This window comes from Mastigoproctus giganteus, chromosome 7 (genome assembly GCF_048544385.1).
Source record: "Mastigoproctus giganteus isolate SK-2022 chromosome 7, ASM4854438v1, whole genome shotgun sequence".
NCBI classification, from domain to species: Eukaryota; Metazoa; Arthropoda; class Arachnida; order Uropygi; family Thelyphonidae; genus Mastigoproctus; species Mastigoproctus giganteus.
The window spans coordinates 151,033,226-151,609,941 of record NC_143581.1 but is presented as its reverse complement, the minus strand read 5'-3'; the positions used below and the strand labels follow the sequence as shown (position 1 = coordinate 151,609,941).

The following is a 576,716-nucleotide window of genomic DNA, read 5'->3' as shown; positions in this document are numbered from 1 at the left end:
TATTTAAGTTGCAATCTAAGTTTTTTTAAAATTTGTGAGTGGGAGCCCTGGTTAGGCGCATTATGGTCTTTGCTGCTCTTGCACCATAAAGCCTACAAACAAACAAAACAAACAGCCTCCTATTCCCTTCAGACAGAAGGATGTTAGAATTCCGAACAATCTTGATGCCAAGGAAGCTGGCTGCAGGTCCTGATGGCATATCTCTATATATGTGTTTCCCTGATGCATATGTATGAACACTGTTTTCCGAAAAGAAAATTCAATGTTTTGTTTAAAACAACTCAACTTTACTCTTATTTTTACATAAATATATAATAATAACTTTATCATCAATTTGCTCTACATAGAACGAATAATTTGACAAGTTCTAGTCAAACGCTGATCTAGATTCAATTCAAGAAAGGGCAGTCAGTTTAATACTTTTTTGTTTTCGCCCGAGAGCCAAGGTCTCTTCACTCTGTCTTACAGACCTTCATTTTCTGTTTCATGCCTTTTCTATAGATCCTTCCATGGGCACTGTTCTTCGGAATTGGCAACTGGAATTCTCCCATTCTCTTCCAAATTAGTTCGAACAGGTGCCGAAATAGGTGTCAGCACCCATTCACTGTCTTATTTAACTTCATTATTCATCACCATTATTCTACTCTTCCGTTGGCACGGGCTGAGTCTCTGTTTAGATATCGACCGGTCGCGGGTTCGAATCCCGCCTCGGGCTTGGATCAGACTAGAAAATGCAAAAACCTTGGGAAGTGCAATATGGCCACAGAAACCGATGCGCCAACTACAAAAAAAAAAAAAAAAAAAAAAAAAGATAATCGACCTCCATTGTTGTCAGTCTCTTGAATCTTTCATCATTTGTTGAAAAACTCTTAAAGCTTGTGTTTTCTTTTAGGCATTGGAGCCATTCTCTTTTGGGTCTTCCTGGTGGTCTCTTATCTCCAATTCTTCCTGTCAGTACTACATTAAGCAGCATGTGTTGTTTCATCCGGTTCACATGTCCAAACCACTGAAGTTGTTTTTTGTAGATCTACTTAACTTACAGAACCAAGTTTTTCTCTTCCTCCTTTATCCATTTTACTTCTGTTCTCTGGAACAGTTTTCCTTTATATTATAACCCACATCAATTCCTGCCTAATGTTGACAGTTATCTTCTGTTTTCTGAGATTTGATCTCATGCACGGTATTATACTGCTCGACAATATTAACAGAACTAAAAGTTTTTCATGAATATTTTATTGTGAACATTATTATCACCGATGGCGAATATTTCATATAATAGACATCCTGGCAGCAAATTCCTAGTCTCCAATAGAAATCGATCTACCATCTTACAGAGCCACATATTATGCAAATTATTCATGCCTATAAAAACACGAGCTGCAACCACATCACTCAATTCCCGTTTTTTGGCTTGCTCAGTGGGACAGCCACATCTCCGGTACTCTGGATGGGAAGTCATCGTCGTTTAGATGATTTTTTTTGAGATGATTGTCCGCTGGACGACTTGAAGCCGGACAGTCGCAGGCTGAGGTGGCACGTTCGCTTAATGTATCATGCAGTGTCGTCTTGGCACTATGGAAGCAGTTTCAGGAGAGAGGAACCATTACAAGAAGAGCTGGTCAAAGTAACTCAAGGGCTTCGTCAACCAGAACAGTCCGCTATCTAGCTCTAATAGCAAGAGAGAACCCTGATATGTCCTATCTTCAACTGTTTCTTGAAGTTGCTGCAGCCACAGGTAAAAAAAATTCCAACCGGACTGTGTTACGAGGGCTGAATTCAAGTAAATTCTACGCAAGAAAGTCAGTGGTTTGTGTACCATCAATCCCAAACTCTGACTGTAGAGCTCGTCGAAACTGATGCCGTTAACATGTGATTTGGTGCTCTGACAGATGAGGTGCAGTTCTGTTCTCTGAGTCCTGTTTTAGCCTACAAATAACTTCTAGACGGTACTTCATCTGGGGACAACGAGCAATGCGGTACCATCCCTCTAACATCAGTGAAAGGGACACTTACATTGGAGGCGGCGTTCTCGTGTGGTGCGGAATAATGATCAACGGCTGCACCCCTCCATGTTTTTGATAGGGGTACTGTAACTTCACGGAGGTACCGAGAACACTGATCCTGGAACCCTATGTGCGACTTTTTAGGATGCAGTTGGCCCAGATTTTCTTTTTATGCACGACAACGCCACTGCACATAGAGCTCAAGTGGTGGAGGAACATCTTGAAACTGAAGATATCCAACGATTGCCATTGCCAGCACGATCACAAGACTTAAATGCACTCGAACATGTGTGAGATGCCGCGTTGCATTGCACGCAGATAGCCAACTCCTGGGTCACTTGGTGAGCTAAGGCCTGCAGTGGTGGAGGAATGGAATTTTTTGTCCTGGAATCTTAGAGATACCCTTATATCGAGCATTGTTTAGCCGTTTTAGGGGATCATACGTCTTACCGATGTCATGTGACCATATTTTTGAGTGCCTTGTATCGACTTCTGTAATGTGACCTTTTTGGTAAGTCTTATACATCCGACATAAATGCCCCTTATACCTACCCGAAGTTTCTGGCTGTCTCCTCATTTCATCGTTATTCTGTGGCACACCGCCATACCAAATTTTGTGTAAGTTGAAATTAGTCGAGTGGTGACTGCAATCTCTTGAATTATTTTATTCCTATTTTATACAATTATTAATACATTAAATTATAATTTCATTTTTGTTTTCGTTGCGCTAGATTTAATGGGTGATGTTACCCTACTTTCTGAAGTAATCTGGGTTGTTCAACCAGATGAATGTGGCCTTCATGAAATGGCTTACTGGAAAAGAATTATATACCTTATTGGAAAGAACAGTCCAAGAAGTCAAGGCGTTATACGGAATTTTTAATTGTTCTCCATTATATTTTTCTCTGTGGCAGCTTAGTCGGCACAGTACACTGAGTGGACAGAAAAATCATGGGATACCTACCTAGTAACAGGTAGGCCCACCTTTCGCCCGAATAAGGGCAGTTACACGGCGAGGCATTGGGTCCACTAGTTCACGAAAGCATTCCATAGGTATTTCCATTCATGCTTGCTGCACCACTGTCCACAGTTCCGTCGCATTTCTGGGTGACGAATCCAAAGCCCGAACGGACCTTTCCACAGCATCCCAAAGATGCTCCACACGGTTCATGTCCGGTGAACGGGGAGGTCATTCCATGGTTGTAAAATCTGCGAAATACTCCTCGAACCATGTTCTAGTCACCAAAGATGGGCTGTGTGGTGCATTGCCCTGCTGGAATAGTCCATTGCACTGTGGATGCATGATGATCATGAAGGGATGCAGATGGTCTGCAAGGGTCGACACGTAACTTGGATCGTTCAGAGATGTCTGAACGTACTAAACGTGCCAGAGGTCCCAACATGTGCCAGTTGAACACGCCCCAGATCATTACCAGATCCGCACCCTCCCGTCCGCTCGTAATAACTGCAAACGGGAGTCATCGGACCACTATACCTGTCTCCAATCATCCAAGTCCAGTGCCGATGTTTCTTTGCCCAGTTCAGGCGTAGAGTCCTGTGTCGTGGTGTTAGCAATGGGACTTTGGTGGGTCCGGTGGCTCCCACAACCTTTTGCGGCTAAAGATCGCCTGATGGTCTTGGTGGAGACGTTTCTGACATACCCCCTTGTTGAAATCAGCGGTGATTTGTGCCACTGTCTCTCTCCGGTTGGCTGAAACAATACGAGACAGACATCCACATTCATCCACCATATTTCTCCACACACAGCGTTGTCCACGATGCAATATTATTCCGGAAATTGCATGTTTCCGATACACTCTTGATACTGTCGAACGGGGATAGTGCAGTTTCTGTACCGCCTCCGCGATAGAGTTACCCATGCGTCGGGCTCCCACTATCAGCCCTCTTTCAAAATCGGTTAACTCACGATGTTTATCTATACTGACATCGAATTACCGTCTACTTGAATGCAGTGTTACAGTGTACCTATATACCTGCCAAGTGGTGAGTTCGTCTACTAGCGAGAGCGGTGACAGCGTCCCGTTGCCCAGGAACCAGGTGTCCCATGAATTCTGTCCTTTCAGGTTACATCAACATCTGTCACTCGTTTGGAGATATCTTGGTTCGATTCTCGTTGACGAAATTCGAAAGCCCTCTTTAGTTGTTGTTATTGGGTTATAGGAGCATCGGCGACTAAAGCCATGTTGCTCCGTGTATATTGTCTCTAAATTGCGTGTGTTCTGAGGTCGATTTTCTGTTTACTGGAGAAAAACCCGAGCTTCCGGGAAAAAAAAAAAAAAAAACATGCTAACATCGCCTGAGACTGACTAACTGAGCCACGTTGTGAAAAAGACCCATAAAAATTCCTCCTCTCATCGAAAGGATTCGAACTCAGGTCTTTTCAACCCGGTGTGGGGAGGACGGCGATCCTACGAACCGTGCTACCACGAGGGTAGTTCTTTTTAGAATTTTCTTTAATCGTCATTGGGAATCGAACGATTTAGTGGAGGGAATTCTAAAGTCCTCTTTAGAAAGTTAGCTTATCTCGGGTAGAAAGGGTAGTGCTTTTTTCAGGTCAATTATTCCGAGTTTTTTGGCCCACGAACACACTTCCACAAGTGTGTTCGTGGGCCAAACCTCTTCTCCAAAATTTCTGATCTAAAATCCGTTTTGTTTGTTCTGACAAGCTCCTTTGACAAATCAAAAAATTAAAATTGTGTACTTCCCATAAATACATCTCATGGCTAGCACAGAGGTTGTGACTGCTGTTTTTTTACGTTATTTTCCTGAAAACACCTGGGTTTAATTAACATTCGGATGACAAGAACTTGTATAGACATTTTTTAAACTGTGCCTGACTTATTGGTCCCAGGAAGTTACATGGCTTTTCCCTTCCGAAAACTCAGGATTTTGATCTCGCAAACTAGCTAACCGACTACAGAATAGACAATGGTGTTCGAAATTTGAGGTACAACCACAAAAACGCAATATATATTTATACAAATAAAATTAAAACCGAATATTCATCATTTCTGAAACAAAACAATCTTTGGCTGGCATGCAAATAAAACGGTAATCAGATAAAAATAGCCTGTTTTCGGAATATCTGCATTTCGCCTTTTTCGCTCGCAGTCTCAATATCAAGAACTCCATCATTATGATAATGTTACAGAAACACTGACTTGATGATTCTTTGAGCTGGAGAGGCATAATGAGAATCAAGAGAAACACAGGAAAAATTCAAGCTGAAGTGGGCATGTGGCTGTATGCATCTTGCAGCATCTTTAATTATAAGGTAATTAATTATACATGGTGTCCCAAAAATATTGGTACAAACATTTAGGGGAGGTAGGTAACATCTAAAGGAATGTGAATCGCATAGGAACCAATAACCGGAAACATCACGGAAAAGTAGTAGCAGAAGCACAAGAAGCAGAAAAGACACAAGACAATAATTAGTGGCAAACATTTATTTGACATAATATTAACAATGGAGTACGAGATGGATGCATTTCATGATGTTACAACAGATGCTCGAAGGTTCCACCATGAGACGCGATACATGCGTGACACCGACGCAGCATGGATTGGCGGACACGGTCGAACACACCTGGAGTTTCTTTGACAGTAGCAGCAGCGCAGACGAGTCTCGCCACGAGATCCATTTCCGTCTTCACAGGCAATTCATACACGATAGATTTGAGGGACTCCCACAGAAAGAAATCAAGGCTCGATAAATCAAGTTGGCGTGGGGCCCAGGCAATGGGTCCACGACGGCCAATCCATTGACGCCCAAAACGCCTGTTCAAATGGTCACGGACACACATTCCATATTGGGCAGGCGCCCCGTCATGCTGAAACCAAATGTTGCGTCTCACATTTGCTCGAACATCGTCAGGTAACCCTGGTAGAACTTGTTCAAGAAAGATCCGATATTTAGCGGAGTTCATGCGGGATGATAACAGGTATGGGCCGACTAAGCAGTCACCGACCATACCTGCCCACACATTTATTGCGAACCGATGTTGTGCCGCATGGGGGCGCACACCGTTTGGGTTGTTGTGAGCCCACACATGAGCATTGTGCTGATTGAATAAGCCTTCCCGAGTGAAATAAGCCTTATCCGTGACCAAAACATAGGCTGGAAAATTCAAGTCTTGAACACTTTTTTGGAGAAACCACTGGGCAAAAGCCACACATGCAGGATGATCTTGGGGGAGCAGTAACTGAACCCTTTGGAGATGAAAGGGGGTGTAAGGAATCGTCGTGCCAGACACGCTGTACACTGCAACAAGACACTCCTAAGGCAGAGGCAATGGCACGTGAGAAGCAGTGAGTAGCACACGCTTCTTGATTAGACCGGGGTTCGAGCCCATCACCACCAAATACGGAGGATGCGGAAAGGTCCGGAATGACCATCGCATATTCCCGGAGCAATATGGCCTTAGTTGCTAATGCTTCTAAAAACCAAACAACAAACAGCAACGGGACGTGTGCTGGTAGTAGGATTATTCTGGACGGCATTCAACACACTTTCTTCCATGGCGGGAGTTCGCGTCGAACGTGGTCTGCCCGCACTTCTCCTGTTACCTCTAAATGACCCATAATCGCACAAATTTTGATGCACACGTGGAAACAAACGGCGGTCCGGTACATGTCTGTCTGCGAAGCGTTCTCCATGAAATCGTTGAGCGGCTCATCCATTGCCCTCTGCTAATCCATACACTAGGTGCATGTCTGCCAGCTCACAGTTCGTATATCGATGCATGCTCTTCGTGCGGCGACTACTGCTTGATGAGTGAACCAGAAATTTTCCCTCTCGGGAACTGATGAACAGCGCCATGTACCGACTTACGGTGACGTTTTCGGTTATGGGTTCCTATGCGATTCACATTCCTTTAGATGTTACCTACCTTCCCTAAACGTTTCTACCAATATTTTTGAGACACCCTGTATGATAATTATAAATAAAATAAATAAATTTTCCGTTTATACTCCGGGACGACCAAACGGTCAGAGGAGTTCACAAGATAGACAGAATACAAGAAACAGCATCGTATTCAGCAGTCATGGGTTTGAACCCCCGTCCCTCAAGGCACGTGTACTTATGCACCCGCGCGCCTGACCACTAGGCTACGGCGACTGTGAAACCATTTCCAAACCGTGCACTCTCTGTCTCTGTGTCCAAGACCTGCTTGAGCTTTTTTTCAAATTCTGTTAGCAGAAGATAACGTTGTCGGGCGAACAGAGACGTTATAGAGACTTAACAGCACGGCAACTTACTTCATTGCTTTCTGAATTTGTAGGAGGCCCGGTATGCAGGCACCCATTCTAATTTTTCATCAGAGGAGTCTGTGGATCTGTTTGCTGCTTGATTATTCTCTTTACATAAAAGATCCTTAATACTTATGTACGTCCTTTTGCAGGACCAGTTGGTCCAGACTTATTTTAGTGGAAGACAATGCATGCCTTCGCCGAAGTATCCTGGTGAATTTTCAGAGTATGTAACAGCAAATCAGGTCCCTAGACCTCAGTCAAAAAAAGTAATGGTTTTCAGCCAATTGGTCGCGGCTTGTTCCATTATGAAATGGTATAAACTATTTAAAAATCAAATATACCTTCATCCAAATATAAAAAAAAAAAAAAAAATAAATAAATAAATAAAACCCATCTGGTATTTTCAACACTCGAAAGAGCAATTATATAATTTACAATATACAGGGTAATCGAAAAAGGTGTCAGTGATTTCACTTTTAATTATCTTCGGAAATATTTTATCGATTGCTGTGATCATAGCAGCAAACAGTGTGATAATTCACTAAGTTTTATTTGACACCTCAATAATGACCTTGGCTGCGCCGTGAGTGTGCGCAGAATGTCTCTTACGCGCACTGCCTCAGTCAGGGTCTGTAAGATGGCCGTGCAACAGAAAGTGCAATGTGTGTTGTGGTACATTGAATTTAAATGTCATAACAGTTCAACGTCAGTACCGACATACATCGGTATTGAAATTCAGTGTACCACAACACATGCTGCGCTTTCTGTTGCACCGCCATCTTACTGACACTGACTGAGGCGGTGCGCGTAGGAGTCATTCTGTGCACACTCACAGCGCAGCCAAGGTCATTGTTGGGGTGTCAAATAAAACTTACTGAGTTACCACCCTGTTTACTGCTAAAATCACAGCAATCGATCAAATATTTCCGAAGATAATTAAAAGGGAAATCACGGACATCTTTTTCGATGACCCTGTATTTAGTATTAGCAGTGGGTCGTGAAAGATGCATCACTTCATATGATGGGCCACAGCTACAAAAGTATTGAAAATTGTTGCTAGCAAGCTTGCGTTTCTCTAGTCAAGGAGTATTGCCATTCGTAGGCGTCCTTACCCAGAAGCCCCATTGTTCTTGCGTTTCTGTTTTGACTGAGGGGTTATGATTGTAAGAATACACATGCTAAGAGAGCTCCGTATTTCCTTGATGTGTCCAGAAACTATTAACGTGATAATATGCGCGTGTATTTGCGGTGGTAGTGCTTCCGACGTAATGAACATTGCAGTCAGACTGGCATTTGATTAAATAAACTATATTATTAATGTCTTTCGTGTCATATACGTGGATTTCTTTGTATTTGTTAAAGGGGGTTCTTAATTTGTTATAAGTGGAGAAAATTAAGGAAATATCTGTGTGTTATCGAAAACTTGACGTAGACGTCTAGCGATCTGACAATGGTAAGGAAGAATAACGCAAGTATTTGAAACATTTAGGCTTTTTTATAACGGGATTGTTAGTTATGAAATTTGTCCTTGACTGCTAAAATCGTTTTTTAAATTAATTTGATGGGGTATTTTCTGGTTGTAAATTTTTCTGTGAGATATTTTAGCTCAAACGCCAGATCATCTTGTGAATAGCAATATTTTAAGGCATTAAAGACCTAATTATAAAGAACGGATTTTTTTATACTAAGGGATGATGCGAATGAAAGTGTAGGTGTTTGCCTATGTTTTTTTTTTTTTTTTTTTTTAAAGCCTACATATTTGGATCGTCCACCACCGCAAATACACGCGCATACTATCACGTTAATGTTGTTGTTGTTGTTATTTTGGTTTTTAGGAGCATTAGCAACTAAGGCCATATTGCTCCGGGATATTCGGTGGTCATTCCCTGACCTTTCCGCATCCTCCGTATTCGGTGGTGACGGGATCACGTTAATAGTTTCCAGACACATCAAGGAAATACGGAGCTCTCTCAGCATTGTATACTTTACAATCATAACCCCTCAGTCGACGCTGCAATTACCATTATTAAATTAAATTCAAGCTATAAGCTCCTTCAATACGAAACCCTCATAATAGAATAGTGACGTCTTAATACTAACCTCGACGTCCTAAACACTAAACTTCCGGTTTCCTTTTCCCCTATTTGGAATCTCGCGCGCGTTAAAATACCACGTGTTCAGCAAATCATTTCGGGTACTGTACTTAAATTTTACGCCGATTCCCTGTTCAACCTTCTCTAGTGCCAACTGAAGATGGTCTTAACGAAAGCCCGTCGTTCAGGACTATTGGCCTTATTCCCATTTTAATTTATCATAACTTTCACAGTTTATAATTGACAACTAAGGGATGACGTGATGCATCTCTTCCTCCTCTAAGCTTAATTTTTTAATTTCTAGTTTTATTCTACGATTCTTAACTTTTGGTTTTAGTTTTCAATCAGAAACTTTCCTATATCCCTTTCCCAAATCATGTACCTATAACGAATCATTGAGATGGGTGCCGTTTTTATTAAGCCTTGACTAAGTGCGTACTTTCTGTCATAATTCTCGGCATTTTAAGCTCTTGCTAATTTAAACTACTGAAAGCTTGATTAATGGTGTTCCCACTTTCACAGTGCTAGCGGAGATGGGGGAACCCCTGGGGCCGTTAGACAATGAACACTTAAACAGTGCTCATGAATTCATATGCTCTATTGTGTGTACATCCTAATTGGCACAAAGGAGCTAACTGCTTTAGGTCGTTTCAGGGCAGGATATTGTTTTGAGAAGTAAAATTATTTTTATTTAGACAGCAACAGTATCTATTGGTCAAATATGAAAAACACTCTTTATTCTTTTAAAATATAGGTTTCGCCAATAAATTTGAAATTAATATGTACATACATCATTACAAAATCATTTTAACCCGGAGTTCAGCCGAATAAAATGATTAATGATAGTTTTTTGGTTTGGTTGCGTTGTATTTGTTCATTAACTATCGAGCACTATTGCGCAATTTAAAGATACAATTATTGGAACATTATGGCCTCACAGAGGAAACCATAAAAATGGGTATAAATGCAAAAAGCCTAAAACAAAATATTATAATCAAACTTTCAAATCGATAGAAGTATATACGCTGATCAGGATATCGAATTTGTTTTTGCTATAGTAGTTACGACCGTTGCTCAGTGGTTTTTGGCCAAGTACTGTTCAGAGGCACGAATACTACATGTTTGAATCGACGTAATGTACACAACAATATACGATAAATATATTTTTGCTTATTTGATGTAAACTCTTCTGACTGACATGCTATTGTTTTGTCCAGAACATACAGATAAAAAAAAAAAAGTGGATTACAAACAGAATATTTCCCTTCAAGTTAACATTAAGTCATGCTGTATTTCTTAATTAGTAATTCTGATTCTTCACTTTATCAAATAAGGCGAACAACGTTCGTTTGATGCAATAACCCTAAAGAACGAATATAGCCTAGTAACAACGCAAAAGGCAAAGCTTTCATATACTCGTTAATCTGCGCGGTAGCACAGTGGTATCGTCGCCGCCCTCCCCACACAGAGTAGAAAAGGCCCGGGTTCGAATCCCGTCGATGAAGCGAGGAACTTTAATGGGCTTTTTTCACTCCATGGCTGAGTTATTCGGCCTCAGGCGTAATAGCAAGGTCCCCCCCAGAAACTAGGGGTTTTCGTCCAGCAAAATAGGCAAATCGACCAGAGAACACATGCAATTTACAATACACATGGGTAGTTGAATTAACATTCTGGGGTGACCCTAATAAATAGGTTTTTTCACATACTTGCATATACTGTCCTGCACCACGCCCACGATTCCTGGAGGAAAAAACTTTGCTATGCTTTCCTGAGATCGTTTAATATAGCCACAGTTTGAAAAGGCCCATCAAAGTTTCTCGCGTCATTGACGGGATTCAAACCCTGACCTTTTCTACACGGTGTGTGTGGGGAACAGTGATTATAACCACCCGTAAGGAGCTCATTGACAGGTTGGTGGAACAGAACGGAATGCGACAAGGACCTAGATCATTTCACAAGATGTGTGATAATAGGTTACATAGCGAATACTGTATGTCAATTTGCCAAACTGTAGAAAGAGGAGTGGGATGCCCAAAATGAACTGTTATAAATATTGTATACAAGTAAAATGTGCGACCATTAATTCCAGGTCAAGCAGGTAATGAATCCCCAGAGCTTGTTGATAGTTCAAATAGATAGTGAGAGGAAATCGCGAAGGCACCTTTAAAACCGACTCAAGATACAGTTGACAGAACTGCGACAAGTGTAGAACCAACAATCATAAGAAAAATATTTCGTGAAACATTACCATGGTCGCACAGCTTGTGGTAAGTTAAAGTTGTCCCCCCCCGCCAGAAAATATGCATTTCTACCAGAAAAATACGTGTTCACCATAGTAATTGGCTAGTTCGACCTGTATGATGTATGAGAAAAGCGTTTGTGTAACAGGAATATATGGCATTGTTCAGTTATGGGCTCGAAAACAAATGTTAGACAGGTGTTTGATATTTGGTGTGCGCTTTTCTCTCAATTGGCGTGTAATGGCGTCATATATGTATGTAACGAGTTGTCAATAGTTAACGTCCCGATTAGAAACGGCTTGCATAATTGTATTCGTAAAACGCTATTCGATAATTTGATAGAACCCAGCCCAGGAACTAGCGGTGTGCCCCATTTATCAATAGCAAATGATAACATCACTTAAGAATCAGAAACGAGAACACTGGCTATTGACCTTACAACTTCCGCAAGGCGTCAGAATATTTACTCCGTCAGAGAATGCTACTAGAAACAATTTAATACATGGCTACTATGAAAATCGGTTTCATCCGTTCAGCTTCTCTGAAGAAGCGTCACAGAGAGGGAGAGAGAGAGATGCTTTTAGTACTAATGTAAACTAGTAGGTTGGATAGCAGAGGACAACGATCCTCTTCCATTTATCTAAACAGGAACCTGGGTACACATTTAGATACACAAATAATTATGCAGTATAATTTAGTCTCAGGTAATGTAACACAACCTAACTTGGGGTTTCTGTTTTGTTTGTCCTCGTTGAACGAGAAAAAACAAAAGTTGCTTGCGATTGCATAATGATGGAGATCAAAATACATTTTATTATTATTATTATTATTATCTGTTTATTTCCATAAGGAAACCACCCCGGGACGGCAAAGTGCCAGGAGGGTGCTTTGCCGTCCCGGGGTGGTTTCCTTCCATTTGTTTTATGCAAGTAGTTTGTCCATATTTTAAAGTGATAAATGCAATAGAAACCTTTAACAGTTCTCGAGATTTAACGTTATGCTGCCTAAACTTGAAAGTATGAGGTTCTTTATTTCTTTGTTTTTTGATTATTGACTCGATAACTTTGGAAATATGCAATGTAAATATTAAGAAAGAAAACAAAATAATAAATTAGAAATGAAATAAAATAAAAATGAACAAAATAATAATATAATTTAAACAAATATAGGGCAAATAAACAAAAACTAATAAGAACTCATATATATATATATATATCTCTTATTTTCATCTTAGCACTTGAAACCATTAGAAAACGTAGTTGGTAACGGAATTTTTCATGTAAACTGAACAACCTCCAATAAATTCTAGTTTACAAAGATACCAGGGCACTGTTCAATAGTATAAACGAAAAGGTTTTCTAGTCAGAGGATAATCGTAAGCGCCATCCGAACAATGCAAGGTGCAACATTGGGTTTTATAAGATTATAGGGCTTTAGTTTTCAAGCACGTTAATAACAATTTTGAAATAACTTAACAGTGAACACCAAATTTTGAGTCATATCTTGTTACGTGCATGAAGTAAGTTTACTTCATAGATTTTGAGGTGCTAAACACGGAAATAGTACTGAATATAGGCTCTTGTTTTTGAAAATAGTTCTTTTTTTATATTTATGCAAGGTATTTTTTATTTATTATGGCAGTAAAATGTAGTTACGAACATACCTGTATCAAATATTGGACCTTTTCGCCTTTCGCTTGTATTCGGCTTCGGGAGCATCCCTTTTCACCACTCAACAATAATCGGCTAAGAAAAGACAGATGTAGAATAGATGTGCGGAAATTTGCCTTTAGCCAGCGGGTGGTTAATTGCTGGAACAAACTTCCATCTGTCGTTGTGGAAGTTGACAGGTTAAATAAATTTTAGGAGGAACTGGACAGGCATTTGGAGGGAATGGTGTGTTTTTTTTTTTTTTTGGCTGATGCTGCATAAGCTCATACACTTGCTTTCTTGCATCACATGCTACTACTACATGGCGGCATTCTATTTGCTTTTGTATCTTTGTTCCATCGCTGAGATGTCTTGTTGGAAGCGCTCACCATGTTCGTCGCTGACGGCACCACAGTTTGGCGGGAAGAATTGCAGGTGCGAGTGCAAGAAATGCATCTTGTATGACATGTTGCACCCCAGTTTTTCATGAGAAGTAATGAGATCTTTCACAAGCTGCCTGTTGCCTGTAGTTGCCAGCTTTAATATTTCCTAGAAAACCAGTCGAAACATCTCTAAAGGCTTCCCACGCTGATTTCTCGCTATCACTAAGGGCACATTCTAACTGTTCGTCTTTGAAAAGTTGCCTTATTTGTGGACCAATGAAAACGCCAGCCTTAACCTTCTCTGTACTAAGTCTTGAGAATTTCTCTTGCAAATATGTGAATGCAGGACCGTTCACTTTCAAAGCCTTCACAAAATTTTTCATGAGCCCCAGTTTGATGTGAGTGGTGGAAGCAAAACTTTATTTGGATTTTGTTGTATTGTTGTTTGGTTTTTAGGAGCATTAGCAACTAAGGCCATATTGCTCTGGGATATGTGGTGGTCATTCCCTGACCTTTCCGCATCCTCCGTATTTGGTGGTGACGGGTTCGAACCCCGGTCTAATCAAGAAGCGTGTGCTCCGGGATATGTGGTGGATGACGAAACTAGGACATGGGATGAGTCCATAAGCAGGATCTTGGATGGCCTCCTTCCAGTGGATTTGGACATGCTTAATGATGAACAAGAAAGAATGAAGAATAGTGTTGAAGAATATGGTAATGAAGAACTTGAAGAAGTTTTTACTTCTGATGAGGTAGCCGAGGCGATAGGCCGAGCGAGGAGTGGAAAATCACCGGGCCTTGATAAATTAGAAGTAGATGTGATTAAAAAAGTATATGTGATGAACTCAGATATTATAGTTAAAATGTATAACAAGTGCTGCTTGGAAGAAGGTGTATTCCCCGATAGCTGGAAGATTGCTCGGGTTAAATTGTTAGTAAAGAGTGTGGATAGAATGTTGAATGAAACTGGGCCATATCGTCCTATTGCCCTTCTTCCTGTACTGGGAAAAATATATGAACGGTTAATTGTTAACCGATTGATGATTATTTATGAAAGAAAAGGCTTGCAGTCAATAAATCAATATGGATTTAAGAAGGATAATTCGACAGAAGATGCAGCCTGTAGACTGGTGCAGAGAGTGGAGGGTAGTGGGAAGAGGTATGTCCTAGGTATTTTTATTGATTTTAAGGGAGCATTCGACCGGCTATGGTGGAGTGGTATATTATATAGAATTAGTGTTACAGATTGTTCAGAAAAGTTATATAATGTGTTTAAACAGTATTTTGTGAATAGAAAGATGTTAATACAAACTAAATTTGTTCAAATTGAAAAGATATATATCGTGGGTGTCCTCAAGGCTCGGTGATTGGAACCCTCGTTTGGAATATTGTCCTCGATGAATTTTTAAGTATTGAAACTTGTGGAGTTACCAAGATTGCATACGCCGACGATCTGGCTATATTAGTGGAAGGAGATACAAGGTCTCAAATTGAAGAAAAGTCAGCAATGGTTCTGAGTGAATTGGCTGAATGGACAATGAGATATAAATTGGAAATCTCCAAAGATAAGACTGTACAGATGTTATTGAAGGGGAGATTGAGTCAGAACCGAGCCCCGGTTGTGAGGCTTCTGGGCGATTCAGTTCGATATGTGAGAGAAGTCAAATATTTGGGTCTAAATCTAGAGGAACGACTGTTTTTTACAAAACATGTGATATATTTGCGAGAGAAAATAAGAACCCTTTATGCTAAGCTCCGGAGGGTTATAAGGGTAGATTGGGGGATTAAGGGTAGATCCCTTAATTTATTATATGATTGTTTGTTTATCCCCATTGTGACATATGCCTCCGGCCCATGGGTTCAACGAGTTCCTCTAGTTAAAATACAGAAGTATCTCTTGCAAGCTCAAATGTTTGCTTTATTAGGAATAACTCGAGCATGTCGAACTGTCTCGACAGAGGCCTTGCAGGTGATCTCTGGCAAGATCCCTGCCCAGTATAGTGTCTTGCTGTCTGGCCTGACCTATTATACCAAGAGAAACATTAGAAAAGAAATTATGGGTATATTGTCATGTCCGGAGGAAGGACGAATTTATAATCGAAATGACATGAAAGAAGAGAAGGTTAGAATGTTACAAGAAATAATGATAAAATGGCAGAGTGATTGGGAAAGTTCAGACAAGGGCAGGCAAACATATGCATTTCTACCTAGAGTAGATATTGTAAATAAGAAAAAGACTTGGTTGCAATTTAATTTGCATGCTACATTTTTGTTGACTGGACACGGACTTGCTATGAGGTTATACCAACTGGGGCTGCGGGAAAGTGATTCTTGTTATTGTGGTTCCCCAGAAACATCAGAGCATATTATGATGGATTGTACGGTGTATGAAGATTATAGGAATCAGTTGAGATTGTCCATTGGCAGCTTGGAGAGGGATGCCCTCCAGGTCCTGTTTGTGGAAAGATGGAAGTTTCATTGTTTTAATGAATATGTAAGAAAAGTTTTTAATAGAAGACTGTCTCTAGATAGTAGAGGCCCGCCTCCTCGCGGCAGGGACGGGAACTCTTTTAATTAAGATCTGCAAAGAATATTCTTGAAGCAGATTTTTCTAAAAAGAGGCTAAGTGGCCAAGAGAATATGTTTTTTGTGTTGTGAGTTAATTTTAATTTTTTCTTAATATTATTGAGTTCTAGACTCTGACATATCCCTTCTAGACTTTATCCATGGATGGGCGTCTGCCCAGGGAATGGAAGCCTCGAAGGAGTTTCAAAATGGAATGTACTAAGTCTTGAGAATTTCTCTTGCAAATATGTGAATGCAGGACCGTTCACTTTCAAAGCCTTCACAAAATTTTTCATGAGCCCCAGTTTGATGTGAGTGGTGGAAGCAAAACTTTATTTGGATTTTGTTGTATTGTTGTTTGGTTTTTAGGAGCATTAGCAACTAAGGCCATATTGCTCCGGGATATGTGGTGGTCATTCCCTGACCTTTCCGCATCCTCCGTATTTGGTGGTGACGGGTTCGAACCCCGGTCTAATCAAGAAGCGTGTGCTATGCACTGCTGCTCCTTCCCACCTGGCTACGGAGTCGCCCTACTTTATTTGGATCTACCAGAGGTTCACACTGTTTGGAAATAAACACATGCACTGTTATTTGGTTTTTAGGAGCATGAGAAACTAAGGCCATATTGCTCCGGGATATGCGGTGGTCATTCCCTGACCTTTCCCCATTCTCCGTATTTGGTGGTGACGGGCTCGAACCTGTCTAATCAAGAAGCGTGTGCTACGCACTGCTGCTCCTTCCCACCTGGCTACGGAGGCACCTACCAGAGGTTCAAATGCTGCGTTCTGCATTCCAGGTGTTAATGATTTTCGTTGAGGCCAACTCCTTTTAGTGCATATTCTTGGCACGACTATCTCACTTTCAGAGAAAGCAACCATACTTTGTGTAACCCTTTTGTAGTCCTAAAAAAAAAAAAAAAAACACCTAAGACAGTTTTCTCCGTGTTTCCATATGTTTATCTTTTGTGGATGGCATACGCAAGAGGTATTGAAGATGGTATATGCAATTGTGTAACTACACTGCCTTAAGACCTTAGAAGCTTCTATATAGAGTCTCCAATTTTCGGGAACGTGTCTGATGTTCATTGTTACCGTTAGATATCAACATTGAGTTCACCTTCTGTTTGATAGAATTTATCATAGTTTTTATTTCGAATACAAAATTTTGCCGCTTTCACAGAATGATCTAGAAGATTCTACTGTTGTAGCCTCGAGGTCAAAAGTTCTGCCTTATTCTTCGGCAGTTTGAGATCCCTGATGAGGTCATTAAGCTCACTTTCTGTGATCATATATGGTTCAGAAGGATAAAGGTTTGGACAAAATGGAGAATTCCTTGATGTAGATGCTCATCAATGTCTTCAACTTCATCAGAGTGTAGAGAAAAACGGTCGGGTGACTTAGGAATAGGTAATACTTCACCGTTAGGCATGGGACGAATTGCAGATGGTATATTTGGGTACGTCACTTTCCACTTTTTCTTCATTGTCATCCCTTTTCTAATAGGAGACGCCATACAGAAGTAACAGTCTGTGATGTGTTTTTTGGCTCTCTCCATATCATGGGCACTGCGAAAGGCATAAAACGTCCCTTTCGGAACACCCACGCATGGAGTTTTGATGCATATGTAGTGCAACATATGTGTGGAGTCCAGTTCTTGTCCTGGTTGCCTGCTTTACACCCAAGGTACAAGAAGTAAGTTTTTTATGGCTCGAGTTAAGGGACGCTTTCTTGAAGCTAATGTGACTTCACATATGTAACAGAAGTCATCCAGACTATTCACACAGTTATGGGACATATTAATCTTACACAACACGAATATTGCGCAAAAAAATAGGAATCTCACAGAGAACGATCGTTAACTGAGAAAAAATCACTCGGTACCTAGCCATATTCGAAGATTAGTGCAACAGAGTTGAAGACTCATTTGAGGCGGCAACTTGGCACGTGATGCAGAGCGAGCCAGTGTGGCAGATTATTCCTCAGCATGAATTGTTGAGGAGGCTTCCATCCTGCAGTGGATTGATAATTGCTGCTAAGGACTATCTTCTCCTTTTCATCCAGTGTTAATGAAATTTTTCACGTGTAAAGAATGCAATATTTCACCTGCAATAGGCCTATGAAATACTCTCTAAGCAAGCAATACAGAGTGAAGACTCTCCCTGAAGCCACTCAATGAGGTCAGCTTACTTCAACTATAGATCGGGAGAACCCATGATGAAAATATTCGGATAAAGAAAATGGAACGAGTGTAATACTATAATGAAGAAGTAATATCCTGTAACAAGTAAAAATGCAACTTAAAATCACTGTGGAACATTTACTTTTGTAAGATTCTGTAAATAATTGCCTCTTGTAATATTGTCAATAATTTCATTTTGTAAATTGCTATTCTTGCCTTTTTGTACACCCTTGCAGCCGATTGGCTTTGTAAAAGGGGTGAAAGCAAACATTTGCTATAATAATAAACGGATTTAATAATAATGGTAACTGTACCTCTTCCCCATCCCTATGCTTAAGCTAGTAGTAATAGTAATAAAAAAGACTTCGTTCATATTTGATTATTGTCGTATTTTAATGTTAATTAATTTATTAAAATTAAAAAACGCTCCATTATGTTTTATATAAGTTGTTTTTATATAGTATAAGTAGTAATAGATGTTGAACTCAGATGCAAGTTTGTTTTTCTGGAGCGAGTGAAAACGAGTATTTTTATACAAAAATTGATCTCCCAAACCCTTATTTTCGTGTTATAGCGCAAAAAGCGGTAATCCACAAATTTATTTAGCAGAGAGTTATTTAAATGTCTTCGGCTATTTAATTCAAAGTGCAGCATTTACATATACGGAAATATTTAAAGATATAGAAATAACTTCAGGAATTTTAACTTGGAACTTATTTTTAGATACTGGAAAAGAAGTGTCTTTTTAAACTGGATAGTAACTGTCTTCTGAACCCATACACTATTTAGATCTCAGTCCTTTCGTGATACCATTAAAAAGAAAAGTTTTCTTTCGCCTTGGACAGTAAGAAGTTAATTATTATAAAATCAAATTTTCCAATTTTATGGAAGTTTTGAGTGTTGCAAAATATTTGATCCCTCTCTCTTTGTCACCATGCCCCTCCCCCCACGGGAGGATGTATTTGTTTCATAACACCTAGTCCAAAGTGGGATGAACAGAACAGATCCACCAATTAAAATATTTAACAGAGAAGTGCTACATTGCCTGTGCTTATACCGGCGAAACGGATATTGAGGTCAGCAAACAGATTCCTCCACTTATTCTTCTTCAGTAATGCTTTTCATGGTCAAGGGAGGGGCGCTACACAAGAGAAATTTTCCCACCATCCTGGCGTTCATTGTTCACTCACGTGACGAACCCAGTCCAATTCGTTTAATTTTATGCCGGTCACGCTGCATTACATCACGAAGTGCGCGTGCTCCACAGGCAAGTAATCCCTTCTGACACCACAGAGACTGGACTGCACACGCCAACAAAAGTGGGTCCCGCTCTTTGAGGACCCGAGACGCCGTAAGAGGAATGCAAGCGGCCGACACACCTGTCTGCGACCCCTGACCGCTGGTGGAGGGAAAGGCAAAAGGGGATTTAGACCTTGACGGACTAGTGGCTCACTCTGGCGTCGTATGTCAGCAACCGGTTTAGTTGTTCCCTACCCATCAAGGAAAGTGATTTTGAGAACGGTAAAGCAACGAACTAGAAAAAAAGGGGTGGGTAGAGAGGGACAACTTCTTGATAAAGAATCTATTTGCTGCAAAAAAATGCGCGCTTCTATAAATCGAAACGTTCAGCGAGGTCAGTGGAGGAGAGAGATAGCCGTTAATAGAATCATTGTTGCGAATGAAACTTGCATTCAGGGATGAGGGGGAAAATCACTTAGCTATAAAGTTCTTTTTTTATTACTGATAAAAAGATGTATGAATCCTGGAAACTTCAGTTTATTATTTTATTGTAATTTTTAACGATTTTATTTGCATTGTTTTCATTAGTTTTTAAAATGCTGAATGTATGTACTGTACAGTGATTTTAACTTTAAGTATAAACTTTTGTTTTTATTTTATTTTCATAATCGCGTGAATTCTGTTTGTTGGCTGAAATCTGGAATTTTTATAGATTTTTAACCAGATTTCCAAAATTTATTTTCACGGAGTGATATTTATATTACCGCCAGATAACCGATTGCCTAGAACATCCTGTAGTTATAAATAGAAAAATATGTAAAAAAAAAAAATAATAAATAAATTGTACTTTTTTTTAAACCGAACACTATATTCGGGTTCAGTAAGATCTGGCTTATTTTTATGTTTAGGAGATTTTCCATTTAGATCTATCTTTTTGCTATATTTATTCTGGAATATTTTGTGTTAAAAATGAATTAATATTACCATTAAGATTTACAATTTCCGACTTAATTTTGCCCAGTCAATTAATATTTGTTAGTTGTAAAGTTGTTTTGCTTCATCGGTTGGGTTTAAAAACGTCGTTGGTGTGCTGCTTGTAAAATGAAAAAGAATCGATTTTATCCCCCCCCCAAAAAAAAAAGAAAAAAAGAACGTTTTTTCTTGTTACTTCGGTCTGTACTTTGAGCTGCGTAGAGAAAACAGGCTGTTGTATACAGAACGGTTGTGTTTTTGCAACTAAAATTGGTTCGTGTTGATTTTACAGTTAGAAATCGTAAATTGTAATCAGCAATATTTATCCTAAATTTAATCATCACATTCAAAAATTTGTACGAATTTGACAAATCAGAACCTAAAAGTATGCAAGACAGTCCCCTCCCCTACATTTTAAATTTTAATACCCTGTCGCAATCATATGTTGATGGTGAAAAGCCTGCAATGAAAGTTCTGGAAATATGACAAACGAACGCCATGCTCGGCAACTGAGAACCCTTGTGAATTTGGAGATGTGAAATGTGTCAACTCATAGATTGTGTTACTGAGAGGAAGGCTCTTTAATGTGAATTACCATTGCAAATTATTGATGGAAAAGGCAAAGCTGGTAGTACAGTATTATCAAAATGTGAAGGAGGCTGGCGATGCAGGAAGACACGTATTCGAAGGGAAGTCTGCCAGACATAAGTTGCAGGCAGAAGCTTCGAGAGGCGGGGGGCGGTGTTAAGCAGGTCAGTTTCTCCGTGCACGGACACTGAAATCTGGACCTCCTTTCCTCATAAGCAAAGACGGGTTGGTGCAGTGAGGATGTTTGTCGGGGGGGGGGGGCGTGTTAGCTCTTGACGGCCCTGTCTGCAAGCAGGTCTTACCTCTTGTGTTAGTGGTCATTCGGCGACTACTAATAGAATTCACACCTACCTGCCGATTTGGCTTCGGAAAGTCCGTTCTTATAGCTCGAACAATATCTGGGAGCTACTGAAGTAGACGCACGCACAACTCAAGTTTGAAGTGTGTGTGGGCATTTTTTGTAATAAAGTTTTCGTAGCAGAAGTTTGGCTTAGTGCAGAGATTCCCAAACTTTTATACCTTGAGCCGCCTTAAAATTTTTCATAAATTTTCACGCGCGGTCCTCAAAATTTAGAACAATTGCAAATTAACATATTTGGCATAAAATTTAGTTTTGAATACATGATGTTATAAATTAATACATACTTCAATACATTTAATCTCAAAAAAAAAAAAAAAAAAAAAAAAACCTGCTTCGTAATTAAATCAAAGGGATAGTTTGGTCATATTTCGTTAAAAAGTGCTTCATGAAAAAAAACTGTGTTCCACGGGGGGGGGGGGATTTTTGAATCTCTGGCTTATTCTTTGGAGTGTCTGAATGTCCTTGACCAACCGATAAGGTCGCCTGCATCCTTAAACTTTTGTCAACTGGCACGTCTGTTTTAATTATAAAAATGACTTGGCTATCTTTCTTCAGTGTAGCATCAGTTCAAGGCATCTGTTTCCGCCAGTTAATGACAACGAATAACCTGACTGATTGGAAATGGGACTTCAACAGCAGCCGCTTTTGAAGTCCCATTTTGAATACACTGGTATTCAAAGAAAGTGCATCACCTAGGAAATTCACATTTCTAACCATTTTTCGCGATGGTATGTTACATTAATGACAAGCATCACAAATAGAAATAAAAACAAAAGATATTTATTAATAGTTAAGAGAAAGCTAAGTAATATTTGACAGATGCTCTCAAAATATTCCAAAATGAGCATTTGCAACCTTTATACAACAATTTTGGTAAACACAGTTATGGCTAAAATGTTATCAGAAGCCCTCAATTTGCTTCAGTTTATCATTTTAAATGGAAAACAAAATGAAAAGTTCACCAGGTGCAAACTAATATTTCGTTGAACCGCCTCTGGCCCTGATGATAGCAGCACACTGTCGAGGCATTGACAAGATCAATTTCCGAAGATAATCAACTGATAGATCGTGATTCCAAACACAAATTATGGCTTCCTGAAGTTCATGAAGGGTCTTTTGTTTCTTTCTGGCAATTGCAGATTCCACACGATGTCAACAGTTCTCTGTAGGATTCAGGTCCAGTCGGGTTGTTTCCTGGCCAGCTAAGAGTTGTAATGGACCGTTCTTCCAACCATTTTTTCACCTGTAACAAATGTAAACACATTACTGTCGAACCTCTAATGCAGAAATGAAGCTAAAGTAATTACAGTAGTGCCTCCTTACACTTTTTGCCCGATGGCAAGGAGCAGAGTCGTCCTGAAAGATGCAGTTACTTGGCAGGTTGAAATGGTGTCTAATGGTTGGCAGCAATTTGCCTTCCAATATAGCCAGGCATCCATTGGCATTTACGGAACCTTTTATAAACTGCAGGTGACCTACTCCGCGATACGAAATGAACCCCAATATCATTTTGGCTGGTAGGGAATTTCAATACCATACCGTTTGGATGGTATTGTTCACCACTTCTACGGCGAATCGTTTGTTTCTCATCAGAGCCATGCAGGTTGAATTTCTTCTCATCGGAGAAAATAACTGACTTCCACTGCTCGGGGGTCCAATTCACGTGCTCCTTACACAATTTAATCGGACATTTTTTGTGTGAGGAGGGACGTCTTCCGACTTTTACTGCACTTGCTACCACTCCTGTGTGTTCTTTCCCATTCTCTTTTCAGCTCAGACGAAGAAGCTTTACGGTTTTTAAGGCATAAGCTCTTCAAAACGCGGTCCTGTTTTGGCGTAGAGACTCGTTTGCGTCCGGTTCCTTTTTTTCCTAGGCTGATAGGCAGAATTCTTGAGTTTAGAAAGAAATCTATTCACTGTTGACTGATTACAAGACACTCTATAAGGTATATGACGGGAAGAATATCCTTCCTCACGTAAAGCAACAATAGCACTCTTTCTTCGTTGGGTCAACTGCACGTAACTCGCCATCCTGACACAAGCAAGGAATGACTTCTACTCTTTCAGAGCGTGCTTATATCGCTGAAAAAGTAACAGCTGATGCAATACTGCGTCATCACCTACGCGTGTAAATCTTATCTGTAAGAAATATTGCCATATACTGTACGGTATTCGGACGACAATTGCAATTTTAAGGGGTGATGTACTTTCTTTGAACACCAGTGTATATATGTACAAGTTACAACTGAGTTCGTTGGCCGATTTGTATGTTATGCTTGTTGAAAAGTCAGGAGCAACTCAAGGAAACTCTACTCTGTCTTCTTGAGGCACAGGTACGATTTCGTTCTCACTATAGCAGAAATTCCGAATATTTCAGTGCGGAGTTATCCAGTTAATTATAGCCAGGGTGTAAAAGCCTTGTAGCTGCTGTAGACACCATTTCTCGGCTTGACAGAATAGTGGTTCTGTTAGTTTTCACAAGTTTGGAGGGGTCCCAAGTTCGAATCCCTTCGGTTGCTGGAATTCTAAATTCATCCACAGTTGGAGGTGTAATTATCCTATACCGAGCGAGGGAATAGGATAGTCCTCTCATCATTCTATTTTTTTATACCCCACAACATCAACTTCGAAATCGGTCGTGAACACGCTTATATAGACACAGTATGAAGTAGAATACCATAAGTACTGACGCAGTATGGCTTCAATAGCTGAGGCATGTAACATTCTGAAAGATAAAAGCAAGCAGAATATAAACATTTAGTAGAATTTCTGCCTAAAAACAATTGAGGATTACTCGGAGAAATTGCCTAATGTAGGTCTAGAAAATATGCAAATAAATCCTGTTTTATTTGAACCTCCCTTATACTGTGGCTTGTTTCGTGTCTCCAGTAAAAGATAATACAATTTTTTAAGGTCTCATTGTTACGTCTCAGCCCTTTCATTGTTCATATAATTTCATTTATTGGATTTTAGGTTTAATTTCCAAGTAGATTAGATTTCATTGAAATTTAAAAAAAAAAACGATTTGATACAGCTGTGTAGTAAAATTAAACCCTGTGAGTCAAAATAAGCGAAGTTTATCCATTTTTTTTTTTTTTTAAATTTATGTTTATCTAAACATATCAGTCAGTGGTCAAACGCGAGGATACAGGCCGCGTTTAAGCTGACATTGGTTCCAGCCCGAGTACCTGTAAAATACAGAAACGTTCCTGTATTCTCTCTTGTGAACTCCTCTGACTTTATATTATCGTCCCGGAGTATAAACAGACATTTTATTTATTAAACACGAATTTATAAGCGACCAGCTTACAAATTCAAGTTTAACGTTGGATTTCTATATGTGCTTTAACCTAGTGTTAACATATAATTGTAAATATGTTTTGTGAAAGGGAGAGAGTTACGATACGGAAGATTAACAGTGTTGACAAGCAAGTTGCGGCTTCTTAACAGAGAATTGCAAACTGTCACGAAAGAACAGTCATTAGAAAGCTGATGTTCCTTTCTTCCTTCCTTTTGTCATTACTTTGGAAATGTCCCTGACCTTATCACGAACCCTGACGCAGGAAATTGAACAGTGGACAGTCAGCCCAATCGAAGATTGTTTCATTCTTCAGTTCTCTGCGTTATTGTTTCTATTGAATTCTCTACAGTATAATTTTAACATAATATTACATCGCTTTGAAGAATCGAACTCCATCCTTAGGCCAGCTATACTATTCACTTATTCTACCGTATATCACTCTGTAACTATCTTTCCTCATGCTTAATATTACAGGATATGGATGACGCTCACATGTCTATCTTGACATTTCGTTTGTAAATTACTGTTGATTGATTCCCTTTGACTTGTACCTTTTGTTTTCTCTTATTCCTGTAATCCATTAATGTTCTAATGCTCCTATTGACTTTCCCATGATATTATAGTGGACTCGCCTATTTAATAACTATTAAATTTCAGAAGCGGGGGCTTTGACAGTTTAAGGCTCTGTATGCCATCTATTAATTAGGCGGATTGCAGACTGAGGGCAGATACACTTGAATTATGGTATACCTTAAAAACAAAAATCACAGAAACCATGAACAGAGACATAGCATTAGGAAATTATTGCAAGAGGAGGATGCCGAAATGGATGAATGAGGAGCTGGCTGGTCAAATAGAGCAGAAAAAGATAGCATGGGACAGTTATCTAATTCAAATTGAAAAAGAAAAGTGCTGCACTTGGACATGTAACCGCAAGCATAATGCACAGATTAGTGCTTACACTAACTGTGCTGTTGCAATTTCTTTCTGTGTACTGTCACAAACTTTTTCTCGTGATGATGCCTTTGTCGGCGCCTCCGTAGCCAGGTGGGAAGGAGCAGCAGTGCGTAACACACGCTTCTTGATTAGACCGGGGTTCGAGCCTGTCACCACCAAATACGAAGATTGCGGGAAGGTCAGGGAATGGCTACCGCATATTCCCGGAGCAATATGGCCTTAGTTGCTAATGCTCCTAAAAACTAAAACAATCAAACGATGCCTTTGTCATCTAATGTTATGAGAAACCTCTGGCTTCTCGCAGCCTCCAAGCTGTGCATGGTATCACAACCTGCAGTATATCTGACGAGTGATAACTGATACGTGTGGGCCTCTCGCACTTCAACCTTCGATCACTGGATTGTACTTTTAACTGTTCGTCAGACCACAAACGACGTTCTAGACAAGTCGATAACAAACGGTAATGTCTGATCCGATTTGTTCTCATCCCCTTTTCCCCCAAAGTCGTTAGAACTGCTAGCTGGTTTCGAAGTTCCAGGAAGTCATTAGGGAAACGAATATCCCTTGCAATTACAAAGGAAACGTAATAGGTTATCCAGAAATAATCCACATTACGTGAAGCAAACAGGTATTTGCACTTCCTTACAAATTACTTGAGGCGTCTTTCCCGCTACTACTACTACTACAGGAACTTCTGTGAATCCACCACTCGGTGTGAGAGAGCATTGTGATAGTTTCAGGAGTTATCTCGGTATCTCACGAATTACTCTTTGTGACAACTTCCGAATTACGTAATCTGAAAACTTGATGATCCTAGGCAAATGATATTAAGTTCTTCGTGATCGCAAAAGTTCACCACAGTAATTATCAAATAAAATGTCTTGAAAAAGGACTGTAATCCTCTCCTGAAAATGAATTATTTAAAATTTGTTCAGCTACCAGTAACAAAGAAACAAAGTTTAAATGTTACTGATGTATATAGAGTATACATTGCCATACCGAAGAAAAACCTCTCAGACACAACTATAAAGATACTCATAGGCCTTCCAGGAGATAGTAATACAACTGTGAATGGAAAATGTCGTTATCGTCGGAGTTCATGGTCTTCTAGCGTCGAATGATAATAGGATTGAACATAAACAGTCGGTCTGTACGTGATTTTTCAATAGAACTGAAGAACCCAGATGGACGACTGGTTCACCTGGGGACCAGTCCACTCAAAGAGCGCGTGCTACTGCACTCACACACCTAACCACTCGGCTACGTCAGACAAAGGCCATTTGGGCTTTTGCCCCCTAATAAACTTCATTAAGATCCTTAGCAAAAACATTTGGTCTCTATCTGGATAATAAGTAATTTTCATTCGCTTCTTACTGCTGAGGAATTGGATATGATCTACCGCTTCGAAACAGCCTTCTTATGCAAACTGATTAATTCGCAGAATGGCAGCTCCACTGTACAACTGAATTGCCAAAGGATGGCAGGCGTGTGTTTGTCAAAGAATACGGTCTTCGCCTGTACACTGGTTATAATCACCGCCATCCCCACACTTTGTGGAAAAGGTCTGGAACCGAATCCATTTAAAGACGTGAGAAACTTTTATGGGCCTTTCTCACACTGTGGCTGAGTTAGTCGATGATAGCAAGGTTTTTTCCTCTCCGAATCTGAGGTTTTTTTAGTCCATCAGAACAGGCAAACCGACCAGAGAGTTCATGCAATTTACGGACATTATCTACTGTACATGATTGGATGAATTCGTTCTCTCGGGTAGTCCTAATGTGAAATATTTATTTTATTTTTTGTCTAAGAATATTCTGACAGTTAAAAGTTTTGACACGTCTTGTAGGTTCAAAGTGGTCATCGACGATTTGAAGATTGAGCAACGTTGTTGTTATTCGCTCTATGACGCCGTATGAGTGCTCCGGACTTGTGAGAAATTACAGAGATTTATGGAGACAAGTGTTTGAAGAAAATTGCGATTTTCGTGACACAGGCGCATTAAAAAAGGTGGAGATTCTGTGCGCACAAAAATCATTTATCAGCAAAAGATATATGATAGCTTTCTTGGCTGGATATTTTTTGGTGATTCGACTACTTGATTATATTCCCCATATCACATGATTTATTGTGTATTATGTGTGTGCAAGTGTGTGTTCAAGGGCAAATTTGCATGTTGCGCAGATTAAAACTTCGGAATAACTTAACGGTGGCAAAGCGTATTACTTCGGATATTGGTCAACTCTAACCTCGGTTGAAGAGGCCTTTGAGAGTTCCTCTAGGTTCTGATGGGATCCGAATGAAGACCTCTCTAAACGAGTGAAAAGTTGTGGTGTAAACTTGCTGTCATGGCGAACGCATGATAAATAAAAATTACTTGGGATGTGTATTCCTCGTAGGTTAGAGACTTGAGTTTTTCAGTGGATAAAATACACTGAGTGATCACTGAATTACGACCATCGTTATTAAAACTGAATGCGACCCGTTGACCACTTGAAGTACGAGAGTGCGGAGTTAGTCGACCTACGTAGCATAGATAAGGTGTCAGTGGTTCAGTAGGTAGTAAAATTCCGAACGTGATTGGTAAAAGGAAGGATTTATCGGACTTTGATAAAGGATAGAGTGTGGGTGCTCGACGAGCTGGTGCCTCGATTTCCCAAACGGCTGAACTGGTGGGGTGTTCGAGAGCCACCGTAGTTAAAGTGTACCAGGACTGGCTTCAAAATGGTCAAACAACGACCCGACGGAAAAACTGCAAAGGTCAGCGAAAGGTTGATGTTAGAGGCGAGCGCTGGGCCCGACGACTCGTACAGGCGCAGCACTGTTGAAGAGGTGACTGCCCAATACGACATGCGCCAACCCGGAACAATATCTGGTATGACCATGCGTCGCACGTATGGGCTATACCAGCAAACGACCCCTACGTCATTCTCTTCTAACCAAGGTTCATCGGCGTAAAAGACACGCCTGGTGCAAAGAGCATGCAAGTTGGACGTTAGAAGACTGGAAGAAGATGTGCTGGTCGGATGAGTCACGTTATTTACTCCACACCGTGGATGGTCGTGTACGGATTTAGGGTCAACAACATGAGGCTCTTCATCCATAATGCGTGGTATCAAAAGTGTAGGCCGGTGGAGGCGGTTGTATTGTGTCAGGCATGTTTCACTGGCAGGAACTTGGACCCCTGGTACATGTGGAAGAACGTATCAGTGGTCTCCGCTATCGTCAACTGCTTGCTGACTGTGTACACCCCGCTATGTTACACTTTTTCCTGAATGGCGTTGGTGTGTTACAAGAAGACAATGCGCCGAGCAATCGGGCACTTTTTGTGCTGGAATGGTTTGAGGAACACACTTCTGACTTCCAGCATATCGATTGGCCTCCGTACTCCCTCGATATCAGTCCCATAAAGCACTTGTGGGACACAATGGAAAGGCATATCAGGCGTCTGGATACACCAATCACTCTCTTTCCTGCATTTCTGACCACATTACACACAGCTTGGTTGGCCCTACCTCCCGAACGCTTCCGACATCTTGTTGAATGAATGTCACGTCGGATAGCTGCTGTACTGAGGGCAAAAGGACCTACGAAGTATTAGGTAGGTGGTCATAATTCAGTGATCACTCAGTGTATATCATAAAATAATGTATCATATGTAATACTCTGACAGTATGCTGATTTCACCATTTATCGTTCGTTTGGAGAAAGCTAGGTTCGGAGGCTGGAAGAATTCTTAAAGGCCTCTTCAGTCTGTGCTGTAGTTGGCTAGTATCAGTCTGGAGGGACGTTAATCCCCGTGAGTTATTTTGGTTATTCATCCCAGAAGCATGAAGATCGGCTTCTGAACACACACTTTTATAAACATAATATACAATAAAATCATACGACCGCCGCAGCCGAGTGTTCAGGCCTACGGGATACATATGTGCAGACGCTTGAGTGACTGTAGTTCAAATTCGCGTCATTATTAAAATATGGTGATATTTCTGTATCCATTCTGTCATTTAAATTCCGATAACCTTATGTAATCGTTCCGGAGTATAGACAGCAATTTTATTTATTTGTATGAACTAGAGTATCACAAGAACTGGCGGATCATGGCCTAATTATCCGATGTTCAGAAAATTTCCAAGGCCATGAAAGTGGATAATATAAATACTCTGATGGTATGACGTTTTAAGAAGGAATGCTTTACATTTACTGCCTTGATATTATTATTAGGCGTATGGTGCAAGGAAGTCCTGCGTTAGGGCACCATGGTGTCCTAACGATGGTTTATCGAACCTCTCCTTGCGGCGTGTCCGCACGCTCGGAGAACTTCATGGCCGACCTTATCGTAACACCCAAATCTCGTTTTATTGATTTTGGTTCAACTCCTCCAAGTGTGTAAGATATTTTGGGATTGCTGTTTTTCAAGTGAGAACTTGACAAAGAGCAATCCCAAATAAGAACTTGAATTTTGCTGCATTAAAAGCGCAACTTTTCTGACCATCTGTGAAGTCTGCGTAAGTCGTTATGAAGAAACTGTTAATGAATTATTATTAATAAAATAATTCCAGAAGTTGGTTTGCTGTATTTAAGTCAAATAAGGCGCTTGCTGTGTAACTTCCTGACAGCTATTTTTATTTTTCCGACTTATTTGTGGATTTAGATTAAATGAAAGAACACGTTTTTGACCACACAGTATATGGTCTAGCTCCTTTAATTTAGTAATTTCTATCCCCTCCACCGTTTTTCCTAACGGTTATGTGTATTATTGGGGTCAAAATGTGGTATATAGGAGTAACTCTGGAAAGCACATCTCTCTCTCTCTCTCTCTCTCTCTCTCTCTCTCTCTCTCTAAGTGTAATATAACTGGGAATATTTAAATTAAATTAACAAATTGCCTCTGCACCCAAATATGGTTTCTCCTGTTACCACGTCAACAGAAAACCCCCTCCCCCAATGAAATTAACCCTACACATGTGATTATACCTTCCTTCACATTTATATCAATAGATATAACATTTTTATTTAACAGTTGTCAAACAGTCACCTACCTTATATGTTCTACTAGATTCTGCTTCTGCCCTGATCGTTTCCTGCGGCAAGGACACCGCCAACCTGTAACACGGCTTCCCACGAAGATCAAAGAAGCCCAAGCCGCCATGCAATTAACACCCCAGAGTACTAGGTTCATTACCAGGGACAGATGCTACCACACACACTCAGACTCTCTCCCTCTCCCTCTCTCTCCCCAGTACAAGGGTGAGGCGATTTCAGGAAGGGGAGAGGGGGATCGAGCATCTGCGCCTTTCCGTTAGTACCTTTAGTAAATTCACGGAAGCGAACCTGGAAGGTGGTATGTCCGATGGACAGCAAAAGTTAGTAGCGCTAGGGGAAATTGAACATTCCTCCAGAAGATGAGGAAAACTCGATAGTTGCAGCTCAAGCGCCTGCAAGTACCTTTTGTTGCGCGTGCTGGTATGTAAGGAAGCTGGTGGCAGTACGAATGAATCGTCTTTTGTGAAGCACCGCTTTACTCCTACGAGTTAGGCACGGGTGATTCGACAGGAAAGACATCACCTTTCTGATACAATGGCTGTAATGGGAGGTGTTTGGATGGGCGGAGATTTGTCACCTCACTTCGTGGGAGGGATTCTAAGGTGCGGTTTCTATGGGGCTTCTAAAGGGTCACCTATAAATGGGAGGAAGAGGGTACAGCTTATGACACTGGCGGTAGTGTTCAAAAGTTAGGAGAATGCCAACTGATGCCGTTCTCCGGGTTAGACCGTGTGCGCTGCTCTGGCCCTCGAAACTAGCTTAAGATACAAACACCTCTGCGACCTCGAAACGTGAGGAACTACCCTATGGGGCATTTCAACGTTTCTGTTCGTTTTTAACACTGGAAAATGTTGGAGTGTAACAACTATTAAGACATTTCTATAACCTGTAGATATTCTGAGAAATGTAGGGCCATATGTGAAGTATTGTGTGAATTACAAGTACTGTACAGTACTTCAAGTGATTCTAATAATCGAGTCTTCATTTCTTTGAGAGGTCAAATCAATGTCACATTAACTTTCCATCAATCAACGGCCCACAATTAATTTAAAAAATTGCCAAATCCATTGTCAGTTTCTCTTATGATGCTTTTCTTTCTTAATTTTCTCCTTCGATTCCTTTTAACCTCATACTCTGTTTACTAGAAAGGAATCCTTTTTAAAATTTAATATTGGAAAAGAGATGGTGTAACTTTCGCCAATTACATATTGTAATGTGATAAATATTTTCATTAAAACCCAATATGACTTAGTTAAAAAAAAAAAGTGTTTAATAATCAAAGTTAGGTAATAAATGAAAATTTAAAGATATTTAATTAATCACAATGGGTCTGGATAAATACAATCCATACTTTTCCCAGAATTTTTTCAAGAATCCCAAATAGATATCACATAAGTACGGAATCCAATAGAGGGCCCAGTGTTTTCCAAAATCAGCATAATGAAAGATAAATTAATTAAAGTAAGCTTAAGTTTAAATGTGAAAAATCCTCTTAATAATCACAAATTCTGTACTCCGATACAGCATATTCATTTCACCACCACTTGTTACTTTATTATTATTATTTTTTAAATTTATTGTACTAGGCGGTCCCAGCCAGCTTTCCTGGCATCCCCGCCACTAATCACAATACTTTACAGATATTTACTGACTTACGTCACTATTCCCGTTGCGCCTCCGTAGCCAGGTGGGAAGGAGGAGCAGTGCGTAGCACACGCTTCTTGATTAGACCGGGGTTCGAGCCTGTCACCACTAAATATGGAGAATGCGGAAAGGTCAGGGAATGACCACCGCATATCCCGGAGCAATATGGCCTTAGTTGCTAATGCTCCTAAAAACCAAATAATAACAACAACAACAACAACTATTCCCGTTCCATTACAAGATATTGAAGTTCTGCACTTCATGTTCCCGCACAATTATAAGACATCGAAGAGCTGCAGTTCATATAAAATGAATTTGTAGTCCGTGATAGTGAGAAATTGCCGTCATTGCATACAATTTCAATGTAATATCCAGTCTGAGAAAGAAGTCTTTTTAATAAATGAAATATTACCCGGAAAGCTGAATTCCACACCATGGAACTATTTTCATCAGTAAATTGAAATGAAATATACAACCTGAATCACCTATCCTAGTCGAGTACTCAGATTTGAAATACTACTCAGGGAAGCACCTGTCCTCAAATATCCGCCTTGAAAGAGCACTCGCTGATGAAATGTGGGCAAACTAGGGATGCTTGTCTGGCCTATTGTACTAGTCCTCTTGAATCATTAGTGATTATCTAGCAGCTGCCAAAGCTCGTGCCTGCAGTTTCAGGAACTGTATCACATAACTGTCGTCCACGGCACAAGGAACCGCCTTGCTGTAATACAATGATCGACAAATGAAACAGCTCACCTTAGGACATCATGTTGTTGGAACTGGTGACACCTTGGAATTACAATTTCAGTATGATTTAGTCGAAGGATCAACTCATGAAGCAAGGACCATTCAAGAAAATGTTATAGGAGCTTTCACGGCATGGTTGAAATTGTTTTCAATATGATGTTGCATGGTTCACCTTTTTAAGGAAGAAATAATCACCTACTACTGAAGACGATATTGGTTTTCACCTCCATAAAGGATATAATAGAAGGTGTGAGTTTTACACGAGTATCACCTGTGGTTAAATCACCTCTTCCGGTTTGATTGGCGCAGCCGACAGAAACATTCTACATGTATCAGTTTGAGTCACGAAAAAACTTTAATGTGCTACATCCGTTTCACTGAAGAAAATTTGATGTGCCATGGAGGTACTCGGCTAATTTTATCAGCATTGTTCTAAACTAGTCGTCTCTTGAAAACTTGTACAGCAAAAATTTGGAAAGCACCAAAGTCTGCCCTTGTCTTCAGTAGAAGGGTGTCACATCCAGAAGTCAGTGTTTGCACGCTGGGTGCTCCGTCAATCAATTCCTCTCGTAGATCCTGGTATTCGGGGCACCTAAACAGAAGATAATACCCAGTCTTCTCTTTCTCCACAAGTACACGATGAACGTGCTGAAATACCTAAATCATTAAATTTTCCAAAGAAGGACCTATGTCCCGTAAGCAGGAACGTTGAATATAGATTTGGTTGAAACCAGCTTGGCATACCCTTCCCAAACTTTTTGTTGTTTGGAAGAAACGTTTTGGTTATTAAACCCTTGGTGCAGTTGTTCCATCAGTTTTGCCATCGATCAATAAGAAGAGTCCACAATCGTTTCCTCTCCTCATTATAACCCTCGTCACAACGAACAATTGATATTCGCTCGTATGGCTGTCTACGCCGCAGATAGAAGCACATTGATTTGAATACTAAGATCAGATCCAGCGGCAGCCGTCCTGTTATCACCCGCAAGACCTCATTTGACACAGTCCTACAAGCCATACTAAGTTGTAACAACATTGTCCGTTGAATTGAAAATATTCTCCTTTTGCAACGCACAAGTTACACTAACTCCCCGAGTTACACTAACTTTCGACTTAAATGGGTTCGAGTGCATGCTATTTACCAGAACAATGTACACGATGATTTTAATTAATAGAACCATTTTAGTACTAACATAGTTCTAATTCATTCACTGCAGTCTCAGCAAAGAAACTTAAAAGACTAGGTATTTAGTCAATAGGCTCTCTCAAATATTCTACATATTTGAAATTTACGTTGGTATATTTGGAATTGCGCCATTGTTATTTCAAACGTTGTGTAGGCCTGCAGTGTGCACTAGAAAGTTTTCATTTGAGAAAAGGTACTACAAAAATGGACAGTGTTTACAAGTACAGAAAAAATTCTGCAGAGAGTTTGGTTAACGTAAATAACATAATGCTCAACGAAAAAAGGAAAAACCACCCCAGTTTAGAGAGCAAAAGGTCTCTGAAAAGCCTCTCTTCCCCCCCCCCCCCCTTTTTTTTTTTCGTTAGTAAAAACGAGTTACCCTCTGGATTAATGGAAAGGACGACACCTAAGCTACTCGCCCGTGACTTAGTACGGAATCCAGACAAACCCTGTCTTCCATGATAATGTCGTTTCGCCATTTGCTAATCGTTTGGATAGGTGTCTGAGTTTTAATAATTATAATGACAGTTTAAGTTACAGGTGGTCACAATTTTAATGCTTTATCAACTATCTGCGTTCACTGTAAGATTGTTGCAAAACTGTAGTGATCAATTCATAATCCGACATACTCAGTTTTAAAAAAGTGCCTTCACTGTTTCTCCCGAGCCTGACCCTTTGTGGCGCATATCAGGCGACATTCATCATCTGATGTACTTGTAATATAACATCAACTTTGTTTTGAGTTCATCAGTCGTTGTGATTACATCTCGCTGTTCTCAGAAAGTAAAAAGGATGAAGGAATTGATATTAAGAGGTAATTAGTCGATTTGTGTCTCTCTTGAAATGTATCGCAGCCATAAAGTCCGAGCTCTTCCACGCGACTGCTAATAACAGATAAAACCTCATTTCAGGCTCTGTGCAATGCTTCCCACTTCCCGATTACACCCCTCGAACGCGCACGTGCTACTCAGTTAAATTAAGGTTGGTGGCCGCCAAACATTCTCTCGCTCTCTGTTTGAAAGGCCTTTCCCTCTCTTTTTTGTTCTTCTCCCCCTATTCGTTTTCCTTATGCAGCTGTAGAGTCGAGCCTAGGACAGTCATCAATAACACCATTTATCTTTATTGCAGGTGGTGTGTTGGGCGAGAAAGGTCACAACCTTTGCTGAGATGGGATTGCACTTGGTCGCTCTCTTTCTCTATAATTCTGAACCTAAACGCTATACACGTACAGCCATACAATGTTACTAAGGCTGACAGAAATACAAGCATGATTACGGACGGAGACGTTAGCAAGGATGGAAATATATTATTGTCGAAAAGATATGCTAGTTAGAGAAGATTCAGGCTTTCAATTTACTAACTTGTGGTTAGTTAAAAAAACGGAAGCAAAATTTAAGAGCTTTCTGACTTGGCTATATTTAAATAAAGATAAATTTACATATAAATATAGTAAGTTTTTACTGGGGAACGGCCGTTTAGGGTAAGTAGAGTTTGAGATGGAGAACATACAAGGACATCACCGTATTTAGTAGTCACTTTGGTTAGAACATTGGTAACTCAAACATTTGAACTACTCGGATACGGTGATTCTTAAACTTGTAACTTAAGTGTGCAAGTTAAATAAAATTATGTTCTTACATTACTATGTAAAGTTTATGCATAATTTAATGATAATTTTCTAGATACTTATATGCAGCTAAGTACGTAATATTAAGTAGGTAAGTCGCTGTGATATATGACAGATGGTATGCCAAAGATTTCCAATCATTAAAAAGTCGTTTAAAGCCTTTAAAACCTAGGTTATATTTAATGTATTAATGTTAACAAGTAATATACGCAGTGCATTAAATTTCATGCGCGTATTTTTATTTCATTTTTTTTTTCATAAATTTACTGCATTTTTTCTTTCTCTATCATTAATAGAAGCAAAGAATAAATAATTATGTTGTTACTAATTGATGAACTAATATGTGAAAGCAATCGTTTTCGCTTCACTGCACATCGAAACTAATAATATGTATTTACCCAACGTTCCCTAATAATCTACTTATTTCCTCTTGATTTTTTTTTAACAAAAATTGAAATAAATCATGCATTTCATGTTTCATCTGTGATTAATATAAGTTAGGTCACGTATGCAGTGCGTTACATTTCATGCTTATTCGATTTGTATTAAATTAATTAATGTTTTTTTGTGATTAACGGAAGTGAAAAGTAAATAACTAATTGGCTTGCTACCAATTATTAATTAACTAATAATCTATAAAAATAATTGTTTTTCACTTCACTGTATATACCTCACAATGTAATATCGTGCAATACACAATTTTGTAATATTTCGTAACACGTCACGTAAATGGAACTTGTTTCGCGTTCTGTGAATAAATTAAATAGCAACACGTACACCTCAGTTTGTAGAGTACTATCAGCATTTTCATAATGCACTTTATATCTTCGTGGATTTTAATATCAACTGAAATATAATACGTATGTCTTGTTTCTGCTATTGTTAATGTAATAAGCAAATACAGTTGTAATAATTTATCATTAAACAATTTATCAGATTATGATAGGACTAGTGGGTGCATGAGAATGCATGTGGGGGATTGATGATTTAAAAGTTAAACGAACTGGTGAAATATCATTTCAATTCTTATGAAATATAAGGTCATGTTGAAAGCTTAACGAGATAGACAAAAAATGTTCTTATGTTTGTAATTTGGTTCAGACGTGGCAGAAGGGATTTTATGATGAAAGTCTTCTGGTTTAACTTTAGGCTTGAGGGATTTGGCAGGGCTTATGGGGGAAATTTTTTTTTAACAGCATGGTCAGCGTTATTTGATAGACGGAATTTATTTTCTTAAGATTGTATTCGCCTAAACAGAGGACGTGAAAAAGTCTTTGCTAATGCCATTGAGGACGCATTAAGGGTTCAGAAAAACTGTTAGTTCGAGGGTTAAGGGAAGGGAATGTCGATACAAGATCGGCTGTGGTCATGGGACAAAGTTACATTTGAGAGAGAGAGAGAGAGAGAGAGAGAGAGAGAGAGAGAGAGAGAGAGAGAGAGAGAGAGAGAGAGAGATAATCTTTAATGCCCTTCACGGCCAAAAAGCCAGGGGTTTACATTTTTACAACCTCCCGAAACTTCCGGGAAAATAGAACAATTAATTTACAAAAACAGGTAATTTTACAAAAGAAAACATATTTTGATACAAAGGAGAGAACTCCTTACGAGAGTTAGGTCTGATTGAGCTGACTTAACATCGAGATAAGAGCACCAGCTCAATCAGACAGGAACAGATGCAAGGTACACATGTCAATACAGATTAGTCCTACTAGACATAATTTTTTTCCTGTAAGTCCGGTCAATAGTGAATTTGTTCAGGTCGGCGTCAAGTGCCTGGGTTTGCTTGAACATCTGCTGAGGGAGGAACCTGTCCGAGAGATGGAGTCGCGCTGAATGCGAGTAGAGCTCGGGATTGGCCCTAAAGGCAGCAGGGGGGATCCTCCAGCCACAGGTATCCCAGAATGAAGGTGTTGCGATTATGCCTGTTATCATCTTGACTGTTGCTAGGAGGCGTTGGTCTTCGACTAAGGTGGGAAGCCGTGGAATCCCGAGAGAGTTGGCAAGCTGCGTGGTGTGAATCAGAGCTGGAAGGTTGTGCTTCCTGTTGGCCCACTTTAGGAGCCAGAATTCTGTGGCAAAGAGTGGTTTCTTTATTGATGGTGCCGCTGACGCCCAAATTTCAGCAGCATAGAGTAAAGGTGGAAAGATGATTGCTCTTATGTACCTCACGGTTGTCTTTTTATCTCTGATATGAAGGAGATGCTGTTTTGCTATCCACCGGAGTCTTGAAGCACGTGTGAGGAGCATGTCTATGTGGGCGTTGAATCGAAGTTTGGAGTCGAATACAACGCCCAGATCACGATGGCTGGATGCAGTTGGGATGAGGGTGTTGCCGACCGAAGGCTGGAGAGAAGAAGGAGTTTGCTTCAATGAATACAGCATGAATTCGGACTTAGCAGGATTGATCTTGAGCCCGAACTGGCAGAGGTAAGATGTGACTGCAGTGAGAGTGTTGTTAATTTCGGTTTTTACCAGATCAAGGTCTTGACCAGGGATGATGGGAGTCAGTATCTTGATATCATCTGCATAGCTCAGTAGACATCGAGAATGTGCAACCAGTGGGAAGATAATAGATGAGAACAGAAGGCCGGAAAGGACCCCTCCTTGTGGGACTCCTGCGGTGACGGATCTAGTAAGGGTGCGATCTCCTGTATGAAGCTTTATAACTCTGTTATTCAGAAGAGAGGAGAGAAAGCATAATATGTTCCCTGTGATCTGGAAGTGGCATTCCAGGAGAGTGAGTAGTTGGTTTACTTGGACGGCATCAAATGCAGCCTCAATGTCTAAGTAAGTCACAGCTAGTTCGTGCCTTTTCTCGAATGCTGACAAGATAGTATTCGTTGTGGCTAGCAGATTTGTGATCGTTGATCTGTTTGGAAGGGAGTAGTGAATTTGGGCTGGATTACTGGGCATGATCTGCTTGGTGAGGATCGGGAGTAAGGTCTTCTCCAGGAGCTTCAGCAGGCTGGAGGAGTTGGAGATGGGTCGGAAATGTTTAGGTTTCGATGGCGACTGAACTTTGGCTAAAGGTTTGATAAGATAGTTTTCCCATTGCTGTGGGAAAATCTGGTTCGAGAGTAACTGGTTGAAGATAATTAAAAGTGGCTGAATAATGTACGGACTTAGGCATTTGAGCATGAATTGGGGAACTCCATCATCACCAGCGGTTGACGAGGCAGGTAGAGAATTGATGGCGACGATCAGCTGTTGTTTTGTGATCTGAATGGTGCTCAACACTTCTTGCTGGGTGGGCTCTGTTAGTAGAGCCAGATCTGAGTTTGGCATAGGATTACGATTAAATCTTGTGACGAAATCGAGCCACAATTCAGGATCAAATTGCAGAGGAAAATGAAGGTTCACTTTCTTGTATGGAATTTTTCCTTTAGCCAGATCTTGGTTAACGTATAATTTGATTGCCTCAGATTTCATGCGATTAAATTGAGCCCGTGCCCTAGAATAAACGATGCGATCATTGACATTTTGCGACTGTTTCCATGTGCGATGGAGCTGTTGCTTCAGCTGGAAACTCATTTTGAGTTCTGAATTCCACCAAAGTCTTGTATATGGACTGATTGTGATTTTTTTAGAGGCGGCATATTTGGCAACCGTGTTGATCCAGTTTGTGAGAATGTTCACAGCTATTTCTGGGTCACAAGTCTCTAAGGCCACCCAGGGAATGAGAGAGGCTGCTCTGATGCACTTATCTACGTCAAGTAAGTTGGGGCTGGTGATGTCAACCTTTTTTGTTGTCCTTCTGGTTTCTAATTTGGGGGCTGGCAGATATGCAGTCACATGTATTGGGACATGATCAGAGTCGAATGACGTTTCTGCAATGTAATCAAGGGTGCAAGGGATAGAGGCTAGAACTAGATCTAAGAGGTTATTCCCCCTGGTTGGAGCTTCATTAATAAGTTGTAGATCAGCACATCTCAAGTGTGCCAGAAGATCCTTTTTCATATTAGATAGCTGAGGAGGTAAATTGAAATCACCACAAACTACGTGAGAAGCTGTGGGATGCATTTGCACCCTCTGTGAGAGTGCTTGCATGCAACCATTAATAACCTTAAACTGAAAAAAAAAAAAAAAAAAAAACTAAGTATAATACAAGTGTAATTCTCAAATAAGCAAAATCATTCAGCAATAGAAGACAAAAAAAAAAAAAAAACACTTTAATTTTTAGCAGTAATTTAACGGTAATTATAAGGGATATATCAGAATTGTCAAAAGCAATAAAATAAAAAACTTAATTTGTCTATACAGTAATTCCAGGAGTACATAAAAAAATTAAATGAATTTCAGCTGTTGATCAGGTCAAAATCACAGTATTTAAACGGGAACAGTGTAGCCCTTAAAAAAAAAAAAAATTCATGGCACTTAATAAAATTGATCATAGGAGCAGAAGAAAAAGTGTTAAAAGTGGGATACCGCTTTAAGCGGGAGTGTTATAAAGGGAGTTTACTTTATATATATACGAGCCAGCGTAACTAGAACAACCACTTCATATGCGCGCGAACCGAGAACCTTTCCTTTTTTGCGAATTCGCCACATTGCCCATTTGTTACTCCAATTAACGTACTGCAGAAACTTAATTTCTAGTGCTTCAACTAGAATATCGGTGTATGGATAACCTGTGTGGTATTTATGAAAAAAATATACTAAAAAATGTCGTAACTGTCGGATTTCTATCTATCAAACTTTAATGAAATTCAGGTGGTTGGACAAATCTTTTTAAAAGAGCCAGATGTAAAATTTAATGAAAATCCATCCACTGGAAGTCGAGTTATTACATGCGGACAGACCATGCAAATCTTTGCCTCAGGCGAACGGCCTAAAAGTTGATGTCACACCAGTGTATAGTGCACAACTGAAATTTACTCCTAACAGTTTTCTCACTCTTTCCATAACCATTAAATGCTGACAAATAACTATTTACTGCGTGAATCTACAGAATTATACTTTCAAGTTCAACGTCTGTTGAGAAACTGCTTCGTCCAAGAGGCTTCGCGTGATATACAGTAGATCTGTCAGCAGTAATCATAAAACATCTGTGAGGCAAAGTTGTTGCTTGGATTCCCCTGGAAAAGTTGGGGATCTCTATTGGCTTCGATCGGCTTCCCAGTGTTAACAAATGTATCGAATACCTCCATGAATTTGAATGGAAACATTGTATTAAGACACGTGATGTTTCCCAATTTGATGTGGGAAACAAGTTGGCCATTCTATTGAATGGAGATTTGCAAAGAATTTTCGAGTTACTTGGCAATTTGATGCTGCCTGATAGTAGCAGTTCAAGGATGACAAGGTTTCTTAGAGGTGATACGACGGTGCCATGGTAGCATATTTAAATTAGAAAGGAGATTGATTTTGAGATGGCATTTGGAACACCAGTTTAACTTATTGAGCCATTTTGTTTATCTAGTATTCAGTGGATAAGAATCTGGAGTATTAAGTTGGAAGCGCAGAGTGATTGGGATTTTTAGGGGAATTGGGATGATGCAACGGAGCATGTACTTAACTGATACTAATGGAAAGTTGGCGCGTCCTGTTTATTTATCCATATAGCTGCATATGCTTTTAATGTCTGTAAAGCGCGTGAAGAACGTCACATTTTTGCCCCAGGTGATGACGTGTTCAGTGTTGGGTTGGAAAATTCCCATTATAATAGTTCCGTCACCACCGATATTTCTCTTCTCGGTAAAATAAATCTGAATGGTTTTCTCTTTGTTTATCTACAGTCCAATAATATAAAGTAATCTTCGGGACCTTGTAGCTGTTGGCTCTACACCTATAGCGCTAACGGAAGATGCGGGTCTTTCGTGGCCGAATTGGGTTTCAAGTTGCCAGCGTATATTGTAAAATTATAAAAGCAGACAGAAAAGAGGACAGCTGAGAGAATACGTAACGCCTGTTGAGAAAACAATTCGATGATCCTGATTTATTATCAGAGTCCCTACGGTAAAAGCATTTTCGAAGACAAAATAAGTCTATGGCGATTCTGAAGTAATCCTGTAGGATGGAGCAGAAATGAACGGATTTCAAAAGCCACCTTTATATCAAGAATCATGACATTGAGTTCCCCTCGTTACCCATGGGATTCTCAGGAATCCTTTCCTTTTTTTTCGAGCAACTTGGTCCACTCAAGGCGGATTGAGATTGTAGACAGTGTATCGTCCTGGAAGTAGCAGATTAGTTATCGATGCAAATCGATGTACATATGAAGAGGGACTATACGGTGTAGAATTCCGGGAATAACAGAAGATTTGATCTCCTGAAATTCGCCCATAGTCAGCGGATATCGAATACTGGAATGCGTTGCCTCCCAAAGCAGCAGAGGTAGTGAGATTGATGTGCTCTTTTTTAACTCCAAAGTTACAGTTCTCGACAGAAGTGGAAATTATTATTATTATTTTTTTTTTTTTTTTGTTTCTATCTCCCCACTGTAGCAGCTATTTCAGCATTGATTGAGCGATATGATACAAGCAATGCTGTAATCGTAAAATTAGCAGAAGGTATACTCTATAAATGTTACGAAAAGCAGAGTATATACTGTGCATTAATCGAATTCCAGAGGGTATACAGCGTATGCCCACATACGCCTTACTTCAGTCTTTCAAAAACCAGAAGGTACACGCTATTCACCTTAAAAAAATTCAGATGGTATACGGCGTATACTAGCGTATATCCTCCACTACAGCCCTGGATACAAGTATATCGATCAACCAATGGTTGAAGCACTGATACAAAAAATTTGTATAACTCGACAGCTTAGACGGTGCCTGTGTATATCCTATGCATGGTCGGATTGGGTCTATAGTTTATTTGTGCGGGGATGTTGCGTTCAGGTCAGCTGATGATAAGTATATTGCATGAAGATAATGTGCCGTCTGGTTGCGTTTAATGCCAAGATCCCTTAAAAATAAAATTATCCACTAATCCATACACGATTTGATATCTGTGAAGGACACCTTAAAAGGTTGTACAGCTATAGCAGAGGACAGACAGAGTTTAGCCTCCTACCTACGTTTGTCTTTCATCTTTGGAACTATACATGCCGAGTACAAAGTTCTTCAATGTTATATATATATATATATATATATATATATATTTGCTGTAATTGATCTGTATTTTTAAGGAAGTGTTGACCCTATGGTATTTATTTATTTGGAATAATGCATAATGTATGTTTGAACATGTTGTAAAAGTGATCCGTTCCTCAGTTGCACTTCAGCGAGATGGTGCACCAGCACATTTTATGCTTTTACCGTTATAGAATATCCTGCCGGCACATTTAGTGGACGATGGAGTGACAAATGTGATTTGGCATAAGAACCTTGAAGCCCAGAATCTTGACAATGTGTATATTCCACTTTGGATATTAGGAAGTAGAACATTTTCCCAGCAATGGATAATGAAGACCTCGTTTTTTATTATATTCAACCTTCAATCCAAAAGGAAAATCTCTAAAAGAACGTGGATATGGATCATATAATGTGCAGAGAACTGAGGCAAACATACAGTTGTGCCTTGCTTTAATGCCTATTTACTTTGTGCATGCCCCGTATGTCAAGCAAACAACTCTGCCCCGTGAAATTTTTCCCATCGAAAAGAGTTTTACCAAGGAAATGATGCGTGATGTGGATTTGAATGAAAGTGGAATCCCCATGACCCCATCGCGGTCTAGAGTATGAACATATTTATTATAAATGTTATTAATTGTTATTATCTGTTAATTATTCTACAGAGGAATTCTTTCACCCCTTTCCAATCAGATGAAGATGATTAGCTTCATTACTACTAAATTGGTTCAAAATTTTAAAACTTTAGCTTTATAAAATTCCATTAAGAGTAACAAAATTGCTTAGATGTTAAATACACGCAATAATTACATGGCTGGTTGTTATCGTTTTCCTGCTTCCCGTAACATTCATCTCATTTGAGATAATACAAGTCATGCGCTCAGCATGCTGGTCACAGATTCAGAGAACGATCTTGGTGCTATCTTTTGCTGGAGTTTTCGCATGACGCCCACTGTTTTTTTTCTGGAACTTCCCTTGGCAACAGTTATCTCCCTGAATTCTTCATTATTTCCATTTATGACTTTGTTAGCTGTAACAAAAGGTGATCCATTAGTGTACAGAAATGGGCGTATGTCTTAGAAACTGATGTTTGCAACCAGTTTCAGATTCGAGTTTGAAGATTAGTTCCCGGAAAGACGAGTTTATATCACTTCGACCTTGGAAGGGTTTCGGGGTGTTTTGTTTAACATAATGTTTTTCATTAAGAGCGATTCTTATCATGCAGTTCTTTAAAATTCTATTTTGTAATCTGCATTTTGTAGCCTGTTTCTAAGAAGTCTTACAACACAAAAACTTTATGGACACTGAATTGCTTTCGGAGGACACCGATGAAATCATTTCTTAGATTGTTTCTTAATAGTTTTTTACACTGAGCTTACCTTAACACTGCATAACTATTCCTCAAAAGTTTATTTTTTAGAATAACTTCTTGTTCGTTTCCGAGAAGAAAAGATCGATTGCATAAAATAAGAACATTACGTTAAATACTAGTTAGAATTTGCCAGGGCCCACTTTACCAGTTGTTTTAAGAGATGATACCAACACAATTATTTATTGAGTTTTGTACATTTAAACTTGGGTTACAAATTAAACCATGCTACGAAATTTCTACTCTGCTGAGTGAGCAAAAGTGCACATCTTTCCTTAATAAAATGGGCTTTAAGACCTGTTATTTATTATTTGCATCATTCTTGTTTAATTGATGTTTAATAATGATATTGATAAAATCGTTCAGGAACTGACGTGAACAATTTTATTAACCTTAATTACATAATCCACTCGTGATAATGAATCAGTCGATGGAAGTGGTTGAGGCGAAAAGATGTAACGTTCATTTACCTGTTGGTGACGATGCAGAAATCTGCTCTAACGAATAACCTTATCACCTTCTACTGTATACATTTAATAAAATGGCTTTAAAAATGAAAAATATACCACGTAGTTATAGATTGTGTAGTACAAACTTTTATCTGTGTACCAGGTTTTGTACGCTGAACTAGTTCTAGTGCTGGGCGTAATAATTGGACGTATTTGGAAGTATAAAAACATCAAGTTATAGATAACGAAAGCTGCTGAAATGTTCGGTTTTTTCCGTCACGATTACACATAAAATAGCAAATGTCATTGTCCCAACTTCATTTACCAGTTTTTATTATAACTATTTACACTGATATTGCTAATGGCTTACTTTCATTAGTGGCAAGTGGCCAAGCAAACTGTTAAAACTAATAATTAAAAGTAAAAGAAAATAGTTGTTGGGAAAATCAATGTTCAAAATTTAATGTATTGATAAAAAAAGAAAGGGTAACAACTGCCTCTCAAAACAAAGATTGTTTATATGATACAGCTTATCACAAAGGAAAATGATTTATAAAATTAAGAAAAAATTCTCCCAGCAACTTTCCGTATTCCTATGTGTATAGTCGTTTATAGCATACCTAATTACAGTTTCAATTTAGCACCATGTATTAGCTAGCATATTCCTTCCAGGATATTATAGAATGGCAATTTTAAAGAAATTGTCTGCAGCAATAACTTCATTAAGAAAGTTTAGCTGGAGATCAATTTATTTCACGTTTCCAACCACGGGTATTACGATTCAATTGGAATGTATTCATTGATTACAAAGAAATTGTGCATTTTCCGCTTAAGTTTTGAAAGGGTTTACAAGGTTAGGAGGAACCAGAACCTAAGAGTTATACCCAGCAAAGCGCATGTACTATCGTAGCTGTATTTTGGGAAGTTCCGTGGAAGGTGGAAACATATGGAAATGTTTCATTCAAGTTAGTTAATAATTGTTAATACGTACTCTCAGTACATAAGAAACCGTAGAACGTCTTTGTTAGAAGTTTTCGTCGCTTAACAGAAGAAACGTGTTTAATAATGCATATGAGATGGCCTTTTGCGCCTGGATTTTAGTTAAAAAGGAACGGAAATAACACCTTGGAGTTGTGCTAGTTTTGGTTGGGATTATCTTTGCCTTTTTGCGAGTACACCGCTTGATAGCAACGTGTCCAAGTCGTCTCTGGGAAGGGAAGAGGTTTACTTCCCCTTCACACACACCACCTGTATGCGCAGGTGCACGGTACATGCCGTATGGGGATGCTGAGAGATTAGTTAATAGGAGACTAGTTCAAAGCACATGCCAGCTTCTTTTATTCCAGCTGGGTGTCAAACCGAGCCGAACAAATCAGGGGGTAGGGGAAGTGTTCGGTTCCGGTGAGGGGGGGGGAGTTCTTACATTTCTTCCTTTTGAAACCATGATATTGCATGGAAAGAGTGAGCGCACATTTACAGGTGGCTCAGTTATTTAGCCTTGGCGGAGTGTCAAGGATCAAGTGAAGGTCATATTAACACTAGCATCCTTTGCCTAAAACTTTAGACAAATAAGGCGGGGGTGAGATGCATGACTGGGGCCTAGAAAGTCTCGTGGGAAAGGTGTCCTACACGCAGGAAAGCTGTACCCAAACAGGTCAGTCGCTGATCTGTGAAGCAAAATATGGTAGCAAAATATCTCTGACACACGCGGTTTTCCACATTTTCAGTCTTTGATGTAATTTCTTGCCAGGGCTAGGTGAACTCTGCGTAATTTAACAATATTATTCTAGTTGACTTTTATGCTGATTTCATTTGTTTTATTTTATGATTTTTTTATATATATATATACAGGATTAAGCAAAATTAATTTTTAACATTTTACGATTTTCAAAAATTAAATTGTACATATTTGATGCTATATTTGTATAAGATATTTATAGAAATGAAAGTTTGCATTTGTATAAACTTCCATTATAAAGTGCTCTAGGAAGTACGAAAACGGTAGAAGTATAGCCTTCATGAGAACACAAGTATGTTGGCTCTTATATCCCGTGGTGACGTCACAGAGCACTAAAAACTCGCAGAGATACCTATGAATAGTTACTTGAAAAGTCAACATGGCAACAATCAATAATATTCTTAGAACTTTAAAGGACACAAAGTGGAATTCCTGTGACAGCAAATTTGTCGGCTGTCACATGCAAACCAGGACGGTAACGATGATCGTAATATGCAGTTCTATGTGACGTACTGTATTTGATTATAAAGAGACGGCGAAGGCGATTTTGAGAATTTAATTGTATTAGACAGAGCCATATAGCGAACCGAACAGAAATGATTGATACAGAACACCGTCCACACGTGAGCATTCTTTGTACATTTTATATAAACGTTAGTAGAATTTAAGTGTGAACGCGCCTTAATGCTGCGTTACTATATAAGGGCAATGACTGGAACTATTATAAATATAATAATTGTGAAGAGTATCCTTAAGAAAGATAACATCCACAGCAAACACGAGGCCAAAAATCAGAGAATAGAGAATACTTAGATGCACTGAAGCAGAACCTCCTCGCACTCAGCAAGAGACTGCGCCGATACAAAGAGAGCTCCCAGAAGAAAACAAACTGAATCTTTGATAAAAACAAGTCTTCTACAAGAGGAAAAACAATGTAACGGACCATCCGAGATGAAGACGATCGAGAAGTTCTGTGGCAACATATGGAGCAGTGAAGTAAGACATAACAGCCGAGTCCAGATAAAACTAGCCTACAAGAACCACCGGAACCTGTACACGGCTTGCATCGAATATCGCAGGGCCTTCGACTCCGTGCGTCATAGCTGGATAACAGAGACGTAGAAGATATACAGAGTCAATCCGACAGTGGCAAACTTCCTAGAAGCAGCTATAGCGATATGGATTATCACCATCAAGAGCATCACATCCAGCCTTATCAGGAGAGGAATCTTTCTGGAGATGCTCTGAGCCCACTGTGGTTTTGTCTAGCACTGAACCTGCTGTCCACCATGCCGAATAACAAGTATTGATATATTCTCAAAGAAGAAACGAACAACCTGTACACCCTCTCCCACCCGATGTGTATGGATTACATCGAGCTCTAATGGGCAACCGAGAAGCAACTCCAACAGCTACCCCGGATTACCGAAGAATTCAGCAGTGGCATCAGGATGGAATTTGGACTAGACAAATGCAAGACCTACGGATTGTATCATGGAAATTTAGTCGACCGACACTGCCAGCTGCTGACTGGTAAAGAGATCGAAGCCATGAGATGGGGAGAGACCTACAAATACCTGGAGATGATGCAGGCTCAGCAGTTAGAACACAAGATGATCAAGGCCTGCCTGACCAAAAATTGTAATCAGAGACTAAGAAGCCTACTCAAAGCAAAGCTGAATGGAGAGAACACAGTTTAAGCCATAAACACCTATGTAGTCCTAATGCTAACATACTCCTTCGGCACCATACAATGGACTCGGGATCACTAATACTGAGCTGCAGGAGATCATCAGAAAGACAATGATGACCAAGAGCCGCCAACACTACCCGAAGACTGCTGTGGAGAGACTAACAATGGCTCGGAAAGGAGAAGGAAGGGTCTTAACAGACCTCATCGATTAACAAAAGAAAGTGATTAAGAACCTGAAAAATTACTTCCGGAAAAACACAGCGCCACCCTACCAGGCCATCAGGAAGATAGACAAGTGGCATATCCCACTCAACCTAAGCGAGGAAAAGACTAGAGTTCAGCTTTTACTGATGTTTATATATACTCGGTGATCACTGAATTATGACCACCCCATTCGTTATGGACTATGCTGCATAGCACGCAGTATAAAAAGTCGAACAGCTTCCTACGCTAGCACAGTGGTAATTTGCATCTGGTTATAGAAGTCAAAGTGATAAAGTAACAGTTATGGGACTTAAAGTTATCACTGACTTTCAAAGGGCATGATTGTGGGAACTCGTGCATCGGATGCTTCCATATCGGAAACGGCACGTCTTCTACATTGCTCACGGCCCACTGTTTTTAATGTGTACAAAGAATGGTATCGAACAGGTCAAACCACCTCCCACCGACAGAACTATAAAGGATTACGCAAGGTGTATGTACCCATCGTTCATAGTGAACGAAGGATGCAACGCGTTTTACGGGTTCAACGGCAGGTCACTGCAACCGCTGACATCGCAGTACAGTATGTGGAATGCCACAACAATATTCCAAATGACGATGGCTCCTCACACTCAGCCGTATGGGGGTTCCACAGCAGAAGACCCAAGGGACACCTCCTCACCACCACCACCATCGTCGTCGGCGAATGCTGTGGTGTCAACAACACGCTGGTTGGACACTGGAGGACTGGGAACGCGAGTACTGGTCGGATGAGTCCAAATGCCTGGTGCAACACCCCGACGGATGCTGCTATGAGTGGCGTAACCAACACGAGTCCATGGATCCATCATGCATGATAACCACTATTCAGCCAAGTTGCGGTGGTTGCTTAATATGGGACATGTTTTGCTGGCAAGAACTAGGACCTCTGATGCTTATGGACCAACGTTTCAATGCTGAAGTCTACTGGCTGCTCTTAGAAGACTTTATGTACTCTGCCATGCTGCATTTTTCCCCGGACAGAAACGGGATCTTCCAAGACGATAATGCGCCGTGCCATCGGGTCCGCACTGTGCATGAGTTTCTCGAGGAATACAGTGAAGAAGAAGAAGAAGATATCACCCATCTTGATTGACCTCCAAATTCGCCTGAACTCAATCCAACTGAACACCTGCGGGATGTTTTGAAACGAGAAGTGAGGCCTATGGACACTCAACCGTCATATATTCCGGCATTGTTGAAAACCTTCAGGCAGCATGGCTGCGGGTCCTTATGGATGGCTTCAGACATCTAGTGGTGTTTGGTTTTGGTTTTTATGGCGCATGAGTGACTAAGGCCATGATGCGGCAAGTCCAACATCTAGTGGAGTCATGCCTAGGCGAACAGTGGCTGTTATCCTTGCGAATGATGGCCCAATACTGTGTTAGGTAGTTGGTCATAATTCAGTGATCACCGAGTGTAGTTTTATAAATATACCGCCTTACAAAAAAGCAGAAACTGCCATTCAGTGAATTATTTCTAATTCACGCAGAATAATGTTCGTCCTTCCATATTTAGTGTATGAGATTATTCACAACACTAAACAAAATGAGACCAGGTTGAATAATTTAAACATTTGAAGTAAAGGAATAATAAAATTATATATATAAATTAGTCATAAATAATTCATTAGTTTGAAAAATTGGGAACTAAGCATTGGGACTACTTCCAGACCAGGCCTACATCATCCAGGTTTTTGTCATTGTTGTAGTAGTATTTTAGAAGCATCGGCGACTAAAGCCATATTGCTACTTGTATATAGTCTGTAAATTGCGTGTGTTGTGTGGTCGATTTTCTGTTTGCTGGACGAAAAACCGGGGTTCCGGGCGGGAAACCATGCTACCCTCGTCTGAGACCAACTAACTCAGCCATGTTGTGATAAAGGTCCATAAAAATTCCTCCCGAAATCAGGTCTTTTCCACGGTGTGGAGAGGATGGCGATCCTACCAATTGTGTTACACACGAGGGCCCAGGTTTTTGTCTTTCATTACCAGGTTTTTGTCTTTCCAATACATATATGTATTAAACAGCATATCATAGTAGGCTGTTACATACAGAAGGTTAGTGTTAATGTTCGTGAATATATCGCATGCTTGCTCAGTGCGGCGGCGCCATACATGTGAAGAAAAACATGAAGGTACAACTATCAGGATCAGGTACGTCAGAGATCTCTGAATATGTACCGCGTACTGCGATCTTCTTGAGGCCATCAAATCGTCACCACTAGGCTGTCTGTGCTGTGCTGTTGGAAACCTTTTCGTACTATCACAGAAAGGTCGTCTTCACTTGTCATCGTTAGCCGTATTCAATGGCCATCATGCATTTCGGAGAAAGTGACCTTTCCGTGGGACGTGGCAGTATGAAAAGGTTTCCAGCAACAAAGCGCACGCATCGTGAATGGCGATTTGGTGGTGTGAAAGAGCTGGAAATACGTGATCCCTATTGCGGGCTTTTTGATGTATCTGAGCTGACAGCTTTACCTTCTTGTCTCTCTTCATATGGTTAGGTATTGATGCGGCCATGCTATGCAAACATACGATATATTCACAGGGATATTTTTAGATATTTGTACACAAAACACATGGAACTATTGGAGCAGCAGCATTTGTGCCTAAGAAAACGTTTGTGCCTAAAAATCTGAACGCGTTTGGACATTTAAAAAAAAAAGAGAAAAAAAGCTGACACTTTGAGAAAATGACATTAAAAAATGTTATGCCTTCTGGAGTAGGGAACATAGCCCATATATCCTTCTATAAAAAATCTGAAAAAGTGAAGGAACGGTTAATGTGGACATTTTTGTTTGGAAATATCATTAATTTTCTCTTTCAGATTGTTTCCCAACAGCCTTTGGGGGGGGGGGGGGGGGGGGGGTAAGCATGGAATGTATTATTTATATACCTTTTTTTTTAAAAACTGGAAAAGTTGAACCTGTGCTCAATACTTCTCCACAAAATTTTGCACCCAAACGTGTTGTCTATCAAGGCATCCATTGGATCAAAGCCTTTTATAATCAAAATCTAGTAAGTATATTGCTCAAATGTGCCCAAACAACATAGAGAATAGAGAGAGAAAAAAAAAAAAAAATCCAACTAAACTATTCCATATAAATATTATTTTCGTAACATAATTAACAGAATTTGTTTTCTAAATTAGATAAAGATGGAGATAATCACGTTTTTGGATTAGCAAGAAACAATGGAACAACACAAAGAAATTTATGAAGTGATATAAGAAAATTATAGGTTAGAGAAACTATGATTTCTGTGTATTTTTTTTTTTTTTTTTATAGATCGTTGATTTTTGTTATTGTTTATATATTCTTTTCAATTGACAAATACCAGTGATCCATGAGGGCAGCATGAAAAAAAAAAAAAAAAAATGTTTTTAAGTTCAGAAATGTAAATTTACTACCAAAAAAAGGACTTGGTGGTCGAAAACCTTCACATTTAGTTAAGTATCGAAAAATGTAAATTTTACTCTTGTTTATGGAAAAAGGATTACTGGTTAAACTAGCCACGTTTACGACCAGTGGTGATTCAATTATATAAATAACGTCGGGGCAGAGTCTCAGACAGAGGATCCTTTCTCGGGAGTGGCGGTAACTACGGCTGTAGACACTCAGCTGTTCTAGTGGTACCTCACTTCTCTGGCATCTTGCCAACTGGAGGCGTTGGGAGGTGTAGCTTCTCTCCCTTGCCCTTTCTTCGTCGGCGTCTTGAAAGGACGCAGGTGTATTGACAAGTTGACAGCAGTGACAGAAGCGGCAGCTGTATGGATCGGCGACGCTCTGAATTTGCCCTCCTAAGGTTCCGATTTCCCTGCGAACAATGAAGGCTAGTTATCTGTGCCAGTGAGGGGTGATGACGGAGAGTGCTAGCAAATGGCGAGAAAGAGACCAATAATAATGGGAAATTTTGGGTACAGACAGACTGGTTGTGTGGAATAGCCTTCTATTAGACCTGTAGCATTTTGTTCTGAAATTGCATATTGGGCGCAAAGTCGTTGTTAACCCGTCAGAAATAATCAAGTTGCTTAGGAAATTACATCCTAAATAAAAATAAATATGGTGCTTGCGCACGCATTTTTATTCCCAATTAAAATAAATAAATCTCCTGTTTATATGCCGGAACGACCACATATGGTCACAGGAGGTTACGAGAGAGAGAGAGAGAGAGAGAGAGAGAGAGAGAGAGAGCGCGCGCGCACACACACACACACACACCGTATTCAGGAATGACATGGACTTGAACCACGGTCAGCTGAAACGCTTGTATTACTGTACACGTTTGACACTGCGGTAAGATATGTAATAAAAATATATTTTCTGTTTATACTCTGGGACGACCAAACGGTCAGAGGAGTTCACAAGATAGACAGAATATGAGAAACAGCACCGTATTCAGCAGTCACGGGCTTGAACCTTTACACGGCAGTCCATTTCAGGATATTTTGAGGCTCACAGAACAAACAATTTTACAATATTTGATATCTGAAAGTAAGGATGATAAATTGAATTTTAAAGAATTTCATTGAAGAATTGATTTCTAAATTTGGAAATTGTTCTGGAGAAATAGTAGCAATAGAGGCACGTGATGCAAGAGAGTAAGCGTATGAGCTTATGTAGCATCAGTCAAAAAAAAAAAAAAAAACCCAATTTCACACATCCATTCCCTCTAAAAGTTTGTTAGTGCTTTTCGTAATATTTCATTCTTATACTCCTTTATTTTATTATTATTATTGTTGCTCTTATATTATTTCTCCCTGATTGGGGTTTCCACCTCGTGACGGGTATTGCTACCAAGTATTGAGGGTGGTTGTTATGTCTGGTGTTACTGTTGGTCAAGGAACTCTGACTGTCCTAGAGGTGCCGTGTCGGATTAAAACACGGGCTAACAGGGCCCTTACCCGGAGCGCCATTCTTTATAGGGCGCCAAAAACAGGAGAACAATGAGGCAAAAAAATATATATATAATCTTAGTAAAGGGCGCCGAAAAATCAATCTGCCCAGGGCGCCGAAATACCTTGTTCCGGCACCGTACATGTGTTCAGGATTGCGACCTTCTGAAGTTCCTTGTATATGTTCTCTGGGAAACCTGTTGCTGCTAGTCTGTTATGCAGGGTCTTTGGCACCATACCGGTGGTTGACAGGATGATCGGGATGGTCATTACTTGTTGCATATGCCACATCTCTTTGATCTCCTGTCTTAGGTTAGAGTACTTCCTGAATTTTTCTTCATAGGTTTTCTGTAGGTTGCCAGTGTTGGGTATTGCTATGTCAATTAGATCGGTAGCCTTTTCCTTCTTGTCCACAAGGGTTTTGTCCGGTCTGTTGTGCGGAATTGTCTTATTCGTTATTATGGCGCGCTCCCAGTACAGCCTGTGAGTTGGGGTCTCTAGCCGGCGTCCATCGCCTCATCATCTCCTCGCCGGAGATGATGAGGTGATGGACGGAGGTCCAGTTCTGCAATTTAGTCAGTGCGTTGTTGGCTTTCTCTTCTAATAAAGCTGTGGTGTTGGACTGGACGATGAGCACCAGATAATCTGCAAAAGCGAGGGGGGGGGTGTACCCCACCGAGTTCTATTTCCAGGACCCTTGTCCAGAACGATGGACCAGAGAAATGGTCCCAAAACCGAGCCCTGTGGACAGCTCCGGATAACCCTTCTGGTGACTCTCTGGAATTTGGCGGTTATCAGGACTTTTCTGTCGGAGAGGTAGGCTTCCATACAGTTATATATGTTGGCTGAGATACTGGCCTGGCGGAGTCTGCGTAGTATGCTCGGCCACCATACACGGTCAAACGCTCCTGTGAAGTCGATTAGGATCAAAAGTGATCGAGGAACTCTGACTGTCTGTACTGTGCTGGCTTGGTTGATTAGACTATGGATCGCATCTTCTGTAATGAAGCCTGGTTTAAATCCATATTGTAGCGGTGAGGAAAGATTTTCTTCAATGTAACGGTTTGCAAGCTGGTTAAGGAGGAGCTTTTCCAAGAGCTTGGCAAGGACTGACAGTAATGCTATTGGCCTGTATGAGGATGGATGCTGCGGAAGTTTTCCAGAGCTTTGGAGTATCAGCCTGAGGGAGGCCTTCCTCCAGGCTACAGGGAAGGTAACCTCTTAAAGGCATGTGCTGACAAGCATGGTAGGGTATAGTTCCGCAAACATTTTGATAATATCAACTTCTAAAATATCACTTCCGGGTGTTTTTCCTTCTTTAGTTTTAGCTATGGCCATAAATAGTTCTTGTGAGGTGAATGTTTCCTCCCTAGCTGCCATTGTGTAGGTGCAGTTCTCATCTATGAATTTAAATATTATATCTAAGATATTATTGAAGGATTCAACCCAAGAGTATGTGTAGGTCCCATCTGGCTTTTCTGTAGTGATTAGAACTCCCCTGGAGAGTTTGTTCGTAACTGTCCTGAACACAACACCCAGGGATTGTTGTTTCCGGAGGAGGCAACCGCCGCCTGCCAGGAGGCTTTCTTACACTGTCAGATTTCTTGTGTGTAGCTATTTCTAAGTACACAGTACATCTTCCTGGCAGCCTCGATTTCTGCAGTAAGTAGGTAGGAGTGTAGAGTGTGTTTAGTGTCAAACGGCACCAGGGTTTTTCCCCATATCTGCATGCTATACATTGTGGGTGTGAAACAGAACACTGTAAATGCCAGAGGTTTAAAGTGTATGGATTTTGTATATGTGTAGTGTCGTGTACCGTTGTTCATCTGGTCATTTAGCCACTGGGCCCCTAATAGGACCCAACGTCGCCCCACTCCGCCCCGTGGAGGCAGACCGGGTACACCAGTATCATAGTTATTTATTCTGGCAGGTTCTGCCACCTAATTTCCTGAAATTTCAGTGGCAAGGACCTGGAAAAAAAAAAAAAAAAAAAAACCGCTACAGATATAGGGGTCAGCCAAAACAAAAGGAGTACTAGTTGGTTTGTTGTTATTTGGTTTTTTTTTTTTAGGAGCATTAGCAACTAAGGCCATATTGCTCTGGTGATATGCGATGGTCATTCCCTGAACTTTCCGTATCCTCCGTATTTGGTGATCACGGGCTCGAACCCCGGTCTAATCAAGAAGCGGGGGCTACGCACTGCTGCTCCTGCCCACCTGGCTACGGAGGCGCCGGTACTAGTTGGGCGATTTGATGTTAAGTTTTTGGGTGTAGGGCTCAAGTAATTTCGAGTTGATACGGACGCTAGTCGTAAGTTAGAAAAGGGGAGAGAGACCATAGAGAAGATGACCTCAAGTCAGTGGAGCAGGCCCATGCCCCACCAGAGTGAAAAAGAGGGGCGGCGAGGGGAGAGTAGACCAGGGGTAACCTCTCCCTGCCGACCGGGGAGTGGAGGCAAAGGACCACGCAAGGGAGCATGGCTAGGGAAGCCTACTGGCAGCAGCTGAGCTCTGCTGGTGGGTTCTGTCACTCTTGGGATGAAGGAAGTTTTTTTTTTTTTTTTTTTTCTCCTGAGAGGACTGTGATATCCAGGAAGTTTCTTAATTTGATCTTCAATGTGGTGTTTGGGTGCCTAACCCGTCTAGCAGTGAAGACAGACTGCGCAAACTCGGTAAAGGCGGCGTAGCGCTGCTCATCCATTATAATCAGGTGCTTACAATGCCGGGGATTTTCTTGGATTTTAGTGGCAAACCTTATCCTGAACTCGCCATATTCATGGCAATGAAACATTACGTGATCCCACGTTTCTTCAGCCCCGCAGTGACACAGTGGATCATCTTCAATGCCTAGGGATGTTAGCTTCGCTTAAAAGGGTCCGTGGCCTGTCAATAGAAATGTAGTATGGAGGCCTGGTGAGTGCTAGGGAGGAGGCTTTAGACTGATGAGGGAATGAACTTTTTGGTTATTAATCCTTTGTTGGTGGTGTCCCATGTCTCTTCCTTTCCTGTTTGGCGTTGTTATCAAGGTTAAGAGTGATGCCTGTTGTTTCGGTGGGAATATTCTTCTTCAACCGTTGATACAATCCTCTTCTTATTACCTCTAGGTGTAGGGGTATACATCCAGCTAGCACCTGTAGAGCTGGGTTGCTTACTGTACGGCAAGGAGCATAGAACGCTGTATGGAGTCTAGTTTACGGCGATTTCGGTCGAGGGAGGCCCTAATACACCATAGTGAGGCTCCATAGCAAGCTATTGGGACAAATATAGCATTATAGATGAGGGCCAGAGCACGGCGCTTAAGGCCCCAGTCTGCACGGCTTATACGGATGATCATGGCCGAGTATTTTTTTTTTTTATTTTATTTTCTGTGACATATATTTCAAGTGAGGATGGTAACTTAGCTTCATATCTAAGACCATTCCTAAATACTTGATTTCTGGGTATAATCTTATGGAGGTGTTGTCAATTTTGATAACCGGTGGTCTTCGTAGTTGGAGCGTTCCCTTGAGCAATATAGATTTTGTTTTCTCTTCCGAAATCTTTAGTCGGTGAATGGCCGCCCAGTCCTGGAGCTTAGATAGTGCGCAATTTGCGCGCTCCTCTAGATCAGCTCTTGTGTCGCCCTGCACTACCAAAACCAAATCGTCAGCAAACGGAAGGGGTTGAGTCATCTCCAAGTCTATCCCAAGGAACTCGTCCAGGACGATGGACCAAAAGAAAGGCCCCAGGACTGAGCCCTGGGGACAGCTTCGGAAGACCTGGCTAGTGACAGATTTGTACCTGGTACTAACATGGACAGTGCGGTGTCTCAGGTACTCCTTGACACAGCTATAAAGGTTGAGTGGTGCTTTGGCTTGGCGGAGTTTTCTGAAAATACTTGGCCATCACTGCCGATCAAATGCTCCAGCTAAGTCAACTGTAATGGCAAGCGCATACTTGGCTTGAGTGCTTGAAGCAGTAGATACTAATTTAAGAAGAGCATCTTCAGTGCTGCAGCCAGCTTTGAAACCGTACTGAAGTGAAGAAATGGAGTTTTCTTTAGAGTAGCATTTTGACAACCTGCTGAGTAGAAGCCTTTCCAGAAGTTTGCCGAGGGCTGGCAAGAGAGCAATTGGCCTGTAAGATTTTGGCTCTTCAGGTGGTTTGTCTGGGTTCTTCAAGATGAGTTTAAGGCATGCCTCCTTCCAGATAGCAGGAAAATGGCCTTCCATTAGGCATCTATTGAAAGTGGCGAGCATGGTGTTAGGGAAGTAGGTTTAAAATTTCTTGATAACGTCCACCTCGAGGAAGTAAGTATGTGAGAGAAACGACTCATTATTAAGAGCATACGTCTTTGGATAGAGGAGTTTCTCTTGAACAGCAACCTTCTTAGTATAACAAAACCAGGCGCCAGTGCTATAGGTACAAAAGACGAAGGGTACGGTGGTTAATACCGCAGTATTGATGTGACAGAAATAGTAAGTTTTTTACTAACCAACCAAGAGCACAGAACATTCTGGATGTTACTGAGAGTACTTTCTAAAGAACAACGAGAATTACCGAGGACAACCGTTAGCTCATTCATCATTTGCGATTTTAGAAGCTTTGAGATTTCAACGGAGAAGCCACTCATTTAGAACCAAATCGCAGACGAGTGACCGAGCACTGAACCTTATGAGCATCCTCGAGAGACAGAGCGACTAATTTGCTGAATACCAGAAATGACTTGGACAGAACAGTGGAGGAAGTAGTTGCAGGTTAAGCTGTAGAGTTGTAAGGAGCATTGAGCCACCCTGAGGCGAGCAAAAAAGCTTTTCCCCCAAAGGGAGTCAAAGGCTCCTGAGTAGTCTACGAAAATAGCCATACCATATTTAAACGTGGTCCTTGAGGTTGTCACAGACATTCTCTCAGATATGCCAGACAAGCTGTACTTGTTACCTGGGAGTCTAAAACGCTGATGGAACTGATATTCGGGTGACACTCAAGTCAAAGTGGACCCAATTTCGGCAAAGTCCGGACGGTCTGTGACAGCGAAATCCCCCTCTTGCACCTTCACGATGGTCGGACTGTTACTAATCCTGGGTATAACCTCCATGCACAAGCACAATGTGGGAGATCACCCAGGTGTGAACCAGCGTAAGCAGGGGTCGAGGTGTGGCGCCCACACCACATGGAGGAATGACGCCCCTCTGTGTTTCCAGGCAATACTAGGTGGTGGTAGATGACACTCATCAACCAGTGCAATACCACCACTTTGCTTATTGGAGGCCTGAAGTGGTGGAACCCATGTTTAGTCTCCAGAGCTAAGTTCTGGTCAACTCCTCCGCATCTCTTCCATCATGCAGTATGACTGACTTTTGAGGTTGTTATGATGAACATCATGGCGAGATCCAATCTCCTTACATTTCGAGGGTATAGCTCTAAAACGGTGTTCGAAGATCGACCGCTAGTTAGTACACCGGACTAAACCTATTGGTAACTCTTTAGGGGGGTTTCCGGATCAGCTAGTGTATAATCTTGCTACCTCTACTCTGCCAGATAGTGGCTGGAGGGAGTCCGAGTAGTGTGTATGCGGGGGGCATTGTCGAGGCCACGTTATGTCAAGGATCTGGGTATATTTTTATCACGTGTACGCCATATCTAAAATTTTTCGTTACTTCATACAGCATGTCCCACCCACTTTTTCTTACTATTGAATACACCATGAATTGTCAAATTAATAGAGTAAACTTATCTGCCAAAAGATCTAAACCTCCCAAACACTTCCTAATTCATTTCACAGATATATGTTGTCTCAGTTCTAATCTCAACGATGTTCATTTCCACTTGCAGTAAGGTGTGTGTGGGGTATAACGGCTCCTGTGGTTTCCCCCATCTCCGCGTATTTTCTATGTTTTGGGCAAGCCTGAGATTTTTTTAAAAATATATATATGGTTAATGAGCTATGTGGCGTGTTGTGCCCTTTGTTCATCCGGCCTATTAGCCACCAGGTGCCTAGTGGGACCTGACTTTTCCACAACCTGCCACGGGGAGCCTGGCCGGGTGTATCCAATGATGCTATTTTACTCTGGCGGGTCCTGCCACTTACTTTCCTGAGATTTCAGTGGCTATGACCTAAAAAAAAATATATATATATATAAAATAAAATTCATTGGAGAAGTCGTGAGCGTAGTTTAGTTAGTTAAGGTTCTTTTAAACATTGTTTGGAGTTTACACTGAAAGTCAGTAAAGCCTAAAAGGTCGAGCATAAATTTTACATAGCTGATCGCTATGTAAGATGACAGTTTTGGGTGGGGAGCCAGAAGACTGGGGGTGGAAATAGAAAGCAAAGGGGTCGATAGAGAAGTGACCCCCCCCCGTTTTTCAGTGGAGCATGTCCATGCCTCACCAGAGGGAAAGAATTTCCCCTTGCAGTCTGCCAAACCCCGTGTACTTTTTCTGAGAGAATCTCAGTTATCGGTTGATTCAACTACTGCTTATCTCAGTTGCCCAAATTATTCGCTGTATGATTCCTTTCGCCTCAAAGGTGGTACTTGTGCATATATCCGTTCCGATATTCCCTGTCAGCGACTTAGTAATTTGCAATCTCCTCTTTTCGATCTTCTCTGGCTTAAAATCTCTCTACCTCATTGTGTCAAATTCATCTGTTGTCTCTACCGTTATCCTAACTCCAGTAATCACTTGGAGCTCTTTGACTTCCTCTCTTTGCAACTTTACTTTCTCCAGTCCAACTTTCCTAACAGTGAGGTAATTTTCCTTGGTGATTTTAATGTTCACAACTCCAGCTGGCTTCCATTTTCTAGTCACACCGACCCAGCAGGTCGAGATGCTGAGGCTTTTGCAACTACTAATGACGTAGCACAGATTGTTCATTTACCTACAAGAATACCGGACAATCCTAACCATACAGCCAACTCGCTTGATCTTTTTTCTCACAAACAACCCTTCTAAGTACACGTTCGAAGTGAGAGGTCCTTTAGGCACCTCAGATCACAACTTGGTGATTGTCTCTTATCCAATGGAGCCTTTATCTCGTGGCTATTCCCAACCTCGTATTGTTTGGCATTACAAGAATGCAAAATGGGATGACCTGCGAGATTTCTTTTCTTCTTTTCCTTGGTCGGATTACTGTTTCAAAACTTCTGGTGTCAACGTTTGCTCAGATCGTGTCAGTGAAATTATTCTTGCAGGAATGGAATCCTTTATCTCGTACTCTACTTTAAAATCTATGCCTTTATCTAAACCTTGGTTTTCCAATAAATGTGCTAAGGCTGTTGAAGAGAAGAATGTTGCATATCGTAATTGGCTTGTTTCTAATTCTTCAGTTTCATTTTCTGCCTACACCAAAGCTCGCAACAATTGTAAAGCTCGGATTAATCAGTCCAAACCCAGAGTTTGAACAGGCTAAGAGTAGAAAACTTGCTTCTTGCCCTAATTGTAGCCGAGCATTCTGGTCTCTTGCCAAAGCTATTTGCCGCAACTTTTGCCCATCTCTGCTCCCACTGCTACCCAAACTAAATGGTTCTGTTGTCACTTCAGCCAAGGATAAAGCTGACCTGCTAGCATCCCATTTTTCTTCCAACTCATGTATTAATGATCTTGGAAAAACACCTCCCACCTTTCCCAACACGCTCCATTCAATGCCTCCTGTGGTCTTCCGTCAAAAGGATGTCAGAAGAATTTTGAAGAATCTTGATGCGAAGAAAACTCCAGGTCCCGATGGTATTTCTCCACTTGTTCTCAAAACCTGTTCGCATAGGATACTGTCATGTGACACTCTCCTTTTTGCTGAGGGCTGATGACCCTCTTATGTGCGAGCAATGCGACACTATTTTATCCATTCAACATATTTTATATGATTGTACGAGTTTTAGAAATGCTCTATTTGCTGCTTTTACCCATCTAGCTGAGCCATATACACTCAGTCAGATTTTAAATGACAATGACAATGTGTCAGCAGTTTTTTAATATATATACACTCATATGAAATATACAATTTGCTGTTATCATTCTACTGATTTTATTTATTGTTATTTCTGTGTATATATATGCACTTTTCGACGAAGTAGCCTTTTTAAAAGTTACTAGTCTTTATCTTTCTTGAATTTTAACCTTTTCATTGCGCAAAAACCTTGCTGTTTTTGCGCCACAAAAATCAAAATCAAATCCTAAAATCTGTGCTCCTGAACGAAATTACTCTTGTTCTTTGCTGCCTTTTTTTCACTTTCTTATTCCAAAGCTGTTTTTCTTCTGCTTGGAAATTTGCTCATATCCAGCCAGTTCCTAAAATGGGTAACAAATCCCTCCCATCCAATTATCGTCCGATTGCAATTACTGCTACTCTTTTTAAAGTAATGGAGAAATCAATTAACCGCCAACTCTTAAACTACATAGAAACCTTTCTTCTGATCAACGATCGCCAGTATGGATTCCGTCAGTGTCGATCCACTGGTGATATTCTGGCTTATGTTACCCATTTATGGACTAATTCAATGGAAAAGTTCGATGAAACACAAGCAGTTGCTCTTGACATCTCAAAGGCTTTCGATCATGTTTGGCATAAAGGTCTTCTAAACAAGCTTCCATCTTATGGTTTTCCAACTGATTTTTGTAATCGGTTATCCAGTTTTCTCTCTGTTCGCTCACTGAGGGTGATGGTAGGTGGCTCTCTGTTTTCTAAATTCTCCACTAATGCCGGTGTCTCCCAAGGTTCAGTTCTTTCCCCCACTCTTCTTGTATATTAATGACCTTCTTCCATTGGCTGGAAATCCTATCGATATTTTTGCCGATGATAGCACATTGCATTCCACTTTCCATTTTGAGAAACCTTGTCCTGCTCAATCAGCTTCAACTTCTCGAAAATCTGCTACCAATTCCCTAAATACCGATCTCCAGGTAATTCTCCAATGGGGCAAAGAGAACTTAGTTGATTTCAGTCTTCTAAAACTCAGTCTTGTCGTATATCTCGCAAAAAGTATTCTTCTGCTCCTATGCTATTCTTTGGTGACACTCCGATTTCTAGGCAAAGTGATATCTCTCTTTTGGGGATTACCCTGACTTCTAATCTCTCTTGGCACACGCACATTACAAATATTGCTTCGTCTGCATCTAAAAAACTTGGTTTTTTCTTTCGCGCTCGGCGTTACTTTTCTTTCAAACAGCTGTTCACTCTTTACAAATCGCAAATCCGCCCTACCATGGAATATTGTTCCCGCGTTTGGGGTGGTGCCACCAAAACCTCTCTCAGGCTTCTTGATTCCGTTCAGAAGAGGGCAGTTAGGTTAATTAATGATTTATCTATAACAGTCTCTCCACTCGCTGTCTCATAGACGTACTGTTTCTGCCGCATACCTCTTCTACAGATATTTCCATGGGCACTGTTCTTCTGAATTGGCTTCTATAATTCGCGCGCTCTCTTTCAAAACAGTCCGAACATGTGCTGCCACCAGCCAACATCCATTTACTGTCCAACTTCAAACTCACAGGACCAACTTCTCATCTTCCTCGTTTATTCATTCAACTGCCGTTTTCTGAACAACCATCATACGTATTTCCTGAAAATCACAGTCTACAGAAGTTAAAGTTCAATGTCAACAAATATCTTGTTTCTTCTTGTCAACCTGCAACCCAAGCACGGTACTAAATACTATAGGTTCTAATACCTCTCGTGTTTGCCACCTCCGTAGCCAGGTGGGCAGGAGCAGCAGTGCCTAGCACACGTTTCTTGATTAGACTGGGGTTCGAGCCTGTGACCACTAAATACGGAGAATGCGGAAAGGTCAGGGAATGACCACCGCATATCCTCGGAGCAATATGGCCTTAGTTGCTAATGCTCCTTAAAAACCAAATAACAACCTCTCGTGTTTGGGGTTTACATAAAAAAAAAAAAAAAAAACAAACAAACGTGCAATTGTTTATTCTGGAAGGAAGTTCAACCAAGGCTTCCTCATTTCCATGCCCTGGACGAAAACTAAACTGGTCAGAGGACTTTAGAGAGCGTTCAGTAAAAAAGCAATCTAGATAGGCAGCAATAAGTCGCTGAAGGGTTTTACCCAAGTTGGACAGTAACGCAGTAGGACGGGTAGGAGTGCCAGGTTTGGAAATTAATTTTAACAATGCAAAGTTGTTTGATAAAAATCCCCGCAAGATTATCAAGTCCAGCACAACTATTATTATTGATTTTAGAGATTGCTGAATCAACCTCCGCCTGGGGGAAGCAAGAAGTGTTGACAGATCTGATTTGTTGAATAGGAAGGTCACTGCTGGGGTCATCTGAGGAAGAAGTGCGTCAAGTATGGCATTGATAGTGCTAGTCCAAGTCAGAGTTTTGGCACTGTGAGAATCAACAGACTTGTAAATTTCTGGATGATGGGCTTTGTTTCTAGAGAGACGATGAATCAGGCCCCAAGGGTCGGTTAGAATTACCTGTAGTTAAAACAAATATTCTCCATGTAGATCTTTTACTGTCTTTTGTCGCCTTGGCGTATTTCCTTTTGAGGTTGCGACATTCATTTTTAAACTGCTCAACTATAATATACAATGGAATGGAATAATGGCAAAGTTTCTGTGTATAACTGACATCATACCATGAGCGTTCTGGTAGCCTGTTTACACTACTCACAGAAAGCTACATCTGGAATACTTCACATGGGTCTGGAAACCTCATTTTATGAAGGACATAAATCTGTTGGAATTGGTACAAAGAAAAGCAAGAAGTAATTAATGTACACAGTGCGTTGCATTTCATGCTTTAGCAAATAGAAATAATTCATGATTTATAACAAAAAAAAAAAAAAAAAACTAAAAGCAGCGACTTTTATGTACAGTACTTACTGAGAACATTGTTTCTGCGCATTGCCATTTTATACTTGTTACTCACGGCCGCACAGCAATAAAAATAATATCGAGTGCTTCAGCTGCAGTATATTGATGGCCTATGTGATATGTATGGGGGGGAAAAAAATAATTGCCGAATTTTTATCAATCTTATTTCAGTGAACTTTTGAAAGGCTCGATAAATCGTTCTAAAAGAGCCAAATTAAAAATTTTATTAAAATCCATTTACTGACATTCGAGTTTTTACATGTAAACAGAAATAATTGATTTATATTGGTTTGACGAATCTTTCTAAAATAGCAAAATATAAAATTTTATGGAAATCCTTGTACAAACTAGGAGTCGAGTTATTACATGTGGACGGACATGTTGAAGACATGGTGCTTTATGCGTATATAAAAAAAATAAATTTTCTGTTTATACTCCGGGACGACCAAACGGTCAGAGGAGTTCACAAGATAGATTGAATACAAGAAACAACACCATATTCAGCAGTCACGGGCTTGAACCCCGGTCACTCAAGACACGTGTACTTATGCACCCGCGCGCCTGACCACTAGGCTACGGCGGCCTTGCTGACGCGCATAATATGATCAGCTTGGGAACAAAAAGATACAGGAAAGACTGAAGTTCTGTAAAAGATCATTAAAGAATAGACGTATGGAAATTTGCATTCAGCCAAAGAGTAATCGATTGCGGGAAATTAACTACCACATTCGTTGTGGAAGTGGGTAGTTTGAATAAATTTAAAGGAAGTTTGGACAAGTTATTGGCAGGGATGGACAAATGGAGTGGGGATTTTTTTTCTTTCTAGTTTTGAGCTGTAAGCTTCGTTTCCTTGCATCATGTTTTCAATACCAATATAAATATGAAAGGGTGAATTGGAAGCATCCTTAGTGCAGGATTCCCTCTCCGATCCGATGGATTTCTCTCCGTATCCTTGAGGATACTGAGAGAAATCATGGATCGGAGGGAGGGTTAAAAGGGCTCAGCATTTTCTGGGAAGCCGATGTCATCACACGTACAAATCCAAACAGAAATGTGATCCAGATCCATTGCTCAGCATTAAAGGATACAGTTGTCATGGTTATCAACAGTACCTTAAAAGCCGAGGGAGGTACAATGTTCAAAAATAATTGCTACTTAAAAATATATATGGCATTCGTAACTTAATTTTATACATTATGTAACATTTATTCAAAAAATTATGCCTATGCCGTTAATGAAGATAAACCAACTTTTTTTTGCCATACATGTGTATAATAGAAAGAAAAGTATAGTTTAACATTTGAATAATAAAAATAAAAAATTGTGTGCCCTTATAAGTGAAATAAAATAGTCATTTTTAGGGATTAAACTGCACAGCACTTATCCGAAGTGGTCAGCTGCCGCGCGGAAACATCTATGATGGGATTGATTTGTCCTTTGCGCATGCATTACAGTCCGTTACTTTAATTATTCAAATGATGTCGCTGTTAAGTGCTCCCAGTTGTTCTACACCAAAGAACGAAATAATCAGTCCCTAAGTGATTTAGAGTTCAATAAAAAGGACGAACTTCTACTGTTAAGGAAATTAAAATACATCAACTTCGCGCTACTGGCTCTGTTCGTGTTCAAGGAACTCTAGTGATTCTTCTTAGTGTTCAGATTATTCCTTTAATTCGTTGAAGTTGTGTGTGCATTATCTGTTATAATGGTTATTGAGCACATACGGACATTTCTGCGCTTCGATGGATGTCTTCCTTCTCTTCATCCATAAAGTTGGTTTCTATAGTTACGTACATCCATATACGGTATCCATCAACGCCTAATGGATGAAGCTCCTATTTAATGGAAGCTTCATCTTTTATATCTCCTTTTCCTATCTTCTGTGAGTCGTGCTAATGGTGTAAAGTAATGGTGAGAGAGATTGGTTGCCAATAGTGACCGCCTTTTTGCTAATATCCGCGGGACTGAATGATTCGGTGGGAACGTAGACCATTTCGTTAATATAAATGCAGAAAATAATCTGAATGAAATTAACTTATTGCGCTGCCCTGGTAGTTGGTAGTGAAAATATAAATTTCTGTCTATACTTGGTACGGTCACTTAGTGTGAGCGGAAACGTAAAACTAAATTGTCGCGGCCATTAATATTTACAACTTCACTGTAATTTTTTTTTTATTGCTGCCAAACCAGAGCAGCATTTGACAATGGACTATGCATTTTTTTTTTTTTTTTTGGGCAGTGTATACAAATTCGAACTCTCAATGTACATCGCCGTATCTAATTAACCCCTCTCCCAGGACAATAATCAGCCACATGATATTATCATGAGTGATTTTTTTCGAATGGACAAGATAAAGTTTGGGGTTTAGTAGAGTGGTAAATACAGATATTATTTCGTTGTAATAAAAACACCTGCAGTTTCTTCCCATTTTTTTCTGCACTTGTTTGAATGAACTGAAAATTCGAATAAATGCATTGTAATTTTAAATCAGAATGACACTTCATATTAAAACTTCACAGAACTACTTTTCACATTAAAAGCGAAGCGTTCATTAGCAAATAATTCGTTTATCATGATTTTCAAAGCTGGATATAAGAAGTTGAACACTTAACATCTTTTATGTTTTAAACATCGCACTAGCTGGCTTTATTTTGTAGTATCATTTGACTTGACCTTGGGATACAGGCAGCATAAACTGTGTGTGTAGATACAACCCTGTTTCGTTAGCGTGACGTTTGGATGTATTTAGAAGAAGCATTGAAGGGGCAATGAAGTGTGCAAGTGTTTTTATTCCGTAAGAAGGTGCTTGAAATACCTTAACGTCGTAGCAAAAATGCACCAACGAGCGTACTGATGTCTCGTATTCTAAGAGAGACGCACACTTGGCTATTATGTTGTTTTTTCCTCAGTTTTACCTAAGAATTTATTCAAAAATAGGTCAGCATAATGTTTCCCTGGAGTAATGTCCTCACCGGCTGTAGTCTGACGTCAAATTGTTGCTGAGGCGTGGGCTGGTCACCGGCCGTTTCCAGGGCCACCCGTCATTAGGCCAATATGTTGTCATTAACTGCTTCGCCACTAGACTGCGTGGGGACATGTTTTTGGCCCATTGCCTAAGGCAGTATGAAGTCTTTTCCTCCAACGTTTTTCATTTCAAAACTTGGCAAGCTGGCATCGGTTGATAGCTGTCTTGCTTTTTCTTCCCATCACATCATCGTCTGAATAGATTTTTTTTTTTTCAATGTGTACTTTCTTATTCATTTATTTTCTCGTATTCACAAGATGCGTCTTACAGTTAACAGTCCTTTTTACGCAGTTTGAATTTCTCGCTAAATGAAACGTCCATATTAAGATTCTGTTTTTAGACTATGACGTTATAATATTAGGTTTTCATGTTCTTGCATTTGCGATAGCCAATTGTGACGCCATAGGAGCACTGCTATTCTGATCATTAACTGCGGGGAGTTCGTGACGTCAGTGTTGCAGCGACGTGGACAAAATCGACACTAAAACGACTGCTTCATCGTTGTTTTTAATCACTTAATTCCACTTTCTTCAATATTTTTCTAAGTTGCAATGGATATTCTAAATAAAGTTACTTGATAAGTGCACGTTGGTTAGTGTTTGCAAATAAAAATAAACCCCACAAAATATAATTCTTTTCTCTAACAGCTGATTAGATTTTATTAAACAGAACTACACTTATTTATTTTTATTTTTTTCTGTTTATACTCCGACACGACAACCAAGTCAGTAGAGTTTACAATAAATCATCAGTACAAATATTTATCGTATTTAGTAGTCACGGGCTTGAACCCCGTTCCACTCAAGGAACGCGTGCTATGCACTATCGCTCCTGACCACTCGGCGACGTCAGGACTTACAGTATATAATGAATCTCGATTTACAAGACATACTCTAAAGCGTAAAATAACACACCAGATTTGTGTACAAATTATGCTTAATCTTCAATTTAATGAAATTGTAGAGACATATCTAAACAACTTCCTCAAACTAAATTATATAAGCACAAATATTGTCGACTTTTCTGGATTCCTTTGAGCTGCCCTATCAAGGACTGGGAATCTCTCATCCCCTCCTGGTTGTATGAACTGTTAATCAATTAACTGTAGGTTAGTTCACTTAACTAAAGGGGTTGAGTTTAAAGGGTTGGACTTGATACTTCGCATTCGATGTATCCCCTTTGCGCAGCCTTGCCTGCAGCAGTTCTTCTACGTAATCCTTATCTACTTCTTCAAACTTGGGTGTTCATAGGTATCATAACGCTTTAACAGTTACCTTCTAAAATATTTTTTCCAATTTTGTTGCATGGTTTTTTCTCTCGAAAACTTGGATTTTTCGTCCAGCAAACAGAAAATCGACCTCGGAACACACGCAATTTACAGACAATATACACGATGCAACATGGCTTTAGTCGCCGATGCTCCTAAAACCCAATAACAACAACAGCAAAACAGGTTGAATATGTAAGCATGAACAGGTCTGTCTGCCAACAGCTATTTTATTTTTTCTATTTTTATTAGTTTATGAATCGAGAGTTTATGTTTCGAATGTATGGGATGGATAATTAAAGCATAAGATTAATACTCTCAGTTTATTACTCCAGTAGGATTCACCACTGAAGAGCAACAGGCTAGGAGGGTCGTCTTTTGGAAGAATCTACACAGGGTAGCTCAAGCCAGTCACGAATTAATTTTGACTGAATTGAAGCTGGTATCGAACTGTTTTAGACGATATAGGTGGTGAGACTTATTGAGAAGTCGATCCCCATTCTGTTTAGCAGTTCAGGTGGTTTTATTTATGACGTTATTGTGGTGATGGCTAGATTTGTTCTTTTGTTATAGGTCTGTAGTAGCAGTAGGAGCACTGGATTTCCCAGGGATAGCTTTGCAAAGTAATTTTATGTCAAAAATGGTTCGACACGTTTCTGGAGACTTAAGTCAGAAATGTTGGCAGAGGTGAGAGTAGTATTCTCTTTAAGTGTCGAAACGGAAAATTTATGCGAAACGAAACTTTTATTAATAAAATATCTTATTTTTAATAATAAAATATGTATACAGTATAACATTACCGATGCATGTGAATAACCGTAATATGTTCTGGTGCGCTCCCGTCCATTTCCAAACCCAGATTCCCTGTGTATCAGGTCATGATAGGTGTCTATTGGAACGATTTTACAATCTGGTTGATAAGCCAGACTGTGTGGGTTCCGGATCTGTGAAGGAAAATTTAAATCTTGAACTTGCTAAGCAGAAAGGTAGACTATCTACAATTGGCGAATTTAAATGAATTTCTTTTAGTAAAGCTGACTGACTTTCTAAATTGACAGTGTTAGTTAGGTTTATTAAATCTGTAGCTGCTAATAGAGATTACACCTGAATCTTCAATATAATGGTAAGAATCTGGGTGTTAAATGTAATAGTATAATTAGTAGAGGATTATACTGAAGTTTTGTCTCAGGGTGTACAACTGCTTTCAACTATTATATATTTCAAACTTAAGCCCCTAGAAATGAGACGAACCATCCTTGACGTAGTTATTTTTCTAAGTCATCTTTGGGAAAACCAGTATGCTGCTGCTGCTTGAAAGAAAAAAAAAATAATAAATAAAATGAGAATAATACTTTCTTTATCAGGTACGCCTGAAAACAAGTAATCTTAAATAAAGCAAACTGATATCTCGGTAGAATCAGAACTAATTGAAGGCACATGAAAATAGAGGCTTGTAATTAACTCTTGGTGGTGCACAAGAAGGTAAATGAATCCGTTTATTAAAAACTGAAATATCCAAGTGGTGAGAGAGTTTTTAGCTGTGCAGAAATGGGATAAACTGGTTGAAGAGCTTTAGTGTATAGCGGAAATAGATATTTTGATGGAAACTCTCGTTATTTCATTTGTGTTATTCATTGTTCACGTGCTACTCTCCCACTCTCTATGGCAGATTAATGGTGTGGTAGCAAATACGACATTTCATCTTGTTTCCACATGTCTCCCCCCCCCCACTGTACTGGATCCATTGTAGGCTGTTCTGTCAAGCGTATACTGTATACTAGGCCGTGCGTGATCGTGACATTGCTTCTCTTTTCGTTCGGGTTCCCCTTTCCACCCTCCCGACTGTTCTCAGCATGATGTTGTGTTGCACACTCCCTCAGCCCTCGTAATCGGGCCGTCAGTGGAGAACATGGCACGATCGCGGGAATGGTCCATCTGCTAGGAAATCTTGTAACAGGAGAAAATTAGAGAATGAACAGGAAATATCGGATAAGGATAATAGTGCGCATGTGTGGGATTATCCCTCCATGATAAAAAAATCTTCCTACAGTTATACTTTCGTCAATAGAAGTTTGTTTGTTTGTTATTTGGTTTTTAGGAGCATTAGCAACTAAGGCCATATTGCTCCGGAAATATGCGGTGGTCATTCCCTTGACCTTTCCGCATCCTCCTTATTTGGTGGTGACGGGTTCGAACCCCGGTCTAATCAAGAAGCGTGTGCTCCTTCCCACCACGGAGGCGCCGTAAATAGAAGTGCTGACTGCAGTAGCGTGCATTTTGATGCATCTCAGTGATATTGTAGATCAATTTTGCACAACAGAACTCATTTTTAAAACAGGGATGATGTAGTTCACTGGTTCCAAACCTGTAGTGCCCTCACCAGTGGCAATTTTTGAACTGTTGCTAAGTGGTATGGTATGAAAAAATTAGTGGTATTTACCCTCTTACTAAAAAAAAAAAAAAAAAAAAAAAAAAAAAGCATTTAGAGAGTGGGATATAGAAGAAGAGAGAGGATTGACAGGAGAGAATTAATCCACCCTATTAGGCGAAGCAAGGGAAAGGGTGACGATTCAAAAGTCACAGGGCACAGGCGCTCCTGTGTGATCACCATTGGCGTAGTACATGTACATCCCGCACTTTGGTGAGCGTCAGCAATCCCACACCTAGATTTGTGCCAGCAATATATCCTACCCTATTCGGGTTAGCATGGTCCTATCTGTGTTGTTCTGGTGGGGGGGAGTATCCCACACCAGTCTGGGGTAGTTCTTGCGCTCTGAGTTCTGCAATCTTGCTCGCCTAAGTGCAAATGTTTCCTGCGCGTAGGTGGTTAATGCCTTATAGATATCTTCCTCGACTAGCAGAGTGAATTCTTGATGTTGTAGGGAATTTAAGCCTCATGTTGTAGCTGGGGCACTCGTGCATGAGGTGCCCCCAGGACATCTCTTCTCCGCAGTGGCAATGTGAATCATTCTCGATTCCCATGGCCGTCAGTTTTTGTTGGAAGGATCCTTTCCCGGTGATGATAAAGGTCACATGGAGAATAGGCGAAAACCAGGGTTGAGGTTTGGCGGGATTTGTACTTATAGATGGAAGGAATCGTGTTGTGGTGTCCCAGTCACGTTGCCATATCTCTTGTAGATGTTGGGTATTGTGAACATATATATCTGTGCTAACATTTTTGTTCTATTCCATTTTTACATTTTTTTTAAAAACATATCTTGAGTGATGCGATTTATCAGCAACGTCAACCTCGGTATTGACCCAAAACCGCAGCGCATTCTGTGATCGGGATGCTTATTTTGCTGAACAAAATAAGCGGTCGTAGCGGTCGGACTTGAATTTACTGCTTTTCTCCATGCATCTTCGTATCCCACCAAACGGAAAAGAACTTTTATGAGTTTTTTTTTTTTTTTTGAACGCCGTTGCAGAGTTAGTCGGTCTCGCTTTCTTTCCTCAGATGTTTGCTTGGCAACAGAACCAGCTTGAGTCGTTTGTCATCGATGCGATAACACGTTTGCGCTAAAATTTCAAAAATTTTAAATGACATTTGTATTTAAAAAAATATTTTTGTATGACTGGAAGTAAAGTTAAAAAAAAAAAAAAAGCATGCTTGTATCTTGTATTTTACAAGCACGTTTTTTTTTTTTTTTTAAAGATTAATTTAAGAAATAAATCTTTAAGAACACACCGCACACACACACAATAAAAATATAAGTAAGGGGGAAAGAGACGGACAGAGTGAGAGTAATTCATAGACTAGGGCTACCGATAAACAGAGAAAGCCCAACGATTATGATGATTATGATTATACGATTATGAGTATTAGTTTTGAAATTAGCTTAAAGGAGAAGAAAAAAAATTAGTGATTGAAGGGATATGTAAAAGTCATAAAGAAAACTTAAAATTAGTTTAACGACAAAACTAATAAAAATAGGAGAGAGAGAGAGAGAAGGAAAAAATCGTAAAATACATAATGATAAAATAATAATGTACTAAGGAAAGAGATATTGTCACATAACGCACAATCATGGTGTTATTGATCACAGCTCAATCACTAAAATTGCAAAGAAAAAATGACAATATCGAGTCTGTTTCGAACATAAAATACTTGCCAAAAGAGAATAAATTAAGGTATAAAGGAAGTAAGTTGAGGCATTAAGTGAATTAAAGCCGAATGTAAAGAGGGGACACGCAAGAAACAGAAGTAATACAAACTTCTTAAATATAGACACTGAGTGATCACTGAATTATGATCACTTACCTAATACTTCGTAGGTTCTTCTTTTGCCGTCAATACAGCAGCTATCCGACGTGACATTGATTCAACAAGTTGTCGGAAGCGTTCGGGAGGTATGGCCAACCAAGCTGTATGTAATGCGGCTAGCAATGCAGGTGTGAAGGTGATTGGTGTATCCAGACGCCCGATATGCCTTTCCATAGTGTCCCTCAAGTGCTCTATGGGATTGATATCGGGGGAAGTTCGGAGGCCATCCACTCGATATGCTGGAAGTCAGAACTGTGTTCCTCAAACCATTCCTGAACATTAAGTGCCCAATGGCTCGGTGCATTGTCAACTTGGAAGACACCATCGCCATTCGGGAAAAAGTATAACATAGCGGGGTGTACACAGTCAGCAAGCAGTTGACGATAACAGAGACCACTGATACATTGTTCCACATGTACCAGGGGTCCAAGTTTCTGCCAGTGAATCATACCCCACACCATACAACCACCTCCACCTCCACCGGCCTGCACTTTTGATACCATGCATGATGGATGAAAGCCTCATGTTGTTGACGCCAAATCCGTACACGACCATCCACGGTGTGGAGTAAATAACGTGACTCATTCGATCAGCACACCTTCTTCCATTCTTCTCACGTCCAACTTGCATGCTCTTTGCACCAGGCGAGTCTTTAACGTCAATGAACCGTGGTTAGGAGAGGATGCCGTAGGTGTCGTCTGCTGGTATAGCCCATACGTGCGAGCGTGCGACGCATGGTCATACCAGATATTGTCCGGGTTGGCCCATGTTGTATTGGGTAGTCAACTCTTTAACAGTGCTGCGCATTTTCGCCTGTACGAGTCGTCGAACCCGGCGCTCACCTCTAACATCAACCTTTCGCTGACCCTTGGAGTTTTGCCGTCAGGTCGTTGTTTGACCATTTTGACGCCAGTCGTGGTACACTTTAACAACGGCGGCTCTCGAACACCCCCCACCAATTGAGCCGTTTGGGAAATCGAGGCACTAGCTCGTCGAGCTCCCATAATCTGTCCTTTATCAAAATCCGATAAATCCTTCCTTTTACCCATCACGTTCGGAAGTTTACTACCTACTGAACCACTGATACCTTATCTATGCTACGTAGGTCGACTAACTCCGCACTCTCGTACCTCACGTGGTCAACGGGTTTCATTCAGTTTTCATAGGAGTAGTCATAATTCAGTGGTCACTCAGTGTATATATATATATAAAAAGTATTCTTTAACAATTTAAGTTCTGTGTACACACGGGCTACCCCATATTTACATTCAAAATACTTGTATATATATAAAGTGCCGTAGCTTAGTGGTCAGGTACGAGGGTGCATAAGTTCACATGCAGTGAGTGGCCGGGCAAAAGGGGGTGCACTGGATGCGACGCATTCGGGCTCCGACAGAGAAGGGGGACCCCTCAAAGTGTTTCTTAAATTGTATAACGTAGCTATATCAAAAGGGGACACAGAACCAACGATGCACCCGAACCCCCGGATGCCATTACACGATCGATAATGATTAGTCTGTTTACAAAGTAGTTGAATGCAGTGTGTGACTTGCGTTCGGCATTGAGTTTTATTTGTCATCAGATATTGAAACTGAGCGTACGTAAGTCAAAAGTATTCTTTTCTTTGCCTACATTTTTAACTGAAAATATTTTACAATGGGTAATTAAGGTACTGCACATGGGTAGCAGTAACCCCAGAGTAATTTATGGATTGTGTGGTACTACACTCAGGGTAGTGGAGGATGAAAAAAAACTGGGGATAATTGTGCAGTCACACATGAAATTCTCTGAGCAATGCAGACAAGCTGCCAGGACAGCTCATGGAGTTTTGTCAATGCTATACAGAAACTTTGCTAGCAGGGATAAGGAGTGATTATCCCTTTGTATAATGCCATGGTTAGGCCGCATCTCGAGTACCGTATACATGTTTGGAGGCCTCACTTTAGGAAGGGTGTAGATCTGCTGGAACGAGTGCAGAGAAGGCAACCAGATTGGTGTAGGGAACAAAAGGGTTCTCTTACCTATAAAGGCTTCAGTTCTGTAAATTGTAGCATCTCGAGACCAGGTACCTGCGTTGAGATCTGACTGAGGTGTTTAAAGCCTTGAATGGATTGAGTAAGCTGAATGTTAATGGTATTCCTCCACTTGCTGAGACTACACACGCATGAGGGGCCATAAATTCGAGTTGAGGAAGGATGGTTGTAGGGGATGGATGTGCGAAAATTTGCCTTCAGCCAGTTGGAACAGGTTTCTATCTGTTGTGGAAGTGGATGGTTTGAATAAATTCAGGGGAGTAGACAGATTCTTGGAGTGTATGGATGGGTGAATTGTGTGTGTGTTTTTGGCTGATGCTATATAAGCTTGCTTTCTTGCATGCATCATTTGCTATTACTATTAATTAACATTTGTAACATTCAGTATAATTAGAAAATAGTATCTCTTAATTTATGCATGAGAAAGAGAAATGTTTAAAAATAAAATTTAAAAAAATAATAATAGTGTGCTGAAATCGTCATATTTATTTAATAAAGTTTAACGGATATCTTTATGTACTGTTAATGTGATACTGATATTTTTAATGAATAAAAAAAAATAATAAAAACGCAAATATTTCTTTTCCCTAATGTAATAAAGTACAGTATAAATAAAGATAAAGGTGCAGTTTAATTTTTGATTTTCACTTGACTTAGACAAATTTAAAAATAATGAGCGAATAAGATGTTTTAAAGATGTTTTTAGCACTGCTCTTCGTAGACGGATGTTATTAGCGGAGCCCTGCAGGATTTAATGCTGGGCCCATTTTTATTTTCTATATTTATTTATTAATGATATTGGTGAATGTATATCAGGCATAATATCTAAGTTTTCAGATGATACGAAGGTTAGTAGGGTGGTTAATCCCAGTAATCAGAGTATGCTACTGCAACAAGATTTAAACAAATTAGTTAGATGTCCTGAGAAGTGGTAATTGAGGTTTGATATCAGGCATATGGGAAGTAGTAATCCCAGATTAACGTATCAACTGTGTGGCGTTACACTCAGGGTAGTAGAGAATGAAAAATACTTGGGGGGGGGGGAAGTAATCAATGATATACAAGAATTTGGCAGCAGGGATAAGGAGGTAATCAACTCATTGTATAAGGCAATGGTTAGGCCACGTCTTTTGTTCTGCATATATGTCTGGAGAGCTCATTTTACGAAGGTCTTGGAACGAGATTAGTGAGAGGAACAGAAGGGTACTCTCGCCAGGAAAGGCTTCAGTTCAGTAAAGTGCACCGCCTGGAGACCAGGCACCTGCGAGGACGATCTGATTGAAGTGTTCAAGGCTTTGTATGGATTGACACTGAGCTCAATGCTGATGGAATATTTTCTCTTGCTCAGACTACATACATGAGGGGAACATAAATGCAAACTGAGGAAGGATGGGTGCAGGATAGATATGCGGAAATTCCAGTGGGTGGTCGATTATTGGAATAAATGGCTATCGGGTGCTGCAGTGGTGGGTGGTGTGAATAAATTAAAGGAAAAACTAGATTAACTATTAGGGGTAGGACAGGAAGGTGACATGAGAAGTGTTGGTTTTTTTTTTTTTTTTTTTTTTTTCTCTTGCTGATGCTGTATCAGCTTGCTTTCTTGCATAATTTGACACTGAATTACAAAATATTTGCATTTAACTTTAAACATTGGTCTTAATGGAATAGATTTATTTCAAAGACTTAGCAATATTACTCTGTTTAGTTTTTCAAACTTAGAAATCTGAAGTTTATTTGCGATAATAATCATGAGAATTACTCCTCTCAATGAGAGGATTATCCTCTCAAAAGTTATGATGCACCCATCGGTTTGCAGGAAATTGTACGTGTGTGAGTATGAAGTATGCAAATTTTTTGGCCACTAAATGTGATTAGCGGTTAGCCCGTTTATGTCCAACAAATACGTTCTTCGAATACAGAAAGCGCTACCAGAATTCGCGAGGTTAATGACGATTGTATACAGAAAATGTTTCTTGCGTGTTATTGCTCAGGAACTAAATATTTACAAATCGGCCATTGGCAATATGCTGAATTTAGTTAGAGCTGCCTGTCATGAATTTTCGTAGACGAGCTGCAGCCCGCAAGCTTTTGATAACCAGTGCACACCGTCGATTAGCATGGTGCAGAGTGCACTAACTTGGACTGTGGATCGATGGAAATCGGCCCTGTGGGGGCGACAAGTCACGCTCCTCTCTCGACCAGTCTGATGGACGGGTTTGTGCATGATGGACTCGTGTAGACCCCTCGCGGTTAGCACACTGAATATAATTACCTTTTTTTTTTCTCCTTTATTACTATTATTTTTTTTTTTATTTTATTATTATTTTTTTTATTTTATTATTATTATTTATTTATTTTTTTTTCTCCTCTCTCGCTCCTTTCTTTTTCCTCTGGAATGGGCCCCCGGAGGAATCTGGCCCACCTTTTGGCAATATCAGGTGGGTCAGAGTCTCTTTTGAGGCGTTACGTGCTCTACTGGAACTGGCCCACCTTCCCGTGGTGTGGACGACTACCCAGAATCATCTGTCCAGGTGACTGATGCTTCTGGGTAGCCAAGTGGCCAGAACATAACAACAGAACACACACATAAAACACACAAACGTACGTCACACACATATCTGGCCCATTTGTAGTGATACTGTTCTTCACAGAGACACGAGGCGGAGTTGAACAGACGTTCTAGGTGCCGCCCATTACATATACACATGTCCACACACATGAATATAATTACCATACTGCCCACACCGGATGGAAAAGTGCTGGTTCGGGAGGCCTTCAAAACAACATCTGGAATAATGTATACATTATTCTAGATGTACGTTGCCTCACAGCCTTAGTTGCTTTTACGTCCACACACACACACATGCATACAGGCACAGCACACGACTCCTGGAGAATGCTTACTACCTCAGTGTGTTGCCTCAAATGTGAGGTAAAGTTGTGAGACGGGGGTTCATTGCTGAGAATGGGATAGGTCAGGAAGAGATATGTTTATCTGATTGGAGTGTATTTCAATTATTCCAGGACTTTGCAAAGGGAGCCTTTGAATTGAGGAAACGCTTGTTAAACAATTGAACCAGAATAGTGTCTGAATGTTCAAGACTAATGGCAGTGATGAGGAGGAGGCTTTTTTTTTTTCCCGTCCCATAACCTTAGTCATTCCATCTACTGGAACTGGCCCACCTTCCCGTGATGTGGACGAGTATCTAGAAACAGCCTTCCTGGTGATAGCTGCTTCTGGGTAGCCAAGAGGCCAGCACATCAAAACAACACAACATACATTAACTACACGAACATTACTACTACACGCTTGGCCTGTTTTGCAGAGTCTGTGAAACTTACAAAGAAACGAGGCGGATTTGAGCGGGCGTTCTAGGAGCTGCCCTACCTATACACACACATGTCTACATGTGAGGGGGCTAACGTCATCTGTGGGTGGTTGTCATGGTATGGATCAGGTTTATTAGTTGCAGTGTATGCAACGTTAATTGCTACGTACCACAATGATGTTCTGAAATATTCTGTATTCTCTACACAGGAAAATTTTATGGAAGCGTCTCTTATACCTTCCAGCGCGACTGCGGTCCATGTCACAAAGCAAGGATTGGAAACTTGTGGCTTGAACAATTAAATTTTCTATTCAATTATTAAAAAGTTACAATACACAAGGATCATGGAATTTACTTTGATTCTAAACATTCATTTAAAACCTATTTTTCAAAATTCCAAGACAAATGTGCATGAAATTTAACGCAAAATTTAATTCACATATTTGATTCTTTTACAGTAGTAAAATGTATTAGAACTCATTTGCTTCATGTTTGCAGATGCAGACCGAATTCTGTAATTTGGTCTGCCATTGCTAAATCCAGTCTTGGTCTTCTTTCTATTGAATTCTGAGTTTTCAAATGGGCTAATATTAAAACTGAATTCCCTTTCTCTTGGTCGAAGTTTGAGATGAACAAAAACTTAGAATACACTATCTCCAGTCTATTAGTAATTCAGTTCCTTAAACTTTTTCTGAATTGTACATTTTACTTATTCCTTTTCCATCCATACTGGATAAATTTAGCTTCAAAATCCTTCCTAAAAACACCAGAGCTAAATGTGCCACTCCTACTCTTGCTGAATAAAGTCCCTAGATAGATTTTCCCCATATCTAACTATAAATTTATTAAATAATTATGACACAGGTCTTATCCTCTTCATACAGAGAACAAGAATACTGCTATAAAATTATTTCTGATATTTTCTCTGGTGTAGTATTCTGTGCTTAATGGGTGTATGTATAGTCTGCTGCTTGTTTACTTTTATGTTGTTAGTTAAGCCCTATTGAGTGTATGTGTTATTTATACTTATTTTAGATGCGTTTTATATAAATTAATTGTATGTATGTTTATTTCATTGTACATATTTCCATTTATTTGAGTACTTTAAATATTTTATATCGATGTAAACTCACCATGGCCATGTTCCCTGCAGAGGGAGTATCTTTTGCTCCTCAAATACATATACAGTACATATATATCAATGTTGAAGTGGTTGACCAGTAAACTGATATTTATTTATTATTTATTTGAAGAGAATAACACAGGAACCCTATTTGGCCAGCACAGAATTTCGACTTTAATCCAACTGAAGATCTTTAAGATTAACTAGAACGAGTAATTAGGGTTAAACCAAGACAACCTCTTCGTTAGTGGAACTCACGAATAGGTTGAAGGAATGGAGCGCAATGCTATCAACTTTCTACCATCCATAAATTATTCAGTAGATGGTTTCCACAACGTATTGAAGCAGTCATTACAGCTGAAGGTGAGGAAATATGTTATTAACTTATTTGAATAAATGCATGTTTTTTTTTTTTTTTTTTTTTTATTTCTTTTCAAACTATAAGTGTCGTTCCTACTGGTAGGATAGTACATCCAAATATAATTATAGCTTTAAGAATTTTGTCAACTAGACCACTTAACGTTGTTTCAGCGGGAAGGTCTTTCTTGAAGTTAAAATTTTAGATTATTTAAGATCAATAAAATGTTGATCTTAAGTATTAAAATTGTCAAAACGATGCAAAGAAACATACTTGTAATACATCTACATAAAAAAAAAAAACTAATAAATATAGTAAAAATAAAATAAAAATAGGGTAAATTAAAGAGTTTCCCAAGATTTGTATTTTATACTACATCGAATTATTTATATAATTCCTCTTTAAGTCTATAAGTCCATCGCCTCTAAAGGGCGACGTGGTAACTTGTCCAGTAGTTGATTACCTTTTGATTAAAAGCACTTTTCCTTATTCTTTTGCAGCCACCTTTCTTTAATTTGAACGCATGTCCCTTTGTTTTCTTCATACTACAAAGAGAAAATATGCCTCTTTCAAGTCCTCTCAATTGCTTATTGGCCTTAATTACCTTAGTCAATTCCTCTACTCAGATGCTCAGTTTCCAAACTTTTTAGCAACTAACAGAAGAAGAATATCTTCCTCTTTGTGTGTGTGCGCGCACGCGCTCATCCACAACTAGTCTTTTTGCCGTCCTTTGGACCCTTCAAGCAAGTTGATATCTTTCCTGTAATTAGGCCCCCATATCTGTATACATTATTTGGTAACCGGTAAAAATGGATTAATTGCACAGTCGAATTTTGTGATTCGGTGAAGGCGAGAGAGTTTTCTTTCTGATTGATTTATGTCGTCGACGGGTCTTAGCTGAGGTAGGGTGTTTTCCCCCTATCCAGCTGTTTTAAAATCGGTAAACGAGTTCGTGATTTAAAAACATCGTCAAGTGGGGAGAAAAACCCTAGGGATATTTTTACCGAAGATATTTTTTCCGGGATTCACATTTCAGATGGGGTTTGACTATCGATTTGTAGAGTGGAATAATTACATCTTTATATCTACAGACAGATTTTTTTATATACTGTATTTCATTCCTATATGTCACTGACATTAGCCCATACTCTGTAACCTTATTTCTCGTTGTAACCTTATTTATTTAAGCTAAAACTTTACAGAGAATATCCGAAATTTGGAAGAGCCAAATACAATAATATAGAAATTATATAAATGTAAAGAATAAAACTTCTATAACAAGCCTTTGAAAACAAATAGTATAACCCACTCTTTAGGAACAATTAAAACTTATGAACACTGTAAATTTTCATTATTATGTATTTGACAATGCCAATCAATATGATGAAAATTATGAAATCGAATTTTAAAAATTCTTTTCAGGTGTTTGTCAAAATTATTTCAGTTATCAAAGAATTTCGAATTTAATAATTTTAATCTATTAAAAATGTATCTGATTTGTTCTACATTTATACAATCTCAATAATAATGGGATTTTTCCATTTGCTCTTTGAGGACAATTAAAATTGTCCACTATAACAACAACATTCTGTTATCATATCTGGTATTTTGAAATGTATACGAAGGTCTATTAGTTTCCTACGATCATATATGACCACTAATCTAGATCCTAAAGTAAATTCCTTGTCTGTCTTAATAATTTATTAATGGGAAGCGTAAGTTAAATTTATAACAGAGATATCTAGTAAAATATCAAAATGTATGAGGAAATTACTACCATTTTCGTATGTATCACAAATCGGTGAATTACTGTATATTCAGTAATAGGTAGTACTGTTATTTTATGAATTTTAATAGTAAATCAGGATTATTCAATTCTGTCAGATTCCAGTTGTTAACCAAAGAGCCCAAGCAGCCTACGAGTCTGCCTAGTATTGATATCATTTTTTTTTAAACTTCAAAGAGAAGGAATATCTCTTCTAATTCAGGTATTATTTTTATTTTTACGTAGTTCTTAATTTGAAATCAAGTGTAAAAAAATTCTATGTTGTGAATAATATAACAATAGATTTGTGTACATTCAGATGGATTAAGAGTGAAATCTTATTTTAATTTTTATTTTTTATCCATATTCTCAGTTGCTGTAGTTGTTGGGTTTTAGGTGCATCGGAAACTTAAGCCATATTGTGCCGTATTTAATGTCTGTAAGTTGCGTGTGTTCTGTGGTCGATTTGCTGTTTCCTGGACAAAAACCCGAGTTTCCGGGGGGGGGGGGGAACCATGCTACTTAAATAAATAAATAAAATAAATTTTCTGTTTATACTCCGGGACAACCAAACGGTCAGAGGAGTTTACAAGATACACAGAATACAAGAAACAGAACCGTATTCAGCAGTCACGGGCTTGAACCCCGGTCACTCAAGGCACGTGTACGTATGCACCCGCGCGCCTGACCACTAGGCTACGGCGGCCTGATTACTCCTGATACCAACCGACTCAGCCACATTGTGAAAAAGACCCATAAAAATACCTGGCATTATTGATGAGGTTCGAACTCCTTTGTTTTCCGCCCGGTGTGGGGAGGACAGTGATTATACCAACGCTGTGTGCTACCCATTTCTGTAAAATGGGTAGCACACAGGCCCCAATTTCTGTAAATATTCATTAATTAATACAATCACCAACCGAATATATAACTATGCATGTTTATACATCTAGTCATTTAAAAAGATAGAAAATAATAAGTCCCCAAAGAAGGGGAACCCTCGTTCACATTTAATAGGAGTTGAATATCGATTAGCTAGTTTAATAATGAAAAGATTTGATAAACATCAACATCTTTGTAATTAATTCCAATGCTGAATTTGAATACCACCATTACTCAATTTGCTAATAAGAGATCCTTAGTATACCAGAGAGAGAGAGAGAGAGGCACGCTTCATGTCGGACTGTATTAAAACTGCAGGGAACTTTTATAAATCTTTTAATAATGTTGCGTGTGTAACTATCCTTCACCTAGTTGATAATTTAAATTAGTATTACTATTCTGAGAACTTCGCATTTTCTATCATTAAACCCCAATTTCCATTTCTAGATGAGTTGAATAATTTTCCTTTATTGTTGCAACAACATTCCCTGGTTCTTGTTGTTAACGACACTGCTTAATTCATTATCTTTTATTATTATCTCTGAAAATATTTGTTTTGGTAAAAATAAAAAAAATCCTTAAAAATTGCCCTGGAAGCAGCAGCCATGCTAATATCATTTCACCTCTATTCACTGCAGTTTCGCTTGTGCTGTGCAGCCAGCTAACAATAAACATGCTTCGTGTGAAAAAAAATTATTGTTCGTAGACAGTAAATTTTATCATAAACATAACTAAAAAACTTATTTTTACTCAATTAAATTTTTTTTCTATTTCGGGCAGAAGGGCAGTGAGCCCCATGTAGGTCGTGAACCTCAATACTCCGCGTTGGCATATCCATGAGAAATATGGCCTTAGTTGCTAATGCTCCTAAAAACCAAATAACAAACAACAACAAACCTTCAATGTCAGCGAGTGATTTGATATGTCATTAAGGTTAGTTGTTTTCTGTATCTTTTTTTCAATATTTAAAAAAAAAACTCAAGATCTTTGTCTTTCTTGTTGAAGTGCATCCTTCTGTATATGGTCTTTCATCTTCGAAGGCTTCATTGCATCATTTTCTAAAGTCTTTTCACGTAACAATCACATAAGCATTGTTTCATTGGTAATTGAAGGCATAAATCCTAATTTGAAATATTCCTGGGAGTATAGCCGGCATTTTTTTTAGCGTTGATGTTTGACAATCTGCCAATTTAATACAGTCTAAAATAAATTCACTGCTTTCAATATACTTAAAGTATTTTAATCACTAAACATTATTAAAATAATACTAAAAAAGTTTTTACCAGATTAAAAAAAAAAAGACAATAAATCCTCAATTTAAGCCGTCCCGATTTGTTGATTGAAGAGTGATAAATGATATTCGTATTTGAGCGATCAGTAAAAAAAAAAAAAAAAAAATTACTTTTGATTTGCCCGCCAAATTTATAAAAAAATCTTTATAAACAAGTTTGGAATAGCGGTAAGATCATTAAAAAAGCAATGAATGACAAAATAAAAAGGGGTTACGGATTTTTTTTCGTTTTACAATTTTCGTGTAGCATAATGTAAAAGCAGAATAAATAAGATAAAGGAAGACTTTATGCTTATTGGCTATTTATGCCTATTTTAATCTCAACCGTTTCTGTAAGCGTTATTTATTGTTATTAGCTGTTTAATGTTTTGAATTTCCATGAACCCAATGTGATCACATTAAGTGGAGCGTACTGTATCATTTTCATAATGAAATACAGTAGAACGTCGATTATCCGAACCGTCAATTATCTGAACCACCGCGGCACCCCCAAAAAATTACAGTATCTACTTTTAGTGCACTGGTTATTATGCTGAAATATTACTCCTGCCTCTTAATGCATTTGAAGGCCCACTCACGCGGAGACCTTCACTGCCCCAGGAACTGTAATGGCATGGTGTGAGTAACAGTCTGAATGCATCTCTACTGAGATACTGCTATTAACCGTATGAGAAACATTGCCACGAAAAAAAGACAATTTCGCATAGTTCAAAAAAAAATTCAAGATTACATATTTTAAAAAATAAGCCTTAAGATTCATTATGCTCCTATTTCTGTGCAGTTACTCGTGTTTGTTTATTTCTGTTTATGTAAAAAAAAAGTGTGGTTTATAGTTGAAATCATGTAAAACCCTTAGATAAGTTCAAAATAAATATAATATATATTGTTTCTTCAGAACGTTTTGGTTATTATATACAAACCATTTCCCAAATCAATTATTTTTTATAATACTTCATATTTCAAAAGACAATATCATATTTCAAAATGCTTGCGTACAATAATTTAATTGTAGGCCTAATTACATTTTGTTTCGTATAAACTGGGTATTCTCATGTATGTTTGATTATTCGAACTATTTCATTAACAGCATTTAACAGCATGAAATTAATATCACCGAAAAGAGTCTGCAAAGTGTTTACTTTATATTTTGACATAGAATACCTCTAAGAACATATTGCCTTGGATATGAATTGACGTAGTCACACAAATACAGTCTTGATTTACATCGCACTCTCCTGCAACATACCTTCGACGTAAATCAAGAACAATATCAGGAAGTAAATTAATAAAATCAATACAAAAATATATATGTACTTATTTTCTGATTAAAAGAGACTTGGGAACCCTCAGGCTGAAGAATGCGCTTTGATCACTTCGAGAAGGTAGATATTTATACTAAATATTGATACTGTATCCTGAGTTAAGACGAGTATCAATCAGTTACGCCCAGGGAAAGCCAATCTATTATAACACGAAGCGTTCTTCAAGCACTGTAAGACAGATCACTAATGTGATGTTTTCACTACGATGAAAGTAATTAAAACTGACATGAACAGCTTACACTTGTTCTTTCATAGATGCAAAATGCGAGACAGTTTACAAGTTATGTCCAAGTTCTCAAGGTGATCTTCGGCTTGTCAATTGCTAAGCTATAGCAATTGACCACTGCACCTTAAGTTGCGAATCATTGTCCATTGCCCCTCACTTTCGACCCCTAGATCTTTATCGTCCCTCTGCACAATTTTATTAACTCCCGGGAGTCATATAGTCAACTTTTAGAACCCCTGCTTTAGCGACTTCGGAGGATCTCTACAACAAATGATCTGTTTTAAATAGCAGTATAAAAAACGCATGTGCTGTGCAAAATAAATCTTTCCCTAAATCATTATTTTGGTGTTGGGATAAGTGCGGAAGATTGAATTTTCGAAAAATCATTTTCGGATTTAAAAAGGAAATGTAAATTTAATTTTTAATATTAAAGCTGGATTAAATTTTCTCTCTATCTCTTTGAACAGCTGTCCTACAACTATATTCTTGTCGGATGAATCTTCGAAATATCAAACTTGCAAATAAATCTATCTGTGAATTTCTGTATTTTATATAGTGTAAGTAGTTATGTTTACCGCTACTCAATCAGTAGACACGCTTTAAGAATCAGTATGGTTAGCAAACAATGCAAAAATCGCCTGCTGTAGATGACATTATTATTAAATTGAAAATAAGCCGATTATTTGGTAATTTTTTTATATCAAAGAAGGATTTTTTTTTTAAAACTAAAATCGCAGAAATATTCGTGAATTTATCTTCAGCCAAAGAGTAATTCATTGTTGTGGAAGTCGGAAGTTTGCACAAATTTAAAGGTATCTGGACATTTTCAGTTCAAAACTGAATGTCAATCTGTCTTCAGCTACATATAAGAATGTCACTTGCAGTTTGCGGTAGTAATTTATATAATTATTATTGTTGAGCTACATAAAATCTGTAGCATGGTTATGTGATTCGATAATCCCCTACCAATAAAATACCCTCATGAAGTGTTTGCGTGATTATTTTTCAACGCATTTCACAAACGGGTAGAATACATATAGAACTCTTAAAAAGTACGCTGTCTAGACAGGTTTTCTGGAATTTTAATGACTTTGGGTTGGGTTGGGAGGCTAGTAAAATGCAAATAGTGCATCCGTACCAAAATAAACATTGTCTATAAAAAAGAAAAGAAATGTCTTCTTTATTTCACATAACTGAGCACTATTCTTTAAGAAAATTAACACACGTTTCTAATGCAGAACGCGCCCTTTCCGCTTATGAATCTCTCTATAGATACATTGTATAGAAGACAGAACAGGACATAGTTAGCAGACTTCCATTTCCACATGAAAAACACTCTCTCTCTCTCTCTCTCTCTCTCTCTCTCTCTCTCTCTCTCTCTCTCTCTCTCTCTCTCTCTCTCTCTCTCTCTAAAGAAGTTCACCTTTTAATGTCAGTCTGTAGGTGCCGCCATACTCCCAACACGTGGCGCAATGAAACGACCCTCGACGTCGTGCCATGTCAGCTCTACCATGTTGGGAGGGATAAGGGTGAAGGAAGGAGCATAATGCTCGTGAAAGGGTATCCATTTGTTTCCCGTGCTGAAACGTCAAGTCCAATCTAAGATCCACCTTCTTCTGTCGGTGCTCAGCGTGATCTTAAGAGTGTTCTCCTGCTGTATAGATCAAAGGTCGGACAGTTGTACACGGATGAAACAGGTTCGACAGTAATTCACGCCTAACCGAGAAAGGACCAGCCTTAATTTTTATGTTTCCTGTTTCGTAGTCGGGGGTTAAAGGTTTACCTCATAGAAAAGGGAACAAGTACAAGGAGATTTTTTCATCCACAGGGTTTACCATTTTGTGCGCGTGTATGTCATAGTCAGACGGATGCCATCTAGAACATTGTAGCAGTGCTTTATTGGTACTTAAGGTGATTTATCAATAAGAAAAAGCTTAATTCACTCTGGTTACCAACTTTTTGTTTTATTTTGAGTTCAGTTATCAAATCTGCAGCTGCTTCACAAAATTTAAATAATCTTCATCTGGATATTTTAAGAGATCAATCATTCAGCCATGGATAATCACAATATCCATGGCTGAATGATTTATGATAGCTTTTCCGACTAGGAGCTTGTTGAGATTCCGTGAGATTTTTAATGAGAGAGTTTTTTTCTTTCCACAGTGTTAGAAAAAAGATTGGAAAACCCTGAATTATATACTATTATAAAGTAGAATTTGTGCATGCACGCGCGTGTGTTCGCTTATCACTAACGAACGAGATATCCGATTGCCACTAAAGGACAAGGAAATTTGAAGGTATTGCATTCCCGTACACAGGAATTCCCGTAAATTGGGTGCACGAATGGTTTTGGCACACAATTTTTTGTTATAATTATGTCATAACAATTTAAGAAACGTTTAGAAGATCCTTTCTGTGTCGGAGAGGTTGTTTTGATGTGCCCCCACATCAAAAAATGGTGGCCGTTAAGTAATGCATTCCTGTCCAGTGGAGGCCATGAAATATAATGCTAGTAATACAAATATACCATTATTATAAATAAACAAGTAAATTTTCTGTTTATACCCTGGGACGACAAAGTTACGAGTTTACAAGAGAGAGAGAGAGAGAGAGAGAGAGAGAGAATACGAAAACATCACCCTATCCAGCAGTCACGCGACTTGAACCACTGTCAAGCCCAACGCGTTTACAAATGTACCTTCACGTTTGACTATTTGGTAACGGCAGCCGTTTGTTGTATAAGGTAACATGCTATTATTATATTCGTTAAAATATACTGTATATTGCTTACGTATACACCAGATCGGGGTGTCATCTGGGACAAAGACCTCACTTGAATGCCACTCGAACGAAAACATATTCGGCTTTATGGGCAGTAAAACAAGAGATCTCCAACTTCCATAACCCGGAAGTTGGAGGGTTGCCGGGCCTACAATCTCAAAATCTGTTCTGGTCGCCAATCTTAATACGCTTCCTTGGAGGTATGTCATCATCTCTAGGAACCTTACCCTCTCTCAGCTTCTATCCAGAAAACTGAGCTCACCCGATATATGGGATATCATCGCCAGACCTTCCGACAGGAGAAGATGCCAGTCCAACACCTCCCCATACAGATCGAAGCTGCGTAGCATGTCCTCCCTGGACAACATGTTTCCATATAACTCCTTCCAAATATTTAATAGATTAGCCATAGACGTTGAGAAACTTTGCAAGGACAGAACCTACAGAGCTTCCATTCTTGCAGACATATATGCCTTAATCATGCTCTAGGATGGCGCCTCCGTAGCCAGGTGGGCAGGAGCAGCAGTGCGTAGCACACGCTTCTTGATTAGACCGGGGTTCGAGCCGGTCACCACCAAATACGGAGGATACGGAAAGGTCAGGAAATGACCACCGCATATCCCAGAGCAATATGGCCTTAGTTGCTAATGCTCCTAAAAACCAAATAACAAACAAACAAACATGCTTTAGGTGGACTCTCTGTGATGCCGCACTATCCACGCTCCGATGTATCCGTATGCACTTTTATTTGTTGTAACTTTGTTTTTGTATCTTCATCAGTTGCTGTTTAAGGCCGTATATTGTATCTGGCTCTGTATACAATGCACATGTCTGTATTTTATGTTTTATCTCTGTATGTAACTCATGTCCTCTAGCTGCGTAGCTGTAAAGGGACATTTCTTCGGAAATAAATTGATATTAATAATAATAACAATATTATTAGGTAAGCAGTGGACCAACCAACGCCCAGTCATATAAACGATAGATACGAACCTAACAGACGTTGCCGGAATTGCTAACCAAGAAAAGTCTGTTTCCCCGCGTCTTCCATGACCATATAGTGGATTCGCCTCTTGTCACTATTTTGGAGAAGTCTGAATTCCGTTGAAGACCGCAGGAGTTCCTTAAAACCTTTTTTGTCGTTTTCAGACAGAGGGAGTAGTTTTTGTCTTCGAATTATTCCGGGTTTTGAGTCTGCGCAGCAAGCAGGTTGGTCCCTGAACATACACTTGTATAGACACGAAACACGACAAAACTCTATGATTAGAGCAGCATAAGAATTGGTGCATTATGGGCTAAGTAGTCAATGCCAAAAAAATTCATATGAACCGGCGTACTGTGACCGAAGTAGTCAATCCGTCGAGGAACTCCGCACAAACAGTGAAATTTTGTAGAGTAATTTTCTGCAGGTACGTTTACATCTATAGACAAGGCATATCGCGATGGCATCTTGTCCTATCTTGCTGTTTGTAAAGGACATTTATGTAAGTGCCGATCTTAGTTAGTTAACCGATGTCATTTCATGTTCTCTCTGGTGTCTCCGTAGCCAGGTGGGAAGGAGCAGCAGTGCGTAGCACACGCTTCTTGATTAGACCGGGGTTCGAGCCCGTCACCACCAAATAGGGAGGATGCGGAAAGGTCAAGGGAATGACCACCGCATATTCCGGGAGCAATATGGCCTTAGTTGCTAATGCTCCTAAAAACCAAATAACAAACACCATTTCATGTTCTGCTCAACTTGTAGTCCTTTTTCGCTGTAATTTGTAGTCCTTTTTACATTTTGATTATCATCTTTGCTTTGATCTATTAATTATTACTTAGTTATTATTATTATTATTTATTATTATTATTTTTTTTGTATAAAACAAAATCACTTGTATAAACAACAAATTGTAAGATTCCTCTGGCTTTTTGTGTAAGGAATCACTATTGTACATATGTTAATAAAGAATATTATTATTATTATTATCTAGAAGTGTCCAGAACATTGTTTCCAACAAAAATTAAGGACTATGTTCATGGATATTTTGTTCTGTATACGGCGTGTTTACATATAAACGGGACCAATTCTGGGTTTAGAGTTAGACGATGAGGTAAGGCACCTGCCTTCTTGTGTAGCGATTTTTGACGAGGAAATAAAGACAAACAGTCAAATGATGAGTGAGAAAATTTAAAATTTTTATCTAACAGAAACAGCCCATGGAACTGTCATTCACTTTTGAGTGATCTGCAGCTCAGATACACTTTATTAGTATCTTTTGGTACTTCCAAAAACACGTTTTGGAAGTACCACGATAGGTATGATCTTCTGCATCGTAGAGTAAATGAATCTCTTTATTATTTCTGGCTGTTTTGCTGTCTGCTTACTGATTTCAGATAGACATTGTTATCAACTAGCATACCATCGACTCCTTATAAAGGTAAAACGGCTAGTAAAAGGTTCTATGTATTAGAACTATTGGGAAAACATAAGCCGAATTTTAATATTCACGACAAGCAGAACATACTAGACCACCAAATGCACACTTCCAAAGCAGGTGCTCTGCGCGCATATATACCGTTGGGGACAGAGATAATCAGTCTGACATATGACCATCCACTGAAAACTAGGTTGTTGCATATATTCTTTGTTTTCGCTTTTTGAGCACTAACTTTGTTTTGATTGCAACATTTTTCAAAGTATTTTATGTTGTGAATTTTTGCTGGATACATGTATGCAATAAATGCTACAGAAATTTAAGCTGCGTTTTACCCATTTATTCGCAAGTTCAACTAGACTAGAATTGATTTAAAATAATATAATGAAATTAAAACTTATTCATGTTGGTTAATTCTAATGACCAACATGAATAAAGATTACACAGGAGATTACATTTCAGATTAGATTTAGGACAACTCCACGCTAAAAACATAAGAAAAATATGTACGCCACGATAAGTAATAAAAGTGACGGAATAATAGCCCCTCTCTTCAGAGGTGAAGTAGATGATAGCACTTGTACTAGGCCTGGAGTGGCATAGAGTCGAGAACTGCAACCTTAAGGTTAATGATCCGGCATAAGCCTTTTTAATTGATTGAAAAAGTTGGAAAATCCAATGAAAGGTTACAAAGTACACTGAAAGGACAGAATTCATGGGAGTTCCTAGGCAACGCGACGCTGTCACCCCACCCCTCTTGCTAGTGGACGAACCCACCGCTTGGTAGGTATGTAGGTACACTGCATTCACATAGACGGTAAATCAATGTCAGTATGGATAAACGTCGTGAGTTAACCGACTTTGAAAGAGGGATGATAGTGGGTGCCCGACACATGGGTTACCTATCGCGGAGGTGCTACAGAAATTGCATATCCTCGTTCGACTGTATCAAGAGTGTATCGGGAATATGCCATTTCCGGAATAACATGTCATCGTGGACAGCGCTGTGGGCTGAGAAAGGTAGTGGATGAACCTGCCTGTCGACCTCTGTCTCGCATTGTTTCAGCCAACCAGAGAGCGACAGTGGCACAAATCGCCGCCGACTTCAACGAGGGAAGTGCCAGAAACGTCTCCACCGAGACCATCAGGCGATAATTAGCCGCAATGGGTTATGGGAGCCGCCGACCCACCAGAGTCCCATTGCTAACAGCACGACACAGGACTCTACGCCTCAACTGGGCGAAAGAACATCGGCACTGAACCTTGGATGATTGGAGACGGGTCTCCTGGTCTGATGAGTCACGTTTCAGCTTATTCCAGCGAACGGGAGTGTGCGTATTGGTGGAAACCGCACGAAGCTATGCATCCGTCATGTCAACAAGGAACTGCTCTGGTTGGTAAATGGTCGGTAATGGTCTGGGGCGTGTTCAATTGCCATACGTTGGGATGTATAGTGTGTTTAAGGTCTAACGACACCAGGGGTTTCCCTCATCTCCGTGTAGTATACATTATGGTGTGATACAGAACACTGTAGATGTTTGTTTGTTATTTGGTTTTTAGGAGCATTAGCAACTAAGGCCATATTGCTCCGGGATATGCGGTGGTCATTCCCTGACCTTTCCGCATCCTTCGTATTTGGTGGTCACGGGCTTGAACCCCGGTCTAATCAAGAAGCGTGTGCCACGCACTGCTGCTCCTGCCCGCCTGGCTACGGAGGCGCCAGAACACAGTAGAGGCCAGAGGTTTAAAAGTGTATGGATATTGTGGTGTGTAATGTTTTGTGCCGGTGTACGTTGGGATCAAGTGTAAGTGTGTTTAGGGACAAGCGGCACCAGGGGTTCCCCAATCTCCGCGTAGTTTACATTGTGGTGTGTTACAGTACGCTGTAAATGCCAAATATTTAAAAGTGTGTGGGTCTTGGATCGTTTAGTGTCATGTACCGTTGTTCTTCTGGTCATTTAGCCGCTAAACCCCAATTGGGGCCCAACGTTGCCCCACTTACGCCCCGTGGAGGCAGACCAGGAACCCAGTAGCTTATATGCACTCTGGCAGGTCCTGCCACCTAATTTCCTGAGATTTCGGTGGCTAGGACCTTCAAAAAAAAAAAAAAAAAAAAAACGGGGGCACTTAAATTTAGAAAAGCCAGGAGAGGTTAATATGGTTCAGTTTAGAAATCGTTAATTTTGATTAGTTACGTTGGGATCTAGTAAGTGTAAGTGTAAGTGTGTGTTGTTGTCTTACGGCACCAGGGGTTTCCCCCATCTCCGCGTTGCTTTCATTGTGGTGAACCAGTTCACTGGGAAATGCCAGAGATTTAAAAGTGTGTGGGAATTGTTCATGTGTAGTGTTCTGTACCGTTGTTCATCTGGTCATTTAGCCGTTGGACCCCTATTGAGGCCCAACGTTGTCCCACTTACGCCCCGTGGAGGCAGACCAGGAACACAGTAGCTGTAAATTCACTCTGGCAGGTCCTGCCGCTTAATTTCCTGGGATTTCGGCGGCTAGGACCTTAAAAAAAAAATAAATAAAAAAAATAAAAAATAATGATAATAAATAAAATAAAAGAAAAAGAAAAAAAATAAATAAATAAATAAATAAATAAATAAAATAAAAAAGTAAATAAATAAATAATATAATAAAAATAATAATAAAAATAAAAATAAAATAAATAAATAAAGAAAAAATCTGCGCTGTTGTAGGGGTAATGTCGCTTTGGTTTGCTAGGCCGAGTTTTGGGCGTAAGGTAATTTTATCATATTAAGTTTTTGATGTGTGGGGCTTTCGCTATGATGAAGGTAGAGAGGGGAGGGAGACCGAAGATTGGGGGGGAAAAGACAGAAATATGGGGCCAATAGAGTAGATAGCCCCAGTTTTCAGTGGGGCATGCCCATGCCCCACCAGAGTAGAAGTTTGGGGGTGGAGGAGAAGGAACAAAAATGTCCCCTCCCCCCAAGGAAGTGGGAATAATAGGTGAAGAGGGCTAGGGTGTCCTCTTCAGATCGCCATCAAGCTGTTTCCAACTGTGCTGCGTTTTGTCTGTTCTCTACTGTCTGTGCTGCATTCCCCCGTCCTTGCTTTTCTCTTCCGTGTGATCAGCACTCTTCTTGTCCAAGTACTGGTCCTCTGCGGGGTTTCAGTTTTTTGTCATATTTGGCGCCAATTTTTGTCAATCTCTGTGTACGTTGCTGTAGATAGCTATTAGTGTTTTTCTCCTGGTGAATAGGTCTTGCGCATACTGGGAGAGTGCCCTATATTCATTCTCAGTGTCCAGGAAGTGGTGCTCCAGTCCTTTTGGGAAGTATCTTAACCTTGTTATTAGTAGCCCTCTGAGGTCTTCATAGTGTTGACAATCATAGACTATGTGGCTCCAGCTTTCACTTTCCCCACATATGCAGTTGGGGTCCTCAACGAGCCGGAAGCCAAACAGCTTCTCCTTGTAGGGTCCGTGTCCGGTTAATAGTGTTGTCATATGGTACCCTGGGAAGTACCACGGTGGCTGCTTTGGGTATATTTTTCGGAGGTCTGGTAGAAATCTTTTTGTTACTTCGCCTTTTGTAGTCTCTGTCCATCTTCTCTGCCAAAGATCTAGGAGGTGGGTCTGTAGCCTATTTTTTTCGTGTTTTAGGTTGCCCGCCGGGTCAGTCGTGTATCCTTGGTGGGTAGCGGCCACTCCCCTGGCCAGCAAAAACAGTAGCCCCGCCTGAACTGCCTCCAGGTCCAGAGGGAGCGCTCCAGCAAGTACCTGCAATGCTGGGGTACTTACCGTGCTGCAGGCGCGCGTTGTTGATAGCAGTATGGTCCTTTGGGTCATTTCTAGTGTTCTTTTGTTGACTACCAGTGTCGTTTTTGGATACCACACCGCTGCTGCATAGGTGATTGCAGGCAGGAAGGTTGTTTTATAGTAAATCTCTGAACGGTCCCGATTACGTGTCCATCCTTGCAGACCATCTGCATCCTTTCATGGTGGTGCATTATAGCCCTAGTTGCTGATGCGCCATTAAAATCCAAACAATCAACCAACCAATCCTTCATGGTCATCGTGCACCCACAGGGCAAAGGACTCTTCCAGCAGGACAATGCACCTCCCTACAGAGCCACGGTGACTAGAACATGGTTCGAAAAGCATTCCGCAGATTTTACCATCATGGAATGAGTTTCCCGTTTACCGGACATGAACCGTGTGGAGCATCTTTGGGATGCTGTGAAAAGGTCCGTTCGAGCTTTGAATCTTCCACCCAGTAATGCGGCGGAATTATGGACAGCGATGCAGCAAGCATGGATGGAAATACCCGTGGAACGCTTTCGGTAATTAGTGCACTCAATGCCCTGTGACTGCCCTTATCCGGCGGGCCCAGGTGCCAAATGATTTGTTGCTTAGTTGGTCAAAACTTTATCATTGCGACTTGTTTGGTCTTGTGATAGTGCGGCTGGTTGTTTAGATCCCTGAACAACAAATTGTTTGAAGAGGCTTTTCCTCCTAGTGGTCTGGGCTGGGCAGCTGGGGTGATTGTTCCCTCAGCTGGCAGATAGAGCTTGTTTTGGATTGGTTCTTTTTGTAATTTCGTGTAATCAAAATTTTGATTTTGTGAGTGTTCTAGAAAGTCCTAGAGCATCATGCCAAGAACTAGGAAAAAGATTCTGGCTCCTCCAGTGGAAGAATCAGAAGAATCTTCGGAGGAAAGTTCGGAGTCGTCAATTGAAGTTACAGGAGAGGTCTCGAGTAGACCACCTGCAAGGAAAAGAATTCCAGATGGGAAGAGTTCAAGACAGAAGACACCTTTAGATTCACAGGAGAGTTCCTCGGAATTTGCACGGTGTATGTTAGAACCTACCACCTTGGAGAATTTAGATCATTATAGAAGTAAATTAAGGTCTTTTGTATCAACTTTAAAAAAGCCAAGTATACACGATCTAGATATTGTAATGGGATACTGGGACAAGATGGCTGAGCTGGTGCAGTCCTTAACTGTTCGAAACGTGTTCCTTGAGACTAAGTTGAACACCTTGACGGAGCAGAAAGAACAAGATGCGGCTGTTCAAAGATCATATGCAGAGGCTGTCAGTTCTAGTGAGGTAAAGTCCAAGAATAAAATGATTATAGTGAAGGCAAAGGCGGACAACTATAGTACTAGTGACCAAGTTAAGAGTGAGTTGATGGGACGAGTTGCCCCTGTCTTAACTGACGTCAAGATAGTATCAGTTCGACCTATAAGAAATAAAAGGGTAATGATCGAAACTGCTTCTGAAGTCGATGCTAAGAAAATTGAAGAGTGTACGGAGGTACAAAAGCTTGGGATGGAGGTTGAAAGGCCCCTTCGTCGATTACCAAGATTAGTAATTTTCGATGTTGATTCAGACGTAGATCGAGAGTCCCTAATAAAGGAATTGTGGGAAAGAAATTTGGTTGACGGATTTGTCAATAAAGACCAAGTTCTCTCCGAAATAAAAATACTTGCTAAAAATAAGGCAAGGAATTCTCCTGGGTATAATGTAGTGGTGGAGGTTTCCCCACGTGTAAGGAGATACCTTTTAAAATATTCAAGAGTGTTTTTGAATTGGAGCTCACACCGTGTTCGGGAGTTGTGGACACCGACACAATGTTACAAATGTATGGCGTATGGCCATGTGGCCCGGTACTGTGATGCGGGCGAGTTCTGCAGTCACTGTGCCGGGAGTGGTCATACCTTTAAGTCTTGTACGCAAAGAGCGGATGCTCCAAAATGTGTAAATTGCTGGAGGAGGAAGGTGCCTTCTGCACATGGTGCTAATGATCGAACTTGTCCAGAATATTTAAAGGCGGTAGATACTTTAAAGAGAAGAACTGAACAAGATTAGTTGGTATCATGTCGGGGTACCCCTTTTCCAGTAATTGTAGGAAGACTTCTCCCGGTTGGTGGCTGGGGGTCGTCGGTCACAGTAATGTCAGTGTTGGTGTTCATGGGGACTGGACCGGTGTGAGTAATATATGATCAATTGTTAAAATGAAATTGAAAGATCAATTGTTATAATGAAATTGTAAGATCAATTGTTATTATTATTTAGTCTGACAGATACCAGACTGTGTTTCACTAGATAGGGCAACCTACCTCCTCGTGGTGGGGACGGAAACTCGTGGTGGGGGCGGAGATGCCGACTCCACCACGAGGCTAAAGGTTGTGCTATCTTTGATTTTTGTCATTAGTCAAGTTAGACTTTTGTAATTGTTTGTTGTTTTTGTTAATTTGATTGACCAAGGTTGTTAACAAATAAAACAGTTATGATTGTAAGTGGCAGATGAGCTACGGCTCAGGTGGTCAATTGATTTAGCTTGATTAATGTAAATGCCCTTATCCGGCGATCGGTGGGCCTACCCTTTACTAGGCAGATAATCATGATTTCTGTCTACTCAGTGTTTATTAGTTGATTAAGTCCAGAAGGTAATTCACTGGAGATGACCTATTATGATCAGTTCTGAATTTAAGGCTATAGGTTCGAGTGTAACGCGGATACTTTAAGATTCAGATATGGTATCAGTGAATGGTTTAAACATTTACTGTTAATTATTTTAAATACAAATTTTAAGCCTTGTAGGTTTCTTCAGTGAGTTAATGGCTTAAGGTGATGCTTGTTTATATAAGTATAGTAGCGACTGTTATTGTAAATATAAATTCTGGCTTATTTTAAGGTGCTTAAGATATTAACTTAGTTTAACGATTTGTGGATCAATGATATGGGTGCAAATGGGTCATTCTGTTTTTTTTTTCCTTGTTAGTTGTTGGCGCATCAGCTTCTATGGCCATAATGCACCTCCCAAAGTTTTTGTATTTTACTGTGATCCAAGCCCAAGACGGGAATCGAACCCGCGACCTTTGGGTTGCCAGGCATGCACTTTACCTACCTGGCTAGCCCGGTCGGCCATTCTGTTGTAATTTATACCTTAATAGTGTATTTGGAAAATTAAATGCACTAGGCATAATCCTTATGGGTTTTGATAATTAAGTATATAATATCGGTGTAAATACACCATAGTTAACCCATAGATTTGAGCTACGATTGTAGCGTAGAAGGCTATGCTACAATCGTAGATGGGTTAACTATGGTGTATTTACACCGATATTATATACTTAATAGTGTGTATGGTCTATAGAGGGATAATGTTTCTTCCAAAAGGTTAAAGGGGTTTTGTCAGGTCCTCTGGAATAGTCGTTTTTTTTTTTAAGTTTGATATTATTCAATATGTCACGTTCGTTGTTAATGAAAGTAAATAGTTGCTCTGACGAATATGTATAATAATAAGAGATATGTTACCTATAGGATATGAATTAAGATTTTCATAATATTCAGCGAACGACTCGGAAATCTGTTGGGGAGATTGAACAGTTCGGCTGTTATGAATCAATTTACGAATGGTGGATGATTGCATGCGTTTAAGCATTCTTACAAAATTCAGAAATAATCTTGGATCTAAATATAGTTGGAGAAGAATATTACGTGGTTGTTTTTCATGAAATCTAGATTTCTATAATGACCACTCTTATACCACGTGAATATTAAGATAGTTTATTTAGCTTATAACTAAATCCCTATACATTAAGGTAACGTTTCGGGAATCTTTTCTTGTTTGTTATTTGGTTTTTAGGAGCATTAGCAACTAAGGCCATATTGCTCCGGGAATATGCGGTGGTCATTCCCTTGACCTTTCCGCATCCTCTGTATTTGGTGGTGACGGGCTCGAACCCCGGTCTAATCAAGAAGCGTGTGCTACGCACTGCTGCTCCTTCCCACCTGGCTACGGAGACGCCCTATCTTTTCTTGTCTGAGGATGGGTTCTGGCAAAGTTCCCGAAACGTTACGCTAAACAAACTATCTTAATATTCACGTGGTATAAGAGTGGTCATTATAGAAAGCTTGAATCATTGTTCTTAGTTAAATGTTTTAATAAATTACTGTTGAATTGAGCACTAGATTGGAATGCCAATTTGTTTGCTGATTTCCTTAATTGCGTATATTCGTCGTATGCCGTTTTAGTTTTCAAACTTTTGATATTTTTATGAGCTTTTCTTGCAACCGAAGCTTGCGTTTTAAATCATAGTTGAACCAAATAGGATATTTTTATTCCATTTTTTTTTTTTTAAGATACACTTTCATCTAATATATTTTGAATAGCGATTATGAACTGAGTCTTAATTTCCTCTAAGGAAGTGATTTGATAAGACAAGTTCCAGTCCATATGCATATGGACTGGAACTTGTCTTATCATCGAGGAAAGTCCAGTTTACTCTTTGATAATTTTTTTATAGTAGTCTGTTGTGTATCAGTATTATTGCTGGTCATTATATTAAAAGTTAAGGCTTTGTGGTGCGAAGTGAAGATGCTATGAATAATTTGCAGATAAATATCAAAAAAATATCAGAGCTAGGCGGGTCCTCTTGTTGGGGAGCTGAACTGTTAAATGAGGGCGTGATTATTTCTAATTTCAAGCACAAATTTCGTGTTTATATCTTGGTTTTAAACCAAAGACATTAATTTGTTTTAGGGAGATTAAAGTCTCCTAGCACTATGACGATGATGAAGTAAGATGTTCTAGATTTTTATCTCGCTCCTTCAATAAACTGATGGTAACTGGAGGAGGGAGATAAGTTAATATTTTTATTTTTACAATATAAGAAAAATAATAAGGGAAATCGGCTAGTACATATAAATATTTTCGTTATAGTGAACTTTTCGTTAAAACGGTATTTGCTGTGAATGGATTTTACTGTAATCTAATCAGAGTATTATTACAACAAATTGGCCTAAAGGTGGCCCTAAGGCAATGAAACATTAAAATTAAATAGCAGCCTCGAGCACTCAAAAAGCAATGCCAAACTGCTAACAGAAAGCAAATTAACTGAGAACACCAGAGTGAATATAAGAAAGAAACCATGATATAGATGGTAGCATGAACAGTGAATTTGCATCTCTGCTTACTACTACATAACATACATTGAAAATAAAATGAAATAAATAATATGACAAAGAAAAAAAAATAAAAGAAGAAAATATAAAAGCATAGTAAGACAAACATCCGTGGCTGCCAAGCATTGGTACTAGTTAATATTGTATTATTAGGTTTATATTTCAGAATGCACTCCTTAATTATTAAAAAATATTTATTAACTAGGTATTATTAATATACATGATTAGTTTTCACAGATGGGTGCGAAGGAAAAAAAAACCCACTACAATGGAAGTAGATATTCAGTTATTAAAAAGTTGAGTGATAATAAAAAAAAAAAAAAAAAAGAAAAGAAAAAAAGATTTCCTTTATTTTTGTAAACACTCGAAGAATTCAGTACAACGAGTTAATTTCAAAGTCCACATAAGATGTACTGGTTTATAAGGAAAGAAAAATTTACTGGAAAGTTTTATGAGGCACTGTCTAGTCACTGTTATAGGCTATGGAAGCATTGGTTTGAATCAAAAAACCGGTTTTAAAAGGTGCTGCAAAAGAATTTATTATCGCACCTTTAACTGCGTTTTATACCTTACTCCTTTTTTTTTTTTTTTTTTAATCCATGCAGTACCCATAATTTCTATTGTACTAAAATTAAATTTTCCTATTAATACGGGAGGGGGGGGGGAGTTAAACATGAAAAACAAAATTGAATTATAAATTTGTAAAAAGTAACAGTGGGCATGTGCTGTACTTATGAACGTGTGCTATTTCTTGTAACGAAATATGCTTCGAAATCACAACTATGAACAAAATATTTTTAGTCTTGTAAATAAACGTACAGTATTTCATCATTTTATTTATTATTGATTTTAAAGTCGATATTTAAGTAAAATAAAGCGAAAAGTGCTACTTCTGTTTATTAGAAAAAGCGAATCAGAAATTATTTTTATAAAAAATTATTCTTTAGAAATAATTTTTACTTGATATTCATTAAAACGAAATTTCGTATAACGAAATGTCTCGTGCAAGCCCGAGAATTTCATCGTAACGGGATTTTACTGAATATATACAGTTGCTCTGTCAGTTTTTTTCATACATATCGCATAGTGCAGTGGTCTCAAACTGGCGGGCCGCATCCGGCCCCCGAAGCAATTTTACACGGCCCGCGAATACATTTCAATTATGTATTTGTTGTAAATACGGTGCTTATATTCACTCTCATTTTGTTAAAAAAAAAAAAAAATTCCGGCCCGTCAGCTGCTTTCAGATCGTGCATTCGGCCCGCAGGCAATTTGAGTTTGAGACCACTGGCATAGTGTATCCATGTACCATGTTATCAATCAAGAATTATAAATTATTAACTCGCCTAAAATGTAATACGCTGCGTACATTAACTTGCCCTGTTTTCTTTTTATACGCTTGTTACTTCTTTGCCTTCCTGCTAACTTTGACATTTTGATAAGATTAAACCTAAAGTTTTAACTTTAGGTTTAATATGTCTAAGAAAATTTTGGCAAACCCATTTTCTTTACGCCATTCTAAATTATATATAGCCTTATAACAACAAGCAACAGTCTACTCATTATTTATCTATTTCTTATTTCTCTTCTTGTTACGTTGATAATTCAAACTTGCTGATGTAAAAAGACTAGGGACTTTGCTAAGGTTGGGTGTGGGAAGTGGCGCAGTATGACCAAAGTAATCGATGCGTAAATTCCTCCCAAAAAAAAAAAAAAGGCGATCCGAGGCTTTTCAGTTCTTCTTACGAGCGCTGTTAAAATGGTGCAGAATGAGTGAATTGTGCTGAAAGAATTGTGCCAAATCTAAGATTTTGCAAAAATCATTCTTTGTTGACATATTTATCTAGGAATTTGTCTTTTACTTTACCACTAAGAAAAAATAATCAGGAATTGCTATAATAGTTTCTTGGAAAACAGAAATCGAATTCTCAGAATAACATAGTTAAGTATAGGGAAAAAGCCTCAGCAGTGCCTTTTATTTAGAGCAGTGCAATATCAAACAATTCGTGGTGAAGGGCCTCCACAATATGAGATCGATACACCAAGTTGAAAACCTTTTTGCTCATAGTTATGTACAAAGAAGCTATGCTCAATATCTGCACCTCTCAGAATAATTAATTCAACTAGGACATTGAATAAACTTAAACTAGCAAGTTTCTTATATTTAAAAATCATACATTTAATCAGTATTCCAAAATATACATCAGAGGTGCCCTTTCGTATCTTTGTTTGCCTTAATTGCGGAGTTGTAATATGGCCTCCGTAGCCGAGTGGTCAGGAGCGAGAGTGCAGTAGCACACGCTCCTTGAGTAGACCGGGGTTCAAGCCCCTGACTGCTGAATACGGTCGATCTGCCAACCCGCACTGGACCAGCGTGGCAGATTATGGTCCATTTCCCTCAGCATGAATCGTTGAGGAGGCTTCCATCCTGCAGTGGGTTGATAATGGCTGCACTTTACTTTTTTAATGCAATGGACTGCAAAACTTAAAATCTTATTACACGTTTAAACATGATTCTTTAAATTGGTAGTTTAATGAATTGGCCTTTTAATACTCTGTTTAATCGATGCCGAAGCACTCACTTTTTATGCTGAATATTTATTTAATAAAGCAGCAAATCTTATATCAAAATGTACATTTTAATCCGTGTTTTTTGGATGTAGGATAGAAGAGTGAAATTTAAAAAAATGGATCTCCTTTGTGAAAAATATTCATCTTTCGTATTGGTTAGTTAATGAAATTAACACAATTTATTTTTAATGAACTGAATGGAAATATGGGCACTTTTCACAGATATTGATTTTCACTTAATTTTTAGTTTCTTCATCTTTCAATTTCACACTTCTTACATACATCAAGCCACACGGATTAAGAAGTGAGTTTAGATATTTATAGGTTTTTGCTCTTTTATTAAATTAAAGTAAATGTTAATATGCACCTATAGAGACATCTGAAACATCAAAACCAAGCGAAATTTTCATTTCAAAATTGTTGAATTGCGAATGGTTGTAGAGCATTATAATTTTCTGTACCAATCGCTAGATGGAGTCAAGTTTGTGCCGGACATTTTGCGGTGCTTTTTCTATTGCATAGATAGACTGATGTAGAAAAAGGATAAAAGAAACGTAAGTAAAACTCTCTACCTAGACATTAGCTAGTTAAGATGCAATAAAAGCTAAGGAGACAGCAGGAAGGAAGGGTTTAATGGAAAACCACAACCACCACTTAAGGGCTAGATGGTTGTTTTGGATGGGTCACGATTTATGAACGCAAGGCAAGCCCTTCTAATGTCCTCGTGTAGAGCATGCTGTCTACGAAGTGGTCGTATTCCTGTCTTACCAGTGAAACTGAACAGGGAGAATACTTAGTATTTATCTTGGCTTGACAGAATTCCACCAGGTGTTGCTAATTGTCTAACTTGTAGCTTAGTGCTCGACCCGAGTCTGAACTGGCCTTCCCGTATCTTTCGCTATCTGCAATGCTTGACTAATTGCAACCACAGGTGATGCTAGTGAAAGTAAATTTGACTTTCTATATTGCTTGGAAAAATAAAAAAAAAATTTCTTATTGTATAGTAAGAAAATTGTTTTGTTTTAGTCTTCTGTAATATAAGGATAATTGAATCCAAATTGATATTTAACTAAGTCATAATTTTCTTACCATCTTTCAAACCATTGTATTTATTATTATTTTTTGGGGTACCTTAATGACAGGTTTATCGACTGTCGAGAGAGATAAAATTGTACCTGTCTAAAATAGAGTACTAAGAAAAAATAAATAATAAATAGATATCTACAATAAAAAAGTATATTTAAAGAATATATATACAGCGCGCGTGAATTCATTTTATATACGAGTAGTCTCATTTTGATTTTTGAAAGGATTGGAACCATTCTTTTTAATGGATATAAATAACCAAACAAAATGATAAATAAGCACTGAGGTGCATAATATTTGGGTCAGGCACCGCCTGTGGTTTCCCACATCTGCGCCATATGTACACTGCGAAGAAATACAGAACTACTGTAAATGCCAGAAGAGTACTCTATGTTGAATATGTGGTATCATGTTAGTGTCCTGGCATTTGGCCTCAGGGTCCCTGGTGGGACCCCACGTTGCCCGCACACACCTCTAGGAGGTAGCCAGACTGCTCATTATTCTTTTGCCGGTCTCTGCCTGGGTCGCCTCAGCTTCCTGACAGAGACCAACATAAAAAAAAGAAAAAGAAGTTAGTGTGTGTGGGCTTGAGTCAAAAAATTTGGTAAACAGGTAGAGGTATGGGGGATGAAGAAGAAGGCATCATCCAGGTACAATGGAATGCATTCATCAGGCGAAAATAGGGGATGGGAATGAATGGGAATGGGAGAAAAGTTGCCCTGCAAGGGAGCATAAGAGCGATCACCATTTGGCGCAATCTTGTTATTATTCTCATTCGGGTCCGGTCTTGATGTCAGTTTCAGTGGTGATGTCTAGTTCGATAGTTAAAGTCCTATCCGGTGATCTGTGTGTAAGTCAGTAGGGATATAAATAGGAATGCAGCTGTGACTGGCGTATACTGGATCTTCTCAGATTTGGTAATGTAGTCTCATTTGCTGGTAGGCCTCTGCATTGATTCCCAAAATATAGGTGGTTGTCTTCTCTTGGTTTAGATGATCCAGATAGTGACTATATCCATGGTAGGCTGTTATGCGAATAAATCCTGTGCGTAGCGCGTAAAGGTGACATAGTCTTCTCTTTCGAGCATGTGCTGTTCTTGGTTTATAGGAAAGTAATGTATCGTAGTCAGGAGGAGGCATCTCAAGTCTTCATATATTTCGCACTCGTACATCAGCTAGTCCCAATTTTCGAGGGAACCACGTTATCTGTCTGATTATTGGTGAGCGAGCAATGTACTGTTTCAGCTGGAACGTGATGGTCGGATGTTGTCCATGAGTCATGTACTGTCCAGTTCGAAAGATATCGTGCTAGTGATCTGGTTGCAAGGGTCATATCGATTGTGACTTCCCAAAGAGTACTGGAAGATGTTGCTGGGTTGTTTGGTTGATTTATGACGGTGAGAGTGGAATGTTCATGGAAATCCTCCATTCGCTCGCGTTGGGAAGTTGTGTAAGGACTGTCTGCATATATCTGGTGCAGACAGAATGTCTTCCCCTGGCTTGCACTGATGTATAGTGTGTTTGTGTCTAACGGCGCCAGAGGTTCCCCCATCTCCGCGTTGCTTTCATTGTAGGTGTAACAGTTCACTGTAAAGGCCAGAGATTTAAATGCGTATGGATTTTGTAAGTGTAGTGTTATGTATCGTTGTTCCTCTGGCCATTTAGCCGCTAAGTTCCTGCTGGAGCCCAATGTTACCCACACTATGCCTCGTGGAGGCAGATCAGGTACCAAGTAATTTTAAGTTTTCACTCTGGCAGGTCCTGCCACATAATTTCCTGAGATTTCAGTGGCAAGGACCTAATTTTTTTTAAAAAAATAATAATTTAATAGTATTGGGAAGTAGTCGCTGAAAGATTACGCCGAGAGGGGTTTTCCTATGCAGTTGGAATTTTGAATTTTTTTTTAAATTTTGACATTGCATTTTAAAACATGCACACTCTCTAACGTTATTGTTCACATTGCACATGACAGATTTTTATCCACGAAGTGGTATAAGCAAAGACTACGCCAGCCCTGCTTTGAGAGGAGATCCCTTAATTAGATTTGTATCTACTCCCATATTTCATAAATGTCATCATATTTGCTATGATAAGTTTTTTTGCATTGGGGGCGGAAGGTTCCGACTTTTCGCTACGCAGTTGTGTCCCTCACTATTTTTTTCACTACTTCTGGGTTTCCTGCATTTGTCACACATCTACTATTTTATGTGATTCACACAGCTTTCGCACTACTGTCAGTTATGCCTACGACGAAGTATCAACGCAGCTTTACTAAAGTGTCTGCTAATGAATTTAACTCGTAAACTTTCCCAAGGCCCAAAAAACTCAAGAAGCATAAACAGTTGCGTAGCTACCCTTTTTCGGGACCGGAGGCAAAGAACATGTTCGGGCCCCTACTTAATTAATGAAAATTGCAAAAAGAGGAGACAGCCAAAGACGCTGGCCCCCTAAAGGGCCCGGAGGCAATTTCCTTGATTGCCTACACGATAGCTACGCCACCGAGCACAAACTAAACTTCTCCAAAAAGATAGCGAACAATACAGCCTTTCGATTGATTTTTGTAGTGAACTATTTTACCACGTAGATAATACAAAGTTAGTTTATTAATTGCTTTAACCTAATTACGCTGAACTTGTTACAAAGGTGATGTTTCAGGATCCTTGCTTGATCTCATAATCGGACAGTACATGCCTGTTAATAGTTCCTCACATCATGGTTTGTCTAATTCAAACGTCGCCTTTATAATCCGCGTAGTAAAATAAGTGGTCTTTACAATCCGCCTATATTATCCGCGTAGTAAAATAAGTGGTTCGTTACAAAAATTAAATTCTTTAATTGGATAATATTTTTCCAATTTTTATTAAATCTTCAAAGTCATTTCGAAATTTAATTAAAATCTTTCACAATGTACGAACTTCTTAGATTTCTGTTCCTTTCCGGAAAAAGTGCAATTCAAATAGAATATCCACAAGATGATAAAACAACTACTTCAGCTAAACAATAGAATTCATACGGGATGATAGATGGCTAGATCCAATCCATCATAGGATTGACATCTTCAAAACAGTCTTTATGCGGAGTCACTTGAACGTCTTCTTTCAATAAGGTGACAAATCATACTTGATCACCAGACAAGTATAGAGGGTCCGAAATAGTGAATTTTAATGCAAGTATAGTTGTTACTTGATAATGTATATGGAACGGGATATGAACTGTTCGTTTGTTCATACTTAATACAGTTCAAAGTTTGATGGAAAGTCAAGAAACATACAGCCTTATTTTCTGATAAAATGCGAATAGTTACTTTTTCCCTTTATTAAATATTTTAATAAATCAAGGAGAAACTGAAATAATGGTAAGAACTGTAGAATAGAACCCCAAAAGTGAAAGGAATATCATCGCCAAATTTTGATTTTGAACCACAATTTGGGAGACACTAATTTAGACTTTAGGTTTTAGTTGTAGAGATCTTGATTGATAACCAAGATAATTGTTGCAGGTTACTTTTAATAATCTGTTCTACACGTCTATAACCCCCGTCCTCTCCCCTAGAGTTTGTCCTTTTTCAGAATATTTTAACGTACGGTTATTAACTCATCATCAGGAAAAGAATTATTTAGACATGTTTAATTAATTGTTTTTCAATTGAAAAATTGATGTTTCTCAGACTAGTTAATATAACCATTAACTAGTCTGAACTGTTAACTTTATACAGACATTGGACAACACTTTGACAGTCCGTGGATAAGAATGTTTAGGGGCGATTGACAGACGTATTAGAGTTGATTATTTGGAATGCACTGATCGTATATTGCTGTTGATGGCTTTCTGTATATATATTTTACTTATGTGTTTCAGAAAAATGCCAGAAGAGCAAGCAGGTTTCAGAAGGGGCAGAGGAACCAGAGATCAGATCTAAGTCTACGACTGATTATTGAAAAATGCAAAGAATTCAATGTTCTAGTCGTTTTGTGTTTTATAGATTATGCCAAAGCATTTGATTGTGTTCAACATGAGAAGCTATGAGAAACGATGACTAATATGGGTTTCCCAATCCACATAATTCAGCTGATTAAGCTACTATACCAAGAACAGGAAGGAATTGTGAGAACCAACATGGGAAACACGGATTTTTTCACAATAGGTAACGGTGTCAGGCAGGGCTGTATTTTGTCACCTCGCCTTTTTTTAATCTTTATGCCGAAGATGTCATGCGTGAAGCTTTGGAAGATTTAGCGACTGGCATCAATATTGGAGGACTGAAGATAAACAACCTTCGTTATGCAGATGATACTGTGCTAATTTGCAATTCTAAGGATCATCTTAAAGAAACTCTGAGGAGAGTACGTGAAGCAAGTAAGAAAAAAAAAAAAAAAAAAGATTGTTTCTGAACGTGTGTAAAACTAAAATTATGGTGATTATCTCGGTTCCAGTAAAGTGAAGGTTAATGGGCAAGATATCGAAGAAGTTGATCAATTTGATTACTTAGGGTCAAGGATAAATAAAAATAGTGACTGATCAAACGATGTAAAGAGACGACAGGCAATTGCTGAAACGTTGGTCACTGATCTGACAAAATTATGGAGAGATCAAGATCTGCCCCTAAAGACGAAACTGAGAATCATTGATTCGTTAATTTTCCCAGTTGCCACTTATGGGTGCGAAGGATGGAATCTGAAAAGAGTTGAAAGGAAGAAAATTGAGGCATTTGAAATGTGGTGTTACAGGAGAATACTGCGTAATTCTTACTTGAATCGAAGAACAAATGAGTGGGTATTGAATAAAATTGGCAGGCCTAAAATTCTTCTTCATAGCATCAACAAAAAAGAAAACTCAAGTTTTTTGGTCATATAGTAAGAAGGGAAAACTTTCTTTGAAGAATATAATGAAAGAAAAATCGAGGGAAGAGGTGCAGAGGAAGACCTGCAACTAGGGGGAAGGATGGGATCAGTGAACTTCTGGGCATGACACTTTGCGATGCCGCTCGTACAGCAGATGATCGATGCAGTTGGAGGAATTTGTTGGTTGCCACAACAGCTCCTCAGGGAGCTATGTGACTGGAAGAAGAAGAAGAAGATGTGTTTCAACGTGAACATTTAAGTGCCCTGAGGCCATTGTTGATAATTAGTTTTTTTACTTCCGATTCCGAACACATCAGCCAAAATATGGAATAAGTAGAAAAATTTTGTAATGTTAGAAGTCTCATGACAGTAGTTAATTATATTGTCTACTGTCATATCAGCGCTTACTTTAAAGTATTTATCTTAGAATAGATGCTAATTTATATTTATTTTGTAACTTGACTAAAGAGGAGCGACTTGTGGAGTTTTTTAATATCTCTTATCTGGTGAGACAAAGTTTTCAGCCAGCTGTTTTTTTTTTTTTTTTTTTTTTTTTTGAGGCATTATTGTTAATGAACTAGACTTGGATGAATCAGCAGTCAGATAATAGTTATTGCCAACTTATCTGTTATTCTGTTAAATGGTTTCTATAATAGGGGTTACAGCTGCATATTTTCATTGCTCAGTGTGTCTGTTCTTGGGTTGCAAAATTGGTAGTCTACTGTCCACTTGCTTAAAGTAAGTATATGTGAATCTTGCATTGCCAGTGTATTAGCATTTGGGTCAGGATTCACATCTAATTTTATAAGAATATCACGGAACATTACATTCACAGACCCTTCTAGAAAGGTCCACAGTGGGGACCAAGTTGAGCATGGCAGATGAGGTGGAAGGACATTTACTATGTAGCAGCACATAAAACTAAGGACCCATGCATAAATCTGTGTAGCGATGATTAAGCGTGACATTGATTGAATAGTTGTGACTGGTTTACGTCATGGTAGGTGAGTCTCCATGCAGAGCGCTTTGATTTCTCTGTCATTGTACACTAATGGAACAGAAAGGGATGGAACAGCTCCACGCTTACCATAATGATGATAAACGTTTCACCATGGCATCTTGTGTGGAACCGACAACCTTTCATTGGCTATTTTGACCTCAGGTCAAACACCTGGAATTATGAACCAAGTTTTAGTTTATCCGCCTACTACGAAATGCACAGAGTTATGGTAGTGGTATCGTCCGCTGCTTGTTTATTTTTACTTCTTAAAGACAGAATGGAACAACGTTTCTAATATATATATATATATATATATATATATATATATATTACACCAGAATATTTTTTAGGTGTTTTAAGTATTTTTTCATTCGCTATTGCTATTTCTTGTGAAGTCAAGATTTTAATCTTAGTTTTTTGATTCCGTTCATTCTCTTATGAACTTTTCAAGTGAAGATTCAAAGCATTATGCTATTGTGTGTAATAGCACCTTTCATAGGTCTTCGTTTTCTTTGCTGCTACTTTTTAAGTTAGTAATGATTACTTATTATATTCCTTTTTCGAAACTTAAATATTAACAGCACCATAAAGAAAAATTCTTTGAAAAAGTGCAATGTTTTTGTATTGTAGCCCTTAACCGTTGCGTATTCTGTTAGAAATTGGGCTCTTAATTTGATTTGCATATTTCAACATAATAATAAGTGTCCCTAATGATCAAAGCGGTTCTTTTTTTTTAGTGATAGTGAATAAATGACGCTGTGATAATTTGCATGGTGAAAAGGTCTAGATTAATTAAAATGAAAGTGATGGAGGAGTTTACGATAGTAATTTTAACATATTCTGAACTGCTTTTGTTTATTCTAAGTATTGACTGATGTCCTCTAAGTTACCCAACTCGACGAATTAATGATAACCGAGATATTAATAAAGGCAAAGTGTTAGTTAGGTGACAAATCGTGGTCAGCACACAACTAGCTCTATTAGGCAATCATCTTCGTGATAAATGGAAAGTCATTACCACATAATAGATCATTTTATTAATAAACGCTCTTCTTTACTGGTTGCTCCCGTTATGAAAAAAAGGGGAAGGGGTACCACGCGTTTCGATTGGAGTTTTCTGCTATTCACATAGCGATTCGTAGTTCTGTTCCTGTTAAGGAGTTCGGCGCACACATAAGTGAGTTTTTAGAACGAGCTTTTCCTGACAGCATATGATTTATGAGATCTTGAAGATGTCTTGGTAGGAGCTGAATGGCTTAGCCAATTGCTGAGTCGTGCCAAAGTTTTAGCCATAATTAATCCCTTACGTTCTCTGGCCATACTACAACTTTTAGATATTGACAAAACACTTAACTCAAGCCTCTGCTCGTTATATTTTGATGCCTTTCTTTTTGTGAATATTAATTCAAACTGTAATCTATTACGTTCCTGTATCTCCTTATAGCCTCATCTCTCACTGTGCCTCTTGTATTGTATCTATCTATTTTTATTCAGTCTTTTTTGGCCTCTCATATTGTGTAACCGAAATTTGACGGAGATGAATTTTTTTTTACTATTTCCGTGTAAGAATGACAATTTTTTTTTTTTTTTTTTTTTTTGTCGTAAATCATATGCATGCAATTGGAAAGAAAAACTCGGAAAAAAGCATTGTTATTGTTGAAGGCCGAAGATGAAATAGATGCCAACTGAAAAAATGAAGATAGTTAAAGAAAATTACGAATGATTGAAAATTATCAAGAGACACTAAACAAAACAGGAATAAAATTAGGTCTGTAAGAAACTTATTCGGGAAGAAAAGCATGCTAATGCAGACTGTGGAAAGGCTTCATCAAAGAGGACCGATAGCAGTAGTCAAGAGTTTCCTCCATATGTGAATACCTGGGGATAATTGTGCAGTCAGATATGAAGTTTTTTGAGCAGTGCAGACAGGCTGCCAGAGCAGGTCATGGGGTCTTGTCATACAGGAATTTTGCTAGTAGGAAAAAGGACGTGATTATTCCTTTGTATAAGGCAATGGTCAGGCCACGCCACGCCTTGAGTATTGCATACAGGTCTGGAGGCCTCATTTTAGGAAGGATGTAGAGTTGGTAGAACGAGTACAGAGAAGGGGATCGAAGGGGTCCTCTTACCAAGAAAGCTTAAGTTCTGCAAATTGCAGTGTCTGGAGACTAGGCGCCTGCGAGGTTTGGGTTTACTGGCCCAACGGCAACCTAGGCTATAATGCACTTGCGAGGTGATCTGATTGAGATGTACAAGGCCTTGAATGGTTTTAGCAGGCTCAATGCTGATGGGATTCGTCTATGCGTGTAGCACAGTGGTATCGTCACCGTCTTCCTCACACTGGGTGGAAAGGCCCGAGTTCGAATCTCGTCGATGACGCGAGGAACTTTAGTGGGCTTTTTTCACTCGTGGCTGAGTTAGTCGGTCTCAGACGTAGACATCAAGGTTTTTTCTCCAGAAACTGGGGATTTTTCGTCCAGAAAAACAGGCAAATCGACCAGAGCACACACGCAATTTACAATCATAATACATATATGGGTGTATGTAAGAGATTACGGGTGGCCCTAATATAATAATTTGAATTTGCTGATGGGATTCTTCCTCTTGCTCAGATTACGAACCTGAGGGGGCATAAATTCAAATTGAGGAAAAACAGTTGTAGAATAGATGTTCGGAAATTTGCCTTTGGCCAGCGGGTAGTTGATTGCTGGAATAAACTTCCATCTGTCGTTTTGGAAGTTGATACCTTAAATAAATTCAAGGAAGAACTAGACAAAGTTTTGGAGCGAATGGATGGATGAAATGAGAAGGGGTTTTTTTGATTATATAGCTGATGAGCTAAATAATATACAGTATATTTTTTTTATTTTTCATCTATATTCACTGGATTATTTCATACTTGACAGTGCTATGGGTTTAAATATGACACGATTGTATGATTACTGAAAATGAATTGGAGGAGAAATTGTCATGCTTATACGTTGAAAATGCACGAGGCAGTGATGAGATTTATCCAGTAATGTTGAAGGAAGCGGCAGAACAGATTATCAAACCAATCCCTATTGTAATAGATGCATCCTGAACTCAACCCAGGTGGTGTCTCAATAGATATGAGATGTGTAGTTGCCTCACCAGTTTACTATGGTGGCGTTCCAAGGATGAAACGAATAATTACGGGGTTCATGGTTAAGGATGTATTGCAGGTGCATCTTGGCAGGAATAAAATTATACGATAAAAAAAAGCATGGGTTTCTTAAAGAAAAATCATAACTAACTGTTCAGATAAGCTATTATGAGGTTGCCATTAAGAGAACTGAATTGTAAAGAATAATTTTGACACATGTTTATACGGCTTTAGTAAAGCTTTTGATACATTCCCACACGAAGGCCTTTTATATAAATTTAACTGTGTACCATTGGTAAGAAGATACTGGACGCAATGTCTGATGTAATATTTAATCGTTTATTCGATGACAATCAGTTCGTTAAATTTACTTCAAATATTATCATTCTTTACTTATATGCCCTTACTTTATATCTTCATCTGTTGGTTCAATATATTTTTTCAATTATATATATATATATATACGCACATATAAGGGTGCATTGTCTTTACCATGTCTATCCGTCCGCATGACTAACACGACTCCCAGTGGAAGATTTTCATGAAATATGTATTCATAATATATGTAAATCCGCCAATTATTTCTTTCTTCCCTACAGTGTGTGTGGGGGAGAAAGAAATATACAGATTAAATGTGGTTTTAATGCATTGTTACCATTTTATATAATCAGTGCATCCTTCGCTTGTATAAGTTTTATGAACTTGGTGTCGCTTATAATGAGATACTTTATATAGAGAGAAGAAAAGGAAACTTAAACAGTATACAAAGTATAAGTAAAAACTATTATATACTAGTAATAGTGTTTACAATATAGTGCAAGGAAGCCATAGGCTTTTGCTATATTGGTCAAAAAAAAATAATAATAATAAATAAATAAAATAAACGGAACAGCTGTTTAGAAACTATAAAACTGTAGAATTGTATTAAATGCTTTATAAAGTTATAATCGTATTAATTAATTGATAAGAAGATAACTATACAGGGTATTTCAAAAGTGATGGTCAATAATTTATAGGTGAACTGTACAGACTACAACATGCAAAAAAAGCCTAGTAAACGATTCCTTAAGTGAATCGTTTTAGAGATATTGCACATTTCTAGTTGGGATCCACCACTGACTTGTTTGTTTAGGTTAGGTTAAGCTCATTTTCTCCCTTTCCCCTCTCTCAATGCTCTGAGACGTAGCAGGCATACTAGTACTCGTCAAAGGATATTCAACATGGAAAGAGGTTACAGCAACGAAGAGTATGCGGACATGCACTTCATGTATGGTAAAGCCAACGGCAATGCACCCGAGGCTACACGTTTGTACCAAGAAGCATTTCCCCGCCGAAGGCAGCCCAACAGGCGCACATTCATCAGGGTACATCAACGCCTTGGAGAACATGGGTGCTTCATACATGGAGTACGAGCAGGTAGGCCCAGAAGCGTAACACCTGATGTTGAGGAAAGGGTGTTAGAAAGAACATCCTGTAACATCTGTAAAATCCTGTGGTGCTGAAACCAAAAATTAAAAATGTATTATCTTATGTTTAATAAAACCACCCTTAGCAAAGGATTCACAGCTTTTTGCTAAACTAGTGCTCCCATAGTCAGTGGCGGATCTTAACAGAAAATGTGCATTACCTCGAAAACGGTTCATTTGCCGCCCGATGTTCACTGGGACTTTTTTCTTATTTTATTTTGTACTTTTCACCTTTAAATTATTGACCATCATTTTTGAAACACCCTGTATTTACTTTTCACTTCCATTAATCATAAAAAGAGAAAACAATTCCCTTAATTTAAGAAAAGAATGGAACGCGCTTAAAATGTAACGCCCCACGTATATTAACTAGTTTTTTTTTTTTTTTTTTTTGCATTGCTTATAACCATATAGTAAATTATTATTAGTGTTATGTTATAATTTTTGGGTGTTTCTATTTAATTATTAAATGTAAAAAATACATAAATATAAACGTTGATAACTAAATTGCATTTTATCTGTTTTAGCCATTAAAGGCTGGACGCCCTTGGCTTAGCTTTTAGAGGTACCAGCTCAGAAAGTTTTGTGGCATCACTTCCTGTTTGTCGGAGACCATATATTTGTTAATATATTTGTCTATAAATTCAACACGAAGATGATTATGTAAATGAATTAAGATTTTTTTATAAATTTTTATTCATTTGCATAATTTATACTTGCTTTATCCATTGTTGGGATGGTGTACATTTAGCCATGCTCTAAGATCCCTGCTATAATGAGCACGTACTTTGTTGTAGATCCATACCTGCCGTACACATCTAAGAAAAGGGACAACGTTTTCCTGAGAAAGGTTGCATACAAAATGTTTATGTAAAACGATTTAGTAAGAGTGTGTGGATCCGGAATTCTTTTCCAATCATTGACGCTAAACTTATACTGGAAAGATGCCAGTGTGAGGGTTTTCCACTGCCCTCATATGATGATTATTCAATGTATTAATGACTGCTCTAGTGAAATGGGCTTTATCCATTAATAGCATAATCTGTGAAATCGAGACCATCCAATTTTTCTCTGACACAATTTCATTATGGAACTGATGAGCAACTCATTTCTCATCACGTAGCAAATAGAGGTGCTTAGTAAGTTCGCTGTTACAAATTATTTACCCTCACTTGTAATATCAGGGTATCACGATTTCACAGTGTTGTGGGGAAAGCTGAGACGTTTCTAGTTACTTGTGTACACTAAGTTCTATTACATCGGTGACAGGACTACAGAGGAGTGACACTGATTGGGGGGATTCTGCTGTAATTTTTGTTTTCTGCAAATTGCAGAATGTCAGCGTCCACTTACTGCACTGCTGAAAGTGTTTAAATGATAGAACCCTGTCAGCTTGATTGTGACTTTAATTCTGATCTCGTGAGCTTTTTCGTGCAACTTCTTCGCTCCAAGAATAACAGTAAGTGCTCTGGTGTTTCTGACTACCCCCCCCCCTTTTTTTTTTTTTTTTTTTTTTGAAAGCAGCCCAGCAGAGCATCCAGCGGTTTTAAAGTATTTGGAGTTGCTGATGCCCATATTTCTGCATCATGCAGAACGTTGGAGCGGAACAGCAAGTTAATGTATTTCCTTGTGATTGTCTGGTCTCGCACATGTAGGTGTTTTTCTGGATATTTTCAGCATTTCTTCAGTGTGGTGGCAGAACCCGAGTTTGCTATGATAGATTATTCCTAAGTCCATGTGCTAATCAATTACTGAGTTGGTTTTCATCGAATTGGATCAATCTGTGATGGTGTTTACTCCAAGGAAAAGAATAACTGTGCTATTTTGTTTGGGTTTATCTTGATATAAAACTGACCTAGATATTTAGTATGAGGTAAAGTATATCATTAAGGTGAGCAATAATGGTTTGCTTACAATCTGTAAACATAAATTTTCTGTTTATGTTCGGGAAACCACATAGGGCCAGAGGAGTTGGCAAGATAGAAATAATAGAAAAACATCGCATTCAGCCGTAACGTGAGTATGAATAACGGCCAACTCAAACGCGTATAAAGTAAAGTAAAGTGCAGCCATTATCAACCCACTGCAGGATGGAAGCCTCCTCAACAATTCATGCTGAGGGAAATGGACCATAATCTGCCATGCTGGTCCAGTGCGGGTTGGCAGATCGACCATATTCAGCAGTCAGGGGCTTGAACCCAGGTCTACTCAAAGAGCGTGTGGTACTGCACTCCCGCTCCTACCCACTCGGATACCAGTGACCAACTCATCTACGACTTTATTTTCGTTATACGATTTATGTGGCTCGTTATTTTTAAATCTTTAACATAGCATGTCAGCTGATAGCTGCTTTGTACAGAGGGATGCAAAAGTCATGGGAACAGCATACCCGAGGTGATTTCACCCTGTAGACGCATATGTCAACGGATCGAGGAAACGATTGACCTTGGATGTCAAGTTAAACTCTAATGTCGAGCGCCTTGAGAAAATGTAGCCCTTGGCACAGTTCTTCACCGAATTTAAGCAGTGCATCGCACACTAATACCATCAAATGCAGTTTGGATGTCTGAATATGCTATAGCCATTTCTCTGTTGTTCTCAAAGGCCCCAAGGATCGTGTTCATTGTAGTTAGTAAGTTAATGGTGCACGATATTATATATATATATTTTTTATGGAGTAATGTATTTGTGAAGGATGATTCGAGAAATAAAACTGAAAAGTGAAGGCCGGTGACAAGCCTTTTCTAATAGTTTCAGAAGACAGAATGCCCTTGATGTAAGTTTGAAATGAGTCGCAAGGGTTGGTGTAGAAATATTGGGATGAGATTTGTCTCTAAATATTCCACTCTGATGGCATAGTGAAGGCAGTCCACCATGGATTTAGGAGGGGTAGGGAAGGGGATTAAAAGTCTCAAGAGCAAGTGCCCACTGATGGGATATTCAGGTATATATATATATATATATATACATGTATATATGATTCTAGAATTTCTAGTGTGTGTGTGTGTGTGTGTGTGCGCGCGCGCCAGTGGATCCGGATATATGGACTCAGACATTTCTGTAAACTCGGGCATTATCTGAACCTGCAGTCTCTAACAACGAGAATGAATTCATGGCTTCGAGTACAAATGGACGCAGTGTTCAATGTTTTCAGGCAGTTGAAGAGCAGGAGTTGAGTTTATGTAGAACCTTGAAATGTGTTGAAACGAACCTACGGGATTTAGTGAGTCAAAAAAAATTGCTGCTTTTCTCTGTGAAAGGAGGATTATCTTTGTCAGCGGTAGCATGGGGGGGGGGATAACTTTTGGTTGGTTGAGATATTTTTCTGTTAAAGATTAGAATCATATTTTGGATATGGTTGTCTGATATTTCCATTTTTGGTACAGTGTTTGCTTAAAATTGAACTAAATTATAAGTTCGAATGACCAAAACGCCCGTGATTTTGATCTCGCAGGGAGTAATAGACTTTATAGCTGCTGACTTTAGTTATGTTGTAAAGAAGGTAGACTACAAACATCCGGAAAAAATCCACTGGTTTCCGGGCGAGGGGGGGGGGGGGGAATGTATCACTATTTCAATTGGTAATGAGTGAAAATATTGATTCCCAGAACTGCTTCGCGCATATAAAAATACCTTATGTAGACATGTATAGTATCTTATGTAAGGCAGCTCCCAAACGCTAGTTCAACTCCGCCGTAGGACACTGTGATGTTACGAAAACTCTGCAGAAAGGCCAGAAATGTGTGTAATGCTATGTTTGTGCCTGTATGTGTTTTATATTGTTTAGTTGTTTCTGGTCGCTTTGCTATCAGGAAGCAACAAGCGCCAGGATAGTGCGTCCTTGATACCCGTCTACGCCACGAGGAGGCGGGCGACAACTGAGCGCGAACCGCAGCAAACCTCGAGTGTCACGTACTGATGTCAAAATCATTCAAAATATGAGCAAATAAAATTAAATTTAACAATAAATTAATAAAAATCAGAAAAATTGAAGATAAAAATAAGTAAATAAAATAAAATAAAAATAAAATTCAGTGAAAATAAAGATAAAAATAAGTTAATAAATTGGAGAAAAATAATTAAAAAAAAGAAAATAAATAAAAATAAAAATAAAAACAATGAATAAATCATCCCACACCAGTGTAAGGTGGTGCCAGAAGATGACTGACCCCGCCTGAGGTTAGCAGGAAATACAAGTCAAGAAGACACAGTGATGTCACTTGGCGTCGTACAAGTTTGTTAACCAACTGTCCAAGTCGAAGATGGTGGTGAAGATGGTACTGGAGCTAAAAAAAAAAAAAATGGTGGTGGTATCACGAGATGGCGATGATAGAGATGCTCATTTGGACTGGAGGTAGAACTGGAATAGGAGTAGTTCCTGAAATTGGGGCAATACTGATGATTTGTCCACGTCTGGCAAAGGCTTTATGTGCAAAGTCTTGCAGAAGATGAAAAATTTTTTTGGAGTCCAAGAGAGAAGACTCATTGCCTGGGGAGAATGGTTTACACAGAGCAGACAGAGGCTGACGAAGATGCAAGTAATGTGGACAGGTGAAAAGAACATGCTGCCAGTCTTCTGGGCTGCCACAGTTACAGAGGGGAGAATCAGACAGGTTAAACATAGCAAGTTTAGCACAAAGGGAACCATGACCAGTTAGAAGAAAAAGAGTGCGGAGACTCGGACTGAACCATTTTAGAATAGACTTTTGTAAGGCAAAGGACACAGATGGAATAAACTTTCTTGTGACCATACCGTTTGAAGAAGAAGATCACCGATCTTGCCAGAGTTGAACCAGGTGGTTCCAGCAACGAGTTTTTTTCGATTTTAGGATCGCAGTGGATATTATCAATACCTTTTGAACTCATCTCATAAAAGCTGAGTTGCATAATGACATTCTGTCACTTTATTGCAAGTGCTTTAAGACAAGAAGGATATTTAATTCGCCTTTAATTGAATACTGGGAAATTTCCTTTCTATTTGTAAGTAATCCTTTCATTTTGCAAGACTTTGTCAGCCATTATGCCATTCTAAAGATATCGTTTCTGAAAAGACCTTATTTGTTGTTTTATAAGGGGATTACATACATTGGGGACAATATCCCTTCCTCGTTTCTTGGGAGGAGGAGTTGTATTTGAAATTGAAAGTAACTCTTTGAAAATTAATATTTTTATTTTAAAAACTTATCAGCTTTTGACGTTGAAGTAGCTGTAGCGTAGTTCCCCGAAGCGTTCTTCAGCAGTTAAAGGTTTGCTTTTTTTAATAAAATCAATACAGTAAAAATTCGAAACTAGCCCAATGCAAATATAAAACATGCTATTTAACATAAGCAGTGCGTTGCATTTGAAGCGCGTTAGCAAATAGTAATAATTCACCATTTATAAAAAAAAAAAAAAAAAATCGAAAAACAAAAAAAAAAAACCGACTTTTATGCACGAACCTGGAGTATTTCGTTTCTGCGTATTTGCTATATTGCCCATTAATTGCTCCAATCAGCGCACGACAACAAGCATAATACCCAGTGCTTTGGCTACAGCATACGGTATCGAATAGCCTGTGTGATATTTATGAAAAAAAAAAAAAAGAAATAATTGCTGGGTTTCTGTTGGTTCGATATTAATGAAATTTGAGAAGACATTTAGAAATCATTTAAAAAGAGCCAAATATAAAAGTTCATGAAAATCCATCCATTGAGAGTAGAGTTATTACACGTGGATGGACGGACATAGAAATAATGATTACGGGATTCCTGTTGGTCCGATTTTAATAAAATTTGAGATGGCTAGACAGTTTTTTTCCGGAGTGAAATATAAAATTTTATGAAAATCTATCCATTAGGAGTCGATATAACCCCGTATATAGTTCAATACACTTGTTCCGTCTCTCCACACATTTTCTAAATACTTTAAAGAAGCCTTTGCTTGAGGGACGATTTGAAATACTGTACTCTGAAGTGAAGTTTATTAGCTTAGTGTCCTGGAAAATGGCAGCCAGAAAGTTCACCTTTGAATATTGGGGGGGGGGGGGGAAGGCCCAAGAGGGAAGATCTGTGTGTGTGTGTGTGTATAGGGAGGGTGGAGAACTGTTTTAATGCTTAAATTATGTGTTCCCAAAAAATAAGGCTATGAGTACTTTTGCGTTGTGATGCAGTAGCCATTTGGCTGTTTTCAATTCAGGTCTTTTCTGGCCTATTTTCTCATTCAGTTTCGTTAGAGCCTCACTGTAATATTGTCCAGACACAGTATCAGTGCAAATAATCGCTTTCATATCAATAAAAGTATTCGGTTCTTTTCATATCAAGAACATATGCTTGCTAGCAGACGTCATGGACTGTGCCGCCTTTAAAGGTTGAGATTCTTTGATTCCACTGTGAACATTGTTGTTTGATTTAAGATTATAGTGGTAGAGCCAGGATTCATCTTCAGTGATTATTCTGCTTAAAAATCGTTCTTCTGACGTTTGTAGGTGTTTTTGAGGCGAACACAATTTCAACTTTAACCTGCCTGTGTTCGGGATTAAGGAGTCGAGGAATACGACGTGAACAAACATGTGTAATTCCTAAATATTCTTTCAAAATGCTTTGTGCACTCCCATAATAATTATTCAAGGCCTCTGCAAAAATTTCTTATTATAGTTAGTCTGTTTTCAAGAACAATAGTAGATGGTGTACCAGTAGTCATGCGCCTCCGTAGCCAGGTGGGAAGGAGGAGCAGTGCGTAGCACACGCTTCTTGATTAGACCGGGGTTCGAGCCCGTCACCACCAAATACGGAGGATGCGGAAAGGTCATTCAGGGAATGACCACCGCATATCCCGGAGCAATATGGCCTTAGTTGCTAATGCTCCTAAAAACCAAATAACAACAACAACAACAACAACCAGTAGTCACATCAGTTATTGATGGACATCAGTAACTTGCGGATATTCTGGGATAGGCGATATTCTGTGTTAATTCTTCCATTTTAAACACTTACGCCAATTAAATAGAGTGGATCTCGGGCAGCAAATTTGTAATTTGTAACATTAAAATTTGTAATTTTAATGTTATTACTCTAATGAACATTTTTATTCTAGTATATTCTAATTATTATTCTAATAAGCACTAGGGGGATTCGCCCACCCCCGCGCACACTTTTCTACGTAAAATGTAGAGGAATACGGAATAAGTAAAATCTTTTCTACACACCTCTCGATACGCACTGATCGATATCTAATCAGGAAATTACCTATGTAATTATTTACCTGTGTTTACATATCACGTAGGAAAAGGTCTTTTGCTTCGGGTTCCATAATGCATGAGGTATATTGTTGCATCCCAAAGGGCACGACTAAAATAGTTAACTGAAATATTTACGTAGTATACAAATATTTAAAATATTTACCAGTACTAAATTATTGTATTTACAAATATTCAATATTCATTAATATACAAAAAATGTTACAATGGAACATCAAATGTTAGACAGGGAAGCACGTTCACTAGATTGGTGAACGTTATGGAGGCAGTTGTCAGTATTTAATTGCATTTGTAGTGACGTAATTGCCTCTCCCTCTTCTCCCATTGGCTCGAATAAATATCACTAGGAAGAAAACTTTTTAATGTATAGAGAGATAAACATTATTCTAATATTTCTGTTGGTGTTTTTCTCAGTAAGTAACTGAATTTCACATTGACTTGCTTTAAGTTTTCATTATTTTGCTGCTTGTGGCTATGTTATCTTGTTCTAGTTTGATGCTGCTTTACAGAAATTATTCACTTGTTATACCTTCGTGATTTGTAATTAATTAAAAATGACTATATGCTATGTAGGAAAACAGGATTTTTTTTTACCGTCTATTAAAAACACGGAACACTCAAATATACGAACGCCTTATGATTCATGTAATATCTACTTATTATAGTTTATAATACGAAATGCTGGTTGTGTGTATAATATTACACAACATTTTACCACTAGGTGACTGAACACTTGAAATGAAGCTTCCGACGATCATCGAGGTGTCCATATTCTGCTGTACGCGTTAGCACAGCAGAGCACATATCTAGCATTAAATACTACCTAGTTCTCGGAGGACCTGAGTATTTAGTTTACGAGTGGTTATTCCGAGCAATTCCTTATTGATTTTATTATGTTAAAATCAATAAGGAACATAATAACATAACGTAAGATTGTGATTTTCCAATACCATTTTCAGCATGCCTTCTGGCTCGGATCTGTGGTAAGGCTAATTCGTTTCTTCTCCAGTGTTGCACATGGTACTTTCCCATCCGCATCAACGATACAAGACACGCCCAGAGCAAACAGACACGTGCCCAAGTACGGCACTGTACACGTTCCATTAAGTTCACGTCGCGCGCCAGTGAATCATGCCATTTACTCCATTACAAAAGGCAGAGCGCACGTGCTCTCTTGCGAATCACCCTCTTGGGACCATAGTGTAGGTGCACCATCTGTTTGGCCCTCTATAAATCATTCCCGTGTTTGTCCGTTTTGATGGATAAGATATTTTTCAACCCCGACGTTTGATGACAGATCTCATGTCAAATATCACTAATTAGCCGAGGTTTGTTTGGAGGTTACTAAAGGTTGGTCTCACCAAATGTACCCTAATACAGGGTCTCGGTAAAGGGTCAGGTATCCCATCCGTTAAAATAATCAGAAGAACGCTGAACTTTTGTGTAGTCAGTATATATTTTATACAACACCAAAGAGTTCTTTTTATCGTGATAATATTCGGGGCGTACTTATTTTTATGATCCCTCCGAGTTTCCTTATATAATATTCCAGTATTCGGTTCCTTTCAAAAAGTAGGAAAATATGATGCTAATATTCAGCTGCTCATAACTCCATTTAAAGACGTTTGCGAACTTGAGAAAGCGCCAAGTGGCAACATGTTATATCAGATATCAGACGCACATGTTAGCCAAGTTGTGTTTATCGTTTATATACACATTGCCACAAGTAACTGGACACCTCCATGGAACTCCTTTTGGTCAGATTACACACTGTCTTCGTCGGTAGGACTCCCCAACAACTTTTGATAACAGAAATTTTGGTCCATTCTGCCTTCAACATTACGGACCTGTTGGTCTGGCTCGACGTGTTAGTTCATCCCAAAGGTGTTCAGAGGGGTTAAACTCGGAATTCTGGGTAGGCCCAATGAAGCTTTTGCAAGCTCTGAATTCCAACCAAGTCACTCAGGCTATGATATGGTGCCTATTTAAGCCGAAACACTAAAGGGTCTTGTCCTTACTTCAGTGACAGTATAATAAGAGCGAAACTGTTCAGAATGCCGATATACCTAATGACATTCATTGGGATAGGATAGGAACAATTACTAGTGGTCAAAGCACGAGAAACGACACCATATAGTGACAGCGCCTCCTCCAGATTTCACAGTTGGGACGACTCACTTTGGAATAACGCGCTGTGAGCATCCATCAGTACCAAACTTGGCCATCAGATCGGTAAAATCTGAGGCCGTGCAGTTTCGTGCTTATTGTCCTTGTATTAGTTCCTGTCACAACCCCAAAGTTCTGGTTGACAGTATTAGATGAGGATTAACGAAATCTACTTACCACTACTTTTCTGATGGCCTCACGGTAAGCTAGTACATACATGGACGGTTCACCGTACACTAGGTGGAAAACGCTCTGGTTTGTGGAAAAGCCCATAAAAATTCCTATTATTAACTCCGAATTCCTAAAATTCATAGGAATTTTTATGGGCTTTTTCATAATGTGACTGAGTTCGCCAGTCTCAGACAAGGGTTGCATGGTTTTTTTCTCTCCCGGAAACTGGGGTTTTTCGTCCAGTAAACAGGCAAATCGACCACAAAATACATTCGATTTTTTAGACATAATATATACGGAGCAATATGGCATAAGTCGCTGACATGCTAAAACCATACAAAAACAACTGAGCGCCCACCTGTCTTCTTTCTTCAGTTTTGCCGAACACCACTCCCTCCTTCCCTGGATGTAGTAACACTATGACATTTCATTTGGTGATTACGTCACTAGAGTTTATCTATGGTAGAGATTCTTAATTAATTAACCAGGGAGGTTCGCCTCTTTAGGAGAGGTAAGATGGCCTCCAAATGAATTTTCTGACCATGTATTTAATGATGCCAATTTATAACTACTTATGTAGTTGGCTATGTACAGAAATGATGCAAATGCACTAACTTGTACATTAGTTAAACTATTTACGTAACCTGAGGCTTTAGCCCTATAATCTAAATTGTTATCTGTTTATTATTCCAAAAAAAGGGAACCACCTAGGGATGACCTTGAGCTTCTTGAAAGGGTCCAAAGACGGGTAACTCGCCTGGTGGGATCGGCAAAAGCGCGTCCATATGAGGAAAAGTTTCGAATATGTGGGTTGCAAAGTTTGGAAACTAGGCGCCTTAGAGAAGAATTGATTGAGGTGTTTAAGGCTCTGAGAGGCATAAGCAAAATGAATGAGGACGAAATTTTCACGGTTATAAATGATTCTAGAACCAGCGGGCCATGAATTGAAGTTTCGGGGAAAAATGTTTAGACTGGATTGCAGGAAGTTTTTTTAGCCAGCGTGTCATAAATTACTGGAATAAGTTACCTACATGGGTGGTAGAGGCTGACAGTTTGAGAAAATTCAAAGATCAGGTGGATAGTTACCTATTGGAGGAGGGAAACGCATATATTGTCTATTTTCTTTTCTTTTATTAATTATTTTTAAAATTTTTTTATTCTTTTTTTTTTTTTTTTTTTTTTGGCTGGTGCAGCATAAGCCATAAGCTTCCTTGCACCATGTGTCCATTACTAATACTAATGACTATGTGCCAGAAGGTTGCTATTTATAGTGTAGGGTGCGAGATATGATGTTCAGAACAGGTTACATATAGTCACTGGCCAAAAAATTAGAAAGCCTTTGCAGCTGGAGTCAACAGAATTATTCCTGGGGCTTCGCTCTCGTGTGTAGCACAGTTGGTAGAATCGCCGTCCTTCTTACACCGGATGGAAAAGACCTGAGTTCGAATTCTGTTAATGACGTGAGGAATTTTTATGGGCATTTTTTGTAACATGGCTGAGTTCGTCTCAGGCCAGAGTAGTGTTCTCCCCCCCCCCGAAACTCTGATTTTTCGTCCAGCAAAACAGGCAAATCGACCACAGTATACACGCAATTTACGGACAATTTTTTTCGGCGCAATATGGTCTAAGTCGCTGATGCACCTAAAAAAAATCCCATGACAAGAACCTGGGACTTAGTTGTTTTGGTCATGGAGAAGGCAGGTTCCGATTTTCAGAAAAGTGTTATTTGGAGTGCGTTTGGCAAGAGCCACAATTGGAAAAAATAAAGAAAATCACTGGTGTGTCGAAGTGGAAGACGAAAAGAGAATGCAGCTCCAAACAGAAGAAAGTCGGTACTTCAATAATGAAGCAGCGGGAATTTAAACGAATTGTACGTTAGAATAGAAGGTTGAGTGTGCGGTGAGTGACTGAAAAACTCAATTTAGTCAAAAAAAAAAGACCCATTTCCAACCGAACTATTTGGCGGGTGTTGTTGAAGAATCGGAGCAGTCTGGGATTTGGTAATTGTGTGCCTATTATACGAAAGCCACTTCTCTCTATAAAAAAAAAAAAAAAAAAAAAATCCCACGATAGGGGTGGTCCCGCCAACAAGACCGGACTGTGAAACAGTGAGGAAAGATCAAGTGGTCTGACGAGTCTTGATTTACGCTTTTTTTTGAACAGTGGTAAAGTAAATGTGTGTTGTGAGCAGAAATTTCGTGTTCACGATTCGAGCGGCTGGAGTGGTATCGTGGTATGGCGTACATTCTGTTGGTACGAACTGGGTCCTGTCATACTGTTAGACGATCGTATTACTTCAAATGAATATCTTTTTGTTATATCAGACCAACATCACCTACCCTGTCTCTGTACTACAAAGCTCTCTTCATCCCTGCCATCACATATGGCTCACCTGTCTGGTACGCGAGGGCGGGACTAAAAGTGAATAAACGGATCCTCAAAACCATTCAGAGGACCATCCTTCTTACCATGACGAGAGCAACTAGAACGACTAGCACGGCTGCCCTCCAAGTCCTGGTAGGAGTTCTGCCCCTGGATCGTGAAGCTACCCGCTGTGGTCTGCTCTACCATCTTGCCAGAAACACATCGGCTACAATGTATGACCTCACCACTGACATCACAAATGACCGCAACTATGAGAAGAGAAGAATCACCGACCACCTCGTCCAGATTTGGCAGAGGAGATGGAGCAACACAGAAAAAGGTGCAGTGACCAGAATATTCCTCCCCACTGTCACCAAGCTGTACCCTAAGGTGCCAGCGTGGTTTCACCCTGGTCGAAATACCTCCTTACAGGACACGGCAAGTTTAAAGATAAACTTCACCAACTTGGCATCATAAATAACGCGGACTGTCCCTGTGGCAACCCAGAGTCCTGGAGACACTTAATGTTTGAGTGCGATTTGTATGACGACCTACGACTACGCCTAATAACGGCAATCCAATATATCACAGACAACCAAGAACCCAGACTGTTAGGCACTCAGTCAATATGCCCAGGATCTATTTTCTAGAAGGAAAACAATGATAGAAATACACCAAAGGCAACCCGACTAGAAAGAATGCAGGAGGTCAAACAAGTAAAAAAACTCACCATACCACAGAAAGACAAGACTTTAGGGTGGTTTGGATGGCCTACTGGCGACCCAAAACTGCACTACCTTGTGCGGCTTTTTTTCGGGGAGGGGGGGTATTTGCTCTTCTCCTCTCCTCTCCTCCCCATATTTTCACTGTCGTGGGCATGGGTATGCCCCACTGAAAATGGGGGGGGGTCACCTTCCTATCCGACCCCTCTTCTTCTTATTTCATTCCCCCGTCTTCACCCTTCCTCCCATCATTTTCTCTTGTACAGCGACTGCCCCACATGTCCAAATTTAAATCACATCAAATTTTATCAGACCTTTTAGACTCTCTAGAAATAGTTCTTTCAGTGTAAAACCCCACGCAGCGCTTTCTAAATGCAATTTTACTTAAATCAACAGCGATAGCTCCAACCTTTATTTTAGGTCCTAGTCACCGAAATCCCAGGAAAGTAAGTGGCAGGACCTGCCAGAGTATAATTAAAATAAAAATAAATAAATTTTCTGTTTATACTCCGGGACGACCAAACGGTCAGAGGAGTTCACAAGATAGACAGATTACAAGAAACAGCACCGTATTCAGTAGTCACGGGCTTGAACCCCGGTCACTCAAGGCACGTGTACTTATGCACCCGCGCGCCTGACCACTAGGCTACGGCGGCTCCTAGTCTCTTGGTACACCCGGCCGGCGTCCCCGTCGCTTGGTATGGTAACGTTGGGGGCCCGGCGGCCAACAGGCCGGATGAACAATGGGCACAACAAACTACATACCACATGACCCATACATTATTTTTAAACCTCTGGCATAGACAGGGTACTGTCACTCGATACATAGAACATATGCGGAGATGGGAGAAATCCCCGGAGCCGTCAGACCCTCAACATATCTATACCTACCAACATCACCCTTTAGGGCCCCGAGTACCAAGCGTTTTCCAAGTGATATAAAGTGATTCTATAGTGCGCTTCTCAATTATATTTAGTTTATTACATTTAAAGCGATCTTGATTTTCAGTACTTAATAAGTAGGGTTAGCTAAAAGGATTTAGCAAACTATCAGAAAGGAAAGTCACCTTTCTTTTTTTTCTTCTTCTCAAACTAACCACCAACCCTACTAATTTATAACCGCTGCTTGGTCACTTGGTGGCACCCCTCTTGCCTCCTTGTGGCGGAGCCGGAAACCTGGGAGTTGGAAGCTACACTCCCAGAGCTAAAAAGAGCAGAGTGGGCATCTTCCTGGATACCCAGATCTGCAATTTACTGTTAAAGGCTCTAGTTATCTGAAGGTTTGGATTCAGCCATGAAATGGTTGTCTTATTCATGATGCTTCCATTTGGAAAAAATTCTGGTAATTTCGTATTTTGGGCTGGCTGTCCACATGTCCTGCCACCTGGCGACAAGAACCTCCCAGATACGTCGTTCGTTCTCGCGATGATTTTAACGGCAGTAGACAACGCTGAGGTCATGGGGGGGGGCGAGTTTCCCCATAAGCACTTAAAGTGCGACGGTGAAAGTTTTCTGACACTCTATGGCAAGTTGAAGGATGATTCCCTGCAAGTAAAGAAGTTGTTTAGCTATAGGAGTTTTATTTGTGTGGTGAAACCAAACTGCCGCTTTGTAAGTGACAATAGGGATGAAAACTGCGTCGTACATCAAGTGAAGAGCTCTGCTTTTGAAACCCTATCTCTTCTTGGCAGCTCAGTCTTGTCCCTGTAATCATTGCATGGTAGGCCAGATAGATCTTGACGCTGACCGATTTTTCCTTGCAAAGACTCGAAAACTTATCGCTACGTGTGCGAACAACAATCTTATGTCAGCCGTTCCTGACTTTGAGCCTTCACCAGCGTCACAGACTCGTTCCATTCCCACATAAGGGTGGGTTACTAATGCAAAGCCAACTTAGCGTACTTGCTAAAAATGAATTGACAAAAACTAACTGCCATTAGTTTGCCTGTGTTTTAATAGTTTCATTTTCATTTATTAACATTACTTTTCTTTAAAAGGATCATAATTTCAGATCATAAAGATACGAGTATATAAATTTTAAAAAATAAATAATTTTTTTGTTTATACTTCGGGACGGCTACATGGGGTCAGAGTAGTGTACAGTATATAGCAAATACAGAGCAGCACCGTATTAAGCAGTCAGTGGACTAGAACCACGATCAGCTGAAACGCGCGTACTATATCCTATGACCACTCGCTGCGGTCATAAAGGAGGAGTTTTCGTTGCTAGATGGGGAAAGACTTCTTCTTCCCTTGTTGGTATGTAGATTACCCGTTTTCAATCCGTGTCCCGAGTGCATATACCCCTAACCCTCAAGGTACGCCCCTGCCTTTCTCTCCCCACAGATTTGTATCAACTCAGTAAAGCTATGCGGTCTTTTTAGGGTCCGTAGTCTAGCGAAGAACCCTTATAATGTCACTCGATTGTCTGTCTGTCCGTCCGTCACAGTACATCTCTGGAACCAATCAACCTATTGACTTGAAATTTTACATGGGTTTGTACAGCATGTGGGCCAACATAACGCCATATTGATCGTTGTTGACAAAAATTTGTCTGAGAAATGGGGGGGGGATAAAATGTGTGTGTGTGTGGAGGGGCAAAAATGTTGTCGATAACCAATAGCTTATTATACACCATTGGAAAGAACTCAACGAGTAGGTTTAAAATATTTTTAAAATTAAAAATGGCGGCGCCAGACAGGAAAATGTGAGTCATTTTCATGCCCCCGCTCTATTTCCGCCGCTAATAGAGATAAAAATTTAAATATTCGATGCTTATAAAGGAAAACTATTCCGATTGAAATCTATCATTTACTTTTTGTGTTAAAATTAAAAAGCCAATTTTTTATTGCACTTGGTTAGCACGCTTCTTTGTACTAAGTAATTCCCCTTTTGGTGACAGAAAGAGTGCTAAATAGTTAGTTAATAATTCTGTAAAGATCATTTATAAATTTTGCGACGAGAAATATTTTTTAACAATTTTCAAGCTGGAGTTGTCCCGGCAGAGAGGTACTCAGAGAGCCAGTGTTGAGGCGGCGGTTGTGGGAAGGCGCCTGCACGGAGTCTTGCACGGCCCTCACCTGCCAGTCGCTTTTCCCCCAAAATTTTAATTGCTTCTCCAGAAAGAAGTCTGATTCGCTTCTTCCACCCTTGTCATTCACAACAACTGGAAAGATTCAAATAGACAACGTTTTCGTTAGTTTCTCAGTTTTAGGACAAGCCGGGGTACTAAACTTTTTTTCAGTTACCAAAGAGCTCTCTATTTGAGACACTGCACTAACGACCATTCGTGACTACGGATCCTTCATCCTGATTGTCCGGCACTCAGTAGTTGGCCGATTTTTTTTTTTTTTTTTATCAACTCTCTAGCAGTTGTTATATATTTATTCTTCTTGTATACTGTATTTATATAGGAGTGATTAGAACCGTACTCATTAGAATGCTAATGCTATTGAAGGCATAAATTTTACTTAGATACGTATCAATGTGCTTGTATCGTTATTTTTAATAAAAATGATAGCACCACATTGATATGTCAGCCAGTGGCTGTCCCAGATAAGGACTGTAGTCTTCCCCCATTATGATAAAAATGTGTTTTTTTTTTTTTTTTTTTTTTTTTTTTAAGTATTACATGATGACTAATGCCCCAATGTTTCCCTGGAAGCCTTAGCTGCTGTTAGAACAGAGAATGACTGAGAAATGCTTGCTTAAAAAATGTTCTTGTTTATACTTTATACTCCGGCACGACTACCAGTTCAGTGGAATTTACAATAAATGAATCAATACAAATGTTATTCGTATTTAGTAGTCACGGGCTTGAACCCCGGTCCACTCAAAGAGCGTGTGCTACTGACTCTCGCCCCTGACCACTCGGCTACGTCAAGTAAGTTTAAATCTAACGCTGTTCGTGGAATACATATGTCATTTTACTCGAACTTTGCATAGAACATGTCGATGGTGTTTCTTGATCAGCGTTGGACAACGTGGGTCAAGACAACAGTCGAATATCGCAAGTAATGCAGGTATTTGAGCCTCGTTACCCTCCCCGAAGTTTAATGACTTTCCACTTAGGAAACCTTGATGTTGAGATCAGGCTTCCATTCCTTTTCTTTCTTTCTGCCGTCTCGCTTCGGCATTCTGGTTTGACCACGTGATGAGACTGATCCAATCACTTTATTTTTGGTGTGTGTGTTTTTTTTTTTTTTTTTTAAACACCTGAAAACTGCAACACTTGTAAATTACGGCACTGATAACATCAACAGCTATCCCCCATACGTTCTCACGGCTGACCCGCAGGTGTCAGCTTTGCCACCCCACGCCCTGTAACAACGAACAGTTTCGTAAACTAACGACACGGGACGTTGTTTGTTACCACGGCGGATACAAGAAAGATAAGACAGAAGAAACATTTGAAACACCGTGGTTACTAAGGTTAGGGTTCATTATAGCCGCCCGAAGAAAGCTGTGCAGGGCGTCATGTTTAATATTTAATTCATTCTAATAGCATCTCGCTTTATAGTGCAATTGTTGAAAGTCAGCTTAATGTGTTAATAGTGGCATAGTATTTAGGTTCAGGCGCCACCGGTGGTTTCCCACATCTGCACCATATGTACTCTGTGATGCAATGCAGAACTACTGCACAGCCAGAAAAGTGTAGTGTCTGGTTAATGTAGTATTGTGCTTTGTTCTGTTAATGTGTTAATTAATGTGTTAATAGTATACATAGGTAAGTTACTTTTTTAAGTCAACTACGTAAAATTAGTTGGCTGATAAAAGTAATTCAGTTTAGTTAAAAGTTGCGCCGGGACAAAAGTTTTTTTGTTGTTGTTGTTGTTGTTGTGTTTAACCTTACGCCCCGAGCAGCAAAAGCCTCATGCTAGCAGCTAAGAGAACTATATATAGAACATAAGAGAGCTATAGAACATATACATTGTATATAATTTATTTAAAATGAGGAATGCCATGTGTATTTTAAATAAATAGCAATAACTGTGAGAAAAAATTCATCGTATGCGGCCACTCAAAAAAATAAAGGAGAATAATCGATAGAAAATAAAGAATTCAATGATTTGAAATAGAAGACATGCCTAACTACACCGTGTTAACTCTACTGCAGAACTGAAAACTCAGAATCAACTGGGTCTGTTTCGAAAACACTTTTATCTCTGATTACTGTTGCTTGGCTGTTCTGGAGATTAACCTTGCGACTCTTTTCCATACTGAAAATATTTACAATCCCGGAAGCTCGATATTGACTTCTCAGATAAATATCTCGTTTAGATTTCTTTTTTAAAGGGTATTAACACACACACACACACACACACACACACACACACACGTTAATTCTGGACTAACTTAACTTGAATCTGTTACTTTTACAAGATTTTCCACCTTGCTACGTTACTTGGTGGTGGGGGAACCGGTTAAAAAAAAAAATGTTCTTGTTTATGCTCCGGCACGACCACCAGGTCAGTGGAGTTTACAGTAAATCATGAATACAAACTTTAATCAAATAATAACTTCTAACTTAACTGTTAACTTTGCAGCTCGTTACTTCACATGTGTAATTAAAATGCAGTAGATTATATAGGTAGTAGTACCTTACTTTGCCCAAAATGTGATAAAAGAAATATGCAATCGATATTTTTTAAATGCTAAAAATAATATATTCGTTAAGCACACTTTGAATACCAAAATACAAATACGTTACGTTTTTATATTCAAGTCAAAGTGACGTCACACAATTTTGTTATTAGTAGCTGTAATAGGCTGTACCCATTGCTAATAGGAAGCCTGGCTCTATAAGGAATCAAGAGTAAGAAGAAGAAAATTTTAAAATAAACTTCCTTGCGGTATGATTAAAAGTCACGTAATAGAACGACTAAATAAATTAGTATTTATTTATTTATTTATTATATTTTTAATGAAATGAATTGAGGTCACCAATAAATGTTAAAATTTAACTACTTTTATATATTCTATTTTTATTGTTTGTACTCCGGCATGACCAGATGACTTTACAATTATTTATAAGGCCGCCGTAGTCTAGTGGTCAGGCGCGCGGGTGCATATGTACACGTGCCTTGAGTGACCGGGGTTCAAGCCCGTGACTGCTGAATACGGTACCGTTTCTTGTATTCTGTATCTTATAAACTCCTCTGACCGTTTGGTCGTCCCGGAGTATAAACAGAAAATTTATTTTACTTCAATAATGAATATCGTCGTTAACCGTATTTAGCAGTCACGCTGGCTTTAACCACAGCCCACAAACTCGAATGTGCTAATGCACATTCTCGTGCTTGACTATTCTGATACGTTGGGCATTTTTGTTACATTTAGGATATCCACCTCTCGAGGTGACCCTGTAAGGCACCTTTGACCACAGACTCCATGACTTTCCCCACCAAGATCAAAGTGGCCAGTTTATAGTTACCCGCCTTAGCTCTCCCATTTCAGTTTACAGAGACATTTGCACTTCTCTGGTCCAAATGGACTACCAGACTTCAGCGATGAGCTCCTGATAAACCATAATGGTTCGATGTATTCCTCCTCCTTGGCCTGCAGTATGACCATGTACAATATTCGGTTGCATTTGGGACAACCAGTACCTTAACCAGTTTCAAATTCAGTAGTTTCTTTTAGTCTCTCCTTTACAATGTCAGTTTTAGTTGGGCTATTGCCCAACTAAAACGATTGCCCTCAAGTACAGTTGGGCAATAGTCCAACTGTACTTGAGGATGATCAAAAAGTTCGGGAACTTACATTTTGTCTTGAAATTGCTGTGTCAGAACGAATTGTGACCTCTCGCAATATGCTCAGTGATACAGATCTAGACAGTGATATATCACTCGCCCATCTATTTCTAGTCAGTGTGAATTAGTGCGCGTTGACCAGCAGGCTTTTTATATGTTTCCTCTCGTTTTAAAATAAGTGATTTTACTGAGCAGGGAATTTGCACGAAATTTTGTTTCAAATTAGGGAAAGTGCAACAGAAATCCACGAAATGTTAAAAAAAAAAAAACGGCCTTTAGAAGATACTGTGTGTATTTCCAAAGTGTAAAGAAGGCCACTTATCTATCGAAGATGGCCTTCTCTCTGGCGGCACTTCAACTTCAACAACCATGATTCAATCACTTGTGTTCTTAATCTGATCAGTAGTGATCGGCTTTCAACTATTCACAGAGTTGCTAGGGAAATTTCTTATGGGACATGTAAATCCACTTAAACACAAGATTTGGACACATTTCAGCCAAGTTTGTGCCTCGCATCGTCACTGATGATTGCAGAGAAGACGTTCTCGGATGTTGGCATTTCGTTAGATAGGTGTATTCCGAACACTCAATGTCCCGAAGCGTCTGTATAAATCGGAATCTATAAGTAACCCAAACCAAAGGAATAAAAAGTTGAGATCTATAGGCCACAGGGGGTGGATGTAAACTATAGACTCCCTTTGGCGGGGGATTGGGGGTAAAGAGTTGGCGGTATCTAATTATTCATATTAATTCTTTGAGAATAAAACTGTTTGACAGTGGTGATTTTAAAAACCTTGTTTTGTATTATATTTAACATTTTTTTTAAACTCATGGAGGGTGAAATAAAATTATTAATTAGTGAATTATCTAATTTGCATTGTTTGTCAGTGGTGCGTTTTTAAAAGATCTTATTTAATATCATATTTCACATCTTGTAATTTCTTTTAAAATAACAGAGCAGTGGTCAATTTTTAAATATTTTGTATTTAATAATCAAATTACTTATTTCTTTGAAAATAACTGTGTTATATAATTTCCGACTTTTATCAGGGGTGTTTTTTTTTAATCATATTCAAATTAGTAGTGAAAAATGATGAAGGAAGTAAACTTGTACAGTATTATAAAAAAAAAAAAAACCCTACCATCTCATCTGTACATCGTTCTCTAACAATTTATGTAATCCTTCCTTAAATTAATTGAAACTACCCACTTCCACAACACCAGATGAAGTTTGTTTCAATAATCACTCTCTGGCTGAAAGGAAATTTTCACACATCTGTCCTGTAGCCATCCTTTTTTCAATTTAAATTTGTCCTTATGTGTGTTAGCCAAGAAAGAGTATTCTTTTTCCTTCGTGGCTGAAATGTATCCATCTGCTTATGGGATATTCTGACAGGATAATGTGCTGCGTTTCAGAATTGTACAGAACTGGTTCCAGCAACACGATAGTGAATTCCGCCTCCTGCAGTTGCCTCCCCATTCATCAGATCTCAGTTGAATTTAAATACACCTTAAGGGTGAAATGGAACCAGCAATTCGGAGTGTAAATCATGTGATTTTCAATAACTGTAGTAAGCAGCCGAGTTAACATGGACCAGAACCTGTAGCACGCTTTCGACACCTCTTTGAGTCAATGCCACACCAAATCCAGGCTGTCTTCTGACGGCTAATGTGGGGGGGGGACCTACTCGTTATTATGTAGATGTACCTAATTAAGTGGCCACTCAGTGTATAATGAATTACAGTATATATTTTTCCAGCTGTACTCACACTGGGCATTTTTGTCTCTTCGCTTCAGCTGTTCGAAGTGACGTCAGACTGGTCACTGACTGATTTATGCGCTGTATGACCCACATAGCATAGCTGTAATTTGCAAGGGCGATTCGCGCAAAGTTAAAGTTTGCTAAGTGATAGGACTTAAAAGGAGATATGTCATTTATATATATATGGATTTTTAAAGACAAATGTGTTGATACGAGCGCCGGTTTCCTTTCTTAATATTCATTATTTCTAAATGACATTTTGTTTTCTTTTGCAAAATGTGCTGGACTGCAACATAATTTCTCGATTGTAAAATGATTAATGTATTTATTTATTTTTGTGAAATGTTCCCCATTTTAAAGGACTGCGGATTGTAAAGTGTCAGGTTTCACATACTTTATTTTATTTTATTTTTGGGCGTTTAATTTGTGGATCAGTTAGCTCGTAGTGGTCCGCCATCTGCGGGACACAGGTTATCGGCATTGTAGCTGTAATGGTAGTATAGTTGCTTACTTTACGAATTTGACTTTGTTTTACACACTTCGCCTTCGACTGATTCGCCCACGTTGTGAATAAATCGATAAAGGTTCCTCCCGCAGAGACATGATTCGTACCCAGTCTTTTTCTGCCCGGTGTAGAAGAGCGGTGATTGTAACCATTGTGCTAAAATCTTGGGCGCTCGTCTCTACACTAAATGTTGGTTCTGTGAACGGTGAAAAAGAAACTTTTTCACTGCGAACATTTTTAGTGTTTTAGGATTTTTATTACACCAAAAGCTTCATAAACATTACTGGGATGATTCGTGTTGATGGCGCTGTCAACATTCATAATCAAGTCATTTGAGGAAAATTTATTGCTACTCGAAGCCTATTCGTAGAAAGATGAGAAACTTCCAGGATACTTTAGTAATAAATTGAATTATGTTTGGGCATATGCATCATGTCATCCAACTTCATATCACCTAGCTTAATTTTGTGAAATCTGTTCTCATGCAATGGTTGTTGGGTTGCGTGGCAGTTCCTAACTGTTGAACATTGGAACCTTGTCTGTAGCACTACATATAAATTTCCTATTTTGGAGTTGAGAGTGGCTGGGTCTTGCATTTGTACGGCTAAGTGTGACCTTCACGACCGATTCCATGACGAGACAGTCTAGTCACCTCTTTAAAGGGCACCTAACCAACTTTAACAAGGATTAAGGCCTTTAAATTTGTAGGTGATCCCACCATGAAGGGGCTATAATAGTAAATAATAATACTCAAATAACGGGATGTCCTGATTGAGGAAATGGATTTAACAGAAGCTTCGAGGCTGGAGCTTTATTACCCACTCATACAGTAACAGTCAGTGTTAAGTGGTTTAGATAAGCTCGAGAAACCTATCATTGGCTGCCTTGAAACCAAGTGGCAGAGTCTGAAACAGGAAGCGGGAGTTGTAAATGGCGGAAATCGCACTAGCAGCGTGTCAAGGGACATATTATATATAATGGGAGCGAAACGTCCTATTTAAAATAATAACGCAGTGACACCAATTAGAGCAATACAGATTTATCCCCATATACAACTTTTTTCCAGAAAATATTTTTCATTGGAAATGGTGGCTTTTTTTCCTTGATTTCTTTCTTGTATTGCTATTAATTAATTATAGAACACTGCAGTATAGCACAGTGGTAAAAATCATCGTTCTCCAAAACCGGGTGTCACTTGTCGCATGTTTGGAAAGGTCTAGGTTCGCTTCCGCCGATGACTCAAGGAATTTCTAGTCCTCTTCAGTGGAGGATGTGGTTAGCCGATCTTAGGCAGAGAAAAGTAGGGCCCTCCTAAGGATTTATTCCCGGGCTTTTCCGCCCGCACTATGCGCAAATCGACTGAATACATACGATACTAATGGCGTTATATGAGTGAATTCGGTAATGCGCCTAAAACCTCACACCGGGTGTTTAATCCCGGCAATGACGCGAGGAATACTTATGGGCTTTTTTCATCAGCTGGATAAGTTAGCTGTTCTAAGACAAGAGTAGCAAGCGCCCCCCCCCCACCCGAAAGCTAGGTTTTTATACCCTGCAACCCGACCAAAGAATACTCGCAATTACAAACATAATTAGTGGTGTCTCATAGCCTTAGTTGCTTTGGCCCTTCACACACACACCCTAACTGGTTTGAAATTCAACTTTTGTTGTTCGTCTCTAAACAGTCATTACAATTTCCTCTTAGATTTGGAATGGGAATTTTGCATATTGTGCTAGGTCATCAGCAAAATGTTTTGCTGATTCCCCAGTCCTTTGTACTGTGCAAACTGTGAGGTTTCGAAACGTTCACAAAAGCATTCTGCACCATAATAAACTTCGGCCCTCTTTTTGTTTTGACATAAAAACATTTTCAGGAGTTATTAGTGTTTAATTAAAAATGCGATTTCGCTATTTGAACGTTTTTGATAAGTTTGGTAGGTGAGTTTCTTTCCTCAAAGTTAGGCAAGCTTTCTAAGATTGTAAAGATTGTATATTGTTTACTTCATTTGTGGTTGTTTTGGATTAATTTCTGTCTCTCTCTGTGCGTTCTGGTTTCCTAGCCAAACTGTTAATTTGTGAATGTGTATGATAAGATCGTCATGCAGAACTGACCTGAATGTTTCAGTACTTTTGAAACAGTATGTAACCAGTTTGTCTTTAAGTGAATCTGCCTAAAACCACTAATTATGTTAAACGTTAAAGGGAAAGCGTAACAGAAGTAAAATCTATCGAAGACCACATGGTAAAACACCTTTTAAGGAACTTTAAGGGGTGCATCAGGGTTGTCAAAAGCAATAAAGAAGAAAACTTAATTTGTCTATACTGAAATGTCAGGAGTATTGTAAACGAATTAAATGACTGAGCTATTGATCCAGTCAACTAATGCTGATGTAGTTGCGCTTACAGAGACTACGGATTAGCAAGTACTTAATATGTTTTCACGCTGCCACTTCGAGATAAAGAATTTCATTTCAATGAATATTGTGTGTTAAGTAGAGATAGGGAGGGACAGAGAAGTGTTGGGGGTGAGTTAAAATTGCATGAAGGTGGCAAGACTCTTCCCTAAGTCAGATCAAGGCAACACGGTTGTTGTCAGTGCGATGTGAAATGATTCGCAATAATTGGAATATGATTAATAGGGATACTGATCCAGAAGTGCGTGTTAGTGCAATTGCATGATTTTTAGTGCTGTTCGTTTTTAGGTATTTCTATTAAGATTTTCTGTACAGTTTTACTTATCCGGTATGGCTGATTAGTAAGGGTATTCGCCATATAGTGCAAGGAATCCACAGGCTTTTGCTGCACTGGCAAAAAAAAAAAAAAAAAAAAAAAAAAAACACCAAGTAGATAAGAAAATACAAATTGTTTCCCTCCTCACACAGGTAACTATCCAGTTATCGCTGGTTAAAATAAAATTTCGTACAGTCTAATCTAAACCTCAACCCTTGTAATTTTAATTCGTGCCCCCTAGTTCTGGAATATTTTATAACAGTGAGAATTCCACCTTCATTTATTTTATTAATCCCTCTCAGAGCCTTATAAACCTCAATCAGGTCACCTCTGATGTGCCTGGTTGTTAAGCTCTGTAGCCCACATACTCGGAGCCTTTCCTCTTACGGTCATACTTTTGCCGATCTCACCATTCGAGTTGCCCATCTTTGGATCCTTTCAAAAAGCTGTCTTTTTTCAGATGAGGTCTCCATACTTGAACACAGTATTCCAAATGTGGTCTTACAATAGGATTACGACATACCTATCCCTACAGAATAACTTTCGATAAATCATTGATAGGACACTGTTCAGAAAACTTCATATCTTTCCGTATCGTAACTCCCAGATCCCTTTCCTCCTCAACTGTTTTTAATTCAACTCCACCAAGTTGTATAATTTATTTGGGTGATGCTATTCCTCAAGTGTAATACCTTGCATTTAGCAGCGTTAAAACATAGCTGCCACTTCTCTGACCATCTTTGAAGTCTGTTCAAGTCATTCTGAAAGAGTGCTGCTTGGCACTGATCATTAACGACTCTGCCAATCTTTACATCATCTGCAGATTTTTATATCATGCCTTTATCCCATCGTCGATGTCATTTATGAAAATGGGAATCAACCGTTGTCAAAGAACCGATCCTTGAGGGCCCCCACTTCTGACGTTACACCAATCTGAAGAATATCCATTAATCACAACCCTTTGCCTTGCAGCCACCCAGCATTCTACCTTAGAATCTTACCAGTAATCTCACCCCCCCCCCCTTTTTTAGCTGATGCTATATATTAAATAGCATCTGCCAAATATAAATATAGACTGTATATACTGAAGCTCACGAGCTCTTTCTATATGCACCTCTGCAGAAAAACACTATTACTTAAGTATGAAGCCAAAATACAAAACTGATGTTTGCGTCCTATTCAGCCATTAACTCTTCAGTCCATCACTACAAAATCTCTACAGAAATAAACTTATTAAAATAAGAAGTTCCAGCAAGTCTGTGCCTCCTGTAACTAATTACAGAGTTAGAATGTTCCTATTCTCAATTACTCTCACCCACCTTGGACTCCCCCTCCTCAACTTATCTGTATACTTATTTTCGACAATGGGAAAATAATCTTCTGCCGACACTCAACGTAACAACGCCATGCAAGCCATATTCAGAACCATTTTGATTTTTTCTAATACAGTGTATATATTTGTACTGTATACTGATGGCTCCAAATCACATTCAACTGTTGAAGCGGCTGCGGCATTGTTTCCGTCTGCTATCATTTCGGCTTCCCTTCAACATGAGAATAGCAGCTTTTCAGCGGGACTATATGCAATAAGATTAGCTTTAGAAAATCTGAATCTTTATCTATCTTTAAAATACATAGTTTACAGTAACTCTCCCTCAGCTCAATTGCAATACAAAATCCCTCCTATAAGGTTCACCCTGTTTTAAACCAAATCAGGAACCTGCTAGTGCAAATTGAAGAACGTCACCAGTTAGTGACTTTTTTGGAGCCCAACGCATTCAAGGATGAAGGGGAATGAACCGGCGATAAAGCTGCTAAAATAAAGTATAAATATAAATTTGTCAATTTATATTTAACCTCAGTCCCCTTTCCAACTTCTGACTATAATCTCATCAAAACAGCATGCCCTGCACAGTGGAAAGAGCTGTGGCACACCCAAACAAATAACAAACTTTATCAGTTGCAACAGGACACCAAACTTTGGCACTCTAGCATTCAGAGAGTGCGACGAGAAGTGATACTTGCACGGGCATGAATTGGACATACTCATCTGACTCGCCTCCATTTACTCCCAGGCGACGATTCACACTGTTCAGCATATCTAGTAGTTAAACATAGTCATATTGACAGCTCCCACTATGAGCACAACAGCTTTAGTTCTTTTTCTGACTGATCTCCGAGAACCGATGACATTATAGCATATTATTGGTGACGAGGCAAACATTAATGAATTTTTTTTTGAAACAAATTAGAGTATATCATCAATTCGGAACAGGTTTCTGAAAGAAAGTGGTTACACTTAGTTATTTTCTAGCACATGCCTATGAATAGACGCACTATAGCCATTACCAAGAATGTAATGAATCTCTCTCTCTCTCACACACACACACACACACACGACTGCTGGCAGGCATTTAGGTGTATCTGGGTAACAACAAAACCAGAAACAAAAAAGTTTCTTTTTTGGGGGGGGGAGGGAAATAAAACACCGAAAACTGATGCAGAATATTCCTGAAGTTAATCTTTTTTGCACTTGAACCTTTTTTTTTTTTTTTTTTTTTTGTTTCTTCGTAATAGCAATTATTACAAAATAAAAAGACATTCAAATATTAATTTTTGATTAAGTGTCCCAGTTCGTCTTCCTAGCGACAACTTTACTGTACTGAAATGATTATTATTATTATTTTTTTATTGATTACCGATATTTTAATGTAATTTATAGTATTGAACCTCTAGTATACTGTGTATGGGGGGGTTGGGACGACAAGAAAATTCTTCGCTGACTTTACTGGAATTCTGTAGATTTTTATTTCCAGGAATGATATGCGAAAGAAGGTTATTCCAAAGAACCGAAGTAGCGTTAGATCAAGAATAAAAATAGTTACTCATGATTTTCCGTTCAAACTAGTAAAATCCGCAATTAATTTCAGATGTGCTAGTGTTTTAAAATAAAACTTATACATGGGCAAATGCCTCAATGTACGACATCCACTTTCCAAGGAACATCAATAATTATCCATGTTATTAAACCATGCTAAAATTATTCTTCATGATTTGTCTTCACAGTGTAACATTTATATGTAATAAGTTTCTGTAGACATTATTTCATAACACAAACTCGCAGTCAAGTTCCCGCACATTTGTAATGTCATATTTGGGCTTTATCCCCTCTCCCTCGCGTCTAGCGCAAACGACATAAATTGTATTTTAGCCATTGAATGGGATGACTCAAATTATCATCGAGAACTATATTTTATAAACTGCTCTGCTTCTAGCGAGCACAAATCATATGTTGAGCTCCAGACTCCCCCTCACTAGTTATGCCATTATCACAGTTTCTAGCATGTCTGACGTTTTGCTCGTTATGTTTTTTTATTAGTATTCTCAGTTAATCTCAATTAATTTCTCTGAATGATACTGAAACTGAAGAATAGAGATGGTGTACTTATAAATAGCAGAAGACTACTATAGAGAATTATACAAGGAGCGACGGAATTATGCCAGCAGTGGGGAAGATGGATCACAAATTAGTAACACATACGACATACCCAATATCCTTCCTGATGAGGTAGAACATGCGTTGAAGAAAATGAAGAATCAGAAAGTCCCGGGGAAGATGAAGTTACTGTAGAGTTGTTAAAATCGGGAGGAAGAGATTTGACACAGAAACTGGCAAGATTCTTCACAAAATGCATTAGAAAATACGTGACGCCCAAGGAGTGAAATAATGCAATCATAGTTTTGCTGCTTAAGAATGGATATAATTCAGAAATTGGAAATTATAGACCAATTAGCTTGTTATCCCACATCTACTTTGTACAAGTTGTTCACAAGGGTCATTACTAACAGATTAGAGAGAACACTTGATGAGAATCAACCGAAAAAGCAAGCTGGCTTTAGGACAGGATTCTCAACTGTGGATCACCTTCACATAATATCACAGCTAATAGAGAAAGCAAATAAATAGAAAACACCATTATGCCTGGCATTTGTGGATTATGAAAAGGCATTTGACTCCATACAGCATAAGGCAATGTTTCGGGCAATGGAAAGACAAGGCATAGATACCCCATTTATTATGATTTTGAAGAAAATATATGAGAACGCTCCTTTATTAGACGAGACAAAGACAGTAACAAATTTAAAATTGAGAAGAGTTTGACAAGGAGACAATATCTCCAAAGTCGTTTACTGCTGCTCTTGAGGAAGCTTTCCGAAGATTAGACTGGTCGCAGAAAGGAGTCAATATGAATAGAGAGTACCTAAACCATTTACGATTGGCAGATGACATTGTGATCATAATCCACGATCCCAAAGAATTTGAGGAAAACCTTAATCAGTTATGCAGAGTTAGTAAGGATTTCGGACTAAAGATGAATATGGCTAAAACAAAGGTAATGACGAACAAGCATGCCACAGAAAGGGATGTAATCACTGAAGGAGCAGGAATTGAAAAGACGGATTCATAATACTTACCTGGGACACGTCATTAGCTGTAATAATTATAAATGGCTGGAAGTCAAGAGAAGAATAAATTTTGGATGGATAGCATTCAGGAAATATAGTCACATACTGAGGAACAATATCCCAATTTGTCTGAAACGTAAAATGATGAACCAATGTATACTCCCCACCATGACTTTTGGGCACTCACCAAAAGAATGGAAGAGAAGCTGAAAACTACACAGCGAAGAATGAAACGAATTATATTAGGAATCAGACTGTTAGATAAGAAGAGAAACACATGGATTAGGCAGCAAACTCAAGTAAAGGACATTCTTGTCAAAACTAAAGAACTAAAATGGTCTTGGGCAGGACACATAGATCGAAGACATGATAACAGATGGACTAAGAAAATAACAGAATGATACCCAAGAGGAGCTAGTAGAAAACCGGGAAGACAACGAAGGAGATGGACAGATGAAATTCACGAGTTCGTGGGCAGTAGATGGATGTCCATTGCACAAAACAGAAGGAACTGGAAAGTTGCTGGAGAGGCCTTCATCCTGCAGTGGATCGAAAATGGCCGATGATGATGAATAAACTAACGTGTGTACGTGTGCATTATTGCAATAGCTCGAAAATTCTGAAACCTGAAAACCTACGATATAGCTCTTTCTCTTTTCTAATTGGCGGCATTATAGATTCTAATATTAATTAGTTATCATACTATAACTGAAAGCTTGAGGGGTCATAAATGAAAATTTGCGGACTATTAGTTGATGTCATTCCTATAAAATGAATAAATTGAATTACGTTAAATACAGCAAACGTTTTCCCAGAATAAATGATACATTATTTCATGTCTGTATGTGAGGTGAAAGCTTAAATTGAAAACGTGGAAAATAAAATATAAGATTTTGAATATGAGAGAGTAGCGACTATTGTTCACCGTGCTGTTCGAGGACACTGAGGATAAAGCAAGGGGATGGGCTCAGGAGATGTGATGAACAACAGAAAGTGAATACGCTCGGCAATAAAAAGGTGAATCGCTTAATGCCTTCCAGTACTAATGATGATACCTCCGAATATTACTCTATAAAGTGTAGCCCCCAATGTGACGTTCACTCCGCCAGTTATGATATTCTTTAGTCTACCTTTCTCCTCTCCACTTAAATGAATGTTACTGATAAATGTGACTTATGTGGTACTAGCAATATCGGAGTTGGACAGTCAACGACTGAGAAAAGGTGTGCTAGTCTGGCGAATTGCCTTTCTTTTCCCACCATTCCGACGAAAGCAGCTTGGGGAAATGAATTGAATGTGCGTGGCTTTAGGTAGCGGAGGCATTATCGTCTGAAGAATGTTTTTTCCTTTGGAGTCTTTAGATAGTCCGACATAAGAGGAACGACATTTCACAGTTCTGCACTATCTGAACAGCTTTACGAATTGAATAGCCTCGTCCGTGCTCCTGTTTTTCTCTAACGACAATGGCGTCTTTCGGCTAGCCTGTGCGCCATCCTGCTAGGCCAGGTGTTTTCAGCTGTGATTTGCCGAACGTACGGAAGACTTCATCCTTCCTTGGCTGTCAAGTCACACTTTTGTATGGGTCGTACTCCCATAGTGTTTTTGTGAACGAGGTCGATCCGTCGTATGTGTGGATTTGTAGGTGCACCCACAGGGGAATGCTCAGGGGATAAAGCCTCCCTAATGAACATTTTGTTTTATATTACATAATTTTACACAATAATAATAGTAATAAATTTTCTGTTTATACTCCGGGACGACCACATGGTCAGAAGAGTTCATAGAGAATACGAGAAACAGCACCGTATTTAGCAGTCACGGCTTGAACCTCGATTACTAAAAGCACGTGTACTTAGGCACCTCTTGCCTGACCACTCGGGTACGGCGACCTTTTAGTATCACATTTTGACACTTTTAAAAGCTACCAGTGTAGAACGCTCGAATCTCCTCCAAACAAAATTTCTGGGTGTGCCACTAATCACTGTGAAGTAATTATGGAAAGCTCTGCAGACATCATGGCAGCTTGCATCCCTAGATTTGTTTCGTAATCTCGTGTATGCCCCAGCTTATTCAAACTGTTATCCGCTCCTGGGGAGACCAACACGATTAAGTGGACAGTCTTATTTAAATAGCAGCTAGGTGTATACGAAAATCATTGACGGAAAATGCACGGCACATATGAGTTTCTTCTGCCGAACGTTGGATAACTGTTATCTGAATACGTTGAAGGACGGACAGTATAAATTTCCTGAAAGTTCCCTCATTATATTTGTAGTTGTTTTAAGTTGATGCTACATTTCAAGTTTTCCCATTGTATTTGCCATGATTCCCAGCCACAGTAGTCTTTCTGCGGGATATCTGATAGCAGTATAAGCTGAATATATATTTCGCGCCTCGAGAAGCAGAGGTAATTTTCCAAATATAGTATCTGCACGTTATCTGTACAGTACAGCCATCTGCTGATGCACATAAAGTTATACTGCATGTTAATTGTGTGAAAAGCTGATGATACGTGGTCAGTCACGTCTATAGATTAAATGACAACTAAGTACACTTTTATACTACGTGAATGTATTTTAAAATGTATTTATTGAAGTGTTACTAGATCAAATTTCACTTCAAATATTGGCAACGTACGTTTCAAAGTTTTACGGAAACTATTATAGAAGTACAAATGTTCCCTTATTTCATCTCACAGGTCCGAAGACGGGGTTCCGTAGAACCTTGAAACGTTGCCAATATTTCAAGTGCACATAGGAGTAGTAACACTTCAATAAATACATTTTAAAAAAAACATTCACGTGGTATAAATTAGGTGTACTAAAATGTCACTTAATCGGTACTCTTATGTTACAATGTGGATTTAGTGTTTTGTTTGTTAAGTTGAGAATACTGTTATGTGCTTTTTTTCCTTTTGGCTCAACTGGACTAACTTTTGTATTTCTATAATAAGTGCTTTCCATACTCTGTTTTTCAGGACCTTTAAAACAGTAAAGATTTCGATGATGAATATATAAATTATTCTTTATTATCTCAAGCAATTAATCTTTATTCTTCATGAAAGGATTTGGGCATGGAGAATCACAATACATATTGTCTCCCGATAATCTGTTGCTGATATTAATAGAACATAAGAGGCAGAGAGCGAGAAATACAGGATGTATGAAAAGCTTAAAATAGGGGGGGGGGGAACTATCGTAGCTTTCCGTATTACTGCCAAAATACTAAACATCAATGCAGATGAGTGTGACGCTACTTCAAGACAAGGTCACCCGAGATATTCACATTAGCCCTGCTCGTGGTGTAACAATGGTGGTCTTTCAGTGTTAATAACCTCTCACCCAACGCCTTTTGTAGCAGCTTCTATGAAACACGAGCAGGTTAAACCTCATTTTCATGCTACAGAACTGGTCTGAAACCGGAACTAGACTTACCCCGATAAATACTCTTTTAAGATAGTGAGATAGCATTTGATGAAGCGAAGCTTCCCTCCCTCCATCCACCCGCTATCGATACCGTCTGTGTTTGCTTAGAGCCACCTGCATCACACCGTTCGCAATTAGTCCCGCTGCCCAGGCTGTGTGAGACAGCGGGAGATCTGGGGCCGATAGAGTGCACGTGATTTGATGCATCAAAACGGAACTGCACGGAAATCTGTGCGTGCTATTCTGGCTCGTGAAATCAGTCCTCTCTCATCTTTAGTTATCCTCTCGTATAAATTCGTCTGCATTGCCTATGCAAGAGATTTGGATAAAGAATTAACGTGCACATTTAATTTTTCTTTCTTAAAATTTCTGTATATTTAGGAATCTTGGTTATACCACAGGATTTCGCGCAGTAGGAATCGCTTGTCACAGGCTGCAAGTAGCAACTATGAAAATTAACAAACATACAGTGAGTTTCCAACACAGTGTTATATGTGCATTCGGTGACCCAGAGCCCGGACAGTGTTAGATTGTGTACTGGGGCTTACGGAGAAATTTTATTCGCAGGGGGAAGGATTGATAGATACACAGGGTGTCCCCTTTGAATGTCCCTGATTTTAAATGTCTCAAAAAAGAAAATCCACGTGCACTTAAAATGTTAGTAACTTTTACTGGGAAAGAAAACTCAAACAGTTTATAATAATAAAAAAAAAAAGTCAGCCGACTTCTACGTCAGTTCCTTTGGTGCAACGAAAAATGTTCAAATGATACTCGATTTCAGACCAGCTCGCTCCAACATATCTGCACTGATTGATAGTGGCAGCTGTTTGCACGATGTGTGGCGATATTAGACACCTTGGTGGGATAAACCATGTCTTTCGCAAAGCTCGAGAAGAAGAAATCTAAGGAAGTTATATCAGGTGAACGAGGGGGCCACCTAATCCAACGTTCTGGTAACGTGTCGTTCAGAGCAGTGCGCACCTGCAAGCTCCAATGAGGCGGTGCTCCATCTTGCTGAAAGATGTTGGGCAGTAGGTGTGCAATCTGAGGAAATGCGTATTATTCCCGTAACGGTATCCTCCAGGAAGAACGCTGCGATAACCATGTCCTTCATCAGAGCATACCACACATTCACTTTTGAGTTATCTCGAATGTGCTCGTGGATAAAAGGCGGGTATTTCAGAACCCCATATTCGAACATCGTGTCCGTTAACTTTTCCCGAAACGTAAAACGTTACCGCTTCGGAAAACATAACACGACACAAGAAACGTGGTTTTGGTCGATGCGATCAAGAATATCAATACCGAAGTTTTGTCGCTGTGTTTTGTGACTCGTCTTGATTTCTTGGACCATTTGCAAATTTATAGGCAATCAAAGGCAGCCGCTTGTGTGCGACCCATGTGCAGAGTTGCACGGGGTATGTTCAATTCTCTTGATGCACGCCTGATTGATTTTCGCGGGCTACGAACAAAGGCAGCACGTAACTCTTCAACTCGCTCTTTTGAGACGCTGTGACGGCCTCTTCCATGTTGTTTCTGCACGCTACCGGTGTTCAAAAATGCTCTGTTGTCATCTTCGTATAGACTTTGAGTCACGTATAAATTTCTTTTGAACCGTGACAATAGATTTGTCTGCAAATCTTATCACTGCCTGCGCTTTCTCTGACATTTGCACTGACGCCATTTTTACACAAACGACAGCAGCGCCGCAACTTGTTCCCAATGCGTTTCAAAACATTAACAATGAAACTTGACCATACCCCCCCCCCCCTTCTACCGTCTTCCACTACGTGCTATATGTACAACACACGAATTTTAACCAGCATTTAAAATCAGGGACGTTCAAAAGGGACGGCCTGTACAGTAACTTGGGATGATTATTTTAGAAAAAAGAGTATATGAATACTTGCACATGATTTATCAAATTTTAACACCGCAAGAGTAAATATTTTCTTTAAAATTGTGCTCACTTTTTTTTAGGATCAAAGTATATAAGTACGGTATAAAAAACACACTTTTAATTTTAGGGAAGTACTATATCCTGATCTCCCACTCCCCTTGCACATGTCCCTGCCCTTTACAAATACAATACATAAAATATTTAATATAATGTAGTATACAGTTATGTACTTGTGTATATAATGTACAAGGTTTAAGAATTAATTTCTGGTAATGTTGGACATACCCAGAGTGTAGTGGCACAGTTTCTCTAGGGCCCCAAGATGCTGGAGAGCCCGGACCAACAGTGATTTTATTGATCCGGCGTCCCCCGTGACCTTATTTTAGGGCCTCTAAAAATAAGCCTACTAGGGCTCCATACTACTGAAATCGGCTTTGAGTGTGAAGCCTGGGTCAGTTTAAACCAAACCAGATGTTAAAATGTAAAAGCTTTTATTAATATTTTCAAAGTAATCACCTCGAGCAGCTAAGTACTTATGAGATTGCTCATAGAGCTGTTGTAAACATCTTTTAAAACGCATTTGAAATTTTTTTTTTTTTTTAATTTCCTGTTCATCGTCGGATCATCGCCTTTTCAGCAAGGATTTCATTTTGGGAAACAAACAGTAGTCCGAAGGTGATAAATGAGGACAGTAGGGGAAGGGGAGTAGTTTAGATTGACAGTCCCGCGCTTTGCAAAAAAAAAAAAAAAAAAAAAAAGATAATTATCAAGACGTTTTTGGTTTGTAATATGTATTTTGTATGGCTGAACCCAACGGATCATTGGTTTTCACTAGTGTCAATATTTTGGCGGTAGTTGAAAGGTTCATTTTTTTGTGAATTTATATGTATTACGCAAATGCGTGTAATATATAAGAGCCTGTAGTATTTGTATAATTTTTTTTTTTTTTTTTTTTGCTGTTTTCCGTGGCTACTAAACGAAGATGTAAGTTATCTTTAGACTTATTCTGCAATGCTTGTAGATATGTAGGTCCGAAGCAGGTGGGTGAAGTGCAACATCGTTGGTGGCATCAACTATTACAGTGCATATGAAGCCTATGGGTGATAACAAGTTGTGGGCGCCTCGTTTCTGTTGTCGTAGAGGGATGGTTTCGTGGAAGCCGTAAGTGTATGCCTATTGCTATATCTGGAATGTGGAGAGCTTCAAATGATTATGACGACTGCTACTTTTGTATCGGATATAGCAAAGTTGAAAAATCCTGTGAATGGAAAAGCTGAAGCGTATTCCAACATACCACATCCATTGTCCCGGTGCCACACACAATAAATAAATTTTCTGTTTATACTCCGACACGACAACCAAGTCAGTAGAGTTTACAATAAATCGTCAATACAAATATTTATCGTATTTAGTAGTCACGGGCTTGAACTCCGGTCCACTCAAGGAACACGTACTATGCACTCTCGCTCCTGACCACGGCTACTTGACCAAATACGGAGGATGCAGAAAGGTCAGGGAATGACCACCACATATCCCCGGAGCAATATGGCCTTAGTTGCTAATGCTTCTAAAAACCAAATAACAAACAAACAAACGGCTACTTGCCAACTGCCAAACCACATTTTTTCAGAATTAGGTGACGAATCTAATGAATAGGATAATCGGGTTAACACCTCAGAAGCTAGTTTAAGTAAAGCACTGCATTTCCCATCAGCAAGAAACCAAATCCAGTGCAAAACTGCTCTGATATCTCATTTAAAAGAGTGGAATCTACTGAATTCCAGCTGCAACATAAAGAAAAAGACATTGCTCGTGCATATTTTTACATTGTTGCGGAATCCCTGTTATATTGTTTTCATTTCATTGGTTTTATGAAGAACTTGGTGTGTCACAATTCAAAATAATTAACTTTTCATCATAGACGGTTCAAGTAAAAAATTTGAAAGCTGCGTTGCTTCGCAGTGGGAGATATACAATCATCGATTCCTGTTGCTTATTTTATTCTGTTCTGTATTTTACAGTGTTCTGATTTTGAAGTTTATACTTGGTTCACTACAATATGCCTTCTTTAGTAGTGACAGCTCCATGTCTCTTTGTGTTACTGATATTTATTCTAGCCTTTTGGACGAATAGCAGCATAATGCTCTGGGAAAACCCACTTCTGGAAGACGGCTAGAATGGATAAGTAACAAAAAACGGGGTTCAGCTGCGTTTAGACCACCCCGCACCACTTCCGTCAGTGTGTTGTTTATTCAGGTGGAGTGTTGTTCCTTCGCTCTTTCCCTTCAAAAGATGTCACTCCTTGCATCTCCGTCCTCCGTGATGAGATATAGGGGCTGTCAGCAGAACAGACAGAGTATACGATACGGAAGAAAAATTATTCTTAAGAAATTGAAACCAAAGTTTCAGTTTCTTAAGAATAATTTTTCCTGCATCCTCGTTATTTTTCCTTTATTCTTATCATTCTCAACTGCTGATAAGTGAGACAGCCACATACGCCTTCAGTTTTGTCTGGATTCCCTCTTTTAGAATAGCTAAGTTGACGATATATGAAATAGAATAATGTTTTGTTTTGATTGCTCAGTACATTACTCAGAGGCATTGTCTTCAAGAACAGAAAGAACAAAATTATTGACTTTATAATTAAGACTGCAATTAATAGAATCTATTTTAAATTAAATGACATAATGATCTTCAGATAAATTTGAGTCATTTAAACCGAAGTCCAACTCATCGATATGTCTCTCAACAAACTTCATTAGGGGAAAAAAAAAAAAAAAAAAGTACGAATTTATTTTATTTTTATACCGACAGGCTTAAAAAAAAAAAAAAAAAAAAAAAAAAAAAAACGATAGTAAAACAAGATAATTTTCTGGGTTAGAATAGTTTATCTCATATATTCTTTTGTGCAGGGATATCGACTTCCTACCTAAATTATCAATGTGTTTGCACAGGATACTCGTAAATTATGGTAGTATTTGTTTTTGAATATTTTCAGAATAAATCGTAAAAGCTATTCTATTGCATCCGTAGAATTTACATAGAGATAATCCAGTTCAGAATGAACACAAACCCATACAGCTGCAATATTTGGTTTGTGACAATATCCTGAAAGGTACAACTCGTGCTACAGCTTGCAAGAAGCTAATTATTGTATTAGTTTTGTACTTCGAATATAAGATCCCAACAACGTTATTTTTTTTTTCTGCTTTAAGACCTAAGAAAAGTTGATGGTGCCTAATATAAAAACAAACTGCGAAACAAAAGATACAAGTCAAGAGGAAGGCATCTATTAATGACCTTGAGGGTAGGAGTTGACATAATTCTATAGTCCCTGCAAAAAAAAAAAAAGTTTAGGGAACGACAGTCCTCAAGATTTCCGAGAGATACGTAAAAGTTTGAGGTATATTTTTTAGCTTTTTAACTGTCTAGTAGATGTACCAGATATTCAGAAAAAATAAGCAGTGGTTAAACCAAGGAATTTGAGAAGACACCATAGTTACTGATTTATTTTGAAGTTTGGCGGATAAGAGATATCTAAACAGCCTTTCAATAATATCCTTTTAATCCTACTAATAGGAGAAACAGATAATTTATTAAACAAGGCCAATGAATGAGATCTGTCATAGAAAGATAAGCAGTAGTTTCTGAGGAAGCAGAATAGTCGTGGTAGGATCGCCGTCCTCCCCACACCGGGAGGAATTTTGATGGGTCGTTTTTACAATGGTTGAGTTAGTCGATCTCAGGCGAGGGTAGCATGTTTCCTTTCCCCAGGAAACTCTGGTTTTTCGTCCAACAAAACAGAAAATCGGCCTCAGAACACACGCAGTTTACAGACAATATGTACGGAGCAACATGGCCTTAGTCGACGATGCTCCTAAACTTTTTAAGAAGTCACTCATGATTTTGCATGAGAAAAGGTTAAATATAATGAATTTCATATTTGAGAAAAACATACTACTGCGCTTCGGATCACAGAACAAATTTTACTTAAAAATTATAGAAAATGGCAAACTATTGCTTCAAAGTATTATTCTGTCATTGCCAAAAACCTATAAAAGAATTTATTTTTAGAATTATTTGAACGTTTTCTTCGCTGCATATTCAAAATAAATAATATGTACCGCGTGCAGTGTAATTAATCATCTTCATTCTTCTTCAGGATGTTGCGGACTTGATTTCGAACAACAGAAAGTTAATGCTCGCAGTTGCATTTCAAGTAACCAAGGTCAAAAGAGGTTAATTAATCGTACATCCAATGGACAGACGGGTAGTCGAAAGTTTTCCGCCCTGAACCCAAGTTTCCGTAGCATACAAAACACCATCGTGCATTGGATGGCCATAGTTTTAACGTAGTTTTTACAGAAACTTAATTAGTAGCTGGGGAGGGATGGTAAGATTCATGGAACCAGATATTCGAGAGCAGTGGTAATTGCACAAACATACACAAAGAAATAGCAATAACTTCTGAAATGGAGAAATTGTGGAAAATCAAAAATATTTATTTGGCTAAGTGCATATTACGTTTTTTTTTTTTTTTTTTTTTTTGCGGTTTCCAGGGTTCCCCCCCCATTAGCTATGGTTCCGTATTTTATTTATTTATTATTATTTTATAATATCTTATGTAGGACGGCACCTGAACGTCAGTTCAACTCCCCCTTGGTACCTGTGATGGATACAGAACTTTGTAAAAGGTCAGATGTGTGTGTGTGTGCATTACACAAATTGCATTCAGTCAATTTTTCATGGATATACTGTGCTTCATTTTCATTAACATTGTAGTTGTTAAAACGATTATTTTACGCCACTCGAATTTTTCATATATACTGGTGTCTAAAACAAGTTAAAATCATAAAATCTGTGTCAAGGTATATATTTGGTTGTCGTCTGACAGTTCCTTGGTGCTTCGATTACAGTAGGGGTTTCGAAGTATGCAGGGTTAGATTCCCCCACGTAAGTTGGCTTCTCCTATAGAAAAATACTGTACATAAATTTTAAATAAAGGGTAGTCAGGATGTCCATCCTGATAAAGGGTGCGCCCGTATTTAGGCTAAAGATAGAAAATTTCATCCTTATTAAATCCGTAGGTACGTAATTCATACTGCCGAACGAAAAGCTGATACAACGCATCCGCTGTGACGTCGACCTGCCCCTTTCCACCCCCTCACATCGGCGATTGCAGTCGGACAAACTATAACTGCGAGTCACGAATATAAATATGAATCGGGGGTAGCATACTTTGAAACCCTACTTGTGTAAATTAAATGTACATAAATGGTGAATTTGTAAAATAATAAGAGAGTTTACTTCAATATAGTACGTAGAACACTTCCGTATACCCTCCAGAAATTAAAACGGAAAAATCGACAACTTACCGATACATTAGAGTAAAATATAAATAATTAAAAAAACCAATTTAACACAATTCAAATCAATTTAAAACAATTAAAAATCAAATTAACGCAATTAAAAGAATTTAACGAAAATATTCAAAACGATTTTCCTTCCTGAAGCTGACAACGCTTTTCGACCGTATGTCGTGATCACAGGAATGAATGATTACAGGAATAATCACGACATACGGTCGAAAAGCGTTGCCAGCTTCAGGAAGGAAAATCGTTTTGAATATTTTCGTTAAATTCTTTTAACTGCGTTAATTTGATTTTTAATTGTTTTAAATTGATTTGAATTGTGTTAAATTGGTTTTTTTAATTATTTATATTTTACTCTAATGTACCGGTAAGTTGTCGATTTTTTCGTTTTAATTTCTGGAGAGTATCATACGGAAGTGTTCTACGTACTATATTGAGGTAAACTCCTCTTATTATTTTACAAACATTATTATCAACGTAGAACGTATTGAGTATTACAGCACAATGAACAGACTGTATAACGCACTAGGTTTCAATTATTTATTTTTATTTTTTTGTGAATTTTATTAATTTGCAAACAAAAAAAATTTTATTAAAAATTTGCGAATTTTATTAAACCAGCCAGGGCCATCCTGATCTAATTTAGCACCCAGAGAAAATAGTTCATACTGTGCCCCTTATTACAACTTTTTATTTAATTTTAAGTAACTGTAGTGGTGAACTCCCATTTCCGTCTAGGACCAAGCACTACTCCTGTTTCAGAACTCTCTCTCTCACGGCAAACCACCAAAGTTATAATTCAGGAACAAACGAACAGAGAAAATCTAGGCCTGACGTAGCTGAGTGGCCAGGAGCACGAGTGTGCAACACACGCTCTTTGAGTGGACCGACCGGGGTTCGAGCCGTGACTGCTAAATACGATTAACAATTTGTATTGATTAATTGATTTATTTGTAAACACTACTGACCTGGTGGTCGTGCCAGAGTATAAACAAGAACAATGAGGAGTCATTCTGGAAACCTTCGTGTAGGAGGATATTGATACAAGTCATCATTCCTGAAGAATGATAAATCCAATAAATCCAAAGGAGATAAAACAAAATGCTATTGAAAGTTGACATACAGATCTACCAAACAAATAATGACAATGCTTATACAATGGAATTGTCTTTGACTATTAATGACGTCAAAATTCTCCTGCTCTAGTAGGAAATAATTTTTGTTTGCTTATAAACAAAGATGAGCCTCCTATAGGAGGCTCATCTTTGTTTGATTTGATATGCTCATCTCAAATGAGAACTTTATAATACAGAACTGTATCATAATACACAGAGATCCATGGAGGAGTTGCTATTTTTGTGAAGGATACCCCCCCTTCCAGCACATCTCTCTCTCGTAACTTGAAAGGTCTTGCAGTTGGGATGCTCCTTACAGTCTGTTCCATATATCTTCTGTATAGGATCAACATCTAGGTAGATTTGGCTGACTTTGACTTGCTCTTCCTGTTTGAACATTAAATCTTAATGGACATAACACCATGTGGGGTATTACTGATGATAACATGGCTGGATTATTGAACATATGCTGATCTTAAGGATTTCTCTTTGCTAAAACATGGTGTGACCATAAAGTTTTGAGGCTAAAGTAACATTTGGGAAATGATGAAGCCCATTGGCTATTTGGAGGGATTTCCTTCAATTCAGTCTCCTTAATACTCTACGCATGGATTCCAATGCTTTTACAATTTCTGATAGGATTCTTTTGGAATTGATAATAGTTTCTCTGTTTCATTCTGAACAATTTCCTGTTGTTGCAAATCTGAGACCTTTCAAGAGGGCTTTAAGCTTGGGAACATAATAGGAGCTAAACCCTCTGAGTATAGCAGATGGGGAACCACACTGATGGAGTGCTTTGCAAGAAATTCTTGAATGGAAAGCCCAAGTGTGTGAGATGCTGTCATGATGCAAGTTCCAGTTCCCTGAAGCCCACTTTTCTAGCCGATTTCTCCAAATGGCATTATGCAACCACCATAGAGCTGTTTTGTAGCATTCTTGGTTCACTATTTGACCACATGTCACAAATTCATAATAACGTCCTGATAAAAAATAGAATAAGCACGACCTTCACTTTTGATTGACATTTTCTTGCTTTTTTGAATATTGAAGAAGACCAAGTCTTCCATCGAGAGTACTGGGCTTTTGTTTTTAGATCATAGCAGCAGCATACCGAAGATCCTGACATTCGAGGACTTGCTGCTCTCTTGGATCATCAGCAAGGATGCAGGATGTGGAACACTGACATGTTCCACAAGAAATACCAATTTTATTTTACTGGAAACTTTGTGGATAGTTAAATATGAGTAATTGACTCAGTGGTTTGGTTTTTGAAATTGAGGGGCAGCCAGAACAAAGATCACCTTCGATGGACAAGTAGCTCTCTTTAAACTGTGCAAACTATTGAAAAGTGATTGAAGGTCAATACATCTTCTCTGAAATCTGTTTTTAACATTGTGGAGCTCTGCTGTATTTTCTTTAATGTCAAAGAAAATTTGCCTCTGTAAAATCATTAATTTTAAAAAGTGATAAAACACAAAATGCCATTCTATTCAGCATGTACTAATTCATACTTCAGATAAGTGTGTGATTCGTATAGTAATATATATCTAGATGGATCACTAAATATGTTGCAACTTGCTGTACACTGCAATTTCAAGATAAAAAGCTGGTCCCTGAACCATTTGATCACACCTCATACATACTCTCATGCACCAATATGTACAGTTGCTACGATTATTTTATTCACTGCTCTCCTTTTCTCAGAATACTGCATACAGGAATACAGTTAATGGCAGCACAGTTTTTTTTCGAAATATATTCTGCAGAATTCTTGAATTCTGCAAATCATGGTTCTTTGAAAGATCAGCAAAATGATTCTGTAGCCAAAAAAAGTTTTGAAAAACCCCAAACTAGGTCCTCGCATTATTTTTCCTGCTTCTTTTCTTCCAAAGCAGTTAGAATGTAAGCTGAATATATTGCAGCAAATACATCCACACTCAGCAATATGTTGTTGTGATGTGGTAAGTGTTATTTGTCCAGTTGGGTGAGTTATAGACATAACAAATGAATTTAACAGAATGGACTAAAGAGATTTTGAGTGAAAGGAAATTGCAATTAGGAAGTCTCTGACAAGAAAAATCAGAGTGAACATATGCATATGTACTACCATTAAAGTGGGATTCATAGAGCAAATCAATTAGAATAAATAAGATTAATGGTGTTTGAAAGCAAGAGTAGATCCATCAGAACTTAAAATTTGGAAATTAGTAGATTGTAAACTGAAATGGGCATTGTTGAGGCTAGAACTGAACACCGCATATCTGTGAAATGAATTAAGTCATTATTTGGGGGGGGGGGGTATTTCTTTTCGCAGATAAGTTTCTTCCATTAGTGTGACTATTTGTGAAGCAGTGATATAGATGAAGTAAAAGTTGGGAGTGGGAGGGTGATGTGTTTATGAAGTGATGAAATTTTTAGATAGGACCATTGTCATAGCCAGATATAACCAGCTCCTTAATATAACATGGCCTCAGCAGTGCCATATATATATATACTGCATGATCAGTCATGAGTGATGAATCCCAATGAATTCTTAATTCCCAAACAAGCATTTTCAGCTAGAACTTTCGAAATAAGAAGAAAAGATAAGGCTTTAAGTCCCAGATGAGTTAAGATCTTTATGGCTCTTATTTAATTTTTTTTAGAGTGAAATGTCACTGATTTTCTTTGAAATGCCAATTTGTGTTGACTTATTGTTGTTTGCAGCAAGAGAAGCATAAAGGGATGGTAGAGGCAGAAGGCAGAGAGTGGTTATTAATGGGCACCACTCTCTATGGTCTAATGCTTTTAGTGGAGTCTCTCAGGGTTCATTGCTGGGCCCTTTGTTATTTTCAGTATTTATTAATGATTTTGATGAAGACATCAGACAATTCAAAGTTTGGCAGAATTTTAATGACAGAAATCGGGGTATAATGTTGCAGCAAGGGCTAAAAAAATTAGCCAGATGGGCTGAGAAATGGCAGTCAAGGTTTAGCATTGAAAAATACAAAAAAACATGGTTCTGCAAATGGGGGAAGTGGTAGTCCTAGAACAATATACCATTCTGGTGGTATGGTAGTAGAGAAAGAAAGACCTGAGCATAATTGCAGTCTGACATGGCATTATCTGAGCAGTGCAGGCAGGTTGCTAGGACAGCTCATGGGGTTCTGTCAGTAATACATAGGAACTTTGCCAGTAGGGACAAGGAGGTGATTTTTCCCATTGTATAAGGCAGTAGTTAGGCTGCATCTTGATGTCTGTGTACAGGTCTGGAAGTCTTATTTTAGGAAGGATATGGACCTGTTGGAAGATGTGCAGAGAATAGCAAAAAGGTTTGTGAAGGGCACAAAAGGTACACTTACCATAAAAGAATTCAGTTCTGAAAATTGTGCCGCTTGGAAACTAGGCATCTGCAGAAAGACCTGATTTGAAGTGTTTAAGGCTTTAAATGGATTGAGTAAATTAAATTCAGATAACATCTTAACTCTTGCTTAGTTGATCAGATGTTTGGAACAGACTTCTATTTTTGGTGTTGTGGAGGTGTAGTTTGAATAAATTTAAGGAAAAATTAGACAAATTATAGTGGCCAGTTAAAAAAAAAAAAAAAAAAAAAAAACCCTCTGGAGCAAAAGTTGCAGATTCTAAAGGAAATTAATCTACTGATTCCAAAAATACCAAATTTATCTCTGCCACAGAAGGATATACTGATTGACTAATTTTAAATATTATACAATAGTTCACAGGCTATCTTAAAAAATGAGTCTTATTCATTTTAAAATACTTTTTTTAATTAGCCATATAATGTATTACATAAATTCTATTTCCTTAGAAATGATTGGCACTCAGAGTTTTTTTCTTATAGTCCATTTTGTTTTTGCTCTTAAGAAATCAGCAAGTAATTACCCATCATGGCAGTATCCTAGTGAACTTGATACTGCTTTTTCACTGGCGCCTCTGTAGCCAGGTGGGAAGGAGCAGCAGTGTGTAGCACACGCTTCTTGATTAGACCGGGGTTTGAGCCTATGACCACCAAATACGGAGGAGGAGGATGCGGAAAGGTCAGGGAATGACCACCGCATATCCCCAGAGCAATATGGCCTTAGTTGCTAATGCTCCTAAAAACCAAATAACAAACAATCCTTTTCACTGTGGATACATCCTGATGAAAGCATTCTGCTTGCTCATCACTTAAATGAGCAAGAAAAATGAAGAAAATGATTTTAAGATTTTTGGCAGCCCATATCTTTATAACATTGCAGTTAAGTTGACACCAGAGATTAATAATTATCTTCTTTCTTTCCAAAAAATCTATGAATAACTGCTTTAAATGATTGCTAAGTTGCTAGTCAGTATCCTGTAGCTTTGTTTCAAATACATCTGGTTTGAGGAGTTTCTTTATTTGAAGCCCATGAAAATTTCTTCTTTTGGTTCTGCATCTGACAGATTGGAAAACACTTCCCTAAGGAAGTAGAATCCACTTCCTTCTTTATGCAGGATCTTAAAATTCTTCTTTGATCCACGCATTATATGCAAAGCAGTAAGAATTTCCATTTTTGGTTCAATTATTAAAATATATTTTATATTACTTCTTCCTGGTAAAATTCCTTCCACTTTTCCCACAACTGCACAATATAGTGTTTTTCTGTTTCATGACTATCCCACATAGAAAATAACAATATTTGCACCCCCCCCCAGTAAACCAGTGAGTAATCGAGTTACCTTAAGATCAGACATTCCAAAGTTATAGTACATACTGCACTTTGGCTCTTGGACATGCTTTAATATGTTTATTTTAAGGCAACAGCATGAGTAGAGGAATCGATGAGAATTCATTTCCATTGTGCAGCAAAACTGCTTTTAAACATAATTTTGAGGCATCAATAAATATATGCCATTAATCAGTATTGTATTCAGTGCCCAGTTTATTCAGAAGACCACTAATACCTTTACAGAAACTGTCTTCTGTAACAAAATATTTTGAGAGCACCATGTGGTGTTTTTGATATACTGTAATTTCAGTTCTTGCTTAAAGTAATTTCCATTGCTGTAACCTAGAACCAAGGAGTTATGCATTATAATTTTCTCATTGGCAGTCTAAATATCACATCAACATATGTGGTATCACTTATATTGATGTGGACAGACCAGCAAAGTGAAAACACAAGAATCATCACTATATTAATCACTGTTTCCCTTATTCCACAATTTTGGGGATATAGTATTGGCAAGTTTTTATTATGTGGAACAGGCCATACTGCAGATGATATGCTGGGTTACTTGCTTTCTCTCAATATCCTGATATTTTTGCCATGCAGCAATACCAATTGTCAGTGTGATTGCATGGTTTTCACCACACCATAAGGCAAAAGGTATAGTTCTAATTTTCCCAGTTAGCCACATTCTCAGATTTGTGGTTGCAGATAATAGAGAACATATGTCAAGCCAAAGTTTTGTCCTGATCACAATCCTTCAACCAAAGTACAAAGAATATGCACATTTAGTAATACTGTAGATTTTCTTCCACTGAGTTTTTGCTGTAAACTGTCCACACACTAAGTAGAAATTGTCGGCAGGGTGATTCAGACACTTCTGTTTCAACACTTTAAGAATACAATGCTAAATAAAACACAGAAGAAACAAACAATTCACACTATGACTGTCTTTCTTTTCTCGAAAAGAGATGTAGGAGACAAACAACAATGACCACGTTAATAACTCTCCCCAACATTTCTGCCATCTCTGAGCAATTGCAAACATTATTAAACAGCAGAATAGCATTATATCTACTTCTCTAAATTGCAGTGAGATATACATATTATGAGTAAACACAAAAACCTGTATATGTAGAAATTGTGAAATGATGTGAAACTTTAAGGATTGTCTTTGAAATCTACAGCTAAAAATTAGAGGGGATTGACAGATGAGGTTGCTAGTGTTATTTTTAGGCATATTCATATATATCTGGTATATATCTGTCTACCCATGTCTGTCATCTACTGGTGTTTGCTTGACAACAGTAGATGACAGATTTTCATGCCTTTTAAAAATATTTGTTGAGACATTCTAAATTTCATTAAAAATCAGACAAATAGAAATCCTGCAGTTATTATTTCTTTTTTCCATACAATTTGTATGGGGAAAAAAATTCATAGATTAAAATGTAGTTTTAATGCAGTATTGTTAGACAGTCCGTTGTGTATACCTTGCATGTACTGTAAGTCTTGTAAATGTGGTATCACTTATGGACACAGAGAGAGAGAGAGAGAGAGAGAATACAGGAGGAAAGTAACAAATATTATACAGTTATAATTAAACTGAATGGTTAAGTTTAGAGAATGGAAAACTATTAAGTGTTCTATAAATTTATGATCTTAGTAATTAATTGAGAAGGAGATAACTATATTTACTTTTCACTTCTATTAATCACAAAAAAAGAAAAAAAACATGCACTGCATACATTCATTTGTATTTTTAATTCATATTCTTTTGATATTTCCATAGGAAGAAAGAATATTGCACCATAACTTAGGACTAGAGCAGTGGTTTGCAACCTTTTTTTAATAACGGCACCCCTCAAGTAATTTATTTTATTTTGCGGCACCCCTACTCAATTTTCTGCCTGTTAGATCCGATTCTCTCCCTGTGTGTGTGTGTGTGTGTGTGTGTGTGTGTGTGTGTGTGTGTATATATATGATAGTGATTACAATAATATAGTTAGAAATATTACATTTCATAATACAAATATAATAATTTTATTCTTTATATAGAAGTACTAAGTAAACATATAAATAAAAAAAAATAAATAAAAATAAGTTTAAGTAACTTAAACCCAAATTACGTGGCACTCCTGGAATGTTGTTGCCGCACCCCGGTTGAAAACCACTGGGCTAGAGCCTCAGGTTACGAAAGAAGTTAACTTGTATGTAAGTTAGTGCAATAGCATCATTTCTGTATGTAGCCATGAATTGGCATCATTTAAGTATATATCATATTGTGAATACCTTTACGAGTTATCATGATATTGCACTACCTCAAATAAGTAATGCTTCATCACAGGAGAAGACTATTGAGTTGGCTACATCCAGAAATGATGCTATTGCACTAGCTTGTATGGAAGAAAGAATATTAACTTGTATTTTTTAGTTGTTAAGCTATGATGGTAGCTTTGTTTACCGAATGACTGAATTAAGTAAAACTAGCCATATGAATTTAAACAGTCAGATGTGAAATAAGTTTTAGTTAAGATATGTTAGAGTAGTAACATTATGCACAAAAATTAAAATTTTAAACCTTTAATTTGTAATTGATATATACACAGAACTAACCCTATCATCAGTTACAAAAACATATTGCAGCAGCTAGTACTAGTATGAACAAATTTACAATTTGTTTACCTTACCTTTTATTCTTATTACAGAATAAGAAGGTATGTTTATCAAATATGTAAGTCATTCTGCTTATATACAATGGAAAACTAATTAGTAACAAGGCTTCAACTGTTAAATTATTTCATTTACATGACCCAATTACTAAATATCCACAGCTAGTTTTTCTGAAGAACAAGGTATATTTAACTAGTTGAGAAGAACTGTTTTGCAGCTGTCCATCGATCCTTAGGAAATCTTGTAGTAAGAATCCAGCGAGCATCTTGGTTATCTTTAACTCCTGGTTTTGGAAAAGAAATATTTATAAAAATAATTAACTAAATGAGAAATAGAATTAGTACTGTCCACAAACCATTTTTCACATCCAATAGCAATACTCTAAATAATGAATGGCTTTCCACAGTTGAATGTTATGAGTTTCTGTTTGCAGTGAAAACAAATAAATTATTATTCTATGCTCTAGATAGTTTCTATATTCCTTAGGGAATATAGAAACATACATGTTATATTAGGGAAGAAAATCTGGTTGGTTATTCATAGTCTGATTTATGAATATTCTGTAGGTGCCTGTTTTTACCAGATGAAAAGCCAACTAATTTAGTAAAGGTGTTTCATAAACTTTTAGCTCCTCATAATTATTTTGTATTCCACAATACAAAACCACCACTTTTCAGCTGTGTGTAAATGTCTGGATTTGATCCTTATTGTCAACTGCAGTAACTTTTTAGAGTGTTTAAATGTCCTACGTTTAAAAGGTAATGCTTTAATCTGGAATTAAGTCTTTGGTCGTCACTCATACTATTGTTGAATTTGCAAATTAGTTCACCTATGTGCCGCTGTAGCTTAGTGGTCATGAGCATGCATTCTTTGAGTAGACCAGTTCAAGCCCCTACTGCTAAATATGGGCAATCTGCCAACCTGCACTGGACAAGCGTGGCAGATTACGGTCCATTTCCCTCAACATGAATTGTTGGAGGCTTCCATTCGGCAGTGGATTGATAATGGCTGCAGTTTACTTTTTTTTTTTTTTTTTGGTGCAATTTTGGCTCCTTGCAGGCAATGTGTTTCAGTATGGGATGAAGTTGATGAAAAAGTGATCAGCAACTGCTTCAAACATGCTGCAATGTGTAAAGTTTTGCATTCTTCACATCCTCTATTAATTGTGAAGAACAGTCTGGTGATGGGGAAGAAATATTTGAACACGTGCATCCTCACCTAAACTTACAGGAAAACTTAAGCTTCAAAGATTACACAGAAATGGATGTGGACATTGAATGTTTCAGGATATGCACGAATGAAGAGGAACTACTGTGGTTGAATAAGAAGTTCCAGTGAAAGGTGCTCATCAAGGATTAGAACTTGTATGTTGATTCCCCCCCCCCCCAAGCGCAGCCTAAACTGCAAAAGTGAAATAACTAATATCGAGCACCTTCATAATTCTCTTTTAAAACATACTCTACCATTAAAACAGCATGTTTTGACAGATTATTTTAAAGTATGAAACAATTTTCTTGTTAGGTATGTAGTGAAATTTGCAATTTAATTGTAACCTAGCTGCACTCTATAGACAGTCAATGCAAAATCTAGAATCATAATTTTCTTGTTTAATATTGTAGTATATATTATACTATATTGTATTAGTAGCATTACATTAAATTTTCAAGCTTTTTACTTGTTTTGTTGTTGATTTTATGAACGATTGATATAAAGTTATAATGATATAATGACCGCTTTTCTTATTCCCCTCATTATATAGAGCTTTGCTTGTATATAATATTACTGCAGTAAATAATACTTCCTACAAGTGTTCAAAATTGTAATACATCAAGTCTCTTGCCATCTGCAACCCACTCAACCTTGACAAAATTAAAGTTGGTGCATGGTTCTGTCTTTCTTTGTGGCATCTTTTAAACTTTAATTTAGTTCTAAGTTTATAATTCCCCCTTGTAATGGCAGGACATCTCACTTCTACTCATATGAACAGGAAGAGCATCAGCAACTGCTTGCACCAGGCTATGAGCTGTTCTTCTATGTCAAACTTTATTCATATGTATTGCATTCTGTATCCCTAAAAAATTGTGCTTTATTACAGCCTATTTTATTTTTAGGTTGGTATACAGAGACAACTATGGTTGACAATTTGACAACTGAGTACTGAAACAATTCTGAACTGAGAATAGAATTTGTCTGGACAAAGTGGTGTGAAGTGTTCAACACCCTTAAGCAGGCTATCCATCTACAGACTTCAAGAGAAATTCAACCAGACAGAGTCTACTGTTAATGCATCAACGAGTAGCCAGTCAATCACATGTCATCACCCTTGAAAATAAAACGTTAATTGCACAAGCATTAATTCAAAAGAAATCAACCAGGAGGGCTTCTAAAGAGCTGGAAATTTCAGAGCATTTATACTGTCCAGTCAAAACATTGACTACTTACCAAATAGTGGATATATCCTCACCACTGTCCCATGGTGAGGCATGGACTCTGTAAGGCCTGTAGATCTGCAGTAGTCTGTGGTGCAAGATCCACAAGTCCACAGATATATTCTATGGAATTCATATCCTGCTGGAACACACCTGTGCAGTCTAGGGATATGAGGGCTTGAAATTCTCTCTCTCTGCAGTTTTTTGCCATACCCTTCATCTAACATCCATATGCCATAGCAGGAAATGTGATTCATTGGAAAAGTCAACTTTTTTACAGTTGTCAATGGTTCAGTCACACTGTTCAGATGCAAATTTTAGGCATCACTGGCGATGGGTGGTTGTAATCATTGGTTTCTTAACTGGGTGCCAACCCAGCAAGCCCATGCGGAAGGAGGGTTTGTTGGATTGTGATCTTGGTTGTCCCTGGTTAAATCCATGGTCAGCCATTTCAACCTACATTCACCATTGACCTGGCAACTGCAGTTCTGTCCACTCTTTATCCCCTCTTGCAATATCTTAACAACAGCACTCCGTGAACAGCCGACACGTGATTCACAGTCCCCGCAACACTGCCACCCTTCATCCAGTACCCAACAACCATCACTTTTTTAAAAGTTTGTCACATTATGTCCCTTGCTCACGTTGATCAAGTACTCAGTATAGATTGCATTCCATGAATTGCAGCAATCACATTTACTGGTTCTCACCATGAGACATGTGCCACCAAGTGGGGAGGAACAGCCAGTTGCTAAAACATGGGGGTGATCATGTTAGAAGATGACCATAATCAATGTCCTGCAATTATATTGAATGAGTTAAGTGTATGTACTCCTTGAGAGGATTACCTAGCCTCACAAAGCTTGCTTCAGATTTTCAGGTCATGTCAATAGGTATGATCACAGGTACACTACTAGTCATCTTACCCACCCACCACAATAGAAGAACAGATGTTACAAGGTTGGGATGGCATGTCATGTTTTGGAATATCACTGGACCTGAATTTTTTTCCAGCAGAATGGTGCTTTGTGTCTCATTATGCTGAGAGGTATGTGCATTACTAGACAAAGAGTTTCCTTAAAGGAGGGTAGGTCAGCAGAATGACTACCAGGCCCAGATACTTTTTGGGGGGGGAGTCATTAAACACAAGGTGTGTGGCCCGAGAAATCTTCATACCATAGAATACACATATTTGTAAACCCCTGGCACCATCATGCTGCGATAGGATTAACTGCGTAGTTATATAGCTTATACTCCATCAACAATCTCAATAAATATATTGCATCTACATTTACACATGAAAATACCAGAAGTATTGCCATTTTGGAAAGTAAGCTGGAAGAGAAGTTACTGAAGCTAAAAGTAAATAAGGCACATGGGTTGGGGAATCTATTCAGTTATATTACAAGCAGTAGCAAAAGAGGTAAGCAAATAATTAGCCATAATTATGTTAGCATCATAGGATTCAGTGGTGATCTCTACAAACTAGAAATGTGCAAATATCTCTTATATGCACAAAGGAGAATCTGAGGGTGAAATAAGTAATTATGGATCGATAAGCTTGACTTCTGTGCCAGAGGTCACAGAAGTAATGCAAGATTATCTTCTTGAGGGGAATTCAGTTATATGGCAATCACAGCATGGATCTGTTAAAGAGCAAATTTGTCTTACTAATCTGATTAATTACTGAAGTAGTCACAAAGGAGCTGGATACAAAAAATAATTTTGACATCATATATTTAGATTTTAGTGAGGGTTTTGTTACTGTGCCACATGAATGACTACTGTACAAATTGGAGCACAGGGAGCAAGCTGCTACCATGGATAAAGAGATGAATTTATCCTATTTTTCTCCAAAATAGGGAAGATAGTGTTTAATAATGACCACTGCTCATGGATTTAGGGCCAAGGAAATGGGATATTCACTGGGTGAAATGCATCCAGGTCCCGGCTACCATTACATTGTCATCATGCATGGTGGTCACACAGGCTTCTGTGTTGTGCCCCTTACTGTTTTCAATGATACCGATTTATGCATAAAGTGGCACGATGGATAACAATCATGGTATGCTAATCTAACTGCAGATGGGCTGAAAAATGGTTGTTTATGTTTACATGTGTAACTGTCCATTAGGTACAGAGGGTTTGAGTCAACCCCCAAGGGTATCTAAATACCCTTGAGGATCACCCTTTCAGAGAAACTCACTACCTTCAAGTAATACTATAATAAATTTTTGGAAATAATACCATCTATCTGCTGTTACTATGCAGGAAAACACGGTCAAAAATAATCACTATTTTGGTTGGTTGTAGTAGTACCTTGGAAAGAAGCCAGTGGGAACACAATTGTGGCGTGGTCTGGCTGTTCAGCTAGCTTCAGTTTGCTGGAGGCAACCATATACCGTGGATTCCGGTTATTTAGGCCACCGGTTAATCGGGGCAAATCTTAAAAAACAGAAACCAATCGAGAAAATATTCAGGGTTTACTCGCTTAATTTGGACAGCATGCCGCAGCACTGGAGATTACCCTACGATTGTCTCTGATGGTACCACGTGGTTCGGTTGAAATTCTGGAGGTCACACCCATAAAACAATAAAAACAATTAGCAGTCACCTGTTTATTGGTCTTTTCTGTTAGTGAAGTCTATCATAAACGGAGAGCAAACTCGATCTTACTGAATTTGCGATAATACCGACAGTTGGAATTCTGTGGGTTATTATAGTGAAATGTGTTTACACTTCCATGAAATCTTCAATTATATAAAAAAATTAATTTTCAGATCTTCTCTTCATTCCTACGTTCTCACTTGCACATATTGTGTTACTTGCAATTTGTGTGTGCCGTGTTCTTTGTTATTGATTGCTTATCTTTTTACTGTTTTAAAGTTTAACCCCCACCCACAAATGTCAACTAGTTCATATGTACATATTACATTTGGAAAATTAAATGCACTAGGCATAATCCTTATGGGTTTTGATAATTAACTATATAATATCGGTGTAAATACACCATAGTTAACCCATAGATTTGAGCTACGATTGTAGTGTAGACGGCATCGTTTTAATTGTATCTCATAATGTGGTTGCCTTCACAACAAGATAGCTACTATTGAATTACTTCAAATAAATAACGCTTCTCTAGTAGAGAAGACTACTGTTATTTATTTTCAGTGGTACCACCACCCAAACGATCGTTTCGAAGCTGTTTGGCTTCGTCATCAGTGGGCGGGCAGGTACCCAGGTGATACAACAAGCCATCTCAGTTGCGAAGTTATATCCACATTATGAGAGATAACAGTAGTCTTCTCTACTAGAGAAGCGTTATTTATTTGAAGTAATTCAATAGTAGCTATCTTGTTGTGAAGGCAACCACATTATGAGATACAATTAAAACGATGCCTTCTACGCTACAATCGTAGCTCAAATCTATGGGTTAACTATGGTGTATTTACACCGATATTATATAGTACATATTACAGTACGTATTAATTATTCCAATTTTCACATATCATTTAATTTTTTAATTGGTAAGGTAATAAAGGGTAAATTTGTGCTTAATATATGTTTGCTTTTATAGCCTGTGGATAATATTCCTCCTATTTTCTCTAATTAGAATTGCTGCTTAATAGAATTAAAATTCAATTCACAAACGTGATCACAATGACCAGCGCTTACTGCACATCATTTAGTGAACGGTACTTTACTATGTTGAGTTCGTCGTAATGTGATTTGATTGTACAGTGAACCAATTGTAAAGGGGAGGGTACACTGTATTTTTAACTATTTACGTGAAACTTCAGATAACTGGGGCAGCCGCTTAATCGGGCCAAAATGCACTAGTCCCAGTTAACCAGAATAGACTGTATATGTTTTATTGTTTACTTCTTCTCATGACAGTTGTTGCTGTTATTTGGTTTTTAGGAGCATTAGCAACTAAGGCCATATTGCTCTGGGGATATGCAGTGGTCATTCCTTGACCTTATCGCATCCACCGTATTTGGTGGTCATGGGCTCGAACCCCGGTCTAATCAAGAAGCATGTGCTACACACTGCTGCTCCTGCCCACCTGGCTACGGAAGAGCCCTCATGACAGTGCCTAACCATTATTTATTTTGCTTGAAACTTCTCATTTCATGCTCCCATGGTGAGCAAGGGAGCTTATGAAGACAGCTTAGAATAGCTAGTCCTTTACAAGGCACTCCACTGAAAGAGAGCCAGATTAATTTTTTTAAAAAAATAACTATTAGAGCTATGAACTTGAATTTTACATTATTTTCAGTGAGAACAGTATTCTTGTCATTTCTGTAAAATTAAATAATCAAACTTCATATGCTAACTGTTTTGGTGTGAATATAGTTGTAACTAGTATTGCAGCGAATTAGTAGGGTTCAATTTTGATAAATAAGTAGCTCGATAGTTCTAATTACCTATTAGGCATATATTTTTGTTTTTAGCCAAGAAAGTTTACTTTTTAGTAAGGATATAACTAATTTAAAACTGCTATTATAATGGTGTGGCATAAAACTCTATAGTGCAAGATGTATCACTGCATTTAGGAACCGATTAGCTTAGTGTAGCATTGTTAATTAAATTGTAAACGGAAATCATGTCCCAGACTAGAGCAGCAAAGCAATGGGCATGAAGTACTGGGAGTACTGTGGAAATACAGTACTCCCACAATTTCGTGCAGAATCAGTGTTGTGATGGGCATTTATGAGTTTAAAGAGGTAGATGCCATCAAAGCAATTAAAATAGGGGATGCATCAAGCTCTCAGCTGCCCAACTTAATGACAGAGCACAAATCTCTGTATCAACACAACATAAACAGCAATCGGTTAATGTTGGTGGCTCTGTTGTCAGAAAAATGGGAAATATATTGTTCAAGAAGGATAGGTGGAATAGAACCAGGATACATCTGCCAGGGGCAAAAAAAGATGACCCATACTGTAGAGCAGATAAATTTCTTAGGTGGGATAACATCATAACCTTTTCAAGAGTACATATGTAGATATACATTTTTCATGTTCATTTCAAATAACATGTCCGTATATACATCAGCTGTCCTGAAATTTGCCCATTAAATGCTACTATCTCTGTTTCTTACTGATAGCAGACACAATTTTTAATAGATGGCAGCAGAAAAATAGTTTTGAAAATTGGAGGAAGGTATGTCTGTTGGCCATTTGTTTAATTTTGGCAACATAAAAGTTGAAACTTAAGAAATCAAATTAAGTGATACATAAATATATATATAGACAATATCATTTCAAAAAAAAAATAAGAGGGAGTTTATTTTTTTTAAGAACTTTCCTTTCTTTATTCTGATTTGGTTTTTAAAATAATTTGACTCTGATACTGGGAAATCAAACCAAAATAAGAAATTAATATTTAAAAGTACCATATTTATGTATAAAATTTTCATGAAGAAATCACTCCACCACAGAGTCCTCCCCTTTCGAAAACCCACATGCATTTAGACAACTCATTAATGAAAGGTAAATAAAACACACTATTTGTAAATCCATGGCTGCAGCAAGAGAGAGATTTTTGACAAATATGAAATTATTGCACTGTTCTTAATAAACAATGAAATGAGTCCCTCTCATTTCTATAAAATTCAATAACAGTAACAAAAATAAATTTAATCAAAGTAACCTGAAATTTGCAAGGCATATGAACAACAATTGACATATTTACCTTTCTTAACACGACTTGATATAAGACTTGCTTGGTGAAGATCTAATAGATGAGCCTGTCAAAAATATAAAAATAATATTCCTAAGCATTTATTTTTTTCAGTCATATAAAAATTTGTCAATTAAAAGCTGATGCTAGTGATCAGAATAAAGCAAAAACTATTTTTTTGGAAGTTGTTGTTATTTGGTTTTTAGGAGCATTAGCAACTAAAACTAAGGCCATATTGCTTAGTGTGCCGGGGATATGCGATGGTCATTCCCCGACCTTTCCGCATCCTCCATATTTGATGGCTCACGGGCTCGAACCCAGATCTAATCAAGAAGCGTGTGCTACGCGCTGCTGCTCCTGCCTATCGAGGTGCCTTTTCTTGGAAGATAGGAAGTTTGAACCTGTTGATATAAAATATAAAAGGATGTTAGTACAATTTTCAGTGCTTCTTATATGCAGACGGAGTTCTAAAATACTTTTCACACTTGAACTTGGATACGTGTCAGCTACAATTCAGCTGATGCCATTCGCTATGAAATTAATGACACAGAGCTAGTGTGAGGAAGTGAAGTATTATTTAAGAAATTGTAATCAATCAAGTCATAACAGAAATGCTAAAGCTGGACTAATCGCAGCTTTGTTCTCATTATGCATTAACATTCATGCATATTGGGTAAAAATATCAGAACCTCTTTCTTAGTACAAAAAATGGGCACTAATGACAGCTGAGCATATTGAGACACAGTTCCACTAGCATCTGGAAGGTTTTAAAACAGATGGTATGCTAGTTTTGATGTGGTTGGAAGACATGGGATTCTGTAACTAGGTGCTAGTTGAGACTTTCCATACATTTTTTTAAGGAATGTCCATTGACTTTGGAGGCCATGTAATATGCAGCAGCAGCCTGTGTCCCTCAATGCTTGGGAAAAGAGTGATGTCTGATGGTATGCACATGATCTTTTGCAGTACTGAGGGAGTCACTGTCATTTTGTAATGCAAATTCAACAGTACTTCAGCTATTCATGGTCTCAGCATCACTGTAGTCTCTCTCTCCTCCACTCATCTGTTATTGCTGTGATAAGAGGTTTTGTAGGTTGGTATTAATTATTAAAGTAGTTTCCTTTGCATAGTTTGTTGTCTCCGTTATGCCAACGAATGACAATTAGTTTCAGTTCTGCATCTGTTTTTTTGTGTAAAATCCTAGATGTAATGCTCTGCAAGTCTGTTGCTTCAGCAGTAGACTCACAGAGCTCTATCTGGATAAACTTTATTAGGCTGGTTTTCTAGATATCCTAAACTGCTGAGATGATTTTGGATGCTCTGGTAACTGCCATGGTCTGCAAAATTGAAGACAGCTCACAGTTGAGCTGGACTTTTTTTATATTTATTTATTACAATAACATTGCCATACTGTCACTCCTTTGTTTGACTGAAATAACTGAGCATGTGATGAAGGGGAAGATGCCCAAAGGGACATTCAGAAAAACTATGATAGATTCTGAGGATAGGGAGAAATGGTTGTTGAATTTGTCTGGACCTGCCCTTGACAGAGCACTGATGATATTAGAATAACAAACCCTGAATACTGTCATTGACCACCTTTCCAACATTTGTATCATCAGCAAACTTAAAACATTGAACTTGATATGCCTTCCTCAATATCATTAATACATACTGAATACAGCAAGGGCCTAGCACCGAACCCCGAGGGACTCCAATAATAATATTATTCCATTAAGAACTGCTTTGTCTCTGCCACTCAACTATCTCTTTTCTATGGCAGTGACTTGCCACTAATGCCACACAGCTCCAATTTATGCATACGTCATTCACGTGGAACAGAATCAAAAGCTTTACAGAAATCTAAGTATATAATGTCAAAATCATATTTTGCATCCAGTTCCTTCCTTACTGTGTCATAATAGCTAACCAGATTGGTCAGACACCTCCCCTTAATGAATCCATGCTGCAATTGCCACAGAAGTTAAGCTTACAGGTTTGTAATTATTCATTTTTCCCATTTGAACCTCCTTTGTGAATAGGAAGATATTTGTAGTCTGTATAGACCTCTCCTGAATCCAAGGATGCACTCATAATTATAGCTAAAAGTTTATTTACTTATAACTCCAACAATTCTCTTCTAATTTGTTCTCAGTTATCATGAAATAATTCAGCTCCTAGTTAGAATTAGGTACTCCGTTCCTATAAATTACTTCATATGTGAATATATATGCAAAATATTTATTCAGTTTATCAGTAACCTGAACAGGTTCATCAATTCATATCTAGTGGACCAGTGTGACTCAAAAAATCTGTGTCCTTAGTTGAAGACCATAATTGGCCTTAGCCTGCCTAACTCCCTTAGTGACTTGACTGCTGACCATCAGGTCTAGAATATTCTTACCCCTTCCCTAACATGCTGATACAAATAACAGTCATATAATTGATTTAAAAATTTTGTTCCCTATGGTGAGTTTCACTCTTGCTTGCTCTAATCAATTAGGGGAACAAATTGAAATCATCTGCTCTTGCTACCCTATTTCATTTGCATGTAAAGGCTTTCATCATAATCCTAAGAGTATTTTAGTCTGTAGATTACTCCCGCTATCATTATATCTTTGCCTCCAGCTATCTCAGAAAAATGGACACTTAGGCAATTCGGATAACAATAATTCTTTATCCCCCTTAAAATCTGACACTCTGTTGGTGACATCATTCATTCTTGCACTTGTATTACAAAGAGTGTTACCCATTTCCCAAGAGAACTATCCCTTTGAATCAGAGCAGTTTGTATTTGATTATTCTGTTCTGGGGTGAATCATTGGCAGGTTACTAGAATCTTGAGTCCCTAACAAGCTCCCAGTTTATATTTGTCTGTTGGGGAAACATTCATTTCTTCAGTGCCTTAAATTCTTCTAATAATGTACCAATTTTTAACTTGAGATGGGTACCCTCTTTATACTACTAACAAAGAAAAGAAATTATCAGTTTAGCTACAATTAGAACTAGACAAACCTTTGAATATATGCCATAGGCTATACGAGCAATTAAGTCATTACTCACGTGGGAATCGCCAAGGCTATTTGTGTCTGAGCCGCAATATCTTCAGAGGAAGTATTCAGTGTAGATCACGTAACAACCATTGTTATATTTACAAAAAAATATCACAGAAAGTACCTTTTATCAAAATTAATTTACAAAATAGTAAAGAAATTAAACAAAAGCAAGAATTAGTCTATTGAATCCAAAACACTAATTCTTTAGCCTCTAATCCACATGTCCACGAAGCAAAGAGAGAAATGTCGAGAAAATAACAACAGGAATACTGATTCACTTAAAGGTTACTTCAGGACAACTGATGAACAGAACACGGGCTGCTCACTTTGAGAACAGTTGTCTCTCCCAGGAGTAGATCAATTCATTCCAGAATCCGCATGGATGTACAGTGGTGTCAAGAAATGCACATGATTCAAATTTAGCTGTCATCTTATGTATTACTGTAATGTCAAAGAGAAGCATTTTGGACTTACTCATGTGTGAACTTTTTAAATCCCTATTCTAAGTAGAATATGCCCCCCAGCATTTGACAAGAGCTTTTAAAAACACCTTGTATATGCTTTACCTCTATATAGTTAGCTAGAAGCTCTGGACTCATTTCTTGTTCCAGTATGGCCTTATTATGTGGATCATTATGACAACAAGCAATCAGAGTAGGAAATAAAATGTTGGTCAGGTGTGGGTCACTGAAGTACTGGAATGGTAAGGAACATAACTGCTGCAATACAGTTGGCCGCTGTCCTGCTTGAATGAATGCCTGTAATAATAAAATAGTAAAACCATTTAAAAGGATAATTTATGATAAAAAACTAAATATGAAGTTTTAATCTAAATCACACAATTTTTAGTACTATTAGTACCTAATAATGGAGTGTAGATTTTTGGCAACTAACTTTCCTAAAGAAAGTCATTCTGTTAAAATGTACAAATAAGAATGTGGAACTTAAAGTCACAGTCACTGGAATTAACACTGCCTAAAACGCAAATAACAAATATTTATATTCATTCAATTAAATTACTGAAAAGAAAATTCTATTTTTTAAGTCTACGGATATTAAATATTCCTGAGCTGTTTTTAGATGGTCCATATATTCTCTAACTTTTTATTTTTAATGGTACAGTATATTAAACCTTTCCTCTTCACTTATTTTATTAATTAAATAAGTAGCATAAATGAATATACTTTTCAAGAATTATTTGTAACATGAGGTTTCACAGTGCTCCCAAGTATCTTTAAGTGATAGTGCACTTTGCCGAGCCTTCTCCCAGTTTCTCCGACATAGCAAGAAGTGGACTAGTCTACTGCATTTCTTGCCGTGACTGCCCTGGTTGCTATGTTGGAGAAACTGGGCGAAGGCTCGGCAAATGTATCTCAGAACATGAAAGAGCCACGCCGCGATGTCATGGTTATCGATCAGTCCTGCCATTACCAATGCCGTGGCTGGTTGGAGTCGTTGCACATCACGTGCTCTAATACTTCGGTCAACAGAAGCAGTGGATGTCGTGTCCACCCTATTATTGAGACAACCATTCTCATGACTGACAAACGTTGGCAACATTTGCATACATCACAACCACAGGCTTCAACATCAAACAGTTAGTCGTTACATCATGCAGTTTACTGTACATGACTGGCACTACATGCTCTTATGTTCTACATTCCTAAACTTTCAGTTCAGCTGATGAAGATTACCTTAATAACCGAAAGCATTTTTGTACTGTATGAATTTAACAGTAAACCTGTAATTTATTTTATTTTACTTTCTGTTTCGCTCTGTGCAACGTAATAACATATACAGAATGAATCCAGAGTGCACAGACTTCTTTACCTAGTTACTCTTGCTTCACAAAAATAATTAGAAATAACCTTTACCTGATTATCAGGACTTAAAATGGTAAAATAACCCACAAGAAGGATCACTTCATGCAACAGATCATCGCTGGTCCAATGATTACAATACCACAAAAGATAGCTGGCAATGTGCCGCAGCTGAAGAGATAAACCTTCATCTCCCAAGACATTCTGAAAGAAAAATATTCTTTGAATATAGGCATAATATAGGATAGCTTAAATATATACTTTTTTGAATTTTTATATCTGTGCACACATACACAAATCAGACGGTTATTAGACTTTTCCTTCTGTGCAACTTAATACCTCAAAAATTATAAGTTGCATATGCAGAATTTTTTTAAATAATAAAAAAATTACTCTACAATTTGACCATGAGGTAGGGGGGGCTAAGAAGTTTTTCACTTCAATAAACAAATTAGCTTCTGCATTCATTATAAAAAGGAATGATGCGGCAATCACAGAATATACAATAGTTTTTATTGTTTTTGCATAGTAAAGATGTGGAAAGACAAAATAATTATTTAAGACAAACTCTACTTTATGTGAAACAGTTAAGTAGGAATCATGTCATGCTCTGAAGTGTTTTATCACACTTCAGAGAGGAGAAACTGTGTAAGTGAAGTTGAGCCATATGTAATTAGCAATACTGAAGTGCACCATATCTGAAATAAAATACAAAAATTGAAGTATAGAATTGTATATAATAGGTAAATACATTTTTTTCACCTAAATTTAAATACTTCTAAAAGTATTTATACATATAATAAGCATAAATATATATGCACACATGCACATTTACCATTTCACGTGCTTTACTATTGTAAAGCATATGAAATGTTAAAAGGGTCTTTTTTTTACAGGAAAATGGATCAGAATAATAGATTTCAGTCGTCTGTATTTTTTGACTTTCATAAGAATTTTATATTTTTTTATTTTTTAAAAATAAGTGATGAGAAACACTAGTTTTCAAAAATTTATTTTTTATTAAAAAATATCCATATAATAAATATTGCATTCTTTTAAGGAAAGCTAATCCATGTAAACTTTAAAAACACACCAAATTTTGTTCTATAAATGGGGGGGGGGGAAGGCACCTGTCAGGTGTGTACCACCACTTCTTTTAAAAGTAAGAAAGGACTTATAACTCTGTGTACATGCACACACTAAGGAGGTTAATTCCTGAGGTCATGAATGAAAAGTTAATATCAACATGAGTCTTGCTTCTCAGCAGTGGGTATTTTAAACATAGTTTAACTTGAAGGAATTTGGTACTGGAAAGACTTTTCACAGAGGGGAGAAACTGCATAAGTGAAGTTGAGCCATATGTAATTAGTGATGCTGAAATTATAGAAGACTGTAAAACCTTGTGAACCTAAAGGAGTATGGCTTCTTGGATTGATCTCATATACAGTACTTAGTAATTTTGAGGAGGGCAATGAAAATGTGCATTGAACCATTCAGGTTAATCCACAGTAATCCCCCATAGTGGGGGATTACTATGGATTGAAGAAAACGGCTAATATTTCACCTGTGCATAAAGGCAGTTCTAAGAGTGAAGCTGTTAATGACAGAGAAGTTGGTCTGATTTTGGTGGTAGGGAAAATCATGGAGGTGATGATTAAGAATGCAATATAGGGACCATCAAGGTAGAAAACACATGGTTTTTTAAAGAAGAAATCACATTTAACTAATTTGGTTGACTGTTTTGACAGGGTCACACAAGTTGGATGTAGGAAATCATTTTGATATTTTATTTGGATTTTAGCAAAGATTTTCACTCTATCCTGCACAAGACATTACTGTATAAACTGAAATATGTTGGTATCGGTGGATCTTTGAGTGGATTGTAGGATGGCTGTAGAAGAGGAATCAGAGAATTATGATTAATGGTCATTCTTCAGGTAGTGGTGGGGTCCCCTAAAAAATTGGTTCTGGAACTGCTGTTATTTATGATTTTACTTAAGTAACATTGATGAGGAGACATAAAGAGTTCTGATATAAGAAAGCAAAATTTGCAGATCATATCAAAAGTAGGAAAGTGATTAATGAACACTGCCAAGCAGCACACCTTCAGAATGACCTGTAAAGGCTCTAGAAATGGGCAGAAAAGTGGCAATCTGTTTTAATGGTTTTTTTTTTCTTTTGAAACCCCCAAGCACAAGAGGTATTTGAACCTATAGTATTCAGTACAATACATGGGTTGAGAAGATGAGAGAAAATATTTGTTGATATTAGGCATGAATTTCTGTAGATTCTAATTTTCGGAAATACGTATGAAGGGAGAGTGTCCCAGAAAATGGAAGCTAAAGGAATAAATGAGGAAGAAGAGAAGTTGGTTTTGTGAGTTTGAAATAGGACAGTAAAAGGATGCTGACTGGTTGCGGCATGTGTTCGGACTGCTTTAGAAGAAAGAGCATGAATTATAGATGCCAATTCAGAAGAACAGTGCTGATAGAGTATCTATAGAAAAGGCATGTAGCAGAAACAGAAGATCTGTGAGAAAGAGACTCTGTTAGAGATGAGTCATTAATTAACCTAACTGCCCTCTTTTGAATGGAATCTAGAAGCCTGAGAGAGGTTTTGGAGGAGCCGCTCCAGATGTGGGAACAATATTCCATGGTAGGCCAGATTTGTGATTTGTGCACAGTGAACAGCTGTTTGGAAAAAAAGTAATGCTGAGAGAAAACCCAATCAATTTTTTAGATGCAGAGGAAGCAATATTTGTAATGTGCTTATGCCAAGAGAGATCAGAAGTTAGGGTAATCCCCATTGGAGAATTACTTAGAGATCAGCATTTAGGGAATTGGTAGTGGAATGCAATATGCTGTCATCAGCAAAACTAGATAAGATTTCTAGTCAATGGAAGAAGGTCAAGAGGAAAAGAGTGGGAGAAAGAACTGAACCTTCGGGAACACTAGCATTAGTGGAGAAGTTTGACGACAGCGAGCAGTCAGAGGAAAAACTGGATACCCAATTATAAAAAACAATTTGGCAAACCATAAGATGGAAGCTTATTTTGAAGACCTTTATGCCAAAAATGATCAAAAGCATTTCAAATGTCAAGAGTCAACTGCTTGAGTTTCACCAAACTTTTCCATAAGTGGAAAAGGTAACATAAGGTAACATAAGCCAGTATATCACCAGTGGATTCACTGATGGAATCCATACCGGCAATCATTGATCAGATGGAAAGTTTCAAGGTAGTTTAGGAGATAACAGTTAATTATTAAATTGTTTAGCAATAGCCTATGGCAAGAGTACTCATTCAAAACCTGTATTAAAAAAGTGAACTCATAAGAGGTGAAAAGACTTTTCACTTATGAGTTAATTTTTTTAATAGATTTTGAGGTAAGCACTGCAAGCTCTAGCTGATTAACATAATTGATAACAGTTAATAGTTTTCTCCATTACTTTAGAAAGATTATAAGTACAGTACAGCCCCAATTAACTGAGGTTCCTGTTGAGCTGTGCTGATCTTTTATGCTTCTTGGTTTCATTACTTTTTATTCTCTAATTTTAAAGATTAAATAAAAAAGATTTTAAAATGTTATTCTCTAATTTTCTAATTTCTCATGTTTCATCTATGCTATTAGGGTTAGTGTAAGCACTATGAGTGGAAAATGGGAGCATATTGTTGTGTCTTTAGATATGAAGTTGAATGCAATCAAATGCTTTGATCAAGGAGGAAAAAAAAAAGTGGCTAGTGACAGGTGTTGGTGAAGTGTGACTGTATGAGACTGGAGGAGAAAGAGAGTAGAAATTGAAAAATGGTGTTTGCAAAGAGCATCTGTATATGAACAAACTTCTGAAGCTCTTTTTTTTGTGATACTTCAGATGACAAAGGAAGCTAGATTTCTGGACCAAATTTACCACAAGTATTGGTTGGTTGGATCATTGGGAAAAAAGATTTGGAGTTAGAAATCTGAACTTCACTGGGGAAGAATTATCAGCTAGTACAGAGGAAATAGCAACATTAGCAAAAATTATTCAAGAAGAAAATTTAAATTTATAATTATGACAAAATGGGCCTGAATTATAAAATAAAAATGCTCCCATCCAATACACTTGCAGCTAAAAAAAGAAAAATCAGTTCCTGGTTATAAACGATCATGGAGAGAATGATGGTACTGGCATATTCATAAACTTAAACTAACTCTCATTGGAAAGTCAAAGAACCCCTGAGTTTTATAAAATGTAAAATGTTTGCCCATTAGCTACACAAATCAAAAAAATGCATGGATGGATTCAAGTTTGTTTAAAACATAGTTTCATAAAGAATTTGTTCCTAGCACAAAAAATATTTGAACAAAAAGAAACTTCCCCATAAAGCACTTTTAATTTTAGACAATGCTCCATCCCATCCAGATGAAAGTGAACTAGTTTTTGGTGACTTTGAAACACAACTATAGGCAACATCTCTTAAAACAGAGACCAGTGTTGTTGACAATTTAAAAAAAATAAACATCAAGGATGTTTTTTTACAGGTTGGCAGAAGCATGGAATGATGTTAAAACAACTACCCTTATAAAAATAAAGAAAAATATTTTATGCTCCCAAAATGATGCCAACGAGAACAAGATGGAAAATGTGAGAAAACCATTTTAGAACTAGCCAATAACCTTCCTGTTTCAGACATTCTTACTACAGAGGATATTAAAGTGAATAAACCTGATGAACAGCTGGAAATGACTGAAGAAACTACAAAAAAAAAAAAAGACACACACGGAAGGTAAATGCTATTGAGTCAGCTTTACGTTATATTGTACAGCAGGAGGATAACATGCCTGCTGTTGTTTTGTTACTTAAGCACCTACAAAATATAACAGCTTCTTTCAAACAGAAACCCATTAAGGAATTTTTATATGATATTAAGGTGTAGTGCTAACGACTGTAAGTGTACATTTTTCTTGTCTATGACTTGTAATTTTTATACATGTATTATTTTTTTTTTAAATTTTGTAATAAAACAGTTGTAAATAAAAAAAATTAAGTGTTTTATTTTATAATTTAAAAGTCATTATGTTCAATAAGTAGGTCTAACCTGAAAATAGAGTATACATCATCATGTTAATGTATTAAAATCGAGTTTATTTAATAATAATTTATAAAATTTTCCGTGTTATCCGAGTTTTTGATTATCTGAGGTTCCCTCAGTCCACATTAGCTTGGATAATCAGGACTCTACTGTAATTTTAGAATAAAAATATTAGTGGAGGATAAATAACAAAACATCAATAAAAATAAAACAAAACATGACACACTCTCTATCAGAGCTAGATTCTCATGAAGGAAAGTGTCTAATAACAAATTAAACATCTTGGCCAAAGGCTTCGCTCGAGCTTTCAGTAACCTAATCTTTTTTAAAATTAAGGGCACTATCAGGTTCATAAGCAGCCACTATAACACAGCTATCATAAAAAGGAATAATTATTTGGTTACTGCTACATGCACTGATGCATATCTCAAATAGTATCTAACACCAAAGTTTTTGGGATAGTTACTATACCTCCTTTTAGCAAAAGAATAACTTTGCAAGGTTGTATCTCGAGAACCGATTAGTCCAGTATGAAACAAAGGAGAAAGTACTGATTGTACATAATGTTCAGTCGTGACGTCCAACCTGTGGTCCATTCGGCCATGGAAATGGCTACTTTGTTCGGATCAATGCATGTTTGTGAGCAAATTTTTTCATGCAAGAAATGAAATAAATATTTAAAAAGAAACAGAATAATAGATGATCATCTTCATTACGTATTGAGAATTGCAAATTTTCAACCAAAATTTGAACAATTATCTAAAAATATCCAGCCTCAATCATTTCATTAAATGTCATTGTGTACTGTACTTAAAAAATTTTCAATTTTAGGTGTATCATTATATTTATTTATTCCACCTTAATACTGAAAAGCTGCAATCCTTTTCAGGTTGCAAATTTTCTAAAGTGGGCATTTAAAAGCAAAAGGTATTTTTTTTTTAAAAACAAGTCAGTCATATTTTTATAATTTTCATAAAATCTAAAAAATAAATCACTGACATAGATTTGTTGCACATAAAAGTGTTGGGAATTTTCATTTTTTTTTTTATATATAGTCTGAAAATAAAAAAAAGGTAACATGAAAATAGAAATTTTCCTTTTACGTGTAACAAGATATAGAAAATGTAATTTTTCTCGAATCACTCAGTGTGGCCCGCGAAACAAATCTAACTTTGAATATGGCCCCTGTACAGAAAGCAAGCTTTATGTAGCATCAGAGGCGCCTCCGTAGCCAGGTGGGAAGGAGCAGCAGTGCGTAGCATACGCTTCTTGATTAGACCGGGGTTCGAGCCCGTCACCACCAAATACGGAGGATGCAGAAAGGTCATGGAATGACCACCGCATATTCCCGGAGCAATATGGTCTTAGTTGCTAATGCTCCTAAAAAAACCAAATAACAATAACAATGTAGCATCAGCCAAAAAATAAAATAAAAACATTTCACACATCCATTCCTTCCTTGAATTTATTTAAGCTATCAATTTCCACAACAACAGATGGAAGTTTGTTCCAGCAATCAACTACCTGCTGGCTAAAGGCAAATTTCCAAGCATCCATTCTATAACTCTTACCTCAATTTGAATTTATGACCCCTCAGGTTTGCAATCTGAGCAAGAGGAATAATCTCATCAGAATTGAGCCTGTTAACCCATTCAAGGCCTTATTCACCTCACAGGTGCCTAGTCTCCAGATGCTGCAATTTGCAGAACTTAAGCCTTTCTTGGTAAGAGAGGACCCCTTCACTCCCCTCACCAATCATGTTGTCCTTCTCTGTACTCGCTCAAGCAACTCTACATCCTTCCTGAAATGAGGCCTCCAGACCTGTACACAGTACTCAAGGTATGGTGGCCTGACCATTACCTTACACAAAGGGATACTTAGCTCTTTTTCTCTACTAGCAAAATTCCTGTATATCATTGACAATAATACCCCATGACCTGCTCTGGCAGCCTGTCTGTACAACTACTCCCAGGTCTTTTTCTTTTTCTCAAAAGGGTGGACACAACTGACTTAGAGCTTACTGCAGTTGGATGAAGCAGTCTTCACTGTTCCAGATGGGACTAGTTGATGGCTACAATATGTCCTTGAAAGGTTAATCTTTTACTGAAGGAGGTATAGTGGTTGTCATCACTTTTCAATTATGCAATTTTACAGAAACAAATTGTAATAAAAAACATGTTTTGCTGTTAAGCTCAATCTCTACTATAAACTGACAATTTTTTAAGTGAACTCTGTATTTTTAATAAAAGGATAATTTTTTTATCCTTTTTTTAAAAATTATTTTACAAATAATTAAAAAAAAAATGTTCTAAAGAGTGTGTGTGATTTCACTACCTGAATCACATGCAAATCCATAATTGCCAAATGATTTAACATACGGAGAGCTGCCAGTGTGACTGAAAGAGTTTGGTCAGGCAATTGAGGCGGCTGAATATCTCCTCTGGAGGGAGCACCACTGTGTAGCAGCATACCATAGAGCAAAGATACAGTACTCACAAGTTCTGTCACCTTGAAAGTGGCTACTAATTGTGTTGTATCATCTATTTTCTTACGTTCAAACACAGAATCATAGCTATAAGAAGAATTCATAGCAATTAGATTTAAGAAACTTATTTATTTTGAATACTAATAATAATAGAAATGCAATATTAAAAGAAAATAATAATAAATTTTCTGTTTATACTCCAGAGTAACTGCACAGGTCAGAGGAATTTAACCTTACCTATTGGAAAACAGTTTTGCCAATGCAGTCAGGAAAGCCATAGAATTCAACAGGAAATCTGCCACCTCGGGTACTGGATCTATGGGACCTCGAACGTTATTCAGATACTGAGATAATCTATCAACTATCCCAATGCTTACTGTATAGCTAGAGATAAAAAAAAAAAAAAAAAAAAAATCATTGAAAAGCAGAAAACTCTGGACAGCCTTGCAAGGCCATAAAATGCAAAGATTTAAATGAAAACTGCAAAGCCAACACAAAAATCACATTACAAGGATACTAATGATAATCTTGTGTAAGATTATTGAGCAAAGGTCTGTTTAAAACACTGAGTATCCTCAGGCACCATCTGCTGGCATTTTTTTAAAATAGATAATTTTCAAGAAGGTAGAATCTTGAAAACTGTCTGTAACCTGTAGTACAATTTCTGAAGAAATGAAACCTGCTGAAATTTATCACAGAATGTTGCCAGAGGCAAAGCATGCCAAAGTTAATGGCAAATCTGCAAGTACGTGAATAAGTTTAAGAATAGGATTGTCCATGCGATGTGCTTACCAGGGTACACACCTCACATGGCACCAGGAATCACAGTGGAAGTGAAAGAATTTATATGAGGAAACTGCCACATTACTATAGAAGAACTTGCCACAGAAAAAAAGTGCAGGATTAATGTTGGGTCAATGAATACTATCATTAGTGAGGAGTTGCACTTTTGTAAATTGTATGTGCTCAATAGATTTTTCCCATTTCAGAATTGAAGATACAACAAATCAATGCATGTTCTGTGCATCTTGTATAATACGATGCAAAGGAAACACTTTAGAATACACACAGTGACTGTAGATGAATTCTGGGTGTACTATTATACATGAGAAAGGGAACATGCAAGTTCCCAATGGCATCTTATAGGCCAACTGAAGGAAGTCCATAATCAAACAGCATCTGGGAAAGTATTGCTGTATAAAATAGAGATAAAATAATATTACTGTATAGGAGAGGAGAAACAGTAATGAGTGACAAATACTGTGATGTGCTTCTGAACAAATTAAAGCCAGCACTTGGAAAGAAACACTGTAGTTTGCTGTCCTCAGGTCTGTGTGGCTGCAGATGATGGAAACCATCTTAACACTGTCTGTTCTACAGTGAATCAGATACAGGAGATAAAGTTTGGGGTATTACCCTATTCTCCAATATGATTATCACCTATTTTTTTTTTTTTTTTCCCCTCTCTGGTGACTAAAACCTATGGGGATGTCACTTCTTGTTAGATGAAGAGGTCTGGATGACTGTGCATGAATAGTTTCAACACCAACCACAAAATTTATCTCAAGGAATCCAGGCATCAGTGCAGCATTGAAGGAAGTGTATTCAATGTAACAGGGGGAGGACTAAATTGGAGACTGACAACCATTGTTTCCTTGTGAAATGCAACTTTTATTTAACTTTTGCAGTTTTCATCTGAATGACCTTTTGTACCTAATGAGAACTTAAATTATAAAAATGATATTTAATACTTAAATGAAGCATTGTGCATTAATTATCATTATTATTCATCACCAACAAGCATTAAAGAGGTTAGAACTCCATTTTACAATGTTTAATTATAACAAACTTCAATCAGCAATAGTCATGCACTATTAGCAGGAGGTACATTACCTCCTACCAAATAATTTCAAATTATTGATAGTGCACGAGATTTGAAGATCTGTTCCTGGTTGGAATCTACCCACATACACAGCACTAGACAAATTCTGAAAAGAAATGATGGTATGCAAATACATCCCATATTTCCATATCCACTCCACTTTAGGGTAATTTCTGAGTGACGTGAGGTTAAGTTAACTTTGAGACAGTTGAAAATTACTTCTTTCCTTTTCCTTCCTCTCTTCACATTTATCTGATGTTATCCATGTACTTTTATTTTTTTCATGCATGGGGGCACTAAATATATAAACTGTTTCCTTGCAGTTTCTATGCAAATGTTATGCCCCCATGCAAATGTTAGTTGATAAAGACAACATACAGATGCCAAAAGCTCCTGCATTTTCAGATTTTATGATTTTACTTCTTGTTCTTTTAACTCGGTATATTTTAAACATTTTAAAGTAATATTTCAATCAAAGTTATTAAATTTTGTTTGTATAATTTTAAAAATAAATATAATCTGAAATTTGGTTCGAGTAATAAAGAATTATTCATGTATCCAGCTCCTAACCTCCAAGGGTTAGGAGTCTTGAAAAAAAGAGAGGAAAAAAAAAAAATTTCCAGAAGTTTATGTTGAACAGTGGCTAACTTTTAATTCTATTGATGTTTTTCTAATTATAAGATGGAGATTACACCTCAGACAAGCTTATGTTCTCAGCTAAACAAAAAAAAAAAAGTTGCAAATGATTGTTTTAAAGCTTTAGATTTATGCTTGTATACAAGTACTTTAGAAATGGGGATATATTAACCATAATAAGGTTTCCAATAAGGTACCAAATGCACTTTTACTCCTTTCCATTTCTTTTTATTATGTGACATAACAAATCACTTTGAATAATTTCTAAATTATTCTGAGTTAAGAAATATCACAGTAAAATGTTTTTATTCTTTTGAAATGTTTTCAATGGAAGCTTGATTACTATCTACCTATTGAGATCTGAAGATATAAAGAAACAGATAGATAGAAAAAAATCTATTTGTTATGCATAAAAATGCATACATACATTCATATGCATAATTTTAATAAATATTTTGTGTTTTTCAGTGTTTTTATTGTTTCAAATTTAACCCACTTTATACTAATTCTCCATCAGATTTGGTTAAGAGGAATTCTACTGTGTGTTGTGTATGCTTCTTTAAATTTAGTTATCCATGCACTAATTTTTTTTACCTAATAACATCATGTATCCTCTGATGAAATTCCTCTCTTTGGCCAGTAGAGCCTGTTTGCTCAATTACCATATGTTTAATTCCTGTGAACCCTGGCTCTCTTGTTAACAAGCATGATAAGATAGTTCCCAAAAGTTGCATCAAACTTCCTGCTACATCATCCACTGGCAAAGCAATGGAAGTATTACCAGGGGCACTTGTTATCAGTTGAGTATAGTTATCAGGGATGAACATCTAAAAAAAGAAATATAAACAAATACCTATGAAATGATAAATGTAAATTGAAATGTGTTTAATTTTTTGACATTGTCATTCTGAATGATGTGATATATACCAAGTACAAAGAATATGAAAATTCTTGATTTCACTGAAATTTTAATTAAGTTTATTTAGATAGTTTTTTCATGTGGCTAAGCTTAAATTATACACATAATAGGAACTCATATAATGAAAATTTTATTGATAAGGATGGAATCATTACATTATCAAGTCAGAGTATTCGAGAAGGACAGGTGCTTCAGGATGTACATTTCATCACTGATTGGTCTTTCAAGTCGGTGTACTCAACAAGGCCACTGGAAATGTCAATGTCTAACTAAGCATATTTCAATGATTATGAAGATGATGCACTTGCAACAGGTTTGTGTTCATCTTCTGAATGCAATTTACTTATGGGAATACTTCCACAGTGTGTAATTCAGCTTTCTGGATTATATTTCATTTATTAAAAAGACTTTTTCACAGATTTCTCACTAGCTACTTTTTGTAGCAGGGACTTCAAATTCACACAACACTAACTGTAGGGCTTCGATGCCTTATAATGGAGAGGGTATTAGTGCCATAAGTCTGTAATTATCTGTACAGTATTGTAATAGTGGAAGGGATGCCAGGAAAGCTGGCTGGGACTCAGTGGCGGATTAAAGATAGTTGGAGCCCCTAGGCAAATTATATTTGGGAGGCCCCCAAAAATTAATAATAAAAAAAAATAAATAAATAAAAGTTAGGTGGCAAATAAATGGAATTTTGTACTTTTGAATTTTTTGCTTAAATTTTCGCTTAAATTAATCAAGATTTTTATGATGTTTACTGAAAACATTAATCTATTTTAGAACACTATAGGAAATGTCTTGGCTTGGGGGCCCCCAAAGCCTGGAGCCCCTAGGCACGTGCCTCATTGCCTTAATGGGTAATCCGCCACTGCTGGGACTGTCTAGTACAATAAATAAATAAATTGCATTGAATTTGAAGTATTTTTGAAGAAAACATAAAATGCAAAATTTTATTTTTTACAAATTTTTTACTCTTCAAAAGTGGCTGATACAGATGAGATAATATACTATCAGCAAACACTTTGTATTTAGGTGCTTTCCAAATTTTACTTCAAATTTAATGGACTGTAGGTTTAAAATATGTAATTCAACATAGCCCTCTACAACTTTTCATTCAGAAGGCACAAGCAATAAATAAGCCACAGAGACAGAAGGAATCGAAAAATTTGTGTTAATTAAAGTCCAGTGTTAGCTGTAAGGTCTTATTTTGCCTTCAAACTTCAGCAAAGGAAACTAGATTTTTTAAAAAGTTTTGATGTATACTTTTAAAGGAGAGAACCAAAGAATTAATTCCGTTAATTGCAAATAGCATTTTTTATAAATAGTCAAAAAATTTAAACTTATTTTGGATTCTTATGTGTCCCAAAATAGAAGTTACTTACTGCATTGCATTATGACCAATCATTTATTTTTAGCCATTTCTTGTTTTCCATAACTCAAATGTGCTTAGACTTCAGGTATTTGTAAAACATGCTAGACTAAACAACTATTTGTTAATTTTGTTAATTCCATGTCACGATTTTGTAATGGAGCAACAAAAAAATATCAAAATTTGCTTTAGACTAGTAATATCTGTAACAGAAATGTACAAAATGTTAAAAACTGTTTATGGTGATGAAATATTCAGTCATACTAGTGTGTCTGAATGGTATAAGTGGTTCAAAGACCAGCAATGGCCCAAGAAGTGGGCATCTGTCAACTTCTTGAAAAAGTTTGGGAAATTGTGGCACGAGACTGACTCTCAGGAAGGGCTGTGCCAAATTTGTGCTCGAGAGCCTCACAGATGAGCAGAAGCAATGAAAAGTGTCATCATGCAAAGGCTTCATCCAGACATGTCGTGACAATCCTAATTTTCTAGACTGGAGATGAGTGTTGGCTATTTTAGTATGGCTCAGAGACGAAGCGTCGGAGCACAGTGGACTTCAAAATCATCGCCAAGGCATTGACGATGATTTGTTTACATAAGTCCAGGATCAAGACTATGCTAATCATGGTTTTTGACACAAAGGGTGTGATTTGTACCTGAAGGGGAGAGATTCAATGCTGCATACAGGTGCTTAAAAGACTATTGAAGCACATTTCCCAGGCGAGGCCACAATTTTGAGAGAAAGGACAGCTGGTTCTAATTATATGACAACACTCACACCTGGTCACCTGCTTCCTTTTGCATGTACACAATTTTCATAATCTTCACAACCTTCTGGTCTGTAGATTACTCCCACTCTCATTATACCTTTGCTTACAACTAACTCCAACACACAGATTCTATACTTGCATACACAACTTCTGAATCTGTGAAGGCTTTTTTTTGTGCTCAGGCTGCTTTTGATAAGAAACATGACCCCACTACCCCTTCTACCTTCCCTATCCTTCCTAAATACATTGTACATACCATTGTGAAACTCACCATCCCCTAAACATGGTATCTGGGTGATACCATGCTTCTGTTATCCGTATTACGTTAGCATTAGTTGTCCCAAGGAGGAGTTTGATTCATTCATATTACTGATGACAGTCATTACTGCATACAGAGTTTAAACTAAGTGTTCTTGTACAGTTTCCTACCCTGGAACATCCCTTGAAGTTATTTAAGCTTATTTCACTGGCCTACACACATCTCAGGAGTCCTGATTTATTTTACTACTCCATATCAATGATAATCACAAAAACCCTTGCACCACCTTTGTTCAAACGTATCCTGTCCCTACAAAACAGATTTATTTTACCTACACGTGCAGGCTGTGCTGATATGAGGAGCGGTACAAAAGTTATGCCTCCTATTTTTTAACTCAGAAAATTTAATTCCTACGACTATGCCTTTTACATCAATCAATCCTCAATCATTAATAAACACACTGTTATTTTTCCACACAGTCACCATCACTTTCTATGCACTGTCATGGGGAGAAGACGACCCTCATTAAGGTTTTTATTGTCTGGTGGAACTCTATGGATGCGGGCTTTCAACTTTTTCAATGTTTCCAAATATCAGTCTGAGTTGATTGTGGTGCCATGCTCCAAGAAGTCCACAAGCAAGACCCCATCTTTGTCCCAAAACACTGTCACCATGACTTTACTGACAGAAAGCTGTCTTTTGAACTTCTTGCGTGGTGAATTTTGATGGTGCCATTCTATCGACTCTCTTCATTTCAGGGTCATAATGGTGGAGCCAGATTTCATTACCTGTGACTATGCGTGAAATAAAAACCTCTCCTTCTCTCTCTTAGCACTGGAGAATTTCCGTACAGATGACTTTCTGGGCTTCTTTGTGCTCATGTGTCAGCATTTTCAGGACCCACCAGACACAAACCTTGTTGTAGCCTAGTTCCTTGATGACGGTTATCACAGCAGGTTTCCCTATATTTACTGCATCACACAATTCGTGTGTTGTGATGTGGTGGTTCTCTTTGATCAGAGAATCATTCCGGCTCTTGTTGTCTGTAGCCACTGACATTACTGACTGGCCGCTTCTGGGCTTTTTAACAATGTCACTTTCCCCACTCTTAAAATGTTTTACCCAATGGCTAACTGCACTCACATCTACAGTATTGTCACCATAAACATTTTTGAGAGGCGTATGTATTTCAACAGATGTCACTTCTTCCTTGGTAAGAAATTCAATCCCCACTCTGCTTGATACATGTATCTGTAACAGCCACTATTTTAAACTACAGTATCTGTGTGCTGCACTCACAAGATCATAGTGCCACTCATTATGGTGAAACTAGAGACCACTCAGTGACACGCAAAATGATCTACAGCACCACATTTGAAAGCAAAAAATTAGGAGGCAGTATTTTCGTACCGGTCCTCGTAATAATGTTACAATGGTATTTGAATTACCCAATATAATATGAGGTATTAGAGTTAATTAGCAGTTTCAACACACAAATCACGGTAAACTTATACTGATTGTTTTATGATGAAATAGATTATATTTGAATTATATGGAAGAAGTGCAAACTTTGGGTCACATCTGGCAAAAAAAAGAAAAGCTTTGCAAAATATGATATCAGGACTGAAATTAAGTAAAAATATGGTTTTTCAGCTTTCCACATACAATTATCTTCATGGAGAGTCTTACACTAACTTAACTTTGGCAACATGATATACACACAATTTCATTCTCAATATATAGGGAAATAAATAACACTCCCGTTGATATTGAGTGATTCTCAGTAAAGAAATGAACTGGAAAACCTGTTAAGGTTATTTTATATAAATTTCCAGTAGTAACTCATGAGAAATGGTTAGATAAACTCACACCAGAAATAGCTTACGGGATCTGATATGTGGTTTGAATAAAATCGTGTAATGAAATCAAGTAAATAAAGAATATGCAATATATATGTGAAAAACTGTGTACATATATAAATACACATCTGTATGTATTAATCTCTGAGGAAGCAGAACAGTCATGGAATTCCCAAAGCATCAGATTCAGGTAACTATTAATATATTTTCAGTTTAGTTGTCAGCACAGGCATCTGTATGTGGATATAAGTTTCTCTATATCTACATACAAATGCCTACTGCCAGTCTCTTCCAGTGGTATAACAAAAAACCCACACAATTGAAAGTGGCTCATTTATTCACTTGTAGCTTACAGGAGTGGTTGCTAAAGGCATCCCAGAAATAAATGAGGACGAGAAAGGTATTTTCTAGGTCAGTTCCCTGTTAGAATAGGTGATCTGACTTTAAGAAAACAAGTGATGAAGGCAGCAAGAAGAGCCTTTCAGAGAAATAGAGGGTGGTGTTGCTTCAACAATTGTAAAAATTTTGTTATAAAAACATATAGAGGCGACATATAGATATTTAAATTTCAACTGTGAAATAAAAAAGGCAAAGCTTGGCAGGCCTTTGTTAGTTCACAGGGAAACACACTTCCTGGAGGATTAATTTATTATAAGATCACTTTGGGTAAACTAAATGAAGTTAACTGAAATACAGTCCATTCTGGTTATTTGGGACATATCGGGACTAGTGCATTTTGGCCTGATTAAGCGGCTGCTCAAAGTTTCACGTAAATAGTTAAAAATACAATGTACCCCCCCCCATTTTACAATTGGTTCAGTGTACAATCAAATCACGTTACGACAAACTCACCATAGTAAAGTACCGTTCACTATATGATGTGTAGTAAGCGCCGGTCATTGTGATCACGTTTGTGAATTAAATTTTAATTCTATTAAACAACGATTCTAATTAGAGAAAATAGGAGGAATATTATCCCCAGGCTATAAAAGCAACGATATATTAAGTACAAATTTACCAATTAAAAAATTAAATGATACGTGAAAATCGGAAGAATATACGTGATAATCGGAATAATTAATACGTACTGTAATATGTACATACAAACTAGTTGACATTTCTCTGTGGGGGTTAAAATTTAAAACAGTAAAAAAGATAAGCAATCAATAACAAAGAACACAGCACACACACAAATTGCAAGTAACACGATATGCGCAAGTGAGAACGGAGTAACGAGTTACAAAGCTTTAAAAATAGGAATGAAGAGAAGATTTTAAAATTTAATTTTTTTTATATGATTGAAGATTTCATGGAAGTGTAAACACATTTCACCATAATAACCCACAGAATTCCAGCTGTCAATATTATCGCAAATTCAATAAGATCGAGTTTACTATCCATTTATGATAGATTTCACTAACAGAAAAGCCCAATAAACAGGTAATTGCTAATTGTTTTTATTGATTTATGGTTGTGACCTGCAGAATTTTGACCGAACCACGTGGTGCTGTCGGAGACAATTGTAGGGTAATCTCCAGTGCTGCGATCTCCTGCCCCGATTAAGCAAAGTAAACCCTGGCTATTTTCTTGATTGGTTTCTGTTTTTTAAGATTTGCGCAGATTAACCGGTGGCCAAAATAACCGGAATCCACTGTATATTATACTGTGAGAGGATCAAATGATTAGGATAGTGAAGGATGGAATGATACCACTTAGAATATTTTATTAGGTTTGTTTATAGTGGATAATCCAACTGAATGGACAGACACACAGAAACAAATAAGGGGGGCAAATGAGAATATGTAAGTGAAATTACAGAACTTTAGAAATTATATAATGAACTTTAGAACTGAGGTGTGGTCTTAGTAAAAATTGAAAGGTTCCTGGATATAACTTTGATAGAAGCAGAGATATTTAAAAGATTCTAAACCCCAGTATTCAGCAGCTCCCTATAACTGTTGATTAAGAGAAGATATCTCTTGTTCAGTCTGGAAAACAGCATTGATAAAAATTTTGTTAAAAAATGTTAAATAAACCTAAAAATGATCCAAGATATAAGATCTCAGTCAGATTTCCTGCTTTCCATTGTTAGCAAAGTGTATGAAAGGCTGGAATGGACTCACAAAAGTGACAACTAGTTTGAACACATCTGTTAAGAAATTGTGTTAATTCTGCTAGAATAAACTATATTTTATCTTCTTTTAAGAGATAGTTAATAAATAAATATTTAAGTCATAGCATTTTTCAAATATATAAAATACACTTACACTTAACCTTTGGATTAGGAGGTCAAGTAAGGTGCCTATTTTATTACTGAAGAGAATATAATGACAATTTCCATAGCAATCACAACATGCAAGGGAAAAAACATGACAAGTATGGATTAATGACCTGAAAATATCCAAAATGTAATGATATCAGAAAAAAATGTTCAAAGTTTATTTTAATTCATTTAATAAAGGGTGAGGAATATACTAATTTGGAAAAGCGTAACAAAGAAAATTGCACAACACACTTATGGTAAAAAGAAAATAACTAAAATAAGTTATGATATTTTGTAACAAGTTTTTTTATTTTACAAATTGAGTTTCTGAAACTGTCTTTTTAATTTCAGCCAAATATCTCTATATACCTATAAGGCCTATTCAAAAAGTAAGACAGGCGTGCATACCTGTCTTATTACTTTTTTGTATTTTAGGCTGCCAATGATAAATTTAATCATCCAGATCAACATGTTCTTTTCACAATATCCATTTTGGAATGCAGTGCACTTATTATATTCCATGTCCTATAATGCTTTTGGCATTCACAGGGCCTGACAGGTGCCCTTTGAAAATATCTGATGCACATTAATAACAATTAAAAATCTGAATTTTTTCTACCTTCCTAAATATAAAACTTATTGTTTACTTGGAATTAAAAATGCAAAGAGCCTATCAGGTCCTGCACAGTTATTTATTGTTTTTCCCTTTCACTTCCAGTGTCTCATAAATAACACACTGCTCATATGTGTAGTTTGAAATTGCTGCATCAGCTGATGTTGATGGAGGTGTCTACTATGAAAAGTAGTCCTTCTTTGTTCTATGTATAATGGTATTTTGCCTTGATTATATTATTATTGTGTTTATTCCTTTTTTTTTTTTGACAAAAGATATTAATATGTCACAAATGTAAGTTTTAAATTTTGCACTGTTAACAGTTCTCTGAAATGGAAAAGATTTAGTTTTGTTATTTTCATTATTAGCAGGGGCGGGCTGTCCCGTGGGTGCAAGGGGTGCCCGAAAACCTGAAACTTACATATACATATCGAAGAAAACTTTAAAGAGGGCATCAAATTTCAATTGGCACCTGGGCGCTACATACCCTAGGAATGCAAACCATTACTTGACAACACCTTTGTGTCTCCACAGCCTTTATGCATGATTGAGTTAATACACTGTTCAGTTAATGGAAATCTACCATTGAATGATTTTTTTTTTTAAATCCTGAAAAAAGCAATAAAGTTGAAAGATGCCAAAGCTAAACTGTAGAGGATGTGGTACAATTCTGAAAATTTCCTGCAAAAAGTTGAAAATAGTATGGCAAATGCAGGTATGTATTATTGTGATGAAGGTGAACATCTATTGGATGTTCATATATGGGATATATAGCTTTATCAGTAGATCAGTGACTGAGTATTAGTATTCTAGTGGCAAAATGATGCAAGAAATCTTACACAACTTCATCTGTTAGAAAATAAGTAAAAAAAAAAAATAAATAAATAAATAAAAAATATTACCTATTTCATTTGCCCAGCAATTCCAATAATTCACTACATTTTTAAATTTATTCAAGATAACCACTTCCACAACACCAGGTGGAAGTTTATTCCAATAATCAATTATTCTCTGGCTGAAAGCAAATTTCCACATATTAGACTGCATTTATCTCTCCTTTTACAATTTGAATTTTATGTCCCTTCATGAGTATTGTCCAAGAAAGAATTAGGATACCATCACCATTTTAACTTTACTTTTCATATGCTGCAATTTACAAAACAAGTTTTACCTGGAAACAGTATCCTTCTGTGCCTCTAACTAATGTTATTGCTCTTCTCTATACTCATTCCAACAGATTCACATCCATCCAAAAATGAGGCTTCCAAACCTGTTTGTAATACACAAGATGCAGCTCTAACCACATAAAAAAGGATAATCACCTCTTGGTAAAATTCCTGTATATCATTACCAGAACCCCATGAATTGCTCTAGCAGCCTGTCTGCACTCTCAGAGAATTTCATATCAAGTACCTACTGGTCCTTTTTCAGTCTCATTTCTCTTGAGTTTAGTACAATCAAAGTGGTATTTTATTCAGGAATTATTACTACCTAAATGCACTATTTTGAATTTATCAATGTTAAAGCTAAATTGCCATTTTTAACCTATCTGCCTACTGTATTCAGGTCATGTTTGATTAATACTCTGATTACATTCATTAACTACCCTGTCAACCTTTGTACCATCATCAAACTTAAAATGCTTTTATCAGTATCATTAATAAATACTGTAAACAGTAAGGGTTTACGGTAACTCTGATGCCTAGGTGCCAAGCAAATCTTGAGGCCAAGCGATCTTCCCTGCAATTTCTACTTTGATAACATTAGAGAGACAAGTTTTTCTCTTTGGGTTCAGACGTTTTTTTCTCTGTTTTTTGATATATATATATATATATATATATAAAAAAAAGAGTTTTCTTTCTTTTTTTTCTATTTACTAACCTTCTATCTTACTCACTTGGTTGCACTACTCCTGCTTCCTCGTGAAAAGACATCACCCAGGACTAAAAGGAGTTTAAAATGGACTAAACTAACAATATAATATTGGAGAAAGCTAACTCCAAGTATGAAAACCAGCACCTCTCAGCCTACTGTTCCTTTCTTTTTGGTGATGCATTTGTTAACAACACAACCTGTTGAGAAATTATCTCCATTCTTGGTCCAGGAGACTATAGAGTCTACGATTTGCTCACCAAAAATTATAAAATGACTGCAATCAGGGGATCTCTTAATAGAAACCTCACCAAGTCATTAGTCTGAGAAGTTGCTAAAAACAAACACCTTTGCTGGGCTTCCAGTTGAAATTGCCCCACATCAAAAGGTGTTATTACAGAATGGGATCTTTTAATTGTGTCAAAGGAAGAGTTGCTACGTGATCTAGCAGATCAAGAGTCCCTCTTATACACCAGGCAACACAACAGCAACTTTCAGGGCAGAATGTGCTGGTCCCACAGGAGCTAGTTATTGTTGGTGAATCAATTGTCAGGGAAATGGGAAATATATTATGCAAAAAAGGGTAGGTGGAATATGACCAGGGTATGGCTGCCAGTGGCAAAGGTTGATGACGTTGTAGAGCAGATATCATCTTTTAAGGGCACAAAAGGTGATATCGTTGTACACGTTGGCACTAATGACATTAAGTGTAGGAGATCTGTTAATTTACTTAGCAAGTACAGGTCAATGTTGAAAAAAAGTTGCAAGTAAGGGTTAATTTTGAAAGTGTCTGCAACCCTGCCCAGACACAATAGGAGGGAGTATATGATGAGAACCTTGTCAATCAATTCGGCCCTGGAAAGATTTTGCAAGAGTTGCTACGTGATCTAGCAGATCAAGAATTTTTCTTGATCTGCTAGATCTTAGGTAGAATTTTTCTCAGCGTGGTCTGTGCTTGTTAACAGGAGAGATTGCTTCTACAGGGATGGGATAAACTTAAATAGAAAGGGTGCAAGAATATTTGCTGATACTATCGAGGCAATGTTAGGTGGGTCGGAAAACTGCTAGGGGATTCGCAGACTAACAGATTAACAGTAGCCGGAGGCAGAAGTGGAAATGATTCTTGCATTGCTTCTATTGGTATGAGCAGCAGCCTGGAAAGCAAGTTGCTGGGGATTTCAGGAACTGCTAGGAGTCATCAAACAAGTAAATACATGGGCTGTGTTAGAGTAACCAAGTGTAAGAACAGGTACATGTATAGTTGCATGTACACCAATGCTAAGAGTACAGTAAATAAATTTGATTAATTTGAAGTGTTGGTTAAGACATCCAAGGCAGATATTGTTGGGAAGGGATGCAGAATTGGAATTTGGGGAGAACAATGTGTACAGAAAGGATAGACAGGATAGGAAGGGGGGGGGGTTATGCTGTTAGTTAAGAAATACACAAAATCTAAGGAAGTGCATCCAGTTGACATAGATGGACAGTGCAATGTTGAGTCAGTTTGGTGTGACATAAGCACTGGGTAAGCAAAAATGAGAGTAGGAGTTTGTTATAGGCCTAATTCACAAGCTCTAGTGGACCAATTTGTTATAGGCCCGATCCACAAGTTCTAGTGGGAATGAGAGTAGCCTTGTTCAGGCGAAGTTTTTACAGCTCAGGAAAATAGAGAAGTTTTTTCTGTTTTATTAACTTAAATCGGCATATTAACTTATTTTCTAGAGTAGCTTTATATTTCTAGTTACGATACTTAGTTTAAATTTTAACCTAGATAGAGATTTTGTAGGTTATTACTTAGTATCGGTAAGGGTATCCAATCCATGTGTTTTATAAATTTTGCAGAGCCGGCGAACAGGAAGTGTTTTAGCTATATTTAGCCGCTTTATTGAATGATTGTTATATAAGTAGCTTATAGACATAGACAAGATCCTTGGTTTATTCTGAATTGAGACAGCGAGATTTTGGAAGTTAATTAATACTTAACTTGCCGCCATTGTTATATGATACGTTATATCCCGAACTAGATAGCATTAGCTTAGTATAGTATATAATATCAATTAATCAGTAAAATTTATTAATCTTGTTGAACTTCATTGTCAATTAAATTGTACTTTTTAACTATATACATATAATGACTTAGATTTTACAAATGTAACATAATTAATACATAACTTGATACGGAAGTTATATAAAGAAACTCGAAGATAATACTTCTAGTGTCATTGTCATTGTCAACTTCATTGTCAATTAAATTGTACTTTTTAACTATATACATATAATGACTTAGATTTTACAAATGTAACATAATTAATTAATACATAACTTGATACGGAAGTTATAAAAAGAAACTCGAAGATAATACTTGATACTGAAAAAATATATAGATATATAGTGTTACAACTGCATTGGGATACAAGTTTAGGGTTATGATTTTTGTACTGAAATTGAAATTTAATCGAAATCATGACTCAGACCAGAGCAGCAAAGCAAAAGGCTCAAGCTAAATGGAGTGCTGTGGCTCAGGGGAGAACTGAGGGGTGCAGTTGCCCTCTGCAGCCTTTTAAAATGTACTGCTTGCTTGATGTTTGTGGATTGGATTGAATTGGATTTTTGGATTTTATTGGCGCATTAGCAACTAGGGCTATAATGTGCCAAGACCAGGTATATATAAAAATTAATATATAAATATAAAACCTAATTAATTAGGCCACCATGTCCAGATCTAATAACAAATATTTAAAAAGATAAATCAATAAAAGAAATAACAATAACATATAAATTTTAAATATGATTAAAAACCTTTATTGCTTTCAAAAAGCTGAAAATAGCAGACACATTGTCATTGTCGGATAAAATCTGACTTAGTGTATACGGCTCAGTCAGGTGGTTAAAAGCGGTAAAACGGATATTGCTAAAATCTGGACAGGCAACTAAAATGTGTCTAATAGATAAAATTGTGCCACAGGACTCACACATAGGAGGGTCATCAGCCCTCAGCAAAAAAGAATGAGTCAAATGACTATGTCCTATGCGGGTCCGGGCAAGAACAACTTCCTCCTTATGATTCCTGCGCAGACTAGACTGCCACGGTTCAATTACAGGCTTTATAAGATATAATTTATTCGCAGTCTGTCTATTCCACAAGTCGGTGTTTGTGGAGCGATCAGGTACGGGACATGATATTGCCAAGATGACATGATATTGTCTTTGTGTGTGCACGATGTAAGGAGTGTGAGGAAATGAGGCGGCAACTCAGTGTTGTTATGGAACTATATGAGAGCTTGAAGGACAGGGTGGATGCCCTCGAAGGATCTAAATTGAGGGGCCCATCAAGCTCTCAGCTGCCCACATCAATGCCAGAGCTTGCACTTGATCATGATGCAACACAGCGGCAACCCCCAAGGCAGAATGTGCTGGTCCCACAGGAACTAGTAGTTGTTGGTGACTATTGTCAGGGAAACGGGGAACATGCTATGTAAAAAGGATAGGTGGAACAGGACCAGGGTATGTCTGCCAGGGACAAAGGTTGATGATGTTGTAGAGTGGATATCATCTTTTAAGGGCACAAAAGATGATATTGTTAAACACGTTGGTACTAATGATATTAAGAGTAGGAGACCGGCAGAATTACTTAACAAGTACAGGTCACTGTTGAAAAAAAGCCGTGAATTTGGGTTGAATTTGAAAGTGTCTGCAATTCTACCCAGACACGATAGGAGGGAGTATATGACGAGAGCCTTGTTGATCAATTCGACCCTGGAAAGATTGTGCAAGGCTCAAGGGGTAGAATTTTTTTCAGCCTGGTTTGTACTTGTTAACAGGAGAGACTGCTTCAACAGGGATGGGATACATTTAAATAGAAAGGGTGCAAGAATATTTGCTGATGCTATCGAGGCAGTGTTAGGTGGGTCGAAAAACTGCTAGCTTGGGGGAATACAAGGACTAATAGATTAACAGTAGCCACTGGCAGAGGTGAAAGTGATTCTTGCACTGCTTCTATTGGAATGAGCAGCAGCCTGAAAAACATCATGCACAGTATTCCAGAGACTGCTGGGAGTCATTGCGGTACAAGTAAACACATAGGTTGTGTTAGGGTAGCTAAGAATAGGAACAGGTGCATGTATACTTGCATGTACACCAATGCTAGGAGTTTGGTAAATAAATTTGATGAATTTGAGGTATTGCTAAAAACATCAAAGGCAGATATTGTTGGGATATCAGAGACTTGGTGTCACACAGATATAAGGAATGCAGAACTGGAATTTGGGGAGTACAATGTGTACAGGAAGGATAGACAGGATAGAAAGGGAGGAGAGGTTATGCTATTAGTTAAGAAACACATAAAATCCAAGGAAGTGAAGCCAGTCGACATCGCTGGACTGTGCAGTGTCGAGTCAGTTTGGTGTGACATAAGCATTGGGAGATCAAAATTGTGAGTAGGAGTGTGTTATAGGCCTAATGACTCTGATGAGTATAATAGGAAACTGTTACAGGAAAATAGAGTGGGCCAGTGAGTCTTATAATGGGGGATTTTAATTTCCAAGATATTGACTGGAATTTGTGGGTTGGTCACTCACACACTAGCAAGGCTTTTTTTGGATTTATTGGATGATTGTTTTGTACATCAGCATGTTCGGGAGGCAACTAGAGGGAGTAATACTCTTGATTTGATTATCAGTAGTGATTCTTCACGCATTAAGAATCTGCAGATAAAGGAACCACTAGGTGGCAGTGATCATAGCGTGCTGAAGTGGGATTTACTCAAAGAGGTAACTACCATCAGGGGTAAAGGGAAGGGTTTTTGCTTTCGTAAAGGCAAATACAGTGGTCTCAGAGATCTTTTGAGTTATATACAGTGAGGCCAACTGATGATGTTACCAACAGCAAATTCTAAATGAGAAACATTCAAGGAAGTAATTTTGGAAGGTACTAGGCTTTTAGTTCCAACTAAGAAATACTGTTCTAGGTTTAGGCCCAAATGGAAGTCAGATGAACTAATGAGACTCATGGCAGAGAAGAAAAATGCATGGCATGAACATAAATTATCAGGCGACACAGAAGCCTATGGTAGATACAAGCTAGTCTGTAATCAAGTCACAAAGGAAGTTAGGCAAGCAAAGGCAGATTATGGAAAATCTTTGGCAAAGGATGCAAAGAAAAACAGCAAAGACTTATATAAACTCTAAAAGGAAGGGGATGAATCAGATTGGGCCACTTGATATGAATGGTTTGACTGTAGATGATCATTCTCAGATAGCTGCCGAACTAAATGAGTATTTTGCATCTACATTCACACATGAGAAGTTATTCAAGGAGGAAAGGGCCAGATGTTAATCAAACTCTAACAGGGAGTTAAATAATTTTGTAATAACTGAGAGCAAAGTGGAGGAGAAACTGTTGAAGTTAAACATAAGAAAGGCACCAGATGGTATCTATCCAGTTATATTGAAGGAGGTGGGAAAGGAAGTAAGCAAACCCTGAGCCCTAATTATGAGAGCATCCTTGGACTCGGGGGAAGTCCCCACGGACTGGAAATGTACAAATGTGACCCCAATCCAAAAAGGAGAATCAAAGGGAGGAACTGGTTAAGGAAGCATTGCAGGATTATCTAGACAAGACTTCAGTTATAGCTCGGACACAGCATGGGTTTGTTAAGTTGTTGTTGATATGGAGGTTTGATGGCGCATAGGCTACTTTGGCCATAATGCGCCTTGGGTTTGTTAAGGGAAAATCTTGTCTGACCAATTTGATTGGATACTATGATGTGGTCACAAAGGAACTGGATGCAAAGAATAATTTTGATATCATATATTTGGATCTTAGAAAGGCTTTTGATATTGTTGCACATGGAAGATTTCTGCACAAACTGGAGTAATGGGGCACTGGAGGCAAATTGCTGCTATGGATAAAGGGATGGTTGAGTGAGAGAAGACAGAGTAGTAATCAACGGACACTGCTCTTCGTGGACTAATGTTATTAGTGGAGTCCCCCGGAGTTCAGTGTTGGGTCCATTGTTGTTTTCTGTATTTATTAATGATACTGATAATGTTATATCAAGCTTAATGTCCAAGTTTGCAGACGATAAGAAGGTCAGCAGGGTTGTTAATGACACTAATGACAGTACGCTGCTGCAACAGGATCTAGAAAAGTTGAACAGGTGGGCTGAGAGCTGGCAACTGAATAGTAATAGAGGCATGTGATGCAAGAAAGCAAGTGCTTGATGGGCCCCTCAATGACTCCCAGCAGTCTCTGGAATCCCCTGCACCTTGTTTTCCAGGCTGCTGCTCATTTTAATAGAAGTAGTTCAAGAATCACTTTCACCTCTACCAGCAGCTAATGTTAATCTATTACTCTGTGTATTCCCCTAAGCTAGCAGTTTTCTGACCCACCTAACTCTGCCTCGATGGCATCAGCAAATATTCTTGCATCCTTTCTATTTAAATGTATCCCATCCTTGTAGAAGCAGTCTCTCATGTTAACAAGCACAGACCAGGTTGAGAAAAATTCTACCCCTTGAGCCTTGCACAATCTCTCCAGGGCTATCATCATATACTCCCTCATATCATGTCTGGGATGAATTGCAGACACTTTCAAATTCAACCCTAACTCACGGCTTTTTTTGAACATTGACCTGAACTTGTTAAGTAATTCAGCTGGTCTCTTACTCTTAATATAATTAATGCCAACGTGTACAACAATATCATCTTTTGTGCCCTTAAAAGATTATATCTGGTCTACAATGTCATCATCCTTTGCCCCTGGCAGACATACCGTGGTCCTCTTCCACCTATCCTTATTTGCACAATATATTACCCGTTTCCCTGACATAGTGTGACCGACAACAACTAGTTCCTTTGGGACCAGCACATTCTGCCTTGGGGGTTGCCACTGTGTTGCATCATGATCAAGTGCCAGCTCTGGCATTGATGTGGGCAGCTGAGAGCTTGATGGGCCCCTCAATTTAGATCCTTCGAGGACATTCACTCTGTCTTTCAAGCTCTCATATAGGTCTATAACAACGCTGAGTTGGCACCTGATTTCCTCACACTCCTTACATCGCGCACACACACAAAGACATTCCCCTTGGCAATACCATGTCTCGTTCCTGATTGCACCACAAACATCAAACAAGCAGCGCATTTCAAAAGGCTGGGATTCAGAGGAAAACCACCCTGCTCAGTTCTCCCGAGCCATAGCGCTCCCATTAGTTTGAGCTTTTTGCTTTGCTGCTCTGGTCTGAGTCATGATTTCTATTCAATTTCAAATAAAATTCCAATACAAAATATAACCCTGAACTCATAACACTATATATATGTATTTCAGTATTGAATATTATCTCCGAGTTACGTTATATGACTTTCTTATCTCCTGTCAAGTTATATGTATTAATTTATAATGTTACGATTTTAAAAACTAGGTTGTGATATGTATTTAGTTAAAAAAGTACAATTAAATTGACAATGAAATTTAATAAGCTTAGTAAATTTTACTGATTAATTGATACTACTATACTCGCTATCTATTTCGTGGTATACGGTGTATTGTTTAACAATGGCAGCAAGCTATGAATGGTAAATCTACGGACACAAATTATTAATTACTTTCAAAATCACGCTATCTAAATTCAAAATAAACCATGGAGCTTGACTAGGTCTATAAGCTACTTATAGAAATAATTTAATATAACAATTAAGTCAATAAAACGGTTAAATATAATTAAAAACAGCGTTTTCAGGAGCTGCAAAACTTGTGCAACACGTGGATTAGATACCCTTACCGATACTGTTTATATTGGTAAAGGTTAAAACTCTTTTATATATAAAAAACACCTTAGAATAATAGATATACTTTGATATTATATCCATAACTCATTACAGTGACTCTGACAGAGACATTTTGGCCATGGTTGCCCTTGTGTCATGAAACCCACATAAAAACAACAACTTAACTCTGAGGGACTCCACTAAAACATCAGTCCCATGAAGAACAGAAGCCACAAATCACCACTCTCTGACTCCTACCGTTCAACCCTCTCTTTATCCATAGCAGTAACCTGCCTCTAATGCCACATTGCTTAAATTTGTACATAGTCATTCACGTGGAACAGTATCAAAAGAATGTAAAAATTATTTTTGATGCTGCATCCTGTTCTTTTGTATAAACCTCATAGATAATCAGAATGGTCAGACAAGTTCTCCCCTTAAAAATACATCGTTATTGCAGTATGACTGCAATCCTGTTAAGATTACTTAGTATCGGTAAGGGTATCCAATCCATGTGTTTTACAAATTTTGCAGAGCCGGCGAACAGGAAGTGTTTTAGCTATATTTAGCCGCTTTATTGAATGATTGTTATATAAGTAGCTTATAGACATAGACAAGATCCTTGGTTTATTCTGAATTGAGACAGCGAGATTTTGGAAGTTAATTAATACTTAACTTGCCGCCATTGTTATATGATACGTTATATCCCGAACTAGATAGCATTAGCTTAGTATAGTATATAATATCAATTAATCAGTAAAATTTATTAATCTTGTTGAACTTCATTGTCAATTAAATTGTACTTTTTAACTATATACATATAATGACTTAGATTTTACAAATGTAACATAATTAATACATAACTTGATACGGAAGTTATATAAAGAAACTCGAAGATAATACTTCTAGTGTCATTGTCATTGTCAACTTCATTGATCTGCTAGATCTTAGGTATTTTTTTTTTATTATTTTTTTAATTATTATTTTTTTAAATACTGACTCCATTATTTCTCTTGCCACACAAGTCAACATTAAAGCTCTGTAATTACTCATTTTGCCTTTTCATCTCCCTTTGTAAGTGGGAATCAGAAATGCTAGCATAATTGAATGATGCCAAGAGATGAGATAAATGCTCTCAGAGCTTATCTGATTGAAAAGAGTCAGTAAAGAGTAAAATACATTGTCATTTAGTTTCTGTAGCATTAGATATGTCCCATCAGGGCAAGCAGCAGTATTAGTGTTTCTTGTAGTTTGCATATTGTGAAAGGCTCATTATAACAAAAAATGATCTTTCTGTACTGAAGCCAATTCTTAACCTTTCAGCTCATTTTATTTATGCTTCTGAAAAGTTGGCTCATATATAATGCTATTGACATAATATCAACAATGACTTGCTTGACAGATTCTGAACTTAATCTTTGTGAGATGAGATCCCCCCCCCCCTGTCTCCAAGAAATTACAAATGTACTTCTATAAAAAAAAATGGTGGGCAGGTAATGGAAACATTTATGTTAATGTTTTCATGATTAGGGAATTAACATACACCAATCATTTATCCTTTTATCAGTGTATGCACACTATTCTTATTTTTCACTTCTTTGAATCAGAAGTCTATGTTGATGGTATCCTTTTTAAACCAAGTTGGATGAGTTACGTGTTTTTTTAAGTACAGGAAGATGATATAAAATTAACATTGCCAGTTTCAATAATTTCCATGCAAGCCTAGAGTTACTTAAAAAAAAAAAGAAATAAAATAATAATAAGATTCCACAACTATAACTACTGAAGCATGTAGTAATAATGTATTTTATTTGAGAGCACTGAGAACTGCACAAAACTAGTCAAAGGGCCACATATGATCCAATTACTTGTTAACAATTAATGTTTTGATTTTGTTTTAGTCTGTTTGTGCTGTATGAGGATTACTTTGTTGGGAACTTCTTAAAGATGTTCCATGCTTTTGTCTTCTATTTTTTACTCAATTGCATTCAGCATTCCAGCCAGATTTTGGGTATTTTGTGATTCTTATGAATTTTTTTCAAGACTGCTAGATCCACCACTTTTAGTATTTGACTGGATATATTCTTCTGATGAGGTTATGAACATCTACAGGATCTGCTTTCCTTTTATTACCAGCTGCTACTAGTATGGACCCCAATCAACTTTTAGCAAATCTTTATTTTGTGATTTGGTTAAAAAGGTGGGGAATTATGGTATCATTGCAGCATATCATAGGGAAAGTGACTACAATACGTTTGCATGGCTCATCTAGTCTAATAAGAGGCATATAGTTACAAAGCATAAGGAAAAAGCTATGGATGAACTACATTTTTTAAGAAAATGAATTCGGATGGGTGTAGCGTGCTCAATTTTTTATTATTGAGAACTACTGGGTTGTGTTGATCAAGCAGTTTTTCTACAGTCCGTCTTCAGTAATCCAGGTGTGGCTATTGAAACTCCCCAGGATGCAAAAAAGGTTGAGTACTACTAATTGTTTGAAGTCTGTAGTAATGTATTGGTTTGGGGGGGGGAAGTATAATGAGACTGTAGTTATGTTAAGATGCACCTTAAAAGGATTGTTAATTTGTTTGTGCATTATGTGCACGTCGGCTACTCTTAGTCACACTATGACAGTTAATCTCATTTTATAAGCCAATCTGCATGTTATGCACTCTTAAAAGCCTCTTAAACTTTTCAGTTGAAGAGGTTTTTAAGAATTTTTCCAGTTCACAGAATTTCAACTCCAGTTTCTTCAAAATTAGAGACAAGTGCAAATCCATTAAAATCTCATGGAGATGCAGTTTGTTTCTTACCAATAATCATAAATGCTTAGTATTTTAAAAATCCATTCATATTTTATATTTAACAGTTCATTTATGATAAATCATTTCAGAGATACTAGAAATCAGACTATTATACTTACTTCCCAGGTATAATTGTGTCATTTTCTCCTGAAGCATTGGAAATTACACTAAGTAGTTGCATAAAAGTTGTCACTCCTCCCAGGATGCGAAGTGCCACCTTATCTTCCTGTTTACACTTCTCTAAAAGGCGTTCTAATTCTCCAAGTGCTCTCTCCAGAGAGCCAATCATTGCACTGTCCCAGGGACCAGTGCACTGACTAGCAAGGCATTTATTTATATCTTTAACAATTTTTTGAAATCTAATTAAAAAAAAAAAAAAAAAAATCAGTATTTCAATATTGTAATGTATTAGTAATTTGTGTACTGATATTCATTTCATATTATAAATTACTATTCTTTAAATATTATTACATATACTTTCAATATATATATATATACACAGGCAACCCCCGTATAACATGGTACTTCTACAACATGGTTAGAGAATTTCGGCAAACCTCGCATAACAGGGTATTTTTGAGCTTTTGTGCAGGGAAAACCCTGCTATTATGTTGGATGTAATTTTTCAACATTTCCACTCTTTTTGAATCCCTGCTATTGAATTGCTAGTCACAAAAAATTATTGAGAAATTTCCATGTTATGTTCTGTGTTGTTGAACTTGTGGAAAAATCTATATTTCAAAGTTTTGGATAGCACACCAGGTCATCTAAAAGATTTAAGTCATCCAAACATTGAAGTTATTTCCTACCACCACAGTTGGTGGTAGAAACATAATTTCATTCTTTCTTTCATATCTTTCATTCTGCCATTAGATCAACTGAGAAAATCGTTACAATGGATTTTGTAAAAAATTTATTCATAATTTATTAAAGTAATGGAGACACGGAAACATTTCTCAATTATGGACTGTGTCAGAATCATAGCTTTATCGCTCAAAGAAGTAAAACCGTCAACTTTAAATGCGCGTGGAAAAATATATGGCTGAAGTCAGTTCATTCAGGTCAATCCAACAGAAAACGGAATCTGTGCGATAGTAGAACTTGCTACGGCGGTAGGATTGTTGTTTGTTTGTTTTGGTTTTTAGGAGCATTAGCAACTAAGGCCATATTGCTCCGGGAACATGCGGTGGTCATTCCGACCTTTTCTGCATCCTCCGTATTTGGTGGTGACGGGCTCGAACCCCGGTCTAATCAAGAAGCGTGTGCTATGCACTGCTGCTCCTTCCCACCTGGCTACGGAGGCGCCTCCGGCGGTAGGAGGGGAAGGTTTTGATGATATGACTACTGAAGCCCTTGTGGGCAGCACAGTTTATAGAATCGCCCTCCTCCCCACACCAGATGGAAAAGACCTGAGTTCGAATCCTGATGATGATGGGAGGAATTTTTATGGTTCTTTTTCCCAACGTGGCTGAGTTAGTTGGGCTGAGGTGAGGGTTTTTTCTCCTGGAACCTTGGGTTTTTCATCCAGCAAAACAGAAAATCGACCTCAGGACACGCAATTTATAGCCAATACACGCAGAGCAACATGGCCGTAGTTGCTGATGTTCCTAATAAAATAAAAATAAAAAAAAATATGATTACTGAAGATGTTGAAGAATTACTGGTAGGAAAAGAGGCTGGCGAAGCGGATTTGGTGGAAATGGCATCGGAGGTAAAACCAAATCAATTCAGAAGATTGATAGTGCAGATAAATTCTAAACTTCCAAATTTTACACTAAAGAGCATAGGGGAAGGCATAAAAGTTAGCCGAGCAATTAGAATCTTATTTTTTGAATGAAGATTCTTGAATTAAAGGAGCCCAAAGTTCAAAGGGGAAAGCTTCAAAAATGCTTAGTTCCATACGATGAAATTCACAAAGATTTATCAAGCAAAAGCAAACAAAACCAGATTACTGATTTTTTAAAGAGAGCAGAAGATACACGAAATCTAGAATGGCGTATTTTTGTTAGCTTTTTTTGTACCCTTTTTTTTTGTACTTTTATTAGTCCTGTATAACACGGTTTCACACAACACAACATTTTATAGGAACCTAACTACCATATTATAGTAACTAGTATGTATACAGTATATATATATATATAGGTAAGTAGAAAGTGAAGAAGTGAATGGGAATGAGCTAACAGAACAGAAAACTCGGAAGGTACAGGAAAAATAAAAATAATAAAAAGAAGTACTAATGTATAAGTTTGTGCAATAGCATCATGTCTATACGTAGCCAACTACTAAGTAGTTACAAAGTGGCATATTTAAGTACCTCTCATATTATACTCGTATTAAGTATACCTTCACAACAAGCTATCATGATACTGCACTACCTCGAATAAGTAACGCCTGACCAACACAGAAGACTACTGTTACTTATTCTTGGCAGATACCACTTCCCAGACAACAACGTTTCAGAGCTCATTGGCTCTTCGTCGGTGGGTGTCATCATTGTAACACCAGGTACCCTGGTGTTACAATGATGGCAACCCACTGGGTGGTGGTCTCCGCTAAGAATAAGTAACAGTAGTCTTCTCTATTGATGAAGCATTACTTATTTGAGGTAGTGCAATATCATGGTAACGCGTGAAGGTATTCACAATATGAGATATACTTAAATGATGCCAATTTGTAACTACTTAGTAATCGGCTAGGTACAGAAATGATGCCATTGCACAAACTTGCATGTTAGTTGACTTCTTTGTAACACGGATCATTATCCTAGAAGAATTAATTACTGTACACCATCAGGCATCTCTCATATTGTGGAGTTATACTTCACAAATGGGTTGCCATCATTACAACACCAGGGTACCTGCCCACCCACTGATGAAGAGCCAATAAGTTCTGAAACGGTGCCATTTGGGTGGTGGTGGTGGTGGTATCTGCTGAGAATAAGAAACAGTAGTCTTCTCCATTTGTGAAGTGCTACTTCTTCGAGGTAGTGCAATATCATGGTAACTCTTAAAATTATGTAAAAAGAAGTACTTAATGCTGTAGATCCCATGATTTTAACAACTTCAACAATGGGCAACCGTCAAAACCACAGGAAAGATAGCACGAAGTAAGGCTTCTGTTACATGAAATATACATAGCACATGGTTGAAACGGTGAAGCCATATTGAATTTTGAATGAAGTCATTGAAAACATGGGATCTACAGCATTAAATACTTCTTTTTATTATTTTTATTTTTCATGCCTTACAGGTTTTCTGTAGTTTAAATTTTTGGTTCTGTTAGCTCCATTCTCTTCTGCCATATATAGCAGTGTCCCTGGTCTATAAACCATCTATATAAATATCACTGTAACCATTTTATACAACCTACTTTCTGCTATTATTAATACATTATATATATACTGGTCCTTAGAAAATATACAAATAATTGCATGATTCTATTATTATTGTGTGACATTCATGAACACAGAAAGTCACAACACAAGTGTGAAACTAGCTTCCCATATTTTGTTTTCTTCAAAATAAGTATAAAAATAGACTGAATTTAGAACCAGATTTAAGGAAAATTATCTTCTTTTGCTCCTCCATAAAGCTGCTGTGTGATGGCAAGCAACAACATTGTTCACATTGGTTCTCTAATCAATTATTTAAAAGCTATAAAGTGAATACATAATAAATGACTTATTGTTATATATAAAAATAAGTAAAGAGTGAAAATTAACCCCCCCCCTTTTTTTAAGTATTTATATAGCTGAGATAAAAAAAAATCTAGGAACACTGCTCTAATGCTAAATTTGAGTATAATGTAATTCATTAAATATAACTAATCATGATTAATTTCACAGTACATATTTAATAAACTAATAGCAAGAATGATTCACTGGTATTACAATGAAATTGACAACCACAGTGCAGTGGAGCTTGAACAATTAGAACTTACTTAATTCAAAATACTGATTATTATGAATTATAAAATTTTTTTTTTTTTTTTTTTTTGCCTGTTGGACCTCTTGTTCTATATAGCAAAAAAATAATAAACAACTAAACAAAGAAATAATCTTAAATTTGAAGTTTAGTACCTATGCTGTTGGATAATTTGTAGTCAGGCTTAATTCACATTAAGAATTTATTGCACCACACATAAAATAGCACAATTTTAAATTTTCACTAAAAACAAGAATTAAAACGTTCACTACTTGCAACTTGACTTATTCTTCCCCTTCATAATGTAAAACAAACTTCCAGATTTTATTTATTTATTTTACTCTATTCAATATTTGTGCTTCTCACACTTCAACAAACTCATTAACAACCAACTGTTTATCTCTTATTTTATCAACAATAGTAGAAACTATATAGTACTTAATATATTTATTTTAAAACACAATTATATAAGCAAACATATATATGTCTTTCTTTGCCTATCTCAAGCATAGAGTTGTCACTGATACTTAATCTTAAATGTTCCTCTGAAGGCTAACATGTAATCTTGTTGCACAAAAAAGTGCAATTTAAAGCAGATAATAAATAACAACAAAAAGAGAGTATTTCTTTAGTAGGATGGCCTAATATCAAAGTATTTGATTTTAACCTCCCCCACCACAAAAAGTTAATTTTGAAGTTTGGATAATTTGAAATAATTCTGAAGGCCCTTTAGCTTTGAATTCTCCAAGTCTATGGTAGTATGAATGATCACTGCAAAATACTAACAGATGTCAACAACAGTAGAGTACTTCTGTCAATTTTGAACCTCAACAAAATACAGCTATCCTCCAGTGAAAAAGAACTTTTCAGAAAAGGTGTAAACTTCACTGCATCTCCAAAGAATATACTGGTGCTGATGCTGGACCTCCTAGCAAAATTACACTTGACTCTTCAGGAGCAGTTTACAGAATATCACAATTCCTATAATAAAAGAAAACCTTACACTATTTATATGCAAAAAACTTCAAGAAGTTGTGAATTGGCAGATAAAGAATAAAAAGCTTGAGAAAAGAACTGCCAACAAGACTCTCTGCATTGAAAACTTCAACTACATTACACAGGTTGACATAGGTGGTACCAACATTATAATGGACAGTGATGTCTATTACCAAAAAATAGTACCTGATCTAAAGAGTATGTAATTTCCAGCTGGAAATAAACAGATAATCTAATGTAGGTTGAAAAGCTTTATTCCTCTTTTGACAAGTTTTCCATTACCTATGTATCATGCCACTTAAGCAACATCCAGAGTGGCAGAGTCAAGCTGAGGTTTTTCTTTAAGATCAATGCCACTTATTCAGCTATAGATCCGAATACTGATTTTATCCCAACTGTGGAACTTATCTTTTCCACTGCTAGCAGTTTCAATCCTACAAATGACACTGACACCAACTGGTACTTTTATATAATCAATGTTTAATATGATATATAAATTCTGTCATGGTTGGGTTCAGTTGTTTTTCAGCTACTATTTTTCTGTTTGAATAATTGCTTACAAGTAAAACTGATGCTACAAGCCACCAGTATTAAAAACTAAAACACGTAAGAAAAACAAATCTCGCTAATGAGGAACCAGAACACTTTAATATGGCAAGAGATGCAATAATGGAGTCTCTTGGATTTGGCAAAAGGAAGCATTTCTAGCACCATCGCTGCCGAAGATGCATCAGTGGCCATAAGTTCGTTGCTATTAATCAGGGGTGGACTGCACCAAGATAATACCAAGAAAATTCACAGCCCAACCTGGTAAGCAACTTAGCACTCACTATAGATACAAACTAAAATAATTTTATTTTCTCTAATATGGCGCAAATTTTCCTTTCAGTCTTATCCTGCAATTAATTTGCCATTGCAAAATGGCAGCCTCAAGATGGCTGATGGCAGTTGATGCTTTGTGATCGATGCCTAAGTTGCACTGTCTGAGAGAGAAATGATTAGTTATAAACTCTTATATTTGGAATTGGCAAGTAGTTCTCTATCTAATGAAAAGAATACACATGTCACTATGGTACAGCTAGCACAAAGTTTGTTTTGTAATGTTATTCAAGGGAATAACAATACAAAAAAAAAAAAAAAAAAAAAACTAAAATCAGTTCAAAGACCAGCAGAACTGTTAGTGCAAGTTTATGCATAAATCCATAACATTATTTCATAATAACATTTGTAACAAATAAAGCAAGAACTGAGTGGAAAGAACTAAAAATGCAATTTGAAAACATTTCTCAAATTAAATTTTTTATATGGGTAATAAATAAGTAAACTTTAAAAAACATTCATGTTTCTCAAACAATGTGGTAAGAAACAGATTTTTTTTCTTATTCTCTACATATGTATTTTTCTGCAAAAACGTGCATTTATTATTTATATTTTTCCATTTATTTGGTCACTCCATTTGCCAGTCTTTCTACAAACTGAATTTTGTAGAAAGGTTACATTGGTTTCTATATTAAAATTTAACTGAATTAACAGATTAAAGTTAGAAGGATCTTAAAATGATATCATGTTACACCTGGGTGCAATTTGTTTGGCAAAAAATGCAGGTGAATGATTTTCAGTGCTACAAAGAATACAGTGTTAGTTTATTTACATTTATTTTGACACATCTATAGCTTGCAAACTCAGTATGCAAATTCCTACTCCAGATTCTATAGTTTTTTTGCTTCTTACTATCCCATGTGTTTGGATTTAGGAGAGTTGTGATACTTTTCAAAGAAAAATAAAGCATTTCAATGTATGTTGGAATATCTATTTATTTCATTTTGGAAATTACATACAGATGGGAATCAGACTTTTTGTGGTATATTTTTACCACTTCATCAGCAATTGTTCTTGTTGCTACCTTACCATTACATAGATCAGAAAGGCCAAAGGTTTGACTTATGAACTAACTCTTAGAGTTAGTTCCCATTTGAATGTAATTTCCAACTGGAAATAAATAGATATTTTAATGTAGGTTGAAATGCTTTATTCCTCTTTTGACAAGTTTTCCATTACCTATACATCATGCCACTCAAGCAACATCTAGAGTTGTGACAGTTCTCTCCCATTCAATGAGTCAAGCTGAGGTTTTTGCTAAAGGTGGTTGCTCTCCACCTGTGGAACTTTGGTTCATGCAGGCAATTAATTTGGAATGCACAGCCTATTCAGTGTACCTCATGCAAGCAGCTCCATGGTTAGCATCACATCCTCTCTGTTCCAGGAGAGGCAAATCTGGCCTGGAGACCAAGCTTGCTTGCACATAGGTAAATTCTGGATTGGTTGCTATACACTTGAATTACCACCCTGATAAATTCCTACAGAGTTACAGGAAGGTAAACACAGCAAGAAATTTTATAACTTGAAAATACCAATGCAAGAGCAGAAAGTGGGCAAATTTTATGCATTATCCAACCAATGTACCTTTACAAGGCAATACAGGTGTGCCAGAGATAAAAGTTCAACTTCTCCAGCCACCAAACAGATGGACACCAATGCCTTGGGTGGAGAGAACTTGTTATTCCATTCATGGTGAGAAAAGAAAAATTCCAGAAGACAGCAACATTTTTCATAACTTTTGTGCTGGATTTGTTAAGTAGAAGGGGAATAAATTTGTTTTGCATCAAAATTTTGTTGTTGTTTTGTAGAAAGGTTACATTGGTTTCTATATTAAAATTTAACTGAATTAACAGATTAAAGTTAGAAGGATCTTAAAATGATATCATGTTACACCTGGGTGCAATTTGTTTGCCAAAAAATGCAGGTGAATGATTTTCAGTGCTACAAAGAATACGGTGTTAGTTTATTTACATTTATTTTGACACATCTATAGCTTGCAAACTCAGTATGCAAATTCATGTTTTGCTGGCTTCACTAAACTTTAAAAATATATTTTGCTCTTTGATAGATAAAACCTATAAACATCAATACAGAAAAATCTCTAGACCTGCATAAATAAATGTAGAAAACCTGGAAACTGTGTCATATCTAGTAAGGAGAATTCAAAACAGGACCAACATTTTTGAATACTGTGGTGATGTAATGAATTTTTGTTTCACCAGTGCGATCATGTGGCAATATATACCGATGAGCCAAAACATTATGACCAGCAAGTCGTTATGCAAATCGAAGCAACTGTAGGTGAACTACGGCACGTGCATGGGCCAGGACACGGTATAAGAAACACCTGATACTGAGCTCCGTTAATCAGTGTTACTCTTGTTGTTCAGATGGGAAAGGCAGCAGACTTAAGTGAGTTTGACAAAAGTTTGACAAAGGCCAAATTATAATGGCCAGACAACTGGGTCAGAACATATCCGAAATGGCACAGCTGATGGGATGCTGACGGTCAGCCGTGGTTAGTACCTACCGAAAGTGGTCTGAGGAGGGGAAACCCACGAACTGCCGGCGAGGTGTTGAATGACCATGGCCCATCGATGCTCAAGATGAGTGAAAGCTCTCCTGGATTACGTGGCAACAGAAGGGCGACTGTGGTGCAACTTGCTGGTAATTGGATTGCTGGTGATAGGAGTAATGTGTCACAACACACAGTACATCGAACCCTGCTGAAAATGGGGCTATGTAGCCACAGGCCGCTCCGAGTGCCCATGCTAACCACAGTTCACTGGCGACAGCACCTACAATGGGCATGCAAGCATCGAAACTGGACCTTGAGTGATTGGAAGGTCATGTGGTCTCATGAATCGCATTTCATGTTGCACCATGGGATGAAAACAAGTCGGTGGTGGTGGTGTCATGCTTTGGGCGATGTTCTGCTGGGATACCCTGGGTCCAGTCATGCATGTGCCGGGCACTCTGATGTCATACTACCTACCTAAACATCATTGCTGACCAGGCACACCCTTTCATGACAACGGTCTTCCCCTCTGGCAGTGCAGTCTTTCAGCAGTCTTCTGGCAGTGCAGTCTTTCACCATGCCACACCGCCGGAATTGTTCGAGACTGGTTCACGGAATATGAGGAAGACTTCCCAAGTATTGATTGCCCTGGCCTCCAAATTCTCTAGACATCAATCCCATCGAGCATCTGTGGTTTGTGTTGGAACAGCAACTCCGATCTGCAGGGTCTCAATCACAGTCCTTACAGGAGTTAAAGGATCTGTTGGTTACATGTTGGTACCAGATATCACAAGACACATTTAGAAATCTTGTAGCATCCATGCCTCGCCGGGTACAAGCTGTTTTGGCTGAACATGGAGGAAGAACATTATATTAGGTAGGTGATCATAATGTTTTGGCTCATTGGTGTACGCTTCTGTTTGCAGTAGTGTTTTGTGTGTGGAGGAATCCTTCTGTAATTAAAAATAATTTCAAACCTGTATTATGCAGTTAAGTGTACAACCAAGTTTTCATTCAAATTATTAAACTGTTTATTTTCTACAATGAAATATGTCATACGTAATATAATGCTCAATAAAGATGTTCTTTAAATGTAAAACATAGTTAACTTACTTATTTTTGTATGTAGATTCTATCGTCTCTGTTTTCTTCTCTAATACAGTAACATATTCAGTACCCCTAAGTAAGGAAGAATAAATACAAATTAATCTAAAGCAATTATTATGTATACACATTTGCAAACTTTCAGCAATTTCCAAGGGTCTCTTTTTGATAAGCAAATTATGTTTGATTAATCTAGAATATTAACAAAACTACAGGTATTTCTTTCCTTCCTCACTTCATTTATTTTTTATTCTGTAAATAGCTTGAAGCAATTTACAGAATAAAAATATTGCTAGCAGATAGGTTCAAAATGAAAACAAGTTAGTTATTCATGTAAAAGTTGTCCACACTAAGAAAAGCAACATTTTCACTAATAATGAAGCATATATTTTCATTTATCTATTATAATTATATCTTGCCAAAAGAACACTGTAAGAAGTCCGATAAGATATAACCCATGAAAATATACTGAGCTTTCTTTTTGGTAAGAGGTGAGAATCTACTCACCTCTTACCCGAAAAGCTGGCAGAATGTAGATTTAGAATTAACACATTGGAAATGTCTAGAATGCACTAGACATTTCGGGTATATTAATTCTAAATATAAATTCTCTCAGTATACAATGTAAGAAATCTCCCAGTATTTTATATCTGTGATATAGGAGTTTTTATTTTATTTTTTTAAAATATTTCTTTTGATGTGACAAATTAAACATTGTAGTTTGAAACTGTTTTCTTGTAATAACGCTAGCTTATACTAAAGAAAAAACCCATAATATATGAATTTTAAAAATGGTAAACTTTCGTTCTTTACTCTTCCCAAGAGCAGCCCAGCAATTTCTGAGTATAGACTAAACATACTAGTTAAGATTATTTTTTTTTAAAGCTGATTGACAGAGTAGAATGATCAGTAATGTGTCTTTTACTGACCCAATGAGGAAATGATGTGTGTGTAAATGTTAGCAGGCAAATAAAATAATGAACAAAATACTATCTAAGAGTGTTTAATGCCTTTAATATAATTAAAGTGACATGAGCAGCTAGTGAACTTGGAAAGGATAGATCTTTGGGTTGTCAGAAGCTGGATGGTCAATACAGCAAACTGCTGTTTGTGTGGGTCATGATGCACGAATGGTTAGATGCTGTTGGCAACAATGAGGACATGAAGGGTACTGAGACATCACCACATCTCTGGTGGCATCAGAAGTATACCAGAATAGAAAGACTGACAGATTTGCTGACTTCAAGAAAGGACAGAAGCACTGGCCTTATAATAAAAGTTATTTTGAATTTTCTCATTAAAGTATAAATATTCAATATAATTCAAAATACTATGTCGAAGCTAAATTACATAATTAACAATAGAAAATAAAAATGTTATATATTTGATGTTTTATTCATTTTACAGTCAGATTGCCAGTTATATTTTCAAATTACTGTAACCTTTATGCTCAATGAGCCAACCTGTCATCATCCGTCACAGTTTTCTTCGCATTTCTTCTGTCTATGACTGTCTTAATACAAAGGGTTTGTATTTTTTTGGCCTGTGTATGTATGAGCTATATATTAAAACAAGAGCTATTTGTTAAATATGTATAACTGTACTTACCTGCTAAAGCGAGACTATCCATGTTTTTGGATTTTAGTTGCTGTTTAATACTTGTAATCCTTGCAAAAAAGATGACATTACTCTCTTTTAGTACTCTAACTTACTCAGTGAACTTCTTAACTTAGCACAGACTGCTTTTGCAAATTACAACTACATAAGGTGGTCAGAGTGTAGGGGTTACAGTAAGTAACTAGTTTATCTTATTAAATGATAAACCAAATGATATGACCAAATTATTAAATGATATGGCCAAAAATGAATATATATATGTATAGTGGGGATTAGAGCTGTAAAAATGTATGTTTGATTACAATTGTGAAACTTTTCTACATATTAATTTCTTTTACCTTGTTTGTGTGGGGAATTAAATTATTCTTTATGCATGGAAATTAAGTCATTATTTATGGAACAGATTCAAACACAGAAACTGCTTCAGAAACTTTACTCTCATTTTCAATACTGCTTTTCTAAGCCAAAAGACAATTTTATCATTTACCTCCATGTTCAAATTGAAAAATTCTAATATCCTGCAAATCAGTGTATGTATTTTTTGTTTTGGTGATTTTTTATTTTGGTGTATAACTATGTGTAATCTCTTCTTTTCAAGCAATTTCTGCAGTTAAAATTTTCCATAAACAGCAACATATTTATGTATACAAAAAAATAACAAAAAATTTTAATAAAAATAAAGAATGTTTCCTTTTTTGCATGGATTACAAGCAAATCACACAGCAAATATTATCCCAAAATATGGATACTCTCTATTTAGCAAGCATGTGCAATTATATGAAATAAACAATAGAGTACTTTTAACATATGGTTCATATACATCAGGCTATATGATGAGTAACAGTGGAAAAATTAAACTTAGCAATATGTTATTTAAATGCAAGAAATTGATTGAATTTCTCCAAGGTACAGTTGTTATCTGTCTTATATTGATTATAAATTAACACATTCATTTAGTCAATAGAGAAATAGGGATCAAATTTCCAAATATAGACTCAATATGAGAAATACAGACCAAACTAATGTGTTAATTTGGTCTATCCACAAACATATACCACAATGAATCTAAAAGCCAGCAAACATTTTAAATGAGAATTGTGCAAATTCAGTAAAGTGTGAATAAGAGTATCTGATAAAAAAATTTTTTTAAATTTCTCTTTAATACTGATATTCTGACCTTGTACAGATTTTTTGAACCTGTTTAAATCAAGAACAGAGATATTTTTGATCCTTGAACTTTGAATTAACAAGATTTTATTGAATGTTTTCTCTTTTGAATTTCTCATTTTATTTCAGTTTAAGTTGGGAAAATTACTATTAGGGCAAAATGGTTCAGGTAACAATCGTGTGTTAAATGTACATTTGTACAATTTCTTATATCTCCATTAATCTGTTTGAAATATGCAAAATTTTAAGAGATTAGTATAAACCAGGGGTGGGCAACAGACGGCCTGCGGGCCACATCCGGCCCACGACGATGTTGAATCCGGCCCCCTCCGTAAATGCATAAATATAGAAAATCCATACCTGACTACACTCGCCGTAAACGTTCGGCTTAATTCGGTTCAGTCGAGAATCGAGGCCAGTACAACAGTAACCAAGTGATTCTACGCAGCGTCAAAGAGTTATTTCCTAATTATTATTGTAGCATCCATCGAACGAAGTTCCTTTGGGTTTGACTTCTTATTGAAAAAAATAATATTGGTGCGAGATATTTTATGTTTTATGCCTTTTCTAATTATTACAATTTTTAATTTAATATAATTTATAGCCCATAAAATGAGCCAATTAAAAAAAAAAGAAAAATTGATGCGGAATGCCGCATTTTCAATGATAATTGGACATTCAGATATTTTTTTTAAAAATACATTAATAATTTGGTAATTCAAGTAATATAACATTTTTTAGGTTCTGATTTTTTTTATTAAATCGTTCAATCTATTCTGGCCCGCATCATGATGCGAAAATTTCATTCGGCCCGCATCATGATACGAAAATTTCATTCGGCCCGCTGACGAAAAAAGTTGCCCACCCCTGGTATAAACTAATGATTATGTACCTGTTTGTCATTCTCTGCCTCAACTTTTTGCATCGTTTCTTCAGAGCTTTCTGTCTCTCCTTATCAAGTGCAATACCAGGATCTAATTTATCAGCCGGTGCATCTACAATGTGTTTTAGATTGTATGATTCCTGAAATTAAAAAACACCATTTTAACAATGAAGTTACAACTGCTAATTAACATTTTTGTTACATTGGTTCTACCTACTATCTGATGGAGTTAACTTCCCATATATTATTTTCAGTAGTTATAATTTGAATTTTATCATGGGAGGGTGGGAAAATATTTCACCCTCCCATGATAAAATGAGTTTGTTTGTTATTTGGTTTTTAGGAGCATTAGCAACTAAGGCCATATTGCTCCGGAATATGAGGTGGTCATTTCCTGACCTTTCCGCATCCTCCGTATTTGGTGGCGACTGGCTCGAACCCCAGTCTAATCAAGAAGCATGTGATATGCACTGCTGCTCCTTCCCACCTGGCTACGGAGGCGCTGATAAAATAGGAGGTTAAATAATACTCATATAGTGCCTCTGTAGCATACAAAATTTTTTATTTTATTTTTTTATTCAAAACATTCAGTTCAGTATCCATAATTCAGTTAACATTATCCATTTACTATGTTATGTCGAACATAACAGTAGATACTGGTAATAAATAACAGTGATTTTTTTTTTTTTATGTAAACTCCAAACATGAGACGTACTAGAACCTATAGTAATTTAGTACCGTGCTCGGGTTGGAGGTTGGGAAGACGAAAGAAGATATTTGTTGACATTGGACTTGAACTTCTGTAGACTGTAATTTTCAGGAAATACGTATGTAGGAAAGTTGTTCTAGAAAATGACAGTTGAATGAATAAACGAGGAAGATGAAAAGTTCGTTCTGTGAGTTTGAAGTTGGACAGTAAATGGATGTTGGCTAGTGGATGCACATGTTCGGTCTGTTTTGAAAGAGAGAGCAGTTAGAAAAGCCATGGAAGTATCTATAGAAAAGGCATGCAGCAGAAACAGTATGTCTATGAGACAGAGAGTGGAGAGACTCTGTTAGAGATTAATCATTAATTAACCTAACTGCCCTCTTCTGAGGGAGAGAGGTTTTGGGGGCACCACCCCAGATGTGGGAACAATATTCCATGGTAGGGCGGATTTGTGATTTGTACAGAGTGAACAGCTGTTTGGAAGAAAAGTAACGCTGAGAGAGAAAGAGAAAACCAAGTTTTTTAGATGCAGAGGAAGCAATATTTGTAATGTGCTTGTGCCAAGAGAGATTGAAAATCAGGGTAATCCCCAAAAGAGATATATCTTTTTTTTTTTTTTTTTTTTTTTTTTTTTAATGAGAACCCCAAACACGAGAGGTATTATAACCTATAGTACTTAGTACCGTGCTTGGGTTGGAGGTTGAGAAGACGAAAGAAGATATTTGTTGATATTGGACTTGAACTTCTGTAGATTGTAATTTTCAGGAAATACGTATGAAGGAAGGTTGTTCCAGAAAACGGCAGTTGAATGAATAAATGAGGAAGATGAAAAGTTGGTTCTGTGGGTTTGAAGTTGGACAGTAAATGGATGTTGGCTGGTGGCGGCACGTGTTCAGACTGTTTTGAAAGAGAGAGCGGGAATTATAGAAGCCAATTCAGAAGAACAGTGCCCATGGAAGTATCGGTAGAAGAGGCATGCAGCAGAAACAGTGCGTCTATGAGAAAGCGAGTGGAGAGACTCTGTTAGAGATGAATCATTAATTAACCTAACTGCCCTCTTCTGAATGGAATCAAGAAGCCTGAGAGAGGTTTTGGGGCACCACCCCAGATGTGGGAACAATATTCCATGGCAGGGCGGATTTGCGATTTATACAGAGTGAGCAGTTGTTTGGGAGAAAAGTAACGCCGAGAGCGAAAGAGAAAACCAAGTTTTTTAGATGCAGAGGAAGCAATATTTGTAATGTGCTTGTGCCAAGAGAGATTAGAAGTCAGGGTAATCCCCAAAAGAGATATATCATTTTGCCTAGAAATCGGAGTGTCACTAAAGATAAGCATAGGAGCAGAAGAATCCTTTTTGCGAGATATATGACAAGATTGAGTTTTAGAAGGGTTGAAATCAACTAAGTTGCTTTGCCCCACTGGAGAATTACCTGAAGATCGGCATTTAAGGAATTGGCAGCAGATTTTCGAGAACTTGAAGCTGATTGAGCTGGACAAGGTTTCTCAAAATGGAAAGTTGAATGCAATGTGCTATCATCGGCAAAACTGTGGATAGGATTTCCAGTCAATGGAAGAAGGTCATTGATGTACAAGAGGAAAAGAGTGGGGGAAAGAACTGAACCTTGGGGGACACCGGCATTAGTGGAGAAGTTAGAAGACAGAGAGCCATCTACCATCTCCCTCAGTGAGCGATCACAGAGAAAACTGGATAACCAATTACTAAAAACAGTTGGCAAACCATAAGATGGAAGCTTGTTTAGAAGACCTTTATGCCAAACACGATCAAAAGCCTTTGAGATGTCAAGAGCAACTACTTGTGTTTCACCGAACCTTTCCATTGAATTAGTCCATAAATGGGTAACATAAGCCAGAATATCACCAGTGGATCGACACTGACGGAATCCATACTGGCGATCGTTGATCAGACGGAAGGTTTCTAGGTAGTTTAAGAGTTGGCGGTTAATTGATTTCTCCATTACTTTAGAAAGAGTAGAAGTAATTGCAATGGAACGATAATTGGATGGGAGGGATTTGTCACCCTTTTTAGGAACTGGCTGGATATGAGCAAATTTCCAAGCAGAAGGAAAAACACCTTTGGAATAAGAAAGTGAAAAAAGGCGGCAAAGGATAGGAGTAAGTTCAGGAGCACAGGTTTTGAGAACAAGTGGAGAAATACCATCAGGACCTGGAGCTTTCTTAGCATCAAGATTCATCAAAATCCTTCTGATATCCTTTTGACGGAAGACCACAGGAGGCATTGAATGGAGCGTGTTAGGAATGGTGGGAGGTGTTTTACCAAGATCATTAATACATGAGCTCAAAGAAAAATGGGATGCTAGCAGGTCAGCTTTATCCTTGGCTGAAGTGACAACAGAACCATCTGCTTTGGACAGAGGTGGGAGCAGAGATGGGCAAAAGTTGCGGCCAATAGCTTTGGCAAGAGACCAGAATGCTCGGCTACCATTAGGGCAAGAAGCAAGTTTTCTACTCTTAGCCTGTTCAAACTCTAGTTTGGACTGATTAATAACTGCTTTACAATTGTTGCGAGCTTTGGTGTAGGCAGAAAATGAAACTGAAGAATTAGAAACAAGCCAATTACGATATGCAACGTTCTTCTCTTGGACAGCCTTAGCACATTTATTGGAAAACCAAGGTTTAGATAAAGGACGAGATTTTAAAGTGGAGTGTGGGATAAAGGATTCCATTCCTGCAAGAATAATTTCGCTGACACGATCTGAGCAAACGTTGACATCAGAAGTTTTCAAACAGTAATCAGACCAAGGAAAAGAAGAAAAGAAGTCTCGCAGGTCATCCCATTTTGCATTCTTGTAATGCCAAACAATACGAGGTTGGGAATAGCCGTGAGATAATGGTTCCATTGGAGAAGAGGCAATCACCAAGTTGTGATCTGAAGTGCCTAAAGGACCTCTCACTTCAACCTTGTACTTAGAAGGGTTGTTTGTGAGAAAAAGATCAAGCGTATTGGCTGTATGATTAGGATTGTCCGGTATTCTTGTAGGTAAATGAACAATCTGTGCTAGGTCATTAGTAATTGCAAAAGCCTCAGCATCTCGACCTGCTGGGTCTGTGTGACTAGAAAATGGAAGCCAGCTGGAGTTGTGAACGTTAAAATCACCAAGGAAAATTACCTCACTGTTAGGAAAGTTGGACTGGAGAAAGTCAAGTTGCAAATAGAGGAAGTCAAAAAGCTCCAAGTGATTAGTGGAGTTGGGAGAACGGTAGAGACAACAGATGAATTTTACACAATGAGGTAGAGAGATTTTAAGCCAGAGAAGATCAAAGAGAGGAGATTCCAAATTGCCAAGTCTCTGACAGGGAATATCAGAACGGACATATGCACAAGTACCACCTTTGAGGCGAAAGGAATCATACGGCAAATAATTTGGACATCTGAGATGAGCAGTAGTTGAATCAACTGATAACTGAGATTCAGTCAGAAAAAGTACATGGGGTTTGGAAGACTGCAAGTGGAAATGGACATCGTTGAGATTAGAATTGAGACCACGTATATTTGTGAAATGAATTAGGAAGTCCTTGGGAGGTTTAGATCTTTTCGCAGATAAGCTTGCTCTATTATTTTGACAATTCATGGTGTATTCAATAGTAAGAAAAAGTGGGCGGGACATGCTGTATGAAGTAATGAAATTTTTGGATATGGCGTACATGTGGTAAGAATATACCCAGATCCTTGACATAACGTGGCCTCGACAATGCTCCCTGCATACACACTACTCGGACTCCCTCCAGTCACTATCTGACAGAGTAGAGGTAGCAAGATTATACACTAGCTGATCCGGAAGCTTCCTAGAGAGTTACCAATAGGTTCAGTCCGGTGTACTAACTAGCGGCCGGCCTGCGAACACCGTTTTAGAGCTGTACCCTCGAAATGTAAGGAATATTGGATCTCGCCACGACATTCATCATAACCTCAAAGATCATCAATCATACTGCATGATGGAAAAGATAGGGAAGGGTTGGCCGGAACTTAGCTCTAGAGACTAAATAAACATGGGTTCCACCACTTCAAGCCTCCAATAAGCAAAGTGGTGGTATTTCACCGGTTGATGAGAGTCATCTACCACCTAGTACTGCCTGGTAACATAGAGGGGCGGCGTTCCTCCATGTGGTGTGGGCGCCACACCTCGACCCCTGCTTACGTTGGTTCACACCTGGGTGGTCACCCACCATGCACTTGTGCATGAAGGTTACACCCAGGATTACTAACAGTCCCACCATCGTGACGGTGCAAGCAGAGGATTTGGCTGTCATAAACCGTCCGGACTTCACCGAAATTGGGTCCACTTTGACTTGAGTGTCACCCGAATATCAGTTCCATCAGCGTTTTAGACTCCCAGGTAGCAAGAACAGCTTGTCTGGCATATCTGAGAGAATGTCTGTGACAACCTCAAGGACCAATATCATTTTGTATGGAAATCAGAGTGTCACCAAAGATAAGCATAGGAGCAGAAGAATCCTTTTTGCGAGATATAGGAAAAGATGGAGTTTTAGAAGGATTGAATCAACTAAGTTGTCTTTGCCCAACTGGAGAATTACCTGGAGATTGGCATTTAAGGAATTGGTAGCAGATTTTCGAGAAGTTGAAGCAGATTGAGCAGGGCAAGGTTTCTCAAAATGGAAAGTGGAATGCAATGTGCTATTAGCAAAACTATGGATAGGATTTCCAGTCAATGGAAGAAGGTCATTAATATACAAGAGGAAAAGAGTGGGGAAAAGAACTGAACCTTGGGGGGTCACTGGCATTAGTGGGGAAGTTAGAAGACAGAGAGCCATCTACCATCACCCTCAGTGAGCAATCGGAGAGAAAACTGGATAACCAATTACAAAAAACAGTTGGCAAACCATAAGATGGAAGCTTGTTTAGAAGACCTTTATGCCAAACATGATCGAAAGCCTCTGAGATGTCAAGAGCAACTGCTTATGTTTCAACAAACTTTTCCACTGAATTAGTCCATAAATGGGTAACATTAACGAGAATATCACCAGTGAATCGACAATGACGGATTCCATACTGGCGATCGTTGATTCAGAGGGAAAGTTTCTAGGTAGATTAAGAGTTGGCGATTAATTGATTTCTCCATTACTTTAGAAAGAGTTGAAGTAATTGCAATCGGACGATAATTGGATGGGAGGGATTTGTCACCCTTTTTAGGAACTGGCTGAATAACAGCAAAATTCCTAGCAGAAGAAAAAACACCTTTGGAATAAGAGAGTGAAAAAAGGCGACAAAGAACAGGAGTAAGTTCAGGAGCACAGGTTTTGAGAACAAGTGGAGAAATACCATCAGGACCTGGAGCTTTCTTAGCATCCAGATTCATCAAAATCCTTCTAACATACTTTTGATGGAAGACCACAGGAGGCACGGAATGGAGCGTGGTGGGAGGTGTTTTACCAAGATCATTAATACACAAGTTGGGAGAAAAATGGGATGCTAGCAGGTCAGCTTTATCCTTGGCTGAAGTGACAACAGAACCATCTGGTTTGGACAGAGGTGGGAGCAGAGATGGGCAAAAGTTGTGACCAATAGCTTTAGCAAAGAGACCAGAATGCTTGGCTATCATTAGGGAAAGAAGCAAGTTTTCTACTCTTAGCCTGTTCAAACTCTAGTTTGGACTGATTAATACCTGCTTTACAATTGTTGCAAGTTTGGTGTAGGCGGAAAATAAAACTGAAGAATTAGAAACAAGCCAATTACGATATGCAACGTTCTTCTCTTGAACAGCCTTAGCACATTTATTGGAAAACAAAGGTTTAGATAAAGGATGAGATTTTAAAGTGGAGTGTGGAATATAGGATTCCATTCCTGCAAGAATAATTTCACTGACACGATCTGAGCAAATGTTGACATCAGAAGTTTTAAAACAGTAATCCGACCAAGGAAAAGAAGAAAAGAAATCTCACAGGTCATCCCATTTTGCATTCTTGTAATGCCAAACAATACGAGGTTGGGAATAGCCATGAGATAAAGGCTCCACTGGAGAAGAGACAATCACAAGTTGTGATCTGAGGTGCCTAAAGGACCTCTCACTTCAACCGTGTACTTAGAAGAGTTGTTTGTGAGAAAAAATCAATCGTGGGGGTCAATTACTAATGACCTTGCACAATCTGTGCAAGGTCATTAGTAATTGCAAAAGCCTCAGCATTTCGACCTGCTCGGTCGGTGTGACTAGAAAACGGAAGCCAGCTGGAGTTGTGAACATTACAATCACCAAGGAAAATTACCTCACTGTTAGGAAAGTTGGACTGGAGAAAGTCAAGTTGCAAAAAGAGCAATTCAAAGGGCTCCAAGTGATTAGTGGAGTTGGGAAAACGGTAGAAACAACAGCTGAATTTGACACAATGAGGTAGGGAGATTTTAAGCCAGAGAAGATCGAAAAGAGGAGATTCCAAATTACCAAGTCTCTGACAGGGAATATCGGAAAGGACATATGCACAAGTACCACCTTTGAGGCGAAAGGAATCATACAGCGAATAATTTGGGCAACTGAGATGAGCAGTAGTTGAATCAACTGATAACTGAGATTCTGCCAGAAAGAGTACATGGGGTTTGGCAGATTGCAAGTGGAAATGGACATCGTTGAGATTAGAATTGAGACCACGTATATTTGTAAAATGAATTAGGAAGTGTTTGGGAGGTTTAGATCTTTTTGCAGATAAGCTTACTCTATTAGTTTGACAATTCATGGTGTATTCAATAGTAAGAAAAGTTGGTGGGACATGCTGTATGAAGTAATGAAATTTTTGGATATGGCGTACACATGGTAAGAATATACCAGATCCTTGACATAACATGGCCTCGACAATGCCACCTCCCTATACACACCACTCTGACTTCCTCCAGTCACTATCTGCCAGAGTAGAGGTAGCAAGGTTATACACTAGTTGATCCGGACACCTCCTAGAGAGTTACTAATTTTGGAGGGTACTAGGCTTTTCATTCCAACTAAGAAATAATATTCAAGGTTTAGGCCTAAATGGATGTCAGATGAACTAATGAAACGCGTGGCAGAGAAGAAAAATTTATGGTATGCATATAAAGTCTGGTGTACTAACTAGCGGCCGGCTTGTGAACACCGTTTTAGAGCTGTACCCTCGAAATGTAAGGAAGATTGGATCTCGCCACGATGTTCATCATAACCTCAAAAGTATTCAATCATACTGCCTGATGGAAAAGATGGGGAAGGGAACTTAGTTCTAGAGACTAAACATGGGTTCCACTACTTCAAGCTTCCAATAAGCAAAGTAGTGGTATTGCACCGGTGATGAGAGTCATCTACCACCTAGTACTGCCTGGTAACACAGATGGGCAGCATTCCCCTATTTGGTGTGGGTGCCACACCTTGACCTCTGCTTACATTGGTTCACACCTGGGTGGTTACCCACTGGGTATAACCTCCATGCTTGTGCATGGAGGTTATACCCAAGATTACTAACAGTTCCACCATCAATGAAGGTGCAAGCAGAGGATTTGGCTGTCACAGACCGTCTGGATTTCGCCGAAATTGGGTCCATTTGACTTGAGTGCCACCTGAATATCAGTTCCGTCAGTGTTTTAGACTCCTAGGTAGCAAGTACAGCTTCTCTGGCATATCTGAGAGAATGTCTGTGGGAACCTCAAGGACCAGTGATAAATAAAAAGTAAAAATAACAAATAAATAACTAAATAACAATAAAGAAAAATCTTATTAAAATGGCTGCTATTTGGAGAATCAACTACAGAAGCAATGGTGCTGCAAACTATACGTGGTTGTGTTGGAATGGGAGTTTTATATGCTGTCAAGGTCATATTATTCCTGTTTGTATATTATACTGTATCAATTATGTTATTCTACAGTTACATTTATAAATCATCAGTTTAATTCTCTCTGGTAAAGAAATAATTCCAGTAAATTTGCATCCTCCCCAAGATGAGAGAGTTAATGGGTTGCTCTAGAAATGCCTATATTCTAGTAAAATGTGTCTAACTGTGCACACTGAATGACAGTAGATGCATTGGGGTGGGTCATCTCCAGTGAAAAGGAAGAAATGCATCAGGTGAGTAGCTATGATCTTTTAAAGCCACACAAGGTAATACTAATGTAAACATTGGTACTAATAATAGTAAGAGTAGAAGGTCTTTCAATTTCAATCCAACAATGTCGGATTGAAATTGTCTGCAATTATGCCCAGACATACAGGAGAGAGTACATGATGAGCACCTTATCAATCAATTCAGCAATAGAGAGAATGTGCAAAGTTTATGGGATAGAATTTTTCTTGGCATGGTCTGTGCTTGTTAACAGGAGAGTGTTTCTACATGGATGAGGTTCACTGAAATGGAAGAGATGCAAGAATATTTGCTGATGCTATCGAGGCAGTGTCAGTAGATTTGAAAAATTGATAGCCTGGGAGAGGAGATACACAGACTAATAGATTAAAAGCAGCACAGACAGAGGTGTAAGTGATTCTCACACTCCTTCTATTGGAACATATAACAGGCCTGAGAAGCAAGATGTTAGGGATTTCAAAGCCTGATGGGATGGATCCTCATGGAACAAGCAAATATATGTATACCAATGCTAGGAGCATAGTAAATAAATTTGATGAATTTGAAGTACTGGTCAAGTTTTCAATTGTTGTGGGGATAGTAGAGTCATGGTGTCACTCAGATATAAAGGATACTGAATTTGAATATGGAGAGTATAACAGGAAGAGTATAACTGGACATAAAACCTATGACAGTGCATCCAGTTGATATGGGTGGATAGTTCAATGGTGAGTCAGTTTGGTGCAACATAAGAACGGGGAGACCAAAAAGGAGTAGGAGTGTAATAAGAGATATATAAATTGGGTCAGTAAATCAGAATACCTTATAACGGGGAACTTTAACTTTCCAGATATTGATGGGACATTGTGGGCTGATGACTTACAAAGCTGAAACACTTTTGTAGATTTAATGGATGAAACATTTTGAGCCTGATGTAGCTGAGTGGTCAGGAGCTAGAGTGCAGTAGCCCAGAGACTTTGAGAGGACCATGGATCAAGTGTGTGTAACTGTAAATATGGTTAATGATTGTAGTCATGATTTATTTTAAGTTCTTTTGACCTGGTGGATGTGATGGGGTATAAACAAGAACATTTTCCACACCAACATGTTGAAGAGGTAACAAGAGAAAGCAATACTGTTAATTTGATTATTAGCATTATTAGCAGGGCATTTCATGCATTAAGAATCTGCATATAAACCATCCACTAGGTGACAGTGAGTGATTGCAGTGTATCAATGTGGGATTTACTTAAAGATCTAACTAATTTAAAGGGAAAAGGGAATGGTTTTGCTTTTGTAAAGGTGACTATAGTGATCTCAGACAGTTTTTAAATCAACTGATGAAGTTACCAACAGCAAATTCTAAATGTGAAGCATTCTAGATGTAAATGTAGAAGTCACTGGGCTTTTTATTCCAACTAAGAAATACTGTTCAAGGCTTAGATGCAAATGGATGTCAGGTGAACTAATGAGACTTGTGGCAGAGAAAAAAAAATGCATAGGATGCATTTAAATTATCAGATGATACAGAATCCTATGATAGATATAAACTAATCTGCAATCAAGTCACAAAGGAGTTTAGGCAAGCTAAGACCAAATTACTAGAAATCTCTGGCAAAGGATCCAAAGAAATGCATTGAAAACTTCTTTACTTATGGAAATATTAATTGAAAGGGAATGAATCACTTTGGTCCACTAGATATGAATAGTTTAGCCTTGATGATCCGGTTTATGTTCCTGAAAAAACCATTTAGGTATTGTGCATCTATGTTCATACATGAGGAATTTTTTAGGAATGAAATCAAATTCTAACAGGGAGCTAAGCTAAATGACACTCTGATAACTGAGAGGAAAATGACGAGAAACTGTTGAAGCTAAATGTAGAAAAGGCACCTGGGATGGATGAGATTTATCTAATTATATTAAAGGGGAAATGAAACAGGTAGGCAAATCTTCAGTCATGATTATGGGAGCATCTTTGGATTTGGGAAGATCCCTATGGACTGGTGATGTGTAAATATACATCTCCAGTCCATAGGGATGGAGATGTGTAAAAATATTGCCAATTCACAAAAGGGATCAAAGGGTGACATAAGTAATTACAGACCTTGTTAGCTTAACATCTGTTCCAGGGAAAATAATGGAGTCACTGGTTAAAGAAGAAATGCAAGACCGTTTAGACAGTAATGCAGTTATTCTGCAGTCACAGCATGGATTTGTTATAGGGAAATCTTTTCTGACCAATCTGATCGAGTGTTATGTTGCAGTAACATATGCACTGAATGCAAAAAATAATTTTTACATCATAGATGTAGATTTCAGAAAACATTTTGATACTGTTGCACATGAAAGACTAGTATACAAACTGGAGCAATGTGACATCAATGGCAGTTTATTTATATGGATAAAGGGATGGTTGTGTGGGAGAAGGAAGAGAGAGTGCTTCTCAATGGGAATGACTAATATTATTAATGGTCCCCAATATTATTAGTCCTCACAGGTTCAGTGCTGAGAGTTTGTTGTTGTTTTTTATATTTGTTAATGATACCAATGAAGGCACATCATGCTTAATGTCTCAGTCTGCAGAAGTTTTGAAGGTTTGCTGGGCAGTTAATGACAGTTAATCACAGTATGCTGCAATCAGATATAGAAAAATTAGGCAGATGGGCTGAGAAGTGGCAAATGAAGTTTTGAGAAACATTGAAAAATGCAAGGTACTTCATATATGAAGTACCTTGCATTTTTCAATGTTTCTCAAAAGTCACTGGTTATATAAACAAAATAACATTTTAATATAGATAGCAGTAATCCCAGATGAACGTACCAACTGTGTGGTATCACACTCAAGGTAGTAGAGAGCAAAAAAGACCTGGGATAATTGTGCAGTGAGACATGAAATTCTCTGAAAGGTGTAGATAGGCTGCTAAGACAGCTCATGGGGCTTTGTTAGTGATACACAGGAATTTTGCCAGCAGAGATAAGGAGGTAACTAGCCCACTGTATGAGGAAATAGTTAGGCCACATCTTGATTACTGCATAAGTGGATGGAGGCCTCATTTTAGGAAGGTTGTTGATTATTGGAATGGGTGAAGAGAAGAGCAACTGAGTTGGTGAGGGGAACAAATGGGTGCTCTTACCAGGCTTTAACTTCTGGAGACTAGGCAGCTGCAGAAAAATCTGAGTGATACGTTTAAGGCTTTGAATGAACTGAGTACACTCAACACTGATGGGATGTTTCTTCTTGCTTACACTATACATGAGGGATATTAATTCAAATTGAGGAAGGATGGTTATATGACAGATATGGAGAAGTTTTCCTTTAGCCAGTGGGTAGCTGATTTGTTGGAACAAACTTCCAGCTGTTGTTGTAGATGTGGGCAGTTTCAATAAATTGAAGGGATGACCATACTAACTGTTAGAGAGGATTGGACAGGTGATATGAGAAGCGTTCTTTTTTTTTTTTTTTTTTTGTTGATGCTGTATAAGCTTACTTTTTTGCATAATTTTCTACTATTAATACTAATGTTTTATGACATAAATTTCTCTAAGTACAGTACCTCTTAACTATTTCAAATTTGATACGTTTCAATGAATGACTAACAGTTTTAATTAGTATTTTAAATGATCACCAATTCAAAATGAAACTTTTGCATTTTTAATAGAATCATGGGTTAATGTTAAATAGGATTCTATAATTTATTTTATAATGCAATTCTGGTCATCATATAATGTGATGTGTTTAAATTTTCTACTGCAGTTTTATAGAGTACAAAGCTGGACAGGCGCCTCCGTAGCCAGGTGGGAAGGAGCAGCAGTGCATAGCACACGCTTCTTGATTAGACCGGGGTTCGAGCCCGTCACCACCAAATATGGAGGATGCGGAAAGGTCAGGGAATGACCACCGCATATCCCAGAGCAATATGGCCTTAGTTGCTAATGCTCCTAAAAACCAAACAACAAACAAAAAAAAACAAAAAAACAAAGCTGGACTTTCAGCTTCACCCTCTCTCTAACTATAAGGAAACCAATAAACTGTGCATCATAAGGCACACTAGATATGTCATACATATATTTTTTTTCATATACTGTAAGTCTTATAGAAAAATGAGGTCTAATGAATCTGAAAAGGTTAACAGTGGCCGCAGGAAGAGGCAAAAGTGATTCTTGCACTGCTTCTATTAGAATGAGCAGCAGCCTGGAAAGCAAGGCAATAGAGATTTCCAGGACTGCTGGGTGTCATAGTGGAACAAATAAATATATAGCTGTGTTAGGGTAACTAAGAGTAGAAACAGATGCATGTATACTTGCATGTACACCAATGCTAGGAGTATATTTAATAAACTTGATCAGCTTGAAGTGCTAGTCAAGACATCAAAGGCAGATATTGTTGAGATATCAGGGACGTGGTGTCACACAGACATAAGCAGTGCAGAATTGGAATTTGTGGAGTACAAGGTGTACAGAAAGGACAGGAAGGGAGGAGGGGTTATGTGGTTAGTTAAGAAACACAAAATCTAAGGAAGTGCATCCAATTTATGTTGGTGGACAATGCAATGTTGAGTCTGTTTGGTGTGACATAAGCACTGGGAAAGGAAAAATGATATTAGGTGTGTGTTATTGGGCTAATGAATCTGATGAGTATAATTAGCAATTGTACAGAGAAATAGTGGGTCAGTAAATCAGAATGTCTTATAATGGGAGATTTTAACTTTCCAGATATTGACTGGAACTTGTGGATTGGTCACTTGCACACTAGCAAGACTTTTGTGGATTTACTGAATGACTGTTTTCTACAGCAACATGTTCGAGAGGCAACCAGAGGGAGTAATACTCTTGATCTAATTATCAGCAGTGATTATTCATGGATTAAGAATTTGCAGATAAAGGAACCACTGGGTGACAGTGATCACAATGTACTGATGTGGGAATTATTTCAGGTTTATGTAACTACCATCAAGGCTAAAGGGAAGGGCTTTTGCTTTCGTAAAGGTGACTACAGGGGTCTCAGACAGTTTTTAAATTCTGTACAGTGGGATCAATTGATGATGATACCAATGTTGAATTCTAAATGGGAAGCCTTCAGGAACTTAATTTTGGAGGGTACTAGGCTTTTCATTCCAACTATGAAATAACATTCAAGGTTTAGGCCTAAATGGATGTCAGATGAACTAATGAGACGTGTGGCAGAGAAGAAAAATGTATGGTATGCATATAAAGTATCAGGTGACACAGTGCCTATGGCAGATATAAACTAGTCTGTAATCAAGTCACAAAGGAGGTTAGGCAGGCGAAGGCAGACTATGAGAAATCTTTGGCAAAGGATGCAAAGAAAAACAGCAAAGAGTTCTTTACTTATGTAAACTCTAGAAGGAAAGAGATGAATCAGATTGGACCACTTAACATAGATGGGTTGACTATTGATGATCATGCTCAGGTAACTGATAAACTGAATGAGTATTTTGCATCAACATTCACACACAAGGAGTTATTCAATGAGGGGAGTGCCAGATGTTTATCAAACTCTAAGAGGGAGTTAAGTGATTTTGTAATAACTGAGAGCAAAGTGGAGGAGAAATTGTTGAAGTTAAACATAAAAAAGGCACCTGGGGTGGACGGAATCTATACTCAGTTATATAAAAGGAAGTAAGCAAACCCTTAGCCATAATTATGAGTGCTTCCTTGGACTCAGGGAGGTGTGCAAATGTATCACCAATTCACAAAGGGGGTTGGCCCCAGGTGCCAAGCGAATTCGAGGTCAAGTGTTCCAAGTGCAACTATATAGAGATCTTTCTCAGCCATAAAAGTTCATTTTAAGGTATATCGTTCTCTATTAGCAGTTCATTTATACAGGCAGTTCTCGCTTTACAAGTTGTTTTTTTCAAAGTATCAAGTATTAACAAAATAGAAAATATGAAGATTAATTGCAAAAAAGAGATGTTAAACATTCATAAATACCACATTTAAAACCATGTGCGTAGCTATACAATGCAGTGTACCCAGCTTTACGATATTAATCCGTTCCAGAGACACCATCATATCATGAAAATATCGTAATGTTTGGTAAACCCGGGTTCACATTACGATATTACCAGAAAACAATGTGAACACATTGTTTTTTGGTAATTCGTTCCACAACCTCAGAAGTTTAAATCCTCATTATATATAACTCTCTAAAAGGTCATTTTTATAGTGTAAATTGTATTAGTTACCAATTCACATCACTAAAATGCACTACACTTTCATCTTTATCATATGTTCTGTTATAAGAACCAATTTTGAATGCCTTCCTGAAATTTTTCTAAAGCATATTTCTGGAGGTCATGACCATAAAACAATAAAAACAATTTTCACTTTCCGGTTTATTGGGCTTTTCTGTTACTGCAAGCAATTATAAATGGGTAGTAAACTCTATGTTATTGCATTTGTGAAAATACCGATAGCTGAAATCGTGTGGTTTTTTGCGTTATTATGGTGAAATGTGTTTCCCCTTTACTGAAATCTTCAATCATATAAAAAACAAAGAAATTTTCAGAATCTTCTCTTCATTCCTTTTTTTTAAGCTTTGTAAACTTGTTACTCCGTGCAAATCGTGCATTCCGTTAAAAAATGCTTATGCATCTATTGAAATTTATAAAGAAAAGAGAAGATTATCTTGGAAGCAAACGCCTCTTGAAGCATTTCTGAAGAAGACGACTCCTTGTGCAACAAACCAATGAGTGCCGAGCCAATAATAAGTGATCAATGAGTGTGCATTTAGTCAATGATGAAGAATAAGCATTCTTTAAAATTTGTAAGTCATAAATAATTTCTTTATTATTATAATTTGCTTAATATTACAGGCTACATTTTAATTTCTTTGGATAAATCAATCATTGTTTAAACAAAAACAAATTAGCTAACTAATTTCATTGTTGAGAATTTAACCCCTATTTTTAACATTGTCTATGGGATTTAATTCCTGCTTTACGAGTGCGCGCTAGGAACGAATTAATTCGTAAAGTCGAGAACTACCTGTAATCCATTTCTACACTTGGAAAGTGACAAGTAAGAACAGAAAGGAAATATACCTTTCTTTTTCAATGCATATATTACTTTTTTTTTTTACTAACCAACTAACTTATCTAACCACTTGGCCTCCTTGCGGCACTGCTCCTGCCTCCCTGTGGCAGGGCTGGAAACCTGGGAGGGAAAGTCAACCCCCCAGGGCAAAAGGGAGCTAACCATGGACTATTACAATTACCCAGAGCTTGAGCAGCCCAGGCACTCATCCAGTACTGTCAGCGATGCTGACCATGAAATTTCCCATGACGCAACAAAGTCTAAACGACTGCCCATCATTCCTTATATTACACTGTCTGTTAGACAAATCTATCAGCATTCTCTCACCATTTCTTATACAGAAATGTTTGGAAAATGTGGCAGGCTCTCCCAAAATGGTGAGAAGACTCAGATCTGGAGACCTATTGGTAGAAACAGTGAGTCGTGCACATTCTGAGAGACTGCTGAAACTAATGACATTTGGAGGACTACCCATTCACGTCACCCTACATGCAACATTCAATACTTCCAAGGGAGTAATTGCAGAGTGAGATCTGATAAATGTAACAGAAGATGAAGTGGCTCAGGAACTCAAACATCAAAAAGTGGTACAAGCCAAATGCATCATGATGAGGAAAGATGGAGATCTTATTCCCACCTGCAACATCATCCTAACATTTTAAGTTATATCTTACCATCCAGTAAATCTTACCACGGTTGGTTGGTTGTTGTTGGGTTTTTTTGGCGCAAAAGCAACTTTGGCCATATTGCGCCTATCTATTAATGTTTATGTGACAAGGAAGTTTATATTTCTTAAATATGATTTATATCTGGTCAAAATATCCTATTAATTTTAAATAAGTGAATATATTTTCAATGTTGGAGTTATCGCCTAGGATTTGTGATAAGGTCAGAGAATCTTGGAAATTTATAGGGAGATGGAAGGCTGACTGTCGGGCCATGTGATATTGTGGACATTCTATAAGGAAATGTTTTACAGTGAGTTGACAAGAACAGTGAAAACATTCTGGGGGGTTTGCTTTGATGAGTAAGTGAAAGTGCGTGAGATGAGTATGTCCAATGCGCAGTCTGGTTAAAATGACTTCTTCGTGCCGATTTTTACGAAGACTCGATTTCCATGGCTGAAGTTCATGTTTTATTTGAAACAGTTTATTGTTTGATTCATTTTGCCACATTTGTGACCACTGTGTATGGAGAATTTGTTTTATAATAGGCCTGTAATCCAAATGTGGAACTTTGTAAAGCTTTAGGTTTGTGTTTGTAGGATTCTTTGCTGCTCTATCGGCTCTTTCATTACCTTCAATGCCTGTATGTCCTGGAATCCAACAGAATTTTACTTGCCTCATTTTACTTTTGAGTTTCACAAGATGAGTTTGTATCTGATGAAGAATGGGATGTGATGGAGTCTGCCTTTGTTGCAGAGCGTGTATTGCACTCAATGAATCTGTGTATATGAGATGTTTCAGTGCGGGGAAGATGCTATGTATTTTAAGGCCATTAGTATGGCGAATAGCTCGGCAGAATAGCTGCTGCATTGGTTTGGGAGTTGCTGTGAGATAACAGTGTGTGGAAATACCACTGCAGCACCAACTTTGGTGTCTGTTTTAGAGCCATCTGTATATATATGAAGGTATTCAGAGAACTGTGATGAGTGGGCTGCATGCATCTGTTTTATGTTGACATTTGCCAGAGTGCTTTTCCCCCATTGTTGAAAATAAGTGTCGCAGTTAGGCGTGAAAGTGTACCATGGTGGAATACTTATGCTATTATCCTCGTGTATGTTGTCAAAGCTTAGGCCCCATTTTGAAACTATTTCTTTTAGTCGTATTCCAGCTGGTTTATTTACTGTAGGTTTATTGTTGTAGAGAATTTCCCACTGTGGGTTAAAAAGATACTGCCAAGTAGGATGATGAGGAAGACTTCGGATTTTAATTGCATAGTTTAATAGCAGCATTTGCCTCCGGAGGTATAGTGAGGGCTCGTGGGTCTCTGCATATAAACTTTGGACTGGTGAAGTTCTGTATGCTCCTAAGGAGATTCGTAAGGCACTATGATGTATGGTATCGAGCCATTTGATGACACTTGGTCTACACAAACTATACACAGGGGCTCCATAGTCTAGTCTTGATCTGATTATAGCATGGTATAGGTGAAGTAGTGTGAACCGATCAGCTCCCCACTTCATTGCAGAAAGAACTTTGAGAATATTTAGTTTTTTTTGACAGGTTGTTCGGAGGCATTTGATGTGATCCAAAAAGTTAAGTTTTTTATCTAGAATGAGGCCAAGAAAACGTATACTATTTGCTAGAGGTATCAGCTGGTTTTCTAGTCTTATTTCTGGATCTGGGTGCATTTTTCGCTTTCTACAGAAATGTATTGCCACTGTTTTTTGTTGTGATATTCTATAGCCATTGTTTTTAGTCCATAATTCTATTTTTTTCACTGCGCTTTGTAACTGCCTTTCAATCATGTTCATGTTTTGTGAATGGCATGAAATAGTAACATCATCTGCATATAGGAATGTTTCCACTGTTTTTGGCAAGTCTTTTGTAATAGAATTTATTTTGATTGAAAACAAGGTTGCACTCAGTACTGAGCCCTGAGGAACTCCTTCTTCCTGAGTATATATTTGTGACAGATTGTTTTGATATTTTACTTGGAAGGTTCTGACTTTCAGGAAATTTTTTACTAAGAGTGGTAAGTTGCCTCGCAAACCAATGCTGTGGAGATCTTTAAGAATGCCGTATCGCCAGGTAGTATCAAAGGCCTTTTCTATGTCGAGACTGATCATTATTAGATGTTCATTCCTTAGAAAAGCATTTCGGATATTTGCTTCTGCTTTTATCATGGGATCTAGAGATGATCTATTTTTACGAAAGCCGTATTGATTTATGTTAAGTACATTATGTGTTTCTAAAAACCAGGTTAATCTGTTGTTCACCATTTTCTCGAGGATTTTCCCAAGGCAACTTGTTAGTGCTATTGGACGATAACTTGTGGGAATCGTATGATCTTTGCCAGGTTTAGGAAAGGCAATTACAAGGGAGTGAAGCCAGGAATTTGGATAGTAGTTTTCCATGTAAATTCTGTTGTATAGCATAAGCAAAGCCTTTAGAGATTTTTGATTAAGTTGTTGGATCATTTCATAGTGAACTCCATCAGGACCTGCTGCACTCTTCCTAGACTTAGCCAGAGCTTTTTGCAATTCTTCTATATTGAAAGGTTGGTTATATGGTAGTTGTTGGCTGGTATTAAAGTTTAGTCTGTATTTTTCAGCTATAGTTTTCGTTTTCTGAAAGGATGGGGTATATGCCGATACTGCTGATATATTTGCAAAAGTAGTTGCAAGTAAGTTTGCGATTTCCTTGGAGTTAGTTATTTCCTGTCCATTCCAGATTATTAGTGGAGTTGGGACTGAAAGAAATTTCCCATTAAGTCTTCTGATTTTGTTCCATATGACACGGGTATCTGTATTTTTATTAATTGTGGAGGCGAATCGTATCCATGAATCCTTTCTACTTTTACGTTGGATATATCTTGCTCTGGCTCTAGCTTTTTTAAAATTTATGAGGTTGATGGAAATGGGATACTTTCGGAAGAGATTCCAAGCCTTATTCTTCTCTCTTTTGGCTATCCTGCATTCTTCATTCCACCATGCTGTGTCATGTTTATGATGTTTTCCAGATGACCGAGGAACTGTGGCTTCAGCTGCTATTAAAATTTGGTTTGTGACATGAGCTGTAGCATTGTCTATGGGCTGAGTGGTGATTATTTGTTCATCTATTGCTGCAATTGTTTTATATTTAGTCCAGTTAGCTTTATGGAATCTCCATCTTTTTTGGCCATCGTGATGTGCAACATCATTTGTTAGTATTTTGCAGACCACAGGAAAATGGTCGCTATTCAGTGGATTCTTCAATATTGACCATTCAATCAATGGGTATAGGACAGGTGAACATATGGATACGTCAATTGCGGAGGCTGTTCCAGTGGGCAAATGGATGTATGTCTCAGTACCAGTGTTAAGGAGAGAGAGATTTTGCTCTTCCAGTAATTTCTCAATCAATTTACCACGTTTGTCTTGATGACAGGATCCCCACATGGGATGGTGACTATTTAAATCTCCCATGATACAGACCGGGGGTGGTAGCTGGGTTACTAATGCTTCTAGGTCTGAATATGCATACTCTTGATTTGGGGGAAGGTAGAGTGAGACCAGTGAGAAAGTAAACTGGATTGAGACTCTTACTGCAACTGCTTCCAAAGATGTTTGTAGTTGGAGGCGTTTACATGGAATTTTGGAGTCAATTAGAATTGCCACTCCACCATGAGCTCCACAGGAAAGGCATCGGTCTTGTCTATAGGTACCGTAACGGTTCACTGCTGTGTTTACTTGTGGAGTTAGGTTAGTTTCTTGAAGACATATACCTACAGGGTGATATTTATCGATTAGGTTGCGAATGTCATCAATGTTGCTGCGGAAACCTCGACAATTCCACTGTATTATTGTGCGCATTATATTGGCTTTGTAGTTGTATTTGTTTCTGACTTTTTACGAGTAGGGGTTTGCTTGGATCGCTCAGGCTTTTTCTCTTTTCTGGGAAAGATTGGGCGAACTTCCATCTCTTCCTCAGCATGTATCTCTAAGATTGGTTCTTCTGGGACTTCTTTTTCACATGTATCCATATGATCATGGACAGGGAGTTTGTCATCCATATCTATGTTTTTAGTATTTATGGTTGGCCGTGACGTGGAAGGCATTGTTGGAGGAATTGTAACAGGTGTATTTATGGCTTGATTAGAAGTTGAGATTGAAGATGATTTTGCTGATGGAGCTAGGATTGAGCGAGCCCAATCAGAAATAGAGATGTTTGGGGGAATTGTAACGTTGGTTTGAACTGAAGTGGTAGTGGTGGTGACAGCAGTTATTTGTTTATGTTGTTGGACAGTTGCTGCATATGAGCGTGTTGTTGTAATTGGTGATATTTGTTTCTTTGCCTCAGGGTAGGAGACTTTGTGCTCGGTTTTATACTTCTGAATCATTTTTTCTTTTTTCCATGTTTCACAGTCTTTGGAGTAAGCGGAATGGTTGCCTCTACAGTTTGGACACTGTAGGATTTGTGCAGAACATTCGGTATGGGTATGGTCTTTAGAACCACATGAAGCACATACAGCAATCCCTCGACATACTGTCTGTGAATGCCCAAATTTTTGACATTTATAACATCTGATTGGGTTCGGTATATATGGTCGGACATGACAGTTCAAATATCCGGCTTTTACAGATGTTGGTGGATTTGGCAAGTTGAAAGTTAGTATAATGTTTCTGGTTGGAAGCAGTGAACCATCCTTTTTAATTAGTATTCTTTTTACCTGAATAACATTTTGTTCTGAAAGCTCTTGTTTGATTTCTTCCTCGGATACATGTAAAAGATCCCATTCTGTTATAACTCCTTTTGAGTAGTTTAAGGTGGCATGAGGTGTTACTTCTATGGGAGTTCCTCCAAGTGTTTTCAATTTAAGTAGCTTGTCAGAATGCTTGGATTGAGTTGTTTCAACAAGCAGGTCACCTGATTTTAGTCTGCGAACCATTTTTGGTGAGCCAGCGATGTTCTCTAAACTTTTCTGAATCAGAAAAGGAGAAAGCTTGCTGACTGGCTGGTCAGTCAAAGAATGTATTATGAGGAAATGAGGCCAGATATTCTGGTCTGTATCCTTCTTTTGTCTCTTAGCAAAGGAAGGGGTATAATCTTCCTGCTCTCTAGAATGTGATGGGGCATTGAGCCCGCAAGAGTCAGTGTTGGTATAGTCCATCTTTGCTCCTTTTAGCCCTTGGCAGAGAGACTTTTCTGCCAAGATTTCCGGCCCCGCCACGGGGAGGCAGGAGCAGTGCCTGGTGTGACCAAGCGAAAATTAGTAGGTATTAGTAATATACTAGGAGAAAAAAGAAAGGTGGCTTTCCTTCCTTGCTCTGTACAGGGACTTTTGTTACGAGAGCTGTTATAAAATGAATAGATTTTTTAACGATAACAACAAAAAGGAACTGTAAATCGCTTTCTGGAAATCGCACTGGAAGTACTGAGAAGTCGCTTAGTCACAATCGCTTGGCACCCGGGGCCAAATCTTACCACCTATCTTACTATCCAGTGTAAAAGCTGGTTATCTCAACTGCCGAGTACGACCCTATATTTCGAATCCTATAAGATGCTACAAGTGCCAAAAATTTTGTCATGTGCAAATGGCTTGTCGAATCTGTCCAAACTGTGGGTCAAAAGAGCATTCGCAAACAGACTGTGATGCCAAAATACCACACTGTCCAAATTGCAAAGGCGCACACATCCAGCTTACTCCAAATCATGCAACCTGTGGCACAGGGTAGGACAAAAAAGTCACATACCAAGAGGCAAAAAAATCACATACCAAGAGGCAAAAAAGCAAAATATGTACAATGCACCCAAGAACACATATTAGCATTAGCATTAGTAGAGGCATTTGATGCAAGAAAGCAAGCTTATGCAGCATCAGACAAAAAAAAAAAAAATAAAAAATAAATAAAAAATAACCACTTCCACTTCATCCCTCTGTTCGTTCGAAATACCTGTCCAGCTGAGCCTTAAACTTATTCAGGCTATCAACCTCCACGATAAGGGATGGAAGTCTGTTCCACCAACCAACCATCCGCTGGCTAAAGGAAAATTTCCTCACGTCTATCCTACATCTGTCTTTCCTCAATTTGAATTTATGCCCTCTCAGGTGATTATTCTGAGCAAGAGGAAGAATCCCATCAGCATTGAGCATGCGCAAACCATTCAAGGCTTTATACACCTCTATCAGATCACCTCGCTGGTGCCTAGTCTCTAGACACTGTAATTTGCAAAACTTAAGCCTTTCTTCATAAGAACACCCCTTTGTTCCATTCACCAATCTTGTTGCCCTTCTCTGTACTCGTTCCAGCATCTCTACATCCTTCTTGAAATGAGGCCGCCAGACCTGTATACAGTACTCTAGGTGTGGCCTGACCATTGCCTTATACAAGGGAATAATCACCTCCTTATTCCTGCTAGAAAAATTCCTATATATCATCGACAATACACCATGAGCTACTCTTGCAGCCCGTCTGCACTGCTCAGAAAACTGCACAACCACCCCCAGGTGCCTTTCATTCTCTACCACTGTCAGTGTAGTACCACAGAGTTGATACATTGCTCTGGGGTTGCTGTTTCCTATATGTAGTACTTTACATTTGTCAATGTTAAACTTCATTTGCCACCTCTCAGCCCATCTGCTCAACCTTTCCAGATCCTGTTGCAGTAGCATAGTGTCAGTAGTGTCCTTGACAACCCTGCCAACCTTCGTATCGTCTGCAAACTTGGACATTAAGCTTGATATATCATCATCAATATCATTTATAAATACAGAAAACAATAATGGACCCAATACTGAACCCTGAGGGACTCCACTAATAACATCAGTCCACGATGAGCAGTGTCCATTGATTACCACTCTCTGTCTTCTCCCCCTCAACCACCTCTTTATCCATAGCAGCAATTTGCCTCCAATGCCACACTGCTCCAATTTGTGCAGCAGTCTTCCAGGTGCAACAATATCAAAAGCCTTTCTAAGATCCAAGTATATAATATCAAAGTTATTCCCTGCATCCAGTTCTTTTGTGACTGCATCATAGTATCCAATCAAATTGGTCAGGCAAGACTTCCCCTTAACAAAACTATGCTGTGTCTGAGCTATAACTGAAGTCTTGTCTAGATGATCCTGCAGTGCTTCTTTAACCAGTGCCTCCATTAATTTTCCGGGAACAGAAGTTAAACTAACAGGTCTATAATTACTTGCGTCGCCCTTTGACCCTCCTTTGTGAATTTGGGTCACATTTGCACATCTCTAGTCCATGGGTACTTCCCCTGAGTCCAAGGAAGCTCTCATAATTATGGCTAAGGGTTTGCTTACTTCCTTTGCTGCCTCCTTTAATATAACTGGATAGATCCCATCCACCCCAGGTGCCTTTCTTGTATTTATATTCAACAATTTCTCCTCCACTTTACTCTCAGTTATTACAAGATTCTCTAGCTTACTGCCAGAGTTGAATACACCTCTGGCATTCCCCTCGCTGAATAACTCCTCATGTGTGAATGTCGATGCAAAATATTCATTTAGTTTGTTAGCTACCTGAGCAGGATCATCAACAGTTGACCCATCGATATCAAGTGGACCAATCTGATTCATCCCCTTCCTTCTAGAGTTTACATAAATAAAGAACTCTTTGCTGTTTTTCTTTGCATCCCTTGCCAAAGATTTCTCATAATCTGCTTTCGCCTGCCTAACCTCCTTTGTAACTTGGTTACAGATCAACTTGTATCTATCATAGGCTTCTGTGTCACATGTTAATTTGTATGTATCCCATGCAATTTTCTTCTCTGCCATATGTCTCATTAGTTCATCTGACATCCACTTAGGCCTAAACCCTGAACAATATTTCTTAGTTGGTATGTAAAGCCTAGTAGCTTCCAAGATAAGTTCTTTGAATGCTTCCCATTTTGAATTTGCTGTTGGTAACATCATCAGTTGGTCCCACTGTATAGAATTTAAATACTGTCTCAGTCCATCGTAGTCACCTTTACGAAAGCAATAACCCTTCCCTTTACCCCTAATGGTAGTTACCTCTTTGAGTAAATCCCACTTCAGCACACTGTGATCACTGCCACCTAGTGGTTCATTTACCTGCAGATTCATAATGCATGAAGAATCACTACTGATAATCAAATCAAAAGTATTACTCCCTCTAGTTGCCTCCCAAACATGCTGATGTAGAAAACAATCATCCAATAAATCCACAAAAGCCTTGCTAGTGTGTGAGTGACCAGCCCCCAAATTCCAGTCAATATCTGGGAAATTAAAATCCCCCATTATAAGACTCTCTGATTTACTGGCCCACTCTATTTCCCTGTACAATTTCTTATTATACTCATCAGAGTCATTAGGCCTATAGCACACTCCTACTCTCAATTTTGATCTCCCAATGCTTATGTCACACCAAACTGACTCGACACTGCTCTGTCGAGCAATGTTGACTGGCTTCACTACCTTGGATTTTATGTATTTCTTAACTAATAGCATAACCCCTCCTCCCTTCCTATCCTGTCTATCCCTTCTGTAGACATTGTACTCCCCAAATTCCAGTTCTGCATTCCTTATATCTGTGTGACACCACGTCTATGAAATCCCCACAATATCTGCCTTTGATGTTTTGAGCAATACCTCAAATTCATCAAATTTATTTACTAAACTCCTAGCATTGGTGTACACGCAAGTATACATGCACCTGTTCTTTTTCTTAGCTACCCTAACACAACCTATGTGTTTACTTGTACCCCAATTCCCAATTCAGAGATTCCCAGCAGTCTCTGAAATATCCTGCATCTTGTTTTCCAGGCTGCGGCTCATTCCAATAGAAGCAGTGCAAGAATCACTTTCACCTCTGCCAGTGGCTACTGTTAATCTATTAGTCCTTGTATCCCCCCAATCTAGCAATTTTCCAACCAACCTAACACTGCCTCGATAGCATCAGCAAACATTCTTGCACCCTTTCTATTTAAATGTATCCCATCCCTGTAGAAGCAGTCTTTCCCGTTAACAAGTACAGACCAGGCTGAAAAAAATTGTACCCCTTGAGCCTTGCCCAATCTTTCTAGGGCCGAAGTGATTGACAGGGCTCTCATCATATGCAGCAGCAATGCAAAAATAGCAATCAACAGCGACACAAACTGAAGTATCAATTCCCCCAACCATATCAATTGGAGATTGTTGCCCGATCTATACTGTCACCATCGATGAAACAGACTCCAAAGGAGCGAAAGGTAGTAGATAGAGCCAGCAACACCCCAGTCACAGTCCCACCAACTACCCCACATAGGCCATCAGATATTTCAAAATCGAAAACTGACTTAGTTCCAAATAGGAAGTCAAACAAATCGCTTCAGTAAATATGGACACTGATAATAATGCTGCCCCAAATGAACCTATCCTAGACCTTCACGCAGAAGATGACATGGATACTGGACACCCAGTCTTTCCAAGAAGAGGGAAAATGAAACTGATTGCCACAAACAGCCTGGGAATAAAAAAGAATCAGAATCATCCTCACGTAACAAAACCAAATAATGCACCAAATCATACAGTGGAGCTGTAGAGGAATTCGCAGTAACATTGATGATATCCATGAGTTAATTGATCGTTACCATCCTGTAGGCATCTGCCTACAAGAGACAAATTTAACACGGCATGTGTCTCTCTCAGTAAGAATTATGCACTTTTTAGGAAAGACAGAACTGCTACAAATAATGCTCACAGAGGGGTAGCCATACTCCTAGACTCATGAGTACCTTGCAGATGCATTCCTTTACAAACCTCCATTGAAGCTGTTGCAACACGTATAGTGATTGGTATTACTTTGACACTTGTCTCTATCTACCTATCGCCCAATCACCCCTATACCATCCATGAACTGGAAGATCTTATTCTGCAGTTTCCAACCCCTATCTGTTTATTGGGCGACTTCAATGGACACCACCCATTGTGGGGTTCTCCCAATGCAGATGGATGAGTACAATTTATCGAACAGCTTGCTGACAGACAAAACCTGACTATACTAAATACTGGCTTGCCAACTTACATCCATCTCTCTACGGGTAGAACTTCTGCGATAAATCTCTCCATCTGCTCTCTGTCCCTCTTTCCCAGTATTGAGTGGACGGCCCTCGACAACCTACTCAATAGTGATCACTTTCCGTTAATATGTATGATTCAAACAGCACATTTCATGATTTCCAAAAACTACGTAAAATGGAAATTTTTCAAAGCAGATTGGGCAAAATTGACTTCCCGAGTGTCCTTTAATGAACAGATCATCGAAACCTGTCCTATCGGCACAGTTACCGATCACATTACGAGACAAATACTGGCTGCTGCTGCTGCATGTACTGCGATTCCACAATCACAGTCTCAACCATCCAGAGAACCATAAATTTTTAGTGGAAAGAAGAGCGCAATGGTGCAAAAAAAGAAAAAAACTGCGCATGGAATGTTTTGAAAACATCCAACCACCGCCAATCTTATAAACTACAAAAGAGACTCAGAGCCAAGGCCAGTCACATTAGGAAGAAAGCTAAAAGAGAATCTTGGATTCGATTTGCGAGCTCAATTAATAAAAACACTGATTCAAGAATAATATGGAAAAAAATAAAACAACTAAATGGCAAATTTCCCCCATTATCCTCCCCACTTCTCAACTGGAATGGGCAGGAGCTTTCTTCTCCTACAGATATATCGAATGCCTTAGGGACTGTTTTTTCACAGTTATCTGCCTCAACAGCATATGATACATCATTCCAGAAGATCAAAGTATTACCCAAAAAGTCCAAACTGAACTTCAAACCTATGAGTACATGTTCTTTACCCTATAATCAACCGCTTACAATGCTTGAACTTTAAGAAGCCATATCTACCTTAAAAAACAGTGCTGCAGGCCCCGACGGAATATATTACATAATGCTCCAACACTTAGAAAAAAAATCTGTTTCTTCACTGCTGACCTTTTTCAATCGCATCTTCCTTGAACATTCTTTCCCCTTTTCATGGCATCACTCCTATATAATAGCAGTTCCCAAACCAGGAAAATATCATTTCATTCTGAAAACTATAGACTCATTTCTCTCACCAGCTGCTTAAGTAAAACCCTGGAAAAAATAATTCACCGTCGACTTATTGGTTTCAAAAAGAATAGATCAGCCCTGAATCTCATGGTCAAAGCTGAAACAAACATCGGGAATTCATTCATTCGAAATGAGCATCTCATCATGGTATGCCTTGATGTAGAGAAAGCCTTTGACACCACATGGCGTTTTGGTATTCTGAGAGAAATGCATTCCCTTGACCTGAGAGACCACTTACCATATTTCATACTGAACCTCCTTCAGCACGGATTCTTTCAAGTCTGATACTGACAAGTCCTCTCCCAAACATATATACAGGAAGAAGGGACCCCACAAAACTGTGCTACCTTATTTGCAATAAGAGTAAATCACATGACTAAAAATATTCCCAACACTGTGAATTCATATCTCTATGCTGATGATCTCACTGTTTCTTGCAGTTCGCAAAACATGACCTTCAACTGAGCGGCAGCTCCAAATTTCAATTAATAATATTCAAGTTATGGATGGTACAGAATGGGTATCGACTCTCTTGTTCAAAATCTAAAGTAGTTCACTTTTGTAACAAACGGAAGATGGATCCAGATCCAGAGGTACAATTAATAAACCAGCCTATCTCAGTTGTCAACAGCATTTGTCTCCTTGGTCTGACTTTCAATAGTAATTTGAACTTCATGGAACGTGTTAAACATCTACAGACATCTTGCCAGGAAAAAAATGAACATACTCAGATTCATTTCTTCAACATCATGGGGTGCAGATCGGTACACGTTACTTCATTTGTATAGAGCCCTAATCAGATCTTGCCTTGATTATGGTGCCCCGGTGGATGATTCTGCTAGGAGAGTGTGCTAGCATGACTTGCACCAATTCAACACTCTGCCCTGAGGATTTCTATAGGCGCTTATAGAACTTCACCAGTTCAAAGTCTTTATATTGAAGCTCATGAACTTCCTCTAAGCCTCAGGAGAAAGATGTTACTTTTCAACTATACAACTAAAATCCAAAGTCTACCTACCCATCCCATTAGGCCGATACTTAATGACCCTCAGTTCACAATGTTCTATAGAAATAAACGCAGGGCAGTTCAGCCTTCTTCTCTCAAAGCCCAGACATTATCACAAACTTGGAATATACATCCTGACAGTTCTTCAAGATTCAAATCATACGGATCCCCCATGGTCCTCTATTAAACCCCCAAGTGACAGTTATTTTCTAAATTGGGGAAAGCACCCTCTTGCAAATGTCAATATACAACTCCATATGGTCCACATGCAAAATTACTTGCATTTTACAAAAATATATACTGTTGGGTCAAAATCTGTAAGTGGAGTGGCTGCCGCAGCCGTTTTCCCTCATAAAACCTTCTCCGTATCACTTCCCAATGAATGCAGCAGCTATACAGCTGAATTGCGTGGCATGAAACTTGCAATAGAAAATATTCTCCATCTGCCCATCCAAAAAAAGCATGATATACACAGACTCTCAGAGTGCACTTATAGCTTTACAGAATACCACTTCTCAAACACATCCTTTAATAAAGTTCATAAAATCCAAACTGATGCATCTCCCAGGGTCCTGAGCTGGATATCATCATTCTTCTTTTTCTTGGTGATTCCCTCTCTCTCTCTTGGGGTAAATTCGGATTTTTTTTTTTTTTTTGGCTAGTGCAGCATAAGCCTCAGGCTTTCTTGCACCACATGGCTAATAATAATAATAATCTCCAAGAACACCAGCGAGTGGTCATTTTCTGCTGGATTCCAGGCTATGCTGGGATACCAGGAAACGAATGTGCGGACTATGCCGCTAAACATCCATCCAACAGAGAATTATCACAGTATTACGTTCCGTATCTTGACTACAAAAGTAACATACGAGCAGTGGCGGACTGGATTTAAAAATATTGGTTGCCAGGAGGCAAAGGGGGCCACCCACAACTATTATATTTTCAAGCTACTAAGGTCATTAACATTTTTAACATATTGTCTAATGTTATTGCAAGGGAGCCCACTTGTCATCGGGCAAGCTGACACCCTGGCCAGTCCACCACTGCATATGAAGAATATGTAGAGAACAATGGAGAATTCAATTGCAAGCTTAAACACATAATAAACTCTGCCAAATAAAACCTGAACCACAATTATGGACCTCCAGTTTCCGTATAAACAGAAGGGAGGAAGTAATCTTAACTAGAGCTTGAATTGGCCACAGTCATCTTACCCACCTTTATCTGCTCACAGGTAATGATCCTCCACAATGCACACAGTGCAACTCTCCACCTACAATGAAGCATATTCTTGTTGAGTGTACTTTATACACCACTGCCTGCCAAGTCTCTTTTAGCTTTCTGCCAAAACTTAAAGAACCCTTGACCCTCTGCCACATCACAGGTAACGGCACTAATCTGCTGGAGTTCTTTCTTTATGAAACAGATAAAATTATATGATCGTTTTTGAGTAATGCCATAACAGTCACCATGCATGTGTAACATTCATAACATTAATGGGTGCAATATGGCCTAAGTAGCCCTTGCACCAAAAACAACAACAAAAGGGGTTCAAAAGGTGACACAGGTAACTATAGACCAGTTAGTTTAACTTGCGTTCCGGGGAAAATAATGGAATCACTGGTTAAAGAAGCATTGCAGGATCATCTAGACAAGACTGCAGTAACAGTTAAGACACAGCATGGGTTTGTTCAAGTTTGCTTGTTTGCTTGCATGTGGTCACAAAGGAACTGAATGCCAAAAATAATTTTGATATCATATACTTGGATTTCAGGAAAGCTTTTGATACTGTTGCACATGGAAGACTGCTGTACAAATTGGAGAGGTATGGCATTAAGGGTAAGTTGCTACAATGGATAAAGGGATGGAGGAGTGGGAGACGACAGAGAGTGGTAATCAATGGATGTTGGGCCCATTGTTGTTTTGTTTATTTATCAATGATATTGATGAAGGTATATAAGTTTTATTGTCCAAGTTTGCAGATGATACAAAGGTTGGCAGGGTTGTTAACAGCAGTAAAGACAGTATGCTACTCCAACTGGATCTAGATCAGTTGGGCAAATGGGCTGAAAAGTGGCAACTGAAGTTTAACATTGACAAATGCATAGTACTGCATATGGATAGCAAATAACCAAAGAGAAACGTACCAACTATGTGGTACTACACTCAGGGACGTGGAAAGTGAAAAAGACCTGGGGTAATTGTGCAGTCAAATATGAAGTTTGCTGAGCAGTGCAGAGCGACTGCCATGGAGTCTTGTCAATGATATATAGGCATTTTGCTAGCAGGGACAGGAAGGTGATCATTCCGTTATACAAGGCAATTAGTTAGTTAGTTAGTTATTTGGTTTTTAGGAGCATTAGCAACTAAGGCCATACTGCTCCGGGATATGCGGTGGTCATTCCCTGACCTTTCCGCATCCTCCATATTTGGTGGTGACGGGCTTGAACCCCGGTCTAATCAAGAAGCATGTGCAACGCACTGCTGCTCCTTCCCACCTGGCTACGGAGGCACCTATACAAGGCAATGGTCATGCCACACCTAGAGTACTGTGTACAGGTGTGGAGGCCTAATTTTAGGAATGATGTAGAGTTACTAGAACGAGTACAAAGCAGGGCAACAAGATTGGTGTGGTGAACAAAGGGGGTGCTCTTACCAAGAAAGGCTTAAGTTCTGCAAATTGCAGCACCTGGACAGTAGGCACCACAGTAGACTCGAGGTGATCTGATTGAGTATTAAGGCCATGAATGGGTTGAGCAAGCTGAATGCTGATGGGATTCTTCCTCTTGCTGAGATTAAGAACCTGAGGGGACAGAGATTCAAATTGAGGAAAGACAGTTGTAGAATAGATGTGTGGAAATTTGCCTTTAGCCAGTGGGTAGTTGATTGGTGGAACAGACTTCCATCTTTTGTTGTGGAAGTTGATAGCCTAAATAAATTTAAGGCTGATGCTGCATAAGCTTGCTTTCTTGCATCACATGCCTCTACTAATGCTATATTTTTTTGATATCCAGTTTCTGTATTATGTTAAATTATCCCTGCTATAAAGAGAATTAAAATACGTTTTCAGTTTTGTTGGATGTTGCAGCTCTTTGTCCAGTTTTGTGTTTTTTTTATGTATGTGAGTAAGGGAATGTATACGTACAAGTTCTTCAGTTGAAGGATCTTGACCTTGATGTTGATCTTGCACGGCCTCTTGATGTTTTTTGCCTCTAAGATGACTTAGAAGATATACTTCCGAACCAATCTGTAAAAATATTTAAAAGAAAATTCATTCATATATTCACTAAAGAAAATCATGTGGCATACACAATTTAAGTAAAATATGAGGGAAGATACTATTCCCTTGAAATAATGGAAAAGTTTAATTTATTTTTTACAGTTGTTAAGCATATATAACCTCACATTAGTACAGAAACTTACTAAACCAACCATTCTAGGTTAGTTTCTGTATTAACTGAGTGATCCCATCATCAAGTAAAAAATGGGACTTAATTCTAGACAAAATTAAAAATTTTAAATTATATTTTTACATGCAATTAATAAGTAGGAACAATGAAAGCTTGATGCATTTGAAAAATTACAATTAAACAAATAAAAACCACACTAACTGTATTGTATAGACCATTTGGAGTAAAGAAAATATATACAGTGTATATATTTATAATCAGACATTTTGGAGCTCTGTAGCTCCTTTTCTGTCCTTTCTTTTCATCATAATGGACTATGATGTATGACTTGCAGCATTAAAAGCTGAACAGCTTTGTATGCTAGAGCAGTTGGTCATGCAAGTCAAAGTGATAGAGTAGCCGTTATGGGACACAGTAAAGATATAACACGGAGTTTCAATAGTGCATGATTACGTGAGTCATGCATTGGGTTCTTGCACATCGGAAATGGCATATCTTGTCAGCTGTTCATGGCCAAATGTGTTGCAGGTATAAAAAGAATTGTGTTGAATGGGTCAAACCACCTCCCACTGACAGAAATGTAAAAGATTATACAAGGTCAATTTTCATGGTAAGTGAAGGGTGCAGCACATTAGCATTAGCATTAGCATTAGCATTAGCATTAGCAGAGGCATATGATGCAAGAAAGCAAGCTTACTCAGCATCAGCCAAAAAAAAAAAAAAAAAAAAAAAAACACCCACTCCCATTTCACCCCTCCGTTCGTTCGAAATACCTGTCCAGTTGAGCTTTAAATTTGTTTAGGCTATCAACTTCAACAACAAGTGATGGAAGTCGGTTCCACCAACCAACCACCCGCTGGCCAAAGGCAAATTTCCGCACATCTATCCGACATCCGTCCTTCCTCAATTTGAATTTATGCCCTCTGAGGTGATTATTCTGAGAAAGATGAAGAATCCCATTGGCATTGAGCATGCTCAAACCATTCAAAGCCTTATACACCTCTATCAGATCACCTCGCCGGTGCCTAGTCTCCAGACTCTGTAATTTGCAAAACTTAAGCCTTTCTTCGTAAGAGCAACCCTTTGTTCCATTTACTAATCTTGTTGCCCTTCTCTGTACCCGTTCCAGCAGCTCTACATCCTTCTTGAAATGAGGCCTCCAGACCTGTATACAGTACTCAAGATGTGGCCTTACCATTGCCTTATACAAGGGAATAATCACCTCCTTATCCCTGCTAGAAAAATTCCTGTATATCATTGACAAGACACCATGCGCTACTCTTGCAGCTCGTCTGCACTGCTCAGAGAACTTCATATCTGCCTGCACAATTACCCCCAGGTCCTTTTCATTCTCCACCACTGTCAGTGTAGTACCGCAGAGTTGATACGTTGCTCTGGGGTTACTGTTTCCCATATGCAGCACTTTACATTTGTCGATGTTAAACCTCATTTGCCACCTCTCAGCCCATCTGTTCAACCTTTCCAGATCCTGTTGCAGCAGCATAGCGTCAGTATTGTCCTTAACGACCCTGCCAACCTTTGTATCATCTGCAAACTTGGACATTAAACTTGATATCCCATCATCAATATCATTCATAAACACCGAAAACAACAACGGACCCAACACTGAACCTTGAGGAACTCCACTAATAACATTAGTCCACGTTGAGCAGTGTCCATTGATTACCACTCTCTGTCTTCTGCCACTCAACCATCCCCTTATCCATAGCAGCAATTTGCCTCCAATGCCACACTGCTCCAATTTGTGCAGCAGTCTTCCATGTGCAACAGTATCAAAAGCCTTTCTAAGATCCAAATATATAATATCAAAGTTATTCCCTGCATCCAGTTCTTTTGTGACTACATCATAGTATCCATTGTATTCATTGTATGGGTTCAATGGCAGGTCACTGTGCAACAGATGACATTGCAATACAACACAGGGAATTCAAGAATATCTCAAATGATGATGCACCACACACTCAGATGTATAGGGTTCCACACCAGACTCATGGTCATGCTGTCCATGAACCCATTGTGCATGGTGGCCACTATGCAGGCAGGTGGCAGTAGGTACTTAATATAAGACGTTTTTCTGGCAAGAACTAGGACCCCTGGTGTGTATGTACCATGCTGCATTTTTTCCCAGATGGAAACAGGATCTTTCGAAACAATAACGTGCAGCATTATCGGACCCACACTGTGCACAAGTGGTTCACAGAACAGTGAAGATATCACCCATCTTGATAGACCTCCAAATTTGCCTGACCTAAATCCAATCGAACACCTGTGGGATGTTTAGTAGCAGTAAGTGAGGTGTATGGACACACAACCATCATTTATTCCAATAATGTGGAAAGATTGCAGGCAGCATTGCTGCACATCTCTACATACATCTTCAGATATCTAACGGAGTTAGTGCCTAGGTAAATAGCGGCTGTTATCTGTGCAAATGGTGACTCAACTTGGTATTAGGTATGTAGTCATAATTCAATGATCCCTTACTATGTATATAATGGCCTTCCACTGATTGGAAACCCTATTCACAGTTTTGCTTGGAAACTCTTCCAGTTTGAGAAACCTTTCTCTGCACAAAGAACCTTCACTAGGCATATCCATTGCCAATTCCATAAATGCTGATCTTTGGGTAATTCTTTAAAGAAAACTTAGTTAACTTCAATCCATCTATAACTCAGTTGTGTGTTATTCCTTGCAAAAAAAAAAAAAAAAAAAAATCCTCTTGTAATCACTCTGATTTCTAATTTCTGTTGGCATAAACACATTACAAATTTTGGTTTCTCTGCATTAAAAAAAACTCCAGCAGATTAGCATCGCTCCCTATGATATGGTAGAGCATTAGGGGTTCTTTAAGGTTTGGCAGAAAAGTGAATGAGATTTGCTGGGCAGTGGTGTACAAAGTACATTAAACAAGAATATGCTTCATTGTAAGCAAAGAGTTGAATTGTGTGCACTGCAGAGGAGCATTATCTGTGAGGAGATAAAGGTCAGCAAGTTGACTGGCCAATTTGTGCTCTGGCTAAGACTACTTCCTCCCTTCTGTTTACGCAGAAGCTGGAGGTCCATAACTGCAGTTAATGTTTAATTTGAAGGAGTTTATTATGTGTTTGAGTTTGCCATTGAAATGTCCATTGTTCCCTACATATTCTTTACATTTGTAGTCAACATATGGAATATAATAATGTGATAATTCTGTGTTGGATGGATGTTTAGCAGCATAGTCTACACATTCATTTCCTAGCATCCCAGCATGGCCTGGAATCCAGCAGAAGATAACCACTGACTGGAGTTCCTGAATATGTATTAGTTTGGATTTTATGAATTTTATTAAAGGATGTGTATGAGAGTAGATATTCTGTAAGGCCATAAGTGCACTCTTGGAGTCTATATATATATATATATAATGCTTTTTCGGATGGACAAATGGAGAATATTTTCTAGTGCGAGCCTGATGGTACATAATACAGCTGTATAGCTGCTGCATTCAGTGAGAAGTGATATAGAAATGGTTTTATGAAGACAGTTGCAGCACCTACTCAACTTTCAGACTTTGACCGTACAGTATATATTTTTGTAAAATGCAGATAATTTTGGGTGTGGGCAATATGGAGTTGTTATATGTTGACATTTGCAAGGGAGTGCTTTCCCCAGTTTAGGAAATAACTGTCGCAGGATGGTTTAATAGAGGACCATGGAGATCTGGACTGTTTGAATCTTGGAGAACTTTGTCAAGGCGTATATTCCAAGTTCGTGATAATGCCTGCAATCTGATAGCAGTAAGCTGAGCTGCCCTGGGTTTATTTCTGTAGTATACACTGTGAACTAAGGATCATTAAGTATCGACCTAATGGTGTGTGTAGGTAGACTTTGAATTTTAGTTGTGTAGTTAAGAAGTAACATCTTTCTCCTGAGGCTTAGGGGAAGTTCATGAGCTTCAATATAAAGACTTTGAACTGGTGTCATTCTATAAGCACCTATAGCAATCTTCGGGGCAGAATGTTGAATAGGGGCAAGCTGTGCTGGCACGCTCTCCCTATCATACACTGGGACATCATAATCAAGGCAAGATATGATGAAGGCTCTATGCAAATGAAGTAACATGTAACATTCTGCATCCCATGCCATTGAAGAAATAACTCGAGTATGTTCATTTTTATCTGGCAAGTTATCCACAGATATTTAACGTATTCCAAGAAGTTCAATTTACTATCGAAAATCAGACCAAGGAGACAAATGCTATTCACAACTGAGATAGGATGATTTGTTAAGTGTAGTTCTGGGTCTTCATGCACCTTTCATTTATTACAAAAGTGAATGACTAGATTTCTGACAAGATAGTTGATACTCAATTCTGTTCCATTCACAGCTGAATATTATTAATTGAAATTTGGAGCTGCTGCTGAATGAAGGTCATGTTCTGCGAACTGCAGGTAAGATAATTGGCATAGAGGTATGAATTCACAGTGTTGGGAATATTTTTTTAGTGATTTATTTATTGTTATTGCAAATAAGGTGGAACTGAAAAAACAGAGCCCCGTGACACTCCTTCTTGTGTATATGTTTGGGAGAGGACTTGTGTTGGTATTAAACTTGAAAAGACCCATGAAGAAGGAAGTTCTGTATGAAATATGGTAAGTGGCCTCCCAGGATACCAAAATACCATGTGGTGTCAAAGGCTTTTTCTAGGTCAAGGCATACCATGACGATATGCTCATTTCAGATGAATGTATCTTGATGTTTATTTTAGCTTTGACCAGGAGATCTAGGGCTGATCGATTTTTTTTTCTGAAACCAAATTGATTATCAGAGATTAGATTTCTGGAGTCAAGATACAATGTCAGCTGACAGTGGATAATTTTTTCCAGGGTTTTACTTAAGCACTGGTAAGAGAAACAGAATGATTGTTCCCTGGTTTTGGAACTGCCAGTACATAGGAGCAATGCCAGGAGCTGGGGAATGATTGTTCAATGAAGATGTGATTGTAGAATGTAAGCAGCAAAGAGACTGATTTATTATCTAAGTGTTGGAGCATTATGTAATATATTCTGAAGGGAACTGCAGTGCTGTTTTTTGAGGTAGATATGGCTTCTTGAAATTCAAGCATCGTAAGTGGTTGCTTCAGTTGGGATTTTTTGGCTAAAACTTTGATCTTCTGGAATGATGGATCATATACTGTCAAGGCAGACAAGTGTGCAAATACAGTCCCTAGGGCATTCACAATCTCTGTAGGAGTAGAAAGCTCCTGCTCATTCCAGTTGAGAAGTAGGGTGTATAATGGGAGAAATTTTCCAAAGCTGTTTTATTTTGCTCTATATTATTCTTATACCAGTATTTTTATTAATTGAGCTTGCAAACCGAATACAAGAGTCTCTTTTAGCTTCTTCCTAATGTGACAGGCTTTGGCTCTAAGTCTCTTATAATTTAAAAGACTGATCACGGTAGGATGTTTGCGAAACAGATTCTATGTGCTGTTTTTTTCTTCTTTTTTCACCACTATACTCTTCATTTCACCCCTATACCCAGTAGGAAATTTGTTTAAATTTCATACTGGGCTTTTTGCCTTCATTTTTTAATTCAAACTTTTATTCAACTTTTCTTTAACAGGATTTAATCGGCATTATTTTAGCTTTTTAACTTTACTTTATTTATTTTTATTTATGTTTGAATTTTATTCCATCCTTTTGGTCTCTGTTGGGTCGGCTATGATGTATATGTTTCGTATGTATACATCATAACAGAAACAGAGACCCTCCTTATTGCAGTGGCTCCTATGGTTTTGGCTGCCGACCCTTTGAAGAAGTAGTTAAAGTCCTAGGACCCACTGCATTAGGTACCATTTTTGTTATCATTATTTATGTTAATCTTAATTTCATTTAATTTCAGGTAATCTGGTTTTACCTTGCTGGCATTCTCAATTTTTTCCATTGTAATTACACTTGACAGGTCAACATCCCTACCCAATACACTGATAAAATACATTTGTCTATATTTCATTATGGTTGCTGGGTATTTCTGCTAGGACTAGTAGCTCTGGATCCATAACCCAGTTTAATAATTTAATATTTTTTCTTGCTTAAATGTTCAGTAATGTCATTAAATCCTATTATTTTTATCAATATTTTATATATGAAAATCTCGAACGTGAAAGGTATTAGGAACCTATAGTACTTAGTATCATACACAGATTGAAGGCTGAGAAGACAAAACATACTTGTTGACTGTGATGGATATTGAAGGAGCTGAAGCTGTGCAGGGTGTTTCTCAAACTTGAAGGTAGAATGTAATGTGTCATCATCAGCAAAACTATAGATAGGACTCCACTAAGTGGAAGGGGTTTGAAAATATACAATATATGTAATTTTCAGGAAATATATGTGAAGAAAGGTTGTTATAGACAACAAAAGTAGCAGGGATAAATGAGAAGTTCATTCTATAAGTTTGGACAATGAATGAATACTAACTGGTTGCAGCATGTGTTCAGACTGGTTTGAAGAACAGTGCCTATGGAAGTATCTACAGAAAAGGCATGCAGTAGGAACTGAACATATATGAGAGTGTAGAGACTTTGTAAGAGATAAGTCATTGATTAAACCGACTGCCCTCTTTTGAATAGAATCTAGAAGCTTGAGAGATGTTTTAAGGGATCCACTCCAGATGCTGGAACAATATTCCATGGTAAGGCAAATTTGAGATTTGTGAATTTGAGGCAATAGGTGTTTAGAAGAAAAGCAATGCCAAGAGTGAAAAAGACAATCTAGTTTTTCAATGCATAGGAATCAATATTTGTAAAGTGCTTCTGCCAAAAGAGATTAGGTCAGGGTAATCCCTAAAAGAGATATATGATTTTTTCCAGAAATTTTAGCATCACCAAATACAAGAATAGGAGCAGTAGACTCTTTTTTGAAAGAAATAAGACAGGCCTGAGTTGTTTTTTTTTTTTTCACACCGTTGGACAATTACCTGTAGATAGACAAACATATAAGTTAGTGCAAATGCATCATGTCTATATACAGTAAGTTAACCAAAGTTAATTATAATAGCATCATTTCATTACATTTCATATTGTGAATGCCTTCACAGGTTGCCTCTCCAGTTATACTTTAAATAACTAATACTTCCCCAGTAGAAAAGACTAGTATGACATTTAAGGAATTTGTGGTGAATATTGAAGAAGGTGAAGCTGTGCAGGGTGTTTCTCAAACTTGAAGGTGGAATGTAATGTGCCATCATCAGCAAAATTATGGATAGGACCCACTAAATGGAAGGGGTTTGAAAATATACAAGAAGAAAAGAGTGTAAGAAACCATTGGACCCTAAGAAACAACTAAATTAGTTGAAAAGTTAAAAGACAAGAGAGCCATCACCTGCAGTAAGTGGTCAAAAACAGTGGTGATTCAAATGCAGAAAAACAATTGGCAATCCATAAGATGGAAGCTTGTTTAGAAGACCTTTGTGCTATGCCTTTATGACACACTCTTGATCTGCTGATTCTAAAAAGTGCTCCAGAGCACACCTGAACACTGCTGTGGATCAGCTACACCCAGCAATGTTTCATGTTTACCCATCTACACAGGGGAACTTTCAAGGTGACAGTGCAACCAGCTACCATACAGCATATGTGAAAGTCATCTGAGAAACTTCAACCATCTGTCACAGCAAAATCAATCCTTGGAGTGAACAGTCAAATATTCCTCATGTCACTTTCCAACAACTCGTCGATCCCATTCCACATCACATCAGAGCAGTAATTTGGGCCAGTGGCAGTCCAATGTACTAAATCATGGTCCTAATAAAGTGGCCAGGCAGTGTATGTTTGAGTTTTATCTGTTTGGTTGGAATAATAAAGAACTTAAAGTTATTATTATATTAAAGAACTTAAAACGTTCCTTAAGAATCGTTTGAACATTTGTCTTTTCTTAACAAAAGACAAAACAGTCAGCATAACTTTTTATATTTGGTTTGTGCTTAATACTTCCTTCCTAAAATTTTTAATCTTTTGAGAATAGTACTGGTAGAAGAGGCAGCACAGTCTCAATAAGCACAGATATACATATTACTTTTGGCCCCGGGTGCCAAGCGATTGTGATCGGGCATTTTCTCTGTGCCACCCAAACTGATGTTATAGTCACTTCAATCTCTGACTGGGCTATGACTGTTCTCTCCTAGCAACAGTCCAATATACCTAAGCAGTTGAACCAGGCAGCAATACTGCACTTACAATACCCGCTACATCTCTTTCTCCTCCTCCAGTGATTGCTTCTACATCAAATAATTGAAGCTCAAATTTAAAAAAGAATATCCCAGAAACATCTATGGATACAACTGACTCGTCCAGACATGAAGAACTGATCTTAGAAATATATGCAGAAGAAGATATGGACACCGGTCAGCCATTCTTCTCAAAAAAGACAAACCAAAGCCTGAATGCCACAAGCCAGTCACATTAAAAAAACAGTCAGATACAGCTTCTTCTACTAAACACCAGTAATGCCTTATATTCTACAATGGAATTGTAGAGGATTTCGTAGCAACCTTAATGATATTCAAGTCTTAATTAACTGCTACTCTCCAGTTGGTTTCTGTCTACAGGAAACCTATCTAACTCCACCGAACTATGCCATCTACCGACAAGATCGTAATACTTCAAATGCCGCCCATGGGGTGCGGCCATCTTGGTCAGCTCAAAGATCCCAACCAAGAAAATTGTTTTTCAACCTGAAATTGAAGTAATTGCTATACGTTTAATAACACAGAATGCATTAACACTAGCATCAGTCTATCTCCCACTAAGTCATACCTTCTCTTACCAAGATCTTGAAAACTTGTTAATTCAGTTACCTTCTCCTGTCTGTCCCTTGGGGGATTTCAATGGCCACCACCCCTTATGGGGATCGACTAAATTAGATAGACATGGCCAACTAATTGAAACTTTTCTGTTCTTAATACTGGTGCACCCACCCACATACAATTACCAACTGGACAAACTTCTGCAATCGATCTATTAATATGCTCCCCGATTCTGTTTCCAATCACAGAATGGTCTGTTATGGATGATCATATGGGCAATGACCATTTTCCAATTATTTGTGATCTGCTCACTGCACAATCACCATTAGCTCAACCTTACAGGAAATGGAAGTTCTCTCAAGCCAATTGGGTCAAATTTCAGTTAGCTTAACCCTGGATGAACAATTTGTATGAATCCATTCAATAGATGAAACCACAGATTATATCACTTCACACCTACTATCTGCACCTAAATGTTCAATTCCATTGTCGAATCCCCAATCCCGATGGCACCTTAACTATTCGTGGAATGAAGACTGCACAAAAGCAAAGAAGTTAAAAAAATAAAGCATGGAATTTATTTCGTAGATCCCAACCACTGCTAATCTTATCAATTACAAGAAGCTAAGGGCAAAAGCACATACCATTCAAAGGTAAGCCAAGAAGAATTCTTGGATTCAGTTTGCATCTACATCCAGGCCTCGCATAACACGAGTTCGATTAACGCATTTTTCGTTACTGCTATTTGAAAAATTATACCACTTTTCACTTTACATGATGCAAATTTCCAGTTAACGCAATCTTTTTTTTTTTTATGTGATAGTGGAAAACGTTTGAATTGTGTGTTAAGCTTACCGCTCGTTGGACGGGCAATAAACAAATGTTTGCATGCTGCCCACCTCAGTGTGTTCCTTCAACCATCAGAAGAAGATGTGTTTGTCTCCCGCTAATAAAGTCAATGCAGACTTGCATTTAAAAATTCTAATTTTTAAATGAGCCAGATGAAAATGTTACCGTGAAGGAGATAAAGGTAAAAGAACTAGTTGAAATCTTTCGTATCGCAGAGAACCTCAAAGCTTTTGTTTGAGATTCTCTGTGATATTTATTTCTCCAGGGCCCAGAGGAGGTTGTTGAAGGCTATCGGAAATTGATTGATGAAAAGAGAAAGTCAGCACTGTTCACACGACTCTGTTCAAATATTTCTGTAACAAATTGTTTCTTCATTGTGTATTTTATGTCAGAGGCTCCCAAACTTTCCCGGTTCACGGTGCCTTTAGTGTCTCAGTAATTTTTTCACGTGCATCTAAACCAAAAGAAATACCTAACAGTTCCATTTATTAAGTAGTTAGGTCCAAACAACTTAATAAGAAATGTTGAAACTGTGAACTACTTCAAGCTAGTAATTTGCGTGGTGTCCAACAGATGTCAGGTATTGCTGTATTTCCCTCGAAAATTTAAAATATTCCACAGCGCACAGTTTTGGAACCGCTGTTTTATGCAATAAACATTTAATTCCATAATTATTTTCATTGTCTTTTACATGGCATACAGTTAAAAAGTTATTTAAAAGGTATTTTTAAAATTTTTTTATGGACATTCCTGAAGGTCAAGGACCAATTACAGTTTTTACTATTGATTATTATATTCAATTAATTCGTTTCGGTTTTTCGCGATGCGCTCGAAGGATGAATTAATTACGTTAATTGAGGTCAGCCTGTACCATAAACAGAAACACTAACTCCAGGTTATTATGGAAGAAAATTAGATAGATTTCTGGCAAATTTCCAACCATCCCTTCACCAATTCTATTATGGAATGGGCAAGAATCCTTTGCTCCTGAGGACATAGCAAATGTCTTGGGCAAAACCTTTGCCCAAGCTTTGGCAACATCAACTTATTCTCTGGATTTCCAGAAAATAAAGACCAAGACTGAACAGCGAGCCATCAACTTTTGAACCTCAGTTTCCCTTCCATATAACCAGCCTCTTCAATATTCTGAACTTCTACACGCCATTAAAACAACATGCAACAGTCCTGTGGGCCAGATGGAATATGTTATATCATGTTAGAAAACCTTGGTGACAAAAATTTACAAATACTGCTGGTGTACTATAACCGAATATTTCTGGAAAACATTTATTCCAGCTCTTGGCATCATGCCACAGTTCTTGCCTTTTCTAAATCTCGAAAAGATCCTACCAGTCCATACAGTTAGAGACTAATTTCCCTCTCAAGTTGCCTCGGTAAATTACTTGAAAAAATTATCCACAATCGACTTGTTTGGATCACTGAAACACAACACCTAATAAGCATGGCTTTTGTAAGAACAAGTTCTCCTTAGATCTCATGATCAAGGCCGAGTCTGCAATTCGCAATGCCTTCGTAAAAAGGTTAACACCTTGTTATGGTTTCCATAGACATAGAGAAGGCATTTGACACTACCTGGCGTCATGGCATTCTCAGTGATCTTCATGCTCTTGGTCTACGAGGCAACCTGCCTATATTCATCAGGAACTTCCTCCAGAATTGTTCGTTCCAAGTTCGATACCACAACTCGCTTTCTATGACATTTTTACAGGAAGAAGGAGTGCCACAAGGGTCTGTACTGAGTGCAACCCCTTTTGCCCTTAAAATTGAGTCCATCACAAAAGAACTTCCAAATACTGTTGAGCCCTACCTTTATGCGGATGATCTCTTCATTTCTTGCCTCTCTCAGAACATGAGATCCATTTAAAGGCAATTGCAGATATTCCTGAATAAAGTCCAGAGGTGGGCAGGACTCAATGGCCATCACAGCAGAAAACTGTTGCAATCCACTTTTGTAATCAACAAAAAATGCATACAGATCTTGAACTTCAGATGTCCAACTTTACCATTCCAGTGACTAACAATATCAGATTCTTGGGATTAATCCTTGACATGAAATTAAATTTATTTGAGGACATTAAATCTGTGCATACTTCCTGCCTAAAAAAGCTGAACATACTATGAGTTTTATCTGCTCTGTCTTGGGGAGCAGACTATGCATCTTGCTGCTTTTATATAGAGCATTGATCAGATCCCGATTGGATTAGGGTGCTCCACTGTATGAGTCTGCTCGAAAGAGTACACTATGCTGGCTGAATTCTACACAGCATAGTGCATTGCGGATTGCACTTGGTGCTTTAAGGGCATCTCCTACCCATAGTTTATATATTGAACATTACTACTTTACTACTTAAGTACGCAGCTAAAATACAAAGTTACTGTCCACATCCTATTGAGCCCTACGTCTATAATCCTCCACTGCAAAATCTCTATAGAATTAAACCCAGTAAAGTAAGACCAGCAGGCTTATGCCTTATTGAATTAACAGAGTTGGAATGTTCCTATTTTCAACAGGTTACAAATAATCTCATCCACCTTGGACACCTCCTCCTCAATTAACTTGTGATACTTATCTTCACAAATGGGGAAAAAAATCACCTACTGACACTCAATGTGAAACAACTCCATGCAAGCCATATTCAGAAATATTATTTTTTGCCAATATATACTGATGGCTCCAAATCACATTCAGCTGTTGGAGCAGCAGCAACAGTATTTCCCTCTACAATCATTTCTGCTGCCCTTCCACATGAACATAGCAGCTTCTCTGCAGAACTTCATGCAATAAAATTCGCTTTAGAAAACTCGAACCTCAACCCATCTTTAAAATACATAGTATACACCGACTCTGAGCTCAATTACAGCAATATAAAACTTTTCCTACAAGGTTCATTATCCTATGTTAAACCAAATCAGAAGCCTCTTATTACAAACTGAGGAACATCATCAATATTAATAGTAATAGATGCATGTGATGCAAGAAAACAAGCATATAAGATTATGTAACATCAGCCAAAAAAAAAAAAAAAAATTTCACAAGACCATTCCCTCTAAACGTTTGTCCAGTTCCTCCTTGAATTTATTTAAGCCATCAACTTCCAGAATGACAGATGGAAGTTTGTTCCAGAAATTAACCAACTACTGATTAAAGGAAAACTTCCGCACATCTATTCTATAAGTGTCTTTCCTCAATTTGAATTTATGCTCCCTCGGGTTCATAATATGAGCAAGCGGAAAAATCCCATCAGAATTCAGCGTGCTCAGCCCATTCAAGGCCTTATACACCTCAATCAGATCACTTCGCAGGTGCCTAGTCTCTAGCCACTGCAATTTACAGAACTTAAGCCTCTCTTGGCAAGAGGACCCCTTCATTCCCCTCACCAATCTCATTGCCCTTCTCTATACACGCTCAAGCAACTCTACTTTCTTCCTAAAATGAGGCCTGAAGACCTGTACGTAGTACTCAAGGCGTCGCCTCACAACTGCTTTATACAAAGGGATCATCATCATCAGCCATTTTCAATCCACTGCAGGATGAAAGCCTCTCCAGCAACTTTCCAGTTCCTTCTGTTTTGTGCAATGGCCATCCATTTACTACCCACAAACTCATGAATTTCATCTTTCCATCTCCGTTGTTGTCTTCCAGGTTTTCTCTTAGCTCCTCTTGGGTACCATCCTGTTATTTTCTTAGTCCATCTGTCATCATATCTTCGAGCTATGTGTCCTGCCCAAGACCATTTTATTTCTTTAGTTTTGATAAGAATGTCCTTTACTTGAGTTTGCTGCCTAATTTCTCTTCTTATCTAACAGTCTGATTCCCAATATAATTCTTTCCATTCTTCGCTGTGTAGTTCTCAGCTTCTCTTCTATTCTTTTGGTGAGTGCCCAAGTTTCACTTCCATAAGTCATGGTGGGGAGTATACATTAGTTCATTATTTTACGTTTCAGACAAATTGGGATATTGCTCCTTAGTATGTGACTATATTTCCTGAATGCTATCCATCCAAAATTTATGACTTCCATCCATTTATCATTATTATAACTAATGACTTGTTACAGATAAGTATATGACTCCATCTTTTCAAATACTGCTCCTTCAATATTTATATCCCTTTCTGTGGCATACTTGTTCATCATTACTTTTGTTTTAGCCATATTAATCTTTAGTCCAAAATCCTTACTAACTCTGCATAACTGATTAAGGTTTTCTGCTAATTCTTCGGGATCGTGGCTTATGATCACAATGTCAACTGCAAATTGTGAATGGTTTAGGTACCCTCCATTCATGTTGAATTCTTTCTGCAACCAGTCCAATCTTCTGAAAGCTTCCTCAAGGGCAGCAGTAAACAACTTCAGAGATATTGCATCTCCTCATTGAACTCCTTTCTCAGTTTTAAATTTGCTACTGTCTTTGTCTAGTCTGATAAAGGAGGTAGCAGTCTCATATATTTTCTTCAAAATCATAATATATGGGGTATCTATGCCTTGTCTTTCCAGTGCACGAAACATTGCCTTATGCTGTATGGAGTCAAATGCCTTTTCATAATCCACAAATGCCAGGCATAATGGTGTTTTATATTCATTTGCCTTCTCCATTAGCTGTGCCATTATGTGAAGGTGATCCATAGTTGAGAATCCTGTCCTAAAGCCAGCTTGCTCTTTCGGTTGATTCTCATCAAGTATTCTTTCTAATCTGTTAGTAATGACCCTTGTGAACAACTTGTAGATGTGGGATAACAAGCTAATTGGTCTATAATTTCGAATTTCTGATTTATCTCCGTTCTTATGCAGCAAAACTATGATTGCATTATTCCACTCCTTAGGTGCCACACCTTTTCTAATGTATTTTGTGAAAAGTCTTGCCAGTTTTTGTGTCATGTCTCTTCCTCCCAATTTTAACAACTTTACAGTAACTTCATCTTCCCCCCGGAGCTTTCTGATTCCTCATTTTCTTCAACGCATGTTCTACCTCATCAGGAAGGATATCAGGTATGTTGTATGTGTTATTAATTTGAGATCCATCTTCCCCACTGCTGGCAGCATTACCTTGCTCCTTGTATAACTCTTTATAGTAGTCGTCTGCTATTTGAATTAAGCCTTCTCTGCTATTCATAAGTACACCATTGCTATTCTTCAGTTTCAGTATCATTTGTCTTTCTGTATTACTGCTCATGATTGCTGATTTAAATCCTTTGTTTTCGCTTAATGCTTCTACTTTTCTTGTGTTAAATTTTCTTATATCCTCTCTGAGTCTCTTTCTAATGGCTTTGCATAACTCAGTATACTCAATTTTCTCCCTGTCAGTGTTTTTCTTGCTCTTCGTTTGTCGTCTTTGGTTCATCGTGACAAGCGTTTCTTGACTGATTTTTTCTTCTTTGGATTTATTTTTACCTATAGGTTTCTTGGGCTTTATCACTTTAAGAAAGTTGTATTATTTCTCGTCGATATCTTGGTCCTGAACAGTCTGCAGAAGCTCAAACTTGTTCTTAAGTTCCAGTACATACTGCTTTTTCTCCTCTTCTGTTATCTCAAAGACCTTTGCATTATTTACTCGAGTCAGTTTTTCCCTTTCTTTTCTTACATCTATATCAAGTGTGCATCTTACCATTCTGTGATCACTTCAAACATTTACCTTGTTCAGGGCAGTAACATCATTCACGATATATCTTCTGTTAGTGAAGATGGAGTCGATTTCATGTTGTTAATCCATTTGGGCTCTTTCATGTCAACGTTCTGTTCACCCTTTTCTTGAAAAAAAGTGTTCATTACTGACATTCCTCTAGATTCTGAAAATTCCACAAGTCTTTCACCTCTTTCACCAATTCCAAAATTTCCTATAGTTCCCCTTTCTGCACTGTTTTATACAAAGGGATAACACCTCCTTTTAGCAAAATTCCTGTATATCATTGACAAAACCCCACGACCTGCTCTTGCAGCCTGTCTGCATAGCTCAGAAAACTTCATATCTGACTGCACAATTACTCCCAGGTCTTTTTCATTTCCTACTCCCTAAGTGTAGTAACACACAGTTGGTACGTTGCTCTGGGATTACTTCTACCCATAAGCAGTACTTTGCATTTGTCAATGTTCAACTTCTGTTGCCACTTCTCAGTCCATCTGTCCAAATTTTCTAGATCCTGTTGCAGCAGCATACTGTCATTAACAACCCTGCCAACCTTTGTATCATCTGTAAACTCCGACACCAAGCCTGATATACCTTCATCAATATCATTGATAAATATACAAAACAACAGTGGGCCCAACATTGAATCCTGTGGGATTCCACTAATAACATTAGTCCACGAAGAGCAGCGTCCATTGGTTACTACTCTGTCTTCTCCCACTTAACCACCGTTTTATCCATTGCAGCAACTTACCCTTCATACCATTCTGCTCCAATCTGTACAGTAGTCTTCCATGCACAACAGTATCAAAAGCTTTCCTGAAATCGAAGTATATATGAAAATTATTTTTTGCATCCACTTCCTTTGTAACCACATCATACTATCCAATCAAATTTGTAAGACAAGACTTTTCCTTAACAAACCCATGCTATTTCTGAATTATTGATACCGTCCTTGTCTAGATGATCTTGCAATACATCTTTAACCAGTGACTCCATTATTTTATCTGTAACAGAAGTTAAACTAAGTGGTGTGTAATTAGCCATGTCACACTTTGATCTCCTTTTGTGAATCGGGGATACATTTGCACATCTCCAGTCTGTGGGGACTTGCCCTGAGTCGAAGGATGCCCTCATAATTATGGCTAAGGGTTTGCTTACTTCCTCTGCCGCTTCCTTTAATATAACTGGATAGATCACATCCATCCTGGGAGCCTTTCTTATGTTAAATTTCAACAATTTCTCCTCTACTTTGCTCTCAGTTATTACAAAATCATTAAGCATCCTGTTATTGTTTGATAAACTTCTGACATATTCCTTCCTTGTGAATGTAGATGCAGAATACTCATTCAGTTTGTTAGCTATCTGAGCAGGATCATCAACAGTCGAACCATCGATATCAAGTGGACCAGTCTGATTCATCCCTTTCCTTTTAGAGTTTATATAAGTAAAGAAGTCCTTGCTGTTTTTCTTAGCATTCTTTGCCAAAGATTTCTTGTAATCTGCCTTAGCTTCCCTAATCTCCTTTGTGACTTGATTAAGAGACTAGCTTATATCTGCCATAGGCTTCTGTGTCACCTGATAATTTATATGCATCCCATGAATTTTTGTTCTCTGCCATGAGTCTCATTGGTTCATTTGACAACCCTCTAGGCTTAAACCTTGAACAATATTTCCACAAATCACTTAGAATTTGCTGTTTGTAACATCATCCATTGGTCCCACTGTACAGAATTTAAAAACTGTCTGAGTCCACTGTAGTCACTTTTACAGAAGCAAACATTGTTCCCTGAATCTAATTATATCTTTAAGTAAATCCCACATCAGTACACAGTGATCTGCAAATTCTTAGTACACGAATAATCACTGCTGATAACGAGATCAAGAGTATCACCCTTTCTGGTTGCCTCTCGAACATGCTGCTGCAGAAAACAGTCATCCAATAAATCTACAAGTCTTGCTAGTGTGCAAGTGACCAATCCACAAGTTCCAGTCAATATCTGGGAAGTTAAAATCCCTCATTATAAGACATTGTGGTTTACTAACCCACTATTTCTCTATACAATTGTTCATTGTACTCATTACATCTATAACACACTCCTGCTCTTATTTTTGCTCTCCCAGTGCTTATATCACACCAAACTGACTCAACAGTGCACTGTCCATCTATGTCAACTGGATGCATGTCCTTAGATTTTGTTTTTCTTAATTAATAGCATAACCCCTGCTCCATTCCTATCCTTTCTGTACACATTGTACTCCCCAAATTCGAATTCTGCATTCCTAATATTTCTGTGATGCCACATCTGATATCCCAACAATATATGCCTTTGATGTCTTGACCAGCACTTCAAATTCATCAAATTTATTTATTTTTTTTACTATACTTCTAGCATTGGTGTACATGCAAGTATACATGCACCTATTCTTATTCTTAGTTACCCTAATACAGTCTGTGTATTTATTTGTTTCATGATGATTGCCATCAGTCCCTGAAACCCCCATCACCCCTCGCTCCAGGTCGATGCTCATTCTAATAGAAGTAGTGCAAGAATCGCCTTCACCTCTGCCTGCGGCTACTTTTAACCTTTTAGTCTGTGAATCCCCCCCCCAAGCTAGCAGTTTTCTGACCCACATAACGCTGCCTTGATAGCATCAGCAAACGCTCTTTCTATCGAAGTGTATCCCATCCCTGTAGAAGCAGTTTCTCCTGTTACCGAGCACAGACCACGCTGAAAAAATTGTACACCATGAGCCTTGCACAATCCGTCCAGGGCCAAATTGATTGAGAAGGCTCTCATCATATACTCCCTCCTATCATGTCTGGGTAGAATTGCAGACACTTTCATATTTAAGCCTAATTCATGACTTTTTTTTCAACATTGACCTGTATTTGTTAAGTAAATCTGCAGATTTCCTACTCTTAATGTCATTGGTGCCAACGTGTACAACAATATCACTCTTTGTGCCCTTAAAAGATGATATCCATTCTATAAAATCATCAACTTTTTCCCCTGCCAGACTTACCCTGGTCCTATTCCCTTTATCCTTTTTACACATTATATTACCCATCTCCCTAGCAATAGAGGGACCAGGACATTGTGCCTTTGAGATTGCCACTGTGGTGCCTGATGCACAAGAGTGAGCTCATTTGCATTAATCAGTGACCTTTTGCTGGATCTCAGCGCATTTGGGGATAAAGGGGAATGAATTTGCTGACAAAACTTCCAAAAATCCGTCAACTTATGATTTAACTTTTGCTCCTGTTCCAATCTCTGATTATAATAATGCCATACAAACAGCATGTCTTGCACAGTGGAAAGAGATATGGCACACCCAAACCAATAATAAACTTTATCAGTTGAAACAGGATCCACAGCTTTGGCACTCTAGCACCAAAACAGTGTGAAGAGAAATGGTGCTTGCATGGACATGAATAGGACATACATACCTGACTCACCTTCATCTACTTACTGGAGAGGATCCTCATCAGTGTCCACAGTGTTTAGCACATTTAACAGTCAAACACACTCTCATTGACTGCCCTCACTATCATCAGGACAGAACATCTGCCCTCCTTTCTCTAACAAATCTTCGAGAATCGAAGACATAAAAACATATTTTTGGCGACAATGCAAACATCAATGAATTTTTCTCTTTTCTGAAAAAAATTGGAATCTATCATAAATTCTAAAAGATCTCTGTAATAAAAAATGAAGTGATTACATCTGAATTTTTTTTTTATAATTTTCTTATGAATAGGCACATTATAGCCCCAGCAGCTCATGTGCCATTAAACCCCCCATAACACACACACACACACACACACACACACACACACACACACACACACACACACACACACACACACACACACACACACACACACACACACACACACACACACACACACAACTTTTCCTTTTGTGATTGCTTTAAAAAATTCAACATTTGTTGTAGCTAATTTGTCCTAGCTGAATCTCTTTATTATTTGACTCTCTCATATGACTTTATAAGTACCATTAATTATACTCGGAATTCCCTCCCCCCAAAAAAGTGAAATATAATATCAGGAAATTAACACCGCTTGTTGAGTCACTTGGTAATTCTTTTTAGTACCAGTTTATGCTTTTCTATACTTTATCATATCTCCTTTAATTACTTTAAATTCTTTAATTATTTTACATTTAATTTAATATTCATTTTTTATAATCTCACTTATAAATTTTAATTAAATTTCACAACCATTCAGAGATTTCTTGATAGACTATTCCTAATACTGTCACTGTGCTTAGTCACATACCACTATTTAACTAGGAATTGGATTTCTTACAAACTTATTTCTCCATGAGATTAAAATTAGAACAGATATTCAACTTCAAGTTTTCTAGTTTGTTGAATGGAATTTCCACGTAATAAGATTTCCTTTAATTATACGTTGCAATACAGTAATACTCCGAAGTTACTCGATAGGTGGGTCCGATGAAAATCGCTTAAGTCGAATTCGCGTAAGTCGGGGTACAACTTTGCATATAAATACATATAAATTTTGTTTAATTGGGACCAAGGACTAACAAACACTAGTTTAGAAGAAAAATATTAATAAAATTGCAGTTCTTTATACATATTAATACAAAATATGTATTAAAAAAATAAATGGCTTACGTAAAAAAGTTATTTCAATGTTGATGGCTTCATAAAATCTAACAAATTCGTCTGACGACACAGACTTCTTTTTTTCACGCAGAATTTCTTCGTAGCAAGCTAATAATTTTTTCATTCCTTGCTTTGTAGCTATAACGCGTTCTTCGTTATAGTCTATGTTTTCTAAAATTTTTAAGCCCTTTTCAATTGACTGATACCTTCTGTCAAGTTTGCAATTGTCATGTGCTTTTCGCCGTTGCCTCATTTAGGCCTGTAGCACATGCAATATCACATGGTCTTTCATTTCGCTCGAAGTGTTTCACAATTTCATATTTTTTCTCTATCGACAGAGGCGGACTGGCCATAAGCCTTACCGGGGAAACCCCGGTGGGCCTGTGTGATTTTGACCATAAACCATAGTATGAGGCCACTATAAATTTTCCCGGGTAAGAATTTTTGACCCAGTCCGCCTCTGTTTATCGATAATTGCTTTTCTTTTTCTCTTTGAATCTGCAGTGTCTTCAGTACGCTTCCTTTTCAGACCTTTTAAGTATTTTTAGGGAATAAAGCACAATTACAAAACGAGGAGGCACACTTGATACGCATAAACAAAGCTGCGCGCATGTAGCAACTGAATAAACAACACTATAAAGGCAGAGATACACTATTAACACCTCACATTTCTAGGGATTACTACCATAAAACAATAAAAACCCAGTTGCGTTTCTGCTAGTGGAATCTGTTATAAACTGGTAGTAAACTCGATCTAATTGCATACCGATAGCTGGAATTGTGTTGGTTTTTATGTTATTATAGTGAAATGTGTTTCCCCTAAAACAAATATATTTTCAGAATCTTCTCTTCATTCCTATCGTTTTGCGTTCGGTTGGGATAATTCTGCGTTCGACTACCATTTCTTGTAAACACAAAGGCGAATCATGCATAAGCCAATTCGGTTCGTGTTATATTATAAGATATCGTTACCGTATTTATAAATAGTGTATGATCGAATTCGTGTAGTGTAAACACGTGTTATACGAGGACTGACTGTATACGGCTCGACCAACGCGATCCATTTCTCTCGTGAAAACGATGTAATTTCCGACAAACGTTGAGCACGAATTCGAATGCACATATATAAATATGACAGTTAGAATACAAATTCTTGTATATGTGTGCAGCTCATGCGCAGCAAAGTTGAATTTTGTTCATCTTTCGCTCTCACTCTCCGCCGTCGCACCGTATATCGATAACATATGAAAAACGACCTTGAAGATAGTGGGTGGCAGTGTTGCCAAACGAAAAAATCAAGAACCGCGTAACTCCGAGTTCGCGTAAGTCGGGGTATTACTGTATTTCTTGGATGTAAAAAATTATCACTGAAATAAATTTAATAAAAAGTAAAAGTAATCTTTAATTCTTTAATGATCATATTCTGCAAGGGCTGTTCAATAAAGAATGATAAATTTTTTTTCCAAAACTTTTATTAATCATTCATATTTCGATGGTCCTTTTCAAAGGAGTCTCCATTTGATGAAATGCACCTACTCCGACATTTCTGCCATTCTTCCAATACGTGGTGGAAGCCATTTTTTGACATACATTTGAGAATCGTCTCCAATGTCTTTCAACTTCTTCTGACAACTGGAAACATTTTCCTTACAGCTCCTTTAACTTTGGAAATAAAAAAGAAATTGCAGGGTGCAATTTTTTGTCAGGGTTGTAGGGTGGATGAGGAACACATCTGACATTAATGCTAGCTAAGTACTTGATGACAGTACAAGCAATGTGTGGTCTCACATAGTAGTAGTAGTAGTAGTAGTGGCATGTGATGCAAGAAAGCAAATGTATGAGCTTATGCAGCATCAGCCAAAAAAAAAAAAATCACACCATTCCCTCCAAATGCCTGTCCAGTTCCTCCTTAAATTTATTCAACCTATCAACTTCCACAACGACAGATGGAAGTTTGTTCCAGCAATTAACCACCTGCTGGCTAAAGACAAATTTCCGCACATCTATTCTACATCTGTCTTTTCTTAATTTGAATTTATGCCCCCTTAGATTCGTAATCTGAACAAGTGGAAGGATCCCATCAGAATTCAGCGTGCTCAACCCATTCAAGGCCTTATATACCTCAATCAGATCACCGTGCAGGTGCCTAGTCTCTAGCCACTGCAATTTGCAGAACTTAAGCCTCACTTGGTAAGAGGATCCCTTCAATCCCCTCACCAATCTTGTTGACCTTCTCTGTACACGCTCAAGTAAATCTACATCCTTCCTAAAATGAGGCCTCCAGACCTGTACGCAGTACTCAAGCCGTGGCCCGACCATTGCCTTATACAGAGGGATAATCACCTCCTTTTCCCTGCTAGCAAAATTCCTATATATCATTGACAAAACCCCATGATCTGCCCTGGCAGCCTGTCTGCATTGCTCAGAAAACTTCATATCTGCCTGCACAATTACTCCCAGGTCTTTTTCATTTTCTACCACCTTAAGTGTAGTACCACACAGTTGGTACGTTTCTCTGGGGTTACTTCTACCCATATGTAGTACAGTAATACCCCGACTTACGCGAACTCGGAGTTACGCGGTTCTTGATTTTTTCGTTTGGCAACGCTGCCGCCCACTATCTTCAAGGTCGTTTTTCATATGTTATCGATATACGGTGCGACGGCGGAGAATGAGAGCGAAAGATGAACAAAATTCAACTTTGCCGCTTTTATGTTTTTTATATCAGTGAAGGGGAAACACATTTCACCATTATAACGTAAAAACCAACACAATTCCAGCTATCGGTATAATCGCAAATGCAATTAGATCGAGTTTACTACCAGTTTATAACAGATTTCACTAGCAGAAACGCAACTGGATTTTTATTGTTTTATGGTAGTAACCCCTAGAAATGTGAGGTGTTAATAGCGTATCTCTGCCTTTATGGTGTTGTTTATTCAGTTGCTACATGCGCGCAGCTTTGTTTATGCGTATCAAGCATGCCTCCTCGTTTTGTAATTGTGCTTTATTCCCTAAAAATGAGTAAAATACTTGTGTCCTGGTGAAGACTGCAGATTCAGAGAGAAAAAGAAAAGCAATTATCGATAAACAGAGGCGGACTGGGTCAAAAATTCTTACCCGGGAAAATTTATAGTGGCCTCATACTGTGGTTTATGGCCAAAATCACACTGGCCCACCGGGGTTTCCCCGGTAAGGCTTATGGCCAGTCCGCCTCTGTCGATAGAGAAAAAATATGAAATTGTGAAACGCTTTGAGCGAAATGAAAGACCATGTGATATTGCACGTGCTACAGGCCTAAATGAAGCAACGGCAAAAAGCACATGACAATTGCAAACTTGACAGGTTGAAAATTGAAAAGGGCTCAATTGTAAAGGGCTTAAAATTTTTAGAAAACATAGACTCCAACGAAGAACGCGTTATAGCTACAAAGCAAGGAATAAAAAAAATTATTAGCTTGCTACGAAGAAATTCTGAGTGAAAAAAAGAATGCGCTGTGTCGTCAGACGAATTTGTTAGATTTTATGAAGCCATCGACATCGAAATAACTTTTTAACGTAAGTCATTTGTTTTTTTAATACATATTTTGTATTAATATGTATAAAGAACTGCAATTTTATTAATATTTTTCTTCTAAACTAGTGTTTTTGTTAGTCCTTGGTCCCAATTAAGCAAAATTTATATGTATTTATATGCAAAGTTGTACCCCGACTTACGCGATTTTCGTCGGACCCGCCTATCGCGTAACTTCGGGGTATTACTGTACTTTACATCTGTCAAGGTTAAACTTCAGTTGCCACTTCTTAGCCCATCTGCCAAAATTATCTAGATCCTGTTGCAGTAGCACACTGCCATTACTGTCATTAACAACCCTGCCAACCTTTGTATCATCTGCAAACTTCGACATTAAGCCTGATATACCTTCATCAATATCATTGATAAATATACAAAACAACAGTGGACCTAACACCGAACCCTGTTGGACTCCACTAATATCATTAGTCCAAGAAGAGCAGCACCCACTGATTACCACCCTCTGTCTTCTAGCACTTAACCATCCCTTTATCTATTGTAGCAACTTACCCTTAATACCATTCTGCTCCAATTTGTACAATAGTCTTCCATGCGCAACAGTGTCAAAAGCTTTCCTGAAATCCAAATATATGATATCAAAATTATTTTTCGCATCCAGTTCCTTTGTAACCACATCATAATATCCTATCAAATTTGCCAGACAAGACTTTCCCTTAACAAACCCATGCTGTGTCTGAATTATTGCTGCAGTCTTGTCTAGATGATCCTGCAATGCATCCTTAACCAGCGACTCCATTATTTTACCCGGAACAGAAGTTAAACTAACTGGTCTGTAATTACTCGTGTCACCCTTCGATCCCCCTTTGTGAATTGGGGATACATTTGCACATCTCCAGTCCGTGGGAACCTCCCCTGAGTCCAAGGATGCTCTCATAATTATGGCTAAGGGTTTGCTTAGTTGCTTTGCCGTCTCCTTTAATATAACTGGATAGATCCCATCCATCCCAGGTGCTTTTCTTACATTTAACTTCAACAATTTCTCTTCCACTTTGCTCTCGGTTATTACAAAATCATTAAGTATCTTACTACAATTTGATAACCTTCTGCCATTTTCAAACCTTAATAATTCCTCACGTGTGAATGTAGATGCAAAATACTCATTCAGTTTGTTTGCTATCTGAGCATGATCATCAACAGTCGAACCATCGATGTCAAGTGGACCGATCAGATTCATCCCCTTCCTTTTAGAGTTTATATAAGTAAAGAAATCCTTGCTGTTTTTCTTAGCATCTTTTGCCAAGGATTTCTTGTAATCTGCCTTCGCCTGCCGAACCTCCTTTGTGACCTGATTACAGATTAACTTATATCTGCCATATGCTTCTGAGTCGCTTGATAATTTATATGCATCCCGTGCATTTTTCTTCTCTATTACGAGTCTCATTTGACAACCATTTAGGCCTAAACCTTGAACAATATTTCTTAATAGGTATGAACCTTTTAGTAGCTTCCACGATTAATTCCTTGAATGCTTCCCACTTAGAATTTACTGTTGGTAACATCGTCAGTTGATCTCACTGTACAGAATTTAAAAACTGTCGGAGGCCACTGTACTCGCCTTTACGGAAGCAAAAACCCTTTCCTTTACCCCTGATAGTAGTTAAATCTTTAAGTAAATCCCACGTCAATACACTGTGATCACTGCCACCTAGTGGTTCTTTTATCTGCAAATTCCTAATACATGAATGATCACTGCTGATAACCAGATCAAGAGTATTACTTTCTCTGGTTGCCTCTCGGACATGCTGCTGCAGAAAACAATCATCCAATAAATCCACAAAAGCCTTGCTAGTGTGTGAGTGATCAGCCCCCAAATTCCAGTCAATATCTGGGAAGTTAAAATCCCCCATTATACATTCCGATTTACTAGCCCACTCTATTTCTCTGTACAATTGTTCATTGTACTCATTCAAGTCATTAGGCCTATAACACACTCCTACTCTTATTTTTGCTTTCGCAGTGCTTATGTCACACCAAACTGACTCAACAGTGCACTGTTCACCTATATCAACTGGATGCACTTCTTTTGATTTTATGTTTTTCTTTATTAACAGCATAACACCTCCTCCCTTCCTATCCTGTCTATCCTTTCTGTACACATTGTACTCCCCAAATTCCAGTTCGGCATTCCTTATATCTGTATGACACCATGTCTCTGATATCCCAACAATATCTGCCTTTGATGTCTTGACCAACACTTCAAATTCATCAAATTTATTTACTATACTTCTAGCATTGGTATACATGCAAGTATACATGCACCTATTCTTATTCTTAATTACTCTAACACATCCCATATACCCACCTGTTTCACGATTACTGCCACCCATCCCTGAAACCCCCAACACCCCTCGCTCCAGGTTGCTACTTATTCTAATAGAAGTTGTGCAAGAATCACCTTCACCTCTGCCTACGGCTACTGTTAAACTATTAGTCCTTGTATCCCCCCAAGCTATCAGTTTTCCGATCCACCTAACACTGCCTCGATAGCATCAGCAAATATTCTTGCACCCTTTCTATTTAAGTGTATCCCATCCCTGTAGAAGCAGTCTCTCTTGTTAACAAGTACAGTCCAGGCTGAAAAAAATTCTATCCTTTGAGCCTTGCACAATCTTTCCAGGGCCGAATTGATCGACAAGGCTCTCATCATATACTCCCTCCTATCGTGTCTGGGCAGAATTGCAGACACTTTCAAATTCAACCCTATTTCACGGCTTTTTTTCAACAGTGACCTGTACTTGTTAAGTAATTCTGCCGGTCTCCTACTCTTAATATCATTAGTGCCAACGTGTACAACTATATCACCTTTTGTGCCCCTAAAAGATGATATCTGCTCTACAACGTCATCAACCTTTGCCCCTGGCAGACATACCCTGGTCCTGTTCCACCTATCCTTTTTACAAAGGATGTTCCCCGTTTCCCTGACAATAGAGTCACCAACAACTACTAGTTCCTTTGGGACAAGCGCAATCTGCCTTGGGGGTTGCCGCTGTGTTGCGTGATGACCAAGTGCAAGCTCTGGCGTTGATGTGGGCAGCTGAGAGCCTGATGGGCCCTTCAAGATGGACATTGTCAAGATGCAGCATCCACCCACCTGTGTGCAGTACAGTTCTGTAATAAGGTTCCATAACAGTCATATGACATGCCACAACATATTAATAAATCATTCCTCAAATGTCAAAAAAAGAGATGACCATAATATATCCTGCAGAAGCAAAAATTTCACTTTTTTCAGTTTTGGCGATGATGTCGACTTCCAAACATAGCTTTGTTTCGTACTCTCTGGGTCAAAATGATGAAACCATGTCTCATCTGCCGTTATCACCTTGTGCAGAACCTCACCATCTTCAATAACACTGCAGCTCCTGACAAACCTCCATGTGAACTTTCTATTGCTCAGGTGTGAGTAGCCTTTGAACCCACTGTGCACAAACATGTGTCACATGCAAATGGTCATGGAGGATATCATGCTTGCTTCCTATTGAACGTCTCTGTCAGTTGCCTTACTGTTATATGATCTTTCACAATTACAGAAGCAGTGTTTATGGTTCTTGTGGTGACAGCAGTGGTTGGAACTCCAGGACTGCCAATTTTTTGTGATTGAATCACATCCATCTTTAAATATTCTAAACCACCTGCAAGCTGTGCTATGTGGAAGCCTTTTTTAACATTTCATACACTTCACAGTTGATGTTTTCTTGAGACAGAAACAAAATTTAAGAGTAGCATACCGTTCCTCGTGTGTTACGTCCATTATTACAAGTTTATGTATGCTCAGTGAAACTGAGCATACATAAACTTGACCAACAGCCAAGGTCACACTATACATGAGTCAACTGCGCAGTTTCTCTGTAAAGTGATGCAATGCAGCCTGGTTTGGTCCTAAATTCCACAGTTTAGCTAGAAACAGCAAGCAATCGTTTATTCACGAAAAATTATGATCATTCTTTATTGAACAGCCCTCGTGTGATAATTTCATAAGCATTATTAATATCCATGATGTTCTTGCACTGTACAGACCAAACTGAACTTCATTACACAGAGCAATGTCTCACTGCTCATCAATGGATCTTATAAGCATTAATTCATTCCATATAGCAAAAACAAACTACTGGCTATAAAGAAACTAGGGACATGACGTATCAGTATATTGTGGCTATAAATTTTTTTTATTATCTCCTATATTGAGATGGGATTGGAACACAGGCCTTTTCCATTATGCCACAAAATGCCCTGCTGTTAGGACATTTTGTGGCTTTAGAATCCAAAGTAACCTATATTCTTGTTTCTGGTAAGTGAAATGAAGTTATGTAGACGTAATTGGAGTTATGTTATTTGCTTATTTTATGTAATAAAATTTCTGTTTCCATGACATTGTTTATATCATTATGAAACTTACCTCTTGACCATGTGGTTAATGTATTCAAGAGTTTCCTCTAGAAAAGACTGCACCGTTCTCCCAACTGTTTGTCACTGTGAGAATATAGCATTATCTTCATTTTATTTTATCAGTAAAAGCAAGAACATTAAGGAAAAGCAGTATTACACTTACCAGCACACTGCAGAGGGTGCACATTTTTTTAGTCTCGTACGGTACCAATTGTGGTGCATCATCATAATTTGATGAGTAGCGACGTACGCTAAGTTCAAATGCTTTTTGTCGAATCTGATCCATATTTTTTTCATGTCTTCGGGCACTTTCTTTTAGCTATAATAAAAGGTAAGAACTTTAATTCTTTAATTTTTTAAACAGTTATCATGATAATTTCAACTGGTGGTTTTACTTCAAAAAGATAATCAGTCTTTAATACATGTGAGTGCACATGTATTATGCACATAATTTTTTGCACAAAGGAAGCAAATATTAAATGGCTTTATATTCTTCTAACCACAGTTTGTCTACATAATATTCTAGTCTCCTCTACTTAGACTGATTTTGTTGGTATTTGCTACAACCTTTTTAATATAGTAATCTGCTACTGTTACATATATGGAATTGTTTTTTCTTTATCACTTATTCTCATTTCTGGAGCCTTTCTGTTCACCTTTTCAGAACATTGTCCAAAATGAGTTTAGCTGGTAAAAGAGATATGTACACTTTCTAGCACAATCTAAAGGTTTAAGTGAGATGCATGGTGTGTAAAAAAACACCTCCATCACTGAGGTGGATAGGATGGCCATTTCCTATTAAAAATATTTTTTAATCAAAACTGTGCCTCTTGCAGCAGTATTAGATATTTGTGGTTAGATAAATCTCATTAGTTCTACTTATTTTTATAATTACATTTTAAAAAAAAGCAGGACAAACCAGTCATAAAGGCACCATTAACATAAAGAAAAGTCGTCGAAAAATTATAGAAACACTTGTCATGTTACTAATTCTGTGTGTGTGTGTGGGGGGGGGAGGTAACAAAACTCCAAGTACTTTAATCCCTTGTTGCTTCAATGCTCTTAACCATGAGCTGATTAGACTATTAGACTAATGCTACTGAGAGGAGCTGGTGTAGGCAAAATTCACATAATAGACTTTGGCTTTGGAAATGGTTTTAGGAAATAACAATAAGTCAAAAACTGTTTGGTGATGATTGTGGCCTTGGTCACAACCCCCCCCCCCCCACACACACACTGCAGTACTGCCACTCTTATACATTTATGTTTGCACATATAGTGACTTTGATCTTTTAGTTCTCACAGCTTTCAATTATCATCATAACCCAAATAATTAGCTGACAGAGACTGCTTTTTAAAAGTTCTAAGCATGCCACAAGCTTCCTTAGTTACATATCTAAGGAAGCTCGTGGCATTCCTCTACCTCAAACTGCTTTTATAAAGCAGTTTGAATGAACATTGAAAATAATGGTATTCCATGTATTAGCAAATGGAATCAAGAGTCAATATGACTGTATTAGAGATTTAAATGAGATCTTTTCAATATCAAATCCACAAGTACATATTTTCAATGGAATATGTACTGTTCAGTTGAAGAAATATAACATATCAGACAAATTTTTCAGAGCAGATTTCAAAACTATTCACTCCTTGTCATGACCCAATGTCTGCAGAATTTATCTGGTTTTCAATTGGATACAATAATATATTGTTAGAGTTTTTAGAATCCAAATTGCAATTGAAGAGCTTGAAGTCCATTGAAATTATACAAGGGAATTAGTAAGTAAGTTGCAAGGGGAAAAAAGAGGTTAACATAAAACTCACTTGAACATAACATTATTATCTAACATAATGACCTAAAACATTTACACACTTGGAATCACTTTATTAATTTCCAGAAACCTGATGCTTAAAAATGTGTTGGATGCTGTCAAAACCAGAGATGAATATCAATTTCAATTTTTGCATCATCAGAAATATGCTTTCTACAAAGCTGTAGTTTAATTGGATCAAACAAATGGAAATCACAAGGCAAACTCAGAGCTGTATAAAGGATAATCAAAGAAATTGTTACCCCAAACCATTAAAGAGTCTCTTTGGTTCTACACATTTTATGCAACCTTGAATGTCATGCAACAGCAGTACTTTCTTTGCTTTCTTGCATCACATGCCACTACTACTACTACTTCCCATCTCAATAGCCTAGGCTGTTTTCTGAAAATTGAGTCCCTAAATTCTTTCAGAAGTATGCAACACATTGCAGCATTCACAGTATCTCATATGTACAAGGAAGTACCAGAAAACAGTCACCTTTGGCAATGACACAACCTTAAACTTCTTTGTTAGAGGTGAACCATAATCACAGCTGCTAACTTTTGACTTTCAAAAAGCTGGAGATTTGGTAACTGTAAGCATGAGGAAAAGAGGGAATTTTTAGCAAAAGCAGACAAGAATTGACAAAAGACAGAAGGAAAACATTTTTTGGAAGAAAAAAAAGGGAGCTTTTATACTCCACAACTTCACCAGAAATTAAATTTCATGGCCAACATACACATTTTACATCAAAATACAGTCATAGAATCATTTACCAGTAAAATATATATTCAAACATTAGCTTGCCTAGTATTTTTCTGTCTGTGGATTTCTGTTTGCATTGTTTGTTAGACATCAACTGATTATCATTGCTTTGAGAAATATTATTGTAGACTCTGCCCTTTTCAGAAATGTTTCACCAGAAAGAGAAGATCTGAACTCAGTTTTTATTTTTCTCACCTGGCTGAATATTCTCTTATAGTCAGCATTGCTTTGAGGAATTGTTAAAATGCTAGGCATGAGTTGTGATAATTTATTATATTTCAAGCTTCCTTAATCATTTATCAGTTACACAAACAAGGTTCACTGTACATCACTTCTTTCATAATAGGCATCTAGTTTGTATTTTTTTGGTTTTGTAGTCCTCATACTGAAATTGACAAAACTGATACTGATAAATATGTATTTATCTTCAATGATATTACTGAGAAGTACTAGAAACTCTTATTTTTTTTTTTCTGTGAATTGATTAATTTCAATTTGGTTCAAAAAATGTGTTCATTCTCCAAAAATATGATTATATTTTAACTTAATGACTCTGAGAGCTCAGTTATCAACTTGCTACCTATCGTAAGACCAAAGAATGTCAGACTTCTGACACACCTTTAGTCTTAGGATATTACAATAGCAAGTTAAATGGCTGCCAAATTAAGTCTGAAATTTACCAGATTTATTCATAAGGTCATACTGCTTTTGCTATGAGTGTATTAAAAATTTCTTTGGTGGCATAAAATTGGTAGAACTACACTAACTTTTATTTATTAACTGCATATATGAAAACTTGGACATCGGCCCAGACGTTGTGATCAGTTCATCATCCATCAACCTGTTTTGAACTTCGTGAAAAAAAAAAAGTTGTGAGTTAGGGTTAAATTTGAAAGTGTTTACAATCCTTCCCAGACACAATAGGAGGGAGTATATGATAAGAGTCTTGTCAATCAATTTGGCCCCTGAGAGATTATGCAGGGCTCATGGGGTATAATTTTTCTCAGCATGGTCTCTGCTTGTTAACAGGAAAGATTTCTTCTACAGGGATGGGATACACTTAAATAGAAAGGGTGCAAGAATATTTGCTGATGCTATCGAAGCAATGTTAGGTAGGTCGGAAAACTTTTAACTGCAAGCATATGGGGCAGATTCACAGACTAATAGATTAGCAATAGCCACAGGCAGAGGTGGAAATGATTCTTGCACTGCTTCTACTGGAATGAGCAGCAGCCCAGAGAGACAGTTGCTGGGGATTTCAGGAACTGCTGGGAGTCTTGAAACAAGTAAATACATAGTGTTAGAGTTAGTACATACATGAGCTGCTGGGAGTCACGAAAAAAGTAAATACATGAGCTGTGTTAGAGTAACTAAGAGTAAGGATGGGTGCATGAATACTTGCATGTACACCAATGCTAGGAGTAAAGTAAATAAATTTGATGAATTTGAAGTACTGGTTAAGACATACAAGGCAGATATTGTTGGGATAATAGAGACGTGGTGTCACTCAGATATAAGGGATGCAGAATTGGAATTTGGTGGGTACAATGTGTACAAAACGGATAGACAGGGAGGAGGAGTTATGTTGTTGTTGTTATTTGGTTTTTAGGAGCATTAGAAACTAAGGCCATATTGCTCCAGGATATGGCAGTGGTCATTCCCTGACCTTTCCGCATCCTCCATATTTGGTGGTGATGGGCTCGAACCCCGGTCTAATCAAGAAGCGTGTGCTACGCACTGCTGCTCCTTCCCACCTGGCTACAGAGGCGCCTGGAGGAGTTATGCTGTTAATTAAGAAAAATATAAAATCTAAGGAAGTGCATCAGGTTGACATAGATGGACAGTGCAATGTTGAGTCAATTTGGTGGGGCATAAGAACTGGGAAAGCAAAAATGTGGGTAGGAGTTTGTTACAGGCCTAATGACTCTGATTATTTTTATTTTTTTTTTAACGAAACCCCCAAACACGAGATGGGCAAAAGTTGTGGCCAATAGCTTTGGTAAGAGACCAGAATGCTCAGCTACCATTAGGGCAAGAAGCAAGTTTTCTACTTTTAACCTGTTCAAAATCTAGGTTGGACTCATTAATAACTGCTTTACAATTGTTGCGAACTTACATGTAGGCACAAAATGAAGCTGGAGATTTGGAAACAAGCCAATTACAATATGCAACATTCTACCCTTGAACAGCCTTAGCACCAGTGGTGAGCTATAGTGGGCTCGCAAGGGCCCATTGTTATTTATTTTTTTTAAAATTAGCAAGCCCATTGTTGAGACGATCATTTATTGAGTATCCAGAGCTGAAACTACAGTGGGCAAGCAGGGCCCCATTCTCAGCATTTTAATGGCGCAATCGATCGGTTAAGTATTTTAAAATTGCTTCATTTTTGATTTAATTACAGTTGGACCTCTGTTTAAACTGTTATGAATTTCTTTATAGCAAATTTTTTTTATTCCTCTTGGTAATTACATTTAAAATAGTTCCGTTGAACAAAGAAAATATCCATGTAACGAACGGATTAGGAGAGACAACTTTGTATGCATTGTTCTCACCTCTGGCCTTTAGGCAATTAGAAAGAATTAAGGGTGAAAGGGATTATCATTTCACAATGTTAGTGGTGTCAGTAAAAACCTATGCAGTCACATACCGAGAAGTCGTGCTAGTCAATATGCTTTCCATAGCCAGTCAGAGGATTAAGAAGATTCCCAACATGAATAATAGCCTCCGGCCAAGCTGTGTTGTGATTCCCGTTTACTCCGACAAACAGGCGTATGTTTTTCAGAGAAGTGAGTGATCCAAGCTTTCCAGTAAATTTTTCCTGTCTATGTTTACATGGTCACAGTAGCAACGTAGAGGGGGGGGTTAGAGTTGTTGTTGTTATTTGGTTTTTAAGAGCATTAACAACTAAGGCCATATTGCTCCGGGATATGCGGTGGTCATTCCCTGACCTTTCCGCATCCTCCGTATTTGGTGGTGACGGGCTTGAACCCCTGTCTAATCAAGAAGCGTGTGCTATGCACTTCTGCTCCTTCCCACCTGGCTACGGAGGCGCCCGGGGGGTTAGAGGCAACTAAGATATTATATAAACTTTACGAAGATGAAATGTTGGCAGATTTTAAAATTTCGTCGAGACTTTCACTGTGAAGAAAATGTTCTAAAATATAATGGCATAGGGGCAATAATTAAAAAATAGAAAAAAAAAAAAAAAAAAAGAAAAGAAAACCAACTGTATGCATTCTATTACCAATCTTCAAAAAACCAGCATAAATTAAAGATGATTGCTAAAGAACTTGATGTGGAAACTAAAGATCAGTCGTGCATTCGGGCTATGATGAGCAGCTTGTAGCTTGCGGATGGTAAATGCAGGTTAAGGGAATTATCCTGCATTGTGCAAACATTTTGAATCAGAAGGTAAATATTCCGGATTATTAAATTGACTTTTAAATCTGGAATTTCTTAACCATTTAGCACTAATGATCGACATCCTGCAGGAGCTCTCTTACCTTTCAGAAGCTTTACAGATTTGCTATGGTAAAAACAGATAAAGTAATTATTCAAACTATCAATGCTATTGCTAATTTGAAAAATTCTGAAGGAAATTATGAAGCTAAAATTGAGAACATGTTGAAGTGGAAAGAATTTTAAGGAATCAAAATCGAAAGTAAGAACAGTAACATTACCGTGTGACAAGTTATTGATGCAACAGAGTGATTTTAGATTAAAAAAAGAAAACAATGATACCATTGAAAGAAATTTTAAACATATGCTGCTGGAAATTGTGGAATATGAAAGAACTTTCATCTGAGTGGCAAGCCGGTGAAAACCAAAAATAAATTTGTTTTCTGATAAAATATGACAAAAATTAATGATTTTAGAGATTTCGTCAAAGACAGTTTATCTTTAAAATCGAGTGACATTCCCTTTTCAATTAAGAAAGCCAGAAATATCTTTGAAACCATTGCGATTAGCAGTGCTGAAGCTGAGCGAGCTTTCAGATAATGAATAATAGTGACTGAACGAATAATGTTGACAATTAAACACGTTGCAGATTATGATGACCATACATCTAAATGGAAAACTACTGCTTCAATTCAATCCGGATCGTTATGTGAAATCATTCCTCCATAATTTGATCTTCTTCTTTGCTCAGCTATTGAGCAAAGAAGACCGAAAACAAATATTAATAAAGAAGTAAATTGCATATGGCAATTTTTAGAATAAAATTTTCTTGAATATTTGTGCAATAATTTTTTTCATGTAATCTGTGATTTTTGTGTACCTTTTCTAGAAAATTTTCTTTTTTATGTAATATTTATTTTTATATTCTAGAATGTTTTGTGATAATTCGTTATTTGTAATATGGGAAATATTTTTATGTTATTTTTTTATTCACAATATTAAAATTTTATCATGGAAAAAAAAAAAAAAAAAAATTATCCATTATATTTTCCGAGATTTAAAAAGAAAGAATAAAAAAGTTTTGTGTCTGCTGAGCACGCACGGTAGATGGTTTTATGTGAAACATCCTTCGCATTTCTTTTAGATATTTTGATTACGAAATAAAAGAGCTTTTGTATTGTAAATATTTTATTGATCATTCAAAAATTTCCATAATTTCTGGAAGACAATATACAATGGATTTATGATAACTAAAGTAAGAGACGCATACTTGCTACTGCAACATATCTCAATGCCGGAGCATCTAACAATCGAATGTTAGGTGCCCCGAACAGTTGCATATGTGGAAATGTGAGATGAAATAAGAAATTGTTGACAAATCTTTGTATTGTTGCAGTCATATGACAAATACTTGCAATCATACTTACTGCAGTAGTAACTGCAGGAAGTATGATTGTGACGTCATACTATTCAAAAATTCCAAAAAGTTACGACTCGAGATATCGTACTGGTCACGAAAAACGTGTCACGCGCTCTAATCTACTAGTGAGTGCTCCACACAAACTAGTGGTCTGAGCATGCGAACTGCATCTGGCAGATGCCACGGATGACATCACTTCCGTGACCGATCAGATTTACTCGGTAGGTACCCCCCCAAAGGATGTTTCACATCAAAAAGTTGGCAAAAGTGAAAGCCCATTGCTAAAATATTCACAGCTCACCATTGCTTAGCACATTTATTGGAAAACCAGGGTTTAGATAAAGGACGAGATTTTAAGGTGGAGTGTGGAATAAAGGATTCCATTCCTACAAGAATAATTTCACTGACTGACACGATCTGAGCACATGTTGACATCAGAAGTTTTGAAGCAGTAATCCAACCAAGAAAAAGAAGAAAAGAAATCTTGCAAGTCATCCCATTTTGTATTCTTGTAATGCCAAACAACAGGAGGTTGGGAACAGCCATGAGATAAAGGCTTGATTAGAGAAGAGACAATCACCAAGTTGATATCTGAGGAGTCTAAAGGACCACTCATTTCAACCATGTACTTAGAAGGGTTGTTTGTGAGAAAAAGATCAAGGGTATGGCTGTATGGTTAGGTGTGTGTGTGTGTGTGGTATGGTTGTTGGCGTATTAGCTGCTATGGCTATAGTGCGCCTATTCGTAGGAATATTAGAAAATAATTAATAATGAAGCCAGTTTAAATTAATTTACGTTCTGAAACCTATTCATAAAAGATAAGATGATACAGTCCAATTTGTTTTAAAAAAGCATAAAAGTTTGTTAACATTTGCATCCTCTCCAATATGATGTAATGTCAATGGTTTTCGACGATTAGCCAGATTTTGAAGTATTGAAGTTCTATGTTGTTGACAGTGTGGACAGTCAATCAGAATATATTTGACTGCTAGATGTTCTAAGCAGTGTGGACACTGAGGAGGATCATCGCCCATTAGTAGATAGAGGTGAGTCAGATGGGTGTGTCCTATTCTCATTCGTGTGAGTACCACTTCTTCCCACCGCACTGTCTGATTGTTTGAGTGCCATAACTTTGGGTCTTGTTTCAACTGGAAAAGTTTGTTATTCGTTTGGTTATGCCATAACTCTGTCCACTATGCATGGCATGCTGCTTGAATTAAGATATAATCGGGCGCTGGAATAGGGACAAAGGTTAGGTCTAAACTTGGACTTTTGGCAAATATATCAGCCACTTCATTCCCTTTTATGCCTGAATGTGCCGGAATCCAGAAAAACTTCACTAGTTGTTGATGATGATAAATATGTAATAACAAACTCCTGATTTTCATTAAAATATGGTGATTCTTTTGAGAGGTATTCTGCATTGCTCTAATTGAGCTGAGAGAGTCAGTGTAAACTATATATTTTGCAGATGGATGTAGAGTCAAATTTTCTAGAGCTAATTGTATTGCATACAGTTCTGCTGAAAAGTTGCTATACTCAGGTGGAAGAGAAGCTGATATGATAGCAGAGGGAAACACTGCTGCTGCTCCAACAGTTGAAAGAGATTTGGAACCATCCGTATATATTGGCAAGAAGTCAGCACAGGTTTGAATGTGGCTAGCATGGAGTTGTTGCACAGTCAGTGCCGGTAGATGATTCTTTCCCCATTGAAGAATATAGGTATCACAGGTCAGCTGAGGAAAGATAGTCCATGGTGGATGAGAGTAATTGTTTATCTGTTGCCTATTGTGGAGAGGAACATTCCAATTCTGTGATATTTCAAGGAGCCGTAGGCCAGCTGGTCGTATTTTACTTGGTTTATTTCTGTAGAGATTGAATAGTGGCTGAATAGGATGCGAAGAGCAAATCTGTATTTTGGCTGCATATTTAAGTAATAGCATTTTTCTACGAAGATGCAGAGGGGGCTCATGAGCTTCAATGTATAGACTCTGAGTTGGAGATGTCCTATATGCACCAATTGCAATCCGCAGTGCATTATGCTGAATAGGATCCAGCCAGCGTAGCACACTCCTTTGGGCAGAATCATAAACTGGAGCACCATAATCTAAACGGGATCTAATCAGTGCTCTATATAAGAGGAGCAAAGTTGTATGATCTGCTCCCCAAGAGAGGGCAGATAAAGCTCTTAGCATGTCGATCTTTTTAAGAAGGCAGTACATATTAATTTAACATGCTCAAAGAAGTTGAGCTTACTGTCCAAGATTAGTCCTAAGAATTTCATATTGCTGGCAATCAGAATGGTGGAACTTGAAATCTAAAGTTCAGGATCTGTATGCAATTTGCATTGACTGCAAAAGTGGATTGCAACTGTTTTCTGTTGGGAAAGACGATATCCACTGAGCTCAGCCCACTTTTTTTACTTTATTGAGGGACATCTGCAATTGCCTTTCGATAGATCTCATGTTCTGAGAATGGCAAGAGATAGAGAGATCGTCAGCGTAAAGGTAAGCCTCTTCAGTATTTGGGAGTTCTTTTGTAATGGAATCAATTCTAAGGGCAAACAGGGTTGCACTCAAAACTGATCCTTGCGGTACTCCTTCTTCCTGAGAGAATGTAGCAGAAATGGAATTTTGATATCTGACCTGGAAAGATCGGCTCTTGAGGAAGTTCCTAATAAATGTGGGCAGGTTGCTGTTGCTGTTATTTGGTTTTTAGGAGCATTAGCAACTAAGGCCATATTGCTCCGGGGATATGCGGTGGTCATTCCCTGACCTTTCCACATCCTCCGTATTTGGTGGTCACAGGCTCGAACCCCGGTCTAATCAAGAAGCATGTGCTTCGCAGTGCTGCTCCTGCCGATCTGGCTATGGAAGCGCCTGGGCAGGTTGCCTCGTAGACCAAGATTATATAGGTCACTGAGAATGCCATACCGCCAGGTAGTATCAAATGCCTTCTCTATATCAGTGGAGACCATGACAAGGTGTCCGTTTTTCACAAAGGCATTGCGAATTTCAGATTCCACCTTGATCATCAGATCTAGGGAGGACCTGTTTTTGCGAAAGCCATGTTGACAATTACTCAGTAGATGTTGAGTTTCAATGATCCAGGTGAGTCAACTGTGGATCATTTTTTCAAAAATTTTACCAAGGCAACTTGACAGAGATATTGGTCTGTAACTATTAGGACTGGGGGGATCTTTTCCAGGTTTCAAAAATGCCAAAACTGTAGCATAGTGCCAAGAGGTTGGATAAATATTTTCCAGGAAGATCCGGTTAAAAAAGACTAGAAGCAGTTGTAAGTTTTTGTCATCGAGATGCTGCAGCATGACATAATATATGCCATCTGGCCCAGAACCACTGTTTCGTGTTGTTCTGATGGCCTGTAAAAGTTCACAATATTGCAGAGGTGATTACATGCAAGTGATAGTGAGGTTCGAAAGTTGATAGGTCTCTGTTCGGTGGCGGCCTTAATTTTCTGGAATTTTGGAGTGTAGTTTGATGCAGCCAAGACTTGAGCAAAGGTTTCGCCCAAGGCATTGGCTATATCTAGAGGAGCAGAGAGATCTTGCCCATTGCAGGAGAGAATTGGGGAAGAAACTGTTGGAAACTTCCCAGAAAGCTGCCTAATTTTCTTCCATATTAGTCTGGAGTCAGTGTTTCTATTGATAGTAGATGTGAACCGAGCCCAAGAATCTTTCTTGGCCTGCTTTTGAATGTAACGCGCCTTTGCCCTTAGCTTCTTGTAGCTAATTAGATTAGCTGTGGTTGGAGATTGACGGAATAAACTAAATGCTTCATTTTTTTCCTTCTTTGCTTTTGTGCACTCTTCATTCCACCAGTAGTTGAAATGCCGTCTGGATGGGGTATTTGATAATGGAGTTGAGTACTTAGCTGCAACTAAAAGACGGGATGTAATATAATCAGTAACTTCATCTATAGGCTGTAGTTGAATAGTTTTTTTCGTCAAGAGTGATTGATGACTGAAATTTGGCCCAATTGGCTTTAGAGAATTTCCATTTCCTGCAGGGCTGTTGTAATGGTGGTTGGGTAATCAACAGATTACAAACAATTGGAGGCGCCTCCGTAGCCAGGTGGGAAGGAGCAGCAGTGCGTAGCACACGCTTCTTGATTAGACCGGGGTTCGAGTCCGTCACCAACAAATACGGAGGATGCAGAAAGGTCAGGGAATGACCACCGCATATTCCCGGAGCAATATGGCCTTAGTTGCTAATGCTCCTAAAAACCAAATAACAACAACAACAAACAATTGGAAAATGATCACTGTCCATGGGATCATCCAGAGCTGACCATTGCATGACTGAAAACAGCAGGGAGCAAATCGATAGGTCAATTGCAGAAGTCTGTCCAGTAGGTAACTGTATATGGTTGGCCTAAGAAGAGTGAGGTTTTGTTTTTCTAGTAAAGATTCAATCATTCGGCTACATCTGTCTAATTCAGTTGATCCCCATAGAGGATGGTGGCCATTGAAATCCCCTAGCAAGCAGACAGGGGAGGGTAGGTGTCTTAAAAGTTCTTCAAGGTCATTATAAGAGAAAGTATGATTTGGTGCGACATAAACTGAGACAATTGTTATAGCGATCTGACTAATCAGATGCACAGCAACGGCTTCGATTTGGATCCGGAGAGCGATTTGTTTAGCTGGAATCTTTGAGCTAATCAAAATGGCTACACCACCACGAGCAGAATAAGATGTATTCCGATCTCTTCTATAGATTGAATATTTTTTTTATGGAAACGGAGATTTGAGGAATTAAATAGGTTTCTTGCAGGCAGAAACCAAATGGAGAGTAGCGGTTAATTAAGTATTGAATGTCGTCAATGTTGCCACAAAAGCCTCTGCAATTCCACTGCAAAATGTAAGGCATTATTTGAATTTAGAAGAAGCTGTACCTGACGTGGCTGTCTTATGGCGTTCAGGTTTTGGTTTGTCTCTTTTTGGAAAGGAAGAATTACATTTTGCAATTCCACTGCAAAATGTAAGGCATTACTTGAATTTGGAAGAAGCTGTACCTGACGTGGCTGTCTTATGGCGTTCAGGCTTCAGTTTGTCTCTTTTTGGAAAGGAAGGGCGACCGGTGTCCATCTCTTCTTCTGCAAATATTTCCAGAATTGGATCTTCCTGTTTGGATGGGTACTCTGAATCCATCGATGTGTCCTGAATAATTTTTTTTTAAGTCGAACTAGCATTATTTGTAGTAGTGGCATTCACTGGCAGAGATTGAGATTTTGCTGGTATTGTGAGAGTCGTATTATTTGCTTGGTCTGAGTGCTTAACGGCACTGGACTATTGCTGAGAGAGGACAGCCCGAGCCCAATCAGAGATTGATGTGTTTGAAGGAATGGTAACATCGGTTTGTGTGGCAATGGTTTGATATTTTTTTGCAATATTGGCATAGGTACGGTTAGGTATACTGGGTGCAATTAATTTTCTTGCTTCCTGATAACTCACTCTGTTTTAACTTTATATTTCACAATTTTTTTCTCTGTTTTCCACCTCTCACATGTCTTAGAGTAGGCAGGATGGTTGCCTTTGCAGTTGGGACATATCATTTCTTTCGCCAAACAATCACTTTGAATGTGATCAGAGGAGCCACAGTTGGGACAAACTGGGTTCCCTCTGCATGTATGGTTAGGATTATCCAGTATTCTGGTAGGTAAATGTGCTAGCAATCTGGGCTAGGTCATTTGTAATTGCAAAAGCCTCAGCATCTCAACCAGCTGGGTCCATGTGACTAGAAAATGGAAGCCAGCTAGAGTTGTGAACATGAAAATCACCAAGGAAACTGTTAGGAAAGTTGTAGTGGAGAAAGTCAAGTTTCAAAGAGAGGACGTAAAAGAGTTCCAAGTGTCTAGTGGAGTTGAAAGAATGGTAGAGACAAGAGATGAATTTGACAGAATGAGATAGAGAGATTTTAAGCCAGAGAAGATCGAAAAGAGAAGATTCCAAATTATCAAGTCTCTGACAGGGAATATCAGAACAGACATATGCACAAGTACCATCTTTGAGGTGAAAGGAATCATACAGCAAATAATTTGGCTAACTGAGGTGAGCAGTGGTTGAATCAACCAATAACTGAGATTCTGTCAGAAAACGTACATGGGGTTTGGCAGACTATAAGTGGAAATGGACATCATTGAGATTAGAACTGAGACCACGTATATCTGTGAAATGAACAAGGAAGTGTTTAGGAAGTTTAGATCTTTTCACAGATGTTTGCTCTACTAGTTTTACAATTCATGGTGTATTACAGTAGCGTGCAAACTTTTTCAATCGTTTAGTATTTTAATTGAATACAGAAAAAACAACAAATGAAATTCTTATTCTTCAATTAAGATTACAAAACAATAAAAAATGAACAATTACAAAACAAAACCATTAATGAGAAAGACAAGCCTGGATCACCGGTAATATTTGGTGCAAAGACGGAAAACTGCTAGCTTGGGGGGAGACAAAGACCAATAGATTGACAGTAGCCACTGGCAGAGGTGAAAGAGATTCTTGCACTGCTTCTATTAGAATGAGCAGAAGCCTGAAAAACAAGATGCATGGTATTTCAGAGACTGCTGGGAGCCATTGCGGTACAAGTAAACACATGGGTTGTGTTAGGGTAGCTAAGAATAGAAACAGGTGCAGGTATACTTGCGTGTACACCAATGCTAGGAGTTTAGTAAATAAATTTGATGAATTTGAGGTTTTGCTCAAAACATCGAAGGCAGATATTGTTGGGATATCAGAGACGTGGTGTCACACAGATATAAGGGATGCAGAACTGCAATTTGGGGAGTACAACGTCTACAGAAAGGATAGACAGGATAGGAAGGGAGGAGGGGTTATGTTATTAGTTAAGAAACACATAAAAACCAAGGAAGAGAAGCCAGTCGACATCGCTGGACAGTGCAGTGTGGAGTCAGTTTGGTGTGACATAAACATTGGGAGATCAAAATTGAGAGTAGGAGTGTGCTATAGGCCTAATGACTCTGATGAGTATAATAAGGAACTGTACAGGGAAATAGAGTGGGCCAGTAAATCAGAGTGTCTTATAATGGGAGATTTTAATTTCCCAGATATTGACTGGAATTTGGGGGCTGGTTACTCGTACACTAGCAGGACTTTTGTGGATTTATTGGATGATTGTTTTCTACATCAGCATGTTCGGGAGGCAACTAGAGGGAGTAATACTCTTGATTTGATTATCAGCAGTGATTCTTCATGCATTAAGAATCTGCAGATAAATGAACCACTAGGTGGCAGTGATCACAGTGTGCTGAAGTGGGATTTACTTAAAGAGGTAACTACCATTAGGGGTAAAGGGATTGCTTCCGTAAAGGCGACTACGATGGACTGAGACAGTATTTAAATTCTATACAGTGGGACCAACTGATGATGTTACCAACAGCAAATTCAAAATGGGAAGCATTCAAAGAACTTATCTTGGAAGCTACTAGGCTTTACATACCAACTAAGAAATATTGTTCAAGGTTTAGGCCAAAATGGATGTCAGATGAACTAATGAGGCATATGGCAGAGAAGAAAAATGCATGGGATACATACAAATTAACACATGACACAGAAGCCTATGATAGATACAAGTTGATATGCAACCAAGTTACAAAGGAGGTTAGGCAGGCGAAGGCAGATTACGAGAAATCCTTGGCAAGGGATGCAAAGAAAAACAGCAAAGAGTTCTTTACTTATGTAAACTCTAGAAGGAAGGGGATGAATCAGATTGGTCCACTTGATATTGATGGGTCAACTGTTGATGATCCTGCTCAGGTAGCTAACAAACTAAATGAATATTTTGCATCGACATTCACACATGAGGAGTTATTCAGCGAGGGGAATGCCAGAGGTGTATTCAACTCTAGCAGTAAGCTACAGAATCTTGAAATAACTGGGAGTAAAGTGGAGGAAAAACTGTTGAAGATAAACACAAGAAAGGCACCCGGGGTGGATGGGATCTATCCAGTTATATTAAAGGAGGCAGCAAAGGAAGTAAGCAAACCCTTAGACATAATTATGAGAGCTTCCTTGGACTCAGGGGAGGTAACCATAGACTGGAAATGTGCAAATGTGACCCCAATTCACAAAGGAGTATCAAAGGCTGACACAAGTAATTATAGACCTGTGAGCTTAACTTCTGTTCCAGGAAAATTAATGGAGGCACTGGTTAAAGAAGCACTGCAGGATCATTTAGACAAGACTTCAGTTATAGCTCAGACACAGCATGGTTTTGTTAAGGGAAAGTCTTGCCTGACCAACTTGATTGGATACTATGATGCAGTCACAAAAGAACTGGATGCAGGGAATAACTTTGATATTATATACTTGGATCTTAGAAAGGCTTTTGATACTGTTGCACATGGAAGACTGCTACACAAATTGGAGCAGTGTGACATTGGAGGTAAATTGCTGTTATGGATAAAGGGGTGGTTGAGGGGGAGAAGACAGAGAGTGGTAATCAATGGACACTGCTCATCGTGGACTGATGTTATTAGTGGAGTCCCTCATGGCTCAGTGTTGGGTCCATTATTGTTTTCTGTATTTATAAATGATATTGATGATGGTATATCGGGCTTAATGTCCAAGTTTGCAGACGATACGAAGGTTGGCAGGGTTGTCAAGGACACTACTGACACTATGCTGCTGCAACAGGATCTGGAAAGGTTGAGCAGATGGGCTGAGAGGTGGCAAATGAAGTTTAACATTGATAAATGTAAAGTACTACACATGTGAAACAGCAACCCCAGAGCAACGTATCAACTCTGTGGTACTACACTGACAGTGGTAGAGAATGAAAGGGACTTGGGGGTAGTTGTGCAGGCAGATATGAAGTTCTCTGAGCAGTGCAGACGGGCTGCAAGAGTAGCTCATGGAGTATTGTCAATGATATACAGGAATTTTTCCAGCAGGGATAAGGAGGTGATTATTCCATTGTATAAGGCGATGGTCAGGCCACACCTAGAGTACTGTATACAGGTCTGGAGACCTCATTTCAAGAAGGATATAGAGCTGCTGGAACGAGTACAGAGAAGGGCAACAAGATTAGTGAATGGAACAAAGGGGTGCTCTTACGAAGAAAGGCTTAAGTTTTGCAAATTACAGTGTCTGGAGACTAGGCACCAGCGAGGTGATCTGATAGAGGTGTATAAAGCCTTGAATGGTTTAAGCATGCTCAATGCTGATGGGATTCTTCCTCTAGCTCAGAAAAATCACCTGAGAGGGCATAAATTCAAACTGAGGAAAGACAGATGTAGGATAGACGTGCGGAAATTTGCCTTTAGCCAGCGGGTGGTTGGTTGGTGGAACAGACTTCCATCCCTTGTGGTGGAGGTTGATAGCCTAAATAAGTTTAAGGCTCAGCTGGACAGGTATTTTGAACGAACAGAGGGGTGAAGTGGAAGTGGGTTTTTTTTTTTTTTTTGGCTGATGCTGCATAAGCTTGCTTTCTTGCATCAAATGCCTCTACTAATGCTAATGCTAATTACTAATCTCATGTCATCATCATTCAAAAAAGCCTCATATAAGGCTTTTTTGTTTTTATAGCTGTTAATATGTAGACCTGAAAGGTAGCAATGTTTTTATTGCCATTTTCGATAATGCTGGATACGCATCTCGAAAAGAAAGCCAAAATTTTTCCCAAGAGTAGTCTTGAAAAGAGCATGTAATGCTTCAACAGATGACAAGTCGATAAGATCTTCCTTTTGTTGCAGTTTCTGTGTTCATTGCCAGTGAGCAAATTAAGCCGTATTATCCACAAGGACAATAAGTAGGAAAGAAAGCCAACTGTATCACACGTGAAACTACCCTAAAAATAAAGTGGCAATATGGTTCATTCGTATCTCAGACTTCGTTCTAGAAGTAAAGGTCTCTATACCTATAGTATTGAAAAGGTAATTTTAACAACATGCTTTTTGGCTTTCATATACACAAAAACTAAGTTTATTTAAAAATTTCTGTGACCCCTTTACTTTATCCCATTGTATAAAGTAATGAAATTTTTGGATATGGTGCATCCATGGTAAGAATATACCCAGATCCTTGACATAATGTGGCTTCGACAATGCCCCCCCCCCACCCCGCATACACACTACTCGTACTCCCTCCAGTCACTATCTGGCAGAGTAGAGACAGCAAGATTATACACTATCTGATTCAGAAGCCTCCTAAGGAGTTACCAGTAGTTTGGGTCCAGTGTACTAACTAGCGGTTGGCCTGTGAACACTGTTTATGAGCTATACCCTCGAAATGGAAGAAAGATTGGATCTCATCATGATGTCCATCATAACCACAAAATACATCAATCCATGATGGAAGAGTGGTGGGGTTACAATTATACAGAGATATAGAGTGGGCCAGTAAATCAGTGTCTTATAATGGGGGGATTTTAACTTCTCAGACATAGACTGGAACTTGTGGATTGGTCACTCACACACTAGCAAAGCTTTTGTGGATTTTACGGATGATTGTTTTCTACAGCATGTTAGAGAGGCAACAACAGGGAGTAACACTCTTGATCTGATTATCAGCAGTGATCATTCATGCATTAAGAATTTACAGATAAAGGAACCACTAGGTGGCAGTGATCACAGTGTACTGATGTAGGATTTATTAAAGATGTAACTACGATCAGGGGTAAAGGGAAGGGCTTTTGCTTTCTTAAAGGTGACTACAGTGGTCTCAGAGATTTTTTTAAGTTCTATGCAGTGGGACCAACTGATGATGCATAGACTGACTGCAGTAATAGTTCAGACACAGCATGGGTTTGTTAAGGAGAGATCTCGTCCGACTTTGATCGGATATTACGATGTGGTCACAAAGGAACTGGATGCAAAAAATAATTTTGATATCATATACTTGGATTTTAGGAAAGCTTTTGACACTGTTGCACATGGAAGACTACTGTACAAATTGGAGCAGTATGGCATTAAGGGTAAATTGCTGCTAGGGATAAAGGGATGGTGGAGTGGGAGAAGACTGAGTGTTGGAATCAATGGCCTCTTCATGGACTAATGTTATTAGTAGAATCTCCCCAGGGTTCTTGTTTTGTCTCATGTTGTTGTTTTGTGTATTTATCAATAATATCGATGAAGGTATATCAGGCTTAATGTGCAAGTTTGCAGATGATATAAAGGTTAGTAGGGTAGTTAATGACAGTAGAGACAGTATTCTGCTGCAACAGGATCTGGAAAAGTTGGATAGATGGGCTGAGAAGTGGCAACTGACGTTTAACATTGACAAATGCAAAGTACTGCATATGGGCAGCAGTAACTCCAGAGAAATGTACCAACTGGGTGGTGTTACACTCATTGTAGTGGAGAATTAAATAGACCTGGGGGTAATTGTTCCGTTAGATATGAAGTTTTCTGATCAGTGCAGACAGGCTGCCAGAGTAGATCATGGGGTCTTGTCAATGATATACAGGAATTTTGTGAGTAGGGATAAGGAGGTGATTATCCCCTTGTATAAAGCAATGGTCAGGTCACACCTTGAGTACTGCGTACAGGTCTGGAAGCCTCATTTAGGAAGGATGTAGAGTTGCTAGAACGAGTACAGAGAAGGGCAACAAGACTAGTGAGAGGGACAAAGGTTTGCTCTTATGAAGAAAGGCTTAAGTTCTGCAAACTGCAACAACTTTTGAGACTAGGCACCTGCGGGGGAGATCTGATTGAGGTGCATAAGGCCTTGAATGGATTGAGCAAGCTCAATGCCGATGGGATTCTTCCTCTTACTCCGATTACAAACCTGAGTGGGCATAGATTCAAACTGAGGAAAGACAGTTGTAGAATAAGTGTACGGAAGTTTTCCTTTAGCCAACCGGCAGTTAATAGCTTAAATAAATTCAGGGCAGAACTAAACAAACATTTGGAGCAAATGGATCAGCGAAATGGGAAGGTTTTTTTGGCTGATGCTGCATAAGCTTGCTTTCTTGCATCATGTGCCTCTACTAATGCTAACCCACTTACCCTTTTTTATGTTTAGCTTCAACAATTTTTTTCCCACTTCCCTCTCAGATATCACAAAATAATTTAGCTTCCTGTCAGAGTTTGATAAACCTGTGACATCCGTACCCCTAAAAAATTCCTCGTGTGAATGTAGATGCCAAAATATACCTATTCAATTTGTCAGCAACTTGAGCAGGGTCATCAACAGTTAAACCATCGACATCAAGCGGACAAATCTGACTCAACCTGTTTCTTCTACTGCTAATACAAGAAAAGAAGTGTTTGCTGAATTTCTTTGACAACTTCTCATAATCTGCCTTAGCTTGCTTAATGTCCTTTGTGACTTAACTGGAGACTAGTTTATATCTACTACAGGCTTTTGTGTCATCCAATAATTTATATCCATTCCATGCATTTTTATTCCCTGCCAACAGTCTCATTAGTTCACCTGACATCCATTTAGGTCTAAGCTTTGAACAGTATTTTTCAGTTGGTATGAAAAGCCTGCTAGCTTCTACAATTACTTTCCTGAATGTTTCCTATTTAGAATTTGCCGCTGGTAACATCATCAGTTTGTTCCAGTGAAGGGAATTAACAACTGTCTGAGACCACTGTAGGTATCCTTACAAAAGCAAAAGTCCTTCCCTTTACCCTTGATTGACAATATTTATGTCTTTAATTAAAATTGTACATCAGTATAATATGATCATTGCCACCCAGTGGGTCTTTTGCCTGCAGATTTTTAATGCATGAAGAATCACTGCTGATAACCAGATAAAGAGTACTGTTTCCTCTAATATGCTGCTGTAGAAAATGGTGCTTTAATAAATCCAGAAAAGTCTTGCCAGTGAACGAGTAATCAACCCATATGGAAAATCGATCTCCCATTGTAAGACATTTTGATTTACTGACCCACCCTATTTCTCTGTATGGTTGTTAGTTATACTCATCACAGGCATTAGGCCTACAACACACTCCTATTCTCATTTTCATTTTCCCCATGCTTATGTCACATTAAACTGACTCCACACAACATTGGCTACCCTGCATGCACTGCCTTAGATTTAATATGCTTCTTAAAAAAAAGCAGAAACTCTCCCTCCTTTCCTTTCTGTAAACAATGTACTACACATATTCAAATTCTGCATCCCTTAAGTCTGAGTGACACCATGTCTCTGATATCCTTACAATGTTTGCATTTGATGACTGATGAGTGCTCCAAATTCTCAAATATATTTATTATACTCCTAGCATTAGTGTACATGCAAGTATACATGCTTTTTAGTTAACCTAACATAGCTCTCATATATTCTTGTTCTATGATGATCCACAGCAGGGTTTGAAATCCTGACACCTGGCTTTTCAGGCTGCTGCATGTTCCACTCAGATTTATCCAAAGCTCTGCTATAATCAGGTGTGATATATCAAAGTTGCTCTGTATGTATTTTTATAAAGGTTATTTTTTAAAAAGCCCATTACACACATCTGACTTTCTATATCATTTTTGTCTTTATTAATACTAATACCGAAAGCATGTTTAAGTATCACAAATACAATTCAAAGCAATATATTTTTATAAGTCGAGATAATAAGTATTTACATATTTATTTGCCTGAGTAGTACATCACATTATGAGCTAACTGGTTTGATGTCTGACCTGTAACTTTCCTTAGGAATATTTCCACTTTTTTTTTAAAATTAGGTATGTCAAACAACCAAAAAAGTAATTAATCACACTGAATCCTATGTGCTTCATCTTCCACAGCAAGAACATGCTGAACCCTGAATTAGCATGTCATAAACAGATGTTTAATTCTTAATATTCTGTGCATTATTGAATATAATAAAAAGTATGAGAACAAAGAAATTAAAAAAAAAAACAAAAAAAAACAAATATTCTAAAATAATTATTCACTAACTTTTTGTTGAATTTTCTTTTGTAGTTCTTCTAAACTTGCTTGCTGTGCAGCATTCAGTGCAGAAAGACGGAGTTCCCGATCTCTGAAAAATTGAACAGATGAAAAAGAATATCAGAAGAAACTTCATTTTAGAGATATAAATACCAGTCATGCACAAGAGATTTTATCCTTTGATTTTGATTATGCTGATCCAAAACTGCAGAAAAACTCTTCTGTTAATGTATATTCACAGATTTAGTTTTAAGGAGTTCCAAAAACAAGCTACCACTAATGTGAAGTTTGTGCTTTGCTGTGTTTGGTTTTATACTTCAATAGATTGGAATAAATTTAATTTAAAATATATTTAAAGAATTTGTTATAGTTTCTCAAACTGTACAGGAAAAATTGTGGAAAGTAAGATCCTGTGAATACACAAATAAAAATTCAAAAAATAATATGTGAAATAGACCGGTTAGAATGTAATAGACTGGGTGAATGCTGAATCCAGTGTGGCAGAAAGAATTTGTGTAGAATGTTCAGAAAGAGACTACAGAGAGTTTTACCTCCTTAAAATGTGAAAACACCAGCTGATAATGTAAACAAATTGATACTTGGGAATAATGGCTTGCTGCTATTTACCAAAGGCAGTTAACAATACAAGGAGAGCAATGAAACCATTACTGCAAGTGATAAAAGCAAAATTTTTAGTGACAATTAATGATGTGATTATAATTTCAAAAGATCTGTAAGATGCATCATGAGAAAGCACAAATGAAGAACTGCTGATATATATAGAATCTATTTCAGTTGCAAGTGTATATCACTATTATCAATTATACGCATAATAAAAGTAATACATTTCTCAGATTCTGAAAGATGGTATAACTAATCAGCATTCCTTTATGCTTTACCCTTAGCTAGTAATTACACCAGTTTAGCTACCCATTTTCACTGAAATATTTGCAGTAATCATCATTTGTTTTTGCTCTGCTGATGGATTTTTCAAGATCCATTTGTAAATTAGCACATTTACCTAACTTTGTGGTATTTGTCATTCTTTGATTCATGGGTTGTACTGATCAAAAATGGATAAACTACACTGCTACAGCAGGTTAAATAAATGGAACCAGCAAAATGCATTTTATGTTTTTATTATTCATAGCAGAAGCAGCATGAAAATTCTAAATTCTAAATGTTAGAATATCAAATGCATTTTCAACATTTTTTGATCCTTTGATTCAGTAATTAAATATACATCACTTTACTTAAAAATTAATAGCTTAAGTAACACATATCCTTAATTGCCAATTAATACAAAAGTAATGTTTTTATCTGTTTCATCATTAGGTGGAAGACAGATATTTGCTGTAACCACTAATAAAATATTGTTCATTCTACTGCTTCAGGCAATGTGAAATTTTTTTGTGTAATCCACTTCCCATTAATTCAGGATTCTGCCTTGCTTTCTCACATCAACCCAAATGAATTTGTTATTGGCACTGATTCTTGCATCTGTTTCTACAACATAGAAACATTTGTAATTGTAATAAAAAAAAAAAAAAAAAAAATACTGAGCCACAAAGTGAGGTAGCTCAGTTTAATATTTACGTATTTACCATCCAGAGTATCCTAACATTAATTTCTTTCCATTTTAATTTTAATTAAGGGAACAATAAAATGACAAAAACAGATACTAAATACTGGAAATGAAAACACTTTAAGATGTTAAGTTTTAGAATACACGTTAACTGACTAATAAATAATGTAAGTTGGCTGAATAGGTATGAGAGGTATAATTAGTCTCATTGCAAAAACCAGATGTACTGTAGGAAAACCAAAAACTTAGTTTCTTTGGAATCGACATCCAAAGGTCTATATAGTCATTTTATCCCTTCCCCGACAAAAAATACCTGTTGACTTGTGTAATTGATCTATAATGAAAAAGATGGAACTTGTATTTGAAAAGTACCATTATCAGTTGGGTGTCTGGCAGCTTGATGTGTCTCCATTTACTTCCTATGATCTCTGTATGAATGGAAATCTAACATAGAGTAACTGTTACGGTTCGTAGGGTTCACAATTAACAAATGTTTTATTTTTTTTTATGATGAGATGCATGGAAATAGTGCATATTATGTGATTTTAAAAAGAGAAAGACTAAATTTTCTACTACTGAATTTATAGCATACAGTTCAGCAGTATACTACTGGACTCATGGTAGCTGTACTGAAATGACATTAATTAAAAACAACTATGCTTCAACTATGACTGTGCTATACTTGGAACAATCAGTAAATATTTAAAAGAACTGCTAAAAGTCCTGCACATGTGCTGCAAAGCTGTCTAAAGTTCAGAGACTAAAATAAAATTTTTCATTGACTAAAACAATTATTGCAAGACAGTGATACTTATACCATGGGGGGGGGGTTAGCTTTACTTACTTCTTGAAGAACTTTATCAAGATATACTTCCAGCATTAAGTTAACTCCTGCAATCCGAAAAAAATTTCTTATACAGTGGATTCCGGTTAATCGGGGCAGCCGTTTACTTGGGACAAATTTTAAAAAACAGAACCCAATTGAGAAAACAGCCAGGGTTTACTTCGCTTAATTGGGACAACGTGCCGTTTACTCGGGGCAGGAGACAGCAGCAATTAAGATTGCCCTACGATTGTCTCCGACCATACCAAGTGGTTTGGTCAGATTTCTGGAGGTCACAACCATAAAACAATAAAAACAATTAGCAGTTCCCTGTTTATTGGGCTTTTCTGTTAGTGCTTCAATCATATAAAAGAAATTAATTTTCAGAATCTGCTCTTCATTCCTATTTTTAACACTACATAAAAAGTAGGAATGAAGTTCTATCTTGCGAGTATCGTGTTACTTGTGTGATTGCTTATATTATTTACTGTTTTAAATTTTAACCCCCACCCACAAATGTCAGTGAACAGAAATGTCAACTAGTTAGTATGTACATATTACAGTATGTATTAATTGAGGTATGCACGTAAGCGTAAATTTATTTTTATTTTGGTAACCTGTGGAAAATATTCTTCCAATTTTCACGTATCATTTAATTTTTTAATTGGTAGTGTAATAAAGTCTAAATTTGTACATCTTTACTTTTATAGTCTGTGAAAAATATTCCTCCTATTTTTTTTCCGCTAATTAGAATCGCTGTTTAATAGAATTAAACTTTAATTCACAAACATGATCACAATGACCACCGCTTACTACATATTGTATAGCGAATGGTACTTTACTATGGTCAGTCCATCGTAACGTGATTTGATTGAACAGAAAATCAACCGTAAAGCTGTATTTTTAACTATTTACGTGAAACTTCGCATAATTGGGGCAGCCGCTTAATCGGGCCAAAATGCACTAGTCCCGATCTGTCCCAAATAACCGGAATCGACTGTATTAATTTGCTGGTTCCTTTTCAAACTGAGTGACACTATGGTGGATACCACTACAGTTGTATTAATAGTCATAGTTATTTATATAACAGCACCACCAAATACGGAGGATGCGGAAAGGTCAGGGAATGACCACCGCATATCCCGGAGCAATATGGTCTTAGTTGCCAATGCTCCTAAAAAAAAACCAAATAACAAATAACAATTTATATAACAGATTAACACCTAAGGCCATATGCAGTATGTGTATTATGTTAGTACAAGTTTGTGTTTGTGGGCTGATTTACATGTGCAGGATGAAAAACACAGAATTTCTCCAATTGCTGACAGGATTCAAACCCAGACTTCTCCAAATTAATGAAAAATAATAAACCCCACAATAACAGTGGAACCTGTTACTTCATTCAACATCTTTTGCAACAGTTATGCGATTTGTTATAATTAAGTGTTTGTCTGAGTGTGCTATGGTGTTTAGTGACACAAACTGCAGCGGCTATAGTGCACTTATATAATTAAGGCTAATCTCATTTAACAGCAGCCAGACTGTTCTTATTTGCGCCATATATATTACTCTTATATTATTTCTCCCTGATTGGGGGATTCCACTCCATGACGGGTACTGCTACCAAGTACACAGGGTGGTTGTAATTCTGGTGTTACTGTCGGTCGAGGAAATCTCTGACTACTTACAGGTGTTCAGGATTGCGACTTTCTAGAGTTCCTTGTAGGTGTTCTCTGGGAGACCAATTGCTGCTAGGCTGCTATGTAGAGTCTTTAGTACCATACCGGTGGTTGACACGATGATTGGGATGGTCGATACTTCTTGCATATGCCACATCTCCTTGATCTCATGTCTCAGGTTTGTGTACTTCCTAATTTTTTTCTCGTGAGTTTTCTGGCCATTGCTAGTGTTCAGCACCGCTATATCAATCAGGTATGTAGCCTTTTCCATCTTGTCCACAAGGGTTATGTCCGGTCTGTTGTGCAGGATGGTCTTATCCATTATTATGGCGCAGTCCCAGTACAGCTTGTGGGTTCGGGTCTCTAGTAGTATGGTACACTTTCTTTGGTCAACTGGTATTTCCTCACTAGCTTCTGATGTATTATCCTGGCTAGCTGGTCATGTCTATGAGTGTACTCAGTCTGGGTGATCACCTTGCAACCTGCGGTGATGTGTTGGATCGTTTCTGAGGCCAGGTGGCATCGTCGACATGTGTCATCTGACATTCCGAGCTCCTTTGCGATGTATTTTCTATAGTTTCTGATGTTGATTACCTGGTCTTGGATGGCCAGCATGAATCCTTCAGTCTCGGGGAAGAGCGTCCCACTTGTGAGCCATGCGTTGGAAGCAATGTTATCGATGTGATCTTGATGGAGGTCACTGTATTGTCTGCCATGGAGTGTCTTCTTTGCCCATGTTTCTTACTTTGTTTCTTGTACCGTCTGGATGGGAAGGGTTTCCTCGCTTAGGTTGAGTGGGGTATACCACTTATCTATCTTCCTTATGGCCTGGTGGAGTGGTGCTATGTTGTTCTCGAAGTAATCCTTCAGGTCAATCAGGCCCCTTCTTCCCTCTTTCCAAGGTATCGTTATTCTCTCCACTGCTGACTTCGGGTGGTGTTGGTGACTCTTTGTCATCACTGTCCTTGTCTTTCGCATGATATCTTCTAGCTCGGTGTTAGTCCAATCTATGACCCCGAATGTGTTACTCTTATTATTATTATTGCTGCTCTTATATTATTTCTCCCTGATTGGGGGTTCCACCTCGTGACGGGTATTGCTACCAAGTATACAGGGTAGTTGTTTTTATGTCTGATGTTACTGTTGGTCGAGGAACTCTCTGACAATCCTACAGGTATTCAGGATTGCGACTTTCTGGAGTTCCTTGTAGGTGTTCGTTGGGAGACCTACTGCTGATAGACTGTTATGTGCTATGGTCTTTGACACCATACCTGCGGTTGACATGATGATCGGGATGGTCGTTACTTGTTGCATATGCCACATCTCTTTGATCTGCTGTCTTAGGTTCGTGTACTTCCTGATTTTTTTCCCCATGGGTTTTCTGCATGTTGCCAGTGTTGGGTACTGCTATGTCAATTAGATAGGTAGCCTTTTCCTTCTTGTCCACAAGGGTTATGTCCGGTCTGTTGTGCAGGATTGTCCTATCCGTTATTATGGCGCGGCCCCAGTACAGCTTGTGGGTTGGGGTCTCTAGTACTGCTTGGGATTCATACTTGTAGTACAGTACACTTCTTCAAATAATTGGTATTTCCTTGCTAGCTTCTGATGTATTATCCTGGCTACCTGGTCGTGTCTATGAGTGTACTCAGTCCGGTGATCACCTTGCATTCTGCGGTGATGTGTTGGATCGTTTCTGAGGCCAGGTGGCATCGTTGACATGTGTCATCTAACACTCCGGGCCCCTTAGCGATGTATTTTCTATAGTTCCTGGTGTTGATTACCTGGTCTTGGATGGCGAGCATGAATCCTTCAGTCTCGGGGAAGAGAGTCCCGCTCATGAGCCATGCATTGGAAGCAATTTTATCTATGTGACCCTGGTGGAGATCATTGTAGTGTCTACCATGGAGCGTCTTCTCGCTTAAGTTGAGTTGGGTATACCACTTGTCTATTTTCCTTAAGGCCTGGTGGAGTGCTGCTGTGTGTTTCTGGAAGTAATCCTTCAGGTTAACTATTGCTGTCTTCTGTTGCTCAATGAGGTCTATCAGGCCCCTTCCTCCTCCTTCCCGGGAAATTGTCAGTCTCTCCATGGCAGCTCTCAGGTGGTGTTGGCGGCTCTTGGTCATCGTTGTCCTTGTCTTTCTCGTGATATCCTCCAGCTCGGTGTTAGTCCAATCTATGACCCCGAAGGAGTATGTTAGCACTGGGACTGCATAGGTGTTAATGGCTTTAACTGTGTTCCCTCCATTCAGCTTTGCTTTCAGCAGGCTTCTGAGTCTCTGATGGTATTTTTCGGTCAGGCAGGCCTTAATTTCCTTGTGCTGTAACTGCTGAGCCTGCATCATCCCGAAGTATTTGTAGGCCTCTGCCATGGCTTCGATCTCTTTACCACTCTGCAGCTAGTAGTTTCGGTTGACTAATTTTCCCTGACACAATCCGTGGGTCTTGCATTTTTCTACACCAAATTCCATCCTAATATCCTTGCTGAATTCTTCGGTGATTTGAAGTAGTTGCTGAAGGTGCTTCTCGGTTCCTGCGTAGAGCTTGATGTCATCCATATACATCAGGTGAGTGAGGGTGTACAGGTTCTTCCTTTCTTCTTTGAGGTTATATCCGTGCTTGCTACTGTTGAGCATGGTAGATAGCGGATTAAGTGCTAGACAGAATCACAGTTGGCTCAGTGCATCTTCCTGAAAGATTCCTCTCGTGATGGGGATTGTCCTGGTTGTGATGTTTTTGACCTTAATGGCAGTACTCCATTTCGCCACTGTTGCTCCTAGGAAGTTTATCACTATCAGAATGACTTTGTAGATGTTCAGCATCTCTATTAGCCAGCTATGAGGCACGGAGTCGAAGGACTTGTGGTAATCGATGTAGACTGCGTACATGTTGCAGCGCTTCTTGTATGCTTGCTCCATAACCGCAGAATCTATGGTTAATTGCTCCTTGCATCCTTTCTGCTGTTCAGCCATTATGTTCTGGTTCTCCAAGTGGTCTGATATCTTCCTGGTTATGCAGCTGGTCAGGATCTTGTACATTGTTGGGAGGCAGGTGATTGGCCTATATTTCACCGGGTTTCTTGTATCTTCGTCTTTAGGCTTCAGATATGTGATTCCTTGAGTGAGAAACTTCGGGATTGTCTCTGCATGCTTTATCATTTGGGTGAACTGTTCTGCCAGGTGCTTGTGTGTGCAAGTGAGCTTCTTGTACTAGTAGTTGTGGACGTAATCTATTCCTGGAGTTCGCCAGTTGTGAGAATTCTTGATCATCTGTTTTACTTCTTTTTCCCGAATCTCCCATCCTCTCATTTCTTGTACGTCCTTGGTTTTCTTGCGTTCTAGTTCTATCCAGGTGGCTCGGCTGTTAAGTTTTACTTCCCTGCTCCATATGTTTCCCCAGAACTCCTCAATCGTCTTCTTCTCGGGTGGTCCGCTCCTTTGTTCACCGTCTTCTCTGAAATTCCTGTAGAAACCTCTTTGGTCCTCATCGAAGATTCGGTTGTTTATTTTCCTCTTGGAGCTCTCTCTGTATCAGCGTAGTCTCTTGCTGAGTGCAAGGAGGTTCTGTTTCAATGTGTTGAAGTACTCTCCTATTCTCTGATTTTTTGTCTCATGTTTGCTGTGGACGCTGTCTCTCTTGAGGATGCTCTTCACTTTTCCAATTAATTTCTTACTCCAATTGCCCCGTTGGTACTGGGTCAATTGGCCTATCTTGACTCTCAATTCTTCTATCTTCTGCTGAAGTCTTCTTTCCCAAGCTGGTGGTTCCTTCTCTTTTTGGTTCTTCTGCTGCTGGTCTCTCGCTTCTCTTCCATTAATCCTCGTGGCTGCTACCGCAGCACAATACACGGCTGTGTGGATGGCCTCCAGTGTTGCGCAATTGCCGTCGAGGTAATGCGATATTATGTGCCCATTTAGGTGGTCTGTGACTGTCCACAAGGTTCTATTCGGCCTCTGCTTCGGTATCATATGTGTCTTTGTGGGGTCCATTCCTTTGAATTCTGTTAGGGCCTTCTTCCACTCTTCCTCTATTCTGGATATCATGACCTCATCTGTTTCCACTTCAGCTGCTGCAGGTTGTATTTCCTCTTGCTCTTCTTCCTCTGGTTCGGCAGTGGTATGTTCTTCCTCCTCATGTTCCATATTCTTTATCCTTTGTAGTTGATCGCTCACATCCTGCTTGAATTTTTCCAAGATTGCAGGGGCTATTAGGTTCTTCGTGATGATGGTCCTTCTCTGGTCCGCTATTTGCTGACCTGAATATCCGAGAATTGTTCCAGCCACTAGGTATGTAGTCTCGCCCTGTAAGTTGTCATATCGGTCTCCAGCTTTGTTATTTTGTAGTATGCTTGCATGATGTATGTATTCATTTCGATGCTCCACTTCATGCATTGGCGTTTTCTCCCTTTCTGGGTGGTCACTAGTGCAGTTAGCACTGCCAGTTGGTGGGGCTGGATGGTCTTGCCCTTCTTTTGTGGTAGTCATATGGGGGACAGCGCCATGTGCTACACTGTCTTCCTCGGGAGACCATCCCTGATTTTTCGAACCGACCCGTCTGCCTAAGGCTGAACACGAGCGACTTTATCCTGCGCCACACTCGATTCAGTATGATTAATATTTCTCTGCGACATCATCCATTATTGGAAGTGGACCTGTTTACCTTCGGCTTATGTCTAGTGGTAGTTCTCGCGAGTGACACCAGATGGCGGCACAATCTGCCTTAGCCGCCACTCAGACCTTGGGGTAGATAGGTCCCTTGGAGCAACTTCCACAATAGTTATTTATTTTTTATTACTATTAATTTATTTATTATTATTATTCTAATTTATTACAATTATTATTATAACAGTCTCCCAGCGTGATGGAGCCGCGTTCGCTTCCGCCAAGGCGGTACTCAAACCCGGGTCCACCAGGCTGGTAACCAGTGTCGTAGTTACGACGCTCGACAACCTGGACGATGTAGTTATTGTTATTATTTGTAATGAGAAATATTCATAAATATTTTTATTCTAATAATGATGCTGCTACTAATAATGAGATTTTTCGACATTCTGCATGCCCACTTAATGGAAGTGCCTTCTTATGGATTTTTTTTTTTTTTTGTATGAACCCTAAACACGAGAGGTATTAGAACCTATAGTACTTAGTACCGTGCTTGGGTTGGAGCTTGAGAAGACGAAAGAAGATATTTATTGACATTGGACTTGAACTTCTGTAGATTGTAATTTTCAGGAAATACTTATGAAGGAAGGTTGTTCCAGAAAACGGCAGTTGAATGAATAAATGAGGAAGATGAAAAGTTGGTTCTGTGGGTTTGAAGTTGGACAGTAAATGGAAGTTGGCTGGTGGCGGCACATGTTAGGATTGTTTTGAAAGAGAGAGAGACCATGGAAGTATCTGTAGAAGAGACATGCAGCAGAAACAGTACGTCTATGAGAAAGTGAGTGGAGAGACTCTGTTAGAGATGAATCATTAATTAACATAACTGCCCTCTTCTGAATGGAATCAAGAAGCCTGAGAGAGGTTTTGGGGGCACCACCCCAGATGTGGGAACAATATTCCATAGCAGGGCAGATTTGCGATTTGCACAGAGTGAGTAGCTGTTTGGAAGAAAAGTAACGCTGAGAGCGAAAGAGAAAACAAAGTTTTTTAGATGCAGAGGAAGCAATATTTGTAATGTGCTTGTGCCAAGAGAGATTAGAAGTCAAGGTAATCCCCAAAAGAGATATATCATTTTGCCTAGAAATCGGAGTGTCACTAAAGATAAGCATAGGAGCAGAAGAATCCTTTTTGCGAGATATAAGACAAGACTGAGTTTTAGAAGGGTTGAAATCAACTAAGTTGTCTTTGCCACACTGGAGAATTACCTGAAGATTGGCATTTAAGGAATTGGCAGCAGATCTTCGAGAAGTTGAAGCTAATTGAGCAGGACAAGGTTTCTCAAAATGGAAAGTGGAATGCAATGTGCTATTATCGGCAAAACTATGGATAGGATTTCCAGTCAATGGAAGAAGGTCATTGATATACAAAAGGAATAGAGTGGGGGAAAGAACTGAACCTTGGGGGACACCGGCATTAGTGGAGAAGTTAGAAGACAAAGAGCCATCTACCATCACCCTCAGTGAGCGATCAGAGAGAAAACTGAATAACCAATTACTAAAAACAGTTGGCAAACAATAAGATGGAAGCTTGTTTAGAAGACCTTTATGCCAAACACGATCGAAAGCCTTTGAGATGTCAAGAGCAACTACTTGTGATTCACGAATCTTTCCATTGAATTAGTCCATAAATGGGTAACATAAGCCAGAATATCACCAGTGGATCGACATTGACAGAATCCATACTGGCGATCGTTGATCAGACGGAAGGTTTCTAGGTAGTTTAAGAGTTGGCGGTTAATTGATTTCTCCATTACTTTAGAAAGAGTACAAGTAATTGCAATGGGAAGATAATTGGATGGGAGTGATTTGTCACCCTTTTTAGGAACTGGCTGGATATGAGCAAATTTCCAAGGAGAAGGAAAAACACCTTTGGAATAAGAAAGTGAAAAAAGGCAGCAAAGAATAGGAGTAAGTTCAGGAGCACAGGTTTTGAGAACAAGAGGAGAAATACCATCGGGACCTGGAGCTTTCTTAGCATCAAGATTCATCAAAATCCTTCTGACATCCTTTTGACGGAAGACCACAGGAGGCATTGAATGGAGTGTGTTGGGAATGGTGGGAGGTGTTTTACCAAGATCATTAATACATGAGTTGGAAGAAAAATGGGATGCTAGCAGGTCAGCTTTATCCTTGGCTGAAGTGAAAACAGAACCATCTGGTTTGGACAGAGGTGGGAGCAGAGATGGGCAAAAGTTGCGGCCAATAGCTTTGGCAAGAGACCAGAATGCTCGGCTACCATTAGGGCAAGAAGCAAGTTTTCTACTCTTAGCCTGTTCAAACTCTAGTTTGGACTGATTAATCCAAGCTTTACAATTGTTGTGAGCTTTGGTGTAGGCAGAAAATGAAACCGAAGAATTAGAAACAAGCCAATTACGATATGCAACTTTCTTCTCTTGAACAGCCTTAGCACATTTATTGGAAAACCAAGGTTTAGATAAGGGACAAGATTTTAAAGTGGAGTGTGGGATAAAGGATTCCATTCCTGCAAGAATAATTTCACTGACACGATCTGAGCAAACATTGACATCAGAAGTTTTGAAACCGTAATCCGACCAAGGATAAGAAGAAAAGAAGTCTTGCAGGTCATCCCATTTTGCATTCTTGTAATGCCAAACAACACTAGGTTGGGAATAGCCATGAGATAAAGGTTCCATTGGAGAAGAGACAATCACCAAGTTGTAATCTGAAGTGCCTAAAGGACCTCTCACTTCGACCGTGTACTTAGAAGGGTTGTTTGTGAGAAAAAGATCAAGCGTATTGGCTGTATGATTAGGATTGTCCGGTATTCTTGTAGGTAAATGAACAATCTGTGTTAGGTCATTAGTAATTGCAAAAGCCTCAGCATCTCGACCTGCTGGGTCGGTGTAACTAGAAAACGGAAGCCAGCTGGAGTTGTGAACATTAAAATCACCAAGGAAAATTACCTCACTGTTAGGAAAGTTGGACTGGAGAAAGTCAAGTTGCAAAGAGAGGAAGTCAAAGAGCTCCAAGTGATTAGTGGAGTTGGGAGAACGGTAGAGACAACAGATGAATTTGACACAATGAGGTAGAGAGATTTTAAGCCAGAGAAGATCAAAGAGAGTAGATTCCAAATTGCCAAGTCTCTGACAGGGAATATCAGAACGGACATATGCACAAGTACCACCTTTGAGGCGAAAGGAATCATACAGCGAATAATTTGGGCATCTGAGATGAGCAGTAGTTGAATCAACCGATAACTGAGATTCTGTCAGAAAAGTACATGAGGTTTGGCAGACTGCAAGTGGAAATGGACATCGTTGAGATTAGAATTGAGACCATGTATATTTGTGAAATGAATTAGGAAGTCCTTGGGAGGTTTAGATCTTTTCGCAGATAAGTTTGCTCTGTTAGTTTGACAATTCATGGTATATTCAATAGTAAGAAAAAGTGGGTGGGACATGCTGTATGAAGTAATGAAATTTTTTACACGTGGTAAGAATATACCCAGATCCTTGACATAACGTGGCCTCGACAATTCTCCCCGCATACACACTACTCGGACCCCCTCCAGTCACTATATGGCAGAGTAGAGGTAGCAAGATTATACACTAGCTGATCCGGAAGCCTCCTAGAGAGTTACCAATAGGTTCGGTCCGGTGTACTAACTAGCGGCCGGCCTGCAAACACCGTTTTAGAGCTGTACCCTCGAAATGTAAGGAATATTGGATCTCGCCACAACGTTCATCATAACCTCAAAAGTCATCAATCATACTGCATGGGGGAAGAGATAGGGAAGTGTTCACCGGAACTTAGCTCTAGAGACTAAACATGGGTTCCCCCACTTCAAGCCTCCAATAAGCAAAGTGGTGGTATTTCACCAGTTGATGAGAGTCATCTACCACCTAGTACTGCCTGGTAACATAGAGGGGCGGCGTTCCTCCATGGGGTGTGGGTGCCACACCTTGACCCCTGCTTACGTTGGTTCACACCTGGGTGGTCACCCACCATGTACTTGTGCATGGAGGTTATACCCAGGATTACTAATAGTGAAGGTGCAAGCAGAGGATTTGGCTGTCACAGACCGTCCGGACTTCGCCGAAATTGGGTCCACTTGACTTGAGTGTCTACTGAAAATCAGTTCCATCAGCGTTGTAGACTCCCAGGTAGCAAGTACAGCTTGTCTGGCATATCTGAGAGAATGTCTGTGACAACCTCAAGGACCATGGATTGAAAGAATATCAACAGAAATGACAGCCTAGCTATCTTGATAATATTTGGAATTTAATTTGAAATAAATCAAATAAAAATGAGAAGAAAACTTTAGATGATTTTATTCTTAACTCTAGAAGTAATTCCCTATCAATACTAAGAGCTCCGATTAACTGATACATTTAACTAACCTGGATTTTTGATTGGCTAATTCCTGTCTTTCTTTTTCTTTCTCAAGAAATTGTTGTTCTCTCTTCTGATCTCTCAGCTTTCGTCTTTCTTGCATTTCTAGAAGTCTAGCCTGTCTTTCAGCTTCCAGGACACGTCGTCTTTCCTAAAAAGTGCTCTTATATATATATATATATATATATATATATATATATCAGGTAAGTTAAATTAAATTAAAAGTAAAAATTTATCATTTATTGGTTTTTCAACTTATGGTATGTCTGCCTTTTATTTAAAATGGTCTCAATTTTTTTTGTATTCTTTCCACACTATTCTTTTTCTAAATTTTATCCCCCCCTATCTCTCTCGCTCACCCATTTTATCTTTTCTATTTGATTTTTGGATTATTTGCCTTTTGGAGCACTTTTCCTTATTATTATCTTATTTTTACTATCTTATTTTATTTTTCTTTTAATTTATTTTTTAAATATTATTTTATTTTTTCTTTTAAGAATTGTTGAGGAGGCTTCCATTCTGCAGTGGATTGATAATGGCTGCTGCTTACCCCCTATTTTTTCTTATTTTAATTACATTATTTATATATATATATATAAGGTAGTGGAGATAGCGGAAGAGAGCAGGAAATAAGCTAGAAAAACGGAAACTGGAACTATGGAAGACTCAGACAGTACAAAAAATAATAAAATTTTTTAAAATAATTTTTTGTACATTCAAACATTAAAATCATATGTACAAAAGAGGTATGCATTAAGTTAAGTTACCAGTGAAACAAAAATAAATAAATTAATTAGAAAATAGTAAAACAAATAATAATAAAATTTAGGTGAAAAAATTTACACGAAACTTCGCATAATCGGGGCAAAATGCACTAGTCCCGATGTGTCCCAAATAACCAGAATCCACTGTATTTACAAAATTATATATAATGGTCCTGTCGATGTTTGCGGTTTTCTTTTCATTCTCTACGGACCTCTTCTTTTGTTGTTTCATTATGTATTATATTACTTAAGTACTTTTTGATAAATCTGTCCAGAATTCTGTTCTTAGAGAACTTGTCTTTTAGTGTCTCAAATGTTTCAGATCTGTTTTTACTATTGTTGCATATTCTTATTTTTCTTATTGCTTGTGAAGTAATTATATTTCTTTGTATCTTGACTGTTATATTGGAGCTCCAATTGCTTAGGTGTATTATTTCAAAGTTATAATCTTCACTCTTATCTTATATTCCTATTTCTACTTGGTTATTCTCCTTAATTTTGAGGTCTAAAAACGTTACTTTTGTGTTGTCTCCATTCATTTTTGTTAATGTCAGATTGTTGGGATAGATATCCTTTTTGATCTCTTCTAGGATGGCAAAGTTGTGTGTTTCTATTTTGTGATATTCGGATGGTCTTTAAAGATATTTTAACACTTTGATGTTACTACATATTTATTATCCATGTTTCGTCTGTCCTTATACATTTGTTTTAGCATTTTTTTAAAACTTGGTGGCAATTACACTGGTGTAGCAATTTCTGCCACTGGTAATGTATCTGAAACTAACCGGAGTTTTATGAAATTTTGGTATCATATATAAGAACGGTATATTAGTATTGTCTATTCTTGTCTTTAATTTTTTGTGTAGTGCCAGTATCTTGTTAACTGTGTTTCTTATGTTGTTGCTGACCCTCTTGTATGTGTTGCTTTTGTAATTTCATCTTTAAGTGTTTCCATGTAAACGTTTTTACAAATGATGGCAAAGTTATTGGTGACTTTATCAACACTTTTAATTACAAATTTATTTTGTAGTTCTTTAATCTGCCTTTTTATGTTTGTATTATTAAATATTGTAGTTTGTTCATGTTTTATGCTTTTCATCAGGTTTGTGCTATCATCAAGTACGCTCCTTATCCAGCCACTAAAATCTTTGATTTGTGTTTCATATTTCAGGGATAATTTGTAACTAAACTGCATCAGATCGCAGTATATCTCTTTTCTAATTTTTTTAAAAATTATTCTTGTAGTTAGGCCTAAATTTAAAATCATGTTTCTCAGTTCTTCATTTTCTATAATTTCTAGATCTCCTGTAATGACATGTCCGTGGTCTGTATTTATGAACATTTTCTATCTGGTTTCGCTGCAGTAACAGTTTTATGCCATTATTAAGTCTTTAGCTATTGCTTTATAATTACATATACTTAATCCTGTGGGTGGCTGGAGGCTAAATCTAAGAATAATGGCTATTTTCGGTTTTAAAGGTGGTAATAAGCTATGGTGTTTTTGAAATATATTCTTCCAGCTAACTCGGTCAAACCTCTTGTCTAGAAACCTAATCCTACAATCTTCTATATTTTGTGTTAAACTGTCTATGTTTTTAAGTCTGTATTTTCTAATGTCTATTATGAGGTTTATTAGCTGTTTGTTCTTAACTTTAAATTTAATTAGGACTTTTAGTATGCTATGTTTGAGACTAAATACCTGTGTTTTTATTGATTTGATACGAATCATTTCTTGTCTCAGTCTGAAAGCATTTTGCAAAAATCTGCAAATCTGTTTTTCTTTTTTCCATTGTCCCGTTTTCTTTGCAGCCTGTTCTGTCCATTTCTTAACATGTTCAGGCTGCTGAAATTATTTGCTATACACCTGGATGTAGTCATTTGGCCATTACTTATGATGTGTGTGTGTGTGTTTTGGAAGAAGTTGTTCAGTCCGTATGGATAGAGGGTTTTTTGTATTAACATGAAGATTTCTTCTAATACAGAAGGTTTCTGTTAATACAGAAAACCTTCTATCCATTATGTATAATTTTGTAAATATATTTTTTCAGCATTTATGGGCTAGTCTAAACTCTGTAATGTGTAAAGAGAACACCCTCTGGGGAGGGCAGCTTTATGTTAGGCTAGTATTCTAGTGTTATTTTAGTTTAATTTAATGTAGTTAGACATAGGATGTATATAGAATTAGTTATTAGAATTTGATCTTCATATTTATTTTATTTTAGCTTATATTTCTTACTTTTTCGTGTCTATATATTCAATGGATATAGCATTAATTTTTTTTTTCTTTTTCATTTATTCATTTTTTTTATTTATTTATTATAATTTTTGCATTTTCGAGTACATTACCGTATGTTTCTGAATTACATAGAGTTAATCCTGGTCCGTGAGAGGTCACCACTTACACCTATGACAGAGGGAGGCAATCTCGAAATTTAATGCAGCACAGTAAGTCCTTGTAGAGGCTTGAAAATTTCTTTTTAAACATATTCTTAATTAATAATCAATAATTAATTTTCCATTAATAACTATCAATTTTAAATTCATTGTTGATTAACCTTCATTTTTTTAACAAAAACTGTAAAAAACATTTAACAAAAACTGTAGAGCGAAAATTAACATAAAATAATCCAAATAAATGAACGAAAAGAAAGAATAGATATAAATAGTAGCCCAGAAACCCTTGTATAATTTCGAACTTTAAATCCAATTAACAAAAACTATACAAAATTTAGGATAATGCCAATTACATATTAATTTAGCGATACCCCCCCGAGAGGTACCAGTTCCAAAAGACATGAAATATCACCAAAAGAGGGTTAAAGGAACTACCAAATGATAACAAAATCAAAATAAATTAAAATAAAATAGACTGACCATCATGCCCCATATCGACAGAGGACCACGAGGCCAATAATGGTCATGGAATCGCTGCATTTCAATCGCTATACAAATCGTCGCCATGGTGAAAAGATCGAAGTATCAATTCACCCTCCCTCCTCCGATCGATCCACCAATGCAGAGGATTTGCACGGCGGTGTTCCTTATGCAGCGAAAAATAAAATATAGAGCAGACAGCACTCTAGAGCAGAGCCACACCACTGACATACTGTAAGCTGAATCAGCTTATATAGAAGAAAATAGGAAAATAGATGGCAACACAGGCGTTGCTAAATTAGCATATAGACCCATTGCTATTGAATTATATTAAATGTTGACGAAAGTTAAATTATAATAAAATAAATAAATAATTAAGCATTCATTAGAGGCAGCAACTTGCAATTCCTCCATATGAAGCCGAAATATATACTATCATTGAATTATATTAAATATTAACATAAGTTAAATTATAATAAAGTGAATAAACAAATAAATAATTAAGCATTCATTAGAGGCAGCGACATGCAATTCCTCCATATGAAGCTGAAATACATCCAATTTTTAAATTAAATAAAATAAAACATAAGCCAGTAGTATGGCAAAAACTGTAGAGCGAAAATTAACATAAAATAATCCAAATAAACGAACGAAAAGAAAGAATAGATATAAATAGTAGCCCAGAAACTCTTGTATAATTTCGAACTTTAAATCCAATTAACAAAAACTATACAAAATTTAGGATAATGCCAATTACATATTAATTTAGCGGTAACCCCCCCCCCGAGAGGTACCAGTTCCAAAAGACGTGAAATATCACCAAAAGAGGGTTAAAGGAACTACCAAACGATAACAAAATCAAAATAAATTAAAATAAAATAGACTGACCATCATGCCCCATATCGACAGAGGACCACGAGGCCAATAATGGTCATGGAATTGTAATTGTAATTGGCATTATCCTAAATTTTGTATAGTTTTTGTTAATTGGATTTAAAGTTCGAAATTATACAAGGGTTTCTGGGCTACTATTTATATCTATTCTTTCTTTTCGTTCGTTTATTTGGATTATTTTATGTTAATTTTCGCTCTACAGTTTTTGCCATACTACTGGCTTATGTTTTATTTTATTTAATTTAAAAATTGGATATATATATATATATATATTTTTTTTTTTGCTTCCTCAGTCCCAATTCATTTTTGTACTAGGTTTTTCAAATTCTTTCACCTGTTTAACCACTATTTCACTTCCACTTTCGACTATCCCTTAAACTTCTCTTAGTTCAGGCACCGTGTGTACTTTTCATTTCCATTTTCACAGACACTATCTATTTTACAAACCACACATTATTTATTTCCTTTACTGCTGCACTGCACGTTTGGGAGCATTAGCCATATGATAAATTTTGTTATTTTGCCTTTTCTGCTTATTTTACTTCTTAACGGTTGTCTGTTACTACTACTACTACTACTACTATATATACAGTGCTTTTTTGGTAAAAGAATAGGTGCCGGTACTCATTCTTTGCTATCAGGAAAAATTGAAAATTAAAAGGACATGAAAAGTACAGTACTCTGAAAAATTATTTCCTAATATTGTTACTTTAGTAGTAATGTTTTTAGAATAAGAACAACAAATTAAGTATATTAACACAGTTTATTAAGCATAAATTTATTATTCAAGTATGTGTACTTGAATAATAAAGTACTCGCTGCGCTCGCTTCTTTTGATAAAATAAAATAAAATACTTAACAGAAGCTTTCGACACAGTGTGTGTCTCTTCCTTAGCTATGAATACATAAATACGTTACATATGGAAATCAAGAATGGTACCGCGTGGTCATGTTGGATAAACAAAGCAGATGCACGAGGTTTATCTAGCATGTGCACACTTAAGCAGAAGCTTGTTTTACCACAGTAAAACAAGCTTCCGTTACGTATTTTAGTATTTGTTGCGTATTAATGTAGGCGCCTCCGTAGCCAGGTGGGAAGGAGCAGCAGTGCGTAGCACACGCTTCTTGATTAGACCGGGGTTCGAGCCCGTCACCACCAAATACGGAGGATGCGGAAAGGTCAAGGAATGACCACCGCATATCCCGGAGCAATATGGCCTTAGTTGCTAATGCTCCTAAAAACCAAATAACAACAACAACAGCGTATTAATGCGTAACCCGCATCTCTCTTTTCCCATTGGCTGAATAAATATCACTAGGAGGAAAATTATTTTAATGTATATAAAGATAAAAAAAATAAGTAATAAGTAAAAAATAATAAGCAAAAAAATTTTCATAATAAAGTTTTTATAGATTATTCCAAATTTTTATTGGGTTGTCATCCACCACACCACGCCGACTTCTTTTCTTGTTTGTGTCCGTTGCTGAATGAAATTTCCGAAGCATCGACATATTTTGCTGCATCGAAGTGTGTCGGCGGTGGGCCTACAATTTTAAACAGTAGTGAAGAAACTGTTTTTGTCATCAACGAGGCTCTGGTTGGGCTGGCGATCAGATTTATTTGTGAAAATTTCACATTCACTCAATGAAATTGGTATCGTACTCAGAGCATCCATCAAATGCTTCAATTCTTCCAAAACCATCTTTTCAATTAGGTATTCCTGAAATCCACGAATTGTGTTGCTTTCATTTAACTGTAACCTCATTGTCAATTTTCTAACTTCATTTTCACCAAATGCCAACAATTCATGTTTAGAAGGTTTAATATCTTCATTGTCCTTCTCTCGTTATCGGTATTGTCACTAGTTCTTAAATTTGATTTTTTTCTTTTTTTTTTTCAATTGTCCAAAATGTCGTTGTCATTCGGATATTCAGCTACTGCAACCATGTAAACAGAGAAAGGGAAAATTTACGGAAAAATGTGGATAGCGCACTTCTGCTAAACAACAGATGATTATTTGTCGGGGTAAAAGAAAATCACTCTCTCCTAATTCTCGGAGGGGGCGCTTACAGTTGATTCATAGCGGTGTCCAACCTGCGGCCTGCGCTCAAAGTGAATTAAAACAGCATTTTAAACTTTGCTAATTATCAAAAAAAATTTCTCATTAAATGGTTTGTTTAGTAAATGTAATTGTGTATTTTACTTAATAAAATTTTTGAATATTTTCAATTTCAGGTGTATCATTATTTTTATTTATTCACTTTAATATTCATCTTAAGCAGTGATCCTTTCAGATTGTAAAAAATTTACGAAATATTACAAATTTTGAAGTGTACTGCATGCATGTGTCACAAGCCACTGTTAATAAAGGTGTCGGTATGCCATACTGTTGCGTACAATCCCAAAAAAAGCACTGTATATATATATATATATATATAATATTGATAAAAATAATCACATTACTGAATGACAAAGTAAGCAAGCAAATTATTAAACTGTGTTGTGGATCTGGGGTACTACTAGTTACAGTAGAAAAACCCAGCAACCACAATAAAATATAAACAAATGTTTATATTCAGTGTATAGGGTAGGGATGCTGACCTTTCAATTGTAATTATCATGGAAAATTGAGAAGGCCTGTAAAGTGAAGGAGATAACCTGAAATTAAATTGATTAACATAAAAATAAAAATAATAATGAAGATAACGATGCTACCTAAAGTAGTGGGTCCAAGGCTTTAACTACTTCTTCAAAGGGTTGGCAGCCACCACAATAAGCAGGGTCTCTGTTTCTGTTATGATGCATATGTGCGAAATCTATAAATCATAGCTGACCCAACAGAGACCAAAAAGAAAGGAATAAAATTCAAACAACAAAAAAAAAAAATAAAAAAAAAAATAAAAAAAATAGAATAAAATTTTATTCTTTTTCTAAAAAAGTCTTAAAGAATAAAAGATGTTTTTTGTTTATTTCCAAATTACATAACTGTTGCGACATCCTGGAAATGTACAGTGGCTGACAAAAAACTACGTCACCTTAAAAAAAGTAACATTTGTAGTGAAACGTATAAGGTATTGCTTGATTACAGTCATTTTGTTTGTTGCAAAGCAAAGTTATTGCATGAGATAATGCTTCTATTTCATCAAATAGTAATTGCATCAGCGTTTTTATAAACAAGGCATTGGAAGGGTATACACACTCATTAGTACCTTGTTTTGCAGAGGTGTAAGCATGGCTCCATATTTTCAGTTGACACCAAGAAAAAAAAAGTGCAGCTGTTGCTCTGTCCCAGGAAAGGCTTTCTACACATGCATGCTATCGCTGATAAAATAAGCTGCCACAAGTCAACAGTATCCCGGGTCCCGAAATTAAAGTATGAAACTGGCGATGTGAAGAGAAGACCTGGATCAGGCCGTAAGAGAGTGACTACACCTTCCCAAGATTGATATTTGAAACGGCTATGCCTTCGTAATTGCCATGCTAGTGCTCCTGATCTAAACTGGACTTTGAGATTGTCTCTAGTGTTGAAACAAATGCACGAACTATTCAAAGATGGCTTTCGGAATGTGGTCTGCATGCCTATTGGCCCAAGAAGAAGCCTTTGTTGACCCACCAAATGAGGAAGAAGCGACTTTCTTGGGCAAAAATGCATGTTTCATGGACAAAAGAGCAACGGGACACCATCATCTTTTCTGATGAATCGAAATTCAACCTGCATGGCTCGGATGGGAAACGATGCCAGAAGATGAAAATCAGAGGCATACCCTCCTGACTGCATAACGCCGAGTGTAAAGTTCCTCGCCAGTCAGATGGTCTGGGGATGCATAACAAGCAAAGGGGTGGTGCAAATTAAGTTTATTAACGGAAGAAAATGCAGAAACCTACACTGCTATATTGGAGGAGTGCCTGAAACCCGTTATTAGGGATCACCACACAGATGCCCAAAACTGCATTTTTCAACGGGACTCAGCACATTGCCACACAGCAAAATTGGTAAGTTTTATGCTATTTAGATTTAATGATGAGTTTGTCTTCTTGTCTCACAAGGCTTAAAACATACTTACACCAATGTTTTCCCTCGTATTTCTCCCTTAAGGTGCAGTCATACCTCAAAAATGCTGGCATTACAGTGTTGGACTGGCCTGGCAACAGTGCAGATTTGAACCCTACTGAAAATTGGTGGTACATAATTTCATCTAAAATTGCTCAGAAGCCAACAAGTAAGATTCAGCTGCAGGAGAGCATTATAAGGGTGTGGTACCACAAAACTGGGCAACCATATATCCAGAAGTTGATTAACTCTATGCCAGATTGTTGCAAGGCTGTAATTGCAGCTTGAGGAGGAACAACAAAATATTGAGGACTTATTTTGCTGATTTACAGTACATAATACTATTACATTAACTTGTCATTTCAGTTTGCACACATAAATGCAATAAAATGTATGTTTGGTTGTCATGATTGCCATTTGCATGAGTTCTCATATATCCATTAATTATCCCTTTGAGAAGATATTTATGGCAATTAGGTATATCAGGTGGTCTTTTTATTGGATTTCATTCACAGAGATATATATCTCATCTAACAAATGCATTTTGAACATTTCTGCAACCGACAATGCAGCACAAAACACATTATTTGCAAAATTCACAAGTGATGCAGTTATTTTGTCCGCCACTGTAGTTATGTTTCGAGGAGCTATACGGAGCATAAGACCCCGTGGTCAAATGTACACTATGTTTTCCCCCATGGTCCAATGTAGTATGTTTTCATTGTCTAAAAATTCATAGTTTTCTCATCTGCTACCTCTGATTTTTAACACTTGGAACTGCTAGTACACTATACATATAAATATATACACAGATGCCATCTTACCATTTTCTGTCCCACATGTTAATGGTATGTTCCTTACTGGTTCATTCCTACTTTCTATTTAACATTACCTTATTTTTCCATCCTTACTTTAATTTTTCTGTTCCTCTCTTGCCTCTGTAAGGTCATTAATGTTCTGCATGCTCTACATATAATATATTTTTGGCCTACTTTGTTTTCAAAAGCATTTCATACCACACATATCTGAGCATACAGACCATGTCGGAAACAGAGGCCTACATATCGCTGTTATGTACATAAGTTTGATGGATGACCTCTGATGAAGACGTTGAAATTATGAGTTATACAGCGATATGTTATCCACTTTATTCTATTTTATTTTATTTTACCCCATTTTATGTTACTTTTATTTTACCTCACTTCATATTCATTCCTTTTAGCTCTTTATTTCTCATTAATTTCTCATTTATACTGTAAATTCGATTATAACAGCCTTCTATATATTACTGATATTTCAACTTATTACTATTTACACATTATGGCTGTAATTGTTCTGGAGGAAATATATGAGTTCTGTGCTGTATAATTACTGATTAATACTATGAATATAGTGTTAATCCACAAATGATATGCTTCTATAGAGACACTGCCTAAGCAGTGTCTCTGGCCCATAATACTAATTTGATTTTTTTTCTTTTTTACTCCAGTCTAGTTCCTTTCATTGTTTATTTATTTATTTTATCTTATCATAGTTATTATATATATTTGTGCCGATGCTGGAATGTGTGGTGTGAAACGTAAGCTAACCCGGTGCATAGGTGAACCAAAAAAGAGAATTTCCTGCTGTTAAGATAGATAATAATATAGACCATTAGGATGGGGTAAAGTCTAAGGAACCTTCTATTGAATCCATAGTAAAAATACATGTAAGTACCTGTAAAGAAAATATTATGAAATATGTTATGTGAAAGTACTTAGTGTTGCAATTAGGATGATTTTGGCATTTTCTTGTCCTCATCAGTACATGGTAAATTACAGAGTTTAAGAAATTAACAAAAGCGAGGAAAGAGAGTATAAATAGCTGATGCATATCTTGTGGCTGACCCTACAGAGACGGAGTTGAAGGCATAAATAAATTTTGAAGCAAGGAAATGAAATTAACTAAATTTTGAAGAAAGAATGAAATGAAATTAAAATAAATCAGTGGGCCAAAGTGGTACTTACTATTGTGCTGTGCCGATGCTGGAATGTGTGGTGTGAGGCGTAAGCTAACCCGCTGCATAAGTGAACCGGAAAAAGAGAATTTCCCGCTGTTAAGATAAAGTAGAGTATATATATGAGTTGGAAGCCGGGAAAAAAAAAAAAAAAAAAAAAAAACGGTAGCATTATGATTGGGTGAGAGCGAATTGCATCCTAGGAAAGCATAGAAAATTGAATGGAAAAGTATGAGGAAGAATGACAAAGGTAGTGCTCAGGCAGTTCAGGGCTGCGATTCCCATTCCTATAGTAGGACCCTGACAAAGTTCTGGGAGAATGTTACATGTGTTTAAGTCAGTCGTGTTAAAATGGTAGTAATACCATATAAGGTTAAAACCTTTAATGTCAGTTGTGTTAAAGTGGTAGTAATATCATATAAACATATACCATTTAAGGTTAAAACCTTTAATGTGTAAAGAGTTAAAATCAAAATAAAAAATAAAAATATAGAGTAAGAATTAAAAAAATATATAAAATATAGATACCCCAATAAGTTAGCCAATCGGTGGGCACAAATTTTTCAGACTGTGAGACACCAAAGAGGCTAAGGGGTATATAAGGGGTATATTTACACAGCAGACCCTTGATTTACCGGGATCAGATTAACCAGGACAATTCAAGATTCCAAATTAAAAAAAACCAACCCAAAATCTTATTCTTATATAAAATTCAAATAATAAATATATAAACAGATGTTTTGCAAGTCATAAATAAGCGAGAAGAAGCGGAGTTATAAGTAGTCATTGGGAGATTAGTGTACCTATCATCTTGCTTGCAACCCCCGCTGCTAAAAAAAAAAACATTAAAAAAAATATGTTTAGCTTGTTTTAGTGCGTCATTGATTGTTGCGTTCCGTTGCACAGCAGAAGGGCAAATTTTGTTTCTGGGCAAACGCAAGAGTTGTGCTTTCAATTGAACAAAAACTTGAAATTATTCAAAAGTTTGAAAACAGTGCATCCGTTAAATCTTTAAAGAACCATTATAATGCTGGTGACCAAACCATACGCGGCATTGCAAAAAATGAAGGGAAGCATTGTACTGAAATTTCATTTCAGTACACGAGTAGTGCATGGTAAATTTTTTCGTTTTTTATCTATGTATCGCCATACTTTTTACGTAGGTTGCTGAACAGTTTTTGATACAGTAAGTCGCTGACTTATGTTAGGTTATTTATATATTTTTTTATATGACTGAAGATTTCAGCGAAGGAGACATACATTTCACTATAATAACGTAAAAACCCACAGAATTCCAGTTATCTGTATTATCGCAAATGCAGTAAGATCGAGTTTATTACCAGTTTATAATGAATTGCACTAACAGAAAAGCCCAATAACCCGGAAAGTGCAAATTGTTTTTATTGTTTTATGGCAGTGACCTCCGGCAATGTGCTTTAGTAAAATGCGAGTTTGTGTGGGATGATAATAGTGAGTTTTCGCCTTAACCCTGTGAAGTTCTTTCCAGAAAATTTATTTTAACTTATAATGGTGCTGACTAAGAGAATAAATGACAGCGGTACTAGTAAATCTATCAAGAAAAGGAAAGCAATTGAGTTGGATCAGAAAATTAAAATAATATTCAATTTTATTATTTCATGAAAATGGCCAAAGATCAACAAGTATCGCATGGAATTCAGATTTGTCAGTGGCAGCGGTGAACACAATAAAGGAGAAAGACAATATGAGAAGCGGTTGGCACCAATGAAGTCAACTATAATAACCAAGGCTACGGAAATACGTATCAGTTTTTACAGTACAATAACATGCATTTTTTCTTCCTTTTATGATTTCTTTTCCTATGTGCCACTCTGGCTACTTCACCGCTGTATACAGATAAAGTTTTTAATTGAACTAATTAAAAATATATAACTTTCTTCATTCTTCTGAGGATATTATGTGGTTTTTGTAATTTTGGCATATCAGGGATATAGTAGCAATATTTTATTAGTCATTCCCGAGTTAAAACTCGACTTATGTAATAAGTCCTGGAACGTATCTCTTATGTATGTCGGGGACTTACTATATTTTTGGATTAACCAGGAAATCGATTATCCGGGAATTTCTTCTTATCATCTATCCCAGAAAATCAAGAGTCTATTGTACTATTAATATCTATAGGGTGGCTAATAAATTTTTTGTAAAATAAAATGTGGAGAGCTTTATTGAAATGAAAGTGGAGGTAGGTTGCTGGAAACTTGTTATCCAGTAGTTTGTTGTAGAGACATTTTATATTAAGAGTGATTAGGTAGTGGCTGTTACACAGAGTTGCTATTCTAATACACTGCTGCAGTGTCTGTGTGTGTAGTTGACTACTTTGAAGTTGAAAGCATTACATTTATTGTAGATATTTATGGTAGCCTGGGAGTTATGGAGGTCGATATCGAAGTCTAGGTAATATAAGAAAGATTATTGCTATTAGTTTTTTCCAGTGTGAGCTCTGGTGGATAGATGTGGGCAAAGTATTGCAGGAAATTATTGCAGTTGATAACCAGCAGGTCATCAAAGCATCTGAACATGCATAAATCTGCAGATAAGGAGATTTCTGAAAAGTACAGATAAAGGTTAGCTAGTATACAGCTAGCAGGGCTGCCCAAACCTTTAGTTTGTAGAGAAACAGTAGTGCCATCAAAGATGTAATTGTTTGATATGCATAGGTTAGTTAAGTTATTCCAGTAATCTGGTTTACAGGTTATAATATGTTTATACTTACAGTATAGTTCTTTCATTACAAGTTTTAAATTAGTTAGATCTATGTTGGTGAACAAGCTGTTGAAGTCAAAAGTAGATATGTGAGCAATATTTTGATTTTTTAGAGCTTCTATTACAGGCAGATTATTTGTAATGATTCTTCTGTTGGGTAGAATGCTTAAGATAGGCTTAAGGAGCAGTTCTAAAGTTTTTCCAGGTTTATGAGAATAACTGTTTTTGCAGGATGTGATGAATGGAATTTTTGTGAAATTTTGGAATAAAATAAATGAAAGGAAAATTGTAATTTTTAAAACTGATATTTAATTTTTTGATGAAAGCAATAAGTTTCTTTGTAATAATACTACTACTGTTAGTGACTGGTTTGTAGGCAGAACTGGAGTTGAGTTCAGCTATTATAGTTTGATAGTAAAAAGTTTTGCAGATAAAAGCAAAGTTGTTTGAAGCTTTATCTACTGTAGTGATGAAAAAATACTTATGTAACTCTGTTAAGTGGGATTTGATGCTGGTGAAAATGTATGTACTGCCAACTATTTTTTGCCATTTTTTACCCTTAAGTAAAATATATATATATATATATATATATGAGGTAGAAGTAATAAATCTATTGAAATGTGCGAAGATGGAGACATAAATTGCACAAAATGCTAAAAGGATAGCAGAAATTAGAGATACTGAAGGCGTGAGAAAGAGAGAACACACACACACACACACATACATATAATTTTATATAAATATATATGTAAAAATTGGAAGACTATACATATATATATTATATACAGTAAGCACCGATTATAGCTATCACTGGTATTAGAATCAGCCACTTTATAGAATCAAATTTCAAAGAACTGATTCAAATCAATAAAATGCACTACACTTTCATCATTTATTGGAATCACATCTTTAGTCATAAGAATCAATTTTGAATGCCTCTGTGATATTTTTCTAAAGCACATTTCCGGAGGTCACAACCATAAAACAATAAACACAATTTGCAGTTTTTGGTTCATTGGGCTTTTTTGTTTGTACAATCTGTTATAAACGGCTAGTAAACCCAATCTTATTGTATTTGCGATAATACCGATACTGGAATTCTGTGTTTTTATGTTATTATGGTGAAATGTGTTTCCCCTTTACTAAAATCTTCAATTATATAAAAAACATAAATAAAATTTCAGAATCTGCTCTTCATTCCCACATCTAAACTTCATAAACTTTTACCGTGTAAAAAGTTGTGTGTCGTGTTAGTTCCAATTTGTGCATATCGTGTGCTTTGTTATCAATTGAAGCTTACCCCCCCCCCTTTTTTTACTGTTTTAAATTTTACAAAAAAAAATAAAAATAAAAATAAAGTCAGTGAATAGAGAGTGAGTGAATTTGAACATATGGAATGAAGTTTCCGAAACCTGCATTAGCAACTGTTTCAAAAAATGTGGATTAATTATTCATGATGGTCAACTGTCACGATACTGATCACATTGAAATTTAAGACGTAGGTGAACAGGAGTTTAATAATTGGGCGGACATAGATGGTGATCTACAAGTTACTACAGCATTAACAGATGAAGAAATTTCCCAGTCTGTTACTAAGTGACTACTGTATTTTAAATTATAATCGTATTGCAAAGTGTTATGTTTAATTAATATGAACGTAAGTATAAATTTGTTTTTATTTTGCTAATTTATAGATAATATCTTCCGATTTTCATGTATCATTTAATTGGTAATAAACATTTGGTAATAAAGTGTAATTTTGTGCTTTGTATCTTTATTTTTATAGCCTGCGAATAATATTTGTCGATTTTCGCTTATTAGAATCAAAATTCAAATTGCAAACGTGATCACTATAACTGGCGCTTATTGCATATATAAAAAAATGGGAGACTAGCTTTATGAGATAAATAAAATAATAACTAGTATTAATCATATATAATCTTTTAATCATAATACTTTAATAAATACACATACCTCAGCTGCTGCTTCCTTTGCCGCTTTTTCTTCTTGTTTTCTTTGTCTTTCTTCCTAAAACACAAAAACTCCTGTTATAAATTAATGCTCTTTTATCAATTTCTTCCATTCTTATTATTTCACAAGTAATAAGTACAATTGTCTTCCACACAGAAATCTAAACCTAAAATTACTTTTACAAAATTCAAGTAAACGGTAAAATAATCGTATATCATTATATTACACAGCTAATAGAGAGCAATAGAAGGAATGGAATTAGCTCCAAGGAATTTATCAACTTTACCATTTATTTTGTCAATAAAACCCACTGTAAAAATAAAAGGTCATTTTCATATAGTAGTCATTATTTATTATTATATTTTTTTAAAAGGCTTTTCTATCATTGGAGTCTTTCAGATTATTTTGCATGATTCTACTGAAACTACCTTTCATCACTAAATAAAAAACTGCTAATGACACTGTATTCAAAAACTTATATGGAAAACTTATATATCAGAGGTAAGCAAAGTTTTATACTGTTATAAAACAGTATAAAACTTTGCGTTAACAGTATAAAACGGTAAGCAAAGTTTTATACTGTTTACAATAAAATTCAAAGCATTAACTGTTTCTCTTCGACTCTTCAAAACTTTATACAGCTGAGTCACTAATTAAGAATTCACAAATTTCTCAAAGGAAACAAACACTAGACCATACTATAATTAGTTAAAAGTGTGGGAGCTGGTAAACATGATCTGGCACCCCAAGCAATTCTCCAATGCCTGTTAAATACAATAAGTGTATGTGCATATCACGTATTGTGATATACTGAATTTTGAGACCCTGTCTCCAAGATTTTCATGATACGGTAAACTGTAAAATCCAGAACTCTTGGGGATAGGGAGGTGCCGGATTTTAGAGTTATTATTATTAGTAGTAGTAATAATAGTACTACTGGCAAATGATGTAAGGAAGCAATCTTATAGGAGGGGTGTTCAATAAATTATCGAGACCACCTGTGAAGGAAATGAGAGAGAGAGAGGCAAAAATCTGTTTTTATTTTTCAATGTAACTGTCCTGAACTTCAATACACTTGTTCCATTTTGTTGGCAATGAGGAAATACCAGACAAATAAAATTCTTTGTCCTGTCCATCAAAGAATGCAGAATCAGCAGACTTCAGTTCATTATCATCAGCAAAGCGATATCCATGTAAATTTTTCTTGAGGTGTGAAAAACAGGAAATATTCAGTGGGGGTCAGATCCAGACTGTTAGGTGGATAGGTAAGTTCTGTAAAGTCACAGTCTCTCAAAGCAGCAGCAACAGCATGTGACCTGTGCACTGATGAGTTGTCCTGAAGAAGCAGCACACCTCTGGAAAGTTTTCCACTGCATTTTTCCTTTAAGACATCCACTAGGTTGTACAGTAAGGATGCATATAACTCCCCAGTGGCTGTCTGCTTGTGTTTCAAGTAGTGAATGTACAAAATTCCCTCAACATTCCAAAACATGGTGGCCATGATTTTGCCAGCTAAAGGTCGTGTCTGATGAAATTTTTTGGGTGGGGGAGAACCCTTGTACTTCCACTGCATGGATTCTTGCTTGATCTCAGGATCCCAGTGATGAACCCATGTTTCATCAGCAGTAACAATTCTGGAGATGAAAGTGTCAGGATCCCTTCCATAAAGCTCTAAATTCTCCACACAACACCGTACTCTGAATTGCTTCTGTACAGGGGACCCACCATGCACTGACCTTAGTCATCTCTAAATGTTCATGGAGGATGGTTTTAACCATTCCCTCAGATATGTCACATTCCCTAGAGATTTGGGACACCTTTAAACATTTGTCATTTAGCACAAGGGGTTTCCACAGCTTGGCACATTTCTGGAGTAGTCACTGTCATAGGCCTTCCTGGATGTGGATCATTTTCAATGGACTCTCTACCCCATTTGAATTGTTTTGATCAGAATTTCACCTGGCACTGTGAGGGTGCACTGTTGCTATACACAGCCACCATCCTTTTATGAATGGCCTTTGGCCCATTTCCTACTTTGGTGAGAAACTTGATGACTGAATGATGCTCCAATTTCAGCAAATCCATAATTTGATAAGGTGTCTTCCTTCTTTCTGATACAGCAGCACAACCTAAAAACATAGACATAGTGGGATAAAAATTAGTATGATTCAAGTTGGGATATCTAGGAACATGATAAATCATGAATCATTAAAATATAACTATGGGAAGTACGTTAAGTAGATAATTTATTGAATGCCCCTTGTACAGCAACAGCAAAAAAAAAAAAAAAACAAAAAAACCCCCCCACCTCATCTGTTCATCTCCTCTAATAATAATATGTTTAATTCTTCCTTAAATGAAATCAAACTTCTCACTTCCACCACGCCAGATGGTAGTTTGTCCCAACAATCAATTACTCTCTGGCTGAAAGCAAATTTCTGACGCATCTATCCTACAGGCATCCTTTTTAATTTATGTTCTATTGTGTGTGCTGCCTGAGAAACACTTAGAACACAATCATCATTAAATTTACTCAATCCACTTCGATCACCTCTCCTTGAAATTGCCTAGTTGGCAAGTAGTGAAATATGTAGAACCAAAGTCTTTTGTGGTAAGAGTACCCCTTTGTTTTCTTGATTAATCTGATTGCTCTTCTCTGTCTAAGAGATCTACATTTTCCTTAGAATGAGGCTTCCAGAACAGTATGTAATACTAAAACATGTGACCTACCATTGCCTAATAATACAATGGATTAATCACCTCCTTATCACTGTTGGCAAAGTTCCAGTATGTCATTAAAAAATCACATGAGCTGTTCTAGCAGCCCATCTGCACTGCTCAGAAAACTTCATATTGGACTGTACAATTACCTTCAGATCTCTTTCGTTCTCCACCAACCTGAGTGTGGTACCACCTAATTGGTATGTTACTGTGGGATTACTGATGCCCATATGCAGTACCTTGCATTACCAACATTAAGCCTCAACTGTCACTTATCAGCCCAAATAATTTTTTAAATTTATCTAGGTCTTGCTGCAGTAATATGTCTTGATTTCTGTCATAAACCATTATGCCAACCTTTGTAAAATCTGTACACTCAGACAATAAGCTTAATATGCCTTCAATAATATCATTAAGAAATACTGTAACCAGGAAGGGACCAGACACTGAACCCAGAGGGACTCCACTAAGTAAAATAAAATAACATTAGTCCAAGAAGAGAAGTGCCCATTTATAACCACCTTCTGTCATACATTAATAATTTGGCACTTCAAATGCATTTGTTAGAAAACATTGTAGTGTGTGATTCAGAATATTTAAGCAGCAGAAATAAATCAAAACTTTTCGGTCAAACAAAACTATTTATTACTTTTCAACAGTCATTAAACTAGTGATCTGTGTTCTGAAGCAGCAAGGTGAAAATATCAAATGTATCCACAACAGCAAACAGCCTACTTCATTCAGCACAAAATTGAGTTCATAATTTCATTTAAAATCACTGTGAATATTTTTTCCATAAAGTACTGTCTTTCAAAAATGTTGCAATCTCTCACTCTGGACATGCATAACACCTATGAACTTTGACACAGACAGAAGAAATATTCAAAGAACAGCACTGTTTGGCCAATACCTGTTTTGTGACTGATTAATCTTGTCTAATCAGTCATGAAATTCAGCATTGATTTTTTTTTTTTGACCTCAGGAAAAAAGCATTTAGACTTCAGTTCATTATTCCAAAAAAATAATGAAAAGTACTTTGTTTTTTAATGAGGTATTGCCTGCACTAAAATTTTACAATGAAGACGTCACAAACATAGAAAATGTTGTCAGAGGAAATGAGCTGTGGGTCCATTAGCAGTGAACTTCAGTTCTAAGCTCTTGTGTTTCAGTCAACACCAAATATTTCAGCAGTATTTCCTGTGACAACCTGTTCTGCTGACTAAAGTTTTTCTACCCTTCAAAGAATTAAAATCTATTTAAGTATGATGGGAAGGGCAAACGACCAGTGGGATTGGCCTTACTTTACATTCACAAAAATATCTCAATCTCAAAAGAAGAGCTGGATTTCTTTGAGAACTAATCTAGGAAAATGAAATTATTGTAAATAAATTTCATCATGCAAGAACAGTTGGAAGCAAAAGACAGTACTAGGTATGCAGTTTACTTATTTTAAATTATCATTTAAAACAATAATCTTTAGTCTGCTGCCAACCAAAAACTATGAAACTTTTTATTTTTTTTTAAAACTAATTTTCAAACTATATCTGTTTATGCCATCTCACAATAATAATTAATTTTACTATTTGTGTTTCTTCACACCCATCAGATAACTCTATGCTGGAGATGAGTGAGCTCTAAGATTCTAAGACTTTTATTAAAAATATATTGTATATATTTTTAATAAAAGTATTATGTACCCAGAACATTAATTACCATGAAACAAATGAGGCAAATTAATACAATTAGGGTGGTACTTGGAAAAGTGTGATTGTGCTACCTAAGTATCAAGGTATCTTAACCATAGAGACATAATAATGTTCGTCGTTAACCACCGTGTAGATGAAACAATAAATTGAATCATTATGTGTTTAATTTTCATGTTTAAAAACCTAATAATTGAACTTGAAATACCGAAGGAAAAAAACAGGTATACAGGGAAAATCAGCATTTGTCACTATGCAACATCACTGGCATGTGTGTGTGTGTGTTCCCCCTCCTCTCCCAATTACTCAAATTATGGGTCTACCCCTAATGCCAACTACCCATAACTTATGATGGACAAGCAATACTAGTGACACTTTCTTACGGCTTCATAGGCATTGGTTACTATGAGAACAAATGCACTTTCCATAGGCAATGGTTATACCACTGTCATGGTGAAGTGTTTTCTAAACTTGGCTATTTTTAAAAACATAATCACGACTTTTTATTTCATGTAGCCTGGTCCTCTTACAGTGGTGTATACTAAATGATGATGAGATCACTCAGACTTTTATACTTTAAACAAACAAGCAAAAATTTAACTGATGATTAAGAGATAATACCTGTATATCTTGAAGTCTTGCTCTGTGATCTTTCTGTTTAGATATGAGATCATGTCTCTTGTTCTGTGCCTCCAGGGTATTAATAAATGCTATTTCATTTACCTATTATGAAATGAAAAGAAATTAAATGAGAGACCTGAATCTACCTTTAAAGATGTAACAATAAAATTAAAGCGTCACATTATAAATAAACCTCATGTCCACTGCTTTATCACAGTGATTGCCAAAATGTAAATGACAACATCAGGTAAAAAATTTTCAAAAAGGCTTTGTTTATCAGAATTTCTTGATGTTTCCTTATCAATTTGTGAATGGTGATTCCTAATATGATTTTAGTTTTTGCATAACATTAATAGTTTGTCCAGGAATGAAAGAAAAGTAAATATGCAATATTACTATACCAAATTTATTAACAATGTTTAACTTCTGTACAGAACAGACTATTAATCTTTAATACCAGTGAGCAATAAGCTAAAAAATCACAAATTAAAAAAATAGAACCCTTCCTCGGGTTAATCAAACAAAATCTCCTAAAACCGTACATTTGAATGTCTTTGCGGTCAGTATTGATCATCTTTAACCAAGATATAATCAACCATCATAGCTTCATCCCACTTAACTTGGTATCTCTCATTCACTGATGTTCTGATGGAAAATCTCTGCATGCTGTTCATTAACATTGTTCTGATTTGTTCTGAAAAAAAAATCCGGGTGAGGGCTTAAGTAGTGAAGCTTGACTGACATTTTGCACCCCATTTTTCCATCATTTTCAATATGCTTATTAACTAGTTGTTTGTAATTTTCACTGTAATGTCACCAAGAAAGCCATTCATTACAGGACAAAATGACTTTCAGTTTTCACTCAGCATCAGCCATTTTGTCTTCTAGTTCTTGTGAAGCCAACATCTGTTTAACTTGTGAACCAGCAATTATGCCACCTTTTACTTTTGCATAATATAATTTGGGAAAAATTGATTACATACGTTTGAAGGTTGTCATCTTGCAGGTTTAATGTTTGGTATTTTGAGAAATTGTTCAATTAGTCCAAGATTGATATGGAATAGTGGAAGTAAAACTTTGTTTCTTGGAACTAAGGAACTGTTTTACTGCTACTGTCCTGCAGTCCCAGAGGCAGAGAAAGCAAGTGAACTTGAAGTCCTCACATACATCCAATTTATACCGGTCATACTTGATCTTCTCTAATGCTTCCATATTCTTCTTTAATATGAACAGATTGCACAACAGGAATAGTAGTAGTAGTGCAGCATCAGCCAAAATAAAAAAAAAAAAAATTCACACAACCATTCCCTCTAAATGTTTGTCCAGTTCCTCCTTAAATTTATTTAACCTATCAACCTCCACAACGACAGATGGAAGTTTGTTCCAGCAATTAACCACTCGCTGGCTAAAGGCAAATTTCTGCACATCTATTCTACATCTGTCTTTCCTTAATTTGAATTTATACCATGTTACGTTCATAATCTGAACAAGTGGAAGAATCCCATCAGAATTCAGCATGCTCAACCCATTCAAGGCCTTATACACCTCAATCAGATCACCACGCAGGTGCCTAGTCTCCAGCCATTGCAATTTGCAGAACTTAAGCCTTTCTTGGTAAGAGGACCCCTTCATTCCCCTCACCAATCTTGTTGCACTTTTCTGTACTTGCACAAGCAACTCTACATCCTTCCTGCAATGAGGCCTCCAGACCTGTACGCAGTACTCAAGGCGTGGCTCGACCATTGCCTTATACAGAGGGACAACACCTCCTTTTCCCTGCTAGTAAAATTCCTATATATCATTGACAAAATCCCATGACCTGCCCTGGCAGCCTGTCTGCATTGCTCAGAAAACTTCATATCTGACTGCACAATTACTCTCAGGTCTTTTTCATTTTCTACCACCTTAAGTGTAGTACCACACAGTTGGTACGTTTCTCTGGGGCTACTTCTACCCATATGCAGTACTTTGCATTTGTCAATGTTGAACTTCAATTGCCACTTCTCAGCCCATCTGCCCAAATTTTCTAGACCTGTTGCAGTAACACACTGCCATTAACAACCCTGCCAACCTTTGTACTATCTGCAAACTTTGACACTAAGCCTGATATACCTTCATCAATATCATTGATAAATATACAAAACAACATTGGACCCAACACCGAACCCTGTGGAATTCCACTAATAACATTAGTCCACGAAGAGCAGCAGCCATTGATTACCACCCTCTGTCTTCTCCCACTCAACCATTCTTTTATCCATTTTAGCAATTTACCCTTAATACCATTCTGCTCTAATTTGTACAATAGTCTTCCACGCGCAACAGTGTCAAAAGCTTTCCTGAAATCCAAGTATATGATATCAAAATTATTTTTTGCATCCAGTTCCATTGTAACCACATCATAATAACCAATCAAATTTGTCGGACAAGACTTTCTCTTAACAAACCCATGCTGTGTCTGAATTATTGCTGCAGTCTTCTAGATGATTCTGCAATACATCTTTAACCAGTGACTCCATTATTTTACCCGGAACAGAAGTTAAACTAACTGGTCTGTAATCCCATCCTGGACTCCCCTGAGTCCAAGGATGCTCTCATAATTATGGCTAAGGGTTTGCTTACTTCCTTTGCTGCCGCTTTTAATATATCTGGATAGATTTCATCCACCCCAGGTGCCTTTCTTATGTTTAACTTCAATAATTTCTCCTCCACTTTGCTCTCAGTTATTACAAAACCATTAAGCATCCTGCTACAATTTGATAACCTTCTGGCATTTTCAAACCTTAACTCCTCATGTGTGAAAGTAGATGCAAAATACTCATTCAGTTTGCTATCTGAACAGGATCATCAACAGTCGAACCATCGATATCAAGTAGACCAATCAGATTCATCCCCTTTCTTTTAGAGTTTATATAAGTAAAGAAGTCCTTGCTGTTTTTCTTAGCATCCTTTACCAAAGATTTCACGTAATCTGCCTTCGCCTGCTTAACGTCCTTTGTGACATGATTACAGACTAGTTTATATCTGCCATAGGTTTCTGTGTCACTGATAATTTATATGCATCCCATGCATTTTTCTTCTCTGTCACGAGTCTCATTAGTTCATTTGATAACCATTTAGGCCTAAACCTTGAACAATATTTCTTAATAGGTATGAAATTTTTAATAGCTTCCACAATTAATTCCTTGAATGCTTCCCACTTAGAATTTGCTGTTGGTAACATCATCCCACTGTACAGAATTTAAAAACTGTTTGAGACCACTGTACTCACCTTTTCAGAAGCAAAAACGCTTTCCTTTACCCCTGATGGTAATTATATCTTTAAGTAAATCCCACATCAGTACATTGCAATCACTGCCACCTAGTGGTTCCTTTATCTGCAAATTCTTAATACATGAATGATGACTGCTGATAACCAGATCAAGAGTATTACCCTCTCTGGTTGTCTCTCGAACATGCTGAAAACAATCATCCAATAAATCCACAAAAGTCTTAGTAGTGTGCGAGTGACTAACTCACAAATTCCAGTCAATATCCGGGAAATTAAAATACCCCATTATAAGACATTCTGATTTACTAGCCCACTCTATTTCTTTGTACAATTGTTCATTGTACTCATTCAAGTCATTAGCCTATAACACACTCCTACTCTTGTTTCTGCTTTCGCAGTGCTTATGTCACACCAAACTGACTCAACAGTGCACTGTTCATCTATATCAACTAGATGCACTTCTTTTGATTTTATGTTTTTCTTAATTAACAGCATAACACCTCCTCCCTTCCTATCCTGTCTATCCTTTCTGTACACATTGTACTCCCCAAATTCCAATTCTGCATTCCTAATATCTGTGTGACACCACGTCTCTGATATCCCAACAATATCTGCCTTTGATGTCTTGACCAACACTTCAAATTCATCAAATTTATTTACTATACTTCTAGCATTGGTATACATGCAAGTATACATGCACCTATTAATATTCTTAGTTACCCTAACACATCCCATATACCCACCTGTTTCACGATGACTGCCATCAGTCCCTGAAACCCCCAGCACCCCTCGCTCCAGGCTGCTGCTTATTCTAATGGAAGTAGTGCAAGAATTACCTTCACCTCTGCTTGTAGCTACTTTTAACTTTTTAGTCTGTGAATCCCCCCAAGCTAGCAGTTTTCCGACCCACCTAACACTGCCTTGATAGCATCAGCAAATATTCTTGCACCCTTTCTATTTAAGTTTATTCCATCCCTGTAGAAGCAGTCTCTCCTGTTAACAAGCACAGACCACACTGAAAAAAATTCTACCCCTTGAGCCTTGCACATTCCCTTGAGGGCCGAATTGATTGACAAGGCTCTCATCATGTATTCCACCCTATTGTGTCTGGGCAGAATTGCAGACACTTTCAAATTTAACCCAAACTCACGACTTTTTTCCAACATTGTACTTGTTAAATCTGTAGCTCTCCTACTTTTAATGTCATTGGTGCCAATGACATTAAGGAAACCAAGCAAAACTGATTTAGAAATGAAGATAATTAATTAAGAAGTATGAAGCAGGACAAAGTTTGTCATCTATTGCACTGAATTAGGTCTTGCTGTTTCAATAGTGAACACTATTTTAAGGGACAGTGCACATATAAAAGGACATGTTAAAGGATCAACTCATTTAAAATCAGCAGTGATCACAAAACAGCATTCAGGTGCTATATCGAAGATGGAAAAGCTATTAATAATATGGATGGAAAATCAGATTCAGAAGCAAGGGCTCCTGAGTTTAATGGCCATTCAAGCAAAAGCAAGAAGTATTTATGAAGATATTAAAGATAAATATGGCAATCCAAAGCCAAGTTTGTGGCAAGCAACAGGTGGTTTAATAGGTTCAATCATTGTGCTGGTATCCAAAATGTTAAAGTATGTGGTGAAGTAGCCGGTGACGATTCTGCAGCTGCAGAGAAGTTTTGCGATGTGTTGGAAAAAAACCCTTCTAAATATCCACAGCCCTCAACTTCAGCAGTGGTGTGCTTATCAGCTGGAGAGTTAATTCTGGTAACGATGCTTGAAAGGTAAAACTTGCGGACATTATGCCTGTCTCCTCTCTATTTTTGTAATTTTATAATTTTGAAATTTTTGTAATTTTGTACACTTTTATAATTTTTCCTGCACATGAGATAAAAAAAAAAAAAAATAAATAATTCTATTTACATGTTCGTCGAACATTTCTTTTTTGTTTCAATCAAATTCAGCGCACATAGTTGCGAGTGCTCCATAAGCATTTAGGGAAATTCCAACTTACATAAAATTCGAATCATGTAAGTCGGGGAGTGGCTGTATTTGCTGTCAGATGAACAATGAGTGAAGTGTCAAAAAATTGCGATGCACGGCAAAAACATGAATGTGAAGAATTTTTAAAATGCTGTCCATGTCTCATCATTGCCATTGATGAAACATGGATACATGACTTTGAACCTGAACAAAAGTCCCAATTAACTCAGTGGAAGCATCCCTCTTCATCCTGTCTCTCTAAATGTTGCCAGCAACAAGTAAAGGTGAAAGAAATGGTCATCATGGCCTTCATTATGAGGACACTATTGCTGCTGACCACGTGCCACCGGCAAGATCAGTAACCGGAGCCTACTGTGTAACATTTCTTTGTCAGAAATTACAACTGAAAATTCATCAGGAGTAGTCACTGATTCATAAGATGTTGGGAAGCTGGCATGCTCGTACTTCACAAAAATGCAAGGCCTCACATCACACAGTCTGTACTTCTTATTTTCACCAATTACAAGTGAGAAGCACTACATCACCCCCTTATAGTTCTGACACGAGTCCTTGTGATTATGAACTCTTCCCCAAGCTCAAGAAACCTTTGCATGTAAAAGATTTCTGGTATTTTTAGAAGTGAGCATACCCATGACCCAATACATTAGATGGCTTAACTTCATAACACAGTTATGAAGTTAACAGTTATGAACGGTTAAAAATTATCTAAATGTTGGGAAGTAATCATAAAGCATGAAGGAGACTAGACTACACTGAAGGCTTTAATGTAAATTATGTTATAAAATAAATTCATTTTAAATTGACTACTTTTGTGCATTACTTTTGGGATAATCCTTACACACACGTGTGTGTGTGTATTTGTGCACTTACTGAATTATCTATGCTTTAGTAGGACACCTTGTGTATGAATGTACTGCTCTGTGATGTTCGTGAAGACTGAAAGTCAGGAATGGCTGATATAAGACTAGTTCATTCACATGGTGATTGGGATTTGAGTGTCTATGAGGAAGAATGCTTTGGCATTAAGATCTTTTCGACTTTGAATGTGGAATGATTAAATTATTACAAAAGTCAAGATATGCAGGTGCCAGTATCTTGACAGCAGTCAACACAGTTTAGTGCTCCCATTCTGTGGTGTCACAAATCTACCAGGAGTGGCTCAACAGTGGTCAAACAACCAGCCAAAGGTAATATATGGGACAGCCATGTCTGGTTAATGCCTATGGTGAGCACTGTGTCTCAGCTAACCACCCAGTACAATGTAACAAGACCAATATCCACATAGACTATGTGCCAGACATTAGCTCAAATAGGTTATGGCAGTTGACAGCCATCAACTGCTGTAGCCTTTCTTAGGTAAGATTCTAAAATGGATTGCTGGGTGGCAATCCATTTTAGAAGACAGAGGCATGGGCAGAAGGTTGTGATTAATAGAAATTCAGATTGGTGTGACATCAGAAGTGGGATCCCTAAAGGATTAGTTGTTGGGCCACTGTTGTTTCTTGTTTTCATAAATGACATTGATGAAGGGATAGAAGACGTGATGTCAAAATTTGCAGATGCCGTAAAGATTGGTAGAGTCATTAATGATCAGTGCCAAGCAGCACTCTTTCAGGATGACTTGAACAGACTTCAAAGATGGTCAGAGAAGTGGCAGCTATGTTTTAATGCTGTTAAATGCAAGGTCTTACACTTGGAGAACAGTAACCCACAAATAAATTACACAGTTGGTGGGGTTGAATTAAAAACAGTGGAGGAGGAAAAGGGATCTGGGAGTTACAATATGGGCAGATATGAAGTTTTCTGAACAGTGTCCTATTGAATGCTGTCTTGTACAGATAGGGAGGTCATAATCCTACAGTATAAGGCAATTGTAAGACCACATTTAGAATACTGTGTTCCAAGTATGGAAACCTCATCTGAAAAAAAGACATTGAGCTTCTTAAAAGGGTCCAAAGACAGGCAACTCGAATGGTGAGATTGGCAAAAGTATGACCGTATGAGGAAAGACTGAGTATGTGAGCTACAGAGCTTAAAAACCAGGCACATCAGAGGTGAAGAATTGATTGAGGTTTATAAGGCTCTGAGAGGCATTAGTAAAATGAACGTGGAATTCTTAATGTTATAAAGAATTTCAGAACTAGGGGGCATGATTTCAAATTATAGGGCTTGAGGTTTAGATTAGATTGTAGGAAGTTTTCTTTTAGTCAGCAAGTCATTGATAGCTGGAACAGGTTGTTTTTAAGGCAATTCGACTATGAAATCATATCACACTATTTATGCTTCATATTAAAAGATATTGGACAATTGCAACAACCATACTGGAGGCAGTATTCAAACCTGCAACATTTATTTCTCAGACAAGTATGTTATGAACTGGACCATCCAGCAGCACGGGTTAACATTTTGGCTTTAAGCTGGTGAGTACATTCTGTAGAGATTATATGGATCATTGCTACTGTGTTATCTAATAAAAATAATGAATTAACCCTGAATACTTGGGTTATGTTAAAAAAAAAAAAAAAACTGGAATTTTTAAAATTCTGATGTGTGCTGGGTCCGAAGGATGCCAGATTTAAGAGGTTCTACTATAATATTTAACTTAACACTTCCAAAAATTCAGCTGGCAACTTGCTATGAAATCTGTTTTTGGAGACAAAAGTATGTATTGCCTTATAGCAGTCTTTTGACTGCTATTAAAATATATGTGCTTTAGTTTTAGGAACTTATGATAGAAAATCAGCTGGCAGCCAAACTAAGCCCACAATTTACTACCAAATTTATTCATATAGCTATACAGCTTCTGCTATGAGTGTATTAAATGCCTGAAGCTCTAACACTTCAATTGGGTTGTATCAGTACACTAGTCACCGCAATGGCAGAACTGCACTTTTTATTTTATTATTTTATTTTATCTTTACCATATGTATAAAACAATCAGACATTGCAGCAAATGTTGAGGTGCACTACTGATCCATTCATCATCCATCAACCTGTTTTGATGTTTGTGACATACTGTCTCTGCACTCATCTGTCATTAAAGGCGCCTCCGTAGCCAGGTGGGAAGGAGCAGCAGTGCGTAGCACACGCTTCTTGATTAGACCGGGGTTCGAGCCCGTCACCACCAAATACAGAGGATGCGGAAAGGTCCGGGAATGACCACCGCATATCCCAGAGCAATATGGCCTTAGTTGCTAATGCTCCAAATAACAAACAACAAACACATCTGTCATTAAACTTTTTATATTTTTGATTGACATGGAAGGTAGCCTTTACTAATTTTGGACAGTGGGAGGTGTTCTTTTGGCTTTTATCTCTATATTCTATTCACAATAGTGAATGATTTCACAATAGTGAATGAGTTGCATGATTTTTTCTTTAAAAATAAATCTTTAATGAAGCTTGCTTTTCTTTATGGCTAAGTGAATAATTACAACAAGCAAACTATTTTAAAGTGTTTATTACATCCATACATGTTAACAAAAATAAGAAAAAATTCACAGAATTTTAAATTTTAATTTTAATGTGGTTTTAATATTCTTTCACAAAAAAAAGGGGGGAGAGGAAAAAACTGTGCTGTGATGGTGAGAGGGAGCAAGGACAAAATAAAAAAAAAAATAAAAAAAAAAAAAAGGAGGAAAAACTGTGCTGTGATGGTGAGAGGGAGCAAGGACAAAATCAAAAAAAAAAAAAAAAAAAGATGGATTTTCTACATCATAAATCTGTAGTGTTGGCAGCAATGATAGTAACTTGCTCTTAATACCACCATACTGCAGACTTCTCAATCGTTCATGTGGAACATTATCAAAAGCTTCACTGATATATAAGTATATAATCTCAAAATTATTCTGTTATGCACATTATGTAATAATTGTATATGGTCATACAATTAACACTGTATATGACAGTTTGTAATGCCCTCATAGTTGCTAATTAGGTTGACAATCTCCCTTTGAGAAATCCATGCCGTAATTGCCCTGCAACTCCAATCCTATCAAGATAAGCTTATATTATTCCTTTAACTAATGACTTTGTTACTTTCACTTTTAAAGAAGTAAAGCTTAATTATCTACTTCACCCTTTGAAACTTCCTTGTGAGTAGAACAGACAGTTTGACAACTTCAACATGTTGGAATTTCCTCTGAATCTACAGGTGCTTCCATACTGAATCCAGTATTATAACTAATAGTTTGATTACCTCTTTGCTGATTCCATCAGCGCCCCTCCACACCATGTTCATTATTTATCTGCAATACTCTCTCTTCCAATTTCATTTTACTCCCAATCTGTATTAGATAAATTTCTGCTATACCTATCTTTAAAAATTTCTTCATGTGTGAATCTAGATGCAAAATATTTATTCAATTTGTCAGGAACTTGTATGTTTTTTTTTTTTTTTTTTTTTTTTTTTTTGGTAGTTGTTGGCGCATTGGCTTCTGTGGCCATAATGCACCTCCCAAGGTTTTTGCAGTACTTTGATCCAAGCCCGAGGCAGGATTCGAACACGCGACCTTTGGGTTGCCAGGCAGGCACTTTACCCACCCGGCTAACTTGTATATGATCAACAACAGTTATGCCATTCATATGAAGTAGACCAGTATGACTTGTCCTTATCCTTTTCATGTTAACATAAGCAAAGAATGCTTTGCTACTTATTTTTGCACTCTTAGCCCAAGATTTCTAACAATGTACCATAGAATGCCTAACCCACTGACTAACTTGATTATAGACTATTTTATACTTACTGTATGATTCTTGTGCCCTTTTGACAATTTATAATCATCATAAGCATTTTTCTTTACTAACATTAAACTCATCACTTCATCTGACATCAATTTTGGTAAAAACCTTGAATAATATTCCATAAGTGTAAAAAATTCAGTGGCCTCCAGTATTGCCTCTCTGAACACTTTACATTTACACTTTTTAACAACACCAGCTGGTTCTTCTGAAAAAATTTTCAGTGGGGATTTTCAATGAACATGTTGCCATCTATCAAATGTTTTTACAAGTTGTAGTGTTTTTATATTTATGACAGTTTCAAACATTTTCATAAGGTAGATTAAACTTTCCAACAATATTTTTTTGAGATAATGTGGATTTACACAAGTGCAAACTGAAGAAATTCTCTGCAATGCAGAAGATATTATTTCATCAAAAAAAAGTAATCGAGTTACTTTTTTATGCTTTTTTAACATTTTCTTATGTAATTTTGAGTTTACTTTTACTTCTAACAATAATCCTGCTCTAATTTTTGGCTATAGAGTCAATATAGAAAAATATTAATATTTAAAGACATTTATAATACACAGATTAAACATTGGCAGTGAGCTAGATGATTTTGTAATAACTGAGAGGAAAGTGGAGGAGAGATTGTTGAGGATAAACATAAAAAAGGCACCTGGGGTGGATGGGATCTATCCAGTTATATTAAAGGAGGCAGCAAAGGAAGTAAGCAAACCCCGAACCATAATTATGAGAGCTTCTTTGGACTCAGGGGAGGTACCCATAGACTGGAGATGTGCAAATGTAACCCCAATTCACAAAGGAGGATCAAAGGCTGACACAAGTAATTATAGACCTGTTAGTTTAACTTCTGTTCCAGGTAAATTAATGGAGGCACTGGTTAAAGAAGCACTGCAGGATCATCTAGATCCTTGTCTAGACAATCATCTTGTCTAGACAATCATCTAGACAAGAATGCAGGGAATAACTTTGATATTATATATTTGGATCTTAGAAAGGCTTTTGATACTGTTGCACATGTAAGACTACTGCACAAATTGGAGCAGTGTGGCATTGGAGGCAAATTGCTGCTATGGATAAGGGGATGGTTGAGTGGCAGAAGACAGAGAGTGGTAATCAATGGACACTGCTCAACGTGGACTAATGTTATTAGTGGAGTTCCTCAGGTTTCAGTGTTGGGTCCGTTGTTGTTTTCGGTGTTTATGAATGATATTGATGATGGGATATCAAGTTTAATGTCCAAGTTTGCAGATGATACAAAGGTTGGCAGGGTTGTTAAGGACACCACTGACGCTATGCTGCTGCAACAGGATCTGGAAAGGTTGAACAGATGGGCTGAGAGGTGGCAAATGAAGTTTAGCATTGACAAATGTAAAGTACTACATATGGGAAACAGTAACCCCAGAGCAACGTATCAACTCTGCGGTACTACACTGACAGTGGTGGAGAATGAAAAGGACTTGGGGGTAATTGTGCAGGCAGATATGAAGTTCTCTGAGCAGTGCAGACGAGCTGCAAGAGTAGCTCATGGTGTCTTGTCAATGATATACAGGAATTTTTCTAGCAGGGATAAGGAGGTGATTATTCCCTTGTATAAGGCAATGGTTAGGCCACATTTTGAGTACTGTATACAGGTCTGGAGGCCTCATTTCAAGAAGGATGTAGAGCTGCTGGAAAGGGTACAGAGAAGGGCAACAAGATTAGTGAATGGAACAACGGGTTGCTCTTACGAAGAAAGGCTTAAGTTTTGCAAATTACAGAGTCTGGAGACTAGGCACCGGCGAGGTGATCTGATAGAGGTGTATAAGGCTTTGAATGGTTTGAGCATGCTCAATGCCAATGGGATTCTTCATCTTGCTCAGAATAATCACCTCAGAGGGCATAAATTCAAATTGAGGAAGGACGGATGTCGGATAGATGTGCGGAAATTTGCCTTTGGCCAGCGGGTGGTTGGTTGGTGGAACCGACTTCCATCACTTGTTGTTGAAGTTGATAGCCTAAACAAATTTAAGGCTCAACTGGACAGGTATTTCGAGTGAACGGAGGGGTGAAATGGGAGTGGTGTGTTTTTTTTTTTTTTTTGGCTGATGCTGAATAAGCTTGCTTTCTTGCATCATATGCCTCTACTAATGCTAATGTACATTTAAGATTTTTCCCAAAAATTTTTACAAACTACCAAATTCCTTAATAAAATTTACATCATACTGTCTGAAAAGCACACTCACGAAAGGGTTAACATCATTAGTATATTGTAGTAGAAAATAGTGAATGAAAGGATGATAGTCCAGAACAAAAGATTTGTACTATCACAGTGACCTGCAAACTCACTGGGTATAATGGATTTGGATGATAATGATGATAAGATATTTGTATGTGTGTGTATACTCTTGTTCTTGATTGGTCTACAACATATACCACTATTTTTATGAATGTCCTGTCAATTTTTTTTTTTTTTTTTGTATTTCTCTTTATTGAGCACTTGAACATAAGAATGCTTTTGCTTTAATTTCTTAATTGTATATTTTAATTATCAGTTTTACTAAGAGTATCATAAATAAATGAGATAAACAACACACCTAGATGTCACAGCCACCTCAAGATTACAGAAAGCGAAATTTTTGCTAAAATACAATTCCCTCCCCCACCCTTTTTCACTAAAAGTAACAAATTTTACTTAACTTATATACTTGGTATGAAATAAACTTTTTTTTTCTATTATCAGATAATATAAATATCTAGTGCCAAAATAAATTAATCATGGTTTAATTTTTGTGAATTTAGAAAGAATGTGATTTTCACTTCAATAAAACTAAAAGTATAGTCAGTCTTCTGGATATGTAAAAAAGTAGTCACCTTTTCTTCTTCATCATGAGCTTTACGAACAATTCTCTGAAGTTGAATCTTACGTTTTTCCTCTGCTCGCTGAAGTTTCTGTTCCATGATTATTCGTTGCCTTTGCTGTTTTTCCTCTTTCCATGCTTTCATTTCTTCCACCTATTTTAAAAAAGTTTAGAAGCCTAAGGTGACCGAATATCAGTTAAAAATAGCTTGGTGGTCAGGAGTGGGAGTGAAGTAGCACATGCTCTTTGAGTAGACCGGAGTTCAAGCCCCTGACTGCTAAATACAGTTGATCTGCCAACCTGCACTGGACCAGTGTGGCAGATTATGGTCCATTTCCCTCAATATGAATTATTGAGGAGGCTTCCATCCTGCAGTGGGTTGATAATAGCTGCAGTTGACCTTTTTTACTTTTATAAGGTAGGATCAAAAAGTTCCAGACTGTATTTTTATTTAAATAAATATATTTACAGATAAAAAAAAAAGAAAGAAAGGTAAACTGCAGCCATTATCAATCCACTGCAGGATGGAAGCCTCTTTAACAATTCATGTTGAGGGAAATGGACCATAATCTGCCATGCTGGTCAAGTGCAGGTTGGTAGATCAACTGTATTTAGCAGTCAGGGGCTTGAACCCCAGTCTACTCAAAGAGCTTGTGCTGCTGCTGCTGCACTCCTGCTCCTGACCACTTGGCTATGGAGACCTCTTATTTACAGATAATTACATATTAAATTTTTCAGAATAATTACTTAAGTCGGGAAAGAATTGGTTTAATTTATAGAAAGTCTGGTTTAATTTATAAATGATTTTTGTTCAAAAAGTGATATTCTAAAAAAATGAACTTACTAAACCTTTGCACATAGGCACCTAAAACACCACCTACTTGGTGGGGGGGGGGGAATCTAGATATTCTAGACTACAAAATAAAATGTCTTCATAATTTGGTATTCAGATATTTTTAATAAATTCAGTCTTAGAACTTTTTATCTTGTATACACCTGACAATGTTTTGCTTTCACAAAGCTGAAGATTGGATAATTGTGGGCAGAATATATTTTCAAAAAAGCAGATTTTTAAAATCTGAACTCTGGGACTTGAAATTCAATTTCCCAACAATTCATGCATTTTATATTAAAATATGGCCATAGGATTGTTTAATAGTACAGTATGTTTTTAAACATTATGATTTTGGTTACTGTGGATTTCTATTTGGATTGTCTCTTAGCCATCAACTGATTATGACTGCTTAAAAAAAGATACTGCTGCAAAGTTTGCCCTTTTTGGAAATGTTGAATTAAAAGTTTTGTTTATCAAATGGCTCTGGCTGTCAAGAGCATTTTCAAAGTCTCACTAGAAAGAGAGACTTTGGAAATGAGAACTTATCATCACCCTCCATTACATCCAGTGGAAAAGGTCTGAGTTTGAATTCCATCAATGATAAAATACACTTTTGCAGGTTCTCCCCCCCCATTTCAAATTATGGCTGAGTTAGTTAGTTTCAGGTGAGAATAGCATAGTCTTCTCCACTGGCCCTTCGGATTTTTCATCTAGCAAACTGACATGAATTACAAACACAACTTACTGATGCCTCATAGCCTTACTTGCTTTGGTGCTTAATATTATTTCTTGATATTAAGCCTCATAGCCTTACTTGCTTTGGTGCTTAATATTATTTCTTGATATTAAGAAGTACTGGAAACTTGCCTACGAAAATTTTACATTTAAAAATCGTGCACTATTAATTGATGAAATCCGTACTACCTTGGCATTTATAAGAACATTATTTATCAATGGAAACTTGTGCACCATATAGTTACATGCAGCAATGAAGTGCTTCCTAATTGAACAAAAGAATGGCATCTGATTTTATTTTAGACTCACCATGACTATGGAAGTAGAAAAAACCTACGACTAGGTCAGAATCAATATAGTTAGAATGGAGTTAATCACTCCCCTGTAAATTAACTGCTGGTAGTGCCTCTTTCCTGTATCTGGTTTCTGGGAGCATTGGAAAGAGGAGGAGTCTGTCAGCAGGTAAGAAGTTAATCTCTTTGTAATTATCTTAGTTTTGTATTGTAACGGCAATTCAATACTTAAAATTTAATACTTTAGAACCATAATTTGTAAATTGGTAATTGTATTATTGCTAATTGTAATATTAGAAAATATTCAAATTTGCAACTCTTTTTATTTTTCTGTTCCCTCAACAGCTTGGTCTGATGATAGGTATTGGTAAGACACACCAAAAATCACCTTAATGTACAGTAATGTAGACTAACAGCCTAAAAAACTAAATTATTAATTTCATGTGGTGTAAGAGTGGTTTTAATATAATAATAACCTTAATAGGTCAGAATCATCCTTCTCATTCTGTCTAGTTTGGCAATCTACTTACAAAATGGAAATGGAAGATTTAAACAATGTTGGTATAACAAATTTACACCACATTCTTCAAAATATCTAGGAGCAGTGACCTCCGTTATGTATCAAATTTTTTCCAGCCCTACTTATATAGCAAAAAGGCCTTGTCATGAAGAGATAAATATGAAGACTTTCAGCACAAGTGAGAATAGCATGCCTAGAATTATCAGCTTGACTGGCCTGTTTAGGATTGTTTTTTTTCTTGAGGAATTCATTAATTTGCCTTCTTTAAAAACTTCTTTTTGGTCAGTGGCACTATACCAAATTGAATTTGGCATAGTGCCACTGACTATTGACTAATTGCTTGTTGTACTCTGTGAAAAGTGCTCATATCACTTTTTTCACCTCTTCTAGCCTCTTCTTTAAATAGACTTTTCAGAGGTTGCCATTATCCTACCAGCCCGGTTGAACATTTACCCATTTGAAGTATGCATACACACATGCTAAAATTTTTATTACTTCAGTGGCATACAATAGTTGAACCTGTTTAAATGTATGTTTCCTTTTAGAACCTCTTTCTAGATAGTAGGAAATATTCACCAAATATTCATCCACTTTCACAGGAAATCATGCAGTCCTCTTTTCAGAGCACAATCTGATGAAAGGGACAGCATATTGCAATCATGTGCTTGATCTCCTCTTTAAATACCACTGCTGCTACAGCTTTTAGGTATACCATAATGGGGACATTATCAGCACTAAATGCACATATGGCATGTTTCTAAAGGAATCCCAGATGCTTTCAAGTTGTTCAGAAGATGCCCAATGGTGTATCCTTTAAGAGTCACCCTCCAATATTGGCATGGAGAGCAAGCTGCTTTCAATGTGACTTTTTTTTTAAAATTTATTATGAAAACCCACCACAAGGGATTATACAGCTTGGAATTGGAATCACTTTGATTATTGCCATCTGTAGCAATCAAAAATGGCCCTTTTTCAGGATTTTCTTCTCTCTCTCTCTCTCTCTCTCTCTCTCTCTCTCTCTCTCTCTCTCTCTCTCTCTCTCTCTCTCTGTGTGTGTGTGCAATTCCACTAATAGTGACTGCTGTTTTTGTTCTTTCACAAAGTATTTTTTTCACTTTCACTATCAAGCAACATTACTAATCATGCAGTTCCTTTGCTCAGTAATATTTCTCTATCAAGAAACATTAACTGAACAAAGCAACTACATGAGTAGCACAACTCACAGGAAGATTACTTGTGTGTTCTATTTTTGCATTTCTTTCTATGCAGTGCATGTTGTTCTTATGCTCACTTGTTTGCAAATGTCTCATTAGATCACATTTCCCACCACTTGAAATTGAGAGAGGAAAAAAAAAAAAAAAAAAGAAAAAACACATCTATATACAGTACTAGCACACCTGATGACTGATTTATTAACAATGAAAAGTAGAAATTTGTAGATTTTTTAAAAGTTACAAAGTTACATAGTTTGTTGTTGTTTGTTATTTGGTTTTTAGGAGCATTAGCAACTAAGGCCATATTGTGCCAGGAATATGCTGTGGTCATTCCCTGACCTTTCCGCATCCTCCGTATTTGGTGGTGATGGGCTTGAACCCCGGTCTAATCAAGAAGCGTGTGCTATGCACTGCTGCTCCTTCCCACCTGGCTACGGAGGTGCCAAGTTACATAGTACAAAAGTCATAGTTATAACCACTATTTTTTTTTTTTTTTTTGTTTTGTGAAAAAGATAAGAGAAAAACTATGCTATGATGGCAAGACAGAAAGGGGACAAAACAAGTAAAAAAGATACTCTCTATTGTAAATCTGGAAAATTGGTAAGTACACTTGTATGTACATGGTGCCCCAAAAAAAAAAAAAATAAATAAAATAATAATATATATATAAAAGCCCGTGCTTATAATCTTGATTTCTTTAGCACCTTTAGCATTGACTGTATAATTTCGAGGCACACTGAAGAAGACTGGGGTTTCATCAGCATTTCCAATTTGACTAAACTCATAGTTTCTTTTTTTCCTTAATTTCACCACCTGTCGCTGAACGTTAATCAGCTTCTGTTGATAGTCTGCAGGAATTTTTTGACAGATAGATGTTCAGCGCCTTAACGATAATCCACTATGATGCATGAGCCAGCCACAACTGCCTTTAAAATTTTTCTCTATTCCGAGGGACTTGGCAATTTCTCTGGCTTTCGATTGCATGGCTTGTCGAGTGATGGTAATCCTTTTGCGCATCTCTGTTACAAAACGTATCACAGCTTCATCGACTTGTGGAAACCTTCCTTCCTTTCTTAGGCCCTGTAAAGCACTTGGTTGTTGCTTTGCACGAAAATATGGAATCGCTATCATTTCTCCAACGACGAACATTTACTTCACTAATGTAAAAATGTTGACCCGCAACTCTATTTCCATGTTCTTTTGCATACACAATAACTTTTCGCTTCAATGCGGCTTCGTAGTGCAATCTTTTTGACATTTTAATGTGCAATAAGGGATCAAAATTAACGAAGTACAGTAACTCTACTTCTTACGTACTTTTGAAGATACAAACAAAATTTCCTAGTTTTTGCTGAGTGAGCTCCACTATAATGAAATAACGGTGGCTTCACATTTCGAAAGTACGTGAAATCACCCACCCCACTTTATTCTCCAATGGAATTGGAGAATGTGTTAACTTGGAGGCGGGGTTTCCATGTAAAAACAAAACGTGTGGTGCTGTGCAAAGTGTGGGAAAATTTGAAAAAAAAAAAAAAAAACTGCGACTGTAAGACGCCATCGATTCTACGACGCACCCCATTTTTAGAGACGTTTATAGGGAAAAAAAAGTGCGTCTTAGAATTGAAGAAATACAGTATATATATATCTTTTTAAATCATGATTATAACTTTTGAAAGGTTACATGAAACTAGAAAGATAATTGCTATGAGGGCATAACTAAAAATCTCAAAGGAATTGTCTCAAAAATACACTGAATTATAATAAACATTGGCATCATAATAACTTTGGGTACTTTATTATGCATAGTTTTACAGAGAAATTAATTTAAGGCCCTGTACTAGACTTTTGCTAAACTATAATACACTGTACAAAGATTTCTCAATATACCTTTTCATATCTTTCAACTTATGAAAACAGAAATAACATTTTTAAAACAGATCCACTTTCTCTATAACATGGCAGAAAAGTGCACTGTAATATTTATTCTAAATTGATGATAATAATTAATTAATGCATGTGATACAGTGCAATGGAAAAATTACCCATGTTATTATGAAATGATAAATCCCATTTTAAAGTTATTTGCTCTGTTTCTATGTTCAAAAATGCATTAATTTTATTTCTTTTCCCATTTTGATCATTTATATAGATTTAAATAGAACTGGCTATTAAAAATATTTGTGTTCTAGAATTTTTTTTTCACTGGGGTGAGGGAAAGCCGTACAAAATATATACCATTAATATATATGAAAAGATCGAAATGAGAAATCAGTGCTACTTAAAAAAACAAAAAATTTAATTGAAGAATACTAAAAGAAAAAATTTTTATTAAAAGAAATAAAATATGAACAATATGCAACTCTGCTAATGTAGAATAACACCCAAATAAGCACCTCCACTTTTGAGGGAGAGGGGAAAATAGAAAATGATCACTGATTAGCTGTTGTGGTTGGTGCATAGTACCTATGGTTGTAATATGCTGATATTAGGCTTATAAAATATGTGTTCATTATGGAAATAGACTGCCTTTTTAAAAGTAATCATTATTTGATGATTACTTTTAAAAAGGTAAAATTCTCAACCACTGTTCTGCCTGTCTCCAGGTAATTGTCACAGTGTTAATGAGTCATGAAGATTCAAGAGAAAGGTAAAGATCATCCTTCACTCTGTTTGATAGATTGGGCAGTCTATGATTAAATGACAAACTGTGAGTTGAGTTGGACAATTTTGGCCTTGCAGAGGGTCATCTTTTGTGAGTAAGTAGTTGTATGATTCATGCAAGAGAAACTTCCTCTTTTATTTTGGTTTGTGCTCCTCAGAGTGATGGCCACTGTTTCTAACATGTCAAGTTTAATAAAGTTTTATAGTCAGTATATGGAATCTTCAAAGAGCGGAAAGTCAGCATTTCTGTCATAATCTGCACATTAATTTTCTGGGATTCCTGCCTGATCAGGGACCCAAGAGTCTATTTGATTATGGATCCGAAGCTGCATTAATGTAGTTCTGATTTTTTGCGAGAGAGAGTTAATAGAACAGTGAAGATATGGAAGAGCACATACGGCAGTTAATGTCAGTATAAATAATGGTTTGCAAAGTGAGAGTTTATTCTCCAAGGGTAGAGATAGAAAGTACAATTCGATGGTGTATACACTGCATTCCAATGGAAGTTGTTAAAGTTGTTTGGAAATGTCAGTACCCGAAGAATTGCAGCTGCTTCAACTTTCTCTCTTTAGAGCTGTCAGTACATATTTTGGTAAAACTGTGAAATGGAGCCAAATGTGCCCCATGTAACTGCTCAATTTGTGCTTCAGATGTCATTTTTATTCACTGTCCAAAGAGAAATTATTAAAATCTATAAGAGGGGTTTGACACGGTGTATAAGTTTTATCCTTGGAAGAAATTCTTGAAATTCAGACTTTGGTGAGTGGCTAGTTGCAGTAGTTGAAAGCCAGTTGCATTGTTCACAACTTGTATGTCTCAAGGGATTTTCCCACTGAGGTTTGAAGAGGTATTGGTGGGGTGATTGGTTTGGAAGACTGTGTAATTCAGGAGCAGCATTTGTCTGTGAAGATGAAGCAGAGACTGTTAGGTTTCTGTGTAAAGACTCGGAAATGGTTAGATTCAAAAGATTTCTAGTATAAAGCATAATAATGTATAGAGTTAAGCCATTTCAGTACACTTTCCCCCCCTGATTATGTATAAATGGAGTGCCATACTAGGACTGATATAAATGCAGTAGCATGTAATGGTCTGCACCCCAAGACAAAGCAAGTACTGTTCTGGAAAGATTTAATTTCTTTAGGAGTAATAAAGATCTATTTAATGTTGTGACTGAAGTGGATTTAATGAGGATCTGGATGTGATGATCACTTACAAAAGAATGTAGTACTTTTTTGTTTACAGAGTCAGTAGCCATTGTTTTTAGTCCAATTTTCCAATTTACTTATTAGGTGTCTTTTTATTAGGTGCATATTTTGAGCTTGGTATGAGATTGCAAGATTGTCAGCATAAACATATGCTTCAACTTTGTTAGGCATGCATTTAGTGACAGAATTATTTCTGGTTATAAAGAATGGTACTAAGAATGGAACCTTGAGGGATCATACTTGTATTCATATTATAAAAAGTGTACATCAATGAAATACAGTACAGGAGTTGAAGTGTTGAACTCAGCAACTTCCAACAGGAAGTCATCATAGGATGCCATATTGAAAATTAATCTGATCGTGGCAATGTAGTAAAACGTAACATTCTAGATCAATAGTCACTTACCACGTGGAAATATCATGGTGCTACTACAGCCAAGGAAGGTTTGGGTAGGCCACACAAACTGATACAAAGAGACTAGAGAGTCCTCAGTACAGTGGTACATAGATCCCATCAGTCCTCATTAAATACTGTCAACTAGGAGTTCAAGGAGATGTTACCCAAACCAAAACAAGAAAAGAACAATATGTAGGGAGTACAGCACTGGATCGTAGAGAAGAGCTGTAGCATAACCCATCATAATTGGACCCTGAAATGTTGGAAAGCTGTTTTATGGAGTGATGAATCACATTATATAGTTTTGTGATGAGATGGGTATGTTTGAGTCTGATGGATACCCAGTCATCCACCATTAGAGTGTGTCATCCCAACTCTGAAGTTTGCAGAGCTGCTGCTATCACTGCTTGGAGCTGTTTGTAATGGTTTTGGCTTGCACCACCTGTTGTTGTCTGTAGAACAATGAATGCCATATTTAGTCTCCAACATGTGTTTAAGCTTTGTAACCTAATGCCACATGATTTATTTTGTAAAGATTTATTTTTATACAAATTATTCCATTTTGGTCTGAACAGATATTGCCACATAGGATGATGTGGGAAACTTCTGATTTTAACTGCAGAGTTTAATAGCAGAATACACCAATAAAGAAGTAAGGATGGTTCACGTTCTTCTCTATAGACTCTGAACTGGTGATGTACAAATAGCTCCTAATGCAATTCATATAGCATTGTGATGTACAGGGTCAACCCATTTTAATTCACTTTGTCTGACTGAGGCATATCCAGATATATGCCTCAGTACAGTGACATTCTGGACAAATTCTCTCTTTCTTCATTATGAGAGCAGTATGGGGAAGACCCTGCTTCTGTTTCAGCATAACAATTCATTATTAATTATTGCACAGCCTGTAGTGACTAGGTTTGAAGATGTGGATATACAAAAGCTTCATTAGCCTGCCCACAGTTCCTACTTTAACACCACTGAACAAATTGAGATGTACTGCAATTTTGGCTTTGGGCCAAATCAACACAGCACATTCCCACAACCAAGACTTCTGTGCTGAAGGAGAAATGAACGAAAATACTGCTTTCCTTGTTATCAATAATTGATTTGGTGTCTACTGACTAGGATACAGTATGTAATTAAAGCCATGGGTGGGTGGGTTGATATATTATTAAAATTGTATCAATAAAATTGTTGTTTTAAAATGTGCAGGCATCTGGTTATTTCCAGCAATATAGTTTTTATATACACACAAACAAAAGTAATCAGGTATCTGCAAGTTTCAAAGAATCTTTTATTAATATAATATTTAATACTTAATTACATATTTTATTATGTAATTAATTAATTTCATACTGTATCCTTGCTGTAGACTCAGAAACTTTTTTTTTTTAATCAGGAAAGCATTATTCCGGTTTACTCCTTCAATGCAGCAGTCATTTCAGCTGCTGATCGCAAGATATGCTTTCCTGTCCCATTCCAGTTCACCCCAAAGGCATTCAATGAGATTAAGATCAGGGCTCTGGACAGGTCAATGAAGTTTTGCCTACCCATGTTTTCAAACCAAGTCACCTCACTACAGGACATAGTGTAGTATGACTTAGTGTACTATCTAGCTGAAAGAGAAAAGAGTCCTCCATGTACTTCTTCCACAGTGTAGGAAGAGTGGAATTGTCCAGAAGGTCAATGTGCTGTATGACATTCACTGTTCCAGGAATAATTATCAATGGTGCAAGTTAGGCCCTTCAAAAGCCAGTATGGATGTTGGGGTCAACTGACCCTCAATCATCCCCTCAGACCTTTTCCATATGGCATGGAAGAATGTTTATTGTAATCACTGTTCCTACAAGAAGGGCTCTATCTTGAGTATTAAGATCATAATGTTTACTCATGGAACTTTAAATACACACAGAAAACTGAAAATTACTATTTATCAGTTAATAATTTTTAAGCTGCTTTAATTTGTAAAGCCAGCAATATCAAAGTGTATCTTGTTCATGATTGTTATCACTATTATTAACTTAATTACTAATGTTTAATTAAAATTAAAATATTTTTAAAAAGAAAATTAAAATAAAAAATTACAAAAATTAATTTTTCTTAATTATTAGAAAATTAAGAAATATTAGATTTGTTTAAAAATTTTAGAAAGTAGTTAAACAGAAATTTTATTCAAGTTGCATACTTTTTTTGCAATATCTCTGAATCTTTGTGCTTTTTCTTCCAGAAATCTCTCTCTCTGTTCTTGAGCTTTTAACTGTTTTTCTTCATGCCTTCGAAGTGTTTCAGACAAGGAACTGATTTTTTTTAAAAAATTACAGCAAGTTATTTATTGTTTTGTGTATATAAAAAAAAAATTCTAAAAATAAATTATTTTTAGAAAGATAAAATTCAAGTTTAGCATATACAATATACAAATAGCTACAATTAAAGTTTTTTGGTTGTTTTGGGGTTTTAAGGCACATTGGCACATTAGTCATGGTGTTCCAGTTCACGTATTTGTTCATATTTGAACATATTAGTTTCGTAAAAAAGAGGGTACTAAGTGAATCTACATTAATTGGGGGAGATTTATCCATATGATATAATATAATTTTAAAGGGTTGGTGTAACCAGTATTCTGGTTGATTTTAAGCACTATTTCTTTTTATAACAATACTGAATGTAGCAGAAACATTTACACTTTTAAATATAAACTTTAATATATAAATTATGCAATAAAACATAAATACAGTATATAATGAAAGAAAATTCAAGAAATTTTACATTAAAATTATGGAACTGTATACTATTTACATTATTTATGATAACAGCTTGTAACTTGCAATACTGTACCTTTTCAGATCACCCAAAACCATTATATGCAGTGTAAATCTAGTGCTTTGCTGAATCCAGTCTTTTTAGAATGTCCAATTTAGTTTCCAATGAAAAGTTTTTCCAATAGCTTTTCACCTTTTCGTTTCATTAGTACTAGATGACTCACTTGAGATTTTTGGGGCAATTAAAAAAAAAAAAAAATTGAAGTTGCAGCTCTCTACAGGATAAACTGAAATGAATAACTCAGACACCAAATGCACATAAACAGTATGTCAAGAAAAACTTACTGGAAACCAAAACTAAACTGAAATCAGCATTGATGAGCAGTGCTACAGAGAACTGTGCAGCTAAAGCAACTCCCTGTCACGAAACGAAACGACAGTTCCTAAAGCAAAGTTTTATAAATAACACTTCAATAAACTTCAGTCAATTAGAACCCACAAGCAGGTGCTCCCTTTCACAAAACAATGCCAGATGGGAGGATTTTAAGTGTACAGTTTTGTAATATGCAAGAAATGGTGCAATGATGGTTTGGATATATTTTCTGGCTATAGCATTGACTAACCATAGCATTTTACAGCTGAGGACACAGGAAACCTGTGCCAGTATGGCTATAGAAAATTAGCAAAGAGCTGCAAATTATACTCATGGACACAAAAAATAACTTTTGGGACAATAAATGGACAATTTCCAAGTTTCTCCTTGTAATAAATTGGAAATGCTTTGCAACATTTCCGGTTTGGTCAGCAACTCAGCCATTTTCTCATTAATTACAGTATCACTTAAAAGTCAATTTTTAATAGCAAAATCAAAGAACACAACTTTGAAGGCATACACTGTAAATTAAAGTTGATTGGAAAATCAGATTGAAGAGCATTAAAGTTTTCTTTGATAAAGCTTGTTAGGTATCCAAACACCTGCTACTGGGTAACTCCTCCCAAGAGGTTTAAGGGAATAGCACTACTCCAGGGAAAAGGAGTGCCACTCTGTAGAGGGTATCAAAAATACAATAATCTCAGGCGAAGTATTCAAAGTAGATGTCATAACAACCATTATTAAGGTAAGAATAGAATTAACAATAATGTTAATTCTACTGTAATAATATGGTAGAATTAACCCTATAGAATTTAAATGAACAAAATATTGAAGTAATCAAGCAGTTATCAAAACTTTATCAACTACTGAACTTAAAAATTTAAGCTTACAAAATGCGGAAAAGAATGTAATTTAGCAACAATTAGTTTTAGAAAATGTAAGAATTAAATTTACAAGATATTTAAACAAATTAAGGAAAAACAAAAATTTATTTACTAAATTTATTAAGGGATTAATAAATTTATCAATCTCTTAATCCAACTTCTTTCAGCTAACTTCAGTATAATCCTACAAAGCTAACTTCCCCACATCTGCTCTCTGTGACTCCAACCCTAGTTGAATTGTCTTCTACTGATGACACTTCAACCAGGGTTGGAGTGGTAATGTGCCAAACAGGGCACTTCAACACGTCACTGTCCTTCAGAAGTCCATGGAATAGCAGATTCCAGATGCATCCCACTCAGTAAGAAGCTCTCTTGGCAGCCCAGCAGTTTCCAGTAAAACATCCAATGAAGAGTACAGAACACTCCGGTATAAGATCCTAGTTATCAGAATCTTCCACCAAAAAATGTAACTATCAGAAGTTAACCTTTTGGTCATTTTATTTAAACATTCCTCAGTATTTTAGCAGCAAGCAATAAGATCCTGCAGGACATGAGTAACATAATGTACATATTGTTTTTTCATCCTATGAAGGCAGTTCTCGCTTCACTTCCTGGGTTTACAAAGGGTTTTTTTTTTCAAGTGTCAACAAAATCGAAAATATGAACATTAATTACAAAAAAATAATGTTAAACATTCATAAATACTGCATTTCAAACCACGTGCGTAGCTATACAATACAGTGTACCCAGCTTTACAATATCGTATTGCGTTACCATCGTATCGTGAAAATATCGTAATTTGAACCCAATACCACATTTTTTGGTAATTCATTCCACAACCTAGGAAGTTCAAATTTTCACTATATAACTCCCTAAAAGGTCGTCTTTATAGTGTAAATTGTATTAGTTACCAATTCAAATCATTAAACGCACTACACTTTCATCGTTATCATATGTTATAAGAACCAATTTTGAATGCCTTTGTGATATTTTTCTGAAGCACATTTCTGGAGGTCACGACAATAAAACAATAAAAACAATTTGCATTTTCCGGTTTATTGGGCTTTTCTGTTACTGCAAGCAATTATAAATGGGTAGTAAACTCAATGTTATTGCATTGTGAAAATACCAATAGCTGGAATTGTGTGGGTTTTTACGTTATTATGGTGAAATGTGTTTGCCCTTTACTGAAATCTTCAATTGTATAAAAAACAAAAATAAATTTTCAGAATCTTCTCTTCATTCCTTTTTTTTTAAGCTTTGTAAACTTCTTACTCTGCGCAAATCGTGTTAGTTGCAATTTGTGCGTTCTGTTAAAAAATGCTTATGCATGCTATTGAAATGTATAAAGAAAAGAGAAGACTATCTTGGGAAAAAATGCCTCTTGAAGCATTTCTGAAGAAGATGACTTCTTGTGCAACAAACCAACGAGTGCAGAGCCAATAATGAGTGATCAACAAGTGTGCATTTAGTTGATAACGATGATGAAGAATAAACATTCTTGAACATTTGTAAGTCACAAATAATTTCTCTATTATTATAATTTGCTTGATTTTACAGGCTATGTTTTCATTTCTTTGGATAAATCAATCATTGTTGATAACATAACTCCTATTTTTAACACTATGTCTATGGGAAATAAATTCCCGCTTTACGAGAGCACGTTAGGAATGAATTAACTCGTAGAGTCGGGAACTACCTGTATATACTCAGTGATCACTGAATTATGACCATGCCATCTGTAATGGACTAGGCCACATAGCTCACAGTATAAAAAACTGATCAGCTTTGTATGCCAGAGTAGTGGTAATTTGCATCTGGTCGTGCAAGTCAAAGTGATAAAGTAGCAATTATGGGACATAATAAAGATATCACAGAGTTTTAGAAGGGCATGATTGTAGGAGCTTGTGTGTTGGGTGCTTCCATATCGGAAATGTATGTCTTTTTATTTGCTTATGGCCCACCGTGGTTAAGGTGTACTGACGGGGTCAAACCACCTCCCACCGACAGAACTGTAGAGGATTATGCAAAGTGGATGTTCATGGTGAATGATGGGCACAATGCATTGTATAGGTTCAATAGCAGGTCAGTGTGCAACAGTTGACACTTCAATACAATACAGAGAATACAAGAACAATAATCCCAAATGATGATGCTCTGGATGCTCAGACATATGGAGTTCAAGAACAGACAACCCAAGAGACATCCTCTTTTCAATGCTGATCATTGTCAATGACGGTGAATGCTGTGGTTTCAACATGCTGGTTAGACACTGGAGGACTGGAAATGAGTGTTCTAGTTGGATGAGTCCAAATAGCTGGTGCAACGTGCCAACAGAAACCTTTGTGCATCGTGCAAGCAACACAAGTCCGTGGACTCATTGTGTATGGTGCCCGCTATCCAGGCAGGTGGCAGTGTTTTCTAAATATGGAGCATGTTTTTTTGGCAAGTACCCCTGGTGTGTTTGGACTAACAATTCACTAGAGAGGTCTACCAACAGAAATGGGATCTTCCAAAATGATAATGTGCTGTGTCAGAGGGCCTGCACTATGCACAAGTGGTTTGAGAAGCACAACAAAGATATTACCCATCTTGATTGGCCTCCAAATTCACCTGACCTCAATCCAATTGAATACCTATGAGATGTTTTGGAATGGGAAGTGAGATGTGTGGATTCACAACTGTCATCTATTCTGACGCTGTGGAAAGCCTTGCAGGTAGCATGGCTGCAGATCCCTAAAACATCTTTGGACATCTAGTGGAGTCAATGCCTAGAATGTCTGCCAGGGGCGAAGGTTGATGATGTTGTAGAGCGAATATCATCTTTTAAGGGCACAAAAGGTGATATAGTTGTACACGTTGGCACTAATAATATTAAGAGTAGGAGACCGGCAGAATTACTTAACAAGTACAGGTCACTGTTGAACAAAAGCCGAGAATTAGGGTTGAATTTGAAAGTGTCTGCAATTCTGCCCAGACACGATAGGAGGGAGTATATGATGAGAGCCTTGTCGATCAATTCGGCCCTGGAAAGATTGTGCAAGGCTCAAGGGGTAGAATTTTTTTCAGCCTGGACTGTACTTGTTAACAGGAGAGATTGCTTCTACGGGGATGGGATACACTTAAATAAAAATGGGTGCAAGAATATTTGCTGATGCTATCGAGGCAGCGTTAGGTGGGTCGGAAAACTGCTAGCTTGGGGGGAGACAAAGACCAATAGATTGACAGTAGCCACTGGCAGAGGTGAAAGAGATTCTTGCACTGCTTCTATTAGAATGAGTAGAAGCCTGAAAAACAAGATGCATGGTATTTCAGAGACTGCTGGGAGCCATTGCGGTACAAGTAAACACATGGGTTGTGTTAGGGTAGCTAAGAATAGAAACAGGTGCAGGTATACTTGCGTGTACACCAATGCTAGGAGTTTAGTAAATAAATTTGATGAATTTGAGGTATTGCTCAAAACATCGAAGGCAGATATTGTTGGGATATCAGAGACGTGGTGTCACACAGATATAAGGGATGCAGAACTGCAATTTGGGGAGTACAACGTCTACAGAAAGGATAGACAGGATAGGAAGGAGGGAGGGGTTATGCTATTAGTTAAGAAACACATAAAAACCAAGGAAGTGAAGCCAGTCGACATCGCTGGACAGTGCAGTGTGGAGTCAGTTTGGTGTGACATAAACATTGGGAGATCAAAATTGAGAGTAGGAGTGTGCTATAGGCCTAATGACTCTGATGAGTATAATAAGGAACTGTACAGGGAAATAGAGTGGGCCAGTAAATCAGAGTGTCTTATAATGGGAGATTTTAATTTCCCAGATATTGACTGGAATTTGGGGGCTGGTTACTCACACACTAGCAGGGCTTTTGTGGATTTATTGGATGATTGTTTTCTACATCAGCATGTTCGGGAGGCAACTAGAGGGAGTAATACTCTTGATTTGATTATCAGCAGTGATTCTTCATGCATTAAGAATCTGCAGATAAATGAACCACTAGGTGGCAGTGATCACAGTGTGCTGAAGTGGGATTTACTCAAAGAGGTAACTACCATTAGGGGTAAAGGGAAGGGTTATTGCTTCCGTAAAGGCGACTACGATGGACTGAGACAGTATTTAAATTCTATACAGTGGGACCAACTGATGATGTTACCAACAGCAAATTCAAAATGGGAAGCATTCAAAGAACTTATCTTGGAAGCTACTAGGCTTTACATACCAACTAAGAAATATTGTTCAAGGTTTAGGCCAAAATGGATGTCAGATGAACTAATGAGGCATATGCCAGAGAAGAAAAATGCCTGGGATACATACAAATTAACACATGACACAGAAGCCTATGATAGATACAAGTTGATATGCAACCAAGTTACAAAGGAGGTTAGGCAGGCGAAGGCAGATTACGAGAAATCCTTGGCAAGGGATGCAAAGAGAAACAGCAAAGAGTTCTTTACTTATGTAAACTCTAGAAGGAAGGGGATGAATCAGATTGGTCCACTTGATATTGATGGGTCAAGTGTTGATGATCCTGCTCAGGTAGCTAACAAACTAAATGAATATTTTGCATCGACATTCACACATGAGGAGTTATTCAGCGAGGGGAATGCCAGAGGTGTATTCAACTCTAGCAGTAAGCTACAGAATCTTGAAATAACTGGGAGTAAAGTGGAGGAGAAACAAGAAAGGCACCCAGGGTGGATGGGATCTATCCAGTTATATTAAAGGAGGCAGCAAAGGAAGTAAGCAAACCCTTAGCCATAATTATGAGAGCTTCCTTGGACTCAGGGGAGGTACCCATAGACTGGAAATGTGCAAATGTGACCCCAATTCACAAAGGAGGATCAAAGGCTGACACAAGTAATTATAGACCTGTGAGCTTAACTTCTGTTCCAGGAAAATTAATGGAGGCACTGGTTAAAGAAGCACTGCAGGATCATTTAGACAACACTTCAGTTATAGCTCAGACACAGCATGGTTTTGTTAAGGGGAAGTCTTGCCTGACCAACTTGATTGGATACTATGATGCAGTCACAAAAGAACTGGATGCAGGGAATAACTTTGATATTATATACTTGGATCTTAGAAAGGCTTTTGATACTGTTGCACATGGAAGACTGCTACACAAATTGGAGCAGTGTGACATTGGAGGCAAATTGCTGCTATGGATAAAGGGGTGGTTGAGGGGGAGAAGACAGAGAGTGGTAATCAATGGACACTGCTCATCGTGGACTGATGTTATTAGTGGAGTCCCTCAGGGCTCAGTGTTGGGTCCATTATTGTTTTCTGTATTTATAAATGATATTGATGATGGTATATCGGGCTTAATGTCCAAGTTTGCAGACGATACAAAGGTTGGCAGGGTTGTCAAGGACACTACTGACACTATGCTGCTGCAACAGGATCTGGAAAGGTTGAGCAGATGGGCTGAGAGGTGGCAAATGAAGTTTAACATTGACAAATGTAAAGTACTACACATGGGAAAACAGCAACCCCAGAGCAACGTATCAACTCTGTGGTACTACACTGACAGTGGTAGAGAATGAAAGGGACTTGGGGGTGGTTGTGCAGGCAGATATGAAGTTCTCTGAGCAGTGCAGACGGGCTGCAAGAGTAGCTCATGGAGTATTGTCAATGATATACAGGAATTTTTCCAGCAGGGATAAGGAGGTGATTATTCCATTGTATAAGGCGATGGTCAGGCCACACCTAGAGTACTGTATACAGGTCTGGAGGCCTCATTTCAAGAAGGATGTAGAGCTGCTGGAACAAGTACAGAGAAGGGCAACAAGATTAGTGAATGGAACAAAGGGGTGCTCTTATAGAGGTGTATAAAGCCTTGAATGGTTTAAGCATGCTCAATGCTGATGGGATTCTTCCTCTAGCTCAGAAAAATCACCTGAGAGGGCATAAATTCAAATTGAGGAAAGACAGATGTAGGATAGACGTGCGGAAATTTGCCTTTAGCCAGCGGGTGGTTGGTTGGTGGAACAGACTTCCATCCCTTGTGGTGGAGGTTGATAGCCTAAATAAGTTTAAGGCTCAGCTGGACAGGTATTTTGAACGAACAGAGGGGTGAAGTGGAAGTGGGTTTTTTTTTTTTTTTTTGGCTGATGCTGCATAAGCTTGCTTTCTTGCATCAAATGCCTCTACTAATGCTAATATGAAATTAGTGATGTCATAATGCTAATGTTCTCACTGTGAACAGTAGCCCAACACATTATTAAGTAGGTGGTCATAATTCAGTGATCACTCACTATATATACAGAATGTAGCTATATAATATTGGTGTAGTTTATTTGTTTATTTGGTTTTTTTTTTAGGAGCATTAGCAACTAAGGCCATATTGCTCCGGGAATATGCGGTGGTCATTCCCTGACTTTTCCGCATCCTCCGTATTTGGTGGTGACGGGCTCGAACCCCGGTCTAATCAAGAAGCGTGTGCTACGCACTGCTGCTCCTTCCCACCTGGCTACGGAGGCACCCATCGGTGTAGATACACCATAGTTTACCCATACGTTTGAACTACGTATGTAGTGTAAAAGGCATTGTTTTAATTGTATCTCATATTGTGTTTACCTTCACAACGAGATAGCTGGTATTGCACTACTTCAAATAAATAATGCTTCTCTAGCAGAGAAGACTGCTGTTATTTATTTTCAGTGGATACCACCACCCAGACGATCATTTCGAAGCTATATGTAGCCAAATAGCTTTGAAACAATCATCTGGGTGGTGGTATCCACTGCAAATAAATAACAGCAGTCTTCTCTGCTAGAGAAGCGTTATTTATTTGAAGTAGTGCAATACCAGCTATCTCATTGTGAAGGCAACCACAATATGAGATACAATTAAAATGATGCCTTTTACACTACATACATAGTTCAAAGTTATAGGTAAACCATGGTGTATCTACACCGATATTATATAGTTAATTTACCTAAACCCATAAGAAATTATGCCTTGTGCATTTCATCTTCTAATACAGAATGTAGCAAAGAAGCTGCTGCAACATAAAGCTTTATATACGTATATATATCCTGTTTTTTAATTCCATTATCACCAACACATCATTAACCATAGACCTCAACTGTCCAAGAACAAAAAGCAGCCTCATCAGTGACATGAGGAAGTTGCCTCATGCAATTATACTGGGGAGTACTGATGGTACAGTTAAATGGCTTCCACGTATTTAAACATCACTTTTCAAATAATTAATTTATAGAACATTGTCTATAATTAATTTAGACAATGTTCTATTTAATAAATACAATTAATTTAATTTACAATTAATAATTAATTATAATTAATATAACTAACTGTTTAATTAGTGTAACTCAGTGGTTCCCAACCTTTTTTTACTCGCGAACCCCTTTCAACATAATACTTTTATTGCGAAATGCTAAGCCTACATTCTCTGAAATTGTATAATTTTTCTGAATTTTTATTATAAAAAATTTCCAGTACTATGTTTTTATAAGCGACATTGCGTAATAATAAAAATTATTAAGTATTATTTATACTTTTTAAGGCGTGATTATTCAGTCCAAACTAGATTTCAAATGGGCTAAAAGTAGAAAACTTGCTTCTTGTCTCTTGCCAAACCTATTGGCTGCAATTTTTGTCCATCTCTGTTCCCACCTCTGTCAAAACCAGATCGTTCTGTTGTCACATCAGCCAAAGATAAAGCTGACCTGCTAGCATCCTATTTTTCTTCCAACTCATGTATTGATGATCTTGGTAAATCACCTCAAACCATTCCCAGTACACTCCATTCAAAGGTCTTCCGTCAAAAGGATATCAGAACGATTTTGGATGAATCTGATGATAACAAAGCTCCAGGTCCTGATGGTATTTCTCTACTTGTTCTTAAAACCTGTGCCCCTGAACCTACTCCTGTTTTGTGTCGTCTTTTTTCACTTTTTTAATTCCAAAGGTGTTTTTCCTTCTTGGAAATGCGCTCAATATCTAGCCAGTTCCTAAAAAGGGTGACAAATCCCTTCCATCCAATTATTGTTCTTATCCGATTACTTCTAAAGTAATGGAGAAATCAATTAACCATCAACTTTTAAACCATCTAGAAATCTTTCATCTGATCAACGATCGCCAGTATAGATTCTTTCAGTGTCATTCCACTGGTGATATTCTGGCTTACACTGCCCTACCATTAATATCCAGACACCCCTCCATGGATGGGGAAACAGGTCCTGTGCATGCAACATGTCACAGAACCTGCTATAAATATGCACACTGGGCCTTCGAACAGACAACTGAAAAAGTGGGCATGCAAGATGACATGTTCAACAGAATTACCTCAATAGCTCAACAGAATTGACCACCTCATCAAATGCTAGATGCCAATTAACATGGTGTAAGGAGTGCAAACCCTGGACAAGAAATAGCAGTGGAAAATGGTCCTATTGACAGATGAGTCAAGGTTTGCACTCTACCAGTCTGATACCAATTCTTGAGTGTGGCAAATGCCAGGGGAACAGTCCCTTCCTGATTGTATCCTCTCTACAATGAAGTTTGGTGGAGGCAGTGTCATGGTATGGGCTCCTTTCATGGTTTGGCTTGGGTCCATTAGTCATTATCGACGAAACCATGAATGCTGTGGACAATTATGCACTTCCAGCATTATGGCAATACTTCGGGGAAGGCTCATACCTGTATCAGCATGCTATACGGCTCTGGTTGTAACAGAGTGGTTTCAGGAATAGGTGTGGAAAAATTGGATTGGCCATCCCCAGAGTCTTGATCCAAACCCTATCGAGCATCTTTGGGATGTATTAGATCATCGGGTACGTGCATGTCGAGATCGCCCAAAGAACAAGGCCGAACTGGTGGCTGCATTAAAGGCCGAGTGGAGGAACACATCACCTGACATTAATAAAAAGCTGTTTGAGAGTACACCGCGAAGGCTGAAGGCCATCATAAAAGCAAACGATTTCAGCACAAAATATTAAATGATACAATAAAAGCTATTTTTTTGTCTAAAGGCTTGTCTGGATATTAATGGTAGGGCAGTGTATATTACCCACCTATGGACAAATTTAATGGAAAAAGTTTGGTGAAACTCAAGCCATTTCTCTTGACTTTTCAAAAGCTTTTGATCATGTTTGGCATAAAGGCCTTCTAAAAAAGCTTCCATCCTTTGGTTTGCCACTGTTCTTTGTAATTGGGTATCCAGTTTTCTCTCTGACCGCTCATTGCAGGTGATGGTAGTTGCCTCTCTATCTTCTAACTTCTCCATTAATGCTGGTGTTCCGTTCATTTCTTTCTCCCACTCTTTTCCTCTTGTATATATTAATGACCTTCTTCCATTGACCGGAAATCCTATCCATATTTGCTGACTATAGCACATTGCATTTCACATTCCAGTTTGAAAAACCTTGCCCTGCTGAAACAGCTTCAACTTGTTGAGTATCCACTGCCAAATCCTTAAATGCTAACCTCCAGTGGAGCAAATATAACTTAATTTCAATTGTTCTAAAACTCAGTCCTGTTTCATATATCTTGCAAAAAAGGATTCTTCTGTTCCTATGCTTATCTCCGATGACACTCCGATTTCTAGGCAAGATCTTGGGGATTACCCTGACTTATAATCTCTCTTGGCATAAAGCACATTACAAATATTGTGTTCTCTGCATCTAAAAAACTGGGTTTTCTCTTCCGTTCTCAGCGTTACTTTTCTTCCAAACAGTTGTTGACTCTATAGAAATAGCAAATCTGGCCTACCATGGAATGTTGTTCCCACATTTCGGGCAGTGCCCACAAAACCTCTCTCAGGTTTCTAGATTCCATTCAAAAGAGGGCAGTTAGGTTAATTAATGTCTCATCTGTAACAGAGTCTCTCCACTCTTTGTCTCATAGAATAAATTTCTGCTTCTGCTGCATGCCTTTTCTATAGATAAGGCATGCAGCAGAAACAGAAATTTGCATGGGCACTGTTCTTCCGAATTGGCTTCTATAATTCTCACTCTCTCTTTCAAAGAAGTCCGAACATGTGCTGCAACAAGTCAACATCCTTTTACTGTCCAAGTTCAAACTCATAGAACCAACTTTTCTTCTTACTCATTTATTCATTCAACTTCTGTTTTCTGGAACAACCTTCCTTTATATGTATTTCCTGAAACTTACAATCTACAAAAGTTCAATTCTAATGTCAACAAGTATCTTCTTTTATCTTTTCAATCTTGAACCACCACCACAGCCAGGGGCTTGACATTGTTATGGGGTAATATAAAAACATGTACAGTATAACAAAAAGATAACATAACATGAAATTAACTTAAAAACATGGCATTAAACCATGCTATAGATATATCCAGATATATAGTTATGAGTATATGTTTGTTGTTTGTTATTTGGTTTTTAGGAGCATTAGCAATTAAGGCCATATTGCTCCGGGATATGCGGTGGTCATTCCCTGACCTTTCCGCATCCTCCGTATTTGGTGGTAACGGGCTCGAACCCCGCTCTAATCAAGAAGCGTGTGCTACGCACTGCTGCTCCTTCCCACCTGGCTACAGAGGTGCCCTATGAGTATATACATACACTGGTGTGCAAAACTTAAGGACCAACACTATTTCTAAAGGTTACAACCATGAAATCTTTACTTAAGGTACTCTTTATTGATGACAGTAGATTCAGTCTCAGCAGCGATTCTGGACATCAGCTAAGCTGGCGAGAGGTTGGCACATGGTATCACCCCTCAAACATCACTGAAAGGGATCGATATGGCGATTGAGGTGTTCTCGTCTGGGGAGGAATTATCTTGGATGGATGTACACAACTCCAGATACTGGAAGGCGGCAATGTAACCAGTGCACACTGATGTACTGAGGTAATCCTTCCCCATGTGAGTCTGTTCCGAGGTGCCACTGGCCCCGAGTTCGCGTTTATAGATGATAACGCCACACCCCATCGCACTGCAGCTGTTGATATGCTTTTGGAAAGTGAGGACATTGTTCGTATGGATTGGCCTGCCCATTCCACCAATCTAAATCTCAACGAACACATATCGGATGCTCTGGGGAGACGCCTAGCAGCACGTCCACACCCACCAGAAAATGTTTAGCCAGCTGAAGATGGTGCTGACAGAGGAATGGACAATGTTACCACAAGAACTTATCAACAACATTGTTCTAAGTATGGACAGGCGGTTTTCCTGAAATTATTTTTCAGGAAAAGCCTGCATCGACATTAGGGGTGGCCATATCTCCTACTGAGGACCACCTCTTCCCTCTGTTCCATCTTTGGCAGTGATGCATCTGTATCATGGCAGCCAGTACAATGTTGCCATTTTTGAATAAAGTTCCTCTGTACCGTTTTGTTTCCGTTGTTGTGTCAGTGTTGTTTCCTTCATCATTTCTGTACCTCACGAGGTTTCTTTGGTGTGCTTTTTCCATATCCAGGCCACTCCTATGAGAAGCTACAGGTGAAAACCTGACTGGTCCTTAAGTTTTGCACACCAGTGTATGTAAATCTAAGCAGATGCCATTACTGAATTTTTAGTGCGAACCCCCTGGAACACTTTCGCAAACCCCTGGGGGTTCGTGAACCTCTGGTTGGGAACCACTGGTCTAACTAATTAAACAGTTGTACTGTAACCCTTTGTACATAATAAAAGTCACTTTATAACCTCAGGGGGTTCATATCTGGTGAGTATGGGCTTGGCACATCCAAGGTCCTGAGCCAGATATCATCATTCTTCTCTTTCTTGGTGAATCCCTTCTACTTCTCTCTCTCTCTCTCTCTCTCTCTCTCTCAGGGTAACTCAGAAATTTTTTTTGGCTGGTCCAGCATAAGCCTCAGGCTTCCTTGCCCCATATGGCTAATAATAATAATATAGCAATTACAGAACAGTATTTTTAAAACAGAGTAAATATTCAGCAGATTACGATGCTCAATCCTTCACATATCATTCACATATTATATTTTAGTAAAAAAAATTACATACATAAACCTTTTTCTAAAAGGCGATGACAGTTTCTCATGCATCTGTAACGCTCTTCCTGGAGTGCGTAATTCCACGTCTAAATTGTCCATCTGCTCATTCCAAGACAGTGAAAAGTGAACTTGTTCTTGTGCTGAAAAATTTTAATCAGTATTAATATATAATTTAATAGTTGGAACAACTAATAAACTACATACATATAATCCAAACTTGTAATAAATGTTCTTTAGTGTACATGCAGGACAAACTTTAACCCAATACTGCTCAAAAACAGCATGATTTTTGACCTCTTACTTCAAAATGAAATACATAACTAGTAAATTTGTGACCTGCTTGCTCTCAAGCAAGGTGACCAAAGTGCAAAATGTCATCGAATGCAGCTCTTTAAGAGAAGAAAACTTTCTGTTCTCATGTTTTAAATGATGTTGCTGAAATTTAATGCTCCCTATGAGAAATCAATATCCCACTGATATTGTTATTGTGAGTATAGTATACGGTTCTGCAAAGGATTTTCAAGAGTTTTGATTGCACAGCCATTAAATTTATGGAAAACTGATCTTATTACATTGTAAGAGCCAGAAAGTGTGTTACTTTTTAATGGCTATTTATTTTTCACTTAAATAGGTTTATGAAAACATCATAACAGCTAGTGGTGAGTCTAGGTATTTTCCCCACTGATGGCACACCTGAATTTTGCTACCCCTTTCTTGTTCCTTGAGGAGTATTTTTATCTGTTTTAATTTTAATTGTTTTTCTACTCTTAAAATTTTGCCAGCCAAAGCTAGCACGTGGCCTCGTGGGAGACAAACTGGCTTTTCTAATTTGCATTTGGTGGGGGGGGGGAGAGGTGCTTCTAGTAAAAAGCATCTATTCACAGCTATATTATACCTTCAAAATTGGTAAATAAAAAACACCTTACTCAACCACTTGTTACAAACTTTTATAAACAACTGTTACCACCATGCATGCAATATTTTCAGAATTCTTACAGCATTAGTAACAAGAAAAATAAATCAATGAAAAATATTCACAATGTCTATACTATACTTTTGAAATCAAAGCCTGCTGAATAACTACTAACATTATAAAAGATATGTCCTTTTTAAATGGTTAAACACTCTTTGGAAACACTGTTACCCTTACTATTATATCAAGGGTAATATAATGGTGGTAGCTTATTAATATTATGTCAAGGGTGGTAGATTACCGATATCAATATATTAACAAGGCCTGGTATTCAACAGTTTACCATAAGTCAGTATTTGTAAGGAACTAGCTGAGTTCCTTACAAGGAACTCAGCTAGAGTTCCTTGTAAGCTGTGCACCTGCACCATGGTTATGGAAGTGACACTAAATTTTTTGAGTGTGCACTACATTCTACAATGCAGACGAATGTGGCCAAACCCAGCTCTGGGCCTGCCAGAATCTCCTTCTCATGAATTTTTTGCATATTTCTATTATTGGAATACAAATTATGCTTTAGATCTGTTGGGAACCACATATGAAGGAAAACTTGGAAGAACCACAACACAAACAATTCAAAGAAATTATTTTTCAGGAAAATAATTCTCCTGATAATCCTCCCAACCCTCACCAATAAGACGCTGCACTGTCTTATTGGTGAGGGTTGGTGTCTTACTCTTAATAAAGGATGTATAGGAGGCATACAAAGGTTATTTTCTGAATGTTAACTCTGTAGTTCATAAAATCGGTTAAAACAGTCAAAAATGGTTTCATAAAACTAAATTTTATATTTATAAACTCTATTTAACCCAATAGCTATAATCTACTGGTATTCAATTGTTTATTTTTCAATTCATGTGTAAAAATCACATGTAATTAGTACTATTAGCATTAGCAGAGCATAAGATGCAAGAAAGCAAGCTTATACAGCATCAGTCAAAAGAAAAAAAAAAAAACACTTCCCATTTCATCCATCCATTTGCTCTAAAAGTTTGTCCACAGTTCTTCCTTGAATTTATTTAAGCTATCAACTACCACAACCACAAATAGAAGTTTGTTCCAGCAATCAACTATCCGCTGGCTAAAGGCAAATTTCCGCACATCTATTCTACAACTGTCTTTTCTCAATTTGAGTTTATGCCCCCTCAGGTTTGTAATCTGAGCAAGAGTAAGAATCTCATCAGCATTGAGCCTGCTCAAACCATTCAAGGCCTTATACAAAACCTAAGCCTTTCTTGGTTAGAGCACCAATTTGTTCCCCTCAGCAACCTTGTTGCCCTTCTCTGTACTCATTCCTAAAATGAGGCCTACAGACCTGTAAGCAGTACTCAAGGTGTTCTGGCCTGACCATTCCTTTACCCACCACTATGTGGACTTGCTGGCCCCTTTCCAGGGTGGGATTGACTCATTGTCCATCACTGCAATCTGTAATCTGTTACTACTCTCATTACTTAGTTTTCTAGGGAATGCCTTTTCTCCCATTCCCAACTTACTATCCTCTAACCCCCCCCACCCAAACACCAAAACTTTTCCCATTTTCACCAATTGCTTTCACTTACTACTTGGGGTCCTCCAGCAACTGTGTGACCCCAGTAGAGAATCATCGATAGTAGAACGAGGCGTGCCACCAGGTGGCTAGGGACTGGAGTCAGGAAGCACTAGACCTGGTGTCTGGCACCCCCTGGCTGCTATACATCTGTTGGGTCTGGCTAATGGCAGAGCAAGTAACTCTTGTTGTGTTGTTGGCCGGAAGCAACAGCTCAGGCTATGCCCAGTACAGAGGACTCAGCAGCAAATGGGGGAATCTCTGGAACCCACAACAAAGATGCTAGACACATCTGACCATTCCCTTATACAGAGGGATAATCACCTCCTTATTCCTGCTAACAAAATTCCTGTATATCGTTCACAAGACCCCATGACCTGCTCTACCAGCTGCTGCAGTAATCCTTGAATATGGTGATTTGTTCTCAGTTAACAGTTGTTCTCTGTGAGATTCTTACTTTTTTGCGCAGTATTTGCATTGTGTAAGATTAATATGCCCCATAATTGTGTGAATAGTCCAGATGACTTCTGTTATGTATGTGGAGAAGTCACGTTAGCTTCAAGAAAGTTTCCCTTAACTCGAGCCATAAAAAAGGCATACTCCTTGTACTTTGGGAATAAAGTAGGGGATCAGGACAAGAACTAGGCTCCATGCATATGCTGCACTACCTGTTCATCAAAATTCAATGCATGGGTGAATCGAAAGGGATGTTTTATGCCTTTCGCAGCCCTCATGATATGGAGGGAGTCAACAAATCACGTCACAGACTATTAATTCTGTATGGTGCCTCCTCTTAGAAAAGAGATGACAATGAAGAAAAAGTGGGCGGTGACATACCCAGATATACCATATGCAATTTATCACATGCCTCACTGTGAAGTACTACCTATTCCTCCTGAAACACCAGACCATTTTTCTATATACTCTGATGAACATCAACTTGATATACACAAGAAGTACAGCAGCCTTCTACGTCAAGGGATCCACCATTCTGTCCAAACCTTTATCCTTCTGAACCACATAAGACAGTGGTGTCCAACCTATGGCCCACGGGTCAGTCTGGCCAGCGTAAAATTTTTATAAGACCTGCGTGGAAAATGAACTAAAACAGCATTGATCTCCACTGTGTGTACAGGCATGCAAGCATCCAGCTCGACTGTATCAAACATGTACATGTGATTCAGTGCAGTCATATGTACGCTAAATACATTTATGTATTTTGATATTGCTTATTCATTGCATTGAATTATTTATTAATTTGTATTAAATTTAAAAACAAAACAAAAATCATTCTTAAAAATGTTCCAAAAGGGGAAAATTGATTTGGAGTGTCGTGTTTTTGATCCAAGGTGGACTGAAGACTATTTTTTCATTGATTACCACGAAAAAGCAGTGTGTTTGGTGTGTCAGAAGACTGTGTGAGTTTTTAAAGAATATGACACTGATTCCAATCATAAATCTTATGATCAACATAAAGAAGTGCTGCGAAAAGAAAAGTGTTCAAAGTTACAAAATGAATTAAGAAAACAACAAAACACACTGAAAACGTATTAGTCAAGAAATTTATCTGCTGTACGTGTGCCAGTTATCAAGTTGCACATTTGTTCGCTTTTGAAAGTAAACCGTTCAATGATGGTTAATTTGTTAAGTGTTGTTTGTTAAAAGTTGTGGAAGAAATTTGTCCGGAGAAACGAACAATGATAGAAGACATTAGTATGTCTTGACAAACAATTATGTGAAGAGAAGAAGATATTTGAAAGAATTTCTTCAAACAACTTTTGGAAAACATAAAACTAAAACAAATGAAATATTTTAGTGTGGCACTGGATGACAGTACTGATGTAAATGACAGGCCAATTCCTTATCTTCATACCTGGAATTAATGATAATTTTGTACCAGTTGAAGATTTAGCTGATCTACAAGAGTATGAATGGAACAACTACAGGTGAAAATCTTTGCCAATCTATCGAAAAGTTAGGATTAAATATTAAAAACATGGTAGGAGTTACAACTGGAGGTGCAAAAAATATGATTGGTAAAAACATTGGGCTTATGGGTAGAATAACCAAGAAAATGATAGATATCAGAGCTGAAACTCTGATCGTAATTCACTGCATTGTGGATCAAGGAGCTCTTTATGGGAAAGTATTGGATCTCCAACACGTTATGAATGTGGTTATTTCAACTGTAAATTTTACAAGATCACATGGCCTTAATATGGCTGTTGAAACATCACCAAATGTTTCAACACAGAAAAAGGGAAACCAAAAAACAACTATCAAATATGGAGTGGCTGTTTGATCTTGCAATTCATACATACACTTCTAGTCATTTAAATGCTCTTAATTTAAAACTACAAGGGAAAGGAAAATTGGTCTGATTTGTTACGTGATATCAAATCATTTCAGAATAAGTTGTTATTATTTAAATCCCAGTTGAGAAAGATAATTTAGTTCACTTTGAATGCTGTACCAAGCTGAAGGAGAAACACATTTCCAAAGAATCGCTGCCTTTCGTTATTACAATTACTTTTTGATAAGTTTGAAAGTCGATTTTCTGATATAAAATCCCATGAAAAAACATAAGCTTTTGTTTGAGAACCCATTTACTTCTATGGCTGAAAACTATAATCCCAAATTGCAACTTGAAATTATTGATCTTCAAGCCAAAATATGATTCAAAAATAAGTATATAGACTGCAGAAATAAACTATTTGAATTCTACAAGGCTTTTCCATCTGAAGATTTTCGGCTAATAAAAGAAAATGCCATGAAAATGACTACTTCGTTTGGATCAACGTATGTTTGCAAGCAAATTTTTTTCACTCATAAAATCAAATAAATATTTAAAAAGAAACAGAATAGCAGATGAGCATATTTTTTTTTTTTTTTTTTTAATGAAAACCCAAAACACAACAGGTATTAGAACCTATAGTACCATGCTTCGGTTGGAGGTTGAGAAGACAAGAGAAGATATTTGTTGACAATAGACTTGAACTTCTGAAGACGGTAATTTTCAGGAAATATGTACAAAGGTTGTGCCAGAAAACGGCAGTTGAATGAATAAATGAGGAAGATGAAAAGTTGGTTCTGTGAGGTTGTAGTTGGACAGTAAACGGATGTTGGCTGCACATGCTGGGACTGTTATGAAAGAGAGAGAGAGAGAGAGAGAGCGGGAATTATAGAAGCCAATTCTGAAGAACAGTGCCCATGGAAGTATCTGTAGAAAAGGCATGCAGCAGAAACAGAACATCTATGAGACAGAGGGTGGAGAGACTCTGTTAGAGATGAGTCATTAATTAACCTAACTGTCCTCTTCTGAATGGAATCTAGAAGCCTAAGAGAGGTTTTTGGGGGGCACCACCACAGATGTGGGAACAATATTCCATGGTAGGGCAGATTTGTGATTTGTACAAAGTGAACAGCTGTTTGAAAGAAAAGTAACACCTGGAGCAAAAGAGAAAACCAAGTTTTTTAGATGCAGAGGAAGCAATATTTGTAATGTTCTTGTACCAAGAGAGATTAGAACTCAGGGTAAGCACCAAAAGAGATATATCACCTTGCCTAGAAATCAGAGTGTCACCAAAGATAAGAATAAGAGCAGAAGAATCTTTTTTTGCAAGATATAAGACAGAACTGAGTTTTAGAAGGATTGAAATCAACTAAGTTGTCTTTGCCCCACCGGAGAATTACCTGGAGATTGGCATTTAAGGAATTGGTAGCAGATATTCAAAAAGTTGAAGCTGAGCAGGGCAAGGTTTCTCAAAATGGAAAGTGAAATGCAATGTGCTATAATTGGCAAAACTATGGATAGTATTTCAGATTAACGAAAGAAGGTCATTAATATACAAGAGGAAAAAAATAGAGGTAAAGAACTGAACCTTGGGGGACACCAGCATTAGTAGTGAAGTTAGAAAACAGAGAGCCATCTACCATCACCCTCTGTGAGCGGTCATCTACCATCACCCTCTGTATATTCTTACCATGTGTATGCCATATCCAAAAATTTCATTACCTCATACAGCATGTCCCACCAACATTTCTTACTATTGAATACACCATGAATTGTCAAACTAATAGAGTAAGCATATCTGCGAAAAGATCTAAACCTCCTAAACACTTCCTAATTCATTTCACAAATATACGTGGTCCCAATTCTAATCTCAACGATGTCCATTTCCACTTGCAATCTGCCAAACCCCATGTACTTTTTCTGACAGAATCTCAGTTATCGGTTGATTCAACTACTGCTCATCTCAGATGCCCAAATTATTCACTGTATGATTCTTTTCACCTCAACAGTGGTACTTGTGCATATGTCCGTTCTGATATTCACTGTCAGAGACTTGGCAATTTGGAATCTACTCTCTTTGATCTTCTCTGGCTTAAAATTTCTCTACCTCATTGTGTAAAATTCATCTGTTGTCTCTACTGTTCTCCCAACTCCACTAATCACTTGGAGCTTTTTGACTTCCTCTCTTTGCAATTTGACTTTCTCCAGTCCAACTTTCCTAACAGTGAGGTAATTTTCCTTGGTGATTTTAATGTTCACAACTCCAGCTGGCTTCCGTTTTTAGTCACACCGACCCAGCTGGTCGAGATGCTGAGGCTTTTGCAATTACTAATGACCTTGCACAGATTGTTCATTTACCTACAAGAATACCGGATAATCCTAACCATACAGCCAACACGCTTGATCTTTTTCTCACAAACAACCATTCTAAGTACACGGTCGAAGTGAGAGGTCCTGTATGCACTTCAGATCACAACTTGGTGATTGTTTCTTCTCCAATGGAACCTTTATCTCATGGCTATTCCCAACCTTGTGTTGTTTGGCATTACAAGAATGCAAAATAGGATGACCTGCGAGATTTCTTTTCTTCTTTTCCTTGGTTGGATTACTGATTCAAAACTTCTGATGTCAACATTTGCTCAGATTGTGTCAGTGAAATTATTCTTGCAGGAATGCAATCCTTTATCCCACACACCACTTTAATATCTCGTCCTTTATCTAAACCTTGGTTTTCCAATAAATGTGCTAAGGCTGTTCAAGGGAAGTATGTTGCATATCGTAATTGGCTTGTTTCTAATTCTTCAGTTTCATTTTCTGGTACACCAAAGATCGCAACAATTGTAAAGCAGTTATTAATCAGTCCAAACTAGAGTTTGAACAGGCTAAGAGTAGAAAACTTGCTTCTTGCCCTAATGGTAGCCGAGCATTCTGGTTCCTTGCCAAAGCTATTGGCCGCAACTTTTGTCCATCTCTGCTCCCACTTCTGTCCAAATCAGTTGGTTCTGTTGTCACTTCAGCCAAGGATAAAGCTGACCTGATAGCATCCCATTTTTCTTCCAATTCATATATTAATGATCTTGGTAAAACACCTCCAACCATTCCCAACACGCTCCATTCAATGCCTCCTGTGGTCTTCTGTCAAAAGGATGTCAGAAGGATTTTGAAGAATCTTATTGTTAAGAAAGCTCCAGGTTCCGATGCTATTTCTCCACTTGTTCTCAAAACCTGGGCTCCTGAACTTACTCCTATTCTTTGCTTCCTTTTTTCACTTTCTTATTCCAAAGGTCTTTTTCCTTCTCCTTGGAAATTTGCTCATATCCAGCCAGTTCCTAAAAAGGGTGACAAATCCCTCCCATCCAATTATTGTCCCATTGCAATTACTTCTACTCTTTCTAAAGTATTGGAGAAATCAATTAACCGCCAACTCTTAAACTACCTAGAAACCTTACGTCTGATCAACGATCACTAGTATGGATTCCATCAGTGTCGATCCACTGGTGATGTTCTGGCTTATGTTGCCCATTTATGGACTAATCCAATGGAAAGGTTCGGTGAAACACAAGTAGTTGCTCCTGACATCTCAAAGGGTTTCGATCGTGTTTGGCATAAAGGTCTTCTAAACAAGCTTCCATCTTATGGCTTGCCAACTGTTTTTTGTAATTGGTTATCCAGTTTTCTCTCTGATCGCTCACTGAGGGTGATGGTAGATGGCTCTCTGTCTTCTAAATTCTCCACTAATGCCGGTGTCCCCCAAGGTTCAGTTCTTTCCCCCCTCTCTTTTCCTCTTGTATATTAATGACCTTCTTCAATTGACTGGAAATCATATCCATAGTTTTGCTTATGATAGCACATTGCATTCCACTTTCCATTTTGAGAAACCTTGTTCTGCTCAATCAGCTTCAACTTCTCGAAAATCTGCTACCAATTCCTTAAATGCTGATCTTCAGGTAATTCTCCAGTGGGGCAAAGACAACTTAGTTGATTTCAACCCTTCTAAAACTCAGTCTTGTCTTATATCTCGCAAAAAGGATTCTTCTGCTCCTATGCTTATCTTTAGTGACACTCCGATTTCTAGGCAAAATGATATATCTCTTTTAGGGATTACCCTGAATTCTAATCTCTCTTGGCACAAGCACTTTACAAATATTGCTTCCTCTGCATCTAAAGAACTTGGTTTTCTCTTTTGCTCTCGGCGTTACTTTTCTTCCAAAGAGCTGCCCACTCTGTATAAATCGCAAATCTGCCCTGCCATGGAATATTGTTCCCACATCTGGGGTGGTGCCCCCAAAACCTCTCTCAGGCTTCTTGATTCCATTCAGAAGAGGGCAGTTAGGTTAATTAATGATTCATCTCTCCACTCGCTGTCTCATAGACGTACTGTTTCTGTTGCATGCCTCTTCTACAGATATTTCCATGGGCACTGTTCTTCTGAATTGGCTTCTACAATTCCCGCTCTCTCTTTCAAAACAGTCTGAACATGTGCCGCCACCAGCCAACATCCATTTACTGTCCAACTTCAAACTCACAGAACCAACTTTTCATCTTCCTCGTTTATTCATTCAACTGCCGTTTTCTGGAACAACCTTCCTTCATACTTATTTCCTGAAAATTACTGTCTACAGAAGTTCAAGTCCAATGTGAACAAATATCTTCTTTCGCCTTCTCAACCTCGAACCCAAGCATGGTACTAAGTACTATAGGTTCTAATACCTCTCGTGTTTGGGGTTTATATAAAAAAAAAAAAAAAAACAGAAAAGAAAAGGAAAAATGGTAACATGAAAATAGAAACTTCCTTTAAGAGTAACAAGATATAGAAAATGTGACACAATTTTTTCTCGAATCACTCTGTGTGTGGCCCGGGAAACAAATCTAACTTTGAATACGGCCCCTGTACGGGAAAAGGTTGGACACCACCGACATAAGATCACATAAAGTGAGTTTAATGACCTCATTGGGGATCTTGAACTGCTGAAGAATAAGGCAGAGCTTTTGGCCTCGAGGCTACAACAGTGGAATCTTCTAGATCATTCTGTGAAAGTGACAACATTTTATACTCAAAATAAAGACTTTGATAAATCCTATCAAACCAAAGGTGAACTTGCTGTGTGTAAGGATGTTGATGGTCTAATGACAACAATGAACACGAGGCATGGTCCTGAAGAATGGCGACTATTTATAGAAGTTTCTAAGGTTAGCCTTAAGGCTGTGTTATTACACAATGGAAATATGCTGCCTTCAATATCTCTTGTGTATGCTGTCCACAAAAAAAAAAAAAAAAAAAAAAAAACATATGCAAACAGGAAGAACATCCTCTTAGGTGTACACTATCAGAAGTACGAGTGGCAGATATGTAGTGGTCATTTAAATTCAATCGCCATTTTATTAAGACTGCAAAAGGGTTAAACTAAGTATTTTTGCTTTCTCTGCAAGTGGGACCATCATGCCAAAGATATGCACTACGAGAAGAGGAGTTACCCTCAACGAAAATCATTAACACTGGAATGAAGAACATAGCATTTGAACCTCTGGTAGATCCAAATAAAGTTTTGCTTCCTCCACTCCACATGAAACTGGGACTCATGAAAAATTTCGTGAAAGCTTTGGAAGTGAATGGTCCTACATTCACATACAGTCATTCCTCATATAACACGTGTTTACATTACACGAATTTGATCATACACGATTTATAAATAGGGGAACGATATCTTATATAACACGAACGGAATTCGCTTATGCACGATTCGCCTTTGTGTTTACAAGAAATGGCAGTCGAACGAAGAATCACCCCAACCGAATGCAACATGATAGGAATGAAGAGAAGATTCTGAAAATGTATTTATGTTTCTTATATCAGTGAAGGGGAAACACATTTCACCATAATAACGTTAAAACCCACACAATTCCAGCTATCGGTATTATCACAAATGCAATTAGATTGAGTTTACTACCAGTTTATAACCAATTCCATTAGCAGAGAGGCAACTGGAAATTGTTTTTATTGTTTTATGGTAGTAACCCCCAGAAATGTGCTTTAGTAAAATGTGAGCTAGTGAGGTGTTAATAGTGTATCTCTGCCTTTACGGTGTTGTTTATTCAGTTGCTACACGCGCGCAGCTTTGTTTATGTGTATCAAGCGTGCCTCCTCATTTTGTAATTTTGCTTTATTCCCTAAAAATGAGTAAAATACTTAAAAGGTGTGAAAAGGAAGCGTCCTGGTGAAGACACTACAGATTCAGAGAGAAAAAGAAAAGCAATATCAATAAACAAAGGCGGATTGGGTCAAAAATTCTTACCCGGGAAAATAGTGACCTCATACTAGCGTTTATGGCCAAAATCACACTGGCCTCTGGCCCACCGGGGTTTCCCCGGTAAAGCTTATAGCCAGTCCGCCTCTGTCGATAGAGAAAAAATATGAAATTGTGAAACGCTTTGAGCAAAATGAAAGACCATGTGATATTGCACGTGCTACAGACCTAAATGAGGCAACCCCGAGAATTACAAAGAATGCAGAGAAAATAAAAACAACTTTCATAGCAGGAACAACTCAAAGTGTAATTAAAATCCATTAGATCAAGACACAAAGAATTGGAAGAGATGGAACGGCTGTCATCTGTTTGGATAGAAAATCAAACAAAAAACAAGTTTGCTTACGATAGAAGCAAAAGCATTAGCAATATTTTATTACGTAATAGTCGTAATGAAATACGTATTTTATTACGATTATTTATTGTGTTTGGTAATGTTTTCGTTACAAATGTGTGTTCAATCTTGGGTGGTCGGCACCTAACCCTATTTTTCCCATAGGGCCTGTTCGTATTGCACGATTTTGCATTGCACGAGGGTTTCTAGGAACACAACTATCGTGCCATACAAGGACTGACTGTACTTGAAAGAGAAATTCCAAAGACGTAGTACAGAAAAGATTAAGGCAGGTGTTTTTGTGGGTCCACAAATAAGGCAACTTTTCAAAGATGAACAGTTTGCAGGTGCTCTTAGTGAAATCAGCATGGATAGTCTTTCAAAATGTTTCAATTGGTTTTCTAGGAAATGTTAAAGCTGGCAACTACAGGCAGCTTGTTGAAGATCTAATTACTTCTTACAAAAAACTGGGGTGCAACATGTCACTGAAGCTGCATTTTTTGCACTCACACCTGGATTTCTTTCTGACAAACTGTGGTGCCATCAGTAATGAACATGGTAAGTGCTTCCATCAAGACATCGCAGCGATGGAACAAAGATACAAAAGTAAATGGAGTGCTGCCATGTTAGCTGATTATTGTTGGATGGTGAAAAGAGATGCTCCCGAAGTTGAATACAAGCGAAAGGGTCTTGTGTTCGATACAGGTATGTTCGTAGCTACATCTTACTGCCATATAAATAACAAATACCTTGTGTAAATATAAAAAACTACTTTTTCAAAAACAAGAGCCAATCTGCCATTTTAAGCACTATTTCTATGTTTAGCACCCCAAAATTTATAAAGTAAACTTACTTTCATGACCGTAAAGGATTTGAGCCACCTTCCCATCATCAATCAAAGGAGTACTACATTTCTTTACTAATTTTAAGCCAGCATTATTATTATGCTTCCACCTGCTAATATATTAAAAACTAAAGAATCCCTTGCTAAAACGAAGTCCGTAACAAGATATGACCCAAAATTTGTTGTTTAGTGTTATATTATGATAATTCATTGCCAAAGAGAAAATTAATTATATTATTATATTTCCAATAGCAATGAATTAAACAAATAATGTTTCTTAAATGTAAATATTCTGTTTACATCTTTGATGGATTTGAGGTATTGCTCAAAACATCAAAGGCAGATATTGTTGGGATATCAGAGACGTGGTGTCACACAGATATAAGGGATGCAGAAATGCAATTTGGGGAGTACAATGTCTACAGAAAGGATAGACAGGATAGGAAGGGGGGAGGGGTTATGCTATTAGTTAAGAAACACATAAAATCCAAGGAAGTGAAGCCAGTCGACATCGCTGGACAGTGCAGTGTTGAGTCAGTTTGGTGTGACATAAGCATTGGGAGATCAAAATTGAGAGTAGGAGTGTGCTATAGGCCTAATGACTCTGATGAGTATAATAAGGAACTGTACAGGGAAATAGAGTGGGCCAGTAAATCAGAGAGTCTTATAATGGGAGATTTTAATTTCCCAGATATTGACTGGAATTTGGGGGCTGGTTACTCACACACTAGCAGGGCTTTTGTGGATTTATTGGATGATTGTTTTCTACATCAGCATGTTCGGGAGGCAACTAGAGTGAGTAATACTCTTGATTTGATTATCAGCAGTGATTCTTCATGCATTAAGAATCTGCAGATAAATGAACCACTAGGTGGCAGTGATCACAGTGTGCTGAAGTGGGATTTACTGAAAGAGGTAACTACCATTAGGGGTAAAGGGAAGGGTTATTGCTTCCGTAAAGGCGACTACGATGGACTGAGACAGTATTTAAATTCTATACAGTGGGACCAACTGATGATGTTACCAACAGCAAATTCAAAATGGGAAGCATTCAAAGAACTTATCTTGGAAGCTACTAGGCTTTAGATACCAACTAAGAAATATTGTTCAAGGTTTAGGCCAAAATGGATGTCAGATGAACTAATGAGGCATATGGCAGAGAAGAAAAATGCATGGGATACTTACAAATTAACACATGACACAGAAGCCTATGATAGATACAAGTTGATATGCAACCAAGTTACAAAGGAGGTTAGGCAGGCGAAGGCAGATTACGAGAAATCCTTGGCAAGGGATGCAAAGAAAAACAGCAAAGAGTTCTTTACTTATGTAAACTCTAGAAGGAAGGGGATGAATCAGATTGGTCCACTTGATATTGATGGGTCAACTGTTGATGATCCTGCTCAGGTAGCTAACAAACTAAATGAATATTTTGCATCGACATTCACACATGAGGAGTTATTCAGCAAGGGGAATACCAGAGGTGTATTCAACTCTAGCAGTAAGCTACAGAATCTTGAAATAACTGGGAGTAAAGTGGAGGAGAAACTGTTGAAGATAAACACAAGAAAGGCACCCGGGGTGGATGGGATCTATCCAGTTATATTAAAGGAGGCAGCAAAGGAAGTAAGCAAACCCTTAGCCATAATTATGAGAGCTTCCTTGGACTCAGGGGAGGTACCCATAGACTGGAAATGTGCAAATGTGACCCCAATTCACAAAGGAGGATCAAAGGCTGATACAAGTAATTATAGACCTGTGAGCTTAACTTCTGTTCCAGGAAAATTAATGGAGGCACTGGTTAAAGAAGCACTGCAGGATCATTTAGACAACACTTCAGTTATAGCTCAGACACAGCATGGTTTTGTTAAGGGGAAGTCTTGCCTGACCAACTTGATTGGATACTATGATGCAGTCACAAAAGAACTGGATGCAGGGAATAACTTTGATATTATATACTTGGATCTTAGAAAGGCTTTTGATACTGTTGCACATGGAAGACTGCTACACAAATTGGAGCAGTGTGACATTGGAGGCAAATTGCTGCTATGGATAAAGGGGTGGTTGAGGGGGAGAAGACAGAGAGTGGTAATCAATGGACACTGCTCATCGTGGACTAATGTTATTAGTGGAGTCCCTCAGGGCTCAGTGTTGGGTCCATTATTGTTTTCTGTATTTATAAATGATATTGATGATGGTATATCAAGCTTAATGTCCAAGTTTGCAGATGATACAAAGGTTGGCAGGGTTGTCAAGGACACTACTGACACTATGCTGCTGCAACAGGATCTGGAAAGGTTGAGCAGATGGGCTGAGAGGTGGCAAATGAAGTTTAACATTGACAAATGTAAAGTACTACACATGGAAAAAAGCAACCCCAGAGCAACGTATCAACTCTGTGGTACTACACTGACAGTGGTAGAGAATGAAAGGGACTTGGGGGTGATTGTGCAGGCAGATATGAAGTTCTCTGAGCAGTGCAGACGGGCTGCAAGAGTAGCTCATGGAGTATTGTCAATGATATACAGGAATTTTTCCAGCAGGGATAAGGAGGTGATTATTCCATTGTATAAGGCAATGGTCAGGCCACACCTAGAGTACTGTATACAGGTCTGGAGGCCTCATTTCAAGAAGGATGTAGAGCTGCTGGAACGAGTACAGAGAAGGGCAACAAGATTAGTGAATGGAACAAAGGGGTGCTCTTACGAAGAAAGGCTTAAGTTTTGCAAATTACAGTGTCTGGAGACTAGGCACCAGCGAGGTGATCTGATAGAGGTGTATAAAGCCTTGAATGGTTTAAGCATGCTCAATGCTGATGGGATTCTTCCTCTAGCTCAGAAAAATCACCTGAGAGGGCATAAATTCAAATTGAGGAAAGACAGATGTAAGATAGACGTGCGGAAATTTGCCTTTAGCCAGCGGGTGGTTGGTTGGTGGAACAGACTGCCATCACTTGTGGTGGAGGTTGATAGCCTAAATAAGTTTAAGGCTCAGCTGGACAGGTATTTTGAACGAACAGAGGGGTGAAGTGGAAGTGGGTTTTTTTTTTTTTTTTGGCTGATGCTGCATAAGCTTGCTTTCTTGCATCAAACGCCTCTACTAATGCTAATGCTAAAATGCTAATGATTCATAGAGCAGTTTAGGACACACCATATCTTGCACTAGACACAAGAGATGATCAGATGTCACAAATACACTGTTTATTCATAAATTAAATAATAATATTTATATTACAGAATTCCAAAAAAACTGTCCCTATAAATACAGTGGTAGCACATTGGTTAACTATGAAAGGGAGCATACTATCAGCATTAGTCTTTCCTCCAACTCTTTACAGACAGATTTAACCATGTGTTTAAAGGATTTTAGCCACTTTTCCAGTATCAATCAAAACAGTACTACATTTATTTACTAATCTGATGCCAGCATTATTCTTATGCTTCCACCTGGTAATATATTAAAAACTAAAGAATCACTTGCTCAAAACATTTCAACACACACTAACATTCCCCTACTTAGTGCTCATATTCCTCTAGATATTTTAAACACATTTCCCACTGACCATATCACATTCCACAAGAAACTGATGAGGACATACCTAACATGCAATTTTCTATATTTAAAGTTCACCTCAGCATTTACTCCCCTTGTTTCTTTTTTTAAGTGCATTCACATATACAAGGTAATCCACAAGTTGAATAACTGAATAACTACTTTGAATAACTGTTGATGTAAATATCTATAAGTTATTTGAAAAATAGTTTATAATCTTTCCTTTTTTTATTGTTTCGAATAATCTGAACATAGGAAAAGTACCATAAGCTTTACAATGAAGGAGAAGATTGCAACTGAAAATTTGTGTGCAAAATATGAATATGCCGCAGAAGTTGCATATCAGTTTGAGAACCTTTTTTGGACATAAACCATCAAAATAAAGACCACAAAGCAAATTGTGAAGAAGTTTGACAAAGTGGGAACAATGCACAATTGACAAAAACCTGGCAGATCTTATATCTCAGAGACATCTGCCAATTTAGAACTTGTAAGAGAAGACACTGAAAGAAGTCTGAAAAAATTTCAAAGAAAGCAAAGTTTGGCACTTAAAATATTTAAAACAAGCTTGAAAAGAATTATAAAGGAACTTAAATATAAGGTTCATCATCCCATGTTACTACAAAGTTTGAATGAGATCGTCTCAGACAGAAGATTGGAATTTGGACACGAATGCTATAAACCCAGATATTGCCGGCAATGTTTAGTGGACTGATGAAGCCACATTTAAACTAAATGGAACTGTTAATTGCATAACTGTGTTTATTACTCTCTTAACAACCCCATTTATTTTTTTAACAAGGATTTAAATGCTCCTGGCTTGGCAGTCTAGGCTAGAATTTGGACAGGTGTTGTTCTTGGACTTTTTTCTTTAAGGGAACTGACAGGAGACTGCTGCCTGACTGCTAAAAGACAAAATCATTCCATTAATACAGTCCAAAATCTTTCAGCATTGCTTTATTTATGCAGGAGAGAGCACCAATTCATTATGCAAAAATCTTCCGAAAATTCTTAGATGAAAAGTTCTGAGGTAAATGGATCAGACAGCAGGGTTCCATTGAATGGCTACTGTGCTACCTGGATTTAACACTATGATTACTTTTTGGGGATTCTTAAAGGATAAAGTATTTAGTAATAAGAATAGGTCTCTTCTGGACTTTCAGCAGTCAACAATTTAAAAAATTTGAGAACATTTCCGAAGAATTATGCCTTGCTGTGTGTCGCTCTATGCCCCAAAGAGTGCGATTTTGACGTTGCAGAAGAGATGTTATAATTTTATTATTATTTTTTTAAAGTTTATGTATGTCCTTTCTACTGTAATAGCATTAATTAAATATTTTTGACTGTAATCCTGAATTTCATTAGAAATCCAGCAATTATTATTTCTTTTTCCATATAGTTTGTATGAAAAAAAAAAAAAGTAATTTATAGATTAAATGTGGTTTTAATACATTCTTATTTTTATTATTATCGGTAGTAGTAGTAGTGGAAAATGATGCAAGAAAGCAAGCTTATGCAGCATCAGCCAAAAAAAAAAAAAAAAAAAAAAAAGAAAAAAAAAAAAGCCAATACTATCCATTTCACCCGTCTATCCCCTTCAACTGTTAATCTAGTTCTTCCTTGAATTTATTCAAACTATCTACCTCTACAGCACCAGATGGGAGTTCGCCTCAACAATCAACTATCCTCTAGCCAAAGGCAAATTTTCACACATCCAACCTGCAACCATCCTTAAAAATTCAAATATCATTTTGAATTTATGCCTCTTCATGCGTGTAGTCTGAGTAAGAGGAAAGATTTCATCAGCACTGAGCTTACTCAATCCATTCAAGGCCTTAAACAGCACAATCAAGATCTCCTTGCAGCTGCCTAATCTCCAGATGCTGCAATTTGCAAAACAGAAGCCTTTCTTAGTTAAGTAAGACTTGTGAACGTGGTGTTGCTTGTGGGGAGGGGGGGAACTTAAAAAAGTATATGGGAGAAGAATAATAAATATCATAAAATTATAATTAAACTGAAATGGCCATTAATCACATCTAATTACAGGAAAGGAGGAAAAATTAATTAATTTAAGAAAAAATCAAATGAGCCTGAAATGTAACAGACTGTGTACATTACCAACTTCTTGAACTTCACAGTGACAGATGACAGTTTTTACCAAAACCTCTGTTTCTGTTATAAGTGTGCTTCATTCCATTATTTTTAACCAGTGAACCTAAAGACTAAGCAATCTTCTCTACTGGAGATGCATTATTATACATTACTGAATTTTGCAAAATTATTAACTTCTACATTTTAAGTCTTATCCAGCTTCTCATTTGTAATTGACCATTATGCTCAGAAAGGTTAGTGTAATAAAGAAATAAGGTTTTTATCATCTTTCCACAAATTGGTAATTCTAGTGACACTTGAGACTCAGTTTTTAATTTGCTTTGAGATTAAAAAAAAAAAAAAAAAAAAACTGCAAAGAAATTAACCCTTTACTAAAATGTTTTGACCAATGGAACCAAAGTTATTTTTTTTAACTGTAACTTTATAGAAGATAATCACATACAGAAGCACATGTAATGACAAAATGTCATATATAATATATCAGCAAAAATATAAAAAGGTGTCAATCCACTTTCCATAAATGAGTTATTCATCATACTGTGACCGGAACATGCAGTAGCCTGGAATACAGGGTGTAGGAATTTCAAGACCTACCGAGGGTTATCATGAAATAAGCAAATAACATGGATTGTGTTAGGGTAACTAAGAATGAGATGAAGTGCATGTATACTTGCATGTACACTAATTCCACGAGTATAATAAATAAATTTTATGTAATAAGTAAGTTATCAAATGCAGACATTGTGGAGATATCAGAGACATGATGTCGCTCAGACATAAGGGATGTAGAATTTGAATGTGTGGAGTACAATATGTCCAAGAAAGGACAGGAAGGGTGGGGTTATGCTCTTAGTTAAGAAGTATATTAAATCTAAGGTAGTGCATCTAGTTGATATGGGTGGCCAGTGCAATGCTGAGTCAGTTTGGTGTGATATAAGCACTAGGAATACAAAAATAAGAGGAAGAGTGTGCTCTAGGTCTACTAACACACTCTTCAGAGAAACAGTGGACCAGTAAATCAGAATGTTTTATAATGGAGCATTTTAACTTTATAGAGACTAGAACTTGTGGATTGGTCACCCACACACTAGCAAGACTTTTGTGGATTTAATGGATGACTGTTTTCTACAGCAGCATATTATAGAAGCAATGAGAGGAAACAATATCCTTGATCTTATTAGTAGTAGTGATTCTTCATGCATGAAGAACCTGCAGGCAAAAGATCACTGGGTGGCAGTGATCACAGTGTGCTGGTGCTTATGTGGGATTTACTTAAAGACAACTACTGTCAAGGGTAAAGGGAAGGGTACCTACAGTGGTCAACAACAGTTTTTAAATTCTATACAGTGGGACCATCTGATGATGTTACCAACAGCAAATTCTAAATGGGAAGCATTCAGGAAAGTAATCATACAGGCTATCAGGCTTTTCATACTAACCAAGATATACTGTTACAAGATATCTTATTTTAAATGGATGTCAGATGGACTGATGAGACTTGTGACAGAGAAAAAAAATGCATGGAATGTATGTAAATTACCAGGATACAGAAGCCTATAGTAGATGTAACCTAGTCTATAAATCAAATCACAAAGGAAGATAGGCAAGATAAAGCTGATGAGAAGTCTTTGGCAAAGAATGTCAAGAAAAGCAGCAAAGACTTCTTTACTTAAATTAACAGCAGAAGGAAGGAATTGAATCACATTGGTCAACTTGATGTCAATGGTTTAACTGTTGATGATCCTGCTCAGGTTGCTGACAAACTGAATAGGTATTTTGCACCTACCGTAAAGAATTCTCATGCATGAAGATTCTTGAGGGTGAAGAATTCCAGAAGTTCATTATATCTAACAGGGAGCTAAATAATATTGTAATAACTGAGAGGAAAGTGGAACAGATATTGTTGAATCATAACATAAAAAAGATGGATGGATGGGATCTATCAAATTATATTAAGGGAGGCAGCAAAGGAGGTAAGCATACTGTAGCCATAATTATGAGAGCATCTGTGGGTTCAAGAGAGGTTCCTATGGACTGGAGATGTTCAAATGTATCCCCAATTTACAAAGGAGATCAAAAGGTGACATGAGTAATTACAGACCTATTAGCTTAACATCTGTTCCAGGGAAAATAATGGAGTCACTGTTTAAAGAAATAATGCAGGACAATCTAGACAGAAATGCAATTATATTGTAGTTGCAGTGTGGATTTGTTAAAGGGAGATCTTGTCTGACCAATCTGATTGGATATTATGATGCAGTAACAGATGAACTGGATGCAAAAAATAATTTTGATATCATATATTATTATTATTATTATTATTATTATTATTATTAAAATCAGTTTATTTCCCAAGAAACCTTGGGTCACCCCGGGACGGCTCTGTGCCAGAAGGGTGTGAATACAGACTAAGGTGCGAGGAACACAATGTACAATAAACAAGGGTACATTCTTGCTCGACCCGAGACTTTTACAGGGTTAAATAAACAATAATGTACAAAATATACAGTAATATACATGATTACATGAAAACAGAAAGTCTTTGCCATATACAAATAGGCAAGTTAAAAAAAAAAAAAAAAAGTCTGTCCAGGAGCAGGGGAGTATTATAGGTTCATAATCTGGTAACAGTTCTTTAGGATTTCCTTCCTGTAGGGCTTGTCTTCACAGAACCTATCAGGGTGGATCCTAAATTTATTGAAGATCCGAAGACAATTGGCTGGAAACATGTTCCTCAGGGAATCAATGTTTGACAGAGTAAGACGTAGAGGGAGACAGGAGTCGGGGTGCTTCCCTCTTGCCCTCCTCGGGCCAGAGATTAATGCGGATACTGATGGAGCATCAATTCGCCTCGTTATAAGCCGTGCAAGCGTGAGAACATTTTTTGTCATGATGATATGTCTCCAAGGAGTGGTGCCTAGATTTGCTTGTAGGATAGATCTGGAGATAGTTAGGGGGTGGCCTACTACCCTGTTCATCCATCTAAGCAACCAGTACTCTAAACTAAGATACTTCTGAAGGTATGAGGCAGGGGCAGATGACCAAATTTCTGAAGCATAGAGAGGAATCGGCGTAATACACCTCAGGATGTGCCGAACAAGCAGCGCTGGCTGATGCACACCAACGAGCTCTTGACGCACTGCCCAAAGAGCAGCGTACGTCTTCTGCCTCATCCTGGCAAAGTGAGGCTGAAATGTGAGCCCAACGTCCCAGGTGAGGCCAAGATCAGTATGAGAGGTCACCTTTTGCACCGGTTCCCCACTCACAAAGATTTGGATATCATTTTTGGCTCTCTTCTTGGTTATTGTCAGTTGTGCTGATTTAGGAGGGCTCAGATGCAGCCCTATTGTGGCAAGATAACTTTCCAAGCTCAATATCTGCCTAGAAGCTTGCTGGTTGATATCATGAATCTGATGATTATGATCTGAGCTCACGTAGAACTTCAGATCGTCGGCATAGGAAACAAAGTTCGGATTCTGAGCAAGGAAAGGCTCCAAAACTGCTGCAAACAGTATAGCTGACAGTACACTTCCTTGTGGGATGCCTCTTGAGATGTCAATAGTTTCTTGAAAGTCATTGTGGGTCACAGACAGATGTCTAGGAAGTAAAATAGACGTCAAAATTTGAAGTAAGGTTTCCGCCAGGCCGAAGTAGTGTTTCAGAATGGTAAAAAGAGCTGGGAGGTGTATTCTGTCATAAGCCGATTTTATGTCGAGGAATATGATATCAATCTGTGATTTGTTGTTAAGGGTGTGCTGAATTCTGAAGAGGGTATCAAGAAGATTGGTAGTTGTCGATCTCCTTTGTAGAATGGTATGGAGGTACTCGGGCCTGTGTGCAAAGCAATGCTGGGCAATTGTTGGCTGAATTACTTTTTCGAAAATTTTGAGTAAAGAACAGCTGATGGATATTGGTCTCAGGTCTTTAGGAGATTTGGGTTTCTTGATCTTTGGGATGGGCTTAACATGGTAAGTTTTCCAAATTGAAGGAACTATTCCAGATTGCAGGATTTGTCTGAAAAGGTGAAGGAGAAGGTCGACTATATATGGGCTGCAAATTTTGATAATAAAGAGTGGGAAACCATCCGGACCTACAGTGGCTTTGTTGGGTAGTTTATTGATGACATCAATTAGGGTCTCTCTAGTTATTTCTATTTCAGACAAGTGTGCCCTAGGTAACCAGTTCTCCTGCGAGAGAAAGGAATCAGAGTCAGGAAAATCTGCCTGCTGTAAGCTGAACTGTGCCCATTCCTGGACAAGCTTTTTGTCAATGGCTAGGTGACGATGATGATGATTCGAAAGGATCCTTCTACCACTCTTCAACCTATTGAGAACAGCTTGGTTAAGGACCAGCCTTTTTTTTTTTCAAGAAGCAAGCTCTTTCTTTCTTAAAGATGGAATGGTCTGAGGGAAGTTGAGTTTTCTGCCATTATGATTTCAGGGAAGTGTCTGATACTGTTGCACATAAAAGACTGGTGTTAAAACTGGAGCAATGTGGCATTAAGGGCAAGTTACTACTATGAATAAAGGGATGGTTGAATGGGGCAAGACAGAGAGTGGTTATTAATGGACACTGCTTTTCTTGGACTAATGTTATTAGTGAAGTCCTCCGTGGTTCAGTGCTGGGCCCTTTGTTTTTTATATTTATCAATGTTATTGATGAAAGTATATCAGGATTAAAATCTAATTTGCAGATGACATAAAGGTTGGCAGGGTTGTTGTTGTTGTTGTTTTGATTTTTAGGAGCATTAGCAACTAAGGCCATATTGCTCCGGAATATGCGGTGGTCATTCCCTGACCTTTCCGCATCCTCCATATTTGGTGGTGACGGGCTCGAACCCCGGTCTAATCAAGAAGTGTGTGGTATGCACTGCTGCTCCTTCCCACCTGGCTACGGAGGCGCCGGTTGGCAGGGTGGTTTACGACAGTAATCAGGGTAAGCTACTGTAACAAGATCTAAAAGAATTAGGCATGGGCTGAGAAATGGTAGTTAAGTTTAACATTGACAATGCAAAATATCGCATATGGACAGCAGTAATCCCAGATTAATGTATTAACTGTGTGTTACTACGCTCATAGTAGTGGAAAATGAAAAATACCTGGGGGAGTCATTGTGTATTTGCATATGAAGTTCTCTGGGCAATGCAGACAGGCTGCCAGGGCAACTCATGGAGTTTTGTCTATAATATACAGGAACTTTGCTACCAATTGACAAAGAAAGAAATGATTGTCCTATTATACAAGGCCATGGTTAGGCTGTAGCTTGAGCATTGCATACAAGTCTAGAGGCCTCATTTTAGGAAGGAGGTAGATCTGCTGGAATGTGTGCAGAGAAGGGCAACAAGATTGGTGAATGGAACGAAGGGGGTGACCTTACCAAGACAGGCTTCAGTTCTGCAAACTGCAACAACTGGAGACTAGGCACTTGTGAGGAATTATGGTTGTAGGATAAATGTGCAGAGGTTTTCCTTCAGCCAGCAGACAAATTATTTGAGGATATGGACAGGTGACGTGTGTTTTTTTTTTTTTTTTTGGCTGATAGTTTATAAGTTTTCTTTCTTGCATCATATGCCACTACTACTACTAATAATAAAGATACCAACTCATGCTATTTAAAGAAATGAATCTGAAAAAATAGAGTAATAAAAAATTAAGTCATTAAAAGAATCTGTTCAGAACAAATTTTTTGTATAAAATTTGTATAGAACTGAACGTGTTTATACAAATTTTCTGTATAAACAAGAGGTATGACTAAACTCAAGACCTTTAAAATTGCTAATATATGTTAATATATGTTACTGCTCTTACTTAAGCACCTTGTATATCAATTAAACTGGGGCCAAAAAGCTAAGGAAACAAAAACTGAAATCAAAATCCTTCTATTAAGATAATGACAAAACATTAGCAAGAAATTCATTTTAATGTCTTAATAAAGCAAGAGTGGGAAAATTTTGATCTCAAATCAGTTATGCAAATGAATTCATCAATGGCCAAAAACAGTGGATCAATAATGAAAACACTCTAAAGCATGTGATCTCTGTAGGTAGGAAAACTCACGTGGTACTGACTCCTTATACTGAGAACAAGAATGTTAATTAGTGCTGGAGGCATCAATTCTCATTCTTGAAAATGTGATAATGCAAGCTGAGTAAAGTGTGGAGAATGGAAGGGTCATATTCTAGCTCTAACTGGTATGGTTCACTAGGAGTATTTTGTGAGGACATGCATTATCGCTCATTAAAAGTTTGGATCCACTGCCTCTGAAAAGGGCAAAATCAAATATCTCATTACTGCCATGAGAGTATTAATATATGGCTAATGATGAAAGAATGAAAACCTTTTTCTGCATTTGCCGGGAAAAAAAAATCCCATTGCCAGAGTGGCCGACTGACCATCCAACTCAGCTTTAAATTTTACCAATCTATTTGCCCTAACTACCTTGGTGAAAAGTAATTTATAGCAGTGACCTATAATACAATGTCCAAAGATTAATTTCACAAAAATCCAGCCTTCTTGCAGTCCTTTATTTTTTAGATTTCTGCCTCCTTGTTTTTGTATCTCCTACAACTCTCTCCTACAAATATCATATTCAGGATCTTATATGCCTTTATTAGATTCCTTTATTCACAAAATGTCTAGTTGCCAAGCTTTTCAGTCCACACCTAAATCATTCCTCATAGGGACAAAGCCAATATTCCAAACAGCATTGTCAACCTTAATTGTAAGGTCAAAAAATGAAAACAGGTGGACTTTTTCTGCATCGGTCAAAAAATAAACAAAGAAAAAATAATAAAAATAAAACAAAAGAGAATATCATTCTATTTTCACAACACAACCTTCTAATTCTGCTTTGAACTTAATAGTGCCTCTGCCACACTGGGAGGAAACATTCCAATGTTTGACAACCCACTAATCTTATTTTTGTAATAAGATTAGTGGGCTGTAATTATAAAATTAATTATAATTAATTTTATCTTTTATAATTTTATGTATATATAAATAATCAATGTAATTATATTCATCATAATTAATTAATTTCTAACTTTGGCTATTATTTTAACCTGCTCTGTAGACCTGAGGAACAGTGACTTCTCGAAACGTTGCCAAACTGTTTAAGTGTTTCTAGTGAGGTGTATTCAAATTAATTGCAACATTTTCAATAAAATAGCTTAATCTTTCACATGGTTTTATTAATGTCACTTATTTAGGTCATTCCTATAAAATCTATAACCATGTAACACCCCTCTTCTTAACTAATTTGTTTCTTAGCTTTTCTGTAACAGTTTACTGCGATTAATTAATGATATTAAATCACAAAACATGTATACACTACTATTCAAAATGCATTTTTTTGCTAAGCAATGTTTCAAAATAATATTCAATATTTATCTGAATACTTATTTTTTAAAAATATAATAGTTACCTTCTTCCTGCAAGGATCGTTCATACCAATCCATTGCCTGACATTCGAGGGAGTACTCATCTTGTGATATCTAAGACACAGAAAACAAAAAATAAATTCTCCAAAGTTAATAAAAAGTAAATGGGTTACTTAATATATACGTGTGCATTTATATATATATATATATATATATATATATATATATATATACTTTTTTTTTTTTTTTTTCGTTTTTTCTCACATCATCTCTAGCCAATTGACAAAGAAATCTACACCTGTGTATTCATTTGAAGGGGCTTTGAAAACCTATTGTTTCTTAAAACCTAGTGTTTTACCTGGGGGGAAGAAGGGGGCAGAGATTAAATATGTTATGTTCTAGTTGCTCAGAAAATTGTTCTGCTTTCTACATAAAATAAGAACAGATACTTGAATATTTTTGTCTCTTGTAAATTTCATCCATCTGAAGTGTTACAGAAGAGCAGTGATTCCCAGCCTGTTTTAGTTTGGGAGCTATTGTGTCTTCTGTAAAACTTAATATTAAGCCTTTGTTTTATATACATTTTTATACCTTTGTGTAGCATGTTACTTAGTTTTCCTTTTCAATCAGCATGTCTAAGTTTTACTCTTTCTTCTTCTAGTCATGATGTGTAGAAATAATATTATAAACAATTCAAGCAAACTTCACGGCTTCTGTTATGTTTCTACAAATGCAAACCACAAATTATGGTAAACACTAAAAGCAGACAGTAGCAAACTATCTTACAAAATACAAGTTATTTGTTGGTTCACATACACATTAGTCTGTGTTAAACCAATTAGCAATTTTTTGTACTCTAAATAGTATTTAATAGTCTAGGAAAGGATGTCAAATGATGATGTTTAGGAAAATTTACTCTGAATATGAATATACCAATGGAGAATACAACAGACAGTTCAACCTGTTACAACTATTGATTATTTTTGAAGTTAGCTGTACAAAATTGGTAGATTGATTTTTTTTATTGCATTTCTATGCAATCACCAAACTCGACTTGTTATTGACGTGCAGTCTGCACATTTCTGCTTTGATTAAAAATACAGAACTCTACTTAACTATATTCTTTATTCTTAAAACAAAAACTTTGATCTTCCAATAAGCAACAGATGTACGGTGCATTTTGTTAATTTAAATACGTTCTTTGACATGTGATTCTATGAAGTGACCGATTTTAACAATCAGTAATCACTATAAGCAGTGCCCACTGAACTGAGTGTAACAGACTTGCAGTGCACACTGCAACTAAGCACAAAAAAGTATGAACAGAGTATTTATATATTCTTTTATTCAAGTATCTTCATTATTAAAATCCCTAACACTTATAAAACAGAGTTATGATGCACTAACAGATCTCCTCAATAAAATTTTGAAGATGTATCACTTTCAGGTACGACATCCACATTACTAAAGTGCCATGACACAATGGCTGTGTCATGGAACTTTAGTGTTGGCAAACATTTATAAAAATTATTAAAATAGTATGTACTTGTATTAAGCACTAAATGGTAAAGGCTATATTGGGGAAAGAAGCTGAAAAATAAAATTTAAAAATCCCCCTTTCTACAATTAGCAGATGTATTCAAGAAATGTCATAAAATTATGAAAAACATATTTTTGCACATAATTTTACACATAAATTTACTGTTCAGAAAATTTTACACTAAAAACAGATGAGGCTGATATAAACAGTAAAATAAAACTTTTAGCTTTCGTCAGATTGGTTTTAGCATTAGCAAGGACACATGATGCAAGAAAGCAAGCTTATATAGCATCAGCCAAACCCCCCCCCCCTTATGTCACCCATCACCTCGCTCCAAATGTTTGTCAAGTTCTGCCTTGAATCTATTTAAGCTATCAACTTCTATAACAACAGATGGAAGTTTGTTCCAACAATCAACCACCCACTGGCTAAACGCAAACTTTCACACATCTATTCTACAACTGTCTTTCCTCAATTTGAATTTATGCCCTCTCAGGAGATTATTCTGAGCAAGAAGGAGAGTCCCATCAACATTCAGCATGCTCAAACCATTCAAGGCTTTATACACCTCAATCAGATCACCTCGCAGGTGCCTAGTCTCCAGACACTGTAATTTGCAAAACTTAAGCCTTTCCTCGTAAGAGCAACCCTTTGTTCCATTCACTAATCTTGTTGGCCTTCTCTGTACTCATTCCAACAGCTCTACATTCTTCTTAAAACGAGGCCTCCAGACCTGTATACAGTACTCAAGGTGTGGTCTGACCATTGCCTTATACAAGGGGATAATCACCTGTCAGTGTGGTACCACAGAGTTGATACATTACTCTGGGATTACTGCTTCCCATATGTAGTACTTTATATTTGTCAATGTTAAACTTCATTTGCCACCTCTCAGCCCATCTGCTCAACTTTTCTAGATCCTGTTGCAGCAGTGTACTGTCATTAGTGTCATTAACAACCCCGCCAACCTTCGTATCGTCTGCAAACTTGAACATTAAGCCTGACATACCTTCATCAATATCATTTATAAATACAGAAAACAACAATGGACCGAACACTGAACCCTGAGGGATCCCACTAGTAATATTAGTCCACAAAGAGCAGTGTCCATTGATTACCACTCTCTGTCTTCTCCCACTCAACCATCCCTTTATCCATAGTAGAAATTTGCCTCCAATGCCACACTTCTCCAATTTGTGCAGTAGTCTTCCATGTGCAACAGTATCAAAGGCTTTTCTAAGATCCAAATATATGATATCAAAGTTATTCTTTGCATCCAGTTCCTTTGTGACTACTTCATAGTATCCAATCAAATTAGTCAGACAAGACTTTCCCTTAACAAAACCATGCTGTGTCCGAGCTATAACTGAAGTCGTGTCTACATGATCCTGCAGTGCTTCTTTAACCAGTGCTTCCATTAATTTCCCTGGAACAGAAGTTAAACTAACAGGTCTGTAATTACCTGTGTCTCCCTTTGATCCTCCTTTGTGGATTGGGGTCACATTTTCACATCTCTAGTCCATGGGTACCTCCCCTGAGTCCAGGGAAGCTCTCATGATTATGGCTAAGGGTTTGCTTACTTCCTTTGCCGCCTCCTTTAATATAACTGGATAGATTCCATCCACCCCAGGTGCTTTTCTTATATTTATCTTCAACAATTTCTTCTCCACTTTACTCACAGTTATTACAAGATTATCTAGCTTACTGCCAGAGTTGAATACACCCCTGGCATTCCCATCCCTGAATAACTCCTCATGTGTGAAAGTAGATGCAAAATATTCATTTAGTATGTCAGCTACCTAAGCAGCATCATCAACAGTTCAACTATCGATATCAAGTGGACCAATCTGATTCATCCCCTTCCTTCTAGAGTTTACATAAGTAAAGAACTCTTTGCTGTTTTTCTTTGCATCCTTTGTCAAAGATTTCTCATAATCTGCCTTCGCCTGCCTAATCTCCTTTGTAACTTGGTTACAGACCAGCTTATATCTATCATAGGCTTCTGTGTGACATGTTAATTTATATGTATCCCATGCATTTTTCTTCTCTGTCACATGTCTAATTAGTTCATCTGACATCCATTTAGGCCTAAATCTTGAACAATATTTCTTTGTTGGTATGAAAAGCCTAGAAGCTTTCAAGATTAATTCTTTAAATGCTTCCCATTTTGAATTTGCTGTTGGTAACATCATCCGTTGGTTCCACCGTATAGAATTTAAATACTGTCTCAGACCACCATAGTCACCTTTACAAAAGCAAAAACCTTTCCCTTTACCCCTGATGGTAGTTACCTCTTTGAGTAAATCCCACTTCAGCACACTGTGATCACTGCCGCCTAGTGGTTCCTTTAGTGATTCTTGATGCATGAAGAATCACTACTGATAATCAGATCAAGAGTATTACTCCCTCTAGTTGCTTCCCGAACATGCTGCTGTAGAATAGCATCCAATAAATCCACAAAAGCCTTGCTAGTGTGTGAGTGACCAACCCACAAATTCCAGTCAATCTCTGGGAAATTAAAATCCCCCATTATAAGACACTTTGATTTACTGGCCCACTCTATTTCTCTTCACAACTGCTCATTATACTCATCAGATTCATTTGGCCTATAACACGCACCTACTCTCCTTTTTCCTTTCCCAGTGCATATGTCACACCAAACAGACTCAACATTGCATTGTCCACTAACACCAATTGGATGCACTTCCTTAGATTTTATGTGTTTCTTAACTAACAGCATAACCCCTCCTCCCTTTCTGTCCTGTCTATCCTTTCTGTACACACTGTACTCCCCAAATTACAGTTCTACACTCTTATGTTTGTGTGATACCATGTCTCTGATATCCCAACAATATCTGCCTTTGATGTCTTGACTAGCACTTCAAGCTCATCGAATTTATTAACTATACTCCTAGCATTGGTGTACATGCAAGTATACATGCACCTGTTTCTACTCTTAGTTATCCTAACACAGCCCATGTATTTACTTGTTCCACTGACTCCCAGCAGTCCTGGAAATCCCCATTGCCTTGCTTTTCGGGCTGCTGCTTAATTGCATTTCAATAGAAGTAGTGCAAGAATCACTTTTACCTTTGCCAGCGGCTACTGTTAATCTATTAGTCCATGTATCCCCGCAAGCTAACAGTTTTCTGACCCACCTAACACTGCCTCGACAGCATCAGCAAATATTCTTGCACCCTTTCTATTCAAGTGAATCCCATCACTGTAGAAGCAGTCTCTCCTGTTAACAAGCACAGACCAGGCTGAGAAAACTTCTACCCCTTGAGCCTTGCACAATCTTTCCAGGGCCGAATTGATCGACAAGACTCTTATCATATACTCCCTCCTATTGTGTCTCCAATTGCAGATACTTCCAAATTCAACCCTAACTCATGGCTTTTTTTCAGCATTGACTTGTACTTGTTAAGTAATTCTGCCAGTCTCTTACTCTTAATATCATTAGTGCCAATGTGTACAACAATATCACCCTTTGTGCCCTGAAAAGATGATATCTGCTGTACAATGTCATCAACCTTTGCCCCTGGCAGACATACCTTGGTCCTGTTCCATCTATCCTTTTTTGCACAATATGTTCCCCGTTTCCCTGACAACAGGGTCACCGACAACAACTGGTTCCTTTGGGACCAGCGCATTCTGCCTTGGGGTTTGCCACTGTGTTGCTTTATGTTCAAGTGCAAGCTCTGGCATTGATGTGGACATATAAGCCCATAAGCCCACCATCTCATATAAGCCCATAACAATGGGCTTATATGAGATGGTGCTGAGTTGGTGCCTAATTTCCTCGCACTCCTTACATCGCACACACACAAAGACATTCCTCTTGGCAATAGCATGTCCCATTCCTGACGCTCCACAAACATCAAACAAGCAGCGCATTTCAATAGACTGTGATTCAGAGGACAACAGTCCTCTGAATCACAGTCAGAGGACAACAGTCCCCCCTCAGTTCTCCCCTGAGCCACAGCACTTCCATTAATTTGAGCCTTTTGCTTTGCTGCTCTTGTCTGAGTCATGATTTCTATTCAAGTTCAATAAAATTCCAATACAAATATAACCATAAACTTATATCACAATGCAGTTATAACACTATATATATATATGTATTTCGATATCGAATGTTATCTCCGAGTTACGTTATATGACTTTCTTATCTCCTGTCAAATTATATGTATTAATTTATGATGTCACGTTCGTAAAAACTAGGTCACTATATTTATTTAGTTAAAGTACAATTCAATTGACAATGAAATTTAATAAGATTAATAAATTTTACTGATTAATTGATACTACTATACTCACTATCTAGTTTTCTGTTAAACCTTACGTTATAATAGCTGAGAGCAAAGTGGAGGAGAAATTGTTGAAGTTAAACATAAGAAAGGCACCTGGGGTGGATGGGATCTATCCAGTTATATTAAAGGAGGCGGCAAAGCAACTAAGCAAACCCTTAGCCATAATTATGAGAGCATCCTTGGACTCAGGGGGGGGGGTTCCCACAGACTGGAGATGTGCAAATGTATCCCCAATTCACAAAGGGGAATCGAAGGGTGACACGGATAATTACAGACCAGTTAGTTTAACTTCTGTTCCGGGTAAAATAATGGAGTCACTGGTTAAAGATGCATTGCAGGATCATCTAGACAAGACTGCAGCAATAATTCAGACACAGCATGGGTTTGTTAAGGGAAAGTCTTGTCTGACAAATTTGATAGGATATTATGATGTGGTTACAAAGGAACTGGATGCAAAAAATAATTTTGATATCATATATTTGGATTTCAGGAAAGCTTTTGACACTGTTGCGCATGGAAGACTATTGTACAAATTGGAGCAGAATGGAATTAAGGGTAAGTTGCTACAATGGATAAAAGGATGGTTAAGTGGGAGAAGACAGAGGGTTTTAATGAATGGGTGCTGCTCTTCGTGGACTAGTGTTATTAGTGGAGTCCCACAGGGTTTGGCGTTGGGTCCACTGTTGTTTTGTATATTTATCAATGATACTGATGAAGGTAGTATCATTCCAGTATCAGTATCAATGATACCGATATTGGAGGCTTGAAGTGGTGGAACCCATGTTTAGTCTCTAGAGCTAAGTTCCGGCCAACCCTTCCCTATCTCTTCCATCATGCAGTATGATTGATGATTTTTGAGATTATGATGAATGTCGTGGCGAGATCCAATATTCCTTACATTTCGAGGGTACAGCTCTAAAACGGTGTTCGCAGGCCGGCCGCTACGTAGTACACCGGACCAAACCTATTGGTAACTCTCTAGGAGGCTTCCGGATCAGCTAGTGTATAATCTTGCTACCTCTACTCTGCCAGATAGTGACTGGAGGGAGTCCGAGTAGTGTGTATGCGGGGAGCATTGTCGAGGCCACGTTATGTCAAGGATCTGGGTATATTCTTACCACATGTACACCATATCCAAAAATTTCATTACTTTATACAGCATGTCCCACCCACTTTTTTCTTACTATTGAATACACCATGAATTGTCAAAATAATAGAGCAAGCTTATCTGCGAAAATATCTAAACCACCCAAGGACTTCCTAATTCATGTCACAAATATACGTGGTCTCAATTCCAATCTCAACGATGTCCATTTCCACTTGCAGTCTAACAAACCCCATGTACTTTTTCTGACTGAATCTCAGTTATCAGTTGATTCAACTACTGCTCATCTCAGATGTCCAAATTATTTGCTGTATGATTCCTTTCGCCTCAAAGGTGGTACTTGTGCATATGTCCGTTCTGATATTCCCTGTCAGAGACTTGGCAATTTGGAATCTCCTCTCTTTGATCTTCTCTGGCTTAAAATCTCTCTACCTCATTGTGTAAAATTCATCTGTTGTCTCTACCGTTCCCCCAACTCCACTAATCACTTGGAGCTCTTTGACTTCCTCTCTTTGCAACTTGACTTTCTCCAGTCCAACTTTCCTAACAGTGAGGTAATTTTCCTTGGTGATTTTAACGTTCACAACTCTAGCTGGCTTCCGTTTTCTAGTCACACCGACCCAGCAGGTCGTGATGCTGAGGCTTTTGCAATTACTAATGATCTTGCACAGATTGTTCATTTACCTACAAGAATACCGGACAATCCTAATCATACAGCCAATACGCTTGATCTTTTTCTCACAAACAACCCTTCTAAGTACAAGGTTGAAGTGAGAGGTCCTTTAGGCACTTCAGATCACAACTTGGTGATTGTCTCTTCTCCAATGGAACCTTTATCTCATGGCTATTCCCAATCTCGTATTGTTTGGCATTACAAGAATGCAAAATGGGATGACCTGCGAGACTTCTTTTCTTCTTTTCCTTGGTCTGATTACTGTTTCAAAACTTCTGATGTCAACGTTTGCTCAGATCGTGTCAGTGAAATTATTCTTGCAGGAATGGAATCCTTTATCCCACACTCCACTTTAAAATCTCGTCCTTTATCTAAACCTTGGTTTTCCAATAGATGTGCTAAAGCTGTCCAAGAGAAGAATGTTGCATATCATAATTGGTTTGTTTCTAATTCTTCAGTTTCATTTTCTGCCTACACCAAAGCTCGCAACAATTGTAAAGCAGTTATTAATCAGTCCAAACTAGAGTCTGAACAGGCTAAGAGTAGAAAACTTGCTTCTTGCCCTAATGGTAGCCGAGCATTCTGGTCTCTTGCCAAAGCTATTGGCCGCAACTTTTGCCCATCTCTGCTCCCACCTCTGTCCAAACCAGATGGTTCTGTTGTCACTTCAGCCAAGGATAAAGCTGACCTGCTAGCATCCCATTTTTCTTCGAGCTCATGTATTAATGATCTTGGTAAAACACCTCCCACCATTCCTAACACGCTCCATTCAATGCCTCCTGTGGTCTTCCGTAAAAAGGATATCAGAAGGATTTTGATGAATCTTGATGCTAAGAAAGCTCCAGGTCCTGATGGTATTTCTCCACTTGTTCTCAAAACCTGTGCTCCTGAACTTACTCCTATTCTTTGCCGCCTTTTTTCACTTTCTTATTCCAAAGGTGTTTTTCCTTCTGCTTTGAAATTTGCTCATATCCAGCCAGTTCCTAAAAAGGGTGACAAATCCCTCCCATCCAATTATCGTCCCATTGCAATTACTTCTACTCTTTCTAAAGTAATGGAGAAATCAATTAACCGCCAACTCTTAAACTACCTAAAACCTTCCATCTGATCAACGATCGCCAGTATGGATTGCGTCAGTGTCGATCCACTGGTGATATTCTGGCTTATGTTACCCATTTATGGACTAATTCAAAGGAATGGTTCGGTGAAACACAAGTAGTTGCTCTTGACATCTCAAAGGCTTTTGATCGTGTTTGGCATAAAGGTCTTCTAAACAAGCTTCCATCTTATGGTTTGCCAACTGTTTTTAGTAATTGGTTATCCAGTTTTCTCTCTGATCGCTCACTGAGGGTGATGGCAGATGGCTCTCTGTCTTCTAAATTCTCCACTAATGCCGGTGTCCCCCAAGGTTCAGTTCTTTCCCCCACTCTTTTCCTCTTGTATATCAATGACCTTCTTCCATTGACTGGAAATCCTATCCATAGTTTTGCCGATGATAGCACATTGCAATCAACTTTCCATTTTGAGAAACCTTGTCCAGCTCGATCAGCTTCAAGTTCTCGAAAATCTGCTTCCAATTCCTTAAATGCCGATCTTCAGGTAATTCTCCAGTGGGGCAAAGACAACTTAGTTGATTTCAACCCTTCTAAAACTCAATCTTGTCTTATATCTTGCAAAAAGGATTCTTCTGCTCCTATGCTTATCTTTAGTGACACTCCGATTTCTAGGCAAAATGATATATCTGTTTTGGGGATTACCCTGACTTCTAATCTCTCTTGGCACAAGCACATTACAAATATTGCTTCCTCTGCATCTAAAAAACTTGGTTTTCTCTTTCGCTCTCGGCGTTACTTTTCTTCCAAACAGCTGCTCACTCTGTATAAATCGCAAATCCGCCCTGCCATGGAATATTGTTCCTACATCTGGGGTGGTGCCCCCAAAACCTCTCTCAGGCTTCTTGATTCCATTCAGAAGAGGGCAGTTAGGTTAATTAATGATTCATCTCTAACAGAGTCTCTCCACTCGCTTTCTCATAGACGCACTGTTTCTGCTGCATGCCTCTTCTACAGATACTTCCATGGGCACTGTTCTTCTGAATTGGCTTCTATAATTCCCGCTCTCTGTTTCAAAACAGTCCGAACACGTGCCGCCACCAGCCAACATCCATTTACTGTCCAACTACAAACCCACAGAACCAACTTTTCATCTTCCTCATTTATTCATTCAACTGCCGTTTTCTGGAACAACCTTCCTTCATAAGTATTTCCTGAAAATTACAATCTACAGAAGTTCAAGTCCAATATCAACAAATATCTTCTTTCGTCTTCTCAACCTCCAACCCAAGCACGGTACTAAGTACTATAGGTTCTAATACCTCTCGTGTTTGGGGTTCTCATAAAAAAAAAAAAAAAAAAAAAAAAAGGTATATCAGGCTTTATGTCAAAGTTTGCAGATGATACAAAGGTTGGCAGGGTTGTTAATGACAGTAATGGCAGTGTGCTACTGCAAAAGGATCTAGAAAATTTGGGCAGATGGGCTAAGAAGTGGCAACTGAAGTTTAACCTTGACAAATGCAAAGTACTGCATATGGGTAGAAGTAACCCCAGAGAAACGTACCAACTGTGTGGCACAAAATGAAAAAGACCTGGGAGTAATTGTGCAGTCAGATATGAAGTTTTTTGAACAATGCAGACAGGCTGCCAGGGCAGGTCATGGGGTTTTGTCAATGATATATAGGAATTTTGCTAGCAGTGAAAAGGAGGTGATTGTCCCTCTGTATAAGGCTATGGTCAGGACATGCCTTGAGTACTGCGTACAGGTCTGGAGGCCTCATTTTAGGAAGGATGTAGATTTGAGCGTGTACAGAGAAGGGCAACAAGATTGGTGAGGGGAATGAAGGGATCCTCTTACCAAGAGAGGCTTAAGTTCTGCAAATTGTAGTGGCTAGAGACTAGGCACCTGCACGGTGATCTGATTGAGGTGATTAAGGCCTTGAATGGGTTGAGCACGCTGAATTCTGATGGGATCCTTCCACTTGTTCAGATTACGAACCTAAGGGGGCATAAATTCAAATTAAGAAAGGACAGATGTAGAATAGATGTGCGGAAATTTGCCTTTAGCCAGCGGGTGGTTAATTGCTGGAACAAACTTCCATCTGTCGTTGTGGAAGTTGATAGGTTGAATAAATTTAAGGAGGAACTGGACAGGCATTTGGAGGGAATGGTGTGATTTTTTTTTTTTTTTTTTGGCTGATGCTGCATAAGCTCATACACTTGCTTTCTTGCATCACATGGCACTACTAATACTTCTACTATCTAGTTCGGTGCACACGTTGTATCACATAACAATGGCGGCAAGTTACAAACGGTTAATCTACAGACACGATGTATTATTTACTTTCCAAATCACGCTATCTAAATTCAAATTAAACTAAAGTATTGTTACTAGGAATATAAAGCAACTCTAAAAAATAAATTAACATGCCAATTTAAGTCAATAAAAAAGCAAAACTTCTCTATTTGCTGGAGCCAGTATAAACTTCGCCTGTTCACATGTACTCTCGTACTCATTCTTTTGTTTTGGATGGGGAAAAAAAATTCTCTTGCTAAGAAATGCCGAAAACACCAACTGATTGCACTGAATACATCCTTCAGGAAAATCCATTGAATATACAATATTTTATACACAGAGAAGTCTTGATTTCCAAATGTTTTAAAAGATATTTTGAAAAATATTCTCGATCAAAATAAGTAATCACATTAAATGCAGACTAAAAAAAGGGGAATTGGATTTTTTTGAAGCTATGCAAGGTAATGGAATCTGATTACCATGTGCTGTTTTTCATGGTGATTGTTGTTTGTTTGTTTGTTATTTGGTTTTTTTTAGGAGCATTAGCAACTAAGGCCATATTGCCCCGGGATATGCGGTGGTCATTTCCGCATCCTCCGTATTTGGTGGTGACGGGCTCGAACCCCGGTCTAATCAAGAAGCATGTGCTACGCACTGTTGCTCCTTCCCACCTGGCTACAGAGGCGCTTTTCATGGTGATGCGTGCTAGTTGTTGAAAGAGCAAGTTTCTTCATGAGTGTACAAAATTATACAAAGAACTTTTTCATGTAATTATTTATAACTGTAAAATAATTTATAATTGTTTATTGATGGTATAGAGCTAAGAAAAACCACATTTCTTCTGATTTATTCCATAATTTAAGTATCAGTAGAAGATTCTCCAGTGAAAAAGATAAGCATCACAAGTCAGTTGAGAAGAGGGAATCCAAGTGGCTGAGAGTAATTCATTACCTGTTGAGAATAAGAACATCCCAAAACCACGTGTTCAAGATGGTGTAGACCTGCTGGTTTTATTTTAATAGGTTAATTTCTGCAGAGATTTAGTAGTGGAGGATTGAGGCGGTATGGCTCAACAGAATGCAGACAGCAGCTTTTTATTTTGGCTGCACACTTAGGTAACAGTGCTTTTCTGGAGAGATAAAGAGCAGACTTGTGGGTTTCAATATATGGACTATTAGTCGGAGATATTCTGAAAACACCAAGTGTAATATGCAATGCATTATGCTGTATAAGATCAAGTCTCACAAGTTACACTCCTCTGCACAGAATCACAGACTGGAGTACCATACAGGATCTAATCAGTGATCTGCATAAGAGCAGTAAGGCGGTGCAATCTGTTCCCCAAAACAGGGCAGATAAAAACTCTTAGAATGTTCACCTTTTTTAGATAGGTAGTATATAAAAATTTAATGTGCTCAAAGCAGTTTAACGTACTGTCAAGGATTAATCCCAAAAATCAGATGTCCTTGACAACTGGGATGGTAAAGATTGATATCTGAAGTTTAGGATCTGTATGCAATTTATGTTGTCTGAAAAAGTGGGTCGTAGCTGTTTTCTGTTGTGAAAGATGATAACCACTGAGCACCGCCCACTTTTGTTGCAGTTGATGTTCAATAGAAATTCTTTTCTGAGAATGGCAAGGAAGAGAGAGATCACTGGTGTAAAGGTAAACCTCAACAGTATTTAGGAGTTCTTTTGTAATGGAATCAATTCTAAGGGAAAAATTGTTGCCCTCAATACAGACTCTTGCGGTACTCGTTCTTCCTTCAAGAATGTCGTAGATTTGGTTTGGTTTGGTTTTTAATGGCGCATTGGCAGCTAAAGCCATAATGCGCCAAGTCAGGTTTAAAATGCTATTAAACATTTTGGTAGCCAAGGCTACCACGTCAAAAAAAAATAATTATTATGTTAAAAAGGTATAAAAGTAAAAGCATAAAAGTTAAATCTTTGTATAAAAATTAATAAATTGTAAAAAGTTAAAAACGTCAGACATATTGTTTCTGTCACCTATAATCTGACTGAGTGTAAATGGCTCAGTCAAATTATTAAAAGCGGTAAAATACAAGTGTCGTGCTTCTATAAAAACAGGACATTCTATTAAAATATGACGGACGGTTAAAATAACATTGCACATCTCGTACATAGGTGGGTCATCCGCCCTCAGCAAGTAGGAATGGGTTAGATGACTATGACCTATGCGGAGCCGAGCAAGAACAACTTCCTCTCTTCGGACCCTGCGTAGACTGGACTGCCATTGCATAATTACAGGCTTGATGTGATGTAATTTATTTGTGGCCTGTCCATGCCAAGAATCTTGCCATTGGGAAAGTAGTTTAGAACGTATTATTTGCCTGTAGTCTGTATAGGGGACTGACAGGCAATAATTATCCAGGGAAATGGCTGATTTGGCAGCGGCATCAGCCGATTCATTTCCCCAGATCCCAATGTGGCTTGGGATCCAGCAAAAACGAATATCGAATTCTAATTTCTTGAGAGAAAAAAGAATCTCCCGGATCCTGGACAGGATCGGATGAGGGTTAAAACTCACCGATACCAGAGCCTGTAACACACTCAATGAATCGCAATAAATTATACACCTCTGGTAGTCGCGATTTTTAATGTGATCTAGGGCTGTTTGTATTGCATGCAACTCTGCAGTATAAATGCTAATTTCTTGTGGGATCTTATAGGATAATGTTTTGTGAGGGAACACAACAGCAGATCCCACATGACATTCTAACTTTGAGCCATCTGTATAGGTTGGCTGAAAGTCAGAATACTGTTGTCTATGTGATGCAAAGAGTTGCTGGTAGACAGATGGCGGTGTAGTAGCCTTCTCCCAGATCTTAAGGGAGAAGTCGCAAGTTGGAAAATAAGCATGCCAGGGTGGAAAGAATTGCCTTGGTGACTGGGCCACGTTGTCTACCATCAAGTTCAGCTCATTCAGCAGCCCTTGAATGCGAATACCAAAAGGTTTGTTGGCAGTCCGACGGGTGTTGTAGAGGTTTTCCCAGCGCGGCTCAAAAACGGATGGCCACGTGGGATGATCGGGCAGGGATTGTAATTTGAAGGGGTACTGTAAGGACAACTGCTTACGTCGAAGAGACAGAAATGGTTCATTTGCTTCAACGTAAAGGCTTCGGACAGGAGATGTGCGAAATGCTCCAGTGGCTGTCTGGATGGCTTGATGGTGGATTGGATCTAACCACCGAAGTGCACTATCTCTAGCAGAACCATAAACCTGAGACCCATAGTCGAGTTTGGAGCGGACAAGTGCTCGGTAAAGACGAAGAAGGGTAGAACGATCTGTGCCCCATGAAGTTGACGAAAGGGCACGAAGGATGTTAAGCCCTTTGACACATCTTGTCCTCAGCTGACGAATGTGTTGTAAAAATGTCAGCTTTTTGTCGAAAATAAGTCCAAGGAATTTGAATTCTGCTAAAACTGGGATGTTATTTTGCCCAAGCCTTAATTCTGGGTCAGGATGAAGATTACGTTTGTGACAGAAGTGTACACAAACAGTCTTCTGTGATGAAAATCTGAACCCATTAGCCAAAGACCAAGCTGTAAGATGATCAATGGTTTTCTGCAGTTGCCTTTCAATGACCCTCATATTGTATGAATGACAAAATATAGCAAAGTCATCTACATAGAGGGCATTGTTTACAGTGGGTGGAAGTTGTTCTGCGATAGTTTATTTTGATTGCGAAAAGCGTGACACTTAGAACGGATCCTTGTGGGACTCCCTCTTCCTGAGAGAAAACTCGAGAGAGGGTAGATCCTAAACGGACTTGAAATTGGCGATTCGAAAGAAAGTTTTTAATAAAAACAGGAAGGTTACCTCTAAGACCAAGGTTATAGAGGTCTTTTAAAATTCCAAATCGCCAGGCTGTGTCGTACGCTTTTTCAATATCAAAGAAAACTGCTACCAAATGCTCGGATTTAACAAAAGCATCACGAATGGAAGTTTCCAATCGGATTAAATGGTCCAGAGTGGACCTATTTCTTCGGAAGCCGCACTGTGTCCTGGAAAGCAGACCGTTTGTTTCTAAATACCATACCAGTCTTGCATTAACCATTCTTTCCAGGACTTTGCACAAACAGCTTGTCAGAGCAATAGGACGATAGTTACTTGGATTGCTAGGGTCTTTTCCTGGTTTTGGGAAAGCAAGGACGATAGCTATTTGCCAGGAATCCGGAAATTGTTTGTGAATAAAAATTCTGTTAAACAGAATTAAAAGGTGATCCTTAGATTGTGGTGAGAGGTGTTTTAGCATTTCGTAGTGGATGTCATCGGGCCCTACAGCACTTGCATGCGTGAGAGCGAGTGCTGCATTTAACTCATCCTGTAAAAAGGGCTTGTTATACGATTCAAGCCCTTTTGAAGAGAAGTTTGGTGGGTTTTTCTCAATTTTCTTTTTCACGGCCAAAAACTCTGCGGGAAAAGATGTTATCGCAGAGATTTTTGCAAATGTTTCCCCTAAAATATTTGCAACTGCAGTTCGATCTGCAATTGGACATCCGTTGTGCTTGAGGATCACTGAAGGGCATGGTGAATATTTTCCCTTCATTTTCCAGATCTTATCCCAGACTACTTTTGAGCTAGCAGCCTGAGTTATGGAAGATGTAAAATGAATCCAAGATTTCCTTTGGCTCTGACATCGTACATAACGCGCTTTCGCACGTGCACGTTTGAATGATATTAAATTTTCAGTCGTGGGATATCGGCGGAATATCCCCCACGCTTTGTTTTGTGCTTTTTTTGCTGCCGTGCATTCTGAATTCCACCAAGGTTTGGGAAATAGTGGGAACCGGCTGGATGATTTTGGGATTGCAACTGCAGCTGCTTGGACAATCGTTTCTGTGATACTGCTTCATTGATTGGCTCCTGACTGACTGTAGCAATGTCAAAGTTTGCCAGATATTGAAAGGCATTCCAGTCAGCCTAATCAATCTTCCACCGCGGTAAACTAAATGGCAGACAGGGTCTACCACTAGTTAGGGTTGTTATCACGGGGAAGTGATCGCTTCCATATGGATTTTCTTCTACCTCCCAAGTAAGTGAAGGAAGGAGAGAAGGGGAGCAGATAGAAAGATCAATGGCAGAGAATGTACGGGTAGGCATGTGGAAGAAGGTGTTTGTTCCCACATTTAGGAGGGAGAGGTCATTGTCAGTGAGCATATGCTCTATGACTCGTCCCCTTCCATTGGTGTTAGCACTACCCCACAGAGTGTTATGTCCATTGAAAAAAATCCCCAAGAATTAAACATGGGGAAGGCAATTGCTTGATAACATCATTAAGGTCTGTCTGGGGGATGTCTATCCCAGGTGGCAAATAGACAGAGCAGACAGTTAATAAGAACCCCACTGAAAGGCGAATTGCTACAGCCTCAATGCTAGTTGTAAGCTGCAAAGGCTGAAATGGGATCTGGTTGCCAATGAGGATTGCGACTCCTCCGTGAGCAGGACCATCCACAATTCTATCCTTACGAATGATGGTAATGTTATGCACAGTGGGGTCATCATTTGCCTTTAAATAAGTCTCCTGTATGCAAAAGCAAGCTGGTTTGTGCTTTTGCAGGAGTGCCTTGATGTCATCAGTATTTTGCCGGAATCCACGACAGTTCCACTGTAGGAATTTAGCCATTATTTTGACTTGGTGGGTCCATCAGGCGGCTTCCGAGGTGCTGAGGGCTTACCTTTTTCAGTTCTGGCTTTCTCCTTCCTGGGGAAGTATGGACGCTGTCCAGTGTCCATTTCCTCCTCAGCGAAGAGCTCCAAAACTGAGTCTTCTTGTACCTCCTTCTGCTTGACATCCATGTTTTCTTGGGTACTAAGTGGTATTTCGCCTTTCTTATTCTTTTCTTTTGCAGTTGCTTTTGTTATTTGTGGAGCATTAGGAGGTACTGATATAGGAGTGGCAGCTGATTGGTCCTTCTGTGCAGGTTTTTGGGAGCTTAGAAGATAACGTGCGAAGGGAGTAAATGATTCTTTTGGAGGGACGGACATGTCCCTCCAAAAGAATCTGGGTGTAGGTAGGTTTTTTGATGTTAAGAGGTTTCACTGCTTTCCTTGCCTCCTGGTACGATATGTTTAGCTCTGCCTTCAGCCGTTGAATTTCTTTTTCTTCTTTCCACCTCTCGCATGCTCGTGAGTAGGCCGGGTGTTCGCTTTCACAGTTAATGCAGGTGGGTTTCCTGGCTGAACATGCTGTTGTTTCGTGGTCCTTTGCACCACATCGAGCGCATGCAAGGACTCCACGGCAGGCCATTTGAGAATGTCCATATTTCTGGCATTTAAAACACCGTAAAGGGTTTGGAACATATGGACGCACTGGACAGTTGATGTAACCAGCTTTAATCTCATCAGGAGGTTTGGGAGAGTTAAAAGTCAGGATAACACTCCTGGTTTTAACAATTTTTCCATCCCTTCGCGCAGTGATTCTCTTGACGCCAGTAACTCCCTGTGGTTTTAATTCGGAGCAGATTTCCTCCTCGGTAACGTCGAGAAGGTCCCACTCCGAAATGACACCTCTTGATGAATTTAGTGTTCTGTGTGGTGTCACTGTTATGGGTATTCCTCCGATTGATGTTACTCGGAGTAGATGTTCAGACTGCCTGTCATTTTTTGTTTCAATCAAGAGGTCCCCAGAACGGAGCCTCTTAACTGACTTGGGTGTACCTGCTAACCCATCCAACCCTTTTTGTATAAAAAAGGGTGACATTTTACCAATCGGTGTTTCGTTGGTGGAATGCATTATTAAGAACCTTGGGACAGGCCCTGATGGTAGTTCGGTTCGCTGCCTCTTTGTAGCAATAATGCTATCTGCCTCTCCGTCAATATTTTCAGATAGGAACTGGGTTGGGGCCCATGAAGGAATATGTTTATCAGGATTCATGGAGTTTTTTAAATTTTTCAGTGCCCGGGCTCCCCACCCACCACGGAGCCCAAAGGGACGTCCACTACCTGGCATGCAATAAATGCGCTCGGGAGTGGAACGCCAGGGCTACCCAGACACTATATCCGCACCGCCGCCAGCCTGAATCCTGTCCCTCGGACCATGAGGGTAGGGGCGTGGCATTGACATGGTTGACCCTTGCAGGCGAGCCTACTAGCCGATTGATCCTAGCCGGGCCTTCCAGGTCTTGTCGAAGCAGGGGCCAAAGTGGTGTATTGAAGCTAGGCCCCTCAACCACCAGGATCCCCCTTTCCAAATTTCCACGGGTCGCAGCGCACGGCAAACACGCCGGATTCCATTGATGTAAGCCTGGAACCTGGGCTGTGGGCATTGGATCCCAGTGATGCTAGTCTGGAAGTCCAGCAGCGTCACTGGGAGGTCCCCTCACCACGTACAGGTGCCCACGTCGAGGGGGGAATGTCGTAGAAAGGGAGTTTTGATGTTGAGCGTGAAAATATCCTTCCTCCGCAGGAAGTTCTAAATGAATATAGGCATGTTTGCCTTGTAGACCAGTGCATGAAGATCACTGAAAATACCATGACACCAGATAGTATCAAATGCTTTCTTTATATCTGGAAACTATAACAAGGTATTCATTTTTCACAAAGGGACTGAAAATTTCAGATTCAGCCTTGATCATGAGATATAAAGAGGGCCTGTTTTGGTGAAAGCCATGTTGACTATTACTCACTAAATGTTGCATTTCAAAGATCCAAACAAGTTGATTGTGGATAAATTTTTCAAGGATTTTACCATGACAAGGCAACTGGAGAGGAACATCAGTCTGTAACTATAAGCACTGGTGGGATCTTTTCCATGCTTCAAAAAGGCCAGAAATGTAGCATGGTGCCAAGGAGTGGGATAATTGTTATCCAGAAAGATTCCAGTATAAAAGACCAGCAGCAGGAGGTTGAGTGATAAGAGAAGGACATTAGTTATTAACTGCACTGCTCTTAGTAGACTAATGTTATCAACAATGAACCCAAAGTCCCTCAGGGTTCATTGCTATATCACTTAATGTTTTTAGTATTTATTAAAAATATTGATGAAAGTATATGAAATTTATTGTCTAAGCTTGATACAAGCGTAATGAAAGTAGTCGGGGTATGCTAAACCAACATGACCTAGATACATTAGACGGATGGGCTAAAAAATGGTAACTGAGGTGTTTTTTTTTTAAATATTGATAAATGCATTGTACTGCATTTGGGTAGCAATAATTGCAAAATAACACTAATTGGGTAGAATCGAACAAAAGGTAGCTGAGAATGAAAAAAAAAAGGGGGGGGGGGGTAATGGTATAGTCTGATATGAAGTTCTTTGAGTAGTGTAGACACTGTGATAGAACAGCTCATCAGTTTCTGTCAATGATAGGCAGAAATTTTGCCAGCAGGAACAAAGAGATGACTATCTCACTGTATAAAGCAAAGATTACACTTTTAGAACTGCACAGGTTTGGAAACTTAATTTTAGGAAGGATGTAGGTTGGTTGAAATGGATGCAGAGCAGAGCAAGAAAATTAGACAGGAGCACAAAACTGTACTCTTACCCAGGAGCACAAAACTGTACTCTTACCCAGAAATACTTCAACACTGTAAATCGCAGTACCTGGAAACTAGGCATCTGCGAGGAGGGCTGGCTGAAATGTTTCAGGAATTAAATATGTTGAGTAAACTAAATTGTGATGGCACCCTTATCTTTTTCAGGAATCAGACACAAGAGATAAATTTAACCTGAAAAAGATGGTTTGTGAAAATTTGGCTGAAATAGGTTTGTAAAAATTTGCTTTCAGAGACTTACTGATTGTTGGAACAAATTTCCATCTGGTGTTGTGTAAGTGCATTTCCAAATAAATTAAAAAAAGGATTCAATAAATTATTAGAAGGGCAAATAAAGTGGTTTTTTTTTTTTTACTGATTTCATATGAGCTTGCTTCCATGCATCATTTTACCACTGCTAATACTATCTTGCACCACACAAACTCAATTTGGCATGCCTTTGTTCTAGAACTAGGAATGCTCTTGTCACATAACTACTGCTTTTCACAAGTAACAAAACTTCTACTCCTTTTTTACCTTTCTGTTCTTCCCAAATACACATCACACACCCATATTTAGGAAGGACACTCGTTTTCCCCTATATCTGGGTAATATGAAGTTCCGTTTAGCTCTATTATGCAGGCATTAGTTGTCCAAAGTAGGAGTTCAAACTTATTCATTTTACTTATAATAATCCTGATATGCTGCAGAGACAGTTCAAGCTAAGTGTTTGTGTATTTGTGTACTAACCTGACATATGTCTTAATTTTTTTATTTTTTTTAAGTTTGTTGATCCAATATTAGCATCTTGTTCATTTTAACACATTGCTCTCTTCAGCACAACGTTCCCACATCGGAACACTCTTTGGCTTTAATGACCTCATACAAGAATGCATGAAATGTGTGACAGTGTTACTTAGACCCAAATCCTGCTGTCAGATTGAGAATTTATGGTTGACTGTAACAGCCATTATCTTCAGATTCAGACATACTATAATGATTTTCTGTTTGAGAAGGAATAGGTACAGTGGATCTATGTGCTACATGTCTCACTGCAGATTGGAAGATGTTAATAAGAAATACCCTGTTTAATTCTACTGTTATACCTTGTGCAAGCATATAATCATCACATGGCAGTTACAGTCATAGCAGACTATAGGAATTCCAAAATGCATAATCCCTTTATTTCCTTGCCTACAATTCTTTCTGGGATTCAACACAAGAATGACAAACTTTGATGCCGAACATTTTTTGATATTTTGGACTTCTACCAATTTGCTTTTGTAAAAGTCCAGATTTTGGGCTTTTACCAGAAAAAATTGTCAAATCCTATGATTTATTAGAGTTTGGGCTTTTGCAGTAATATATACATATTATGTATAAGTTAATAATTTTTTAAAATTTTTTTCAGGTGCAGTAAAAGCCTATGGCTTCCTCAAGATAAGTCATAGATTCCATGACTTATGTTGATAGCTGAAATTCATTCCAGTGTAAACAAAATACACATCCCTAACAGAGTTGATGATGTTTTGCCTCTGTTTCTTTAGAAAACAGCTACCACATGTATAGCAGAATGTCAGGATTGTGTGTGCACCCTCCTAATGACATGTCAGTGAAAGTATGAAATGAGTAAACAAGGTTGCAGAAAAGATCACAGTAAGAGAAGGGAGGAAAAAAGCAAAAAATCATAATAAATAGCACATATAATTTAGGTAGACCTACATGTATACGGATAATATAACCTTTATATAAAATTACATAACTACGTGATGTAAAAAATGTAGCTCATTTCTGGATGGACATACCACACATACTAAAAACACCAATGAATGTAAAAAACAACAAAATTTTTATAAAACAGAATTTTTAAATACAGGCAACCCCTGTATAACACGATACTTCTACAACACGGTTAGAGAATTTCGGTAAACCTTGCATAACAGGGTATTTTTGAGCTTTTGTGCGGGGGAAACCCTGCTACTATGTTGGATGCAATTTTTCAACATTTCCACTCTTTTTGAAGCGTTGACTAGCGAGTCAACGCTGTTGACTCGCTAGTCAAAAAAAATTATTGAGAAATCCCTGCATTTAGTTTGTTGGGAAATTCTTGTGTTACGTTCTATGCTATTGAACTTGTAGAAAAATCTAGATTTCAAAGTTTTATTACTATTGGATAGCACACCAGGCCATCCAAAAGATTTAAGTCATCCAAACATTGAAATTATGTTCCTACCACCACAGCTGAATGAAAGAATTTGTTAATACAACTTCTTTCATTCAGCCATTAGATCAAGGCATTATATCCACCTTTAAAACTCATTACATCAGAAAATCATTACAACAGATTTTGGAAAAAATTGATTCTGAATCTATTGAAGTAATAGAGGCATGGAAATATTTCTCAATTGTGGACTGTATCAGAATCATAGCTTTATTGCTGAAAGAAGTAAACCATCAACGTTAAATGTGTGTGGAAAAATGTATGGCCATAGTCAGTTTGTTCAGGAAATATGATCAAACCGGCAGAAAACGGAATCGGTGCATAGTAGAACTTTCCACGTCAGTAGGAGGGGGAAGTTTTGATGATAGGATTACTGAAGCCCTCGTGGGTAGCACAGTTGATAGAATCGCCCTTCCCCCCACACCGGATGGAAAAGACACAAGTTCAAATCCCGTCAATGACGGGAGAAATTTTTATGGGTCTTTTTCACAACGTGGCTGAGTTTGTCGGTCTCAGGTGAGGGTAGCGTGTTTTTTTATCTCGGAAACTCATGTTTTTTGTCCAGCAAAACAGAAAACCTCAGGACACACGCAATTTATAGACACTATACGCAGAGTAACATGGCCTTAGTTGCCTATGCTCCTAAAAAATAAAAAAAGATATGACTACTGAAGACATTCAAGAATTACTGGTAGAAAAAGAGGCCGGCGAAGCGGATTTGGTGGAAATAGCATCGGGGGTAAAACCAAATCAATTCAGAGGATGAAAATTCACAGATGAAAATGCACAGATGAAAATTCTAAACTTCCAAAGTTTACACTAAAAAGCATACGGGAAGGCATAAAGTTAGCTAAGCAATTAGAATCTTATTTTTTGAATGCACATTCTTCAATGAAAGGAGCCCAAAATTCAAAAGGGAGTTTCAAAAATGCTTAGTTCCGTACAATGAAATTCACAAAGATTTATCAAGCAAAAGCAAACAAACCCAGATTATTGATTTTTTAAAGAGTAGAAGATACACGAAATCTAGAATGGTGTATTTTTGTTAGCTTTTGGAACATAACTCCCTTTTTGTACTTTTTCTTAGTCCCATATAACACGGTTTCACACAACATTTTATAGGAACCTAACTACCGTGTTATACAAGGGTTACCTATATTATATAATAAATATTAAACTTTATTTATATTTTAAGCAAAATACAAATACCAAAGTCATTATACTCCTCATAACTACTGAATTATCATTAAGCTAACTTAATTGGTTAGCAATCTGGTTGAGAGAGAGAGAGAGAGGGGGGGGAGGGAGATAATAGAGAACAACAGATCAAATAGCAATAACAAAACTTACTGTGGTTTCTTGATCATCAGTTAGTATTTCATCACTTTCATCTTGGTATAAAAAACTTTCAATTGTCATTTCTGCTTCGTGTTTCTCCATTACTTCTTCCCTTATATCTTTATCTAAAATATCTTCAGATTCTGATAAAGAATCAGCTTTAGTTATGCTATTTTCTACAGCATTTTCAACAAATTCTGTATGCTTCTCACTTTTTTCCTGAGATGATCTCTTTTTTTTTGCAACTTTATTATTTGAATCCAATAGAAATTCTTTACTTTGTTGTGGTACATTTATATTTTTGCAGTTTTGTGACAGAACATTTTCTTGGTACCTACTGTGCTTATTAGGATTATATTCAATAATATCATCATCTAATGCTGAAGATTCACACATTACATGGTTTTCTCCATCTCCTGCATAATTATTTATATTTTCATTTGTTATTTGTTGATTATATATTTTATCATGTAAGTTGTGACTAGTCTCCTTGTATTGATTTTTTAATGATGTTTTAGAGTTGGAAGGGGATATTTTACCTTTACCTACTGGTACCAAGTTATTTTTACTGTTATTGTGGTTTTTACTTTCCTTTTTTGCTTTTGTTTTGTTATTTGTCCCAATTTCCTTAGCTCCCTCTAACAATCCCCTTGTAGCAAGAGATATGTCCTTATTCTTTTTGCAACACTGTGATCCATAAGACTTTCTATTTTCCTTATTTTCTTTATTTGATGGCTTGGATGAATTATTTTTATCAGCAATCTTTGGCTGTACTAATGGTTTTATTACAGCTGCTTTATTAGTTAATGTCTCTTTTTTATTTTTTTGTAGAACAGTGCATTCCTTTGAATCTTTAGATTTTGACTGACTTTTGTATGAAATTGTATTCTGTTCACATTTCTTGGGAGGAGATGAAGTTGAATTTGAAATATTTCCAATTTTTGTAGCTGAGTAAGATGATGTATGTGAATAAGTAAAACTACCTAATCTGTTCAATTTAAGTGGTAATGAACAAGTAGATGATGTTCCTCCTGAAGGAAACTTCTTTGCAGGTGAGTTTCTTGACCTTGTTCTACCTCGAACAGTTTCCCAACCATCAGAATCATCTATAAATATTTAAATTAGGCAATTATCATAAAACAGCAATTTCAGTACTTTTATGTTATAAACTGGCAAAAAATATGAAACAAATTATTAAATATTTCTTATCACTCAAGTATAGTTAATTCTTGATTATCTAGCAAAGGAATAATTTAGTGAAGAGGAAGAAGAATATATAATTCTCAAAATCACATATCTGGCATTCCAAAAATCAATATACATGTATATGATTTATGGAAAACAGCAACCAAAACAAAAGTTAATATTCTTAAATATACAGGAACTCCCCAACTTACTTAAGGGTTGCGTTCCGCGGAACGCTATGTAAGTTGGAATTTCACCCATGCTTGTGCACCACTCGCAACTGTGCTTGCTGAATTGATTGAATCAAAAAATAAATGTTCGACAAACATGTAATAGAATTATTTATTGTATTTATTCAATTTTTTATCTCATGCACAGGATAAATTACAAAGCATGCAATTTAAAAAATTTAAAAATTATAAAATTACAAAAAAAGAGAGGAGACAGGCATAATGTCAGTAAGTTTTACCTCTCGAGCATCATTGCCAGAATTGACGTCTTCAGCTGATAAGTACGCCGCTGCAGAGGATGAGGGCTGTGTAGCTTTAGAAGGGGTCGGCTGCTCAACCTTACGAAAGAACATATTAATGGATGACGGGACGGTGGCTTTTTTTTTTTCATCGTCGATTTCCTTGTAGCAAGCAAGCATATCATTCACCCCCTCTGTTAACTTTTAAGAATCATTCGTTGTCAGGATCCATCTTCTCAAACCTCGCCATTGTCAATGCAATTTCACGAAATGCCACTGCCATCTCTCTGGTGATGAAGCGTCTCGGCTCCTCATTTGGTTCATCTTGAGCTTTGTCAGCATTTTCTTCTTTCATTATAGCTGCCTGCAAGTCGATAAGTTCTTCGTTAGATAATTCCTTCTCTTCTTTCTCTATTAACTCCTCCACATCTTTGGCATCAACCTCCAACTGAAGTAGCTCTGCAACCTTTACAATCTTATCTGTAACCTCTTCATATGATTCGTCTTTTTCAAATCCTTCGAAGCCTTTTACATGCTGTGGGCATATTTTCTTCCATGTGCCATTTAAACAACTTTTAATAATTTTTGCCCAGGCCTTATTAATGTTTAAGATGCCGTGGTAAATATTGTAAGGCTTCCAAAAGTCTCTTAACGTAAAATTTTTCTCATTGTCTACTGCAGACAATGCCTGAGTAAATGTTGTGGGTAAATAGCATGCTTTTAAATTCTAAATAACACCCTAATCCATAGGTAGGATGAGTGAAGTCGTGTTTGGCGGTAGAAATATGACTCTCACATTCAAATTGAAATCATCTAGATGCGTAGGATGTCCAGGAGCATTATCTAATAGAAGCAAAATCTTGAAAGGAACGTCATTGTCTTTACAATATTTTTAAACCTTGGGAATGAAGCAGAATTTAAACCAATCCTCAAAGAGAGATACTGTTATCCATGCTCTCTGGTTCGATCGGAAATGCACAGGTAGGGTGGCTTTATAGATGCCCTTAAATGCAAGAGGATTTCAAGAATGGAAACAAGCAGTGGCATTAATCTGTAATCTCCCGCTGCATTTGCCCCAATCAGGAGCATGGCCCTATCTTTTGACCCCTTGAAACCTGGCATTGTCTTTTCCTCTTTGGCAATGTACGTTCGATCCGGCATTTTTTTCCAATACAGAGCAGTCTCGTCAATGTTAAAAAGTTGCTGCATTGAATAGCCACTTTCATCAATAAGTTTTTCCAACACATCAAAATTTCTCTGCAGCTGCAGAATCGGAACTGGCAAATTCGCTGCATACTTTAACGTTGTGGAAACCAGCGTGATGCTTGAACCTATTAACCTATTATTGTTGCTTTTGCTTGAATGGTCATTAGACTCAGGGGCACTCGCTTCTGAATCTGATTTTCCACCCATATTATTAACAGCTGTTCCATCTTCAATATAGCACCTAAACACTGTTTTGTGGTGATCACTGTTGATCTTAAGTGTGTTGATCCTTTAACATGTTCTTTTATGCATGCACTGTCCCTTAAAATAGTATTCACTATTGAAGTAGCGAGACCTAATTTCCTTGCAATAGATGACAAACTTTGTCTTGCTTCGTACTTCTTAATCATTTTCATCTTCATTTCTAAATCAATTTTATTTCGTTTTCTGGCACTATCACCACTTGCACTTTTGGTTGGTCGCTTTCCCTTCATCATTGTAATACGTAAATTGTGCGATTAACTTCACAACTGGGTCATCATGTCTGCAATACTAGGGTACCTGCCCACCCACTGATGATAGGCCAATAGCCTTGAAACATGTCTGGGTGGTGGTGGTACTCACTGAGAATAAGTAACAATAGTCTTCTCTATTAGTGAAGCGTTACTTATTTGAGGTAGTGCAGCATCATGGCAACTCGTCGTGAAGGCAGAGCACAATATGAGAAAGAGCAAATGATGCCCACAACAACTACTTTGTAGTTTTTTAAAGAGTGTCTATGGTGTATCTAAACACCGATATTATATAGATACTAAACTCTTAAAGTATTATGCCATGTGCATTTAATTATTGTAAATAGGAATGAAGAGAAGTTTCTGAAAATTTGTTTTTTATATGACTGAAGATTTCAGATTGAAGTGGAATACATTTCACCATAATAGCGTAAAAAACGACACAATTTCAGTTATTGGTATTATTGCAAATGCAATAAGATCGAGTTTACTACCAGTTTATAATTAGCTGTACTAACAGAAAAGCTGAATAAACCGGAAAGTGCAAATTGTTTTTTTGGTCGTGACCTCTAGAAATGTGCTTTAGAAAAATATCACAAAGGCGTTCAAAATTGAAAGAACAAATATAGACCATATAATTATAACCCAGTTTAATGTAAAATATACTAACAGGCAGTAGCTTTTGAGACTGGCGTGTCTCTTTATCAACTGAAATTCAAATACAAATACAACGGATAAGTGCAAAATTGATTCTTTTAACGGGAACATATGATAATGATGAAAGTGTAGTGCAATTTCCATTATAAATATGACCTTTTAGAGAGATAAACAGCTTAGTTATATAGCGAAATTTTCAACTTCCAAGGACTTGGAACGAATTACAAATTAAAAAAAAAAAAAAAAAAAGTGTTATTGGGTTCACATTACAATATTTTCACCAAATCTCCATTTATTCCTATGGGATGCAAAACACGTTTCCATGATTTTTTTAAGTTTGCAATGGCCGGCAAAAACATACGTAAAGTTGAATTTCTGGAAGTCAAGTATTACATAAGTCGAGGAGTTCCTGTATATCTTCTGTTAGTGAGGATAAAGTTAACTTGATTAGTAGTTAATCCATTTGGGCTTTTCCACGTCCACTTTCTGTTCACCCTTTTCTTGAAAAAAGTGTTCATTACTAACATTCCTCGAGATTCTGCAAATTCCGCAAGTCTTTCTCCAATTCCAAAATTTCCTATAGTTTCCCTTTCTGTGCTGTTTTGTCTCTTTCCAATCTTAGCATTGAAATCCCCCATAATGATGGTGTAGTGAGTTTTCTGTTCATCTAGAAGTCTCTCAATTTCGGCATACATTTCTTCAACTTCTTCATCATCATGGCTCAATGTTGGTGCATATATCATTATAACCTTTAGTTTGTACCTCTTAGAAATCCTGGGTAGTAACCCTGACACCCTTGGTGATATAGTACTTTTGAATTCTAAAATGTTTTTTATATCTTTATGGACCAAAAAGCAAACTCCACATTCACTATTTTCACTGTTTCCATTCGTGTACAGCAGATTTCCACTTGATAAACTTAAAAGTGATTCATTTCTTTTTCTTGTTTCCGCCAAGCCGATAATATTCCAATTCACATTTTCTAATTCTTTTTCCAGCTCTAATATCCTCTCTTCACCGATGAGTGATCTTACATTGTAACAGGCCAAGTTCAGTTTCTTTGCATGGCAGCCTGGTCGTATACAGAGATTCTTAGCACCCTCTGCTTCCACAAGAGGGAGAGTGCAAGCCACTGGGGACTGAGGGCCATTTGTTTCATCATGTTGCCTTAAAGAAAGTGCTGAAGGGTTTGGTGTTTTCCTCTTCATGCTGACCAGCATCTTGAAGAGAACCACTCTACATGTTCATTGCCACCAGAGTGATATAACAGGGCTTACCAATGAGAAGGTGGGCATGAGTGGATTTTAGGGAGGCGAGGCAGGCCAATTGGACTTCTCCTAAATCTTCTAAAATAGAAAGATATTCGATCCATCAGTATTTTAGACTGAGTGTCTGATAACACACAGAATACCTGTTCCCCTCTAAGCCATCAATGTATCATTGACGGGGCTTAGAGTGGGCATATATATATATATATATTTTTTTTTTTTTTTTCATATGGCATAAAAGCAAGAGGGAACTAAGTTTTCAACAAACACATCAACAACCTAAATAGTAACATCGAATTCTCCATGGAAAAGGAAAATAACAGCAAAATACTGACTTTACTAGACACAGGGCTCATTAAAGGCATGACACTCAGAGCCCTGAGAGTATGCATGCCAAAAATTGCAACCACAACCATAGAAAGCAACAATTTTAACAACGCCTTTTTTCATAGCAGTTTCCTCAAACTGGTCCAAGTTCATCTTCCCCTGTCATACAGAGGCAGGTGACACCACTAACATATTTGGAAAAACACAATATTAATGCACACCTGTAAGGAAAAAATCTAGTATTAATATCTGTATTGTCAAATTATGCAAGGAAGCAAGCTTATATTAAAATTTTAGTATTAATCTTATCCAAAATTTTAGCAAAATCTTTGTAAATTCTTAGTATTGGCAAATTACACAAGGAAGAAAGCTTATACAGAATCATGAAAAAAAAAAAAAAAAACGTCACTCATCCATCCCACTCTAATATTTTATCTAATTTCTCCTTAAATTTATTCAACCTATCCACCTACACAACACCAGATGGGAGCTTGTTCCAACAATCATATTCTACTCACTGCACATCAATCCTGCAACCATCCTTCTTAAATATAAATTTATGTCCCTTTATGTTTGTTGTCCAAGAAAGAGTAAAAATGACATCATCATTTCGATTACACAACCCAATTTAAAGCCATAAACACTTCAAAATTCCATGTATGTGCTTACTTTCCAAGTACAGCAACTGCAGAAATGAAGTCTTTCTTGGTAAGAGTAACCTTTTATGTCTTTCACTAATCTTGTTGCTTTTCTCTGCACCTGTTCAAAAGATCCACATTTTTCCTAAAATGAGGCGTCTAGACCTGTATGCAGTAATCAAGATGTAGCCTTACCACTGTCTTATACGGTGGAATAATTATCTCCTTATCCCTGCTGGCAAAATTCCTGTATATCATCAACAAAACTCCTCGAGCAGTCCAAGCAGCTTGTTTGCAATGCTCACAGCACTTCATGCCTGACTGCACAATTACTCCCAAGTCTTTTTTGTTCTCTACTACCTGAGTATGGTAGCATAGTTGTTAATTTACAGGCACAGCAAATAGAGTACTGAAGTCTCATAGTAAGAGCAATCTTTTGTGTCCCTCACTAATCTTGTTTCACTCTGCCAACTTTTGTATATACAAACTTGGATATTGCACCCAATATGATTTTATCAATATCATTAATAAATATTGAAAACAACAATACAATGAGCCCCAGCAATGAATCTTGGGGTACTCCACTAATAAAAGTAGTCCAAAAAGGGCAGTCTTCACCCACTCAACCATCTCTTTATCCATAGCAGTCATATGACCTTGCCACATTGCTCCAATTTGTACGGTAGTCATTCACGTGGAAAAACATCAAAAGATTTTCTGAAATCCAAGTATATGATGTCAAAATTTATTTTTACTTCTAGTTCCTTTGTCACCACATCATAGTATCCAATCAGACTGGCCAGACAAGATTGCCCCTTATCAAATCCATGCTATGCTGTATAACTGCATTCCTAGATGGTGCTGCATTACTTCTTTAACCAGTGACTACAGTATTTTCCCTGGAACAGAAGTGAAGCTTACAGGTCCGTAATTACTTACTTCACTCTTTGCTCTCCTTTGTGAAGTGGAGAGACATTTGCACATCTCCAATCCATAAGGACCTCCTCTGAATTCAAGGATACTCTCAGAATTATGGAAAAAGGTTTGCTCATCTCTTTTGCTGCCTTTTTTTAATATAATTGGATAGATCCCATCAGCCCTGGGAGCCTTATTTACTTTTGCTCCAAAACGATTTCCCTTCTACTGTCTTCTCAGTTATCACAAAATCACTTGTCTCCCAGTTGTAACTTGGTGTACTTCAGAGATGCCAAACACTAAAAATTTCATTGCAGGTGAATGCAGATACAAAATATTTGTTTAGCTTGTCAGCAACCCAAACAGGATCATCAACAGTTATGCCACTCATATCTCATGGACCAATGTGGTTCATCCTTTTCCTTCTAGTGTTAATATCAGCAAAGAATTCCCATAATCTGCTTTAGTTTGCTTAATCCACTTATTGACTTGATTAACCAACTTCTAAAGTCCTCAAGATACCTCCCCTACTCCAACAGATGATTGATATTTACAAGTTGGAGTGTAAATGTGGGAAGTATTACTGTTTATTTAAGAGTACAAATAAACCATTGAAGTTTAAAAAAGTGTCTAATATTTCAAGGTGGACTTACATGAAAAATTTAGAATTCTAAACTTGAATTAAAGGCACAAGCTGCCTGCTTAGGATTAAAAATATATGAATTAATACTAATATATTTAAATTTATTCCATATACAATAAACTTCCATGATAACATTTCTGCTTATTGCATTTTCCAGCTTTTAATTCGCTTTTCTTCTGATCCCATGATCAATCTTATGGAGTGCTATGCATTTCTTTCCCATTGATATTGCTTTTCATAAGGTTCCAAGGAGGAATAAACCTGGATATAACCCCCTCCTTCTCTTTGATTTTTTGCTTTGGAAAGGGATGACAAACTAAATTCTAAAAATTGATAATGGATATTTCTTTACTCCATAGAAATCATTCCCAGTATGGGTGACATTTACTTAATATTTAACTAGAACCTTTGAAGGTAGGTATGCCATTCTTTAGAACTTGGTGTTATTGCTGCATTTGCACACTCCCCTTTGCATTTTTTTTTTTTAAAACTGAACATTACTCATCTACTTTCCTTGCTGGTATAGCAATTAGTGTCTTTTGCAAGTGCTGTGCCAGATTAAGGCATGGGCTAGCAGGGCCCAAGCCTGGGGCATCATTCTTTAAGGGGCACCAAAAGCAGAAGAACAATGAAGGGAAAAAAATATATATACCCTTAGTAAAGGACACCAAAAAATAATTCTACCAAGGATGCGGAAATACCTTAGTCCAGCACTGCGCAAGTGCATGTTTTCAACATGGCATTAATAAATCTCATTAATGATATTATTATTATGTTAAAACTATATTTATCACATTTATACAATAACACTCAAGATATGTTTGGTTTAATAAAAATTGTTCATAAAAATTTATTATTTTTAAGGGAAAAAAAAAAAAAAAAAAGTTGAAGGTGCCAAAAAAAGCAAGGTAAGTGACATTAAATGTCACTTACCTTGCAAATTTTCAACTTAATACATAAATCACAGTGTTTACGAAAGCTTAGGCCCTCAAAACACTGCCTTTATACATTAAGTTGAAAATATCCTTTGTATGTTAATTTGAAAGTATATGCTTTTTTTTTGTAGTGTTTATGAAGCTTCATTAACACCACAAAAAAAGGTATCTAGTATTGAGGAAAATTTTAAATTAGCAACAAAAAGGGGATCCAATTATAACACTTTCCTGCTTATAGTGCTCTTTGGGATAGTTCCTTCAAAACTGTTATAATCAGAGTACATGTATATTGTACACAGATACACATTGTTGTCCACTTTTAATAAACCCAACAATTTGTACATCTTCTTCAGAGGAAAACAGTTCATCAAATTTAAGAGTTATGCTTTCAAGTTTATTCTGAGCTTTTAAAAAAAGTAGATTTTTGAAATATTTTCATATTGAGACTGTTTACAGAGTAAATATATGTAGTACAGCACTAAACAGGCAAAAAAGAACAGCCTCCCATGTACATGCATAGTATCAATAAGATCAATGTCACATTGTTATTAATGTCTGCAGGTTTTGGTGTTGTGACCTACATAAGAAAGTACTGTATATGCTTACCCCTTTCTTTACAGTTTACTGTGCAATGTAATTAAATGTCAGTGTAAACTTAAAAGAGCAGAAAAAATTTGAGTTAAACAGTGAAATGTGAATTTTAAATGCAGATTTTACCATAATGTACTACTTTGTGTGATTCAAAAAATAATTGTAAAACAAAAGGATTGACTTATATGATGAATTTTCAAGGCAAAAAAAAAAAAAAAGGTGACATTTTAGAACCTCTTGATCCAAAATATGGATCAAGAGGTTCTAGAATGTCTAAAAAGACAACATAGGCAAAAGTTTTGAGTTCAGGAGACAGACCCTGCACAAGTTAAAAACTAGGATAGAGGAGCATAGAAACCACATCCATCCAACAGAGTAATGTAGCACAATACATGACCAAATCCACTCATAAGTTTTTGGTCCCCCCCTTGATTCCTTTGTCAGAAAAACTGAACAAAGCAATATAAATTATATAAATAAAAAAAAAAACAAAAAAAAACACATCACCAGAAAGGGAATTTACTGATTAAATAAACCAATTACTTAATGTTAAACTGGAACCTTATTTTTCACCTTTGTACTACTCATATTTGGTAATTTGGAAATAAAATATTTTTGGGAATTTAACTTTATTGGCAGATATTTGAAAATGTGTACTGGTTAAATGTTAAGTATTAGTACTACGGTTATAAGTTTAGTATTATTTTTAAAAAAAATCCATATACAAGGCAAAATCTTACCCAGTGGTGCACCCAGTTAGTATTAGTATTAAAATGGCATAAAAATGCAAGAAATCAAACTTATTATGCATCTGACAAAAAAAAAAAAAAAAAAAAACTTCCCATAGTAAAAAGCTGGCTAGCCAATTCTTACTTGAATTTTGTAAAACTCTCCTCCTCAACCACCTTTGCACACCATTTATTCTAATTTCCACAAAATGCTGCAAGATGACAGACTGCATAAGATATAGTCTACTGTCACTCCCTAAGATTTTACATTTTTGCCTCTGGTTCTTGTCTTTCTCACCAATGAGAATTCCCTTCTGCCCCCTCAGGGCCTTATACACTGAATCAAATCCCATTCCTAAAAGGTGTCTAGCTGCCAAGCTCTGCAGACTACATCTTCTAAGCCACTCTTCAATGTGATAGAGCTTAGCACTCAACCAGTCTAGCCACTTTTCTTTGTACCTTCTCCAGAAGTTCTATATCTTTCTTTAGATGTAGCCTCAAGGTTGAATAAAGTATTTCAAGTGTGATCTCACCATTGTCTTATATAGAGATATAATAACCTCCTTCTCTCTACTTGCAAATTTATGATAAATTGCAGAGTCCAACAGCATTGATGGACTCTGCATCATGCAAACAATGGTTTTTCTATGGAATTGTACTATCCATAAAGAAACACTTGAAGAAAATAAACACACCTGAAAAGGTTATTTTCTTTCTGGATAATTCTCCTTTGTGCTTGATTGTGAGGAACTGAAAGAAAAGGCCATAAGACATAAGATTATGACAAATGTAACATCCTTGATCCAAAATATGGATCAAGAGGTTCTAGAATGTCTAAAAAGACAACATAAGCAAAAGTTTGAATTCAATTTTGGAAAATATGGAAAACATGAATACAGATCTTACAGAATCATCAGCATCAAAGGTGTGTTTATAATACAGCACCAGCATAGAATGAAATTCCAAGGTCAATATTTACTAAATCTCGCAGAAAACTTTTTTCCCCAAGGTTGACAACACTGATGAAAGTCCTGAACTACCTGAAGATAATGATGAACACAGTTTATTAATTGATTTCAGGCAGAATGAAGGTATCAAAGCAAAAGACATACAAGAATAGATTCAACAATTTTTCCAATAAATCATTACCAATTTATTGGTAATGATTACCACATTATGGACAATCAAGAACATCATTTGGTTAGTAGACACTAACTTTCATATACACTGTAATGAAAACGATAAATCCAAATATGAAGAAGAGATTGAATCAAATCCAGGGCCAACTGTTAAAAACTGTTAAAGCTGTTTAATTGGAATCCACTGAAGTGAGAGTTTACAGTAAAATAAAATTTAAATTATAATTTTTTTTTTGGCAGATGGTTACCTTATTCTCCAACTTGCAGTGAAGACTAGGGCAGTTATTTGATTGGGTAATCAAAATGAATGTTACTGCACTGATTGGGATTTATGTTATTTAAGCAATTATTATAAGTTGGCTAATAAATGACTGTTTACTATTCCTATCAACTTGAGTTTTGTATTTACCTGTACCAGTCTCCCTTTCCACCAGAATCCACAAGAACCAGGCGTTAAATTCAAATTACAGGAGAAGAGGCTTAGACTGCATTGTCAGTTTTTCTTTTACAGTAAAATAAAATTTAAATTATAATCCTTTAGCCAGCAAGTTGTTAATTACTCGAATAAGTTACCTCTACAGGTGGTTGAGGCTGACAGATTAAAAAAATTCAAAGGTCAGCTGGTTAGACACTTATTAGACATGAGAAGAAAAGCACATAGAGAGTTTTTATTTTATTTTTTGGTTGGTGCAGCAAAGCTTAGGACTCCTTTACACTATATAGCTAATGCTAAAGAGTAAAATTTACCTTTTTTTTTTAGAATTTACAATATTTCAATTAATGTTGTGCAATCCTGAAGACATTTATAAATGTTAATTTTGTAATTTAAGTGAGAAGATTATGGTCTATAATCGTGTCCTTCATGGGTGGATTATGCAATAGAGGAGGGGTTATACTTCACAATATGTGGCCTCTGCATACAGGAGTTCCAACAGTCCTCCACTGTGTTCACTGTTCTTCAGCCAAAAATTACTTAATACACTTCATTTTGTGAGGTGTGCCAATAAAGTTCCTGGATTGGTGTGAAAAAAAGAACACAAAGTGAAGGAACTCGAAAATGGTTTTATTTTTATTTAAAGTAATTACCACCTGACTGAATTCACTTATTACACTATTCATGAGCGGGGCACAATCATGCAACCAGAACCAGCTACCTTTCTCTCAAAATACAGTCTCACCTGGGAAATGTTCGCTTAATGTAGAATTCCTTGTGTAATCAAAATGAATGTTACTGCACTGATTGGGATTTCTGTTATTTAAGCAATTATTATAAGTTGGCTAATAAATGACTGTTTACTATTCCTATCAACTTGAGTTGATAGGAATAGTAAACTGGACTATTACTGTTAATACTGGAATAGATCCTGGACTTCTGTAAACAAAATGTTTTGGGCCTTGGTGATGATTTAAGTCCACTGCATGCTCTGACACTTCTCTGGGTCATACTGAAACACCCAACAATCATCTCCAATGACAGTATAGTTGAGGAAATTAGGATTGTCTTGACAAGTCTGGATGAAGTCTTTGCATGATGAAACTATTTGTTGCTTCTGCTCACATGAGGCTATGCAGCACAAATTTTGCACAGACCTTCCTTTTCCCTAAATCTTCATGCAGAATTTGACAAACCATCTCCTTATTCATATCAACTCATCAACCATCATTTTGAGGGTCAAATGACAATTTCTTTAACTTTGCAACTCCATCCTCATTTCTAGAAGCTGAAGGACACCTACTTCTTGGACCATTGCAAACTGCTTATACCATTCAAACACACTGGTATGACTTAATGTTTCATCACCATAAACAGTTTTTAATGTTTCATATGTTTCTATCTGCAGAGTTTCCCAATTTAAGGCAAAATTTCATATTCATTTGTTGCCTCACTGCAAAATTGTGACATGGAACACTAACTCTGCTAACGAAACTAATCGTTACTTGAAATTTGTCAGCCTATTGGACAATCTCTGTACCACCATCTGCTGGAGTAAGTTTGAACAACATGCCACTTCCGTTTATGTTCAAACTCATTAAACATGACTGCAACAGCACCACTCCAGGAACTTTATTGCCACATCTCATATTAATGATAAACATTTCCCATTTTAATGTTTTTATTTCTATTTATTTTTATATTTATCCAGTTTCAAGTATATATGACTATTTAATTTTATATTTTCATGTTCATATTAATAAAATATTAAAGTTCTATATTACCTATTCAGTAGCATCTCAAAGTATTTTTAAGAGCTGACTAAATAAAGTAACAATGATAATAAAAAATTTATATCTTCTTAACTTACACTCATATTACAGCATAATTTAATACTACTGCTCTTCACAAAGTCTAATGGAAGTGACCAAAACTCTTGATGTGCAAACTCTTCATGCCCTATATAGCTCTAATCAAATTATCAAAAAGCAGCATAATTTGCCATATGAAATATGAAATGATTTCAATAAGAGTTTCCCAGGTCATAAATCAATTAAAACATTAGAACAAAAAACTCTGTTTGCTTACCACTGTCTATTAGTGTTTCACACTTTCTTTTTACCCATTTGCTTAATGAAGCACTTGAATTATCTTTTGAATTTTTATATAAAAACTAAAGGTCAGATTATCCTTGAAGAGTATGTATTATGTTATAACTTAGCAAGCAACGTGAGTTGCAAAGTGTTATGTCTCCATTAACCCTCAACCATGCAAATGTTTTTAAAAATCAGAATTTTCCTTTCTAGTTCAGAATTACTACTTTGGAAACTTGAGACAGCTTGTTGAAAATCTAGATAACCTATAGAGCAAAAATCTAGACAACAAGATTATGTTTTTATTCACTACTGTTTGGCATTGCAGCTAACAATGATGTTATGCATTTTTTATAGCGCCGTTCCCTGTGACAGTGCATTTGGTTTATTTTGTGCCTCTTAATTTTTATTCATTCACACATAATGTTAAACAAAAAAAAAATAAATAAAATAAAATAACTACAGTAGACTATTCTGTGGTATAGTGCTAGGTGTATAACTTTCGATATAGTTGTCATTCTATAATCTAGTAATAACCAAGCCCAAAGTTTGCATATTTGAAAATTTGTACTATATTATACCTGAACTGCTGTAAGGGCTTTCAAATAAATATTGTCAAAGTGCTGAGAGAGATAAAATACTTTGACTGTACCACACTTTATGAAATTTATAGTGATCTGATTACATATGGGAGTTTGACTTTAAATTAAAAAGTGTAGCAAAAATTTTTATTCACTACTGTACAATAATTTCAATAAATAATAATACTAACCGTCATCCTTCACTAATGTTTCTTCATTGCCATTTAGAACCAAGTTTAAATTTGGAACAGATGACCCTTTCACTTTATCGGCCCAACTTTTCCCACTTGACAACATGCTATTCAGGGACGATGATGAACAAGTTTTTTGCTGATCCTTTATATGGCAATTTGCTACTAATGAAGGCTGAGTTTTAGATACCGTATGCTTTGTAACTGAAGTTGAAGGTTTACACCCAGATATTCTAGCACCAGCTGAAACTCCAGCATTTGTTCCAGATGAAGTTACTCGTCTTGCCTGTGAATTCTGAGCTGACGATTTTGCAGACTTCCTTGATGCCACAGTATTTGATAAGTAACTGGGTTTCTTAAATTCAGGAACAGAGGAATTATTTAAAACTACTGACTGCAAGATAGTTTTTTCTTTTTGTATTATGGTATTTGAAGAAGCCAATGGTTCTGACTTTTGGGAAGAACTGATTACAGGAACAACAGAGCAGTCAAATGAAGGAGCAGAAGCATTACTCACAACAGTAACTAATGGTTCATCAGTTTGATGTAATATAGGTTGATTAACTGAATGGTTAGATAACTTACAACTGTCATTTGCTGGTATATCCAGTGTTAACAAAGTTTGCTTAACTAAAACTGTTGAACTCAGTGAGCAATCACCTGGAACAACACTGTCAAGTGACATCATATTCTCAACTAGTGATGGTGGCAGGGAAGAATCAAATGTAGAATTAACGGAACTTGAAATGATTACTGGCACCTTTTCATTATTTAAAATAATTGAGCTATTTGAAGGGGTAACAGAATTAGAACTAGGCAACGATGTGTTTTTATCTAAAACTGTTGCACATACTGAAAGTTCAGATGGATCATTTACTTCTAATGTCTCATTAATCACTGTGTCTGAATTTACATGCAGCACACTTTCATCGCTCTTATCACTTTCAGAAACAGTTAATTTAACAGGTGTCAAAGTGGATTCATTCAGTCTGAGTGAAGAAACATCATCTGCTTTTATAGGACCCACATCTGATGTATTGCAGCTGTTGCTAGCAAATGAATCTAACAAATTTATTACTGGTAATTTTACTTCCTGGGACTTACAAGTTGGACTTCCAATGTTTATTACTGGTGTTGAATCATTAGCATTTGGAGCAGACAACTTACTTAAAGTTACAAAATTATCATCAACTAAATGTTCATTTTTATGAGGGACAGCTGAGGAGGAGCATATATTTTTCTTTACTTCTGAATCTGAATTTATGTTAGTGGAAAGTTCACTGCTGCACTCAGAATTTGACAAACTCTGAAGAGATGCAAAAGCTGGCATATCCTTTACGTTTGAGAGATCAGATGGTTCTTGGGAGGTCATTTTATCTTTTTCCTGTACTGTAGACATATTTTCAGACGAAACAGTGCTCCGATCATCTGTTTGTACGGATGCTGCAATTCCATGACCACTGAAATATATTAACATATTCTGCAAAGTCAATTTATTATCTAATCATGAAATTACAATATCTGGTATAAAAAGAATTTTTAAATCCACAGAAATACAATGTAAAGAAAATAAATACCTGTACACAACAAAAAGTATATCTTATTTAACAGGGATAATTTCAGGGAGAACAAAAAGCTAAGTAATAATGACAAGATTCAATTATTTTAATTAGAATTCAAGCAAGTTCAAAGTATAAATAAAATGGCCTCATGCAAGCTATAGGTATATCTATATACAGCTTGAAGAATGTTATTTTATGAATTTAATCATATTTTTTGGTTTTACTTTCTTCTTTCCTCCTTTGTTAGTCATTTTCTGACTTTCCTCCATTTCACATTTATATTGTTATTTGTTATTTGGTTTTTTTTAGGAGCATTAGCAACTAAGACCATATTGCTCTGGGGATATGCGGTGGTCATTCCCTGACCTTTCCGCATTCTCCGTATATTTGGTGGATCACGGGCTCGAACCCCGGTCTAATCAAAAAGCGTGTGCTACGCACTGCTGCTCCTGCCCACCTGGCTACGGAGGTGCCTCACATTTATATACAGCTCAGAATTACACGCATAATTTCAACATACTGTTGTGTTAATTTGCTGTAAATATTCTGCTAGTATTTTTTTAAATTTTTAAAACATTACGAGACACTATCTTGTATTTATCCATAATCTTTGATACTAGCATTACCACTACTTTCAAACCAAATTTCTCATCTGTAGCATTGTTTTCTACTTTTCTTGAAAAGTATTTGTAGGATAAAAAATCCTTAATAAATAACTAGGGGACTGCTCACTGCTTTTGATAAAATATAAAATACTTACAGAAGTTTTTGACACTGTATGTTTTCCTCAGCTATGAATACATAAATACGTTACTTTATAATATCGGTGTAAATACACCATCGTTTACCTATAAATTTAACTACCTGAGTAATGTAAAGGCATCATTAGATTTATTCTCATATTGTGGATACCTTCACAATGAGATACCAGGTATTTCACTACTTCGAATAAATAATGCTTCTCTAATAGACGAGACTACTGTTATTTATTCTCAGTGGGCACCACCACCCAGGCGTGTTTCAGAGCTTGTTGGCTCACTCATCAGTGGGCGGGCAGGTACTCCGATAATGCAGACATGCCATCACAGTTGTGAAGTTAATTCCACAATATGAGAGATGCCAAATGGTGAAGATAGTGATAATATTTTGAAGACTAAATGCACAAGGCATAATATATTATGGGTTGAAATTAACTATATAATATTGGTGTAAACACAGCACAGTTTACCCATAAATTTAACTACCCGAGTAGTGTAAATGCATTGTTTGATTTTACCCCGATATTATATAGTTAATTTACTATACCCATTCACCCATCCACTTGATCCAAATGTTTGTCTAGTTCAGCCTTGAATCTATTTAAGCTATCAACTTCTACAATGATATGTCTCGTGTCTGGAAGTTTGTTTCAGCAAACAACCACCCGCTGGCAAAAGGCAAACTTCCACACATCTATCCTACTACTGTCTTTCCTCAATTTGAATTTATGCTCTCTCAGGCGATTATTCTGAGCAAGAGGAAGAATTTCATCAGCATTGAGCATGCTCAAACCATTCAAGGCTTTATATACCTCAATCAGATCACCTCACAGGTGCCTAATCTCCAGACACTGTAATTTGCAAAACTTAAGCCTTTCTTCATATGAGCAACCCTTTATTCCATTCACTCATCTTGTTACACTTCTCTGTACTCATTCCAGCAGCTCTACATCCTTCTTAAAATGAGGCCTCCAGACCTGTATACAGTACTCAAGGTGTGGCCTGACCATTGCCTTAAACAAGGGGATAATCATCTCCTTATCCCTTCTAAAAAAAATTCCTGTATATCATTGACAAGACACTATGAGCTACTCTTTTCTACACTGCTCAGAAAACTTCATATCTGCCTGCACAATTACCCCAGGTCCTTTTTACTCTCTACCAGTGTCAGTGTAGTACCACACAGTTGATACGTTACTTGAGGTTGTCACAGACATTCTCTCAGATATGCCAGAGAAGCTGTACTTGTTACCTGGGAGTCTAAAACACTGATGGAACTGATATTCGGGTGACATTTAAGTCAAATGAACCCAATTTCAGTGAAGTCCGGACGGTCTGTGACAGCCAAATCCTCTGCTTGCACCTTCACGATGGTGGGACTGTTAATAATCCTGTTGTTTTTTTTTTTTCTGGTAGTTGTTGGCGCATCGGCTTCTGTGGTCATGATGCACCTCCCAAGGTTTTTTGCAGTACTTTGATCCAAGCCTGAGGCGGGATTCCAACCCGCGACCTTTGGGTTGCCATGCAGGCACTTTACCCACCTGGCTAGCCTGGTCGGCCATCCTGGGTATAACCTCCATGCACAAGTACATGGTGGGTGACCACCCAGGTGTGAACCAACGTAAGCAGGAGTCGAGGTGTGGCAACCACACAACATGGAGGAAAGCCGCCACTCTATGTTACCAGGCAGTACTAGGTGGTAGATGACTCTCATCAACCAGTGTAATACCAGCACTTTGCTTATTAGAGGCTTGAAGTGGTGGAACCCATGTTTAGACTCTAGAGCTAAGTTCCAGTCAACCCTTAACTATCTCTTCCATCATGCAGTATGACTGATGACTTGTGAGGTTATGATGAACATCGTGGCGAGATCCAATATTGCTTATTTTTCAGCTCTAAAACGGTGTTCGCAGCCGGCCGCTAGTTAGTACACCGGACCGAACCTATTGGTAACTCTCTAGTAGGCTTCCGGATCAGCTAGTGTATAATCTTGCTACCTCTACTCTGCCAGATAGTGACTGGAGGGAGTCCAAATAGTGTGTATGCGGAGAGCATTGTCGAGGCCACGTTATGTCAAGGATCTGGGTATATTCTTACATGTACACCATATCCAAAAATTTCATTACTCCATACAGCATGTCCCACCCACTTTTTCTTACTATTGAATACACCATGAATTGTCAAACTAATAGAGCAAGCTTATCTGCGAAAAGATCTAAACCTCCCAAGCACTTCCTAATTCATTTCACAAATATACATGGTTTCAATTCTAATCTCAACGATGTCCATTTCCACTTGCAGTCTGCCAAACCCCATGTACTTTTTCTGACAGAATCTCAGTTATCGGTTGATTCAACTACTGCTCATCTCAGATGCCCAAATTATTCGCTGTATGATTCCTTTCGCCTCAAAGGTGGTACTTGTGCATATGTCCGTTCTGATATTCCCTGTCAGAGACTTGGCAATTTGGAATCTACTCTCTTTGATCTTCTCTGGCTTAAAATCTCTCTACCTCATTGTGTCAAATTCATCTGTTGTCTCTACCGTTCTCCCAACTCTACTAATCACTTGGAGCTCTTTGACTTCCTCTCATTGCAACTTAACTTTCTCCAGTCCAACTTTCCTAACAGTGAGGTAATTTTCCTTGGTGATTTTAATGTTCACAACTACAGCTGGCTTCCATTTTCTAGTCACACCGACCCAGCTGGTCGAGATGCTGAGGTTTTTGCAATTACTAATGAACTTGCACAGATTGTTCATTTACCAACAAGAATACCGGACAATCCTAATCATGCAGCCAATACGCTTGATCTTATTCCCATAAACAATCCTTCTAAGTACATGGTCGAAGTGAGAGGTCCTTTAGGCACTTCAGATCACAACTTGGTGATTGTCTCTTCTCCAATGGAACCTTTATCTCATGGCTATTCCCAACCTCGTGTTGTTTGGCATTACAAGAATGCAAAATGGGACAACCTGCAAGACTTCTTTTCCTTGTTCGGATTACTGTTTCAAAATTTCTGATGTCAACGTTTGCTCAGATCGTGTCAGTGATATTATTTTTGCAGGAATGGAATCCTTTATCCCACACTCCACTTTAAAATCTCATCCTTTATCTAAACCTTGATTTTCCAATAGATGTGCTAAGGCTGTTCAAAAGAAGAATGCTGCATATCGTAATTGGCTTGTTTCTAATTCTTCAGTTTCATTTTCTGCCTACACCAAAGCTCGCAACAATTGTAAAGCAGTTATTAATTAGTCCAAACTAGAGTTTGAACAGGCTAAGAGTAGAAAACTTGCTTCTTGCCCTAATGGTAGCCGAGCTATCTGGTCTCTTGCCAAAGCTATTGGCCGCAACTTTTGCCCATCTCTGCTCCCACCTCTATCCAAACCAGATGGTTCTGTTGTCACTTCAGCCAAGGATAAAGCTGATCTGCTAGCATCCCATTTTTCTTCCAACTCATATATTAATGATCTTGGTAAAACACCTCCCAACAAACCCCATTCAATGCCTCCTGTGGTCTTCCATCAAAAGGATGTCAGAAGGATTTTGACGAATCTCAGTGCTAAGAAAGCTCCAGTTCCCGCTGGTATTTCTCCACTTGTTCTCAAAACCTGTGCTCCTGAACTTACTCCTATTCTTTGCCGCCTTTTTTCACTTGCTTATTCCAAAGGTGTTTTTCCTTCTGCTTGGAAATTTGCTCATATCCAGCCAGTTCCTAAAAAGGGTGACAAATCCCTCCCATCCAATTATCGTCCCATTGCAATTACCTCTACTCTTTCTAAAGTAATGGAGAAATCAATTAACCACCAACTACCTAAAACCTTCCATCTGATCAACGATCGCCAGTATGGATTGCGTCAGTGTCGATCCACTGGTGATATTCTGGCTTATGTTACCCATTTATGGAGTAATTCAATGGAACAGTTCAGTGAAACACAAGTAGTTGCTCTTGACATCTCAAAGGCTTTCGATCGTGTTTGGCATAAAGGTCTTCTAAACAAGCTTCCATCTTATGGCTTGCCAACTGTTTTTTGTAATTGGTTATCCAGTTTTCTCTCTGATCACTCACTGATGGCGATGGTAGATGGCTCTCTGTCTTCTAACTTCTCCACTAATGCCGGTGTTCCCCAAGGTTCAGTTCTTTCCCCCACTCTTTTCCTCTTGTATATTAATGACCTTCTTCAATTGACTGGAAATCGTATCCATAGTTTTGCTTATGATAGCACATTGCATTCCACTTTCCATTTTGAGAAACCTTGTCCCGCTCAATCAGCTTCAACTTCCCGAAAATCTGCTACCAATTCCTTAAATGCCGATCGTCAGGTAATTCTCCAGTGGGGCAAAGACAACTTAGTTGATTTCAACCCGTCTAAAACTCAGTCTTGTCTTATAGCTCTCAAAAAGGATTCTTCTGCTCCTATGCTTATCTTTAGTGACACTACGATTTCTAGGCAAAATGATATATCTCTTTTGGGGATTACCCTGACTTCTAATCTCTCTTGGCACAAGCACATTACAAATATTGCTTCTTCTGCATCTAAAAAACTTGGTTTCTCTCTTGCTCTCGGTGTTACTTTTCTTCCAAACAACTGCTCACTCTGTATAAATCGCAAATCTGCCCTGCCATGGAATATTATTCCCACATCTGGGGTGGTGCCCCCAAAACCTCTCTCAGGCTTCTTGATTCCATTCAGAAGAGGGCAGTTAGGTTAATTAATGATTCATCTCTAACAGAGTCTCTCCACTCTCTGTCTCATAGATGTACTGTTTCTGCTGCATACCTCTTCTACAGATACTTCCTTGGGCACTGTTCTTCTGAATTGGCTTCTATAATTCCCGCTCTCTCTTTCAAAACAGTCCGAACACGTGCCGCCACCAGCCAACCTCCATTTACTGTCCAACTACAAACCCACAGAACCAACTTTTCATCTTCCTCATTTATTCATTCAACTGCTGTTTTCTGGAACAACCTTCCTTCATACATATTTCCTGAAAATTACAGTCTACAGAAGTTCAATTCCAATGTCAACAAATATCTTCTTTCGTCTTCTCAACCTCCAACCCAAGCATGGTACTAAGTACTATAGGTTCTAATACCTCTTGTGTTTGGGGTTTACATAAAAAAAAAAAAAAAAAAAACACTCTGGGGTTACTGCTTCCCATATGCAGTACTTTACATTTGTCAATGTTAAACTTCAGTTGCCACCTCTAAGCCCATCTGCTCACCTTTTCTAGATCCTGTTGCAGCAGTGTACTGTCATTAGTGTCATTTAGAACCCTTCCAACCTTCGTATCATTTGCAAACTTGGAAATTAAGACCAATATACCATTATCTATATGATTAATAAATACAGAAAACAATGGTCCCCAAACTGAACCCTGGGGGACTCCACTAATAACATTAGTCCACGCAGAGCAGTGTCCATTGATTACCACTCTCTGTCTTCTCCCACTCAACCATCCCTTTATCCACAGCAGCATTTTGCCTCCACTGCTACACTGCTCCAATTTGTGCAACAGTATCAAAAGCCTTTCTAAGATCCAAATATATGATATCAAAATTATTCTTTGCATCCAATTCCTTTGTGACCACATCATACTATCAAATAAAATTGGTCAGATAAGACTTCTCCTTAACAAACCCATGCTGTGTCCACGCTATAACTGAAGTCGTGTCTAGATGATCCTGCAGTACTTCTTTAACCAGTGCCTCCATTAATTTCCCTGGAACAGAAGTTAAACTAACAGGTCTTTATTAATTATTTGTGTCACCTTTTGATCCTCCTTTGTGAATTGGGGTCACATTTGTGCATCTCCAGTCAATGGGTACCTCCCCTGAGTCCAAGGAAGCCCTCATAATTATGGCTAAGGGTTTGCATACCTCCTTTGCCGCCTCCTTTAATATAACCGGATAGATCGCATTCACTCCAGGTGCCTTTCTCATGTTTATCTTCAATAATTTATCCTTGACTTTGTTCTCAGTTATTACAAAATCATCTAGCCCACTGCCAGAGTTTAATTCACCTCTGGAATTCCTCTCCCTGAATAACTCCTCATGAGTGAATGTAGATGCAAAATACTCATTCAGTTTGTTTGCTATCTGAACAGGATCATCAACAGTTGAACCATCGATATCAAGTGGACCAATCGGATTCATCCCCTTCCTTTTAGAGTTTATATAAGTAAAGAAATCCTTGATGTTTTTCTTAGCATCCTTTGCCAAAGATTTCTCGTAATCTGCCTTCGCCTGCCTAACCTCCTTTGTGACATGATTACAGACTAGCTTATATCTGTCATAGGCTTCTGTGTCACTGATAATTTATATGCATCCCATGCAGTTTTCTTCTCTGTCACAAGTCTCATTAGATAACCATTTAGGCCTAAACCTTGAACAATATTTCTTAATAGGTATGAAACTTTTAATAGCTTCAACAATTAATTCCTTGAATGCTTCCCGCTTAGAATTTGCTGTTGGTAACATCATCAGTTGATCCCACTGTACAGAATTTAAAATCTGTCTGAGACCACTGTAGTCACCTTTATGAAAGCAAAAACTCTTCCCTTTACCTCTGATGATAGTTACCTCTTTGAGTAAATCTCACTTCAACACACTGTGATCGCTGCCACTTAGTGGTTCCTTTATCTGCAGATTCTTAATGCATGAAGGATCACTACTGATAATCAGATTAAAAGTATTACTCCCTCTAGTTGGCTCCTGAACATGCTGCTGTAGAAAAGCAACATCCAATAAATCCACAAAAGCCTTGCTAGTGTGCGAGTGACCAACCACAAATTTCAGTTAATATCTGGCTAATTAAAATCTCCCATTATAAGACACTGATTTACTGGCCCACTATTACTCTGTACAGTTGTTTATTTTACTCATCAGAGTCATTAAGCCTATAACACACTCCTACTCTCAATTTTGCTTTCCCAGTGCTTATGTCACACGAAACTGACTTTGCACTGCACTGTCCAGCCATGTCAATTGGCTATACTTTTTTGGATTTTATTTATGTATTTCTTAACTAATAGCATAACCCCTCCTTCCTTTCCTATCCTGTCTATACTTCCTGTACTCCCCAAATTCCATTTCCGCATTCCTTATATCTGTGTGACACCACATCTCTGATATCCCAACAATATCTGCTTTTGACGTTTTGACCAACACCTCAAATTCATCTTATTTATTTACCAAACTCCTAGCATTGGTATACACGAAAGTATACATGCATCTGTTCCTATTCTTAGCTACCCTAACACAGCCCATGTATTTACTTGTTCTGCAATAACTCCCAGCACACTCTGAAATCCCCTGGCTGCTGCTCATTCCAATAGAAGCAGTGCAAGAATCACTTTCACTTCTGACTGCAGCTACTGTTAATCTCCCCCCAAGCTAGCAGTTTTCCGACCCACCTAACGCTGCCTCGATAGCATCAGCAATATTCTTGCACCCTTTCTATTTAAGCAAATCCCATCCCTGTAGAAGCAGTCTCTCCTGTTAACAAGCACAGACCAGGCTGAGAAAAATTCTACCCCTTGAGCCTTACACATTCTCTCCAGAGCTGAATTGATTGACAAGGCTCTCATCATATACTCCCCCTTATTGTGTCTGGGCAGAATTGCAGACACTTTCAAATTCAACCCTAACTTGCAGCTTTTTTTTAACATTGACCTGTACTTGTTAAGTACTCATTTTCCATCTTCAGTTGAAGTTGTTCGGGGGTGCGATCCGGATAGAGTCCTGCCACATCGTTGTCATCTGCCCTTGATGTGTCTTCATGGAGGGAATGACCTCTCCCCTAGGGAGTTTTCTAGTTATCCTATAAACAATCCCCCATGGGTCAGAGTTGCCCACAGTGAGACAAGGTGCTCCCAGGACTGTTTTTACCTCTGCCTGATCATTGTGGTATAGGAATTCCTTGCCTCCCTGTATTGGTTCCTAAGTTATTCTAGTTCTGCTGCAGTCCAGAACCTCCTGGCCAGTGGTGGGATTCAGCCGGTTCGCACCGGTTCGGCAGAACTGATACCTAATTTTTTGTTGAGTTCGGCGAACCAGTTGTTAAAATGGCACTTTTGATCACGATTCTCTCTAAGGTGGGCGCCTGGTATTCTATCGTATTTAATCTGCATACCCTATGCCATTTATTAATTCAGCAAGAAATTTTCGTTTAGTATCGATAAAACAAAGAAAATGTATGTTCTGATTGATGTTTATCAATGGTATAAGCATAGTGCTTTGTTTATAAAAGTTTATGCTATGACCACACGTGGACAGAACCAGTAAAAATATTTAAATATATAGGCACATATCCGCTCCTGCTCTATAATATATTAAAATAAAACATTTTTAAAACTGTCATCTGTCCTTGATGTGTCTCCATGAAGACACATCAAGGACAGATGGCAACGATGTGGCAGGCAACAGAGTTGGACAGAATTTTTCAATAAGAAACCAAAATCAGAATTTGTTGTATTAGAATTGGCCTTGGATTCAGTTACATCAACAGTTTTCGTTGAACTAGTTGAATTGGAAAAACAAGATGCAGAGACAATATGTTCTTCAGTTACGGAAAGTTTAAATAATGTTGGGCTTACTAAGAACTACCTAGAAAAAAATTTAATAGGATTTTGCTCTGATGGTGCCAGCGTTATTCTTTGGAGAAAATGTGGAGTGAGCACTAGAGGATTGCAAAACTTTTTCCAAAGCATAATAATATGGCACTGTTTAAATCATCGCCTCCATCTTGTTTTAGATGATTCGATAAAGGAAATAAAGCAAGTAAATCATTTTAAAATATTTATTGATAAGATATACACTATTTTTCATCAATCCAATAAGAACCAAATTGAACTTTCCAAAATATCCGAACAACTTGGAATTGAAATTATAAAGATTGGTAGAGTTTTGGGACCAAGATGGGCTGCCTGTAGTTTAAGGTCAACCCTAGCTGTGTGGCACGCTTATCCAGCACTACATCACTATTTTTTATTCAAATATAAAGTACTTAGGTATGGCTGCCCGTCTTGAAAATATATATTTTATAACTGATTTGGCATTGATGATTGATATTTTAAACTAAATTTCTCTTCTTTCAAATGCACTGCAAGCAACAAATATAGACATAATAAAGGCTGAAAAACTCGTGATAAGATCTATTAAAGCGTTTCAAATGCTTGGAAGGAAAAGGGTCCATATGAAAAAAAAGTTGAACTAATTACTTCAGAAACCTTCAAAAATATAAAATTTGTAGAAAATCATCGATTTGTTGGGCTTCCTCGGGAAAGACTTTTAGAAAACATCGTAACGAATTTGAAAAAAAAAGACTAATGGATTGTGAACATTTAAAAGCAAGTTGTAGCCAATTTCAAGATAAATTACAATTTCTCAATTTTTTGGAGCCAGATTACTGGAATATTGAAGAAGTACTAGTTCCATGGAAAACAGCTGAAGAACAATTGCTCGTATTTAATGACATTTTTAATTACCAAATTGATATTAATGATTATCGAGATTTCACGGGAAACGTTTTAAAAAATTCCTGAAAGTGTTCAAAGAGCTAAAAATATTGTCAGAACAATTGCTGTAAATTCAGCAGAAGCGGAAAGGGGTTTTTCAAAGATGAACATAATATGTTCAGAGAAGATAAGTCGCCTAACTGTTTCTAATATATCAAACACAATGACTATTAGTCTAATCGGCCTACCTCTAAAAGGATGGGATCCTACTCCTACAGTGAAAAGATGGTTAAGGATAAATCACTCAGCCGATGATGCTCGGATAAAAGCGAAGAAAATTGCAAGTGAGGATGCCAATCAAGAAGCAATATGGAAATATCTTAAATAACAGTTTTATTTTTTTTTGTCAGGTATTATTTAATATTTTTTCATTAATATTTAAAAAAACTTTCTTATAACATAATCTAGTTTTGCGGACCTCTTTTATTGTTCTTATTTAAGTATTAAGTGCATGAAATAAACTACCTTTCCGTATATAGTTTTTTTATACTTAGAACGGAAAAACTACAGAACACGGTGCCCCTTTGAAAATCACGTTGAGAAGAAGAGGGGGGAATGCAGTGACGTACGGTTCGTAACTCCGCTCACTCACTGCGTTTCCCCTCTCTTTCTTGACAACTGCACGTGGCGAATGTCACGCGACATAACAGTATGGCGGAACTGAAAAACAACGAAATTAACGGCAATACAACAATTTTTCCGGAGCAGCAATCAAAATAATTATATGTAAAAATAACATGCTAATTTCTTTTTCAAAACAAAAAAAAATAATGAGACGCAGTAAACGACACCAATTTTCGGCAAATAACTCCCGAAGTCCTGTAAAAAGGTAACCTAAAAACCTAACCAATTTTCATTAAACACAAATGAAAGACAATTTAAAAAACGTAACTCCCATTATATTTTTTTTTTGTCCAACGACTGGTTTTTGCTTGAATCCTTCCCAAAGTCGCGTAAAAACATAACCTCTTTTTGCTAAACAGAAACGAAAGTCAATTAACACGTGCAACAAACAATAAAATTGCTCTTTGCATAAGTACAAAACGGCAACATAGAATTTTTTTTTTGAAAAGAACACAACGCACACAATACTAGGTTAATGATACGTGAAAATAACACAAAAATACAAATCAAACTAAACTCACCTCATCAGTGGAATGGGATAACGACACAAACTCAGGACCACGAGGCAATTAGCAGCAGATTGACAAGTAGCAGCTGAGCACCACACACAGTAGAAACCAGCATTCAAAAGAAAGAATACGCAACTAATTTCGCATTTAGCACTCCAATGACGTGTCACGTGACGTCTGCATGAAAGAAAGAGGGGATGCAGTCAGTAGGCGGGGTCACAAACTGTCAATCACTGCTTCCCCCCGCTCTGAAAGCCAATTACAAGGGGGCACCGTATATTGGAGTAAGGCCCTTAGAACGGTCATTAGGGCAGCGAACCGGTTGTTAAATTATATGAATCCCACCACTGCTCCTGGCTCTCTGGAAGGCTCTTTTGGTTGACCTCTTTTCTAAGGGTTACCAGGACCACCATGGCACAGCACAGCAAACAATATGGGGTTTTTCTACTTGATGGTGACGTTGGCTGCATTAACTATAGTATCATTGATTTTACGCTGGTGAGAGTCAAAGTCAGAATTCATCTGAGTGACAGTTTGGAGGGCTCTGGCATAATCACGTAGTGTGTCTTTGAACAGTGGCCAATCTGCCTTTTGCACTGAGTAAAGGTGAAGTATCTGCCTGGTAGAGGTTGTACGATGTAATGTTCTGTCCATGTTGAACGTGATGGTGTGGTGATCAGAAGTTGTCCATCCATCACGAATGGTCCAGTTTGTGATGGCCTGAAGTAGCCCAGTGGTCAGGAGCGAGAGTGCAAAGCATGTGTTCCTTGAGTGGTTGAGTGGACCGGGGTTCAAGCCCGTGACTACTAAATATGATAAATATTGTATTGACGATTTATTGTAAACTCTGTGCTGACTTGGTCGTCGTGTTGAGTATAAACAGAAGTATCCCACGAAGGATCTGGTGGTGAGGCTAACATCTATTGTTGCCTCCCAGAGCGTACTGGAAAAGGTGGGAAGATTATTAGGTCTGTTAAGGACTGTGAAGTTACTATCGTTTAGGAACTCCTTAAGTCTGCGTCCATTTTGGGCTCCTCTACGTTTGGGTGTTTCGCTGTGCAAGATGGGGGAAGCACCAGTTTAAGTTAGATCCTATCAAAATCTTTGCTCCACAGAGCACTATGCTGAGATTGTACAGGTACTGGATAGCAGGAGTGATATCCTCTCCTGGGCAACAATACAGGAAGACCACACAGAACTCACCCAAAGGGCTAATTATGTGGGCGCAGGCCACCCAGGCCGAGCAGAGTTGGGTAAGTTTCATCACTGTGAGGTGGGGGCTACGCACGACTACTGTGGCTGGCCCAGGGGGTTTCTCCAGCTGTTTAAACTATCTTATAGGTTAGGGAATAACCCCACACCTCATTAGCATAAGTGTAGGACTCTTGAATGAGAAGTATGTCATAGTTTTCTTCCTAAATCTTTTTCCTTATCTGGCCAGCAACGGGTTTGGCTCTCTGTGCATTTATTTGAAGGAATTTTATCTTCTTGTAATTATACTGTTTAATTTGTTTTCCCATAATTGATTCTCATTTGGAATGCACTCTTTGCTTTTTGGTAGACTGGACACTTTCCCTAGCATATTGAATGGGTATGTTCCATCTTCTGACTCCTACAGTTCGCACAAACTGGTTATGACGGTTTGTTGGGGCATGCATTATAGCTGTGGCCCTTTTCAGCACAGTGCCCACATGTCTGCTTGGTTTGGGTGCAGGTATGGTGTGTCCAAACCTGCAGCACTCAAAACACTTTGGCACTGCAATATGCTTCCTGTATCTGTGGCATCCCCAGCCTATGTAAACAGACTGCCAGGCAGATGGGGCCAGTTCCACAACCCAATTGGTCGTGTATCCGGCTTTCAAACCTGACTGATATTTGGGGCTAGATGGTTCATTGTCTGGGAAGTCCTTCTGAAGGTTATGAAGGTAGATCTCTGTGATTGCAGCAGAGTCAGGATTCTTTGACATCATAAATCTGAATAGAGGGTCTTCTGTTTCTTGGGGTTTCTGTTAGGAGCTGTAAGGTACCTACGAGTTGTTTAGTATATTGTTTACCTTCTCATCTGTCTCTATTATGACACCAGTGTTGCGCATTTTCCAAATAGATTTAATTCTTGTGGTTTTGAACTCCTCAGTCAGTGAAGTGACAACTGTGTTCTTTATATCCTCACTGGTTTTTGTGGCATCCAGTGTGGCTGGCTTCAAATTGACAAGGTGGGACTTCAGCAGAAACATTTTGGCAGGCTTGGTTTGTGTTGCTCCTAGTTGGTTGGGCACTTGCTTTATTTCATTCCTCAGTGCATCTGCAAATGAGGGGGCATGCTGTTGCATTTGGTTGTCCCTCTCATCTAGATAGGCTTCAAGCTTTGCAACAGCCTTTTCTCTTTCCACATTGGTGTTCATCAAAAGGTGCTCCATTTTTGCCCAGATGGTGACTATTTCTGACCTGAGTGCTGTTGTAATTCTACTTCTGAATTTCACCATCAGAGTTTCCAGGCTCATCCTAAGAAGTAGTAGTAGTGGCATGTGATGCAAGAAAGCAAGTGTACGAGCTTATGCAGCATCAGCCAAAAAAAAAAAAAAAAAATCGCACCATTCCCTCCAAATGCCTGTCCAGTTCCTCCTTAAATTTATTTAACCTATCAGCTTCCACAACGACAGTGGAAGTTTGTTCCAGCAATTAACCACCCGCTGGCTAAAGACAAATTTCCGTACATATATTCTACATCTGTCTTTTCTTAATTTGAATTTATGCCCCCTTAGGTTCATAATCTGAACAAGTGGAAGGATCCCATCAGAATTCAGCGTGCGCTTTTTTGCATCCAGTTCCTTTGTAACCAATCATAATATCCTATCAAATTTGTCAGACAAAACTTTCCCTTAACAAACCCATGCTGTGTCTGAATTATTGCTGCAGTCTTTTCTAGATGATCCTGCAATGCATCTTTAACCAGTGACTGCATTATTTTACCCGGAACAGTAAAGATCTGGTTCACAAGTGGTCCTTAAGGTAGGGTGAGATCCAGGATGGGACCGCCCTGTGATTTTGCATTGTCTTCATTGTCATCATTTATGTGGACTGTAAGCTCTCCTTGGATAGTAACAGCTTCAGCATGGCTTCATTTATCATCAAAATGGGTGGAATACACCTGGCAGTCACTGACGTGCTGCCTTCTATTATGCTGCAGTTGGCAAGGCAGTGTTAAGTGGGAGTCAAGCAGCAATCTGGAAGGGGAAATCAAGGCTGAGTGGGAAGGGCTCCTTTGCCCATTCGCCGGCTTTTTACCGCAGCAATATGCAATGAATTTTGCATGGGCTGTGCTTAATAATTTTTTCAGGCTTATGTGGGAAAGACCTGAGCAGTTCTGGAAAATTTGGCATTTGCATTTGGAACATTTAATGTATACACCTTTGTTAATTTCTTTTTTGCATAATCTGCAGATAACTGCATTTTTAGAACGAGTCGTCCCTTCCATAATTAACAAAATAAATGAGTGAAGGCTATGAATTTGGTGTCCACACAAAATTTAACCCTATTAGTCACTACTGAAAAATAAAGCTTAATCCAAATGTGTATGGGCCCACCTGATGTAGAGTGATTGCCACAGGCAGGGAGGTGACATGAAATGTTGAGAGAGAGCAAGGGGAAACGTTATTGGTCAGCGAAGCTAGTGTCCACTAACTGCCATTATGCTATACAAGAATAACTACAAGCTAGAGTCCATCTTGGAGAAGTGCATTTTTGCAAGCCAAAAGGAGAAATATACAAAATACAGTGTACTTATCTTTTGCTAGAGCAATGCAGCTGAAACTTCATGCACCAGTAGACAGGTGTTCACCGATGGTTACTGGTTCACTTGAATGGTCAAGCATTTACTATAATTCACATAAATTACTTTTGATTAAGAGTGCTAAACACACATGGTATACTACTAGGCGCCACCTCAATGCAATTGAGAGCGGGATGCTAGGCTACCCAGACACCATACCTGCATTGCCACCAACCTGAATCCTGTCCCTTGGACCATGAGGATAAGGGCATGGCATTGGCATGGTTAACTCTTGCAGGCGAACCCACTAGACGATTGATCCTGGCCGAGTCATCCAGGACCACCTGTCTTGTCGAACCAGGGACCAAAGTGGTGTGTTGAAGCTGGGCCCCTCAACCACCAGGATCCACTTTCCATATTTCCATGGGTCGTAGATCCCACAAGATTCAGTATCTTGTGAGATGTTACCATAATTGGCATTCCCCTAATAGAGGAGGGTCAGAGGAGCGGTTCTGAGTGTTTATCACACTTAGCTTTGATGAAGATATCCCCAGAATGAAGCCGTTTTAGAGATTTGAGGGAGCCTGCCAACCTTTCTGAATAAAGAAGGGTTTGGAAGGGTTGGATGACATTTTGGTGTATGACAATTTGACATAACACATAGATTAGAAATTAAATGTTTTTGTGACTTAGAAAGGAGGAATGCAGAAATTGAGAAAAAAGAAAGTAATATATTTTTTATCTATTTATTTTGTAAAAAGGATTCAGTGATCTCCTTCCACAGGGGTAACCTCTGTCCTTAACTTCCATTTTCCAGGTGGAAGCCTTCCTATTACCACCATCTTTATTTTCACCATTTCTCCAACATTCAAACTATCACCCTGTACTCCTTCCAATAAAAGCTTCCAGAATTTTTTTAGGGTCCCTCCTGGCAAGTCAAGTGGCATTCAGGGTTTGTCCAAGCGAGAGACTTGATCTACACCCAGCCTACCTCCTCATGGTAGTGGATGGCTAAGGGGTGGATAATGAAGGAAAAAAAATAGAATAAAATTTAAAAAAAAAAAAAAGATAAAAAATACAGGATGATTCTAAATTATTGTTGGTGTTTCCGTGCCCTATAATTTTCTAACTGGAAACAATAAAATAAAACTGCTTACGGAATATGAAAGTGCAACTCAAAAAGTTTTATTACCTATAGAATCAATACTGCAGAATGCTACACAACTTAAACATGTGCCTTTCATGGCACGTAAGATGTCCAAGCGATATTCAATTTCCCTCCAAGTGTTCTCCAGCATTTGTGGTGTAACTGTTTCGATTGCAGCAACAATTCTCAGCTTCAGTTCATCGAGGGAGGTCACAGGGGTCTTGTACACAATGTCCTTCACGTAACCCCACATGAAGAAATCAAGCAACATAAGATTGGGTGAGTGCGGAAGCCATGGAATCGGTCCAACCCAGAACCCAGGAAAATGCATGTTAAGAAATTCTTAGACAACAAGAGCCCAATGTGGCAGTGCATCATCTTGCTGGAACACCACATTTGGCTGATGATTTTCCAACTGGGGTAACAGATACAGCTATAGCATGTCCAGATAGGTCACCACTGTCACTGTTTTTCCGCAAAGAAAAAGGGCCCCAAAACTTCTGAACATGACAAAGCACACCAGACATTGACCTTTGGACTATCTCTTTCGAATTCTCGAACAGCACGAGGGTTTTCCGATCCCCATATTCTGCAGTTATGACGACTTACCCTCCCTGATATGTAAAACGTTGCTTCATCACTAAATCTCCATCTCCAAAGGTAATTTTCATCAGCTTCGACATCTGACAAAATGTCTTGGGCAAAATTTGGAAATGGCAGGGTTTATCATTCAGCTTCAAAGCCTGCACAATCTGCAGTTTGTAGGCATGGACATGAAGGCAGTTATGAACAACCCTCCAAACAGTCGTTTGAGGTATACCTAACTGCAAAGAAGCTCGTCTAGTTGATTTTTGTGGGCTTCGAAAAAACGCTTCATGGATTCGATCAACATCTTCCTGCAAAGTACTCGGTCTTCCCGCTCCTTTTCGGTGCAGAACACTACATCTCTTGAAACTGCTTTATCCAACGTCGGATAACATTATCCGAAGGTGGATCTTTTCCATACTGAGTTCTGTAACAACGTTGCAGTGTGATAACAGACTTTGTTTTGAAAAACCGAAGTACGCACATAGCCTTCTCTTGAACAGTCACCATTTTGAAGTAATGGCGTCAATATATCCCAGACATCAATGCAGCGAGTACAGCGTTACCAAGTAAAACTTCGAGTTACACTTTCATATTCTGTAAACAGTTTTATTTTGTTGTTTCCGGTTTGAAAATTATAGGCCACAGAAACCCTGACAATAATTTAGAATCACCCTGTATATCATTTTCTTTTTTCTCAATTTCTGCATTGTTCCTTTCTAAGTCACCAAAACATTTAATTTCCGATCTGTGTGATACACCAAATTGTCGCATGCAGTGAACTATCATGTAATGAATTAACGTGATCCCCCCAGCAAGCAATATCTGTGCTTGGATATGAGAAATCAAGGTTATTCGGACACAATACCTGCACCACTGCAAACCTGAATCCTGTCCTTCAGACCATCAGGGTAGAGGCATGGCATTGACACAGTTGACCCCCTGCAGGTGACCTGACTAGCCGATTGATCCTGGATGAGCCATCCCAGGACCATCTGTCTTATCAAAGCAGGGGCCAAAGTGGTGTGTTTAAGCTGTGCCACTCAACCACCAGGATCTCCCTTTCCAAGTTTCTATGGGTTGCAGCACACTGCAGATGCACCAGATTCCTATGACGTTAATCTGGAACCTAGGCTGTGGGTGCTGGATCCCAGTGATGCTAATCTAGAGAATCAGTAGTGACAATGGGAGGTCCCTCTCACTACATACAGGTGCCCACATTGAGGAGTGGGGGGAAGGGAGAAGTATTGGTTATTCTTAGTCAGTTAAGCAGAGGTTGGTTAGGAGGGCTCATGTGCCTGTAATGCAAGTTACAGGCTATATGAATTCTCTATGATTCTGCATGCAACTCTTGGAGAAGCGAACAGAAATGTAAATTTAAAGGTAACAAAACTATATGCAATAGCCTAGCAAATTTTCATTACAGCCCCATTCAATTTTTATTCACTTCCAAAAGTGGTACGAGCTGAAATGAAGGATAGATCAAATGCAGCGATGAACACTGTTATTATTCTCCAGTTTCAAGGAAAAGGTAATGTTGATGTATGTGGTTGATGTGGAGTGTGAAAATTCCAAAGTTTCCCCACCTTGACCCCAGACAATGAGAATACAGGCTACATTGCAGACACAAATTTAGTTAGGCACGATAGGGCAGTAGTTTCAAAGTCTGCTCTCCATTTCTCATTATAAAGATAGTGGCATTTTGTGCATCTGTTCAGCAAGAGCTTATCTTAAGCGATGTTATCTACAGCAGACTCTCGATTTACTAGGATCGGATTAAGCGAGAAGCGGATTAACCAAGACACTTCAAGACTCCAAATTAAAAAAAAATCAACCAGAAATCATAAAATTCAGGTAATAACTAGAATAGGTATAAACAGATGTTTGCAAGTCATAAATAAGCGACAAGAAGCAGCATTACAAGTTGTCATTGGGAGATTAGTGTACCTATTATCTTGCAACCCTTCACACCTGCCACTCAAAAAAAAAGAAAAAACACGCCACAATTGTTTCGCTTGTTTTAGTGCGTCTCGTTGATTGTTGTGTTCCATCGCACCGCAAAAGGACAAATTTTGTTTCGTTAATTTATGTAAGGGATGTCTTTTTTTTTTTTTGTTTAGAAATCGTGAAAATGAAGGGCAAACGCAAGAGTTGTGCTTTCAATTAAACAAAAACTTGAAATTATTCAAAAGTTTGAAAATGATGCATCAGTTAAATCTCTAAAGAACCATTATAATGTTGGTGACCAAACCATATGCAGCATTGTAAAAAATAAAGGGAAGCATTGTATTGGACACGCGAGCAGTGTGTGGTAAGTTTTTTTAATTTTTTATCTATCGCCATACTTTTTACTTAGGTTGCTGAACATTTTTCGATACAGTAAGTCCCCAACTTACGTTACGTTATTTATATTTCTTTTATATGACTGAAGATTTCAGTCAAGGGGACACACATTTCATGATAATAACGTAAAAACCCACAGAATTCCAGCTATCGGTATTATCACAAATGTAATAAGATTGAGTTTACTACCCGTTTATAACAGGTTGCACTAAGAGAAAAGCCCAATAACCCGGAAAGTGCAAATTGCTTTTATTGTTTTAAGGTAGTGACCTCTAGAAATGTGCTTTAGTAAAATGTGAGCTCGTGTGGGGTGATAATAGTGAGTTTTTGCCTGAAGTTATTTTCAGAAAATTTAATTTTGACTGTTATCATGGTGCTGACTAAGAGAATAAGTGACAGCAGTACTAGTAAATATATCAAGAAAAGGAAAGTGATCGAGTTGGATCAGAAAATTAAAATAATAGGGATGTATGAAAATGGCCAAACATTAACAAGTATTGTGCAGAATTCTGATTTGTCAGTGGCAACGGTGAACACAATCAAAGGAGAAACACAGAATACCAGAAGCTTGTTTGTTTGTTTGTTATTTGGAGCATTAGCAACTAAGGCCATATTGCTCCAGGGATATGCGGTGGTCATTCCCTGACCTTTCCGCATCCTCCGTATTTGGTGGTCACAGGCTTGAACCCCTGTCTAATCAAGAAGCATGTGCTACGCACTGCTGCTCCTGCCCACCTGGCTATGGAGGCACCGAATACCAGAAGCAGTGAAGCGATCGGCACCAATGAAGTCAACTATAATAACCAAGTTTTTATAGTTTTTACAGTACAACAACATGCATTTTTTCTTCCTTTTATGTTTTCTTTTCTTTTCTGCCACTCAGGCTACTTCGCTGTCCCCAGATAAAGTTTTTAATTGAACTAATTAAAAATATATAACTATTTTTCTTCATTCTTCTGAGAATATTACGGGGATTTTGTAATTTTGGCATATCAGGGATACAGTAGCAATATTCTATTATTCATTCCCGAGTTACGTAAAACTCAACTTAAGTAAAAGAAGTCCTGGGATGTATCTCTTATGTATGTTGGGGACTTACTGTATTTTTGGATTAACCAGGAAATCGATTATCAAAGGGACATGGTAGTGGCGGGGGGATTTTCTCTTGATGGGACCTTGTTTATTTTGATGCAGTGTCCAAAACAGTTACATTTATATGTGTGAGTTATCTGCTGTAATTTATATGGATCTTCAAGGCTGGAATGCTGTTCTCCTGGATGTGTGTGTGTGTGTGTGTGTGTGTGTGTGTGTGTGTGTGTGTGTGTGTGTGTGTGTGTGTGAGTGAGTGAGTGAGTGAGTGAGTGAGTGAGAGAGAGAGAGAGAGAGAGAGAGAGAGAGAGAGAGATTTTTCACAGGATCTTTTAGATGTAGCCTTTGCGATATTAACACACGCTCTCTGCATTAAAGGAGAAGGTTCATCTAACACCTGTCTAGGTAAAGTCGCAATTTGGTAAATTATGCCCTCTTAGAACTATATTCTGTCTGTATGATATTCCAATACAGTGATTTAAGGGTAAGTTTAAGTGTAGTTTCTACCAAATTATTGATTAACACACTCTGGAATATCTGGTACATAAATTAACTTTTGTTCTACATTATCCAATAAGTTATTTTTGCCATAACAAAAAAAATTGTTATTCATAAACTCAAAACATTTTTAAAATTTGCTTATACAACTCTGCAAATTTTTACACAAAGAGCAGGTGGTGTGTACACGTGTTTGTATGCACGCACGCACGCATACACACACAATACTCCATCCTAATCAAAATAACAATATCAAAAATTTTCTTCTGTTTTCAGTTAACAGATCACCTAAATAAATAATCGGATGATCCAAAACTGTATACCAAACTCCAAAGTTATTATCATTTGCTAGATTCTAGAAAATATGATAGGAGATTTGCAGTAAATTTTTTATTCTTGTTAAAAAGGAATGAAACCCCATTTGGTCAAAAAATATAAGAAGGATCAAAATGGTCATCAGTTCTTTCAGATTTCTGGCATCCTCCATGAAAAACAAGTTGTATAATATCATTTTTTATAATGTTCATACATATTCTATTGATATCTCTAAAGGTACTTTTAATAATAAAGTAATGCAAAAGATAGTGAGAAAAGATACTTTGCCTTTGCTGCTAAGTTTCAATGCAGTGAAATATCTTTTCCCAATATTTTTCTTTTCATCAACTCATAAGTCATGAAACTAATGGAAATAATTTTTCTGTAATTATGCTGTTTTCTTAATTAAAAAGAATGCAATTAAATCTTACCTTGATATATCTCTATAATCAAGAACTCTTTTTGTTGTAGTAATGTTTCTTGATAAGAGTCTATCCAAAAATACATTTTTCAAAACATTCTTACCCGGTGATGATTTACGCACTTCCCATGCTAAAGATGCTGGCCTATGAAATTTATAAATTAGAATGGATTAAAATGATAAAACTGTGTTCCATCATTACATTTTTGGATAATCCAAATACAATTCTTGAAATTAATGAAAGTTGTTACCATTTCTAAGATTACAGTTTTAATTCAAGCAGCTATAATGATTAATTCCTTAGCAGCTGCTGCTTTTAAAGAGGGATTACTGGCTTTAGTTGTAATTATCCATGAGATTATATAGTTTCACCACTTGTCACATATTTGAAATAATCTGGATTCAAATTTCATTGCTGCCTAGAAAACTTTTTAATAACCTCTTCACTGTGGGCTATAATTATCTGACCTTGGGTAGAGGTCGTCACAAAAGTTATTTGGGTTTAACAGCCCAGAAATTGTTTTGCAAATCAGTCTGTGAACTGATATATCTCAGTTCACAGACAGAAAATAGACCTATACAGACAAATAGATTTTTGGTTAGAGTGTACTGCTTGAAGAAATCAGCATTTATTTTTAATTCCAGAAGATGAATTGGTTTCTGTGTAAATTTTAGTGGTTTTCAATGACTTGTTCTGAGTATATAGAATTACTATGGTGTTTATCATTCTGATCATGCAGGTAAGTTTATTTTCCTTTAACCAAGCTAAACATGGATAGGTGTAAACCAATCACCAGTCATCTAGTTGCCCTAATTATATGGTCTGTGATTCCTTTTGCTTCAAAGGTGGTACTTGTGCACATATCTGCTCTAATATTCCTTGTCAGAGACTTCCTACTCTGGAACCTCCTCTTTCATTAGCATTTAGTATAAGTTGAGGCATATGATGCAAGGAGGCAAGATTATACAGCATCAGCTAAAAAAAAAAAAAAAAAAAAAAATTCCCATTTTGCCCATCCAGTCACTTCAAATGTTTTGTCTAGTTCAGCCTTCAATTTATTTAAGCTATCAACTTCCACAACAACAGATGGAAGTTTGTTTCAGCAATCACCCACCCGCTGGCTAAAGGCAAACTTCCGCACATCTATTCTACAACTGTCTTTCCTCAATTTGAATCTATGCCCCCTCAGGTTCTTAGTCTGAGCAAGTGAAAGTATCCCATCAACATTGAGCCTACTCAAACCATTCAAGGCCTCAATCAATCAGATCACCTCGCAGGTGCCCAGTCTCCAGATGCTGCAACTTGCAGAACTTCAGACTTTCTTCATAAGCACACACCCCCTCTGTTCCTTTCATCAGTCTTGTTGCCCTTCTCTGTACTCGTTCTAGCAACTCTACATCCTTCCTAAAATAAGGCCTCCAGACTTGTATACAGTACTCAAGGTGTGGCCTGACCATTGCCTTATACAAAGGTATAATCAAGTCCTTGTCTCTGCTATCAAATTCCTATATATTATTGACAAAACTCCATGACCTGCTCTGGCAGTCAATCTGCACTGCTCAGAGAACTTCATATCTGACTACACAATTATCCCTAGGTCTTTTCCGCTCTCCACCTCCCTGAGTGTAGTACCACACAGTACGTTTCTCTTGGGTTACTGCCACCCATATGCAGTACTTTGGATTTGTCAATGTTAAACTTCAGTTGCCACTTTTCAGCCCATCTGCCTTTACTGTTATTAATAACCCTGCCAACCTTTGTATCATCTGCAAACTTGGACATTAAGCCTGATATATGTTAATCGATATCACTGATAAATACACAAGACAACAATGGGCCCAGCACCAAACTCGGGGGGGTGGGGCTCCACTAATAATATTAGTACACGTAGAGCAGTGTCCATTTATAACCAATCTCTGCCATCTCCCACTCAACCATCCCTTTATCCATTGCAGCAACTTGCTCTCAATGCCATAACGCTCCAATTTGTACTGCAGTCTTTCATGTGCAACAGTATCAAAAGCTTTCCTGAAATCCAAGTATATGATATCAAAATTATTTTTTCCTTCATCTTTTGTGACCACATCATAGTATCCAATAAAATTGGTCAGACAAGAATTTCCCTTTAAAAATCTATGCTGTGTCTGAACTATTACTGTAGCCTTGTCTAGGTGATCCTGTATCACCTCTTTAACCAGTGACTCCATTATTTTCCTGGAACAGAAGTTAAACTAACAGGTCTATAATTATTTGTGTCACCCTTTGAACCCACCCCTTTGTGAAATGGGGATACATTTGCACATCTCCAGTCCATGGGGACCTCCCCTGAATCTAAAGATGCTCTCATAATTATGGCTAAGGGTTTGCTAACTTCCCTTGCTGCCTCCTTCAATATAACTGGATAGGTTCCATCCACCCCAGGTGTCTTTTTTATGTTCAAATTCAACAATTTCTCTTCCACTTTGTTTTCTGTTATTACAAAATCATTTAGCTCCCTGTTAGAGTTTGATAAACGCCTGGCATTCCCCTCCTTGAATAACTCCTCATGTGTGAATGTAGATGCAAAATACTCATTCAGTTTATCAACTACTTGAGCAGGATCATCAATAGTCGAACCACCTATGTTAAGTGGACCAATCTGATTCATCCTCTTCCTTCTAGAGTTTACATAAGTAAAGAACTCTGCTGTTTTTCTTTGCATTCTTTGCCAAAGATTTTTCGTAATCTGCCTTAACCTTCTTTGTGACTTGATTACAGACTTGCTTATATCTGCTGTAGGTTTCTGTGTCGCCTGCTAAATGATATGCATCCCATGCATTTTTTTTCTCTGCCCCGAGCCTCGTTAATTCATCTGACATCCATTTACAGCTGAATCTTGAACAGTATTTCTTAGTTGGTATGAAAAGCCTAGTGGCCTCCAAGATTAAGTCACTGAAGGCTTCCCTTTTAGACTTCACTGTTGGTAACATCATCAGTTGATCCCACTGTATAGAATTTAAAAATTGTCTGAGATCACTGTAGTCACCTTTACGAAAGCAACTTTCTGATATCCTCTGGCTTAAAATATCCTTACCCCATATTGTTAAATGTATCAGTTGTCTCTAATCAAAGACAGGAAGTCAGAATTTGACTTATTGTCTTTGAACTCTACATTCCTCAATGTAACTTTCCAAACAGTGGAGTAATTTTTCTTGGTGATTTTAATGTTTACAACTCCAACTGGCTTCAGTTTTCTAGTTACATAATAAAATTAAACAAAAAGTAATAAATATATATAAACATTAAAACACTATATAAATTAATATATCAGTAAAGTAATGCTAAGAAAAAAAAAGATAAAATCCATTTTTTTTTTGATACAGACAAAGCAATAATAATGTGCTTATGCCAAGAGAGATTAGAAGTTAGGGTAATCCTCCAATAGAGATATACGATCTTTTCTAAAAATTGGAGTGTCAATGAAGATAAGCATAGGAGCAGCAGACTTTTGCTCATCACATCACAACTTATGAAGTTGTGATGTATCCAGAGGACTATTGATATTGACTGTATATGTTGAAGGGTAGTTGTGGAAAGGATCAAGTGTGTTCAGTGTGTGGTTAGAATTGGCTGATATTCTGGTAGGTAGGTGAACAAGTTAAGGTCATTAGTAATCACAAAGGCTTCAGCATCTCGACCAGCTGTATCCACGTAAATTTTAAAGTTATTAAACATACTACAAAATTCATATCAATAATACTCTGGAACTCTGAACATTGACAATATTCAGAGGCCAGAAGTCCAAAAGATATCCACATTTTATAGTTCTTAATAAGAAAATTATTAAGTAAAGGAATAGGGTTAATTCAGTGCAGGTCTTATATTCTGTTATTTTTTTGTTTTGTTTTGCTGTCTTATTCCTTTGTTCCCTTCATTAACCTGGCTAGTCAACAAGGGACACCTGACTGGTGTTTCTCCAAAAGAAGTAATTCTGCATTAGCCTTTAATTAATTAATTAATTAATTAAAGTGAACAGTTCCTTTAATTAATTTAAAAATCTGAATGTTTTTCTAATTTCCTAAATATATTCAAACTTTAATTGCAACAGTTCCTGATCTTTTTTTCTTTTTTTTTATGGTTTTCACAGAGCAATTAAACATAAGCATCTCTTAGGCACATTTAAAAAAAAAAATTTTTTTTTAAATTATTATTATTATTATTTTTTAAATTTTATTTGTACACTCAGCCAGCAGAAATATGTGTACATTTAAAATTTTGTGGGCTTAACAGCTCTCTGAATGGGAAAATGAAGTGAATTTCATGTTTTATATTTTGCATGTAACCTTGTTTTTCATTTTCAACAGAATAAATTTATTTTTGTTTTTTAAAATATAATGTAAAAATATATAGTATTTTTTAAATATTTTATTAAAAATTAAAAAAATTACATAATAAGTATTGCAGTCCATTAAGAAAAGAAGAAATATTGGTACACCACAAGTCAAATTTAAAAGTCCAAAATTTTTTTTTTACAAAAATAAAACACTAGTTGGGTATGAATGCTGATGGGTTAACAGCAGAGGCATTATAATTAGTCATAGTAGAATCTTCAAGCTTTTAATTAATAATAGATTTGACACTTTTTGTGTAAAATCTATTATTAATTAAATTCAATGTTATTCAATAAACAATGATTTTAGTAATTTTAAGTTAGCTCCTGGATAATGATATGATTTCAAAAGTGAGCATAACCCCAGACCTGCCATTCTAACTTTAGGGAACAAAGTCTCCAAGACAGCAAGCCAGAGAAGCAGTTACTATCAAAGTTAATTATTATTTTTAAGCAATTAATACTATACCTGTTGGGAGGTGGTGTCTTTTCAAATGTTTTACTAATATTTAACCACTCAATAAGAGAACGAAATTCTTTTGTGTAGTTATCTAGCATCATAATCGCCTCCTAAAATTTAAAAATAAAAACAAATACACTAACCCATTTCTAATATAACAGATATAAATTTATCACATCTCACACATTGAGGTGAAATTATTAAGCAAATTACTGCAAAAATTTTTTCTTAGTAATGAAATTATCTATTATTAACTAAACATATGAATGAAATATAAATGAATAATATGTTGTGTGAAAGACATATGTGAGATTAAATAAAATTACTAAACAGATAAATGAAGTACATTAACTCATGTAATTTTTGGCTATTTTTTTCAGTTTACTGAACCAAAATTATTTCACACTGTTCCCATCTGATGGAACCACTAAAACATCAGTATGCATTAATGGTCCTGTCATTACCAGCTTCCTGTCTTCTAAAACATTTTTAAAGTGATTCTGAAATATTAACCCAGTGTTTCTCAACCTGTGTGCAGCGGCACATTAATGTGCCACAAGTATACTTCAGGTGTGCTGCAGAAAATGCAAATAAAAAAGTTAATAAATCCAAGTTTTATAATAAAAATTAATTAAAATAATAAATTTGTTTATTTACACTGCACCGATCCCAGCTGCTTCCAGCCATCAATGTAACATCACGCTTTGATTCCTAGTATTAGATCTGTTCACTTTTAATTTTTTGTTCATCTTTATTCAGCCATTCTTATCATTTGAGAGTCCAATTCCCTCAACATGGATTGTTGAGGAGGCTTCCATCCTGCAGTGGGTTGATAATGGCTGCAGTTTATCTTTTTTTTTTTTTTTTTTTTTTAATCATTTGAGAGACTCTCCCAGGCACTTTGCAGTTGTGTAAATGCAACTTGTAAGCAGCACAGTAAGAAATTTCCTTTGTGTTTTTATAACTCTAAAATGTCATATTCAGTTAATTTGTATAGAACAGGTATTTTCAATTAACTGTATTAGTACATTCTAGAAGTAACTTTAATTTTTTTAGAAATCATGAGCGATGGATAAATTTTTTAGTGAAACAAAATCAGAAGAGGCAAATTGATAACAATGAGCTTGGAGAAAATGACAAAAACAAAAATGAGCAACCATCAACATCAAAAAAGAAGAAAACATTGTCGTAAATATGATGATGATTATTTGGCAATGGGATTTTCATAACTTGTAAAGGTGGAGGACAATATGGTACCCAACATTGTCCTCTACCTTTATGTGTGGTATGTGATTAAAAATTGTCAAAAGAATCAATGTTGCCAAATAAACTGCAATGTCATTTTTCTATGAAACATGAAAATTTATTGTCTAAAACTATGGAATATTTTAAGACTGCACCTCTACAAGAACACAAGGTACGGAATTTTATAGTATGACTAAAATATCTGATAAAGCTCAAGAAGCCCTTTGAGTAGCCAAACTGGTGGCAAAAAAAAAAAACTCACCTGATTGCAGAAAGTCTGATTTTACCAGCATGACGGGTAATCGTGAAAAGCATTTTGGGAGAGGAAGCTGGAAAAAAATAATGACCGCACCACTTATGAACAGCACCATTAGCAAGCATATAAAAGAAATGTCCAATGATATTGAAGAACAATTTGTTCAAAATATTAATAATTTTGGGTGACTGTTTGCATCGCAAGTAGATAATTCTACAGATATTAGCGGGAGAGCCCAATGAATAGCATTTGTCAGGTTTATCGAAAATAACACAATTAGTAATTTTTTTTTTTTTTTTTTTTTTTTTGTTGTTGTTGTAAAGAACTCAGGTTGTTGTTTGTTATTTGGTTTTTAGGAGCATTAGCAACTAAGGCCATATTGCTCCGGGATATGCGGTGGTCATTCCCTGACCTTTCCGCATTCTCCGTATTTGGTGGTGACAGGCTCGAACCCCGGTCTAATCAAGAAGCGTGTGCTACGCACTGCTGCTCCTTCCCACCTGGCGTAAAGAACTCACTGAAAGAACAACCAGCCAAGATATTTTCGAAGTAATGAATAATTATTTACAAAAGTGTGATATATTATGGAAGTCGTGTGCCGGCATTTGCACCGATGCTATTCCCGCGATGAAAGAAGCACTAAAAGGATTAGTGCTTCTTTGTAAACTGGGTAAAACGACACAATTCAAATATTATTACAACACACTGTTTTATACACAGAGAAGTTCTAGTAGCGAAGACAGCTATACCCAATTTAAAACTGTACTTGATCAAGCGGTTAAAATGGTCAATTATATCAAAACTAGACCACAAAAAATACATATTTTCTTTTCACGCCTTGAAACCTGGCATTGTATTATTCTCTTTGGCAATGCATGTTCGATCCGGCATTTTTTTCCAATACAGAGCAGTCTCGCCAATGTTAAAAATTTGCTGCGTTGAATAGCCGCCTTCATCGATAATTTTTTCCAACACATCACAAATTTTCTTCGCAACTGCAGAATCGGCACTGGCAACTTCACCGCATACTCTAACATTGTGGAAAACAGCACGATGCTTGAACCTATTAAACCACACGTTGCTTGCCACGAACTTGGCTCGGGGTTTGCCGTACTTATCCTTAATATCTTCATAAATACTTGTTGCTTTTGCTTGAATGGTCATTACACTCAGGGATACTTCATTTCTGAATCCGATTTTGCATCCACATCTGTTCCATCTTCGATATAGCACCTAAATGCTGTTTTGTGATCACAGCTGATCTTAAATGCATTGATCCTTTGACATGTTCTTTTATACGTGCACTGTCCTTTAAAATAGTATTCACCGTTGAAGCAGCGAGACCTAATTTCCTTGCAATAGATGACAAACTTTGTCCTGCTTCGTACTTCTTAATCATTTTCATTTTTAAATCAATTTTGTTTCATTTCCTGGCACTACCACTACTTGCACTTTTCGCTGGTCACTTTCCCCTCATCATTGTAATACGTAAATAGGAATAAAGAGAAGTTTCTGAAAATTTTTTTTTAAGAAGTGATTGAAGATTTCAGTGAAGGAGAACATATTTCACCATAATAGCGTAAAAACCACACAATTGCAGTTATTGGTATTATCACAAATGCAATAAGATAGAGTTTACTACCCATTTATAATTAGATACACTAACAGAAAAGCCCAATAAACCGGAAAGTGCAAATTATTTTGTTTTATGGTCGTGACCTCCAGAAACATGCTTTAGAAAAATATCACAAAAGCGTTTAAAACTGATTCTTATAACGGGAACATATGGTAACGATGAAAGGGTAGTACAATTTTCATTATAAATATTACCTTTTAGAGAGATAAATAGCTTAGTAATAAGCAAAATTTTCAACTTACAAGAACTTGGAATGAATTTAAAAAAAAACAACAATGTGTTATTGGGTTCACATTACCAAATTTTCATGATACCTCCATTTATTCCTACAGGATACAAAACACGTTTCCACGATTTTTTTAAGTTCCCACTGGCCGGCAAAAACTTACATAAAGTTGAATTTCTGTAAGTTGAGTATTATGTAAGTCGGGGAGTTTCTGCATATATATATATATACAATATTGATAACAATAATAGGATTTAATCACATTACTGAACGACTAAGCAAGCAAGAAAAAGTATTAGATTATTAAACTAGGTTATGGATTTAGGGCACTACTAGTTATAATAGAAACACCCAGCAGCCATAATGAAATATAGATAAATGTTTATTTTCAGTGTAGGTGGGGGTGCTGACCTGTCAATTGTAATTACCATGGAAAAATTGAGAATGCCAGCAAGGTAAAAACAGATAGCCTGAAATTAAATTAGATTAACATAAAAATAATTGTTGTTGTTTAAGAGCTATTGGCACAACAGCAGCTTAGGCTATAATGCACCTAGCCTAGGTAGGATCATAAAAATAATAATGATAATAATGATGGTACCTAAAGTAGTGGGTCCCTAGGGCTTTAACTACTTCTTCAAAGGGCCAGCAGCCAAAACTGTAGGAGCCACCGCAATAAGCAGGGTCTCTGTTTCTGTTATGATTTATATGTGCAAAATGTATACATTATAGCCGACCTGACAGAGACCAAAAAGAAAGGAATAAAATTCAATCATAAATAAAAACAAATATATAACTATAAAATAGAGTTAAAAACTAAAATAATGCCAATTAAATCTAGTTAAAAGAAAAATGAATGAAGGTTTCAATTCAAAAAGAAGGCAAAATACAGTATGAAATTTAAACAAAGTAACTTTAGATAATGCAATAAAGTCAGGTTAATGCCATCTTACTGTTTGCTTAGACCGGAATCAATGAAGTTAGCTATGTGGGGTGATTACAGAGCAAAATAGGAGACACAAAGAAGAAAGCTGATAGTTCTCTGCACAGCACATTTATATCAGTTGAAGTAACCCCAAGTGAGGGGGAGAAAGCAGAAGGTATAGGTATATTGAGGGTCAGACGGCTCTAGGGATTTCTCCCTTCTCTGCGTATGTTCTATGTATTGAGTGACAGTACCCTGTCTATGCCAGAGGTTTAAAAAATAATGTATGGTATGTAGTTTGTTGTGCCCATTGTTCATCCAGCTTGTTGGCTGTAGGGCCCCTAGTGGGAGCCAGCGTTACCATACCTATCCACTGGGATGCGGGCCTCATGTACCAAGAGACTAATTATACTCTGGCAGGTGCTGCCACTTACTTTCCTGAGATTTTGGTGACTAGAACCTAAAATGAAGGTTGGAGCGATTGCGGTTGATTTAAGTAAAACTGCATTCAGAAAGTGCTGCGTGGGGTTTTATGCTGAAAGAACTATTTCTAGAGAGCCTAAAAGGTCAGGCAAAATTTGATGTGCTTTAAATTTGGACACGTGGGGCAGTTGCTGTACAAGAGAAAGTGTTGACAGGGGGTGAAATAGGAAGAAGAGGGGTCGGATAAGAAGGTGACCCCCATTTTCAGTGGGGCATGCCCATGCCCCACCAGAGTGAAAATATGGAGAGGGGAGAATCGAAGGGGGAAAAAACTTCCCCCCATCCCCAGGAAATAGGAAAAAAAACAGGTCCGCACAAGAGAGTACTGTTTTGGGTCGCCAATAGGCCATATTACCTATTGTATCTCCGCTGTAGTCCAAATGGTGGTGTCACCACTGACTCAAAGACAAGGTCTTCTCCTGGCAAGCCGGGGTTTCGGGTTCTGTCACTTTCATTATCGGGCCTTTGTTGTGCAGTGAATTGGAGTTTTCTTTGTTTACTTTCAGGAGTGAGAATTCTGGATTGGTGTTCAAACTGGCTATCACAGAGTGGGTGCTGCAGGATAGCTTCATACATTATGGTAGGTTTTATTTGTGTGTCACATTCTTGTTTGACCTCCTGCAGTCCTTCTAGTTGGGTTGCCTTTGGTGTATTACTATCATTGTTTTCCTTCTGGAAAATAGATCCTGGGCATATTGACTGAGTGCCTTGTAGTCCTCTTGAGTGTCTAACAGTCTGGGTTCTTGGTTGTCTGGTATATACTGGATTGCAGTTATTAGGCGTAGTCATAGGTTGTCATATACATCGCAGTTGAACATTAAGTGTCTCCAGGACTCCGGGTTGCCACAGGGACAGTCTGCGTTATCTATTATGCCAAGTTGGTGAAGTTTACCTTTAAACGGGCAGTGTCCTGTAAAGAGGAAGGTGATATTTCCAACCAGGGTGAAACCACGCTGGCACCTTAGGGTAAAGCTAGACAGAATCTTCTAGTCACTGCGCCTTTTTCTGTGTCGCTCCATCTCCTCTGCCAAATCTGGATAAGGTGGTCGGTGATTCTTCTCTTCTCACAGTTGTGGTCATTAGTGATGTCAGTGGCGAGGTCACACATTATTGTAGCCGATGTGTTTCTAGCAAGATGGTAGAGTAGACCACAGCAGGTAGCCTGAGGTCCAGAGGGAGGACCCCTGCCAAGACTTGGAGGGCAGCCGTGTTAGTCATTCTAGTCGCTCTCGTCATGGTGAGGAGGATGATCCTCTGAATGGTTTCGAGTATCCTTTTATTCACTTCTAGACCTACTCTCACATACCAGACAGGAGAGCCACACATGATGGCAGGTATGAAGAGAGCTTTGTAGTAGAGGGACAGGGTAATATGGCTGAGTCCCCAGTCCCTATGGGTGACTCTAGCAATGAGGGCTGCATATCTTCTTATCTTTTGTTTAATATATTCTAGGTGTGGCTTGAAATTTAATTTTCTGTCCAGGATTATTCCTAGGTATTTGATCTGTTTGCACAGCTTAACTGTTTTGTTCTCAATCTTAATTTGTGGTCGTCTCCTTAAGTCTAGCATACCTTTAAGCAGCACCGATTTTGTCTTGCCGGGTGCTAGTTTGAGCAAATGTAGCAGCTTTTGCTTGCATTTCTAGGGAGGATCTGCTGTCAGCCTCAATGGTCGACCAAGTCATCTGCATAGGCCTGGGCCTCCACACCACCCAGATCCATGACAAGGAAGTCATCTAAGACAAAGTTCCAGAGGAACAGCCCCAGGACAGAACTCTGGTGGCAACCCATTGGGACTGGGTGACTGAGGCATTTATATGGTTGGTAACTTGCACTGCTCTATCAGCCAGGTAATCCTTCATGCAATTGTAAAGATTCAATGGAAGGTTGGCAGCTCTGAGTCTTGCCAAGATGCTCGGTCACCAGAGGGTGTTGAACGCCACAGCAAAATCCACTGCGATGATGAGGAAGTATTTCCTTTGACAATGGGTGGCTCTAGAGAATGGTTCTGTATTGCTTTGATAGTGGATTTGCCAGGAGTAAATCCATATTGCTTAGTCATGTTAGGATTTACTTCATTATAATGCCTTGTGATTCTGGTATGTAGCAACCTTTCGTATATTTTACTAAGGGTTGGTAGCAAGGCTATGGGTCTGTAGGAACTAGGTATCTCTGGTGGCCTTGTTGGGTTTTTTAGGAACAGTTTTAAATTTGCTTTTTTCCGCCGTAGTGAAAATTTACTTGCTTCCAGGCAGCAATTGAATAGTTTTAGTAGGTGTGAAATCAAAGTGAACCGTGCCCATGTGATGGGGAAGTAGCCATTAAACAAATGAGGCAAAGTACCCTCATTTGTTTAATGGTTTACTTCCCTGTCACACAGTTATGATTCACTTTGACGATAATAACAATAATAAATTTCACACCTTCTTCCCACCCCACTTAGGGTTACTTCAACTGATATAAATATACTGTACAGAGAACTATCAGCTTTCTTCTTTGGGTCTCTGATGTTGCTCTGTAATCACCACACGTAGCTAACTTCATTGATTCCGGTCTAAGCAAACAGTAAGATGGCATTAACCTGACTTTATTGCGTTATCTAAAGTTACTTTGTTTAAATTCCATACTGTATTTTGCCTTCTTTTTGAATTCAAACTTTCATTAATTTTTCCTTTAACTAGATTTAATTGACATTATTTAGCTTTTTAGCTCTATTTTATACTTATATATATATTTTTAATTACGTTTGAATTTTATTCCTTTCTTTTTGGTCTCTGTTGAGTCGGCTATGATGTATACATTTTGCAACTAAAAATTATAACAGAAACAGAGACCCTGCTTATTGTGGTGGCTCCTACAGTTTTGGCTACCAGCCCTCTGAAGAAGTCATTAAAGCCACAGTACCCACTACTTTAGGTACCATCGTTATTAGCATTATTATTTTTATGTTAATCTAATTTAATTTAGGGTTATCTACTTTTACCCTGCTGGCATTCTCAATTTATCCATGGTAATTACAATTGACAGGTAAGCACCCTCACCCAATACACTGAAAATAAACATTTGTCTCTACCAGTGAGCCAGATGATTTTGTAATAACTGATAACAAAGTGGAGGAGAAATTGTTGAAAATAAACATAAGAAAGGCACCTGGGGTAGATGGGATCTGTCCAGTTATATTAAAGGAAGCAGCAAAGGAAGTAAGCAAACTCACAACCATAATTATGAGTGCTGCCTTGGACTCAGGGGAGGTACCCATGGCCTGGAGATGTGTAAATGTGACCCCAATTTGCAAAGGAAAATCGAAGGGCGACACAAGTAATTACAGACCTGATAGTTTAACTTTTGTTCCAGGGATATTAATGGAGGCACTAGTTAAATAAGCACTGCAGGATCATCTAAACAAGACTTTCAGTTATAGCTTGGATGCAGCATGGGTTTGTTAAGGGGAAGTCTTGTCTGACCAATTTGATTGGATACTATGACGTGGTCACAAAGGAACTGAATGCAAAGAATAATTTTGATATCATATATTTGGATCATAGAAAGGCTTTTGATACTGTTGCACATGGAAGACTGCTGCACAAATTGGAGCAGTGTGGCATTGGAGGCAAATTGTTGCTATGGTATAAAGGGATGGTTGAGTGGGAGAAGACAGAGAGTGGTAACGAATGGACGCTGCTCTCCGTGGACTAATGTTATTAGTGGAATCCCTCAGGGTTCAGTGTTGTGTCCATTGTTGTTTTCTGTATTTATTAATGATGGTATATCAGGCTGAATGTCCAAGTTTGCAGACGATACCAAGGTCAGCAGGGTTGTTAATGACACTAATGACAGTACACTGCTGCAACAGGATCTAGAAAAGTTGAGCAGATGCACTGAGAGGTGGCAAATGAAGTTTAACATTGACAAATGTAAAGTACTGTATATGGGAAACAGTAACCATAGAGTAATGTATCAACTGTGTGGTACTACACTGACAGTGGCAGAGAATGAAAAGGACCTGGAGTTAATTGTGCAGGCAGATATGAAGTTTTCTGAGCAGTGCAGATGGTCTGCAAGAGTAGCTCGTGGTGTCTTGTCAATGATATACAGGAATTTTTCTAGCAGGGATAAGGAGGTGATTATCCCATTGTATAAGGGAATGGTCAGGCCACACCTTGAATACTGTATATAGGTCTGGAGGCCTCATTTTAAGAAGGATGTAGAGCTGCTGGAACGAGTACAGAGAAGGGCAACAAGATTAGTGAATGGAACAAAGGGTTGCTCTTACGAAGAAAGGCTTAAGTTTTGCAAATTACAGTGTTTGGAGACTAAAAAACCTGTGAGGTGATCTGATTGAGGTGTATAAATCCTTGAATGGTTTGAGAATGCTCAATGCTGATGGGATTCTTCCTCTTGCTCAGAATAATCGCCTGAGAGGGTATAAATTCAAATTGAGGAAAGACAGCTGTAGGATAGATGTGCGGAAGTTTACATTTAGCCAGCAGGTGGTTGATTGCTGGAACAAACTTCCATCCGTCGTAGAAGTTGATAGCTGAAATAGATTCAAGGCAGAACTAGACAAACATTTGGAGGGAGGGAATGGGTGAAGTGAGGTGGGTTTTTTTTTTTTTTTTTGGCTGATTCTATATATGCTTGCTTACCTGCATCATGTGCCTTTACTAATGCTAATATAAATATACCGTATATACAGTCTGACCTCTCTTTAATGCACTTCGATATAGTGAATTTTTTAGTTTTCCCCTTAGTCATTACATTGAAATTGTTTCTGTATAACAAAGAAAATTTCCATATAATGAACTAATTTCAAAAAAACCCAGGAACGCATTATTCGCACCTCTGGCCTTTAAGCAATAGAGCTAATGCTGTAGAAAGCACGAGTTAATAGTTAAAAGGATTAAGATTTAATCACATCAGCTATTAAGAGCTAAAAGGATTAATTTTTAAGAACATGAATTAAGAGTTCAAATATTCTACAATTTACTGTTGCCCGTAAAACCTCTACAACCCAAACCTCTGCTGTACCTAGAAGCCACGCTGGTCAACTGCTATCTATGTATCCACAGCCATTGGCAAAGATTAAGGCATATTCGTGTAGATCGGGGTGTTAAAAAAAAATAAAAACTCGCTTTAAAATTTAGTATCTCTGCCAGTAGAGTATCAACCAATTTGAAAAACAAAAACCGTTTTTGATTCTCAAATTGTTTGAGGAAACAGTTCCTAGTCAGAAGCATGTGAAATTATGCATGTACAATTATTATATGTAGATGAAGCCGTTTTTAAGTAGGTGAAGTTAATTCAAGACTAAAACATGCCGATATCAGGGCCACTAATAAAAGAAAAGGCTATGGAGTACGCATCTTTTCTGGGACATAAAACATTCTAAGCCAGTTCTGGTTGGCTGGACACATTTTAAAAGTGCCATGGCTTCCTCGAAAAAGTAATTTGTGGTGAAAGTGGAATTGTAATCGAAGAACACTGTACTCCTTGGAGAGAAACAGTGAAAAAAAAATTATGGAGGACTACAAGCCCAAAGACATGTTCAACATTGATGAAACAGGTCTATATTTCAAATGTTTGCCGAACAAGACAAGACAATGACTTTTAAAGGTGATAAATGTGTATGTGGTGGTGGTGGTAGTAGTAGTAGTAATGGAGGCATGTGATGCAAGAAAGCAAATGTATGAGCTTATGTAGTATCAGCCACAAAAAAAAAAAAAAAAAAAAATTTCACACATTCATTCCCTTTTTCACAATAACAGACGGAAGTTTGTTCTGGCAATTAACTACCCACTGGCTAGAGGCAAATTTCCGCACCAAGTATTCTACAACTGATGTCATGATATAACATGACATTCAGAGTGATGTCATGGTAAAATAGTAAGGAGAGAATTAGTCATCTTGATCGGTGCAAATGCAGCTAGTAATGAAAAACTGAATAGGCAAAAGTAAATAACCCCTATGTTTCAAAGGAGTAAAGTTGTTAGAGTTGCACTACAACTACAAAAAAAAAAAAAAAAACTTAAGACGACAAGTGAAATTTTTGAACAGTGGATTTTAAATTTCAATAAAAAGATGACGAAAGAAAATGGAAAAATTGTGTTGATTGTCGACAACTGCCCTGCCCTGCCCACCTTCACTAGGTAATTTTTAAACTTAGAGGTGTGAAGCTAGTTTTCTTCTCTCTGAATACTTCATCTAAACTGCAACCAATGGACCAAGGCATTATCAAGAATTTGAAAATGCACTACCAAAGACGCATACTGAAAAAAAAAATTAAACTGAGAATAGAAACCAACCAACCTATAGGTTCTGTTATAGATTTGAGACTGTGCATATCAGAGTTGGCAAAAGTGTGGAGTCAAGATGTGACGGAAACACCGATTAAGAATTGTTGACTAAAAGCAGGTTTTGCTAAAATGCCAATTAACAGCGATGAGAGGGATGAACTATTAGAAAATATTCAGCAATCTTGGGAAGAACTCCAAGCAAGAGATTTGATCAGTGGAAAAATTGTTCTTGATGAATTTTTAGGAGTTGATAATGATATTATAGTAGCGAAATATCCGAGTGACTCCAACATTTTTGAGAGTATTCAAAGAACTAGTGACAATATCAGCAAAGATTTGGACGAAAATGAGGGCAATATTAAACCTACCAAACATTAAAGTTGGCAGCACTTAAAACTTTGCATCGAGGCCTTCAATGTGAAGAAAATGTGCCAGAAAATATATTTCAGTGTTTAACATTTTTATGAACAATGTACAGTAAAAGGTCATGTTTCTCTATAATGAAATTTCTGTTTAATGAATTTTTTCAAGGGAATGATCGATTTCGTTATATAGAGGTCTGACTGTGTATATATATATATATATATATTATAATATACTGTATATTAATATATATATTATTTATAATTTTTATTTATTTGGCTAAGGTAAAGAAAGCCAACACGATAATGACGAGAAACATTGTATAGCTTATGTGGAAAATTAGTTTCCCAACACAGGACTCTAACGCTGCTCACTCGGTAAACAGACGGTAGGTGTTATCAGTCTGGAGCCAAAATCGAGAAGAATATATTGATTGACAGGTAAGCGTGGCAAATGATGAAATGATTGGTGGTGGGCGTGACAAACGACAAACTACTGTGTAGTCATTGGTTGGCTTTGTAATGTGCATTTATGAGTAAAGAATGGAGCATAATAGTTTTGTAATGAATGGTAAACAGGTAATAGTAGCGATGAAGAAATTTGTAAGGAAAATAAAACGTTGGTTGATTTTTTGATGAAAACTAAATTAATAAAAGTTTCGTTCTGTTCATTTTTATGTTCTTCATTATGTTTTTTTCTCATTATTAAAAGTAGATTTTTGGAGTTCATGTGTGAGTGTTTTTACTATACTGTCGATTTAGGTTTGGTTACGAAAAAAGGAAAAGATTTCAAATATACTGTATTTCGTAACCTGATCTTAAATGGTAGTTTAGGAAATAATAGAAACGTTTCCTTATATTTAGTGACCTAATCTTAAACGTTAGGTTAGGAAATAATATAAGAAAAGAAAGAAAGATTCTATATATATATATATATATATATATATATATATATATATATATATATATATATTAAAAATAAATAAGAAAAATAGTAAGAAAGCTAACATCAGTGGCAGCAGAAAAGCACAATCCACTACATGTTGCTTATAATAAGCTAAATTAAAATATGATTTTTGCCAGTAGCATGGCAAACCAGTAGAGTGAAAATGAACTTAACCAAATAAAATAACATAATAACAGAAAAATATATATAGGGGGGATCATTTTATTAACTGGTCATGTAATGTTGTTAGTCTACGTTTCCACTTTAGTGAGATTTCACATAATTCAGAAACGGGTGCCTTCAGGGAGCACCGCTAAATTTATTTTAATTGGCTTAATTTTCTAAATTATTTTAGGAATGATGCTTCAACACTCTTCTTCTTTATCCCCCCCCATATATATTTTTCTGTTATTGTTATGTTATTTTATTTGGTTAAGTTCATTTTCACTCTACTGGTTTGCCATGCTACTGGCAAAAATCCTATTTTAATTTAGCTTATATATATATATATATATATAGTGGATAGCTGTTGAGGTGTTGATTGACGTTATGATACGTGTGTATCCCCATGAGTGTCTAAAAATAAAAGTACAGTAATAAAAAAACAATATTTTGTTAATAAAAAATTTATGTGCTAGTCCACATGATTCTAAAGAAAAAAAGTTAGGTTACCCCCTCGACTTCGAGAGGGGTTCAAGCTCCCATGGGATTCAAGTGGAGGTAACCTGGCCTTTTTTCACCATTACGGAAAGTGTTTATTAGGGCAAGTTACCATTAGTGCTTCTGAGTGCTACTAAAATGATACTAACCTGATGTTATCGTGTGTTGTGTTCACGCACCAATCAGCACCTCGTTTTCCACGCCTACCTATCAATCAATATATTGTTTTCGGCTTTGCTTCAGACCGATAACACCTACTGTCTGTTTATCAAGCGAGCAGCACTACAGTGCCGTATCAGGAAACTAATTTTCCGCATAAGTTATTCGCCGTTTCTCGTCGTTCTCGTGTTGGCTTTCTTTACCTTCGCCATTTATTTTTATTATATATTTATAATATATATATTACAAATATTATATATATATGAGTATAACAGAGTGCCACAAAATTTTAGCATCTTTCAAAGGGTGTCGCAACAATGAAAAGGTTGAGAAACACTGCATTAACTTATCTGTATTCAGGCTTGATCAAGTTGATTTTGGGCTTACTTTGGTGAAATTTATTTCACATCAAGGTTCAAGTAAAGTAGATTTAGCAAAAAATTACATGTTTCAGTGTACTTCATTTATCTATTTAATAAATAAATTTTCTGTTTATACTCCAGGACAACCACACGGTCAGAGGAGTTCGCAAGATAGAGAGAATACAAGAAACAGCACCGTATTCAGCAGTCATGGGCTTGAATCCGGGTCACTCAAGGCACGTATACTTATCAACCCGCACGCTTGACCACTCAGCTACGGCGGCCTTTTTACATATTTAGTGATAAATGGATAATACTATTCTAAAAGAAACTGGTGAAAAGCAAACAATTAGAGACAAATTAAGCCTCTTAATAATCTTAATAATCATAGAAGTTCTGAAGCTTTAAAAAAAAATTTTTTTTTCGAATTTAAGATTTTGAGTTTTATTTAAAATTAAAAAAAATCACGTCTGCAAAATAATTTTGCAAAAGAAGCAAACCATGTAGTAATGAAAATACCCATTTTTCTAATAGAATTGTAAGGGAAGAGAATCGTTCAGGATATGATTAAGCCATTACACAATGACTGTCCCTCAATGTAGAACCAACACAGACTGGGCTGCTAAAGACCAAAGGCAAGTCTAGGTCTGGATGATCCATCACTGTGTCAATTATAGAAAATTGCTGTGTTGCTCATAACCTAATTTTGAAAGACCATGGAACTGATACCTGATAATCTGCATGCATAGCTACATAACATATGGACATAAATGACTAGCATCTGAAGCTGATTGGCACAGCAGAACATATAGTAAAGTGTCTGTTAAAGCCCTAATGCAAGAATATGAAAATGCTACAAAAAGATGTATAAACATTAAGAGGCAAACAACACAGTGATTAAGTTATAGTCTAAGAGCATGCAATGCCTTACATGTGCATAAGGTTATGTTATGTATACCTGGTGGACTTCATGAAAGAGTTCTGATCACTGGGCTAACAGCCAATACTGGGTTATCTGAAGCTGGATGGTCAACACGGAAAATCAACATACATATAGATTATGACGTCCCAATTTTTGGATGCTGCTGGCAACAATGGGAACAACAAAGTATTCTCAGATGCACTACAAAGGCTCTGGTGGCATCAGAAGAACATCAGGACAGAAGAACTGGTGGATGTGCTGAGTTTAGTATGGGGTATGTAGAAAAGGCAGAAACACTGGACTTAAAATAACGTCATCTTTCGCATGTTAAATGAATTTAACACAGATGGCCACTGCTCACTGTTTTGTTTGCCTGCTGTTTTTATAGCATTTCCAGACTCCTACCTCGGAGTGGTAATAGGCATGTTACGGGATGTTCTCAGTGGTGAGCTGTGAATATTTTAACAATGGGCTCGCACTTTTGCCAACTTTTTGATGTGAAACATCTTTTTTTTTTTTGGGGGGGGGGGGGTACCTACCGAGTAAATCTGATCGGCCACGGAAGTGATGTCGTCTGAGGTGTCTGCCAGAGGTGCTTCCCACGCTCAGACCACTAGTCTGTGTGGAACACTCACTAGTAGTATGATTACAGCGTGTGACGCATTTTTCGTGACCAGTAAGATATCTCGAGTTCTAATTTGGAATTTTTGAATAGTATGACGTCACAATCATACTTCCTTCAGTTTACTACTGCAGTAAGTATGATTGCAAGTATTTGTCATATAACAGCAACAATACAAAGATTTGTCAACAATTTCTTATTTCGTCTCGCATTTTCACATACACAGCTGTTCAGCTAACATTCCATTGTTAGGTGCCCCGATATTTAGATACGTTGCAGTAGGAAATATACGTCTTTTACTTTAGTTATCATAAATCCATTGTATATTGTCTTCCAGAAATTATGGAAATTTGTGAATGATCAATAAAATATTTACAATACAAAATCTCCTTTATTTCGTAATCAATATATGCAAATCAAAATATTTAAAAGAAACGTGAGCCACGTCACATAAAACCATCTACGTACTCGGCAGACGCGCGACTTTTTTATTCTTTTATTTATTTATTTTTTTTTTACAACTAGGGAAATAATAATGGATACATTTTTTTTCATAAAATTTTAATACTGCAAATATAAAATAACATGAAAATATTTCCCATATCACAAATAATGAATTATCACAAAACATTCTAGAATATAAAAACAAATATTACATAAAAAAACAAACTGTTCTAGAAAAGGTACACAAAAATCACAGATTACATGAAAAAAATTATTACACAAATATTCAAGAAAAATTTATTCTAAAAATTGCCATATTCAATTTACTTCTGGAGACTAGGCAACTGCGAGGTGATCTGATTGAGGTGTATAAGGCCTTGAATGGGTTGAGCACGCTCAATGCAGATGGGATTCTTCCACTTGTTTAGTTTACGAACCTAAGGGGACATAAATTCAAATTGAGGAAAGACAAATGTAGAACAGATGTGTGGAAATTTGCCTTTAGCCAGCGGGTGGTTATTTGCTGGAACAAACTTCCATTTGTTGTTCTGGAAGTTGATAGCTTAAATAAATTTAAGGAGGATTCGACAAACATTTAGAGGGAATTGCTTTATAATTTTTTTTTATTTTTTTTTTTTTTGGCTGATGCTACATAAGCTCATACACCTGCTTTCTTGCATCACTTGCCACTACTACTACTACTTCTTTATTAATATTTGTTTTCGATCTTCTTCTTTGCTCAATAGCTGAGCTATTATTATGGAAGAATGATTTGACATAACGATCCGGATCAAATTGAAGCAATGGTTTTCCTAAATCCATTTAGATGTATGGTCGTCGTAATCTGCAACATGTTTAATTGTCACAATATTATTCATTACGCTGAAAGCTCGCTCAGCTTCAGCACTGCTAATCGCAATGGTTTCAAAAATATTTCTGGCTTTCTTAATTGAAAAGGGAATTTCACTCGATTTTAAAGATAAATTGTCTTTGACAAAATCTCTAAAATCCTTAATTTTTATTTCATATTTTATCAGAAAACAAATTTCTTATTCGGTTTTCACCATCTTGCCACCGAGATGAAAGTTCTTTCATACCCACGATTTCCAGTAGCATATGTTTAAAATTTCTTTCAATGGTATCATTATTTTCTTCATTTAATTTAAAATCACTCTGTTGCATTAATAACTTATCCTTTAAGAATAAAACAATGCATTTAATAACTTGTCACGAGGCCATTTAATAACTTGTGAATTTAATAACTTGTCACTGTTCTTACTTTCGATTCCTTCAAAATTTTTCAAATTAGCAATAACATTGATAGTTCAAATAATTAATTTATCTGCTTTTGCAAAACATAGTGAATCTGTAAAGCTTTTGAAAGGTAAGAGAGCTCCTGCAGAATGTTGATCATTAGTGCTAAATGGTTAAGAAATTCCAGATTTAAAAGTCGATTTAATAATCTGGAATATTTAACTTCTGATTCAAATATGTTTGCACAATGCAGGATAATTCCCTTAACCCGCAATTACCGTCTGCAAGCTACAAGCTGCTCATCGTAGCCCAAACACATGACCGATCTTTACAGTTTCCATATCTAGTTCTTTAGCAATCATCTTTAATTCATGTTGTTTTTTTTTTTTTTTTTTTTTTTTGGAGATTGGTGATATTCCAGAGTAGGCAATATAATGCATCAGTTTTTTTTTTTTTTTTTAATTATTGCCCCTATGCCATTATATTTTAGAACATTTTCTACACAGTAAAAGCTTCGACAAAATTTCAAAATCTGCCAACATTTCATCTTCGTAAAGTTTATATAACATCTTAGTTGCCTCAACCCTCCCCCCACCCACATTGCTACTGTTGCTAGTTCTTCGAATATTGTGCAAAATGTCGAAATCACATGGACATTCAGCTATTGTGACCATGTAAACACAGACAGGAGAAATTTACTGGAAGGCGTGGATCACTCACTTCTCCGAAAACATATGCCCTTTTGTCGGAGTAAAGGGGACCACAATACAGCTCGAACAGAGGCTATTATCCAATTCGGGAATCTTCTTAATCCTCTGGCTGACTATGGAAAGCATATTGGCTAGCGCGACTTCTCGGTATGTGACTGCATAGGTTTTACGGACACCACTAACATTGTGAAATGGTACTTTCACCCTTAATTCGCACTTTCTAATTACCTAAAGGCCAAAGGTGAGAACAATGCATACACAGTTGTCTCTCCTAATCTGTTCGTTACATGGAAATTTTCTTTGTTCAAAGGAAAATGTATTTTTAATGTAATTACCAAGAGGAATTTTAAAAATTAAATCAAAAATGAAGCAATTTTAAAATACATAACTGATCGATTGCCCATTAAAATACTGGGAATGGGGCCCCACTCGCCCCAACGTAGTTTCAGCGCTGGATACTCAATAATTGCATCCAGGATTTCATTTGTAAAATAAATGATTGTCCCAATAATGGGCTCGCAAATTTTCAAAAAATAACAATGGGCTCTCGCGAGCCCACTATAGCTCACCACTGGATGTTCTACTGATGATCAGCCTGATATGCTAATAATTTATATCCATATACATCACAGTTATACATCAAAATTTTCTGGTAAACCTGTCCAATCTTTCTAGGTGGGGCAATTTCAATAATGGACAGTGTAAATTTCCTTTGTGTATGTAAGTCATTATACAGCTATAGGACCATGACTGAGGAAAGACTCTTTCCATGCATCCAGAAAAGGAAAATTTAGGGTAAATTCATAATGCAAAACAAGGAGGAAGGATTGAAGGGTTACCCTTTCACCAACTATATACTCTTCATTCAGTTCCACAAAGGTCTGCTAAGCTGGTGGCTAATAGATGAAATAACTCCCAATTCAAGAAGAAATGTGTAAACTTTAATACCCAACCAGATCACAGAACCAAAGTTCATTCTTAAGGGATTGGCTTCTTAGTTTCCCAATGAAAAACTTCTCTTGTTTGCAGTTTAAGGCTCTTAATTTTTGAGTTATCACAATCTTTTTTTATTGCAACCTATATACACACACCAAAGAAGGCTTATCTATACAACTGAAACAATTGCTTTAATATAATTTAATATTAATTACTGAAGTTAGATTATATATTAAATGTATCTTCTTTAAATGCAAAGAGAGCATCTTTCCTCAAAAATGAATTTCCATTTATTTATAGTTGGTATGGTCACCACAGCTAGAGAAGTTCATAAGTTCATTTTTACTGTTTTATTGCAGCCAACATACCAGTGCAATATTTACCAAGACCAATGCATATCCTTCGAAAACACATAATCGGGGGTTCTCTGATGAATCAACTACTTTGGTCATACGGCACCAATTCCTATGATAAGCAACTTCATAATCTTTACTGTGTTTTCAAATGATATGAGATGCTATAATATTAGTATATCAGTTTAGGCAATGTAAAGGATGATTTGTGTTATGTAGGTTTAAATCCCTGAATAACTCACAGATAAAAATACTACTCCCTCACCTGAGATTAGAAATAGACCTGATCGAAGAACCTTTTAAGAATTCTTTCAGTTTATAATGGGATCTGAACACAGACCCCTCCAAATGAGTGACAAATGGTAAGCCCATAAACTGTCATGGAGAACAATAATAATAGCACTAGTGACCTATGAATTCCACTGATTTGAAGTTTATATAAAATACATTTGGTCAGATTTGATGCTATATTATTTTTTTGCAAAAAAGAGGAGAAAAGGAGAAACCAAGACTGGAGAGAGCAAAAGTATTTGAAAAACAATAGCAGTACATATTTCTAAAAAACATTTAAAGCATTTGATTTGAATATTTTTTATGTTTTTATTTAATTGTGCATGCTATATAAAAGTATTCTTATATACAGTCACAATTGTTTTTATCCAAGAAATTAAAAGGTTTTGTAAGAACAAAATACACAAGGTTTTGTAGGAACCAAGCTACTGTGTTATACGAGGGTTACCTGTATAAAGTTTTTTTTATACAATATACCCTCGTATAATACAGTAGCTTGGTTCCTACAAAACCTTGTGTAATGCGAAACCGTGTTATACGGGACTAAGAACCAGTACAAAAAGAAGGGATACGTTCCAAAAGCTAACAAAAATACACCATTTTTTTAATAACTATCAGAAACTTAATTTTTATAATAATAATACCTTAATATTTTAACTTTACTTTTATAATAGCAGTAACTTAAGCAGTAATAACTGAACAAATGTCTTATCTTACAAACTGTGATACATTTACGTCAGATAATGTATGTTCATTTAATTTTCTTCCTCTTCATCGCTGCTAAGCACAATCAAATGAGAACGTTTTCTCTGTTGCAGAATATATTCACCTTCTGAACTTTTTTCTGCAGCATCTAGATTTTGTGTACCTTCTGCTCTCTTTAAAAAATCAGTAATCTGGGTTTGTTTGCTTTTGCTTGATATATCTTTGTAAATTTCTTGGTATGGAGCTAAACATTTTTGAAGCTCCCTTTTGAACTTTGTGCTCCTTTCAGAAGAAGGATCTGCATTCAAAAAATAAAATTCTAATTGCTCGGCTAAGTTTATGCCTTTTCGTATGCTTTTTAGTCTAAAATTTGGAACTTCAGAATTTTCAACAGCTGTCATCCTCTGAATTGATTTGGTTTACCGCCAATGCCATTTCCACCAAATCTGCTTCACCAGCCTCTTTTTCTACCAATAATTTGTGAGAATCTTCAGTAGTCATATCATCAAAACCTTCTCCCTTCTACCCAACTTAGCAAGTTCTACTATTGCACCAATTCCATATTCTGCCAGTTCAACCATATTTCCTGAATGAACTGACTCTGGCCCATACATTTTTCAAACACTCATTTAATGTTGATGGTTTTACTTCTTTGAGCAATAAAGCTATGATTCCGATACAGCCCACAATTGAATAATGTTTCCATTCCTCTATCACTTCAATAGATTTGGAATAGATTTTTTCCAAAATCCATTGTAATGATTTTCTGATGTAATCAGTTTTAAAGGTAGATATAATGCCTCGATCTAATGGCTAAATTAAAGAAGTTGTATTAGGTGGCAGAAACATTATTTCAATATTTGGATGACTTACACCTTTTGAATGGCTCTTCCGCATTATCCAATAGTAATAAAAATTTGAAATCGAGATTTTTCTGCTTTTAAATACTTTTCCACAGCTGACACAAAACAATTTAGAAACCGATCTTTAAACAAATCGGTAGTTACATTCTAATATACCGGTAATGCATTTTTATTTACACCTTTCATTACATGAGGATTAGAGGATCTATAAACCACTACAGGTTTTACATGTAATCTCCTGATGTGTTGTTACTGCACATAAGTAACTTTACATGATCTTTTGATGCCTTAAAACCTGGTACAGTTTTCTCTTTTTTTGAATATATGTTGTGTTGGTAATTTTTTTCCTTCCACCAAAGACCTGTCTCACTGGCATTGAAATTCCATATTTTTAGTAACTTTAGCACATAAGTAACTTTACATGATCTTTTGATGCCTTAAAACCTGGTACAGTTTTCTCTTTTTTTGAATATATGTTGTGTTGGTAATTTTTTTCTTCCACCAAAGACCTGTTTCACTGGCATTGAAAACTTGATGTGGTGTGTATCCGTGCTCGTCAATAATTTTTTGAAATTCCTCTGCATACTTCTTGGCAGCTTCATTACCAGCCGATGCACTTTCCCTTTGAATTCTTATATTATGTAACGAGAAGTGGTTTTTAAATCGCTCAATCCAACTTTTACTGGCAACAAACTCTGGGTTAACATGAAAATGGAGAATCATCTGGGATGATTCTCCATTTTCTTTAAAATGGTTATAAATTTTTAGTGCCTTTTTTTAATTACATTTCCGTCTAATGGGATCCATTTTTTTACTGCTATCATCAATTCAAATACTGAGTGATTTTCCATTTTCTCAATTATTGGTGCTCAGGGACGAGCTGTCACATTTGCAGAAATGAAAGATCCTGTAGCAACAGCAGTTCTAATTTTCTGTTCATTTTTATTTATGGTCTGGATTGTTACTTCATTTAAATTTAAACTTTTTGCAACATATGACAGCTTTTCCCCCTTTTTAAGACAATCCAAAATTTGTATCTTTGATTCTAAAGAAATAAAGTTTATTTTGAGTGGTGCTTTTTTGCTTTCCCTAGACATAATTTAGGACTGGAATTTAATTCACAACAAAGAAATTATTTCAATGCGGTTCTTAGGAACAAAGTTTAATAATACATACCCGGAAAAATTTATAAACCAAAGTAACCTTACAAAAACCTCAAAGTCATGAACTGCATGCTTCACAGTCACAATTTTTTATGGTCTCAAACAAGCAAAAGTTCAATAGCACATAATTTAGGACTGGAATTTAATTCACAACAAAGAAATTATTTCAATGCGATTCTTAGGAACAAAGTTTAATAATACATACCTGGAAAAATTTATAAACGATCAAATAAAAACCAAAGTAACCTTACAAAAACCTCAAAGTCATGATTCGCAGTCACAATTTTTTATGGTCTCAAACAAGCAAAAGTTCAATAGCACAGAACCTTACCCAGGGATTTCCCAACAAAATACAGTGGACCCCCACTTTACGATTGGTTCACTGTAATCAAATCACTTTATGATGCAAAATATTAAATATTATATTAAGTATTATATTCGAAATATTAAGAAATATAATCACTTTATGATGCACAATAATAAGCGAAAATAGGAGGAATATTATCCACAGGCTATAAAAATCCATAGGCACAATATAAGGCACAAATTTAACTTTATTACCTTACCAATTAACATGTGAAAATTGGAAGAATATTTTCCAGTTAGCAAAATAAAAATAAATTTACGCTTACGTACATTGCTTAATTAATACATACTGTAATATGTACATACTAACTAATTGATATTACTGTTCACTGACTTTTTTTTTTGGTTGTAAAATTTAAAACAGTAAAAATGATAAGCAATAGATAAATAAATAGATAAATAAAAAACAAAGAACATGGCACACACAAGTTGCAACAAACATGATATGCGCAAGTGAGATACAGAATAATGAGTTTCTAAAAATTTATTTTTGTTTCTTATATGAACGAATATTTCATAGAATAGGAAACACATTTCTCCATAATAACGTGAAAACCCACAGAATTCCAGCTATCGCAAATGCAATAAGATCGAGTTTACTACCTGATTATAAATGATGCTCTAAACAGCAAAGCCCAATAAACCAGAAACTGCAAATTGTTTTTATTGTTTTATGGTAGTGACGTCCAGAAATGTGATTTAGAAAAATATCATGAAGGCGATAACGACTAGTGAGTCAACAGCGGGGATTCACAAAAAGGAATGGAAACATTGAAAAATTATTACGTCTAACATAATAGCAGGTTTTCCCAGCACAAAAGCTCAAAAATACCTTGTTAATACCAGGTTTCCGCCAATTCTCTAACCACGTTAGAGCAAAACCGTGTTATATAAGTTCCGTTTTGTGCGAGGATTGCTGCAATTTATTAATTGTTTTAGAGCGAAACTGTGTTGTAGAAGTACGGTGTTAAACGGGGTTTGCCTGTACTATAATAAAGCAAATATTAATCAAATAACTGTTCAACAGTGCATTATATGGTGTGCATAGCATATGTAGAGAAAACAGTAAAAATTACTAGTAAATTCAGGTAAACAATTGTTTCTACAAAACTTCTGAAAAGGTTCTGAAACCATGTGGTACTTTCCTATGTAAACAAAAGTTTGTTTCATTATGCAATCTAACTTCACTATATAAACGGAATATATTTAATTATTTCAAATATAGGATCACCATCACCCCAGGGGCTCACATCTGGTGAGTATGGGCTTGGCACACCCAGGGTCCTGAGCTGCATATCATAATTCTTCTCTTTCTTGGTGATTCCACTCACTCTCTCTCTCTCTCTCTCTCTCTCAGGGTAATTCAGAAATTTTTTTTTTTGGCTGGTACAGCATAAGCCTCAGGCTTCCTTGCACCATACAGCTAATAATAATAATAATAATAATAATAATAATAATAATAATCATCTGTCATTCCGATGTTCCATGGGTCGACATAAGAAGCCTCACCACCATGCCCTGTCCATATACTTCTCTCCATCGTTGATTTCATTCCAGTTTCTTCCTCTCTTAATGACATTGGTCTTTATCATGTCCTGCCATCTCATTCTTGGTCATTTGTCCTTTAACTGTAAATCAAACATTCTCTTGGCAAACACCCCTATTTCATCCTCTTGACATGTCCGAACCATTTCACATGGGACATTTCAATCCTGACCTGGAGTTTTTCAACCTGAATTCACTTCCCAATCACATCATTCCTGATTTTGTCATTGTCTTTCCAGCTATGCTGCTAACAAATCTCATTTCTGTCCCCTGTATTCTGCTTTCATCCTTTACCCTCGAAGTCCAAGTTTCAGATGCATACGTCACAATTGGTATGTAATAGGTCTGATATATGGCCTTCTTGCACTTCAGTGGTATGTTTCTGTTCCAGATCAGACCTCTTGTGTGCCTGTAGAAATTCCCGCCCGCTTATATCCTGCTACTCCAGTCTTTGTGATTGTGCTTCCTAGATACGTGAAGTTGTTAACCATTTTAAGCTCTTTCCCTTCCATTGTAATGTATCTGTCAGGCTCACCACTCCTCTTTAGAACCATTACTTCACTCTTCTTCTGACTGAAAACCAGTCCAAATTCATTGGCCTTACTAGTCCACATATCAACCTGCCAGTGCACTATTCCCTGCTCTGTCCCCATATACAGAGGTCATCTGCAAAGAGCATGACTTTCATCTGGTCTTGTCCACATTGTTTCGCCATTCTACATTGCACAGAATTAATGACAGCTATTAACAGCAGTGGTGACAGGATGCCTCCTTGCCTGATGTTATTTTGAAGCTCTCTGTTAACTTCACCACTGTTCTAATATAGGATATACTAAGTAATTCACTACACTATGCATTTCATATCCTAATATTGGGGAATTGCTTCACTGGCTAATCTTAATGTCTATTCTCCTCTGCTCTTTCTGTCTATCTGTCTCTCCTCCCCTTGTCCCATTTGCAGTTCTTACAGGTTTGTTTATACCCCAGCAGCATGCTCTGTGATGATACAGAAGTGTGTGCATATGGTTGCTTTGGCCTTAACTATGAGTAATATCTAACAAAATGACAGCAGTTCATATCTGCTGGGGGAGCTCTGAACTATGTTTACAAATCAAAATCGGCACTCTTGAGTAAAGATCTAAGTATCACAGGGAAAACGCAACGAAATGTTTCAGTGGTTTTTAGAAAGCATGTTGGCATGACGCAATACTGTATTGTACAGACGCCAATATGGCCGCCATACAGTGAGGACACTCGTATCATCGCTCGTGCATTTTTGGATTAAATATGTGTCTTAAGTTTGGTTTAGTGTCTAAATTGTGTTTTCCCATTAAGATAAACAACAGTGAATACCATTGGTGAGAAACTTTTAGCATTCTACCAGGTATTTAGTTACATCTCAGTATTATTTATCTGTTTCCTTTGTTGCCAGACCGCACTGGTCACCATGTGGCTGACAGCAGGGAAACAGAGAGATGGCCAATATAATGTAGCTGGCACGCTGATATCTGGCCCTTGACTGGGTTGGAAACCCTACCCTTGTGTGACAATACAGGCTTATTGCCTGCAACAACAATTGTGAACGCTCTACGAGAAAATTGTGCTCAAAAATGTATATTAACATGTGCATCTGATCTTCCCCCCTCCTTCATCCATAAACTGACCATGGATAAGTGTAAACTCTTGACCAGTGTGATCTGTGCCAAAACAGACTTCGGAATCGTGATTGCCGCCTATGCAAACCCCCCTAGAGAAAGTTGTCCCGTCTCTGTACCTGCTTTTTTAACTTCGGTGTTTTTCCCCGGCACGTTACAGGAGGGAATCCCCCAAATTTTGCTGGTCCGCTGAGAGCCGTCTAATCTAGCTATGGACTTGTAGTAGGCGACATTCTGCTGCTGTTCCCAAACTCCTTCATGTGAAACAACGAAACTTCGATAATCTGAATCGGCCTGTTAATTCGGATCTCACTAGACGTGGAGGGAAAAGCAGACAAAACTAAAGAAGTCATGGAGCAGAGTCAAAATGACGATCCCATCATCATTGAACAGCAAGAAGAAGTGGAGGACTCCCATTCTGGGGCCCCCAGACAGGGAAAAGGAAAAATAGGAAGACAATGCCTAAGTCGGAGGGGGAGACGCACTCCCAGACCGAACCAAAAGAAACACAAGAAGACCCTACAAGTCAAAAGGATGCCAACAAAGACAAGCAACAAGAGGCACCTCCTGGATTCCACCTTGCCAGAGGGCACAGTATATACGAAAAATCGCTGTTCCTTAATGTTGCCCTGGAAACCCTGTTCAAGGAACAAACCAACAGGGTAACCAATGGGGTTAGAGCACAAATAGTGAACCTATGGAACAAGTTGGACACATTCTTGGTAGAAACATACCTTGAGAGAGTAAATGCAAGACTCCAGGCTTACAGTGATTGTGGGGCAAACCAAATGCCGCAGCATGCACCCACCTACGCCCAAACACTGAGGAACAACCTGGCACAACCACCAGTGCAACTACTAACAAAGGGTCCAGACAAGGAGGCAGCCCTTACTCAAGATGCCGAACTCGGTGGTCCTTCAACCGACTGAAGCGGACACTGCCCAAACAAGTGAAGAGCTCAAGGCCACGGTGATGAGGAAACTAAAGGAGGACCTAAAAACCGCCAAAATCAAGTTGATAAGAAAGATCTGAAATGTCAGGCTCATAACAGAGACCGACTCAATGGAAGATGTCCAAGCAATAATCACAAATCCAAAAATTGCCATCCTTGGACTCTCAGCTGAACTGCCAAGGAGGAAATGAACAGACAAGGAGCTTGACATGGGCAGCTTCTGAAAGACTACCTGAAAAATTCATCTATGGTTCTAAACCAACTCCACCACCCTCCTACATTTTGTAACACTCTGTGGGAGACCACAATTGATGTCACTGTGGCCACTGGAAACACTGCTAGATACGTCACAGACTGGAAGGTCCAGGACTCTTGGACAACGTCCGACCACAGAGTGATAACCTATCAAATATGACGATCACTAGACAGGACATCGGTACCCAAGCAGATGCTAAAACACTTCGCAGTTCGAAAAGCCGTTCGAAAAGCCCTTCGCAGTTCGAGAAGAACTACAAATTCAACACATAATTGCTGTAAACAAAAAATTTATATAATAGCTACTTTGCAGACATTATTTTATTTTTTTTATTTTTTTCAGAAAAGATTTTATACATTATATCAAAGAAGAAAAAAAAAAAAAACCCAATCAGACACCGCCCATTTCACTTAGTTATTCCCTCCAATAGTTTGTCTAGTTTTTCTTTGAATTCATTTAAGCTATCAACTTCTGCAACAATGGATGGAAGTTTGTTCCAGCAATCACCCACCCACTAAAGACAAACTTCTGTATGTCTATCCTGCAACCATCCTTCCTCGATTTGAATTCCCCCCCCCCCATATTCTACCCAGTTTACTTGGCTTTTTTTCGCAGATTCATCAAACTTCTTAGTTCTTTTTTATATGCCTTGTTCTCTAAATTTGTATTTATAGTCCCTCAATTTAACTTTCTATAAACAGAGATTTTATCTAAGCTGTATAATGCCTCCCCTTATGAACTATGTAATAATACATAATGAACTATGCAATAATTCCTTTGTACATTTTAAAAGCAATGCCCAAAACTAGAAGCAAACCTGAATCACTAACAGATGGGCAAACTGGAAGAACAGAATAAGAACCAATTTACATGTTTAATAAAAATACAGAATCTTGCAACAGAAAAAAGAAATAAAATAAAACATGACAATTAACAAACAGCAGATTATTGGCAATTATTTTGAACAGTATATGTGGGTACAGTAAATAATATGTAAATAATAAATGCAAATTACTGTAATTTTCTCTCAATTTTTTCTTGTTTTATTTTTATATGTAGATATAGTACATTTAGAATCAATTATCTAAAAATATTCACTATCCAAAATGCTCTTGGTCCCAGTTATTATTATTATTGCTCTTATATTGTTTCTCCCTGATTGGTGGTTCCACCTTGTGATAGGTATTGCTACCATGTATACAGGGTGGCTGTTGTTATGTCTGGTGTTACTGTTGGTCGAGAAACTAACTATCCTACAGGTGTTCAGGATTGTAACTTTCTGGAGTTCCTTGTAGGTGTTCGCCGGGAGACCTATTGCTGCTAGGCTGTTATGTAGGGTCTTTGGCACCATACCTGTGGTTGACACAATGATTGGGATGGTCGTTACTTCTTGCATATGCCACATCTCTTTGATCTCCTGTCTTAGATTTGTGTACTTCCTGATTTTTTCCCCATGGGTTTTCTGCAGGTTGCCAGTGTTGGGTACCGCTATGTCAATCAGATAGGTAGCCTTTTCCTTCTTGTCCACAAGGGTTATGGCCGATCTGTTGTGTGGGATTGTCCTATCCGTTGTTATGACGCGGTCCCAGTACAACTTGTGGGCTGGGGTCTCTAGTACTGCCTGGAGTCTCTAGCACTGCCTGGGGTTTGTATTTGTAGTACGGTACACTTTCTTCGACCAACTGGTATTTTCTTGCTGGCTCCTGATGTATTATCCTGGCTACCTGGTCATGTCTATGAGTGTACTCAGTCTGGGTGATCACTTTGCATCCCGCAGTGATGTGTTGAATCATTTCTGAGGTCAGGTGGCATCGCCAACATGTGTCATCGAACACTCAGGGCTCCTTGGTGATGTATTTTCTATGGTTCCTGGTGTTGATTACCTGGTCTTGGATGGCGAGCATAAATCCTTCAGTCTCGGGGAAGAGCATCCCGCTCATGAGCCATGCATTGGAAGGAATTTTATCTATGCGATCTTGATGGAGATCAATGTAGTGTTTACCATGGAGTGTCTTCTCTGCCCATCTTTCTAGCTTCTTTTGTACCTCCTGGTTGGGGGGAGGACTCTTCGCTTAGGTTGAGTGGGGTATACCACTTGTCTATCTTCCTTATGGCCTGGTCGAGTGCTGCTGTGTGTTCATTATTATCCATATGGTGCAAGGAAGCCTGAGGCTTATGCTGCACCAGCGAAAAAAAAAATTCCCAAATTACCCTGAGAGAGAGAGAGAGAGAGAGAGAGAGAGAGAGAGAGAGAGAGAGAGAGAGAGAGAGAGAGAGAGAGAGAGAGAGAGAAGTAGAAAGAAATCAACAAGAAATAGAAGAATTATGATATCCAGCTCAGGATCCTGGTTTTGCCAAACCCATACTCACCAGACATGAGGCCCTGGGTTAAATTTTTTGATAAACAGGATTCTACTCTGCAGGAATCTTACAGCTGGTATTACAGGCTTCTACACCTGCATTAATACATTTTTTTTTTGTATATGCAACATACTTTTCGTAAACAAGGTTTCTCACTAGGTACAAATGTTAGTGATATATTTTCACATTTAGTTATCTGAGACATTATATTAGACATTTTTTTATATTACTGTTTGAAATGTTCTGATGCAAAAACATTTACCAAACACTGAGGGTGCACCAACATAATTTTCACTTTCTGAATCTACGCACATTACGGCCATGTTGCCCTTGTTCATTAAAGCCCACAAACAAACACACTTTCCGAATCTCTACTATGTTCTTCAATTCGAGGTTGCTATGACTGATCAGAAACCAGAGATTATTATTTTCAGAGTTACCTTTAGATAACACCTCTATTCCTTTTAAGCACTTCAGTGGTTCCTCGAGTATAAGTCCATTGTTAACATACATTTTTAGAACTACAGGAACTCCCCGACTTATGTAATACTCGACTTACGGAAATTCGACTTTACATAAGTTTTTGCTGGCCGGTGCAAACTAAAAAAAATCGTAGAAATGTATTTTGCATCAAGTGGGAATAAATGGAGGTATCGTGAAAATATCATAATGTGACCCCAATAACACGTTTTTTTTTTTGTAATTTGTACCAAGTCACTGGAAGTTGATAATTTTGCTATATTACTAAGCTATTTATCTCTCTAAAATGTCATATTTATAATGGAAATTGCACTACCCTTTCATTGTTGTCATAGTTTCTATTCAAATACTATTGATATTTAATTTATTGATTTTATTAATTTAAACTACCATGCCCCAGACTAGAGCAGCAAAGCAACGGGCACAAAGTGGCAGGAGTGCTGTGAATCGGGGGAGAACTGAGGGGGGCAATTCTCCAACGCATCACAGCCTAAAAAAATGTGCAACTTGTGAAATGTTTGCCGAACTCTCTGGAACGGAACATGATATTGCCATGGGGGATGTCTTTGTGTGTGCGCGATGTAAGGAGTGTAAGGAAATCAGGCGACAACTCAGCGTTGTTATGGGCCTATATGAGAGTTTGAAGGACAGGGTGGATGCCCTCGAAAGATCTAAATTGAGGGGCCCATCAGGCTCTCAGCTGCCCACCTCAACGCCAGAGCTCACTCCTGGGCATCGGGCAACACGGCGGCAATCTCCAAAGCAGAATGCGCTGGTCCCAAAGGAACTAGTTATTGTTGGTGACTCTATTGTCAGGGAGATGGGGAATATATTTTGTAAAAAGGATAGGTGGAACAGGACCAGGGTATGTCTGCCAGGGGCAAAGGTTGATGACGTTGTAGAGCGGATATCATCTTTCAAGGGCACAAAAGGTGATATAGTTGTACACGTTGGTACTAATGATATTAAGAGTAGGAGACCGGCGGAATTACTCAACAAGTACAGGTCACTGTTGAAAAAAAAGCCGTGAAATAGGGTTGAATTTGAAAGTGTCTGCAATTCTGCCCAGACACGATAGGAGGGAGTACATGATGAGAGCCTTGTCGATCAATTCGGCCCTGGAAAGATTGTGCAAGGCTCAAGGGGTAGAATTTTTTTCAGCCTGGACTGTACTTGTTAACAGGAGAGATTGCTTCTACAGGGATGGGATACACTTAAATAGAAAGGGTGCAAGAATATTTGCTGATGCTATCGAGGCAGTGTTAGGTGGGTCGGAAAACTGCTAGTTTGGGGGGATACAAAGACTAATAGTTTAACAGTAACCGCAGGCAGAGGTGAAGGTGATTCTTGCACAACTTCTATTAGAATAAGAAGCGACCTGGAGCGAGGGGTGTTGGGGGTTTCAGGGACGGATGGCAGTCATCACGGAATAGTTGGGTATATGGGATGTGTTAGGGTAACAGGGAATAGGCATAGGAGCATGTATGCTTGCATGTATACCAATGCTAGAAGTATAGTAAATAAATTTGATGAATTTGAAGTGTTGGTCAAGACATCAAAAGCGGATATTGTTGGGATAGCAGAGACGTGGTGTCACAAAGATATAAGGAATGCAGAACTGGAATTTGGGGAGTACAATGTGTACAGAAAGGATAGACAGGACAGAAAGGGAGGGGGTGTTATGCTGTTAATTAAGAAAAACATAAAATCAAAGGAAGTGCACCCAGTTAATATAGATGAACAGTGCTCTGTTGAGTCAGTTTGGTGTGAGATAAGCACTGCGAAAGGAAAAATAAGAGTAGGAGTGTGTTATAGGCCTAATGACTTGAATGAGTACAATGAACAATTGTACAGAGAAATAGAGTGGGCCAGTAAATCAGAATGTCTTATAATGGGGGATTTTAACTTCCCAGATATTGACGGGAACTTGTGGGTTGGTCACTCACACACTAGTCAGACTTTTGTGGAGTTATTGGATGATTGTTTTCTGCAGCAGCATGTTCGAGAGGCAACCAGAGAAAGTAACACTCTTGATCTGGTTATCAGCAGTGATCATTCGTGTATTAAGAATTTGTAGATAAAGGAACCACTAGATGGCAGTGATCACAGTGTGCTGAAGTGGGATTTACTCAAAGAGGTAACTACCGTCAGGGGTAAAGGAAAGGGTTTTTGCTTCCGTAAAGGGGAGTACAGTGGTCTCAGACAGTTTTTAAATTCTGTACAGTGGGATCAACTGACGATGTTACAAACAGTAAATTCTAAGTGGGAAGCATTCAAAGAATTAATCGTGGAAGCTACTAGACTTTATATACCGATTAAGAAATATCGTTCAAGGTTTAGGCCTAAATGGTTATCAAATGAACTAATGAGACTCGTGACAGAGAAGAAAAATGCATGGGATGCATATAAATTATCAGGCGACGCAGAAGCCTGTAGCAGATATAAGCTAGTCTGTAATCAGGTCACAAAGGAGGTTCGGCAGGCGAAGGCGGATTACGAGAAATCTTTGGCAAAAGATGCTAAGAAAAACAGCAAGGATTTCTTTACTTATATAAACTCTAAAAGGAAGGGGATGAATATGATTGGACCACTTGACATCGATGGTTCGACTGTTGATGATCCTGCTCAGATAGCAAACAAACTGAATGAGTATTTTGCATCTACATTCACACGTGAGGAATTATTACAATTTGAAAATGGAAGAAGGTTATCAAATTGTAGCAGTGTGCTTAATGATTTTGTAATAACTGAGAGCAAAGTGGAGGAGAAATTGTTGAAGTTAAACATAAGAAAGGCACCTGGGGTGGATGGGATCTATCCAGTTATTTTAAAGGAGGCGGCAAAGCAACTAAGCAAACCCTTAGCCATAATTATGAGAGCATCCTTGGACTCAGGGGAGGTTCCCACGGACTGGAGATGTGCAAATGTGTCCCCAATTCACAAAGGTGGATCGAAGGGTGACACGAGTAATTACAGACCAGTTAGTTTAACTTCTGTTCCGGGTAAAATAATGGAGTCGCTGGTTAAAGATGCATTGCAGGATCATCTAGACAAGACTGCAGCGATAACTCAAACACAGCATGGGTTTGTTAAGGGAAAGTCTTGTCTGACAAATTTGATTGGTTATTATGATGTGGTCACAAAGGAACTGGATGCAAAAAATAATTTTGATATCATATACTTGGATTTCAGGAAAGCTTTTGACACTGTTGCGCATGGAAGACTACTGTACAAATTGGAGCAGAATGGTATTAAGGGTAAGTTGCTACAATGGATAAAAGGATGGTTAAGTGGGAGAAGACAGAGGGTTGTAATCAATGGGTGCTGCTCTTCGTGGACTAATGTTATTAGTGGAGTCCCACAGGGTTCGGTGTTGGGTCCACTGTTGTTTTGTGTATTTATCAATGATATTGATGAAGGTATATCAGGCTTAATGTCGAAGTTTGCAGATGACACAAAGGTTGGCAGGGTTGTTAATGACAGTAATGGCAGTGTGCTACTGCAACAGGATCTAGATAATTTGGGCAGATGGGCTAAGAAGTGGCAACTGAAGTTCAACCTTGACAAATGCAAAGTACTGCATATGGGTAGAAATAACCCCAGAGAAACGTACCAACTGTGTGGTACTACACTTAAGGTGGTAGAAAATGAAAAAGACCTGGGAGTAATTGTGCAGTCAGATATGAAGTTTTCTGAGCAGTGCAGACAGGCTGCTAGGGCAGGTCATGGGGTTTTGTCAATGATATATAGGAATTTTGCTAGCAGGGAAAAGGAGGTGATTGTCCCTCTGTATAAGGCAATGGTCAGGCCACGCCTTGAGTACTGCGTACAGGTCTGGAGGCCTCATTTTAGGAAGGATGTAGATTTGCTTGAGCGTGTACAGAGAAGAGCAACACGATTGGTGAGGGGAATGAAGGGATTCTCTTACCAAGAGAGGCTTAAGTTCTGCAAATTGCAGTGGCTGGAGACTAGGCACCTGCGCGGTGATCTGATTGAGGTCTATAAGGCCTTGAATGGGTTGAGCACGGTGAATTCTGATGGGATCCTTCCACTTGTTCAGATTACCAACCTACGGGGACATAAGTTCAAATTAAGAAAGGACAGATGTAGAATAGATGTGCGGAAATTTGCCTTTAGCCAGCGGGTGGTTAATTGCTGGAACAAACTTCCATCTGTCGTTGTAGAAGTTGATAGGTTAAATAAATTTAAGGAGGAACTGGACAGGCATTTGGAGGGAATGGTGTGATTTTTTTTTTTTTTTTTTTTGGCTGATGCTGCATAAGCTCCTACACTTGCTTTCTTGCATCATGAGCCACTACTACTACTACTACTACTACTATGTTCCCATTACAAGAATCAATTTTGAATGCCTTTGTGATATTTTTCTAAAGCACATTTCTGGAGGTTGCAACCATAAAACAATAAAAACAATTTGCACTTTCCGGTTTATTGGGCTTTTCTGTTAATGCATCTTATTATAAACGGGTAGTAAACTCGATCTTATTGCATTTGGGATAATACCGATAACTGCAATTGTGTGTGTTTTTACGCTATTATGGTGAAATGTGTTCCCCTTCACTGAAATCTTCAATCATATAAAAAACAAATTTTCAGAAATTTCTCTTCATTTCTATTTATGTATTAACAATGATGAAGGGAAAGCGACCAATGAAAAATGCAAGTGGTAGTAATGGCAGGAAACAAAACAAAATTGATTTAGAAATTAAGATGAAAATGATTAAGTAAGAAGGAGGACAAAGTTTGCCATCTATTGCAAGGGAATTAGGTCTCGCTGCTTCAACAGTGAATACTATTTTAAACGACAGTGCAAGTATAAAAGAACATGTCAAAGGATCAATGCACTTAAGATCAACAGTGATAACAAAACAGCGTTCAGGTGCTATTTCAAAGATGGAACAGATGTTAATAATATGGATGGAAAATCGAATTCAGAAGCAAGTGCCCCTGAGTCTAATGACCAAACAAGCAAAAGCAACAAGTATTTATAAAGATAAGTAAAGATTATAAGGATAAGTAAGGCAAACGCCAACCCAAGTTCGTGGCAAGAAACGGGTGGTTTAATAGGTTCAAGCATCGCGCTGGTTTCTGCAATGTTAAATTATGTGGTGAAGTCGCCAGTGCTGATTCTGCAGCTTTTTTTTTGTTAGCTGTTGGCGCATCGGCTTCTGTGGCCATATTGCACCTCCCAAGGTTTTTGCATTTTGTACTCTGATCCAAGCCCGAAGCGGGATTCGGACCCTTGACCTTTGGGTTGCCAGGCAGGCGCTTTACCCACCCAGCGATTCTGCAGCTGCAGAGAAATTTTACAATATCTTATAATTTTTACCATGCCATCTTAAACATTAATAAGGCCTGGGCGGAAATTATTAAAAGTTGTTCAAACGGCGCATGGAAGAAAATATGCCCACAGCACGTAAAAGGCTTCGAAGGATTTGAAAAAGACGAATCATAAGAAGAGGTTACAGATAAGATTGTAAAGGTTGCAGAGCAACTTTAGTTGAAGGTTGACGTCAAAGAACTGGAGGAGTTAATAGAGGAAGAAGAGAAGGAATTAACTAACAAAGAACTTATTGATTTATAGGCAGCGATAGCAAGAGAATAAAATGATGACGAAGCTCAAGGTGAACCAAATGAGGAGCCAAGATGCTCCATCACCAGAGAGATGGCAATGGCATTTCGTGAAATTGCATCGGCAATGGCGAGGTTTGAGAAGATGGATCCTGACAGCGAACGAATCTTAAAAGTTAACAGAGGTAGTGAATGATATGCTTGCTTGCTACAAAGAAATCTACGACGAAGAGAAAAAAACCATCGTCCAGTCATCCATTAATATATTCTTTCGTAAGGTTGAGCGGTCAACCCCTTCTAAATCTCTACAGCTCTCAACCTCCGCAGCTGTGTACTTATCAGCCAAAGACATCGATTCTGGCAATGATGCTCGAGAGGTAAAACTTACTGACGTTATGGTTGTCTCCTCTCTTTTTTTGTAATTTTATAATTTTGAAATTAAAAATTTAATAATTATATTTCCATGTTCGTCGAACATTTATTTTTTGATTCAATCAATTTAGCAAGCACAGTTACGAGTGCTGCACAACCATGTGGGAAATTCCGACTTACACAGCATTCCGCGGAATTCAACCCTTACGTAAGTCGGGGAATTCCTGTACTTGGTAATATAGAAAAGAGTGTACTGACTCTCTTTACAAGTTCCAGCTGTGAATTACAAGCTCCAAAAAAGATCAATGTTTTGCTATTTTATTTACTTAATTATTATATTATATTGTACTTTATAACCTTTATAGTTATGCTCGTTATTTTTATTTTAGATAGAGTTTTTGTAGTTTACTTCTTAATATATGTAAAACCATTGTTTCGTTTGAATCTTGCAGCCATTGTTTTTGTATAGAGTGAGTGGTAGGGAATTCAAATTTTGAATTGTGGTAAATAGGTAGCTTTAACATAAAACAAGAATCTATTAGATAGTGTAGTATTGATAATTAATTAAATTTATTAATCTTATTAATTTTCATTGTACAAGTTTGGATAAAAGCAGCATATTAGTACACAGCAATTCTGAAAAGAGCTAAAAATCGCATTGTTTTAGTTATATCCCATATTGTGAATATCTTCACAATGAGTTGCCATGATATATTGCACTACTTCGAATAAGTAACGCTTCACCAATGGAGAAGACTACTGTTACTTATTAACAATAGTAACTTAATGTTACTATTGTTAATTGTTATAAGGCAATGGTTATGCCACACCTTGAGTACTGCGTAAAGGTGTGGCAACCCTTAAAGGTCTGGAGGCCTCATTTTAGGAAAGATGTAGATTTGCTTGAGCGTGTACAGAGAAGGGCAACATGATTGGTAAGGGGAATGAAGGGACCCTCTTACCAAGAGAAGCTTAAGTTCTGCAAATCGCAGTGGCTGGAGACTAGGCACCTGTGAGGTGATCTGATTGAGGTGTATAAGGCTTTGAATGGGTTGAGCACGCTGAATTCTGATGGGATTCTTCCACTTGCTCAGATTATGAACCTAAGGGGGCATAAACTCAAATTGAGAAAAGACAGTTGAAGAATAGATGTGTGGATATTTGCCTTTAGTCAGTGGGTGGTTAATTGCTGGAACAAACTTCCGTCTGTCATTGTGGAAGTTGATAGCTTAAATAAATTCAAGGAGGAATAGGGCAAACTTTTAGAGGGAATGGTTGTGTGAATTCTTTTCTTTTTTTTTTTTTTTTTTTTTGGCTGATGCTACATAAGCTCATATGCTTGCTTTCTTGCATCACATGCCTCTATTACTATTACTATATGCTGCTTTTGCACAAACTTGTATGTTGTCTAATTCTTTTGCTGCCTAAGGCTTAAGCCCTTAAAGCGCTTTAGTCTAACTCACTTTATACACCATCACACATCTCTCACATTGTGGACTTATACTTCATAACAGTTTTATCATCATTGCAACACCAGAGTACCTACCAACCCCCTGAAAAAGAGCCAAATGGCCCTGAAATGGTGCCATCTGGGTGGTGGCATCCGCCGAGAAAAAGTAACGATAGCGTTCTCCATTGGTGAAGTGGTGCAATATTATGGCAAGTCGTTGTGAAGGTGTTCACAATATGAGATATAACTAAAACTATGCTGTTTTTTGCTTTTTCAGAATGCTGCGTACTATTATGCTGCTTTTGCACAAACTTGTACGTTGTCTAATTCTTTCACAGCCTGAGAATTAAGCCTTTAAAGCGCTTAAGTCTAATTTTCTTTGTTAATTTCAAAATCATGCCCCAGACTAGAGCAGCAAAGCAACGGGCAGAAAGTAGCAAGATTGCTGTGACTCGGAGGAAGAACTGAGGATGTGATTCTCCAACGCATCACAGCCTAAAAAATGTGCAGCTAGTGAAATGTTCGCAGAACTCTCTGGAACAGAACATGATCTAGCCAGAGGATGTCTTTGTATGCTAGGTGCAGAGAGTGTCAAGAAATTAGGCGCCAACTCAGCGTACTGATAGGCACTTATGAGAGTTTGAAGAGTCAGGTAGATGCCCTTAAAGGTATTAAAATGGGGGCACATGAAGCACTCAGCTTCATGAGCACCCATTTTAATACCTGACTCTTCAAACTCTCATAAGTTTGAACTCAATGCCAGAGCTCAATTTCGAGCATCAGACAACACAGCAGCAATCTCCAAGGCAGAATGTGCTTGTCCCACAGGAGTTAGTTATTGTTGGTGACTCTACTGTCACAGAGACAAGTAATATATTGTGTAAAAAGGATAGATGGAATAGGACCTCATCAACCAGTGCAATACCACCACTTTGCTTATTGGAGACTTGAAGTGTTGAAACCCATGTTTAGTCTGCAGATCTAAGTTCCAGTCAACCCTTCTCCATCTCTTTCATTGTGCAGTATGACTGATGGCTTTTCAGGTTATGATGTACATCACAGTGAGATCCAAACTTCCTTACATTTCGGGCATACAGCTCTAAAACAGTGTTCGCAGGCCGGCCGCTAGTTAATACACTGGACCTAACCTATTGGAAACTCTCTAGGAGGCTTCCAGATCAGCTAGTATATAATCTTGGTACCTCTACTCTGCCAGATAGTGATTTGAGGGAGTTCGAGTAGTGTGTATGCAGGGGGCATTGCCGAGGCCAAGTTATGTCAGTGATCTGGGTTTATTCCTACCATGCGTACGCCATATCCAAAAATTTCATTACTTCATACAGCATGTCCCCCCACCCGCACTGGCGCCTCCGTAGCCAGGTGGGCAGGAGCAGCAGTGCGTAGTACTCGCTTCTTGATTAGACCGGGGTTCGAGCCCATGCCCACAAAATACGGAGGATGCGGAAAGGTCAGGGAATGACCACCGCATATCCCCGCAATATGGCCTTAGTTGCTAATGCTCCGAAAAACCAAATAACAAACAAACCCACCCGCACCTTTTCTTACTATTGAATACATCATGAATAGTCAAACTAATAGAGCAAGCTAATCTGCGAAAAGATCTAAACCTCCCAAACACTTCCTAGTTTGTTTCACAAATATACATGATCTCAGTTCTAATCTCAATGATGTAGATTTCCACTTGCAGTCTGCCAAACCCCATGTACTTTTTCTGGCAGAATCTCAGTTATCGGTTGATTCAACCACTGCTCATCTCAGTTGCCCAAATTATTCGCTGTATGATTCCTTTCGCCTCAAAGGTGCTACTTGTGCATATGTCTATTCCAATATTCCCTGTCAGAGGCTTGGTAATTTGGAATCTCCTCTTTTCAATCTTCTCTGGCTTAAAATCTCTCTTCACTCATTCTGTCAAATTCATCTGTTGTCTCTACCGTTCTCCCAACTCCACTAATCACTTGGAATTCTTTGACTTCCTTTCATTTGCAACTTGACTTTCTCCAGTACAACTTTCCTAAAAGTGAGGTAATTTTCCTTGGTGATTTTAATGTTCATAACTCCCGCTGGTTTCTGTTTTCTAGTCACACAGACCTATCTGGTCGAGATACTGAGGCTTTTGCATTAGCATTAGCAGAGGCATTTGATGCAAGAAAGCAAGCTTATGCAGCATCAGCCAAAAAAAAAAAAAAAAAACCACTTCCACTTCACCCCTCTGTTCGTTCAAAATACCTGTCCAGCTGAGCCTTAAACTTATTTAGGCTATCAACCTCCACCAGGGATGGAAGTCTGTTCCACCAACCAACCACCCGCTGGCTAAAGGCAAATTTCCGCACGTCTATCCTACATCTGTCTTTCCTCAAATTGAATTTATGCCCTCTCAGGTGATTTTTCTGAGCTAGAGGAAGAATCCCATCAGCATTGAGCATGCTTAAACCATTCAAGGCTTTATACACCTCTATCAGATCACCTTGCTGGTGCCTAGTCTCCAGACACTGTAATTTGCAAAACTTAAGCCTTTCTTCGTAAGAGCACCCCTTTGTTCCATTCACTAATCTTGTTGCCCTTCTCTGTACTCGTTCCAGCAGCTCTACATCCTTCTTGAAATGAGGCCTCCAGACCTGTATACAGTACTCTAGGTGTGGCCTGACCATTGCCTTATACAATGGAATAATCACCTCCTTATCCCTGCTGGAAAAATTTCTGTATATCACTGACAATACTCCATGAGCTACTCTTGCAGCCCGTCTGCACTGCTCAGAAAACTTCATATCTGCCTGCACAACCACCCCCAAGTCCCTTTCATTCTCTACCACTGTCAGTGTAGTACCACAGAGTTGATACGTTGCTCTGGGGTTGCTGTTTCCCATGTGTAGTACTTTACATTTGTCAATGTTAAACTTCATTTACCACCTCTCAGCCCATCTGCTCAACCTTTTCAGATCCTGTTGCAGCAGCATAGTGTCAGTAGTGTCCTTGACAACCCTGCCAACCTTTGTATCATCTGCAAACTTGGACATTAAGCTTGATATACCATCATCAATATCATTTATAAATACAGAAAACAATAATGGACCCAACACTGAGCCCTGAGGGACTCCACTAATAACATTAGTCCACGATGAGCAGTGTCCATTGATTACCACTCTCTGTCTTCTCCCCCTCAACCACCCCTTCATCCATAGCAGCAATTTGCCTCCAATGTCACACTGCTCCAATTTGTGTAGCAGTCTTCCATGTGCAACAGTATCAAAAGCCTTTCTAAGATCCAAGTATATAATATCAAAGTTATTCCCTGCATCCAGTTCTTTTGTGACTGCATCATAGTATCCAATCAAATTGGTCAGGCAAGACCTGCCCTTAACAAAACCATGCTGCGTGTGAGCTATAACTGAATTCTTGTCTAGATGATCCTGCAGTGCTTCTTTAACCAGTGCCTCCATTAATTTTCCTGGAACAGAAGTTAAGCTCACAGGTCTATAATTACTTGTGTCAGCCTTTGATCCTCCTTTGTGAATTGGGGTCACATTTGCACATTTCCAGTCTATGGGTACCTCCCCTGAGTCCAAGGAAGCTCTCATAATTATGGCTAAGGGTTTGCTTACTTCCTTTGCTGCCTCCTTTAATATAACTGGATAGATCCCATCCACCCCGGGTGCCTTTCTTGTGTTTATCTTCAACAGTTTCTCCTCCACTTTACTCCCAGTTATTTCAAGATTCTGTAGCTTACTGCTAGAGTTGAATACACCTCTGGCATTCCCCTTGCTGAATAACTCCTCATGTGTGAATGTCGATGCAAAATATTCATTTAGTTTGTTAGCTACCTGAGCAGGATCATCAACAGTTGACCCATCAATATCAAGTGGACCAATCTGATTCATCCCCTTCCTTCTAGAGTTTACATAAGTAAAGAACTCTTTGCTGTTTTTCTTTGCATCCCTTGCCAAGGATTTCTCGTAATCTGCCTTCGCCTGCCTAACCTCCTTTGTAACTTGGTTGCATATCAACTTGTATCTATCATAGGCTTCTGTGTCGTGTGTTAATTTGTAAGTATCCCATGCATTTTTCTTCTCTGCCATATGCCTCATTAGTTCATCTGACATCCATTTTGGCCTAAACCTTGAACAATATTTCTTAGTTGGTATGTAAAGCCTAGTAGCTTCCAAGATAAATTCTTTGAATGCTTCCCATTTTGAATTTGCTGTTGGTAACATCATCAGTTGGTCCCACTGTATAGAATTTAAATACTGTCTCAGTCCATCGTAGTTGCCTTTACGGAAGCAATAACCCTTCCCTTTACCCCTAATGGTAGTTACCTCTTTGAGTAAATCCCACTTCAGCACACTGTGATCACTGCCACCTAGTGGTTCATTTATCTGCAGATTCTTAATGCATGAAGAATCACTGCTGATAATCAAATCAAGAGTATTACTCCCTCTAGTTGCCTCCCGAACATGCTGATGTAGAAAACAATCATCCAATAAATTCACAAAAGCCCTGCTAGTGTGTGAGTAACCAGCCCCCAAATTCCAGTCAATATCTGGGAAATTAAAATCTCCCATTATAAGACTCTCTGATTTACTGGCCCACTTTATTTCCCTGTACAGTTTCTTATTATACTCATCAGAGTCATTAGGCCTATAGCACACTCCTACTCTCAATTTTGATCTCCCAATGCTTATGTCACACCAAACTGACTCAACACTGCACTGTCCAGCGATGTCGACTGGCTTCACTTCCTTGGTTTTTATGTGTTTCTTAACTAATAGCATAACCCCTCCCCCCTTCCTATCCTTTCTGTAGACGTTGTACTCCCCAAATTGCAGTTCTGCATCCCTTATATCTGTGTGACACCACGTCTCTGATATCCCAACAATATCTGCCTTTGATGTTTTGAGCAATACCTCAAATTCATCAAATTTATTTACTAAACTCCTAGCATTGGTGTACACGCAAGTATACCTGCACCTGTTTCTATTCTTAGCTACCCTAACACAACCCATATGTTTACTTGTACCGCAATGGCTCCCAGCAGTCTCTGAAATACCATGCATCTTGTTTTTCAGGCTTCTGCTCATTCTAATAGAAGCAGTGCAAGAATCTCTTTCACCTCTGCCAGTGGCTACTGTCAATCTATTAGTCTTTGTCTCCCCCCAAGCTAGCAGTTTTCAGACCCACCTAACACTGCCTCGATAGCATCAGCAAATATTCTTGCACCCTTTCTATTTAAGTGTATCCCATCCCTGTAGAAGCAATCTCTCCTGTTAACAAGTACAGTCCAGGCTGAAAAAAATTCCACCCCTTGAGCCTTGCACAATCTTTCCAGGGCAGAACTGATCGACAAGGCTCTCATCATATACTCCCTCCTATCGTGTCTGGGCAGAATTGCAGACACTTTCAAATTCAACCCTAATTCTCGGCTTTTGTTCAACAGTGACCTGTACTTGTTAAGTAATTCTGCCGGTCTCCTACTCTTAATATTATTAGTGCCAACGTGTACAACTATATCACCTTTTGTGCCCTTAAAAGATGATATTCGCTCTACAACGTCATCAACCTTTGCCCCTGGCAGACATACCCTGGTCCTGTTCCACCTATCTTTTTTACAAAGAATGTTCCCCGTTTCCTTGACAATAGAGTCACCAACAACTACTAGTTCCTTCGGGACCAGCGCATTCTGCCTTGGGGGTTGTCTCTGTGTCACGCGATGCCCAAGTGCAAGCTCTGGCGTTGATGTGGGCAGCTGAGAGCTTGATGGGCCCCTCAATTTAGTTTCTTCGAGGGCATCCACCCTGTTTTTCAAGCTCTCATATAGGCCCACAAGAACGCCGAGTTGTTGCCTGATATCGATACACTCCTTGCATCGCGCACACACAAAGACATCCCCCTTGGCAGTATTATGTCCCGTACCCGATTGCTCTGCAAACATCAAGCAAACAGTGCATTTTATAAGGCTGTGAGTCAGAGGACAACTGCCCCCCTCAGTTCTGCTCTGAGCCACAGCACTTCCATTAGCTTGAGCCTTTTGCTTTGCTGCTCTGGTCTGAGTCATGATTCTATTAATTTATTAATTAATTATAATTAATTATGTTATGTTATTAGTTATGTTAAATATAATTAATTATATTACGTTTGTAATCTAAGTCGTTATATATATTTATTTAAACGTACAATTTAACTGCTAACGAAGTTCAACTAACGCTATCTAGTACGGTATATAACTATCGTATCACAAAGGCGGGAAAATTACGAACGGTAGCGGAGTTGAAACACGTGGAAACCCTTACCGATTCTTTTATGCAATTACAAGGCTGAGTAAAGAATAAATACACCAAATTAATCAGAAAATCACAAAATAATGTTATACTACTAAATTTAAATCAAAAGTTTTAGAAAAACAATAATTACAATTACAACAATAATTATATTGTTGTTAGATTATAAGTTACATTATACATTACATTATAATTACATTACATTATAATTACAACAATAATTGCAATTACTAATGACCTCACATAGATTGTTCGTTTACCTAATACCATATCGGACAATCCTAACCATACAGTCAACACGCTTGATCTTTTTCTCACAAACAACTTCTAAGTACACAGTCGAATTGAGTGGTCCTTTAGGCACCTCAGATCACAACTTGGTGATTGTCGCTTCTCCAATGAAGCTTTATATCTCATGGCTATTCCGACCCTTGTGTTGTTTGGTATAACAAGAATGCAAAATGGGATGATCTGTGAGATTTCTTTTCTTCTTTTCCTTGGTCGGATTACAGTTTCAAAACTTCTGATGTCAGCGTTTGCTCAAATCGTGTCAGTGAAATTATTCTTGTAGGAATGGAATCTTTTCACACTCCACCTTAAAATCTTGGTTTTCCAATAAATGTGCTAAGGCTGTGCAAGAGAAGAATGTAGAATATTATAATTGGCTTGTTTCTAATTCTTCAGTTTCATTTTCTGCCTACACAAACGCTCGTAACAATTGAAAAGCATTTATTAATCAGTCCAAACTAGATTTTGAACAGGCTAAGAGTAGAAAACTTGTTTCTTGTCCTAATGGTAGCCAAGCATTGTCGTCTCTTGCCAAAGCTACTGGTGGCAACCTTTGTCCTTCTCTGCTTCCACCTCTGTCAAAACCAGATGGCTCTATTGTCACTTCAGCCAAGGATAAAGCTGACCTGCTAGCATCCCATTTTTCTTCCAACTCATGTATTAATGATCTTGGTAAAACACCTCCCACCATTTCTAACACGCTCCATTCAATGCCTCCTGTGGTGTTACGTCAAAAGGATGTCAGAAGGATTTTGACGAATATTGATGCTAAGAAAGCTACAGCTCCTGATGGTATTTCTCCAATTGTTCTCAAAACCTATGCTCCTGAACTTAATCCTGTTCTTTGCCACCTTTTTTCACTTAATTATTTTAAAGGTGCTTTTCCTTCTGCTTGGAAATTTGCTCATATCCAGCCAGTTCCTAAAAAGGGTGACAAATCACTCCCATCCAATTATCGTCCTTGCAATTACTTCTACTCTTTCTAAAGTAATGGAGAAATCAATTAACCGCCAACTCTTAAACTACCTAGAAACCTTCCGTCTGATCAACAATCACCAGTATGGATTCAGTCAGTGTCGATCCACTGGTGATATTCTGGTTTATGTTACCCATTTGTGGACAAATTCAATGGAAAAGTTTGGTGAAACACAAGCAGTTGCTCTTGACATCTCAAAGGCTTTCGATCATGTTTGGCATAAAAGTCTTCTAAAAAAGTTTCCATCTTATGGTTTGCCAACTGTTTTTTGTAATTGGCTATCCAGTTTTCTCCCTGATTGCTCACTGAAGGTGATGGTACTCTGTCTTCTATCTTCTCCACTAATGCTGGTGTCCCCCAGGTTTCTATTCTTTCCCCAACTCTTTTCCTCTTGTATATTAATGACCTTCTTCCACTGACTGGAAATCCTATCCATAGTTTTGCCGATGATAGCACATTGCATTCCACTTTCCATTTTGAGAAACCTTGCCCTGCTCAATCAGCTTCAACTTCTCGAATATCCACTACTAATTCCTTAAACGCCTATCTCCAGATAATTCTCCAGTGGGGCAAAGACAACTTAGATGATTTCAATCCTTCTAAAACTGAGTCTTTTCTTATATCTTGAAAACAATGATTCTTCTGCTCCTATGCTTATCTTTGGTGACACTCCAATTTCTAGGCAAGTTGATATATCTCTTTTGAGGATTACCATAACTTCTAATCTCTCCCTCTTGGCACAAGCACATTAACAAATATTGCTTTCTCTGCATTTAAAAAACTTGGTTTTTTCTTTCGCTCTCGGCGTTACTTTTCTTCCAAACAGCTGTTCACTCTGTACAAATAACAAATCCACCCCACCATGGAATATTGTTCACACATCTGAGGCGGTGTCCCCAAACCACTCAGGTTTCTAGATTCGATTCAGAAGAGGGGAGTTATGTTAATTAACTCATCTCTAACAGAGTCTCTCCACTCTCTGTCTCATAGACGTACTGTTTCTGCTGCATGCCTTTTCTGCAGATACTTCCATGGGCACTGTTCTTCTGAATTGGCTGCTATAATTCCCGCTTACTCTTTCAAAACAGTCCGAACACTTGCTGGCACCAGCCAAAATCCATTCACTGTCCAACTTCAAACTTACAGAACCAACTTTTCATCTTCTTCATTTATTCATTCAAATGCCGTTTTCTGGAACAACCTTCCTTCATACATATTTTCTGAAAATTACTGTCTACAGATGTTCAAGTCTAATGTCAACAAATATCTTCTTTCTTCTTCTCAACCTCCAACCCAAGCACGGTACTAAGTACTATAGGTTCTAATACCTCTTGTGTTTGGTGGTTTCATTAAAAAAAAAAAAGAAGAAAAAAAAAAAAAAAGTGGAGTGTAGCGTTTTTAACCTGTAATTAGAATTATTTAGTAGATAATAGATAATAAGGCAGGTTGATTTATGAAATATATACAGTCAATTCCGGTTAATCGGGACACATCAGGACTAGTGCATTTTGGCCCGATTAAGTGGCTGCCTCAATTATCCGAAGTTTCACGCAAAAAAAAGTTAAAAATACAATGGACCCCGCTTTACAATTGGTTCACTATACAATCAAATCACGTTACGATGGAGCCATCTAAATAAAGTACCATTCACTATATGATGTGTAGTAAGTGCTGTTCATTGTGATCAAGCTTGTGAATTGAATTTTAGTTCTATTAAGCAGCGATTCTAATTAGCAAAAATAGGAGGAATATTATCCACAGGCTATAAAAGTAAAGATATATTAAGCACAAATTTACCCTTTATTACCTTACCAATTAAAAAATTAAATGATATGTGAAAATCAGAATTAATACGTACTGTAATATGTACATACTAACTAGTTGACATTTCTGTTCACTGACATTTGTGGGTGGGGGTTAAAATTCAAAACAGTAGAAAGATAAGCAATCAATAACAAAGAACATGGCACACAAATTGCAAGTAACACGATATGCGCAAGTGAGAACGGAATAACAAGTTACGAATCTTTAAAAATAGGAATGAAGAGAAGATTATGAAAATTAATTTTTTTATATGATTGAAGATTTCATGGAAGTGTAAACACATTTTACCATAATAACCCATAGAATTCCAGCTGTCGGTATTATCGCAAATTTAATAAGATCAAGTTTACTGTACAATGTGTATGGGAAGGACAGACATGGCAGGAGAAGTGGAGGGGTTATGCTCTTAGTTAAGAAGCATATTAAATCGAAGGCAGTGCATCCAGATGACATGGGTGATGAGTGCAATATTGAGTCAGTTTTGTGTGATATAAGCACTGAGAAAAGAAAATTGAAAGTAGGAGTGTGTTATAGACCTAATGACTGTGATGAGTACACCAAAAGGCTATAAAGAGAAATAGAGTAGGCCAGAATATCAGAATGTTTCATAATGGGGAAATTAATTACTGGAATAAGTTACTTCCATGAGCAGTTTAGGGCTGAAAGCCTGTGGAAATTCAAAGATGAGCTCGGAAGGATGTCAAATAGATAGTTTATTTCATTTTATTATTTATCAATTATTATTTTTTTTTTTTGGCTGTATGGCAAAAGCTTAGAGCTTCTTTGTATCATTTGGCTAATACTAATACCATGAAAGACTTGTCTTTCATGATATTCCTTTTGTGTCCTTGATCTTTTCTGTTCTTGCCCAATCTTATTACTCTTCTCCGTACCCATTCCAACAATTCCACATGCTTCTTAAAATTAGCTTCCAGACCTATATACAGTACTCAAGATGCAGCCTAACCACTGCTTTATACAATGGGATAATCACCCCCTTTTCCCTGCTGGCAAAATTTCTGTATATTGTTGATGGAACCCCATAAGTTGTCCAAGCAGCCTGTCTACTGCTCACCATCAAGAGTTGTAAATCAATGGATGCTGCTCTTCATGGACTAATGTTATTAGTGGATTCCCCTAGGGTTCTGTGTTGGGCCCACTGTTGTTTTGTATATTTATCAATAATATTGATGAAGGTATATGAGGCTTAATGTGGAAGTGTGCTACTGCAAAATAATCTAGAAAAGTTGGGCAGATGGGCTGAGAAGTGGCAACTGAAGCTTAACATTGATCAATGCAAAGTACTGCATATGGGTAGAAGTAACCGTAGAGTAACGTACCAACTGTGTGGTACTACACTTAGGTTAGTAGAAAATGAAAAAGAGCTGGAAGTAACTGTGTAGTAAGATATGAAATTTTCTGAGCAGTGCAGACAGGCTGCCAAAACTGGTCATGGGGTATTGTCAATAATATACAGGAATTTTGCTAGTAGGGAAAAGGAGGTGATTATTCTTTTGTATAAGACAATGGTCACCTTGAGTACTGGGTACAGGTCTGGAGGCCTCACATGGGTTGAGCAGGCTCAATTCTGATGGGATTCTTCCTCTTGCTAAAATTACAAACCTGAGGGGGCATAAATTCAAATTGAGGGCAGACAGTTATAGAATAGATGTGTGGAAATTTGCCTTTAGCCAGCGGATAATTGATTACTGGAACAAACTCCCATCTGTCATGGAAGTTGATAGCTTAAATAAATTCAACGAGGAACTGGACAAATGTTTAGAGGGAATGGATGTGTGAAATGTTTTTTTTTTTTTTTTCCGGCTGATGTTACCATAAGCTTGCTTTCTTGTATCCCATGCCTCTACTACTGCTACTACTACTCTACTAGGAATAATTATGTATTCCTAGGATGACGGTTATGCACATGTGATATGTTTTATAATTTTTTTAGTATTTGCCTGCTACTCATGTTTGCTTATAATAAAATTGATATCTGATTGATAAGTGATAAAACTGATTTGCTTATGATAACATTTATAAGCCGTTAGTGTTTTGATCACTTTTACTACTGTCTTTGGCATTCATCTCTTGACTGTAGGCTTCTTTTGCAAATTTATGTAACCTAACTACTATACAGTAACTACAGGTTGCAGCTACATTACAAAAATTGACCATAATACTAAACAATAGCAGAACCCTCATGCTCTGCTTTCTTGGAAGTGCTCAGACAACTTTTTGGCCATCCTATCCTTATTTAATTAGGTTAGGTTACTTAATCTAAAGATCTGATGTGGTGTGACTGCTAAGCAGTTGCCATATTATACATGAGACACAGAAAAGTTTTCTGTAATTTCTAAAGAACTGTTCAGTAGACTGATGCCTGAAAAGTGTGAGTGCCCCCAAGAGTACTATGGTCAATTTCTATAGTGTAATCACACCCAATAGTGCTACTATATCGAGGTTGGGTTATGTAAATTTGCAAAAGGAGAGGACTGTAATCAAGAAATGAATGCCAAAAAAGTAGTGAAAGTGAGTAGTGACAGCACTTCATTAACATGTGGAATATTATGCTTTCAGGAGAATGCAGTTTGTTGTTTACTAATTAAACTCAGTTGATCCTGGTTTCTTACTTTAGTTAGTTTCCATTAGTTAGCCTAACTGCACACAACAGTGTTATTATATTTAAGGTTAGGTTACCAATATTTGTAAAAGGAGAAGCCCACAATTCAGAAATTCATGCAGAACAAAGCAACTGAATTTAACTGCTGTGCAAAACATTAGGCACACAGTGTGTTACTCGAGAAAAAAAAAAATATATTTTGCCTCTTGCTCTGCAAAATATTATACTCTTAACACAGTGCATTGCCTTACTTCAAAATAAAATTTTATTTTTCAACTCATTCAAAATTCTGTAGGCTGATATAAAATAATTTTAGGAAGTTTCGTATAATGATAACCTGTGAAGTTTCCAAAGTAATGCCAGTGGTCTGCTGTTAGAAATTACGATGACAGCTATCTGTCTGTCAGTGGTATTAACATAAATTATAACAATATAGTGTGATGTGATATTGGCTTTCAATCATCAGTACTAAAAACTAATGAGAACTATAAAAAGACAAAAGTCATATAGCTGGATTGTTGGCTAACTGATAAATCATGCTAATTTCACAGGACAGTTTACCACAGAGTTAAAAAGGTCATTTAGTTAACTCCTGCCATTATTATTTAAGTAAATCCCACATTGATATATTATGATCATTGCCACCAAGGGGATTCTTTTATCTGGAGATTCTTAATGCATGAAGAGTAACTGATGATAACAAATCAAGAGTTAACAACCAGCTGTGTGAGCAACCAGCCCACAAGTTCCAATCAATATTTGGAAAGCTAAAATCCCCCATCATAAGGCATTCTGATTTGTATTTTTTTATAGGGATTTATACTATCAGCAGACCTCATTAAGTAAGCTTTTTTTCTGTGGTTATGAGACTACAGTGTTAGAGAATTTCAACATGCGGTTTTCAGACAAGGCATGGTGAGATGATTCAAATTTGGATATATAATATTTAGCTATATCATTTTTAGGGTCATTTAATCCAAAGAGTCTCCTTTTACTTTGTTCAATGTAAGACTTAGGAACCTGCTGCACTGTAGGTGGAGTCACTGGTAGTGGTGGTTATGATTGGGAGGGGGGGGTGGATTATAAAGCATGATTTTCTTTGGTAAATCATGCTTTCTAATTATTTTGGTATTCCTATTACTGAATATATGGCAAATGTAACTGATATCATATTTTGGCAGAAATAAACCAGATATGAAATATTGTTACTAATCTTTCTCACCTGCACACTGCTGCTTTAAGAATATCTCAAACTGACCCAGTTTTTACTACTAATGGGTGAAAATACAATGGTTCTGATTTTTAATGCATAAAGAATGGCAGTGTGTGCATTGTTGTTATTTGTTATTGTTATAGTGATATGTTGTGCAGGCAGAAAAAGCTGGGAAAACTCTTCGGGAATCTTAAGCTTGAGATCCACAAAGCACAGCCCCAAATGAGTTAGTTAGTTATTTGGATTTTAGGAGCATTAGCAACTAAGGCCATATTGCTCCGGGATATGGGGTGGTCATTCCCTGACCTTTACGCATCCTCCGTATTTGGTGGTGACGGGCTCGAACCCCGGTCTAATCAAGAAGCGTGTGCTACGCACTGCTGCTCCTTTCCACCTGCTATGGAGGCACCAGCCCCAAATGAAGAAGCCTTCCAGAATTCCTCTGGTCTCTGATGGGATCTGAACCCAGGCCTCTCCAAATGAGTGACAAGTGAAACCAATACACTATGTGCATTATAATTATGTTATTAAGTAAATTTTATGCTTATTACTTAATTAAATAATTAGGATAAAAAGAAAATAAATGAAATCACACTCAAAAATTCAAGTAACCAAAATTTAAATTCATGAAATAAGACATTTCCATACCTTACACTCAACAATGCTTTCATCAGTTTCACAAGTCTGGTAAATTTCATCAACGGCACGGTGCAAGTTTTCAAACAGAAATGCCCAGTACCTTGCGCTCAGATCTTTCTGGGGATTTCTACCAGCTGATGCTGACCTAAATCTATTTGGTGAACGAGAAAATGTAGGAGAACATCGTTTACTGGTATGACAATGGTTTTCATTTTCTCCATCAACAGATCCAGATTGAGGAAGTGGCCTTGGAGAAGCAGACTGCGGTCGAGGAGAAGTTGGAGGTTTTTTAACAATTATAGCTAAGGGAGGAAAAAAAATGAAATACATACACATGTGATGCACACACAATATATATATAGTACTGGGTGGTTTAAAAATAAGTTTCCCTATTCAGGAGATCCTAGTGTCAAAACAGTTAGAGATAGCGCTGTGAAAATTGGTGGGTACGTCATTTAGGGTATGAGAAAGTGATTTGTAGAAGGGAGAAAAATTTTTCAAATTTTCGCCACGAGGTGAGAAATTGGCACTGTAAACATGTGATGGAATACTTAACTTAGGATTAGATTTTAGAATCAGAACTTAGAAATCTACGGATATTGTTTCATGTGCTTTCCTTCACTTGAGATGACATTCTGAAAACAGAGGACTGCAGGCAACAGGTTCTTGAGATTGTCACAGACATTCTCTCAGATATGCCAGACAAGCTGTATTTGCTACCTGGGAGCCTAAAACGCTGATGGAACTGATATTCGGGTGATATTCAAGTCAAGTGGATCTAATTTCGGCGAAGTCCGGAGGGTCTGTGACACCTAACTCCTCTGCTTGCACCTTCATGACGGTGGGACTGTTAGTAACCCTGGGTATAACCTCCATGCACAAGTATACTGTGAGTGACCACCCAGGTGTGAACCAACGTAAGCAGGGGTCGAGGTGTGGTGCCAACACCACATGGAGGAATGCCGCCCTTTTGTGTTACCAGGCAATACTAGGTGGTAGATGACTTTCATCAACCGGTGCAATACCACCACTTTGCCTATTGGAAGCTTGAAGTGGTGGAACCCATGTTTAGTCTCCAGAGCTAAGTTCCGGTAACCCTTCCACATCTCTTCCATTATGCAGTATGACTGATGACTTTTGAGGTTATGATGAACATCATGGCGAGATCCAATCTTCCTTACATTTTGAGGGTATAGCTCTAAAACGGTGTTTGCAAGCCAACCACTAGTTAGTACACTGGACCGAACCTACTGGTAACTCTTTAGGAGGCTTTCGGATAAGCTAGTCTATAATCTTGCTACCTCTACTCTGCCAGATAGTGACTGGAGGGAGTCTGAATAGTGTGTATGTGGGGGGGGACATTTTTGAGGCCCCGTTATGTCAAGGATCTGGGTATATTCTTAACCATGTGTATGCCATATCCAAAAATTTCATTACTTCATACAGCATTCCCCCCCCCTTCTTCCTATTGAATACACCATGAATTGTCAAACTAATAGAGTAAGTCTATCTGCGAAAAGATCTAAACCTCCCAAACACTTCCTAGTTCATTTCACAAATATACATGGTCTCAATTCTAATCTCAACGATGTCCATTTCCACTTGCAGGCTGCCAAAACCCCATGTAATTTTTCTGACAGAATCTCAGTTAACAGTGGATTCAACTACTGCTCATCTCAGTTGCCCAAATTATTCGCTATATGATTCCTTTCGCCTCAAAGGTGGTACTTGTGCATAAGTCTGTTCGGATATTCCATCAGAGACTTGGTAATTTGGAATCTCCTCTGGATTAAAATCTCTCTACCACATTCTGTCAAATTAATCTGTTGTCTCTACCGTTCTCCCAACTCCACTAATCAATTGGAGCTCTTCGACTTCCTCTCTTTGCAACTTGACTTTCTCTAGTCCTACTTTCCTAACAGTGAGGTAATTTTAATGTTCATAACTCCAGCTGGTTTCCGTTTTCTAGTCACACCAACCCAGCTGGCTGATATGCTGAGGCTTGTGCAATTACTAATGACCTCATACAGATTGTTCATTTACCTAACATAATACCGGACAATCCTAACCATACAGCCAACACACTTGATCTTTTTCTCACAAACAATCCTTCTAAGTACACGGTCAAAGTGATTGGTCCTTTATGCACCTCAGATCACAACTTAGTGATTGTATCTTCTGCAATGGAGCCTTTATCTCATGGCTATTCCCAACCTCATGTTGTTTGGCATTACAAGAATGCAAAATGGGATGACCTACGAGATTTCTTTTCCTTGGTCGGATTATTGTTTCAAAACTTCTGATGTCAACATTTGCTCAGATTGTGTTAGTGAAATTATTCTTGTAGGAATGGAATCATTTATTCCACACTCCACTTTAAAATCGCGTCCTTTATCTAAACCTTGGTTTTCCAATAAATGTGCTAAGGCTTTTCAAGAGAAGAATGTTGCATATTGTAATTGGCTCGTTTCCAATTCTTCAGTTTCATTTTCTGCCTACACCAAAGCTCACAACAATTGTAAAGCAGTTATTAATCAGTCCAAACTAGATTTTGAACAGGCTAAGAGTAGAAAACTCGCTTCTTGCCCTAATGGTAGCCGAGCATTCTGGTCTCTTGCCAAAGCTATTGGCCACAACTTTTGCCCATCTCTGCTCCCACCTGTGTCCAAAATAGATGGTTCTGTTGTCACTTCAGCCAAGGATAAAGCTGACTTGCTAGCATCCCATTTTTCTTCCAACTCATGTATTAATGATCTTGGTAAAAACACCTCCCACCATTTCCAACACGCTCCATTCAATACCTCCTGTGGTGTTACTTCAAAAGGATGTCAGAAGGATCTTGACGAATATTGATGCTAAGAAAGCTCCAGGTCCTGATGGCATTTTTCCACTTGTTCTCAAAACCTGTGCTCCTGAACTTAATCCTGTTCTTTGCCGCCTTTTTTCACTTAATTATTTTAAAGGAGCTTTTCCGTCTGCTTGGAAATTTGCTCATATCCAGCCAGTTCCTAAAAGGGGTGACAAACCCTCCCATCCAATTATCATCCCATTGCAATTACTTCTACTCTTTCTAAAGTAATGGAGAAATCAATTAACCGCCAACTCAAACTACCTAGAAACCCTGCGTCTGATCAACAATCGCCAGTATGGATTTGATATCTCAAAGGCTTTCAATCATGTTTGGCATAAAGGTCTTCTAAATAAGCTTCCATCTTATGGTTTGCCAATTGTTTTTTGCAATTGGTTATCCAGTTTTATCTCTGATCACTCAGTGAGGGTGATGGCTTTCTGTCTTCTAACTTCTCCACTAATACTGGTGTCCCCCAAGGTTCAGTTCTTTCCCCCACTCTTTTCCTCTTGTATATTAATGACCTTCTTCCATTGACCAGAAATCCTATCCATAGTTTTGCCGATGATAGCACATTGCATTCCACTTCCCATTTTGAGAAACCTTGCCCTACTCAATCAGCTTCAACTTCTCGGATATCCGCTACCAATTCCTTAAACGCCTATCTCCAGATAATTCTCCAGTGGGGCAAAGACAACTTAGTTGATTTCAATTCTTCTAAAGCTCAGTCTTGTCTTATATCTCACAAAAAGGATTCTTCTGCTCCTATGCTTATCTTTTGTGACACTCCGATTTCTAAGAAAGTTGATATATATCTCTTTTGAGGATTACCCTAACTTCTAATCTCTCTGTCTTGGCACAAGCACATTACAAATATTGCTTCCTCTGCATCTAAAAAACTTACTTTTCTCTTTCACTCTCGGCGTTACTTTTCTTCTAAACAGCTGTTCACTCTGTACAAATCACAAATCTGCCCTACCATGGAATATTGTTCCCACATCTGGGGTGGTGCCCCCAAAACCTCTCTCAGGCTTCTAGATTCCATTCAGAAGAGGGCAGTTAGGTTAATTAATGACTCATCTCTAACAGAGTCTCTCCACTCGCTGTCTCATAGACGTACTGTTTCTGCTGCATGCCTTTTCTACAGATACTTTAATGGGCACTGTTCTTCTGAATTGTCTCCCCTCTCTCTTTCAAAACAGTCTGAACACTTGCTGCCACCAGCCAATATCCATTTACTGTCCAACTTCAAACTCACAGAACCAACTTTTCATTTTCCTCATTTATTAATTCAACTGCGGTTTTCAGGAACAAACTTCCTTCATACGTATTTCCTGAAAATTACAGTCTACAGAAGTTCAATTGCAATGTCAATAAATATCTTCTCTTGTCTTCTCAACCTCCAACCCAAGCACGATACTAAGTACTATAGGTTCTAATACCTCTCATGTTTGGGGTTTTCATATAAAAAAAAAAAAAAAAAGTGGAGTGTAGCATTTTTAACCTGTAACTAGAATTATTTAGTAGATAATTGATAATAAGGCAGGTTGCTTTATGAAATATATATTATTAAGCTTTTTATGCTTCCATTAATCTTGGAGGGAAAACCATATGATAGTTTTGAAAAATACAATAATGCAAAGAAAATGAAGCATAGTATTTTGAATTGTTACAAAAAAAATCATATAACAAGGAGAACTTCATAAAAATAACTCGAATTATAAATAAATGTGATGTGATTAACTAGTGATATATAAACTATATTGAAACAATATTATATCAAGTATAAAAATGTTTTAATTTATATATCATAAATTTATAAATAAATAGAATTATGGTTGTAATCATATAAACTTTTACTGTGGAAAATTTTTAAATAATAATAGTGTTAGCCCGGTCAGTCCTTGTAAAAACCTTTATCTACAGATCACTACATTTTTTGTTTATACTTATCACAGAAGCCCATCAACCAAAGCTTGCAATTTCACTTGCTATTTGTTGGTTTGTTGGCTCTCATAAACCATTGTACTTATGAAATTTCCAAATAGATGGACTGAGAAGCTTGAATATTATCCCACACTAAGCAGTTACATTGTTTTTTATTTCATAAGTTACCACAATTATTATGTATATTACACCATACAACTTCATAAACTCATATTTGTTGGAGAAATAAATGGCATAAAATTTAAACAAATGGTATGAGACAAGCAGTATAAGACTGCTAGATGACTTTCATCAACTGGTGAAATACCACCACTTTGCTTATTGGAGGCTTGAAGTGGTGAAACCCATGTTTAGTCTATAGAGCAAAGTTTCCGGCATCCCCCTCCCCCCATACTTCTCCTTCAACCCATGCACGGTACTAAGTACTATAGGTTTTGATACCTTTCGTGTTTGGGGTTTTCATAAAAAAAAAATAATAAAAATAAAAAAAAATAATCGTATACTCAGAAGTGACATTTCTTTAGAACAGGGCCTTGTTACACTCAAAACTTGTCTCACACAAAAACACAAGGAAAACTAATTTTTTTTTTTTTTTTTTTTCATCATATGAGTGGTTATATACACAGGTCAGGAATAATAATAACAATTGGCCCCCTGCATATTAATTATTTTTTTATCATTGTCACAGTTAATGTGCTGACCTTTTAATGAAGCTAAACTGGGTTATTACACATTGAAAAGATCACACTAGAGCTGCCAACAATGAAACATTCCATGTCACAAATTATAATTGTAGCAACCCCTATGATTACTGTAATATTTTTAACATGTTCACTGTGTCAATGCCCACAGGCCTGATGTAGCCGAGTGGTCAGGAGTGGGAGTGCATAGCATGCATTCCTTGAGTGGACTGGGGTTCAAGCCCGTGACTACTAAATACGATAAATATTTGTATCGACAATTTATTGTAAACTCTACTGACTTGGTTGTCGTGCCGGAGTATAAACAGAAAAAAAAAAAAAATTTATAAGTGTTCAGTGGTAACCCAAGTGCTATAACACATAACAAGTCATGATTATAAGAGTGGTGTAAATGAACTGCTCAATTCTATCAGCACACTGACTGAATTCTGGGCTTTTAGCAGCAATGATTTGTTTTTGTTTATTGCTTCGTACACATTTTTAATACATTTTTGCCTGTCTTGAGGTTAGTTTATGTAAAAATTATCTTTTGATAAAATTTTCAGTTTTGTTCTGATTTACGCTGCTAAACCCAAAAGTAAGTATGTGCTTTTAGCTATGAATCACAGACTATTACTTTTTGATCATTATTGATAAATTTTCAGAATGTTGAAGGTTTTGGAATGTTGTTATTTCTCAACATTCCAAAAATTATGGCATATCAAATTGGCTATTTCAAATAGAGGTGGCAGTGAATGTGTTAAAATATAAAGCATTAATATTAAACAAAAATTGTATAAGAAAACGTGTTACCATCTGAAATATTTTTATCATCTAAAGAGAGGTTCCACGTGGGAAGACTGCAAGTATCATTTTCCTCAGTAGCTTGCTGCATGGTATCTGATGTTATGACCTAATTAACCATTAAAAGCAATAATTTAAAAACCATAAATTATGTAGTTTTTAACTATTTAACAGTTTAGCAGAGAGTTTAAATTTTAGAATTACTGAAAATCCAATGTTTTCCCACTTTCGAAACATTTCATGAAATACATATGGTTATATTATTCCTCCCTACACTAGATATATAAAATAAATTTTTTATATATCAATTCTTTAAAAATTTTAATATATATTTTAAACAGTTTAATAATGCTGCCGTGTATTTCATTAATATTAAATACATTATTATAGGCAGAATGAAAATTACTGTCACTGAAATTCTAAATGACTTGTGTACATCCATAAAAAGTATTTCACTTCCACATAGTCCTATATAGGTTAATCATAACCTATATAAACTATGTACAAGTCAAAGCGGAAAAAAAGGTTTTGAGTTAAGGCTAAATTTGAAATTGTCTGCAATTCTGCCCAGACATGATAGGAGGCAGTATATGATTGGGGCCTTGTCAGTCAATTCATCCCTGGAGAGACTGTGCAAAGCTCATGGGGTAGAAGTTTTCTCAGCATGGTCTGTGCTGCTTGTTAATAGGAGATATTGCTTCTACAGGGATGGGATACACTTAAATAGAATGGGTGCAAGAATATTTGCTGATGCTATCAAGGCAGTGTTAGCTGGGTCGAAAAACAGCTAACTTGAGGAGATTCACCAACTAACAGATTATTAATAGCCACAGGCAAAGGTGAAAGTGATCCTTCCACTGCTTCTACTGACAGCAGCAGCCTGGAAAGTGAGGTGATAGGGATTTCAAGGACTGTTGGGAGTCATCATGGAACAAGAGAATACACGGGTTGTGTTAGGATAACTAAGAGTAAGAATAGGTGCATTTATACTTGCATGTACACCAATGCTAGGAGTAGAGAAAATAAATTTGATGAATTTGAGGTGCTGGTGAAGACATCAAAGGCAGATATTGTTGGGATATCAGAGACGTGATGTCACAAGAGATAAGGAAGAGAGAATTCGAATTTGGGCTGTACAATATGTACAGAAAGGAAGAAGGAGTCATGCTGTTAGTTAAGAAACACAAAATCTAAGGAAGTGCATCCAGTTGACATAGATGGACAGTACAATGCTGAGTAAGTTTGATGTGACATAAGCACTAGGAAAGCAAAAATGACAGTGGGAGTGTGTTATAGGCCTAACGACTCTAACGAGTACAACGAACAATTGTACAAAGAAATAGAATGGGCCCGTATATCAAAATGTCTTATAATGGAGGATTTTAATAGATATAGACTGGAACTTGTGGGTTGGTCACTCACACACTAGCAAGACTTCTGTGGATTTATTGGATGATTGACCAACTCTTGATCTGATTATCAGCAGTGATTTATTGGATGATTGACCAATACTCTTGATCTGATTATCAGCAGTGATTATTCATGTATTAAGAATCTGCAGATAAAGGAACAACTAGGTGGCAGTGATCATAGTGTACTGATGTGGGATTTATTCAAAGATGTAGCTAATATAAGTGGAAAAGGGTGTAGCTAATATCAGTGGTAAAGGGAAGGGTTTTTGCTTTCGTAAAGGTGATTACAGTTGTCTCAGAAAGTTTTTAAATTCTACACAGTTGATATACAGAATTTAAAAATCAATTGATGTTGTTACCAAAAGTTATGATGTTCTGGACCAACTGATGATGTTACCAAAAGCAAATTCTAAATGAGAAACATTAAAGGAATTAATCTTGGAAGCTACTAGGCTTTTCATGCCAACTAAGAAATACTGTTCAAGGTTTAAGCCTAAATGAATGTAAGATGAACTAATGAGACTCGAGGCAGAGAAGGAAAATACATGGGACGCATATAAATTACCTGGAGACAAAGATGCCTAAGGCAGATATAAGATAGTCTGCAATCAAGTAACAAAGGAGGTTAGGCAAGCAAAGGCAGATTACCAAAAATCTTTGGCAAAGGATGCATAGAAAAACAGCAAAGACTTCTTTACTTATGTAAACTCCAGAATGGGGAATGAATCAGATTGGTCCACTTGATATTGATGGTTCGATTGTTGATGATTCTGCTCAAGTAGATGACAAACTGAATGAGTATTTTGCATCTACAATTCACACATGAGGAGTTATTCAGGGAGGGGAATTAAGAAAGTTTATGAAATTCTAGCAGGGAGCTAAATGATTTTGTAATAACAAAGTCCAAGGTGGAGGAGAAATTGCTGAAGTTAAACATAAGGAAGGCACCTGGGAGGGATGGGTTCTATCTAGTTATATTAAAGGAGGCAGCAAAGGAAGTAAGCAGGTCCTTAACCGTGATTATTAGGATATCCTTGGACTCAGGAGAGGTCCCACGTACTGGAGATTGCAAAAGTTTTCCCAAGACATGAGTAATTAGACCTGTTAGTTTAACTCCTGTTCTGGAGAAAATAATGGAATCACTGGTTAAAGAAGCACTGCACGATCATCTAGACAAGACTGTTGTTATAGTTCAGACACAGCATGGGTTAGCAAAGGGTGAAGGCTTGTCTGACCAATTTAATTGGAGACTATAATGTGGTCACAAAGGAACTGGATGCAAAAAATAACTTTAATGTCATATACTGGATTTCAGGAAAGCTTTTGATACTGTTGCACATGGAAGACTACTGTACAAGTTGGAACAGTATGGCATTAAAGGCAAGTTGCTACAATGGATAAATAGATGGTTGAGTGGGAGAAGACAGAGTGGTAATTAATCAATGGACCTGCTCTTCATGGACTAATGTTATTAGTGGAGTTCCCCAGGGGGTCCATGTTGAACCCATTGTTGTTTTCTGTATTTATCAATGATATTGATGAAGGTATATCAGGCTTAATGTCCAAGTTTTCAGATGATACACTACTGCAACAGGATCTAGGAAAGTTGAGCAGATGGGCTGAGAGGTGGCAACTGAAGTTTAACATTGACAAATGCAATAACTACTGCATATGGGTAGCAGTAACCTCAGAGTAACATATCAACTGTTCAGAACTACACTCAGGGTAGTGGAGAATGAAAAAGACCTGGGGATAATTGTGCAATCAGAAATGAAGTTTTCTGAGTGGTGCAGACAGCTGCAAGAGTAGCTCATGGGGTCTTGCAAATGATATACAGGAATTTTTCCACCAGGAATAAGGAGTTGATTAACCCGTTGTATAAATCAATGGTCAGGCTGCACCTTGAGTACTGCATACAGGTCTTGGAGGCCTAATTTTATGAAAGATGTAGAGTTGCTGGAATGAGTACAGAGAAGGGCAAGGAGATTAGTGAATGGAACAAGGGGTTGCTGTTACCAAAAAAGGCTTAACTTCTGAAAATTGCAGTGTCTGGAGACCAGGCACCTGCAAGGTGATCTGATTGAGGTGTATAAGGCCTTGAATGGATTGAGCAAGCTCAATGCTGATGGAATTCTTCCTCTTGCTCAGATTGCACTCCTGAGAGGGAATAAATTCAAATTGAGGAAAGACAGTTGTACAACAGATGTGCGGAAATTTGACTTTAGCCAGTGGGTGGTTGATTGCTGGAACAAACTTCCATCTGTTGCTGTGGAAGTTGACAACTTAAATAAATTCAAGGTTGAACTAAACAAACTTTTGGAGTGAAAGGATGGGGAAATGGGAAAGTTTTTTTTTTTGGCTGATGCTAAATAAGTTTGCTTTCTTGCATCATATGCCCCTACTAATTCTAATGCTAATAAAATCCAAAGTTTCAGGTACTAAAGCTGAACTGGCCATGACTGACTATGGTCCACTATTTTACAAAGCAAGATAGCCATAAACTGTAGCACACCTCAAAAGAGTTTTTTTGACAGAATAAAAATATTTATGAAGTGATACATGCATTTTATATTGCAGGTATAGAATTATTTTTTACAGCATATGGCAATCTTACTTCATAAACCTAGAGAATACATTAATAATATCAGTAATAACCATAGAGTATAAGAAAGCCACAGGCTTTCGCTGCATCTGTGAAAAAAAAAAAAATAATAATAATAATAAATAAAGAAAAATAATAACAAACACAATAATAATAAAAGAATAAAAATAACAATATATATAGAAAAATATAAAAAATAAAACAAAACACATAAAAAAATAGCTGATAAGAAAATAGACTATGTGCTTCCCTCCAGGTTGTTGTTGTTGTTGTGATGTTTTTTGGTGCAAGGGCAACTTAGGCCATATCGCACCTCCAAAATCAATTGACTTTACATACGGGAACTGCTTGTACAGCAGTTAAAAACGATCATACACTTTAATTTGTTTTAAATAGAGAAATAATTCAGAGAGATTTGCTTCTTTGCCTATGATACTATTGAGAGACAAAGGTTGTTGCAGATCTGAGATGGAACTAAAAGCCATTCGTCGGGCGTTGTTAAACAAGCTACATTTGACAAGTATATGTTTTACTGTAAGTGGCTGTGAGCAGTTTGCACATTGAGGAGGATCATTCCCTTTAAGCAGATAGAGATGTGTGAGGTGAGTGTGACCTATTCGGATCCTGGCTAAGATTACTTCTTCTTTTCTATTTTTATGAAGGCTAGAAGTCCATAATTGTGGTTCAGATTTTATTTGAAATAGCTTGTTATTTGTTTGCATTTTCCACAGAAGTGTTCATTGTTCCATGCATGTTCTCTGTATTTTGTGTCTGTAATCAGGATATGGGACTAGATCATTTGTTGAGGCTATATTAGAAGGATGCTTTGCAGCATCATCTGCACATTAATTTCCTGGAATACCACTGTGGCCTGGGACCCAAGAAAAGATAACAGTTTGTTTATGCTCATGAAGCTGCATCAGCTTATGTTTTATGAGTTTTAATAAAGGATTGGTAGGTGAGGAAATACCTTTCAAAGCTAAAATAGCACTTTGTGAATCGGTATATACTATACTTTTATTTATTGACAGCAGTGAGATATTTTCCAGAGCAAGCTTAATGGCATGAAGCTCAGCGGTATAACTGCTACATTCGACTGGAAGTGAAAATGAGATAGTTGAATTAGGGAAGACGGCAGCTGCACCCACTTGATTGTCAGACTTTGAACCATCAGTATAGATCTTGGTGAATTCGGGGTACTTTTGTGTATGAGCATAATGTAGTTGTTGGATGTTAATATTTGCTATGGAACTTTTACCCCATTGCTCAAGGTATTCATGAGAAGAAAATGTGAGAGTAGACCATGGGGGATCTGGATCTTTTGATTCTCTGAGGATATTATCGAATTGGAGGTTCCAGCTTTCTGCTAGAATCTGCAGTCTGATACCAGCAGGCTGAATTGTTCTGGGTTTATTTCTATAGTGAGTTTTCCACAGAGGATCATGCAGGAGTGGCCAAACAGGATGAGTAGGCAGGCTTTTAATTTTAGCTGAGTAATTCATCAGTAACATTTTTCTTCTGATGCTAAGTGGAGGTTCGTGAGCTTCAACGTAAAGACTTTGAACCGGTGATGTTCTGTATGCACCTAGGGCTATCCTAAGAGACGAATGTTGGATGGGCGCAAGACGCACTAAGGTGCTTTCCCTAGCTGAGTCATAAACAGGTGCTCCGTAGTCTAGCCGAGATCTAATTAGGGACTTATACAAGTGGAGCAGGGTACAGCGATCTGCACCCCAAGATGTACTGGAGATTACCCGGAGTATATTCATTTTCCTTGCGCAAGAGGTTCTTAGATATTTTATGTGCTCCTGGAAATTTAATTTCTTATCAAAAATTAGCCCTAGGAGCCGAATACTGTTCACGATTGGTATAGGGTGATTGGCCAAGTGCAAATCAGGTTCAGGATGCATTCTGTGCTCTGTGCAGAAATGTATGGCTGTTGATTTGTGGCTTGACAGTCTGTATCCATTTTGTGCCATCCATAATTCAATGTTGTTTATGGATATTTGTAGATGCCTCTCGATACAGTTCATATTCTGGGAATGGCAGGATATGGTAAGGTCATCCGCATAGAGATATGAGTCAACGGTGTTTGGAATGCAGTTTGTAATATTGTTTATTCATAGTGAGAACAGAGTGGCACTAAGAACAGAGCCCTGTGGGACTCCTTCTTCTTGTATATATGTTTGAGATAAAACCTGCCGGTACTTAACTTGGAAAGACCTGTGTTGAAGAAAGCTTTGAATAAAATATGGTAAGTGCCCTCTCATATGAATAGAATGGAGATCTCTTAGGATGCCGTATCGCCATGTGGTATCAAAAGCCTTCTCTATATCAAGGCATATCATGACGAGATGTTGATTTCTAATGAATGCATTTCTTATGTTGGATTCGGCTTTGGTCATGAGGTCTAGGGATGATCTATTCTTTCGGAAACCAAACTGATTATTACTGATTATGTTTCGGGATTCAAGATACCATGTGAGACGATGGTGAACCATTTTTTTACAAAGTCTTACTCAAGCAGCTGGTAAGAGAAATTGGTCTATAATTGTGCAGAATCGAGTGATCTTTTCCAGGTTTCGGTATAGCTATTGTATAAGAATGTTGCCAGGAGGTCGGGAATATATGTTCTGAGAATATCCGATTGTAAAGTTTAAGCAATAAAGATAGTGATTTCTGATTGAGATGTTGAAGCATTATATAGTAAATTCCGTCAGGGCCAGGAGCACTGTTTCTTGAGGTATACACAACTTCTTTCAGTTCAGAAATTGTTAATGGTTGGTTATAGGGTAAATGGCAGTTAGCTTTGAAGTTCAGTTTCCTTTTCTCTATTCCGGCTTTAATTTTTTGGAAAGACTGTTGATATGCACTTGAGGCAGATAATTCACAGAACACAGTTCCTAAGGCATTGGCAATCTCTCCAGGAGAGGAGATCTCCTTCCCATTCTAGTTAATAATAGGAGAAGGTGGTACGTGATATTTTCCACTTAGCTTCTTTATTTTTTCCCAGATTATTCGGGTATCAGTATCTTTGTTGATTGAGGAGGCGAATTTTACCCATGAATCTTTTTTGGCCTTTCGCCGGATGAAACGGGCTTTGGCTCTCAGTTTCTTGTAGTTAATAAGGTTGGCAGTGGTGGGATATTTGCGGAAGGTATTCCATGCTGCATTTTTTTCCTTTTTCGCTTTATTGCAATCACCATTCCACCAGTGATTGGTATGCCGATGGTTTCTTATTTGAGACTTTGGGATGGCTGCTGTTGCAGCTGTTAGTATCCGCTTTGTAATATATTCGGTGGCAGCGTCAATAGGAAAAGACGTAATGATATCCTCATCAAAAGATGCATGATTGGTAAATTTTGTCCAGTTTGCTCTGGAAAATTTCCATTGAGTTTTTGTTTATGTTTGTTTGAAATGGGTGGATTGAATGCTACAAATCAGAGGGAAGTGATCGCTGTTTAGAGGATTGTCGTGTACTGTCCACTCTATGATTGGGAACAGGATCGGAGAGCAGATTGAGAGATCGATAGCAGTGCTTGACCCAGTAGGAAAATGGATGTAGGTGGGTAAGCCAGTGTTCAACGGTGTCAGATTCTCTCTATCAAGTAGCATTTCAATAAGTTCGCCACTTCCATCTGAGACCAGTGAACCCCACAATGGATGATGTCCAATAAAACTGCCTAATAGACAGATCGGAGATGGTAATTGAGAAATAAGGTTTTCCAGATCCTGAAATGTGCATGGATGGTTTGGCGGAAGATATATCGAGACCACTGTCAATGTAATACCGATAACTACACGCGTTGCTGTTTGTTTGTTTGTTATTTGGTTTTTAGGAGCATTAGCAACTAAGGCCATATTGCTCCGGGATATGCGGTGGTCATTCCCTGACCTTTCCGCATCCTCCGTATTTGGTGGTGACGGGCTCGAAACCCGGTCTAATCAAGAAGCGTGTGCTACGCACTGCTGCTCCTTCCCACCTGGCTACGGAGGCGCCTATACGCGTTGCAACAGCTTCTAATGGTGTTTTCAAAGGAATGTGCCTGGAAGGGACTCTTAATTCCACAAGTACAGCTACTCCTCCATGAGGACTGTTAGTTTCAGATCGATCTTTTCTGAAGATGGTATAATTTTTGACTGAAACGGATATTTTTGGTGTTAAATTTGTTTCTTGTAAGCACATAGCAGCGGGTTTGAAATGGTGAATTAATTCATAAATATCGTCAATACTGCTGCGAAAACCTCTGCAATTCCACTGTATGATCTGTTCCATTATTTAGTTCTGTGGGTGGAAATTGAGTCTGTCTTTTTTTTGTGGGTGGCTTGTTTACCTCTTTCAAGTTTTGATTTTTCTCTTCTTAAAATATTAGGGCGTTCAGAGTCATTAATTTCTTCCATATCTCCATTTGCACGTATTTCAAGCAGATCCTGATTAGTTATGTCATCAGTATCCATGCTTGATATATGAGATTGCTTTGCCTCAACAGGATCTGATTTCTGTAAATTATCTACTGCTTGACAACGGGGAGGTCTCTGGGAGGGAACTGTTAGTGGTGTATTACTGCATTGGTGTACTACGTTTGGTTGAGATGGATGTTCAATAGATAGGACTAACCGAGCCCAGTTGGAGATCGATGTGTCTGGAGGAATGGTCACTTCAAGTCTGACATGCTACTGATTGGTGGCTGTGTGTAGCAGTAGCATAGGTGTGTTTTGGCATACTTAATTTTACTTGTTTTCTTGCCTCTTGATAGGAAACCTTATTTTCAATTTTATATTTTTGTATTTTTTCCCCCAACTTTCAGAGGTCGCAGTCTTTGGAATAAGTGGGATGGTTGCCTTTGCAATTCGGACACTGTGGAGTTGGTACCTTACATTCTGTTTGTGTACGAGTTTTACACCCACAGTTTGCACAAGTTGCATCTCCACGGCATGCTATCTGGGAATAGCCAAATTTCTGCCATTTAAAACATCTTAGAGGGTTCAGGATATAGGGCCGAATGCGGCAGTTTAAATATCCTGCCTTCACTGAAGATGGTAGATTTGGAGAACTGAATGTTACAATTATACTCCGGGTAGGGACTAAATTGCCATCTTTTCGGATCATGATCCTTTTTGTTTGAGTGATGTTTTGTTCTTTAAGTTCTTGAACTATTTCATCTTCGGGGACGTTCAATAAATCCCATTCAGTGATCACTCCCTTTGAAGAATTGAGGGTGGTGTGTGGTGTGATTTGAACTGGGATTCCACTCAAGGATGTCAGACGTAGTAGTAGCTCAGAATGTCTAGAATTGGTGGTCTCTATTAACAAATCTCCAGATTGAAGACGTTTCACCATTTTTGGTGAACCTGCAGCATGTTCTAGGCATCTCTGAATGGTGAAGGGGGAGAGCTTGCCGACAGGTTGCATTGACAGAGAATGTATAATCAGGAAGGCTGGTAATTCCTGTCTGCCACTGTCTTTCTTCATTCTCTTTGAGATAGAGGAGTCATGGTCAGTGTCGTGTGTCTCATTTAATTGAGAGCTCTTCGGCTCTAAGCGTGGAAAATCACTTGTTTCCATCTCTGCTCCTTTTAGCCCCGGGGGTTGTCTTATCCCCCAGGTTACCGGCCCCGCCACGTGGAGGCAGGAGCGGTGCCACCAGTGACCAAGCGGTTGTAGAAGTTAGTTGTTTGTTATTAGTAAAATATATATACTAAATAAAGAAAGGTTGTTTTCCTTTCTGTGTTCTTACTTAATACTTTAAGCACAGAACAACTGGAAGTAAATTAAATAGAAAAAGACACTAGAAATCAAATAAAACTTTTTCTTTAATAAGGGCACTCTATAAATCACTGAGAAAATCGCTTGTCACTATCGCTTGGCACTCGGGGCCTCCCTCCAGGTGACTATCCAGTTGACCTATGAATTTCTCCAAGCTATCCGCCTCAACTGCCTGTGAGGATAACTTGTTTTTTTTTTTTTTTTGGTTTTTGGTTTTTTTTCGGAGTATTAGCAACTAAGGCCATATTGCTCTGGAATATGCGGTGGTCATTCCCTGACCTTCCCGCATCCTCCGTATTTGGTGGTGACAGGCTCGAACCCCGGTCTAATCAAGAAACGTGTGCTATGCACTGCTGCTCCTTCCCACCTGGCTATGGAGACGCCGAAGGAGGATAACTTGTTTCAGAAATCAACAACTTGCTGGCTGAAAGAAAACTTCCTACTATCAAGTCTAAACCACTTCATCCATAATTTGAATTTATGACCCCTAGTTCAGAATCATTTATAACTGAAAATCATTTTATTATCCACTCTCTTTTTTTTTTTTTTTTTTTTTTGTTAGTTGTTGGTGCATCAGCTTCCGTGCCCATAATGCACCTACCAAGGTTTTTTGCACTACTTTGATCCAAGCCCGAGGCGGGATTCGAAACCACGACCTTTGGTTTGCCAGGCAGGCACTTTACCCACCCGGCTAGCCCGGTCGGCTTATCCTCTCTCAGAACCTTAGAGATCTCAATCAAGTCCGTTCTAAGGTGCCTAATTGGTGCCTAACTCTTTTGCAGGTCACACCATTTAGGTGGGAAAACAATGGGATTATGACCTGCCTATTAGGCAGGTCATAATCCCATTGTTATTATGACATTGTTATTATTAGGCGCCAACTCAGCTTTCTGATGGGAGTCTCTGAGAGCTTGAACTGCTGGGTGGATTCCCTCGAAGGAATTAAAATGGGAGCCCATCAAGATCTCAGCTGCCCAATGCCAGATATCACTCTTATGCACCAGGCAACACAGCAGCAACCTTCAGGGCAGATGTGCTGGTCCCACAGGAGCTAGTTATTATTGGTGACTCAATTGTCAGGGAAATGGTAAATATATTGTGTAAAAAGGATAGGTGGAATAGGACCGGGGTATGTCTGCCAGGGGCAAAAGCTGATGGCATTGTACACATTGGCACTAATAATATTAAGTGTAGCAGATCTGTGGATTTACTAAGCAAATACAGGTCAATGTTGAAAAAAAGTCATGAGTTAGGGTTAAATTTGGAAGTGTCTGCAATCCTGCCCAGACATGATAGGAGGGAATACATGATGAGAGCCTTGTCAATCAATTCGGCCCTGGAGAAATTGTGCAGGGCTAATGGGGTAGAATTTTTCTCATTGTGGTCTCTGCTTGTTAACAGGAGAGACTGCTTCTACAGGAATGGAATACACTTAAATAGAAAGGGTGCAAGAATATCTGATGATGCTATCGAGGCAATGTTAGGTAGGTTGGAAAACTGCTAGCTTGGGGGAGGGGGATTCACAGACTAATAGATTAACAGTTAGCTGCAGGCAGAGGTGGAAATGATTCTTGCACTACTTCTATTGGAATGAGCAGCAGCCCGAAAAGTCAGTTGCTGGGGATTTCAGGAAATGCTAGGAGTCATGAAAAAAGTAAATATATGGGCTGTGTTAGAGTAATTAAGAGTAAGAACAGGTGCATGTATACCAATGCTAAGAGTATAGTAAATAAATTTGATGAATTTGAAGTGCTGGTTAAGATATCCAAGGCAGATACTGTTAGGATATCAGAGACATGGTGTCATTCAGATATAAGGGATGCAGAACTGGAATTTGGGGGATACTATGTATTTCTTAACTAACAGCCTAACCCCTCCTCCCTTCCTATCCTTTCTGTATACATTGTATTGCAGAATACAATGCAGAATTGGAATTTGGGGGATACTATGTGTTTCTTAACTAATAGCCTAACCCCTCCTCCCTTTCTATCCTTTATGTGCACCAGTTGACATAGTTGGACAGTGCAATGTTGAGTCAGTTTGGTGTGACATAAGCACTGGGAAAGCAAAAATGAGGGTAGGAGTTTGTTATAGGTCTAATTACTCTGATGAGTCATTAGGCCTATAGCTTGGGGGGGATACACGGAAGATAAGCCTATAGCTTGGGGGGATTCATGGACTAATAGATTAACAGGAGTCGCTGGCAGAGGTAAAAGTGAGTCTTGCACTACTTCTATTAAAATGCAATTGAGCAAGCAGCCTGGAAAGCAAGGCAATGGAAATTTCCAGGACTGCTGGGAGTCACGGTGGAACAAGTAAATACATGAGCTATGTTAGGGTAACAAAGAGTAGAAACAGGTGCATGCATACTTGCATGCACACCAATGCTAGCAGTATAGTTAATAAATTCGATGAGCTTGAAGTGCTAGTCAAGACATCAAAGGCAGATACTATTGGGATATCATAGACATGGTGCCACACAGACATAAGCAGTGTGGAACTGCAATTTGGGGAGTACAATGTGTACAGTAAGGATACACAGGACAGGAAGGGAGGAGGGGTTATGCTGTTAGTTAAGAAACACATAAAATCCAAGGAAGTGCATCCCATTGATGTTGGTGGACAATGCAATGTTGAGTCTGTTTGGTGTGACATAAGCACTGGAAAAAGATAAATGAGAGTAGGTGTGCATTATAGGCCTAATGAATCTGATGAGTAAAATGAGCAATTGTGCAGAGAAATAGTGTCTTATAATGGGGGATTTTAATTTCCCGGATATTGACTGGAATTTGTGAGTTGGTCACTCACACACTAGCAAGGCTTTTGTGGATTTATTGGATGATTGTTTTCTACAGCAGCATGTTCAGGAGGCAACTAGAGGGAGTAATACTCTTGATCTGATTATCAGTAATGATTCTTCATGCATCAAAAATCTGCAGATAAAGGAACCACTAGGTGGCAGTGATCACAATAGTGTGCTGAAGTGGGATGTACTCAAAGGAGTAACTACCATTAAGGGTAAAAGAAAGGGTTTTTGCTTTCATAAAGGTGACTATGGTAGTCTAAGACAGTATTTAAATTCTATACGGTGGAACCAACTGATGATGGTACCAACAGCAAATTCAAAATAGGAAGCATTCAAAGAATTAATCTTGGAAGCTACTAGACTTTTCATACCAACAAAGAAATATTGTTCCAAATTTAGGCCTAAATGGATGTCAGATGAACTAATTAGACATGTGACAGAGAAGGAAAATGCATGGGATACATTAACATTAGTAGAGGCATTTGATGCAAGAAAGCAAGCTTATGCAGCATCAGCCAAAAAAAAAAAAAAAATAAATAAATAAATAAATAAAAAATAACCACTTATACTTCATCCCTCTGTTCGTTCGAAATACCTGTCCAGCTAAGCCTTAAACTTATTTAGGCTATCAACTTCCACGACAAGGGATGAAAGTCTGTTCCACCAACCAACCACCCACTGGCTAAAGGCAAATTTCCTCACATCTATCCTACATCCGTCTTTCCTCAATTTGAATTTATGCCCTCTCAGGTGATTATTCTGAGCAAGAGGAAGAATCCCATCAGCATTGAGCATGCTCAAACCATTCAAGGCTTTATACACCTCTATCAGATCACCTCGCTGGTGCCTAGACTCCAGACACTGTAATTTGCATAACTTAAGCCTTTCTTCGTAAGAGCACTCCTTTGTTCCATTCGCTAATCTTGTTGCCCTTCTCTGTACTCGTTCCAGCATCTCTACTTCATTCTTGAAATGAGGCCTCCAGACTGTATACAGTCTAGTACTCAAGGTGTGGCCTGACCATTGCCTTATACAAGGGAATAATCACCTCCTTATCCCTGCTAGAAGAATTCCTATATATCATCGACAATACACCATGAGCTACTCTTGGAGCCCGTCCGCACTGCTCAGAAAACTTCATATCTGCCTGCACAACCATCCCCCAGGTCCCTTTCATTCTCTACCACTGTCAGTGTAGTACCACAGAGTTGATACATTGCTCTGGGGTTGCTGTTTCCCATATGTAGTACTTTACATTTGTCAATGATAAACTTCATTTGCCACCTCTCAACCCATCTGCTCAACCTTACCAGATCCTGTTGCAGTAGCATAGTGTCAGTAGTGTCCTTGACAACCCTGCCAACCTTCGTATCGTCTGCAAACTGGGACATTAAGCTTGATATACCATCATCAATATCATTTATAAATACAGAAAACAATAATGGACCCAATACTGAACCCTGAGGGACTCCACTAATAACATTAGTCCACGATGAGCAGTGTCCATTGATTACCACTCTCTGTCTTCTCCCCCTCAACCACCCCTCTATCCATAGCAGCAATTTGCCTCCAATGCCACACTGCTCCAATTTGTGCAGCAGTCTTCCATGTTCAACAGTATCAAAAGCCTTTCTAAGATCCAAGTATATAATATCAAAGTTATTCCCTGCATCCAGTTCTTTTGTGACTGCATCATAGTATCCAATCAAATTGGTCAGGCAAGACTTCCCCTTAACAAAACCATGCTGTGTCTGAGCTATAACTGAAGTCTTGTCTAGATGATCCTGCAGTGCTTCTTTAACCAGTGCCTCCATTAATTTTCCGGGAACAGAAGTTAAACTAACAGGTCTATAATTACTTGTGTCGCCCTTTGATCCTCCTTTGTGAATTGGGGTCACATTTGCACATCTCCAGTCCATGGGTACTTCCCCTGAGTCCAAGGAAGCTCTCATAATTATGATTAAGGGTTTGCTTACTTCCTTTGCTGCCTCCTTTAATATAACTGGATAGATCCCATCCACCCCAGGTGCCTTTCTTGTATTTATATTCAACAATTTCTCCTCCACTTTACTCTCAGTTATTACAAGAGTCTCTAGCTTACTGCCAGAGTTGAATACACCTCTGGCATTCCCCTCACTGAATAACTCCTCATGTGTGAATGTCGATGCAAAATATTCATTTAGTTTGTTAGCTACCTGAGCAGGATCATCAACAGTTGACCCATCGATATCAATTGGACCAATCTGATTCATCCCCTTCCTTCTAGAGTTTACATAAGTAAAGAACTCTTTGCTGTTTTTCTTTGCATCCCTTGCCAAAGATTTCTCGTAATCTGCCTTCGCCTGCCTAACCTCCTTTGTAACTTGGTTACAGATCAACTTGTATCTATCATAGGCTTCTGTGTCACGTGTTAATTTGTATGTATCTCATGGATTTTTCTTTTCTGCCATATGTCTCATTAGTTCATCTGACATCCACTTAGGCCTAAACCTTGAACAATATTTCTTAGTTGGTATGTAAAGCCTAGTAGCTTCCAAGATAAGTTCTTTGAATGCTTCCCATTTTGAATTTGCTGTTGGTAACATCATCAGTTGGCCTCACTGTACAGAATTTAAATACTGTCTCAGTCCATTGTAGTCGCCTTTACGAAAGCAATAACCCTTCCCTTTACCCCTAATGGTAGTTACCTCTTTGAGTAAATCTCACTTCAGCACACTGTGGTCACTGCCACCTAGTGGTTCATTTACGTGCAGATTCTTAATGCATGAAGAATCACTACTGATAATCAAATCAAGAGTATTACTCCCTCTAGTTGCCTCCCGAACATGCTGATGTAGAAAACAATCATCCAATAAATCCAGCCCCCAAATTCCAGTCAATATCTGGGAAATTAAAATCCCCCATTATAAGACTCTCTGATTTACTGGCCCACTCTATTTCCCTGTACAGTTTCTTATTATACTCATCAGAGTCATTAGGCCTATAGCACACTCCTACTCTCAATTTTGATCTCCCAATGCTTATGTCACACCAAACTGACTCGACACTGCACTGTCCAGCAATGTCGACTGGCTTCACTTCCTTGAATTTTATGTATTTCTTAACTAATAGCATAACCCCTCCTCCCTTCCTATCCTGTCTATGCTTTCTGTAGACATTGTACTCCCCAAATTCCAGTTCTGCATTCCTTATATCCGTGTGACACCACGTCTCTGAAATCCCCACAATATCTGCCTTTGATGTTTTGAGCAATATCTCAAATTCATCAAATTTATTTACTAAACTCCTAGCATTGGTGTACATGCATGTATACATGCACCTGTACTTTTTCTTAGCTACCCTAACACCACCCATGTGTTTACTTGTACCCCAATGATTCCCAGCAGTCTCTGAAATATCCTGCATCTTATTTTCCAGGCTGCGGCCATTCCAATAGAAGCAGTGCAAGAATCACTTTCACCTCTGCCAGTGGCTACTTTTAATCTATTAGTCCTTGTATCCGCCCAAATCTAGCAGTTTTCCGACCCACCTAACACTGCCTCGATAGCATCAGCAAACATTCTTGCACCCTTTCTATTTAAGTGTATCCCATCCCTGTAGAAGCAGTCTCTCCTGTTAACAAGTACAGACCAGGCTGACAAAAATTCTACCCCTTGAGCCTTGCACAATCTTTCCAGGGCCGAATTGATCGACAGGGCTCTCATCATATACTCCCTCCTATCGTGTCTGGGCAGAATTGCAGACACTTTCAAATTCAACCCTAATTCACATATAAATTAACATGTGAAAGAGAAGCCAATGATAGATAACCAAGGTCTATAACCAAGTTACAAAGGAGGTTAGGCAGGCGAAGACAGATTATGAGAAATCTTTCGCAAAGGATGCAAAGAAACACAGCAAAGAGTTCTTTACTTATGTAAACTCTAGAAGGAAGGGGACGAATCAGATTTATCCACTTGATATTAATGGTTCAACTGTTGATGATCCTGCTCAGGTAGCTAACAAACGACATTCACACATGAGGAGTTATTCAGGCAGGGGAATGCCAGAGGTGTATTCAACTCTGGCAGTAAGCTAGATAATCTTGTAATAACTGAGAGTTGTTGTTGTTGTTGTATTTGAGGTTTTTGGCACAAGGGCCTCTTGGGCCATATTGCGCCTGTTCATGGTTTGGGTATCTCTGATTTCACGTTATGATTAGATGCTATTATATAAGTTTATGCGTTTTAAATACTTAAATAGATCCTCGAAATTTGCTTCCTTACCAAGAATATGTGATAAGGTTAAGGGTTCCTGCAAATTGGAGAGGGAGCTGAAGCTGGAATTTCGGACAGATGAAAGGTGGGGACATTCAATGAGAATATGTTTTATTGTTAGATGCGACTGGCAAAAAAAACACTGAGGAGGAGTCTCTCCCAAAAGCAAATGCAGATGAGTTGGATGTGAATGACCGATGCGAAGCCTTGCCAGGATTACTTCTTGTCGCCTGTTTCTTCTAAAATTAGATGTCCACAGTTGAGGCTCTTTTTTTATCTGGAATAGTTTATTATTAGTTTGAGATTGCCAGAGGTGAGACCATTGTTTCCAACATGTTTTTCTAATAATGGATTTGTAGTCTGTGTATGGAACTTTCAGTTGACTGAAAGATCCAGAATCGGGATGTTTAGCAGCCTCATCTGCACGATCATTACCTTGGATGCCGACATGACCAGGAATCCAGCAGAAGATGACCTTGTAGTTGGCTGTTTGATGGTAAAATAATTTAGACCGGATCTCTTTAAGAACGGGATGAGAGGGAGGAAAGGTAGATTTAAAGGCACTGATTGCACTTAAAGAGTCTGTGTATATCAGAGATTGTTTAATATGATATTTGTCTATGTTATCTAGAGCCAGTTTTATTGCAAACAATTCTGCAGTATAGATACTGCATTCAGTGGGAAGAGAGGCAGCTGTTAAGAAAGTGGCGGAAACTGCTGCTGCACCAACAGCCGTATCTGTTTTGGAGCCGTCAGTATAGATCTGAACTTTCTCTGAGTTTTCCAAAGAATGCAATTTATATAGCTGTTGAAAGTTGGTATTTGCCAGGGAGGTTTTTCCCCACCTTGAAAAGAAATTGTCACAGAGCGGTGTGAATTCAGTCCAGGGAGGTTCAGGGGTGGCAAGGTCTTGGAATATATTCTTAAAGTTTATTTTCCAGCTGACCATGAGTTCTTGCAGTCGAATCCCAGCAGGGCGGTTTTCATTAGGTTTATTGTGATATAGCAGGGTGTGTTGAGGATCAAACAGATACTGCCAGCTGGGGTGGGCTGGAGTACTTCCAATCTTTGCTGCATAATTTAACAATAACATTTTTCTCCTGAGATGCAGAGGGGATTCGTTTGCCTCAATATACAGGCTGTGAACTGGAGATGTTCTGAAGGCTCCAACAGCTATTCTAAGGGCACTGTGCTGGATGGTGTTCAGACGTAATAGAGAACTTTTCCTGGCAGAGTCGTAGACAGGTGCTCCATAATCCAAGCGCGATCTTATTAAAGCTCTATAAAGATGTAGGAGAGAGCTTCTGTCAGCACCCCAGGACATAGCAGAGACAGCTTTTAGGATATTCAGTTTTTTAAGACAAGTATTCCGGAGGTACACCATATGGGAAGCAAAATTAAGTTTATTATCTAGATTTAACCCCAACAGACGGAAATTGTTAGTGACTGGAATCAGGCTGTTGTTTAAAAATATTTCTGGGTCCGGATGTAATTTCCGTTTTTTACAGAAATGAATAGCAGTAGACTTCTTTTCTGCTAGGGAATAACCATTCCGCAATGCCCATGATTCTATACTAGCTATAGCAATTTGAAGTTGCCTTTCGATGGTGTTCATAGTCTGGGATTGAGTAGAGATAATGAGATCATCGGCAAACATGTATGATTGTACTGTACTTGGTACATCCCTTGTCATGTTGGTGATTCTTATTGCAAATAATGTTGGACTCAGAATGGAACCCTGTGGTACACCTTCCGCTTGTTCAAATGTTTTGGATAAATTATTCATGTATCTGACCTGAAAAGTTCTATGGCATAGGAAGCTTTGTATAAATTGGGGTAAATGACCTCTCAAGCCGAAAGAGTGTAGATCTTTAAGAACACCATACCGCCAGGTGGTATCAAAGGCTTTCTGAATATCTAGATTAATCATCACCAGATGCTGTCCCCTTATGAAGGCATTACATATATTTGACTCTGCTTTTATCATTACGTCTAAGGTGGAACGGTTTTTCCGAAACCCGTACTAATTACTATTTAGCAAGTTGTTAGTTTCCAGGAACCAGATTAACCGCCTGTGAACCATTTTTTCCAGGACTTTGCCTAAACAATTGGTCAGTGAAATTGGCCTATAGTTATGTGGAAAGGTACGATCCTTTCCGGGCTTTGGGAAGGCTAGAACTATTGAGTGACACCAGGAAACTGGGTAAGCATTTTCTAAGAATATTCGGTTGTAATAATTTAACAATGATCTTTTTGCTCTGTCGTTCAGTTGTTTTAACATTATATAGTAGATCCCATCTGGACCAGCAGCGCTATTTGATGTTTTATTAAGCGCTCCAAAAAGTTCTGTTAATGTGAATGGCTGGTTATATGGATGTGAAATTCTCGTGGAAAAATTAATCTTATGCTGCTCTGCAGTTTTTTTAATTCGCTGAAAGGTTGGTTTATAGGAGGCTATTGCTGATATTCTGGCGAATGATTCCGCTAAGGCATTTGCTATTTCTCCCGGGGATGACAACTCTTTCCCTTCCCAGTTTAGTATTGTTGCTGGGGACTGAATGTATTTGCCATTTAGTGCTTGTATTTTTCTCCAGATAATTCTGCTGTCTGTATCCTTGTTTATGCTCGAGGAAAAGCTAATCCAGGCATCTTTCTTTGCTTTTCGTCTTATTTGGCGGAACTGAGCTTTCAGTCTTTTGAAGTTAATTAGATTGGTAGTTGTGGGATATTTGCGAAATAAATTCCAAGCTCTATTTTTGTTCTGTTTGGCGTGTGTGCAGTCTTGATTCCACCAGTAATTACTATGTTTCCGTTTCCCCGGGAAAGATTTTGGTATTGCGGAGGTAGCAGCTTGTAATATTTGTTTAGTTACATGTTCTGTGACATTGTCTATGGGTTGAGATTGAATTATTTTATTGTCTAACTGCACGTGGGTTGCATATTCATACCAGCGTGCCCTACGAAATTTCCAAGTGGAGCGACGTGGTGAAGGAGAGTTTGCCCGTGTTTGCAGCTTGCAGAGAATTGGAAGGTGATCACTGTTTAGTGGATTTTCAAGAATCGACCACTCCATAATAGTATATACGGAAGGAGAACAGATTGACAGGTCTATTGCACTCATGGATCCTGTCGAAAAATGAATATAGGTAGGTTCACCAGTGTTCAGAAGGGTAAGTTGATAGGAGTCCAGAAGGGATTCTATTAACTTGCCTCTCTTGTCAATTGTTGGAGATCCCCACATCGGATGATGGGCATTAAAGTCTCCAAGTAAGCAGAAAGGAGACGGTAGCTGCTCTATTAGTTTTTCTAGGTCATCTGAAGAAAATGAGAAATTAGGAGGAATATATATAGATGCTATTGTAAGAGTGATGCCAATTTCAATGTGCACTGCCACTACTTCAAAAGGAGTCTGAAGAGCAATATGTTTGGAGGGTACGTTGTTTCTTATAAGAACTGCCACTCCTCCACGGGCTGGAGAGTCGATATTTCTATCTCTTCTAAAGATGGAGTAATTTTTATAGTAGGACACACTTGTGAATTTAAATAAGTTTCCTGTAGGGATACGCCTGCTGGATCATAACGGTGGATGAGATCACATATATCATCTTTTGTACTGTGAAACCCTCTACAATTCCATTGAAGAATTCTTTCCATTAGGCGGTTTTGTTGGTTGTTTTTGTTTCTGACTGCTTTTTAGTTGTGACTTGTTTGCATCGATCCGATTTTCCTTTGTCTTTCTTTGGAAAGTAGGGACGTGTTACGTCCATCTCATCAGTCGCATGAAGTTCTAATATGGCATCTTCTGGGTCATTGTGCTGGTCAATATCCATTCTGGTTGAATTTGGTGGTTTCAGTACCATGGTTTCCGTCACTTTTTGTTTTGCTGTTGGGTTTACATTAGCTGGAATGGTAATTGGGGTATTACTGGCTTGTTCAATTTTTTGTTGCGAAGGACACTGTTTGGGGACAGAGAGCATGGAGCGTGCCCAATTAGCGATAGACATATTTGGGGGAACGGCAACATCTGTTTGTGTACCTGTTGACTGAAATTGTTTAGCAGCCGTTGCATATGTGCGTTTTGGATCTGTTTTTAGTATTTGCCTTCTCGCCTCTGGGTATGTCACTTTATTCTCAATTTTATATTTCTGGATTTTTTTTCCTTGCTTCCAAAGTTCGCAACTTTTAGAAAAAGCTGGGTGATCACCCTTACAGTTTGGGCAAACAGAAGTCGTAGCAGTGCATTCAGTTTGATTGTGCTCCTTCGATCCACAAATTGGACATACTGACTCACCACGACATGCTGTTTGGGAGTGTCCATATCTTTGGCACTTGTAACACCTGAGTGGGTTTGGGATGTAAGGACGGACACGGCAATGGAGATAGCCTGCTTTAACAGATGATGGTAGGATGGGAGAGCTGAAAGTAAGAATTATGCTCCTAGTGGGAACAAGAACACCATCTTTACGAGTCATAATTCTCCTTGCTTGTATGACTTTTTGTTTACTTAGCTCTTGAACTATCTCCTCCTCTGATACAGCTAACAAGTCCCATTCTGCGATTACTCCCTTCGAGGAGTTTAAGGTGGCATGGGGAGTAACTTTTATTGGTTGTCCGCCAAAAGTGGTCATGTTTAATAATTTTTCGGAATGCTGGGATTTCATGGTCTCTACAAGAAGATCCCCTGACTGGAGCCGCTTTACTGTTTTTGGTGAACCTGCAGCAGACTCGATGCATTTTTGGACAAGGAATGGGGACAGTTTACTGAGAGGCAACTCTGATAGAGAGTGTAGTATGAGGAATGCTGGTATTTCCTCTTGTGGGGTTGTTTTCAACCTCTTTGGTTGAGAGTGGTCATTTCCGGTATCATTTTCTAGTCTTGAGCTCGATGGCTCTAAAGGTGGAAAAGAACTGTTTTCCATCTTTGCTCCTTTCAGCCCCGGGAGAGTGGATTTCTTCTCCCAGGTTACCGGCCCCGCCACGGGGAGGCAGGAGCAGTGCCGCTAGAGTGACCAAGCGGTATAAGGGTTAATGCGTTAGTATAAAGAGAAAAAAAAGAAAGGTGAATTTCCTTCCTGTAACTTAGTTACAATTCGTAATACTAAATTAACAAATAATTAATGGGAACGTAAGAAAACTTTTACAAATGAATATAACTGTAGCTTTGACAAAAACGCTCTAGAAATCACTCTGGAAATCGCTTGATCACTATAACGCTTGGCACCCGGGGCCATATCTGAGAGTAAAGTGGAGGAGAAATTGTTGAAGATGAACACAAGAAAGGCACCTGGGGTGGATGAAATCTATCCAGTTACATTAAAGAAGGTGGCAAAGGAAGTAAGCAAACCCTTAGCCATAATTATGAGAGCTTCCTTGGACTCAGGGGAAGTACCCATGGACTGGAGATGTGCAAATGTGATCCCAATCCACAAAGGAGGATCAAAGGGAGACACGGGTAATTACAGCCCTGTTAGTTTAACTTCTGTTCCAGTAAAATTAATGTAGGCACTGGTTAAAGAAGCATTGCCGCATCATCTAGACAAGGCTTCAGTTATAGCTCAGACACAGCATGGGTTTGTTAAAGGGAAGTCTTGTCTGACTAATTTGATTGGATACTATGATGTAGTCACAAAGGAACTGGATGCAAAGAATAACTTTGATATCATATATTTGGATCTTAGAAAAGCCTTTGATACTGTTGCACATGGAAGACTACTGCACAAATTGGAGCAGTGTGGCATTGGAGGCAAATTGCTGCTACAGATAAAAGGATGTTTGAGTGGGAGAAGACAGAGTGGTAATCAATGGACACTGCTCTTCGTGGACTAATGTTATTAGTGGAGTCCCTCAGGGTTCAGTGTTGGGTCCATTGTTGTTTTCTGTATTTATAAATGATACTGATGATGGAACATCGGGCTTAATGTTCAAGTTTGCAGACGATACGAAGGTTAGCAGGGTTGTTAATGACACTAATGACAGTACACTGCTGCAACAGGATCTAGAAAAGTTGAGCAGATGCACTGAGAGGTGGCAAATGAAGTTTAACATTGACAAATGTAAAGTACTACATATGGGAAGCAGTAATCCCAGAGTAACGTATCAACTCTGTGGTAACACACTGATAATGGTAGAGAATGAAAAGGACATGGGGTAATTGTGCAGGCAGATATGAAGTTTTCTGAGCAGTGTGGATGGTCTGCAAGAGTAGCTCATGATGTCTTGTCAATGATATACAGGAATTTTTCTAGCAGGGATAAGGAGGTGATTATCTCCTTATATAAGGCAATGGTCAGACCACACCTTGAGTACTAGACTGTATACAGTCTGGAGGCCTCATTTTAAGAAGGATGTAGAGCTGTTGGAACGAGTACAGAGAAGGGCAACAAGATTAGTGAATGGAACGAAGGGTTACTCTTATGAAGAAAGGCTTAAGTTTTGCAAATTACGGTGTTTCTGGAGACTAGGCACCTTCGAGGTGATCTGATTGCGGTGTATAAAGCTTTGAATGGCTTGAGCATGCTCAATGCTGATGGGATTCTTCCACTTGCTCAGAATAATCGCCTGAGAGGGCATAAATTCAAGTTGAAGAAAGACGGTTGTAGGACAGATGTGCGGAAGTTTTCCTTTAGCCAGCGGGTGGTTGATTGCTGGAACAAACTTCCATCTGTCATTGTAGAAGTTGATAGCTTAAATAGATTCCAGGCAGAACTTAACAAATATCTGGAGCAAGTGGATGTATGAAATAAGGGTTTTTTTTTTGGTTTTTTTTTGGCTACTGCTATATAAGCTTGCTTTCTTGCATCATGTGCCTTTAATAATGCTAGTTGTTTTTGAGTACAGTGAACAATTATACAGAGAAATAAAGTGGTCCAAGAAATCAGAGTGTGAGATAATGGGAGATTTTAAATTCCCAGATATATAGTGGAACATGTGGAGTGGTCACTCGCACACTAGCAAGGCTTTTGTGGATTTATTGGATGATTGTTTTCTATAGCAGCATTTTAGAGAGGAAAGAAGAGGAAGTAACACTCTTGATCTGATTATCTGTAGTGATTATTCATGCATTAAGAATTTATTGATAAAGGAACCACTAGGAGGCAGTGACCAGTGTAATGATGTGGGATTTACTTAAAGATGTAACTACCATCAGGGGAAGGATTTTTGCTTTCGTAAAGGCGACTATAGTAGTCTCAGAGATTTTTTAGGTTCTATACAGTGGGATCAATACAGTGGAATTAATTCTAAATTCAAGGAAGTAATTTTGGAAGCTACTAGGCTTTTTGTTCCAAGTAAGAAATACTGTTTTAGGTTTAGGCCATAATGGATGTCAGATGAACTAATGAGACTCGTGGCAGAGAAGAAAAATGCATGGGATCCATATAAATTTTTTGGCGACACAGAAACCTATTGTAGATACAAGCTAAAATAAATAAATAAAGTGCAGCCATTAACAACCCACTGCAGGATGGAAGCCTCCTCAACAATTCATGCTGAGGGAAATGGACCATAATCTGCCACGCTGGTCCAGTGCGGGTTGGCAAATCGACCATCTTCAGCAGTCAGGGGCTTGAACCCCGGTCTACTCAAAGAGCGTGTGCTACTGCACTTCCGCTCCTGCCCACTCAGCTACAGAGACAAGCTAGTCTGTAATCAAGTCACAAAGTAGGTTAGGCAAGTAAAGGCAGATTATAAAAAAATCTCTGGCAAAGAATTCAAAGAAAAACAGCAAAGACTTCTTTGCTTATATAAACTTTAAAAGGAAGGGGATGAATCTGATTGGTCCACTTGATATTACTGATGTGACTGTAGATGATCATTCTCAGATAGCTGCTGAACTAAATGATAATTTTGCATCTACATTCATACATGAGGAGTTATTCAAGGAGGAGAGAGAGCCAGATGTTTATCAAACTCTAACAGGGAGTTAAATGATTTTGTAATAACTGAGAGCAACATGGAAGAGAGAAATTGCTGAAGTTAAAAATAAGAAAGGCACCTGGGGTAGATGGGATATATCCAGTTATATTAAAGGAGGTGGCAAAGGAAGTAAGCAAACCCTTAGCCATAATTATGAGAGCATCCTTGGACTCAAGGGGAAGTCCCCAGGGACTGGGGATGTGCAAATGTATCTCAAGTTCACAAAGGGGGATCAAAGGGTGACACTAGTAATTACAGACCTGTTAGTTTGACATCTGTTCCAGTAAAAACAATGGAGTCACTGGTTAAAGAAGCATTGCAGGATCATCTAGACAAGATAGCAGTAATAATTCAGACACAGCAGGGGTGTGTCAAGGGGAAGTCTTGTCTAATCAATTTGATTGGATACTATGATGTGGTCACAAAAGAACTGGGTGCCAAAAAATAATTTTGATATCATATACAGTACTTGGATTTCAGGAAAGCTTTTGATACTGTTTCACATGGAAGACTACTGTTCAAATTGGAGCAATATGCCATTAAGGGCAAGTTCCTGCAATGGATAAAAGGATGGTTGAGTTATGTTATGTTATTTGGTTTTTAGGAGCATTAGCAACTAAGGATATATTGCTTCGGGGATATGTGGTGGTCATTCCCTGACCTTTCCGCATCCTCCGTATTTAATGGTCACGGGCTCAAACCCCAGTCTAATCAAGAAGCGTGTGCTATGCACTGCTGCTCCTGTCCACCTAGCTACGGAGGTGCCAGATGGTTGAGCGGGAGAAGACAGAGAGTGGTAATCAATGGATACTGCTCCAAATGGACTAATATCATTAGTGGTGTTCCTCAGGGTTTGGTGATGGGCCCATTGTTATTTTGTATATTTATCAATGATATTGATGAAGGTATATCAAGCTTAATGTCAAAGTTTGCAAATGATACAAAGGTTGGCAGGGTTGTTAATAACAGTAATAACAGTATGCTGCTGCAACAGGATCTAGAAAAGTTGGGTAGATGGGCTGAGAAGTGGCAATTGAAGTTTAACTTTGACAAATGCAAAGTACTGCATATGGGTAGCAGTAACCCCAGAAAAACGTACCAACTGGGAGGTGGTATACTCAGGGTAGTGGAGAATGAAAGAGACCTTGGGGTAATTGTGAAGTCAGATATGAAATTTTCTGAGCAGTGTAGACAGGCTGTCATGGGGTCATGTCAATGATATACAAGAATTTGGCAAGCAGGGATAAGGAGGTGATTATCCCCTTGTATAAGGCAATGGTCAGGCCACACCTTGAGTACTGTGTACAGGTCCGGAAGCCTCATTTTAGAAACAATGTAGAGTTGCTAGAAGAAGTACAGAGAAGAGCAACAAGACTAGTGAAGGGAACAAAAGGTTATCTTATGAAGAAAGGCTTAAGTTCTGCAAATTGCAGCTTCTTGAGACTAGGCACCTGTGAGGCGATCTGACTGAGGTGTATACGGACCTGAATGGATTGAGCAGGCTCAATGCTGATGAAATTCTTTCTCTGGCTTAGATTACAAACCTGAGGGGCATAGATTCAAACTGAGGAAAGACAGCTGTAGAATATATGTGCAGAAGTTTGTCTTTTGCCAGTGGGTAGTTGATTGCTGTAACAAACTTCCGTCTGTTGTTGTAGAAGTTAATAGTTTAAATAAATTGAAGGCAGAATTAGACAAACATTTGGAGCAAATGGATCAGTGAAATGGGAAGGGATTTTTTTTTTTTTTTTTGGCTGATGCCGAATAAACTTGCTTTCTTGCATCATGTGCCCCTACTAATGCTATCTATACAATATGTCAATATGTCTATATCAATATGATGTCATGGGATTTCCTGGCTTTCAAACACATCCAGTATAGAAGTTAATGTGGGGCTGCCACTCCCCAAGTATTACACCATTTTGCTTCATTAAAACACAGCCACTAGTTTTCTAGCCATCCTTCAAGCCTTTCAAGTCATCCCAAAGGAGTGCTGCTTGGCAGTGATCATAAACACTGGCCCAATCTTCAAAAACTGAGTCAAATACCTTGCTAAATTCAAAATAAAGAATGTCAAAATTATTCTCTCCAAACAGCTCATGAATAACTTGTGTCAAAATAATTAATCTGGTTAATTAAACATGACTTTCCTTAAAAAAACTGTGTTCTTTAGAATTCCATTTTTATCTAAATGTCCATGCACTGCACTCTTAATAAATGCAACCAATATTTTCCCAACCACTGGATTTCAGACTAACCTCTGTAATTACCTACTTCACTTTTACAACTGCCTTTATGTACTGGCAATGCATTGTCAATTCTCCAGTGTAAAAGAATCTCTCCTAAGTCCAATGATCACCTCATAATTAACTTTATGGTTTAATGCACTCTCTGGTCACCTTGCTCAAAATTATTAGGTATATGCCATCAACTCCAGGAGTCATACGTGCCTTTAGGCTTGCAAGTTTTTCTAATAAACAATCATCTGTAACTATATATATCTCACCCTCACTTGCACAGCCTCTCCTCACAATGTAGCATCTTTTGTCAGTAAAGATCAATTGAACCTATTCAATTCATCAGCAACATCACCTGTGTTATCTATGACTTTCCCCCACCAATTAAACAAGGTTCTGATCTGATTTATTTTCTTTTTCCTGTATTCGCATGTGTGAAAAATTCTTCATCCCTATTCTTCGCTCTCTTAGACAGTGATATCTTACTCAGCATGTGCCAACTTCACTTTTTTTATAGTATTATTACAGATTATCAGCTTGTTGCTGTCATTGAATTCATAACTTCTTACTGCTCTGTAACTTTCCCATGACATCTTTTTCTGCTCAATTGACTGGTCAGCCTGCATTCATCCATCTTGGCATCCTCTTTGTGCTATATTTTCTTAATGATATACATATGTCATGGTAGGCATATAAATTATTAGGTGATACAGAAACCTATGATAGATATAAATTAGTCTGTAATCATGTTACAAAGGAGGTTAAGAAAGATAAGGCAGATTTTGAGAAGTCTCTGGCAAAGAATGTAAAGACTTCTATGCTTATATTAACAATAGAAATAAGTGGTTGGATCACATTGGGCTATTTGATGTCTATGGATTAACCGTTGATGATTTTGCTCAAGTTTCAGACAAACTGAATAGGTATTTTGCATCTACATTCACACACAAAGTCAAACTCTAATGAATAGTTAAATGACTTTGTGATAATTGAAAGGAAAGTGGAGGAGAAATTGTTGAAGATGGACATAAAAAAGGCCCCTGTGGTGAATGAAATCTTTCCAATTATATTAAGGGAAGCAGTAAAGGAACTAAGCAAACTCTTAGCTTATTTCCTTTACTGCTTCTCATAATTATGAGAGCATCCATGATTATTCAGGGGCGGTCACTATGGACAAGATATGAGCAAATGTATCTCTAATTCATAAAGGGAGAGCAAAAGGCGGCATGAGTAATTATAGACCTGTTAACTCAACATCTGTTCCAGGGAAAATAATGAATCACTAATTAAAGCAGTAATGCAAGACCATCTGGAGAGGAATGCAATTATACTACAATCACAGCATGGATCTGTTAACCAATCTGATTGGTTCCTATGAAGCAGTGACCAAGGAACTGGATGCAAAAAATAATTTCGACATCATAACATTAGTCGTCTTCGAGGACTAATATTATTAGTGAAGATCCCCTGGGTTCAGTGCTGGGCTCACTGTTGTTTTCAATGTATTTATCAATGATACTGATGAAGTTACATCAGGCTTAATGTCTAAGGTTGTACATGATACAAAGGTTGACAAGGTTGTTGACAACAGTCATCAGGCTGAGCTACTGCAACAACTAGTAAAATGGAGTCAATGGGCTAAGAAATAGCAGTTGAAGTTTAACTTTGACAAATGCATATGGGTAGCAGTAACCTCAGAGTAACTTATCGACTGTGTGGTACTACTCTTGGGTAGTGGAGAATGAAAAAGACCTGGGGTAATAGTGCAGCCAGACATGAAATTCTCTGAGCAGTTCAGACATGCTACCAGGATGGGGTTTTGTCAATGATATACAGAAACTTTATTAGTAGGGATAAGGAGGTAAATATCCCTTTGTATAAGGCCATGGTTAGGCTGCATCTTGAGTATTATATACAGGTCTGAAGGCTTCACTTTAGGAAGGATGTAGATTTGCTGGAACTGGTGCAGAGAAGAGCAACCAGACTGCTGAAGAGAACAAAAGGGTGCTCTCACCTAGACAGACTTCAGTTCTGCAAAATGCAGCATCTTGAGACTAGGCACATTTGGGAGATCTGATTGAGGTGTTTAAAGCGTTGCATGGATTAATTAAGCCCTGAATATTAATGGCATTCTTCCACATGAGGGGGCATAAATTCTAGTTGAGGAAAGATGGTTGCAGGATAGATGAGCGGAAGTTTGCCTTCAGCCAGCGGGTGGTTGATTGTTGGAACAGGCTTTCATGTGTTGTTGCTGAAGTGGATGGGTGGAATAAATTCAAGGAAGAATTTGACAAATTCTTGGAAGGTACATATGGGTGAACTGTGTAGGTTTTTTTTTTTTGCTGATGCTATATAAGCTTGCATTCTTGCATCATTTGTCATTACTACTACTATACTGTTTATGCATTCATGGTTTATGACTATTGCTTTAAAGGTTCATAATAATACATAAGAATTGTGGATTCTGATCTATTCACCCTCTCTCTGCTTTTTACCCAGTTGATAGATGTTATATAGCATTTTAAATTGTGGTAGTCCCTTTTATGAAATTGAAATTTGTGCCTTCACCGTGCCAAATGACTGCATGTTCACTGCCTGCCAGTGGTTTCTGTATTGTAAACCCTGTGACATCATCTGATTCACGAATAATGATGAGGTCTAGAATATTCTTAACCCTAATCTTCTCTAATATATTGGTAAAAATAATAATAATCTAGTTTGTTTAAAAATTCCGTTCCCCAAAATTTCCCTCCTACTTATTCTAATTGATTAGGGGCAGATTGAAGTCACCCATAATAAGACATGCACACTTGCTTGTCCGTTCTATCTGCATGTAGAGACTCTCATCATACTCTGGTCTGTAATTACTCCCGCCACATAGATGCTATGCTGGTAAGTGCAACTTCTGAATCTGAGAAAGCTCTTTTCATGCTCAGGCTGCTTTTGATAAGAAGCATAAAACTCCCCCCCCCCCCCAACTTCTCTCTCTTTCTTATCATTACTAAATACATTATACACACGTAAAACTCATCATTCCCTAATTCTGGGTGACATCACATTTCCATCTGTCGTATTATGTCATCGCTAGTTTTCATAACGAGGCATTTGAATCACTCATTTCATTAGCAACACTTTCATTGACATTATTGCAGATACAGTTAAGAATACTAAGTATGCTTCTATAGTTTACATTATTTATATTATTACTCTGACACACCTCTTTAAGTTATTTAAGTTATTTCCCTAGCACAAACTTCCCATTTGTTTGAAACATTTGTACCTTCAGGACCTTTGCCAATATCAGCTGATTTGTGGCGATAAACAAGAACCTGAGATGGATGCAAGCATTTTGCTTTGACCCACATCATCAGATAAATGTGTCCATATTAAGCCTTTCCCCCAAAACTAGCAGTTCCCCTAAACCCTTAAGATATCCTTAATGATACTGGCAAATACCCTCACATCATTTTTGTTTAAATGAATTCCGTTTGTTTGAAACATTGCTAACCTCAGGAGCTCTTGCCAATATCAGCTCTTGTGGCAACAAGCAAGACCTCTTGAGATGTGTGCAAACATTTCTTTGATTCATATTATCAGATAAACATGTGTCCACATTACACCTGTCTCTCCTTTCTCCCCCCCTAGCAGTTCCCCCAAAATTCTTAAAATATCCTCAATAATACTGGCAAACACCTATGCACCATTTTTATTCAAATGAATCCTTTCTCTACAAAAGAGATTGCTTCTACCTATAAGTACAGGCTGCAATGATTAAAATATTTCACCAAAAGCCTTAATCTCTATGTAAGTCCTCTATCATCTGAGCAGAATTGCAGACAGATATTATTATTTATTATTAATAGCTATATGGTGCAAGGGTTATGCTGCACCAGCCAAAAAAAAAAAAAATCTTGAGTTACCCTGAGAGAGAGAGAGAGTCAAAAGTTTTTTTTTTTAGGAGCATTAGCAACTAAGGCCATATTGCTCCGGGGATATGTTGTTGTTGTTGTTTGGTTTTTAGGAGCATTAGCAACTAAGGCCATATTGCTCCGGGATATGTGATGGTCATTCCCTGACCTTTCCGCATCCTCCGTATTTGGTGGTCACGGGCTCGAACCCCGGTCTAATCAAGAAGCTTGTGCTACACACTGCTGCAACTGCCCACCTGGCTACGGAGGCACTAGAGTCAAAAGTAGAAGGGAATCACAAAGAAAGAGAAGAATGATGATATCCAGCTCAGGACCCTGGGTGTGCCAAGCCCCTACTCACCAGATGCAAGCCCCTGAGGTTATGTACACATTCTGATCTAATTTGAGGCACTTTTCTAGCATGGTCCTACATTCATCCAATAAACAGTCAGATTGTGCTTGTTTAATTCATTAGTCCCCTACACGAATAATAATTCTGTCTTTACACCCCTTAAAATCTGACAAACTGTTGGTAACATCATCAACCGTTGCCCACAGCAAACAACTCCTGGTTCTAATCCATCTATTCTTATTGGAAAATATTTTACAATATACTACAAAAAATATTACCTATTTCCCTGACAACAAAGTTTCCTAATAAAACTAAATCTTGAACCAGGGTAAGTATGCACTTGACTGTTACATTGTAGGACCTGAATTTGGGGTGGGGGGGGAGGAAACACCACTTGGCAATTTACTAGATATATGTCCTTGATGAATTCCCAGTTTTATTTGTCTGATGGTAAATTCATCTAATATTGCACCAAGTTTTAATTCAAGATCAGTACATTCTCTTCATAAGGAGCCAAAAAATAGTCATCAGTTGATCTTGGTTTGTCTACTAGAACTGACCTTAAAATATCGGACACAGGCTGTACAAGAAACAAACCCAAATGATTCACATGAGTTTGCCTGCAGTCATTTCCATTCCAGTTGTGATCTTCTCGGACAAAGTATTCAAAGTGGATTTTGTCTCTACCATTATTATGATACGATTTGAACTCAGAAACAGAAAATAAGATTTGAATTCAGAAACAGGTGGTCAATATAAAAGAGGTGTAAAAGTAAAGAAACATGAAATGAACTGTACAATTCTGTCAGCATATTGACTGAACTCTGAGCTATTAGCATCAATGATTTGGTTATATCTTGGTACACATTTTTAATTGATTTTTGCTTGTCTTGAGGTTAGTTCATGTAAGAATAAATTATTGATAAAATTTTCAGTTTTTCTCTGATTTACAGTGCTAAGCCAAAAGTAAGTGTTCACTTTTAGCGATGAATCACAGACTTGCTTTTTGGCCATTATTTATAAATTTTCAGAATGTTGTGTATTTTGGAATGTTGTTATTTCTCAACATTCCAAAAATTATAGCACATCAAATGGGCTATTTCAAATATAGATGGCAGTGAATGTGTTAAAATATAAAGTGTGCTGAAATTAATCAAAAATTGTATAAAAAAACATATATTACAGAATTTGAATTAACAAAATATTACACAGTTAAAATTAACATAGTATTATAGCAATTAAACAGTTACTAAAAAACTTTATCTACTAATGAAGTTGAAAATTAAGCTTACTGAAAAGAATGGAACTTAGAAGAAACGGCTTTATAAAAGGTAAGAATTAAATTTACAAAATATATTAGAAATTAATTTCACAGAATTACTAAAATTAAATTTACAAGGTATTTAAAGAAATTAAGGAGAACAAAAAATTGTCTACTAGACACTTCTACTGGAGTTAGCTTAAAACACATCCACTCTCTGCCATGCTGCACTTTCAAACTCACCACTAATTCAACTTCAGTATACAGGATATCAGTATTCAGTATATCTTAACAGGATTTTGAATTAACTTGCATTAATAGGCATTTGCAATGTTAACTTGAATATAAATGCGACTAAATATGAATTTAGTCAAGGTATTTCCTACTTATTAATTTTAGTAATTAAATTAATATTAATTTAATTACTAAATTAATTAATTTATTAATTAAATACTAAATTATTTAGTTAAAATTAATAAGTAGGAAATACAAAGTATTCCTACTTATTAATTTTTAATATCACACACCAGTAGGTGTGTGATATTAAAAATTAAAAATCTGTATATACTACACTAATTTACATATAATTAAGAGTGGTTCAAGGTTTACCTGGACTTTTACACACACACACACACCAGCACACGCAAGTGCATGCTGCCCTACTATTATCATCTGGACTCACCTCCACTGATAATCAGATGCTGCTCAGTCACCACATCTCAGACACAATTATAAATATGCATAAAGGCCTTCAAGGAAACGGTGGTGTACGACTATGAATGCAAGATGCCATGATCGATGGAGTTAACAGATTTCCAGTATGCAATGATAATAGTATGTTACATAAGCAATCAATTTGCATGTGACATTTCAATGGGAATGAAGATTCTTCGGTTGCTTTCTCATGACTGGTGGTGGTGTGATCTGCAAATGGAAGTAAATTTGTGCCGAAACTATTGAAAAATGACTTGAAAAACTCCGAAGCTGACAGAATGTGAACCATTCAAGTTAATGGTTCTTTGCAAGCCAAGCCTTGCAAAGAACCATTAACTTGAAATGCAGGAAGACACTGTCACAGTGTGCACGCGCACGCACACAAACAAACAAACAAACAAACAAAAGCACTCAGTCAAATGACTGGGACACATGCTAACACCAGTACAATGCACAGGATGAAGCATGATATGGGTTACCATGTTATGCAGCCACCCACAAGCCATTAATCACTCCAACTAATGCCAGATGCCATCTAGCTTGGCGCAAGGCCCACTGATTTTAGCCCATTGACCAATGGAAAGCTGTGCTTTGAAACAATAGTCAATGTACATGGTCAACCAGTCTGACAGGGATGCCTGAGTATGGTAAATGCCTCGAGAAAGCTACCTGCAAGACTATATCAACCCAGCAATGAAGTTTGGCCTCGGACCACTGGTTGTTTAGGACAAAACAATGAATGCTGAGGTCTCAACATTCTGGACAATAATGTGTTACCTACATTGTGGCAGTACATTGGGGAAGACCCAGACTGTATCAGTAGAACAAGGCTCCATATCATAATGCTCACACTGAGATGGACTATTCTGAGGACATGAGCATTGAAAGGTTGAACTGGCCAGCCCAGAACCCTGAGCGCAATCCTACACAAAACCTCTGGAATGAATTGGATCACAAGTGCCTGTAAGGAGAGACTGTCCAAAAAACTGAGCTGAACTGGTTGCTATTTTGAAGACCGAATGGCAGAAAAAAATCAGAGGACATTTACATAAAACTGGTGTTTTCTGTAAATGTCCTTATGACTAGTTGCAACACACATTATTAGTTTTCCTGCAAATAAAAATTATTTGTAGATATGCAGGTGTATGCACATGCAATGCAAGGCAGTACATATTCTTATGGAAGATGGTGGGAACACTGTTCTTGGTCCTTTACATACAGCCACGCCTTTTCGCTTGATTTTCCTTAATATTTACACCAGAGGTTCCCAAAGTGTGGGGTGACACATATGTTTATGAAGCACTTTTGTTTAATGAAATATGGAAAAAGCATCCCACTAATCCATGTGTGTAGCATATTTTATTTCAATCTTTGAGATTAAGTATACTGAAGTACAGTGGAATCCAGTTATTTTGGCCACCAGTTAATCAGGGCAGCAGTTTATTTGGGACAAATCTTAAAGAACAGATCCTATACAGAAATAGACAAGTTTTTTCCATTTAATTTGGACAACATGCTGCTTAATCAGGGCAGGAGATCGCAGTGCCCAAGATTACCCTATGATTGCCTCCAGCCATACTACGTGGTCTGGTCGGATTTATGGAGGTCACAACCATAAAACAATAAAAACAATTAGCAGTTTCCAGTTTATTGGACTTTTGTTATTTGATTTTTAGGAGCATTAGCAACTAAGGCCATATTGCTCCGGGGATATGCGGTGGTCATTCCCTGACCTTTCCGCATCCTCCATATTTGGTGGTGACGGGTTCAAACCCTGGTCTAATCAAGAAGCGTGTGCTACGCACTGCAGCTGCTCCTTCCCACCTGGCTACAGAGGCGCCATTGGACTTTTCTGTTAGTGCAATCTATTAAAAACGGATAGTAAACTCGATCTTACTGAATTTGCGATAACAGCAACACCTGGAATTTTGTGAGTTTTGACGTTATTATGGTGAAATGTGTTTCCACTTCCATGAAATCTTCAATCATATAAACAACATAAATAAATTTTCAGAACCTTCTCTTCGTTCCTATTTTTTAACCTTCATGTTAGTTGAATTTGTGCATGCTGTGTCCTTTGTTATTGATTGCTTATCTTTTTTACTGTTTTAAATTTTAAACCCCCTCCCTCCCAAAATTCCAGCGAACAGAAATATCAACTAGTTAGTATGTACATATTACAGTATGTATTAATTAAGCTATGCACATAAGTGTAAATTTATTCTTATTTTGTTAACCTGTGGAAAATATTCTTCCGATTCTCAAATATCATTTAATTTTTTAATTGGTAAGATTATAAAGTTAAATTTGTGCTTAATATATTTTTATTTTTATAATCTGTGGATAATATTTCTCTTATTTTCGCTTATTAGAATCGCTGTTTAATAAGAATTAAAATTCAATTCACAAACGTGATCACAATGACCAGCGCTTACTACATATCATATAGTGAACATACTTTACTATGGCGAGTCCATCGTAACATGACTTGATCGTACAGAGAATCAATCATTCAATCAATCATAAAGCGGGAGTCCACTGTACTTTTAACTATTTATGTGAAACTTCAGATAATTGGGCAGCCGCTAAATCGGGCCAAAATGCACTATCCCGACATGTCCCAAATAACCAGAATCCACTGTATATATATTAATTTAGAAAAGTATATAGAATCCTACCTGAAGTTTATGTCAAATATGTTTATTTTGGAAGACAGAGTGCATGAATTTTATGAAATATTTTAACAGGGGACACAAGGTATAAAAAAGTTTGGGAACCTCTGATGTATATGATTAGTTTCATTTATATTTGCTGCTTGCCTTGCTTAGCCATTCTGCAAATATATTCTTAATTTAATTCTAAGTAACATTAATAACACCAATCACTCTTGTACATGTGCATTAGAAACAGTACAAGATGGCATTAGATTCTGTCAGATCTGTATCATCAAACTGCTGAAGTTCTCTACAGGTTAAATGCAAAACATGGGAAAGACACTATCGCGCGTAAGCATGTATGATAGGTGTAACAAGTTTTCTTAATGCCTTGAAGATGTCATTAACCTAGAGCATGACATTTGTCATATCAAGGAAGTGAGTTCTAAAGGCAAGCATTTTACAGTGTATGATATTGCATCAAAAGTGTGCATAAATGTTGAAAAAGTAGAGGAATCATTTAGGGACACACTGTCAAGAAGGTGTGTACAGGGTAGGTTTCCAAAGATGCTGGCATTTAATCTGTGTAGTACTTCTACCAAACAGCTAAGCTAGTTTGAAACAAAAGAGAAACATAATAAACATAAAACATAATGAATAATGATAAGACTTAGGTACTGATAAATCCCTTTTCAGTCACTTCACCATGAATAAAAGGGGTCCAGTATGAAGTATTCCACAAATAATCTCAATCAGTCAAAAAAATTCAACACAGCATTCATCTGGTAAGATCATCGCAAATGTCCTTTGCAATTCAAAAGGAGTGATTTTTGAAATTTTTCTATCATTCTATGCAACAGTTAATAGTTAGTATCACAGAAACTTGTTTCTCAATGATGTACATGCAGAAATTTGCAAAAGGCCCAGGAAATTGTGAAAGGGAATCATTCTGCTGAAAGACAATGCACATTATATATGACAAATTTAATAATGACGACAAAACTTTGGGCTGGAAAATCACAAACCACCCTCTTTACAGCCAAGATTTAGTCCAAGATTTAGGGCAAGAGGAAGAATCCCATCAGCACTAAGCTTACTCAATCCATTCAAAGCCTTAAACACCACAGCCACACAGGTGCCTAGTCTCCAGGTGCTGCAATTTACAACACTCAAGCTTTTCTTGGTAAGAGCACTCCTTTGTTCTCCTCACCAATCTCGTTGCCCCTCTCTGTACACATTCCAGCAGCTTTACAACCTTCCTAAAATGAAGACACAAGACTTGCAGTACCAAAGATGTGGTCTGACCACTGCCTTATACAATGGGATAATCACCTCCTCATCACTGCTGGAAAAATTCCTGTATAACATTAAAAATTCACAAGAAATCTTCAGGCAGCCTGTCTGCATTGCTCAGAGAACTTCATATCCAACTGCACAATTAACCCCAGGTATTTTTCATTTTCCACTACCCTGAGTGTGGTGTAGTACCACACAGTTGGTACGTTACTCTAGGGTTACTGCTCCCATATGCAGTACTATGCATTTGTCAATGTTAAACTACAATTGCCATTTCTCAGCCCACTGCATAACTTTATCCTGTTACAGTAGCATACTGTCAATTCCTGTCATTAACCACCCTGCAAACCTTTGAATCATCTTCAAACTTGAAAATTCAGCCTGATATGCCTTCATCAATATCAGTGATAAATATAAGCACTACATAAGACATAAGCACTACAAAAGCAAAAAGGGTAGGAGCGAGTTACAAACCTAATGACACTGATCGGTTAAACAAATAGCTCTATAGAGAAACAGAGTGGGGCAGTAAATTAGAATATCTTATAATGGAGGATTTTAACTTTCCAGATATTGACTGGAACTTATGGGTTGGTCACTCAAAGACTGGCAAAACTTTTGTGGATTTATTGGATGACTGCTTTCTACAACAGCAGCAGCAGCAGCATTTTAGAGAGCCAACAAGAGGGAGTAATTCTCTTGGTCTGAATATCAGTAGTGATTATTTGTGCATTAAAAATCTGCAGATAAAAGAACCACTAGGTGGCAGTGATAATATTTTACTGATTTGAGATTTACTTAAAGATGTAACTACCATCAAAGGTAAAGGGAGGAGTTTTTAAACTCCTCCCTTTACCCTTTAAATGTGACTATAGTTTTTCAAATTTTTATATACAGTTGGACCAACCAATGATGTTGCCATCAGTAAATTATAACTGGAAAGCATTGAAGGAAGTAATCATGGAAGCTACTAGGCTTTTCATATCAAACAAGAAATACTCTTCAAGGTATAGGCCTAAGTGCTGTAGAATAGATGTGTGGAAATTTGCCTTTAGCCAGCGGGTGGTTAATTGCTGGAACAAACTTCAATCTGTCGTTGTGGAAATGACAGATTAAATAAATTCTAGGCTGAACTAGACAAACTTTTGGAGTGAATGGATGGGTAAAATGGGAAGAGTTTTTTTTTTTTTTTGGCTGATGGTTACATTGCTAAGAAACTTCATATTTGACTGCACAATTACCTTCAGGTCTTTTTCATTTTTGACTACCCGGAGTGTAGCACTACAATACTGTTAGTACATTACTCTGGGGTTATTACTACCAACATGCAGTACTTTGCATTTGTCACTGTTAAACTTCAGTTGCCATTTCTCAGCCCACCTGCCAAACTTTTCTAGATCCTGCTGCTGTAGCATACCATCAGCTTGCTTTCTTGCATTATATGCATCTACTCATGCTAATGCTAAATGAACATCAGACAAACTGATGAAACTCATAGCAGAGAAGACAAGTGCATGGGATACATATAAACTATCAGGTGACACATAAGCCTAAAGTAGATATAAACTAGTCTGTACTCATGCCACAAAGGAGGTCAGGAAAACAAAGGCAGATTATGAGAAATTTTGGCAAAGGATGCAAAGAGGAACAGCAAAGACTTCTTTACTCATGTAAACTCCAGAAGAAAGGGGATGAATCAGATTGGTCCACTTGATATCGATGGTTCGATTGTTCATGATCCTGCTGAGGTAGCTGATAAACTGAATGAATATTTTGCATCTACATTACCAAAAGGAATTCTGTAGGGAAGTGGAGGACAGAAGCTTATTAAACTCTAACAGGGAGCTAAATGATTTTTTAATAACTGAGAGCTGGGTGGAGAAGAAATTGTTGAGGTTGAACATAAGTCACCTGGGGTGGATGGGATCTATCCAGTTATATTAAAGGAGGCAGCAAAGGAAGTAAGCAAACCCTTAGACATAATTATGCGATCATCCTTAGATTCAGGGGATGTCCCCATAGACTGGAGATATGTGAATGTATCCCAAATTATCAAAGGAGGATCAAAGAGTGACAAGTAATTACAGACCTGTTAGTTTAACTTCTGTTCCAAGGGAAAATAAAGAGTCACTGGTAAAAGAAGTAATGCAGGATCATCTAGACGAGGCCATAATTATAGTTCAAACACAGCATGGATTTCTTAAGGGGAAATATTGTTTGACCAGTCTGATTGGTTACTACAACGTTTGTCTCACAATAGAATTGGAGGGAAGTAAAAATTGATATCATATACTTGGAAAGCTTCTGATACTGTTGCTCATAAAAGACTGCTGTACAAATTGGAGCAGAATGGCAATAAGGGCAAGTTGCTGCTATGGATAAAGGATTGGTTGAGTGGGAGAAGACAGAGTGGTAATCAATGGGCATTGCTTTTTATGGACTAATGTTATTAGTTGAGTCCGTCAAGGTTCGGTGTTGGGCTCATTGTTGGCTATATTTATCAATGATATTGATGAAAGCATATAGGCTTAATATCCAAGTTTGCAGATGATACAAAGGTTGGCAGGGTGGTTAATGACAGTAATGATGGTATGCTGCAGCAATGGGATCTAGAAAAGTTGGGCAGGTGGGCTGACAAATGGCAACTGAAGTTTAACATTGACAAATGCACTGTACTGCATGTTGATAGTAATAATCCCAGAGTAACGTACCAACAGTAGTGCAGTACTACACTCCAGGTAGTCAAATATGAAATTTGTTAGCAATGTAACCAGTTTGCCAGGACAGCTTATGGGGTTTTGCCAATGATATACAGGAATTTTGCTAGCAAGGGGATAAGGAGGCGATTATCTTATTGTATAAGGCAATGGTCAGGCCACATCTTGAGTACTCCATACAGGTCATGTGGCCTGATTTTAGGAAGGATGTGGAGCTGCTGGAAAGAGTAGAGAGAAGGGCAACAAGATTGGTGAGTGGAACAAAGGGTTGCTGTTACCAAGAAAGGATTAAGTTCTAAAATTGCAGCATCTGGAGACTAGGCACCTGTGAGCTGATCTGACTGAGGTGTATAAGGCATTGAATGGTTTGAGCAAGCTCAATGCTGATGGAATTCTTCTTGCTCAGATTACATAACTGAGGGGGGCATAAATTCAAATTGAGGAAGGATGGTCGCAGAACAGATGTGCAGAAGATTTTAGCCAATGGGGGGTTAATTGTTGGAACAAACTTCTTCTATCTATTGTTGTGCAAGCTGATAGTTTAAATAAATTCAAGGAAGAATTAGACAAACTATTGGAGGCAATGAATAGGTGAAATGGGTGGTGTCGTGTTTTTTTTTTTTTTTTTTTTTCCTTTCTTTTTTGGCTATGCCATATAAGCTTGCTTTGTTGCATCATTTGCTAATGCTAATGTTAACAGTGGACCTAATGTCAAACCCTGGGGAACTCCACTAATAACAATAGTCCAAGAAGTGCAGTGTCCATTAATTACCCTCTCTGTCTTCTCCCACACAACCATCCCTTTATCAATAGCAGTAACTTGCTCTTAATGCCACACTGATCCAATTTGTACAGCAGTCTTTATGTACAACAACATCAAAAGCTTTCCTGAAATCCAAGTATATGATATCAAAATTATTTTAATATCATATACTTGGGTTTTTTTTTATCTTTTTCCACTATTGCTAACACAGCTCAAGGAGTTCTACAAATAATATATATGAATTTTGCCAGCAGTGACAAGGCGATAATTATCCTGTTGTATAAGCAAATGGTTAGTGACACCTTGTGTACTGCATACAGGTCTAGAAGCCTCATTTTAGGATGTGGATCTTCTGGAATGGGTGCAGGGAACAGCAATGAGATTAGCAAGAGGAACAAACGGCTGCACTTACCAGGAGATCTGACTGAGGTGTTTAAGGTTTTGAATGGATTGACTAAGAATAATGCTGATGGCATCCTTCCTCTTGCTCAGACTACACACATGTGGGAGCATAAATTCAAATTTAAGAAAGAAGGATGGTTGCAAGACAGATGTGCAGAAATTTGCTTTTAGCATATGGGAAGAAATTTCCATTTGGTGTTTTGTAAGTGGATAGTGTGAATAAATTCAAGGAAGAACTGGACAAACTATTGGGTGGATGGATAGGTGATAAGCTTTGCTTTCTGATATTATTTGCCACCATTAATAATAATACTAATTTTAAGCAATAACAAAAAACAGTGGTTTTTAGTAACTACAAAAGGAACTCTGCTAAGTTGAATTTTGTGTTTACTTGGTAGGGTTCAAAATCCACTCCCACTTTTCTTGTGAATGCATATCATAGGACCACAGCCTTTGAACTCAACCCTTTGGCAGGTTCTGATGTTATTGAAATGCAATATCCATTGGTTGTTTTGGACACCATACCTTGTGGTTTCTGATAAGATGGGATCCTTTATTCTATCATATATTTTAATTATATCTATTATATTTTGGCTTTTTGGTTTACAAATCCAGCAAACATGGGCCATGGAAGAGAATTTCACCTCAGTAATATTGTTTAATTTCATAATTATAAAAATCATTTCTTTCTATTTCAATGCAGACCAGTATATTATGTGAGCAGGCATCAAAAGGAACAATGTCTGATTCCTTTGCTGATCAACCAGTACTGGACTAGCAAATATTGCTCTCTCTCATTTGCTGGTCCTTACAGGAAAGGTCACCTCACCCTCAAGTATACCACTGATGGTTCAGATACATATGGTTTCAAAGGTCAAAGATCTCAGGCTCAGTTGTTTTCAAACAACACTTTAAGTTTGATCACCACATCAGAATTATAATTTGCCAAACAAGGAAACCAGTGGGGTATATTAAAAGGCAAGCACACGAGTTTAGGGATTCACGTTTCTCAAAACTTCCTTTCAAGGTCTGCATAATATGAATCATTGAATTTGTTTCACCTCTTTGGAATTGATCCAAAAGCACCTGAAACATCTGTTGAAACATTATCTCAGCAAAAGAAGATCAATGTTTTGTTACAGGATCTGCTACTAGCAATTAGGAAATCACCTCAGATTAGAGTTACTGGAATGTTGCAGGACTCCACACGATCTCCTCCATCAAATCTTCTGTGATAGGATTCTAGCACCAGACTGTCTCTCTCTCTCTCTCTCTCTCTCTCTCTCTCTCTCTCTCTCTCTCTCTCTCTCTCTCTCTCTCTCCCCCCCCCACTCCCAACCCACTTTCCAACATTTCAGCAGCTAGCAGCACAAGATGACAATTTACCTTCCATATACTCAGATCCCAACTCGATATTCACCAGCAAAGTTTTCTAATCCAATCAACTTACCTTGATAATTAATAAAAATTGAATGAATTTTCAAACCTCAAATTCATTCAAACTGCTCGTAAATTTCTACAGGTAAGGACAACACCCAACTGACTGTGAACCAATGGATTACACTACTCTGCATGAGTTTCAATGTTTGTAAACAAATAGCTGTTTAACTCAGTTTTTTACAATGATTTCAGAAATGTTGTTTTTTTTCTGTCATGTACGATTTTTTTTAAATCACTTAAGTTGACGTTATGAGTTGTATTTCTGAATGTACTAAGTTAGGAATAAATAGTGGGAATTTGTAAAATAAATCTTCACACGTTGCCAATACTGCCTTCGATCATTTGTTTCTTGACCTTGAGAACTCCATGCAGAAGTGTTTATCAGTGTGAGCTCAGTTAATTTCTGAAGTAATTGTGTCAGACCTGTGCTGAAAAGTGAGTAAAATGTCTTCACATAAGCATTTGAAAAATCTGAATTTATTTTGTTATATTTGCAGAAATTATGTAGTCCTCAAGCAAGGACAAGATATTACACAATTTTTAAAAAAATTGTGTATTGTGCTTATTTTGGAGTGAAACTTGGTGACCAAGATAAACAACAGGCTCCACAAAGTTTGCCGAACCTGTGTTGCGGCATTGAGATTGTGGAAAAATGGCAAAAAGAAGGTTATGCCATTTGTAATTCCCATGATTTGGCAGGAGCCTACAAACCACTGCGATGGCTGTTACTTTGGCTTACTGGCTGTAGAGGGATACAATGCAAAGAGTAAGGCTTGTGTATCCTAATATTCCATTTGCCATTAGACCAGTCCACATAGAGATAACCTGTCAATTCCATGCCCTCCACTTATACTGGAGAACGTAGCAGCAGAGAGTGCTGAAAGTGAAGCTTCTGAAGATGAAATTGAAGTTTACACACCTGGAGACACTGAGCCCAGTCCTCAACTCATTTCACAGCATGAACTCAATGATGTGGTAAGAGATTTAAATTTACCAAAGGAATCTGCAGAACTCCTTGGGTCTAGACTTAAGTCAAAAAATCTTCACATGGGACATTTTTCTCATGGTACAGACGCAGAGAATGAGAACCCCTGCTTTTCTGAGAATGATTCTATGGTTTTCTGCTGTAATATAAATGACTTGATGTATTATTTAGGAATTAGTTACAAACTTACACAGTGGAGACTTTTTATTGACTCATCAAAGAGGAGTCTCAAAGGTGCATTGAACCACAATGGAAATAAATATGGGTCAATTCCAGTAACTCACTCTGTGCATTTGAAAGAAACATATAAAAACTAGAAGTTGCTGGCAAATATTAAGTATGAAGAAGATGGTTGGTTGGACTGTGTTTTGGCTACACAAAAATGCAAGGCATTTTTGTATAGCCAAATTGCTGAGTGGGGCAGTCAGGCAAGGAGTAAGCACTGAATGACAAAGTCTGGCCAGAGAGGTGCAGTTTGTTGCCTGGATCAAAGAACATACTTCATAAACCACTGATAGATCCCAAAACTGTCCTTCTTCCACCCTTGTTCATCAAACTGAGTTTGATGAAAACAATTTGTGAAAGCTATACCTCAGGGAGGTCTCTGCTTCAACTACCTTTGTACTAAATTCCCATCGATCACCCAAGAGAAGCTAAAACAAGGTAATTTTGTTGGACCTCAAATTCGCAAACTGATGAGGGACTGAGATTTTGAGGGAACTATGAATAAAAGAGGAAAAAAAGGTATAGATTCAGGTCTGTTGTTGAAAACCACTTAGGAAACAACAAGGATCCAGACTACAGGAATATAGTTGAAATATATGTTGGCAAACTTCAAGAAGCTGGGCTGAGACACGAGTGTCAAGATACATTTTTTACACTCCCATACTGACTACGTCTCAGAAAATCTAGGAAGTGTTAGTGAAGAACAGGGTGAGGGGTTTCACCATGACATTAAGATATGGAGATCAGGTATCAGGAGAGGTGGAATATCAAGACGATGGCCGACTACTGCTGCCCGGATCGGCAAGAAAATCAAAGAAAAATCACAGATCAGCTTTTAAAATGACAGGCGAGTGTTTGGTGGACTTTTTACCATACTGTACTTTTTAATAGTGTTTTCAACATGCATTTAAAATAAAAGCCTAGTAAAAGTAGCATTTTGTTATAATTTTGGTACACAAATTCTGCCAAAATTAATAAATTTTGTGAAAAATCAAATTTTCTTTTGTGATTTTTGAAGAAACTTGATGTGACGGAAACAACAGAAGTAATTTTTGAAATCAGCATTAGAAAGTGATTCAAGAGCATCCTTTTCTGAGAAAACATCTGCGAATTTCTTTCAAAATGTAGAGCAGTGTTATTTTTAACTGTTTCAATTACTAATAATGTAAATATCATTAGTGAAAATATATTATTGTAAACTGTGTATATACTTCCACATAAAATTATTTTACTGAAAATATTTGTTCTGTAATTTTGCCTGTTTACCATCATTCTCCACTCAACTCTATTTTTAATTTTTTTATTCTTATGTTGTTGTTAACCCAATGATTTTATTTTCTTTTTCCTGGAATGGAATCCTTTTCAGAGTTCATAAGTGCTGATGTCCTTTGAAAAGGTGGTGCTTGTGAGTTCCCTTCTATTTGTTTTTTTTATTTTGTAGGCAAGTTGAACTCATGTTTCCTAGTGGTTGTGTAGAGATTTATTTTGTTTAAATATTGGGATATCATAGTATACAGGTAGCAATATTGGCAAACCTTTTTAAAAATTTACCCTAATTTTAGCATTTATTTGTTTTGTGGTAAATAGTGTTTGTTTTTCATAACAGTCTTGTAGACATAACCAAATTTGTCTAACTGCAAAGTTTTCTCTCTTACCATACACAGTAAATTGGTTCATTGCTCTGTATAAAATAAAATATTGACTTCAGAAAAAAAAAATCGCGTGTGTACCCTGTACACACACGATCAACAAAAGATGTGTTGTGTAAACTCTTTGATGATACCTACTAAATTTCAAACAGAAATCATTAATTTCTCTATGAAATCAATGTTAGTGATAAATAGGATACACACGCCCTCTGCTTACTCCACCAAATCAATGTTTGGAAGAGTTTAGGCAAACAGCCTAATTACCCATTCGATTGTAGCCATTTGTTGAATAATGTGATTGCAACAATACAAGTATTTGTACTGTTACAATCATACTATCATGTTGGATCATGTTACTTGGTCATGCTTTGTCACAAATTACACAAGCAATGCTACAAGATCTGCAAGAAACGACAGTATCCATGTATAATATGCTATCAAAAATATGACTTGGCTCAGGATCTCAATGAGTACAAGAGTGAGATGGTAACGCTGCACATTCCAATTCGCAATGAGGAAACAGAGATACTGTCAGGGATGATGAATTCGGATGAAATATGTGAAGATCTATGATGACAATGAAGAGCTCATACTAGATTGTAAATTGTATGGATAATGGACTTAGATATTTGTAAAACGATTTAAAAATGTAAGACGATGTGTCAAGACAACAACACTGACCCTGATGAAACATGAAGTAATGACCTGCATAGCCTTGTAATGCAACTGTGAGAAAAAAATCCTTCCAAAGCTTTTACAATCATCCAAACAGCAAAATGAATGAGGATGTAAAGCTCGCCACACTCAACTGACTTAGCACAAGTGCAAAGAAACACGAAAACTTTATGACCAACAACAACTTCTGCAACTTAATGAGAATGGCCAACGACAAGCAAAAGATTCTATTCAAACGTGTAATTTGGGGTCTGTTATCTCACAATCGTGAACAGATGCAAATATTTCCGACTGGCCCAGGTGGTTGCAGAAAAACATTTATGATTCGCCTCTTGATGGAAATATACAACCGCTTCAGTAATACAGATGGGTACTGTAATGCCTACATTGTTACTTTGGTTTTTAGGAGCTTTGCTTTAGCAACTAAGGTCATATTGCTTCGGGAATATGCAGTGGTCATTCCCTTGACCTTTCCGCATCCTCCGTATTTGGTGGTGACGGGCTCGAACCCCGGTCTAATCAAGAAGTGTGTGCTACGCACAGCTGCTCCTTCCCACCTGGCTACGGAGACGTCCAATGCCTACATTACATGCGCTTCAACTGGCAAGGCTGAAGTGCATGTAATGTAATGATCTTGGATGTACTCAGAGCTAGTTTATGCCAGCTCTGAGCATATCCAAGATCATTGCCCTCAAGATATCCTTCTCTCTGGTTACCAAAAGGTTTCTGCCACACATCCAAGATCACCTCCCATGATCTTTTGCACAATCTCCTCTCACCTACCTACAGGTTTTTCTGTTATGAAACGGAAATGACATCATTTCCACTTCGTAAAATCGTGACAAATTGATTTTACTACTGTCCGAAATTAAGTAGGTGAAATGCATGATTATCTCCAAGATCAAATCCCATAATCTTTTGCCCGATCTCCTCTCTCGATGCCGTTTTTCTTTATTATGAAATGGAAATTACGTCAAATGATGTCACTTCCACGTAGCAAAATCGTGACAAATTGATTTTACTACTGTCCGAAATTTAGTAGGTACCACCAAAGATGTTTACACACCAGAAACCACTGTTAACTATTTGCAATTTGTCTTGAATCTCTTAAGCCACCAATAGAGAACAGTTACTAGGCATTATTGACATTGCAAAATTTAATTCTTTGCACTCATGATAGTCTAAGGTCCTAAGCCATCATGAGGATCTGTCCTGTTTTCAAGAGAAATCCTGTAATTTTGTTGTTGTAAGTAACTTAAATCTCTGAAAGTCATGAAGATGGAAGAAAAAAATTACATTAACCCCTAAGAAGGCTACTAAAAATTAAGACTGAAGAAATGTGGAAACACAAACACCGAATAAATGAAATTGTTGGTACATACAAAGCTACAAAAACAGAGATACAAAAAAACCTCAGTATATTATATCTCTATTGTTACAATAAATATTATTTTGTGCATGTCGTAGAGTATTATATGCACTGTTCTGTTGCTATATTACATCTTAATAGCAAATGTGTACCACAGTTGAGTGTCAATTGAAGAAAATGGCAGAAGTTTACAGCAGAATAAAATGCATTTCAACTAAAAAGCGGATGATCACTATCACCATATTTATACTCAAGCCAGATTTTCTTGTTCTGAAAGTTGTTCCAAACAGTGAAAAGAAACAACTGGAATTAAAACAGCTGACAGAACTGTTGGAAGAAGGCTGAAGGAGATGGACTTGAAATCATGTTGTCCAATTTAGGAGCCAATTCTGACTAAACAATAGTGGCAAAAAGCATGCATTACGTGGACTAAACAGCACCAGCACTGGTCTCAAGAAGAGCGGGTGAAAGTTTTGTTTCAGAAACAACAGATGAAACAAAATAACATTTGAGGAGGTTTGATCAAAATTTACTGTATTCCTATGATTTTCATCAACTCATTACAAAAGTGATTAAAATATTTAAATGATTAATATATTTATTGATACGGCACGGCACCAGGGCTGGAACAAAAAGGTCTGGTAACCTGCTTACACACTCACCTGTACTAAAGCAGAAGCATCAAACTGTAGAGATGGCCCTCAAGCATTTATTATGCTGCTTTAGTGTTGTCAACTTCAGGAGGTTCATCATGTTAAACCTATACGAAAATAATGTGATTTAAAGTACAAGTAATTACACTACATTTTATAAAATGTCAGTAAAATTCAAAAATACAAATTTTCATTGCTAGTCATAAGATAATGTGTTATGTGCAAGGTATGAAAATATTTCATAATTTTTCTTCAGTAATGCTATAACTGTGTGCATCACATAACTACTAATGCAGTTTTGGCAAGCCTCCCAGAGCTCACAGTGAATGTCAGGTATCAGGACTCACTTGATATTATATTTAGTATTTTACTTACATAATTATGTAAGTGAACCACATTTCCTGATTTTTATACAATGGCACATGGAAAAAATACTACTCCCTACATTAAATATTCATTTCAGAAGTGAGATCTGGGAGGAGAACTATTCCTCCCACTTTTAGCATTTGTATAAAAGTTGGGAACTCAGTATCAACACAGAAAGTCAGTATCAGTTATGTAAGTGAACCATAGTTCCTGACTTTTATATAAGGCTAAAAGGGGGAAATAGTACTCCTGCCACATTTCACTATTAAAATAAATCTTCATGGGAGAGTGATACTCACCGCCAATATGTTGCTGTATAAATGTTGAGAACTGTAATATAAGTGAAGTACTAAATATATCAATAGGTTTATGTAAGTGAATCACAGATTCTGACTTTAATATATGGGACAAATAGAGCGGGGGGAGTTGAATAGTATTCCTCCCATAACTGTTATGTGAGTGAAGTACTACATGTGATACCAAGCAAGTCCCCAATAGCCAATATTCACTGAGCTTGCATGGCCCACGATAAGTTTAACATATCGGTACTTAAAACTTTAATATCTGTCAGAACTTTTTCCTCTGTATCAATTAGATTATATAAAGTAAAGCAAATAATGCAAGAATTTATTCCAAACTGAAGAGAAGAATGTAAAGTAGTAGTGGCATGTGATGCAAAAAAGCAAGTGTATGAGCTTATGCAGCATCAGCCAAAAAAAAAAAAAAAATCACGCCATTCCCTCCAAATGCCTGTCCAGTTCCTCCTTAAATTTATTCGACCTATCAACTTCCACAACGACAGATGGAAATTTGTTCCAGCAATTAACTACCCGCTAGCTAATGCAAATTTCCGCACATCTATTCTACATCTGTCCTTTCTTAATTTGAATTTATGCCCCCTTAGGTTCGTAATCTGAACAAGTGGAAGGATCCCATCAGAATTCAGCGTGCTCAACCCATTCAAGGCCTTATACACCTCAATCAGATCAACATGCAAGTGCCTAGTCTCCAGCCACTGCAATTTGCAGAACTTAACCCTCTCTTGGTAAGAGGATCCCTTCATTCCCCTCACCAATCTTGTTGCCCTTCTCTGTACACGCTCAAGTAAATCTACATCCTTCATAAAATGAGCCCTCCAGACCTGTATGCAGTGCTCAAGGCGTGGCCTGACCATTGCCTTAAACAGAGGGACAATCACCTCCTTCTCCCTGCTAGCAAAATTCCTATATATCATTGACAAAACCCCATGACCTGCCCTGGCAGCCTGTCTGCATTGCTCAGAAAACTACATATCTGACTGCACAATTACTCCCAGATCTTTTTCATTTTCTACCACCTTAAGTGTAGTACCACACAGTTGGTACGTTTCTCTGGGGTTACTTCTACCCATATGCAGTACTTTGCATTTGTCAAGGTTAAACTTCAGTTGCCACTTCTTAGCCCATCTGTCCAAATTATCTAGATCCTGTTGCAGTAGCACACTGCCATTACTGTCATTAACAACTCTGCCAACCTTTGTATCATCTGCAAACTTCGACATTAAGCCTGATATACCTTCAATATCATTGATAAATATACAAAACAACAGTGGACCTAACACCGAACCCTGTGGGACACCACTAATAACATTAGTCCACGAAGAGCAGCACCCACTGATTACCACCCTCTGTCTTCTCCCACTTAACCATCCTTTTATCCATTGTAGCAACTTACCCTTAATACCATTCTGCTCCAATTTGTACAATAGTCTACCATGCGCAATAGTGTCAAAAGCTTTCCTGAAATCCAAATATATGATATCAAAATTATTTTTTGCATCCAGTTCCTTTGTAACCACATCATAATATCCTATCAAATTTGTCAGACAAGACTTTCCCTTAACAAACCCATGCTGTGTCTGAATTATTGCTGCAGCCTTGTCTAGATGATCCTGCAATGCATCTTTAACCAGTGACTCCATTATTTTACCCGGAACAGAAGTTAAACTAACTGGTCTGTAATTACTCGTATCACCCTTCGATCCCCCTTTGTGAATTGGGGATACATTTGCACATCTCCAGTCCGTGGGGACCTCCCATGAGTCCAAGGATGCTCTCATAATTATGACTAAGGGTTTGCTTAGTTGCTTTGCCGCCTCCTTTAATATAACTGGATAGATCCAATCCACCCCAGGTGCTTTTCTTATGTTTAACTTCAACAATTTCTCCTCCACTTTGCTTTCAGTTATCACAAAATCATTAAGCATCCTGCTACAATTTGATAACCTTCTGCCATTTTCAAACCTTAATAATTCCTCATGTGTGAATGTAGATGCAAAATACTCATTCAGTTTGTTTGCTATCTGAGCAGGATCATCAACAGTCGAACCATCTATGTCAAGTGGACCAATCAGATTCACCCCCTTCCTTTTAGAGTTTATGTAAGTAAAAAAATCCTTGCTGTTTTTCTTAGCATCTTTTGCCAGGGATTTCTCGTAATCTGCCTTCGCCTGCCTAACCTCCTTTGTGACCTGATTACAGACTAACTTATATCTGCCATAGGCTTCTGAGTCGCTTGATAATTTATATGCATTCCATGCATTTTTCTTCTCTGTTACGAGTCTCATTAGTTCATTAGATAACCATTTAGGCCTAAACCTTGAACAATATTTCTTAATAGGTATGTAACTTTTGTAGCATCCACGATTAATTCTTTGAATGCTTCCCACTTAGAATTTACTGTTGGTAACATCATCAGTTGATCCCACTGTACAGAATTTAAAAACTGTCTGAGGCCACTGACAAGTTACGAGCACAGCTGGGACATATTTTGTAGATAGGAAAAAGGAGGGCTCCAGCCTCATTTGAAATTTGCTAAGGCCCTACTTGTCATAGTTTTTTACAAAGGTCAAGTTTACCATTGTAAAATTTACTACTGTATTCCTGTCAGCTCTATTCACTTGTAGAATGGCATTCACTCTAATGCAAAATCGTGATTAGCAGCCAAACAGCGCGAAACAGTTGGCAGAGCTACATCTGGCCACCATTTGTTGTCGCAAAGATCACTGGGTAACAGTCTCTTACAGAAGTCAACCATATTCTAATTTTCTCTGATGGCAGAAGGAGTCTGCACGGTAACACAATGGTATGGTCACTGTCCTCCCCACACTTGGTGGAAAAGGCCTGGATTCGAATCCCGTCAATGCCACAGGAACTTTAATGGGCTTTTTTCACTCAGTGGCTGAGTTAGTCAAGTTTCAGGCATAGATAGCAAGGTTTATTCCCCAGAAACTGAAGTTTTTCATCCAGCAAAAAATACAAATTGACCATAAGAGACACAGCACAACATATGAATATAAATATTCGGGTTGCCTAATATAATACTTTTTTTTGTTTTTTTTTATGGCAGAGGGGGGGTGTAGAAGTTCTGTGGACCTGCAGTAATGTACGCAGATGCTATAAACTCATATGGAGAGATCAAGCCCATACACTGCTATAAAAAAAATACATGCCCATTATTTACTATTATCCACAATTTCGGAGGAGTTGAACTAAAGTTTAGGGGCCACCTTACATAAGACAACACAACCCATGGACTCACATCTGGTAAGTATGGTCTTGGTACATCCAGGGTCCTGAGCTGGATATCATCATTCTTCTCTTTCTTGGTGATTCCCTTCTACTTCTCTCTCTCAGGGTAACTCAGAAATTTGTTTTGGCTGGTGCAGCATAAGCCTCAGGCTTCCTTGCACCATATGGCTCATAATAATAACAACACGCACACACTATCCACACTTTTCGGCTGCTGTAAGCATGTGAAGACCAAGCAATTCCATTAGCACCAGTTTTCACAAAAAACAAATCAAGTTATATTTTGGATTTAAAAAAAAAAAAAAAAAATATATATATATATATATATATATATATATATACACACACACACACACACACACAATGCATTTTGAAAAATAAGTTTCTTTCAATCCGGACGATTTTCTGAAGAGGTGTAAATTTTTTTTTTTTACTTTTTATTCATAAATCATATGCTCAATAAGCTTCTTGTATCATTTGCCATTACTAATATACTTACCAAACAAAATCATGCCGTGAGAAGTATCTATTTCAACCATTCTCTAACTTTTTTTTTCTTAATTTAATTAATTCGTTTTAACTGTTTACACTTCCGTCATTCTCCTTTCATCATTACAATACACGTACATACCTACACACATGGGTTGGGTTTGCATCCTTAGTAATCAAAATAAGCAGGCCAAGGTAAAGGAAAGCTTATGCGCCCTCTCTGAAATATGAATTTGAGATGGCCATTTTCACGCCCAATGGATTGACAAATACAGTATACTAAATACAAACAGGGTATAAAGTAAACTGTCATATTAGAACCACTCGAAAACTGATTCATCTGCCTATGTGAATTACGTCTGTAAATGCTACGCATGAAAGATAGCGTATATTCTCTGGTCTGCCTGTTTTTCAGGACGAAAGACCCAAATTATGGCGAGGGGGAGGGGAGGATGAGGAACCCTGCTTTACACGCCTGAGACCGATTAATTCAGCCACTGAAGGGGAAAAAAAAAAAAAAAAAACACAGAAGTTTCTCGCGTGATTGTCGAGATTCGAACGAACACCTCTTCCTTCCGGTGTAGGTTGATTGTGACCATTTCTGCTACATACGCAGACCCCCAAAAGAGGTATAGAGAGACAGATTTACTAGTCTAGAAAACTCCCAGTACGGGCAGTTTCCCATAAATCCGTCGAGTGTCACTGTAAAGCAAATTTTCAAATTATTATGTTAGATTCACCCGTAAATCACTACAATACCCATATATATTTTTTGCTGGACGAAAACCCCTCAATTTCTAGAGTAAAAAAAAAAAAACCTTGCTAGCTACGCCTGAGACCGACTAACTCAGCCACGAAGTAAAAAAAAGCTCATTAAAGTTCCTCACGTCATTCATAGGATCGAACCAGGACCTTTTCCACCCGGTGTAGTAGTGGCATGTGATTCAAGAAAGCAAGTGTATGAGCTTATGCAGAATCAGCCAAAAAAAAAAAAAAAAAAAAAAAATCACACCATTCCCTCCAAATCCTGTCCAGTTCCTCCTTAAATTTATTCAACCTATCAACTTCCACAACGACAGATGGAAGTTTGTTCCAGCAATTAACTACCCGCTGGCTAAAGGCAAATTTCCGCACATCTATTCTACATCTGTCTTTTCTTAATTTGAATTTATGCCCCCTTAGGTTCGTAATCTGAACAAGTGGAAGGATCCCATCAGAATTCAGCGTGCTCAACCCATTCAAGGCCTTATACACCTCAATCAGATCACCGCGCAGGTGCCTAGTCTCCAGCCACTGCAATTTGCAGAACTTAACTCCCTCTTGGTAAGAGGATCCCTTCATTCCCCTCACCAATCTTGTAGCCCTTTTCTGTACTCGCTCAAGAAAATCTACAACCTTCCTAAAATGAGGCCCCCAGACCTGTACGCAGTACTCAAGGCGTGGCCTGACCATTGCCTTATACAGAGGGACAATCACCTCCTTCTCCCTGCTAGCAAAATTCCTATATATCATTGACAAAACCCCATGACCTGCCCTGGCAGCCTGTCTGCATTGCTCAAAAAACTTCATATCTGACTGCACAATTACTCCCAGATCTTTTTCATTGTCTACCACCTTAAGTGTAGTACCACACAGTTGGTACGTTTCTCTGAGGTTACTTCTACCCATATGCAATACTTTGCATTTGTCAAGGTTAAACTTCAGTTGCCACTTCTTAGCCCATCTGCCCAAATTATCTAGATCCTGTTGCAGTAGCACACTGCCATTACTGTCATTAACAACCCTGCCAACCTTTGTATCATCTGCAAACTTCGACATTAAGCCTGATATACCTTCATCAATATCATTGATAAATATACAAAACAACAGTGGACCTAACACCGAACCCTGTGGGACTCCACTAATAACATTAGTCCATGAAAAGCAGCACCCATTGATTACCACCCTCTGTCTTCTCCCACTTAACCATCCTTTTATCCATTGTAACAACTTACCCTTAATACCATTCTGCTCCAATTTGTACAATAGTCTTTCATGCGCAACAGTGTCAAAAGCTTTCCTGAAATCCAAATATATGATATCAAAATTATTTTTTGCATCCAGTTCCTTTGTAACCACATCATAATATCCTATCAAATTTGTCAGACAAGACTTTCCCTTAACAAACCCATGCTGTGTCTGAATTATTGCTGCAGTCTTGTCTAGATGATCCTGCAATGCATCTTTAACCAGTGACTCCATTATTTTACCCGGAACAGAAGTTAAACTAACTGGTCTGTAATTACTCGTATCACCCTTCGATCCCCCTTTGCGAATTGGGGATACATTTGCACATCTCCAGTCCATGGGGACCTCCCATGAGTCCAAGGATGCTCTCATAATTATGACTAAGGGTTTGCTTAGTTGCTTTGCCGTCTCCTTTAATATAACTGGATAGATCCAATCCACCCCAGGTGCTTTTCTTATGTTTAACTTCAACAATTTCTCCTCCACTTTGCTTTCAGTTATTACAAAATCATTAAGTATCCTGCTACAATTTGATAACCTTCTGCCATTTTCAAACCTTAATAATTCCTCATGTGTGAATGTAGATGCAAAATACTCATTCAGTTTGTTTGCTATCTGAGCAGGATCATCAACAGTCGAACCATCTATGTCAAGTGGACCAATCAGATTCACCCCCTTCCTTTTAGAGTTTATGTAAGTAAAAATTCCTTGCTGTTTTTCTTAGCATCTTTTGCCAGGGATTTCTCGTAATCTGCCTTCGCCTGCCTAACCTCCTTTGTGACCTGATTACAGGCAAACTTCGACATTAAGCCTGATATACCTTCATCAATATCATTGATAAATATACAAAACAACAGTGGACCTAACACCGAACCCTGTGGGACTCCACTAATAACATTAGTCCATGAAAAGCAGCACCCATTGATTACCACCCTCTGTCTTCTCCCACTTAACCATCCTTTTATCCATTGTAACAACTTACCCTTAATACCATTCTGCTCCAATTTGTACAATAGTCTTTCATGCGCAACAGTGTCAAAAGCTTTCCTGAAATCCAAATATATGATATCAAAATTATTTTTTGCATCCAGTTCCTTTGTAACCACATCATAATATCCTATCAAATTTGTCAGACAAGACTTTCCCTTAACAAACCCATGCTGTGTCTGAATTATTGCTGCAGTCTTGTCTAGATGATCCTGCAATGCATCTTTAACCAGTGACTCCATTATTTTACCCGGAACAGAAGTTAAACTAACTGGTCTGTAATTACTCGTATCACCCTTCGATCCCCCTTTGCGAATTGGGGATACATTTGCACATCTCCAGTCCATGGGGACCTCCCATGAGTCCAAGGATGCTCTCATAATTATGACTAAGGGTTTGCTTAGTTGCTTTGCCGTCTCCTTTAATATAACTGGATAGATCCAATCCACCCCAGGTGCTTTTCTTATGTTTAACTTCAACAATTTCTCCTCCACTTTGCTTTCAGTTATTACAAAATCATTAAGTATCCTGCTACAATTTGATAACCTTCTGCCATTTTCAAACCTTAATAATTCCTCATGTGTGAATGTAGATGCAAAATACTCATTCAGTTTGTTTGCTATCTGAGCAGGATCATCAACAGTCGAACCATCTATGTCAAGTGGACCAATCAGATTCACCCCCTTCCTTTTAGAGTTTATGTAAGTAAAAATTCCTTGCTGTTTTTCTTAGCATCTTTTGCCAGGGATTTCTCGTAATCTGCCTTCGCCTGCCTAACCTCCTTTGTGACCTGATTACAGACGAACTTATATCTGCCATAGGCTTCTGAGTCGCTTGATAATTTATATGCATTCCATGCATTTTTCTTCTCTGTTACGAGTCTCATTAGTTCATTAGATAACCATTTAGGCCTAAACCGTGAACAATATTTCTTAATAGGTGTGAAACTTTTAGTAGCATCGACGATCAATTCCTTGAATGCTTCCCACTTAGAATTTACTATTGGTAACATCGTCAGTTTATCCCACTGTACAGAATTTAAAAACTGTCGGAGACTACTGTACTCGCCCTTACCGAAGCAAAAACCCTTTCCTTTACCCCTGATGGTAATAAAATCTTTAAGTAAATCCCACATCCAGTGCTACCACTCACAAATTTTAAAAAAACTTAGATTGTAACTTAAATTAACCCAATAAAAACCTAGTTTTCATCATATAGTATAGCAACACAAATAAGATAAAACTTATCATGCATAAATATCTTTTATTTAATTGTAATCAGATTTTTCATCCCATTCAGTTCCCTCAACATTTATTTTTTCAAGTTCTTTCATTTTTTTCAAACGTTCTTCGTATCTTTTATGACAAGTTTCTTGTATGACTTCTTTTATCAATTCTGATTTAGGTTTCCATGTATATCAATTTTGATTAGATCTATTTATTGCCTGTTTTGCCATTAGTCGATCTTTCACAGTTTCTGGTTTAAGGGGGTTTGTGGGTTTTGTTTTTATATGGTTTACTTGGGAGAAGTTTCTTTCTACGCTTCCCGAAGAGTGAGGTAAAATGGTTAGACTGGTCATAAAGTTAGATAAAATCTCATATTTCGAATTATTAAAGCCATCTTTCACATTAGCAACAGATACCAAAACTCAGGGATGGTTTTGTAAGAGAGATCTAAATCTTGATTTGAACGAAATGATCTCCATTCATCATCTAGAAGATCTATTTGGTCTTCAGAAACAAGGTGAGGAAATTGCATGCTAAATGGAAAATTGTGGATGGCGATTTGGCACGATCATGTATCACTGCTGGGTCAAGAACATTGAGACTGGCGATAATTCCATAGTCATTTAGAGAAAATCTTTTTCTGATTTCCATACAAAGTTCAACAAGAAATTTTAAACAATCATTTTTAAGCCTGCTTTCACTGTCACGAAGTGATGTTGAATTTAATAAAGCCATACAACGGCCTCCCAAATATATTTTATTCAGAGGTTTATGATTTATTGCACTGCTTGGATCAATTTGAACCAGCTTGCACGAAGTAATGACTTCTTTTTTATGAAAAAACTAAGATCATTTTTATACTCATTTGAAACCATTGAATGAAGTAAGTGCAATCTGAAATGCTCAGATTTAAATTCAATATTCAGGCAGTTTATTTTCTCCAATATTTCCTGTACGTGTCCTTCGGTGATCATAGTATTGTAAATATTCCCTCCACCATCAATTTTGTCAATTTTTGATTGAGACTGAAAATAAAGAACTAACGCATCCCACTGCTCAATAATAATTTTTATTACATTGCCACGGCATAACCAACGTGTTTGTGCTAATTTGGGGATTTTATGCTTAGCAGTATCTACAACATCTTGAACTCGTTTAATCTTTTACTACTACGGTAAAAATAACAAGAGATATCTTTTATAAATATTTCTAGATATGATGGTAGTACCGTGACTGAATGACCAGCACATAATGCTAAAGAATCGCAAACACATCCCATTATAAATACTGATGGTACATCCTTTTTTAGCAACGACTGGAACCCACTCTTAGTACCCATCATAGTAGCACAATTATCACTTCCAAAGCCAGCGAGATTACTTATTTGAAAGTTTTTTTCCTATGAAAAGATCTTTTACAGCTTGATAAAGCCCTTCTGAAGTACCATTTTCGACACAAACAATGTCAAGTAACACATCTACAACATCAAGTTTTTGAATGTCAAAATATCTAACAACAACCGCTAGAACTTGCGATAAAGATAAATCTGTACTTTCATCTATTATCATTGAAAACTTGTTGTTTCTGCATATGTTAGAAATGTATATTTTTTCATGATACGCTATGCCATCTTGTATAAGATAAGAGACTTTAGTCGCCTTCATCTGAACTTGTTTTGCAATATTGTTATCACGAAATGCTTTCTTACATTCTTCTATAAGGTGATCACATGGCGCAAATGGAATATTATGCTCAGAAATGAGTGCAGCAATTGTTAACCCTGCCTTTGCTAATTCTTCATTCTCCGTAGGTTTACTTTTTGTGAAGAACGTGTCTAACGTTGAACTTGTCTTAGCAATATCTGCACTTTTTTTTATGTTTAACTGTATTTTTATGCGCTAGTAACATCGATTTATTGGCATTCTTTAATTTCATTTCCCAACAAATACAGTAAGACGCACCTTTTTCATTACTGTCTTCTTTCAACCAATCCTTTAATTCCGGATCTTCTAACCATTGATTTCTAAAATTTTGAGTATACCACCGTTTACTCATCTTTCTGTGTTGGGAACAAATTTCAGAAATTCTTGGCAATTTGTGGGTATGGCTAGTTAGCAGTTATCTTATTGAAAAATGTTCTATAAAATAAAAAATAAAGCACTAATCCATTAACATAAAATAGAAATAGTCACTACAATTTAAATTTATTTTATCACTGTATGTAGTACACACATAAATGTAAAAATCACACCAAATAATGCAATAATACCACGAACGATCACGAAAGACTGTACAGTAAAGACTGCCTTCTGCCTGCTCAATAGGCTGCGCATACATGTTAGTAACACGAACGAAAACCATAGTGTAGAACCCTGCGAAAACTTTGAAATCCTTTTACATTTGTAGTATTTTGTACAAGCACTTGAGATATTACAAATTATGATCAGTATTGTTAGAATATACAATTAAGAAAGTTGTAAACTATTATTAAATGTATTAAATTAAATATTAAATTGTATTTACAAGAAATAAAAATAAAATTTGACTTAAAATTAAAAATTACCGAAAAAACCCAGATAACGAGATATTTTTGGGAAAAAAACCTATCAACCCAGATGACACTCAAAAAACCAAGATCTGGGTGGAAAACCCAGGCGTGGGAGCCCTGCCCACATCAGTACACTGTGATCACTGCCACCTAGTGGTTCCTTTATCTGAAATTCTTAATACACGAATGATCACTGCTGATAACCAGATCAAGAGT

At 37.8% G+C, this 576,716-nt stretch overlaps 1 protein-coding gene across 1 annotated transcript; it reads right to left on the bottom strand.

Annotated features, from left to right (window-relative positions):
- Positions 1 to 161,646: 161,646 nt before the first annotated feature.
- On the bottom strand, positions 161,647 to 570,067 carry ssp3 (SCAPER domain-containing protein short spindle 3). The gene is made up of 29 exons (XM_090377943.1): positions 569,743 to 570,067; positions 565,318 to 565,415; positions 517,261 to 517,360; positions 510,982 to 511,274; positions 460,288 to 460,388; positions 455,459 to 455,593; positions 432,306 to 433,765; positions 417,807 to 418,900; positions 394,804 to 394,873; positions 369,436 to 369,565; positions 355,644 to 355,755; positions 345,606 to 345,746; positions 332,727 to 332,828; positions 327,685 to 327,738; positions 312,397 to 312,539; positions 299,301 to 299,382; positions 278,183 to 278,338; positions 249,824 to 249,925; positions 218,126 to 218,256; positions 214,459 to 214,524; positions 205,149 to 205,388; positions 191,982 to 192,105; positions 185,133 to 185,365; positions 182,258 to 182,404; positions 181,870 to 182,107; positions 174,519 to 174,668; positions 173,211 to 173,402; positions 169,601 to 169,655; positions 161,647 to 161,757 (listed from the first exon to the last, which is right to left on the bottom strand). The coding sequence occupies exons 3-29, from the start codon at positions 517,340 to 517,342 to the stop codon at positions 161,663 to 161,665; spliced, it is 5,928 nt and encodes a 1,975-aa protein (XP_090234069.1). The 5' UTR covers positions 517,343 to 517,360; positions 565,318 to 565,415; positions 569,743 to 570,067; the 3' UTR covers positions 161,647 to 161,662.
- Between the last annotated feature and the right edge of the window lie 6,649 nt (positions 570,068 to 576,716).

What these genes read in the sequence shown, in the direction of transcription:
- ssp3 (XM_090377943.1), bottom strand. Translation starts at nt 517,342, where the DNA reads ATGCAGCAAGCTACTGAGGAAAATGATACTTGCAGTCTTCCCACGTGG. An exon ending in ACGATCCTTGCAGGAAGAAG is followed by an intron (nt 369,566 to 394,803) that starts GTAACTATTATA and finishes AAAATTTTTCAG; the next exon opens with CACAAGAACAAGTTCACTTT. An exon ending in ATCAAGTCGTGTTAAGAAAG is followed by an intron (nt 161,758 to 169,600) that starts GTAAATATGTCA and finishes TTCCAAAACCAG; the next exon opens with GAGTTAAAGATAACCAAGAT.